General features: G+C 41.1%; 2 protein-coding genes, 1 long non-coding RNA gene and 1 other non-coding gene across 4 annotated transcripts; 2 read left to right on the top strand and 2 right to left on the bottom strand.

Moving 5' to 3' along the window:
• Nucleotides 1-14,823: 14,823 nt before the first annotated feature.
• Nucleotides 14,824-42,382, bottom strand: LOC119505610. Its single transcript, XR_005210778.1, has 4 exons — nt 42,317-42,382; nt 39,898-39,988; nt 18,634-18,726; nt 14,824-14,844 (listed from the first exon to the last, which is right to left on the bottom strand). It is a non-coding gene; the product is annotated as an uncharacterized LOC119505610 (long non-coding RNA).
• An 86-nt stretch (nt 42,383-42,468) lies between these two features.
• Nucleotides 42,469-130,935, top strand: SPTLC1 (serine palmitoyltransferase long chain base subunit 1). Its single transcript, XM_037797534.1, has 15 exons — nt 42,469-42,594; nt 57,737-57,844; nt 60,422-60,516; nt 70,683-70,776; nt 71,290-71,362; nt 79,334-79,466; nt 96,990-97,119; nt 100,075-100,164; nt 104,830-104,937; nt 107,416-107,511; nt 107,836-107,932; nt 110,255-110,309; nt 115,632-115,749; nt 126,991-127,064; nt 129,452-130,935. Exons 1-15 carry the CDS (start codon nt 42,538-42,540, stop codon nt 129,543-129,545), a joined length of 1,422 nt encoding a protein of 473 aa, XP_037653462.1. The 5' UTR covers nt 42,469-42,537; the 3' UTR covers nt 129,546-130,935.
• On the bottom strand, nt 67,519-67,580 carry LOC119505788. Its single transcript, XR_005210828.1, has one exon. It is a non-coding gene; the product is annotated as a U7 small nuclear RNA (small nuclear RNA).
• Nucleotides 130,936-194,167: 63,232 nt separating the features above from the next.
• Nucleotides 194,168-453,111, top strand: ROR2 (receptor tyrosine kinase like orphan receptor 2). The gene is made up of 9 exons (XM_037798256.1): nt 194,168-194,543; nt 391,086-391,163; nt 417,415-417,702; nt 419,270-419,300; nt 439,199-439,326; nt 443,264-443,578; nt 445,375-445,620; nt 448,918-449,120; nt 450,569-453,111. The coding sequence occupies exons 1-9, from the start codon at nt 194,447-194,449 to the stop codon at nt 452,012-452,014; spliced, it is 2,832 nt and encodes a 943-aa protein (XP_037654184.1). The 5' UTR covers nt 194,168-194,446; the 3' UTR covers nt 452,015-453,111.
• Nucleotides 453,112-576,716: the final 123,605 nt, after the last annotated feature.

Genomic DNA, 576,716 nt, shown 5'->3' with positions numbered 1-576,716 from the left:
AGTACTCATGAAACCTTCAACAAGAGAGATCATATCCTAGTTCATGAAACAAGCCCCAACAAATTTAAAAGAATCAAAATCATACGGAGTGTGTTCTCTGATCATAAAGAAATTAAACTAGAACTCAATTAAGAAAGATAACTGAAAAATCTACAGATACTTGGAAACTAAAACACATTCTTCTAAATAACCCATCGGTCAAAGAGGAAGTCTCAAGGGGAATTAGAAAATGTTTTGAACGGAATGAAATAAAGCATATCAAAGTTTGTGGGAGGCAGCTAAAGCTGTGTTTAAAGAGAAATCTGTATCTTTACCTGCTTATGTTAGAAAAGAATGGCCTCAAAATCAACAATTTTACATTTCTCCCTTTAAGAACCTAGAAAATAAGAAAAAATAAATTCAAAACAAGTTAAAAAATGAATTTATAAAAATAAGAAGAGAGATCAATGAAATTGAAAACAGACACACAATAAACAAAATCAAAAGAACCCAAAATTATTCTTTGAGAAGATCAATAAATTTGATAAATCTCTAGCAAGACAAACAAAGAAAAAGAAAGAGAAGACATAAATTACCAGTATCAGGAATGAAAAAAGGGATATCACTTTGGACCCTACAGACATTAAAAGGATAAAAAGAAAGTACTACAAACAACTCTATCCACATCAATTAGAATTGGATGAAATGGACCATCTCCTTGAAAGAAATAAGCGATACCAAAACTCATCCAAGGTTCAAAACCTTCCCAAAAGGAAAACTACAGACCCACATAGTTTCCCTGGTAAATTCTACCAAAGCTTTCAAAAAGAAATAAACATTTACAAATAAATGGCTCTGGGACATACATATACAAAAGAAAAACTTCACACCTCAAACGAACATTAACTCAAAAGGTATTGCAGCTCTAAATGTGAAAAGTAAAACTATTAAACTTTGTGAAGAAACATAAGAGAAAATCTTAATCACCTTGGTTTGGCAAAGAGTTCTTACCATGATCCATAAAAGAAAAAAAAAAAAACAATAAATTGAACTTCATCAAAATTTAAATCTCTTGCTTTACGAAAGAAAAATCAAGCTGAAGACTGGGAGAAAACATTTGCAAAACACATATCCAACAAAGGACTTGTATCCAGAATATATTTTTAAAAAACAAAACTTCCAAATTTCAGTAGTAAGAAAACAACCCAATTTTTTAAAATGGCAAAAATTGATTTGAAAAGATACTTCACCAAAGAAAATTGTTGGCAAACAAATGAAAAGATTCTCAACATCATTAGCCATTAGCATTTGGGAAACAAAAATTAAATCATGATATACCATTTCACACCTATTAAAATGGCATAAGGGTCAGTGTCATGTCTGGCAAGGATGCTGGGCAAATGGAACTCTAAGATGTTGGTGGGAATGCAAAATGATGCCACCAGCCTGGAAAACAGTTTGACAGTCCCTTAATACCCCCACCGTATGACCCAACAATCCCAATCATAAATATATTCACCCTGGAAAAATGAAAACATGTTCACACAAAACCTGTACAAGACTATTTATAGCAGTTCTCTTCATAATTTCAAAAAATTGTAAACTACCCAAATGCCCTTCATTGAGTGATGTGATAAGCAATTTTTGCTATATCCATGCAATGGAATATTACTCAGCAATAAAAAGGAATGAACTATTGATACACACAACAACTTGGATGAATCTTAAAGGCATTATATCAAGTGAAAAAAGTCAATCTCAAAAAGATACCTACTCTATGACTCCATTTATTCAGTAATCTGTGTTAAAACTCACACAACTGTATGCCAAAAAAAGGCAATTTACTGTATATAAGCTTTTAAAATAATAAAAATTAAATAAAGCAAATAAAAGCGAAGTCAAGAACCACACGTGCTTCAAAGGTGCTTCAAAAACTGTCTGTTTGGTAGTGTTTTATTTTGTCCTCATGCTTTTCTGAACTCAAAACTTTTTTTCTCTGCATTTCTGGGTAAGCTTGGAATCATTCCTTTAACTCTAGTTCAAAGGATTGACCTCACAATAGGCCACTACGTTGTGGTAAATGCTAAAGAGTTTCCTTTGGCTTTGTTCAAGCACTTTACATTTGCAATTCCTCTAACGATCACCAAATAACAAGAAAAGTAAAGGGGAAAGGAGAAACATACCATCCTGTGCACTCACCATATTTCTACAAAATTATTATCAATTTACAAAAGAACCAGTTTCATAGCTATAATTCTGAATTCACGTGGGGACTTCAGCTGTAGTCTGGCTGCGCCAGAAGTTTTGAGGTAACTCATTTCTCTTTGTCAGGCAGCAAGTGAAAGATGCAGAACACCAAGTAGCTTTTTAATAGGTGCAGGGACACAGCAGTAAACTAAGTAAACAAGTTCCTACATTCCAGTGCAAGGAGACAGACAATAAAATAAATGTAGGCTGGGGGGGTGTATCAGGAACTGCATTAGGCTGCTAGAATTACCCAAAAAATGGCTTAATCAAGATAATGAGTTATTTTTCTGTGGTAAAAGAAGTCAGACTAAGGCTTCTGTGTTTCTGATGCACTAACATGAAGGCATGGCTGCCATCCTCAAGGTCCCTTCCTGTCACAAAATAGCTACCACTGCTCCAGCCATCACATTTGAATTGGAGGAAGGAAGAAGAAAGGAAAGGCAGCAGGGGTGCTGCTCCTAGTTAAGTCAGCTAACTTTCCCAGAATTCCAGTCTAGGGACTTCTACTTGCTTCACATTGGGCAGTCTTACCTGCAAGGGAGTCTGGCAGAAAGAATGGCATGAGTTGTGAATGCTTCTCCAAACTGAAACACTATTTTTTCATGTCATTCATCTTCTCATAAAATTTTCATTAACTTTCTGTCAATCATAAGTGGGCTATGTAAAAATCACTCAGAATGGTCATTCATTATAACCCAGCATGTTTTTTTTTTTTTTTTAACCAGTTAAAAAGTTTGTCTCCAGCATCTATTTTCTTCCTATTGCAAGTACTCTTTTCAGTCTAGGGAAAAGAAATAAACTTTAACATGCATAGGTCAATGGCAGCAAGGTTAAAAACAAACAAACAAACAAACAATAAAAAAAACCCAAGTATATTCTTTTTTATGGCCATTGAAAATTGATCGTGCTTTAGAATTTTGCCCTCTTGCCAAAGTAGACCCACGTCTCTGGAGTGTGACAGTGCTGTTCAGAAACATGGAGTGCCTTAGCTGTAGCTAATGTATGAGACCTCGGGACGATGACGTGCTTCTGGCTTTAGCAAGACTTTCAGTTCACTGGCAATGGTGCCCATTCAGGAACAGTGTGTGGACCCCAAGAAGCCCTCCCGTATCCACCTTCTAAGAGACTTTGCTGCCCAGAGGCCAGAGGATGGCCAGAGGATAGCCAGGAAGCCAAACAACGCGTGCTGTCTGTCTTAGCAGCCCTGGTAAACGGAGACGCCCGGGGCGGGGTGTGGGGTGCGGGACGCATCAACACCCAGTCCACTGGGGGACAGAGAAGTTAATTAACCCACAGTATCCACTCCACTAGAAAGAGGTAGAGTTGGGCTGGGAGTCCCCGCCATCCGACTCAGGAATGTGTTTCCAGCTTCGACGCTCCCCTCTCCCACCCACCGCAGAGTAAGGGCAGGATCTCGATCCCCTCGCTGGTGACTGGGGAGGATGAGCCAGCGGACCAGATCCCTGGAGTTTTAAAACACTGTGAGTGGGAGCAGGGACACAGATAAGAGTCGACGGACTGATGAGGAGGGAAGGCTCCGGAACCCTGTGCTCCCGGCTGCACAATTCATAACTGCAAGTGTCATGGTAGATGTAAAGTGGGGCATTTTGAATATGAATCTGAAGAAATGGATCAGATTAGGATGGCGGCTGAGCACGGAAAAATCCATGAAAACACAGAAAGGGTGTACTTTTCTCCTTCTCTTTTCTTTGTATCCCCCCCAAATTAAAAAAAAACATATGGATATATACACACACACACATATATTTTCCATAAAACTCAGTTGGTAGCATGTTACTATTTACACTTCAGCCCTGAATTTTTTTTCCCTCCTATTTCTTCCTCTAATGTGTACAGTATATGGCTTGGGTTATATGTGTGTCCTCATAAAAAAATACTGTTATTTTATCTATATACCTTTTTAAATGTACATAAATGGCATGTATTTTGAACTCTCATTCTATTTCCTACTTTGGTCATTCAGTTCTTTGTTTAAAAGGTCTATCCGTGTTGATGAGTGTGTGGGGGGGAGGTAATGTGTGTTTGTGTGTGATGTTTCTTTGTTGTTTTTAGCAGCCCTGTGGTATTCCACAGAATGTATCTTTTATTCAGGTCCCCCAGAGGGAGCCCCTGAGTAAGGATGCGAGTTCTAGTGATTCATTTGGAAAAAGACCTTAAGAAATGCTGGCAGTACCTGAAGCGGGGAAGGCGGGAAGGGGAGAGAAGGAAGCCATTTGAGGGTGTGTCATTTCCTCCATGCCCTTCTCCTGTCCAGCATGCAGGCAAAGTGGGCTCCAGCAGACAGAAAAAGCAATTGCAGGGGCTGCACAGAACTTACGGGGCTGGGGAGGTGGGGGAGTGGGCACCAACAGCTTCTGCTGCAGCATCTAGCATGTGGAATTATTTACTCCCCTTCAGGTAGAATTTAGCTTTCCCGTACCCCATATAATGCTGTACTGAATATCCTCATGTGTGTCCCCTTATGACCATGTGTGAAAGGTTTTCTAGGACACATTCCCAGGAGTAGAACTGCTGGGTCTAAAGGAGGTGAGAACTTGGTTTCACCAAGTATAGCCCAGTGACTCTTGAAAAGAGTGGCACTAATTAACAGCTTGCCAGCAGTGGGCAGTGGTTCTCATCCACATCATCACCAGCATTTGATAGTACTAATTTTCTAATTTTGTCCATCTGATGGTTGGAAAGTGGTATCCCATCATTATTTAAATTGTATTCCTCTGATTATAAGTGAATTTCTTACACCTATTAACGAATCAGGTATCTGCAGAAAGAAGTTAGATCCTTCCTTCACTCTGTACACAAAAATTAATTGCAGATATGCCATTAAAAATAAAAACCAAAAAATTATCGAAATATTATAAGAAAGCATAGGAAAGCTTTTTAAAATGTAAGTTTGAAGAATGTCTTTCTAGGCAAGAAACAAATCCCAAGAGCCGACAAGGGGAAGAATGGCAAGTTTGGCTACTTAAAAAAAAAAACTTAATTCTGTACAGTAAAAGACACTGTTCCAGTTTGCTAATGCTGTCATTATGCAGAACACCAGAAATGGATTGGCTTGTATAAGGGGGGTTTATTTGGTTACAAAGTTACAGTTTTAAGGCCATAAAGTGTCCAAGGTAAGGCATCTACAAAAGGGTACCTTCGCTAGAGAAAGGCCATTGGAGTCCAGAAAACCTCTGTTAGCTGGAAAGGCATGTGGCTGGCATCTCCTTGCTCCCAGGTTGTGTTTCAAAATGGCGTTCTCCCAAATGTCTCTGTATCAGTCTCTTGGGGCAAACTCTGGGCTAGTACCTCCAAAGTGTCAGCAAAACTCTGCTTTCTATGGCTGTCTTCAAAATATCTCTGTAAGTTGCAGCAGCAAGCACCTTCTGTCTGGGCTCTTATATAGGGCTCCAGTAAACTAATCAAGGCCCACACTGAATAGGTGGGGCCACACCTCCATGGAGATTATCTAATCAAGGTTATCACCTACAGTTGGGTGGGTCACATCTCCATGGAAACAACTAATCCAAAGGTTCCAACCTAATCAACACTAATACATCAGCCCCCACAAGACAAGACTGCATCAAAGAAAAGGGCATTTTGGGGGCCACAATACATCCAAACCGGCACAGACACCAAAACAAAGTTTAGAAAAAAGCAAGTGACTCAATGAAAGAAAATATGTGTGACATATATAAAAAAGAAAGGAATATGCAAAATATACAAAATCATATAAGGAAAAAAAGTAGCTCCATGGGAAAATGGGCAAAAGGTGTGAACAAACAATTCACTGAAGTTTTGAAAATGGTTCCTCCAGCAGAAACATGTTCTACCTCACTAGTAATCAGAGAAAAGTCCATTAAGTCCACTATGAAGCATCATTTCTCCAGCAACAGACTGGCAAAATATTTGGCAGAGGCCTGGAGGCAAAGTACCAGCACTTTCACCTTCTGTGGGTGAGAGGATAACTCTAACAAGTCGTGTTGAGAGCAACCTGGATTTCAACTGGTGGAGTATGCAGCCTGCAGAGAAGAATCAGCCAAACAGCTGGTCCAGTGTGTGTTCATATGTCTTCTGAAACATAAGCAGAGTCCAAGCTCAAAATATCTTCCTCTATCTGACTCTCTAACCTTCTGGAGTCTTCTAAGAGCCTGTCCACACACATCTCCCAAGACATCTCTTCTCCCTCTCCCTCTTCCTCTCTCCCTGACTCTCCTCTCTCACTGGCTGATAATCAGAGGGGCACTGAGGCAGTGGTTCTCAGAGCTGAGAATTTGCAGGACTTGTTTCAGCACAGATTTCTGGGACCCATTCCAGAGTTTCTGATTTGGTAAGAGATAGGGTTCAAGAATCAGGTGATGCTGATATTGCTTGTCTGGTGACCTTCCTTTGAGAATCAGTGCACAGAAATATAAGAAAATCTCAGCATTAATGACTTCATCCAGAATTCTGTTGTCGGATCTTGGACTTTTCTGCCCCCTGTGGCCGGTATATTCACTTACCTGTTCTCAGCCCAGATTTAATTGCCAAAAGGAAAACATAAACTTCAGGAGGTTCACAGGAATTGCAATCAACTCCATTATTACATATTAATTCTTGACTGTGTGATGCCCCCATTCACATTGCCTCCTCTATTGACTGCCTCCTGCTTCCAGAATATAAACTCACTGAGGGCAAGGACCTTGACTGCTTTGTTTACTTCTACATTATAAAACAATGCCTGGCATGTAGGAGATGCTCAATAAATACATACCAAATAAATGAATGAATGACTTACCTCTCCCCTCTACACAGTGTAATCCTCAGGATGTGCCCATCACACATACACATACATGCATAAACATACACACAGATACTTGCGCACACACACACACACACACCTCCAAAGCACATAGCATCTACTTAATTTTCCAATCTGACTGATTTCTTGCAAAAAAGAAAACCTCCCTATGCAGCTTTTGTCTTTGAAAAAGAAGCTAAGCAGGGACCCTCTACAGGCCCTGTTGAATATAGACACTGACAAGAAGGTATTGCTAAGACATTTTTAACATTTAAAGGGAAGTTACAAAACAATTCTTACCTTGTCTTGCCCCAGGCCCTTTGCTCCACTTATACTTTTCTTTCTGTTTCCTGAAAGGCCTTTGTATATGCTATTAGCTCTAACTGGTGTTCTCTTTCCTCCACTTCTTAATAGCACTTGCCAGAGATAAGATCTTACATGTATTCACACAATTATTAAATTAACATCTGCCCTCAGGCCCAAGACATTTACATGAAGGCTGGGTCTGGATTTGCTTCCCATTTTATATTCCTCCCATCCCTATTGCATATTTTTGCATTTTGTTTTGTTTTTAACTTTTTATTTTGAGATAATTTCAAACTTACAGGAAAGCTGCAAAAATAGAACAAAACCCATACAGAGAGCTCCAACATCTGCCCTCCCCACCCCCACCCAGATACTCAGATCCACCAACTTTTAACATTCTGTTACATTTTTCATATCAGTCTATCTAGCCATCCATGGATCTATTTATCTCTCCCTCTATCTGTCTGTCTATGTATCTATTTTCTTTTGTCTTTGGGAGAAGGTTATATACTTCATGCTCCTTGAACACTTACTACTTCTATGTATATTTCCTACAAACAAGGATATCCACTTAAGTGCAGTTATCAAGTTCAAGAAATATAACATGGATATAAAACTTACTGTCTATAATCCATTTTTTTTCATATGTACCAATAATGTCCTTTCAGACATTTCTCTTCTCCATTGATCCAGCCCAGGATCATGTATTGCATTTAATTGTCATTGTTTCTTTAGTCTCTTTTTTCACTGTGGAAACAGATAGACAATGCAAAATTTCTCATCTCAATCAAAGAATTCAGTGGATTAATCACATTCACAGTGCTTTGTTATGCTATCACATATTTTTGAATGAATGAATAAATAAAAAATTATGGTAAGATAACATCAATGTTTTTAAAAGACATGTGTATGTGTTCATAAGTATGAATGTAAATGCTTTGCAAATGATCCAGAAATACATACACCAAATATATTAAGTGTTCACCTCTGATGGGAAGGGCAGTAAGAATGAGGGATGGTAGAGAAGGACTTTTGAACTTTTGTCTGTCTACTCAAATATTCATTGACTCTTTTACGACAAGGATGCTTTCAAGTATTACATATGCAATAAAAAATATATAAGTAGCAAAGAATTAACATTGTGCTGCCTTTCTTTTTATGGTGATTAAATCACCAATTTTCCCTACATGGAGGGAGGAAGTGTGTCAGGCACAGTTGTCAGTAAATTTCTATCCATTTGCCCTTTCCCCGAGGAATTCTAAAACTCTGGAAAAAAAAAAAAGTCTAGAACTCATGTGTCCACAACAGTGGATTGGATTGGGAAAACCACACACTCCCCATGGAAATTCAGCTCGAGCATTCAAATCCATATATAGCCACAACAATAAAAAGGATGTTAAAATAGGTAGCCTTGCAAATCTCTTAAATGCTATTGTGCAAACCTGCTATTGGGAAATCTGGCTCAAAGTAATAAGCAAGGGAGATAGTGATGTCATCAAACTAGTCCTGTTTCTTGTAGATGCTGAATATTTTCACTCCATCATTTGCTTTCCTCATTGCTAAAGCAAATAACAATGCAATGAGTTGGCAGGCACAATGGGAATTTATTGGTTCATGGTTTTGAGGCTATGAGAAGACCAAATCAAGGAATCATCCAGGTGATGCTTTCTTTTCGAAGACCGGCATTCTGGGGCCAGCTCCCAGTGAACCTTGTCCTTGGCCCTTCTGTCACATGGCAATGCACATGGCAGCCTCTTCTGGCCTCTCCTTTCTCTTCCAGGTTCCACTGAGCTTCAGCTTCTTGCTTCCTGTGGCTCTCTATCTGTCTGAATTTCATTCTGCTTACAATGGGCTCCAGTAATAGGATTAAGACCTATTACTTCAGTTGGGTCACACCTTAACTGAAGTAACCTCAACAAAAGGTCCTACTTGCAATGGGTTCATACCCACAGGAATGGATTACGTCTAAGAATATGCTTTTCTCGGGTACATAGCTCCAAACCACCACACTCCAGAAACCCTGTGCTTCACTCTAATCAAGATAGTCTGGTTTATGTTCCTTCACTCCTTCACTTTCTCCTACCCAAACAAGATGCCGTTTGGGTTCAGGACTAGCATTGCCACACATCTGAACATTCAGATATTCAGAATGAAGAAAGAGTTGACATTAATTTCCTCCAGTCGGAGACACAAAGTTTCAGTAACTCCTTTGAGAGCTTGAGGCTTCAGATAGAAGCAAAGAGCATTTCATGTAAAAATTCTAGCTGGGAGGTGGGGCAATATGGCAGCATAGAGAGGTATAAAATTTAGTTAGTCCTTTAGAGTAGCAAGTAAATAGCCAGGAAAACAAGCAAATAGTCTGGGACATCTGTGACCGAGCACACATTGTACATCAGCCTGGATTGGGTAGAACGGCTGAGATCACAGCACAGAACTGTACGTAAAGCTCCCCAAACTGCGGAGCTGGCACCCCTCCCCAATCAGAATGGCAGGCTGAGATGAAATATTCCCTGTGGAAAAAAGAAGCAGGTTACCTGGAATGAGGGAAATTAATCAACCAAGTTCCAATTGTGGTTTTAATTAACAAACTTGAACTACTGAATACAAGATACAAGCACAGATAAACCCGGAGCAATCAGGAAAGGAAACTGAAGTTCCTCCCAGCAGAGAGGATGCAGAGCTGACAGGAAAAAAATACGTACATAATTAAAAACGGAAGATTTTGGAGACAGCTGAGCTCAGAACACTGAAAAAATGGTTATGTCCTAAGAAAAGGGGCACAGAGAACCGGGTACCGACACCAGTAGACTGGTGAAACTGGGAAACTGGGACTGGCTCTGAAAAGGGGTTTTATCTCACACTAAGTAACTCATTAGAGAAAGCCTCAGGCATTTAAAATTGTCAGTGCTGAGTTAGAGAGACAAAGGAGGAATTCAAGTGTAGACGATAACTCCCTAAAGGGTGTATCTTTCATAAGAAAAGGGGGGCAGGCCCAGCTCAATGGCTGCCCTCCCTCAAAGAATTCAGAGCCCAGGACTGGGGAGGAAAGAAAAAACCAGAAACAATGCAAGCTTGGCTTCGGACACACTCAGCTCCTGGCAAGGAAAGGTGGCTTCGGACACACTCAGCTCCTGGCAAGGAAAGGGTCCACTGAGAATTAAAGGGACCGCCCCTCTTTATACCAGTGGGCAGCTATTGGCTGACAAGCACCACCTGCTGGGCAGGATAGGAAAAGCACAGAGTCTACAGGCCTCACAGGAAAGTCGGACAACCTGCTAGGTCTCACCCTCAGGGAAACCTGATACTGAATACAGTCTCCTCCTGAGACCTGGGCCCATCTGGTCTGGGAAAATCCAATTCAGGTAATCAAGGAAACCAAATGCCTAGACCACAAAAAATAATGAATCACATTAGGAAAAACAAAGACATGGAGCAGACAAAGGAACAAACTTATACTTCAACTGAGATACAGGAATTGAAACAACTAATTATTAAGAAAATCTCCTAAATCAATTCAAAAATCAAATATATGAGTTGAAGGAAGATATGGCAAAAGAGATGAAGGATATGAAGACATTGGTGTGAAGAGATGGAAACAACCCAAATGTCCTTCAACAGATGAGTGGATAAATAAAACGTGGTATATACACACGATGGAATACTACATGGCAGTAAGAAGGAACGATGTCATAAAACATATGACAACATGGATGAACCTTGAAGACATAATGCTGAGTGAAATAAGCCAGGCACAAAAAGAGAAATATTATATGCTACCACTAATGTGAACATTGAAAAATGCAAAATAAATGGTTTATAAGGTAGAATGTAGGGGACCTAGCAATAGAGAGCAATTAGTGAAGGGGGAACGATAACCTATTAAGAACAGATAAGCTAACATGGGTAAATTTAACATTCTGGGAATGCCCAGGAATGACTATGGTTTGTTTATTTCTGGTGGGTACGGTAGGAACAAGTTCATAGAAATGTTGCTATCTTAGGTTATCTGTCTTTCTTATTCCTTGGCTGGGTTACAGACTGTCTATTTTCTTGGGGTAGAGTAGGAACATGATGGAAGTAAAGTAGTTATTTTAGGTTAGTTGTCTTTTTCTTATTCCCTTGTTTTGGTTTGTTTGAAATTTTTTTATTGTAGTTTTCAAATTTTTTTATATACTTAATAGTCAATTTAAAAAAAAATGAAAAAATATGCAGATCCCGAGGAGCTGGTTGAGAATGCAGGGGTGTTGGGATTCCCTACCTCAATGGGGAACCGGCAGTTTGATGTGCCAAGCCCTCTACCATGGGACTTGCTCTTGGGAAAACTGTTGCTGCAAAGGAGAGGCTAGGCCTGCTTATAATTGTGCCTAAGAGTCTCCTCCTGAATGCCTCGTTGCTCAGATGTGGCCCTCTCTCTAGCTAAGCCAACTTGGCAGGGGAAATCACTGCCTTCCCCACTATGTGGGACACCCAGGGGAGTAATCTCCCTGGCAACATGGAATATGACTCACGGGGAAGAATCTAGACCCGGTATCGTGGGATGGAGAACATCTTCTTGACCAATAGGGGGACGTGAAATGAAATGAAATAAGTTTCAGTGGCTGAGAGATTCCAAAAGGAGCTGAGAGGTCACTCTGGTGGGCACTCTTACACACAATAGAGATAACCCTTTTTAGGTTTTAATGAATTGGAATAGTTAGCAGTAAATACCTGAAACTATCAAACTACAGCCCAGAACCCCTGAATCTTAAAGATGATTGTGTGACAATGTAGCTTATAAGGGGTGACAATGTGAATGGGAAAGCCATGTGGATCACACTCCCCTTTGTCCAGTGTATGGATGGATGAGTAGCAAAACGGGGGCAAAAAAAAAAAAAAAAAAAAAAAACTGAAGGAAGAATGGGGAGGCAATTTGGGTGTTCTTTTTTTACTCTTGTTTTTTTAATTCTTGCTTTCACTTTTTCTGGTACAAAGAAAATGCTAAAAAAAATAGATCAGGGTGATGAATGAGTAACTATATGATGGTGATGTGATCAATGGATTATATACTTTGGATGACTTTATGGTATGTGAATAAATCTTAATTAAAAAAAGAAAAGAAAAAAAAAGAGTGACCAACTGGAACTCAAGGCTATATTGAGATGTGTTGAATGACAGGTTTCCATAGACTTTGTGACATCAGGATCTTCTTGGACCAGAAATAGAAATGGCATAGGCTTTGGAAACAAAACAATTTATGTTCTGGTTCTGCTACTTGATACCCAATAACTGAGCATCAGGAAACAATTTAATCTTTTTAAGCCATGAGTGCCTAATCTATAAAATGGATGGAAAACAGTATTAGTATCCACACCACATTATTGCTGTAAACCAATTAAATGAGACAATCTATTTGTTACAAATTAAGATAACTCAATTTGGCTGCACACATTGCCAGATTACTTTGTTAAACAATGGCCTTCAAAAATTTTAGGTAAGTGGAAGTTGTGAATCTGCTTTGTAACAATCTTACTTACAGAAGAAATTTTTTCAATGATAGCTAGTCTCAGGCAGAATCCTGTCATTTATGTAAACCTTCATTAACAAAGCCTTTTCATGTAAGGTTGGTGAAATTTTCACACTCTATCTTTTTAATTATTACAAGCACTTTGCCTGCAATCCTTAATCTAAGGTGTATATACGTTCAGCAAATCATCCAATGGGATAGGGTGATGGAATCTTCATTAAGTGTGAAAGACAGAGAATCAAATGGAATCCCAGACCTTGCTATGTCAAAGGGGTTAGCTGCAGGGTTTCTCATAACCTAACATTTAAAAAAAACTAATGTTTTATTCAAGCAAGAGTAGAGTTGTCTTCATAATCTTTCTAATCAACTAGACATTTTGAATATTATTCATTTCAGCAGTGAATAATTATTTCTGGCATCTCTTATGTTAATCAGCAAAATCTCTGATGCATATATGAATAGTGCTACTAAGGTTCTTGAAAAACTCTACCTGGAGTATGGACTCCCTTCAAATATGAACTAACTACAACATGATGTGATTTCCCTAATGTCTGTCCTCCCTGGTAGAATGTCAGTTTCATGAAGGTGGATGTATTTTGTTTAAAATATTTTCAGAAAAACAGACACTGAGAGAGTTTGTGAACAAACTACATCCCCAATACCAAGGGAAAAGCCAGGCACATAATAAATGCTCAATAAATAATAGATAAAAAATGGAAAAAAAAGAAGATGACATTGGGCGAATATAAAGAAGAATTCAAAAGTTTGAAAAAACAATTGGCAAAACTTATGGGAATGAAAGGCACAATACAAGAGATGAAGAGCACAGTGGAGACATACAACAGCAGATTTGAAGAGGCAGAACAAAAGATTCATGAACTGGAGGACAGGACACGTGAAATCCTACACTCAAAGGAACAGATAGGAAAAATAATGGAAAAATATGAGCAGCATCTCAGGGAATTAAATGACAACATGAAGCACATGAATTTCTATGTCATGTTATGTCCCAGAAGGAGAAGAGAAGGAAAAGGGGCAAAAACAATAACTGGGGAAATAATCACTGAAAATTTCCATCTCTTATGAAAGACATAAAATTACAGACCCAGGAAGCACAGTGTACCCCAAATGGAAGAGATCTGAACAGACCTACATCAAGACACTTAATAATCAGATTATCAAATGTCAAAGACAAAGAGAGAATTCTGAAATCAGCAAGAGAAAAGCAATCCATCACATACAAGTGACGCTTGATAAGATTAAGTGCAGATTTCTCAGTACAAACCATGGAGGCAAGAAGGCAATGGTATGATATAGTTAAGATACTGAAAGAGAAAAACTGCCAACCAAGAATTCTATATCCAGCAAAACTGTCCTTCAAAAATGAGGTAGAGTTTAAAATATTTTCAAAAAAACAGACACTGAGAGAGTTTGTGAACAAGATATCTGCTCTGTAGGAAACACTAAAGGGAGCATGACAGACAGGTAGGAAAACACAGGAGTGAGAGGTTTGGACTACAACATTCAGTGATGGTAGCACAAGAATGTAAGTACACCAAACAAAGATGACTGTGACTACAGTTGAAAGAGGAAGGTTAGGGGCACATAGGACACCAGAAGGAAAGATAGAAGATAAAGACTGGGACTATATAACTTAGAGAAACCTAGAATGGTCAATGATTGTGACTATATGTACAAATATGTTTTTACATGAGAGAGAACAAATTAATGTCAACTTTGCAAGGTGTTAAACATGGAGTTGAGTTGGGGAAAAATAGAATCAATGCAAACTAGAGTCTCTAGTTAGCAGTAACTTTGAAATATGCTTCCATTAATTGTAACAAATGCAGTATATCAAAGCTAAATGTCTATAAGGCGGGGAATATAAGGGAGGGGTATGGGATTCTTGGCATTGTTGTTTTCTGACTTTTTAATTGCATTTTATTTTTTCTTTTGTTGTTTTTTAGTTGTCCTTTTCTTTCTTTCTTTTCCATTTTTTTCTTTTTACTTTTTTCTCCTCTTCTTCTTTCTGTGTGTGGAAGAAACAGAAATGCCCTTATATAGGTACTGGTGATGAATACATAACTATGTGATTATACAGGGAACCACTGATTGTTTACTTAGTATGGAATCTATGCTGTGTGAATAAAACCATCTAAAAAATAAACAGAGGGATATGAGTGCTGGAGAAAATGTGGAGAAAGGGATATACCTAATCACCCTTGGTGGGGAAGTAGAATGGTGCAGCCCATATGGAGTGCAGTGTGGTGGTTCCACAGGAAGCTAAGCATGGGGTTGTCATATGGTCGTGCAACTCAGTTATTGGGTATATACTTGTAAGAACTGAAAAGAGGGACATAAATGGACATTTGCACAGTGGGGTTTACGGTGGCAGTATTCATGATTTACAGTGGATGGAGGTGACCTAAGGGTACATCAGCTGATGAATAGAATGGCAAACTGTGGTGTACACATACAATGGAATATTGAGCTGCTACAAGGAGTGAAGTTGTGAGGTGAATGGACATTCAGGACAGTATGTTGAGTGAAATAAACCAGAAATGGAAAGGAAAACATTATAATGCCTCACTAATATGGATTAACTATAATGTGCAAACTCTGAGAACTGAGTCTAAGAGCACAGGTTATCAGACAAAGGCTTATTGTAAAGGTTCCTAGATTGTAAGCTCTTACAGCAGTCACATCTATTCCTGAGTTGTAACTGCTATTTCTAAATTCTGAGATGCTGAACTCTTTATGCATAACCTGGCTGGTCCCTGGAACTTTGGGTATCATGTGACACCTGAGATTAAGAGCCAGAGTCTGGTAGCCATGAATGTCAACATTACCCCATACAGCAAATTTAAGGGGTCTGAAAACAGAAATCAGACTTCAGTTAGAGATATGAATGAAATGGGCTTGGTTAGGACTAAGGTAAATCAGACTAAAAGGTGAAGGATGATAGTGACGGTGTTTTTAAAACTTCTGTTTGAGACCAAAGGAAGAGATGTCCATTAGGTGCATAATCTATATTTTCTGTAACACACTATATAATTTAACTTTTATGGTCAGTTTATTCAAACAACATAATTACACGGAACATTGACTAGTGAATGAAATCTGGTTGCTTTGAACAGGTTAGTATGAAGCCCCAATACATCCCAGCATAATTTGGGCAGAGAAAAAAGATATATCTGCTCCCTTGAGGAACTGGTGGAAAATGTGGAAATATTAAATTTCTCCACCTGAGGAATTAATGATATTCTCACAAGCATTGGGGGCTACCAATTTAGAAGGCCAAGACATTGATCTTGGGGCTTGCCCTTATGAAGTTTGTTACTGAAAAGGAGAGGCTAAGCCTACTTAAAATTGTGCCTAAGAATCACCCCCAGAGAACCCCTTTTGTTGTTCAGACATGGCCTCTTTCTCTAAGCCAACTCTGCAGGTAAACTCATTGCCCTCCTCCCTACAAAGGACATGACTCCCAAGGGTGTAAATCTCCCTGGCAACGTGGGACATGACTTGCGAGGATGAGATTGACCCTGGCATCATGGGATTGAGAAAGCCTTCTTGGACCAAAGAGTGAAGAGAAATGAAACGAAATTTAAAGTTTCAGTGGCAGAGAGATCTCAAATAGAGTCGAGAGGTCATTTCGGAGGTTATTCTTTTGGTTTTTAGTGTATTTGAACAGCTAGAAGGAAATACCTGAAACTGTGAAGTGCAACCCAGTAGTCTCGATTCTTGAAGATGATTGTATAACTATATAGCTTACACTGTGTGATTGTGTGATTGTGAAAACTTTGTGGCTCCCACTCCCTTTACCTAGTGTATGGACAGATGAATAGAAAAATGACGACAAAAAATAAAGGAATAATAGGGAGAATGGGGGATATGGGATGTGTTGGGTGTTCTTTTCTACTTTTAACTTTTATTCTTATTCTTTTTTGTATGTGGTAATGAAAATGTTCAAAAACTGACTGTGGTGATGAATGCACAACTATATAATGGTACTGTGAACAACTGATTGTACACCATGGATAATTATATGATGTGTGAATATATGTCAATAAAATTGAATTAAAAAAAAAAAAACAAAACTCAGCGTGGGATAGGACTTAGGTTGCTGATGTCCAGTCTGATTCCGAGGTCTGAGAACTGGTTCAGCGTCCAGCAGGGACACACATTCTGTTAATGAGTATTTAACAATAAAATAAAACTATTTTTTCTTTCAGAAAAAAAAAAACAAAAAACCTCTAGTTGAATCCAATTCTGTTGCAGTTTCAGTCTTTGGGTAGGAGAAGGACCTTGGGGCTACACTCCAGAAGGGGGACTGGACCTTGCATTGTAGGGTACTTTGTAGGGGATGGAGAATGTGGCAAGTTTCTAAATCAAATAATGGGGAGGAGTGGGGAGGAGAACTGTGCCAGTTTGAATGTATTATGTCCCCCTAAACGCCATTATCTTTGATGCAATCTTGTGTGGGCAGACATTTTCGTGTTGATTAGATTTTGGAATCCTTTGGGTGTTTCCATGGAGATGTGATTCAATCAACTGTGGACAAGACCTCTGACTGGATAATTTCCATGGAGGTGTGGCCCCGCCCATTCAGCACGGGCCTGGATTAGTTCACAAGAGCCCTTTATAAGCTCAGACAGGAGTGAGCTTGCTGCAGCCAAGAGGGACACTGAAGAGCGCACCTGAACTAAGATTGTAAGGTCACCATTCTGTCTGGTGTGAAACAGAGTTAAAAATGAAGTGTGCATATGGCTGCCCCCTCTAAAAACCACACGCTTCCCACCATGCTTTCGCAAATACAACCAGCCATGCACAGCACCATCAGAGAATGACAGACCTAATCAGCAAGGTATTTTTCCCTCTCTTACATGCACTCATGTTAGCAGTTCAAATTAATGTTTACAGTCTCCTGTAAGCAGTTGCATTGTTCAATTTGTCCCTTCAGACCTCATCTGAACTCTTCACTACCTCTTCCTACTCTAGGAAATTAGACTTCTTAAAATTTTTTATTTTGAAATAATTTCTAACTTACAGAAAGTCTGCAAAAATAATACAGAAACAATACCTAGAACTCCAACCTATCCCTCACCCAGCTACCCAGATTCACCAACTATTTGCCTTTTGCCATCTTTGCTATATCATTCTCCATCTATGTCTGTTTTCTAAATTTTGGAGAGTTGGTTGCATAAATCATCCTAAGAAAGTATTTTGTTTCTGTTGAAAGAATACAATGGTGTGTGTGCTTGAAAAGAGTAAAGTTCTGTTCTTTCCAGAAGGTGGGGAAAAGTTTATTAGCAAATTCCAGAGCAGATCTAGGCTGATTCCAAAGACAGGGTGCTGTGTCTGCTGAGATACCTGATTCAGGAGCAGCAAGACTGAGCAACAGTTTTTAATCCAAGAGACAGAAATCCACTGACTCTGTGGCTATGGTGAGTGATCCTTGGCAGGGCAAAGAGAGGCTTGCCAGGGACAGGGAACCCCAGGGCTCACACCTGATGGAAGCTTCGTGGGCTACCACGTGGTTGGCTCTGCAGCTCCGATTTGTCCATGTCTTGGCCCAGCTCACTCCCCACCCCACCCCAACTGGCTCAAAGAACCCCCAAGAGAGGTTAGGCTATGTTCCTAATATTTATCTGATACTGCCCTTGGATCTTTTGCAGACATTCTATTTAGGTGCTGACTTTAAAAAAAAAGCTGATTTTCATGAAAACCCAATGCATCCATTTGCAAAAATTATATTAAGAAACAAAGCTAGAGAGTTGCTAAGGACCCAGGGGAGTCTCCCAGTGGGAACTCCTCCCACCTGCCATCAGGGTCATGTCTTCAGAGCTGCTCCAGTCCATTGGCTCCTCCTCTTCAGAGAATCAGAGAAAATCTGTGTCAGTCACAAGGCTTCCTAAAAGATATTTAAGGGATAAGGGAGTACTGGTTACTTGTTAGTGTTTTATTCCTGCTTCTCTATACCTGTTTGGTTTGCTAAAGCTGACAAAATGCAATATACCAGAAATGGGTTGACTTTTACAATGGGAATTTATTAGCTTACAAGTTTACAGTTCTGAGGCCATGAAAATGTCCAGATCAAGGTATCAACAAATTGATACCTTCTCCCCAAAGACCGGCTACGGGCGATTCTCAGGTCCTCTGTCATGTGGCCAGGCACATGGGGACGTCTGCTGGTCTCTCCCTTCTCTCCCGGTTTTGTGATTCCAGCTTCTGACTTCAGTGGCTTCCTCTCTCAGCTTGTGTGTGTGTCCTTGACTCTCAGCTTCTCTGGCTTGCTTAGCTTCTCTGGAGCTGTGTCTTCTCCCTGTCCTTTATCCTCTTATAAACTCCCATAAGAGGATTAAGACCCACCTTGAATGAGGTGGGTCACATCTCAATTGGAAGAACCTAGTAAAAGGTCCCACCTACAACAGGTCTACTACACCCACAGGAATGGATTAAAAGAATATAATCTTTTCTGGGTTACATATGGCTTCAAACCATTATTGTAAACCTCACTGGGTAGTATCAGGATTACAGGGAAGTGTTTCCAACTCCTGGAATAAGAGGCATTATGCTTTGGCACACCAACAGAATATAAATCATAATAAAACGCATTATCATAAAATACAGAGGCACAGAATTGTTTTTCTTTTAAAATGGTAGATTCTGCTTGTCTCTGTCTCTAACCAGCTGGATGACTTCAAACAAGTTGTTTCCTCTGAAAAATGACTGAGCTTGAACTCAATGATATATGGATTTCTTTCCAGCCTTCTGAGTCCTAGTTGCTGTGCAGCTTGACATGCATGGGTGAAGGCTCCTTGGCCACTGAAGCCAAACGTGAGCTGTGCGGGACAGTGTGCTAACTATACAGCTAGTATTTAATTTAACCCTCATTTAATGAGGTAGATATTAATATTCTCATTCCATGGATGACAAAACAGGCTTGAAGAAGTGAAATGTTTAACCAAGACTGCAGAACTGGTTAAGTGGTAGAGCCTGGTTTCTAACCTTGAAAACCCTATGCTTTTTTGTTTTTATCATGATCCCAAATGATTTTAATCCTCCTCCTATGGACTTTTAAATATATATATATTTATTTATTTTTATTTGCAATAAAATATACATAACAAAAATTATTTTAACTACTTTAAGTAGACAATTTTTTGACATTAAGTACAAAGGCAATACTGTGTATCTATTTTCAGTTTATTCTCATCATCCTAAGCCAAACTCCCATCATCCTAAATCATTTAGCAATAACTCCTTATCCCCCCCACTACCACCACCCTTGGTCACCACAATTCTTTCTGTCTGTGAATTTGCTTACTCATATAAGAGAAATCATACAGTATTTGTCCTTTTGTGTCTGGTTTATTCCACTGAACATGATGTCTTCAAGGTTCATCCATGTTGTACCACGTATCAGGATTTCACTGTTTTTTTTCTGGCTGAATAATATTCCACTGTATGAATATACCACATTTTGTTTATCCATTCAACGGCTGATGGACACTTGTGTTGCTTCCATCTTTGCAAACCCCATGCTTTTATTTTGTTTTGTTTTTAATTTTTTTATTGTGACCTTTAACATATATACATAACAGTGATAACTTGCAAAGCACGATTTCACAAGTATTTAGCGAGCAAATTTCAAGTATGTCATGGGTCACAGTTCCACAACTTCAGCCACTCCATTAATGTAAAACATAACATACATACAGAAAGGTGTCTTCTCTCAATGTACAGCTCAAGAAGCATCATAGAGGTAATTTCAAAAATTGTTATGGGTACAGTTCCACAGTTTCAGTTCTTTCCTTATTATGCAATACAAGGTATATACAGAAAGGCGAAGACCTTCAAGGCACAATCCAATGAGCAGCTATAGAACAAATCCCAGAGGATGCTCTGGGCTACAGTTCTACCATGTCATTTACCTCCTTCCAGCCCTTCCAACACCCCAGCATCAAAAAAAAAATCTATAATTATATGAAGTTTCAGTATTCATAGACCTTTGTTAAATCTTATTTTGTTTGTTGCTACCCCTTCCTCTCACTTAATCTCTTTCTCCAACTATAGGGGTGTCTAGACAGTGAGCACCCTAACTTGCTCATACTGAAAGGGGGTCAAACCCCAGCTTTTAATAACTCTGCATTGACTTTCATCTGCGAAGCCTCACAACAATCAGACAGCACTTACTTTGGGCCAGACTGTATTCTAAGAACTTTGCATGTGCTAACTCATCTAATCCTCACAATAATCTTATTTCCGTTTTACAATCGAGGAAATTTGGGCACAGAGAGACTGAGCAACTTGACCAAAGGCACAGAGCTCATAGGTGGAAGAAGGCTAGAAGAGCAAATTATAACTTGGAATAGTGTTTTCTCCTTCTTTATAATAAAGTATGGAAATGTTATTTTAAACATCTATCTGCAGAATATTGGACCAGGAGTTTTCCCACTACCAAACAGTCTACCTTTGAAGATTTTCTACAGTATTGAGAGTTAATTTCCCAAGAAACCCAGTCATGGCTCACCTCTGAGCACTGCGGGTTGAGTATATTAACAAAATACACTACTGCAGTTTCTAGAACCAACTTAATCCTTCTTTAAAGGCTGGTCTCTTAATCACATTAATCTAGATTTTCTTTTTAAGCCAATGACATAGTTATTACCCAGTATTCGAAAGACAAATATTATCTCCTTTCATTTTAAACTGCTCATCCGTAGTATACTTAACTGAAACTCTCTCAAATTTCACAAAGCATAAAACGAGCTCCTGTTTAAGCCAAACAGAATGTGTGATATGGACCATCTAAGACCAACCTGTCAAAGTTTTCAGGATTTAAGACCCAGAATATCTTTTTAAAAATGACTTCAGTGTTTACACAACACCAGTGAAGCTGAGGTAGCAAAACACAAGGAATCATTCACGTATTTAATAATTATTGAGCATGTACTGTGTACTGTGATCTGAGGATACAGTGACAAAAAATATTGTCACAGTGCCTACCTTTGGTTTATGGAGAAGGCAGACTCTAATCTACATGCATGCAATGACATATGCAGGTTTTATTAGGTGAAACCAAGAAGTAGGAGTCCTGAGGGAGCGTATAACTCAGGGAGAGAGGGTGGCCTTTGAGCTGAGATCTGAAGGTCAAGGATGGCTGGGAGAAGGTAGGGAGAAGCACTCCAGGTGCAGAGATAGCAGGTGCCAGGGCCTTGAGGCAGGAAGGACCAGGCACATTCGAGAAACGGAAAAGGCTAGTGGGGCTGAAGCTCAGAACAAAGGGGATAGTTAAGGATTTAACCTTTATCTAAGAGTGAGGCTGTGGCAGACACTGTGGCCCATGCAATTCCATCCCCTCTTTCCTGAAAGTAGACCCCATTTTATTCGGGCAGTGGGCAGAGATCCCTTGAGCTCAATGAAGTTATGCCCAGCTCCTAGATCCAGAAAATGATCACAAATCATATGTTAGATTGTTGGTGGCTGAAGCTATATACAGCAAAAAGACACTTCTATTAGGCAAGACTAGAGGTGGCCTCCCGGTAGCTAAGGACAAAGGCCAGACCTCCCTTGGGTAAGGTTAATTCTTCACTACACGCTGACTTTAATGTGGTTGTGTGGCACTGTGGCCATATGGAATTGGTGAGATGATAATCCTAACAATGCAAAGTAAACTTGAGATCCACTCTGCATCGTCAGCATGTTTACTTTGCATTGTTAGGATTATCATCTACTGTGGAAGTACAGAAAGATCTTAGGTCCTTAGTGACATTGTTGAGCTACTGAACAATTCCTTGAACTACTTTCCCTAGGCTTCTTGGTATATGAGTCATTAAAGGACTTTGTTTAAGCCATTGTCAGTCAGGAATCCTCTGAGGCAACCTAAACTGATACATAGGGTAGGGCATTAATTGTTCAATGATCTATTGCTGAAGAACAAACCACCCCCAAATTGTGACCCATTACACTCTATGTGATTTGCTAATTGTGAAATCCTACATTGAAAGTTATCACTGTTATGTAAATATTTTAAAGTTCACAATAAAAAAAAATGGAAAAACAAGAATTCTATAAGCAATCTATGGCCAAAATGAAAATAAATTAATTTTAAAAACCCACCCCCAAAAGGTGATTGCATAGAAGAGCAGTTTATTATAATCTCTCACAGTTCTATATGTTGACTATGCTCGGCTGGGCAATTCATACTTGAGATATTACACGTGGTTGCAGTTCTAAAAAGCTGGGGCTGCATAAGTTGACTGGGCTGGACGTCCAAGATGGCTCAGAGACATGGCTGGTAGTGGATGCTGGCCGTTGGCTGGGAGCTCAGCTGTGTCTCTCAATCGCTGCCTCTTCATATGGCTTGGGTCTCTCATAGCACAGTGGGTATTTCTGAAAGGGGGCATTACAAAAAAAAAGAAAAAACACAAAAAAACAAAAAGTGTTCCTAGAACCTTGATATTCTCAGAAACAGCAAGGCTTTTTATGACCTAGCTTCAGATGTCACACAGCATCGTTTTCAGTGTATTCTTATTGCTCAGAAGCAAATCACAGAACCAAACCAGATTCAAGGCATGAAAATTGGGAGGTGCAGTTCAATGGGAGGGCCAGTTTTAAAGACCAGCTACTGTACCACTGAAGGATTTAAAGTGATGATTGACATTGTCAAATGGTTGCTGTGTCGAATGGACCAGAGGAAAATGAAATAAAATTGGGGAGACCAGTTAGGTGGCTTTAGAGGATTGTGGTTGGCTCCCCAGTACCCCTTCTTTCCCCTTACTGTGTGACAGATCTCAGCTCCAAGGTGGACCTTACTGTGTTCATCCCTTATCTTCTTGATACTGATTGAATCAGCAATGGGCAGATCTAAGTCTAATTAGGGCACAGAGACTTGAGGAGAGGTTTGCTGAGATCCATTGACACAGTTGGTTTCTTGTTCTTAAGAAAAAAAGCAACTCATGAAGCCGGTTACTCTCTTCACCTGGACACTAACACAGAATCATGCAGAACTGATCACCACTGGTTGCCTATCTTACAACAGAAATATTGGTCTTAAAATGATCTTAGTATCGGTCTTAAAGGGAGGTTAAAACTCTGAGTAATAAAGAAAAGAATTTGAAAGAATCTTCACTAGCTTTGTTGAGCCACAGGACTGTAGCTAGGAGAGAGGAACTGAATCTCACTTTTTAAATTTTAGACAAATTATTTGAACAATGAGTGTCACTGCATAGTTTGCCATGTAGCAAGTGTACTTAAAGACATCAGAGTGGGGGTCCAGAAGGATACAGGATGGAAATGGGAGTGGGGACCTGGGACAAAAGAATGGATGAAGGAATGAGCAAACTACAAAAGAATGGATGAAGGAATGAGCAAACTACAAATTATGAGCCTGGATAATTCAATTTATACCCCTAAGACTTAACAAAAAAGTGAAACATAAATTGGGAGCCCTTGAAAAATATCACCTAAGGAAGAGTTGCAGGAACGGATTCAATAGCGTGTATATAAAACTATCAATTTGATATACTGTAGATCTGTCAGAGATTTAAGGAATTTTCAAGTTAATTTTATTATACTGACAAGCTGACTTTAATTTAGGTCTAAATAGAAATCCTTCATCACCACCACAAAAAGATGCTATTTCTCTGTTTAATACCCCTAAACCACTGAGAGAAATGCCTGGGACATAATAGCAAATATTTACTGTATTACTGTATTTACTAATAAAAGTAAATATTACTTAAAATATTATAATAGGGAGTGATGTCACCAAGATGGTAGAGTAAGATGCTCCAGGGTTCTGTCTTTCCACAGAAGTTTTAAACAACAAGCAGAAACAGGCAGAATTATCTTTCTCATAGCTTCAGAAAACAGTTAAAAATTTGCAGTAACTGGGCAAATGACAAATCAAGAAAAGGGCAACTTAAAAAATGGAAGAAAAACCTCATGGTACTTTTGCTGACCCTTTTCCCACACTCAATCCAGCTTGGTGAAGAGCTGGCCACACTCCCAAGACTGGTGCTAGAGGTCTTGTGCACACACTAGGATCTGTACCAGTCTGTCTGGTGGCAGCCTGAAGGACTGAAGAGGACACTGACTGCTGGCTCATCATTCCAGAACCTGCCCTACGTTAAGAAGTGGCTCTCAGGGCATCTAAATCACTGTCAGAAAACAATTATATTGCAGCTGCCTGTGTTGAAGGGATATCTTCTTTAAGACCTACAACAGGAAAAGGGACATTTGGCTCCATGTAAATGGGGGAATTCCTAGAATAAGACAGAATAAGACACATTCTCAGAAAAGCCTGAAAAGGACTATGCTTTCATCTCAGGCTGCTTCTGGGGGATTGAATCATGCACCCAACAAATGACATGTCCAAATTTTAACACACATTCCCATAGGTGTGAAGCCATTTGTAAATAGGACCTATTGAAGACCTTATTCTTACTTAATGTAGGCCAAATTGAATTAGGGTGGGTCTTAATTTGTATTACTGGAGGCCTATAAAGAGAGGAAATCTGTATGCAGTCACTCAGAGAAAGCCACAAAAGAAGCTAGAAGTCAATGGAAACTGGAAGAGCAGACACAAGGTGAAAGAGACCACCATGTGATGGGAGACAGGGCTGCAAGCCCAGGAATCTCAAGGATTGCAGCAAGCCAGCACCAGAACACTACAGGCTTCAGAAAGAAAGTATGGCCTTGCTGATCCCTTGATTTTGGACTTCCAGCCTCCAAAACTGTGAAACCAAAAATTCCAGTAGTTAAGCCACCCATTGTGTGGTATGTATCACAGCAGCTCTGGCAAACTAAGACAGTGCTCTTTAGAATAATTGTTAGGTTAGCTAAGCTCTGCAGGAGAGCACTCACACAGATGAATATGTGATTTGCAAATATCAAAAATGCTAGAATGGCTTTTTAAATGAATAAGGGGAAGATTCTGGAAGAATTGTGAGGAGCCTGATAGAAAAGGTCTAGATTGCTTTGAAGAGACTGTTGGTAGAAACATGGACTCTAAAGATACTTCTGATGAGGACTTAGACAGAAATAATGCATGCATTATTGCAAACTTGAAGGAAGACAATCCTTGTTTTAAAGTCGCAGAGAAGTTAGCAAAATTGAGTCTTGTTGTTGGATGGAAGGCAAAGTTTAAAAGCGATGAACTGCAATACTTAGCTGAAGAGATCTCCAAACTAAATGTGGAAAATGCAGCCTGGCTTCTCCTTGCAGCTCACAATAAAATGCAAGAGGAAAGAGATAAGCTGACTACTGAACTCTTGGGTACAAAGAAACCAGAAATTGATGGTCTGGAAAATTCTGGGTTTCCAGAAAGTGAGATCTCAGAGGATAATGCCCCATGTGAGGATTTAATTAAACATGAAATCAGTCAGCCATTTCAATACAAACCAGGATCGGAGATGGAGTTATCCACCAAGGATTTGTGGAAAGTCCTATTGTCTATTGGTTTTGACCCCTGTATGCTCATGCCAAGCCAACAAATTTTTTGTGAGATCTGTATAAATGGAGCCACTGCCAGTCTGGACTAAAAGGGATAGAAAAGGGACAGATTGAAGGAAAAAACTCTTCAAAGGCAGAACAACAGAAGCTGAGGTCTGGAGTCAAGAAGCCAGGACAGCAGACCCACCCATACATGTGGAGTGAGTTCAAAGAGGATAGAGCACATCCCCCAGGGATTGGGGAGAGCCTGGCCACCAACTCACTATTCTGAAGGGGTTTTGTGTGCCCCAGAGATGGCAGAGAGTCTGAGTGCCACCCAGATGTTTGAGGATGATGGAGCCAAGAACAGGGTGGTTTCCCCAACAGGATATGTTGGAGCAATCACCCAAGCATTTGGAGAGAGCCTCCATGAGATCAGGTGTTCCTCACTTACTCAGTGAGCTCTCAGAGCACTACTGAATCAGATGAGATTTGTATAGGATATGAAGCATTTGGCATGCTATGAATATTCTACAAATTGTGCTGTAAAAGCACTTCAAACAAATCTAATTTGCAGCCAAGGTTGTGAATCACAGATCTAGTTCAACTACTGCATTTATGTATGAAAATAGAGGCCCACAGGAGTGAAATGACTTGCTCAACAGCACTGGCAGAAAAGGGACTGGAGAACTAGCCAGATCATGAAGTGCATCATGTGCTATGTTAAGGAGTCTGAAACATCCTGAGAGCTCTGAAGACATGTCAGACTGAAAGACAGGAGTGAGATGTATGCTTTAGAAAAAGCATTTAGGACACAGTGGGGAGGACAGATTCAAAAGGAGTGAGGTTGGAGACAGAGAGAACAGCCACAGGTCAGTCCAGGGTGAGACCAACTGATCCCAGAGATTCAAAGCACAGGATTGGTGATCAGAACCACCTGAGCCCAGAGAGCTGACACAGACCAGGACACTTAGAGATAGTCATTGAAACCAGAACCAGGAGAGAAACTAAGAAATGAAATCCAGAGTTTGCCCCAGAGAAGCTAAGAGAAGACCCCCAGATACTTAGAGAGAAATGCCCTGGGAGAAAAAAGTAAGGGCACACAGGAGCTGAGAGAGAGAATCTAAGACAGAAGCCCAGAGACACTGTGGAGAAAGCCACTGAAACCAGAAGCTAAACCAGGGAAAGAAGGTTCAGCAGAGTCAGCCATGTGTCTTCCCATGTGACAGAGGAACCCCAGACACCATCAGCCTTTCCTCAGACAAGGTATCTACCTGTTGATGCCTTAATCTGGACATTTTCATGCCCTTAAAACTGTGAATTTGTAACTAATAACCCCCCCTTGTAAAAGCCAATCCATTTCTGGTATTTTGCATTTTGGCAGCTTTAGCAAACCGAAACAACTGGGAAAGATGTTTTCTGTCTGTCTGCCTCTCTCTCCTCCCCTTTTTTCGTGCCTAGCATTCAAGGAAATCTCTACAGAATACTAATCGGATACAAACTAAATGAAAGCCCAAGAAAAATCACATTAAAATATTAAAATATCCACTGTACCATGAAACATTACAAGACAGACAAAGAAAAAAGAAACAAAAGTTCATGCAAATGAGTAAGATAAAGCATTATAAACCATCACCAAGGAAGACCAGACTTTGGACATACCAGACAAAGACTTTTGAAAAATTAGCTTAAATGTGTTCAAAGAGCTAAAGGAAACACTGACAAAGAACTAAAGGAAATCAGGAAACTGATAGATGAAAAAAAAGAGAATTTCAATAAAGTGCAATCATAAAAAGGAACCAAACAGAAATACGGGGGCCAAAGACCACAATAACTGAAATTAAAATTTTCCTAGAGGGGTTCAACAGCAGATTGGAGCCGGCAGAAAAAAGAATCAGTAAACTTGAAGATACAACAATTGAAATTATTCAGTCTTAGGAGCAGAAAGAAAAAAGATTGAAAGAAAATGACCAGAACCTAAGAGACCTATGGGACATCATCAAACATACCAATATACGCAATATAGGAGTCCTAGAAGGAGAAGAAAGACAGAATAGAGCAGAAAGAATATTCAAAGAAACAGTGGCTGAAAACTTCCCAAATTTTATGAAAGACATGAATATATACATCCAAGAACCTCAATAAACTCCAAATAAGATAAATTCAAAGAGCCCATAACTAGATACAATATAATCAAGCTGTCAAAGGCCAAGACAAAGAAAGAATCCTGAAAGATGCAAAAGAAGCAATGTGTCATGTACTAGTGAGCCTCAATAAAGTTCTGATTTCTCATCAGAGACCATGGAAACAAAAGGCAGTGGGATAAAATATATTTAAAGTGCTGAAGGAAAACCACTGACAACCAGGAATTCCATATCTAGCAAAACTGTCTTTCAAAAATGAGGGAGAGATTAAGACATTCCCACATAAACAAAATCAGAGGGAGTTTGACCAGACCTACAAAAAGCACTAAAGGAAGTTCTTCAGGTTGAAAGGAAAGGACATTAGATAATGGACCAAAGACACATAAAGAAATAAAGATCACCAGTAAAGGTACATACATGGGCAAATATAAATGCTAGTACAATTCTATTTTGGGTTGTAAATCCACTTTTTACTTCTTAGAGGACCAAAAGGCAAGTGTATAAAAAGTAACGGTAAATCTATGGTTTTGAACACACAATGTATAAGGATGTAATCTGTGACATGAACAACATAAAGGTGGGGGGACAGAGGAGTATTGAACACAGTTTGTTTATGCTGTTGAAGTTAAGTCGGTATCAAAGCAAATGAGATTTCATAGATTTAGGATGTAAAATGTAAACCATGGTAACCAGAAAGATATTATATGATAAATCTGCACAGAAGAAAATAAAAAGGGTTTCTAAAGGGTTCACTACAAAAGATCAACCAAATACAAAAGTAGGCAGTGATTGAAGAATCAAGGGACAAAAAAAGTATAAGACTTACAAAAACCAAATAATAAAATGGCAGAAATAAGTCCTGCATTATCAATAGTTACTTTTAAATGTAAACGAATTGATCTCTCCAGGCAAAAGACAGAGATTGGCAGGATGGGCTTAAAAGCATGACCCAACTATATGTGGTTTACAACAGACTAACATTAAATTCAAAGACACAAATGGGTTGAAAATGAAATGATGGAAAAAAATATTCCATGCAAATACTAAACAAAAGAGAGTGGAGTAGCTATACTAATATCAAAAAATACACTCCAAGTCAAAAACTGTTAAAAAGGACAAAGAAGGGCCCTATATATTGATAAAAGTGTCAATTTATCAAGAAGATAGAGTAACTATAAACATATAATGTACCAACAGACTCAAAAATATATGCAACAAAAATTTATAGATTTGAAGCTAGAAATAGATGGTTCTATTTAAATAGTTGGAAACTTCAATACCCTACCCTCAATAATGGATAGAACATCTAGACAGAAGATAAATAAGGAAATAGAGGACTTGAACAATATTATAAGCCAACTAGACCTGTCAGACATACATAGAATACTTCATCCAGCAACAAAAGAGTATACATTCTACTCAATTGCACATGATCATTCTCTAGAATAGATCATATGTTACAATACAAAACCAGTCTAAGCAAATTTTTTTAATTCAAAATTTTTTCATGACATGCTGTCACTTCTGTTGTAGTCTATTCTTCCGAAGTAAGACCCTGTCAAGAGGAGGGGAATTTAAGATCTACCTTTTGAATTAAGAAGTATCAAAGAATTTATGAACATATTTTTAAAATAAACTTTTTATTTTGGAATAATATATACACGTGTTATTTCAACTTTAAACAAAATTTTATTGTGGTAATGTATTTATGACATAATGTTTCCCACTTTAGCCACTTTCAAGTATACAACTCACTGGTGTTGATTACATTCACAATGTTGTGCTACCATCATCACCATCCATTACCAAAAGTTTTCCATTACCCCAAACATAAACTATGTACCCATTAAGCATTAACTACCCATCCCCACCCCACCCATGCCTGCCCCTGATACCCTGTAAACTTTCTGTCTCTGTGAATGTGCATGTTCTAGCTATTTCATATAACTGAGATCATACAATATTTGTGTTTTCTGTCTGGCTTATTTCATTCAACAAGATATCTCAAGGTTAATTCATGTTGTAGCATGCATCAGAACTTCAAAGTGAGCAGGAGAAATGAAATAATACAGATGAGAGCAGAGATAATTGAAATAGAGAATAAAAAAATAATAGAATCAATGAAACCAAAAGTTGGCTCTTTAAAAAGATCAGGGAGGCGGGGCAAGATGGCAGACTGGTGAGCTGTAAGTTTTAGTTACTCCTCCAGGAAAGTAGGTAAAAAGCCAGGAACTGCGTGGACTGGACACCACAGAGCAATCTGTCTTTGGGCATACTTCATACAACACTCATGAAAATGTCGAACTGCTGAGATCAGCGAAATCTGTAAGTTTTTGCGGCCAGGGGACCCGCGCCCCTCCCTGCCAGGCTCAGTCCCGTGGGAGGAGGGGCTGTCAGCTCCAGGAAGGAGAAGGGAGAACTGCAGTGGTAGCCCTTCTCGGAAACTCATTCTACTGATTCAAACTCCAACCATAGATAGACCGAGACCAGACACCAGAGAATCTGAGAGCTGCCAGCCCAGCAGAGAGGAGACAGGCATAGAAAAAAAAAAATAACACGAAAAACTCCAAAATAAAAGCAGAGGATTTTTGGAGTTCTGGTGAACACAGAAAGGGGAAGGGCGGAGCTCAGGCCTTGAGGCGCATATGCAAATCCCGAAGAAAAGCTGATCTCTCTGCCCTGTGGACCTTTCCTTAATGGCCCTGGTTGCTTTGTCTATTAGCATTTCAATAACCCATTAGATCTCTGAGGAGGGCCCATGTTTTTTTTTTTTAATCCTTTTTTCTTTTTCTAAAACAATTACTCTAAGAAGCCCAATACAGAAAGCTTCAAAGAATCGCAATTTGGGCACGTCAAGTCAAGAGCAGAACTAAGAGAGCTCTGAGACAAAAGGCAATAATCCAGTGGCTGAGAAAATTCACCAAACACCACAACTTCCCAAGAAAAGGGGGGTGTCCGCTCACAGCCACCATCCTGGTGGACAGGAAACACTCCTGCCCATCGCCAGCCCCATAGCCCAGAGCTGCCCCAGAAAACCCAGTGTGACGGCAGTGCTTCAAATAACAGGCACACACCACAAAACTGGGCGTGGACATTAGCCTTCCCTGCAACCTCAGCTGATTGTCCCAGAGCTGGGAAGGCGGAGCAGTGTGAATTAACAAAGCCCCATTCAGCCATTATTTGAGCAGACTGGGAGCCTCCCTACACAGCCCAGCAGCCCAGAACCGCCCTGGAGGGACGGCACTCACCTCTGACATAGCACAGTCATCCCTCAACAGAGGACCCGGGGTGTACGGCCTGGAAGAGGGGCCCACTTGCAAGTCTCAGGAGCCATACGCCAATACCAAAGACTTGTGGGTCAGTGGCAGAGACAAACTGTGGCAGGACTGAACTGAAGGATTAGACTATTGCAGCAGCTTTAAAACTCTAGGATCATCAGGGAGATTTGATTGTTAGGGTCACCACCCCTCCCCGACTGCCCAGAAACACGCCCCACATACAGGGCAGGCAACACCAACTACACACGCAAGCTTGGTACACCAATTGGGCCCCACAAGACTCACTCCCCCACTCACCAAAAAGGCTAAGCAGGGGAAAACTGGCTTGTGGAGAACAGGTGGCTCCTGGACGCCACCTGCTGGTTAGTTAGAGAAAGTGTACTCCACGAAGCTGTAGATCTGATAAATTAGAGATAAGGACTTCAATAGGTCTACAAACCCTAAAAGAAACCTATCAAGTTCAGCAAATGCCACGAGGCCAAAAACAACAGAAAATTATAAAGCATATGAAAAAACCAGACGATATGGATAACCCAAGCCCAAGCACCCAAATCAAAAGACCAGAAGAGACACAGCACCTAGAGCAGCTACTCAAAGAACTAAAGATGAACAATGAGACCATAGTACGGGATATGAAGGAAATCAAGAAGACTCTAGAATAGCATAAAGAAGACATTGCAAGACTAAATAAAAAAATGGATGATCTTATGGAAATTAAAGAAACTGTTGACCAAATTAAAAAGATTCTGGACACTCATAGTACAAGACTAGAGGAAGTTGAACAACGAATCAGTGACCTGGAAGATGACAGAATGGAAAATGAAAGCATAAAAGAAAGAATGGGGAAAAAAATTGAAAAAATCGAAAAGGACCTCAGGGATATGATAGATAATATGAAACGTCCAAATATAAGACTCATTGGTGTCCCAGAAGGGGAAGAAAAGGGTAAAGGTCTAGGAAGAGTATTCAAAGAAATTGTTGGGGAAAACTTCCCAAATCTTCTAAACAACATAAATACACAAATCATAAATGCTCAGCGAACTCCAAATAGAATAAATCCAAATAAACCCACTCCGAGACATATACTGATCACACTATCAAACACAGAAGAGAAGGAGCAAGTTCTTAAAGCAGCAAGAGAAAAGCAATTCACCACATACAAAGGAAACAGCATAAGACTAAGTAGTGACTACTCAGCAGCCACCATGGAGGCAAGAAGGCAGTGGCACGATATATTTAAAATTCTGAGTGAGAAAAATTTCCAGCCAAGAATACTTTATCCAGCAAAGCTCTCCTTCAAATTTGAGGGAGAGCTTAAATTTTTCACAGACAAACAAATGCTGAGAGAATTTGCTAACAAGAGACCTGCCCTACTGGAGATACTAAAGGGAGCCCTACAGACAGAGAAACAAAGACAGGGCAGAGAGACTTGGAGAAAGGTTCAGTACTAAAGAGATTCGGTATGGGTACAATAAAGGATATTAATAGAGAGAGGGAAAAATATGGCAAACATAAACCAAAGGATAAGATGGCCGATTCAAGAAATGCCTTCACGGTTTTAACGTTGAATGTAAATGGATTAAACTCCCCAATTAAAAGATATAGATTCGCAGAATGGATCAAAAAAAATGAACCATCAATATGTTGCATACAAGAGACTCATCTTAGACACAGGGACACAAAGAAACTGAAAGTGAAAGGATGGAAAAAAATATTTCATGCAAGCTACAGCCAAAAGAAAGCAGGTGTAGCAATATTAATCTCAGATAAAATCGACTTCAAATGTAGGGATGTTTTGAGAGACAAAGAAGGCCACTACATACTAATAAAAGGGGCAATTCAGCAAGAAGAAATAACAATCGTAAATGTCTATGCACCCAATCAAGGTGCCACAAAATATATGAGAGAAACACTGGAAAAACTAAAGGAAGCAATTGATGTTTCTACAATAATTGTGGGAGACTTCAACACATCACTCTCTCCTATAGATAGATCAACCAGACAGAAGACCAATAAGGAAATTGAAAACCTAAACAATCTGATAAATGAATTAGATTTAACAGACATATACAGGACATTACATCCCAAATCACCAGGATACACATACTTTTCTAGTGCTCACGGAACTTTCTCCAGAATAGATCATATGCTGGGACATAAAACAAGCCTCAATAAATTTAAAAAGATTGAAATTATTCAAAGCACATTCTCTGACCACAATGGAATACAATTAGAAGTCAATAACCATCAGAGACTTAGAAAATTCACAAATACCTGGAGGTTAAACAACACACTCCTAAACAATCAGTGGGTTAAAGAAGAAATAGCAAGAGAAATTGCTAAATATATAGAGACGAACGCAAATGAGAACACAACATACCAAAACCTATGGGATGCAGCAAAAGCAGTGCTAAGGGGGAAATTTATAGCACTAAACGCATATATTAAAAAGGAAGAAAGAGCCAAAATCAAAGAACTAATGGATCAACTGAAGAAGCTAGAAAATGAACAGCAAACCAATCCTAAACCAAGTACAAGAAAAGAAATAACAAGGATTAAAGCAGAAATAAATGACATAGAGAACAAAAAAACAATAGAGAGGATAAATATCACCAAAAGTTGGTTCTTTGAGAAGATCAACAAGATTGACAAGCCCCTAGCTAGACTGACAAAATCAAAAAGAGAGAAGACCCATATAAACAAAATAATGAATGAAAAAGGTGACATAACTGCAGATCCTGAAGAAATTAAAAAAATTATAAGAAGATATTATGAACAACTGTATGGCAACAAACTGGATAATGTAGAAGAAATGGACAATTTCCTGGAAACATATGAACAACTTAGACTGACCAGAGAAGAAATAGAAGACCTCAACCAACCCATCACAAGCAAAGAGATCCAATCAGTCATCAAAAATCTTCCCACAAATAAATGCCCAGGGCCAGATGGCTTTACAGGGGAATTCTACCAAACTTTCCAGAAAGAACTGACACCAATCTTACTCAAACTCTTTCAAAACATTGAAAAAAATGGAACACTACCTAACTCATTTTATGAAGCTAACATCAATCTAATACCAAAACCAGGCAAAGATGCTACAAAAAAGGAAAACTACCGGCCAATCTCCCTAATGAATATAGATGCAAAAATCCTCAACAAAATACTTGCAAATCGAATCCAAAGACACATTAAAAAAATCATACACCATGACCAAGTGGGGTTCATTCCAGGCATGCAAGGATGGTTCAACATAAGAAAAACAATCAATGTATTACGACACATTAAAAACTCGAAAGGGAAAAATCAATTGATCATCTCAATAGATGCTGAAAAAGCATTTGACAAAATCCAACATCCCTTTTTGATAAAAACACTTCAATAGGTAGGAATTGAAGGAAACTTCCTCAACATGATAAAGAGCATATATGAAAAACCCACAGCCAGCATAGTACTCAATGGTGAGAGACTGAAAGCCTTCCCTCTAAGATCAGGAACAAGACAAGGATGCCCGCTATCACCACTGTTATTCAACATTGTGCTGGAAGTGCTAGCCAGGGCAATCTGGCAAGACAGAGAAATAAAAGGCATCCAAATTGGAAAAGAAGAAGTAAAACTGTCATTGTTTGCAGATGATATGATCTTATATCTAGAAAACCCTGAGAAATCAACGATACACCTACTAGAGCTAATAAACAAATTTAGCAAAGTAGCGGGATACAAGATTAATGCACATAAGTCAGTAATGTTTCTATATGCTAGAAATGAACAAACTGAAGAGACACTCAAGAAAAAGATACCATTTTCAATAGCAAGTAAAAAAATCAAGTACCTAGGAATCAACTTAACCAAAGATGTAAAAGACCTATACAAAGAAAACTATATAACTCTACTAAAAGAAATAGAAGGGGACCTTAAAAGATGGAAAAATATTCCATGTTCATGGATAGGAAGGCTAAATGTCATTAAGATGTCAATTCTACCCAAACTCATCTACAGATTCAATGCAATCCCAATCAAAATTCCAACAACCTACTTTGCAGACTTGGAAAAGCTAGTTATCAAATTTATTTGGAAAGGGAAGATACCTCGAATTGCTAAAGACACTCTAAAAAAGAAAAACGAAGTGGGAGGACTTACACTCCCTGACTTTGAAGCTTATTATAAAGCCACAGTTGCCAAAACAGCATGGTACTGGCACAAAGATAGACATATAGATCAATGGAATCGAATTGAGAATTCAGAGATAGACCCTCAGATCTATGGCCGACTGATCTTTGATAAGGCCCCCAAAGTCACCGAACTGAGCCATAATGGTCTTTTCAACAAATGGGTCTGGGAGAGTTGGATATCCATATCCAAAAGAATGAAAGAGGACCCCTACCTCACCCCCTACACAAAAATTAACTCAAAATGGACCAAAGATCTCAATATAAAAGAAAGTACCATAAAACTCCTAGAAGATAATGTAGGAAAACATCTTCAAGACCTTGTATTAGGAGGCCACTTCCTAGACTTTACACCCAAAGCACAAGCAACAAAAGAGAAAATAGATAAATGGGAACTCCTCAAGCTTAGAAGTTTCTGCACCTCAAAGGAATTTCTCAAAAAGGTAAAGAGGCAGCCAACTCAATGGGAAAAAATTTTTGGAAACCATGTATCTGACAAAAGACTGATATCTTGCATATACAAAGAAATCCTACAACTCAATGACAATAGTACAGACAGCCCAATTATAAAATGGGCAAAAGATATGAAAAGACAGTTCTCTGAAGAGGAAATACAAATGGCCAAGAAACACATGAAAAAATGTTCAGCTTCACTAGCTATTAGAGAGATGCAAATTAAGACCACAATGAGATACCATCTAACACCGGTTAGAATGGCTGCCATTAAACAAACAGGAAACTACAAATGCTGGAGGGGATGTGGAGAAATTGGAACTCTTATTCATTGTTGGTGGGACTGTATAATGGTTCAGCCACTCTGGAAGTCAGTCTGGCAGTTCCTTAGAAAACTAGATATAGAGCTACCATTCGATCCAGCGATTGCACTTCTCGGTATATACCCGGAAGATCGGAAAGCAGTGACACGAACAGATATCTGCACGCCAATGTTCATAGCAGCATTATTCACAATTGGCAAGAGATGGAAACAACCCAAATGTCCTTCAACAGATGAGTGGATAAATAAAATGTGGTATATACACACGATGGAATACTACGCGGCAGTAAGAAGGAACGATCTGGTGAAACATATGACAACATGGATGAATCTTGAAGACATAATGCTGAGCGAAATAAGTCAGGCACAGAAAGAGAAATATTATATGCTACCACTAATGTGAACTTTGAAAAATGTAAAACAAATGGTTTATAATGTAGAATGTAGGGGAACTAGCAGTAGAAAGCAATTAAGGAAGGAGGAACAATAATCCAAGAAGAACAGATAAGCTAACGTTCTGGGGATGCCCAGAAATGACTATGGTCTTTAATTTCTGATGGATATAGTAGGAACAAGTTCACAGAAATGTTGCTATATTATGTAACTTTCTTGGGGTAAAGTAGGAACATGTTGGAAGTTAAGCAGTTATCTTAGGTTAGTAGTCTTTTTCTTACCCCCTTGTTATGGTCTCTTTGAAATGTTCTTTTATTGTATGTTTGTTTTCTTTTTAACTTTTTTTTTCATACAGTTGATTTAAAAAAGAAGGGAAAGTGAAAAAAAAAAAAAAAGATGTAGTGCCCCCTTGAGGAGCCTGTGGAGAATGCAGGGGTATTCGCCTACCCCACCTCCATGGTTGCTAACATGACCACAGACATAGGGGACTGGTGGTTTGATGGGTTGAGCCCTCTACCATAAGTTTTACCCTTGGGAAGACGGTTGCTGCAAAGGAGAGGCTAGGCCTCCCTATATTTGTGCCTAAGAGTCTCCTCCTGAATGCCTCTTTGTTGCTCAGATGTGGCCCTCTGTCTCTGGCTAAGCCAACTTGAAAGGTGAAATCACTGCCCTCCCCCCTACGTGGGATCAGACACCCAGGGGAGTGAATCTCCCTGGCAACGTGGAATATGACTCCCGGGGAGGAATGTAGACCCGGCATCGTGGGACGGAGAACATCTTCTTGACCAAAAGGGGGATGTGAAAGGAAATGAAATAAGCTTCAGTGGCAGAGAGATTCCTAAACGAGCCGAGAGATCACTCTGGTGGGCACTCTTACGCACACTTTAGACAACCCTTTTTAGGTTCTAAAGAATTGGGGTAGCTGGTGGTGGATACCTGAAACTATCAAACTACAACCCAGAACCCATGAATCTCAAAGACAGTTGTATAAAAATGTAGCTTATGAGGGGTGACAATGGGATTGGGAAAGCCATAAGGACCAAACTCCACTTTGTCTAGTTTATGGATGGATGTGTAGAAAAGTAGGGGAAGGTAACAAACAGACAAAGGTACCCAGTGTTCTTTTTTACTTCAATTGCTCTTTTTCACTCTAATTATTATTCTTGTTATTTTTGTGTGTGTGCTAATGAAGGTGTCAGGGATTGATTTAGGTGATGAATGTACAACTATGTAATGGTACTGTAAACAATCGAAAGTACAATTTGTTTTGTATGACTGCGTGGTATGTGAATATATCTCAATAAAATGATGATTAAAAAAAATATAAAAAGATCAGTAAAATTGACAAACCTTTAGCTAGTGTGGCAAAGAAAAAAAGAAAGAGGACACAAACAACAAACATCAGAAATGGGAGGGAGGGGGAGAGACATTACTACTGACCCCACAGAAATAAAAAATGTTATAAGAGGAATACTGTGAACAATTGTATGCCAACAAATTAGATAATCTAGAAGAAATGGGCAAATGCTTAGAAACACACAAATTACTTAAACTGATACAAGAAGAAATAGATCTCAACAGACCATTTCCAAAAGGCAACCACTTTTAAACATTAGTTATAAAAATGTCCTCATATTTTTAAACACACTTACGATGTTTTAGTTTTAGCTATTGTTCATTAACAACTTACTACAGAAGATGAAGATTTAGGTCTATGCTATTACTCCTCACACTCATTTACTCTAATCCCATCATCTCCATATAGCCTCAACACATTTTTTCATTATGCCCATTTAGAGTGTTTTCATTATATTGTAACTTTATAAATTCTGTTTACTGTTTTCATTATATTATAACTTTATACATGCTGTTCACTGTTGAGCCAAGTAGTGATTACATTTCCCATCTGTAACATTTTTATCCTGGAATTACCCCTGTCTACTAATTCACTTGGTTTTCTTTGAATATCTGACTAGGTCTTCCCACAGTTGTATAAATGTCTCTCAGTCCAATTTTTCATAAACTCAAACATAGTCTGTCAGTTCCATTTCCCCCCACTTAGGTCCACTCCTTCTGCCCTCCATCATCTTAACCCAATTTCGATGGCCACAACTTTGGCTTGCTCCACAGCTAACATCTGGGAATTCCCTTGTAGTGAGTGTGAGGTCCCCCATGCCGCCTTCTTCTTCGATTTGCTTTTCCATTTGGAAACTTGCTTGGGACACATAATCTCTTCATTCCTTCCATTTTCTCCCTTTTGGAATGGGAATGCCTATCCTATGCCTGTCCCACCATGGTATTTACGAAACAGATAGCTTTATTTATTTTCACAGGTCCATAAACAGAAAGGAATTTTGCCCCGGCATGGTCATGTGCAGAGTCTCGCCCATACCTGATTTAGATATCTTGATAATAAGATTTGGGACTACTGAACCAATGATGTCTAGATGAGAATTTGGACTTAGAAACCAATAGAGGCCAAGCAAGAGAACAAAAGATCCAGCAAAGCTCTACAGGGTACCAGCTATCTACTATGACAAAACACATAATCCCAAAAACTTTGGCATAAAACAGTAACAATCATAAATTTTGCTCATGAATTTGGAGGTTGGCTGGACTTAGGCATTTCTCACTGAGGGTCTGTCAAGTGGTTGTAACCAGATGATGGCTGGATGTAACTGGGGCCATCCCAAAGGTGTCTTCCCTCACATGTTTGGCACCTGGACTGGTAAGACTCACTTATCTGGGGGCTGGAACAGGTAGTGCCACCTGACCACCTCTTTCTCTTTCTGGGTGGTCTTCATATGGTCTGTCTACCTGGCATTCTATTTTTGAAGTTGCCACAAAGATAGACCCAGGCTCAAGAGGAGGGAACAAAGACTCTACCTTTTGAAGGGTGTGTCAAAGAATTTGCAGACAATACCACAGGCTCAGTCCACAGGGGAGGCGGTGATATTCACTCCTCAAAGTTGTCCTGCTTTGGGGGAGAAAAGGTTTGAAATATTTATATCCCTGGCAATTGTCCGTCATACAGCCAGTTAAGGGTTGCTGAGGAGAGCATATAAATTCTCAGGCAATTCCAACTCTCCAGGAGGGCAGGAAAAATAGGTTCTTGCAGCCCGAAGGTAGGCGTCTGGAAAATACAGGTGCAGGCTGTTGGAAAGTGAAAGCACTGGGGAGGCAAGGTACACAGTCACAAGAATGGACCCACGAGGATGTGGGCAGAGTTCTGACATCATCTGCTACACAGTGCCAATTCAATGTGGCAATGTTTTCTATAATACCATTTCAAATTATTGGGAAAAGTCAGGATTATTCAAATAAATGGTGCTGGGAAATTTTGTTATTCCTTTAGTAAAAAATAATTAAGGTTCATACCTCTCATCATACTAAAATATACTTTCCAGAGTAAAGAGTTAACTGTAAACAACAATCCTATGCAAGTATTGGAGGAAAACACAGGTGTGTCTCACAATCCTATGGTAGAGACAGCCATTCTAAGCAAGATAAGAAACCTAGAGACAATAAAGGAACAGACTGACAGGTTTAAAATTTAAAATATAGGTACGACACAACATAAACAACCAGCCAGAAACTGGGCAAAAATAATTGCCACATACAGAACATGAAAATATAAGATGTTCAGAATATATAAAGAGCTCCTACAAGGCAATAAGGAAAAGAATCAATAGAAAAGTGGGCAAAGAATATGCACTGGTGATTCACAGAAGGATGGCAAGTGCTCAACCTCATGAGTAATCAGAAGCACAGAAGATAAAGCTCAGTGGTGTATCATTTCCTTGACACTAAATTGGCAAAAGAAAAAAACTGATAATATATATCATTGGCTGGAGTGTGAACAAACTTTCAAACAGTTTAAATTAGTTGAGTGGTTTTGTAGAGCAGTACGGAGATATTTATAAAAATTCATAATGTGCATACTTTGACTAAAATTCCACTTTAAGGAAACTAGTTGGAAGTACTTCAACATACACAGAAAGATATTAGCACTTTGGTGTTTTGGGCAGCATTGTTTGAAATAGGGGTAAAAGAGGAAATAATTTAAGTGTTCTTCAATAGGGAAATGTTGAAACAAATTTGAGCCAGAAACACTTATAACAAGTTATTCCAAGAAATAGTCTTAGGGCCATTAAAAATAATATGAGTTTTGGTGTGTTGGAATGGCTGGAGGGAATTGCCTGAGGCTGTCAAACTGCAGCCCAGTGGCCTTGATTCTTGAAGATTATTATATAGGTCTGTAGATTGCATAGTATGGCTGTGTGACTGTGAAAAACTTGTGGCTCGCACTCCCTTTATCCAGTATATGGACAAATGAGTAGAAAAATGGGGACAAAAATTAGATGAAGAATAGGGTGGGATAGAGGGGATGGAAAAATTTAGGGGTTCTTTTTTGCTTTTATTTTTATCTTGGAGTAAGGAAAAGGTTCAAAAACTGTGGTGATGCATGCACAATTGTATGATGGTGTTGTGAATCACTGTACACTGTGGATGACTGTAGGGTGTGTGAACACATCTCAATTAAACTGTATCACAAAAAAGTAAATGAACAAAGAGGGAAGAGGGGAATGGGATGTTTTGGATAGTCTTTTTTATTTTAATTTTCATTTTATTTTTTGGAGTAATGAAAATGTTCAAAGTTTGATTCTGGTGATGAAAGCACAACTATATGACGATACTGTGGACAAGTGATTATACACTTTGAATGATCGTATGTTATGTGATTATATCTCAATAAAATTGCATTAAAAATTAAAAAAAATACAAGACATGTATACAAAAAAAAAATTGAAAAAAGCCACCTGTAGAACAATGCTGTTCCTATTATGCAAATTTTGAGAACTCCAATCCAGTAAGTGTGTGCAGATGTTCATACTATATTTGCATTTAGAAGGCTCCAGAAGTTTCCACACCAAACTGCTAAATGATTAAATACCTGTGAAGAAGTCTTAAACTATGCCTGACACAAAGTAAGTGCTATATAAAAGTCGGCTATTTTTGTATATATTTCTGGATTGCTCATAAAAATAAGACTAGGTTTGTGATGAACATTCCCAGCGCCCAACTGACCGCTGAGGGCCAGGGCCATTTATAATTAATCTCTCCATCCCGAGAGTAAAGCATGGGGCCTGGAACCTAACGAACGAGTGACAAATAATTGTTAAAGAAACTTGCCTGTCGCCCCCACCCCCACCTCCACCCTACCCACAAGCCTTCCCCATGCTGGGGAGGTGTGACGCAAAGGATAAGATAAAGCCCATACAGCCCCGGAGCTTTTCCTTCTTACCCAGGCGCCTTCCCCCGAACACAGCCGGAACTGTGCAAGCGGGAACAGGTGGTACCCAAGCGAGATAACACACCCGTAAGTACAGTGCGCATGCGCGACGAGGCGAGGCCCAGAGCCTGGCCACCCCGCCCCCGAAGGCGCGAAGACGTCACTGGCCGCGCCGCGCACTATTTGACGTTTCTGCGATCCCACTTTCCGGAAGAGAGTCCCAGCAGCTGACTATGGCGACTACTGCGGAGCAGTGGGTGCTAGTGGAGATGGTACAGGCGCTCTACGAGGTAAACTGCGCGCGTCGAGCGGCCCGCGACCCTACCAGGCTCTGGGGAGGGAGAAGTGGTTTGCGTGGATTTGTGGTCTGAGCCCTCGGCGGGGCTGCTTGGTCACGCCCGCACTCTAAGTGTCCCTCGTTGGAGGAGCTCTGGACACTCTCTCTCCCGTCGGCCGAGTGCAAGGGAAGACGTCTCGAAACGGACGGGACCCGGGCCCAAGGTCTCGATTTGAGCTGCAAGCACGGATTCGGCTCGGGTCCTGTCGGGGCGCTTGAGAGGCTGGCACTTAATAATCCGAGTTGGGACTGTTGGTAAAATGGGGTGGTGAAAATGAGGGTGGAAAAGTCCAGTCTAGGGAAGTCAGGTCCTTGGAACTGTGGAGTAGTTAATTGAAGGAAGAATTTTTAATACATTAGAGTTTGTTTATGTAGGGGAAGGGAATTAGAAAATAAACCGAGTGATTTAGGATTTACGAATATGGGCCAGTTAATTATTCTCCCGCATTCCTATTTCCTGTCTTATAAAGATGCATTTATTTTAGTAGATTTTAAAAGGCGGAGCAGTTAAGCGTTTTTCGAAAGGCTATTTAAGATAATATGAAATCAAAATGTCAGTCTTAGAGAACGTTCATTCTTTAACAGATATTTACAGAGGTTCTGTTTTGTGCTAGGCACTGTCTACCCGCGCTGTCCAGGAGAACTTTCTCTGATGATTCTTCATCTGAGCTTCTCAGTACCATAGTCACTAAGCACATGTAGCTATTAGGCAGCTGAAATGTGGCTAGTGTGACTAAGGAACTGAATTTTTTATTTAATTTAAATGTGAATTTAAACGACCACAGGTGACTAGTGGCTGCGGTATTGGACAGCACAGATCTAGATATTATGGATATTATGGTTGGCAAACACCCAAAAGTACCAGTGCTTCTAGAGCTTACATTCATTTAAAGTGAATTTCACTTTTATTTTGATAATTTTTTTTTGAACTTAATGTTGCTGTTTAGTAGCAGGGTTAATGATGATGTCCTCCGTTGCAAGACATAAACAAGAATTATTTCATGAAAACAGTTGACAGCATATGTGGCTCTCCCTGTTCCCCATGAATTGTTAAAGTGAAGTCCGGTGTTAGGTTATTTTTGGTAATAAGAAGTGGTACAAAATTTGTTTTTTTTTTTTTTTTTTTAGAAACAGAGCATTTTCTGTTACATATCTTTGCTCACTTTTTGAAGATTGTGTTTGACAGTGTAAGTTTGGATACCCTGAAATTAGTCAAGTGAGACTGGGGAGAAGTCCTGAATTTTCTGGGTAGAAAAAAAGAGTGGCATTGTGATATTTTCTAATTCACTAGATGAGTAAGTCTCTCAGCTTTTCTTTGGATTATTTCTTTGTGGAGTGGGATGTTTAAGTGACTTCAACAGATACTTGCCTGCTAGAATCCCATTGTTGAGAAAACCAAGAGTCCTCATTCCTAAGTAAGTTTCATTCAAGAGGGATCAGCCAAATTTGAAAAATAAACTTAAAGAGAGATTTCTGGTTTTGTTCCAGTTTCTATGTACTTGGTTTGTAGAATTTGAGAAGTCTTGAGTACACAGTATGATGTACCCAAAAAAGAAACAGCAGTGTGTGTGTGTGTGTGTGTGTGTGTGTTTATTTGTATGTAACATATGTATGTACTTCAAAGTTATTTGTGCTTTAATTTAAAAGTTTATATAGGAATTTTTTTTTATTTTGAAATAAATTCAAAGTTATGGGAACATTTGCAAAAACAGTACTAATCCCATACACAGAATTCCATCATACCCTGACCCCCCTCCCCCGATAGCCCAATCCACCAGCTTTAACATGCTGCCACATCGCTATTTCTTTCCCTCCCTCCCTCCCTAATCATCCATCGTCTATTGCTCTGTCTTCTGAACATATGAGAGCTAACTGCACACACCCTTGAACAAACACTATAATTCACATATACACTTCCCATGAATAAGAACATTCTTTTATGCAATCCCATTAAGCACAGCTAAGAAGTACAAGAGACTCAACAATGATACAAAGCTTACATTCTGTATTTCCTTTTCCTTATGTCTCAACTGTGTCCCTTTGAGTCTCCTGTCCTCCATCCTCCAGTCCCATCCAGGCTCATCCTTGGCATTCAACTGTCATCTATTTAGACTGTCTTTTTTTTTTTTCAATTGTGGAAACATATATACAGCCTAAGTCTTCCCATTCCACCCCCTCCCTAGTCTTCCATTAGTGGGATTAATCACATTTAGAATGTTGTCATGCTCTTTCCCACCATCCATTACTAGAAATTTCCCTTCACCTCAAACAGCAACCCTGCACTAATTTCTTAACTCCCCATTGCCCGTTCCCCCATTTCTCTTAACCCATACTCTACTTTTCACCTCTATGGTTATATTCTCTGATAATTTATTTGTGTTTACTGTGGGGCTTAAAATTAACCTCTTAAATCCATAACAATCTTGTTTTTCTTTGATACCACCTTCATTTCAATAGGACACATAAACTATGTTCCTATACTCCTCCATTCCCCCACCTTTATATAGTTGTCTAAAATTACATATTTTACATTGAGTTCAAAACCACTGATTTGTCATTTGAGTTTGTGTATTTTATATCGTGTAGGAACTAAATAGTGGAGTTACAGTTCAAAAATTATTGACTTCTGTTTGTATTCCATTGTGATTGGAGAATGTGCTTTGAGTATATTCAATTTTTTTTTTTTTAATTTATTGAGGCTTGTTTTATGTCCCAGCTTATGGTCCCTTCTCGAGAAAGATCTGTGATCACTAGGGAAAAATGAGTGTCCTGGTGATTTGGGATGTAAGGCACTATATATGTCTGTTAAAATTCTCTATATCTCTTTTTCCTTTCTTTGTTTGTCTGTTGGTAGGGCTTCCTTTAGAATCTGAAGTAGGGCAGGTCTTTTATTGGCAAAGTCTCTCCGCATTTGTTTGTGAAAAATTTAAGCTCTCCCTCAAATTTGAAGGAGAATTTTGCTGGATAAAGTATTCTTGGTTGGAAATTTTTCTCGTTCAGAATTTTAAACATGTCATGCCACTGCCTTCTCGCCTCCATGGTGGCCGCTGAGTAGTAACAACTTAGTCTTATGTTGTTTCCTTTGTATGTGGTGAATTGCTTTTCTCTTGCTGCTTTCAGAACTTGCTCCTTCTCTTCAGTATTTGAGAGTTTGACGAGAATATGTCTCGGAGTGGGTTTATTTGGATTTATTCTATTTGGAGTTCGCTGGGCATTTATGCTTTGTGTATTTATATTGTGTAGAAGGTTGGGGAAGTTTTCCCCAGCAATTTCTTTGAATACTCTTTCTAGACCTTTACCCTTCTTTTCCCCTTGTGGGACACCAGTGAGTCTTAAGTTTGGGTGTTTTATTTTATCTATCATATCCCTAAGATCCATTTTGATTTTTTCGGTTTTTTTCTCCATTCTTTCTTTTGTTCTTTCATTTTCTGTCCTGTGGACTTCTAGGACACTGAGACATTGTTCGACTTCCTCTAATCTTGTATTGTGAATATCCAGAGTCTTTTTAATTTGGCCAACAGTTTCTTTTATTTCCATAAGATCTTCTATTTTTTTTATTTACTCTTGGCAATGTCTTCTTTATGCTCTTCTAGGGCCTTCTTTATGTCGCTTATATCCTGGGCCGTGGTCTTCTTGATGTCCTTTAAATCCTTTGCCATGTTTTCATTCCTCGATTGTAGTTCTTTGATTAATTGTGCCAAGTACTGAGTCTCTTCTGATATCTTGATTTGTGTGTTAGGAGCTGGATTCTCCATATTGTCTGGTTTTATCATATGGATTAGGATTTTCTGTTGTTTTTGGCCTCTTGGCATTTGCTTTGCTTGATAGGGTTCTTTCAAGTTGTAAAAAAGAAGATACCAATCAAATTTTTCAGAAACGCAGTTTGGTGACGTACACTTTCTCTAACTAACCAGCAGATGGCGTCTGTGAGTCACCTATACCCCTCAAGTCAGTTCTCCACCTTGTCCCCACGGTGTGTGGGAAATGATTCTTGTGGGGTTCAGTTGGAGAACTCAGATTGGGTGTGTTGCTGGAGCCGTCCGCCCTGAATGTGGGGCGTGTGTACGGGTGGCCAGGGAGGAAGGGCAGCTTTGATATTCAAATCCCCCAGGTTCCTGGAGATTCAAGGCCGCCGCAAGAGTCTAAGCCTTCATTTCATTTCAGCCCCAGACCCTCTCTCTCGCTGTCCCACAAACCACTGGACTTGGCGTAGTGTCCCTACCTAGGTTCTCCAAGCGGGTCCCCCCTCCCAGCCGCGATCCTCCAGAAGCTCTGCCTAGGGAATGCCGTGCTATGTCATCAGTGCATGCCATCCCTCAAGGGAAGCCCTGGGCTGCCGGGCTGTGCAGCGGCGCTCTCCACCTGATGCAAAGATGGCCGAACGGGGTGTCTCAACCCCCCCCCCCCCGCACAGTTCCTCCTTCCGGGACAACTGGCAGGGCTCTGGGCTGTGGGCACAGCCCCGGACAGGAGTTTATCCAGCCCTCCGGGGAGCCAGCTGTGAGCTGCGGGGTTTCTTCCAGCTTCCAGCTCTCCCCTCCATTCCCCCGGCCCTGAGGGTATCTGCAGCGGACTGTCTTCCAGGCCAGACACCGAGAGGTTGGCCCAGCCCCCCCTTGCTGTATTTTACTGCATGGTTCCCACTCCCACAACTGCAGCTGCTCCTGGGTTTTTCCTTTTTTTTTTTTTTTTTTTTAAAGAGCCAGTCGGTCTCCAAATGCCAAGCCCTGGCTTCCCCTCAGCGCCGCGCGGCTGCGGGTCTTCCAGCCAGCTTACTCACTCGTTTCAGAATGCAGACTCCCGGTTTCACCAAGTATACGGCCCCTGTGATACTAGCAGACCTCGTCCAGCTGGCGCATCGCTGTAACCGGTATTCTGGGTTACTTTCTGGTTTTTATCTACTGTTTTTCACAGAGGGGTTTTTTTTGCCCTGTCTCACCTGGCCGCCATCTTAGTTTCTCCTATATAGGAATTTGTCCTCAGTTTTTCTAAGTCTCCAAATTGCAGGTGAATCACCGTGACTTTCTTTCTGTCCAATGTCTGAAAATAATTTGGGTTTAGATTTATCAATGCCACTTTTATATGATTTTTCAGCAACAACCCCATTGTAGTAGAGCACCGCCTAAGTGACCAATGGCGGTGGGGGTGGTTATTTGATATCTGCTGTCTTCCATGTGCACTTAGTGTATCTAGTAGTAGAAAACATAAAAGTCGGCCTGGCTTTTTAAAATCCTGGAAACTTCTAGTTGAAAGTAAGACCTGAGATGGATAATTTCATTGAAGTACCTTTAGTCCTGTTGATGTGGAAAGCACTACATACTTCTGGAAACTGTGGTAGAAAACAGACCTGCTACTCCCTTATGTATTTTCTCAACTTTTTTTCTCCACTATGTTCCAAGAAGGATTTAAAGAGGTTTATCAGGGATACAGAAAAGTAAGTAAAATGCACAAAACTCTTTAAGAATTGGTTTCCGAATTAACTGTCTGACTCATCCATGGGTAGATGAGGATGTTAGAAGGCTTGTTAAGCTGTGAATGGTCAGTTATAGTCATCTTACACCAGTAAAAATTTAAATTACCTGAAGGATCTCATAGTTGCTATTGTTTTACATATTGCAATTCTCCATCAAATTTCATGAAATGAATTTTTTTTTTTATTCTAAAGAGGTTTCAAAGATGCAATATTAGAGGTTTATCATGTGTAGGAGAGATTGGAAATGGGGAAAGGAATGAGTAGAAATTAAAAGGGCTTTGAAGCCTTGTGGATCATATCCCCCTTTATCTAGTGTGTGGATGGATGAGTAGAAAAAAGGGGGGCAAAAAACTAAAGGAAAAATAGGGCAGGAGTCGGGGAATGATTGGGTGTTCTTTTTTTTTACTTTCTTTTTTTAATTCTTATTTTCATTTTTTCTGGTACAAGGATAATGTTAAAAAAAATTAGGTTGGAGAAGCGGGGCAAGATGGTGGAGTAGTGAAGTCTAGGTTGTACTTACTCCTCCAGGGCAGCTAGTAGAAAGCCAGGAACTGCATGGACTGTACACTGCTGAGAAATTTGAGATTGCACAAACTCCATGCAATGCTCACAAATGTGTGGAACAGCTGAGATCAGTGAAATCTGTAAGTTCTCGCAGCCAGGGGGCCCACGCCCCGCGCCCCTCCCTGCCAGGCACAATCCCAAAGGAGGAGGGGCCGTCCGTGCTGGGAACCAGGAGGGAGAACGAAAGCTGCAACCATAGATGAACTGAGAGGAGACACTGGAAAATCTGGGAGCAGTCAGCCCAGTGGAGAGGAGATAGGACTAGCAAAACAGCAAAAAAATAGAAAACAGAATAAAAACAGAGACCTTTTGGAGTCAGGTGAACATAATACGGAGAAGGGCAGGGCACAAACAGAATCAGACACATAGTCATATCTAGGGAGGGAGAGCCCTTGTCTGAAAAGCCAACTTCTCTGCTTTCTTGATTGCTCCTTAATCACCCTCAACTCCTGGTCTTTTAGCATTTAGATCTGCAAAGACTGTAAATAGTCCATACTGGGCCCTTCCTTTTTTTTTGTTTAAAATTTTTTTTCTCTTTTTCTAAAACAATTACTCTAAGAAGCCCACTACAAAAGCCTCAAAGACTTGCAATTTAGGCCCAGGCAAGAGCAGAGCTAAGATAGCTGTGAGAGACAAAGTAGTAAATCTGGTAGCAGAGAAAGTTCGCTAAACGCCATAACTTCCCACCCCTTTTGGGAGTTCAGATCTCAAGGTTTGGAATTTGGTAACTAGCTTTAGTCAGCCATGTCCTGGACTGGGTTAAGGTCACCTGGAGAACTAAAGGCTCCCGGCCTCCTTACACTGGTGGGGGAACTGCGGGCTGGCAAGCGCCACCTGCTGGACAGCATAGGAGAAGCACAGAGTCTAAAGGCCTCACAGGAGGGTCTCATTTTCAAGGAAACTCCATACTCTCTGCCTGAGACCTGGGCCTCTCTGGACTAGGAAAACCTTACTGGGGCTGAAAATATCTTATATCACCACACAAAAAGGCTGCATAGAGGCAGGGCAAGAAACAGAAAAGTAAGAGGTGAAAAACTCTGATCAACTAAATAGACTCTAAGTTAAAGGTCTAGAATAAGCTGAACTAAACACCAAAGGTTAGAGAACAAAGCCAGCCAACAAGAAAATCCTAGGTAAAAGAGTGAAAACAAGCTCCAGAATAAACTAATCAAGAAAGTCAGATGTCAAGACAGCTTAAGATAGCAGGCCATACTAGGAAACATGAAAATATGGATCAGCCAAAGGAAGAAACTAATAGTTCAATTGAGATACAGGAGTTGAAGCAATTATTGCTAAATCAATTCAGTGAGCTAAAGGAAGAACTAATTGGAGATGTTCAAACAAATCCAGATCAATTCAAAAATCAAGCCAATGAACTGAGGGAAGACATAGCAAAAGAGATGAAGGAAATAAGAAGGACACTGGATGACCATAAGGAAGAATTCATAAACTTGAAAAAAAAAGTGACAGAACTTATGGGAATGAAGGGCATAATGGAGGAGATGAAAAAGACAGTGGAGGGATACAACAGTAGATTTGAACAGGCAGAAGAAAGGATCAGTGAATTGGAAGACCACACATCTGAATTCACACACATGAAAGAACAGATGGAGAAAAGAATGGAAAAATATGAGCAGGGTCTTAGGGAGCTAATTGACAACATGAAATACACAAACATATGTGTTATGGGTGTCCCAGAGGGAGAAGAGGGGAGGAAAGGGGCAGAAAGAATAATAGAAGAAATAATCACTGAAAATTTCTCAACTCTTATGAAAGACAGAAAATTAGAGGTTCAAGAAGTACAGTGCACTCCAAATAGAATAGAGCCCAGTAGACTTACTCCAAGACACTTACTGATTGTCCAGTGTCAAAGACAATTCTGAAAGCAGCAAGAGAAAAGCAATCCATCACATACAAGGGAAGCTCGATAAGACTATGCTCAGATTCTCCGCAGAAACTGTGGAGGCGAGAAGACAGTGGTATGATATATTTAACATACTGAAAGAGAAGAACTGCCAACCAAGAATTCTATATCTAGCAAAACTATCCTTCAAAAATGAGGGAGAGATTAAAATATTTTCAGACAAACAGACACTGAGAGAGTTCATGAATACAAGACTGCGCTACAGGAAATATTAAAGGGAGTGCTACAGGCTGATAGGAAAAGACAGGAGAAAGAGGTTTGGAGAAGAGTGTGGAAATGAAGATTATCAGGAAGGGAAAAAGAGAGGAAAAAATAAGACATGACATATAAAATCCAAAAGACAAAATGTGATAGAAGAAAGTACTGCCCTTAGAGTAATTACACTAAATGTTAATGGATTAAACTCCCCAATAAAAAGACACAGACTGGCAGAATGGATTAAAAAACAGGACCCATCTGTATGCTCTCTGCAAGAAACTCACCTTAGACACCAGGAAAAAAAAATAGGCTGAAAGTGAAAGGTTGGAAAAAGATATTTCATGCAAACAGCAACCAGAAAAAAGCGGGAGTAGCTATATTAATATCAGAAGAAGTAGACTTCAAAAGTAAAACAATTAAAATAGACAAAGACACTATATGTTAATAAAAGGGTCAATTCATCAAGAAAACATAACAATCAGAAACATTTATGCACCAAGCCAGAGTGTACCAAATTCATGAGGCAGACACTGAGAACACTGAAAGGAGAAGTAGATAACTCCACAGTAATAGTTGGAGACTTCAATACCCCAGTGTCATCGATGGATAGAATATCTAGACAGAGGATCAACAAGGAAATGGAGATGTTGAATTGTATGATAAATGAACTAGACTTGACAGATATTTATAGAACACTACAGCCCACAACAGCAGGAAACACATTCTTCTTGTGTGCTCATGATACATTTTCTAGGATAGACCACATGCTGGGTCACAAAGCAAGCCTCAACAAATTAAAAAATATTGATATTATAAAAAACACTATCTCAGATCATAAAGGAATGAAGTTGGAAATAAATAACAGGCAGAAGATTGAAAAATCACAAATACATGGAGACTAAACAGCACACTCTTAGAAAACCAGTGGGTAAAGGAAGAAATTACAAGAGAAATTAGTAAATACCTCGAGGCAAATAACAATGAAAACACAACATATCAAAACTTATGGGATGAAGCAAATGCAGTGCTGAGAGGGAAATTTATTGCCCTGAATGCCTATATTAGAAGAGAGAGCAAAAATTGAAGAATTAACTGTCCACCTCGAAGAACTAGAGAAAAAACAGCAAATAAACCCCAAAGCAAACGGAAGGAAAGAAATAACAAAGATCAGAGCAGAAATAAATGAAACTGAGAACAGAAAAACAATAGAGAGGATCAACAAAACCAGAAACTGGTTCTTCAAGAAAATAAAAAAAAATTGATGTACTCCTAGCTAGGCTTAAAAAAAATAAAAAGAGAGAGGGAGGATGCAAATAAATGCAACCAGAAATGGGAAAGGAAACATAACTACTGACCCTGTAGAAATATAGGAGATAATGAGGAGATACTATGAGCAACTATATGCTAATAAACTGGACAACTTAGACGAAATGGACAACTTCCTAGAAAAGCATAAACAACCAACATTGACCCAAGAAGAATTAGAGGACCTCAACAAACCAATCACAAGCAAAGAGATTGAGTCAGTCATCAGAAAGCTCCCAAAAAAGAAAAGCCCAGGACCAGATGACTTCACATGTGAATTCTACCAAACACTCAGGAAAGAATTAATACCAATCCTTCTCGAACTCTTCAAAAAAATTGAAAAGGAGGGAAAACTACCCAACTAATTCTTGAAGCCAACATCACCCTAATACCAAAATCAGACAGATACTACAAAAAAAGAAAATTATAGACCAATCTCTTTAATGAATGAAGATGCAAAAATTCTCAACAAAATACTTGCAAATGAATCCAGCAGCACATTAAAAGAATTACATACCACAACCAAGTAGGGTTTATTCCAGGTATGCAAGGCTGCTTCCACATAAGAAAATCAATTAATGTAATATACCACATCAATAAATCAAAGCAAAACAACATGATCATCTCGATTGATGCAGAAAAGGCATTTGACAAAATTCAACATCCTTTCTTGATGAAAACACTTCAAAGGATATGAATAGAAGTGAACTTTCTCAGTATGATAAAGGCAATATATGAAAAACCCACAGCTAATATCATAATCAATTGGGAAAGCCTGAAAGCTTCCCCTCTAAGATCAGGAACAAGACAGGGATGCCCACTGTCAACACTGTTATAAAACATCGTGCTGGAAGTTCTAGCTGGAGCAATCAGGCAGGAAAAAGAAATAAAAGGCATCCAAATTGGAGATGAAGAAGTCAGACTTTCACTGTTTGCAGATGACATGATTCTATATGTAGAAAATCCAGAAAAATCTATAGCAAAGCTATTAGAGCTAATCAATGAATACAGCAAAGTGGCAGGCTACAAGATCATACAAAAATCTGTAGTGTTCTTATATACAAGTAATGTGAAACAAAAGGAAGAAATAAAAAAAGATTCCCTTTACAACAGCAACCAAAAGAATCAAGTATTTAGAAATAAACTTAACGAAGGCCACAAAAGACCCGTACAAAGAAAATTACAAGAAACTGCTAAAAGAAACCGAACAGGACCCAAGAAGATGGAAGAACATACTGTATTCATGGATTGGAAGACTAAATATAATTAAGATGTCAATTCTATCTAAACTGATTAATAGATTCAATGCAATATGAATTAAAACCCAACAGCCTACTTTGCAGATGTAGAAAAACCAATAACCAAATTTATTTGGAAGGGCAAGCTGCCCCGAATAGCAAAAAATATCTTGAGAAAGAGGAATGAAGTGGGAGGTCTCACACTACCTGATTTTGAAGCGTATTACAAAGCTACAGTGCTCAAAACAGCATGGTGTGGCATAATGACAGAGATAACTGACCAATGGAATTGAATTTAGTGTTCAGAAATAGACTCTTGCATCTATGGACAATTGATCTTTGATAAAGCAGTCGAGCCAAATCAACTGGGACAGAGCAGCCTCTTCAATAAATGGTGTTTGGAGAACTGGATATCCATTCCCAAAAGAATGAAAGAGGACTCCTATCTCACATCTTATACAATAATTAAATTTAATTGGATCAAAGACCTAAACATAAACACTAAGACCATAAGACTCTTAGAAGAAAATGTAGGGCACTGTCTTAAAGATCTTGTCATAGGAGGTGGTTTCCTAGACCTTACACTCAAAGTGCGAGCAACCAAACAACAAATAGACAAATGGGATCTCCTCAAAATCAAACACTTTTGTACATCAAAGGACTTTGTTAGAAAAGTAAAAAGGCAGCCTACACAATGGGAGACAGTATTTGGAAACCACGTATCAGATAAGGGTTTAATATCCCGAATATATAAAGCAATTCTACAACTCAACAACAGAAAGAAAAACAACCCAATTAAAAACTGGGCAAAAGACATGGACAGACACTTTTCTGAAGAGGAAATACAAATGACTCAAAGACATATGAAAAAATGCTCAACTTCATTGGCTTTTAGGGAAATGCAAATCAAAACCACAATGAGATACCATCTCACACCTGCCAGAATGGCCACTATGCAAAAAGCAGAAAATGACAAGTGCTGGAGAGGATGTGGAGAAAGAGGCACACTTATTGATTGCTGGTGGAAATGTAGAATGGTGCAACCACTCTGGAAGACAGTGTGGAGATTCCTTAGGAAGCTAAGTATAGGTTTGCCATATGACCCAGCTATTCCATTGCTAGGTATATACTCAAAGGAACTGAAAGCTAAGACACAAATGGACATTTGTAAACCGATGTTTATTGCAGCATTGTTCACGATTGCCAAGAGATGGAAGCAGCCCAAATGTCCATCAACAGACGAGTGGGTAAACAAACTGTGGTATATACACATGATGGAATATTATGCAGCTGTAAGACAGAATAAAGACGTGGGACATATAATCATGTGGATGAACCTTGAGGACATTATGTTGAGTGAGGTTAGCCAGAAACAAAAGGACAAGTAAAATACTGTATGGTCTCACTAATATGAAATAACACTAATGAACAAACTTTGAGTGTTAAAAGCTGATAACACAGGCTACCAGGAGATGGAAAGAGGGTAGAGTTCAGGCATTTGATACTGAAGGACTACAGAAATGTTCAGCAGAACTGATTGTATAGATCCAGAAATAGATAGCATAATACTGTGTAATGGTAGCACAATATTGAAAGTACATGGAACGAATGTCTGTGAGTAAAGCTGAAAGCAGTGGGATAGGGGAATGTATGACACCAGAGGTAAAGATAGATGATGAAGACTGGGACTCTATAACTTGGCAGAAACTGGAGTGGCCAATGACTGTTGCTAAATGTACAAATATAAACATGTTCTCACATGTGGGAGGACAAATGAATGTCAACCATGAAGAGTGTTGAAAAAGGGATGGTATTTGACAAAAAACACAATCAAAGCAAACTGGAGTCTATGGTCAACAGTAACATTCCAATATGCTTCCATTAAAAGTAACAAAGGCAATATACCAAAGTTAAATGTGTATGAGAGGGGGATATAAGGGAGGGATATGGGGTTCTTGGTAGTGGTATTGTTTTTTGTCCTTACTGTTATATTGTATTTTATGACATTTTTATTTTTCTTTTTATTATCTTTTTTATTATTCACCAAAAAAAAGCACAAAACACTTTTTCATAATCAATATGTTCAAATGCTGACTGTGGTGATAAATGTGCAAGTATGTGATGATGCCATGAACAACTGATGGTACACTGTGGATGGCTGTATGTTATGTAACTATATCTCTAAGATCGTAGGAAAAAATATAAATAGAGGTAAAAGTGCTGGAGAAAACATGGAGAGAGGGATGTACTTACTGTTGATGAGGAGGCAGAATGGTATAACCTTTCTGGAGGTTAGTGTGGTGGTTCCACAAGAAGCTTAGGTATGTGGGGCCATAAGGTCCTACAACCTCATTATGGGTTATGTATTTGGAAGATCTGAGAGCAGAGACATGAATGGACACTTGAACACTGGTGTTTGTGGAGGCAGTATTCATGATTTGCAATGGGTGGAGGTGGCCTAAGGGTACACTGACTGAGGAACAGAATGGTGAACTGTGGTGTATGCATGCAGTGGAATATTGAGCAACTACAAGGAGTGAAGCTGTGAGACACACAAAGAGGTGAATGGATTCTGTAGACAGCATGTTGAGTGAAGTACACCAGAAACCAAGGCAAACACTATCATGCCTCACCAATATGGACTAACTACAATGTGTAAACTCAGAATTAAATCTTAGAGCACAGCCTAACAGGGAAATGATTATTATAATGGTTCCTACACTGTAAGCTCTTAGAGCGGTCAAAGCTCTTCCTGAATTGTAATGGCTAGCTCTAAACTCTGAGATATTGAACCCTTAATGTATAACCTGATTGGTCTCTGGAGTTACACCTGAAACTCAGAGCTGGAGTTTGGCAGATATGAATATCAGTATTAACACATACAGCAACTGTTAAAAAAGAAAAAAGAAAAAAAGCTGAACTAGAGCCCAGACTTCAATTAGAGATATGAATAAAGCAGATCTTGTTAAGACTAAAACAAATCGGGCTAAAGAGTAAAGGTTGAAACTGTCTGTGTTCAAACTTCAATTTCCATGTGAGACCAAGGGAAGAGATGTTTATTTGGTGTAGGATCTATATTTTCTAAACAATATAACTTCTACAGTCAGTTTGTTCAAACACTACAATTACATCAAACTTTGAATAGGAAGTGAGCTATGGTAGGTATGTATAGATTAGAAAGAAATAGCAATACATCCTAAAGTAATTTGGGTGGAGAATAACAATATATATTCGGGGCCCCCCTGAATAGCTGGGGGAGAATGCAGAGGTGTCGAACTTCTTCACCTGGATTGTTGCTGGTGTTCTCACAGACACTGGGGACGGATGGCTTGATGTGTGGAGCCCTCTGTCTTGGGTCTGGCCCCTATGAAGCTTGTTGCTGAGAGGAGAGGCTAAACCTGCTTATAATTGTGCCTAGGAGTCTCCCCCTGAGTGCCTCTTTGTTGCTCAGATGTGGCCCTCTCTCCCTAACTAAGCCACCTTGGCAGGTGATCTCGCTGCCCTCCCCGCTACGTGGGACCTGACTCCCAGGGGTGTAAATCTCCCTGGCAATGCAGGATATGACTCCCGGGGATGAATCTAGACTTGGCATTGTGGGATTGAGAACATCTTCTTGACCAAAAGGGAGATGTGAAATGAAACGGAATAAAGCTTCAGTGGCTGAGAGATTTCAAATGGAGTTGAGAGGTCACGCTGGTGGACATTCTTACATACGATACAGATAACACTTTTTAGGTTTTAATGTATTGGAATAGCTAGAAGTAAATACCTGAAACTACCAAACTCCAACCCAGTAGCTTTGACTCTTGAAGACGATTGTATAACAATGTAGCTTACAAGGGGTGACAGTGTGTTGTGAAAACCTTGTGGATCGCACTCCCTTTACCCAGTGTATGGATGGATGAGTAGAAAAATGCAACAAAAACTAAATGAAAAATAGGGTGGGATGTGGGGGATGATTTGGGTGTTCTTTTTAATTTTTATTTTTTATTCTTATTCTGATTCTTTCTGGTATAAGGAAAATGTTCAAAAATAGATCGGGGTGATGAATGCACAACTATATGATGGTACTGTGAACAGTTGATTGTACACCATTGGTGATTGTATGGTATGTGAAAGTATCTCAATAAAACTGAAAAGAAAATAGATTGGTATTATGGTAATGTGAACAATTGATTGTATACTTTGGATGATTGTATGGTGTGTGAATAAATCTTATTAAAAGTTAAAAAAAAGAGCTTTGAAAATAAGTTGTATGAAGTAATAGGTTAGAGAGGCAGTATATGGAGTTGCGCTAAAGTTTATATACAGGTTTTGAAAGTGCTTATTTCATAACTTAATTTGTTTTTGGTTTGTTGTGTTGGTTTTATTTTTGTTTTTTACTCACTCTTAGGCTCCTGCTTATCATCTTATTTTGGAAGGAATTCTGATACTCTGGATAATTAGACTTCTCTTTTCTAAAACTTACAAACTACAAGAACGATCTGATCTTACACTGAAGGTAAGAAATCAGGTTTCTCTTTTATTTGGTATATGGCTGTAGTTGTTACATCTTTCCAAAAAGGATTTGTGGTGGCTTAACTATATATGTTGAAGTGTTGTATGTAATGTGAGGAAATAAGGGGAAAGAAACATCAGGGTAGGCAAAGTACAGTGACCCCAGAGGTAAAGTAAATACCCAAGGTGAATGCCATATTATGGTCCTTTAAACCCTTCTAGGTGTAAACAGCAGTCTTATGAATAAATGGTGGAAAGGAAGCATGAATAAATACTAAATTCCAAATGTCAATATGTAAGAATACATGAGGTACTCAGGAAAAGCACAGCTTTAGAGGGGAAGTTTTCCCTGTGGTGTCATAAAGGAGATAGAGGGTTGGAAAGAACCCTCCCCCAACACCACTCCAAATCGAGTTTTGATGTGTTCTCTATGTAAAGGGTCCAGCTTGAGCCCAGGATGGACTGATGGAGGATCTGTGGTGCAGCCTGCTTGGAGTCCATTAGTAGTATGAGGGACTGAGGAAGCTTCTGGTAAAGAAGCTTATCCTTCTCACTCAGGTTAGGAACATTTAGTTCTGTCCAGTAACTGTACCCCATGGGTAGGAGGAGAAGAGCAGTTTTGATTGCAGCATGGTGTCTGTTACTTGGATTGTTTCCTGGTCCAGGCCCTATAGCCTAGTGCCAGAATACTTAGGGAGAGAGGGACTGCAAGAGATGTTTTACGGCAAAGATGGAACACTGGGGCTTTCTTTATTTACTGGAGCATTCACAGGAAGTACAAGGAGCAAGGGCAAGTGGAGTGAAATTGTCACATCAATGTGATAATTGCTTCCATGGTCTCATTGACTATGGCCACTGCTGTCCTGATTATTAATGTTAATCACTGAGTAATCACTGCCCCTTTGGGGACTGTATTCATAGTAATTATGCATCAAAATAGTTCTTAGGGTGAGTAAACTTTGGGAGCCTGGGTAAAGCAGAATTAAATAGATGTTTTATTATGTGATTTCTTAGAAACTTTAAAATGCTAGTGGACATTTGGATCTCTGATCTCTGCTTGGAGGAATGCGCTAAGCTTGACCACAGATCTTTTCCTTTTTTTTTTTTTTTTTTTTTTTGATGAATACCTTGTGAAATTAGCATGCCATGGAACACCCACTTGATCACATTGCAGTAATATTTGGCCATCTGGACCAGAAACTCGGAGTCTAGTTTTTCTCCTTACTATTTAGGAACTCTTTATGAATGATTATTTGACCATAAAACAGATTCCTAGCCCAACTTTTTAAGAGACTGATCATTCCTAATACTCTTAGTTTTAAACATCAATTCATACATATGCACTTTTTAATGGAATGATACCTAAACATAGTTTAGAATCATCTTTGAGAGTGAAACTTAGCTAGTTCAAGATTCAGTAATCACAAGCATCTTACTCTAGAAGCTCAGGAAGGAAAAACTGCCCATGAGTGTTTTTAAAGCTTAACTATATAGCAGCTTGGAAGAAATGCCATCTCAGTTTTATAGGTCTGCAGAGTCCCTTGAATACCAGCAGATCTTGAGTTGATTTTACCATCTGTCTTCATGGTAGCTGGTAAACAGTATGTATTATTTATATTCCTGCCTTCTTTCGGCTGCTATTTTTTTTTCCCCATGGAGTTATTGGTAGAAACAAATGAGGAATTTATTGCTTGATTTATTCTGTAAGTGTTTTTGAGTACTTGAGTCAGGTGAGTATGTTCTTGGTTCTGTCCCAGAGGAGCCTATTAGCAGAAAAATGTACATAGGCATTTAACACAAGTATTAAAATAGAACTATAAGGAGTGATCATATCTGGAAGGCAAAAATTGCTGTGGCTCTCATGTTAATTTAGGTTGTCTCATCTCATTCTGTACATACAGACCACATTAACTTTTTTTCTGATTCATTCAAGAAAGGGTAAGAAACTCAAGATAATCAAGAGACTTGTCATGCATGAAGGGATAAAACAAAATGTTCTTTTCATGAGAAATTTCAGAACAACTAAGTCCCATTACAGTAATTATTATAAAAGACTTTTTCTATATTTCAGCTGTTTCTGGAATCTTATAAGCAGATGGCTTAGACAGACAGTTCTTTGTGATCTGGTCCATCCTGTCACATAAAAGTCATTCTGTAAGAACCTAGGGTGTGGTATATTTGTGCTATGTTAGAATAGAGGCTGAGCTCACTGATCTAAAGCCATGCTTCCCACCTTTGTGTTTTAGATTTTCTTTTTGTTTTATTATCAGTACCAGTTATATTTCTTACTTCCCACATTAAAAGATCCTGAAGATAGATAAATTTTCTTAAATTTTCAAGTCACTTACCAAACTGCATGGAAAAAGAGCCTTTATCCTTGTTATAAAGAAAGAGGTTCCGGTGTTAAGCACAAAACTCAATATTGCTTCTGTTTCATTTCTAGCCACAAGAGCTAGACATAGTACTTCTAGTAGTGTCCTCATTATGACAGTTCCATTATATCAAACAATTGAGATATTTGCTGGAGTTGATGTAAAGTGACTAGCATTTGTGCTTTATTCTAACTCCTTTTCTCCTGTAGGAAAAGGAAGAATTGATTGAAGAATGGCAACCAGAACCTCTTGTTTCTCCTGTCTCAGAAGACCATCCTGCTCTTAAGTACAACATCGTTTCAGGGTAAATCAGTTTGGCTACTCAGGGGACTTGTTTTTGGTTTTCTGGAGATATATCGCCAAAGTACATGGCAGTTTATATATAGTATTCCTTTTTAACTGAAATAAAACATTTAGGAATTTCCAGAGGTTAGAAACTAACTTCCTTATTTGACAATGTAAAAATTTCTTTTGAAGATGGGATGGGCATTTTTTTTTCAATTTGAGCATTAATGTTTGTCCTTTTTTTAAAACACTTTTTTCCAAAGTAATACAAGCACATCATATTTCAAATGTAGTGTTTCAAATATTTCAAATGTTAACTGTGCTTAAAATGAAAAGCAACAGACTTCTTTTGCCCACTGGGTTTGTTTCTAATTTTAGTTTTGTAAGTTACTGTCTTAACTCTAAATATTAATAGTCTACTTAAACCGCTATTTCTTGATGGATCACCTATTGACAACACCTGTTGAAACTTCAACTCACTTATGCTATCTTCCTCTGCTCTCAATGTCCAATCTATTTTGGTTTTTGGTCCTTTTATTGATTATATTTGTTCTAATATGTGTGGTTTTTTAAATTAAGAAATATTTTAAGTATATATACAACATCAGACAACTGTGTACCTGCCACCAAGAATTAACAGGCATTAACATTTTGCTATGTTTACTTCAAATCTATTTTTAAAAGAAAGAAAACATTATAAATATAGCTTAAAGAAACCCCTTCCCTGCCATCCCTTACTCTTATCTCCCACACAAGGTATCCACTGTCTTGAAGTTGGCATGTGTCTTTCCTTTGCATGTATTTATATTTTTAATGCACATGCGTGTAGCCATGAAAATATTTAGTATTTTGTTTAAAAATGTGATGCAATATATTCTATTATATATCCTTCTGATCTGATATGAGAGGCTTGTATTTTTCACTTTCACAGATATCTTTGGTCTTACAGAAGTTTTACATGTTACTAAGATCATACTTACCAGTATTTTATTTTGTGGCTTAGGCTTTTGATGTCTTGAGAAATCCTTCTCTGCCCCAGAGGTCTGATTTGATCTGTTTTCCACATGATGGTCAGTTGTCTCAGCACTGTTAGTTGAATAGTCATTCTTTACCTAAAGATTGGAGATTTCTCTTCTTTTTTAGATGCAGTTCTCTTATAAAAGGTCTGTTTCTGGCTTTAATTTCTTGTTTTGTTGGTATATTTGTGTCTTCCTGAGTCAGAACCTCACTCATGTAAATACTACAGCTTTAGAATAAGCCTTGACTCGAGTCTGTCCTTCCACTTTCTTGTTCTTCATGATTGGGGAGGCTATTCTTGACTCTATTCTTCACTGAGTTTAGGTATAGCAGATCAACTTTGGCCAAAAAATGGGCTTGTTTTTTTAAAAATTAGAAATGCATTAAATTTATGGATTAATTTGGAGAGAATTGTTACCTTGCTGACACTGATATATTACTTCTATACTTAGGTCTTTTTTATGTCCTAGAGTAAAGTTATATACATTTCTTAATAAAGGCTATCTTTTTTTTTTTTTTGCTTTACTTTTTTCTTTTGAAATAATTATAGATTCACTTGCAGTTGTAAGAATTCAGAGAGAATCTATATCCCTTTCATCCAGTTTCCCACAATGATAATCTTGTAGAACCATAGTACAGTATCACAACCAGCAAATTGACAGTGATTGCATACATTTTAATGAATTCATTGCTAGGTATCTTCAAATGTTTATTTTGATCATGAGGATTATCTTAGTTTGCCAGGGCTGCTGTGACAAATACCACAGACAGGTTGGCTTAAACAACGGGAATTTATTGTCTCACAGTTTTTGAGACTGGAAGTCTAACATCAAGGAATTGGCAGACCATGTTTTCTCCAAAGTCTGTGGCATTCTGGTGGTGTCTCAATCTCTGCCTGCCTCACATGACAGTCCACCTCTTTTCATCTCTTACTCTGGTTTCTACTCTTGCTTACTCATCTCCTTATAAAGACTCCAGACAAATGGAGTAAGGCCCATCCTCATTCAATTTGGGCATACCTTAACTAATAGCATCTTCAGAGATCCTATTTTCAAATGGGTTCACACCCACAGGACTGGGGGTTAGAACTTGAACATGTCTTTATTGGGGACATGATTCAGTCCCCCAAAAGGAGCATCTTTTTTGTTCATTTTACTTGTCTTATTGCACTGTCTAGAATATCACCCAGACAGTGTTGAATAGGATATGGCCTCCTTGTCCTGTACTTAATAATTTTTAAGAGATAACATTTATTGAGCTATAGGAGGTCCTTTCTCTTCCAAGTTTGCTAAGGAGAGACTTCATTGTTTGTTTTTTAAAAGAGGGTATTGAATTTTATCAAATAATTTTCCTTTATCCATGGGGATGATCTGTGGCTTTACTCTTATTGGTTACTATATTAGATTAAAGGTTCTTTTTAATCAGTTATGCATATGCATACTTTAAATTTTTTATGACAAATGCTAATCCACCATGCCTCCTTCTCTTCATCTCAGGTTCCCACGCTCTAGAAGTAATTGCCCTTTTTTTTTTTTCTCTCTGGCCCTGGCCCTCCCTGGACAGGGCATCAGCCACAGGCAGCAGCCCTGTTCTTCCTTTCTCTCCACCAGAGTTCATTGGTAACATGTTGGTAGATTGTTTAGTGTTTACATTTTTATGACTAGGTTAATATAATTCATTACTTGAGCTGAAACTTCATGATGACACTTCTTTTCTTGTACCCTTTTGTTTTCCCTAGAGTTAATCATTTTTTGTTCATTTGCTCACTTGCTTGTATGGATTCTACGTATCAGTCTCTTGATTCATCCTGTTTTCCTCCTCCAGGAGTATAATGATTTGAGCACATCAGCTATCTATTAGGTTCATTTTTGTTGTTCTTAGAGATATCTTTCCCGGAACCCTGTCATCCTGCTCTAGTCCTGACTGGTTGCTGTAATGATCTGTTTGCACAGGCCAGCCCTGAATCTTCTGTCACCATCACCTTGGGAACTCCCTCTGTGTCTCCGTGGGTTGTTTTGTATTTCTTGTTTTACTCCCTGTATTAGTGGAGTATAGATAGACTCCTGAGAAAGGGCTGTGAAAGGTAGGTTTTTCAAAACGTCACACATCTTAAAATTGGTTTTAATTTTACCTTTTGCACTAGACTGATTATCTGTTTTATTCATCGGTTAAAAAGTTTCCCAATATCTGGTGATCCTTGGCATCCATTCATTTTTCTTTCAATATGCAGAATATTTTAATTTTGCTCAACAGCATTATGTAAATTGTCTGAAAAACTAAGAGAAAAAATTGAACAATATTTTTGTGATATTGATAAAAATAGAATTTTCAATTTGTATGATACCCCTTCAAGGTTAGTAATACTGAGCTATTACAAGAATTAGTGAATTTACTTAACTTGGGCAGTTACATTTTGAAAAAATAACAGCTTTATTGGGATATGATTCCCATACCATAAAATTTGCCCTTTAAAAAAAAAAAATTATTATGCTAACATGTATACAACACAAAATTTCCCGTTTTAACCACTTTCATGTGTACGATTAAATGATATTAGTTACATTCACAATATTGTGCTACCATTACCACCATCCATTACTTAAACTTTTTCATCACCCCAAACAGAATATCCATTAAACCTAACTCCCCATTCCATCCCCATCCTGCTCCAGACCTTGGTAACCTGTAATCTATTTTCCATATATATGAATTCACTTATTCTAGGTATTTCATATAAGTGAAATCATACAATATTTGTGCTTTTGTGTCTGGGTTATTTCTCTCAGCATAATATCCTCAAGGTTCACCCATGTTGCAGCATACATCAGAACCTCATTCCTCTTCATGGCTGAACAATATTCCATTGTATGGATATCATATTTTATTTATCCACTCATCTGTTTGGACACTTGGGTTACCTCCACCTTTTGGCTGTTGTGAATAATTTTACTGGGAACATTGATGTACAAATATCTGTTTGAGTCCCTCTTTTCAATTCTTTTGTAAAATTCACCCTTTTAAAGTATACAACCAGATGTTTTTAGTGTATTGGCAGAATTGTGCAATCACTGCCACCCACTAATTACAGAATATTTATCATTGAGTTGTAGGAGTTGTTTACGTGTTTTGGATACCAGTCCCTTATCAGATAATAAGATATGTAAATATTTTCTCTCATTCAGAGTTGTCTTTTCACCTCTTTAATGGTGTCCTCTGAAGCTCAAAATTTTTTAGTTTTTAAAATTAAAATTTTAATGAAGCCCAGCTTATCTATTTTTCCTTCTGTGGCTTGTACTTTTGGTGTTATATCTAAGACATCTTTACCTAATTCAAAGTCAAAAAGACTTCTTTGTATTCTTCTAAGAGTTTTATAGTTTTTGCACTCACATTTAGGTCTATGATTTATTTTGAATTAATTTTTGTATATAGTGTGAGTTAGGGATCCAACATCACTTTTTTTTTTAATTTTTAAATTCAATTTTATTGAGATATATTCACATAACATAGAACTGTCCACAGTGTACAATCAGTTGTTCACGGTACCATTATATAGTTGTGCGGTCATTACCACGTCAGCATTTGAACATTTTCATTAACACACAAAAAGGAATAAGAATAAAAGTTAAAGTAAAAAAGAACATCCAAATATCCCATACCCCCCATCTCTTGCTATTATTCATTTAATTTTTGTCTTCATTTTTCTATTCATCTGTCCATACACTGTATAAAGGGAATGGGAGCCACAAAGTTTTCATGATCACACGGTCACACAGTCATCTTCAAGAATCAAGGTTACTGGGTTGCAGTTCAGCAGTTTCAGGAATTTCCTTCTAACTATTCAAATACAGTAAAAACTAAAAAGGGATATTTATATAATGCATAAAAATAACTTCCAGAATGATGTCTTGACTCTATTTGAGATCTCTCAGCCACTGAAACTTTATTTTGTTTCATTTCTCTTCCCCCTTTTGGTCCAAGAAGGCTTTCTCAATCCCATGATGCCAGGGCCACGCTCATCCCCACGAGTCATGTCCCACATTGCCAGGGAGATTTACACCCCTGGGAGTCATGTCCCATGTAAGGGGGAGGGCAGTGAGTTTACCTGCAGAATTGCAATAGAGAAAGAGGCCACATCTGAGCAACAACAGAGTTTCTCTGGGGGTGACTCATAGGCACAATTTTAACTAGGCTTAGCCTCTCCCTTGCAGTAACAAACTTCATAAGGGCAAGCGCCAAGATCGAGGACTCGGCCTTCTAAATTGGTAGCCCCCAATGCTTGTGGGAATATCATTAATTCCTCAGGGGAATATAATAATTCCACATTTTTGCCCAGTCCCTCAAGAAGCTTTGCAAATACATCTTTATTCTCTGCCCAGACTACACTGGGATGTATTGGGGCTTCACATTAACCTGTGCAAACCAACCAGAGATCACTCCTTATTCAGTGTTCCATGTAATTTAGTTGTTTGAATAAACTGACCGTACAAGTTAAATTATATAGTGTGTTACCAAAAATATAGATTTCACAACTAATAAACATCTCTTTCTTTGGTCTCACACAGAAGTTGAAGTTTTAAAAACACCATCAATATTGTCCTTACCTTTAGTGTAATTTACATTAGTCCTAACCAAGTCCATTTCATTCATATCTCTAATTGAAATCTGATCTCTTTTTTCAGACTCTTTAACATTTGCTGTATGGGGTAATGCTAACATTCAGAGCTGCCGGACTCTGGCATTGAGTCTCAGGTGTCACACAGGTACCCAAAGTTCCAGGGACCAACCAGATTATACACAAAGAGTTCAGCATCTCAGGATTTAGAAATAACCATTAGAACTCAGAAATAGATATAACTGCTGTAAGAGCTTTACAATCTAGGAACCTTTAACAGTAAGCCTTCCCCTGATAACCTGTGCTCCGAGACTCAATTCTCAGAGTTTGCACATTATAGTTAGTCCATATTAGTGAGGCATTATAATGTTTTTCTTTTCATCTCTGGTTTATTTAACTCAACATCCTGTCCTCAATGTCCGTTCACCTCACAACTTCACTCCTTGTAGCAGCACAATATTCCATTGTATGTATACACCACAGTTTGCCATTCTGTTCATCAGTCGTTGCGCCCTTAGGTCACCTCCATCTACTGCAAATCCTGAATATTGACACCACAAATCCCGCTATGCAAATGTTCAGTCGTGTCCCTCTTTTCAGTTCTTGCAAGTATATACCCAGTGACTGAGTTGCAGGACCATATGACAACCCCATGCCTAGCTTCCTGTGAAACCACTACGCTGCCCTCCAGATGGGCTGCACCGTTCTGCTTCCCCACCAATGATGATTAGGTATATCCCTTTCTCCACATTTTCACCAGCACTCATATCCCTCTGTTTATTTTTTAGACGGTTTTGTTCACACACCATAGATTCCATCCTAAGTAAACAATCAGTGGTTCCCTGTGTAATCACATAGATATGCAGTCAATAATACTGTCTCCATGAGGACATTTCTATTTCTTCCACAAAGAAAGAGGAAGAGGCAGAAAAAAAATGAAAAAAAGAAAAACAAAAATGACAGCTAAAAAGCAACAACAAAAAAAAGTAAAAATAAAGTACAATAAAAATGTCACGCAACACCACCAATGCCAAGAAGCCCATACCCCTCCCTTATATCCCCCTCTTATAGACATTTAACTTTGTATATTCCCTTTGTTACAATTAATGGAAGCATGTTTCAGTATTACTGTTAACTATAGACTCTAGTTTGCATTGATTCTATTTTTTCCCCAGTACCACCCCATTTTTAACGCATTGCAAAGTTGACAGTCATTTGTTCTCCCTCCTGTAAAAACATATTTGTACATTTAATCAGAGTCATTGACCTTTCCAGGTTTCACTAAATTACACAGTCCCAGTCTTTATCTTCCATCTTTCCTTCTGGTGTCCTATGTGCCCCTAACCTTCCTCTTTCAACCATACTCACAGTCATCTTTTTTTTTTTTTCTTTTAAGGTTTTCCAGCTAACACCAGAAAACCTGCTAGACAAATTCTAAAAGAGCTGTAACACTAGTCATCTTTGTTCAGTGTACTTACATCTTCCAGTGTGCTGCTTGGAGGGGATAAACCTAATTTCCAGCTTTCTGGGAGCTGAGATGGAGGAAGTGGGTTCAACATCTCACTCTTCATTAGGTAGCCCTCCTTAGGACCTTCAGTATATATTGGCCTTTCCAGAGCGTAAATCTCCAGTCTTTGTATATGATTGGGGAGAGGATTTGAGGGAATAATTGCTTCTTATGAAAACTCTCAGCTAGTCTTACTGTGTAAACCCCAAATGCTCTCCTACCTTCAAAGGAACCTGGTGCCTTCAATTTGAGATCATTTCAGGCTGAAATTGTAATTATTTAGGTTTGGGTTCAGTTGCATGAATAGGAAACCCAAACTAATAGTGGCTTTAGCAATGTATTAGTTTATTTCCACTCACCTCAAAGTGTGAAGATAGGCATTTCAGGGCTGGGAAGTCAGATCTACAAATCATCACAGACTCAAGTTACCATCATGCGGCTCTGCCACTGATGCATATGACTTCCATTTGAAAACCACTGTTGTGCTTTGAAGCTGTATGTATCCCAGAAAAACATGTTCTTAAATTTAATGCATTCCTGTGGGTGTGAACCCGTTGTAAGTAGGACCTTTTGATGTGGTTACTTCAGTTAAGAAAGCATAGCCCACCTCAATCTGGATGGGTCTTAATCCTATTCCTGGAGTCATTTATAAGCAGAGTGAAGTTCAGATAGATGGAAAGCCACAGAGGGAACAGCCCAATCACTGAAACCATCTGAACCCGGAAGAGAGCGGAGAGGCCAGGAGAGGATGCCGTGTGACAAGCTAAGGACCAAAGATTGCCAATAGCCAACCCCAGAACTACAGAGTCTTCGGGAAAAAAGTATGGCCTTGATGATGCCTTGATTTGGACTTTTTCCCAGCCTCAAACCATGAGGAAATAAATCCCCATTGTTTAACCTGACCCATTTCATGGTATTTACTTGAGCAGCCAAGGAAACTAAATTGGCCATCTTAAGTCAGGATGGCCAAGTTGTGGGCCAAGGAAGGGGAAGAGACAAAGTGGCAAAAAAGGGCCCCTTCCAGCCTCCTCAGCTTGGTTAAAGCAGCCTTGGGCATACCTGGTTGCAACAGCAGCTGGAAGACGTGGTATTTTGTTTTGAATGGCAGTGTTGGAACAGGACAATGCAGGTTGAATTGAACAATATTCAGAGAAACAAATATTTTTAACTTATCCTGCTTAGGTTCATTTTTCTTCTTCAAGCTGTGGATTTCTGTCTTGTATGAATTCAGGAATATTTTAGCTGTTATCTCTTTGAACAGTGTCTCTTGCTCTTCTTTTGTTCTATGAATTTTTAACTTTTTCTTTATATCTTCCATGTCTCTTAAACTCTTTCATATTGTTGCATCTCTTTAATTTTTTTCATTGCTGAGTACTACTTACTACTGCAAGCCTTTATGGAGCACAGGTGGAAGGTTGCCGTTTGTCAGCTTGCTTTTCCTTCCCTACTCCAAGTGCTGGACAGAAACAGGATTGTGTCATGCTGCCTCTTGACAGAGCTTATCGACTATGGTCAGGGGCTTTAGATGAATTATTCTGGATAGTTTATTTTCTCTGCATGCTGCAGTTTTTGTAGAATGACCTCAACTTTTACAGCAGGACCATTAGTAGGCTTAACTACATATTTGCTTTCTTTTTTAATCTTTTTGTGAGTGCTACCAGCAGGGATGACTTCAAAAATGAAAAGAGGTCTTGAGAAGTAGGAAACTAAATAACATGATATATTCAGAGTCACAGTGGTTGAAGAGATCTGTGACATTGGATTTTGACAAGAAGAAGCCCTTGATGCTGTAGGGAAGAAGGAAGAAGATACTTAGAGGGCAGTCCCTGGGTGCCAGAAACTTTTAAAGTGTCGGTTCCTCTGGGGGAGGTAGGTGATGTCCCCACTTTATAGGTGAAGAGACTAAGAGTCACAGAGGACAGGTGACATACCCAAGCTTATGTAGCTAGTCAGTGGTGGAGCCAATGAAGACATGTTCTGTCTGACTCTACAATCCATGTTCTTTTCACTCAGTCTTCTTGCCTTGTATATGAATTAATCTGCTTTTGTGAGTGTGCTTAATATTGTCGTTCTTTTTCTTCCCTGGTTTCCCAGCATCTTGTATAATTTTTCCCACAGAAAACTAGCTCTTTTAAGACACTGATGAGAGCAGCATTCCTCGGTCTTTTCTGACTACAGTGCGTTTTATGAGGCAACCCAGTACATAGATCAACACATGTAAACTGAAACAAGTTTCACAAAATAGTCAGTTCTCTTACCCTGTGCAATGCATTCTGATATTTTCTTTTCCAATCTATTCTTAGTTTCCTTTAGTTAAAATAGGCTGGTTGTGACAAACTAAATTGATTTCACAGTCCTTTGATGGCTTCTGACCCATAGCTTGACTCCATGTTTTTGAAGCATGACTTATATAGCTAGTGTATTTGTCAGCAAAGGATTTAATAGGTTGTCTCATGAGCCCATTCTCCTGTCACAGCTGACTTCAGATCTGTGCTTTTTTGTGTCTGGCCACCTTTTGGAGACTAAGGGTCCCTCATAAATCACATTCTAGCATTAACTTTAGAAATAGGGAACATATCCCCCTAATTTTCTTAGTGGTTTCCTATAGATAAGACTTATTTTAAAACCACTTAACTATGTAAGATCTTAATTTGCTCTTTCTGTTACCTTTGATCTTGTTCTTTTTATATTTCTTCCTTTTTCACTTTTTTCTTCCAGATATTTTATTGAGCTCCTTCTAAGTGAGTTTGAAAACAAGTGAAGATTTGCTTTTCATCCGTCTTGGAATTCTAGTTCATTTTTCTTTTTTAGTTAAATAGTACAGGGTAACCTATTAAGAATAGAATTCTTGGGTCAATATCTGGTTATTGACATACCATTTCCTAATTTCACTGTTTAAAAATAAGAAATAAAAGAGAAGGCCAATGTGCAAATGTGGTATAATGACGACACTTCTGTGTCATGCCTGCAACCAGAGTAGTGTGACAGCCTGCATCCTATAGTGTGAATGTGTATTGACACACATCACTCTTTGTCTTTTTTCCCATAGCCCTCCAGGCCACAACATAGTGGTGAATGGAAAAGAATGTATAAACTTTGCCTCGTTTAATTTTCTTGGATTGTTGGGTAACCCCAGGATTAAGGTGAGTAGTTCATGATGCTATCTGAAGTGAGCAGGTAACGTTACTGACTTAAGAAACTGAACATAAAATCAATAAGAGACAATTGCTGTTACTCTTTAACAGGGTTGGGTAAAGGGCAAGTGCCTAGTGTTGCTTGGTGTTTGATGACAGCCAGGAGACTGTGTGAGTCAGACCTGGTTAACAGTCTGAGAAGTATCTAGGAAGTTGTTCTGTTTCCTGTTGGGATTGTGGGCTAGTAAACATTTTTGAGGAAAGACTAATTTATAAAGCCCACAAATGCAAAAAAGCATAAAGGCATTGAGTTAGTTGGGTTTTACAGATCGAGCTTTTAAGTTTCCTATATGTTCAGTCTTATACCTAAATCTTTACATCTGTCTTTTCTTTAAATCCTGACATTAGCATTGTTGTAATTCTAAGAAAGAAAGAAGCTGTATGGGTCAAAGAATAGGAAATGTCAGTTTTGTACTCTCAAAGATAACTTTTTATAATATAGTTTTTCTTAATTTAATAAAGGCAGCAGCTTTAGCATCTCTAAAAAAGTATGGTGTGGGGACTTGTGGACCCAGAGGATTTTATGGCACATTTGGTAAGTTTTTATTGTATTCTTTTCCAAACTATTACTTTCAAAAGATAAGATTCAATTTTACTTAAATACACTTTGGAAAAGATGTTCTTAACTAGTCGTGGTGTTAACCTAGTGTGTGCTAGTTCTTTCCTAACTTTCTAGAATATTTTGTGGTTGGAAAGCATTGGTGGGAAATTTCCTGGGCTGGGCTTGAATGTACCTTGTGGAGAGCAGCTATAGATACCTCAGGTTGTGCTGTATCTGTAGTGTAAAGGCGAAGCTGCTGCTGTAGATGCCCCACCAGACAGTGGTGTGAGAAGTTTATTCCTGTTGTGCTTGCCAGTTCTGAGGCGGAGGGCCTAATTTTGGGGTACCTTGGCTCTTCATAGTTTTGCAGGAACTCATCCTCCCCATCTCACTGCTCTTGTATCCCAAGATACCGTCTTGTCTGCATGGCTGAAGCCAGGTGGTGAGTATGGGGGAACAACAGTGCAAGGCAGCAGTCCCCTTTTAGGCAGATGAAGTGGCGCCACAGAGGCTTCTGCACACATTCCGTTGCTGAGCACATGCCTCGCTGCAAAGGAGACTGGGATGTGGCTGTAGCTGGGCAGCTGTGTGCCAGAAAGTCATGAGCTGCTGAGAGGGTGGAGGGGCAGGTAAAATACACAACTTTTTTTCTTTTTGGAAGTGAAGTTGAGGAATCGATGACTTCCTTATGTGTGGATGACCAGGGATAGGCTAATTAAGTATTTTGATGAATATGTGATTTCAAGTACTATGAACTTCCTAACTCAGGAAATTCCTAACCTACTGTCATAGAAAACTCTGGTATTATTATCATTGCTTCTAAAAATTCTGAAAATGTCATTATACAATTGTTCAGGTGAATATATTATTGAAAATTATGGCTTGCAAAATGTAGGAGGTTGGGGAAAGTAGAAAAGAGGATCTTGTATGTTAATTCTGTCCTCATTTCCACTTCTGGTTCTTTTTTTGTTTTTTTTACATTAACAGTTGTTTCTATTTAAGAGAGCACCTTTCTTTATTCCTTAGCTAGTTTAGTGGTTAAATTATTTATACTGGAAACAGATGTGGAGAATTAGTGTCTGGGACTCCTACAGCTGTTCAGAAGAGGAAGGAGGAAGCCCAGAGAGGTCAAGTGATTTCCTCACAGTCACACAGCTCATTAATTTCAACCCTGGAACTAGTAACAAGTTTCTTTCTAGTCTTGTGGCAATATCAAAGACTTAAAAGAGCTCATATCAGATTCTCTTTCCTCTAGTCTAGTGCAAACATAGGTTGTTTGTTTAATATTTATTGGTAGGGAATTATTTCTTTAACAAGTACTAGAAAAGTAGAAAAGGCATTTTGTATGGGGTTGTTTGTTGTAATCTGATCAACAAGGCTTTCTTTCTGTGACCTACTTGCTGGGGTAAAGAAATTGCTTTCTTAAAAGCCTCTCTTTCCTAATGGGTTTTATTCACGTATATGGCCTTGACTCCTGCTTGGGAGTTAATCTGGGAAGACACAGGAGGGATTTATTGCTAAATCAAATCATGAAACAAAAGTTTCAGATCTTCAAGACCAGTTTTCCCAAAGCTATGAAAATGAATTGTTAAAATAGCCTTGTTGACTTGCCATTTGAGTCACCTGAAATTTAATATGCCTAATAGGATGTTAATTGCTTTCAAATATGAAGTCTTTAGGTTAATGTTTCCTTCTTTTAATTACTTTTTTTTTAACTAGGTAATTCAACCATGATATAAACTCCAAAATGTGTATAGAAATAGTGAAAGTCTTCAAACCTCTGGCCCTTTCCCCTCCCTTTCCCCACTCTTACCCCCAAAAGACAACTACTATCATTAGTTTCTTATTCTTCCAAGGACTTCTTTTCAGTATATGCAAACCACTTCCATAAATATTTCTTGCCCCCCATTTTTACAAAAATAAATGGTAGCATATTATATACATTGTTCTGTACTTTGCTGTTGAAGTGGCCGTCTCAAATTTAAATTGGGTTTGATCTTTCAGGTGTCTAAAAGTGAGTCTCCAGAGGCAGTAAAATGGATACCCAATAGTGTATCAAATCCTCTGTAAACTATTGGACACTGAGTCATCTTTATCCTAAAACTGTAGTTGAAATTTAAAACAGACTTGGCTTGTGGACGAAGGTTGCACGTTAATTTGCAGTGTGGCAATTTTATAATAGGACACCAAACCTAAAACTTGAAGTGTGGTGTAATGTTTTTTGAGTACATGGTCCTTCAGATAAACCTGTTTCATTCCTTCTTAACAGTACATTAACAGTCGGCCATGTCTACTTGTCATTTTTTCCTCTCTTTATGTGTGTATTGGTGATATTTGTGCTTTTTGGTTTTCCAACAGGATGTTTTTTCCTGTGTTTTTCCTTATTCTGGAAGTAGTCATTTGGATAATCACAATTGTATTAAATTACCTTGAAATTTCAGCATTAAAGTCAGGAGCTACTTGGGTCCACTAGGGCTGGCTTTTAGATCTCTCAAATACTCTTTATAATTAAATTATTCTAAATGTTTAGAATGCATTAGACCTTTGCACCAAGCAATAAGCAGACGTGAGAATCCCTTTTCTCATGTTTATATTTGCTTGTGTATTCTTGTAGAACTTGGTTCAAGGTTAGGATCTCCACTGGGCCCCACAAAGTTTGCTTCTAATTTTTTTTTTGTTCTCCCCACTGTATCATACTCAGACAGCTATTTTCAAAGACTTTTTTAGCTCTTTTCTCAACTTTTCAGATAGCAAATATAAATCACTTACTGTAAGAGTAATTTCCTTGTTAAAACAATCTCTATTATTTCACAGAAACATTTGTAAGTTAGATGATTAATATGGAAAAAGAAAATGGAGCAACAGTTGAGTTAAAATTCATCTAGTTTCTTGGGCAAAATGTTACCCCCAATTCTTAAAGCCTGGCTGATAGAACTAAACAGGTTCTTCGAATAATCTTTTGAAGACTATGTGATTAGAACTTTTTTCTCTCTACTCATTTTATTGTTTTAATGTGTATTTTAGAACTGAGGAGGTGGTTTTATCAGATTGAGGGCCCTTCCTTTCCTTTTTAGGGCTAGTGGGATCCCAGCCTACTTGTGATAGATACTGTTGAACTTTTTTGTTTTTTTGTTTGTTTTGCTTTTAATGCATTCAGATCTTGTTTACCTGTGGTTTAACCCTGGCTCCTTGGGATCTGCATTGTTTGTGTGCTGCCTAATTGGCCCTTTGGTCTTCAATTCCAACTAGATCAAAAGCCAGGGACAGGTTTCCATAATGAAAGACATGGGCATGTAATTATACTCTAGAGCTAATGCAAACACTTGTTCATTGTTTATTTTTTAATATTTTCTTTCTTTGTTTTAGAGCAGTCATCTGAACCATGACTGTTTTAGTAGGAAGAGCATTTAGCATTTGGTCATAAAATTCCTAGCTCTGCCATTTTTTCCTACCAGTCATGGTAGGTAGCCTGAACTTCATTTTTTTCAGGTTTGTAGGATGGGAACAGTCATTTGGTAAGAATCATGGAAGACCCTGTGTGTGAAAACATTTTGAAAAGTATTCACTATATTTATGTTCTAACGGGTACATAAATGACATGATTTATTCTTTTAAGAAAAATTGCACATGTCATAAGAGATATTAAAAAAAACACACAAAGAGCAGTATGTATACAAAATTACTGAGGCCTTAAGAGAAAATTTAGCTGGCTGTTTGTTTCTAAACTATTTTGAAGTTGAAGATTTTATGCCCTTTCCTTGAAAACAATGAAGAAGACCGTAGTATCTCCTCTTACATGACTCCTTGTAATTGGGAAGCTGGACAAGTGATTCTTAACCTAGATGATCTTTAAATATTCAGGATTCAGATAATGAGAAGATAGCTTAAAATGTAACATTTTTTCCTTTTTAAAGAAAACCTCTTATTCTACAAGTATTGATTTACTTGAACAGACACTTACTTAGAGAGTTGCTTTCTCCATGCCAGGCACTAAGTGTCCTATAAGCAGTGACTCATGCAGTCCTGATCACAGTCCTTTGAGGAGAGTACCACCATTAATTCTGTTTAGCAGATGAAAGAATGGAGAGGCAAATACCAGTTTTGAGTTTGCCCACGGTCCACATCTGGTGAGAGGGGAGCCAGGATTTGATCCTCCTGAGGCCTGGCTGCCAAGTCTGAGCTCTGAGCTAGCACATCCATGACCTTTGCTACCTGCAGTAAGCGAGCCCTGTGCTGGGTGCCAGGGTTCCTGTAGTGGGCACAGCATCATCTCTGCCTCCTGTCACTTCCCTTCCAGTGAGGGAGTCAGACAAACACGTAAAGAAGTACAGCGAGTGCTATGAGGAAACGCAGACGCTTTCTGGGTCTCCTTCGTCCAAGGTCTCTGTTCCACCACTTTTGCTCCTAGCAGTGAGTTGGAGTATGTAGTGTTTCAGTTGGATTCATGCAAATCTATGGCACCATTCATTGAAATGAATACCAGTGGAAGACGTAGACATCAGAAGTAGACCAGAAGTGCCCTGGTAGTTTTCCTGTTTGCTGCCTGCCACTCTCTTGGGTTGAGTTTCCTCTTTGCTCAAAGAAGTTGCCTCCACAGGTGTTATCATACTTCAAGAGGAAGAAGTTACGCAATTATCTACAGTTACCTATCACAAAAGAATGTTCCTGCTTTGCAAGGTTAACATCAGCAAAAGTCTGGTGTCTTTAGATAGCAGTGGGAGGAAAAGGCCAGTATTTAAGTCTTGTTCAAATTTCTGGTACTAGGCAAGAACCAATAAGTCAGACTTATCTCTTCTTACTACTTTATAACAATTATATAAATGGTTGTTAATGTATATGATGATAAGAATATTCATAATATACTGATTTGCTTCAGCTGGGTAACTAACTCTAAAACCCTGAACAAATCCAAAAAGATTCCCTTTTACAGATTCAGCACTCATCAATGAAGAGAATCACTTAGAGCTAAGAAGTCTGCAGAATGACTTAAAAAGCCCTTTTCTAGTTAGCAAAAATAGTTTGTATCCATCGCATATTTTTCTTTGAAATGGAGTTATTGAATGAAAACAGTTCACTGCAGCTCGAGTTGTTCATCTGTTAGCTAAATTGTGAAGATTTGTAAGAGATATTCCCAGGTTAGAGGCAGCATTGTGATTTGAAGGAGGCCTTCTTCCCAGGACATGTGTCTCAGGCCTCTGAGATCCTCAAGTGGGGAGTAACGGGGTGGGGCCTGCAGCACTCAGAAGACACTTGGCAGGATGAAAGGGAAGGTGCTACTGAGACTAACCAGCACTGGCTACTCACGAGGTGGCTGGTTTTCTGAGTCCTGTGCCGCTTTTCCTCTTTCTTGCCAGGTTTTGAATGAAACCATTCACTGATAGCATCACTATGCACTTGCTTTTAGTCAAGTGCAGCTGGGTCAGGTCGTTGACTTTCCACTGTTAATATCCCAGATCTGATATTTAAAGAGCTGAGTACTATTTTGGTACTGTTTTGATCAACTGGGATAGTTCTTCTAAACTTTTGTGTTACTGTAAAATCCCATGTTTATTAAATGTGCATGTAAAGTATCAGTTCTATGAAATAACTGTAACTGATTAGTAATGAAAATCAAATGATATTACATTAGTTTCTTATATGATCATAGACTAAGTTTATATATTTTAAATTATAAATGGAGAGAAATGTGCTTAGTTTTTTGTCATTTCTTCGTTGGAATGGGATATAGTGTTCATTTTAACAGTTATAGAGAATCCTTTAAGAAGTCTATTAATAAACTGTGCCTCAGTTTATTTTATTTTCTGGATATCGTTGCTAAGCTTTTAAAGTTCTTGCTCTCTCTCTCTTGCCATCAACTTGGGGTTTAGTTTGAACCATCTGTGTCTTCCCATCTCCCATTCAATAGCTGGTACTCACCCCCAGTTGTGGCCTCACAATTGGGTATTCATGTCTTTACACCAGATGGATTGTATTTCTGAGTGTAGAAAAGACCCAAGTGCTTCAGGCCAGTTAGGTTGAAGGCACAGCTTAGCTTTACCTCTGCCCGCTGGTCTGTGAGTTCTCAGATATTCCTTGTCCATGGAGAAGAGAGTAATTATAGTTTGTAGTGCCACTGTCTTAGCTGTGTCATTTTGTCAAGTAGCAGGGACCTTGTATTTCTCCCTGATCCAGTGTTTATGAAAGTTTCTGGTCTGTATTTGGTATTCAGTAAATATCTGATTAATTAGGGAATTAACTGAAAAAAAAATAGGTCCCAATCCCAATCTAACTACTTTTTAAAATATAGAGTTCTTTATGAAGCTACAGCTTTTCTAATTCTTAACTCTACCTTTTACTGGTTAAAAAGTATCACAGTAACTTTAGCCTGTCTCTGATAAATCAGTGGGTTTACAGATTTTATACTCTATTCAGATGTGCTAAGAAATTGCTTATTTCCTACAGCTGGACCTCACAAGTCCCTTCCTGGAAGGTAGTCCGGGAACTTAAAACCTTACAATTGACAATGAACTATATCTGTTCCTGACAGTATAAATATTTAGTCTATTCAAAGTCCAGCTTTGTAGTAGAGCTGGTTTAAGTTGTCCCTTGTGTATCTCAGTCCTTCAAGTTTTATCCCTCTCCCCATTCTCCCCAAGCCGACCTCTAGGGGTATGAAGGGCTCACCAGGCCCCTTCGGAACTGGGAGATAAAGGGCCATGCACTCTCCCTGGCCTGTGCAGCAGTGCTGCCTGCCCCCTGGCGTGGTAGCTGATGCTGAGGTGAGCGGGTGCTTGCAGGCCTGGAGTGAGGTCCCCACCCATGGAACCTGTGTGTCTGATCCCAGGCTCTGCCAGTTCATTGGCCCTCTCCGCCTCACCTGTACTTCACCTTTCCCCTCCGTTTACCTAGCAGGGCTCCCTCTTCCATGGTCTCACATGTGCCTCAACAACCTCTCCTTGCATAGGGCATAGAGTCCTCGATAGTTACAAGAGCAAAAGGAATTTTTAAAAATGCTTTCCTCTCCTTGGTAATGCCTCATTTTAAGACTACTTTTAAGTTTTAAGGCTCCAAGCCAGTCGGTGGCCTGTTTATTCCAGGCATCGCTGGCCTTTCTGTCCCAGGGTAGGAAGCCTCATGGCTCAGCCTGGGAGGTGAAGGGCCACAATGGGCTGTGATCAAAGGGGAAAATGAAAAGGTCACTTTAAATAATTACAATTTTATCCTCATCATCATTCATCTGAAGCTCCTTCTATAAAATAACTTTATTTCTTTTTGTACTATGAATTTATAAATTCTCCAGCACACTTAAAAAGAAATTAAGACAGAAATGTAGTCCTACAAAGTGACGGCAGGTGCCACAATGAATTACCAAGACAGAATGTTAGAGGATTAACACCAAGGTTCAAAGTAACTGTTACTGTCTTGATGCAGAATATGTGGGTTTTCTTTTTTAAAGTAACTACTACCCCCCCCCCCCAAAAGCTGGTTAACGGTTTTCTTAGGGCCTCGTTTGGTACCTTCTGCTAAAATGCTAAAATGCAAAAAGGAATTAATAAATTAATAACATATATTGGTAAAACCTCAGTGTTTTGTCATGGGAAGTTAAAGCAGATAAAGTCAGTGGGACTTAAATTCTTTACCCCAGCAGGAATAGTCCACGGATTAATAAAATGTAAGAAAAATTACTTTAGGCAAGACCAGAAATGGAATGATAAATAATGGTAGGCTGGTATAACAGAACCCAGAGTTGGAGCTACCCCCAGTAATACCTCTTACAAACAAATGAGTAGCTGATATCAGTTCATATATATTAGTAGTTTTGATTCCAAAATATTTCATATATAATTTATAATTTAAAAACAATTACCCTTTGACTATAGGGTGACAGAATTAACAATTACTCTACTTACATTCTCTTCTTTATTCTTTAGTAATGGGAAAATTATAAGACAGTTTAACCATTAAACTTTTTAAAAATTGAAATAGATGTGCATTTGGATTTGGAAGACCGCCTGGCGAAATTTATGAAGACGGAAGAGGCCATTTTATACTCATATGGATTTGCCACAGTTGCCAGCGCCATTCCCGCATATTCTAAGAGAGGGGACATTGTGTTTGCGTAAGTAGCCCTTACCTAAATCTCTAATCATAATTCCTTTGGAAGTAATATTGACCCTCTTAGAGAATTCCTTCTTTGGAGGTTATCTGGCTAAAATAATATTGATTTTATTTTTTAAAGAAACATGTAAATGCCAGCCAGGTAATTCTACAAAATTTGGGAGACCTTCATTAGATGTGTGCTTAACGGTGTTGATACTCAGTTATCTGCCATTGTGATTTTATTGCTGATGTCAAGAAGACAAAACTCATCCAAGATGAGGCTGTCCGTTTGCTGTCCTCGTGCAGCTCTCTGGAGCTGGAGAATATCTTAGAACGAGACTTTGGTATCCCTGTGAGTCAATGATCACATCTCACATGGGCTCCCACACTAGCCGGGAGCTTGCTTAACTTCCCCAGCCAAATCTGCAGACATGCATGCATCTGCACTGGACGTCTGGTGCTACTGTTTATGTGTGAAGAAGAGCAGGGCAAGGGCTGGGAGCATCACAGGCAGTTGGTTACACCCATCAGAATCATCTACACTCCAGGCCAAGCTACTGTCATCTGTTGAGTAAACTAGTAAATGACCATTTAACTTTCAGGTGGCCTCAAATTTACATTTGCTTCCTCTTCCTTTTTTAACACCATACCCAGGGGAATCTTTAAGAAAAATAAAGTAAACCTGATTATGTCACATTCTGATTTATTACACTTAAGAACTTCCATTGCTTTTAAAATAAAGACTGAAGTCCTTATGATCCTATGCATCTGGACAATGCTTACAGGCTTATTTTGGACCATTTTCCCACAGGTGGTCACGCTGTAACCTTACCAGCCATGTGTGTTAGTTTCCTCTCGCCTCAGGGACTTTGTACATGCTAGAGCCTATGCCTAGAATACTGTTCCTCCTCTCAGTTCTTGCTTAATTCCTGCTTATCCTTCAGATCCCTGCACATCTGTCATCTCCACAGACAGAGAAGCCTTCCCCAACCTCGCACACAGTTCACGAACTGCTTCTATTTGTGGAGAAAAGCTTATAGCCAGCAAGTTTGGTATGCTTGTAAATCTGATCACACGGCCACTGACACTACCTGGCAAAGTCACTCTGCCTCTCAAGCTTCCCTTAGAGATGCACACACATCTGCTCATCTTGCCTCAAACTCTTAGCCTTTTCTTTGATAGCACTTAAAATAGTTTATAATTTTATATCTATGTGATTATTCGATTCAGTTTCCTTCTGAGAACCCACTACCTGGGATAGCATTTACCATTTAGTTGTGCTCAATAAGTACTAGTTCAGTGACTGAATGGAGGCTGGAGCTTAAAAGAGGTGACCTGATGTTAGAACCCGGCTTCCCTCATCCCGGCGCCACCCTGCTGGCCCACCACACGCCACTGCTGCTTGTGCAGCTGCAGAGCCTCCATTGCACAGACGGGCAGAGCCGGCTCCAGCCCGGGCTTTCAGGGCACATGCAACCTGTTCTTCGCCTTAGTCCCAGAATACCCTTGGGTGCTCTCCAGCAAATTGCCTGAGTGTTGTTTCCTGATGTGACTGTGAAGATGAATACTTTCATTGGTGTTTTTGCACATAGTTTAAAAAAACAAATGACATGAAAGACTCATCAAAAACTTAAAAAAAACACTGATTTAAACAATGTTTCTAGGTTTTTGGTAAAATTATAGTCAAAGAGAACAACAGTGTCATCCAATATCTCTTCATACTAGCACCCCACTATAAATTCCTTTTTGAGCTTAAATCTAGAAAAAGTTTATGGTTACAGATGAATTTGTGTACTTCCTTTGTCAGGTAATAAAATACTATCTTTTCCTTTTGGTTTCAACTGCTCAGATACCTAGGCTGAATTCAGTTGAAAATTTCATGCCCAATTTGTGAAAACTTGAGTTTCCAGTGAAATACTGGATAGCTTAATTATTCTCTTCTATCAAATTTTAAATATTATGTTCTGCCTGAAATTTGTGTGAAAGCAGGAGCACTCAAGGTAGAAAGACTGTGTGATATTTGTGATAAGGGCCTGAGCATAGACCGTCTGGGTGCCTCTTTCTCTTCCTTTTAGTAACACTGATAATGCTTTGCCAGTAGTAGATCCAGCACAATGGCTTTTCATTTATGTAAGCTTATCCTGGGTCACTCCATGAAGTCTGTGTTCGTATTATTTCATATGCCTTTTTCAAAATTAAACTTTCTATTTTGAGGTAATTACAGATTCACATGCAGTTGTAAAAAAAAAAAAAAGGAAAAAAATACAGAGATATTCAGTGTACCCTTACCCAGTCTGCTCCAATGGTAACCTCTTATGTATCACAACTGAGATGTCAACATTGATACAGTCAAGTATAGGACATTTCCATCACCACAAGGATCCCTCATACTGCCCTTCAGTGGCCACACCTACTTCCCTCTGTCCCACCAGCTCCTTAACCTCTGGCAACCACTAATCTGTTCTCCATTTCTACAGTTTTCTCATTTCAAGAATGTTAAGTAAATGGAGTCATACAGTAGGTGATTTCTGGGGGATTGGATTTTTTCATTCAGCATAATTCTCTGGTTGTTTTCCTGGTTGTTGTGTGTATCAAGAGTTTGTTCTTTTTTATTGCTGAGTAGTGTGCCATGGTATGGGGTGTCCCACATATTTTTAAACTGGTCACCCATTAAGAGCATCTGGGTTGTTTCCAGTTTGTGGCTTTTAAAATAAAGCTAGTGTAAAATATTAGTGCACGGGTTTTTGTGTGATCATAAGCTTTCATTTCTCTGGGATGTATGCTGAAGAGTACAGTTTCTGGGTCATATGGTAGTTGCGTGTGTAGGTTTTTAAAAAATTCCCAAACTGTTTTCCAGAGTGGCTGTAATCATTTTGCATTCCTATCAGCAATGTATGAATGATCCAGTTTTTCCATGTACTGAAGAGTATTTAGTGTTGTCATTTTTCATTTTAGCCATTTTGGTCGGCCTGTAGAAATTTTTTATTGTGGTTTCAATTTACATTTCCCTGATGTCTAATGATGTTGAACATCTTTTCATGTGCTTATTTGCCATCTCTTCAGCGAAATGTCTGTTCGTGTCTTTCACCCATTTCTAATTAGTTTGTCCAGTTTTTTTATTGTTGGGTTTTGAGAATTCCTTTTGCATTCTCGATACTAGTCCTTTGTTGGGCATGCGGTTTGCAAATATTTTCTCCTTCTCGGTAGCTTGTCTTTTTATCCTCTTAATGGGGTCTAAGGCAGAGCAAGTTTTTAATTTTATTGAAGTCCATTTTATCAATTTTCCCCCTTTATGGATTATGGTGTAGTGTCAAGTCTAAGAGTAAGAAATCTTTGCTTAGCCCAAGATTCAGAAAAATTTCTTGCCTTTTCCTAAAAGTTTCATGTTAAGTCCATAATCCTTTTTTTTTTTTCCACTTTTTTTCCCCCAACTTTTTTGAGATACATTCACACACCACACACACCATCCAAAGTATTACAATCACTGGCTCATGTTATCATCACATAGTTGTGCATATATACCCATGATCGATTTTAGAACATTGTCATTACTCCAGAACAGAGATAAGAATAAAATTATAAAGCCCAAATCCTCCTCTACCTCTTATTCCCACCCCCAGTTCTGTTGACCCATAGTATTGGTGTAGTACATTGGTTACTATTGATGAAAGAATATTAAAATATTACTTTTACCTATAGTCCATAGTTTGCAATACCAATGTTTTTTCCCATATGCAGCTCTATTCTTTTTTTCCTACACATAATCCATTTTGAGATCTTTTTTTGTATAAGGGGTGAGACTTTGGTTGAGGTTTATTTATTTTTTGCCTATGGAAGTCCCTTTTCTCCAGTGCTATTTATCAAAAAGCGTATCTTCCTTCCCCTGAATTGCTTTTGCACCTATATCAAAATCATTTCAGCATAATTGTGTAGCTCTATTACGGGGTTCTCTATGTATATATCTCTCTGATAGTACCATGCAATGTTGATTACTGTGGCTGTATAATGAGTCTTGAAATCAGGGACTGATTCTTCCACTTAATTCTTGTTTTTTCTATTATTTTTAGTTCCTTTCCTTTCCAAATGAATTTTAAAACAATTTTGTCTATAGCTTCAAAGAAAATCTTGCTGGGATTTTTTAATGGCAATTGCCTCAAACCTTGTTATGGATTGAATCATATCCCCCACTAAGATATGTTCAAGTCCTAACGCCTAGTCCTGTGGATGTGAAATCATTTGAAAGTAGGATCTTAGAAGATCTAGTTAGTGGACAACCTAAGATGGTGACTAGGAGAGACAGGGCAAAAAATCACCTCCGTGAAAAATACTAGATAAAAGCCAGAAAGTGACCCAGAACACCAGTTCCAGTGATGCACCAGCTGAACAAGGTCTGCTAAATCCACAGGGACCGTGCACTTGGTAAAACCGGGAGTCTACATTCTGAAACGAGTGAGCCACGCTGCGGTGTGGGGAAACCATGGGTTGGCGTTTGGATGCGGACTAGTCTTTTTAAAAAAAAACAAAAGCTGCTACAGATACGGCAGAGAGAACTGCACAGTGAAGCACAGCAGAAACGGGCTGTGTGAATGCCTCAATATCTGGCAGGGAAGATAGCCTTTGGTGCACCCACTACTAATTGTCTTGGAGCAAGGAGGGCAGAGAGGAGCTAAAAGGGGAAAAAAAACACACCCCTTGCAGCCATCTTCCCGGCAGGCTGGGAACACTCCTGCCCGGTGCCGGAGCCACAGCCCAGAGCCATGCCAAGGGACCCAGTGTGATGGGAAGTGTTTCCGGCAATACTGCGCACATGCCACAGTATTGGGTGTGGACAATAGCCTTTCACGCACCCACAGCTAATTGTCCCAGAGCTGGGAAGGTGGAGCTGTGTGAAAAGGAGGAAATTAACACGCCCTATTCAGCCATCTTTACAGCAGGCTGGGAATGCCCCTGCATGGCCCAGCAGCCCAGGGCTTCCCTTGACAGACAGCATGCACTTGTGACATAGCACAGTCTTCCCTCAGCAGAGACCCTAAAAGGGCACGGCTGGGAAGAGGGACCCGCTCGGAAATCCCAGGGACCATATGCCAATATCAAGGACTTGTGGGTCAGTGGAAGAGACAATCTGTGGCAAGACTGAACTGAAGGTTTAGACTCTTGCAACAGCCTTAAATCTCCAGGAACACCTGGGAGGTTTGATTATTAAAGCTGCCCTGCCTCCCTAACCACAGAGACACACGCCCCACATTCAGGGCGGGCAACACACCCAGAATTGGTGCACCAATTGGACCCCACAAGAACCAGACCCCCGCACACCACAAAGACAAAGTTGGGGAGAACTGATTTGAGGGGAATAGGTGACTCGTGGATGCCATCTGCTGGTTAGTTAGAGAAAGTATACACCACCAAGCTGTAGATCTGACAAACTAGAGATTGGTGTTTGAATAATCCTTCATATCCTAAAAGAACCCTATCAAGTAAAGCAAATGCCAAGAGCCCCAAAACAACGGAAAATTTTAAAGCATATGAAAAAACCAGACTATATGGATAACCCAAACCCAAACACCCAAATCAGAAGATCAGAGGAAACACAGTACTTGCAACAGTTAATCAAAGAACTAGACAAACAACGAGAGCATGGCACAGGATATAAAGGACATGAAGAAGACCCTAGAAGAGCATAAAGAAGACATTGCAAGAGTAAATAAAAAAATAGATGATCTTATGGAAATAAAAGAAACTGTTGACCAAATTAAAAAGATTCTGGATACTCATAGTACAAGACTAGTGGAAGCTGAACAATGACTCAGCGACCTCAAGGACCACAGAACGGAAAATGAAAGAACAAAAGAAAGAATAGGGAAAAAAATCAAAGAAATCGAAATGGATCTCAGGGATATGATAGATAAAATAAAACATCCAAATATAAAGCTCATTGGTGTCCCAGAAGGGGAAGAGAAGGGTAAAGGTCTAGAAGGAGTATTCAAAGAAATTGTTGGGGGAAACTTCCTAAACCTTCTACACAATATAAATACACAAAACATAAATGCCCAGTGAACTCCAAATAGAATAACTCCAAATAAACCCACTCCAAGACATATTCTGATCAGACTGTCAGATACTGAAGGGGAGGAGCAAGTTCTGAAAGCAGCAAGAGAAAAGCAATTCATCATATACAGAGGAAACAACATAAGACTAAGTAGTGACTATTCAGCGGCCACCATGGAGGCAAGAAGGCAGTGGCGTGGCATATTTAAAATTCTGAGAGAGAAAAATTTCCAACCAAGAATACTTTATCCAGCAAAACTCTCCTTCAAATTTGAGGGAGAGCTTAAATTTTTCACAGGCAAGCAAATGCTGAGAGATTTTGCTAATGAAAAACCTGCCCTACTTCGAATACTAAAGGGAGCCCTACCAACAGAGAAACAAAGAAAGGAGAGAGAGATATAGAGAAATTTAACAGACATATATAGAACATTACATCTCAAATCACCAAGATATGCATTCTTCTCTAGTGATCATGGAACTTTCTCCAGAATAGACCTTAGGCTGGGACATAAAACAAGCCTCAATGAATTTAAAAAATTTAAAATTATTCAAAGCACGTTCTCTGACCACAATGGAATACAAATAGAAATCGATAACCATCAGAGACTTAGAAAATTCACAAACACCTGGAGGTTAAAAATGAGGGGGAGATGAAAACATTCCCGGATAATCAAAAGCTGAGGGACTTCATCACCAGTAGATCAGTCCTATAAGAAATGCTAAAGGAAATTGTGCAGGCTGAAAGGAAGAGACACTGAGCAATTGACTAAAACCACATGAAGAAATAAAGATTTCCAGTAAAGATCACATGGTAAATATAAATACCAGTACTACTGTATTTTTTATTTGTAACTCCACTGTGTACTTTCTACAGGATCTAAAATACATAAAGTGTAATGACAAATCAGTGGTTTTGGACTCAATGTAAAATATGTAATTTTTGACAAGAACTACATAAAGGTGGGGGAATGGAGGAGTATAGGAACATAGTTTATGTGTCCTATTGAAGTTAAGTTGGTATCAAAGAAAAAAAGATTGTTATAGACTTAGGATGTTAAATTTAAGCCCCACGGTAAAAACAGAGTATCAGAGAATACGATCATAGAGATGAAAAGTAGAGTATGGGTTACAAGAAGTGGGGGAAAGGGCAATGGGGAGTTAATAAGAAATGAGTGTAGGGTTTCTGTTTGGGGTGAAGGGAAATATCTAGTAATGGATGGTGGGAAGGTGATGGCATTGCAACATTGTGAATGTGATTAATCCCACTAAATGGAATGCTTGGGAGGGGATGGAATGGGAAGATTTATGCTGTATGTATGTTTCCACAATTGAAAAAAAAGACAGTCTAAGTAGATAATGACAATTAAATGCCATAGATGATCCTGGATGAGATCTAAGAATAGAGGAGAAAAGGCTCAAAAGGACACAATCGGGACATAAGAAAAAAAATGAAATACAGAATGTAAGCTTTATATCAATGTTAAATCTCTTGAACTTCTTAACTACACTTAATTTGATTACATAAATGAATGTGCTTGTTCATAGGAAATGTATATGTGAATTATAATTTGTTCAAGGATGTGTGCAGCTTGCTCTCATTTGTTCATAAGACAGCAATAGATGATGGATGATAGGGAGCGAGGGAAAGAAAGAAATGGTAAAGTGACATTATTAAAGTTGGTAGATCGGGGTATTGGTGGAGGGGGGTTGGGATATGCTGGAGTTCTATGTATGGGATATGTATTATTTTTGCAACTGTTACTGTAAGTTTGAATTTATTTAAAAATAAAAATTAAAAAAAAAAAAAAAAAAAAAAAAAAAAAAAAAAAAAGATCCAGTTAGTTAAAATGAGGCCAAACTGTATCAGGCTGGGCCTTGATTCAATATGATTGGAGTCCTTATAAGCAGAGGAGATTTGGACACAGTAGTAGGAGACAGAAAGAGACGTGGCCATGTGACGGAGTTATTGGTTGAGTTACGGATCACCAGCAAGCCACTACCAGAATGCTGCAGGGGTCAGAGAAAGTATGATCCTGCTAACAGTTTGATTTTAGATTGATAGACTCCAAAATAGTGTGACAATAAATTCCTATTCTTTGAGCCAGCCACTCTATTGTATTTGTTATATCAGTTCTGGCAAACTAAGACAGCCCTGTGTATCAGTTTGGAGAGAATTGACGTCTTTACTTTGTCACGTCTTTCAGTACATGAATACACTATTATCTCTCCATTTATTTTGATATATTTTTAATTTTATTTAACAGTGCATTTTAATCTTTACTGTACAAGTCCTGTACATATTTTGTTAGATTTATACGTAAGTCTTTCTTTTTCTTTTTGTTTCTTGAGCATTTGTAAATGGTATTGTATTTTTAATTTCAGCATCCACATATTCATGGCTGATACATAGAAATACAGTTGATTTTTTTTTGTATGTTGATCTTATATCCTGTTTATTATTATTAGTGCTAGGAGTTTTGGGTAGATTCTTTGGGATTCTGCCAAGGAATAGATAATTTTGTCATCTGCAAATAGGGAAAGTGTTATTTCTTCTTTTCAATCTGTATGCCTTTTATTTCCTTTGCTTGCCTTTTTGCACTGGATCGTGTAGTGAGAGCAGACGCCTTGTGCCCTGTCTTAGGAGAAAAGCATTCAGTCTTTTACTATGAAGTATGTTAGATACAAATTTTTATAGACAATATCAAGTTGAGATGTTCCCCTTCAGTTCCTATTTTCTGAGAGTTTTTATACTGAATGAGGGGTGAATTATGTTAAATGCTTTTTCTGTGTCAATTGGATATGATTATGTGATATTTTTAAAAATTTGTTAATATAGTGCATTACATTGATTTTTGAGATATTGAATGAACCTTGTATCCCTGGAATAAACCCTATTTGGCTGTTTTGTATAATTCTTTTTCTATTTTCCTGAATTCTATTTGCTAATGTTTTGTTACAGATTTTTGTGTCTGTATTCATGAGTGATACTGATCTGTTGTGTTCTTTTTTTATACTGTCTTTTTCTGATTTTAGTATCAGGGTAATATGAGTTTCATAAAATGAATTGAAAAGTGTTCCCTTGTCTTCTGTTTTCTGGAGGAGATTGTATGGAATTATTGTTAATTCTTTAAATGTTTTGTAGAAATCTTCATTGAAACCGTCTGGACCTGGAGATTTCTTTTTTGGAAGTGTTTTTATTCTGAATTCAATTTTCTTAAGAGTTAAAGAACTATACAGATTATTTCTTATTCTGTGAGTTGAGGTAGTTTGTGTTTTTTGAGAAATTGGTCCATTTCTTGCATGTTGTCAAATTTATGTGTATAGAGTTGTTCATAGTCTTTTCCCTTATCCTTCTAATGTCTCAGGGGTCTGTTGTGCTGTCCACTGTTTCTCAGTTGTAATTTGGGACTTCTCTCTTTTTTCCTTTGGCAATCTTCCTAGAGGTTTGTCCATTTTATTGAGTTTTTCAAAGAATCAGTTCTTTGTTTCACTGACTTTCCTGTTGTTGTGTTTCTGTTTTCAGTTTTATTGACTTCTATTCATTTCCTGCTTTCTGTTCACTTTTGGTTTCTTTTGCTTTTCTTTTTTCTAGGTTCTTGAGATGGGAGCTTACATTATTGATTTGAGACTTTTCTAATATATATATTTAGTGCTATGAATTTCCCTTTCAGGGCTGCTTTTTTATGCCTCACTAATTTTGATACGTTATATAATCATTTTCATTCCATTCATTTTATTTCTTGATTTACTTTTAGACTTCTCTGTTTAGACTTTCTCATTATTTAGAAGTATGTTGTTTTGTTTCCAAGTTGGAGATTTTCAGTTTGTTGCAGTTTGTTTTATGGCCCATGATGTGATCTAGCGTAGCACATGGGCACTGAAAAAGAATGTGTGTGTGCTACTGTTGTTGTGGTGTGATTTATAAGTATCTGTCAGTCTTGTTGGTTGATGGTGTTGCATTCTTCTGTCTTCTTACCATTTTTCTGTCTAGTTCTGTCAGTTGGTGTTGAGAGAGATGGTGAAATCTCCAACTGTAGTTGTGATTTATTTATTTCTTCTTTTAGTTTTATCAGCTTTGCTTCACTTATTTTGCAGCTCTGTTTGGTGCATACACATTTAGGATTGCTAAGGTTTCTTGGTTTATTAACCATTTCACTATTATACAATGTGTCTATGATAATTTTCTTTGCTCAGAAGTCAACTATATCAGATAGTAATAAAATGCTCCTACTTTTCTGTGATTAATGTTTGCATGATATCTTTTCCATTCTTTTACTTTCACCCTACCTACGCCATTATATTTTTTTCATTTTTCATTGTGAGTAATAATTTTCTTTTGTTAGAAAAGTTGTAGGTTTATAGAAATATCATTCATAAAATATACAAAACACAGAGTTCCCATATACTACCCTATTAACACCTTGCATTAGTGAGGAACATTTGTTGTAATTCACGGAAGAATGCTTTTATAAATGTACATTAACTATAGTATATCATTTACAAAAGGTTTCACTGTGTTGTACAGTCCTTTGTTTTCTTTTGTTATTCCAGTAACAAAAATACGACCTGAATCTTCCTCTTGTAGTCACTTTCAAATATATAATTCAATGTTAATTACATTTAGAATGTTGTGCTGCCATCACCACCATCCATTACCAAAACTTTACAATATACCTAATAGAAATTCTGTATAGTTAAAGGATTAACTCCCCATTCCCTACACCCAACCGAGCCCCTGGTAACCTGTGTTCTAGATTCTGACTCTCTGAATTTGCTTATTCTAATTATCTCATATGAGTGAGATTATATAATATTCGTCCTTTTATGTCTGGCTTATTTTACTCAACATAATGTCTTCAAGGTTCATCCATGGTGTTGCATACATCAGAACTTCATTCCTTTTTAATGCTGAACAGTATTTCATTGTACATATATATCACATTCTGTTTATCCATTTATCAGTTGATAGACACTTGGGTTGATTCAGTCTTTTGGGAATTTGTGAATAATGCCACTGTGAATATCGAGGCACAAATATCTGTTTGAGTTCCTGCTTTTAATTGGGTCTTGTACCTAGTAGTGAGATTGCTGGATCATATGGCAATTCTATGACTAACTTTCTGATGAAGCACCAAAGTGTCTCCAGCAGCTGCACCATTTTACAAACCTGCCAGCGGTGAATGATTTGTTCCTATTTCACCAATTCATTCCAACACTTGTACTTTCTGTTTTTTAAACAGTAACTATTCCAGTGGGTATTAGATGGTATCTCATGGTTTTGATTTTCACATCCCTAATAGCTTATGATGTTTGAGTATCTTTTGATGTGCCTTTTAGTTATTTCTATGTCCTCTTTGGATAAATGTCTGTTAAAGTCTTTGCCCGTTTTTAAATTGAGTTGTCTTTTTGTTATTCGGTTGTATGATTTCTTTATATAGTCTGGATATTAAACCCTTATTGAATATGTGGTTTCCAAATGTTCTCTTGCATTGAGTAAGTTGTCTTCTCTTTCATGATAAAGTCCCTTGATGCACAAAAGTTTTTAATTTTTATGAGGTCCTACTTACCTATTTTTTGTTGCTTGTGCTTTGGGTGTAAAGTCTAAGAAATCATTGCCTACCACCAGGTATGTTTTCTGCTGTATGTTTTCTTCTAGGAGTGTTATCGTCTTGTCTCTTATATTTAGATCTTTGATTCATTTTGAGTTAATTTTTGTATATGGTGTTAGATAGGGGTTTTCCTTTATTCTTTTGCATATGGATATCCAGTTCTACCAGCACCATTTGTTGAAGACACTGTTTTTTTCCAGTTGAGTGGACTTGGCAGCCTTGCTGAAAATCAATTGGCCATAGATGTAAGGGTCGGAACTCTTAATTCTATTCCATTGGTCTATATGTCTGTCTTGTGCAGTACCACGTTGTTTTGATTACTGTGGCTTTGTAATAAGTTTTAAGATCAGAAAGTATGAGTTCTCCAACTTCATTCTTCTTTTTCAAGATGGATTTTTCTATCTGGGGCCTCTTACCTTTCCATATAAACTTGATGATGGGCTTTTCCATTTCTGCAAGGGAGGTTACTGGAATTTTTATTGGTATTGCATTGACTCTATACATTGCTTTGGGTAGAATTGACATCTTGGCAATGTTTAGGCTTCTAATCCATGAGCATGGAATATCCTTCCATTTATTTAGATCTTCTTTGCTTCCTTTTAGCAAGATTTTTAATTCTTTTAGTTGCTATTGTAAATGGAATTTATTTTTTGATTTCCTTCTCCGGAAAATGCTCTAATCTTTGTTATTTCTTTCTTCTTGCTTTGGGATTTTCTAGTTCCTCCAGGTATGCAGTTAGGTCTTTGGTTATAGCTCTTTCTTCTTTTTTAATGTAAGTATTTTAAGGCTATAAATTTCCTCTCAGCACTGCCTTCACTGCATCCCTGAGTTTTGATACGTTGCATTCTTGTTTTCATTCATCTCAGGATATTTGCTAATCTCCCTTGTAATTTCTTCCTTGTCCCACTGTTTGAGAGTATGTTGTTTAACTTCCTTTTATTTGTTCATTTTCCAGTTCTCTGCCTGTTACTGATTTCCAGCTTCATTCCATTGTGGTCAGAGAAGATGCGTTGTATAATTTCAGTCTTTTAAATTTATTAAGACTTGTTTTGTGACCTAACATGTTTTCTTCTGTAGAATAATCTTGTGCACTTGAGAACAATGTATGTCCTGCTATTTTGGGTTGTAATGTCCTCTCTATGTCTGTTAGGTCTAGTTCATTTATCATATTATTCAAGTTCTCTGTTTCCTTACTGATCCTCTGTCTAGATGTACTGTGTGTTGATGAGAGTGGTGTTTTGAAGTCTCCAACTATTATTTCGAGGTGTCTGTTTCTCCCTGCAGTTTTGCCTGTGTTTGCCTCAAGTATTTTGGGTCACCGTGGTTTGGTGTATAAATATTTATGATTGTTATTTCTTCTTTGTGGATTGCCCCTTTTATTAATATATAATATATAATCTTTGTCTTTTATAGCAGGTTTTAACTTAAAATCTCTTTTGTCCAATATTATAGCTACCCCTGCTCTTTTTTGGTTACTGTTTGCATGGATTATCTTTTTCCATCCTTTCACTTTCAACTTATTTGTGCTTTTGGGTCTAAGGTGATTCTCTTGTAAACAACATATTGTTGGATTGTGCTTTTTTTAACCCATTCTACCAGTCTGTGTTTTTTTGATTGAGGAGTTTAATCTATTCACACACAGTGTTACTACTATAAATGCAGTACATACTTCAGCCATTTTATCCTTTGGCTTTTATATATCTTCTTTGTCTCTTTTCCTTTATTGTAACCTCCTTTTCTGTATCGCTGATCTTTTTTGATATATCTGACTGATCCCTTTTTCATTTCTGTTTCTGTATATCTTTAAAATACTTTCTGTGTGGTTATCCTGGGGCTTGTGTTACACAACCTATGTCTATAACCTACTAATTTGAAAAGATAAGATCTTAGCTTCAGTAGCATACACATTCCTGCTCCCATATCCCTGTTTCCCCTCTGTATAATTTTTTTGGTTCTACATTACCCCTTTGCGTTTTGTGTGTCCATTAACAGGAAATACAACTTTACCCTGTTCAGTTGTATTCTGAGTCTTCTAGGAATTAAAGAATAGAGTTACGTGTTGAGGATCCATTACTATTGGGTTTTGCATTTACCATTTTAGTTACTGTTCTGGTTTGCTAATGCTGCCGTTTTACAAGTAAACACCAGAAATAGATTGGCTTTTATAAAAGGGGTTTGTTTGGTTACAAAGTTACAGTCATAAGGCCAACTAGTGTCCAAGGTAAGGCATCAACAATAGGATACCTTCACTGAAGGATAGCCGTTGGCATCCAGAAAACCTTTGTTAGCCTGGAAAGCATGTGACTGGTGTCCACTTGCTCCCAGGTTGTGTTTCAAAATGGCATTCTCCAAAATGTTGCTCTTGGGGCTCTTTGTTCTCTCTTAGCTGCAGCTGCTCTTCAAAATGTCAGTCTCAGTTCCTCTCAGGTCCTTCTGTCTGTGAACTCCTTTATATGACTCTGGTGATTTAATTCAGACTCAACCCATTCAGAGTAATATCTCCATGGAAATTATCCAGTCAAAGGTCTTGCCCACTGTCGATTGAGTCACATCTCCTTGGAAACACACAATCAATAGGTTCCAACCTAATCAACACTAATATGCCTGCACCCACAAGATTGCATCAAAGAACATGTATGTGATGAATTGCCTTTTCTCTTGCTACTTTCAGAAACTTCTCTTTTTTGTTAGCATTTGACATTCTGATTAGTATGCAACTAGTAGTAGATCAGTTAGGGGTTATTCTTTTTGAAGTATTTTGCACTTCTAGGGCATTGTATATTTATATCTTTCCTGAGAGTTGGGAAATTTGGGGCCGTTCTTTCCTCAGATATTCTTTCTGTCCCTTCTCTGTTCTCCTCTTGATATACCCATGATGCGTATGTTTGTATGCTTCATGCTGCCACTCAGGTCCGTGAAACACTGCTCAATTTTTTCTATTCTTTTCTCTATTCTTTGTCTGTATAATTTTGAATGTCCTGACTTCTAATTTGCTGATTCTTTCTTCTGCCTGTTCACATCTGCTGTTGTATGCCTCTAGTGTATTTTTAATTTCTCATTATTGTGACTTTCACCCCATAATTTATGTTTTTAAAACTTTCAAATTCTTTTTTGTGCTCACGTGTTGTCTAAATATCCTTTAACTCTGTATTCACCTTTAGTTTATTTCTATCCATACTTTTCTCCAAGTCCTTGAATTGATTTAGGAGATTTGGTTGAACTTGTTTGATTAGTTGTTCCATATTCTGTCTCCTCTGAAGTTTTAGTTTGTTCCCCTGACTGAGCAAACAAAACCTTCCTGTTTCTTAGTATGACCTGTAATTTTTTGCCGATATCTGGGCATCTGATTATTTTGAAGTGTTTTGCCTAGGATTTTGTTGGTTGGCTTTGTGTTAAGGCTCTTCTTTGATGCTTGGCCCAACTTATTCTGGACTTTTAGCGTAGTCTGGGTTCTACTGTTCAGATTTTCTCAACTCTTCTGCACATGATTCTTGCCTTGTGCTACAGTTTTTAAGATTGCCCTTTTTATGTGCAATTGTTTCACCTCCAGGAGAAAGCTTCCTTTCCACTATTCTTTCTCTGGGAATCTAAATCTTTTCTGTTTGTTTTTGTGCAGAATTTTCACCTCAGCTTTTATGATTTGCTTAAAATTCTCTCTCTCACTCATTGTCCCCTTTTCATTACACTTTTCAGTTCTGGGACCCATCCTGTCTTACCCCACCCCTATGTCTTTTCCATGAGGCTTTTCTGCCTCCATCCTGGGGAGCCAGATGCGGTTAATCCAGCAAGGTCCATTTTGCATTTGGGTGGTCCAGCAAACAGATGGGATTGTGTGTTTGCACCTTTTGCCAACAGTTCTGCTGTGGTCTCTTTTTTCTCTGGGGCACTTTTGTATGTGGCACTCCTCGCTGTTTGTGTTCTACCCTGGGTCTCTGCCTTGGGTCCCTGTGCTTGGAGATGTGAAGGGTTCTAACTCGCTGCTGTGAGCAGCTCTGCAGTCTGCATCCTTGGCAGGAGGGACCCAAGCTGTGCTGCCTCAGTGACTGCCAACCTGCGTCAGACCAAGTGAGGTGGAAGGGTCCAGACTGGCAGGTCCAAGGTGGAAATCTCCTACCTTGTTTTGGTGTTTGTTTTTCTTTTTCTTCATTTCATTGTTTGTGGAGTCCTTCTCCAGTCTCATAATATTGAGATTCAAACAAGTGGGATTTCTCCTTTTATTAGTTGATTCTGAGAGGATGGCTTACATTGCAATGTTGATGACATCCTCTGCCAGTATATTTAAAATGAGTTTCTTGTAGACATGTATAGTTGGTGTGCCAGTTTGAAAATGTTATGTCCCCCAAAACGCCTTTATCTTTGATGTAATCTTGTGTGGGCAGATATATCAGTGTTGATTAGATTGTAATTCTTTGAGTATTTCCATGGAGATGTGCCCCACCCAACTGTGGGGGATGACTTTGATTGGATAATTTCCATGGAGGTGTTACCCCACCCATTCAGTGGGTCTAAATTAAATCACTGGAGCCATATAAATGAGCTGACAAACAGAAGGAACTCAGTGCAGCTGAGAGTGACATTCTGAAGAGGAGCTACAGCCAAGAGGGACACTCTGAAGAATGCCCAGGAGCTAACAGAGGAGCTGCAGATGAGAGACAGTTTGAAGATGGCCGCTGAAAGCAGATTCTTATTCCGGAGAAGCTAAGAGAGGACAAATGCCCCAAGAGCAACTGAGAGTGATATTTTGAAGAGGAACTGCGGCCTAGAGAGAAACGTCCTGGGAGAAAGCCATTTTGAAACCAGAACTTGGAGCAGACGCCAGCCACGTGCCTTCCCAGCTAACAGAGGTTTTCCGGACACCATTGGCCATCCTCCAGTGAAGGTATCCGATTATTGATGCATTACCTTGGGCATTTTATGGCCTTAAGACTGTAACTGTTTAACCAAATAAACCCCCTTTTATAAAAGCCAATCCATCTCTAGTGTTTTGCACTCTGGCAGCATTAGCAAACTAGAACAGTTGGGTCATATTAACATATACTCTGCCTGTCTGTCTTTAAATTACGTTTTTTATGTATTTGGTATAATTATTGGTATGTTTGGACTTAAGTCTGACATTTTTTGTTTCCTATTTGTTCTCTCTACTTTTTGCTTCTCTGTTTTCTCTTATCTGCTTTTCTGTCAGTTGCCTGAACATGTTTTATAATTACATTTTGATTTATCCATAATGTCTTTGAGTGTTTCTCTTTATATAGCTTTTTTAGTTATTGTTCTAAATATTACATAAGTTATCACAAACTACTGGTGTTGTATTTTACCAGTTCAAGTCAAGTATAAAAACCTTTATCTTCCTTTATATCCATTTACTCTGCCCCATTTATAATATAACTTTTAAATGTTTCAGTACGTTGAGAACTGCATCAGACCATATTGTAATTTTTGCTTCAACCATGTAACATAATTTAGAAATCTCAAGAAGAGAAGAAAAGCCTATTCTACACATGAAATAGGCTTTCATATTTTTCATGTGTCAGTAACATGTTGGTAAAATCAGAGATGCCACTGATGGTGAGATGTATGATTATTTCATGTATTTCTTATAAAGAGGAAGCACTCTCAGTTAAATTGATACATCATTATAAGATGCAGGCAGATTTCAGAGAGTTAAAATATGGCAAAAATGTGCTTCTCGGAATAGATTAATAAGTGTGGTAGTTATGTGAAAAGTGAAGTGTAAATAATGTATAAATGTTCAAACATGTTTTATTTTATACTGTATTCAAGTTAACTAAATTGGAGATTGGTCAACTTAGAAAAAGCAAATGTTCCTTTCCTGAGAACTTTTACAAGGCCATTTAAACCTCGGTTTGGTGGGTCTCTCTCTCTTGCAGAGATAGAGCTGCTTGCTTTGCTATTCAGAAGGGATTACAGGCATCACGTAGTGACATTAAGTTATTTAAGCATAACGATATGGCTGACCTGGAGCGATTACTAAAAGAACAGGAGATCGAAGATCAAAAGGTATGATTCTTTTGAAGAAAATTATTCAGTTCTTTTGTACTTTTCTAACCAGCTAAATTATATATGAAATGGTAATTTGTCATGAAGACTTGCCTGTGGATCACATTTGGGTATTAAATAAGGCCATTTTTGCTTAAATATACTTTGTGTTGGAGAGCCAAGTTTGACTGTAATTGCCTTGTCATTGCCATAATTACATATGGCAAATTTGGGGGAAGGTAATCCAGGCAGCTTTTTTTTTTTTTTTTTAAATTAGAGAAGTAGGTTTATAGAAAAATCATGCAGAAAGTAGAGTTCCCGTATACTCCCCCTATTAATGACACTTTGCATTAGTGTGGTACCTTTGTTAAAATTGATGAAACAATATTATTGTAATTATGCTATTAACCATAGTCCATAATTTACTTTAGGGTTAACTGTTGGCATTGTACAACCCTATGGTTTTTAAAAATTTTATTCTGGTAATATTTATGCAACCTAAGATTTTTTTTTTTTTTTAAGCATTTATGATAAATATATATATGGGGAATATATATATATATATGGGGAATATGTATACACACATACAGGCTCACACACATATGTAAAGAACCTTTACAAAACAGTAAGAAAACAGTGAATGTCCCAAATAGAAAAATAAACTGCTGAAAAAACAATTCAAACAAAAAAAATCTAAATGATCCATAAACATATATGAAAAAGTTCAATCTCACTCTCAATCAAAGAAATACACATTGAACCAATGAAATATCTTTTTTTTTCCTCAACAAATAGGCAAAAATATATAAGAATATTGGGCTGTGAGTGTTTCTGGAAAAAAATAAAATATTTTTATACACCACAGTTGGGCATGTAATTGGAGCAAATTTTCTGGTTGGTCATTTGTCAATCATTATCAAAAATCTTCCAAAATATTTATACACTCTGACTTAGTAATTTGGCCAGCATAATTAAGGATGTGCACAAAGATTTACATTCAAGAATGTCTGTGCAACCTTAGATTTTTAATAGAGAAAAAACAGCATGCACTTGTGGGGAATGGGGACAGGATGTATACTGTCAATTTATAGTAATAATACCAGAACTCATTGGGGCTTTGAAGAGATGTGCCTAGTGAATTCAAAATAAGCTTGTTCATACCAGTATACATCATGTGTTAATTAACTGGAGGAAAGAATGAAGGAAGGTCTCAATTTATGAATTAATGAACAAAGTGGCATTCTTCTCCCTATCCCAACCTCTTTCCGATAGCTGTGAGTGGGTAGTTTAAATTGGCCTAGGCTTTCTCGGGGATAAGTGGGCAGATGTATTCCAGGATCCTTAAATATTCATGCCCTTTAACCCATATCTGGGAGTATCCTTAAAAAATAATCAGAAATGGAATCGGAGATTGAAGGATAATCATGTGTGTTGTAAAAAAACAAAATGTGGATAAAAACCTAAATCGAAAATTAGGGGAATAGATAAATAATTTCTGGTTTATCTACAGGTAGGATATTAGCTCTCCATTGAAATCAAGTTTTAAATAATATTAAATAATGTAGAAATAAGTGTTCACAACATAATATTCTTTAAAAGCAGGTTCTAAAACTACAGTTAAATCCTAACTTTGAACAGTAATTTATAAATATATGTATATAAAATAAAGACAAAAATTACCGCTTTGTAGGGTCACTGTAGATAATTTTTTAAATTCTGTTTTGTACTTTATGATTTCCCATGCTTCCTACATATTTTTAAATCATAAGAAAAAATACTTCATTTTTTTTAAAAAGGCAGGAAGAGACAGGATGTTCACCATCATGTTGAAAGGAAGGTAGTGCTGTCTTCCTCAGTGCCTCCTAAGGGGTCTGTATTGCTAGCTGCCACAGCATAAGTTTTTAAGTTAACAATAGAATGAATATAATTGCACAGCCTCGGAATGTGTACTTTTGCAGACCTCAACATTTTTTTTTTGAGCGTTGCCAGCTGTGGGTTCTAAACTACCCTTGAAAATGTTACTTAGCAACTTTTGAGTAGGAAGGTCGCAACCTCTGACCTATAACTTTGGTTCTCAGTGTTTTTTCAGCCCAGTGCACCTGAGGCATCTAATAGATTTCCAAATGCTAATGATTTATTGGTGACTTACCATCAGTGAAATGGGGGAAGGTGCATTTTGTTTGAAAAAGCCACTCCACTATCTTTGAATATCACTAGACGAGGTTATAATCAAGTTTTACTTTGCCTGGATTACAAGAGACCCAGTGATAGATTAGGTGGAGTGAGGAAGGAGAAGAATTTTCTTTGTTTTTAGGTAGGTGAAGGAGAGCAGGATTTGTCTATTTTTTAACTTTTTGTTATGGAAAATTCCCAACATATACAAAGGAAGCACAATAGTTTCATGAAGCCCCTTGCCTTTCTCTTAGTTTCAACTGTTATCAACATTTGACCATTCTTGTATTATCTATGCCTCTATCTACTCCTCACCCCCATCCCTATTATTATGATGGTTATTACAGTCCTCTTCGTTTCAAGTAAAATTTATAAACACCAAAATTACATAACTGTTAGCCATACAATTTCAGCCAGTGGTTATACTTGTTTAACCCAGGTTTCCTGACCCCTATCATGATATAAAACATTTCCATCTCCCCTGAAAGTTCCCTCAGGCTCCTTCCCAGTCATCCTGGAGTTGGAGAGCTTTGTTTGCTTATGTTTTAATGTTCTGAGAGTGCCTGAAGAGTTTTTGTTTGTGCATGAGGTCACCCAGTTGATTCTGAGGGCCAATAAATATGTCTGAGAGAAGGAGCACTGTTCTTAATCTCAAGCTAACAGGACCTTGAGCCTTGAATTTTAAATTCAGATGATTTATCTTTTAATAAATCTTGTAAGGTGAGAATGCTTGGGAGCATGCAGCAGATCTGTGTTTGAATTTTCTGACATTTAAGAAATCTGGGTTTTTTTTCTCTTTTAAAGAATCCTCGCAAGGCTCGTGTAACGCGACGTTTCATAGTAGTGGAAGGATTGTATATGAACACTGGAAGTATTTGTCCTCTTCCAGAATTGGTAAGCGACCATGTTTACTCATTATTTTAGTATTTAAACTATTTGGCAGGTATGCCTTTTGTTTAGGACTACTTCTAATGTATAACGTCTACATTGCTTTGCAATGTAGGATAGCATAAGTATATTGTGATCATATCAGGAAAGTAGATTAACCTATTAAATGCCAGTGTTAGACTTTAAAGAGTAATAAGACTGTGCTTTTAAAATCAACTTTGCTGATATATAACTGGCATATAATAAAATACACCTATTTTTAGTGTACAGATTGATAAGTTTTGACAGATGAACATATCCTTGTCACCACCACTGCCCCCTCCATCTCTCCAGAAAGTTCCCTCATGTCTCTTTGTAGTTAATCCCCCCATCCCTGTCCACAGACAACCTTCTGTCTGCTTTCTGTTACTATGGATTAGTTTTGCTTTTTGTAGAAATTCATATAAATGAAAGCATACAATTTGTGTTTTGTAAAACTCAGCTTTTTAACAGTGGAAGCAATATGCTGTGCATATGCAAAACACCAGAAATGGATTGGCTTTTATAAAGGGGGTTTATTTGGTTACAAAGTTACAGTCTTAAGGCCATAAAGTGTCCAAGGTAAGTCATCAACAATCGGTACCTTCACTGGAGGATGGCCAGTGGTGTCCGGAAAACCTCTGTTAGCTGGGAAGGCACGTGGCTGGCGTCTGCTCCAGAGTTCTGGTTTCAAAATGGCTTTCTCCCAGGATGTTCCTCTCTAGACTGCAGTTCCTCAAAAATGTCACTCTCAGTTGCTCTTGGGGTGTTTGTCCTCTCTTAGCTTCTCTGGAGCAAGAGTCTGCTTTCAATGACCGACTTCAGACTGTCTCTCATCGGCAGCTACTCTCTCAGCTTCTGTACATTCTTCAAAGTGTTCCTCTTGGCTGTAGCAAGCTCACTCCTTCTTTCTGAGCTTATATAGTTCTCTAGTAAACTAGTCAAGGCCCATGCTGAATGGGCGGGGCCACAGCTTCATGGAAACTATCCAGTCAGAGTCATCACCCACAGTTGGGTGGGTCGCATCTCCATGGAAAAACTCAAAGAATTACAATCTAATCAACACTATTACGTCTGTCCACACAAGAATACATCAAAGATAATGGCATTTTGGGGGATGTAATACATCCAGACCAGCACAGAAGCCATGACCATATCTGTGTGTTACTGAGGTGAAATTCACATATCATAAAATTAACTGTTTGGAAGTTCGTTAGCATTTAGTGCATTCATAGTATTGCACAACCACCACCTCTGTGAGGTCCAAGCCGTTTCTGTCAGCCTCAAAACTGACTTCATTAAGCCATCACTCTCCATTTCTCCTCCCTCCAGCCCCTGGCAGTTGCCTGTCTGCATTCTGTCTGTGGATTTACCTGTTCTGGATATTTCATACGTGTGGTATCATATACTATGTGACTTTTTGCATCTGGCTCCTTTTGCTTAGCATAATTTTAGCGTGAATCAGAATGCCATTCCTTTCTATGACTGAATAATACAATAATACTGCATTGTATATATGTACCACATTTGGCTTATCCATTCATCTGTTGGTGGACGTTTGGTTTCTTTTCAGTTTTTGGTGTGACTAGTGCTATTATAAGCATTCACATACAAGTATTTGTTTGAATACCTGCTGTTTCAGTTTGCTTAAGCTGCCAGAATATAATATACCATAAATGGGTTGGCTAATGGATTTTTATTAGTTTACAAATTTACAGTTCCAAGGCTGTGCAAATGTCCCAATTAAGGCATCAACAGGATGATACCTTCTCTGAAGAAAGGCCTCTTGCATCCGGGGTTCCTCTGTCAGATGGCAAGACCCGTGGCTAGTGACTGCTGGTTCTTTGCTCCCAGGTTTCATTGCTTTCAGCTCCTAGTTCCAGTGGCCTCCTCTTTGAGCTTCCCTGGGTCCTATCTTAGCATCTATGGGACTTTTCTGTCTCTGAGCTCTCGACTTTTTCTGTCCTTTATCCTCTCATAAAGAACTCCAGTAAAAAGGATTAAGACCCACCTTCAATGGGGGGGTCTTTTTGTAGAAATTCTTATAAATGAAAGCATACAATATGTGTTTTGCAAAACTCAGCTTTTCTTTGGAGAAATGTCTTCAAGTCCTCTGCCCATTTTTAAATTTGTTGTTGAGTTATAAGAGTTCTTTATATATATTGAATTCTAAACATTTACCTGATAAAATATATTTTCTTTCATTCTGTAGGTAGTCTTTTCACATCCTTCATAATGTCCTTTGATGCACAGAATTTTTAAATTTTGATGAAGTCCAATTAATTTTTTCTTTTGTTGCTTTTGTTTTTGGGTCATATCTAAAGAACTATTGCCTTCTCTTGTTCCTTACTTTAGGGGGAAAGCTTTTGATCTTTCCCCATTGAGTGTGATGTTAGCTGTGTTTTTCATGAGTGCCCTTTTTCAAGTTGAGGATGTCCCCTTCTGTTCCGGTTTGTTAATGCTGTTGTTATGCAAAACACAAGAAATTGATTGGCTTTTTTAAAGGGGATTTATTAAGTTACAAATTAACAGTTCTCAGGCCATAAAAGTGTTCAAACTAAGGCATCAACAAACGATACCTTCACTGAAGGATGGCCGATGGTATCCAGAAAACCTCCATTAGCTGGGAAGGCACGTGGCTGGTTGCTATTGATCCTGGGTTGTGTTCCAGCCCCTCTCTCAGCTCCTGTGCATTCTTGGTTCTTTCTCCCAAGACGTTTCAAAATGGCTTTCTTCAAAATGTCTCTGGATCTCTCTTAGCTTCTCTGGAGCAAACTCTGGGCTAGCATCTCCAAGTGTCACCTCCTAGCTTCTCTCCAGAATGTCCCTCTCAGCTGCTCTGAGCTCCTTCTGTTTGTGAGCTCTTTTATAGGACTCCAGTGATTAAATCAAGAACCACCCTGAATGGAATATCTCCATGGAAATAATTTCATCAAACAGTTCACCCACAGTTGATTGAGTCACATCTCCATGGAAAAAATCAAAAGATTCCAACCTAATCAACACTGATATGTCTGCCTCCACAGATTGCATTAAAGAATATGGCTTTTGGAGGCCATAATATATCCACACTGGCACACCTTCTGTTCTTACTTTATTAAGTGCTTTTATCATGAAAGGTTGTAGGATTTTGTCAAACGCTTTTCCTACATCAATTTAGATGATCAGATGGTTATTTTCCTTCATACTATCAATGTGCTATATATATATATTGATTGATTTTCATATGTTGAACCACTTGCAATAAACCACTGGAACTTGATATTATGAATCCATGCACTGAATAAGGATTCAAATAAGGGTTTCACATATTGTTTTTTACTATCTAATAAGTAAATCTAGATCCATCCTAAATATCAATAAAAGATGTATTTGTTTTCCTCTCCTTTTTTTGCAAGAGTGTCAAAGACTGATAGAAGAGAATAATTGGGCATTGGGGAGGTGGAGAGCATACCCAAAGATACTAGAACTGTATGTTAAAGGGCTCAATAATTAAGCAGTAGATGAGCAACCAGAGCAGTGAAACAAAATATGCATTGCGGGAACAGACCAAGTATACATGATCATTGAGTATGTAAAGATTATATGATACGAATTAGGTTTGACTGTGGGATTCCTGACTTGTCATTTGTGTGCCAGTATTGTTATAATATCATTAAATATTTTCTAAAACATGTTGTTTAGAAACTGTGTAGTATGTTAGTCATGTTAATGGGTAGAAAAGACCCAGTTCTGAAAAGATGCAATTCACTCCAAATTAGTTATACACTGTTAGTGAAAATTCAACCAGAAGCTGGTTGGAACTCCTCTCCTTCCCAGTTTGTCATTGAGTAGTAAGAATAGACAGTAAAAATTTGATGATTAAAGGTAAATGATTAGAATCCTGTGCTGTGGGGCATTGTCATCTTACATATTCTTGTGCATTATTTCTATAGTTTAAGTGGGAAAAGCTCTTAGTAATCAAATCCTTTTTAATAAACAGTGCAATAATGGCACAGAAAAAAGATACAGGAATTGGGGAAAGAATATTTGAGGGCCTGGCAACTGTTCATGTTATATATATAAAAATTTGGTGGTTGTTGATCATTGCATTTTAATTCAGTTGTGAAAATGTTTATGTAAAAATGGTATTTGGGTAAATTGATTAGCCATTAGGAAAAAAATAACTATACCTAGACATGCATGTATTCAGCTTCCTAATGGATTGTTGAATTGTGCAAAAATAAAATAAAATAATGAAATAATCAGAAGAATATATAGATATATGTGCATCCAAACCCAAACAAGAAAGAAGGACTTTCTTGTAAGCATGAAAGCAAAGGAAAAAAACACACTGAAAAACATAATAATTGAAACCTTTTCTGTCTTTAAAAAATGTTATCAATCCAAGTTAAAACAGTGAGTCACTGAGGGAGAAATATGTACACCATTTCCCCAGGAGTTTCTGTGTATTGTCAGACTGTTTAACAGATCTCTGTACCCATAATTGCCTTAACGATTCCTTTTTTAAAAAATTGGCATTATGTCACGTCTATTTTTGGATTAACCATTTGAGAGCGTCTAAAGTATATGCTTTTTACTCTTTTTTTAAGTTTAAATTGTTCTTTATGCTGCTAATCAGTATTTTAAAGTTGTGTTTTATTTGACACCTAGGTTAAGTTAAAGTATAAATACAAGGCGAGAATCTTTCTGGAAGAAAGCCTTTCTTTTGGCGTTCTAGGAGAGCACGGCAGAGGAGTCACCGAACATTATGGAATCAGTGTGAGTTACTCTTTTTTGGAACATTTCCTTCATATGGGAAACATGGTGTTCCATTCTGCTAGGCTTAATTTTATAGGCAAAAGACTGTGCTGGTCATCAGTTTGGAGGGTCATGGAGCTTTGCTGTCTACCCTCACTTCCCACTGAGCCTGGTCGGCCAGACCAGGGGACCCTGTCTTCTCTCTAAACCTATAACTCCAAGTGGCTAATGATGGAATTGGTGTTCTTTTTATACAGTAGCATTTGATCTCGGCTTTTAATGTCTCTTCTCTAGAAACAGTTAAATTTTGCTTTCTACTTTTTCTTAAAATCAATAAGAATTCCCTAAGTAGTCCTTTAAAAAAAAAGTATGATGGCAGTGAAAAGAAGTTCTCTCTAGTATTTAATATTTTGTTTTTCACATAATTTTTGTGTGTGTGTTTGGGCAGGGAGGGATGTTCAATAAGGTTACGCCTTCTTTTTGTAAACATACATTGTTAGGAATACCACTGGCATGCAAATCAGCAAAGCTCTTCAGGGTCCCAAACAGTTGGAGGGAGTTTGTCATGTTTCTTGTGCTGAAGGGAAATAAACCCAAACTGCCCACAGTGCTGAAGGGTTTGTGCTCCTGGAGCCTCTGAGAAAGAGTGATGTCAGCCAGTCTTGAGAGCCTTTCTTCACCTATTGGTGTTGTTAGAGTTGAAGGAAACCTTTTCTCCAAAACATGCACATAAAAATTTTGCAATCTTTGTTACAAAATTGTACTATAAAATATAAAACCATCGAAGATTATGTGCATCTCAGTTGCATCATAAAGTTCTAGAGAAAAACATGGAGGAGAATGAATATTGTATGAACTTAGATTTAAGCAAACTCTTAAGACACACTGAACATATATCAGTTAAATTCACTGAGGAGTTTAAGATAAATGGAAGCATAATTCAATCAAATTTAGCAATGCACTAGAGTAGTTTTTTAAGGCATGAAGATGTTGAGGGAAAAAAATGCTGAATTATTACACTCAGTTTTTTAAGGCATAAAGATGTTAAAGAAGAGGAAATGCTGAATTAATCCAGTGTTCTATTTTTCTAAATAATTTCAGCATTTGTCATTGAAATAATATTCATGAGGGCTTCAGAACAAGAATGCAGAGTGGGGTCTATATTGGGTATACAGAACACTTACAAAAACACCAGATCTAACCTAGCCAGTCATATAATGGCCATCAGTGAGTATTTATTGCATACCTCCTGTGGACCCAGAATGTAACTTACTGCTGGGAACTGGAATGGAAGGTGAGGAGCAGAGGAGTTGCTGCTTTGGGAAGGGAGTGGGGACCCAGAAGTCCACAGGCACAGTAGGTTCATCCAGTGCCCAATTTGTTCAAAAAATGGACGTAAAAGTTTTGCAACCTGTGTTACAAAATTGTACTGTAAAATATAAAACCACCATAGATTATCTGCATCTCACTGCCCATACAGTCCTAGAGAAAAACACAAAGCAGAATGAATATTGCATGAACTTAGATTTAAGAAAACTCTTCTAACACAAACAACATTCAGGGTTAAATGCACTGATGAATTATAGAGAATTGGAAACATAATTCAAGCAAATTTAGCAATATACAGTATTCCACTGGCAAGATGTTTGGATAAATTGCATTTTTGAAATGATGCAAGAAAATGTAAACTAATAGAGATAAAGTGCTCAAACTTTGATAGCTTTATTTCTATTGATCTCAAGTATCTTCTAGGTAGAAGACCATTTAGACCACTTTTTAGCATGAAAGCAATATTTTTTTGTACTTCTGATAGTTTTTTCATTTAATCCTTTATGAAATTCTGAGCATGTACTATGTATGTGAATACACGTCATGTCCCTTTGCAGGACAGAACATTATGTATATTATCCTGCACTAAATTTTGTTCTCAAGTAGAAAAAAATCCACCAAGAAATCTATTATTATTGCTTTTTCAATGTACTATACCATCTCTTAGAACTCAGTTCTTCAGGCTGAGTTTACTACAAGAACCCTAAATGAGATTTCTTAGACAACTATCTGCTGGCCCAAGTTTATGGTTATGGTTATTTTGGTAATTTCAGGATTTTGCAACCAGTAAATAGTAAATAAAGTGGTTTTGTCCATTAGGTGCCGGCTTGGTTTCCTTTCCAATAAAACCTGTTAACAAATAGCTTTGGATTTCATCTCCTTTTGATTTATTTCTTTTCCTATGAGTATAAGTTTAAGCCTTTGAATGTGTGATGAAATGGCCCAACAACAGTATAAAATGAGACATTCTCAGAGACAGGCTTTGAAATGTTGATCCTTTTAGCAATAGATTTTTGTGTAGTTTATCCTTTATTTTCACATAGCTAGTTTTTTTGATCCAAATGTTAGTACTCATGACTAATGCTGAAATTTTGTCTTTAGGCTTGACATTGCCTCTTTTTTTCCTTTAAATTGAAGAATAACTACCACTCTCTGCCTCTCTTCTGGCAGATTGACGATATTGATCTTATCAGCGCAAACATGGAGAATTCACTTGCTTCTATTGGGGGCTTCTGCTGTGGCAGGTCTTTCGTAATTGACCATCAGGTAGGCACTTTTTGAAAACAAAACCAAAAGAAACTGTTCCGTTGGTCACCTCAAAATGTAGGTTCTAAATATAAAACTTCACTCTAACTTAGTTTATCACTCAATTTTTATTTAAAATTTGATTTTAGAGAATCACTGAAAATATTTATATTTAGAAATTATTTCTCTTTTAAAAAAAGTCTTGTTTTTGTTACATTCCTTGATCTTACCACATCACCATTTGTACACACGGCTTGGTCAGTGGGGCAGGGAATCAGTGCCTTCAGGATGTTTACCCAAAAAAAGACAGAAATAATACGTGTTTTATGTTTTGTTTCTTCTCAGCGACTTTCTGGCCAGGGATACTGCTTTTCGGCTTCGTTACCTCCTCTGCTAGCTGCCGCTGCAATTGAAGCCCTCAATATTATGGAAGAGAATCCAGGTACCTGATTTTAAACCCAGGAAATCAGAGAGGACTCAAGTTATGCTAATCATGTAACTGGTTTGCTTTTTTATTTATCAGATAAAACTCTAGTTCTGAATTGCATCATTTGGCATTTATAGGAAGAATTTCAGTGAAGAAATTGTCCCTGCCTCAGAGATACCATTTGGAACTTCCCTCTCGTTCTCAGATTTGAAGCCAGAGCAGGGCTGGCTCCAGCTGGTGTGTGCAGATGCTAAGAGGAGGAGAGGCAGTAGTTCAGTTCTGTGCCCAGATGTTTCCATTCATGTGTACATTTTTAGAAAACCACATTCATTGTTGGATTCATAGTTTTTTGAGAAATTAGCTGGAATATGCTGCTTTTTGTCATATCTAGTTTTACAGCCCTCATCTCATTTGCCCCCAGCCTTTGAATCGTTCGTTGGAACTGAGGTGAAACTTGGTTCACCAATAAAGAGCTTACTCAGTGGGCCCACTCACTTAGAGTGAGTCTTAGCAGACTCTTTTGTTGATAGGGTTTATGGGAACAGATTCTTATCTTGTTTGTACAAAAAAAAAATCAAAACAAGCTTTTTAAACAGTCAGATATTTAAGACTCACCACTGAATAATCATCAGTGAGGAAATGCTGTTGATTTTCTTCTGCGGCATCTGTTACTGAGACACACTGTAAATGAGGTGGCTCAGGGTTTGGAAGATAAAGGAACCAAGGCACCTAAAGGTAAAGCAACCCTCTCGCCGCCTGTGGCCTGCGAAACCTCTTGCCAGAGAGTTGGAATATAGGTCATGTTTCCTAATTCCCAGAAGATGTGTTTCTCAGTGCTGCTTTTACAACAGACGATGTGTATCTTTATGAAATAGATGCAAAGACTGTTAGAAAAGATGTAAGTTTGACAGACCATGTACTCCCCATCTCTTCTGCCCTGAATTCCCAACAAAAGAGTTTAAATATAAAAATTTTCTGGACTTCACATTTCTTTTCCTTTTCTTTAAATTTGCCAATACTAGCCTTCCAAAAGGAATTAAAAAATATTTATCTTTTGCTTTTTAATTTAAAAAAGCCAAAATATTTAAAGAAATGGGAGAAATTGCAACTCTTTTCAACTTTATTTTACTAACCATTTACTCTCAATTCAATTTTAAGTCCAGCTTTTTCTCTTGAATAAATTTTTACTAGAAATTCTTTCTACTACTAGTTTTTTGAAATCCTCCCAGCTAGAATAAAATTTTTAACCCTTAAATAATGATCTAAAACCAGGAATTGTTTTAGCAAAATCAAAAGTCAGCTAAGAGTTAAAGATGTGACTTTTGGCTATGATAGAGCCACCTTGACAAAACTTAAAATGGAAAGGGAAAAGCAGGCCTTACTGGCACTTCTTTTTCTAAATTTTCTATGTTGATTTTAATTCAGGGAATTAAAAAATGTGAGTGTGCCTGTGTGCACATTCCTAGCTTGTTTGTCAGATAGCCTGCCAGTCCCACCTCCTGATCAGATGTTTCCTTTTTTTTTTTTTTTTAAACTCCCTAGTCCCTATCCCCACCCCATCCCCTGGTAACCTATTTAGACGCTGACTCTATGACTTTGTTTATTCTAATTATTTCATATCAATGAGGTCATAAAATATTTGTCCTTTTATGTCTGGCTTATTTCACTCAGCGTGATGTCTTCAAGGTTCATCCATGTGGTCACGTATATCAGAACTTTATTCGTTTTTATGGCTGAATAATAATATTCCATTGTGTGTGCATACCATGTTTTCTGTATCCATTCATCAGTTGATGGACACTTGGGTTGCTTCCACTTTTCAGCAATTGTGAATAATGCCACTTTAAACTTTGGTGTGCAAATATCTGTTCAAGTCCTGCTTTCAGAGTCTTTGGGGTATATACCTAGAAGTAGGATTCAGTTTTTTAATTTTCCTTGAACAAAAGGAAAAACACCAAGAAAAGGTTGTAAAAATTAGGATAGCATCTGTTTTCCACGATCTGGAAATAAGTGATAGGTTTGTACTCTTCTTTTCCTGATCCTCTTAGCCAAATTACTTATAGAATCTTGTTAGGAGTAAGGGCTACTCTTTTGCTTGGACAACACACCCCAGATTTTGCTGAAAGTGGGGTACAAGGTAGATGGCAATGGGTGTTAATAAGTGCCAAAGACAAAAGCTCGGGCCTTCAGAAGAGTGCAATACTGGCTCTATTAATGTGGAAGGTTTTACAGTATTTTAAATTGATGAACATGAACTGGGTCTTTAAAAATAGTTTTAGGTTAGTAATAGCAAATGTTCCAGGTATGCTTTCAAAGGTATTTTTTTTTCCCATTCAGGTATTTTTGCATTGTTGCAGGAAAAGTGCAAACAAATTCATAAAGCTTTACAAGGGTAAGTTTTATGTATTTTCAGACAACTTAAAGTTTTTATGCACCGTGTTCAAACAACTAATGGAAAATTTTACTCTTATGTAAAGCTCAGTTCAACTTAATTGGAACCGAGAAACCAAAACCTCAGTTCACTAAAATTGATGTACTTGTATAAAACCAGACCCTCCATTTTATTGTTGTTTTAAAGAAGCATGACTTTGTTTTTGTAAAAATTATGTAAGGTCATTCATAAAATACTATAGCAATACAGAAGATACAAAGATGAAAATGACAAATCACCCAAAATCCTACCACTAGATATAAACATTTTAGACTCTCTCCACATCAGTACAGATAAAAGGATATAATTATATATTGTATTATATAATTAAATGACAGCGGATCCATACCATCCATGTTACTTTGTAATAAATTACCAAATTTATTACTGAAAATTTTATTTTACAAGAAAAAGAAACAAGTGAAATTGACGTGAACCTTATAAAAGTTTTGTTTGTTTGTTTGTTTGTTTTTAACTACACAAGAAGAAATCCTTAAGATTTCTTTAGAGTTAAGAAAAAGAATTTGAGGTTGGTGACATCTTTGGGCATACTTCTCAACATAATAGAAAATGATCTTGCATTGCCCAGGGTGTTTCTTTTTGCCTTTCCTAAGGTAAAACATGTCTTTTCAGTCACAAAGGTCCTATCTCTTTATTTCCAGGAATGGAAACTAGAGACTCTACTAAAAGAAAAGGACAGTTGTTCAATGAGTAGATCACAGCTGTTCCAGATACAGTAGGGACAGAAATAATTCAAGTTCTGGGTGTGTCTGTATAATAACAAAAGTTATGGTTAGGAGATATTATTTATATTGGCCTCAGTTACATTGGTTGTATGAAATATTAATATACTAACACAGCCTGGCATGTTGGAGTTACTGTAGATTCATGCACACCAGCCTCAAATGCCCTTTTCCCTGTTCTCTCCTGAATGCATAGTCCCCTGTCTTCACTCCATCCAGCTGAAACCTTGCCTCCTGCTGTCACTTGGGAATGCCCTCATTTTCCCAAACAAATCTACACACCTACCAGTGTCTGTCTTCCCTGCTGTTGGAGCTAAGGAAATATTCCTCCAGCTATTACAGGCCCTTCTGCTTTCTGAATTTTGGGATGTCCATCTCCTTTATCATCAATCTCTCCTGGCCCTGAGTCATTTTATTAGCATTCAGGTATATGCTACTCTCTCATCTTTAAATCCCTCTTTCCCTGGACTCCAAATTCCCTGCTAGCAGCTGCCCTATTTCTCTCCTTTTCTTTGTAGCGGATCTTCTCAAGAGTTGTGTGTGCTTTTTCTTCACATCCTCATTCTCTCATTTTTACTTGAAACTTCTACTCTTCTACTCTTATACTTTACCCACACTGCTTCTGTAGAGATGACCAGTGACTATCACACTGCTAAATCCAGTGAACGGTCTGCAGAGCCCCTCTTATTTACCCCTCATTAGCTTTCAACACAGTTGACTGCTCTTTCCTTCTTGCAGCTCTTTCTTTGCTTGAAGTCTGTTACATCACACGCCTTGTGAGATAGCAGACATCCTGGTCCTACCTCTTTCAACTGCTTCATTTTGGTCTCCTTTGAAGGCTTTCTTTCAACACCCTCCTCAACAGGGCTTAGTTCTTGTCCTCTTTTCTTCTCAGTTTTCTTCTTTCACAACTGGAGCCTCAAATCATTGCATGACACCTGCAATAGGTAGACAATTCACCAATTTATATCTCTAGTCTGCACTACGCGTTGGGGCTCAGGCCTCATCTCCCAGTTGCCTACTCAGTGTCTACATTTGGATGACTTCCAAGGCACCTGACACTAAACACTAAAGGAAGTTTGGGAGCAAACCGTTTAGGAATGTAGATAGTTAGAGGGAACAGCAAACAAAATAGCAGTGAGGCCATTGTGAAAAGAGGGAAGAGAATGAGGGTATGTACAGATGAGGACCAGGTATTGGGGGCAGACTATTCAGAGACTTTACAGGCAAGGCTAGAACCTTGGCTGTCACTCTCAAAGAGGAAGCCATGGCATGGTTTTGAGCAAAGGAGTGACATGACACGATTGAACTTGGGTCTAAGCACAATTTCATCACTGTAGTGTGAAAAGAGATTATATGGTGGCAAGAGAAAAAGCAAGGCCAGTTAGGAGATTGTTTCAGTGATGCAGGCAGAAGATAAGGGTGACTGACCTTGGTAGTAGCAGTGAGAAGTGTTTGAGTTCTGGATGTGTTTTGAGGGATGGAGCCAGCTACCTTTGTCAGAAGTTCATATACAGGGGGGAGACTCAAGGTTTCTGTTAAGAGTTTGGGGGGAAGTTCAGAGTTTGTTAAGCTTGAAATGCCCAGCGGACACTGAGTAGAGAGCAACAGGTGGATATACAAGGCTGAAGTTTAAGGGAGAGGAATGAGATAGAGAAATTTGTGAGTCATTAGTATATAGATAGTATTTTAAGCTTTTTAATATTAAGAGGTCAGGAACCAGCATGGGAGGCTGAGAAAGAGAAGCTAGTGGGGAAGAGGCAAACCAAAGGAGTTTTTGGTCCTGGAAGCCAAGAAATGCTAAGTAGAAGCATTTGTTCCACCCATCAAATACTGCCGTCCATAGGGCAAATAAAATAACTGAGAATTGGGCCTTTGCTTTCATAACATGGAGATTATTAGTGGCTTGATGAGCAATTTCAGGGAGGCAAAAAGCCTGATTGAAGTAGGTTTCTGAGAGAATGGGAGGAGAGGATTTGGACACACTAACAACTATTTTGCGAAGTTTTGTTGTAAGGAAGAACAGAGAAATGTCGTGGTAACTAGAGGAAGAAATGCGGTCAAGTGAATTCAGTTTCTAACTACCGTTCAGACACCATATCCTTTCTTTTACTGGTTTGTAGTACCGTCGCTGTCACCTGCCAGTTTCCCATTTATCCTTGGATCTGGTTTTGAATACTCTTTTAGTTCCTTGGTTTATTTGCTCAGTCCTCTATCTGTTTTTATCACTGTATCAGTTTTGGAGTCAGTTTAAATTCCTCTAGAAATATTGCTGGAATTTTAACTAGAATTACATCAAATTTTCTGATTAATGTAGAGGGAATTGTCATCCATGAACACAATCTCTTATTTGAATTTTCCTATGTGTCCTTTAATGTAGTATAAACTTTTTCTCCATAAAGTCCTTGTATCTTTATGGACTCGTTAAGGGAATTTCTGGATGTTCTACAGATAACTGCCGCTATTTGAATGGAGTTGTCTTTTCTCTTATTTGTCTACTTGATTATTGCTAATTTATAAGAATGTTATTAATTTCTCTAAACCTATATCCAAGCAGTCTTTCTAAGCTCCTGTATAAATCCAGTAGTTTGCTTGGTTCTGTTACAATCAGGTACATGGAAATCCTATTATCTGCAGTAATGGTTTCTCTCTTCCTTTCCCAGTTCTTATACATCTTATTTCTTTTTCTTCTTTTAGTAAATTGGTCAGGGTCTCAAATATTGTATTGAATAATTGCAGGAACAACAGACATCCTTCTCTTATTCCCATTATAAAGTCCTTTCTTTGTTAAATATAAAACATTTTTGATAGGTGGACTTTATTAAATTATTCCTAATTTTGGAGAATTTTTTTTATCATAAATAGATGTTCAACTTTGTCAAATGTTTTTCATATCTGTGAAGAGAAATCATGTCTCATAAGCTGAACTATATTGACAGATTTTCTGATATTTAACCGTTTTTGTGTTCCTGAGATAACCCCTACATGATCACAATATATTGTTCTACTTTGTTAAATTAATAACATTTTACTTTGAGTTTTTTTAATCTATATTTATAATTCAAATGGGGCTAGAAATCAATGTATATAGTAGCCTTAATAAATGATTGGAAAATTTTTCCATTTGTTCTGCTTTATGGAGCAACAGTATAAGACAGGGCTTGATTATTTGATTCTTAAAAGTTGGGCAGGACTCTTCCTTAAGGCTCTCTAGGCTTGGGGCTTTAGAATTGGGGTGATAGTCTATGATTATCTCTCTGAGTCTACATTATTTTCCCCTTTTTATTTTCTATTTCTTTATTCTCCATTTTCTTCGTAATCTTTCCAGAATTTTGTCCAGCACAGTCTTAAATTTGATTTTGTTTAGTATCATATTTTTTACTTCATTCATTTCTGCCTTTTTGTTCTACTTTTCTGTTTCATTGAATTCGTGTTCTTTTTTTTTAGCTTCTTACATTAGCTTATTGGTTTTATTTCTTGTTTTCCAATAATATATTTAAAGAAATTATTTTCACAGATAATATTTTCAATGTTTAGTTCTAAATAATTAAAAAATTTTTCCCTCTAGTCAGTAATTGACTTCTTTCATCTCTAAAATTGAGTTTGAGAGAGAAAGTCATCAGCTTATGCTAATTTGCCTCCTCATTGGAAACTCAGATATTCCCCAAATATTAATATGGGTAATTTTTTTGTGTCTGATTCTCTCCCTGGACTGTGAACGTATAAAAATAGAAACCATATCTTTCTTGTTGACTGCCCTGTCTGTAGTACCTAGTCTAGTGCTTGGGTTTTACCCATTTGGATAAAGCAATATGTTCAAAATTTTTCTTTGAGGCATGTAATAGGCTCTGGAGCACAGCTTCTGAAGTTTCTGAACTTGAACTAAAACTTTTGCATTCATTTGGTTTTAGTTAAACTTTAATCTGACTCTCAGCATCTAGGCAATTGAAATAGGGCATTTTGTTTCATTCCTTCTCCCAAAGGCCTACCCCACCCATCATGTGAGATGAGTCCATCTGATCAAAGCACAAATTAGTCTGATGGGAGAGGCTCCACCAGGGAAGTGACACTGGAGCTGGAACCTGTCATATATGGCAGCGAGCAATAGGAAGAAGGGGCATGAAAGCCAACCAGGCAGGAAATGATGGAGCCAGAGGCCCAGGGGTGAGTTGGACTGTGAGGATATACCTGAGGATAAGTGACACTAACCAAGGGGGCTGAGGTAGGAGGAACAGAGAACTGGGGATGGCTTGTGTTTTGTCAGTGAAATATGAGACAGAGGTATCCCATCTACCTAGCAGGGAGCCTTGCAGTGTTTTTTCCCGAGAGTAGGAAGCATTGCCCAAGGTATGTATTTTTAACTTTCTTTGTTGGAATTTAGAGTTACACCACAGTTATGGTGATGTTTCCAGTAAAAGTCACACATTTCTGTTGGATTCTGTGGGCCTGTACACTGCAGGCGTTTTTGAATTACTGATATGTGAGGTTTCATTTAGCCCAGAAGAGATTTAATGTCTATGTGTGTGTTTTCCTTCTTTAGCATTTCTGGATTAAAGGTGGTGGGGGAGTCATTTTCTCCAGCATTTCACCTACAACTAGAAGAGAGCACTGGGTCTCGAGAAAAAGATGTTAAACTACTACAGGAAATTGTAGATCAAGTAAGTATCTAGTTATTCAAGTGGATCTCTCCACACCACTGCCACCTTTACTGCAAGCAATTTTTGTTAATGCTCTTAGTTAAGAAAGACTTGTTTTATTTTCCTGGCTGCTAAAACAAATACTATAGAAAGGGTTGGCTTAAACAATGGGAATATATTGGCCCCCAGTTTTGAGCCTAGGAGAAGTCCCAAATCAACTGTGGCATTCTGGGGGCAGACTGCCAGCAATCCCTGGTCCTTGGCTTTTCTGTCACATGGCAGTGCATGTGGTAGCATCTTCTCGTTTTTCTTCTGGGTTCTGTTGACTTCTGGCTTCTGGCTGCTCTCCATGACTTCTCTCTGTGACCCTTCTGGCTTCTGGCTGCTCTCCATGACTTCTCTCTGTGACCCTCTCTATAAGGCTTCCAAGAATAGAATTAAGACTCATCCGAATTCAGTTGGCCATACCTTAACTAAAAATAGTCTCATCCAAAGGTCCTATTCACAGTGTGTTCACACCCAAGGAATGGATTACAGTGAAGAACATGTTTTTCTGGGGTACCTAACTCCAAGCAACCACAACCTCTGCCTCAAGAGTTAGGATATAAAAGAAGTTGCGTGTCTCCCTCTTCTGACATGGAAATGACATAACCCCTGACGGCTGGTGCTGCCTAATTAAATTTATATCATGTCTGTGGTGACAGGCTTTGGTTTCTCTGATTGGACCTATTTTTCATTTAGCACTGTATTCTGTGCCATATCATATTTATATAATGAACTTTGCATCTACTCTGAATAATTAGCCTTCCAGAAACTTCAATTTCCTTACCATTTACAAGGCTAGACTTTCATAAATGTAGTTGGAGAAGGCATTGTGTATAGTAATTGCATACACTGCTGAACAGATGATTATCTTGGAGTGAACTCCAACATGGTTATTCTTCATGTAGCACCACATTGTAGTCTTGACATCGTAATACTCTTATAATCAAAAAAGGAAAGAAGAGAACTTTTAGAGAAGATGGTGGAGTAGGGAGCTCCAGGATTCAGTCCTTCCACCAAAACAAATATTAAATAGGCAGGAACTGTCTGAAACAACTATTTTGAAACTCCAGAGGTCAGTAAATTGCTTTCTCTGCAAGGCAGCTACCGGCACCTATGCCCCACTCTCGCAGCAGGCCACCGCAGGGTCCAGTCCCTGGCTAGCAGCTGCTGACAGAAAGGGACATAAAAATCCTCTTCCCCGAGAACAGTGATGTGCATAGCTGATCACTTATCACAGCTTTTGATTAGCGAATTCAGATCCCTGGGTCCCGGTTCTGTGGGCAGTTGTTTCAACCAGCCCTGGACAGAGGTGACAGCAGCCATTGTTTCAGCACTCCCCAGACAGGGACAGAGGCAGTGGAGATTTAAAGACACAGGGCTCCCTCAGGGCTGTGGGGAAAGTTAGCTGAAGGGCTGCATTTGCTGGGCTTTGGGTGAGCAGTTGGAAAAGTTCTTGGTGCCCATCCTGACCCCCTCCAGGGGGCACTTTGGAGCTGCTCTGTGCCCTCTTCACAGGTCCCTGGCTGTTTGGGGCTGGGAACGACTGACTTGGGAAAGTCCTTCTTGGGGTCACCCTTCTCCCAGAATTTGCCCTCCAAGCAAAAGTAGCAGGAGACAATGAGAGGAATGTAAAAAACTATAGATACAACAGTCTGGGACAAATTCCTGTGGCTTCAAATACCTGGAAGAGGGAAGTTTATCCCCTGGGAAATGGGACAGCCAAACTCCTGTAAACAAGGAAACTCCAAAACAACTAACAAGGAAAACCCCAGGACAAGGCACAGGACCAGAAAGACAGGGAAAACCCTGTACACTGCATTTGTTTTGGGCAGACCTTCCTATAGGAGGGCTGAAGCTTAAGAAAATCTGTCTTATCACCAACTGGTTACAAAACCAAGAAACAGACATCCCAAGGAATAAATCCCTTGGGATTTTAAATATTTTAAAATATTAAAATGTGCAATGTGCAGCAAAAAAATACAAGACAAACAAAAAAATGAAATGATGGCCTGTCCAGGGGAAAAGAATAAAAAAATACAGAAAACACCAACAAAGATGACATGAAAGATGACATTTAAAAGAAGATGAACTAAAGTACAGAGAAAGAACTAAAGGATGTCAGGAAAACAATGAAGGAACAGTATGAGAGTCTAGGTAAAGAGAAATTTTAAAAAGGAACCAAACAGAACTACTGGAATTGAAGATCACAATAACTGAAATGAAAAGTGCCCAGGAAGGTTTCAAGAGCAGATTGGAGCTGGCTGGTAGAAGAAAGAATCGGTGAACTTGAAGGCAGTGCACTTAAAATGAGTCAGGCTGAAGAACAGAAAGAAAAAAAATACTAAAAGCAAAAATAGCCTAAAACAACTTTGGGGCATCATCAAGGACACCAATACTCACATTATGGGAGTCCCAGAATGAGAGGAAAGAAAGGGGTAGAAGGAATAGTCAAAGAAACAAAGACAGAGAATTGCCCAAACTTAGCAAAAGACGTGAATTTACACATTCAAGCTCAGAGAACACCCAACAGGACAAACAAGAAGAAAAGTATACCCCATCATATGTTGATAACACTATCAAATAAAAAGGACAAGGAAAGAGTTTTGAAAGCTGCAAGAGAAAAGCAATTTGTTATGTACAATGGAGTCCCAGTTAGATTGAGTGCCGATTTCTCATTGGAAACCATGGAGACAAGAAGGCAGTGGGTTGAAATACCTAAAGCGTTGAAGGAAAACAGTGGCCAGCCAAGAATCTTATATCTAGCAAGACTTTCTTTCAAAAATAAGGGAGAGATTAAGACATTCTCAGATAAACAAAAGATGAGGGAGTTCATCGCCAATAGATTTACCCTACAAGCAAAACTAAAGGGAGTTCTTCGTCCTGAAACAAAATGACAGTGGTTCAAAGCAGCATAAAGAAATAAAGACCTGCAGTAAAGGTAACCATTTGGGTATTTCTAAATGCCAGTATTATTTCATTGTATTATTTGGTGTGTAACTCGACTTCTTACTTCCTACAGGTGCTAAAATGCAGATGCATAGAAAGTAATGATAAATCTATGTTTTTGGACAAGTGGTAACAAGTACAAATAAAATGGTGGGGAGAGAGAGGAGTATAGGCAAAGTATATGTGCAGGCTATTGAAGTTAACTTGGTATCAAACCAAATATAATGGTTATATGTTTAGGATGCTAAATTTTAACCCCATGGTAACCTCTAGGAAAACAGATGAAAAATATATCCAGATAGAAATGAGAAAGCTCTCGATATGGTACACCACGAGAAAGCAAATAAATATTAAATAAGCTTAAACAGAAGTGAGGAACCAAAATGCTGTAAGAGTTACAAAGTCTCAATAACAAAATGGCAGACAAAAGTCCTGAATTATCAGTAGTGACTTTAAATTAAATGGATGAAACTCTCTGGTCAAAAAGCAGAGATTAGCAAAATGTTTAAAAAGATGACCCAACTATATATAGTCTGCATGCAGGAGACTCACCTTAAATTCAAAGATACAAATGGTCAAAGGATGGAGAAAAATATACCATACAAATGGTATCCAAAAGAAAGCTGGAATGGCTATATTAATATCTGATAAAATAGACTTTAAGGCAAAAACAGTTACAGGGGACAAAATGGCTATTACATACTGATAATGGAGATAATTTGACAGTAAGATATATGCACCTAACAGCAGAGCCACAAAATATATGATGCAAATATGAACAGATTTGAAGGGAGAAATTGACAGTTCCACATTAATAGTAGACTTTAACACACCACTCTCCATAATGGATAGAACATCTAGTCAGAAGGTCAGTAAGAAAGTACAAGACTTGAATGATACACTGAATCGAGTAGATCTAACAGACATATATAGAACACTGCACCCAACAAAAACAGTAGACATTGTTCTAGAGTGCACATGGGTTATTCTCCAGGGTAGACCATATGTTAGGTCACAAAACAAGTCTTAGTAAATTCAGAAATATTGAAATCACACAATGTATGTTCTCCAGCCACAACAGAATGAAGGCAGAAATCAATAACAGAGGGAGAAAGGGAAAATTCACAAATATGTGGGAATTAAACAGCATACTTTTAAACAAGGGAGTTAAAGAGGAAATCAGAAGCAATGTTAGGAAAAATTTTGAAGCAGATGTAAATAAAAATGCAACATACCAAAACTTACAGGATACAGAGAAGGCAGTGCTAAGAGAGAAATTTACAGCTCTGAATGCCAGCATTAAAGAAGAAGAAAGACTGCAAATCAGAGTCCTAACCTCAAAACTATAAGAATGAGAAAAAGAAGAGCAAACAAAACCAAAGCAAGCAGAAGGAAGGAAATAACAAAGATTAGAGCAGACATAAATGAAATAGAAAACAATAGAATCAAGATGAACAAAAGTTGTTTCTTTGAAAAGTTCCATAAATTTGACAGACCATTAGCTACACTGCCAAAAAAGAATACAAATAACGAAAATCGGAAATGAAAAGGGAGACATTACTACCAATCCCACTGAAATAAAACGGACTGTAAGTGGATACTGTGAACAACTGTATACCAATAAATTAGATAACCTAGATGAAATGGACATAATGCTAGAAACACATGAGTAAACTACACTGAATCAAGAAGAAATAGAAGATTTCAACAATCCAATTACTAGTAAAAAGATTGAATAAGTCATCAAAAAATTGAAGGGGAGGGAACACTCCCTAACTCATTCTTCAAGGCCAACATCACCATCATACCAAATCCAGACAAAGATACCACAGAATAGAAAACTGCAGACCAGTGTCTCTTATGAATGTAGATAGAAATATCCTCAACAAAATACTAGCAACCCAAATCTGACAGCATGTTAAAAGAATTATACACCATGATCAAGTGGTATTTATCCCTGGTATGCAAGGTTGTTTCAACATAAGAAAATCAATTCATGTAATACACCACATTAACAGAATCAAGTGTAAAAAACCAGATGATCATCTCAATCGATGCAGAAAAGGTGTTTAACAATATACGCATCCTTTCTTGATAAAACCACTTAGAACACTAGGAATAGAAGGAAACTTTCTCAACATGGTAAACGGCATATAAGAAAAGACCACAGCTAACATCCTACTTAATGGTAAGACTGAAAGCTTTCCATCTAAGATCAGGAACAAGACAAGGATGCCCACTGTCACCACGGCTATTCAACATTGTGGTGGAACTTCTTGGCAGAGCCTTGGGCGAGAAAAATAAAAGGCATCTAAATTGGAAAGGAAGATTAAAAGTTTCCTTATTTGCAGGTATATGATCCTATGTAGAGAAAATCCTGAGAAATCCACAACAAAGCTCCTAGAGCTAATAAATGAATTCAGCAAAGTGGTAGGGTAAAATATCAGCCCACAGAAATCAGTAGTGTTTCTATATACAAGCAATGAACAATTGAAGGAAGAAATCAAGAAAAAAAATTCATTCACAATAGCAATTAAAAGAATCAGATATCAAGGAATAAATCTAACCAAGGATGTAAAGGACTTATGTACAGAAAACTATACAACATTGTTAAAAGAAATTAAAAAAGATCTAAATAAATGGAAGGATATTCCATGTTCATGGATTGAAAGACTAAATATCATTAAGATGTCAGTACCCCCCAAAGCAATTTATAGATTCAATGCAATCCCAATAAATATCCCAGCTACCTTATTTTCAGAAATGGAAAAACCATTCATCAAATTTATATGGAAAGGTAATCTTGAGAAAGCAGCAGCAAGCATGCTGTGTGCATTTGGCTCCGATGTACGAAAGATAAGGAGGGTAGGGGCACCGTCACGATACAGGAATCCTGACTCGCAGCCTAATGAGAGATTTTACTAAGAGAGAAGGGCCTGGCACATAGCTGGTCCCCAATAGATGATAGATGCATGCACTTCCTCACCTCTGCAGAAGAAATGCTTTAGCCGAGCTCTTGTTTTAAATGGGACTCCTTAGCCTGCATTTAAGGTCGTCTGCCATTCTGACACTCATTTCTTGCTGCTCATTTACACATAAAATTCAGTCTGACGCTCCCAGGGTGTAAATCTCCCTGGCAACGCAGGATATGACTCCCGGGGATGAATCTGGACCTGGCGTCGTGGGATTGAGAACATCTAGACCAAAGGGGGCATGAGAAATGAAACGGAATAAAGTTTCATTGGCTGAGCGATTTCAGATGGAGTCGAGAGGTCACTCTGGTGGGCATTCTTTTGCACTTTATAGATAACCCTTTTTAGGTTTTAATATATTCGAGTAGCTAGAACTAAACACCTGAAACTATCAAACTCTAACCCAGTAGCCTTGACTTTTAAAGACGATTGTATAACAGTGTAGCTTACAAGGGGTGACGGATTGTGAAAACCTTGTGACTCACACTCCTTTTATCCAGTGTATGGATGAATAAGTAGAAAAATGGGAACAAAAACTAAATGAAAAATAGGGTGGGATGGGGGGGTGATTTGAGTGTTCTTTTTTAGTTTTATTTTTTATTCTTATTCTGATTCTTTCTGGTGTAAGGAAAATGTTCAAAAATATATTGGGGTGATGAATGCATAACTCTATGATGGTACTGTGAACAGTTGATTGTACACCATGGATGATTGTATGGTATGTGAATATATCTCAATAAAAAAGAATTCAATTTAAAAAAAAAAAAAAATTTATATGGGAAGGTAAGGGGCCCTGGATAGCTAAAGCCATCTTGAAAAGGAATGAAGTTGGAAGACTCGTACTTCCCAATCTGAAAACTTACTAAAAAAGCCACAATAATCAAAATAGGATGGTACTGGCTCGATGACAGACATTTAGACCAGTGGAATAGAATTGAGAATTCAGAAATCATTCCCTCACAACTGTTTTTTTGACAAGACAGCAAGGACTACTCAATTGTGAAAGAATATTCTCTTCAACAAATGGTGCTGGGAAAACTGGATCTCCATTTGCCAAAATAAAAAGGAGGACCCGTATCTCACACTGTCTACAAAAATCAACCCAAAATGGTTTAAAGACCTAAATATAAGAACTGGGACTCTCAGTCTCTTGGAAGAAAACATGGAGAAGCATGTTCAGGACCTTGTGACTCCGTTTGAACTCTCCTAGCCGCTGAAACATTGCTTTGTTGCCTTTCTTTTCCCCCCTTTGGTCAAAAAGGGCTTCTCAATCCCTCAGTGCCAGGGTTAGGCTCACTCCCAGAATCTGTGTCCCATATTGCCAGGAAGACTCATTCATCTGGGGCAGAGATGGGGGTGGGGGGTTGGGGATCCTGTCCTAGGGACTGTAATTAACAGGAATACCACACAGAGACTAGGGACAAATAATTAAGGGCTGATAAAAGCTGTGAGGTGTTCTGGGTCATGAGAATTGTTTAAAATGGAGAGTGGTAAGGATTGTACAACTAAGTGATGATAATGTAAGATAGTGGATGGATTATCGTGAGCATAACATATGCTGTGTGACCTGAGGAACCCCCTACTTTGTAAGTCAAGCCTTCGATCTTGAGGCTTGCTTAGGTGACATTTGTGGTTGTAAAGGGGAGCCTAAGCCCACCTATAATTGTGCCTGGGAGTCACCTCTAGAGAACTTTTGTTGCTCAGATGTGGACTTTCTCTAAGCCTAACTTGGCAAATAAATCCAAAGCAGTGGTTTCTTAGAGCACAAACAACAAAAGATAAAATAGATAAATGAGACTTCATCAAAATCAGAAACTTTTGTTTCTCAAAGGAATTTGCCATGAAACTAAAAATATAACCTACACAATGCAACAAAATATTTGGAAACCACAAAACCGATTAAGGACTAATACCCAGTATAGATAAAGAAATCCCTCAATTAACAACAAAAAGACAACCCGGTTAAAAAATGGACAAGACTTGAGCAAACATCTCTCCAAAGAAGGTATACAGATGGCCAGAAAGCACATGGAAAAGATGCCCAACATCATTAGCCATCAGGGAAATGCAGATCATAATAACAATAAGATATGATTTCCCACCCATTGGAATGCTGCTGTTTAAAAAAAGGAAAATAACAAGTATTGGAGAAGATGGGGAGAAGTAGGAACACTCATTTATTGCTGGTGGCAATGTACAATGGTGCAGCCACTGTGGAAGACAGGTTTTTGATTCCTCAGACAGCTAAGTATAGAACTACCATATGACCTGGCAACCTCACTTCCAGGTATATACACCAAAGAATTGAAAACACGGGCTCAAACAGGTAATTGAACACTGATGATCATAGCGGCATTATTCACAATTGCCAAAAGATGAAAGCAACCCAAGTGTCCATCGGTCAATGAATGGATAATCAAAATATGGTATATACATACAGTGGAATATTACTCAGCCATAGTAAAGAATGAAGTCCTGATACATGCAACAACCTCAAAGTCATCATGTTGAGTGAATAAGCCAGATAAAAAGGACAACCATTGTATGATCTCACTGATTTGAAACAATTAAAGTAAGCAAACTCATAGAGTATGAATCTAGACTATAGATTACCATGGGATGGGTTGCAAATAGAGAATGGGAAGTTAAGGCTTAAAATGTACTGGGTTCCTATTTGGAATAATGGAAATGTTTTGGTAATAGATGGTGGTGATGGTAGCACAACATTGAGAACGCAATTAACAGCACTGAAATACATATGTCAATGTGATTAAAAGGGAAAATGTTACATTGTATGTATGGTAACAGAATAAAATTTTTTTAAAAAATCCATGAAAATACACTTTAATAGTATAATTATAAAAATGTACTATCACAGCAATGTAAAAAGTGTTGGGGGGCTTTGGAGTGCAGAGAATCCTGTATTTTATGCATGATTGTTCTGTAAACCCACAACTTCTCTAATGAAGGAAAAAAAAAGAGGAAAAAAAAGGAAAGAAGAAAATGATTTCTTTAACGTGCCCATTGGGAAGTTTAGTTAATGATTTTAATGATCTTTGTCTTCTGAAAGTCTTCTTGCTACTAAGTACAACTTCACTATTAACTAAGATGCACATATAATAATGATGGTTGCCGTCTGTCATGGTCCTTTTCCGTGCCAGGTCCCACACAGGGCTTCCTCCATCCAGCATCTCAGGTACGTCTCAGTGCCTGCCCCTCCACGATCCCATGGCTGTTAAATGTGAGGACCCGGGGCTTGACATTTGAACCACATAATCTGGAATAGATTCGTGGAGCACTTCATGTGACTGGGTTCAGTCGTTTTCAAAAAACAAAAATAAAATCAAAAAGAGACTGTGAGATTCCTAATTAAGGAACTGTGTCAGATTACAAGTGATCAGGCTCAAATGACTCTTGCCTTGTTGGGTGAGGAAATGTCACAAATATGCCCTTAGGCAAAGTTCTGCCAGCTTGAAAAATGAGAGACTGTCTTTACAGGGAAAAAATATGCCACAGACCCCTTTTATTGCCTTGGTATTTTTATTGTAATTTTACTTAAATATGTAGAAGCATAAAAGTAAGTACAGTATCCTTGTGCTTTAGAGTTCTTACACAAATGTAATGTCAAGAGAAATGCAGAAATGAAATACAAACTAAAGGGATAAGCCAGTAGAATTCAAATGAATGACATTACCTTAATTAATGGGTGAGGCAGCTTCTGGTTTTATCGACCTGGTTGTAGGATGGGTGCTGGCTGCTGCAGTGCAGTTTCTTGGGAAGTAGATACCTTGTGTTGACTCGAGTCGTTTTCTCCCTCCGAGTCAACAACCACACTCTTAGCACAGTTATCTACACACACTTGTGTCATGTGACATTGACCTTCTTTGGATGTCAAGGTGCCCGTTCGGTATTAAATCCACCTCTGTTCCTTTTTCACTAGATGGTAACAGTTACAGTCATAGTAGTAAGACTGTCTTGGTTGTAATGAGAGACACAGGAGGAGGGCATATGAATGAAATGACGAGAAGGAAAAATGAAAGTCTTATGTATCACTCAGATCCCAAAATTATGTCTTGAGGGTTTAGTGAGAAGAGAGCAGGGTATCTGGAAACTTCAGTTGTAGGAAGAAAAAAGATTAGTAACTACTGGCAACTTCAAAATTTTCTTTTGTCTCTCTCCTCTCTCCTTTTTCTTTGCGATATTTGAGGGAGAGAAAAGAATCACAGTACTGTAACTCTTGTTTAGACTTTATAGAATGGAGAGGTCTTGCCAAGTTTAGGTTGAGTTGCTCAACAAAACACTGTTTTTATAAACTTCTAAGTTATGGTTTTTTAATGTTTCTTAATCAGCCAGGTCTAGAAACAGCCAGTACAGATGTTTTCAGGAGGAGTTAACTTTTCCAAGTACAGTTCCAGAATCTATAAGTAGCAAGAATCTATAATCATTGCCTGACATGGTTTTTTAATCTCTTCCTAGTAGGAAAAAACAGGCTTTGTAGCTTATGAGATGAACTAACTATTCATGCACAAACTTTTACTGTCAGGGACTGGAATACTTGTTTTTTTCCTTTTAGGCAACCGTATTTTTATTGTTGCTCTGTGGCTTTTTTCCCCGTTTTAATTCACATACCATACCATTCATTCAGTGGTTTTTAATATTCACAAGGTTGTGCAACCATCACTTACATAATTCCTGAACATTTTCATCACCCCATAAAGAACCCTCCCCCACCCCATACCCATTACCTTGCTCTGATTTCTTTTGTTAGAGAATTTTTGAATGAATATAATAAATACTGACATGGGAAAGACATGCCAAAAATGTGTAAACACCAGGCTTTCTGTGCCCCTCTGTAACACATGGAGATTGTGGTTAGTGCTGATATTCAAAGTGCTAGAGGCTCTTCCTGAAGCGAATCTGCCTTTGTTCTTAAGTTCAACTCTTTGTTAGCTTGTGGGGCTTTGCTCATACCATTCTCTAACTCTTCTGTCTAGTATAAATTAATTAAATGTAAATTTTAAAATTTTGCTTCTCATGGAAATGTGTGCACTAGCAGCCAGTGGCTGCTCTTTTGAACAGAGCAGAAAGGAGTATATCCATCATTGCAAAGAGTTCTGTGGAACTGTGCTGCTACTCTGGATTATCTTATGTTTTTGTTTTGTCTCCTGGTGTTTATAATTGGAAAAATGAATTAAAAACTACTGTCGAGGGATAGCGTTTCAGTTTAGCTTCCTGTTTTAATTATATAACATAGTGTCTCAAGTGTGGGTTGCAGATCTATTTCTTTTTCTTCTTGCAGTGCATGAACAGAAGTATTGCATTAACTCAGGCGCGCTACTTGGAGAAAGAAGAGAAGTGCCTCCCTCCTCCAAGGTTGGTTGACATTAAAATATGACCTTTCTTGTTTTTCCTACTTTCATGTCTGCCTGAAACGTATTGTTTAAAAATTTTCAAAAGGCTATCACAGGATAAGGAAAAATGTCTGTCATTAAAAGGTCCATCCCCTGTTTCTGTTCTTTAGCTAGATGTTTTCAAATTGTAACTGAGAAGTCCTTTAGGACTCAAGTACCCTCCCACAAACCTCTGGGACCAACTGAAGTTCCACTCAGCTGGTGTTCCAGTTTGCTAACGCTGCCTTTTTGCAAAATATGAGAAATGGATCGGCTTTTATAAAGGGGGTTTATTTGGTTACACAAGTACAGTCTTAAGGCCATGAAGTGTCCAAAGTAAGGGGGCATTTTCACTGAAGGATGGCCAGTGGCATCCAGAAAACCTCTGTTAGCTGTGAAGGCACGTGGCTGGCAGCTTTCCAGAGTTCTGGTTTCCAAATGGCTTTCTCCCAGGACATTCCTCTCTAGGCTCCAGCTCCTCAAAAATGTCACTCTTAGTTGCTCTTGGGGCATTTGTCCTCTCTTAGCTTCTCCGGAGCAGAAGTCTGCTTTCAAAGGCCGCCTCCAAAATGTCTCTGTAAGCTGCAGATCCTCTCTCAGCTCCTTTGCGTTCTTCAAAGTGTCCCTCTTGGCTGTAGCAAGCTCGCTCCTTCTGTCTGAGCTTATATAGTGCTCCAGTAAACTAATCAAGGCCCTGCTGAATGGGTGGGGTCACACCTCCATGGAAGTTATCTAATCAGAGTTATCACCTACAGTTGGGTGAGTCGCACCTCCATGGGAACACTCGAAGAATTACAGTCTAATCAACACTAATATGTCTGCCCACACAAGATTGCATCAAAGATAATGGCATTTTGAGGGACATAATACATTCAAAGCAGCAAAGCTGGTATCTACAGTAACACTAATGTACCACATGCTAGGCCAGCAGCATCTGCCCAGGACAGTCCTGCAGAGAAGGGACAGCAGTCTGGGTTGTGGCGATTATCCCACACTAGGTCCTGTGTGATACTTCATCCAGAACACACTGAAACACCTAGAGGAAAACAAAGCAAAGGGCGAGGAAACTCTACAAAGGTTCAGGAAGCCCTCTGTGAGAATGTGCCTTGAGTCACAATTTTAAATCAATGTTCATTCAACAAAATGTACTGAAGGTAAAAAAATATTAAAGGAGACATGAATCTGTCTTCACAGAGCTTATAGTATCATCAAAGGAGGTGGACATACATCAGAGGTTATAGCCCTGGATTAATTGGGGTCATAGGTTAGGTCTGGCCTGGCTTCCTAGAACAGGTGATGCTTCAGCTGAGCCTCGGAAACCAAGCATGCTTGTGTCGAATCAGTGGTAGGCAGCGTGGCATTCCCGCTGACAAGGTTGCGTGAGCTTTGCTTGGGGGTTGAAATGGTTTGGAGATCTATGTGTACATCTGCAGACCCAGAGCACGAGTTTCAGAAGTACCAGAGAGAGGGAAGCTGGAGAGGAAACGACGCCAAGTCAGGGAGGATTCAGAGTCACACATCAAGGAGTTGGAATGTTATACAGACTTGGAGGGCCAGATTTGGATTTTGGAAGATCCCTCTGGCAACAGCTAGAAACCACCTTGAAGATCCTGCCCCCCTCATGTTACATTGCACCTGTGTAGATACACTTGTTGGTATGACTGTAGGTTGATGAGGAGAGAACCCATGCTTCTTTTGTGCCCCTTGGTACCGCATGCCTAGCACAGAACAGTTCGGTAAATATTCATTTCATGGATGAAGCAGGCGTTTTCAAGGGAAAGGGACAGAGGTATGGGTGGTATTACCCTGTCAAGCTGATATTTTTCTTCAACTTTCTGAAAACTTGAAATGTTCTGCCTTGCCTCAAAGTAGTATAGAACTTCCACATTACTTATTGAATTATAAATGTGAACATCCAAACACTTATTCATTGGTTTGAGAAATGCTGATATCCTGGGGGGTTTTTTGTTTGTTTTTTGTTCTTTTTTTTGTCCTGGTACTGCTTGTAGCAGTAAATTATTTAGAGGACAGTTTCCTGGCTTCACTGGGCAGGCCGCACTGAAAGGTTACCTTGTCTAGATAATATACTAATAGTATAGGCCAGAGGCCAACAAATTTCTTCTGCAAAGGGCCAAAGAGTAAATATTTTAGGCTTGCAGGCCATAGGGTCCCTGTCTCAACTATTCACCTCTGCCCATGTGGTAGGAAAGCACTGGAAACCAGGCATACACAAATGAGTGCGGCTGGTTCCAATAAAACGTTACTTATGAAAACAGGTGGCGGGCTGGGTTTAGTTCTTAGGACATAGCGTGCCAGCCTTTGGCATAGGCTCACCCTGGATAACTTCTTATACCCTCTATTGTCTCTCAGCATTAGGGTTGTGGTCACAGTTGAACAAACGGAAGAAGAACTGGAGAAAGCCGCGTCCACCATCAAGGAGGTGGCCCAGGTTGTCCTGCTCTAGGCCTTGGCTCCGGGCTGGGTGGACTCCTTCCACTCAGCAGGAGGGCAGAGGCCTCCGTCGCTGGGGAGCGTGGACGTCTCACAGACCTCAGGCTGGCCGTGGAGGGACCCAAGCGAGAGCTGTAGATGTTTACTAGGATTATTACCAAATGGCGTGGATGTGGACCAAATGTATGGCAGTGAGAAGGATGCTTATTATTTTTAAAAAGAAAACGTATCTAAAAGCCCAGGAACTGAATTTTTAAAGAGGCAAACTAATTACAGTGTATGACAGGTATTTAAATTGTGCTCTTTAGTACTGTTCAAACACTTTGTTACACCATGTTATATTGTGTTATGTTGTCATTGTTTAAAAATGGAGCTTTAGTGTCTCTTCTCTGTCTTCTAGTAGAAAGGTTCTGTAAGCACTCTTTAACACCCTACTATTTTGTATAAAAATGACTTTGAAACATAAAAGCTTAGAGGAACACTCCGACATCTGTGATGCAGTATTTATTATTTGAAGATCTAATTCGACTACATTTTTTCCAGTCTCCATCACATGAAGCTAAATGGTGGTTAATATACAAAGGAACACGTTTTGTGTGATTATTATAAACTTTTTATTAGAATATATTTGAATGTAGAGTTTTTGTATACTAAATATAGTTACACCATTTCTAACAGCTAATCTTAGCATCCTTAAAAGAATATTCATTCTACTTCCTAAGTGAGCAATAATTTAAATCAAATACTATTTTATTTTAATATAGTTGACCTTTACATTATGTATTGGCTTGTAATCTATTTTAGGAAATGTTTTTGTGATGATCCCAAAATAAATCATGTCCCTGCTATTTTAGAATATCTTGAATGTATTCTTTTTTTGTAGAGTGGGTTTGCCTGGGGATGGATAACCACAGGCTTTTTCTAAGCTAAGAGAAGTGAAGTTTTTTTTTTTTTTCTTTCTTTTCAGCGTTATAAACTCCAAATGTCTAAAAAGAGATATGGAAGCACTAAAAATGAAAATTTTAAGTTATACTTTAGCTATCTGTTTTTTCTTCAGCAAACCAAATTAGGTGGTGTAAAGTTTTGTGATAAGTACTGCAAGATAACTCATATATATATATATATACACACACACACCATTATTCCTTCTCTTATTAAAGGTAAAGGAATAAAATTGTAAAAAGAAAAAAAAGTCATTTTCATAACCTATGTTCATATTAACAAGTGGTCTTCAACATGTTTTTAAATAACACCTTGTATTTTTAAATGTTTAGTTTCTATTTTATTGGAGTTATCTCGGACATATGTGCCTTGTGATTGCTGCTGCTTTAAAATGTACAGTTCTCTTTGGGAGATGACTGTTTTGTTTTGTTTTTAATGAAATAAACCTACATTCCTGATGATTAGTCTGTTTTCATCTGTAACATATGCAACAGAATAGTCTCTCAATTTTAACTTCATTGGAAACTTGGGGTAGTCTTTTCCTTTGTTTTCTGTTGGTTTTTTTTTTTTTTAAGAAATGACTCACTTCTTAGTGCCTTTTTCACTCCTAACCAAAAAATTTATAGTATCTGAAGTTTCCTGAGTTCCTACTAATTTAATCATTGACCACTAACAACTACAATACCAGAGCCATTATATTTTTGAACAGATAGGAATAGTGATGGTTGAGCTATTCCTGTAATACTTTCTAAATCAAAATAGCAGCATCAAGATGTTTATTGCTACTTTTAAAAAGATGATCAGAAGTTTCTCAGAAAGATGGTGGAGCCACACATATTACTTAACTTCCTTCCCTGAAACACACCAAAATTTTAAACAAAAGGATCCAAAAATAAAGAACAATCTTTGTATTGAAACTATGGGGTGGCCACAATCCAGTAACATACACCACAAAAATTATCTGCTACATACAATAAAATCTTGATCAAACAGGCAAAATGCTTTGAAAGGGGGGGGGGTCATTTCCTCAAATCTGAAGCAGCTACAAATTTCTCTTTTACAAAAAAGTGACAGGGTTCTGAAGTGCTCTCCACCATCGATCCTCCGTGGAGAAAGCCAGTGGCTTGAGGTGAGGAACACGGAAACCATTTGCAGTCCATTTCCACTACACAGAACTGCCCATAGGGCAGGGAGGAACCACATGACTACATTTTTATTTCTGCAGCTAAGTTCCCACTTGGCAAAAGTAAACCTCTGAGGCAAGGTGGGACAAAAAAGTTACCAGTACTTCATCAAACTTAGAGCTCCAGAAATTTTATCATGTGCATTTATTTTTGTACCACTAAAAAAACTGTGCTATCTATAACCTGTCACCAGTTATAAGATGTAAGATGCATTTCAATTTCTGAAATAGTATAATATGAGTGGAAAAGATGCATCTTAAAATCTAGGAAATAAGGTAAGTGTAATAAAGAGTAAAAAGAATTGGAAAGGAAGAAATAAAAATACTCTTATTTGCAGATGACATGATAAAAGTACTCTTAAATTTGCAGATGACATGATACTATATGTAGGAAATTCTAAGGTATCCATTAAAAAACCTGTATGAATTAATAAACAAGTTCATGGGATATAAGATCAATATTTCTATATACTAGCCACAAACAATCTGAAAATGAAATTAAGAAAACAATTCCATTCATAATAGCATCAGAAAAGAATGAAATAATAAGGAATAAGTTTAACAAAAAAATGTGAGATAGACACTCAAAACTACAAAACATTGCTATGAGAAGTTTTAGATTTAAATAAATGGAGAGACATTCCATGTTCATAGATTGGAAGATTCCCCAAATTGATGCAGAAATTCAGTACAGTCACTATCAAAATTCCAGATTTTTGCAGAAGTTAACACTGATCCTAAAATATATATGAAAATGCAAAGGCCCTATAGTAGCTAAAATAATTTTTAAAGCAGACAAAATTTGGAAAACTTAACCTACCTGATTGCAAAGCTTTCTGTAAGCTATCAAGACAGTGTGGTGCTGGCATAGTGATCGACAAATAGAGCAAGGAAACAGAATTGAGCATCCGGAAGTAAACCCTCATATTTATGGTCAATTTATTTTTGACAAAATACTGAGACAATTCAGTGGAGAAAGAATAGTCTTTTCAACAAATGCTGCTGCGAGTATTGGATATTATAGTAGATTGAATAATGTCCACTCAAAGATATCAAGTCCTAATCCCTGGAGTTTGTAAATGTTAACTTACTAAGAAAAAGTGCCTGTGCAGATTTGATTGAGTTAAGGATTCTGAGATGAGATTACTCTGAATTATCAAAGAGGGTCCTAAATGCCATCAGAAGTGTCCTTATAAAGGAGAGAGACGCAGACAACAGAGACACACAGAGGAGACCACATGGAGACGAAGGCAATGTGAAGACAAGGCCAAGTTTGGAGTCAGGAGGCTATAAGACAAGAAATTCCAAGCCGGAAGAGATAAGGGATGGATTCTCTCTACAGCCTTCCAAGGAAGTGAAGTGTTGTTGACTTTGGACTTCTGGCCTCCATACCTGTAAGAGAATAAATTTTTGTTTTAAGCCATCAGTGTGTAGTAATTTGTTATAGCAGCCACAGGGAATGAATACAGATAACCATGTGGGGAAAAAGAAAAGAATTTAGACCCTTACCTCACATCACATACAAAAATTAGCTCAAAATGGATCATACATCTAAATATAAGAGCTAGCCCTATAAAACTTCTCAGAGAAAATATTTTTAACCTTGGGTTAGGCAAAGAGTTCTTAGATATAACACCAAAATCATGAGCCATGAAAGAAAAAATTAGTAAGTTGGACTTCATTTTTAAACTTTTGCTTTTCAAAAGACACCATTAAGGAAATGAAGACAAGCCACAGACTGCAAGAAAACATTTATAAATCGTATATCTAAGGAGGAATATAAAAAGAACACTTACAACTCAGTAATAAGTCAACCTAATTTCAAAAGGGGTGGAAAGCTTGACGTTTCACCAAGAAAGCCATACAAATGGCAAATAAGCACATGAGAAAGTATTCAACATCAGTAATCATCAGGAAAATGCAAATTAAAACTACAGAGAGATGCCACTACACACCCAGTAGAATGGCTATAATCAAAAAGACATAATAACAAGCATTAGTAACGTAAGGAAAAACTGGAAACCTCCTACATTGTTGGAGGGTAAGTTAAATGGTACAACTACTGTGCAAAACAGTTTGGCAGTTTCTTAAAAAGTTAAGCGAATTTACCAGCAATTCCCCTCCCAAGAGAAATGCAAACATATGTCTACCCCAAAACTTGTACACATAAGTTCAGAACAACATTATAATAGGTGAAAAGGGGAATCAATCCAATTGTCCCACCAACTGGTGAATGGATAAACAAAATTATATCCATAATGGAATACTATTCAGCAATAAAAATAAATGAATACAGATACATGCTACAACATGGAGGAAACGCAAGAACATTCTGCTAAGTGAAAGAAACCAGAAGCAAAAGAGCACATATTATGATTCCACTTCAATGCAGCATCCACAGAAAGTAGATTAGTAGTTGCCTGGGGCTGGGAGTGAGAATAGGATTCTCACTAAAATCTAAAATCTAGCACAAGGGTTATTTGTGGGGTGATGGAAGAGTTCTAAAACTGGGTTGTGGTACGCTTCCCTACAGACTACAAGGTGATGTAAAAGCACAGTGGCTAACCTCCAACAGCTCTGGTGAAGTGCAGGCCTCAGGGGGCCCCACCAACACTGGCTTCTCACTCTGGATTTGTAGTGGGCAGTATTGTCTAACAATGAGCTGAGCTCAATTGCTTACCATGTATTTTGCAGCATAACTAACACCTTGTATTTGTGCTTTTCACCCACATGTCTTTTATTGTTTGCTTGAAGGGGAGAAAAAGCCTCACCTTTGAAGCATTCTACACCTCTCTCAGCCACTTGGCTGTCTCATCTCCTCTGTTGTAGGCAAAGTTCTAACCAAGCCACTGCAGATACATAGGTTTTTCTGCCACTGTTAGCTCTTCTTGAGCGATCTAAGGGCCAACGGTTTAAAAGTGAGAACAGTGATGCTATCTGGCATTTTATCCTTACCTCAGCTCTCAGTCAGCAAAATGTTTGCAGTGTATCTTAATATTCATGATCACTAGTCCCTCACCTTCATTAGCTAAGCATCTGCTCAGAGTGCCGGTAATGCAGAACTTTTTTTCAACCCTTGTAAGGTTGGCAAAAGCTAGCTGAGCTAGACACCACTCTTCTTCACACCCCATGATTGCTTCTTGACTAAGATGGATTCATGCCATCCTCCCTAATCAGTTTGGTCAAGCCATCAGGCCCAGAGAACACCAAGGCAATTGCTTTTTCTCCTAAACTTACTCACCACCATCCATCCACCACATCTCAAACCATTTACACTTCCAACCTCTATTCTTTCCCCAAGAACTAATAAAAGAGAAATGATCAACTTAAAAAAAAAAAAAATACAACTGGGTTGTGGTAAAGGTTGTACAGCTCTGTAATGTATAGAAATCATTGACTTGTATACTTAAGATAGGTGAATTTTCTGATATGCAATAAAACTTTTTAAAATCTCCTTCTCATGCACAAATACAATAAAACCACAATGAAATATCACTGTATACCCAATGGAATGGCTAGAGACAGTTCAAGATAGTACAAGATGGATAGTCCTGAACGTTGGTGAGGATGTGGAGTGTGAATAACACTTTGGTCGTTTCTAGGCAATTAAACATTTACCTATCCATTCCACTCCTAGGAATTTACCCAAGAGAAATGGAAGCATAAGTTCACACAAAGAATTGTATACCAATGTTTGTAGCAGCTTGTTCTGTAACAGCCCCAAACCGGAAACAACCTAAATATCTATCATTCAGTAGAATACTACTTATCAATAAAAAGGGAATGAATTATTGATACATGCAATATACATGTATGTATCATACAGTATGATGTATCCATCATACAGTATGGATGAATCTCATAATAATTTTGCAGAGTGGAAGAAGGCAGACCTAAAAAACGTACATACTCTATGATTCCATTTATATATAATTCTAGAAAATACCAATTTAATGTATAATGACAGAAGGCAGATCAGTGATTTTCTGGGGATGAAATGGAGGGCTACATGGAGTAGTGGGTAGCAGTTATTACCAAAAGGCAAGAAGAAACTTTGGGGGATGATGTATATATTCATTATCTTTATGGTGGTAATGAATATGGTAATAGTTTCATGGAGTGTGTGTGTATAATTATAATTGTTCACTTCATGTGCAAATATTGTATGTCAATTATACTTCAATTTAGCTGCTTTTAAAAAAAAAAGAATAGCTAGAAAAACCCTGAAGAAGAAAAGCTATAAATTGGGGAAACTAGCCTTAATGGATATTAGAACATCTTGCAAAGCTTCTATAATTAAAAAGTTGTGGTACTAGGTCATGAACAAACAGACCAATGGAAAAGAAAAGAAAGTTCTAAAATAGACCTAAACACATAGACATGCATAGAAATCTAGTGTATGAAAAGGTATCTCAAATCATTGGGGTAAAGATGGATTTTTAAATCAATGTTAAGAAAACTGTTCAGATATTTAGATAAAAGATTAAAGTTAACTCCATTCCTTACACCATAAGCAAAAATAAACTCCCAAATGACCAAAGATCTAAATGTAAAAAATGAAATGATACAAGTCCTAGAAGAAAACGTGTGTGAATTCCTGTATAATCTAGATATAGGGGACGGCTTTCTAATGCACTCAAACCCAGATGTGCAAAAGAGAAACTACTGATAAAGGTTGCCATATTAAATAAGTATTGCATAGTAAAATAAATCAAAAGCAAATTCAAAGTGCAAATCACAAATGAGAGAAAATATTTGCAATATATATAACAGATATGGGCTAACATCCCAAATATGCAAAAAAACTTCTCTATAATGAGAGATTGAACAAATGGTACTGTAACAATTGGACATGTAAACTTTAACTTCAGCTCTTAACTCTCATGATATCCAAAAATTGACTCAAAAGGGATCATAAATCTCAACATGTATTCCTCAAGCTACAAAACTTCTAGTAGAAAACATAAAAAATCTTGGTCACATCAGGTTAGGCAAAGGTTTCTTAGTTATAGTACCAAAAGTATGACCCATTTAAAAAAAAATTGACATGTTAGACTTTATGAAATTAAAAACCATGTTGAGAAAATGAGTCAAGCCACAGACTGGGAGAAAATATTTGCAAAACACATATCTGACATAGGACTTGTATCCAGAAAATATAAAGAATCTCAAAATTCAATAATAAGAAACAACCTAATGAAATGGGCAAAAGATTTAAACACTTCACCCACAAAAAAAGATAAGATACATGGAGGGTAAGTAAGCGCACAAAAGAATGCTAATCATTAGTTATTAGGTATATGCAAATTAAAACCACAATAAGATACCATTGTGCACCTATTAGAGTAGTTCATTTTTCTTTAATGTTAATACCAAATGCTGTTAAGAATGCAGAGCAACTGAAACTCATTCATTGTTCATGGGATTGCAAAATGGAGCAGCCAATTTGGAATACAGTTTGGCAGTTTCTCATAAAGTTAAACATACACTTACCATCTTATCCACCTAATCCACTACTAGGTTTGTACCTAGGAGAAATGAAAACTTTGATTTACACAAGAATCTGTTTATAGCAGTGTTATGCATAATTGCCAAAAGCTGGAATAACTCAAATGATATTCAGCTGATGAATGGATAAACAAACTAAGGTACAGTCATACAATGGGATACTTCTCAAGAATAGAAAGGAAAGAACTATTGATACACTACAGCATTGGTGAATCTGAAACACATTATACTAAGTGAAAGAAATTAGGCTCAAAGGCTACATACTGTATGATTCCATTTATATGATATTCAGGAAGAGGCAAAACTATAGGGAAAGAAGACAAATCAGTGGTTGCCAGGGACTGGAGTAGGGAAGGAGTTGACTACAAAGGAACTTTCTGCAGCGATGAAAATATTCCACATGTATACTCTTAGTGGTCCCGTAACTGTATGCACTTGTCAAAACTCATACAACTGTGCACCAAAATAGGGTGAATTCTACTGAATGTAAATTATCCCTCAATTTAAAATTATGTAACGGGACAAACTGAGTGTAAAAGGATGAAAAAATCCTTAGAAAAATGGGCAAAAGACATAAATAACTCAGACTAAAATAAAACACTGGAAAAATGTTCAGCTTTGTTCATAATAAGCAAAACAAAAATTATAAGAGATACCATTTCTTTCCTACCACATAGGAAACATTCAAAAGCTTGACAATGCACTCTGTTTTCAAGGCTTTGAGGAATCAAAAATTCTTACCTTGCTGGTGGAATTGCAAAATAGTACAAGCCCTATTTAGAAGAATATGGCAGGATCTGACAAAACAATTCAATTACTCTTTACCCCAAGTCTACTTCTTGGAATTATCTTGAAGATTCCACCACAGGTAAATACATGTGTGTAAAGTTCTATTTGCTATTACAAAATATTAGGAAGTACCTGAATGCCCAAACATAGGAAATGCATTGAATAAAGAGATACGTCTACAAAATGGAATATAATGCAGCTGTCGAAAAAAAGGAAATATCCTATGAACAGGTGTAGAGTCATTTTCAGGAACTATTAAGTGAAAAAAGGCAAAGTATAAAGATATGTAGGCTGTGATATCCTTTTTATTATAAAGAAAGGAAAATAAGAAAGCATGTCTGTGCCCATGCTTGTTTTTATAAAATAGAATGAACCAGAAACTAATCAAACATTCCTTGCACAGGAGGGAGCAGAATAAAGGGATGGTAGGAGTGATGCTTCTCTGAGTGTACATTTTTTTAATATAATATTGACTTTTAAAATCATGTTAATGTTTTACATATTCAAAAAAATTAAATTAACAAGGATGGTGGAAAAAACTAAAACAATGCAGGCAAAAACACGTAAATCTGACTGTATTGCAAATGTATAAAAATAACCAGGAGAAGAACTAAGCCAAGGAACAAGAACTAATCAAAATAATGCAGTACTTTGACTATGTACCTTCAGTCCAAAGAAAAAAAGGACTGCAAACAAATCTTGACGTTTTTTGATAGATTTGTCAGTTGCAATGGGAGAGACAGGGAGTTGGCCAACTTTTCTGCAAAGGGCCAGATATGGTGAATAGGTTACCTTTTCTGTTGTGACCACTGAAGTCTGCCACTGAAAGTATGGAAGCTGAGCAGGGCCTGCCACCTTTCCCCGGGAACCCCAAATGCACCCTGTGGTCAGGACCAGATGTGTTGGCCTGGCTCCTAGGATGAGATGATAAATGTGGGCTGACTTCCCTCCTCGGGTGCATCCCACTGCAGATAGCAGTCTGCCTGCGCATTCCTTCCCCTTTGCCCTGAGCACGTGTAAACATTCCCAGACAAAGTATGTAAGTTTTATGGCACCTGGCCCACCCCGCGGCTGTATCTGTTCCTCCCGGGAGCGAAAGAAGGAGCCTTCCTTTGCTGGCACAAGAGGGGTGCATATATGACATCTCCCTGCGTTTGCCAGCAGCTGGAGACTCACTGGCCAGGGAGGACTGACACCCACTATTGAACTTGACCTTGCTCCCCAATTCTCCACGTGAGTAAACGCTGTTCCATCCAGTGCTGCCTGTGGGAGTCATGACTTTGCTGGTGACCCCGACACCTGCAAACCACAGAGTGGGCTGGGACCCCAGGCCTGCTGTTCTGGTGGCAGGCAATGGTGTGCCCTCTCCTGCTTTCCATGCAGTGAGACCTCTCCCCTGGAGGTGGTAACAGGTGTTTCTCTCTTTTACTGATGTTTGTCATGGTGAGCAGGCTGCAACAGAAAGCACAGGCAATGCATAAGCAAAAAGGCACGATTATGTTCCAATAAAACATTATTTACAATAAAAGGAGGTGTGCCAGATTTGGCCCAAGGACTGTGATTTTCCAACCCCTTTATGGTTATAGATACAGCAATTCTGAAACTATTCTGTGTCTGTTACAGAATTGAGCATATTAGTAAATGTGCCAGTTTGAATGTATTGTGTCCCCCAAAACGCCGTTATTCTTTGATGCAATCTTGTGTGGGCAGACATATTAGCGTTGATTAGATTGTAATTCTTTGAGTGTTTCCATGGAGATGTGATCCACCCAACTGTGGGTGATAACTCTGATTGGATGATTTCCGTGGAGGTGTGGCCCCGCCCATTCAGCATGAGCCTTGATAAATTTACTAGAGCACTATATAAGCTCAGACAGAAGGAGCGAGCTTGCTACAGCCAAGAGGGACACTTTGAAGAATGCACAGGAGCTGAGAGTGGAGCTGCAGACGAGAGACAGTTTGAAGATGACCGTTGAAAGCAGAATTTTGCTCTGGAGAAGCTAAGAGAAGAACTGAGCAACTGAGAGTGGACATTTTGAAGAGGAGCTGCAGCCTAAGAGAGGAACGTCCTGGGAGAAAGCCATTTTGAAACCAGAACTCCGGAGCAGATGCCAGCCACTTGCCTTCCCAGCTAACAGAGGTTTTCTGGACAACATTGGCCATCCTCCAGTGAGGGTACCTGATTGTTGATGACTTACCTTGGACACTTCATGGCCTTAAGACTGTAACTTTGTGACCAAAAAAAACCCTTTTATAAAAGCCAATCCATTTCTGGTGTTTGCGAAAAGGCACCATTAGCAAACTAGAGTGGTAAATATATGGCTGTTGGTGGGAGCCAAGGTTCTCACTGTGGAAGAGAGGAACTAAAAGCAATGGCTCTCCAGTAGCAATGAGCTCACCTTGCACCCAGATCTTGTTTTATCTATACTATTTCCTACAAGAAGAAATGGACTTCTTGGAGAATTGGCTGATTCAGAGCTGAGGAGGGAAGATTTGAGATGAATCTGCCCACACAAGATTGCATCAAAGAATAATGGCGTTTTGGGGGACCCAATACATTCAAACTGGCACATTTACTAATATGCTCAATTCTGTAACAGACACAGAATAGTTTCAGAATTGCTATATCTATAACCAGGGGTTGGAAAATCACAGTCCTTGGGCCAAATCTGGCACACCTCCTTTTTTCATAAATAATGTTTTATTGGAACATTATTTATTCCAATTATTTATTCCATTATTTAAATGGAATAAATTTAAATTTAAAGTAGGTAAAGTAGTGCTCAAAATAATGATGGGAACAGTCAAAAAGACCCAGAAGTCAATTAAATGGGCTCCCACTGGCCAAATCGTTAGCAGTATGCACACCAAAATAAGTAATGAGAGTAATAGATTTTAACCCATAAAATAGGGGTCCCTGAGTCCTTAAGGATAATAGATTAATAAATGAATAAATGAGGGAGAAGAGAAAGCTCTTAGAGCAGAATGCTGACTGGATAATAAAGAAGGAATTATGTGGTTAAAAAACCACTATTTCGCAACCATCAGAGCAGAAACTCATTCAGACATGAATCATCATTAGATGCAGAATCTGGGTGGGAGGAGAGTTTGACAAGAAGTATTAGAGTTACACAATTTCAAAATATCTCTCCCCAAGTTACTTACGATTTATAAAGGGAAAAATAGACATTATACTGCAGAGAAAATAGAAACAATTTAACCAGTGATCAAAATTAGTGTCCCCCATCCCAAAGTAATTTGGGCAGAAAATAAAAAATATATTTACAGGACCCCCCGAGGAGCTGGAGAAAAGTGCGGAAGTGTTGGACTTCCTCACCTGGACTGATGCTGATGTTGTCACAAACATTAGGTCTGGCGGTTTGATGTGCCGAGCCCTCTATCGCGGGACTTGCCCTTATGAAGCTCGTTACTGCAAAGGAGAGGCTAAACTTGTATATAATTGTGCCTAAGAGTCTCCCCCTGAGTACCTCTTTGTTGCTTAGATGTGGCCCCCCCCCTCTCTCTAGCTAAGCCAGTTCAGCAGGTGAACTCACTGCCCTCCCCATTACGTGGGACCTGACTCCCAAGGGTGTTAATCTCCCTGGCAATGCAGAATATGACTCCTGGGGATGAATCTGGACCTGGCATCATGGGATTGAGAACATCTTCTTGACCAAAAGGGGGATGCAAAATGAGATGTAATAGTTTCAGTGGCTGAGAAATTTCAAATGGAGTCGAGAGGTCACTCTGGTGGACATTCTTATGCACTATATAGATAACACCTCTCAGGTTTTAATGCATTGGAATAGCTAGAAGTAAATACCTGAAACTATCAAACTCCAACCCAGTAGTCTGGACTCCTGAAGACGATTGTATAACAATGTAGATTACAAGAGGTGACAGTGTGATTGTGAAAACCTTGTGGATCACACTCCCTTTACCTAGTGTATGTATGGATGCATAGAAAAATGGGGACAAAAACTAAATGACAAATAGGGTGGGATGGGGGGGATGGTTTGGGTGTTATTTTTTACTTTTATTTTTAATTCTGATTCTGATTCTTTCTGATGTAAGGAAAATGTTCAGAAATAGATTGGGGTGATGAATGCACAACTATATGATGGTGCTGTGAACAGTTGATTGTACACCATGGATGATTGTATGGTATGTGAATATAATTCAATAAAATTGAATTATATAATTAAAAAAAAAATTAGTGTCCCCAGTAAGGGACGGTGGACCCTCATGGGTCTCCAATTGTGGTGCCCTGGGAAGGAGGCAATGTCATCAGGTTGCTTTCCAGCCAAGGAGGCATAATCTGAATCCACTCATGACCCTTCATCTACAGCTTCCTCAGAGAAGCCCGGATTGAAGGACATTCTCTAAAACAACAGGCCCATGTGCTTCAAAAACTCCATTGGCTTGAGAGATGCAGAAAAGCTGAGAAACTGCTCCAAGCTCGAGGACCCAAAGGAACAGGGACCGAATCCTGCTCTGTAGGGGAAGATGCTCTAAAAGAAACCATGGGAACAATTGGTAAGACTGGACTGTGGATGGAGATTCAATAAAGTATTGTATTTCAAAACTCAACTGTTAACGTGTAAGAAGATATCATTCTCACGAAATGTATGGGAGAAAGGGACCAAATTATGTAACTTACTTTCAAATTGTTCCAAAAAAATATTAATGTTTCGTGTAAGTATGTAGGTATATATTTACATATATATGTTAATGTGTGTGTGTGTATATATATATATATATATATATACACACACACACACATAGAGAGAGAGGACACAAATATGGAAAAAATGTTTTCAAATGGCAAAACTTGGTAAAGCTTAAGAGTTCTTTGTACTATGCTTGCCATTTTCCCACAAGTTTGAAATTGCTTCAAAAATAATCAATTTTAAACAGCAAATTAATAAAATAAACATGATGTTGAAATTATTAGAAATGGATTCATATACCCACAAAAAATGTTTACAAGAGATTTGAAATCTTAAAAAATTAACTAAAACAGAACACAGATCAAGTGCATATAATAGTCTTAGACAATGGACATATACATTAATGAATCGACTCCCTTTCAGTTATGACAGCAAATATTTTCTTATCTGTGTTGCCCAAAATCAACATTTAGAAGCATATGATGTTGGAGGAGGTGGCATATCTAAGCGCTAGGGGGCAGTAGACCAGAATTGAGGCAGCCCAATGCATATTTTAAAACAGGAAAGTCAAGAAATCAGGGTCTTGTCCTAGCTCATTTACCCAATAGCTGTGACTTCTTGGACAAGACTCTGGTCCTCACTTGACAAGCACTTATCTAAGAAACAGGAGGATTGGCTTGAAGACTATATTTGAATACTGTTGTCATAATGATTTCCCCAAGCCAAGTTTACCCCTGTTGGAGAATTCTTCTTGGCTCCAGATTGACCTCACTCACTGAGAAATAACTTTCTCACAGAAAGTGTGGGGGCCCTTTTGTTCCTGCCAACCAATTCCTACTTTGCTAAAAGTATGAGCCAGAATTCTTCAAACCTTGGTTTCCCTTCCCAGAATTCTTGCTACCATCCTCAGAGCATCTCTGTCATCCCACACCCAATACAATCCCTTCCCGGATTATGGCTTTGAAGCTATCTTCCCTAGAAAAACATTTTGTTCCATTCCGCCTCCTTATTTCCACAGGACTCTCTGATATCTAAAGAATCAGCTAAATGAATATTCATTATTTTTATTGAAGATAATAGCAGGACTAAGATAAATTGGTAAAAAGAACTCCATAGATGCTACAACATGGATGGACCTTGAACACATTGAGTGAAATAAACCAGACACAAAAAGACAAATATTGTATGATTCCACTTATATGAAATATCTAGAATAAACAAATTCACAGAGATAGAAAGCAGATTAGAGGTTACCAGGAGCTGAGGGCTGGGAGAATGGGGAGTTATTGCTTAAAGGGTAGAGTTTCTGTTTGAGATGATGACAGACTTTCAGTTATGAAACGTGGTGATAGTACATTTTCAAAGTAATTAATTCCACTGAATGTTAGACTTAAAATGGTTAAAATGACCAATTTTATGTTATGCATATGTTACCACAATTTAAAAATTGGAATAAAAAATACAAAGAACTCCATACAGAAGTGCAAATCCCTCACTTCCTACTTAATTCTGTAGAATTCACTCCAGTAGGAACTTGAGGCTGATAGTAAATCCAACTCCATAATACTTTCCGCGACTGCTTTATAGAAACCACTCCAAGTACTGAAGAATTCCAGGAAAAGGATTATTTCTGTCCCCTTTAGTTTACATACACTGCTGACTTAGACATCGCTTCCTGGACTTCCTGTTGAGAAATCCAGATATCCCGGCAGTAAATTTCAAATCCATGGTCAATCTCCCGCATGGTGGCTAATAGACAACTAAGAGACTGATTGGTTTCTGCCCAGGGCTCCTGCTGAAAGTAAGTTAGCAAGCTAATGAGAACTCTGTTCAAAGTACTAACAAGACTCAAGCTCAGACCTGTCTTTAGCCGCTGAAGCATCATCAGTGCGGATGCTTCTAAAAGTGGAAGAGGCAGGTCGAGTTGTGTGTTTGTGGGAGTTGATAAGCTTCTTCCAGTTCATAAAGATTAAATATGCAGCATTAGCCTTTTCTCGTGCATGTGCTCAGAGCTAGTAAAGTGAGGTCTGGAGCCCCTACCAGAGAGGCTTCCTTTGACAAAGAGACCTATAGGAAGAGTTGGCAGCTCCTGATTATGTAGAAGTCTTTCTATCTGAGAATCCTGAGAATGTCCTGAGGGGTTGTTGAGTTAGAACAGGACCCAGCAGCCGAACATGCGTCTCTGCCAAATGCGTTCCACGTCATCTGTGCCTGCCTGGATGTAAATAAGTTTACAGCTGTCAGATCCACCTTTTTAAATTGTTTGATCACCTGTGTTCAGGTGAAGATAAAACCCTCGTTTTACCCTGGTGCCGACTACCCTAAATCTCTGTTGGAGGTAAGCGCGACAAGAGGTTTGTAATTGTGCCTTATCCGTTGTTCATTGGTGGTGTCTGTTTCTTGTAACCTGGATCCCGTGTGGCTTCTTGGCTTGGCGGCGTGTGATTCTCTAGTTTAAAATACTGGTGCGAGGTCCTTATTCATCATTTCTAGTCAGGAGGAGTCTTTCTTTCCATTGTTTAATTTTTTTGAAAGACACAAGTGATCTATGCTCATACTAAACACCCAACAAATACCATCTTTATCCATTATCCATATGGCAGACATTTTTTTTCTGTTGTTAAGCTTGTTGTCTTTCTCTCTACAAATAGTTTACATTCCTATGTTGTCAAATCTGCCAGTCTTTTCCATGATGGTCTGGAAGTTTTGTCTACCCCAGAATTATAAAAAGGCCAGCCTTTCTTCCAACAATTTGAAATGCTTCCCATGTATTTATGGTTGCTTGTTGAGCCATTTCTCTAACTCTTGACCAATACCCAAACTTTCCAACTATTGTAGATTCCTAATATGTTTCTACATCTGATAGGACAAGTCTCATATCTTGTTCTTTTTCAAAAATTTCTGTCTTTCTTTTACTTTTTCTCTTCCAGAACAACTTCAGAATCAGCTTATCATATTTTAAAATGGGCATAGCTGTGTGCGCACCCACAGCTCCTTTAAACATGCTAACAGAAACAGTCATTCAATCACTTACAGACTGCTTAGTGAGATCAAAATATTCCAACCAGTTGTGTTGCCAGAAACTTCTTCTAAACCCACACTAGGCTACCAAGTCCTTAAGGGACTGTATTTTATTCATCTTTGTCCCCTAGCACCAGTATGTTACTTGTCTCCTAACAGATGCTGGATAATTATTTATTTAATGAATAGCCATCTATGACAAGAGCAAAGCTCTCTAGGTATAGTTTCATGAGACTTCGGCTCTTCCGTGCAGCAGCTGTATGACCTGGAGCAAATGGCTTTACCTCTATGACAGTTAGCTTTTTCATTAATAATACAGGAACCATTGTACGGCCCTGCCTCGCTCACAAGGTTATTCTAAGGACCAAATGATGCAACCAGTGTGATGGGTGTGATGGGGCGGCAGAGCTCCAGGGACATGCAGTACACTCAAGCTCCATGTCTAATAAAGTGAAGGGGGGCAAGGGTGGTGTGGAAATATAGGTCAGAGCCTGCAAAGAAATTAAAGCATCTCCCCCGGCTCTCTGATGCACATCCCCAACCATTCACAGAAGGTTCTAGAAAAGGCAAGACACACCCCAATCTCAGGCTTCCTGGAAGTCTCAGGGAGCAGGCTGGATTTCACAGGAGTAGTACACCACCGCAAGTGATCAGTGAACCCCTGCTTAGAGCATCTGATAAAATCTCCAAAGAACACACAGAGCCTAGAGCCAACCAAAGTTCCCTCTTCCTGTACCTCCTGGTACCTTCTGGCTACTGAAAATCAGACAGAGTAAAATAACATTCATTGATCGAATACTTGTGTGCAGGTTTGTATATTTATGTACCATAGAAAAAGTCATATTCTTTAATGCATTCTTGTGGGGGTAGACATACCAGTGTTGATTAGATTGTAATTCTTTGAGTGTTTCCATGGAGATGTGACCCACCCAACTGCAGGTGATGACTCTGATTGGATAATTTCCATAGAGATGTGGCCACGCCCATTCAGTGGACACACTGAATTAGTTTACTGGAGCACTGTATAAGGTCAGACAGAAGTTGCTCATAGCTAGCTGGAGCTGAGACAGACATTTTGAAGATGGCCATTGGAAGCTGATGCAGACATTTTGGGGAATACTATTTTGAAACGCAACCTGGGAGCAAGCAGATGCCAGCCACATGCCTTCCCAGCTAACAGAGGATTTCCGGATGCCAATGGCCTTTCTCCAGTGAAGGCCTTTGTTCATGGACACTTTATGGCATTAAGACTGTAATAATGTAACCAAGTAAACCCCCTTTTAAAAGCAAATCCATTTATCGTGTTTTGCATTCCAGCAGCATTAGCAAACTAGAACAACTTGCTCTGTACCAGACACTGTTCTAAGCTTGTTTTATGTTTAACTCGTTTAATCTTCATGGAAACCCTGAGAGGTGGATACTATTGGTACCCGCATTTTATGGTCCGGGAAACTGAGGCACACAGTGATGGTAATGACTTGCCCAACATCCCACAACCAGAAAGAGGTAGAATATCTGGGAACAGCCCACAGTTTGGCTCTAAAGCTCATGCTTTTATGCACCAAATTATCCTGCTTTCTTATGTAAGGTCACATATTAATTTTTCTGTTTTTTGACTATATGAATGTCTGTGTATATATCCAAGAAATGTCTAAAGTGATCTTCAGCTAATATTAATGGCAGTTACTTCTGTGTGATGGAATTTGGGGAAATGCTAGCTTTCTCAAAATTTTTCTGACATTACTTGAGCATTTAATAACATACTTCGCTATTAGAAAAAGGAAAATGATATTCGAAAAAAAAAATGCTTTGGAAACCATAAAGTACTGTACAAATAAAAGACATTGGTTTATATATCTATGTACTCTCCTTCACTTTTTACTTTCATGTCTATATCATTCTTAATCTAATTTTTTCTATTTTATTGTATTTTTATAGTCTTGAGATCTGCAGAAAAAAATGTTTTGTGGAGTAAAATGGAATCTGTCTAATTGCTATTAAGATTTATTTTATCTGTTTTTTTTTAATTTGTCAAATAAGCACTTATCCTTTCCTATGACAATTTTCCTAATTTGTCAGTAGTACATTGCCATCATTTCTGGAATTATATTTCAAATTTTTCATTATTGTGCAATCTGCTAAATATAATTAATACTTGTCTGGGTGATTCTTATGTGAGGTATTCTCTTTAACTTTTAAAAAGATATAAATGAAACTATTTGATACTAATTCTTTTTTTTCTTTTAAAATTTGAAAAAACATCAGCAAATTAAACTATGTACATGCTTTAAAAATCTAATTATATTGAAGGAATTTCACCCCAACTAGCCCCACCCTCAATCATGGTCTCAAGAGATAACAGCTTAAACCATGTTCTCTTAATTTCTTCTAGAAAACTCAACATTGGTCTAAATAATATTATGCTTCTATTTTTTGAGTAGAGTCTCCTGTTTTGTACATATCCTTTTCCATTTTTCTATTTAAATTACTACCTTCTTCTTGTTATTTCTTACTGGAGTTCCTGTTTTATGCTACATAATAACCCCTTATAGGTTTTATGCAGTTGCATCATCAAATACCTGTCATCTATATATTACCTGTTGAAAAGGAAGAAATAATTTTGATGTAACGAGAGCCACCAATTATTTCCATCTTGATTTGCGCTTGATTTTTTAGTTTTATTTAAGGAGTTCTTTAGCATCCTTGTGTGGTAGCTTGGAGCTACGTACCCCATAAAATCATGTTCTTAAACTTAATCCATTCCTGCAGGTGTGAACCCATTGTAAATAGGATCTGTTGATAAGGCTATTCAGTTAAAGTATGACCAACTGAATTGATACATGTATCTGCTGTCCATTATGGTAGCCACGCCCACCTTGTCTTTTGCAACTAAATGCTGCAACTTGGTTTCTGCCAACCCTGGATCTAATCATCCCCAAGTTCCTATAGTAGTATCTGACTTACAGAGTAGAGCAACCGCAGATTTCTTAAGGAATGATGGAGTTAGTGTCACAAATTTATTCCTCGCAGTCCTGGTGAAAGCTGATCTTACATGGTAGATCCATTCTAACATACCAATTTCTCTAAGCCTTTGGATCCCCTCACCTACATTATACCAACACAGTTCTGGCATTTTGACTTCAGGCAGTGTAGGTCACCTCATGGTCCATGCTTCTGCCCACCACCCGCACAAACTGTTAACACCCTTTCTAACCCCTTGAGCTTCAACACTGATCCAGAATCTCTGCTTAGCTGACCCATATCAATAAATTCAGCCTGGTCCAACTTTGCGTCTCTTCCACCATTATCCCATACTCTTAGTATCCATTCCTACACATATTCCCGATTTATGTCTACATAAATTTGAAAAATCATGCAGTTCTTTTATCGTGTAGTGCACCTCCTCATAAGTCACACTTTGTACCTCACATTTTGTGGCCTATTAGGGCTTCAGTCTAGTTATAGGTCTGGAAGAAAAGAGGGTTGGTGGGGCTGGGTCATGAGAAGAGTTAGAAGTGTCTTACAAGCCAACTACCTCAGGACATTCCGTTGCAATTGCATCAGGTGAAACAGGATTAATCTCTTGAGAGAGAGGTGTAAGGGTTGTTTCCTTAGGGGAGGTAGTTATAGGTTTATCAGGCACAGCAGGGTTAATCTCTTCAAGTGGATGTTGGATGGCTGATACCTCACAGATTAGAGATTGCATCTCTCTCACCCACAGCCTTCCTCTTATAAGCATTTGAGTGGCTGTCTCCAGTGATGATATTTTGCATATCTCTATTGCCAACTCACACCATGGGCTATCAGTGACATCTTGACTGTTGGAAATAGGGTCATTAGTGCCTTTGAATCTAATCAGGTTAGAGAACCAATTCCCCAAACCCCAGAACCAACTCAGAAATCTCATCCTTAAGATTCTGTTTCTTTAGCCTCTCTAAGAAGGTCAACCAGATGCAGCCCCCTTCCCCATAATGTCAACACCCCTTTTCAATATGAACAAGTTAGGGTTGTCACAGCCCAGATGTCCTTGAAGATTGAGACAGTGATCAAACGAGAGGGAGGGGTAGTAACTGACAAGATAGAATTTAACAAAGGATTACGAATACTGAATCTTTATATAAATAATTTTTTTTAGTCAGGAATAGCCAGAAGGAAATAACTGACATGGTAGAACTGTAACATATAACATACTTCAAAATTTGCTCTATAGCTACTTGTTAAATTATACTTTGAAAATTATCACATTTCTGTATATATGTTATGTTTCACAATAAGGAAATAACTGAAATTGTGGAATTGTAACCCATAACATTCTTGGAAATTTGCTCTCTACTTATTAAATCAAACTTTGAAAGTCATCACTTTTCTGTATAAATGTTATATTTCACAATAAAAAAATGTAAAAAAAAAAATTATGTTTCTTAAGAACCACTCCCCGTACCAAAGTCTGTGTATTAGACAGGGTTCCCTAGGGAAACAGAACCAACAGGAGATATGTGTGTGTGTGTGTGTGTGTGTGTGTGTGTGTGTGTGTGTGTGTATAGATATATATATCTGTAATGTAGATATTATGGTATTTTTAATAGGAATTGACTGTGGGGATGGGCAAGTCCAAATTCTGTAGGGCAGGCACAAACTGGAAACTCCGATGAAGGTTTTTGATGATTTCACCAAGAGAAGCTTGTTGGCTTAAGTAGAGATGGAAATTCTGCCTTCAGTTCTGGATTTCATTGATGTTCAGCTTCTGGCACTCCCTGTGTGGCTTTCTTCTGTCTGAATTTCATTCTGCTTATAAAGGACTCCAGGAATAGGATTAAGACCCGTCTTGAATGAGGTGGGCCACACCTTAACTGAAGTAGCCTCATCAAAAGGTCCTACTTCATACCCAAAGGAATGGATTAAATTTAAGAAATTTAAGAAAATGTTTTGATGTGGTATTTATAGCTTCAAAGCACCATAGGTGCAAGTCTACTTTAATGGGGAAGGAATCGTCTGTTCAACAACTGATGCTGGCAAAACTGGATATCCACTTGCAGAAGAATGATGTTGGACTGTTGCCTCATACAAATTCAAAAATTAATTCAAAATGGATCAATGACCCATGTAGAAGTGCTAAAACCATAAAATTCTTAGAAGAAAACATAAGGAAAAATCTTCAGGACCTTGAACTGAGCAATGGATAATTAGACATGACATCAAAAACATAAGCCACAAAGGGAAAAAACTAGATAAATTGTACTTCGTCAAAACTTAAAATTTTATGTATCAGGGGGCACTGTCAAGAGAGTGTAAAGATAACCTGTAGAATTGGAGAAAATAGTTGTAAATCATATATCTAATAAGGGATTAATTTTCAGATTATGTAAAAAAAAATCCTAGATTTTATCAACAAAAAGCAAGCAACCCAATTTTTATAGTGGGTGAAGAACTTGAACAGACATTTCTCCCAAGAATATGCACCAATGACCAATAAGCACATGAAAAGATGCTTAAAATAATTAGCCATTAGGGAAAACAAATTAAAACCACAATGGGCTACCACATCACACTCACTAGGATAGCTGTTATTAAAGAAACAAATTAAACAATGGTTGGTGAGAATTGGGGAGAAACAGGAACCCTGGTACAATGCTAGTGGGAATATAAGATGGTACAGCTGCTATGGAAAACCTTTTGACAGTTCCTCAGAAAGTTAGGTATAGAATTACATATGACTGGCAATCCCACTTCTAGGTATATACACAAAACAATTGAAAACAGGACTCTAACAGATATTTGTACACCAATGTTCATAGCAGCTTTATTCTCAATAGTCAAATAGTGGCAGCAACCCAAGTGTCCATTAACAGATGAATGGACAAACAAAATGTGGTATGTGCATAGACTGGAATATTATTCAGTCGTAAAAAGATTTGAATGAAGTTCTGATATATGCAACAACATGGACGAACCTTGAAGACATCATGTTGCATGAAATAAGCCAAACACAAAGAACAAATACAGTATGATTTTGCTTATTTGAAATGCCTACTATAAGCAAATTTTTAGAGACAGAAAGTAGAGTACAGTTTACCAGGCACTGGGGGGCAGCGGGGAGAGGTTGAAAGATCAGTTTTTTGGTTATTACAAATAAAGCTGCTATGAACAGTCACATACAAATTTCCACATGAAAATAAGCTTTCATTTGTCTAGGATAAAGTCTCAAGTGTGAAATAGCTGAGTCTTAAGTCCATGCTTAGTTTGAAAAGGAACTGTAAAACTTTTCTCCAGAATGGCTGTACCATTTTATTTTCCCACCAGCAATGAAGAAGTGATCCAGTTTCCTTGTCAGCACTTGGTGTTGGCAGTATTCATTATTTTAGCCATTCTGATAGTTGGGCAATGATATTACATTGTGGTTTTACTTTGCATTTCCCTAATAGCTAATGATATTGAGCATCTTTTCTTGTGCTTACATTCCATCTGTGTGTCCTCTTTGGTGACATGTATTTCCTTTGCCTATTTTCTAGTTAGATTGTTTGGTTTTTTAACAGTGAGTTTTGAGAATTCTTTATATGTTCAAAAACGAGTCTTTTGTCAGTGTGTGATTTGCAAGTATCTTTTCCCAATCAGTAATATATCTTTTCATCCTTTTATTAATGTGTTTTGGTTTGCTAAAGGTGCCGGAATGCACTATACCAGAAATAGATTGGCTTTTATGATGGGGATTTTGTAGCTTACAATTTACAGTTGTTAGGCCATGAAAACATCCAACTCAAGACATTAACAGGATGATACCTGGACTCTAAAGACAGGCTGCTGGCATCTGGAACATCTCTGTTACAAGGGAAGGCACATGGCCGGTGTCTGCTGCTCCTTTGCTCCTGGGTTTTGTTGCTTTCAGTTTCTGGTTCCAGTGGCTTTCTCTCTGAGCTCTCTGTGGGGCTTTTCCAGGGCTTTTCTCTATGAGCTTCTCTTCATTTCATCTCTTTTACAGGACTCCAGCCAGAGGATTAGGACCCATTTTGAATGGGGTGGGTCACATCTCAATTGAAATAACCTAACCAAATGTCCCACTTACAGTAAATAGGTCTGCATCCGCAGGGGTGGATTAAAAGAACATGATCTTTTCTGGGGTACATATAGCTTCAAACTACCACATAAGCTCTTTTGTGGAGCAAAAGGCTTTACTATTGGTGATGTCCAATTTATCATTTGTTTTCCTTCTATGGATCATTCTATTCTCAAGTCTAAGAACTCTTTGACTGGTTCTTGGTATGATGAGTGAATTCTGATTGTATTCCTGGACATTTCAGTTATTATGTTAGGAGAATTTTGATCCTATTTAAATCTTCTGGTTTAGCAGGCAGTTGCCCTTTTTAAGTTTAGTGTATAGTTTCTTGTCTACTTTGGTAGACTGTAGTTCCAATGACGGTTTATTTTTCGGAGCCCTAGCAATTCCATTCTGGTCTGCTTTCTGCTTCTGGTATTGCCGGGCTCTTGCTCGGTCCTTGCTGGTGCTGACTGAAGGGGAGGAAGTTGCTTCCCTGGGCCAGCTGGTGTCACCGGGCCATCTTCTGCCATGGGAGATGAGGGTCGGAAGCCATTGGGCCTGTGTCTTTGGGGCAGGAAGAGGCTGGGTTTGTTGGTGCTGCTGATGATGATGGATCAGCTCACCCATCAGTTACCCTGGTGTAGAGCAGGGTTGGGTCAGCCCATAGGGTTTGAGCCTGTCACCACTGGCCAATCGAGCCTCCTGCCAGTACCCAGCTGTGAAGTGGGGATTGGAGCTCTCCATGAGGTTTCTGTTGAGCTTCCCCTTTCCTGGTCTTTTTGCCAGAGACAGCAGGTTTTTCTCAGTTGGTTATTTTTTTGGTATGTATGTATGCCTGTTGGTGGTTCCAGTTTTCAAGCCACTCCAGTGCCCAGTCTGGGATATAGAGGAGATAAAAGAGAAAACCCAAGGAACATACCACATGGTCATTCCTGAAGTCCTGAAGTCTCTAACCACTACAGATTTCAGAATCCATTTATAATCATCTGTTGAGTTATTTCCCGGTTATTTAGTTTTATTTAGAAGTGAGGAGCAGGGAGAAGCGAGTTTACACCACCTTGTTCTGCAACTGGAAGTGCCACTTGAGATTTTGCAAATGAACAATGAAGTATCAAACCAGAATTCCATGGCACAGGAGTCGCGACTGACCTTGGAACGCAGTGGGCTCTCCGTACGTGTTTGTTGAATGAATAAATGAATGAATGGAGGTTTCATACATTAGTTTCTGTATCCATAAGGCATTTGTAAGACAGAGTCTCATTTTCTGAAATTCTTGGACAAGTTTTTCTCAGGCCTCTTGGGCTGCTCTAGGTGTCTGTCCTTCTGAGAAAAAAACATTTTGAATAGGTGACTTAAAGGTAGGAGGTTGCTATTTTCCAAAACCTGATGAACTACTATCCACTTACACATCTGTGTGTGTGTAATCACCTTGAATATCATTATTCTTTTATGTTTTCCAAAAAGAACATTCACTATTCAGCATCCAGACAACTTAGCATGATATATCAGGATTGTCAAATACCTCCCTTAGCTGAACTCTTCCTTCAGGAAAGAAGCAAGTATTTAACACGTAGAAATGACAAAGTTAAACAAAAAAGTTTCCCCCTTAATAGCACTGATTTAACATGACAGAACATCAGCATTTTTAAAGACTTAAATGTCAAGCTTTTAACTAATTCTCTTTCAGTCCACTCTCCTTTTTCTCTCTAAATATTATGATGACTCTCAGATATGAAATGAAATGAAAGCATCTTAAGGAAAGAGTAAATAATTCTACAGTGAGACACTCAGTCACACAAGGGTGTGTGTGTTTAAACAAAGAATCACTTCCACTAGATTTTGTTTTCATAAATCTGAATTTTACTCCCTAACTGATACCCCACTTTTTGTATCCAAGAGATGCAATACATAAGGAATTCATTAAGAAATCAGGCTTTGGTGGGACAGCTTTGATTTGACACTTTTGAAATATGATATAGGTCACAGCGGTGAATGGTACAAATCTCTTTTTTGGCAACAGCATCTGGACTTGATTATTTTAAATAATGTTGTGGGGTGCTGGTATCCACTGGGCTATGAAACTGCTACTGCAGGCAGATCTTGTATCCTGAGATGATTTGGAAATTAATATGGGTTCTCAATATTTAGAAATAAGCTTTATATTAATTCTAGACTTTGTTGTTTCAGTGGCCCATTTTTGTAAGTTTTGGGAATGTCACCTTTCACGTCTTATCTGTAATGATGATTTCCTGCCAAAGAGTAATTAAACCTGTAGCATTCTATTAGCATTTAGTTTATTCCCTTAAAGAGATAAGTGACACTAAATAGATTATTCAGGGGGTATTTATTAAATGATCAGAAAATTAAGCCAATATAACCTACCATTAAAAACATGCTAGTGTGTTCTGGGAGACAAATGAGGCAGCTTTGTGGGTCCCTGTACAATTTGTACTGAGAGACTTCACTCCCCGCTGCCTCTGCAGTGGTGAAGATTTTAAAACCGTCGCTTTCACTCTATCCCTAACTGAAGTCACACAAGAGGGTGTAACACCGGGTTCAAACCCAGTTTGTTTTCTGATATCTGTTGTTGGATTCCAGGATTGTCTAGTTTTGAAAGTTTATTTTTCAGACTGAGTCTGCTTAAAAACAAAAAACACTTTCACATCCAAAGAATTTACCAAATTTCTGCATTTTCTCTTTTGAGTTGTTTCAGAAGTAATGTCATATGGCCATTTCTCAAATAATGTTGTAGAAATAAAATTCCATGTGCATTTATGTTTCAAGGATGCATGGGGTATTTTGATGAGCTTTCATATTCATAAAGTGCTTTATGACAAAAAAAATTGGAAAGAGATCCTGCATTAAGAAGGAATTTGTACCAGATCTCCTCGGGCTTTTTCTAGCAGGATGGCAATTCCCTGGCACTTTTGGCCTGCCCTGAACATGTTCCTGTGGCCAGAGAGGCTTGCAGTAAGAAGACATGAATAAGGAAGCAGTAAATTCCACAGATCTGCCACGTCTACCACGACACTTCTACTACAAGCTTTGCAAAAGGTAATCCAGCATTTTATAATCATGCCTAAGAGTCTCCCCCTGAGTGCCTCTTTGCTGCTCAGATGTGGCCCCCTCTCTCTCTCTCTCTCTAGCTAAGCCAACTCAGCAGGTGAACTCACTGCCCTCCCCCCTAAGTGGGACCTGACCAGGGGGTGTAAATCTCCTGGCAACACAGGATATGACTCCCGGAGATGAATCTGGACCTGACATCATGGGATTGAGAACATCTTCTTGACCAAAAGAGGGATGTGAAAAGAAACGAAATAAAGCTTCAGTGGCTGAGAGATTCCAAATGGAATCAAGAGGTCACTCTGGTGGACATTCTTATGCACTATATAAATAACCCTTTTTAGGTTTTAATATATTGGAATAGCTAGAAGTAAATACTTGAAACTATCAAACTGCAACCCAGTAGCCTTGGCTCTTGAAGATGATTGTATAGCAATGTAGCTTACAAGGGGTGACAGTGTGATTGTGAAAGCCTTGTGGAACACACTCCCTTTATCCAGTGTATGGATGGATGAGTAGAAAAATGGGGACAAAAACTAAATGAAAAACAGGGTGGGATGGGGGGGGGTGATTTGGGTGTTCATTTTTACTTTTATTTTTTATTCTTATTCTGATTCTTTCTGGTATAGGGAAAATGTTCAAAAAATAGATTGTGGTGATGAATGCACAACTATATGATGGTACTGTGAACAGTTGATTGTACACCATGGATGATTGTATGGTATGTCAATATATCCCAATAAAACTGAATTAAAAAAAAAAAAGGTAACCCAGCATTTACTGAGTCTCCAAAGTGACACTGGGTCATTTCGAACAGAGAATTTGAAGGCTCTCAAAGTTCCATGCTGGGCAGTATTGCTTCTTCCCCTTTCTATGAACAATGAATAGAAATGGTGCTGGGCTGCTCAAGTTCAGAGATAAATAGAAACCGCAGTTGTTCACCACCATCACCCATTGGTTGCATCTACCCTGGGAAGGTGTTCCCTCAGGTAAGGCAACTTACCTGCAACTGAGGCAGAAGTGGAAGTAGCTGACAGTGGGGGGCACCGTGTTCTTCCTTGAAAGAGGATCTGAATGGTGTTTCATCTTAACTTGCTTCCGGAATTCTGGCTCTCTTTACCCTGTGCCAGCCCCTCAGAGGGCCCTTCATTGGATAAAAGATGTCTAGATGCTGACATCTGGAGTGAAAGAGTGGGCTCCTGCCAAGCAACTCCAGTGGAGGCTGCCAGGCCACAAGCTCCCCTCACACACAACTCATCAACTAGTTTCTTAGCACCCTGCTCTTAAATACGAACAGATAGACAAGGATTACCAATGTGGGAGACCAAAACAAGTGAACAGACAAAACAGACAATTCAGATAGCAGAATTATTTATGTATGTGCATACACAAACACATAAACACACCTATAGTTTGATGTCATCAGAAATAGAGGAGAAAATCCTGCATCCATGAAAAGAGAATTATCATCAGACACCAAAAAGAGGACTCTTGGAAATAACCTAATTTTTTTTTTTTTTTACAAGGCTCAGTAAGTCGGATGGAAGATAAAAGTTATAGGAATATCATGGAAAGAGAGATGGAAAATGGAAATAGAAGGGAAAATTAGAGAATCGTTTTAGGAGGTACAATAATCTAATTGGAGGTCTAGAAAGAAAGAACAGAAAAAAATTTAACTAACTAAACTAACTAAAAGCATAATTAACTAAACTATTAGTTAGATGTTGGACCTTCTAGAATGACTAATGGATAAATGGTTACATAACCAACCTTCTCACATAGCAATGTCCTAGAACCAAGGGCAAGAGTTTCCATACTGAAAAAGTCCACTGAATATCCCAGAAAATGAGTTTTAAAAGACCATACCAAAGCACATCATTATGAAATTTCAAAGATCATAGCAAATTGAGTTTCTGAATTGTGTTGTAAGGTTCATCTGTCAGAGTCATGCTCTTTTATTTACAAACACCTATTTCTAACAGGCTATACCTTTAGCTTTCTTTCTATTTTTAAGAGAGTCTGCATTACCATTTTAAAGAAGCTAAGCTAATTAGAGCTACTTAAGTGAAATCAGAGTGAGTCACCAAGGTTGGTGAGCAAAGTCAGACTTTAATAAAAAACATAGTTTACAACGTTAAGTGAGCAAACACAATTTTCTGTACCAAGTAGTCTAAAACATTTGACTATCTTGTCTACAGTATGAAAAACATACTCTAGTTTCAGGGCTATAAGAAAATGGTCCTTGGAACTACTAAAAACAACACTTTCAATATCACAAGGAAGCCCCTTACACTGCTTAAGAAAAACACTTAGCCAGAGCTTACCTTTATGATGATGAGATTCAGAATCAGTGTAGATTTAACAGATCTGTCGTGAAACTTTTCTCTATCTGAAAAACCTCTTATGTCTAACTCAGGATTGTTCTTTCAAAAGTATTCTGTTTTAACAGATTCCCATTCTCTCAAATTTTTCATTAAATGTGTACGCTTCAGCTAAATTTTCTTGCCAAGGCTGAATTAAAGGAAATGGAGATGGGTGTTTTCTATTTTCACACAAAACACAAGACAGAATTGAAATTCTTAAACTTTCCAGAGGGGGAATAAATTATAGGTCCTCCACTGTGAGAGATGCTGCCGATTGTCTACCAAACAGCCATTTTTCCCTTTCTTGCTTGTTAACAGAACCCAGATTTGGGGGCCTGCAGTATGAGTCCATCCCAGGGAGGAATCATGAGGCAGCCAGCCACAGCCATCTGGGGCCCCTTAGCCAAATATCAGACGAGGTGTGGGTATAGCATAGTCCCGGCCAAGGAACTGCAAGGAGGTATCTGCTGGGGATGGTTTAATTTTATTGCTACCCTCCTCTTGATCCAGGCTATGATGCTTGGAGCTAGTACAGCCCTCTTATCCCATCACACTGCTGGTGGCACAGCAGAGGTCTGGAAAGCGTTTGGTTCCTTGATGACAGGGGTGAGTTGCCCCATCAAACTTGGAATTGCTTACTTCCAGACCTCCCGTGAAATAATCAATGTAGTTACGCTATTTTTAGACAGATATTATGGTCCTTGCTTCCCAAATCATCTTCATTAATACACATACAAAGATTCAGACAATAGGAATAGTGTAAGATTTCTCAGCAGCATTATGGGAGTTAGAAGATAAAGGAAAGTCATCTTCAGAGGATGGAAAGACCATCAGTCACCAGCAGTGGATGAGCTCCCATTTCTCTGCATCCTTGCCAGTGCTTCTGACAGCTATGCAATGGTAGCTCATCACCATTTTAACTCACATTTGCTGATACCCAGCGAGCCTGAGTGTTGCATCACAGGTTCATTGGTTCCTGTGGGTTTCTTCTTCTAGAAACTGTTTATTCATCTTGTCTCTTGTCCTCTGATATATTAAGTTTCTTTTGTATTCTGATACTAATCTCTTGTTCTCTGTGTTGCAAATAATGTCTCCCATTCAGTGATTTGGAAAGATGACGGTTTGATTCTGGCTGGATGATCTTAGGCAAGTTACTCAATCTCAATCTCTGCCTAATTGGGTGATATAACCTAACTCATAGGGTTGTTGGGAGCATTGAGTGAAACAAAACATGTCTGGTGAATAGTAGTTGATTAATAGACAGAGATAATTTTTGTGTTATTAAGATCCTTGGAGCAAGAAGGAACCATAGAAATCAACTGACTCCAACTCCATCTTTATGAGATGAGGAAAGCGAAATAGTGTTCAGATAGCACTTAACATGTGCGTGAGGCTGTTCTTATTGCCTTACAAATCTTAGCTCATCTAATCCTCAAAACAATGCTTTGCAATAGATGCTATTGTTATCCCCATTTTACAGATGAGAAAACTGAGGAATAGTGAGACTAGTACATTTGCCCAAGACATCCTGGAATAGGCAAGCAAGATAAAGCTACCATTTCTGCTCTTTCTTCTACTTGATGGAGAGCTCTTGACCATTCAGTCAAGGGGAAAAAAATGCATGTTGTTTAAACTAGGGTTAGGCTGGCTTGCAAGAGATTGTTTGGAAAAAGCTGATAACCACTCCTCAGTTATCAGCAGGGCATCCAGCAAAGGCCAGGTTGCAAGGATATCTCAAGTTTCCAAAGAATTACTTATTTGGGACCCTCACCAGTTATTTTTTTTTTAATTTTTTATTTATTGAGATTCTTCACATACTATACAATTATCCAAAGATCTGAAGTATACAATCAATTGCCCCTGGTACCATCATAAAGCTGTGCATCCATCACCACAATTAATTTTTTTTCAATTTTTAGAACATTTTCATTATTCCAGAAAAGAAATACAGACAGAAAAAAGGAAACTCAAATCCTCCCATACCCCTAACTAGCCCCCCCCCATTGTTGACTCATAGTATTGGTACAGTACATTTGTTACTGTTGATGAAAGAACATTAAAATACTACTAACTGTAATTAGTTTGCAATAGGTATATTTTTTCCCTATATGCCCCCCATTTTTTTAAAAGTTTCAGAATAGTATTTAATTTTCAAATATTTATAGTCATCTTATTTGATATCAAAAAATAGTGGCTATGTTGTAAATTTTACAGATGAGGATATTGTTGCACTATTCTCACCGTACATAGGTTGCAGAATAAATCTGAATACACATCAATACTTCCCCTTCTTCTCTCACCAGTTATTGAGGAGGTGGGAAAAGGGTGAGAAGAGCTGCAGATCCAGACCTGACATGTCAACTATAGTCCCTCCCCACGCCCCACCCCACAACTCTACCCAGAGGCGCGTTTCCTGTTTGTCTCCATAGGTTAGTAAGAAACACCTTTACAAACTGTAAAGGGACCCGCAAATCCTACCATTGGCCATCTGTGCACTTTCTTTTGGAAAGAGTGTCTATAGCTTCCTTCAGATTCCCAAAGGGGCTCATGATCCCAAATAAGGCTGATTTTCAAAACAAACCACCTGTCTAAATCTTAGGTTGCTCCCTCCCCACCCTCCAAAAAAATGATGCAACCATTTTTTTACATTTACAGTGAAGAGAGCTCTGGTTTCTCTGAAGGGCAGGGGCTTGACTTGGTATGACTGGGGTGTCTAAGAGGAGTCGGTAGATGGGATAGGTCTCTCTGCTTTTTCAACCTCCCACCTGCCTTCTCCAGGGTAATTAACTCTCACGAAGCAAGTAAACGGCCTGGAGATTTAAAGTGGAATTGTTGTCCTCTGTGAATAAACCCTGCAAATCACCAGAAATTTGTAGGACATGGAATTTGGGGCTTTGCTAGGAATCTTCTTAATGTCAGCCCTTCTCCCTGCCCTCCTCAGAGTGGGTTTTTCCTAAACCATAGCTGGTCTCTGAAGAACTTCTCGAACAGAAAGCTTGCAAGCTTCTCAGTTCATTTCCTCTCAACTGGAATTCAGGCTGGGTGGCTTTGTTCCAAAATGTTACCTTGAATAGCAAGGCTTTTAAAGTTTATTTCTGCAGAAAGAATTTTCTGAATTAAACTGATTTAGGTGAAAATGCTCAAGTATGGTGAACAAATGCTATTTTAATGCAGCCCTAATACTCCTAAACAGTTACACTTAGGTAGGGAAACTCAGACTTGTTTAATTTAATCCAGTACTTGGCCCACAAGGCTCCAAGGTCTTGAGGGAATTTGTTTAAACAATGCTGGTTCTTGAAGCCAAAACATAAGTAAATTAAAATTCTTTACTGTATTGGGGAAATTTTAACAGATCGCATTCTCCTAGCAAGACTATTTTCAAAAGGAGCTCTACGAATAAAATCGTGTATATTCTACAAGTTAACAAAATAATTGACCTAACACAATTCTAATGCATAAACAAACAACCATGTGTGCCCAAGGGGAGTCAAATATGTATTTCAATAGGATGACCTGGAAGAAAATATCACATCCCTTCAACAAAGGAAGATTTTTACTCCTTTTTGCACAATGCTTAAGGGTCACATTACAAAATATTTTAAATAACATATTATTATAATAGATGAAATACACGTTCATTGTATAAAAACTTTAAAAAAATCAGGAAAGTATCAAGAAAAAAAATCACCCTTCATTCTACCAAACGGAGGTAACCAACCAATTTCTATTAAGACTTGAAAAGGGTAACATAATTACTGACAGAGTTAGTTCAGGGAGTAGGGTAAGTCTCTTTAAAGAAAAAATGTTTGAAGAAGATACACTTAATACTATACAAAAATAAAAGCATATATATATATATATATTTAATTCTGTGGAATAGGTATTATTCCCATTCTGTAAATGAGGAAATTTTTCTGAATGAATTTCTGCTGAAATCTTTATGAATTGCCCTATTATAATTTTTGTATATTAGTATTAGAATAATAACATAATAAAAATTAGCACTTAATGAAGCCCTATCATTTTTAATTGGCTTGAAAATAAGCAAACCCTCCCATGAATGTGCAACTTTTTATGACAAATAAATTTTAAAAATAGGTAAATCAAGATAAATTAATAGAATATTATCTGAAAATATTAGGAAAAAAATCTATGAATGCAAAAAAAGTAAGATGCTGAATGCTAAACAAAAGAAAGCTGCATCTGATTTTATAACTGCTTTGCACTCAGTTGCTTATTATTTAAGGAGAGAGGGAATTGTCAGCATCATGAAGGAATGGACATCAACTGGAGCAACAAAATAAATAATGTTAGCAATGACCCATAGCCCTTAGAATAAAGTAAACATCCATGAGTCCATGTTGACATAAATAAAAACTTGAATAAATAAATAAATGGGGAGAAGAAACAGCTCTTTCTTACATAAGAATTCCAATTATTAAAGGAAGAAGGAATGAAGGAAAAAGAAAATCACCATTAGGCAAACACCATAGTAATAATTGTTGTAGGCAAGATCCACCGATGGATGCTAAAATTCGTGGGTGCAAGTTTGAGGACAAACAGGATATTTGCATAGTCTCAAAATATCTCCCCCTTTAATAATTACATTTTATGGTGGAGAAACCCAACAGAGAAACCCAGCCTTAACCAGGTGATGATAAACCCCTGATGTGACGCACTGCACTGAGAAGGGTATAACATTTCTTCAGTGATAGTCTTACTAAAAATCTATGACCTCGGGGGCAAGATGGCAGACTGGTGAGCTGTATGTTTTAGTTACTCCTCCAGGAAAGTAGGTAGAAAGCCAGGAACTGCGTGGACTGGAAACCACAGAGCAATCTGTCTTTGGGCATACTTCATACAACACTCATGAAAATGTCGAACTGCTGAGATCAGCGAAATCTAAGCCCAATACAGAAAGCTTCAAAGACTTTCAATTTGGGCACGTCAAGTCAAGAGCAGAACTAAGAGAGCTCTGAGACAAAAGGCAATAATCCAGTGGCTGAGAAAATTCACTAAACACCACAACTTCCCAAGAAAAGGGGGGTGTCCGCTCACAGCCACCATCCTGGTGGACCGGAAACACTCCTGCCCATCGCCAGCCCCATAGACCAGAGCTGCCCAGACAACCCAGTGTGACGGAAGTGCTTCAAATAACAGGCACACACCACAAAACTGGGCGTGGACATTAGCCTTCCCTGCAACCTCAGCTGATTGTCCCAGAGTTGGGAAGGTAGAGCAGTGTGAATTAACAAAGCCCCACTCAGCCATCATTTGAGCAGACTGGGAGCCTCCCTACACAGCCCAGCAGCCCAGAACTGCCCTGGGGGGACGGCACTCACCTGTGACATAGCACAGTCATCCCTCAACAGAGGACCCGGGGTGCATGGCCTGGAAGAGGGGCCCACTTGCAAGTCTCAGGAGCCATACGCCAATACCAAGGATTTGTGGGTCAGTGGCAGAGACAAACTGTGGCAGGACTGAACTGAAGGATTAGACTATTGCAGCAGCTTTAAAACTCTAGGATCACCAGGGAGATTTGATTGTTAGGGCCACCCCCCCTCCCCGACTGCCCAGAAACACGCCCCACATACAGAGCAGGCAACACCAACTACACACGCAAGCTTGGTACACCAATTGGGACCCACAAGACTCACTCCCCCACTCACCAAAAAGGCTAAGCAGGGGAGAATTGGCTTGTGGAGAACAGGTGGCTCCTGGACGCCACCTGCTGGTTAGTTAGAGAAAGTGTACTCCACGAAGCTGTAGATCTGATAAATTAGAGATAAGGACTTCAATAGGTCTACAAACCCTAAAAGAACCCTATCAAGTTCAGCAAATGCCACGAGGCCAAAAACAACAGAAAATTATAAAGCATATGAAAAAACCAGACGATATGGATAACCCAAGCCCAAGCACCCAAATTAAAAGACCAGAAGAGACACAGCACCTAGAGCAGCTACTCAAAGAACTAAAGATGAACAATGAGACCATAGTACGGGATATAAAGGAAATCAAGAAGACTCTAGAAGAGCATAAAGAAGACATTGCAAAACTAAATAAAAAAATGGATGATCTTATGGAAATTAAAGAAAATGTTGACCAAATTAAAAAGACTCTGGACACTCATAGTACAAGACTAGAGGAAGTTGAACAACGAATCAGTGACCTGGAAGATGACAGAATGGAAAATGAAAGCATAAAAGAAAGAATGGGGAAAAAAATTGAAAAAATCGAAACAGACCTCAGGGATATGATAGATAATATGAAACGTCCGAATATAAGACTCATTGGTGTTCCAGAAGGGGAAGAAAAGGGTAAAGGTCTAGGAAGAGTATTCAAAGAAATTGTTGGGGAAAACTTCCCAAATCTTCTAAACAACATGAATACACAAATCATAAATGCTCAGCGAACTCCAAATAGAATAAATCCAAATAAACCCACTCCGAGATATATTCTGATCACACTGTCAAACACGGAAGAGAAGGAGCAAGTTCTGAAAGCAGCAAGAGAAAAGCAATTCACCACATACAAAGGAAAAATTTTTGGAAACCATGTATCTGACAAAAGAGTGATATCTTGCATATACAAAGAAATCCTACAACTCAATGACAATAGTACAGACAGCCCAATTATAAGATGGGCAAAAGATATGAAAAGACAGTTCTCTGAAGAGGAAATACAAATGGCCAAGAAACACATGAAAAAATGTTCAGCTTCACTAGCTATTAGAGAGATGCAAATTAAAACCACAATGAGATACCATCTAACACCGATTAGAATGGCTGCCATTAAACAAACAGGAAACTACAAATGCTGGAGGGGATGTGGAGAAATTGGAACTCTTATTCACTGTTGGTGGGACTGTATAATGGTTCAGCCACTCTGGAAGTCAGTCTGGCAGTTCCTTAGAAAACTAGATATAGAGCTACCATTCGATCCAGCGATTGCACTTCTCGGTATATACCCGGAAGATCGGAAAGCAGTGACACGAACAGATATCTGCACGCCAATGTTCATAGCAGCATTATTCACAATTGCCAAGAGATGGAAACAACCCAAATGTCCTTCAACAGATGAGTGGATAAATAAAATGTGGTATATACACACGATGGAATACTATGCGGCAGTAAGAAGGAACGATCTCGTGAAACATATGACAACATGGATGAACCTTGAAGACATAATGCTGAGCAAAATAAGCCAGGCACAAAAAGAGAAATATTATATGCTACCACTAATGTGAACTTTGAAAAATGTAAAACAAATGGTTTATAATGTAGAATGTAGGGGAACTAGCAGTAGAGAGCCATTAAGGAAGGGGGAACAATAATCCAAGAAGAACAGATAAGCTATTTAACGTTCTGGGGATGCCCAGAAATGACTATGGTCTGTTAAATTCTGATGGATATAGTAGGAACAAGTTCACAGAAATGTTGCTATATTATGTAACTTTCTTGGGGTAAAGTAGGAACATGTTGGAAGTTAAGCAGTTATCTTAGGTTAGTTGTCTTTTTCTTACTCCCTTGTTATGGTCTCTTTGAAATGTTCTTTTATTGAATATTTGTTTTCTTTTTAACTTTTTTTTTCATACAGTTGATTTAAAAAAGAAGGGAAAGTTAAGAAAAAAAAGAAAAGAAAAAGAAAGAAAAACAAGGAAAAAAAAAGATGTAGTGCCCCCTTGAGGAGCCTGTGGAGAGTGCAGGGGTATTCGCCTAACCCACCTCCATGGTTGCTAACATGACCACAGACATAGGGGACTGGTGGTTTGATGGGTTGAGCCCTCTACCATAAGTTTTACCCTTGGGAAGACGGTTGCTGCAAAGGAGAGGCTAGGCCTCCCTATATTTGTGCCTAAGAGTCTCCTCCTGAATGCCTCTTTGTTGCTCAGATGTGGCCCTCTCTCTCTGGCTAAGCCAACTTGAACGGTGAAATCACTGCCCTCCCCCCTACGTGGGATCAGACACCCAGGGGAGTGAATCTCCCTGGCAATGTAGAATATGACTCCTGGGGAGGAATGTAGACCCGGCATCGTGGGACGGAGAACATCTTCTTGACCAAAAGGGGGATGTGAAAGGAAATGAAATAAGCTTCAGTGGCAGAGAGATTCCAAAACGAGCCGAGAGGTCACTCTGGAGGGCACTCTTACGCACACTTTAGACAACCCTTTTTAGGTTCTAAAGAATTGGGGTAGCTGGTGGTGGATACCTGAAACTATCAAACTACAACCCAGAACCCATGAATCTCGAAGACAGTTGTATAAAAATGTAGCTTATGAGGGGTGACAGTGGGATTGGGAAAGCCATAAGGACCACACTCCACTTTGTCTGGTTTATGGATGGATGAGTAGAAAAATAGGGGAAGGAAAGAAACAGACAAAGGTACCCAGTGTTCTTTTTTACTTCAATTGCTCTTTTTCACTCTAATTATTATTCTTGTTATTTTTGTGTGTGTGCTAATGAAGGTGTCAGGGATTGATTTAGGTGATGAATGTACAACTATGCAATGGTACTGTGAACAATCGAAAGTACGATTTGTTTTGTATGACTGCGTGGTATGTGAATATATCTCAATAAAATGATGATTAAAAAAAAAAAAATCTATGACCTCAATCAAATTATGAGAAAACATTGGAAGAACCCAAGTGAGAGACATTCTACAAAAAATTACTGACCAGTACCCTTCAAAGGTATGTCAAGGTCAAGAAGCAATGTTTATTAGCGTAAAAGCTGATTGAAGAAATGCTTGTCTCAGCTTTCTGGTGGGATTCTGAATATTCTCCCCAACCTCCACCCAGTCATAGGCAGATGCAAACAACCAGAGCTCCCTGTGAAAGGAAGAAAAGTATGATTATGTCCAAAGAGCATGTTACTTCAAAAATCATTGATGACCCAGGCACCTTCAGCTTCTCCCCAAAACACCCATCCTAGGAGCTCCCCCCTGCTTCCTTGCATAGGCCAGTGTGAAAGGGAAGAGAATGGAAATTCCTTGCTCATGGGCTAAGCTCAGAATGCTTGGAAAAGGAAAAGGGAGGAAATGGTTTCCCTACAGTCCTCAACTGAAAGTCTATCAAAAGTCCAGGAATGAAAAACACAGCCTTAAATCCATTATGGCTTTACCATATCAATGTTACTTGGAGGCCAAATCAAGCACCATCACTGTCTGGATTTATGTCTGCTCTGGTGAAAAGTGGAAAATGGTCACAGAAACTTTCTTTCCATTAGTCCCCCTCCGTTTTCTTTTTGGTTATTTCTTTTGGTGATGCAGCATAAGGACAACCGGAAAATATTCTTATTAACCTTGCTACTTACTTCAGGAGCAATTAAGCCAGAGGATGATCTGAGTTTCCGAAATCATCAACAGAGGAAGAGGCTAATTCAAGGATCTTTGCAAAGATAAAGTTGGTGGAGACAAAAAATGGTGGGAATAACCATTTGCTCTGATAGTTTGTTCTGAGTCAAGGGCATCATTGCTTGACCCCCGACTAGGAAACAAAGCTAAAGGACGCAACGGATCGAGACTGAGAAGGCAACATGTCTCCTTCCCCACAGGTGGTTACGTTTTCTGCCCAATATGCCATCTTTATTCATTTAGATATAAAGTGGCTCTGAGGCCACTCCAGATGGAAATCCAACCTCTGACCTCCCCACATAAAAATGTCCATGACACCCATTACACCGTCTGTGGGTCATAAAACCACATTCTCTATCTTTTCTTGGCTCTCAGGCTATTCAAAACCTGAAGGGCAATATTTGGGACTGCTCTGGTTTATTCATGGTCTCTAATTCAGAACACATTTCCACAAAGAGAGCGAGAACAAAGCACAATAGCACTAAAGTTCAATTTACATTCTCCGTCAGTGAAACAAAATGGAAATAAAAACCAGTTGTGGGAGAGTCATTTATAACTAAACTATGACTCCAAAAGTGTCTTTCCTCTAATGTCATGGAATAAAAGAAAATTTTTTAAACCACCACCAAACAGCTTATGTGACCAAAAAAGGAGCAGGGAAGGTTTTCTATTAAAAAAAAAAATCATTAAAATTAAAGTGCTGGTGACATTGTATAATCTCCCTCTTCCAAGTTGGCAGATACACTGCTATTTCGATATTTCCTGATTTGAAATATTTTCTTTCTGTTAATGATTTGTTTTGATGCTGCTAAGATTTGGGAAGTCAGAGTTGTCCTAGGGAATCTCTGCACATGAAATGCAGGTTTGCTTAACAATTTGGCAAGACTTTCCTGGACGACGGCAGAGCTTGTCTGCCATCACATCTCCACAATTTCCAGGTACAAATTTGCCAGAGTAACTTATGTCTGGCTTGTTCTGGGGGGAGAAAAAATTACCAAGTGCTAGCAGATGGATGCAATTCCAACTACTATGTCAGCAAAACAGTTAAAAAATGGTGTGCAAAGCACATGCTATTCTTATATAATTAGAAACATTGTAAGATTGTAGTGATAAATAAAGAGGCTCCCTGAGTTGAATTTCAAACTCAATCTCACAGTTAATCAGCAGTAGAATGAGAAATAGGCTCTTAACTTCATGCCTTGCACATTTTCTACAAAGATGAAAAATGAGAATTCTTTGAATATTACTGTGATGGCTTGGAACTATATACCCCAGAAAAACAAGATTTTGATTTTAATCCATTCCTGTGGGTGTGAACCCATTGTAGGTAATACCTTTGGATGAGGTTACTTCAGTAGAGATGTGGCTCAACTCAATCAGGATGGGTCTTAATCCTATTATTGAAGTCCATTATAGGCAGAATGAAATTCAGACACACACAAACACACACACACACAAACACACAGAAAACCACTAGAAAAAGCCAGAAGTCAACAGAACCCAGAAAAACCAGGAGAGACCGTCATGTGCTTTGCCATGTGTTGGAAAAGCCAAGGACCAAGGATGGCCAGTTGCCAGCCCAGAATGCCACAGCCTTCTGGGAGAAGGCATCACCTTGATGATGCCTTGATTTTTGGACTTCTCCTAGCCTCAAAACTATAAGCCGATCAATTCCTGTTGTTTAAGCCAACCCATTGCATGGTATTTGTTTTAGCAGCTGGGAAACCAAAACAAACAAACTCACTGCTCACAACATCAGTCACATAAAACTGCATGCAGCTCATCTAGGTGCTAAGCTGTCCTCAGTGCCATGTCTTTTGCTTGTGTCTTCCAACTGGTGAAGCAGGATTTCCTCTAAAAACAATTTCTGAGTCCCCAGGCCAGGCTGTCACTGCCTATTCAGTGTTTCCATTATGGGATCTTTTGCACATTATAATTATTTATGTACAAGCCAGTTTCCACTGTAGTACTGTGAGCTTTCTAAGGAGGTGGGGCATCCCTTATTAATCTTTGTCTCTTGAGTTTTTAGCCAATGCTTGGTGGCTGGTCAATGGCTTGTTAAATGTTTATGGGAGGAATTAACGCTGTATCCATATTGTTCTGGTTTGCTAAAGCTGCCATTACTCAAAATAACAGAAATGGATTGGCTTTTATAAAGAGGATTTTATTAGGTTACAAATTTACAGTTCTAAGGCCATGTAAGTGTCCAAACTAAGGCATCAACAGAGGATACCTTCACTGAAGGAAGGCCAGTGGCATATGGAACACCTGTCAGCTGGGAAGGCACATGGCTGGTGTCTGCTGGTCCTTTGCTCCTGGGTTCTGGTTTCAAGATGGCTTTCTCCAAAATGTCTCTGGACTTCTCTCTCTCTTAGCTTCTCTCTCTCAGCTCCTGTGCATCCCTGCTTGTTCTCCCAGGGTGTTTTTCTCTGAGCATCTGGGAGTCCTCTCTTAGCTTCTCAGGGGCAAACTCTGGGCTTAATCTCTTACTTTAGCATCTCCAAACATCTTTCTGTCTGCATCTCCTAATGTCTGGGTCTGTGCCCTGCTCTGGGCTCTCTTAAGGACTCCAGTAAACTCATCCAGACCCACCTTGAATGGGTGGGGTCACACCTCCAAGGAAAAATCTAATTAAAAGTTCTCACCCACCATTCAGGGGGTCACATCTCCATGGAAACAAACTAATCAAATGATCCCACCCATAATAAGTATGTATCCACAAGATTGGATTAAAAGAACATAGCTTTTGTGGGGGACATAATAGATTCAATCCAGCACACATATTAAACCCAAAAGTTTTTCAAATTAATATTTATTTTATTTTAATTTTTATATACAGGGCTACCTCATTTTACTGTGCTTTCCTTCCTGTACTTCATAGTTACTGCTTTTTGTTTTTACAAATTGAAGTTTTATGGTGACCCCATGTTGAGCAAGTCTATCAACACCATTTTTCCAACAGCATGTGCTCACTGCACATCTCTGAGTCACATTTTAATTAAGGTTGTGCATTTTTAAAGACATAATGCTATTGCACACTAAATGTACTACAGTATAATGTAAACATACTTTTATATGCACTGGGAAGCCAAAAAAATCATGTTATTCACTTTCTTGCTATAGTCCAACAATATCTAAAAGGTATATTTGTAGATACCTGCAAAAGAATCCTGCTTAGAAGATATATTTAGATGCTGTAGGAAAATGTGGGAGGAGAAACCTGTCTCTTTGTTCACCCAGAACCCAATTCATAATCCCTTTCTCCTTTGCTTGTCCCCAAAGAAGTGAGAATAACTAAATACTTGTTTCCCAGGCTCCTTTGCAGCTAAATTTGTCACGTGACTCAGTAATGGCCAAAGACAGTCCTCTTGCGAGGGCTTCTGGGTAAAGAAGGATGTGAGCAATGCCATCCTATTTCCATTTTGTTTCATTGGATGAAAGTAAGACATCCCTAACTGTGGTGGCCACTTTCAGCCACGAGGTGCCGAATATGAACATGAAATCCATTACAACAAGGATAGTGGAGCAGGAAGATAAGAATATCCTGGGCCCCTGAAGGCATTACTGAGCAGCTGAACCTGTGCCAACCACTGTTTACTCCAGACTTCTCATCATGTAAGAAACATAATCCTTCTTTATTTCAGTCACATTTACTGGGTTCCTGTTATTTGCAGCCAGGAAGATGCCTGATGTCTTTGAATCCTTTCACTTCAACAAGAAATCATGGGGTAATTACTTTGAGTAGAGGACTGTGCTAATTTAGGGGGAAATACACAAATTAACTAAGACACTCAAAGAGGATGCTTTTTAGCATTTATAGGGAAGCCTATCTGAGAGCATTACCATGCTCCCAAGTCTAATTTTACTTTCTTTTTCTCAGAAGGAACCCGACCCCCAACATAAGACTCTCTTTTCTGAACCATTAAAAAATAGTTTACAGCTTTCATCTCATATTACCCCTAAATACTTCAGCCTACACTTCCAAAAAATAAGGATTTTCTCCTGTATAATCATGACACCATTATCATATCTAGCAAAATTAATAATTCTCTCATATAATCTAATGCCCATCCCATGTTCATATTTCCCCAATTGTTCATTCCAAATGACTTCTACAGTTGCTTTTTAAGAACCAGGATCCAATTTAGGACAATGCATTGCAATAGATTGTAATCTAAATTAGCTCTTCCCCCTACCCTTATTTCATCATGTCATTGGCTTGGTGAAAAGACCAGTCCAGTTGTCGTGAAAAGACCAGACCAGTTTTCACGAAAAGTATCTTACTTTATGGATTTTGTCAGATTGTTTTCTTCTGGTGTCATTTCACTTGTTCCTCTTTCTCTGTATTTTCTGTAAACTAGAAGTTAGGTCTAAAGATTTCGTTTGATTTAAATGTATTTGGCAAGAATGCTTTAAGAAACCATGTGGATATTTCTTATCTTGTTGGAAGTTTTGTTTTTCGTTTTTTGTTTTTGTTTTTGTTTTTCCAGTACATGGTGTTATGTGAAGCCTCCCACCTCCAGTTCAAGCTTCTTGGCCCCTGATCTTGTGCCTCCTCTCTCTATCCAGAACTGCTTACAACTCCCCAGCACACTGGCCCTGCTGTGCCTGGGCTGACATGACTTCTTGTGATCCCGTGCTTCCATGGCTTTGTGTGTGCCATGCTCTGCTCCACCTGGAAGGAATCTATCATCTCCTGAGTTGCAGACTTGTCCCTTGTGTATTCCCCTCCTCTTGAGTACAGGTAGGACCTATGACTTGCTTCTAACCAACAAATAGAGCAAAGGTGATGGGATGTCATTCCATGATTAAGTTATGTAAGATAGTAAATTCTACCTGGCAAGCAAATTATCTCTCAAACTGCCATGTTGGAGAGGATTGCATGGCAAGGAACTGAGGGTGGCCTCTGGAAAACAGCTAGCAAGGAGCAAGGCTCCCAATCCAACAACCTCAAAGAAATGAATCCTGCTAAAATCTATGTTCCTGAGCTTGGAAGTGTGTTCATCCCCATTTCAGCCTTCAGATGAGCCCCCAGCCCTGGTCAACACTTAAAAGACCTCTTAAAAGATCCTGAGTCACATCACTCAGCTAAGCTGCACCTGATTCTTATCCCACAGAAACTGAGAGATAAGAAATGTGTGTTGTTTTAAGCCACTAGACTTTGGGTAATTTTTAATGGAGGCACAGATAATCAAAACATCCACAAACCTCAATTCCATATTTAAATCCTAATCAGTCTTCATAGTATCCTTAGGACCCTAAAGCCCTGAGGCTCCGCTGATTCCTATTGTTAGATCCAAGCAATTTATCTCAATCTATGCCAGAATCCTTAATATTATCTCTCTAACTGGGCCATTTGCTTCTTGCATACACTGACCACATTTAAATGTTGCACCTCTTGCATTTGAAACATCATGTTGCATACATAATCACTTGTTATTAATGACAGTGATTATTATAGTCAACAATCTGTGACAGTGTACAGACTCACTGTAATCCTGACTTCCCAAATGTTAAGATCAATAGCCATAATCAAATACATCTATAAGAAGAAGTATTTGGCCATGCAAAAGAAAACACTGCTATTTGGGATTTTCCTTTTTCTTTCATCTTTTTTGAGAAAACAATACAAATGGAGTGAGTTAGTGACAATAATGTTTTCCAGATGTTTCCTAGATAAGATAATAAACAAAATATACATGGGTCTTGATTTTCTTTTTCTTATTTCTTCCTTAGAAAATTCTGGTAATAAATTCAATCTTTAACCAACTGGCCCTTCCCCAAACTTGTGTAATTTTTTCCTACCCTTGGTGTTCTGAGCACTGGAAAGACTTGCAGAGTCCATGGATTGATAAAAGCACTTTAGGGCTCTCAGTGCAAGATGGTGCCCTGAGCCCAGCATTTCTTCTTCCCAAATCCCACTGAAATGAGATGAAACTTATTTTTTTAAATTAAGAAATCCATTCCTTGCTGTAACATAGCAAAAGGTTCATCAGAGGATAAAACATTTTGTCTAATCTCAAACAAAAAGCTGGTCACTGACAACAGAGGTGTTTATCCCAAAACTGAAGTCCCAAGGTGATCTCTCTAGATTCTAAATGAAGTGGAGATCTGACAAAATGGGCATTTTTTTTTTTTCCTGAGAGAAGCATGGGTGACTCTAAGGTAATTTTGCAGTTCAACAACCAATAGGAAATTGGGAGAAAGCAAGGGTATCTCCCTCCAGGGGTAAATAATATGTCAGCATATGCACCCCCTGGATAAAGCCATCCATGGACAAATATGTGGTCTCTGTTCTGCCTACCTGCTCCCCAAATGCTCCTTCAGGAGAGGGGATCTGATGGGAAGTCTTAAGAGGAAACTTGGAAGGAGACTAGCTTGCCTCCTTTTGTCATGGAAACATTTGGAAAATACATGAAAGAGAAGGACCAAGATGAACAAACCCAACAACTGACTTGGAAGGAAGCAGAGATAATAAAAGGAGAGAATGTGCTTGGCTGTCTGTTGTCAACAGGAAATCACCAACACTTCCATCTAAGGTCTTTGCATGGCAAAACTCCAGGACTGTATCTCCCAGAATCTTCCCTGGATGGCTCTGGGATAGCGTCTGCCCATGAAAGGCATTTGCAAGAGATTAGGAAGATGCAAAAGAAGGAGAGAACATTTTCAGAGGTGGTCCCTGTAGCCAAATACATGGTCAGATGTTCAATTCAGAATATTTTTCAGATTAGCCCTGCAGAACCACTCACCCCAATTCTACAGCACAAAAAGTTGGTAGGAGCTCCCAAAGATTTCCTAGAATTTTAACAGCTTCCTGAGAATCTTCTGGGATTCACCCACTTTGGGGCTTCAGGCTAAGATTTTCAGTGAATGCCCCCTTTATTTTAATACTGCCACCTTCTAAAAGCTATGAGTCCCTAGTTCCTTATAGCAAAACTTTAATATCTGGAAAATGTACAGTGGCTTCTATTTACCTGACAGAACTCTGACTGATATGAATTATAATCATCATCTTTAAAGAGATTCAAGTGCCTACTGCCAAAAATGAGCCATGATAAAAAAGGAGTAATCAGAGAAAAGTTACTAGAAATTTAAAGCATATGTATAATATAGAAAGTTATAGATATATGATTGCTAAAATTGAGGATTCTATATGAAATTTAAAATTATTGATTGAACACAGATAAAGATAGATTTATTTGTGGTCTGGAGGGTAAAATGTCAGAAATTAGAAATGAGAGCAAACTTAACAGACCTAAAAGATATATCAAAGAAGTCAAGCAAATCTATTAGCTTCTTCAAAAAAGAGAATAAAGTCAATAGGCAATAGATAACAACAAAAGAAATAGTTGATATAAGAAAATTTCCTAGAGATGAATAAAAATGCCAGGGCTTTGAGATTTAAAGAACTCACCAAATGCTAAGCAGGAAATATTTTAAAAGATACTCACCTTGACACACGTAAGAGCAGCTGCTAAGCATCAAGGATAAAGAGAACATCCTAAAACTTTCAAAGAAAAACAGCTTACTTAGTGTGATGGTTTGAAGGCTTTATGGACCCCAAAAATATTGTCTTAAACTGAATCTATTCCTTTGGGTGTAGACCTATTGTGGATGGGATCTTTTGATAGGTTATTTCAGTTGAGGCAGCCCCCAGGTGGGTTTTAATCCTCTTACTGGAGTCCTTTATAAGATGGTGAAATCCAGAGACAGACACAAAGAAACAGTCACAGAAGCTCAGAGAGAAATGCCACAGAAGACAGAAAGGAATCCACTGAAACCAGAAGCTGGAAGCATCGAAACCCAGAGGAGAAGGGAGAGACCAGCAGACACAACCATGTGGCACAGGAGACCCTGATCTCCAGCAGCCTGTCTTCAGGAAGATGGTATCATCTTGACGGTACCTAGATTTGGACATTTTCATGGCCTTGGAACTGTAAGCTTATAAACTAATAAATCCCATTGTGAAAGCCAATCCATTTTGTGGTATCTACATTTCTGCAGCTTTAGCAAACTAAAACAACTTAGTAAACAACAGAATCAGATTAGAGTCACAGCTTATATTTGCTACATCTGACTCTTGAAGACAAGGGAACAATGCTTTCCTTCTCAGGGAAATCATTATCTTCAGGGAAAATTATTTTGAACTTAGACTCCTGTACACAGCCTGGATATCGACAGAGTAAAAAGGGAAATAAAGACAAATTTGGGCTTGGAAAGTTGACGACCTGTGTGAGCTTTTGCTTGCAAGTAACAGAAGCCCCGGAGGTAGGTTTGATGCTACCTGGAGTTGATGAAGGGCTCAGACAGGCATCAGAGACCATCTTTCCATTCTGCTATCTTTAGCATAAGCTTCATTCTAAGACAAAGCTGGCAGTTTCCTAGTTCATGTGCAGCAGGAGAGAAAGAGGGAGAACTTCCAGAAATGGAATATTAGTCATTCCGTTCAGTCTGATTGCACTAAGTCCATGTGTACCTTCTGCAACGTAGCATGTGCTGATTGTCTTAGAGTAGTAATCCAAAAGCTGAGAATGGGGATCATTTATCCTGAGTCCTGTGATCTATACAGGAGACAGGTGAATGAATACCTGAACAAAATTGGGTTTTGCTGGAAAGAAGAAAGGGAAATTTCAGAGGCACTTATTGGAGCTAATTAACTGATAGAATCTATCACCCTTCTGAGCTTTCAAGCAAAAACATACACTTTGCTGTGGCCAAACACTGAGTAATCTCATGTAAAACACGTGTCCTAAAGAAGTCTATGGTATGTGATTACTGGGGCACTTGGTAAGCACTGCATGATTAGATGTGTAGGTCTTTAACATAGTTTATTGGCCCTGCAAAGGATTCATGTTCGCTGTTCTCTGTAAAGACTGGTGGTTAGCTATCTTACATTTAAAGATCACCAAAAAGGTAAATCCCAGACTTTCCTATGACAGCTTGTTTTGGATTTAACTCCAGTTTCCAAATAAAATTCTTTATATATTTATTTTAAAATTTGTTCCATGTTCTTTTACTGGTTTGTTACCCTGGAGCTAAAGAAAGATGTGCTTGTGTGCTTCTGTAATAAACTTTCATGCTCCAAGGGTGAGTCATCACATTTCTGGAGAAGAGCAAAGGTAATAAATGTACAAGTTCAGTCTTCTGATAAAGCATTCTGACACTGTGACTCAGTCTTCAAGAGAGTTTTGAAGGTCAGGACTCAGTTCAGGCAATTAAGCTCTATTAAATGTTAAAGAGGGCGGGATCAGCTCTACGTATTTGTGAGAGACTGTGACAATAATGGCCCCCAATGAATCACACCTCCCTGAGTCCAGAGCCTTTGTCAAGGGATGATGACACTCTTCCCATCAACAGGTGGAGCTTCTTTCTCCAGCCCCTTGAATCTGGGCCGGTGTTCCAGTTTGCTAATGCTGCCATTATGCAAAATACTAGAAATGGATTGACTTCTACAAAGGGGGTTTACTTGGTTACAAATTTACAGTCCGAGGTCTTGAAAATGTCCAAATTAAGGCATCAACAAAAGGGTACCTTCACTGAAGAACACCAATAGTGTCTGAAAAACCTCTGTTAGCTGGAAAGGCACGTGGTTGGCATCTGCTTGCTCCTAGATTATCTTTCAAAATGGCTTTCTCCAAACTGTCTCTCTGAGCTGCAGCTGCTCTGAGGTCCTTCTACTTGTGAGCTCTTTTATAGGACTCCTGTGATTAAATCAATACCCACACCGAATGGGTGGGGCCACACTTCCATGGAAATAATCTAATCAAAGGTATAACTCACAGTGGGGTGGGTCACATATCCATGGAAACAACCTAATCCAAAGATTCCAAGCTAATCAAGATGTTTTAACATCTGCCCACATAAGATTGCATTAAAGAACATGTCATTTGGGGGGACATACTACATCCAAACCAGCACAGCTGGTCATGTGATTTGTTTTGGTGGCAGTGGTGGAGGGTGTGTTCCAGGACCTAGAGCTTCAGAGACCTTGCAGCTTCTGCTCTCTCCCTGGTGGAGCCTGGAGATCCCATGATATACAGAAGCCCAGTATAGTCTACTTTGGAGGAGAAGCCACATGAAGGGGAACTGTGGTGCCCCAGATGGTAGCTAGCACCTGTGAGTGAGGCCATCTGGGACCCTCTAGCTGAATGCAACTGTATGGGTGACCCCAAAAGAAATCAGCAGAGGAACTATCCAGCTAACCCACAGAGTTATGAGAAACAAACCATTGCTGTTTTAAGCCCCTCAACTTTGGGGTGCTTTGTTATGCAGCAATAGATAATGGATCCAGCATTTGAGGAGCTCAATGGTGGGAATTTTGGTCTCCAGGAAGGACATGGAGCAAAGAAGTCCAGGGCACTGTTGGGTTTTGTGTCTGAGAAATGGTGAAGCCCAGCATAGCGCCAGTCCTGGGAGTTCAAGACCCAGAGGATAAGCGAAATCTTGCTGTGTGGCATCATGCAATGGTCCATGGCTAGGACTGTAGTCATGTCTGCAGCCCCTACACACACCTCCCACCTACTCATCCTCTGTTAACTGAATAAGTCGGACCCACGCAGTTACACTATGGGGATGTCATTGGGAATTTCCCATCAACCGAGAAACATCCTTGGATATGCAAGGTTGAATGCTCCAGCAACAGTCCTCAACTCACCCTGGAGGATCCTTGACACCCAATGTTAATAGATTGGGGGGTTAATTTTTATTTGGTGCTGTCATTTTCTAATGGGTGGGGAGCTCAAGAACCACCCCTATGTGGATGAAAAGCCCACCTGAGAATTAGGGATGGAGAAAGGGTAGTGAACACACCTCATAAAGATTTTAGTCTTGTTCCCATTACAGATTGAGCAAACATTTAAAATTTCTCCAACTCCTCCAAATTCCTACTTTATCCAGTTCCCTCTCTCTGTGATCTAGTGCTCACTTCAACTGTCACCCCACTTAATCTATCATGCCATTATGTATGAATTACCTCAACTTCCCTCCCTTAATTTTCAACTTTCTATACTTTTATTCATCCTTCCCACCTGTAATGAGTATTTAGAACTGGTTTGCCCAGCAAATACTCCTCATCCATAATGGTTCCTGATGGTGAGAGGTCCTTAAAATTCACAACCTGCTTTGTTGAAAGCTGAAGGAGACAGCTTCTCCCCATGGCTGACACCACTACATCCACTACTACAACTTCGGGGAGAGGCTTGTGTTCTAAGTCCATCCAGCTGGGCACTCTCTCCCAGAGCTCTGAAATTTTGATATTGTGACACAACTGCAGGAGGAATGATCAAAGGTTTTCCATTGTCATCAGGATCATACTTCTCATACTGACAGTATTATAGAACTTCCTCTTTGATTCCTGTTGCAGGCCATATGGAACCTCATTGGTTTTCAATGATTTCCATGTTTGTTTCTCCAGGCTCCTGCCCATTCCTTGATATTCTTCCATACAAATTCCTTTCTGCTTAAATTAACTAGAGTTGATTTCTGTTTCTTCCAAAAATAAGCCATAAATAGTAAATATGCACCCCAGTACTGGGGTGCAGGTATGTGGCAGATTAACGATGGCTCTGGATTCTTTGATGTGTCACCCAAAAGGTGGGGTCTCTTTCCATTCCCCTTGCATCTGAGCTGCCTATGACTGTGTTGATCAACAGCATATGGCAGAAGTGAAACTATGCCAGATCAACGCATAGACCTGAAGGGGACAGGCAGCTACTGTCTTGCTCTCTTGGAGCCCTGAGCTACCATGTGTGACTCCCCTAAGACCATCATGCTGAGAGAAGCTCAAGCTAAGTGAAGAGGCACTAGAGAGTAAAACACCTTGCAAAAAGAGAGAAAGCTCAAGGAGCATTGATCCATGTGAGAAAGAAGCCATCCTAGACAGAGATTCCCAATCCCAGCACCCTTGTTGACCTTATGTAGCTGAGAAACTAATCACCCAGTTGAGCTCTTCCCAAACTCCTGACTCACAAAATATGAGCAAAATAAAATGGTTGTTTCAAGTCTCCAAGTTTTGGGGTAATTTGTTACACGGCAATAGGTAACTGAAAGGAATTAACAGACTCTGATGAAAAGGTGAGGATGGGATGGGAGATGCTTTTACTCATGTTCTGGCAGGACAGTAGAATATTCTGCTAGTGACACTCTGTGGTAAAATTTAAATTCCTGGGATAAACATATTATCATTTTTCTATCTATAGGACTTGATCTGCTGCAATATTATTTAGAATTTTTGCATTTATTTCCTGCGGATATTGGTCTATAGTTTTGTTTTCTTGCAATGTCTTTGTTTTGTTTGGGTATCAGGGTAAGGCTGGCCTCATGGATGGAGTTGGGAAACATTTCCTCCTTCTGATTTGATGGAAGACTGTGTGTAGAATTGGTATTATTTCTTTCCTATATTTTTGGTAGATTTCACCAAAGAAGCCATCTGGGTTTGGAGATGTCTTCAGGAGGAGGTTTTTAAATACAAAATTAAAATTTAAAAGTAGATATAGGGCTATTCCTTTTATCTATTTCTTCCTGAAGGAGCTTTGGTAGTTTGTGACTTTCAAGGAATTGGCCAAGTTTATCTAAGTTGTCAAATTTCTTGGTATAAAGTTGTTCAAAATACTCCCTTATTATCCTTTTAATGTCTGTAGTAGTGATGTTGCCTCTTTCACTCCTCATGTTGGTAATCTGTGTCAGGCAGCCTAGAAGTCTATCAATTTTATCGATCTTCTAAAAGATTTGGTTTTATTGATTTTCTGTTTTCTATTTCATTGAATTTCTCTCTGATCTATATTGTTTCCCTCTTTCTTTTTACTTTGTGTTTTAATTACTCCTTTTCTAGTTTCTTATGATGGAAGCTGAAGTCATTGATTTACCTTTCTTCTTTTCGAATACAGGCTTCTGTGCTATTAATTTCCGTCTAAGTACTGCCTCAGCAGCATCCACAGATTTTGATATGTGGTTTTCTCATTTTCATTCAATTCAAAGTACTTTCTAATTTTCCTTTTGATTTATCCTCTCTCCCATGGATCATTTTGACATGTTATTTAGATTCCAAAAAACAGGTGGATTTTCCAGAGATATTTCTGTTACTGATTTCTAACTTAATTTCATTGTGGTCAGAGAACATACTTTGTGTGACTTGAATCCTTTTAAATGTATTGAAACTTATCTGGTGGTACAGAATATAGTCTATCTTCACAGATTTTCTCTTTGCACATGCAAAGAATGTTGCATGGATTGCTCTATCTGTATCAATGAGATCAGGTTGGACAATAGTATTGTTTAAGTCTTCTATATCCTTACTGATTTTCTGTTTATATCAGTTATTCAGATGAATATTGGAAGCTCCAAATATAATTATGAATGTTTTTATATCAGTTTGTGCATCATTTATTTTGAATCTCTGTCATTGGATGCATGCGTGTTTAAAATTGTCATGTCCTCTTGATGAATTGATCCCTTTATCATTATGAAATGACCCTTCATTATCCCGATAATACACTTTGCTCTGAAATCTACTTTGTCTGACATTAATATAGCCAACCTAGCTTTCTTTTGACTAGTGTTAGAGTGGTATATGTTTCTTCATCCACTTTGTGCTTATTTGTGTCTTTTTGTTTAAAGTGCATTTCTTTTTTTAAATTCACTTTCATTGAGATATATTCACATACCATGCAGTCATACAAAGCGTACAGTCAATTGTTCACAGTACCATTGTATAGTTGTGCATTCATCACCAAAATTAATTTTTGAACATTTTCATTACCACACACACAAAAGTAATAAGAATAAAAATTAAAGTGAAAAGAGCAATTAAAGTAAAAAAGAACACTGGGTGCCTTTTTTTTTTTTTGCCCCCATTTTTCTACTCATCCATCCATACACTGGACAAAGGGGAGTATGATCCACATGGCTTTCCCAATCACATTGTCACCCCTCATAAGCTACATTGTTGTAAATTGTCTTCAAGATTCAAGGGTTCTGGGTTGTAGTTTGATAGTTTCAAGTATTTACTGCTAGCTATTCCAGTTCATAAAAAGGGTTTTCTATGTAGTGCATAAGAGTGCCCACTACAGTGACCTCTCAGCTCCTTTTGGAATCTCTCTGCCACTGAAACTTATTTCATTTCCTTTCACAACCCCTTTTTGGTCAAGAAGATTTTCTCCATCCCCATGATGCTGGGTCTAGATTCCTCCCCGAGTCATATTCCACATTGCCAGGGAGATTCACTCCCCTTGGGTGTCAGATCCCATATAGGGGGGAGGAGCAGTGATTTCACCTCCAAGTTGGCTTAGCTAAATAGAGAGGGCCAAATTTGAGCAACAAAGAGGCATGCGGGAGGAGACACTTAGGCACAATTATAAGCAGGCCTAGCCTCTCCTTTGCAGCAACAGTTAAAGTGCATTTCTTGTAGGCAAAATATATAATTGAGTCTTGTTATTTTATTCAATCTGATAGCTTTTGACTTTTAATTATACTATTTAGCCCATTTACACATAATGTGGTTATTGATTTGTTTATATGTAAGTCAATCATCTTGTTCTTTGTTTTCTACTTTTCCAATCTGCTCTATATTCCTTTTTTCCTCTTGTTCTGACCTCTTTTGCATTAATTGAATATTTTGGTTAATTTTCTTATCTTAGTGGTAGTTTTAGGGTTTATTCTGTGCATCTTTAACTTATCACAGTCTACTTTTCAAGTGATATTATACTAATTCACATATAGTATGAGAACCTTCTAATACTATACTTTTATTTTCCTTTCCTGATCTTTATGCTTTTGTTACCATAAAAGCAATAGCATTTTACTTATACACATGTTATAAACCCCACAAGCTGTTCCAAGTTCCAGATTGTCTGATACAAAGTCTATTCTCTCAATTTACATGCTAAACGGCCTACACAAAACAAAAACAAACAAACAAAAACCTTCTCAAATTTGGGTACTGTCAAGCTTCAGCTATGCATGGTTATGCTGGTTAAATGTAAGGTTGAATCCTGGCTAAAAGGTGGCACCACTGTGCATTGCTTTGCATTCTTGATGATTTTTAACAAGGTGTATTCATTTAGGTCTCAAACAGTTTAAAATAGCTGCTGTATAAAATAGAATTACAAAGCAATGTTAGTATACATGTTTTTTTCATGTAGAAAGTAAAATGCATAATGTAATACACAGCCCTATGTTCTATAATTAATAATAATTACTTCCACATCTGGTGCTTACAGTATCTTAGGCCCCATATTCTAAGTGCTCTACATATATTAATTTATTTAATCTTACCTCATTATAAGGTAGTCTATTTAGAACAGGGCACTGAAGATTGCTAAATATGGCAGTTCAGAAAATGTTTAACTTGAAAGCGTAATTAATTTTGAGGACGGTGTGCATCCTGTTATGTTACTTTGCTACATTTGTTAGATCATAATTTACCAAGAAGGATTTACTTTCCATCCCACGTGAATACTAAATTTCTTTCCCTCCTTAAAAAGGAAAACACTTGGGGTTTTATTATTTCAACAAGTTCTCAATCTTATTGCTTCAACTACTCCCAAGAAGTTTTAGTTGTTACTGTTCATATCAGTTTTTTGAGATGGCATCAGACTCTCAAATAAATACTGACAGGAGCAGGGTTGGAATCTATGCTACACTATATGGTTTGTATAACCTACACTTCCTAAGAGATGCATAAATCATACATTCTTTGGTAGCAAGGTAGAAGAAGTTCCCATGTGCTTTAATGAAGGAGCTCCGACCCCATCTGTGAATTGTCAGAACTGTGCTTCAGAAGGAAGAGACCATTTGAGACAGGGGTCCCGTAGTTAGGAGCAGAGACTCCAATAGAAGGTGGTGGTATCCCACTCCAAAAGGCCAGATTGATCAGAGAGTTGGACCAGTCTAGCCATCCTGCCCATGAGGACAACTGGCAACTCTTCTTCCTTCCCCTTACCATTAGGATGCAGTAATCTGCATTCATGCTCCCAGACAACACCTTATAGAGGAGAAGAGAGAAGAAAGTGAAATCCAAACACCTCAAAAAATTGAATCATCCAAAAGAGACCATTTGGGCCAGCTCATATGGGGAGTTAAAAATCGAATAAATACTAAAAAATGAAGTTAAATGTTATTAAATGGTAAAGGAACATGGGGTAGAATACCTCCTCTCAAATCTTTAGAAAATAGTTTGGATAGATAGGTAGATAGATAGATATAGATGATAGATATAGATAGATGATAGAAGATCTGTAGATAGATGATATAGATAGATAGATAGGTAGAAAGATAGATAGATGATAGAGATAGATGATAGAGACAGATGGTAGATAGAAGATAGACAGATGATAGAGATAGATAGATAATAGATAGATAGATGAGATAGATAAATGGATGGATAGACAGAAAGAAAGAAAGAAAGAAAGAAAGAAAGAAAGAAAGAAGAAAGAAAGAAAGAAAGAAGGAAAGAAAGAAAGAAGGAAAGAAAGAAAGAAAAGAGAAAGAAAGAAAGAAAAAAGAAAAGGAAAGAAAGGAAGGAAGAAAGGAAGGAAGAAAGGAAGAAGGAAAGAAAGGGAGTGAGAGATGATAGAATGATATAACAAATGTGTGGCAAAATGTTAAATTTGGTAAATCTGGGTAGGGGGTATATTGGACATCTCTGTGTTATTTTCATCTTATTTCTGCAACTTTCCTGTAAGTTTGAAATTATTTCAAAATAAAAAGTTAAAAAATTAGTAAAATGTATAGTATGACAGACAGTGATACCTGCTGAGGAGGGAAAATATAGCAGCCAAGGGAGATAGGAACGGCCAGGTGTGTGGACACGGCAGTCAGGAAAGGCCCCAGCGAGGAGACGACATTTGAGTGGAAGCTGGAGGAGCATGGCACGCAGCCTCTTGGAGGACAGCATCTCAGGTAGCGGTGGGAATATACCTGTTTGAGACACACTCTGGAAGCCAGTGTCACTGGAGTGAACAAGTGGTGAGAGTTGTATGATAGGAGGCCACGTGGGGAGCAGCGGCCCATATACTGTGGAATCTGTGGGCAACTGGAGGACTGTTTGCTTTTCTTACAGCTGATAGCAGGGCGAATATAAGGCGAGAAGGAAAAGTTGAGACTTGGGTTTTAAATGCATCTTCCCAGCTGCCATGTTGAAATGATAGGCTGTGAGCAGGGTGACGTGGAAGCACAGAGAGCAGTTGGGAGGCTTTGTGCTAATTCAGCTGGAAGAAGTTGGCGGCTTGGACTATGAGGAGGTCATAAAAAAATGGTTTGTTTAGGACTATACTCTGAAGATAGAGCCGACATATTTGCTGATGATTTGATGCGGTGTGTAAAAGTGAGAATGTCAAGCAAGACTTCAAGGTCTTTGGCCTGAGCAATATTTACTGAGATGGGAAAAACTGTGGGAGGAGTACATTGCGGGGAATGATCAGGAGCTGTTTTTTGGACATTTTAAAGTATGATATGCCTCTCATAAATTCAAGTGGAAATGTTGAGAATGTAGTTGAACATATGAAATTAGAGTCCATGGAAGAGATCCCAGGCTGGAGATATTCACTTGGGAGTATCAGCGTGTAGCCAGTGTTTAAAGACATGAGGCTGCATATGGTCATCAGGGGAATGGGACTTGCCAACATTTAGACAGTAAGATAGAATTTAATGTCTAAAACATAAATATGGATAAAAGGAGTCATTTCAAAATGTATCAATTAGGATTTCATGTGACTGTGAGTAACAAAACCCAACTATAGTACACAAAGCGTTTATTTTAATGATTTAAAGCAGTCCATTGACACACAGCCTAGAGCTGCATCAGGGGTTCTATTTTGTTTCATTTCTCTTCTCCTTTTTGGTCAAGAAGGCTTCCTCAATCCCATAATGCTGGGTCCAGGCTCATCCCCGAGAGTCATGTCCCATGTTGCCAGGGAGATTTACACCCCTGGGAGTCATGTCCCACGTAGGGGGGAGGGCAGTGAGTTTACCTGCAGAGTTGACCAGCCTCACTCTTGCATTGCAGACAGGAAGATGAAAAAGAGAATGCTAAGTGGGGGTTGTACCTATGTTCCAGTTTGCTAATGCTGCCATTTGTTGGGGACGATTAAGGTAGCATGTATAAAATCCAACCTCAGTGATGCCGGAGATATGCAACATGACCACTAGGGCTGATGCAATAGCGGCTTAAGTTGCCCTCAGCCTTCTACGGAAGTGATAGCCGTTCACGCCTAAGATTTGTGCCTAGAGTGCTAGCTTTACTACCTGCCTTCTACCCCAGCAACAGTAGCCACCAATCCTGTGCTAGCCTTACATCTGCCATCCGCCCTAGCAACAGCAGCAGCCAATCCTAGACTGCCACCCGCCTTTGCAGCCACCAATCCTAGGCCGCCACCCGTTCGTACTAGCCACTCCCTCTACCTTAGAGTATATATACCCTGCCTCTTCAATAAAGTTTTGCAGCTTGATCAGAAACCTGTCTTGCTGTCGTTCCTCGCGTCTCTTGTCCCATACCATTCCTCCCTCACAGGATTTGGAGCTTCCGTTGAACGTCCCGCCGGCCGGGACACCATTAAGCAAAATACCAGAAATGAATTGGCTTTTATAAAGGGCGTTTATTTGGTTACACAGTTACAGTCTTAAGGCCATGAAGTGTCCAAGGTAAGGCATCAATAATCACGTGCCTTCACTGGAGGATGGCCAATGGTGTCCAGAAAACCTGTTAGCTGGGAAGGCATGTGGCTGGCGTCTGCTCTGGAGTTCTGGATTCAAAATGGCTTTCTCCCAGGATGTTCCTCTCCAGGCTGTAGCTTCTCTCCAAAATGTCACTATCAGCTGCTCTTGGGGCATTTGTCTTCTCTTAGCTTCTCTGGAGCAAAAGTCTGCTTTCAAAGGCTGTCTCCAAAATGTCTCTGTAAACTGCAGCTCCTCTCTCAGCTCCTGTGCATTCTTCACAGTGTCCCTCTTGTCTGTAGCAAGTTTGTTCCTTCTGTCTGAGCTTATATAGTGCTCCAGTAAACTAATCAATGCCCATGCTGAATGGGCGGGGCCGCACCTCCATGGAAATACTCAAAGAATTACAATCTAATGAACAATGATATGTCTGCCCACACAAGACTGCATCAAAGATAATGGCATTTTGGGGGACATAATACACTCAAACTGGTACAACCTATGCCAGAAGATACAGACATGGCTCTGCTAAATACAAGGGAAACCAGGAAATAAAAATTTTTAGCTAAGCACATTGTTACTCCAATCAAAATTGGGGCATTGTTGTTAAGGAATAAGGGGAAAGCATATATGAAGTAAGCCACTATCAGGGTTTATCACACATATTGCTGAAATGAATTGTAGTATAACAAGATAAAGTTTTCATAAACTTATATGTACCTAACAATATCACCAAGAAATACAAAAAGCAAAACATGACATGATTATAGGGACAAATTTACAAAATTCAGAATTGCAGTGTAAATAAGCCTTTCACACACTGATAAATCAAGCAGGCAAAAAAGTAAGAAAGGTAGAGAAGATTTAATCTATGCTACTCAAAGTTTGGTCACTGTACCAGTTGGCTACAAGGTTAGGAACTTATGCCAGAATGTAAATCAATTATGCCACTAAGCACACTGTTTAGATCAGTTGACAAATTTTTCATATCAAGACTTTCTTAACGAAGGAAGCTATGTGTTGTTTTACATTTTTTAAAACTTTATCAAAAAATTAAAAAAAAAAACATTTCAAATAAAACAAGACAAAGGAATAAGAAAAACAACTAACCTAAAATGACTACATTGCTTCCAGCATGTTCCTACCATACCCCAAGAAAATTAACAAAACACAGTCATTCCTGAACATTCCCATATCATTAAGATTACCATCAATATCTTATCTGTTCTTATTTGATATATCATTCCCCCTTAACTGGTTGCTGTCTATCTCTAGGTCCCTACATTCTACAATATATGACAATTATTTTTCATTTTTCACAGAGTTCACATTAGTGGTAACATACAATATCTCTCTTTTTCTATCTGGCTTATTTCACTCAGCATTATGTCTTCAAATTTCATGCATGTTCTCACATGTTTCACGACCTTGTTCCTTCTTACTGCCGTGTAGTATTCCATCATGTGTATATACCACATTTTGTTTATCCACTCATCTGTTGAAGGACATTTGGGTTGTTTCCATCTCTTGGCAATTGTGAATAATGCTGCTATGAACATCAGTGTGCAAATATCTGTTTGTGTCACTGCTTTCAGATCTTCTGGGTATATACTGAGAAGTGAAATTGCTGGATCATAGAGTAACTTGGTAACTAGTTTTCTAAGAACTGCCAGACTGTCCTTCAGAGTGGCTATACCATCATACAGTCCCACCAATGATGAATAAGAGTTCCAATTTCTCCACATCCTCTCCAGCATTTGTAGTTTCCTGTTTGTTTAATGGCAGCCATTCTAATTGGTTTTAGATGATAGCTCATTGTGGTCTTGAGTTGCATCTCCCTAATAGCTAGTGAAGCTGAACATTTTTTCATGTGTTTCTTGGCCATTTGTATTTCCTCTTCAGAGAACTGTCTTTTCATATCTTTTGACCATTTTATAATTGGACTGTCTGTACTACTGTCATTGAGTTGTAGGATTTCTTTATATATGCAAGATAGCAGTCTTTTATCATATACACTGTTTCCAACTATTTTTTCCCATTGAGTTGCTTAACGGTTTTTCCCCACAAAAGAATGAACTATTACTCTTTAACTTCCCTATCAAGAAAAACATTCTACCCTCATCATTAACAAGCCTAAGACTAGAGCTTTGAATTGTAGGGGCCTCCTGACTCTTGAGATTACCACCAACTGGGGTGCAGAGATGCCTCTTTAAATGTGCAAAATGAAAAGCTACAAAGAAAGGCATTGTTGCCTTCACCTGACCCCATTTCCTGACATGGAGATTGGAAAATTAAGATAAAGTTTCTTTAATATAATGACTACCCTCAAGCTTTACAAACTCCTAAAATTAGTAGCTATTGGTGAAAACTGGAATCCTTATTTAATAATTTTTGAATCTGAATTTCTGGAGACAAGAAAACCTATTTAAATTATAGATGGAAATAAATGGTTTTAGATAAAACATACTCTGCAAAAACACAATAAATATGGATAAATGTGTTATTTCAAGATGAGCATGGAAAGATTCATTCAGCCATATAAGCACGAAATGGAGCATCTGTCAGCATGATTTTATAAACATTTGCTATACATTAGAGAGAAAAGCATGAGAATATTAAATGAAAGAATTTGTTTTGTTTGCCCTAAATATCAGAGTTCAACAACACATCAGCATTTTCCTTCTTCCTTTTGTCCCGTTCTCCCTTCCTTTCTTCCTTCCTTCCTCCATCCATTCTTCTCTCCTTCCTCTCTCCCTCTCTCTTCTCCTCTCTTCCCTTCTGTCTCCCACCCTCTTTCCCCCCTCCTTCTTTCCCTTCCTTCATCTCTTCTTTTTCTTCCCTCGCTCCTCTCCTCCCTCTTTCCTTCCTTCTCTCTCCTTTCCACCATCCTTTCCTTCCTCCTTCTCTCCCTTCTTCCCTCTAACCTTTCCCCCTCCTTTCCTTTTACCAACAAATATGCTGATACCATATCACTGGTATTGCTGGTGACACACCAGCCCCTTCCTAATGGGGCTTCAGATCAGTAGGGAAAATAGACCCAAATCAAATAAACATACCAAATATGGGTCAAACTATAACAGTGATTGCTCTTGGGTAGCGGTCCATGCACCAGGAGTAGGTTTACATGGAGCCCTGACCCTGTTGGGCAGTGATGGTGACAGAGAAGGTATCCCTGAGAAAGTGACATTCAAGGGGATGAGTACAAGTTACCTAAGTTCAAGAAGTGAGGGACAGAGTGCTCCAGGCAGAAAGAACAGTTTCTGACAAGGCCCCTGGTAGGAGGGAGCTCCTCTGTGCCCTTCAGGAAATGAAAGATCTCCATGGCTAGGAAGCAGGGCCCAAGGAGAACAGAGTTCAGACAGTTGAGGTAGGGATCAGTCCCCAGGATGACATAATGTTAAGACCTCGGTCTTTAACTTAAAAACGCTGGCACGCCATTGGGCTGCGACTTGCTTAGACTTGGCTTTGAAAAGATCTTCCGGTTTGGGTGTGGAGAGCAGACTGGAGCTGGGTGAAGGCAGAGATGGAGAGAACAGATCAGAGGCTTTTCTGCTGGCAAGAAATGATGTTATCTTGGGCTAGGGTGATGGCACCAAGAGAGAGGCATCCAGAAGGTAAAACCAGTAGGACGTGGTGATGGGTTGGACGTCAAGATATATGCCATCATTATTCATCAGGAAAATGTAAGTTAAAACCACACACTGGCTACCATGGTCATCGGGCTGGTCCTCAGACACCCCAGGCTCCCTCTGGCCTTGGGGCCTTCACACTGGCTGTTTGCCCTGCCTGGAATGTTCTTCTCCAGATATCTGCACGGTTCCACTCTAGCTGCCTTCTTCCCATCACTCTTGCTTGCACACCTCATGCTCATTTTCTCTCCCCATTGCTGGCTGCCTCCCATGAGGATAGACATGGCTGTTTTCCAAAAGGGGAGTGTGGAGTCAGCTTCCAGTAATTTCTGTCCCCTGGTACACGTGCTACTGTTAGTGCCCTCCCATAATGAATAGGGCCAACTCAGGGTACTAACAGGATATTAAGGGATGACAGCATGTGACTCCCTAGGCCAGGTTGTGACAATGTTAACTATTACTTGAGCCCTGTGATCCTGGAAAATGGTGAAGGTTAAGAAACACCCCCATTCTTTGTATTCTGGAAGATGCTTACTGCAAAGAACCCCCCTCCCCATATGATTTAGATGAGACTCACGGATGCCCCCCTATTTAGCTATGACAAGGCCAGATACAGACCTTCCATGTTCCCACTCTTTGCCTCAGAAATGATTAACTGAACTGCTTGTCCCCAGCATTCAGTCAGAATGAAATGCTTGTTAACCACACTTTGGTGAAGCTTTTCCCTTCCCCAGGCCCTGGAACTCTAAAGGTGCCTCCCAGAAAATAGGCTGCTTCACCCTAAAATATTCCAAACTATTATCTGATCACGCCAACCTTTCATCCTACTTTCCCACCCGCCATTCTTTCTTCTTTTTGAAAGAAAAACCCCCTTTGCCTAACCTTTGAGACACCTGCAGACCTTGTGGCCAGAGTGTTCTCCCTATTCCAATATCCCCTCCCTCTACTGCCCTACCCCCTTTCCCTTCTTGCAATAATCCTTTTGAATGAAGTCTTTCCTTCCTAACTCTGGGTTTGTTTTTCATGGACAGTTGTAATAAAAAGCAGTATGGCTCCTACCTGGCTGTTTTTTAGATTGCTCCCTCTGGGGAAGCCAGCTGCCATGTTGTAAAGGCATTCAAGGAGAGGGTCACACGGTCCACGTGGCTGGGACATGAGGTCTCCCCAGGCATGTGAGTGAGCCACGGCAAGGAGTTTTTTGCCCCAGGCCAGCGGTCAGATGGCTGCAGCCCTGGATGACATCTGGCTGCAACCTCATGCGGGACCCCAAGCCATAACCATCCAGCTAAGCCACTCCTGAATTCCTGACCCACAGAAACTATGTGTGATGATAGATGTTTATTGTTTCAAGCTGTAAAGCTCTGGGGTGATTTGTTAAGCCGTGACAGAGATCCAGTAGAGATTGGAAGGAGTAAGTAGTCCCAGTGTGGCCTTGGATGGAAGCATTCTGCTAAATAATTGAAAGCTCATATTTTGACTCCTCCCATTTTGCTTATAGTGTTTATCTTTCAATTCTGAACTGCAGAAAGGAAAGGGCAGGCAGGAGGTATAGATATGGAAACTTTGGAGAAAGAAAATTGCTGAAAGGCACTTTTTAAAAAAAAAACTTTAAGGAATAGTGCAATATTACCTACATTTCTGATCTCTACGCAAAAGTACATGTTCTAGTAAATACATACAATGGAATACAATTCAGTAATAAAAAGGAATGAAGTTCTGATATGTGCTACAATATGGATGAACTTTGAAAACATGCTAAGCTTGGCGTAAGAAGCCCAACACTGAAGGACAAAAACTGTATGATTCTACTTACATGAAATATCTAGAATAAGCAAACTCATAATGACAGAAAGTAGATTAGAGGTTACAAGAAGTAAGGCAGGTGTGGTGGTTTGAAGCTGTATTTACTCCAGAAAAACATGTTCTTAAATCTAATCTACTCCTATGGGTATGAACCCATTTTAAGTAGGACCTTTTGATGAGGATACTTCAGTTAAGGTGTCACCCATCTCAATCAGGATGGGCCTTAATCCTATAGCTGGAGTCCCTTATAAGCAGAATGAAATTCAGACAGAAGAAAGCCACAGGAAGCAAGAAGCTGAAATCAAGGAAACAGAAGAAAAAGGAGAGGCCACTAAGTAGCCATCGTGTGAATTGCCACGTGACAGAGGCGCTAAGGACCAAGGATGGCTGGCTGGTAGCCCCAGAACGCTGCAGTCTTTGGGGAGCTGCAGTCTTTAGGGAGAAAACATCACCTAGATGTTGCCCTAATTTGGACATTTTTCCAGTCTCAAAACTGTGACCTAATAAATTCCCATTGTTGAACCTAACACATTTCATGGTATTTGCTTGAGCAGACTAGGAAACTAAAACAGGAGGTTTGGGGAATTATTGTTTGGGGTGATAACAAGTTTTGGTAACAGATGGTGGTGATGGTAGAAAAACATTGTAAATGTAATTTAATACTTTTGAAATTGCACCTTTAAAAATGGGCAAAATGGCAAACTTTATGCTATGTATATGCTGCCACAATAAAATTAAAAAAAAAATGTGTCTCTTTCTGTATATTGTTGCTTGAACTCTTAGATCAGGTTTGTGGGGAACCCAGTCATGTGACAATCACATACAGATGAGGGGCTGAGGCAGGATTAGGTCATTTTCCCAAAGGAAAAAACTTACACCAAGAATAAGTGGCACAGCTTTAACTGAATGGTTGTGGAACTATAATCTTAAACGATGTGCAGCAAAAAGGAAAAGATGCTGAGACCTGGGTGTCTGAGGTGCACAAGCAGCACGGAAAGGTCCAAGCCTTGTGGATACTTATTTTTGAGGGTAGGGCTTGGCGGCCCCGTTTTATTTTCATTAGATCCAGAATGGAAGATTCTGGGAAAAAAAAAAGTGTTGCAAAACCAACTCTTAAAATCTTATTTACTCTAAAAGCATCCTGGAGATCCCCCAAGGGAAGGTAAAAAAAGATGAAAAAAAGATGAAAAAAGATGAAACAACCACCAGCAGAGCAGGCCCCATTTAGATTTCATGGCATTTGGGGTCCATGGAAGCTTGGCAGTGATGTTACCACCCAGCAGAGGGCCTGGGGGTCTTCTATTCTCCCCCTGGGGGATTCCTGGGAGTCCACGGCCAGCCCTAGTCACAAGGCCTCTAACGTGAATAAGGAATGAAAACTGTGAGACATTTCCCCCAAACAAATTCAGCAGAGGCAGTGCTAGGCCTAATCCATTTTAACAGGGGGTAATGGGGCAGGGCTGGCTAAGCCATTTTGTTAGCACAGCACAGCAAGGGAATTTTTATTTTCTGATATATCTGAGGCCCATTGAGGGGAAATTATAGGGAGACTAGCTCAGGGGTCTCCAGGTCCAGCACCCAATGCCAGGGCAGCTCCCTAATTCCCTGGAGCTAGCCGGAAATGATACTTGAACAAAAACGCAAAACAAACTGCTTGATACTCGGTTTAAAAATAAATCTCATAAAACAAACAAACTGAAATGCGGGCGAATCCCAATCCAAATCCTTTCCTCCAAGAGAGGAAAAACAAAGAAAATTCCTAAGTTGCAAACAGGAGGGTTAGGACTTCAAATTCCAGTCCGTTGCATGTGTTAAGCAAAACCAAGAATAAGCAAGAAAATATGCTATTTGAATTGCGTTCAAAATGTCTCTTACAAGTGAAGCAAATTACTTCTTCATGTTCCGGGGGCTCTGCAGAGAACAAATAGTGTTCTGACTTTAATGGGTAAAATTACACAATTTGCTTTTAACAGTAAACCAAAAGCCACGGAAGCTTCAGATAGCATCGCGCTCCCGAGGGCTCCCTGCACGCAGCCCCACTCGGCAGCAGTTTTTGAGCGTTTCTGAGAGACACGGTGACGAGGAGGGTCCGGGGGGGCGCCAGCAGCGACCCAGCCTCTTTCTTTTCTTGAACATTTCGATTTTCCAAGCCCTCGCTTCTCCTCCTTCTCCCGCACTGCTGGTTTCTGGAACGAGGAGGCTCTGATTCGCCCCTGTGTGGGCTGGCGAGGCGCAATGAAGCCCGGAGTTACTAATTTGTGATCAACGTCCCCGGGTGTCCCGCCCCCTGAAGGTGGGTGGCAACTACCCCGGGCGCCTCTGCGGAGTGGGTAGCCCCGGCGATGTGCAGCTGAACGCTCCCAAGGCGCCATCTCTGAGTTTAAGTTTCCAGAGGCGCAAGTCCGAGGGAGGCGCGGTAAGCCCGTCTGCGGACCGGGCGGCTGTCCCCGTGTCCCCGCTTCCTGCCTGATCCCCGCGGGGCCGCGCGGAGCCCGTGCCCCGCCCCGCCGCCAAGCGCGTCCCTCCGGCAGGGGGCGCCGGCGCCGGCCTTGCTCTGCCCAGTCGGGGCGGGTGAGCTGGGGACCCTGCCTCCTGCGCGCCCGCGGTCCGCCCTCCGCGTTCATCCCGGCGGCCGGCGGGACGCTCAAGCCCGCGCCCCGGAGGCTCTCCAGCCAACTCGCGTCGCGGCCAGCGCAGAGCAGCACATCCGGCCCAGGAAACTAGGAGGAGAACAAATTTCTCGAAAGGAACCAACTTGAGAAGAGCTCGGGAGAAAGGGGAGCGGACGCACGGAAGAAAGGGGTGGTGGCGCCCGGCCCCCGCGCGCCACTGCGGTCCCGGAGCCCCCGCTCCGGCCAGAGACCCTAGCGCGGCGGGCTGAGGGCTATCCGGCCCCCCCACGGCCCGCGGCATGGCCCGGGGCGCGGGGCTCCTGCGGCGGGCGTCTCTGTGCGCCCCCGCCGTCTGGGTGGCCGCTGCGCTCCTTCTCTGCATGTCCAGGACTTCAGGTAGGAACCGCCGCCCCTCTCGCCGCCCCCGCTGCTCCCCCCTTCCGAGGGCAGAAGCTGGGCACACGGCGCCCGCGCGTTCCTTTTTTTGGTGATCTGGCGGCGTGACCATGCTCTCCCCAGTCGTCGTGCCAGCGTCCGATCTCCCGTGGGCACCCGCAGCCGGCGGACGGCCCTGCACGGAGGGCAAAGCCGGGGCCTAGGCGCGCGGGCCCCTGCGGAGCGCCTGGCGCCAGCCTCGGGCCCCACTCCGCGGCCCACGCCCCCGGCAGGGGCTGGTTCTAATAAGACGCGCTCTGGGGACTGTTAAGTGTTTCCAGAGGCGGGAGGCAGGGGCGGGCTGGGGAGAGTGGCGGCGGCAGGCGCCGACGCCCGAGGGGAGCCCCTCTCTGGGGGTTTCCGAGAATCGTTTAAGTGTGTATGTGTGTGTATGTACGTGTGAATGTATGTGCGCGCGCGTGCGCACCGTGCCAGCACCGGGGGCTCCCATTCTGGTTTTGGGACAGCAAACGTCTCCGGTGATTCTGAGTCTTGACTCTGGGCCTTTCTCCCCGAGGTTGCCCTTCTAGGGCTCGAGGCTCCCGTGGATCCCATCCGCCCCGGTGTTTTCGCTTCTCGAGACGTGTGAGGGTGATGCCATGTGGGCGGCCTGGTCAGGCGAGGTACCCTGAGGCTGCGGGGACCGCGCGCCCTTCCGGATGGGTGGTGGGGGAGCCCGGCAGCTCCCTAACCCCTGCGCCCCCGCCCCACCAGTTGCCGTCTTGAAAGGGGCTTTTGCTTCCCTCCTCTTTGCTCTTAATCCATCTTGCCCACCGCGCCAGGAATGACCGAAGCGGCCTGTGCTGTGACTCGGGTCGGGGGTCCCTGGGCGCGCAACTGGTTGTTGAGGGACTTGGTCGTCTTCGGATCACATCCTGGAACTCGGGAGGTGGCGCGCGTCTGGAGGGGCCGGGTCTGTCTCCCCGGGCTGTATTTTTCACAAGGGACATCCGCTTCCCCTGCGGTGCCCTGAGCTGTTTCGGGAGGCGTGGATCCTGGGCTTTGGATCCCGTTCCCGTGACACTCAGTCCCGGGGCGCGCGATACCTCTGGAGAGGCACGGAGGCCGGAGTGTTCCGAGGGGGCGGTGGTGGTGGGGATTGGCATAAAGTGCCGGGAGGAGGCAGCACTCATTCATCCAGTCGGGACTCCGGGTACACCTCCCGCCTGCGCGCCTCCCGCCGGATTCCGGGCCCCCTGCCGGCGTGGGGGGAGGGCAAGCAGTCTCCCCTAGCCGGGGAAGTTTGGAGACAGAAGAGATTTGCCTTAAATTACACCGAAATGTAAGATGCGCCGTTTACTGTAATGACCTAGATGCACGTAAATGGGTTTCTAGCATTACCTCCTCCCGCCCGCATTCCTGCAGGGAGGTGAGAATTAGGGGACCAGTTGCAGGTACGGGGGTGGGCTTCAGGTTCCCCCGAGTCCTGCTGCGAACCGTGCGTTGGCAGTATCCGGTCCTCCCGCGGGTCTAACCATCCCAGCTTAGCCCGCCCAATGGAAAGAAATCAGAAATGCTGAGGAGCCTTTCCTGGAGGGCGTTTTCGTTTAAGCAGATGCTGATCATGCGGATATTACTGATGACTTGATTTGAGAAGCAGGTTTGCAGATATATCGCTGTTCATTAAAGTGTAAAGCCGCTTTGGGTACACGGTGAAATGGTAAATAAGCTAGTAAATTCTTGCTAAGCCAGTAAATTCTTGCTAAGCCCATCTGCAGGATTTCCATCACTAGTGAAGTCTCTGTCGATTTCGCACCCCCCATCCACCACCCCGTAAGAGTTTTAGTGTCTGGAGGTCTGTTTCCTCGGGGTGGGGGGAGACAGGAGGGGGCGTTAAATACGTTGACTCGAAGTGCACATGCGAGTATTTGCTGGTGACCACACTGCGGTTAATTGAGCTACAAAAACTCCGTCTTGCCATCCGTGTGCCTTGGGGGCTTTGGTTGCACGGGTTGGGGGTGTGGGGTTGCTCTGGTGAATGGTTGGAGATGTGTGATAAGAGAAAGGTTGAGAGGTCTGTTACTTAAATCAAAGATGTCAGGAGAACCGTAAAGATGCTCACGTTTCTGGTGGAGTCGTTTGAACGTTGCCTCATTTCCTGTCGGATTTAAGAAAGCTCTGATGAACAGAGCAATGCAGTGTCATTTTCATCTTTGAACCCTGTGCCAAGGTAAATTTTTTTCTTGTGAAATAATAATAATCTGTAGAGGGGAAGCTGGTTATAATCCCCTTCCCTCTGGAGGAGCAAGGGTAACTGCAAATCCAAAGAAGTGATAACTCATGAATATCTAATAATATATGAATAAAATTATGTATCACACTAAATTTGGGTGTTCAGCATCTTTTCTGCTGTGAAGAGGAATCTGTGTAATCTGAGTGTATTTTGTGTATAAGACGAAGGAATCATGAGTTGCCTTAGACACCCCGTTCCCTAAAGACATGTACCTGATAGGAGACTGTGTATCCCCTCCAAAGATAGGCAAGGAATGGTGGAATTTGGGGATCCATCATCCCCCCATTTTGACCCCATCCCTGGAGTGATGGTCATAATATATAATGATAGTGAGCCCTCCAGAAGAAAATCAATGAAAACGTCTTGAATAAGAAGACTTCGTGGAAAAAGAAAAGCTTTTTACGTATATAGTAAGACAACATGTTTTTCTTATTATGGCTGTGTACAAGGCAAAAAAGAACTACACATTTGAAAATTTTCGATATTTGATAACTAGATCACGTTTAACCCTTGTGTGCCTTAACAGTAGCGATCCTACCTGACATTCGAAATAAGCCATTATACTTAAGTATTTATCAGAAACCGCGATGGGTGACTCTGAGGCTGAATTTTTGGTTAGAAAAGCAAGTTATAGTTACAAAACTCACAAGTACTCTGCTTAATTTTCTGCTTGCGAAAAAACCCAACATGGATTTTAAAACTTGCATTTACCAGGGATAGTTTTTGGTGACGTGAATCTGCAGATTGATATGACAATGTGAGACGCCCTTTCTGTTTCTGTGGTTGTATCTTCTGTTATTTATTCAAAGTACAGTTGTAATTGGTGTTCTTATGTGAATATGTGTATTCTGATGTGTTGTGCAGTGAATTACTTGTTGCCCAGTGAAAGTTTAGCCTTGGTTTAACCTCAGATACATTTTGAGCCTGGCAGAGTCTGGATTTTATCCATTCTTCCCTTTGTAATCTGTTTTTCTCAAGTCAGTGGGATAGAAACACAGGAGTGGGGGGACAGCTGGTCTGACAGGTAGAAGAGATTAATCTCATTTAGAAAGGTTTCAGCTGGAGAACTGGCACGTCTTTAAAATGCATTCGTAGGAGGCCAGGATGTGAAAAGTTATCATTATCATTGAAATGGGAACTGGGTGTGAATGGTTTGGGATCCTGCATCTGGAGAACCCTGGCCAGTGTGAGTGAATCTGATTAAGCACCGGAAATTTGTGTAAGCTCTGTGTTCTTTTCCCTTGGAGAGTTCTAATTATGTAATTTAGAGTTATACTCAGGTTGAAGAAACTGGTCTTCAAGGTCTACGACCATCCCCTGAAATGGTTTGTTGACGCCAGAGGCCTTTTTGTGTATATCTGGTCCATTTCAGTGATCCTAGAGTGAGAACGGTAGATCTCCCTGCTCCTTCTCCCCTCCCCCACTTCCTTCTTCCTCCATCCCCCATCACGTGTCAGCATCCTGTGGTTACCACGTGGCCACGGGCTGCAAAGCTGGGCCCCACTGGTCCCTCCTCAAGGATGGCTCATCTTCCTTGCCCTGAGTTGTTGGCTGTGACTCTGTTCCTTGTAAAGAAAGTTAGCATTAAGATAGTTCCTTCCTTGGGGACCCTGCAGTGATCACCGAGTGGATCCTGTGAACACCAAGCTTTCAAGGCTTCAGAGAAAAGTAACCAGTGGGCTTGGCTTTGCAAAGTAACCATTGCTGGTTGAATCTGTTTTTTTATTGGTTGTACTCCTGCTGCATGGCTACTAGCAATTTCATGAAAGGACTATCAGGCTAAGACGATTGGTTTTGAAAACACGGCTTCTCCGTGACCCTTTGGATTCTTTGGTTTTGCATTGTTCACCAACTGTGCCACAGTAACAGAAGTGTTAGAATTTCAGTATATGGTGTGGGCTTCTTTGTTTTGAAGTAAAGATCTAAGTGGCAAATGTATCTTTGGCCCATTAATTATGGCTGCAACTGGCTGGGGTTTTATACCACTCTCCTTTCTCTAGTACGTATTTATTTGGTTTTGTCAAGGAGCTTGCCAAGTTGGAAATAAGGGCAGGACAACCTCTCTTTGCAAGTGCAGTTGCAATAAAATACATCTGGGGGTGTAATCTGTTTAAAATCGTATTAACAGAGTGGCAAAGTAGTTGTGGAACAATGTCAGGAATTTTCATAAAGCTTTTCAGAATCGAGAATTGTGTTGGTGTGGTTTGCACCCTTTTGGGGATTTCTAGAGTTTTTTTTTTTTTTTTTTTCCTTTCTTTTTTTTAAATACTAAAGGGAATGAGATAATTAAAGCACGGTTTGGCCTAATTCTGCTAAGTTGCTTATTTTCTAGAAAGTCTTCAATTCCACTGGGAAATGGGATATGTGTTTGTGCCTTTAATTGTCTTTGGAATGAGCTTCAGTAAGCACTCTGTCACTTCTGAGATGTTATTGTGGGGGAGAGAATGTGGCGGCTTCTTCACTATTTCCAGGCGTGGGGGAGGGTTCCTCGATCCCAAATGCTCTGAGCCTAATGGTTTCCACACCCAGTCGCCCTCCTGGAGGGATAGCTAACACAATATGCACTTAAATTGTAGAAACATTTTGGCCTAAACTCCTCATTACAGACCTGTGCTGTTGAATATGTTGGTTGCTAGTTACATTTAGTTAAGTGAAAATGAATTAAAATTAAATGCAGAAGGATGACAACACTCCTAGAACCACCGGGAAACACCGACCCCCAGAAGCCCCTGGAAACACAGACATGCAGTAAATAGGAAAATTAAACGGAATTGAAGATTTACTTCCTCCCTTGTACTAGCTACATTTCAAGTGTGCAGCAACCCCGTGGGACTGGCGGCTCCCGTATTGGACTGTGCAGATATACAACATTTCCATCATTGCAGAAAGCTCTGTTGGCCAGCGCTGGTGGAGACTTCCCTCATCTTTGTCCAGGATGGGCATGTTTGTCACTGTTGCTTCTCGGCAAGCCCAGTGCAAGGAGGAGCTTCACCTTGTTTGCTTAGTTTTATTGATTGATTGTGGGAAACTTGAAGGCAGAAACGAACTGGATTTACTCTCATCTGTGAAATCAGAGTGGGCTTAGCAGATGTGTGATGAGAAGTCCATAAAAACTTAGCTCTAGGTGCTTGCATGTCCTACATATTAATTTGGGGGGAAATGTTAGTTTTTAAGTGTTTGAGTGTACTTCTTTGGCACGGGGGTGGAAAAGTTGATGTGCACACACATATCAGGGTGTGTTTGGGAGAGGCAGCACCCTGACTTCTCTTCCCTGTAGCTCCAGGGCCAATCAGAGCACATGGGATTGCGGCAGTCAGGAACTGTTTACACCTATTAGGGCCGAGGCGCCGGTAATGGAAGATCTTCTGATGGTGAAATGAAACAGATGCCAAGGAAGAACGTTAAAGGTGCAGATTCAGAATATATAACAGTCCAACAGAGTTTCTGTTTGGGGAGATGGGAAAGTTTTGGTCACGGATGGTGGTGATGGTAACCAACGTTGGGAATGTAATTAACGCCACTGAGTTGTCTCCTTGGAAGTGGTTAAAGCGGGCAATTTTAGGTTATGTATTGTAGAATAATCACACCCACACACCCACAAAACCATGTGTGTCGGGGTGGGATGGTGGAGATAACCAGACAGGAAAGGTCAAGGAATGTTTCTTCCTTCTCTTAGTTCCCAGCACCGTGCCAGGCACTCTGAGAGATACAAAGGAAATTGACCCCGGAAAGACCACGATTGATGGAGAAGGGGCAGGCGATATGACTTATGGAGAAGTGCTTACAAAAATTAAGTGTCCCTTCCTGGGTGCTGACTCTTCAAGTGCCGTCAGTTAAGATTTGCGAAACGTTTTCTAAGGAGAGTTGAACTTGAGCAGAGCTGTGGTGCATAAGTGAACCCATGACAATGACAGGCAGCAGCCCACAGTCACCCCGTGGACTTGCACAGAGAGGGCAGCAAAGATATAGATGCAGGAAGAGCAGTGGGAACCCAAAGGTGGAACCCAAAGCAGTTGGTGATCTCCTGGGGAATGGGGCATTTGTTGTTTGGAATGCATGGAGTCCAGATTTGAGCATCTGGGCTCAGCAGATGTATCTGGGATTTGCTGTGATAAGCAGGAGAAGGGGTGGTAAGCAGGGAGGGGCAATGCATACTGCATGAGGAAGCACTTGGGGCAAATTGTGAAAAATGAGTGAATCTGAGCAAAAAAGCAGAAGGGTGGTTGTATGCACTGTTATTGCAACTTTTCAGTAGATTTGAAATTATTTCAGAATAAAGAATTTAAAAATATTAAAAGGAAACCAATGCATGACTGTAGCCAGTGGAATTGACAGTAGAGTTTAGCAGATTCTCTTAGAAAGACTCAAATGGGAAGGACATTACTGGAAGCAGTGTCAGGCAGTTGCTGGGGGACTGTCACACCTTTGAGGCCAAACAGCTTTTCATTGAAGGGACCATAAGTCACAATGGCTTAGTCTAGTTTCTGGATTGCCAGAACTACTTCTTTTTTTTGGTAAGCTTTTAATTATAGAAAACTTAAGATATACATGAAATCGGAGAGACCAGTACAGTGGACCCCTGTCTTAGCTTGCCAGGGCTGTGCTAACAAATATCACAGACCAGCTTGGCTTAAACAACAGGAGTTTGTTGTCTCACAGTTTTGGAGGCTGGAAGTCTGACATCGAAGTATCTACGGGCCATGCTTTCCCTTAATTCAGCAGCATTCTGGTGGTGGCTTGCCAGCTTCCATAGGTTAGTCCCTGCCTCCATCACATGGTCACCTGTCACTTTCCATCTCCTACTAAATCCAGATTTTCTCTGCATATGAGGACTCTAGGGTCCACCCTGATTCCTCTCGGCTTCATCTAACTAGGACCTTTGAAGATCCTGTTGACAGATGAGTTCACACCTGTGGAAACGGGTTGGAACTCAAACATACCTTTGTGGGGACAGGATTCCATCCTTAAGAGCCCTCTATATTTTCCACCCAATGTCAACAGTATTCATCATTCTCTGGGATTTATTTCATTTTTCCTGGCCCACATATCAGATCCTAGGCAACTTGATTGTTTTACCTGTAAATATGTCAGCATGAATGATAAGAACTCTTTTTTCATATAATCTCAATATTATTAGCACATTAGCCATGATTCCTTACTGTTATCTGATACCCCGACCATCCTCAGTTTTCCTAGCTATCTCAGAAATGTTTTTTTTTTTTTAAAAGATATCATTGTAGTAACATATATTTGCCATTTTAGCCGTTTTCAAGTGTGCAATTCAGTGGCATTAATTACATTTAAAATGCCATGCAAATACTCACCGCCAACCATGACTAAAATTTTTCACCACCCTGGAAAATGGCCTTTTAGAGTTGATTTCTTTGCAGGTGGAGCCAAGCAAGATGCACCTATTAATGTTGGTTTCGTGATCTTGTCTTCTCCCTGTCCTTCGTCGGAATTGCCCATCAGCCAAATCCTGGGATTCCTATGGGCCGCTCTAAATTCCAAAAGATGCTGGTTTTCTGTGCTTCCCAAAGGGAATGAGAAGGGAGAGAAGACAGCAAGGGCTGAGGGGCCTTCCAGCTGTGTAGTGTGCGGTGTGGGTGTAGGTGGGTGGGAGGGAGCTCCCTTATTCTTTGGCGGAGCCGGGAGTCCCGTGTTGGAAGATTAGGAGTATCGTAACTCTTCTCCCTCTTGGAGAACGGCCATGCACATGCATGTAGGGAGGGTCTCAGGTGTTCAGCTCTACCGGAGTCCAACTCCATTTAACTTTAACCGCTTCATTACACAACCCCTTTTGGTAAGGTGCTCCTATGACCACGTCAGGGAAAAATGTCTTTCAGTGTGGAATAAGCCATTTTTAAACCCTTGTCACCCTCCATTGTTTTATCAAAACAAAAATAATATTAAAGTGTAGACAGGGAGGCAGGAAGGCATGTTAGTGTTCGCTTATTTATTGCCCCCATCCCCCACCTTTTCACCAATAGCAACAACCACAAAAGGCCCAGGTTTCTGGTCCTTGGTTTGGGAGGCTTTGGGGTACCACTTGAAACTTCAGACCTTTGGGTGGAGAGAAAATTTTTACATCTAGAACCCTAGAAGATGTAAATAGGTAAAAATATTGAGACCATATAGACCAGTATCCAGAATATGTAAAGAACTCCTAAGATAAATAAGAAAAGGTAAACCACCCAGTTGATACATGGACGTGGGTAGCTTACTGGAGAACAAATACAGAATGCCAAAAATGTACGAAAGGAGTTTTGGCCTTATTAGGATTCCAGAACATACAAATTAAAAACAATCATCATATGCTAGTTTTGACCCATTAGATGGGCTGAAGTCAAAGTTGGATACTTTGTGGTCTACTCTGAAAGAAAATACACTGTATGGTATGTGAATATATCTCAATAAAATTGAATTATTAAAAAAAAAAAAAGAAAATACATGTGTTCCTAGAGGCATGTATAAAGCTGCTTACTATAGTGAAAGGTGTTAGTGTTGTGTTAGTGAAAAGTTGGAAACACCTGTCACCTTTTAACAATGCCATTTCTAAATATGGATTATTTTATATAGTGATTAAAATGAATATGGAAACTTATAGATGCTAGTAGAGGGAGATCGCAAAGAGTGATTGGTGAGTGGGGAGAAAATTAAGTTACAGAAGGATTTGTACTGCATAGAATTTATCTTAAAAAAAACCCCACCTCTTGTCCCCCAGACTGTTTCTATAGACATATGAATCCCTGGAATAAGCTCAAACATTTTAAGATCTTTAAAAGTTTTTCTTTAATTTTCAACGCTTCAGACCACCAAAAGTGGTTTTCCTGGGGAAGAGAAGGAAGAGGTTGACATGAAGGGTATTGGTCAAAGGAAGCTTCTTTAGCTTTTGTTTATTGTCAGCAAGGAGGCTGCTTTTGTATGTCATTGAAAAGATTTAGGAAGACTTCAATTTATTGACCCCATTTTTTTAAGCCCCTAGGGTGGACATTTACTTCTCTAAATTGAAATAAATGAGTAGGAGGTTGCTGCCACAGCTTTTTGCCTTTTCTCCCTGTGATGGTTAGGTTTATGTGTCAGCTTGGCCAGGTGATGGTGCCCAGGTGTCTGGTCAAGCAAGCACTGGCCTAACTATTACTGCAAGGACATTTGTGGCTGGTTGTTAAATCATCAGTTAATTGACTTCACCTGTGACTGATTATATCAATGAAGGGTGTGTTTTCTTCAATTAGAGAATGCAATCAGCTTGATTTAATCCAATCAGTTGAAGACTTTTAAGTGAGAAAGAGAGAGACCGTCACTTCTTCAGCCAATGAGTGAAGTGTTTCCTGAGGAGTTCATTGAATGCCTTCATTGGAGTTGCCAGTCTGCTGCCTGCCCTTTGGAATTTGGACTTGTGCATCTCCACAATTGCATGAGACACTTCTATAACATCTTATATTTACAGATATCTCTTGTTGGTTCTGTTTCCCCGGAGAACCCTTACTAGTACACTCTCATTGTCTTCCTCTTAGCTTTTTTTTTTTTTTTTTTACATTTTATTTTGAAATAAATTCAAAGTTATAGGAACAGTTGCAAAAACAATACAAACCCCCTACACAGAACTCCAGCATTCCTTGACCCCCCCCATACCCTGATCCACTAACTTTAACATGTTGTCACACCGCTATTTCTTTCCCTTCCTCTCTCCCTGTCATCCATCATCTATTGCTGTCTTCTGAACGTATGAGAACTAGCTGCACACATCCTTGAACAAACATTATAATTCACATATACACTTCCCATGAACAAGAACATTCTTTTATGCAATCCCATTAAGCACAGCTAAGACAAGAGATTAAACAATGATACAAAGCTTACATTCTATATTTCCTTTTCCTTATGTCTCAACTGTGTCCCTTTGAGCCTCCTGTCCTCCATCCTCAGATCCCATCCAGGGTCATCCTTGGCCCTCTTAGCTTTTTAAAAAGTCCTTGCCTGGCTCTACCAGAGGGCAGGTGAGGGGAGAGCTTGGGAAGTCCATTCATTGAGTAGACAAGCTCATGGGCTCTTTGGGGATGGACCTTTGGTGCGTTATATGAACAGCTGCTGAAATGGAAGGTTTGAGGTGTGGGAAACTCCCTTCGGGAGCCCTCTGTGTTTTTGGATTGTCCCTGAGGGGAGTTTTTCAGCTTCACAAAATTTGACCCAGATTTCATTTTTTTACATTAATTTTTTAAAAACTGTCCTAAGAACTTCCCCGTTTGCGATTGCTTCATCCCAGGCCAACGGGATTCTCTGAATTTGGATGTGGGAGCAGCTGCCCCTGTTGAGTTCTAGAATCCTGAGTTTATGTGGCAAACTGTTTAAACACTTTGCTCTTGTGTAAATGGCCACAAGAATCAGAATTTTCTTGATAGTCTGAAACTAAAACAAAAAAACAGGAAATCAAAAAAGATGCTGAGGTTGGCAGTTCCTCACAAAGTTAAATATCGAATTACCATACAACCCTACAATCTACTCTTAGATATACCACCCCGAAGAATTGAAAGCCTGGGCTCAAACCGACACTTGCACACCAGTGTTCCTAGCAGCATTATTCACAATTACCCAAAGATGGAAGCAACCCAGGTGTCCGTCAACAGATGAATGGACAAACAGTGTGTGGCATAGCCATACAATGGAACATTATTTAGCTGTGAAAAGGAATGAATTCCTGAAGCATGGGACAACATGGATGAACCTTGAGTGAAAGAAGTCAGACACAAAAGGACACATGTTATATGACTCTACTAATATGAATTACCTAAAGTAAGCAAATTCACAGAGACAGAAAGTAGATTAGTGGTTCTCAAGAGCTGGGGAAGGGGGAATGGGGAGATATTGGTTAATTGGTGATGAAAAAGTTTTAGTAGTGGATAGTTGTGATTGTAGTGCAACACTGTAATTGTAATTAATGCTACTAAATTGTACACTTAAAAATGGTTAAAAAGACAAATGTTATGTATATATTAAAAAAAAGTATATTGAGGTGGAAATAGGATTGGAGGTCTCTTTTAAAACTTGCACTTTCAAGTGTTTTATGATGGTTACTAAGGCTCACCGTTGTCATTTATTGCCTTTCTCATAAAGAGACAATTGCACATTTCCACTTAAGTGCATGCTAGTCAAGTACTGCTTTCTAGTGAGTTGAGTTTTTTTGGTTTCAGCCTAAGAATTTATTTAGAAAAATGTTTCCACTGCTAATGACACTCATTTAATTGCTGAGCAGTGGAGGCCTGGAGTGGTGAGGTGATTGGCTCTGAGCCCGGAACTGGCTGCAGAGAGGACCCACCAGCCCTGGATCCCCTGATGTGAGGCCCAGACCCTCCAGCCCCAGCCTGGCAGGGAATGAAATGTGCTGGGTGGCGATGCTTGGAATGAGCAGCAGAGAGCCTCCACGTGCTGACCGCCTGGTTTGGGCACCTCTCTTGGCATCAGAGGTCAGCTCCATCCACCTGGGCAGCTTGTCATCCTGCATGCATCCGGGGCCCGTTCTGCTGGGTACCTGATCAGCTGCCCATCAACCCCTGTCAGCAGCTCAACAGCTGCTCTTGGCCTGTGGAGCAGGAAAATGGAGCCATTTGGCTCTATCGGCTTGGATCAGGTGCTTTAATTTCTGCACCGTGGCCTCCCAAATGTCAGGAATCCTGAGGAGGCTGGGTTCTGATATTTTTGCGCATCAGACTGCACTGGGTCCTCGAACCCTCCACCTCTGGGGGTGACTATTCTCGATGGAGGCTCCCTTTCCTTAAGTTTTTGTTTGCCTTCTGGAAACCCAGGTAAAAACAAAAACAAAACCCAAGGAAAGGAAGAAAGCAAACATCCTAACAGCTGGGGGGATTGTGTGGCTGTCACCATTTTTGATTCATTTGGTGCTTGGAGACCTTTGAAGTGGGAAGCAGATTGGGTGCCCTAAAGGGCTGGCTTCTGGGGCCTGTAGGAGGCCTTTTAGCACCAAATGGAGAAAGAGAGCCAGGAGGGTGGAGCTGTCCTGGCTTTGTGGGGAGCCCCCACAAGGTTTTGTAACAGGAGTTCTTGGAAGTGCATTTCTTTATCCTTTGGATTCAAAGATGCCTTCATTTGTTGTTTTTCTTAAAAAAATATTTATTGTGGTAGCATTATGTATGATATAGAATTTCCCATTTTAACCATTTTTAGCTGTGCAATTCAGTGGCATTACTTACATTTACAGTGAGTGTTATGCTGCCGTCACCACTATGTATTATCAAAAATTTCCATTGCTCCAAATAGGAACCCTGTACATTTTTTTGTTTTTTTAACTCAATTTTATTGAGATATATTCACAAACCATACAGTCATCCACAGTGTACAATCAGTTGGAACCCTGTACATTTTAAGCCTTAAATGCTCATTGCCTATCCCCACCCGATCCCTTGGTAGCCTATATCCTAGACTCTGACTGTAAGTTTACTTTAATTGTTTCAAATCAGTGAGACCATGCAACATCTGTCCTTTTGCATCTGGCTTATTTCACTCAACATGATGTGAGATTCATTCATGTAGCAGCATGTATCAGAACTTCCTTCCTTTTTACAGCCAAGTAATATTCCATTGCGTGTCTATACCACATTTTGTTTATCCATTCATCTGTTGATGGACATAGGTTTTTTCCATCTTTTGGCAATGGTGAATAATTCTGCTGTGTGCCTTCATTTCATCTTGTCCTGTTGTACAAAGCAAAGAGTTAATAGCTTCCAGATATACTATTGTCATCTTGTCCTATTGTACAAAGCAAAGAGTTAATAGCTTTAAGATATACTATTGACTGAGAAAAGTATCCATTCGGGCTAGATCTGGGTTTTCAATCAGGTGGTTTCTCGTTGGTTCCAGGGAGGCTTTGATTGAGATGACCATGGTGGAGGTGCTCAGTGAGAGAGGTGGTATATGGTTTTGCGGGGCTGTGAGTGGGTCTTTGGGTGCTGGAGGGTGGGATGGTGGTGGTGTCACCTGCCAGGGAGGTGAATTAGGGAGAGTCACATTTATAGTTGTCAGCATGTGCCCTGGTGATGCTGGGTACTTGTGACTGGAAAGTTGCTTTCAAAAGGACCTTAGCTGATGCTTTGAATTATAGCAAGCTGTGCCATTCTGTGTTCTCATGGCATTACCAGTTCTGTCAAGCACATACTTTTTATTTGGTGAGATTCAATTAGCTTTTCTGACATATGAAAGTTTTCCTTCAAACTATTTGCAAAATCCAGTTTGTCATTACCACTTTATTTTCACAAAAGGCAAAGCTGCGGTTTCACAGGCAGAATCAGGGCACAATTCCCTCTAATCAGCGAGGTGTTATGTTTTTCAGGAGTTCAAATAAAGTCCACTTATTTTTTCTTTTCTCTTATGCTAAACTTTGAGCACATTTATTTCCTTTTTTTTTCTTTTTAAAAAATAATAATAATTAAAATAAAAACCCAAGATAGCAATTTTTATTCTGGTTGACTAACCACTAATTTCTGCAGGGTCTAAAAGCTAGGCTGATTTAAAACAAACCAGCAAAAAGAAAGAAAGAAAGCCAATGTGTGGATAAGTTGATCTGCCCAGAATTAAGTTTAAAAAAAGGCTTTCCATGATTTCTTTTTTCCCAACCACAGATTGAGGCCTTCCTTGCGATTTGGTTGTGTGTCTGTATGTTCCTTGTGATGCTGAGGGAGTAGTATGGTTTAACAGAGAGAGAGATTTGGCTTGCACCCAATTGTTTATTTATGATTACAAATATTTATTTTTAAAAACTTTTTCTATGAAACACACACAAAATGATACTTCCTGCTTGCTGCCTAATACGTAGGTACACGCTTCCAAGAAGTTTGAGGGGTGCCAAGGTTATTCCTGGGTGGGGGTTGGCATTGTTGGTGTGTGATCGAAAGGGACTTTATTTAACTTTCTCTGAAATGTTTTAATGTTACATCAGGGCAAATGTATTTATGTATTACTTCATTAAGTAAAAATTAGAAAAACAAAGCAAAACCAAAATCCAGGAACACATACCGATGATGTTCAAAAAAAAAAGAAAAATCCAACTAAGAAGGGTATAAAATGAAAAGTGCCTCTCACCCTCTTCTCAGCTCCCTCATATCCACTGCCCACCCAGCCTGACTCTTGGGAGGTAAACAAGGTTAACAAATTCACATTTTAACTTTTTCAAAGTGTGCAATTCACCATGTTCTGTACCCATCACCACTGTAGAACATTTTCATCGCCCTAAAAAGAGACCTTTCTTCCCATTAAGTGGTCATTCTCTATCCGCCTTCCCTTCATCCCCAAGCAGCCACTAATCTGCTTTTGGTCTCTACGGAATTACCTCTTCTGAATATTTTATATAAATGGGATCATAGCAGAATTTTTTCAAGGTTCTCCATGGTGTAGCATTCTTTATTTATATACACAATGAGATCAGGTCACACATACTGAACTGAAGTTGTCTGTTTCCTCATAACAACATTTCTTATAAATCTTTCCATGTTCATGCTACCTCATTTTTAAACCATTGCTAATTGGGTGATTTAGATAGAAATATAGTTTATTTGATTGGTCTGTGGATGGATGCTTTTGATTTTTAGCTCTTATATAAGACAGCGCTGGAGTTAACATCTGTAAAAAGTATCCCCCCCCAACTTTGTGTGAGTAGCTATAAAGAGTCTCATTCCCCAGAAATGATATTTCTTTACAAAGGTATTTATAGTTACAATTTTGATAGATTCTACAAAGTTGCTCTTGCAGGGGGCAGAGGGTGGAAACAATTTATGCTCCCAGAAACACTGTATTAATTTTTCAGATTTTTCCAAGCCCTGACTGTTTTAGTTTCCTAGGCAGCACAAAGCAGATACCATGAAATGCTTTGACTTAAACAATGGGAAGTTGTTAGCTTACTGTTTTGAGGACACGAAAATGTCCAAATCAAGGCATCATCAAGTTGATGCTTTTTTTTTTCCTAAAGACTGGCTGTTGGTGATCCTTGGCTCCTCTGCCACATGGCCAGGTTCGCAGTGGCATCTGCTGGTCTTTTTATCTGGGTTTTGTTGCTTTCAGCTTCTTGCTTCCACGGGCTTTCTTTTTTCTCTCTGTTTTCATAACGTTTGTAATGGACTCCAGTAAGAGGATTAAAACACATCCTGATTGTGGTGGGTCACCCCTTGACTGAAGTAGCCTCCTCAAAAAGTCCTACTTACATTGGGTTTCACACTCACAGGAATGGATTAGATCTAAGAACGTGTTTTTCTGGAGTACATACAGCTTCAAACCACCACCCTGATCAATGCTGGAAATTATCGGACATTTTAATCTTAGTAAATCTGAAAGATATAAAAAGTATCTTAATACTGTGTTACTGACATTTCTTTAATTGTCCTTGAGGCTGAGTGTCTTTTTATACGTCATTTGTATTTCTTTTCTGGGAAATATCTGTTCACTTTCTCTGCTAATTTTCTATTAGTTGTTCTCAATTGTCTCAATGATTTCCAAGATGATTTCTCAGAATATTTCGCCCTATTCCAGATTGCATCAAAATAATTTTTTATCCCCAAGTTGTCCTTTGATTTGCTTATGATATTTATTTCCTTGTGAGAAGTTTTAATTTTTATGGAGTCAAACTAAAGCCAGCTTTTCTTTATATATTTTGAGTTTCGAGTCATGCATAGAAATCCCTAATATACGAAATGTTATTAGGGATATAGAAATCCCTAATAATATTTCGAGTCATGCATAGAAATCCCTAATATAATCACCTAATATATATTTGAAAATGTGTTTTTCATGTTTGCTATATTCTCTTCATCCGGAACGCTACATATAGACATGTTTTATCTCAGCTGCTACCTGTAGTTAGCAGTTCTGCCCTTTTTCCTTGATTCCCTCTAGCTTAGAGTTTCTAACCCTTGGCTGTGCAGTAGACTCACTTATGGAACTTTTAATTAGCCTGGAGTGGGACCTAAGTTATTTATAAAAGCTGACTGGATGACTGTAACAGTGCCGCTCGAGTTAAGAACCTCTTCTTTTCTGGGGAGCTTTTAAAAACATTGTGCCTTGATTAGCCTTCTCCCCACTTAAGAGTCTGGCTACATTGGTCTGGGGTGTGGCTTAGGTATCCAGATTTTCTTGGAGGCTTTCAAGTGATCCTAGTGTACAGTTGGGGTTAAGAAACCACAGCTGCAGGACATGAGTCTGGGAGTTTGAAAACAAAGATGGAGAGTTTGGTTGGCTTTTCCTTCATCTTCATTCCCTGCTGTTCTGTGGTGTGGATGTCAGGTGAGTGGGAATATTCCTTGCTTCTCAGTGTCTGCCCATTCCTGTGGCCTTATCAGTCCCTTGAGACACCAGCCATTGGTTGGGCATTTTGTGATGATGCCATTTGAATAATCTATTTTCTTCCTAAGGTTTGTGGAGGTGTATTTTGGCTTTCAGTGTCCGCCTTAAATTGGTTTTAAATTTCTGGGTGATTTAGAGTTGTGGCTCTTCTTAGGTTTAATAGAAAATGGAGTGCTTCAGAGAGGTGAGAAGTAAAATAACTTTGCTCTGCCATCTTTTATTGGAAATCTTCTTGCTGAGTCTCTGAATGTCATTGGATCATCAGATGAATTGGAAAGTATTTTCTTGGGGACCAGAAGTAAATTCTATTACTGACTCTTCTGTGTCTTTAAATATCCCTCCTTCTGCTTCCATTTCTTGAAGATGTGTAAAATCGGTTGTGCAGGATAGTATTCCTTTCTTTCTGGTGGTCACACTGTTATGGAATTGTTTTAATATCTTTTGCTTAATTCCAGAGTATTTGTAGTCTGGGAGAAGCCATCCTGACCACAAGTCTGGCCTCAAAGCTGCCGTGGCCTAGCGTGGTACTATTGTATTCTCTTCCGTTGGTGAAATCGGGTGAAATGGCATTCCCCAAAGTGGGTTTCCTTGAGCATCTGTTCCCCTGAGTCCCATCATAGAAGAAGGGCTAAGGGAGAGCACATTTGGAAACTGGTGCATGACTGTGATAGTTGATGTCAAGCACGCACTGGCCTGATTGTTGCTGTGAGGTATTTCATAGATGAATATACATCATTAGTCAGTTGATTGCATCTGTGGCTGATTGCATCTACAATGAACAAAGGAGATTGCCCTCAGCAATGAGGGGTGTCTCCTCATCCAGTCAGCTGAAAGTCTTCAAGCAAGAACTAAGGATTTCAGCAGTCAGAAAGAAGAATTTCTAGCGATACTTCAGCCAGCCCACTTCTCCTGGGGAATACAACTTCACCTTCATTGAGTTTCCGGCTTGCGGCCCGCCCTACAGAATTTGGACTCGCTAATCCCCATGCTTGCATGACCCAATCCCTATAATAAATCTCTTAATATTTATATGTATATCTTGTCAGTTCTGTTTCTCTGGAGAACCCTGACTAATGCAATCAAGTTTTACAAAAATCTGTTGTGTATTTTTTAACAGTGCTTCCTGAACATGTTTGATCATGAAGCTCTTTTATTTTTGTGACTGGAAGGGGAAATACAGGTGTGGAGGTGTTCAGTTTGCTAATGCTGCCATTATGCAAAATACCAGAAATGGATTGGCTTTTATAAAGGCTATTTATTAGGTTACAAATTTACATTTCTAAGGGCATGAAAGTGTCCAAACTAAGCATCAACAAGAGGATACCTTCACTGAAGAATGGCCAATGGCTTCCACAACACCTCTGTCAGCTGAGAAGGCACGTGGCTGCCGTCTGCTGGTTCTTTGCTCCCAGGTTGTGTTTCAAAATGGCTTTCTCTGAAACATCTCTGGGTGTCTGTCTTAGCTCCTTTCAGCTCCTGTGCATCCTTGCTTCTTTCTCCCAGGGCATTTCTCTCTAAGCATCTGGGGGTCCTCTCTTAGCTTCTCAGGGCAAACTCTGGGCTTCATCTCTTAGCTTTGCATCTCCACACGTCTTTCTGTCTACATCTCCAAGCATCAGGTCAGCACCTGTGTTGGCTCCTGAGCTCTCTTAAGTACTCTAGTGAACTAATCAAGACCCACCCTGAATGGGCGGGTCCACACCTCCATGGAAATAACCCAATCAAACTTGTCACCCACAGTTTGGTGAGTCACATCTCTGTGGAAACAGTCAATCAAAATGTTCCACCCAACAAGATTGGGTTAAAAGATCATGGCTCCTCTGGGGTCCGTAACAGTTTCAAACCGGCACAGGAGGTTTAGTGTTTCTGAATCTGTAGGACCACAAAAAGCATGACTGCTGCCCTGTGCAGGTGGCTCACAGCCACAGCACACAAACGCGATTGTTTGACACCATGAATCTGGTCATCTGCAGAGAAAAGCAGTATGATTCATTGTTGGTTTTCTTACCAGGCTTTCCATTCAAAACCTTATAGAAAAATAACCGACATAGATATTCGACCCTCAATATGCATGAACTAGTGATGAAGACTAGGAAGACCGGTGGCACCCAGTACCCATGGCCAAGGAGCTACTGTGATTGAGGGTTGGTGCTTGAGGACTGAACCCAACAGAAAATCCCCTCCTCGTCCTCCTCCTCCTCTTCCTTCTCCTCCTCCACCTCCTCTTCTTCTTTTAGCTAATGGGCACCTAGTACCTAGAGAGATGATAGGCCGATACTAGGGCTTTTACATGTGTTTTCCATTCACGACAACTCGATTATCTCTCTTTTACAGATGAGGAAATTGAGGCAAAGCAGGTAAATAACTTCCCCAAGGTTATCCTGTTAGTAAGTGGCAGATCCAAATGTAGGCAGTTTGCCTTGAGAGCCTGTGATTTTAAATGCTTTGCAACAGAAGCCTTTCAGTCTTTGTGTTTCCAGAGGAGAATCTGTGTTAAACAGTGCTCATTGGCTGTAAGTTCTTTCTTTTATCTATCCAAAATCCTCCATGCTTTAGAGTAAGCCTCTGGTACTTTCCTTGGTGCAGAGAACCTCTGTGTAAAGGCCCTTCATATACTTTATGGGGATTTTTATTTTTTTTTAAACTTTTAATTGTAGTAACATATATACAACTTGAAATTTCCCTTTTTAGCTACTTTCAAGTGTACAATTCAGTGGTGTTAATTGTACTCACAATGTTGTGGTACCATCACCTTCATCCATTAGTCAAACTTTTTCATCACCCACACAGAAACTGCGCCCATTTAAGCATTCAAGGGAGTTTTAAGTCATTCATTTGATTACTGGTTTCAAGAACTCAAGTACTTTTAACATTTCCCTTTAGAGCTTAGTCTGAACATCATAAGCATTTTGGGGGCAATCTGGTGGAAGTTCTTCACCTTCTTTCCTTCCTTTCTCAGTTGTGAATTGAACACAATCATTGCCAAATAAATTCGGGTTAGAATTAATCTATCAGTAGTTTTGCATGTGCAGAGTTATATGTTACAGAGTCACAGAGGTTTTAATGTATTTTATGTATACTCCTGCCACATTTGAGGTTTACTCATCAGAACATATTATTCAGCTACATTTCATAACTCAGTGGAGAGATTCTCTTTTCCCGTAGTGCACCTGAGAGACCTGGCAGATTGTATTCTGGGCCAGAATCATTCCGAAGTGCTTGCTTTGTGCCAGTGTCTGTTCTCTTGGCACATTGTCTTATTTTATCTTTGGAGCAACCCCCCAAAGGCAGGTGCTGTGGTTACTCCTTGTTCTGGTTTGCTAATGCTGCCATTATGCAAAATACCAGAAATGGATTGGCTTTTATAAAGGGGGTTTATTTGGTTACAAAGTCACAGTCTCAAGGCCATAAAAGTATCTAAGCTAAGGCATCAACAATAGGGTACCTTCACAGAAGAATGGCCAATGGTGTCTGGAACACCTCTGTTGTCTCGGAAGGCATGTGGGTGGTGTCTTTTTCCTTTGCTCCCAGGTTATGTTTCAAAAAGGCTTTCTCCCAGGATGTTTCTCTCTAGGCATCTGGGGGTGTTCTCTTAGTTTCTCCCAGGCAAACTCTAGAATAGCAAAAGTCTACTTTCAAGGGCCATCTTCAAAATGTCTCTGTTAGCTGCGGCACCGAGCTCCTTCTGTCTGTGTGCTCTTACAGTGATTTAATTGAGACCCACATTGAATGGGTGGGGCCACACCTCCATGGAAGTAATCTAATCAAAGGTTTTACCCATAGTTGGCTGTGTCACATTTCCATGGAAACAACCTAATCCAAAGATTCCAACCTAATCAACACTAATACGTCTGGCCGCACAAGATTGCATCAAAGAACATGGCATTTTGGGGGATGCAATACATCCAAACTATCACACTCCCCTTTTACAAATGAAGAAACCAAGGCAGAGAGAAGTGCCGTGACTTTGCCAGAGTGGCATCCCTGGAGTGGGCAGAATCAGTATCCTGGGCAGGAACAGGTTGTGCTATCCCTGGGGAGAGGAAACCCGATCCTCCATTCTTTAGTGTGGCCACAGGGGCACAGGCTCACACTGTGGTAGCTGGGAAGGGTGTTGGGGGGCTCCGTGATGCTTTGTCCCCTGGCACCCCTGTCCCCTCTTCACGTGGCCTGCAGTCCTCTGGCTTTGGGTTTTGCCTGGTGGGAACAGCCCTTCCCTGCAGCTGGGAGGGCCAGTGGGCAGGCTGCCAAGTCACTTTAAGCATGTGGTGTTTTTGGGATCTGGATGAGCATCCAAAAGCGACTCAGGGCAGAGGTCACGAAGTGACTTTAATTTAAGATCTTGGCTTCTCAGGGGGCTGGGGTCTCAGGCGGCCCCTCTCCCCTCAGCGGACTCCTGCTCTGTGAGGAAGAGGCCTGATCGGGACACAGTCTGGATGCTTATAAAATGTTTTTGTCTGAAAAAGATTACTTTGCTCTGTTGGGCTGAGGTCTGGCTTGTGACAATGGGGCCAAAGAGAGCCACCTCCTGTAGTTAGGGGACATGACGTTCTTGATCTTTTAGAAAAGTTAAATGAATTTCTACATCTGGTGAAAAAATGATTAATTTTGAAGTGGGAAAATCCATCCCCGTATTTATGTTCTCAATCCCTTCTGGGGGATTGGGAAAAGATACAGAATGACGAGTCTTCCCATGTAGATATGCAGCTCTAAAGCAGAAGTCAGGCAGAATACATGGAATCAGGGTGAATCAGAAGTGGTAAAATCAGAGCTATCAAATTGAGGTAAAGTATAAGGTATTGATTATTTAAGAAGAGTGTAATACTCTTGCTCTTCCAATATTTTGTTTTTAGGGATTGGATCATGTCCCCTATCAAGACATATTCAAGTTCTAATCCCCAGTCTTGTGAGAGTGAACCCATTTGTAAATAGGGTCTTCGAAGATCTTATTCAGATGAGGCCAAATTGAATCAGGGTGGGCCTTAATCCTGTATGACTGGAATCCTTATAAGCAAAGGATATTTGGCTATGAAAGCAGAAGCTGCCAAAAGGGAGAAAAACAGATTGGCATGTGGTGGAGGCAGAGATAGAGACTGATGGCTGGCAAGCCACCATCAGAATGCTACAGACTTTGCAAGACGTGGTCTGTTGACACCTTGATTTTGGACTTCTAGCCTCCTAAACTATGGGAGAATAGATTCCTCTTGTTGAAGCCAGCCAGTGGGTGGTATTCATTATAGCAGCCCCAGAAAATTGGCAGTTGCCTTTGATGCTTTCGGTATACATTTAAAAAAAAGGAAGCATCCACACAAATTTTTGTACATTTCCTCAGACCTTGATCTTCATAACTTCATTTTCCTTAGCAAGTCTTAAATTAACGAGTCGCAAATTCTCCTTTCTTGGATATTTCTGGATTGTAATTTCCAGAGGCTCAGGATTGTCGAGTAGGTGAGCACTAACCACAGGTGGCTGTTTCGTCAAAATGAATTAAAATTAAGTAAAATTAAAAACTGAGTTCCTCAATTGCAGCAGCCAAATTCCAAATTTAAGTGCTCAGTGGCCACATGTGCTAGTGGCTACCATATTGGATGTTGCAGATTTAGAGTATTTCTGCCATGGCAGAAAATTCTGTTGGACAGCCTGTTGTATTGAGTGTCATCTTGTCTGCATAATTTTAGTCCATCATAAATATTTACTGAGTACCTGCTCTACGCAAGGGACTGCTAATTTGTGGGTTTATTCAACAAAATATAGAGAGTGCCTTGTGTACCAGGTAATCTCTGACTTCCGTGGAGCTATTTAGTAGAGTAACAGCTGTCTGGTATTGTTGTTATGAGTGTATTTTTGTTTGTTTGTTTTTTATGTTCAGAACATCTTGGGCATGAGGGAATTGCTTTATTTGAAGGTGGAGGAGTTGTATTGGGCAGGACTTGCTCAATGGGGAGCTGGGAAGGACATGTCCATGGGAGAAGGCAGAGGGGTGAGGCCTGGTTGAGATGAATTTGTGGGGGCGGTGCTTTGAGATGGGTTTTGGGCTGTGGAAGGAGGAGTACGTGCCAAACAAACAGACCCAGGCTCGGAGGGAGGAACCAAGATGGCTTCTTTGTGGAGCCTGCCGTAAGACAAAATGTGAATACTGAGGAAGCAACAGGTTTCGGAAAAGATTTCCATCTAGTGGTTTAAAAACATTCTCCAAGGAGAACCACGTTTAGTATTGTGATGGTTAAGTTCATGTGTAAACTTGGCCAGGTGATGGTGTCCAGGTGTCTGGTCGAGCAAGCACTGCCCTAACCATTGCTGGGAGGATGTTTGAGGCTGGTTAATAAACCAGAAGTCTGGTTTATTAAATCATCAGTCAATTGGCTGCAGCTGTGCCTGATTAAGTCAGTGAAGGGCATGTATTCCACAATGAGAGAATGCAATCAGCTGCATTTAATCCAGTCAGTTGAAGACTTTTAAGCAAGGCAGATACAGGATTCGCTTCTTCTTTGGCTGCCCAGTGAAGCGTTTCCTGAGGAGTTCATCGAACACTTTTATTGAAGTTACCAGTTCACTGCCTGAGGAATTCATTGAACATCTTCATTGGAGTTGCCAGTTTGCTGCCTGCCCTACAGAATTTGGAGACACTTTTATAAATCTTGTATTGATAGATACCTCTTGTTGATTGTTTCCCTAGAGAACCCAAACTAATACAAGTATAGACACCAAGCTGTTTATATTTGAATTGTGTTTCATTTGATTACAAAGGAGATGGGAACCAGTTAGAGAAGTTGATGCTGATTTTCACAGTAATCTGAGTGAACGTCCCAGGCTCTCACTCGGTCTGCTGGGCCTTGGTCCACGCTGTAAAAGAAGTTTATTTAATTTTAATTTTTTTTTTTATTTTGGTAACATATATAACACAAAACTTGCCATCTTAACTATTTTTACATGCACAATTCAGTGGCATTAATTACATTCACAGTGTTGTGCTACTGTAACCACCATCAATTACCAAAACTTTCATCACCCCAAAGAGAGACTCTTCTCATTCAGCAGTAATTCCCCATTTTGCTTCCCCCCAACCCCTGGTAATTAAGTTTACTTTTTAACTTATATACAGTAATGTTTATTTTGTGCGTGTGTGTAAAGTTCTGCGTTTTGACAAATGCATAGAGTTGTGAAACCAGAACCACAGCTAAGATATAGAAAATTGCTGTCACCCCCACAAACTCCCTGGTGCAACTTCTTGGTTGTATCCTCCCCATCCCCTGCTCCTGTTCTCCATCAACATAATTTTGCTTTTTCTAGGCTGTCAAAAAATGCAGTCATACAGAATGTAACCTTTTGACTTCTCAGTCTACTTTTTACCAAATAAAAGCTTTACTGAGAGATGATTCACATACCAGAAAATTCACCTTTTTAAGTATATAATCAAGTGGTTTTTAGATGCCCAGAGTTGTGCAACCATCACCACCATCTAACTTCAGAACACTTTTATTACCCCCACAAGGAAACCCTGTACCCAAGAATCAACTACTCATTCCCCTCTCCTCAGCCTCTGGCAAGCACTATTTTCTCCCTATCTAGATTTGCCTATTCTGGACATTTCATATAAGTGGAATCCTACAACATGTAGCCTTTTGTATCTGGCTTGTTTCCTTAGCATAATGTTTTCAAGGTGCATCCAGGTAGTAGCAGGTGTCAGAACTTGCTTCTTTTTTATGGCTGAATAATATTCCATTGTGTAGATACATCACCTATTGTTTATCCTTTCATCAGTTAATGCACATTTGGGTTGTTTCCACTTTTTGGCTTTTATGAATAATATCTCTATGAACATTTGTCTACAAATTTTCTGTGGATGTATGTTTTCAGTCCTTTTAGGTGTACATTTAGGAGTGGAATTGCTGGGTCACATGGTAACTCCATGCTTAACTTTTTGAAGAACTGCCATTTTGTTTTCCACAGCGGCTGCACTGTTTTATATTCCAAACATCAGTGAATGAGGGCTCCAATTTTTCCATATCCTGGTCAGCACTTGTTATTGTCTGTCTTTTTGATGATAGCCATCCTAGTGGCTGTGAAGTTGGATCTCATCGTGCTTTTGATTTGCATTTCCCTGATGACTCAAGACATCTTCTTGTGTGCTTATGCAGCATTCATCTATCCTCTTTTGAGAAATGTCTATTCAAGTCCTCTGTCCATTTCTGAATTGGGTTACTTGTCTTCTTATTGTTGAATTGCAAGATTTTCATTAACTTCTAAAGGACTTAGCATCATCCCTTTGAGGTTGGCAGTGGAAAGAACTAGAAGCTTGGCCTGTGATTAAAAAGTATCCTCAGAAAATTGTCCTCTCTCTGCCCAGTGTGTGTCTGGAACTTCCTCAGCCCCTGCATGCCATTTCTGTTCAAGTCTATGCTTTACTTTTACCTTCAATAGATAAATTTTTAAAAACTGGGATCAAGTATAATTATTCACCTAAAAGATGTAGCACACTTGATTGAGTAAAAACTTCAGATGTTTTAAAGTTTTTATTTGGACTCCACTTTCACCTTCCTCATACATTAAGGAAAGATGTTCTTTTATGTTTCTTTAGGCTCTGGAGACCACTTTGTTTATACGAGGTTGAATTCTTGATCGACTTTGTCCCTGAACCACAGTTTTTCTCCCGCAGATTGGAGAGATATCCCTGATTTTCCCAGAGCCAACCTTGCGGGAAAGGGACATGGCGTCTGCACCCATCTTCCTTGTGTTTGGCCACTTGTAATGTGGCACTCGGCAGACATTGGGAACCATGAGTCCTGTCTACGATGCTGGGTGTCCATCACCTCCAGTAGGACGCCTAGTTTGCTCACAGAGATATTGGCATGAATTTAGTTATCTGATGCTTGACTGATGTCAGCAGTGTCTAGCTGATTTCAGTATTAGCTAGTTCTGTATTTTAGCCACTGATAAAGTACTATATATTAACCTCAAATTTACATTTTGATACATATCAGTGAGGTATTGGCCCTCGTCCGTTCGTGATTGTGTGGGGCCACATTAACTGAATTGTGTTCACGTCGAAATCCCCCTGGCACCCCTTTCAACTTTTCCTTTTGAACCATAGCTCTGTCACCTTTGAACATATTATCTACTTTACCTCTTATTATGTTTATTTGTATGTTTGCTTCCTACCCCTAGAGCAGAGATATTCTCTTCCGCTCTTGGTTGTAGGTGTTCAGGAAATATCTGTAGAGTGGATCACATGGTTTTCTGAGGAAATGTGAGGATGCTCCAACTGTCCCCAACCTCTTTCAGCGTATCTCAGTGGGGGAGGGTAAAGCATATTAATTCTCAAATATAAAAAAGGGTCTAAGGTTCAAGAATAAAAATAAACACCTGGTTTCAGAATTTTCCTGTTAGGCAGTATCTGCATATCAATACTGGGTCCTGATAATTATATGTTATTATCAATTATGTAATTCGTTGAGGGTTTCATGCTTTTCTAACTTCTTACCAGCTACTCAGAAGGGGAGAAAAAATATCTCCCCAAATTTTGTTTCCCACAATATTCCTCAATATTGGGAGGTGACTTGGATTTGTATGTTGGATTCTGGGGGCTCAGTGTATGCTGCACATCAGTTGTAGACCTTCAGGGGAACAGGTGGGCTCAGTGGGGTAGAGGTGGGTAGAGGGGCCTGAGCTGCTCGGAGCAGTCCAGTCGGGCCTGTTCAAAACCGTTCCTGAAAATGCAGTTTTGGAAGGCCTTGGAACTGACCCTTCTCCTCTTCTGATTCTGCCCTGGCTGTCCAGGGTTACGATTGCTAGAAACTTCCACTAAGGTGCATGGACAGACAGACCCAGGCAGGTCATCTGAAGAAGAATTTAATTCAGGTCAGCCTGCCTAGGTTTAATCTGCTTACTTCCTCCACATCACCTTGTTTCTCGAAAAGCGAGGTTCAAAGCATGTTTAAGGATCAGAGCAGGCCCGTCAAAGCAGCAGAAGTTAGAATCTATATTGCCAATAGTTAAAACAAAAAATTCCTCATGAGACTCACAACTAAATAGGTATTGTGGGAACCACATTTGGTAAGAAGAAAAAAATTAAACGAGACCATTAAATACAGGAAATGATTCTCTGAGTCTTTTGAGTAATGTTAATACTGAAAGAGGTGGAGGTAGAGGAAAAGGGCTTGGAAGGTCATAAATCTGCTGATCCCCTGGATAATTTTCAAATGGTCCCATGTTCAGAGACAGTGGGGAATTTGTGGGTTCTGTTTAACCGTTATTTTTATATGAGCTGGCCTTTGCTTTAATATGAATTTATACTGGACAACACTGATATTTAAAGAAAGCACAGTCAAAGAAAATAGACCCATGTACAAATCCACAAGTGCAACAACTTCTACATTGGTTGCCTGAGAAATCAATTGTTTAAAAACAAGGGAGTCTTGTATAAAAACCCTAATTATTATCAGTTGTCATAGACAACACTTATGGAGTGTACATTTAAGAGCATTTGGCAGTATGAAGAACATTCATGACACAGTATTTGTCCTTAAAAGATTTTCCAGTATCTCTAGGAAGCTAGATTATATGTGTTAAGAAGTGATTTAAAATTCTAGGTGGTATGATTGTGTCAAGGGAGTGGCCTGGAAGATAAAGTCAGCCAGAGGTAGAGAGATTGTCTCCAGAGACATCCCAGCGGGCTCGGAGAACCTGTGGAAGGTGACAGAACTTTACAGACTTGATAAGGGCCAGAGACTTGTGATTATTACTGAATTTTGCCTTTGTTTTTGTTTTCAACTCCAGTCATCTCTAGTAAAAGGAGTTTTCTTTATATATAAGCAGTCCTTTTAAAAATATTTGAGCACAAATTGTGTGCTTAAGACATCTGCATGTTATTCATCTCTCTCTTTTAACAATGGAGTTATTGGGAAATAGTCCAGAAACCATGAAATTTACCCTTTTGAAGTATACAATTCAGTGGTATTTAATATAGTCACAGAATCGTACAACTGTTACTACTCATTCCAGAACGTTTTCTAGTTTGGCAAGATATTAGGTTGAGCCATATGAAGTTACCCCTTTTTGGCCGTTTTTGACCAATCAAAATGGCCATTTCCTATGTCCAGTCGAATCCTAGTTTCAGGCATTACCTTTAAAAATTCTTTGCCTGCCACCTATCATAAGTTACTTTTTCCATTTATTTTAAACCATCCTAAAAGTGTTTGGGGTCAGGGAACCACATGTGTGGAGAAAGTTAAAGGGGATTTATGGGTAGTCTGGAGGAGAGACTTTGGTAGTTAAGGAGTCATCAGAAATTTAAAAGGCTTTTAAGTGGGGGGAACTTGCCAGCTGGCTTCTAAGGGGAGCTGGGAACAGTAGGGTCTTTGGCTCCTAAGGGGAATGGTAGGATCCCTTGGTGGAGGTTCTAGGGATGCAGATTTCAGATCAGTTTAACAATATCATTGTTAAAATTGCCTAACCAAAGAGAGGTCCGTCCCAAGAAATTCTGTGCTGTACCCAGTACTGGGAGATGTGGAGGTGTTTGGATCTTCTGCAGGGGGTCCTTGAGTGGGTAATGTACCCTGCTGGCCCCTCTGGCTTCTGCTCATCTGTCCAAATGCTTTTCTCAGCATCTCCCTACCTGCAACCCCAATATGCTCTTGTGCCTTCTTGCTCCCCGTTGCTGCACCACACTGGCCATGCCAACTTGTCCAGTATGGGGAGCTCCTTACCATCCTTTGGCTTGCACATGCCTTCTTCTCTGCCTGAGAACTCCCTACCATTTACGTGGCCATCACTGCTCATCCACAAATGCCACCTTCACTGTCTCTGTTCCCGATCCCTTGTCGGGGCTGTTTGCCCCCCTCGGGGGGTCCCACAGTGCTGATGATAGCGGGTCCCCTCTCAGAATCTGTGTCCCATGCTGTCGTGGGGCTCCATCTCCCCCGATAGATTTGGAGCTTCCTGAGGACACAGTGAAGGCTGCCTTTCACCCTGCTGTATCCCCCCTGCCTGCTCTTTGGTGGGCATAGTCCATTGTAGGATCTCAGTAAATACTGAAAGAAACAACGGGGCCCAGCTTAAAAGCAATTTTGTATACATACTGCGTGAAGGAAAATAATTCTATTAAGTTGAATGAACCACATGAAGGCACTGTTTTTTAGGTTGAAGTGGTTCAATAACAGCAACATTGTTTGAGTAAACCTAACACCTTTCCTATGTTAGATTCCTTTTTTTCAAAATAAGTTTTATGTGATTCACATGCCATTTTAAAATGTAGAATTCGGTGGTTTTTAGTATGTTTACACTTGTGCACTCTGTCTAATTGTAGAACATTTTCATCACCCCAAAGAAAAACCCATACCCATTAGCAGTCACTTACTCTTTCCTCTATCTCCCCAACCCCTAGGAACCCACTGATCTACTTTATGTCTTTATAGATTGGCCTTTTCTGGAAATTTCAAATAAATGGAATCACATAATATCTGGCTGTTGGGGCCTGCGTTCTTTCACTGAGCATAATGTTTTCAAGGTTCATCTTTGTTATATCACATATCAGTACTTCATTCCTTTAAACAAGAAAAGAACTTTAGAATAGTTTTAGATATACAGCAAATTGCAAAGATAGTACAGGAAGCTCCCATATACCCCACACCTAGTTTCCCCTATTATTAACATCTTACAGTAATATGGTACATTTGTCACAATTAATGAGCCACTGTTGATACATTATTATTAACTAAAGCTCATGCTTTCTTCAGATTTCCCTAGTGTTTATCTGATAGCCTTTTTCTGCTTCAGGATCCCATCCAGGATCCTTCATTCCATTAGGCATCATGTCTCCTTAGCTGCAACGGATTCTCAGACTTCCCTTGTATTTGATGACCTTGGCGGTTTTGAGGAGGACTGGTCAGGTATTTTGTAGAATGTCCCTCAACTAGAGTGTTTCATGGTTTTCTCAGGATTAGACTGGGGTTGGGGGTTTTTGGACAGGAGGACCACGGAGATAAAGAGCCCATCTCAGCACATCATATCAAGGGTACATACTGTCAACACGACTCATCACTGTTGATGTAGACCTTGATCATCCTTCTTTCCTTTTAACGCTGAATAATATTCTGTTGTATGGATATACCACATTTTACTTATCCACTCATAAATTGATAGACAATTTGAGTTGTTTCCATTTTTTTGGCTATTATAAATAATGCTGTATCAGCATTGGTATACGAGTTTTTTTTATGGATAAAGGTTTTCATTTTTGGGGGGCAGATACCAAGGAATGGAATTGCTGTGTCATATGGTAACTCTGTGTTTAACTTGTTGAAGAACTGCCCAACTGTTTCCCAAAGTAACTGCACCCATTTACCACCCCACTAGGACTCTTAATTTCTCCACATCCTCCCCAACACTTATTATTGTCTACCATCTTGATAGATTTTTTCAACAGACCCGGGTGTAATTCTTCGAAATTGGCCCTTGCCGTTTCCTGAGTATGACACGAGTCCTGAACTTTTTTCGTGGCAGAGGTTGAGCTGAGCCATGTCTGTTTTCCCCTGCTCAGAAGCACCAGTGGCATGGGTCGGTGCCTTCCTGGGTTGGCGGATGTTGGGTGCCCTCCTCTCCCTGGGCAGCTTTTGCAGAATTTATAGTGCATCCATCTCTCTTTCAGCACCCAGGACACTTTGAAGTTGCAGGGATGAGTTATGGCCCACCGAACCCTTTCCCAGTGGGGGAGCGTTACCTTCCTGTCCTGCCTTTTGCATAATGCACTGGTGGCTCCAGTTTCAAGCCACAGTATCTTTTTTTGGTGACATTTCATTGTACTTCTCCACAGTCTCCAACCTCTTTCTTGGCTTGGTGTCTCTCCAAATATCTTCTTCCCTCTGATGTCTAGGTTATGGAAATTTTCTCCTAAGTTGATTTTAGATATTATTGGCCGAAGAGTTTAGAAGAATAAAGAAACCTACAAAGAAGTGAAAGGAAGGGGGGATGACAGCATGAAAGACAGAAAATAAGTTCCATTTGAAGAAGGAATTTGAAGTCCATGCCAGACCTAAGATGGCTGAGCTGAAGGAATGCTTCAGTATTTTAAGTTGTTTAAAGGGGTGAGGGGAAGAGTGCAGTGGGGTGTGGAGGAAATTAATGCCTTGAAAGTACAGTTGGTGACAGAAAACAGATAAGCAACACTTGAATAAACATGGGGAATTGGTTTTGGAGCAACTGGGAAAAAGTAAAACCAAAGAGTTAACAAGGAAAAGCAGTGTCATGTGTTTGCGTTTGTAATCACAGACTCAGAGGCACCCAGAGTTTTCCATCAAGAGGATGGGAAAGTCTTGACCGAGTGTGAAACCTGTTCTTTCTAAAGAGCTCCAGAGGCTCTTTCTACCATGTTGGTGAGCAGCTTAAGTTTTCTTCTTTCTTTGCCTAGTTTTCTTGGTGGGGAGGAAGCGTAGTTCAGTTTCATTGATGTACTAAGGCTTCACATTTGTAAAGTGTGTTGCTGAGTTTCTTAATTAAAAAAAACACACATTTATTTAATACCTTGTGTCAAGACATGGAGAAGGATCCCCTAACACAGTCATTGTCCTCCATTTGGATGCTTTGCAAAAGATCTGAATTACCACGAGGGAAAAAAAAAGCGACCATAATGGAAACAGATGGCGTTGGCTGCATGATGGTTAGCATTCCTGAGACTTTCCTGGTTTTAACTGAGGATTTTTGGATCCGAAGTCCGGCGGATGTTGCCCCTTGGGGAGGAGGGGTCATGTAGATACAGCTGAGGAGGGTGGAAGTGGGTGGATCCCAGGGCTTCCCTCAGGGTTCCTCTGTAGGGGGAGGGAGGTGCAGAAGTTGAGGCTTTCTGTCCAGGAGGGAGGGGTGCTGGCTGCTGGCTGAGCGTTTACAGACAGCAAGTTGCATGTGGGGAATGCATGCCTGATTAAAAAATTAACCAACATAAAAATAACAGCTAAACAACACCTAAACAAAATAAGCTAACAGGATTTGAAACGCATGGGAGATTATGCATGGCCTAAAGTTTCTAATTAAATTCCAGCTTTATTGACTCCCGGCAAGAACGCAGAAGAATTCCACGTGCCCAAATGATTAGCGGTTGGGAATACAAATTGCCCGTGATTAGATCAAGTCTGCATTGGCTTCTAGGAAAATAAACCCTCTCTCCTTTCTTGGTCTCCTAATGAGTGGAATCAATTGTGGTCAAGATGTGATATATACATCCTGGAAGCTCTGGGGCTTCCTGAAGTCCTTATTAGGACGTTTGAGCTCTCCAGAGCCTCTGCTAACTGGTGAGCTAATAAAATTAAGAAGGAGATGCCGAGAATTGTCCAACCTTCAATTCTAGATCCTACCAGAACCTAACTTGAGTAGCCTGCTCCTTTCCTCCTCCTCCTCACCTTCCCTCAAAGGGAAACAGAAATATATTGCATTCCTTCCAGGAAGTGGGCCAGAGAAGGATGCGGGTTTGAGTTTAAGGGTGGCATTTATGGAGGGCCATGTGTGCAGGTCGTTTATTGAGAGCCATGTGTGGTAGCTAAAGTCCTTGGCCCAGTTTGTGCTCCTGGCTGAGGTGGGGGCTGCTCTACCTTAGATTCGGCCTTTGTGCAAAGAAGGGACAACGGTGACACTGTCAGCTGCTGAGCTTGGCATTGAGACTTCAGCATCTGGAAACGTCAGGGGTCAGGGCCTGGCACAAAGCCTGGTGCGCTGATAGCTCAGGGCCACCTCTGCTGTTCTTAGGATGATGCCAGCATTCTCTGAGTGGCCAGTTCCTGATCTTGGAAGTGGTTATGATGTCAGATATGATATGAGGGAAATGCAGATATTCTGACTTATATGATGGAGACACCCTCAGATGTAACAGGTGGCAAATTTACTCCTAAGTAGTGGTGTTGAGTAGATCCAGGAACTAGCATAAGAAACAGAAGAATGAAAACCTGTGTCAGTATTTCTGCTGCCATCCCTGAGGCCGGCCCTCTCTGTTAGTGGAATCCCTGGTGACTGGAGTTCAGTAGCAGGGACCTGGCTCGTAATCTCAGGGAAGGTCCCAGATAACTAATCATGATTGGTGTAGGCTGTCAAGGCAGTCACATTATCTTTTGCTAGAGATTGGTATGGGGTCAGTCTGGCTAAGGAGATGTAGAGGATGGAGGGACTTCCCTTCCCAGAAATAAGAAGAGTCGAAGAAAGCCTTTTGCCACTGCGATTCCTTTGTTGCTTGGGTAGCTGCTGTGATCCCTGGAACTGTGACAGCCATTTTGTGACCATGAGGTAGAACACTAATTGCTAAGCATGATGGAATGGAAAGACAGAACCTTGGTCCTTAAAGATTTCACCGGACCTTCTCCCTCAGACTCCTATTGTTAAGTAAATACCCTCACGGTTAGGATTTTTCTGTCACGCCTAAAACCCAAAGCGTCCTAGCTGCTAGAAATGAACAGAATTGTATTTTAGTGTACTCTGAGGTCTTTAGTCTAATGGTAGTGCTTGATTTGCTGAACAAAGTTGAACTGAACCACTTAATGGAGGCATAAACACTCTGCAGATATGTTTGGGATATTATCACTTTAAAGGTTGCATCCGGCTGGAGAAAATAAAATTTACTGAGTTACAAGGTGCTCTCATGAGGTAAATTGGGCTAGTTTGTACCTGAGATTTTAGCTTGTAAACTCAGAGTTGGCTTCACTGTGTGGAGTTCTCCGCCTCTTTCCCAGGGCCTCGCTGTGATAGAGATCTGACCTGGGAATGCAGCCTGGCAGAACAAACAGGCGCGGGGCAGGCTGGCACCCAGGCTGGCGGCGGCGGTCAGAGAGCTTGTTGATTTTGGGGAAGCAATGGCCTGAGTGTTTTCAATCTGGTATGAAGAGTTCCTGGGTAGGATGCCTCTGGAGAGACTGTGTAATCTTGTTCTGTGAAAGCTTTTTAAAAATCAATATTTCTTATCTGCCAGGATTGGTGGAAGTACAGACTGAAACAGGGGAGGATTTTGGGACGGCTTTGAGAAGGTCCGTCAGGGGTTTTGAGTAGTCCCTGAGAAGCAGAGTGTGTTCCCTGTGCTGGGAGAGGGGTCAAGGCTGTACAGATTGCATTTGCCTAATGTTTTAGTCATGTTGAGTTTGATTCCAGCCCCTCCACTGTTATTCCCAATCTTCCCAGGACCATTTTAATTTTGCCTTCCTACCCCAACTGTAGGTACCTAGCTTTCTCTCAACTGTTATATATTTTTAATTAATGGTGCGTCCTGGGAGAGCTAGTGGCAATTCTATTTTGTCTCAATCAGCTTTGACCTTTGAGTCTCTAAAAAACCACTGAAAAGTTACTGTGAATTCTCTCCGATGGTACAAGCTATTTTCATGGACTAGCAAAGCCAGAATCTTTTTGTCTCTTCTCTGCACATTGTCTAACCTGGACCCAGGAGACAAAAAAGAGATCAAGTCTTTTCAGTGTGATTCATTCCAAAGAATAAAAATCTACTTATACCGAATCAATTGTTGAATGCTTGTTACCAATAAATTAAAAGGCTTTATTTCAGATGTTGTTTGATAGATTTTTTGGTCTCATTCTACATTTTAATAAATATTCTCATTTTCCTTTAAAAGGATTGTACCATTTTATACTCTTTGTTAGTCTATATCCATTTTGATGACCTCAAGATAATATTAACCGAAGATTAAATTACTCTATTAACTATAATACAATATGGGGACTAGAATATTAAAGGAATACTAAAATTAAAAATTAAAGAATATAGCTATAATTGATAAATCAAAAAGATCCTAAATATTCAGTGATTGCATGTCTGATAGATGTAATTTTTTTTTTTAATTGAAAAATGTATCCTTCACATTCTTTCAAATACAAAAATTTACCTTGACTTCAAAAAAGTGCTTCCTGGTGGAAGTGTGTGCGCACACACGTGCACATACACATATATACTTGTGCACACACGTATACATGTACACATGCATGTATGCACATGCACACATGTGTGCATACATACATACCACAAATGCACATATATACTTGTGCACACATATACATGTACACATGCATGTATGTACATGCACACACGTGTGTATACATACACACCACAAATGCATACATATATACTTGTGCACACACGTATACATGTACACATGCATGTATGCACATGCACACACATGTGTATACATACATACCACAAATGCACATATATATGTTTTTATTTTGAAATAATTTTATAGGTACAGAAAGGTTACAAAACACTATAGTTTCACATGCTCTTCACCCAGTTTCTCCTAAGGCTAACATCTCAACATCGTGACAGTACCTTTATCAAAACAAGGAAATTAACATTGATAAGTATTAACTAAACCACAGACCTTGTTTGAATCCTGCCAGTTTTTTCACTTACATCTATTTTTGGTCTGGGATCCAATTCAGGACCCCACATTGCATTTAGCTCTCATGTCACTTTATTCTTTTCCAATTTTTAACAGTTCCTCAGTACTTCTTTGTTTTTTTAACTTGACACCTTTGAAGAGTGCTGGTCAGGTAATTTGTAGACTGGTTCCTTAATTTGGGTTAGTCAGTTTTTTCGTGCTTAGATTTATGCCAGGCATAAAACAGAAGTGCCATTGTATCATGTCAGGAGGTACATACACGATGTTCCAAGTCCCTTAACTGGCGATGTGAACTTTGATCACTAGGTCAAGTTTTCTTCACTGGAAAGTTATGAGTTTCCCCTTTTTAATTGTATGTATCTTGTGGGAAGATATTTTGAGATTGGGAATATCCTGTTTCTCTTTATATTTTCATCTGCTACTGTTAGCATCCTTTGGTGGTTCATATTTGCAATAATTATTCTTGGGTTTTGCATAAGATGGCTTTGCATTTCCATCATCCTTCTATAGTAATTGGAATTAATGTACAAGAAGTTAATTGTTATGCAGCCAATCCATTGCATATTAGTAAATTAATATTTAATCAGTTAACATGTACAATAGAATTAATATGTAGTAAAAGAACAGTCCCTCCTCCCCATTCATTTATTTATTGATGTATGTTTGTAAAATCCCTTGTTCTGGTACATTCTAGTTTCACAAAGAGTCTGTAAAACACCAAATCTTGCATATTTTTAAATGGAGCAGGTGAGGGGATTGAGTGAAATCATGGGGATGGGCTAGCCAAGTGCCCAGTCCCTTCCTTTGTCTTAGGCATTTGCTCAGAAGCATCATTTAGAGCGAATGCAGAATTGTGTTGGGTTATTAAACATTTTTCTCTTGTTATATTTTAAGTTGTTTCTATTGTTCCATATTATTAAAAACATTACATATTTTATGTATTAATTAAATAAAACCAAATATCTTTGAATATGAGTTGGTATTTAAAGTTATTTTTTAAGTGTAAATTCCCATATGCAAAGTTAATAGGTCCTGTGGTGATTTGGAGCTGTGTGTGCTCCAGAAAAACATGTTCTTAAACTTAATCTATTCCTGTGGGTATGAACCCATTATAAATAGGACCTTTTGATGAGGTTACTTCAGTTACGGTGTGGCCCCACCTCAATTGAGATGGGTCTTTTCCTATTACTGGAGTCCTTTAAAGAGAATGAAATTCAGGCACAGAGAGAAAGCAGTGGAAGCAAGAAGCTGAAATTCAGTGGAACCCAGAAGAGAATGGAGAGGCCAGGAGAGGCCGCAATGTACTTTGCCACGTGACAAGCTAAGGACCAAAGATCACCAGCGGCCAGCCCCAGATCACCACAGTCTTTGGGAAGAAAGCATCGCCTTGATGATGCCTCGGTTTGGATTTTTTCCCAGCCTCAATCTGTGAGGGAATAAATTTCCATTGTTTAACCTGACCCATTTCATCGTATTTGCTTGGGCAGCCTAGGAAACTAAAACAGGTCCCGAAGGTATTTGGGGATGCAGATACAAGTAATATTTTGAAGTTGTTAAAGATAACCAGATTACCTCCAGAACAAGTTTTATCAATTTATTCTCCAGTTAGCCATTTCTGAGATTGTCTGTTTCACTGTACAGTCACCAGTGCTTGGCCTCTCCATTGAAATTTCTTTCCCGCTTCATTGATAGGTGAAAAACAATGAGAAGCACAAAGCAGATGAATATGAAGATTAAACACAGTATTTTCTTGCTTTGGAATGAAAGGTGTCCTAAGGGATCAAAACGCCGATCGACTGGGAGCAGAAGGCAGATGAGTCAGACAGTGAAAACCTGTTAAACTGAGAGATTAGAGACAGGCAAGGAGGTGTGTCAAGGGCAAAAGCTTCATTCCTTGTTTCTCCCAATGAGTGGGGATAGATTTCTCTTTCTAACAAGAAGAGGAGCCTTACTGCTTTTTAAAATGGAAACTGCTGCCTTACATCCTTGTCTATATGCATGCTTTTTTGCTATACTCGATCTGTTTGTGGTGTCAGGGTTTTATATTTCACCCCTACCTCCCTGTAAACCCTGAATGAAGAAGCTGCTGTGGAGAGTTAGGTGTGGACACTGTTTCCTACACAATTCTAGGATGAGCACATCTGACTCTTGTCCCTGCAGTGGAGGAACGAACACCCAGGCTGAGAGATTTGAAGACAGACCATTGGAGGAGGGAAAGCAATCATCAACCTATTTTAATTTTCTCATCTGAAAGAAATTCTATAGGTTGTTCTTGGCAGAGCACACCATCATCTTAGGCCCTGTGGGCTCTGGTCCTCTAAATTAAAGAGGTTTGGGGTAGTTGTGGTTTCTTTTTAAATTCCTCTTGTTGGCTTGGTGCCGATGACTAATGTGGGATGAATCACGTGTGACGTACTAAAGTGAGGTGATGGAAGGGACACTTGCCTCCTGTTTGGCCGAGTCTTTAACTGTCCAAGGTGTCAGCTTTATGGGTTTTCATAATGAAATTATAAGGTGTTTACATTTCCAGGAATTCAGGGCACTTTTCTTAATTGGCACCCTCCATTTGGACTCTCAATGCTGTTTCTTTTGGCTGCATGGAACGTTTTAAAATCTCGGTGGGGCTCATTTTGTGTAATCTCTTAAATATGACATTGATTTTATTTGTTATTATCAATTTGGAAGCAACAGTGGAGAGATGCTGAGTTAATTTTAGATGTCTTTCTTTGGGACTAATATTGTTTATTTCCTCAAGGTAATGGGGTGTTCCTTGATTTCTATGTAAACTTCTCCTCCCATAGAGTTAAGTGATGATACCTACCTACCTCATGGGGTCATTTGGGGGGATTAATTGAATTAATATTTATAAAACCCCTAGGACAGAGCGTGGCTTGCAGAAAGTACTAGTTAGTAGATGTTTGTTAAGATTTCTATGAAAGCCTACCTGTGATCCTTGCTAAAAAATCATTAAAAATATATTATTTCCCTAGCTAAATATTATATTTAAAATTCTTCTGAATTCTCATGGGAGCTCCTATTGGGAGATGTTTCTATTATCGTTTTCCATGTATTAGTTTGTCTTAGTTTGCTCTGGCTGCTGTAACAAAGGCTCACAAATGTGGTGCTTTAGAACAGCAGAAATTTATTGTCTCACAGTTCTGGAGGCTGGAAATGTGAAATCAAGGCCTGGCAGGGCTGGGGTCCCTCTGAAACCTATAGGAATGGGTCCTTCCTGGCTTCTTCCAGCTTCTCGCGGTTCGTTGGCAAATCCATGGGGTTCTCCCCTCATTTGTCTGTCTGTATCCACTTCTCTTCTTTCTTTTAAGGACACCAGTCGTATTGGATTACGGTCCCCCCTCCCCCCAATCCACTTTGGCCTCACTTTAACTAATAACATCTTCAAAGACCCTGTTTCCAAATAAGACCACGTATGTACGACTGGAGGTTAAGACTTTTCGGGAAAACATGATTCACCCCATAACAGCTACCTTTGGGCACATAACTCCCATGCACGTCTGTGGTGATGAACTACTTAATCCCTGGTTTACTAACCTGAAAGGAGGATGGAAGTTCCTTGTTCCCTCAGAGCTTATTGCCTTGTTCCCCACTGTTTTCCAAATGTATGGCCAACCTCGTGGTAGGGTTTTGTGCATTGTGGCATTTAGCAGTCTTCAAGGAAGTCATTTTCCATTAAAGTTAGTTCAATCAGAAACCCTTATGTGTTTCCTGGAGGACCAGACACATTCTCTTTCATCCTTGTCCATCTCCAGCTAGAAACATTGTTTTTGGGATAGTGGGGGTGGAGAACCCCAACCCCACACTCCAGCTGGATAACCCATAAGAGCCTGTGTGGGTAGGATGTTTCCTATTCATGCCATCCCATTTAAGGGGCTGTTTAGAAGATAAAAGTTCCCTCAAAGTAGCCTGAGAAGATGATTTATTATTAAAGGATAGATTATAGAGGACACAACTCAGGAATTTGGGAAACTGGCTGTCATTTTTACACATTAAACTTTGTGGGGAACATATGGTTAACATAACTGCTCAGAGAGTAATTTTCTCAGAAAGATGTCTTAATTTAATTTGGATCACCTCTGTTTTGAAATCATCTTTTGCAGTCCTTTGTTTTCCAGTTTTCACTCAGCAGAACTCCCAATTTTTAGCCATCATTGATAATGAAAGAAACTCAGGGATTCATATGGTGATACCCTAGAAGAATTTGGGTAGTGCAGCTTCTTTCCCCACCCCAATTTCATCTTTTCCCATGGATAAATTCCTTATGGATTTTGACTAAATTTCCCGTATCCAGTTTTGCTTGGTTTAGGCATCCCAAAGTGTGTGGGCCACCCATTTGATGGGAGGAAGGTGTGCCAGTTTGAATGTATTGTGTCCCCCAAACACCATTATCTTTGATGTAGTCTTGTAGGGCAGACATTTTGGTGCTGATTAGATTTGCTTGGAATGTGCCCCACCCAGCTGTGGGTGATGACTCTGATGAGATATTCCCATGGAGGCATGGCCCCACCCATTTAGGGTGGGCCTTGATCAGTGGAGCCATATAAATGAGCTGACTCAAAGAGAAGGAACTCAGTGCATCTGTAAGTGATGTTTTGAAGAGGAGCTACAGCCAAGAGAGACACTTGAAGAAAGCACAGGAGCTGCAGATGAGAGACGTTTTGTAGATGGCCGTTGAAAGCAGACTCTTGCTCCAGAGAAGCTGAGAGAGGACAGATATCCCAAGTGCAACTAAGAGTGACATTTTTGAGGAACTGCAGCCTAGAGAGGAACATCCTGGGAGAAAGCCATTTGGAAACCAGAACTTGGAGCAGATGCCAGCCACATGCCTTCCCAGCTAACAGAGGTTTTGCAGACACCATTGGCCATCCTCCAGTGAAGGTACCCGATTGTTGATGTGTTACCTTGGACACTTTATGGCCTTAAGACTGTAACTCTGTAACCAAAGAAACCCCCTTTATAAAAGCCAATCCATTTCTGGTGTTTTGCATTCCAGTTAAGCATTAGCAAACTAGAACAGAAAGGTTTTTGGGGGGGCTACATCTGCAGCAGAAACATAACATTAAAGTCTTGACCCTTTTGTAGGGGAAGGGGTGTTGGACTTGAAACGAATGGCTTTCTTTCTAGGGATTAAAAGATTGATAGAGATTTTCTTACTTATGTGGGCTTTGGGATGCCACTGATTCAGCCTCTCTGCCAATTTATCTCCCTTGAGTCCAAAAATAGATGAAATGCATTTAATGTCAAGGCCATCTGACCATGACTTAATGAAAAAAAAAATAAAACCAAAACAATGCAGAGAAAACAAAAAGGAAAGAGTATTCTCAAACTCCCTGAATCAAGAGGTAAGACGGGGCATGGCATGGGGAAAAATGGGTCCAGTAGCTTCCACAGTGCCAGGCTCTTCATTTTCAAGTAACTGAGGGACATGTTAGGGCCACAGTTAGCAAGATCCTTTTGACTGGGAGCTGGGATTGTGCCCGTGGCTGATTTGAGTCTTGGTGATTTAGGTGCCACCAAGTGCCAGTGAGGAAGCACTTCAGAGTTTGGTGGGAGCCACGTATTAGTTGATAATTTCAGGCCACAGACGTCCGAGCCATTCCTTGGGATTTCTTTTCTCCCCGGATGTGCAGTAAACCTAAAGGTCGCTTTGCACAGACTGTGTTCCATTTTTCAGGGTAGAATTTTCTTTATAAACCAGAAGATTGTCATTGCAGACGTCGAGGTCAGCACTGGAGAAGAGCTACTGAAATGTCACACTTTCTGCCGTCCCCTGGGGAGAGCTCCCAGAAGCCTTAGGGTACAAGCTTCCCTGGCTCTGTACCCCTGAAGCCCCGACAGCTGTTCTCCTTGCACACGGAGCTCTTGTCCCCAGTTGTGCAACTTCCTCCTGCAGGCAGAGAGTTGAGATCACCACTTTGGCAGCAAGAGAATGATAAATAAGACTCAGAGTGCTAGGGATACCCTGTTAGATGTCTCTTAGGGTTTTGGTGTGGTTGAGAAAAAACTCTTGCTTTGAGTTTAACCTACTTATGCCTGCTCAGCAATTATTTTATTTTATTTTTTTTTAAAGAATTTTCTCTGCATGAGCTCTGTTCTTGTCTCTTCATTAATAATAGTTTTTTAAAACCAGTAATTCAGAGTTGCACGTTAGTCTAGCCTATAATTTTCTACATTTTCTTTAATAAGCAATCTTCTGCTGGAATTTGGCATTTCCCAGGAAAGGCTCTATTCTTAGCCAGTGTGTTTAAAAAAAAAAAAAAAAAAGCAGGCTGGTGGCTCCCTTTCATAGTTCTTGAACTTTCTCCCTGATTTCTTCACATTTGCTTGGATTTCCAGTTTCTCTTCTGAAACTTGTGATGTTTTATGTCCTTCTCTCCTCCTCCTCATTCACCAACCATATGGAACAAGAATGGATGTTTTAAAAATGAAAAAAGTAATTGCTCTATGCATGTGTGAGTGTCTGTGCACATGTGTGTTCTGTAGACATTAGTTTCGGAGCCAGTCCCAGGCAGCAAGAGGTAGAGCAGGCAATGAATAATGAACAGTGGGTTTTTTTTCTCTTTTTGGAGGTTCTGCCTCATTAAACTTGGAACCAGAGACTCCTACAGCCATTGGTGGCTTCAGAAATGAGAAGTCCTCGAGACTGAAGATTGTCAGCCTAGAAGAGACCCTCAGACCTTCCAGGTGTGTCTGTCTGGTTACCCCTGCCCACATTGGTGGCTGAGAAGAGGACTTCCACCACATCTCCAGGACAGGTGGCACCTTGGATCCTGCCTCGTCCATTTCCTTGCTCCCCACTTTGGGGCCATTCTCCATGCCCCAGCTCCTCATTGGAAAATGAAAAGGGTCATGGCTTTGGCTTGGAGGCTTTTCTCTGGGGCGGGAGGAGAGAGGCCATGTTTGACTTGTGGCCCAGGTCTTATCACTCACTTGCTGGCGGTGGCCTGGAAGATGACATAGACCCACCTGCCCCCTAGGCCTTCCTTTCATTTAGAGACTGAAGCTCTCTCTCCCTGGAATCCTGCCCGATGGAAACACTCTTGGACTCATCACTCCAACAGTAATGTGTGTTCTGGTTTGCTAATGCTGCTGTTTTGCAAAATACCAGAAATGGTTTGGCTTTTTTAAAGGGGGTTTATTTGGTTACAAAGTTACAGTCCTAAGGCCATAAAAGTGTCTTGGCTAAGGCATCAACAATAGGGTACCTTCACAGAAGAATGGCCAATGGCGTCTGGAACACCTCTGTTGTCTGGGAAAGCATGTGGCTGGTGTCTTGTTCCTTTGCTCCCAGGTTGTGTTTCAAAATGGCTTTCTCCCAGGACATTTCTTTCTAGGCGTCTGGGGGTGTTCTCTTAGTTTCTCCCAGGCAAACTCTGGAGTAGCAAAAGTCTACTTTCAATGGCCATCTTCAAAATGTCTCCGTTGACTGCAGCTGCTCTGCGGTCCTTCTATTTGTGAGCTTTTATAGGGCTCCAATAAACTAATCAAGACCCACGCTGAATGGGCGGGGCCACACCTTCATGGAAATAATTGCATCAAAGGTATTACCCACAGTTGGGTGAGTCTCATCTCCATGGAAACAGCCTAAACCAAAGATTCCAACCTAATCAACACTAATACCTCTGCCCCCACAAGACTGCATTAAAGAACATGGCATTTTGGGGGACATAATACATCCAAACTGGCACAATGTGATACCTCCTTGTGAACCGATGGGCATTTGTGGGTCAACTGAATGGCAGAGTTGAGGTAGGAGAGCTTTTGGGTTGTGAGCGGAGGAATTTTGTCACTCCACTCATCCTTTTACCATCTTTGGCTTAGGATTTAAAAGGAGGCCATGCCTACATGTTAGAGCAATGATTCCTATCCCTTTTGGTATGGTTCGACCATTTTTTTTTTCTTGTGGTTGTTTCTCTGACTATCTAAAACCACTCCCCTTCAAAAATATTTCAACCATTGATTGTGTTTTCGGAAATCACAGTAATTTTGTTTTGAGAATGTAGCAATATTCCTTAAAGTGAATAAAGTTAGCGAGGGCATTTTATTGCTGTAGACTTATTAGAGGATCTCAGTGTGAGGTATTTTTTATGAGCGCCTAGTAAACCTTTTATAAAAACTGATTGAATTTCTTTTTATTCCTTGTCATTTTGAATTTGTTTTTATTCCCCGTCACCTGCAGAGTTGCTTGAATTCTCCCTGTGAACAGGATGAATGTCCTAACTGAGGAGGTGTGGGGTGGGTTGTTGCCTCTTTAGCTATTGAGAATGTGGCAAGATCCTGTTTGTGGGAAATGAATCAATTGGCTGGTTCTAAGGGTTGGTCAAGGAGGAAATCATGGATGTTTAGGTTGGGGTTGTTTGTTCTAAAAGTGGCTATCTCAAAAATATCCCCTGGAAGAATTTTGAGACATGGAACGCTTAAGAAGACTGAATCACACCACCCAGGCTAATGTGCTTTTAATTTTTTGGAGGTGTGCATTGCAGCTTCCAAAAATCAGTGTATCCACAGGGACAGAGAGAGCGTGACATAGCCTACCATTCTGTCTTAGTTTCCTGTGGCTGCCATAAGATTCACCATAAACTGGGTGGCTTGAAGCAACAGAAATGTATTTTCTTGCCATTCTGGAGGTTAGAAGTCAGAAATCAAGATGTCAGCAGGGCTGTGCTTTCTCTGAAAGCTCTAGGAGAGAATCCATCTTTGCCTCCTCCTAATTTCTGGTGGTGGCTGGCAATCCTTGGTTTCTTGGCATGTGGCAGCATCACTCCAATCTCTGCATCTGTCTTCACATGGCCATCTTCTGTCTGTGTCTGTGTCTCTTGGGCCATATGGGTTAGGGTGAACCTAATCTTCTTAACTTGATGGCATGTGCAAGGACCGTATTTCCAAGTAAGGTTGCATTCACCGGTACTGGGGTTGGGACTTCAACATATCTTTCTGGGGTTCCAGTTCAACCCATTGCCCCTTCCCTTCACTTTTGTGGGGATGGGGAAGCCAGGCAGCGGTGAGATGTGTTAGTGGGAGTATTTGAGTGAGGTCAACCCATCCAGTGCCTAATCAGGGGTCTCCTGCTGAACTCCTTCTCTAAAAGGTGGGACTCGGGACTGCCAACAAGTTGTTTTAGGCAGGAGGATGGAAACATCCTGTTGCCTCTCTTTGAAGTGGCAGTTTTCATACTTTGGAGGGAGAATATGTTGTGTATTGTTATTTTCGATTATATAATTTTAAGTGGTCATTGTTTTGCCTGTGCAGAGAAAAAGTGCCTATATTAATATCTGCAGCTGGATTGGCCGGGTACATATGAAAATCTACCTCAATTGAGATGTAAGAGAAGTCAGTGGCTCCCAAAATGATGGGGTTGGGTTGCAGTGACCATGGGGTTTGAATGGGGGTGGGGGTCACCCAAGGAGGCCCTGGGACATTATAGGCTTGACCCATAGATATTTCAGGGGGTGTCAGCATAAGCGTCAGTAGTTGTGACCCAGCTTCTCATCATGAACTACGTTTTGAAATGCTTCCAGCAGGGGCAGCTGTAGGCATACGGGGGCTCAAGAGCATGGAAAGACCCTGATTCTCTGACAGGGGAAGTAGGGTGGGCTCAATCGCAATTCATCTAGAACTTAGGGTTTGGATCTCCTGGAGGGAGAGAAAGGGATGGACCCTGACAGGGAGGGGTCTTTTGCATCATTTGTGATAAGTAAGGATAGATAATTGAGCATTTTGCTTGGGCCTAGAAATGAGATATTTCTCCCATGTAGGAAATAATTTGACAAAGAAAAGATGACGTCAACTTTTTTGTTGTTGTTTAGCAACCCTTCCCCTCCATTTTTGTTGGGGACCAAATCTCTTAAGTAGTTGCAGAACACTTAGAAAACCAAGTAAAGCAGATTAAATTTGTGCTCTCCTCCTGTGGTGGTTTGAAGCTGTTATGTACCCCAGAAAAGGTCATGTTCTTTTAATCCATTCCTGTGGGTGTAGACCTTTTGTAGGTAGGACCTTTTGATTAAGTTGTTTCAATTGAGATGTGACCCACCTCTTTCAAGGTGGGTCTTAATCCATTTACTGGAGTCCTTTATAAGAGGATAAAGGATACACAGAAGGAGCTCACAGAGAGGACCCACAAAAGCTCAGAGAGAGAGCAGCTGAAGCCAGAAGCTGAAAGCAAGGAAACCGAGGAGAGAAGGACCAGCTGATGCTGGCCAAGTGCCTTCACATGCGACAGAGAAGTCCTGGATCCCAGCAGCCTGCCTTCAGCGTCAGGTATTGTCCTGTTGATGCTTTGAGTTGGACATTTTCGTGGCCTAAGAACTGTATGTAAATTGTGAATTAATAACATCCCCATTGTAAAAGCCAACCCATTGCTGGTGTATTGCATTTCGTCAGCTGTAGCAAACCAAAACATCCCCTAACCTGTGGAAGGCTGAATTTCCATTTTGGAGGAGGTCAGATTGACCCTTGTACATTATTTCATCTCTCTCTCTGTTTCTCCAACTGAAAAATGGGGTGATAACCTCACTGTGTGGATTAAATTGTTGGGACTGGAATAAACTAAGGGAGATAACACATGCAGATGGTCTTTTCTCAAGTGCCTTTAGCTTTCTCCACTCTCCCCTGCACATTGTATTGGTGCAGGTGACCTTGGATGCACGGGCGTTGCTGCATAATAAACAAAGTCCCTCCTTGTGCTTCAGGTTTGGAACTGGTCAGAAGCACTTTTATTTTAAAGTGCCCGCAGAAGGCAGATAATGTACCAAGCCAACACTTGAAATAACACGGAGCTTTTTCTCCTCTTGGAGAACAAAGAGCTTAGTTTTCAACTGGGGAAAAAAACGAGCCAATGAAGCTATTGCAGGTTTGTAAACTATTCCTCTCACCTAGTTGGCCACGTTTTATGACTTCCCACAGTTACCTGAAACGCGTTCACAAACTGACGTCCTGCTGATGTGCAGGTTTGCATTTCAGATAGGTTTAGTTGCGCTTTCAGGTAGAATGTGTTGACAAGACAGCCCTTCCTTTACTCTGAATGACCGAAAAAAAATTGTTTTGAAAACTCTGTCATAGATGATGGAGCAGAGAGCAAAGTCAAGTTGAATCTTCTGCAACCCTAACCTCAGTCTGGGTCGAAAGTCCATTGAGTACCTTCCTGAGTTATATATATTCAAAACCCTTCAATTAAAAAAATTTTTTAATCTGCTGAGATTTTGATCTCATATCCAAATGGTGTATTTTTCATTCCAAGAGCTTTGCTTCTTCCTTCTCTTTAATTAATAATGGATTCTCTTCTTAAAAACAGGTGTGCACAACGAGAGGCTAAACCTGCTTATAATTGTGCCTGAGAGTCTCCCCTGAGTGCCTCTTTGTTGCTCAGATGTGGCCCTCTCTCTCTAGCTAAGCTACGTTGGTGGGTGAACTCACTGCCCTCCCCCCTACGTGGGATCAGACACCCAGGGGTGTAAATCTCCCTGGCAACGCAGGTTATGACTCCTGGGGATGAATCTAGACCCGGCACCGTGGGATTGAGAACAACTTCTTGACCAAAAGGGGGATGCGAAATGAAACGAAATAACGCTTCAGTGGCTGAGAGATTTCAAACGGAGTTGAGAGGTCACTCTAGTGGACATTCTTACACACTATATAGACAACACTCTTTAGGTTTTAATGTATTGGAATAACTACAAGTAAATACCTGAAACTACCAAACTGCAACCCAGTAGCCTTGACTCTTGAAGACGATTGTATAACAATGTAGCTTACAAGGGGTGACAGTGTGATTGTGAAAACCTTGTGGATCATGCTTCCTTTATCCAGTGTATGGATGGATGAGTAGAAAAATGGGACAAAAACTAAATGAAAAGTAGGGTGGGATGATTTGGGTGTTCTTTTTTATTTTTATTTTTTATTCTTATTCTGATTCTTTCTGGTGTAAGGAAAATGTTCAAAAATAGATTGGGGTGATGAATGCACAACTATATGATGCTGCTGTGAATAGTTGATTGTACACCATGGATGACTGTATGGTATGTGAATATAACTCAGTAAAACTGAATTAAAACAGCAAAAACAGGCATGCACAAGTGACTTACATTTTTTTTCCTTCAAGAGAGGACTTATGTGGCTCTGTTGCCACAGAATGGAGGGTTGAAGCAGGTACAATTGTAGTGACAGTTTGGAGACACTTCAGGCCTGGGTTTTGTGACAAGGGTTGACTTTGGTTCTGCTAATGACACAGATGAAGATGTGGCCTGAAAACACTTTACAGTTTCTCTTGAACCTGGGGCCGCTCCTGTCTATCCTGTCACAGCCCCTCACACCCCTCCACAGGAACCTGAGACAGACAGGAAGGGACTGACCCAGGTTCTAACTTTTCTGGATCCCTTAATACGTGTTCGACTATATATCTACTTTTGGGGTGTGGCGGGGATGAAATACCGTTTGGCGTTTCCTGGTTTAATTTCTGTTAGGAGAAGCAGAGTCTTGTCAGTCAGCTTGGGTAAGAGTGATGCTTACATAGTTACTGAAATCAAGATGGCCATCATATTTTGTTCAGTACTTGGCTTATTGTTTAGAAAAGAAAGTGCGTCAAACAGACCCCAGACTTTGTTTTGGATTAACCCAGCATTTATTAAAAAACATACCTCAAAACATGACAAGATTTCGAAGCCCTGTAGAAGCTTTATCTTCCTGTCTAGCCACGGTGTGGGAGAACCCCTGGCTGGTTGGGTTGAAGGGCTAGCAAAGTCCCCAGCCCTTCTTGCCTGCCCTGTTCTGGAGAGTTCCACAGCATTTTGGGGGGCCCTCATCCTAACTTTTGCTGATGGAGTGTGGGAAGGCTCCTGATTGTCACGGGCTTTAGGGCCATGACCCTTTTGCAAACACCCTGGTTCAGGTGAGTTCTCCTTGTCAGTTCACCTTAAATGGGGCAGAATCCCTCAGTATTCTTTGTTGCTGTTTGTTTGGACCTTCCTGGCATCTGTCCCCAAAGGTTTAAGTCTGTCCATAGGGTGATATAGTCCTGTGGAGATAGGGGGGAAGGGGGATGGTAAAGCTTCTTTGGGGCTCTCCTGGGTGGGACCTTTTTAAAGTGCCCTCTCCTGGTCCCCACCCTGTAGTCTGTGATCCAGGGGTTCAGGCTAACATACTTTCTGTGCTTGAGAGCTGAGGGCAGCTCTTTTTTTTTTTTTTTTTTTTTTTAATTAAATTCAGTTTTATTGAAATATACTCACATACTATACAATCATCCATGGTGTACCATCAGCTGTTCACAGTATGATCATATAGTTGTGCTTTCATCACCCCAATCTATTTTTGAACATTTTCCGTACACCAGACAGAATAAAAATAAGAATAAGAAATAAAAGTAAAAAAGGACACCCAAATCATCCCCCCATCCCATCCTCTTTTTCATTTAGTTTTTGTCCCCAGTTTTCTACTCATCCATCCATACACTAGATAAAGGCAGTGCGATCCACAAGATTTTCACAATCACACTGTCACCCCTTGTAAGCTACATTGTTATACAATTGTCTTCAAGAGTCCAGACGACTGGGTTGGAGTTTGATACTTTCGGGTATTTACTTCCAGCTATTCCAATACATTAAAACCTAAAAAGGGTTATCTATATACTGCATAAGAATGCCCACCAGTGACCTCTCAACTCCATTTGGAATCTATCAGCCACTGAAACTTTATTTTGTTTCATTTTGCATCCCCCTTTTGGTCAAGAAGATGTTCTCAATACCATGATGCCAGGTCCAGATTCATCCCTGGGAGTCATAGCCTGTGTTGCCAGGGAAATTTACACCCCTGGGAGTCAGGTCCCAAGTAGAGGAGAGGGTGGTGAGTTCACCTGCCGAGGTGGCTTAGCTAAAGAGAGAGGGCCATATTTGAGCAACAAAGAGGCACTCAGGAGGAGACTCTTAGGCACAATTATATGCAAGTTTAGTCTCTCCTTTGCAGTAATGAGCTTCATAAGGGCAAGTCCCATGATAGAGGTCTTGGCACATCAAACCCCAGTCCTCAATGTCTGTGACAACATCAGCATCAGTCCAGGTGAGGAAAGCCAACACATCCGCATTTTCGCTGAGGGCAGCTCTTGATTGCTTTCCTTTCTCACCTGAAGCTTACGCAAAGCCAGAGACTTGGGCTGTCCTGTCCCCTTGCGTTGCCAGGTACGCAGATGTCCTTAGCTGACCCAGTCCTCTCAGTTCACTCAACAATCTTCCCTTTGCTTTGAGGCTTTCTTTTTCAAGCCTCATTTTCAAGAAATCTTTCACTTTTGAAAGATTTTCTCTAAGAAGCTGGTGTATCTGCTCGTCTTTGAAAACTCTCCATCACCATTTCCCCCGGTGCATAGTGTTTTAAAAATTAGCTGTTGCCATTAATAGTGCTCTTTTAGCTTAATTATTTCTTCTCACTTTTTGGGTGCCCCAAATAAACATAGGATACCATGATAGTTAATCTCATGCGTCAACTTGGCTAGGTAATGGTGTTCATTTGTTCAGTTAAGCAAGCACTGGCTTGATGCTGTGAGGGCATTTCATAGATGGATCGGTGTCTATAAGTAGTTGATTGCATCTACTGTTAATTGCATCTACAATCAACAAAGGAGATTGCCCTTAGTAGTGTGGGGAGTCCTCATTCAATCAGTTGGAGGTCTTAAAAACCAGAATTGAGGATTTCAGAGGTGGGAAAGAAGAATTTCTGCCTCTTTTTCAGCCAGCAGCTTCCCTTGGGGAATCTGGACTCAACTTCAGCTTCACCTTTGTCGGAGTTTCCACCTTGAAGTCTGCCCTGTGGAGTTTAAACTTGCCAGCTCCCACAGTTGTGCAAGCCAATTCCCTATAATAAATCTATTTATATATATGATCTCTTCTTGGTTCTGTTTCCCCGGAGAACCCTGACTAACATAGGTACTCTTACTTTCTTGTAAGGCTCACTCTCCTGCTCATCCTGTCCTACTCCCCTGCGTGCACATCCTTGTTCTGCCTTCTTCCTGCTTCTGCCCATCACCTCAGCTTGTGGAAACCCCCAGCAAAGGCCTTACCCATCAGCCTTGAGGGCAGAAGTGGATTGCAAAAAGTCATCCTGTTTTTTAAGGATTCAGATTGAAAAGCGAGACTATGCCTTTTCTGTTCAGGTGGCTGCACCACGGCATGTACAGAGCTTTCAGGAAGACCCCTGGTGATTCCCTCCTCCCCCCAGGTGAGGTGCAACTCCAAATCGGTCCTTGCAAGCGTTACCAGGTAAATTTCACACTGAAGCCCTCAGCGTCACACTTGGTAGCTTTTTGGCTTTATTGTCTTTTAGGGGGAATTCTGTTTGGGGGATGTGCTGCCTGCTAGGTGTTGCTGCTGAGCACATTTCCTTTCCATTTTGTCCTGTTGGTGTCCATGGCCCTTAGCACTGCTGCAAGGAGAGGCTCACTCCATCCCCTGTTCCCCAAACACTTTGTCTTATCTCTGGGCTTTCCCTCCAGCTCTGGAAGAAAGGTGTGTGTGTATGTCCTTCTGGGGGTTATCTGGAGCCCAGGCAGATAAAACCTCCCCTCTCCAGCTTCACAGCTATCTCTTAGCAGCCTTAACAGTAAACTCTGTGGGCAGTGAATCCATCTGGTGTGAGGCTGTGATTCTTTTGCTCTCCAGGTATTTAGAGATTAATGTTTTACTGAGGCATCAAGATTACATACACAGGTCGTTTATAGATTTTCTACCTTAATACACTTAATTCTCTTATTCTTCGTTTTCTGCTATGTGTGTGTGTTTTCTGGCCAAGGTGTCAGGTTAAATAGGCAGAGTTAAATAATTTGGGGAGCTTGCTCTTGGGTGGGTGCCTCAGTTTCCCCTTCTTCTCACCTGTATCCTACAGTGCTGTCTGCTCAGATCCCATGTCCCAGCCCTCCCGGTGTCCTTGTTTTCCTGGAGGATCTAACATGTACCCGCCAGATGGGGATACTTAGCACCGCAGTCACCCACAAGGCATGTTGAAATCCTAGGTTTTCTCAGTCCCTGCCTTAGTTTCCAAGGCTGCTATGAGGAATACCATACAGTGGGTTGGCTTAACAATAGGAATTTGTTGGCTCCCAGTTTCAGAGGCTGGAAGTCTCAAATCAAGGTGTCATCAAGGCCATGCTGTCTCTCCCATTCTGTAATGTCTGGCATTGGCTTGCTGCAGTCCTTGGGGATCGCTGCCTTCTGTCCCATGGCAATCTCTCTCTCTCCTTCTGTCGGTTCTTGCAGTTTCTGCTGTCTTCCTGCTTCTGGCTGCTCTGGCTGCACCCAAATTTCCTCTCTTAACAAAGCCTCCAGTCACAGCGTTTGAGGCCCACCCTCCTTTAGTTGGGCCACTCCTTAACCAATCTGACCTTTCCAAAGGGTCCTATTTGAAATAGGACAAACAGGTTTGCGCCCACGGGACCTCGGATTAAGATTAAGAATATGTCTGTCTTGGGGTGCACAATTCAGTGTGCCAGGCCCCGTTTGACAGGTGAGGGAAAGAGGCCCCGAGCAGGAGCTTGGCTTGCACGGCCCTCATGCCGGAAGTGCGGGAGAAGAGGCCTTAGCCTGAGGCCGCACTCTTCCTGCTGCTCCCCAAATATTTATGAACTCTTCCTGCTTCCTCACCCTGTGCTGTCTCCGGGCCCTCTCACAAGGCTGCCGGCACACTCTGCCACCTGCCTCCTTCACTCCTGTGTGCTTTTTCAAGGCTCGCTCCTTCCGCTTCTCCAGGCCCCCAACACCTCCACACCTCCCAGCCTGTGCTCACCACTCTTGCCCATCCCTGACTCCCAGTGTTTGTGCACCTGGAGAGCTGGGATCAGGTCCTACTTTTTTGTGTGCTGTGAGTGCACAATGCATGAGTGACAAGAGTCTGTGACAAATCTCTGAGACCATGGGATGGGGTGGTCTGGATGGATGTTGGTCCTGGGAGACCTGGTTTGAAGTAGAGGTGCCATTTTGGTGGTCCTCTTTGACCACTCAGAAAGCTGCCCCTGTTTCTTTCTCTTTCTCTCTCTTTTTGTCTCTGGATGGTCTGCCTTGGTTTCCTCAGGCTGCTATAACCACGTACCGCAAACCAGGTGGCTCAAAACAACAGAAACCCATTCTCGCACAGTTCCAGAGGCCACAAGTCCGAGATCGAGGTGCCGGCAGGGCTGCCCCCCTTAAAACTTGTAGGGGAGACTCCATCTTCACCTCTTGGAGCTTCTGCTGGCTCCAAACGTTCCTTGGCTTGTGGTGGCACCCCTCCAATCCTCATATCATCCTCACATGGCCACTTCTCTCTGCCTTTTGTCTGTCTCTTCTCCCCTTCCTATAAGGACACCAGGGCCTCACCCTTCTCCAGTGTGACTTCATTTCCCCTAATTCACCTACAATGACCCATTCCAAGTAAGGTCACAGTTGGAGGCACTGGGGTCTAGGATTTCAGCATATCTTTTTGGGGGATAGAATTTAACCCGTAATGGGTACCTAAGGACAGGTGGCATCCAGGTATCAGAGCTTCCACCCAATTTTCCGGAACATCTCTGAGCTCGCTGAAGGTGCTCAGGGATGGGGACTCTCTTGTCGGCAGTTCCCTCCCACCAGTGAACATCTGGAATGTGCAGGCCTGTTTCTTTCCTTTCCTTCTGCAAACAGGTCTTGGAGCTTGTTCTGATGTGCTAATGCTGCAGTTATCCAAAATACCAGAAATGGATTGGCTTTTATAAAGGGGATTTATTAGGTTACAAATAACCTAAATTCTAAGGCCATAAATGTGTCAAAACTAAGGCATCAACAAGAAGTTGCTGTCACTGGAGAAAGGCCGATGGCGTCCAGAACACCTGTGTCAGCTGGGAAGGCATGTGGCTGGCGTCTGCTGATCCTTTGCTCCCGGGTTGTGTTTCAAAATGACTTTCTCCAAAATTTCTCTGGGCTTCTGTTTCTTGCTCTTCTCTCTCAGCTCCTGTGTGTTCTTGCTTCTTTCTCCCAAGACATTTTTCTCTAAGCATCTGGGAATCCTCTCTTAGCTTCTCCAGGGCGAACTCGGGGCTTCATCTCTTAGCTTAGCATCTCCACTTATCCTTCTGTTTGCATCTCCAAGCATCTCTAAGCGTCAGCATCTGTGTTGGCTCTTGGCTTCTCTTAAGTACTTCAGTGAACTAATCAGGACCCACCCCGAATGGCTGGGGCCATACTTTCATGGAAATAGTTTAATCAGAGCTGTCATCCACAGTTGGGTGAGTCACATCTCCATGGAAACATTTAATCAAATGTTTCCACCCAACAAGATTGGGTTAAAAGATCATGGCTTTTCTGGGGTCTGTAACAGTTCCAAACCGGCACAGGGCTGTACCTTTGGCTGTGTGTTACCCAGGCATGGATACAAGCTCAGTGCCTCTGAGAAGGGGAATGTAAATTCAATTTGGTAAACAGGGTTGTAGCTGTAAAATCCTCCAAGAAGAAACTGCTGAATGGGTAGAGCATTTTGCTTTGAATTGACGGAAATATTTTGGAACTAGGTAGAGGTGGTGGTTGCATTTGTTAAGACTCATTGAATTGTACCCTTAAAACAGATATATTTTGTCATCTGTAAGTTTTACTTCCATAAAGTTGATTTGAGCAAAAGTCTGGAGCTTCTTGGAATCCTCTCAGGGTTTGAATCCCAGCTCCACCACTTGCTCCTGCGGTGCAGGTCAAAACATGCATGTCCTTGGGTCTCTACCTTTTCATCTGTGAAATGGGAACCACACCAGCACTTACCTCACAGGGTTGTGCAATTGGCAGCAGATGATGTCTGGTGAGCTCACAGCACACTGTCTGGAGTAAGTGTGCTGTGAGCTTTATCATTTCAGGTCTCAAGGCACAGGTCACCTTTCCTTTGGGGGAAGTTTGGACTGGAAGTCATTCACAGAGCTCTAGACATCATTTGCATAGAAGAAACCAGATTCTGCCATTTGTGACTTCCTTTCCAGAGCTGGGTAACCGTGGGGTAGAGGGTGGGTTTGGTGGCTTTGATCAGGGCTGTAGGAGTCAAGCAGCTTCTGATGGTGAGGGATTCTTGGGGTTCTGTGCCAACCTCTCCCATCCCCCCCATCTCTTCCCAACCCCCGAGAACAGGGAGGGAGATGTGGCGAGGTCTGGATGAGAAACTGTGCCTCTTTCAGGCATCGGCTGGTTTCCAGGTGAGGGCTGTCTGCCTCCGTCTGCACATCTTACTCCTGTAACCACGGATGCCAGCTTGAACACAGTGACATGCCCTCAGAAGTGGATTCATCCCAAAGGAGGGAAGTCTGTATCCTGTCCGGGTCTGCTCCGTGGATACAGCCTGACCTCTCTTGGAACCTTGGAGTGGAGGTGGAGACCCACCCAGATGTCTTGTGGCCTCGAGTGTTTTCTTTTAGAAAGATGGTGAGGTTTTGAGCTCTCTTGCCTGCTAAGCCTCCTCATGGAAGGGCTACTATGACTTCCCAGCTTAGTAAGCAATACCTGTTCTTTGCCATGGGAAGCCTGTCGTCCAGCCGCCTTGGGTGCCTTGAGCTCACCCCAATGCCTGAGACTCCACATATTTGCCCCTGTGTTTCCCTCCACCTGGAATGTCCTCCCCATTCTTTGCCTTCAAAATCCTGCTCATTAGTTTAAAGCACCGTGTACTCTGATGTCCTGATGAAATTTGTCTAGAGGGATGTAAGTTTGTACTAACTTTTAAAATTAATACACAGTGCTCTTTCCCCTCTCCCCCAGAGTTGGGATTATTTATAATATTTATTTGCCCCCTAACCTTTGGTGGCACCTTAGAGGAGGGTATACCAGAAGGTCTCGTTTGCCTTCCTTCCTCTGTAGCACATGAATACTTGCCTTGCTTCCCCCTGGGATTATTATGATTATTTTTTGCTATTCAGTTTATTTTCACACTTTTCTTTTTTAGAGAGGTTGTGTGTTTACAGAATAATCGTCCACAATATACGATACACCATCCCACCAACCACAGCTTGCATTGGTGTAGAACGTTTTTTACAACTATTAACACATTTTTCTAATTGTACTATTAATTAAAGTCCATGGTGTTTAACTTAGGGTTTATGATTTCTGTAGTGTAGTTCCATGGACTGTCAAAAATTTTAATTCTGTTCCCATATGTATAATCGAACATTTCCCCTTTTAATCATATTCAGACATACGTGTCAGTGCTGTTAATTGTGTTCACGATATTGTGCTACATCACCACCATTCCCGGGGATAATTTTGACCTGAAACAGCAGACTGTGTTTGAATGTACTTTGAAAAATTAAGTAGTATGTATATACTTTTAAAACTTTTTATTGTAATAACATCTATATCTCAAAATTTCCCATTTTAACAACTTTCAAGCGTACAATTCAGTGGCGATAATTAAAATCACAGTATTGTACTACCATCACCAACATCCATCACCTGAACCTTTTCTCCTTAAACAGAAGCTCTTCACCCATTCTGCAATAAATCTCCATCCCTTTCCGCCCCCCGACCCTTGGTAACCTGTCATCTACCTTCTGTCTCTATGAATTTGTTTATTCTAGGTATTTGATACCAGTAAGCTCATACAATATTTGTCCTTTTGTGTCTGGCTTATTTCACCCAACTTGATGTCTTCCAGGTCCATCCACCTTGTAGCATGGATGATCACTTCACTCCTTTTTGTTAATTTTGTACATTTTTCACTGCTAATATTAATAACTAGCTTGACTGTCAAGTGTTATAATGGAATTTTAAAAATGCCAGGCTTCCACTTAATTTTGGGGTGTTTATTCTAATCACAGTGCCTTAGGATGGGGGGGTGGCGGGTGGTTCTTTAATCACAGTGCTCTTAGAGATGTTTACATGTATATCCAGCCCTGAATGCTCCATTTAACCTCTCAAGGAGGAGTAGCTTTCATGAAGTGGAAGTACCTTCCCCCGGCCCTGTTTCCTCCCTCTCTCCCTCTTTAAATGAGGTGTGTTACCCAGAGGAGAAAAGACCTGAGGGGAGCAGTGATGGGTGTGGAGCCCAGCGGTGTTTGCTGGGGCCCGGCTGAGCGGAAAGTGGGGACCCATCAGGACTGATTAAAGAGTCCAGTGTTGCAAAAGAACAGGCCTTTCTGCTCTTTCTGCTGGTGGTAAAATGGTTAGAAAGTAATAAAGGGAAACACAGGTGTGGACAGAATGTTGTTTGGTTTAATCAGTTTGAAACCCAAAAGGGAAAAAGTACCCTTAGAAGGAACTGTGAAAGGGATTACAGCATATATGTGAAGTTTCTCCAGCTAGCTCACAAGTTTAAGCTTTGAGGGAAGGGGGGCAGATAAGCCTGTCTCCTCGTGTCTGATGAGGTAATTTCTGTAATGGGAACCAGAGGCGGAGAGAGTGGGAAACCTGCCCTCGTGAGCGGGCAGCCACGTGGTGTGAGAAAGCCACGTTGGACTTCTCCGGAAGCTGAAGGGAGCGACCCGGAATTGGGTCACACCGCCAGGAGAAAAGGGATTCTGAGGAGAGTGAATTCTGCTGTTTTTAAGTTAGTGTTTCCGATGATCAACTTGGCGATGACAGAATTGTGGGGGAGCAGGGGATCCGAGACTGCTTTTAGAAGATTCAGCCAGAGACAAAGTCACCGGCCACAAATATGCCCATTGAGCAGATCTGAACAGTGTAGTTTGACCAGAGATGGTCTGAGGGGGATTCTGCTCTTTAAAATTGTGTTAGTCAGGGTTCTCCAGAGAAACAGAACCAATAGGGTATGTGTATTTTTTGTTTGTTTATATATTTATATTATAGGAATTAGCTCTTGAGACCAGGGGGATTGGCCAGTCTGAATTATGTAGGGTGGCTTATAAGCTGGAGAAATTTCAAAAAAGATAATTCTAAAATCTGTCACGTCCAAATTCTGTAGGGCATTCTTTCCATGAAGGCAATGTTGAATTCCCCAGGAGAAGCCACAGTTTGGAAACTCCAATGAAAGTGACATCGAATTCCCCAGGAGAAGTTGGTTGGCTGAGGTAGAGCTAGAAATTCTTCTTTCTGACATCTGAAATCCTCAGTTCTCTTTAAGCCCTCCAGTTGGATGAGGAGACTCCCCTCATTGCTAAAGTTAATCTCCGTTGTTGATTGTAGATGCAATCCACTGTAGATGCATTCAGCTGACTATAGATGCAAAATTATCTATGAAATCCCCTTACAGTAACAGTCAGACCAGTGCTTGCTTGGCTGAACAACTGGACTCCATAATCTTGCCAAGATGACACATGATATTAACAATCACATTTATGCAGTACAGGGAAGGAACTGCTTGAAATTCTCTTCAAGTGGAAGGTAAACGGACGATTTTGGCATAGTGCCTACTAATTTCTCTTGGATACTGTAGATTTTATCATTGCTTGCAACATGAAATTTTGCATTTTCAAATTTTGGCAACATCAGAAATGGAGGCTGTTGGGATGTTTTAAGATAATTTTGACACAGGTTCACGTTTTACTGAGATTCAAGCCGTTTCAGAGTTTCCCTAGTTCTCTGCTGAGAAACACTAATATGGAGGAGGACCAAACGATTCTCTGCATCACAAAATGCCTGAATCATTAATTAAAGGAAGAGTTTTCAGTGAAGACAAAGTTGAACAGCTTGAAGGGACTGGTAAGGACAGAATTCCCCTTCATCCCCAAAGATAACAGTGGAAATGTTTAGGAACATTAGTGTTTTAAAACTGGGACCCTGGGTATATTTGGGGTATCTACAAGTTCTTGGTAAGAATTTTCAGGTTTTGTGTGTTTCAGCTCACTGGTAATCTAATGTAAAATCAGTGTTTATCAGTTAACAAATACACACATTGTGATGTCAGTGGAGTTTAGATGAAGCTGAGGCTGATGGTGCAAATGAAGGTGGGAAATGAGGCACCTAAACACAGGAATGTTTGAGGAAAGAGGTTTCCAGGCACAGGGAATGGCCAGTGCAAAGGCCCTGAGGCTGGAACGAGCTTGGTTTGTGCCAGGAATAGCATGGAATTCATGCAGACGATAAAGCTTGAATTTGGAGAAGAGAGCAGAGATGAGGTCATGTGGAGCCTTGCAAGCCACAGTAAAGCCTTAGATTTTATAATGCGTACACTGCAAAATTTTGGAAGGCTTTGAGCAGGAACATGTCATGGTCTGGTTTTATGTTTAGGAAGACCCTCTGAAAAATTGAATCAGTCAGGGAAAGAAGAGGAGAAATGGAGGACCACTTAGGAATCTGTTGGAAAGAGATGATGGTGGCTTGGATTAGAGTAGATGTTTGGGGGCTATTGATTATGGTGGGGATGGGAATACATTTTGAAGCTAGAGTTAGCAGAACTTGGTAAATGAAGGTGTCCTGGCTGTGACTATATTGTCTGTGATAGCCTGGTTCCTCTAAGAAGCAAATGCTAATATTAGGATTTGATGTACAGGACATTTATTAGGGGAATGAGGGGTGGAGAACTGGAGAGGGGTCAGATCGTGATGTTGCTATGGAAAAATCAAGAGAATCAATTGACAACATATGAAACTAAGAGTGTAGCCAGATGGCTGGATATAAGTTAATGTAAAAATGTATCAGCTTCCTGATGCATTTAGAGTGGCTTATTAGATCAAAAATAAAAACTATAAAACACTTTGGATTGACTACTGAATCATTATATAGTTTTTTATTTTTAATCTCTAGCATATTAGAACAGCTAGAAGGAAGTAACTGACATGGTGGAACTGGAACCCATAACATACTTTGAAATTTGCTCTGTAGTGACTTGTTAAACTGTACTCTTGACAGTTATCACATTTCTGTATATATGATATATTTCACAATAAAAAAATCCCACTTAGGAATAAGTCTAATAAGACATATGCAGCATCTTTAGAAGAAAACCAAAAAGAAGACCTAAATGAAAGGAAAAAATATGTTGTTGGCTGGGAAGGCTCAGCTTTGTCAAAATGTCAGTTATCCCCCAAATAATCTATAAATTCAGTGCATGGTTAATAAAGATCCTAAATGGCGTTTTCATGAGACTCGAGCTGATTTTAAAATTCACTGGGGTATTCAAAAGGTAAAAACAATCAGTATGATTTAGAAAATGTACACCACAGGTGGAATCGTTTGTGTGGTGTTGAAAGAGATGAAAAGAACAGAGAGTCCAGAAACCTAGCAAATCTTGTGATATGAAAAAGATGATGGGGCTGGTAGCTATTCATCTGGGGAAAAAAAAAATAACCGTACCCTCACTATTTTCAAAAATAAATCTCAGATGGAATGTTGACATGAAGTTTTAAAAAAATGCATGTGTGGTCAAGTATATAATCTTGGTATGGGAAATCTTTTTGGTGAATATCCTCAAAAAAAAAATGAAAACGCTCTGTGGGAGTAGATTCCTGCATTCTTTATGGGCAACTTTATCATTTTCCAGCTATCTTCTTTGACAATGAAAACATTTCACAGTGAAGATAACTTTAAGTGAATGATCTCTCTTGTTTTCCTGGGAAAACCTTCCACTTTGAAACGTGATTCAGCAGTCTTCTTGCCTTAGAGAAAGGAAGCCCGAGAGCAGAGAAGGAGGTGTCCAGTCCCCACTTTGACATTGTCGCTGAGTGGTGGGAGATGGGGGTTTGTTTTCCTGCATCACTAAAAAAGTCCAGGCACAATTCAGCTAAGTGACTTTCATGTAGTAGTCAATGTGAGCGTTTCCCCACAAATCACTGTTTTGCACAATGTATGTCAGGCATAGCATTGGGATGTTTATCCCAAAACACACAAGAAAATTCACTCTTGAGATACAAGGGATTCTTCTGCTAGAGATCTGTGGGCTTGTACTAATGGATTCAATGTGTGTGACCCTTTGTCTTTAAACAGCATTCCTTTGTGTGTGGTGGCTTTTTATCCCTTTGAACCCCAACTGTGTTTCATAAGTTGTGGTTACAAAGTCAGACCAGAAGATCTGGAATACAGTGTCCCTTGAGGTTTGGGGGGTGCAAAACAATCTAAAGTGGTCCATGTTGAAACCTGGGGCTTGCTCTTAGGTACCTTGTAAACTGGGAGCATGATATTTGCTCTCTGAATGTAGGGTGTGGGAAAGCTGCTGCTGTTTCTGATGCAATGCTTGCCAAAAGAGACATCTGGAAGGAGGATGAGATTCACTGCCTAGAGGCCAGGTTGCTCAGGTTCACTACTGGGACATCTAGGAAGTGGGTAGAAGTTGCCAGAATGCCGGGGTTGACAGCTGCTGCCTGGGGCGCGTGTTCCCATGCTGGTGTTCCCAAGTTTGTTCTTCTCATCTCCTTTGGCCGAACAAGAGGTGGCCTTTGAAATGCTTTCTTGATTCCTGATTTCCTCTGTAGACTTTGTTCCAGAAACTGAGAGGGGGAAAAAAGGGTTCCCCACTTTCTAAAATAAAGAAGAACAATCTGGAAAAAGACAAACTCTGACCCACTTTGTGTTCTTATTTTAATCAAATGCATGAAGTCATAAATTCAACCCTGGGGGGATATAGCCCTGACCCAACCCCGGCCAAGCCCAGTGGAGTTGTCACTATGGGAGACTTTGTGGCCCTCCTTTGAGCTCAGAGCCTTTTGCTGCAGGAGCTGTCATCCTCCCTTCTGCTGCCCTTAGATCTTATATTCTCAGGTCCACTCCAGAATTATTTTGGAGCCTTTTCCTGTGGAGAGGCAGTTTCTCCTGTGGCTATAAAACAACTTCTCTGAAGCCCCATGGAAGTGGTAAGTTGCACAAATGCGGATTATGTTGAATGTGAAATTCCCAAGTCAGCCTTTCTGAAGCCAGTTCTCTTGGCCCAATTTTTGGGAATGGATATGTTCTGTACTGAGTTTTAAACTTGAAAGTGGGCTTGGGATTTTGAAATTAACCTATGGATTGCTTCAGCTGGAAGGAACAGCAGACATCTGGTCTACCTGGGCCCTTTGCAGGTTGGGGCAGCTCCGAGGCATTGCAGGGTGGTGGTGGGATCTGTCCAAGTCCTCATAAGGAGGGGGCAGCGCAGCCAGCACCCAGGTCTCCTGGTGGTAGAGATGTCAAGGTACCCCTCACCCCCTACCCTGCTTAGCATGGCTGGCTTGTGGGATGGCCATTATGTCAGAACATTCCTTTTCTATACTGATGATGAATCATGGCGTAGATTCATGAACCTTCAAATGTGTCCACCCAGGGGTCTGATATGTGGGGGGTCGCCCAGCAGAGTGCCCCCTATCTGGGGCCCCCTCGGATCCCAGCTCCTCCACCCCCCTCATCGCCTCTGCTTAAGGGCGTGGGAGGGACCACATATTCAGCATTTCTTGCAGGTTTGCACCCGTGTGCTAAACTCTCATTAAGTATCCTGTGACTCTGAAATCATTTTAGTAGTCTAAGGCAACAGTGATCAAGATTTAGTTTTTTTATTGGTGACGCTTGGGTGAATGAATGAAGCATCCAGTCTTTATCTTATTACACGGTCCCTCCTCCAAACCGGGGTTATCCTACTATTTGTTTTTCCCAGGACTTGCTTGGAACCTGTTGGAAAACAAAGAAACACAGAGAGAGCCCGAAACATTAAAAACTGGAAAACAATTCCACCGAGACACTTGGTTGACAGCCAGTTGGTGATCTAATAGTAAGGAATGGGCCTGGCTTTCAGTTCCTGACCCCTTTCTCTTGCATCTAATCTCCCCCAACACTGGAAACCACAGAGGGGTTTGGTGGCTCACAGGAGTGAGTAAAGAGAGGAATTTGCTTCCTGTGCAGGGGCCACCTCCTCTCTTGGTGGCCATTCATTTCTTATTAATTTAGTCTGAGTTACATCTTGTTTGACTCCTTGTACACGTAGACATATATTGTATTTTCTCATTTCTGAGCAAATGGCATTCTCCCTGCATCAGCCTCTGAGATCAAGGAGGCGAGGAAACATGTGGCTGGAACAGGATGGAGTACTTAAGCCAAGAAAGAGCCTTAGGAATGTCTACCTTTAGCTGGATAAAGATCTGATATGAAATGGTATTTTCATCAAGTGTTATAGGAGGGTATTGATATCAAGAGGAAAAGTAGGTTATAATTACTGCCCAGGTACTTTTGCTGCATACTTGATTATCTTTTGTGATATTTCTGTCCCATTGGGTCAGTGTTGCTTGTACCTTTAAACCTAGGTGCATATAGACATTCTGCCTTACTCTAAGTAAATGGATCTCACAAATATTAAACAGGGAGTTTATCAAGAAGAAAACCTTGGAAAGGCCCATGAGCCTGGGAAATGCAAGTTAAAATCACACAGAGGTACCTTTTTGTCCCTGTCAGATTGACAAAAATTTCGAAGCCTGACAATGTCAAGTGTTGGCCCAAATGTGTTGTAGGGAGAAAATGCTGGAAGGAGTTTTACTTGGCACACCCATGTCATGGGGGAATTTAGCAAAAATCTAGAAAAGTTGAATTGTGCCAGTTCACCCTGGCTCTATCACTATTAGGAATATTGGAGAGAGTCCCTTACACAAGGGCATAAGGAAACCAAGATGGAAAGAATCACCGTGGCTTTGTTGGTTTTCACAAAAACTGGAAACAACTGAAATGTCCACTGACAGGATGATGGGGGAAAAATTTATGATATAGTTATTGTGCGGAGCCACACATTTTAACATGGATGGATTTCAACGTAATAAACACTGAGCACGTAAAGCAAGTTGGAGGAGGATGAATGATATTCTTTACGTGTAACTTAAATCTATGCAAAGCAGTCTTATATACTGCTTAGAGATAGATGTGTATGTAGTAACATCCTAAACAGATGAATGGGAATAATAATATAAACTCAGATTAGTGGGTTCCTTTGGGAGGAGATTGGGAAAGGAAAGGTGCTTTAATTTGGCCTTTGAATTATTCATTCACATTTTTTTGGGGGGGGGGGACAGGTTAAAATCTTAAATATTCCATACGAAATTGAAGTATTTTCTAATGCAAGAAACAAATGGTTCCCCACAGTCCTTTTTTAATCTTCAAATTGAATGTTGCAAGTGGAACTCTAAAAGGTTTTCTCCTTCCCAGTCCTTGTAACGTGTGTCCACGATGACAGGTTGTCATCTAGAGCAAAAACCCCAAGGCCTGCCCCGTCCTACCCTATGGCTCCTGCAAAACCTTGCTTCTGTTCCAGAGAAGTTAAAAGCTGTCTTACTTCAGATTCTTGCAAGGACTTTGAATTTCCTGACTGTCCAGGAAAAAAGAAACGCAGGCTGTCTCCCCGATTGTCAGATTGTCAGGGGAGCTCTATTTATATATTCATAGCAATCCTCTCCTGCCGGGCTTTTAAATGGTAAGTAATGGGTTCATGACCCGTAGCGAGAAGAAAGATAACCCAGCAGGTAATATTATCTTTTCCTTTCATCTGCTAATCTCCCTGCTGCTGGCAAAACACCCCCAAGAGTTCTTGGCCTGTGTGCTCACCAGAATCCTGCAATTACAGCCCCCCACCCCGCCCCCAAGCTGGCAAACCTGATTTTCTTAAGGAGAAAAGAACAGAAACCTCATCCCAGGAACAGAATTGGGTTTGTATTTTAGAGGAGCCCAGGGATGGTCAGGGATCACTTCCTGAGCTGCCGGTGGAGCAGCCTGAATTGGGAAATCCCATTGTTCAGTGGGGTGTCTCAGTGCAGTGGGAAAGTGGTCTTTGGGGTGGGTGGAAATGGAGAGCGGTCCTGCTGGGTCCCCTTCCTTGGCTTCCAGAATGCCCGGGGAGCCCCCACCTGGTTTGTGCAGAGATCTCGTCATTGCTCACCCCCAAAATGACCTGAGCCCATGGTGGGTCCCGGGGAATGGGTAGTTAACCCAGAGGCCATGCACCTTGACTGCATCCCCCCAAATGGGGAAGGGAAAGAACTGATAGGCAATTTTTATTATGGAAAACCTCAGGCCCACACAATAGTAGAGGGAATCCTTTGATGCCCCCCAGGGACCCACCTCTTGGCTTCAACATGAATTGCCTGGCTCACACCTCCATACACTTCCCCCCACCTCTAATATTGAAACAAATTCAAGACGTCAGGGTCACTTCATTCATAAACATTTTATGATATGTTTCAAAAAGATGGCTCTTAAAAAAAATAACTGTAATACCACGATCACCTTAAAATGGTGTATAACAATTCCTTAAATAGAATATTCAGCCAGTGTTCACATTTTCCTGTTTATTCCGTAATTGTAATTTAATTTAATTAAAAATTTTTCATTTGGTGGATCAGTTTCAAAGCATTGAAGTTGTCAATATGGGAGAAAAAAAGCAGAAGTTGGAGGAAGGGGTGTTTGTAGAGTAGTCTGAGAATTTAACATTGATTTTGTTCTGAATTAACTCTTGTTGAGTACCAAAATCTTTTCGGGTCCCAGTCTGACCGAGGCATTTGGCTACTCTCCTTTAAATTATATTCTATTTCATCTTTGCTATGAGCATTAAATTACATGCTGTAGAATCTTCATGGTGATGCATTAATGCTGGTGGTGTTTTTGTTTTCGAGGCTTAAGGGCCCTGGCTGGGGCCACATGCTAGAATGTTCTGGCTGACCCAAGCTGCTGTCCCTTCTTGGCCTGACTTCTTGTTTTCTTTGTGGCCCAGTGAATGCAACTGAGATGACAAATGTGAAACCACCTTAAAAACAGATAGGAGCATCTGGTCAACCTGATCGCCTGTGCTGAGAATTCAGGTTTTATTAAAAACAAAGCCTCAAGGGCTGGCTTTTTTGGGGTTCAGGAATGGAGCCTTCTGAACTTTAGAAAACACCTTCTGGAAGCTTCCAGCAAAGGTTTTTTATTTTTATTTTTTATCTTCTGCCGCCCTTTGCCCTTTGCCCTCCCCCTCCTCCCCTTTGTTCTCCTCTGACCTGCTGCGAGGCCCGCCATTTGGAAACCCTGTTGTCTTTTCTTGAGTTTGATTAACCAATGGGAGAGAACTGCTGCCGCCTTTCAGCGAATGTTTTGGAGAAAGGTGGAAAAGAGAGCCGAGGGCTTTATTATCGTGGCTTCTGAGAACTACTAGGTTTGGGGTTTCTGGGCTCAGAGGCTTGTTAGCTTGTTAAATAAAAGGCTTAGTGAGGTTTGCCTAGTAACACAGAAAATGCCCAGTTGTGGCAATAAAATGTCTCCTCCATTGTCTCCTCCACCAGCCAACTCCCTTCTCAGGACAGGAAGCCGATGACTTTATTTAAAAAAATAATGAGTTTTCAAAGATTGCTCCAAAGGCTCTTTAGACTTAATTCATTCATGTTAATATATATCCCAGATTATATCCTGATTTGATTTAAAAACAAAGAAACAAAGACTCAAAAGTTTTGTCAAACTGTAAATGGAGTTGCACCCTTGGTCCTCAGCTTTTTTATATTTGCTGGGGTGGAGCAGTGTTTTGGATGTATTTTACAACCCGAGGGACGTTTCAGCTCTAGTTCAAGCCAAAAATCCAGGGGAGGAACGAGTTTGTCAGATCTTGTCTAATTTAGGAGAAGCATTCTAGAATGAATATTTTGACAATATTAAAAACTGTAATAGCAAAACAGTCGTGATGAACTTAGAACGTACCTAGAAGTCCTGCCCTTTTTTAAAAAAAGGTAATCTAGGATAAGTGGAGAGTAAGTAATCCTCTTTCTAGGCCAATTAGGTAAATCGCACCTGAATCTTCTGCCTCCAGTGATTAGTGCTGAAGGCTGCAACCCAAGCCTGTCACTGAGATTTCCTGCCAACGCAAGATGCCTGGAAGGTGAAATCCGAAATGCTTGTGTGTCATGGACCTGGATGGGTGTGTATTTACTGCTTCTGTTTATTTGGATTCATGTCAGCAGAAACTGCCAAATGGACAGGTAAGCGTGGGTTTTATGAGATGGTGTTGAATGAGGGAAGGAATGGACTGAAAAGGATTGACGGATGGAGTGGTGAAGTGAACAAGAAAAGAAAAGAATTACGGCTCGAGTACCTTATCTTCCCACGGGGAGATTTCTTTTGGCGACTTCTCCTGTTTACTTTTGGTTGAATGACATGTGGGGTGAGAAGGGTGAGCATCCTTTCTGGAAACTATGGCGTTCCTTCCTGCACCTTTCTCAGTGGAGATAACCTACTATTCCCAAGGCACACGTGTCCCCTGGCTAGAACTGTATTGGCCTGAAATTATCTGAGGTTTTAGTCCCAGATGGAATTTACGCTAGAAAGGGGATTGGGGGTGAGGGTGGCGGGGAGCAAGAGGGAGTTGCTTGGCTAGCAGGACCTTTAAAACAGATTCTGGTGGGGATTTAAGCTCTTGCAAGGGCATTGTTGAAAAGGATTAAAAAACTCTCAGTGGCAGGGCCAACCAATGAAGTGGTTATGGGCTGCAGTTGAACAGTGGGTGACGTAGCTTTCCTGGTTGATGGGTAGTGAGAGAGGGTTCTAGTACTTCACTATCTCATCAAATTATACAGAGCAGCAGTGTCCACTAGAACTTTCTGTGAAGGTGGAAAGGCTTTATATTTATGGTGTCCCCATCAGTAGCCACTCACTTGAAATATGATTAGTGTAACCGAGGAACTGCATTTCTAATTTTATTTAATTTTAATTGACTTAAATTTCAAGAGCCATAGATGGCTACTGGCTACCATATTGGATAGTGCAGTTCTGGAGATCCAGCTCTCTATCACCATTTAAAATTTTAAATCATCTGTGCAAAAGAATATATAAAATTTGAATGTATAATGTGAGGAATAAGGAAATGGGCACTTGGAAAAGTACCACCCAGCTGCTTAAGCTACCTTATTTGTTGCAAGTACTATTTCCCCGAAGCTTTCTGCGACCCCATCCCGTGTCTTCCAAGTAAATGGTTGTCCTCTATTTTGTGTTACTCATTCACTTGCTGATCTTTATACTTTTACCCTATAGTGTGCACCCCTGAACAGCATATTGCTTAATTTTGCCTGATTTCGATCTTCCTATGAGTGGAGACAGGCGGCTAGGTATTCTTTTGCAACTTGCTTTTCTTGCTCAACATTTTTATTGCCTCTTCGTGGCCATCCAAATGAACTTACAGCTCTCTTGGGGTGTGGTTGCCTTGGAAATGGGCTAGTTCTGTGGGCTGAGGGGTCAGTTCTGAGTTCCCATTAGGAGTTGAAAAGGGCCTGAACCAAACCTTAATTGCTACTGGCTTAGTAGGCTCTGTCTTGAATGTGACAAAGAGAAGTATCTCCCTTATAGAACCCTGAGAATGAACACTGCCCTCCCGTCCACTCGATAGAAATTTCTTGCCAGCCCTTGCTTCCAGATTTTGATCTCTATTTAATACATCTCCTGCAGGCACTTTGCCCTCTCAGATCTGCTTTCTTATGCAATCCTTTCCATAAGCATTTTCTCTCTGTAGCATGCCCACTTGGCCTTGCTTTTGCTCTTTGCTAATAACTTCATGTTATGGATTGAAATGCCCCCCCACTCCCCAAAAGACATATTTAAATCCTAACCCCAGTTCTGTAAATTGGAACTTATTTGGAAATAGGATCTTTGAAGATGTGATTCGTTGAAATGAGGCCAAACTGGATTTGGGTTAACCCTCCTCCAGTATGGCAGGTATCCTTATAAGGAGAGGAAATTTGGACACAGAAAGTTGCAGAAAGGGACGGCCATGTGACAGAGGCAGAGAATGAGTTATGCCGCCACAAGCCAAAGAACGCCGTGGATTCCCAGCCGCCCACCAGCAGCCAGGGACAGGCATGGAACAGAGGAAGCCTGGCCCTGCCAACCCCTTGATTTCAGACTTCTGGCCTCCAGAACCATGAGACAATACATTTCTGTTGTTGAAGCCTGTGAGTCCGTGATACTTTTTTACAGCAGCCTTGGCAAACTAAGTCACGTGAGTTGACAAGGCTTAACAGCTCAGTGATGCTCATGTACTTCCTTGATTCTTTTGCCTAAATATAAAGTCACCACATGTGTGTCAATATTTAGAAGGAAAACAGTATAAAGAAGAAAATAAAAATTACCTGTAATTATATCATTGGAAATAAATGACCACTAAAAGATATGGGAGTATTTGCTTCTGTTTTCACACATTTGGGATCATACTAACATGCTTTTATTATGTAAGCATTTTTTTCTGTTGCATATTTAGTCTGTTTATAGTGATCATTTTTAAAGGCTGCTTGTTATCTAGTCAAGTATTAAATCCAGTAATAGATCAAACATTCCACTATTTTTAGATACTTGGGTTTTTCCACTTTTACCAAATAATGTTTATTAAGATCACCACTTACTAAAAAGTTTCAAGCACTGTACACAGCACTTCTTTCCCCCATGAACCATTTGAAAGCAAATAGCTAACAAATGCTCTATCACTCCCCAAAACATTCATGTGTATTTCCCTACAAATGAGAGTCTTCTTTCTCATATATTATCCTGATACAACCACCAAAATCAGGTAATTAGCATGAGTACATGACTACTGTGTTGGTTTGGAGCTGTATGTACCCCTAGAAAAGCATGTTTTAAAACTTAATCCATTCCTGAGGGTGTGAGCCCACTGTAAGTTTAGGGCTTTTTGATAAAGTTGCTTCAGTTAAGGTGCAGTTCACCTCAATCAGGATGGGCCTTAATCCTATAACTGGAGTCCTTCAAAAGCAGAATGAAATTCAGACAGATAGAGAGAAAGCCACAGGAAGCAGGAAGCTGAAATTCAACAGATTGCAGAAGAGAATAGTAAAAAACCAGGAGAGGCCACTGTGTGCATTGCCACATGACAGAATCACTGTCATCCAAGAAACACTGGCATCCAACCCCGGAACGCCAGTCTATGGGAAGAAAACATTGCCTTGATGATGCCTTGATTTGGATTTTCTCTTAGCCTCAGAACCGTGAGCAAATAAATTCCCATTGTTTAACCCAGCTCATTTCATGCTCTTTGCTTGGGCAGCCTAAGGAAACTAAAATGACGACCATCAGACCACGTTCAGGATAATTTCACCAGTTGTCCCAGTAATGTCCTTTTTAAGCAAAAAGGACATCCAGGATCACACATTGCACTTAACTGCCTTGCTCTTTCATCTCCTTCAATGTGGAGCACTTCTTCAGCCTTTTCTTGACTTTCATGACCTTATAATTTATGAAGACTGCAGTCCTGGTATTTTGTAGAAGGTACCGCAATTCATGTTTATCAGGTTTTGTGTATTTGGCAGGACCAACATGGAAGTGATGTTACCTTTTTCCCATTGCTCCCTATCAGACAGGGTACAATTTCATTTTGTCCTGTTCCTGATGACATTCACTCTGATTGCTCGAAGGAGGTGGTGTCTGCCAAGCTTTCCTTTAGAAATTAATCAGTAGTTGGCATGCAGTATTTGAAACTATCACATTTCTCTGCAGACTCTCACTTTATTCATTTGTTTATGTCAGAATGGACTCAGGATTCCTGTTTTATTGTGTGGATTACAGTCTGCCCTAAGGGAGTAGTGACTGTCATTTCCTAGTACATATTAATGTGTCTATAAACACTTTAAAATATTTATTACTCACTGTGCTTTCTGTTGTAATAACATTCTGCCTGGCCAGTTTTTTCCATGATGAAAAACAGTATTGACCTCCTCAGCCTTCCCAAGAATCTTCTTGAAGTGAGTGGAATGGAGGCAAAGTCTCCAATTTAAAGGAGAAGCAGGGGCAGGGCATGGGGTTGGATTCAACTCAGCTTCCACATTTCTTGTCTTAAGTTAATATGACTTTCTGGATGCTTGAGTAGGTCTTCCCTTAGTCTGTGGGGCCCGGAAAGATGGGTACCTGGAGTTGTCCTAGGAATTTTTCTTGACAGACAAGCCCTGATCTTGGATGGCTTATGATCAGGACCCTGGAGCAGGGGGTAGGTTCTCCTGAGGCAGCATCTTACTCTTGCTCAACCCCCCTGCAGTTTTGACAGTCTAAATGCATGACTGTGCATTAGAGGTGTTAAAGGATTTATGGATCATTTAAAGAAAGCTGAAATTGTTGCCTCTGCAGTGGGGAGACATGGCTGGGGGCAAGAGTGTAAGAAGGCCTTACTTTTCTCTCTTTTGTACTTTTTAATTTTGTTCCATGTGCATATATATATATTCCCTATTCAAAAAATAAAATTTAACTTTTATAAAAAGAAGTAGAGGGGAAAAGAGTGTCAGTGTTTTTGGTTCTTGTAGTTTCTAAAAAGACCTAGTTCCTTACCACCCGGCCGCCACCAAAGCTGAGGAGTGTGTTTGGGCCACGCTGCCTGTGTGTGGGGAGCTAAGTGTGGCTGCATTTCCAAGCCTCTTTTCCCAGAAATAGAGAGCCCAAGGTCCCATTTGTTGGTGATGTCGGTGAATATGTACCACCTTTTAAGAGCTCCTTTTTCTGTCTTGGGTCAGTTTTCATGGCTTTGGGAGTGCCTTTCTTTTTTTATTTGTGTTTTAAAGAAGCCTGGAGTTTTTTTGCAGGGAGTTCTTTATGGGAGGATTCTGGAAGTATCGTTGGCTTTTAATTTGGGTCTCTGGAGAGTGAGGGCCCTTCCCACACGATAGGACACAGCTCAGTTTGGGCCTATGACTGGTGTCAGAAAGAGGCTAATGTGCTTCATTCTTCCAAAAAAGAAGAAAAAAAAATGTCAAGGCTAACAGCATGCTGGGTGCGTAAGGGAACTTTGAGGATTGTTAACAGGGAATAAACATAGATTTTGTCTTCAAGGAACTCATATTTAACAGAAGGAGCTGAGAGAATAATGTTGAGTTTGGTAGATCCTGTCAGATGGATGTGTGCAAACTACCATAAGCATGTAGAGGAAAAACACCTGCTTCTGCCAGGTGAGGCCAGAAAGGTTTAGCTGAAGAGGACGTGGCCGGTGGATCTGACCGTGAGTGTGAGAATCTGTACCAGGCGGAGAAGGAGAAGGGGCAACGTGGTGAGAAAGGACATGGGACCTTGGGACTGTGGGCAGGAAGGGCTATTATGGTCTGTGTGTGGAAGATCCATTTTTCTATCTCCTCTTTACCTCCACCCCATATGCACACACACACACCAGCCCAACAAACAAGTGTCTAGGTTAAATGAGTTTAGTGAATGTACATTGGTAAAGTGCTACTCTTGTATCCTTCTAGCAATAAAGGGATTTCTCAGCTATGAAACTATTCCATTTTTTAGAGGAAGCCAGAGTTGGTACTGGGGCTTTGTGAAGTTCAAAACACAATGGAAGTCTCCTTAAGGCTGGAGGCTTAAACAAATTACGGGGTCCCCGTTCTTAAAGCCTCCTTTGTTAGTCTCCTTTTGATGAGAAAGTAATTGATTATCTTTGGGAATAATAGTGCCTTGAATTAGGAGTCAGTACACCTGCCTCCATGGCTCCTTCCCCCTCCTATTTTAGCACACTTCTATCGCTGGGAGATATGAAGTGACTTGCTTAAGTGTACTTTAGTCTGTCAGCAGATATAACAGGCATAAATGGCCTATAATGAATTCCACCTATCAAATGATTTGATGATGTCATTGGTGATGGTTCTTCAAACTTGTCAGAGATGGAACAAGAATTCATTCTTGGGGGTGAATGTAACAGTGGGGTCTGACAACACCTACTAAGTCTCTTAAAAATCCAGTTATTTGGGCATATCTAGATGATTAAGTTTCCCTTTATAGGCATCTTTCTTCTCTCCCCAAATACCATAGTCTTTGTCTGACCTTCTTGATCCTTTACTGGTCATATATATGACCCCTCTATCCTTTGGGGAGCCCAGTTTGTGTCTTTCTGCCCCTGGCAACCAAGGCTGGGCACATGACTTAGGGATGCACCTGTGACCCCATCCAGGTCGATCAGAGAGGTCCCTGGGAATTTCTGCCCTAGTTCTTTTTTTTTTTTTTTTTTATTTAATTCATTTTTATTGAGATATATTCACATACCATGCAGTCATACAAAACAAAGCGTACATTCAGTTGTTTACAGTACCATTATATAGTTGTGCTTTCATCACCAAAATTAATTTTTGACATTTTCATTACCACACACACAAAAGTAATAAGAATAAAAATTAAAGTGAAAAAGAACAATTAAAGTGAAAAAGAACACTGGGTGCCTTTTTTTTTTTCTTCCCCCATTTTTCTACTCATCCATCCATAAACTAGACAAAGGGGAGTGTTGTCCACATGACTTTCCCAATCACATTATCACCCCTCATAAGCTACATTTTTATACAATCGTCTTCAAGATTCATGGGTTCTGGGTTGTAGTTTGATAGTTTCAGGTATTTACTGCTAGCTACTCCAATTCTTAAGAACCTAAAAAGGGTTGTCTAAAGTGTACATAAGAGTGCCCACCGGAGTGACCTCTCGGCTCCTTTTGGAATCTCTCTGCCACTGAAGCCCATTTCATTTCCTTTCACATCCCCCTTTTGGTCAAGAAGATGTTCTCCATCCCACAATGCCGGGTCTAGATTCCTCCCCAGTGGTTATATTCCACGTTGCCAGGGAGATTCACTCCCCTGGGTGTCAGATCCTACATAGTGGGGAGGTCTGCCCGAATTCTAATAAAAGAACTTCTCCTTCTTTTGGCAAGTGTGGGTGAAACCTTGGGTGTGTGATGGTGTGTGAGGGGAAGGACAGTGGAAGGAGGGAGGGAGGGAGGGAAGGATGAAAAGAGGGCCTAGAAACTTGCTAAGAAATTGTATGTAGAGGTCAGTTTTCGGAGTTCTTGAAAGTTCCACATGTATATGCTCAATTCTTTGGCTGGGTATTATTCTAAGTTGAACATGCTCCCTGGAATTCTGAAGGCATCTCCCACCCCCATCCCCCCCACCCCCACAGTCTTCTAGCATCCTGGAATGGTTCACTGTGGAATACTTGGAGCCCCATTTCTTTTGTGGTGACTTGTTTTTTTTAAATTCAGTTTTATTGAAATATATTCACATACCATACAATCATCCATGGTGTACAATCAGCTGTTCACAGTATCATCATATAGTTGTGCATTCATCACCCCAATCTATTTTTTGAACATTTCCTTACACCAGAAAGAATCAGAATAAGAATAAAAAGTAAAAGTAAAAGAGAGAGGACACCCAAATCATTCCCCCCATCCAACTCTATTTTTTGTTTAGTTTTTGTCCCTGTTTTTCTACTCATCCATCCGTACACTGGATAAAGGGTGTGTGACCCACAAAGTTTTCCCAATCACACTGTCACTCCTTGTAATCTACATTATTATATAATCATCTTCAGGAGTCCAGACTACTGGATTGGAGTTTGGTAGTTTCAGGTATTTACTTCTAGCTATTCCAATACATTAAAACCTAAGAGATGTTGTCTATATAGTGCATAAAAAGGTCCATCAGAGTGACTTCTTGACTCCATTTGAAATCTCTCAGCCACTGGAACTTTATTTCATTTCATTTTGCACCCCCCTTTTGGTCAAGAAGATGTTCTCAATCCCATGATGCTGGGTCCAGATTCATCCCCAGGAGTCATATTCTGTGTTGCCAGGATCTGGTGACTTGTTTTTGTTCAGAGAAATTTGGGAGTCATCTATATAACTTTGGTGTTCTGAAATGTCATAGTTTTTGAGTGCTGCCTTTGGCTCTTTTAATATGGAGACCTGTGTCTTTCAGCTTGGTAACATTCTTTTGTGTCTTTTTAAAAATAATCCCCAGCTCCCCTTCTCCCAGTTTTTCTGCTCTATCTCTCTGGAATTCCTATGGATCCATTAGTGGATTTCCTGGACTGATCCTCTTGGTTTCTTATCTTTCCATTTTCTTTACCTTTTTCTTCTTCTTGTCATGGTATTTCAACTTTACATTTTAATTTCCAGTAGCTCCTTCTTGCATGCTAAGTGTTCTTTTTGTATAGCATCCTGGTCATTTTTTAAAAGAATGCAATTCTTTCACTAATGTTTACAGCTATATATATTTTTCTATTGACTCCTCTTTATTTTTGTTTCCTCTGGAATCATTTTTCTCCTTTTATCTTGGCACCTCTTTTTCATGTTGGGGCTTTCTTCAGATGTCTGGTGGTTCTTGGTTGATTCTTGGTGGAAGCACTAGCATACACTGGAGAGCCCTGTTGGCAGGGGTGGATGGGGGGCTTCCCTTTAGGTGAGGGTCAGGGGGCTGGCTGTTTTACTGGAGGATCCTAGGTGTTGGAGGACTGTTTTGGGATGGCCAATTTCAGTTATTTTGAATGAGAGGCACATTCTTCCCTTCTCCCTCTCAGGGCTGGGAGAAAGAAAGGAAAGACAAGCATTTTTCAACTGGTGCATATCATACTTTGAGCAACACTGTAATATAGACCTTTTCCTATTTTTTGCTGGCTTTTAAGGTTAAAAAAAATTAACCAGTTAGTTCCTTTTAGCACTTGGAAATTCTTTTGAAAGCATTTACATTTCTACAACTTAGTCAAATGGATTCCTAGGATACTGGAATTTCCATGTGCACTTTTTATTGCCAGATATTGCTACTTATTTAATCGAACTTCTTTCCGTTTAAAAAAGGACAATTAAAATTAAAGTAGAACTCTGCTTACCCTCTGCTATTGGGACTGGTAATTGGTTGGGCTAACTAAAAAACATCTTTTTAAAGTTGGAGAAACATAATAAAATGATGCATCTATATTTTAAGCATTTTATTTAACCTGAATCATGGAAAAGTCCACTGGTTTGTCAATCTTTTGTTGTAGAGCCAGTCTTTTTTAGTGAGCATCAACTGATTGGTGTGTTCAGTTGTCTTTCTAGCATAAACTACGTCCAGCGTTTCAAGTTTTGGTTTCTGCAGAAGTGAAGTGAAAACTGAAAGAATTGTGAAGTAGACTGAGGTCAGATGTTTTTATTATTTTCTCAGTCATTTGCAGTTTTATCTCCCACACCTCATTTCATCTTTTTCATTATATTGAGTCTTTTCAAGGCATTCAGCTTAGTTTTCCTGTACCTTGAAAATAACTCTTCATGCTCAGATTTCCTCAGATATTACATATTTCGATACCACTTAGTTAAGTAATTTAATTTGTATAATAAGTGCAACTGGCATAAACAGGTTTATGGACAAATGCAGTCGACTCCTGGAAAGCTGGTTGACTTACCTCATGGGTACAGAAGTAGGGAGGGCAGAAGTGACCCCTGCTTGCCAGGATTGGTGATTGCATTTTACAGAGCTCACGAAGAACCTTACATCGTAAGAGAACCTGGTTGAGTAGAAGTTGGTTAAGAGCATTTTGCTGAACTAATTTTGCTCTGAACCAGTTTGAGTTTCACACCATTGGAGTGGAAATGAAAGGGTCTTGTCTCTTCACTAGAGCACAGACCCAAGCCTGATGACTCCTTGAGGCCCTTTCCGGGATGAAAGCCTCGTCTGCCTCGGCTTCCAGGTGGCTGCTGTCATTTCCCATGATTTTCTCTGGATGGAGCCTGAATTGCAGGCTATATGTCTTAGTTGAAACAAAAGAAGCCCAGCACAGCCCCTTCCCCCACCCCCAGTCAATTCAACAGGACCACCAGACGGTAAAACTTTTTAATGTACTCCCTTAGATGCTCCCCTTTTTATAGTTATCTCTGAGGAGAAGTGAAAGTTAATTTGTCAAAGGTAATTTGCAGCTTGAATTTTTAGGGGAGGAAAAAATTTCCCTGAAGGCATGTCTATGGAAGAATCTGGCTGTAGAATGTGGCTTTGGACTCGGATTCTGCTGCTTAGCACTGAATAAATTACAGTGCTGTCAGCAGAGCAATATATATTGCCGGGCTGTGTACAGTAAGTTACTGTAGAGGTGGTTTGTGCATCTACCCTGGCTAAAATGCACTTCAGATGTCTGTGGGATTGCATCATAAGGACCCTATTGGACCCTGTTTTCCCTTTGGTGGCATTTTATGCTCTTGCTAGAGAGAGCTTCCAACAGTTGACAAGGCAGATAAGGGCCAGATACACATGGTAGTAAATGAGCTGACAGGCATTTTATATAAGTGGAAAATGATGGGGTTGACAAGGAGGGAGGTATAAACCAACCATTATTGCTGTTTAATCTGGAGGAAAGAACTGGACCCATAGGGTCAGAGAGTTTTTTTGGGAATGAACCTTAGCCCACAGCTGTCAGAAATGAATGAAAATATGATGATGATGATGATGATGATAACATAAAAGTTGAGTCTTTCACCCAGGGGAGTGAATCTCCCTGGCAACGTGGAATATGACTCCCAGGGAGGAATGTAGACCCGGCATCGTGGGACGGAGAACATCTTCTTGACCAAAAGGGGGATGTGAAAGGAAATGAAATAAGCTTCAGTGGCAGAGAGATTCCAAAAGGAGCCGAGAGGTCACTCTGGAGGGCACTCTTTCGCACAATTTAGACAACCCTTTTTAGGTTCTAAAGAATTGGGGTAGCTGGTGGTGGATACCTGAAACTATCAAACTACAACCCAGAACCCTTGAATCTGGAAGACAATTGTGTAAAAATGTAGCTTATGAGGGGTGACAGTGTGATTGGGAAAGCCATATGGACCACACTCTCCTTTGTCTAGTTTATGGATGGATGAGTAGAAAAATGGGGGAAGGAAACAAACAAACAAACAAAGGTACCCAGTGTTCTTTTTTACTTCAATTGCTTTTTTCACTTTAATTATTATTCTTGTTATTTTTGTGTGTGTGCTAATGAAGGTGTCAGGGATTGATTTAGGTGATGAATGTACAACTATGTAATGGTACTGTGAACAATCGAATGTACGATTTGTTTTGTATGACTGCGTGGTATGTGAATATATCTCAATAAAATGAAGATTAAAAAAAAAAAGTTGAGTCTTTATGGACTTCATGAATTTCAGAGGAACTATACTAAAGTTCCCCTACAGAGTCAGACATTTAAGTCTTGCCACTGTCAAAGGCCTGGGTCTGGTTTTTTAGTTTCATGGAAACCACTCCACAGGACCTTTAATTTTTCTCAGCATGAAAAGGATCACAACATCCAGTTCTTTCCCATTCCCCCACTGCCAAAGTGTTGTTACTTGGGCTGCAAACCATGCTTTCCTAATTTAAACTGAAGACCTGATAAAGGAGCTCTTATTCTGCATATTTTTAAACTTCTAGGCCAGCCTCTTGAGTTACATAATAAAATGCAAACCCTGAGTTTTGGCAGTTGACAGTGCTGCCTGTTAAGCAATGTGTAGTCTAAGGCACTTACTACATTGTCCTTTAAATACGCAATCCCAGAAACTGGAGTTGGAAAATAGTACAGTGAAGGAAGAGTTAACTTACTAGGAACCTTACAAAAGTTTAGGTTGACAGAAATCGAGTTGTTTCTGGTTATGTGGTATAAATGCTGCTTAATAACTTTTCAAGACTTAGCAGTAGAATGTTTGGGGGCGAGACATTGGATATGTTGGCAATCTTGGAGATCACTGACATCTGTCAAGGAACAACTGCAGCTTCCCTGGGTTGTGCAGTTGTTCATAATTAAAATAATAGGGTGGATCAGAGGGCAAACTGTGCCAACTTGAGGTTGTAACTCAAAATGCATTTGTGTAAGGTGGACCACAGTCAGAAATCTTGGCATGTGCCATAAACTAGTTTCAATATACCTAAGGCGGGGAGGCTCTTTTATGCTGAATGTTTTCCAGAAAGCAAAAAAAGCAGATGAACACATAGATAATATAAAATTCTTTATTTAGAAATATTTATGGAGAAAATGAAATCCCTCTTCTGTTCTGTTTTGATTGTCTATTGCGGTATAAGAAAACATCCTGAAACAATGATTTATTACTATTGTCACCCAGTTCTGTGTGTTGACTGGGTTCTTGCTTAGATCCTTTTATGTGGTTGCGGTAAGATGGCGGCTGGAGCTGGAGTTATCTGAAGGCTCTGCTGGACTGGATGCCCAAGGTGGCTCACTGATAAGGCTGGTAGTTCAGTCTGGTAGTTGGTACTGATTGTTACCTGGGACTTCAGCTTGGGCCCTTGACTTGAGAACTCATATGTGGCCACTTCATGTGGCTTGGCCTTCAGACAGCATGGCGGCTGGGTTCCAAGAGGGACTCTCCCAAGAGTCAGTGTTCTAAGGGTAGAAAGTGGAATCTGGCCAGTTACAGGTTTCATCTAGAAATGGCACAGGGGTCACTTCCTCTGTTTTCCTTGGGTCCCTCAATCACAGGGCTGCCCCTAAATCAAAAGGGTGAAGAAATATACTTCAGCTCATGATGGTGGAATGCCAGTGTCACATGGTAGAAGAGCATGTTTGATGAGAGATATCGTTGTGACTGTCTTTGGAGAACACAACCTGCCACAAGATTCTAAAATCAAAATTGGATAGAAAATCCCTTTGAAATATGCATATACAGATTTTTATTATTATGTTGCATGAATACATTCTTCCAGTTAGCCAGTCGATCCATTCATTTTTGCAACAAACTTTCATCTAATATATGCTGTGTGATACACTATGGCCAATAAATGACAAGATGAGGAAGAATGATAGAGAGTAAAAGATGCAGAGAATGGTTTAGATAGAGAAAGACAAACACACAGGGTGAAATACATTGCAGCAGACAGCTGCTGTACACATAAAGTGAGACTAACGTGTCAAAAAGAGAAAGCGAGACTCTCCAGAGCAGAGCTGGGTCGGGGAGGAGCCCGGTGTTCGAGCTGTAGGGGTTACCACGGGACAGACCACCTCATGTTGTGCCTTCTCAACTCTAGAGAAAAAGGCAGACACTTACCCTGTGGGCCATGTGCAAATAACCAAGGTTTTCTTTGGCCTGGAGAGTTCCTTCCCCTAAATGTCTGAGCCGTTTGCTGGAAGGTGCTGCCAATTTTTAAGGTTAATTTGATTGATCCATAGAACAGTGTTTTTAATGCTAGTATTAGCAGTTCTTTGCAGTTGTATTTTTACCTAATATGAATTCTGCTAACAGCATTCCAGAGACTAAAGGATGATCCTGTCTAGAGTTTTCCTAAACCTGTAAATGTCACTAGAATAGATAATTTCCCCAGGTGCATGAAAGATTATACACACGAGCTCATGCCTCTCCTTCAAAATCAGTTCCATATCTGTGGCTTAGGGCCTTTTGTAGCCCACACAAAATAATGCGGTCCCCAGTTGTTGAAATATGAAGTTTTCTTCTTTCTTTCTTTCTTTTTTTTTTTTTTTTACATCTGGACTTTTGCCATTTGCTGTTTTATTCAACTGTTAAAAAACAAAAACAAAAACAAAACTCTGTTGATCCTGAATTGCATTGTTTTCCAAAAGCAATATGGGATGCTTGTTAAGGAAGTTAAAGGCTAATGCTGGTCATAAATAGATAGAACCATGAAATAAAGGAAAGGTAAACTGTATCTCCACTTTCCTTTGTTACGCTGATAGCTGTTGGAAGCCCTTGCTTTTCAGGGAGCTCCAGAGGAAGTTGCTAACAAGTACAGGTTTCTCTCTCTCTCTCTCTCTCTCTTTTTATAAGAGAGGTTGTAGGTTTACAGAAAATACGGAGTTCCTAAATAACCCCCCCGAAATGTACCATAAAGTACATTTGTTACAATTGATTAAAGAATAGTATTATGTGGTTGTATTGTTAACTGGAGTCGATAGTTTACATTAGGGTTTGTGGTTTGCATTGTACAGTCCTATGTGTTTGCTCTTTTAAAGTTTTTCTTCTAGTAATATATATATATACAACCTAAAAATTCTCTTTTTTCACCACATTCAAATATATAATTAAGTGCCGTGAATTCTATTCACAGTGGTGTGCTACTATCACCACCATCGATAATCAAAACCTTCCCATCACCCCAAATCGAAACTCTTAGAAATAGGTTTCTTGATCCTTATCCTCGGGCAACTAGTACTGTGACTTTGGGCAGGCTGCTTATACCCCCTTCTCTGCTTAAATTCCCTAGCTTTTAGAGGTTTTTGACAGATTATGGTGTTCTGTTCTTTGGGCTGTTGAAATAAATCCAGAAAAACACAATGTTTTCCTATTTAATGACTAAATTATGATGGTAATGACTTAGATCAGGAGTCGCCAATCCTCTTCCCTAAAGGATCAGATAGTAAATATTTTAGAATTTGCAGGCCATACAGTCTCTCTCTTTTTTAAATTCAGTTTTATTGAGATATATTCACATACCATACAGTCATCCATGGTGTACAATCAACTGTTCACAGTACCATCATATAGTTGTGCATTCATCACCGCAATCTATTTTTGAACATTTTCCTTAAACCAGAAAGAATAAAAATAAGAATAAAAAATAAAAGAACACCCAAAATCATCCCCCCATCCCATCCCATTTTTAATTTAGTTTTTGTCCCCATTTTTCTACTCATCCATCCATACACTGGTAAAGGGAGTGCAATCCACGAGGTTTTCACAATCACACTGTCACCCCTTGTAATCTACATTGTTATACAATCGTCTTCAAGAATCAAGGCTACTGGGTTGCAGTTTGGTAGTTTCAGGTATTTACTTCTAGCTATTCCAATACACTAAAACCTAAAAAGGGATATCTATATAGTGTATAAGAATACCTTCCAGAGTGATCTCTTGACTCCATTTGAAATCTCTCAGCCACTGAAACTTTGTTTCATTTTGCTTCCCCCTTTTGGTCAAGAAGATGTTCTCAATCCCATGATTCCGGGTCAAGATTCATCTCCAGGAGTCATATCCCACATTGCCAGGGAGATTTACACCTCTGGGAGTCAGGTCCCACATAGCGGGGAGGGCAATGAGATCACCAGCCGAGGTGGCTTAGCTAGAGAGAGAGAGAGAGGGCCACATCTGAGCATGAAAGAAGCACTCGGGAGGAGACTCTTAGGCACAATTATAGGCAGGTTTAGCCTCTTCTTTGCAGTAATGAGCTTCGTAAGGGCAAGCCCCAAGACAGAGTGCTCAGCATCCAAGCTGTCCCTCCTCAATGCTTGTGAGAATATCAGCAATAACCCAGGTGGGGACATCCAACCTCTCTGCATTTTCCCCCAGCTCCTCAGGGGGGCTGTGCAAATATATTTTTAGTCTCTGTCCAAAGTACTTTGGGATGTATCAGCATTTCACACTAATCTGTACAAACCTACCAGATCTCACTTCCTATTCAGAGTTCCATGTAATTATGGTCATACAGTCTCTTGCAACTACTTTAACTCTTTGCCCTTGTTGGACGAAAGCAGCCATAGATAATCGATAAGCAATAAGTTCTAATAAAACTTTATTGTGGACACTGGAATTTGAATTTCATATAATTTTCATGTCATGAAACATTCTTCTTCTTTTGTTATTTTTTCAACCATTAAAAAATGTAAAAACCATTCTTGGTGCTTGGGCTGTTCAAAACCAGGAGGTGGGCCACACTTGTCGTCCAGGAATAGACGCAAATTAACGGGGTATTTGCTTTCCGTTAGCTTTTATGGATGTTTAGGTCTTTTTTATAATAAGAAATAATTACTGATGAAGATTTTTTAAAAATTTTAGTTTAAAAATTAACACACAGTAAACTGACTTTTTTGTATATAAGTCTATGGATTTGATGTATATGTTTGTTTAACCACCACTAAAATCGGTATAGAATATGCCATCACCCTCCAGAAACTTCCTTGTTGCACCCTGTATAGTCATGCCTCCTTGTACCCATAAGCCTTGGCAACCCCTGAGCTATGCTCTGTCCCTTTAGTTTTGTTTTTTAAGTATGTCATGTAATAGACTCCTACAATATTTAAGCTTTGAGCCAGGCTTCTTTCTCTCAGCATAATGCTCTGGAGGTTCACTCAAGTTGTTGTGTGAACCTTTTTTGTATTTCATTGTGTGGTTGTACCAAAGTTTGCTTTTCCATCCACATGTTGAAAGACATTTGAGTAATTTCCAGTTTTTGGCATTTATGAATAGAGCTGCTTTAATATCTGCATGCAGGCTTTTGCGAAAACATAAGTTTCATTTCTCTTGTTTATGGGATTGCTGGGTCATATAAGTGTATTTTTAACTTTAGTATAAACTGCCAAACTGTTTTCCAGAGTGTCTGTACTATTTTGCATTCCCACCAGCACTGTATGAGAATTCTGGTTCACAATTTTTTATTGCTCTTCCCTCATTTCTGATAATTTAAATTCTTTTTTCCAGTATCATTCCCCTTCTGTGAAAGCACTTTACTGCAAGTCTATTGACAATGAATTCTAATCCTTCTCTTTCATTGGGGAGAGTCACCTATGTTTCTTAAGGATGTTTCACTGGAGATATAATTCTGGGCTCATAGGTCTTTCGGCACTTTAAATATATTGTTCCATATCCTTCTGGCCTACATTGTTTTTTATGAGAAGTCAGCAGTCAATTAAAATCATCTTTTGTCTGTAAATAATTTGTTGGTTTTCTCTGATTGCTTTTAAGATTTTTTTCTTTGCCTTTAGATTTCAGCATGTGTTTCATTATTCTTTAGGTGATCTTTTTGAGAGTTCGCTGAGTTTTCACAACACTTGGGGAGATTTTAAATATTATATTTTGGTTATGAGACTGTATTTTTTTAACCCATGTGGGGAATGGTGGTCTTTTTGTTTTAATGTGCAATTGATCTGTTTGTTTTCAGGCTGCAAGTTCTGAACAGCCTTCTGGATTTGTGGTTCCAATGTCAGTTCTGCTTTCAAAGCTGTTGTACTGCTATTCAGCTCTCTCCCACATGTGCATCCACAGTGGCCAGTGTGGGGCATGGGCGATGTTCTATTTTGCAGTTCCATTCTCAACACCTGTGTAACCTTGTTAGGGTCAGATCCACACATGTACAGCTTGGGGTCGGCTCCCAGAGTTTATAAACAGCTTTCAGGGTTGCTTTCCTGAGCTTTTCCCTTTCCAGATCTCCCTGGGACTTTTGCATTCCCTGGGGTACCCTCTTTGCATTCCTCTGGCCCCAAACCATGGGCCTTAGTTGCCTTCTTCTGCTGTGCCCTCACCTTAACGTGCTTAGGTCGGGGTTCAAGCAGTTGGAGTGCAGAGAGAGAGAGCAAAACAGTAGGATTTGACCATTCTCATGGAACCCCAGCTCCTCAACTTTCATGGAAGGCCTCTTGTCCCATAGAATAGGCAACTATTGCTGCTTCTTTTGTCACTATAGCATTGCCTGAAGGCTGGGGTACAAGAGAATGAAGAAAAAAAATAAAAAGTAAAACATCAGGATTTCCCTTCCTCTCTTTGAGTATCAGGAGCCCCCTTTGCCATTCCTCAAGCAGAGCTAGAAGACTTCTCTGGGGCCTCTCTCTTCTCTACCTATACCTACCCTGAATTTTGGGCTGCATTGAATTCAGGTCTGGGTGTGCTGGAGTTATCCCGAGTGTTTGCTCCATGTCTTCTTTCCACATTTTAAAGCTTCAGTCTGTGAGAAAGATGGGGCAGAGAATGCTCGCTCCATCTTCTCCAGAACCAGGACCCTCAAGGTGTCTTGATCCTAATAGATAAATTGCAACTTTTATTTTCTATTTTTCTTCAAAGCATGATAGCATCAATCCTATTTTGAGGAGGACTTGCACATTTCAGCTTGTTTAAAGATCCTACGATTTTTTTTTTTTCCAAGCAAACCCGTCTACATGCAGTAAAACCTAAAATGGCAATGGTTTTGTAGATTCCCTTGCCAGTTCTGTCCCATGGAACTTTTGAGGAAGCTGGAAATATCTTCATCTGCATATGTTAGCCATTAGCCTCATGGGCTCTTAAGCACTTAAAATGTGGCTAGTGGGACTGAATAACTGAATTTTAAATCTTTTAAATTTGGAATTAATTTAAATTTCCATAGCTGAATATAAGTCTGTGGCTCCCTTACTGGACAAGGCAACAAGATCTCTGTGAAGAGATACATGGCAGGCTTGGATTTGGGGAGAGGGGTCGAACATCTCTATTTTTTCCTTTGCCACTTCATGCTAAAATATTTTCGCTGCAACTCCATCATTGTAACACAACACCTAGCTGGAGTGTTTTCATTTAGGTAATTCAGGAAGTGGCTGTTTCTCCAACATGTGTTGCTAAATTTGGATAGTGTCCCATGTTTGAGGCATACCCACTGGAGCAGTTTAAAGAAAATATTTTCTGTATTGAATTTTTTCGGGCATGGGGAAGTATTGTGGATGTCTGGCAACTCTGATTTAAGCTGTTCTCCTTCTTTCAAAGTCTCCTTAAGCAGGTTGACATGGCCCCCAAGAAACCAACTTTTTTCACTTTAGCTCCCACCCATACTTCTAACTGAATACCAAAATAAAACTTACTCCATGAACTCATAACTGCTCATTTAAAAAAACTTGTGTCTTGGGCCCAGAAGTTGCAAATGAAATATTATATTGCCCCTTGTCTAATTTTTTAAGGAACAACAAAAGATGAATCTGCACAAATGTATTCTCTTTCTTGCTTAGAATAAAATATTTACTTAATTGCCTTTGGTTATTTTGCATGCTTTTTTTTTTTTTTTTTTTTTTTTTGGCATGCTTTTATAAATGCAATTTCTCTCTCCTCTCCCCAGTTTTAATCCCACAAAGTCAGGGTTTTGATATCCCAATTTCTAAAGAGGAAGAAAGTCAATGTTATTAAAGCCAAGAGGTTTTTGAGTTAACTGGGAAAAAAAAAGAAAGAAAGAAAATATGACAACAGATGAGTCATTTGATTCCTTGAGTGTCTAACCTGGGGCCTGTTTTCTGAAGCACAGTGCCACAAGATACGGAAGTGTCGCTTTGAATAAAGTGAACAACCTGCTGGTTGGAAATGTGCAGACTGCTTATTTGATACAAGTGACGGGCTTAAGAACAGCTAGTACCTTCATGTGGTTTTTCCCCTTTGTTGTCTTATGAAAGAACAGTTGCAGATCTCTTAAGCTCTTTATTGCCATCCAGAATTACTATATTTGAAAACTGTACTGAAAAGACATTTTAGCCTGAGCTTTTACTTCTGGGATTTTGTAGCTTCCAGAGACCTCAGTCTAAGACTTTCCAGTTAGAGGAAAGTATTTTTGCAGTGCACAAGAATTCCTGGCTGAGGGAAATACTGTGGGCATTTTATTTCCCATTTGAAGGAGCCTGTCTGTTGAAGTGATGTAAATGAACTTTATCTTCCTTACCATGTTAGTTACTCCCCTTTTCATGATGCATCTCTGTGGGAGGTTGAATTCTGTTTCCCAACAGAATTCTTAATGCATGTCCCGCGGATGTGAAACCCATTTATAAATAGGATCTCTTGATAATGTTATTTTTAGTTAAGGTGTGGCCCAACTGAATGAGGGTACATTTTAATCTGGATTGCTGGAGGCCTTACTAAGAGAAGCCAGATGTTACAGGAGCCAGAAAAAAGAGGACATCACCGTGTGACTGGAGACACTGATGCAAACCAAGCCAACCCCAAGGTTTGCCTGAAGCCAGCACCAGAACGTGAACAGTCTTTGGGAAAAGGCAAGCCTTGGCTTTTTCTAGCCTCAAAACACTGAGCCAGTAAATTCCTGTTGTTTAAGCCAACCCATTGTGTCATATTTGTGATAGCAACTCTGGCAAGCTAAGACAAGGCCTCTGTGCCAGTTTGTATATTTATGCCCCCCAGAAAAAGCCATATTCTTCAATGCATTCTTTTGGGGGCAGATGTGTTAGTGTGGATTGGGTTGGAACCTATTGGTACAGTGTCCGTGGAGGTGTGGCCCCACCCATTCAGCATGGGCCTTGTTTAGTTTACTGGAGCACTATATAAGCTCAGACAGAAGGAGCTCATAGAGAACTGGAGCTGCGACAGACTTTTTGAAGATGGCTGTTGGAAGCTGATGCAGACATTTTGGAGAATGCCATTTTGAAACGCAACTTAGGAGCAAGCAGACACCAGCCACGTGCCTTCCCAGCTAACAGGGGTTTTCTGGATGCCATGGCCTTTCTCCAGTGAAGGTACCCTTTGTTGATGTACACTTTATGGCCTTAAGACTGTAACTGTGTAACCAAATAAACCCCCTTTATAAAAGCTAGAACATTTCTGATGTTTTGCATTCCGGCAGCATTAGCAAACGAGAATAACCCCCTTTCCCCTTCAGAGTGACAGAAGGAAGATACAATGAAGTAGGTAGCATCAGTATAAATGAAATGTACAAGCACTTTTGGATTTATCAATATCTGATTTATCTGGTACTTTTTCCATGCTGAGTTATGGTGGAAATTATGTATCTTCTAAACAAATTGTTGCCTGAAATGCGCATGTCCTGAAAACCTCCTCATTAATGCCACTGGCATGGAATTGAAAAGCGGTGGATTTGGGGGTCTTCTCCTTGCAAGGAGAAACTGCACAGAGTGGACCCTCGGGAAAGGAGGCCAAAGTAAGGCAGACTATTTTGATTCATGGGATTTCTCAGTCTAGGCTGGGAGCAATTCCTGTGATCTTCCACATCCTTTGATCTATCGTGGCTTTTCCCTGCAAACTTTCATATGAGAACCATAGTGTTTGTAAGTCATAGTTAGGCTTGTAAAACAGACCATGATATTTCTTGCCCAGTGTGCATTTGCAGAAGGTGCTTTCTTATTCTCCAGCCCCTTATTCTGATGTCACGCTGTACATGGCCAATGTGTTCAGCCTCTTTGGGGAGGAGTGGATATGGGATCCATTGGGAACCTACTGGGGTGTGGAACTTTGTGGCGCTCCATGCTAAACCGTCACCACAGGAACCACACCTTGTTCTCACCATAATGACTGACTTGTGTGGCAGGCACGTGGGGGCCCTTTCCCCACAGCAATGTCTCATAATCGAACAGGAGTCCTGGGGCCCCTTCAGGTTGAATTTAAATTCTGGGACACTCAGAGGTTTGCAGTGGAAAAGGCCATGATTCTGTCCACGAAGATAAGGATGTGAACCTTCCAAGTTTAAGTGAGTGTAGGAATTTGTCCGCCAAACTGAATCTACCTTCACCTTTTCCTGAACTATCTAATTTTTTACTTTGTTTTCTGCATCCTTGCTCTTGTTTCTAGTTTTCCTTTCCCCTTAGTCTGTCCCCCTTCCAGCCCCATTTTTTGTCCCTCCAAATTATAGTCACTCTTATTTTCCTTAACAGCCTTATTGGGATATAATTCACACACCATAGAATTCACCCATTTAAAGTATGTAATTCAGTGGCCATTAGTTCATTCACGATGTTAAGCAGCTGTTATCATAGTCCAGTTTAGAACATTTTCATCGCCTCAAAAAGGAACACTGTACCTTTTAGCCATCACCTCCCCGTTCCCCCCTTCCCACCCTACCCTCCACCCTCTTCCGCCCACCAGCCCTACTTTCTGTCTCTCTGGTTTTGTCTGTTCTGGATATTTCATATAAATGGGATCATACAAACCTTTTGTGTCTGGCTTCTTTCACTTAGCTTAATGTTTTCAAAGCTGGATTTTATAGCATGTATCAGCACTTCATTTCTTTTTATTGCCAAATAGTATTCTATGGATTAACCATATTTTATTGATCAGTTGATGGCCATTTGAGTTGTTTCCACTTTTTTGGCTGTTGTGAATAATGCTGCCTTGAACATTTGTGTGCAAGTTTTTGTGAGAGTATATGCTTTCATTTCTTTTGGGTATATACCTAGGAGTGGAATCTTGGGTCATATGATAACTTTATTTTTAATATTTTGAAGAACTGCCAGACTTGTCCAATGCAGCTACACCATTTTACATTCCTCTAGCAGTGTCTGAGGGTTCCATTTCCTCCACATACTGGTGAGCTCTTTTTATTATGTGTCTTTTTGATTATAGCATCCTAGTAGATGAAGTGGTATTTCATTGTGGATATGATTTGCATTTTCTAACAGCTAATGATGTTGAGCATCTTTTCATGTGTTATTGGCCATTTGAGTATCTTCTTTGGAGAAAGGAATATTCAGATTCTTTGACCATTTTTAATTGGGTTGTGTTATTATTGATTTGTAAAACCTCTTTATATATCCTAGAAAGCCTCTTATCAAATATATGATTTACAAATATTTTATCTATTTTGTGGGTATCGTTTCACTTTCTTAATGGTGTTCATTGAAGTACAAAAGTTTTTAATACTGATGTAGTTCAATTTATGTATTTTTCTTCTGTCACTTGTATTTTTGGTGTCACATCTAAGAACCCATTATTTAACTCAAGGTCATGAAGATTTACTCTTATATTTTCTTCTAAGAGTTTTATAGTTTTGGTGATTTGGGTCTGTGATCCATTTTGAGTTAACTTTTGTGTTTTTTTGTGAAATTTTCATTCTTTTGCATTTGAATTTCTGGTTGTCCCAGCACAAGTTATTGAAATGACTCTTCCCCATTGAACAGTCTTGGTACCCTTGTCAAACATTAAATTGATCATAAATGTGAGAGTTTCTGTCTGGACTCTCAGTTCTATTCCATTGGTCTATATGTCTATTCTTGTGCCAGTCTTACAGTCTTGATTACTAGGAGTCCTCCAGATTTTTTCTTCTTTTTCAAGATTGTGAGTCCTCCAACTTTGTTCTTCTTTTCCAAGATTATTTTGACTGTTCACATTAATTTTAGGATAAGCTTGTCAATTTCTGCAAAAAAGCAAGCTGGCATTTTGGTAGGGATTGTGTTCAATTTGTGGATCCATCTGGGGAGTGTTGCCATTTTACCAGTATTGAGTTTTCTGATCCATGAACATGGGATGTTTTTCCATTTATTTAGATCTCCTGAAATATCTTTGAACAAGGCTTTGTAGTTTTCAGGGTATGTTTCACACTTTTTTGGGTTAAATTTATTCCTAAGTTTTTCATTCTTTTTGGTGCTATTGTAAATGAAATTGTTTTCTTAATTTCCTTTGGGATTCTTCATTGCAAATGTATAGAAATACAATTGATTTTTGTATATTGATCCACAGCTTGCTTACAGTTACACTGAATATCTTGCCACTCAAGCCAGTTCTTCTTTTTGACTCTGTTCCTGAAAAGTTCCCTCCGTTTTTCCAGAGAGCAGTATTTGACTTGGATTTGATTGATTTCACAATCAAAGAGCTACGGAGTGCTCCTGAAGCCACCCTGTCCTCTGCCTGCTACTGAGGGTATCCCAGAGCCTTCCTCTCACAGTGGGAGAGGGTAGGCTTGACTCTTGGCCCTTTCCTCCCCCCAGAGGTTAAAGGTCTCCTTAAAACGGTTAGTGGCTCACTTTCCTGAAATCCCTGATAGGAAGCTCTTCTCACTGGTTCTCCCATTTCTTTCAGTGCTTTCCTCAGTTGGAAACACCATCCTTCTGTCAAAGATAGGTCTCCTGTTGTGCTGGTTTGGATGTATGATGTCCCCCAAAACGCCATTATCTTTGATGCGGTCTTGTGTGGGCAGGAGACGTATTGGTGTTGATTGGGTTGGAGGCTTTTGATTGGATGTTTCTGTGGAGATGTGATCACTCAACTGTGGGTGAGATCTTTCATTGGATAATTCCATGGAGGTGTGGCCCCACCCATTCAGTATGGGCCTTGATTGTTTTACTGGAGCACTATATAAGCTCAGACAGAAGGAGCGAGATTGCTACAGCCAAGAGGGACACTTTGAAGAATGCACAGAAGCTGAAAGAGAAGCTGCAGCTTACAGAGACATTTTGGAGACAGTCTTTGAAAGTAGACTTTTGCTCCAGAGAAGCTAAGAGAGGACAAACTCCCCAAGAGCGGCTAAGAGTGATATTTTTTGAGGAACTTCCGCCTAGAAGGAATGTCCTGGGAGAAAGCCATTTTGAAACCAGAACTATGGAGCAGACACCAGCCACATGCCTTCCCAGCTAACAGAGGTTTTCCGGACACCATTGGCCATCCTTCAGTGAAGGTACCTGATTGTTGATGTGATGGCCTTAAGGCTGTAACTGTGTAACCAAATAAACCCCCTTTTATAACAGCCAATCCGTTTCTGGTGTTTTGCATCCCGGCAGCATTGGCAAACTAGAACACCTGTCTTACACCTGTTTCCAGCAGAAGTTCTCCTACCCTTGTGGAGTAGCATTCTGTGGCTTCAGTACCACCCATACCCAAGTATCCCATAGAGTGGGCTGTGGTGCGGGGCAGCTTGTCTTCTGTGTTTGGTTTTTTTGGCAATGCTCCCCCCACGTTGAGCTGCACACTCACCTGTTGTGGCTTTAGCTGCTGAACCTGTTTGCTAATCACGTGCTGCTCATTCTTCTCTCAAGGAGGAGACTAGTTTTCAGGAACTTCAGTCAGAAACACTCCAGAAACACTCTGCCTTTCTTCAGAATCTTTCTTGGGCACTCAGAAGAGACTTTTAAATGCTCATTCTCGGCACAGCTGTGTTATACCCTTGCCTGGGCTGTTTACATTCCTCAGCCTTCATACGCGGACAGGGTCAGCCCTCGCATGTCACATCTCACCAGAGTTCTCACAGACTGACCCCTGCTGTAGGCCAGAACCTGTGCGGACATTAGACCTGGGCCTGCTGACTTCCAAGCCTGCTGCACTTTCAGCCTTCCCAGCCTGGTTCCTTCATCCCTCTGGAAGGTGAGACTCAGCTCCTGTTCACCCCTGTGTCCTCTGTAATACCTGGCATTGCCATGTGCATAAGGTGGTGAATTCACATGGAAGCAGAAACCCTGGCTCTGATTCCTGGTCCTACCCCTTACTAGCTTCGTGCCCTGAGGCCAGTTGTTCAGCCTTTCTGTGCTCAAATTTCCTCATATGTAAGAAGGAGAGAGTGGTACCAACCTCTGAGTACTCAAAGATACTTTACCTCAAAGGTAAAATGAGTTAGTATGAGTGTATCACTTAGGACTCCGTGTCGCCAGCTCTGAATACATGGTAAATGCCCTCGTTACTTCCTTTGGGCCGTAGTCAGCACACAGAAGTTATTTATAAATGAAGTCATAAATCGCTATCATATTTTTTCAATCGACACTTTGCTTCCCTTTTAATAAGAGAGGTTCATTGTAAAACTGATGCTCAAACTTTAGCCAGGAGGACTTCTTAAAATAGAGCTTGCCCGGCTCCATCCCCAGAGCATTTGATTCTTTGATTCATTAGTTCTGGGATGGGGTCTGAGACTCTGCATTTCTTAGGGGTTCCCAGGGGTGCTGCTTACTGCTGCTGCTTCTGATTGCACTTTGAGATCCACTGCTCCTTAGGGTGTGCGTGTACGTGTGTGCACGTGTGCGAGTTCATGTGTGCGTGTGCACGCGTGCGAGTTCATGTGTGCATGCACACGCGTGTGCTTCCGTCATCCATGTGCGTTGCTTGCCATCCCCACCTCTTCCCTGGCCGGCCCTTGGTGTTTGGACAGAGGTGCCTGTGCTGGGGGCAGCAGCTACACAGGCCCAGCCCTTGGGGACAAAACTTCGGGGCAGGCAGCCTGTCTCTATGGTGGCCTCTATCCCCGAGGTGCTTGAACCAAGCTGGGTCTTCCCCGGCCTTTGTTTGTTCACGAGATTCTGAGTGGGACCAAGTCTTCTTTATTTACAGGGCTTAGTGGCCTCACGCTGGCTTCCTGGCTTCCTTTTAAATCGGGAGGACCTGCAGTTTCCACCCCCACCTCCAAGTTAACCCCTTTATTTTCTCATGTTCATTTCAGCAGGATTTATGCTTGATTAAGTTACTCTCTTTTATCATAATTAAAGAAAAATGTGGTGGGAGAGCACTGAAAACTGCCTTCAATGAAAACCAGATTGTCGAACCTGCAGGGTGAAAACAAGAGCGGCCCTGTCGCAGGCCCCGGCTCCCTTTTCCTGAATAACCGGCCTCCAGGGAGATTTATCTGCTGCTAGAGGACCCAGCTGGCCAGGCTGTGGGCAGGGGGAGTTCAGGCTTCTCCGAGAGGAAGTCTCCTGCTGCCTGGGCTGGGGGAGATCACGGGGAGGCTCGGCCTAGGCCCCCCCCCGACCCTGGGCCCAGCCCAGCCCTGTCGGCCCCACTTGCTCTTGGTTCCTGCCCAGAAAGCACCGGCGTGTTTAAAACAATATTGCTCTTTAGTGCCATGAGTGAATTACTGTGTACACAAGGCTCTGGATTTATAAAGGGCTTTTCCTTATGGTGCCTGCAAGTCTCCTTCTAAAAAACATGACCTGCTTGAAAGTTTTTTTTTTTTTTAAAGTGTATTTCTGGTTGGCTCAGTTCAACTTGAACTGCTAATGACAGTTACTCAGAAAGGGTAATGAAGCAGGAGGCTGTATTTGGAAATGAGGTATATTTGTGTTTATTTGTATTTGGTAACTAGAGTTGTGAGGTTAGAGGTCCGTGAGGCCAATGGTGGCTGGCTGGTGGGAAGGTCTCTATGAAAAAGGGGAGATTATCTCGTCATTGCTTATAAAATTAAGTGTATCTGTATCATGAGTAAGATTTTATTTTGAATGTGCTTTCTTTTTTTAATTAGAGAGGTTATGAGTTTACAAAACAATAGTGCATCAGATACAGGGTCCCCATCTACCACCCTATTATTAACACCTTACATTGGTGTGGAACATTTGTTACAATTATGAAAGCACATTTTTATAATTGAACTCTTAAGTATTGCCCATGGTTTAATTTAGGGTTCACTGTGTGTTGTGCAATTCCATGGATTTTTTTTAAAATTTTTATTCCAATGCCTTATATGCAAACTAATATTTCCCCTTTTAACCACATTCAGATCTGTATTTCCGTGCTGTTAATTACGTTCACCATGTTGTGCTCCCATCACCACCATCCATCACTGAAACATTTACATCCAAATAGGGTCCCAGCACGTTTTAAACCTTAACTTCCCATTCCCCATCCCCTGGTAGCCTGTATTCTGGATTCTGACTCTATGAGTTTGCTTATTTTAATGATTTCATATCAGTGACACAGCTGTCAAGTCCTAGAATCCAGAGTTAGGCAGGGGAAGAAACGACTGCAGGAGGCTGACAGGGGCTTGGGTAGGTGTAGACGGTCAATGGTGGAACCATACAGTGGTTTCAGGAGCCCTTGTCTTGTCCCCTTTCTCCTACACCCCACAAGAGTGTGCACTGGGTCTCGTGATGAAAGAACTGTTTCAGGGAATGGATACAAACATGGGGAACCTGGGGGGAGGTGGCCTTACAATAGATTGGCCTTAAGCAAACCACGTAAGCAGAGAAAGGTTGAATTCTTTCCTCTGTCTGTCGCGGCTGATAAAATCAATACCCCTCACATGTGGGGTTGCTGCACTGACTAAATGACAACAACAAGCATCCTTTAAATGTTGGGAATCACAATGATTGTTGTGAGGTGTCTTTTACAGGAGGTGAGGCCTTGGATGAAGGCATGTGATATTACCCACAGTTGTCTGTCTTTCACTTGCAGCGATCTATCACCCAGGTTGGTATTTATATAGAAAGAGGACACTTTCTTTTTCCTTTTGAATTTTATTCCTTTACTTTTGATTGGGATGCACTCTACCTAGCACCCTGAGGTTTTCCGAGTCATCTCTGGAACCTGGTCGTTCCTACCTCTTGGGTTTGAGTCCTGGGATCATCCTGATGGTGGGAGCTCCAGGTGACCTCACCCAGTGCACAGATTAGTTGACCAAGGTTGCAGCAGCCTCTCCAAGAAGTGTTACCCCAAGGCCACCCTTGCTCTTCCTGTCAGAGTCCCATACGCAGGGTCACTTGCTGCTTCCAAATGCTTCTCTTCCATACCTCCCCCACTTTCTTGCACCATGTCTTGATGCCCTTAAACTAGAGGTGGAGATATGGCTTGGGAAGGAAGCCTGTCCACTGCTGCTGCCCAGAAGCTTCCCTTTGGTAATCAAACTGTGCCCCCTGGATCTCTGAAGACGGGCCTCTGTCAGTGCTTAAGGGCAAGGTCAACGCTGCAATTGCTGCCTGGTAGAGGGAGAGGGGGCGAGATGCCACTGTCCATGTACTTATTCAGTAGGTGTTTCCGGAGAACTTAACATGAGTGTTTTCCTTTCCTTGGCTGCTCAAGCAAATACCATGCAATGGGTTGGATTAAACAATGGGAATTTATTGGCTCACCATTTTGAGGCTAAGAGCAAGTCCAAATCGAGGTGTCATCAAGGCAACACTTTCTTCTCGAAGACTGGTGTGCTGGGCTGGCTGCCAGTGAATCTTGGTTCTTGGCTCCTCTGACACATGGCAATACACATGGCAGCCTCTCCTGGGCACTCCCTTCTCTTCTGGGTTCAGTTTAATTTCAGCTTCTTGCTTTCTGTGACTCACTCTCTTTCCATCTGAATTTCATTCAGCTTATAAACGACTCCAGTAATGGGATTAAGAGCCATCCTGATTAAGGAGGGTCACGTCTTAACTGAAGTAACCTCATCAAAAGGTCCTACTTACAGTGGGCTCATACCGACAGGAATGGATAAAGTTTAAGAGCATGCTTTTCTGGGGTACATCTAGCTCTAAACTACCACAGTGGGCCAGCACTGCATTGAGCAAAAGGGACACCACTCTGCCCAAGGGAGCTTCTACCTCTGAGACCTCACCCTACGTGGACCCTTCTGCCATATTGAGTAGCACAGAATGCCATGTGGTTGCAGGAAACGCATGGGGTTGGAGATCACTGCCTTGTGGGAAAGCTCCAGTGTTCAGTGGCCAATGCGTATTTGAGTGCTGTGGGAAATGAACCTTTTCCCACTTCCCTCCTCAGGGACCAAACCTGTTCCATCCTGGAAATTTGGACATTAGGGGTTGCACGATGCTCTCACCTTGGCCTGGTGCCAAGTTGACATATCATGACCTTGAGTAGAGGATATCTCTGGATTGAGCCCTGAGGCTGGTCCAGAAACCATGAGCACCAGTGGTAGAAAAGATCCCAGGATTTTTATTATTCTTTCTGGGAACGTGTTGATCCCCTGTACCATCTATGAATGGGGTTTTCTTGAAGACATTAGACTCAATAACACATGTGTAGCAATTTCATAAGAGCTTCCCTGGACCCATAGCGCATTGGGCAGCCCTGTGATAGTTGAAAGTTTAGCGTTAGTCTAGATTCAACTCTGTCATAGCTGGTAGTGGGCAGGCACTTTTTGGGATGGGAGTGTGGTGTGATAATTTGGCTGAAGGTAGGTACAGTAAAAAAATCCCTAATTTTAACTTGGTTTATTTAAAATTCATGATGTTTTAAAGTAGAATTGTGCCAAATTTTGTCTTCAAAATATCTATGGAAAATTTACCTTGATCGAGGGATAATTCCATTTTCCTGAATCATTGTCTTAAGCATTTTAGAAACGTCTGTTACAATATAGCCTATTGATATGTATTCTTTCACTTCTTCCAAAATATATGGGGTATCTACTAACTACAAATTATTCTAACTGATGGCTTAAAGTGCTTTTTTTTTTTTAATAAAAGCCTTTGCTAGTCGCCTGTTAGCTTATCCAACTTAAATGACTGATGGCTGTGCTCCTTTAAAAATATTTTATACAACCCCCCTTTTCTTTGTTTGACTAGTGTCAAAATGAGTAAAGTTTTATTACAAAACACATGCTTAAGTGGTTTGTGCTTAATTATGTTTCGGTGTGAGACACTTGGCTTACAAACTTTTGCAGTATTCTTGAAGGACATAGCAAAACCAGTTTTCTGTGATTTACACACCTTGCACTCCTGTCCTTGACTTTGGATTCGCAAAATAAGGCACTATGGTGTTAATTTCTTGATCTAAGAAATTAAGGAATTATATGGAGCTTAATCTCTCTTTAGTGAGAGATTGAGGTTAAAATAAGATTATTGCAGTAAAAGACTCTGCAAATCAAATAATGTCTACCTACCAAACTTCAACAGCCACAAAATGTCTATGTAAGTAGGAAAAAGTCAGACTTGGTAATTAGGTAATTAGGTGGAGAGTGGAGACATTGGTGCCCCACCCTGTCCCCCATTGCCCAGAGCAGCTGCTTGCTCCAAGCACTTGAGACTCTGTCCCAGGCTTTTTCTGGTCAGGGGCATACTTGACCCACAGGTGAGATACACTGGAGGTGTTAGGGAGCTGCCATACCCCCTTTCCCCAGCAGCCCTCTACCAGTGAAGAGCAGGATTTAGTATAAAATACTCCACCATCTTGCTCATGGGGTGGGTCAGCTCTACTCCAAGCTATGTCTTCTATGTGGCCTCCCAGCTGTCTCCAGTGGAATCAAAGCCCAGTTGCCTACAGGAGAAATCTCCTCAACTCACCTCTATGGGCTTCCTTCCCTTCCCTCTCTTTCTTGTTCCACTACCAAGACCTCCCAGGATCATCTGCCAAATACACTGTTTGCTCTCAAATCCTTGTCTCTGGGTCAGCTCCTTGGGGAACCCAATCTATTGACAGAAATGTTGCAGATATAGGACAAGGAACACTTTGCTCCACCACATTTCAAGAATTCTTGTTTTAGTCAAGTTTACTCTTTTTGTATGTTCTGTGTCCTTCTAGCATTTTACTCCATCATTACTGCCCAACTGCCCCATAGCATGGTCAGTTCATGATCCATATCAATTTGGGAAGTTTGATGGAACTTTGGCTGTTCACGGTTTACCACTGGATCAGCCCTGTGCAGTGGACTTCCATTGGGAAGTATCCTGTAGACTTGAGTTAGCAACTGAGACCCAAAGCTGAGGACAGGGAGGGATGGGTCACCATTCTGCAGGGCTCTAGAGTGATCTCTGCCACCACCACACTGCTGTCTCCTGAGTCTACTTGTTGGGATGATGAGAAGAAAGGAGGCTGGACAACAGTTGTCCCTGCCACCTCAATTTCATCACAGTCTTGTGTGTCTGCTGACTTCACTCGTGTAGATGGCCCATCTGACGCCATGGCACCCAGGGCCTGGGCTTCCTCGTCTCCAGGGACCTTCTCCTTCACCCCCCCCCCCATCAGACATTGCCTTCACCTGGACCCAGGCCCTGTTCCTTAATACAGCCTCCTCCCCCTCCACCTCATGGGCGCTTCTAATCCCATGGAATTGGAATGGGATTGGAACAGATAAGTTATCATCCAACTAATCTGTTCTCTGCCATCTGCATTTATTTCTTCCTTATCCCACTTACCTGGTGTGCTGGTTTGGATGTATTATGTCCCCCAAATCGTCATGTTCTTTGATGCAATCTTGTGGGGCCAGATAGATTTATCTTTTTGATTAGGGTGTGACCTCTTGATTGGATGTTTCCATGGAGATGTGACCCACCCAAATGTGGGTAGTACCTTTGATTAGATTATTTCCATGGAGTTATGGACCCCGCCCATTCAGGGTGGGTCTTGATTTAATCACTGGAGTCCAGTAAAAGAGCTCACAAACAAGGAGCTCAGAGCAGCTGCCAGTGACATTTTGGAGAGCAACTGAGAGAGACATTTTGGAATCATCAGTTGAAAGCAGACTTTTGCTGATGCTTTGGAGATACCAGCCCAGAGTTTGCCCGGGGATATGTTGAGACAGGACTCCCAGGCGCTTAGAAACGTCCTGGGAGAAAGAACCAAGAACACACAGGAGCTGAGAAAGGAGCTGGAACACAACCCGGGATCAGCAGATGCCAGCCACGTGCCTTCCCAGCTAACAGAGGTTTTCTGGACGCCATTGGCCCGCCTTCGCTGAAGCTACCCTATTGTTGATTCCTTAGCTTGGTCACTTTTATGGCCTCAAGACTGTAACTTTGTAACCAAATAAACCCCTTTCTAAAAGCCAATCCATTTCTGGTATTTTGCATATTTGGCATTATTAGCAAACCAGAACACCTGGCATGATCGTCTTTTCTAGGAACTCTTTGGCCAGGTCTTTAAACTCTCCTACCCTCCACTGATTTAGTCCTGCCGCTGTCTGTAAGGCCCTTACCCTAGGAGAGCCCAGCTGGCTGTGGTCTCTAAGCAGGGATCGGGTAGTTGACCACACGTAGAGGGATTCACCCAGGGTAGGGGGTAAAAACCCTGTACTTGGGTAATCGGTTCCCCTGACTGGGGCTTTCTCACTGCTGGGCAACAACTCACCACATTTCTGGGGAGGGGGGTTACTTATTCTACCACATGCCACAGTGATTATTTTTATCGGTTCACTCAGTCACCATTCACTGAGTGCTCACAGAGCTTGTATTCAAGACAGAGTGAGAAAAGCAGTAGACAAGTGGATACGTGTCAGGTAGTGTGAAGTGCTATGATGCAAATAGAACAGGATGATGCAATTGGTGACTGAGGCTGGTTTTTGTTGGATGGTTAGAAATCTCCCTTTCCGATAACCTCCTTTCACGCTCATCAAATGCTCTTGCTTCTTAATTCACAAAGAAAGAAGGCTTTGGAAGAGAAATCCCTCAAATTCTTGGGTTTCAAGTCTACGTCTCTACCCAGCATCCTTTCCCATCCATGTCTCTTATTTCTATTATTCCCTTTTTTCTATTTCTATATTTCTATTAGGATAGAAAAGATGTAATTTTCGAAGGCCAGTTCATCCACTGATTTCGTGGACCCCATTTGTTTCCATTCTATTACTGTATAAACTTACATCTTCTTGCATTGATTTATAACCCTGTCGTTTCAGCTAATTCTTTTCATCTCTGTTTAGATGGGCTCAAATTTCCTGCATTTGGGTGAAAGGTGAAATTCTGCCCACCACCTTTATTTAGGGAAATAGAATGGTATTATATTTCAAATTTAGTCCTTCTCCACCATCTGGGTTGTAATTAGTCACTTTATTTCCAGTTGCCCACAGTAGCCATATCCACTGTCATGAGAGTTGAGACTAGTTTCAAGAACGCCATATGGTGGCAAAGAGACCAATTAGTTTATAACTTTTTTGATAAATTTAATTTAATTTACAATTAATTTGATTTTTGACACAACAACATTACTCCAAGGGGAAATTAAGTGAAACAATCAAAAAGTATAAATTTTTCAAGTCTAAAACTGTTACTGTTTGCAGCTGGTTCAACTTTCTAGAAAATATAAGGAATTCAACTGAAAGTCTTAGAAATGAAAAGATTTGATAGAGTGAGTTGGCTGGATTCAGGATCAATTTAGAAACAGAAGTTGCATTTTTATATTCCTGGAATAACCATTAGCACAAGTAATGGAAACATCCTGTTCACAATAGCAAGAAAACCAACCAGATACCCAGGAATAACCTAGCAAGAAATTCCCAACACCTCCGTGATTTACTGTAGGATTTAAAAGAAGATTGGAATAATTGGAGAAGGAAACTAGAAACAGTATTGTTAGATGAGAAAGTGATATTCTAAAGATAACAGTCATCCTGAAATTAATAAATATTTAATGTAGTTCTAATTAAAACTCCAGTAAGTTATTTTGTATAGAATTTGACATACTCTTTCCATGTAGAATTGAAAATGTGCAAGAGAAGCCAAGATAATTTTGAAAAAGTTAATCTGTAATGGGAACCAGGCTCTATCTAGTAATTAAAAATAGACAAATAGAATAAAGGGATATAATAGTTGAGCCTCAAACAGACCCATGGAATATATGGGAATTTATTAAACGATGAGTATGCTTTTTCAAATGAGTGGGAAAATCATGGAGTTTTTCTTAAATTGTGTTGTGACAATTGACTGTGCCTTTGGGGAGAAGATCATATTAGACATCTGCTTTATCGCAGTCACCATCAAAAAAAGAAAGAAAGAAAATTAGAGATATAAGAATTTGTTTCTGACTTTGAGTTGGAGAAACCATTCTTAAATAAGTCAACAAAAACCATAATGAAAAAGAATGACATATTTTAATAAAAGCCATATAGAATGGGCAAGGGATATAAAAAAAAAAAAGAATTGACAGCAATATATGAATAGCCAGTCAAAATAAATCAAATATTCTTCCTTACTAGTTGCATTAGTTTCCTTTTGCAACTGCAACAAATTACCACCAGCCTTGTTGCTTAAAACAGCACAGATTTATTCTCTTACAGTTCTGAAGGTCAGAAATCTAAAATGGATTGTGGAGCTGTGTTCCTTCTGGAGGCTTTCAGGGAGAACCCATTTCCTTGCCTTTTCTAGCTGCTAGAGGCTGTCTGCATTCATTGGCTTGGCCTATGGCCCCTTTCTCCATCTGTCTTCAAAGCCAACAGCAGAACGAGTTCTAATCTTTCTCTTTCTCTGCTTCCATCATCACATCTCCTTTTCTGACTTTGACCCTCCAACTTTCTCTTCTAGGGCCTCTTGTGATTCCATTTGGCTCACTAGACAGTCCAGGATAATTGTGTCTTAATTTTATCCAATCTGCAATGTAAGGTCACATAATCACATGTTCCAGGATTAGGATGTAGAAATCCTTGGGAGCCATTATTCTGTTTGCCACACTTGTATTGGAAACAGCAACAAAGATGAGTTAATGATGTTTTCTGCCATCATACTGGCAAGGTTTCAGAAGTTTGTTAAGAATGTGGAGAAATGGACATTGTCATATCGGAACATCCGTTTTGGAGGGCATTTAGCAGCATCTCTTAAAACCCAACAATGAATACACTTTTGGCCCAGTAGTTTCATGTCTTTGGATTTACCCAGCAGACGCAGTGAGCTTGGCACACAGGGAAGCATGTAGGAGAATATTAGTGGCAGTACTGTATGTGAGAGAGAAAAAAGAAACATTAACTAAATGTTGATCATTTTGGAAGTGGTGAAAAAAAAAGGTAGAATATCTCCACTAGGGAATAAGGTGGCTCTGATCTGGAAATATCTCCAAGTCATGGCTTAGTGAAAAAGAGAGTGATTTGTAAAATGGCATGTGTATTGTGATGCTATTTCAGGAGAAATACACACTCCAAACAGCTTATTTCTGTGGATACATTTGTATGTAAAGTTTACATAAATATTTTAAAGTATCAATGACAAAGTAATAACTGGTTATGTCTGGGGAGGTACTAGGATCGAGTTGATGTCAAAGGTAATATCAGAGGGGACTTAAGCTTTATCTGTGTTGTATGAATCAGAGGGGGATGTATTCATGTTTTACTTGCATAGTTTAAAAGAAAGTTTAAAAATTAAGTAAGGGCAACTGACTTGAAACCAAAGATCAAGAAATATTCTGAGAGGGAAGTGTGGCGATCCTCCAGAAATATGGACTCTTTAGAAAAGTAAACTTGATGATAGGATTCTGGATTAAATATGAATGGGGCCATGTCGCCTGGGGCAGTTGTGGTGTGTTAGTTTGCCAGGCTGCTGTGACAAATACCGTACAGTAGGTTGGCTTACATAGTAGCGTTTATTGTCTCATGGTTTGAAAGCTAAAATCCAGCACCAAGTTCTTGACAGGCCGTGCTTTCTCCCCAAAATCTGTAGCGTTCTGGTGCTGGCTTGCTGCCATCCTTGGGGGGGGGGGTGTTCTTGGCTTGCTGCTCTGCCTTGTCACATGGCATCCTCCTGTGGCTTTCTCTAACGCAGTGCTTCCTGATTTTCTCTCTTTAAAAGGCCTCTAGTAACACCCACCTGTCTCAATGTGCGCACACCGATTCAATTTGGCCATACCTTAACAAATCATAACATCTTCAAAAGGTCCTGTTCACAAATGGGTTCATACCCAGAAGAACACAGACTAACATGTGAACCTGCCTTGTGGGGGGTATGTGATTTAATCCCCAACAGGTGGGGCATAAGAGGACGTGGTTTCCTTGGAAGGGTTTGTCCTAAACCATGGTTGGAAAGTTGACAAAAAGAGCTTGGAGCACACAGTTATTTTCTGAGATTGCGTTCTCTTCCCACCAGGACCATCTGGCATGTCAGTTGTGACAATTCCCATGCTGCAGTTTATTTCTACCTTCTGGGCCCCATAGTCTGTTCTCTTGTTCACGTTTCCTGCCCTGGGATTCTCAGAGTTGAAATCGAGGAAATGTTGGGGTGGGGTGATGAAAAAGTTTTGGGAATGGATGGTGGTGATGGTAGCACACCACTTTAAATGTAATCAAGGCCATGGAATTGAGCACTTGACAATGGTTAAAATGTTGCCATTTTATGTTATAGACAGGTTACCACAATAAAATGAAATAAAAAAACCAAGCAAAAAAAAAAAAGATAGAGAAAAGTTTGGAAATCCTGTGTGCCTGTGGTTAGGGATATGAAGAGGTGTTTGGGGGAACATCTCCCACGATACCACTTGAATCACAAAACCACAAAACCAGTAAAGGTTGGGTCCCCCAGTAAAGTTGACCAGGATGATCTTGTAAGGTAGGAAGTAGCAGCTGTTCTGTTACCTCCAAAATGACAAAAGCTTGAACTCTGCCTGCATAAAAGTGTGCGTCTTCCACCCAGGGGAGTGAATCTCCCTGGCAACGTGGAATATGACTCCCGGGGAGGAATGTAGACCCCACATCGTGGGACGGAGAACATCTTCTTGACCAAAAGGGGGATGTGAAAGGAAATGAAATAAGCTTCAGTGGCAGAGAGATTCCAAAAGGAGCCGAGAGGTCACTCTGGTGGGCACTCTTACGCACAATTTAGACAACCCTTTTTAGGTTCTAAAGAATTGGGGTAGCTGGTGGTGGATACCTGAAACTCAAACTACAACCCAGAGCCCATGAATCTCGAAGACAGTTGTATAAAAATGTAGCTTATGAGGGGTGACAATGGGATTGGGAAAGCCATAAGGACCACACTCCACTTTGTCTAGTTTATGGATGGATGAGTAGAAAAATAGGGGAAGGAAACAAACAGACAAAGGTACCCAGTGTTCTTTTTTACTTTAATTGCTCTTTTTCACTCTAATTATTATTCTTGTTATTTTTGTGTGTGTGCTAATGAAGGTGTCAGGGATTGATTTAGGTGATGAATGTACAACTATGTAATGGTACTGTGAACAATCGAATGTACGATTTGTTTTGTATGACTGCGTGGTATGTGAATATATCTCAATAAAATGAAGATTAAAAAAACAAAACAAACAAACAAAAAAAGTGTTTGTCTTCAAGAAGTTTGATGGACTCGTTGAGGGTGGTAGTGGCTGTGGAATTCAACTTGGGCCATGCTTTCCTGAACTCTGAATTTTCTGGAGTGCAGACTTCCAGGTCTAGTGTCAAGAATCTTGATTTTCCTAGAGAAGAATATTTCTTTGAGTTTTAATATGTTTAAAGCCTCATAGCATGAAATGGTTCTATAGGGTATTTCTTTCCTTCATGTGTTACCTGGAGATTCTCTTGAAAATGTCCCCCCATACTAGCCCAATATTAATCTAGCATGATATTACAGACCAAAGCCTTATGTCCAGCTCTTACTGAAAAATAGGTCTTCAGTTACTGGTTTAGAAAGTGGAGGGCACTGAGCAGAGGGTCCCGGTATCCAAGCCCACAGCCTAATTCCCTGTCTTTGGGTGGGTGGACAGATGGATTTCCACCTCTTTCTGAACAGCCAACAGAGGCTAGATACACATCCCCTCCCCCGGTTAAATTAACTTGGTCACGTTGCTCTCAACCCTGCCGTCCTCAGGGAAAGAGTACTTTGCCAGCCTCACTGAATGTCATTATTATTATTATTATTTGGATTGATTAGAACCAGCACATGTGTGTAATCGGAAATATAAACCAAGAGGCCCAGCACATTTCCCTCTCTTTCCCACAGAGCACATCTGTCTCTTGGACGTGAGAAGATTCTGGTATCATTCGTTTTGTGCTCCGGGTGATAAACCACTTCAAGTTTCTGCTTGCTCCCAAAGATTCCACAATATAAATAACTTTTCCTTGAAAAGGCTCATCTGTTTTCCATTTGGAGGCATTTTCAATGCCACGGGGTGGGGGAAGGTAGCCTGGGTGTTGTGTCGGAGCTGGCTCCTGTGTGCTTCCCATCCTACGTGTGTCTGCTTGTGTGTCTCTTTCAAGATCAAAGGCAGACTCGGGTCCAGCCGAGCGGAACTTGAGTTCTGGGGAATATAATGTTTGGTGGCAGGGAAGAGGCGGAGGATGTCTTCCTGCCGAAAGCATCCCCTTGGATGGGAAGGAGCAGGACACATCGTAGGCTGGGTGGGTTTTCCCAGCTCCTGCGATCTCCCACCCCCACCCCTGGCACACTATGCAGAAATGAGAAAAACAGCTCTGCTGGAGAGATGTGATGGGTTTAGCATACGGTTTGGTTTTGTCTGTTCAGGCTTTTTCTTTAAAGGTTGGAGTTGTTGTGGTGAGAGTTGCCTGTAACACTGTCTCCTCTGGTGTCCCGAGAGCTTCCGTACATGGGCGTGTGAATCAGGTTTGGGGACGCCTTTCTGGGGGAGTGTTTGTGGGTTTGTATGGCGTGAGGATGTCGCTTACTATTTTTGGTATAATGTCTATAACAGCAAGGGGACCTTCTCTAAAGGTCAGAGAGAGTATCCCTGCCTGTCATAATTAACACAGGTTTGGGGTAATAGAACGCCCTGGGTCAATGGGATGTGTGATGGTTAAGTTCACGTGTCAACTTGTTAGGTTCTGGTGTCTGGTCATTTGGTCAAGCAAGCACCAGCCTGCTTGTAAATGTGAGGGTATTTCATAGATGGATTTGCATCTACAATCAACGAAGTTGATTGCATCTATAATCAACAAAGGCAGTTGCCTTCAGTCAGGGGAGTCTCCTCATCCAATCAGTTGGAGGTCTTAAGGCCAGAAGTAAGGATTTCAGAATTCAGGAAGAAGAATTCCTGCATCTACTTCAGTCAGCCAGCTTCTGGGGAATTCAACTTCACCTTCCTCCACAAGTTTCCAACTTGTGGCTTGCCTTACAGAATTTGGACAAGCCAATTTCTACCATAAATCTCTTAATATTTACATATATACCTATATATCTTGGTTCTGTTTCTCTGGAGAACCTTGAATCATAAAGGATGAATCCAGGAGGGAGGTAAAGGGACTTCCGTCAATGCTCAAGTATTCTGCTCTCTGGGCAGCACTTGGCTTGGAACCTGTCTGGTGGGGCAAGCCCCTCGATGCTCCTTCCTGCTCTCAGTTTGTCCTGGCACCCTCCTGTTTGCAGAGCTGGTGCATGCTGAGTCTTTCATCTGATTCCTCTGTTGACTTTTCTCAAGGTGGGAACAGGGGTCTGTCCCCCATTCACGGGGCTGTTATGAGTGGCTGCCCATCCAGGCCACAATAGCACCACTGAAATTTTGGAAAAGATGGTGTTGCTCCCACTTCCAGCCCAGACTCCTTGGTATAGTGCCTGCCTTAATCCTTGGACTCACCTTCTACCCTTCCTATGCATACACCACCCCTCCCCTGAAAGATGGATTTTCACCCCCTATACCCTTTATCCTTTGCATATGCTGTTCCCTCAGTCTGCAATGCCTTTCCCTTCCTCAGTTTCCAGGAAGATCAACTCATCTCTTAACCTCAGTTCCAATCCTTGGCCTCTATGCTATGTGGTATGGTTGGTTGGGTACCTGTTGGGCACTTGAAAAAAACTTTATTTTTTTTACAACTTTATTGAAGTAAATTTACATACCATGAAATTCTCCCATTTTAAGTGTTTAAATCAATTATTATTATTATTATTATTAATATTTTTGGTAAACTCACCAAGCTGTTCAACCATCATCATTATCCATTAAGAGCCTGTGTACCTGTTTATAGTTAATTCTCCATTCTCACCCCCATCCCCAGGCAACTGCTAATCTATTTTCTGTCTCTATAGATTTGCCTCTTGACATTTCATATAAATGGAACTACACAATAGGTGATCTTTTGTGCCTGGCTTCTTTTGCTTAGCATAATGATTTTGAGTTTCATCCATGTTGTTGTCTATATCACTAGTTTGTTCCTTTTTCTTGCTGAGTCATATTTCACTGTATGGATAGACCACATTTTGTTTATACATTCATCAGGTGATGCACGTTTGGGTTGTTTCTACTTTTTTAGCTAGTGTGAAGAATGCCGCCATGAACATTCAGATACATGGCTTTGTTGGGACAGGCAAGTTTTCATTTCTCTTGGGTAGATACTTAGGAATTGAATTGCTGGGTCATATGGTAAGTTCACATCTGACTTTGTAAGCAACTGCCAAACTGTTTTCCAAAGCGGCTGTGATGTTTTACATTTGAGGTTGGAATTATCAACATGCCAATTTGACAGAAGATGAAACCAGCTGAGAGTTGTCAGATGACATCAAAGTCAAACTTGGGTTGTCCAGTATTGGATCTGAGATGCAAATCTCACTTCCTAGTGTGTATTCTTGACACATGCCACAGTTGCCACAAAGAGATGAATCACAGCCCACCAACTTAATTTCCCTGTTGTGCACTTTTTCTTAGACATCTCCTTGCTCATTGACAATTTCTGGAGGCCCAATGTCTGTCTCTGTAGTAATTGATATTTGCATCATGGAATTTTCTGGGGAAATGGGACCCATCTTCCTTAGGAGGCAAGGGAGTGATTATAAATAAGATACATTCCAGCCTAGTTGCTTTCCGACTGTGTTCTCCAGAGTTCTGGAGATTGAGAGGGGTGGGAGACAACAAGATTCCAAACCAGAACCCCCAGCTCATTTCAATAGCACAGTTCCATTGCATTTGAATTGTGAGGTTTTAAATGAAATTTCCTTTAAAGGAAACATCTGAAATCTATGATACAACATTCTTAATTCTACGAAGAGGAGACGAGACTTAGCAAGCTTAAGTAACTTCATCAGGGTCTTCCAGAGAGAAAACAGGAAGCCCATACCTTGACCCAAGTCTCCACCACAATGATGGGTGGGTAACCATTGGAATAGATCAACCCAGAGGGAGTCTCAGACAGGGTAGTGTCCGGGGATCCTTCCATTTGTATCATTCCATCTAGACCCTTCTAGCTCATCACCATCAGTTCCTCTGCCAGCTACCATTTGGTGGTGATAGAAAGGTTGCGTTCTGGTTTGCTAATGCTGCCAGAATTCAAAACACCAGAAATGGATTGGCTTTTATAAAAGGGGGTTTATTTCATTACACAGTTATAGTCTTAAGGCCATAAAGTGTCCAAGGTAATACATCTACAATCAGGTACCTTCACTGGAGGATGGCCAGTGGCATTTGCAGAACCTGTTAGCTGGGAAGGCACGTGGCTGGCGTCTGCTCTCAAAGGCCATCTCCAAAATGTCTCTGTAAGCTGAAGCTCCTCTCTCAGCTCCTGTGCGTTCTTCAAAATGTCCCTCTTGGCTGTAGCAAGCTCACTCCTTCTGTCTCAGCTTTTATAGTGCTCCAGTGAACTAATCAAGGCCTATGCTGAATGGGCGGGGCTGTACCTCCACAGAAATTATCTAATCAGTGTTAGCACCTACAGTTGGGTGGGTCACATCTCCATGGAAACACTCAATTAAAGAATTACAATCTAATCAACACTAATACATCTGCCCACACAAGAATGCATCAAAGGTAATGGCGTTTTGGGGGACATAATACATTCAAACTGGCACAGGTTGTATATCTTGATTGGAATGGTAGTTAGGTACATGAGTGTGTATATTTTTGTCAAAACTTACCAAAAGGGATTCCTAAAATGGGTGCATTTCATTGTCTGTAAATTACACCTCATAATACTTTGGTATAAACAGTGTGCTATGGGTGTGAATTAATTTAAACCTACACTGTAAGAGTGGTTGGCTACCTTTTGCAAGGAATCCCTTCCTGAGTTGCCCCATCCAAGTCCCCAGATGTTTGTCAGGTAGAAGATCTTTGAGCTAGAATTGAATGGTGACGAGGAGAAAGAAGGTTTTCCGGAACGGATGTCTCCCTGAACATCCTCTGGATTCAAAACCCCTTTGAGTAGAGTTGGACTGGGATTCCCAGAGTTTGGGGGCCTTGCAGGCCAGGCTGGTTGCAGCAGCCCCAGAAGAGATTTCCCAGGTGCATCAACAGCTGGTTTCCCCAGGACTGAGCTCTGGTCCTTGGCTGCCCAGGCCAGATTTCAGGGTCCGAGGGTGGAGGACAGGGGCCCTCACTTTGTTCTTGTCTCCCTGGGCAGACAGTTCTCCCTGAGAAAAGTTCTCCTTGCCCTGCTTTTGAGGCTCTTGGCAGCTGGGAGGCAGCCTTGAGGGAGAACAATGAATAAGGCCCCTCTCCTGTGCACACTCTACACCATAACTTTTCCTATTTTTGATTGGCTTCATAATTTTGAACTGCATCACGAATGCATTTTGCTTTGTCCAGCAGTGTTTTGGCAAAACATGAAATGGTTGCTTGGAATAAGTCCACATGTGGAAAATGCAGGAATTATCTCCCCCACCTCCCTCCCCCTTCCTCCTCTACCTTATACCACAGAAATATGGAAGGACCAGCGATTATGTCTTCCTGTTTTGTATCCACCTGAGCTAATGGAAAATAATTACCAAACGCAGCCTTTTTTATACCAGTGAATTTTCTGGGTTTCTGCTTTTCTTTTCTGCCTCCTTGCACCGTGAGGTTTCCTCCAAACACGGATACGATCTAACATTTTGCAGACAGCTGAAAGATCTCGTGTTAAAGCTGTGGCTTGTGTGACAGTGATGGGCGGAGATGTAAGTGGTTTCTTTAGGGCTGGCAGATGTCCTCGGGCCTTTGGCTTTTCTGCATCCCAGGTGGGGAACAAGTGCTTGTCTACGAGAAGAGCAACGTCTTAGAGAGCCGGCCTGCCACCCACCGCCACCTCCCGTGCTTTCCTGGACGAGGCTGATGTGAACGAGCAAACAGTGTTTCTTTGTGCCCCAGTCCCAGGACAAATGACCCGAAGCTAGTAGCTAACAGTCTAGCCACCAGGCAGCGGTTTAAATCAAAATAATCACTTTACGAAACAGTAGGGGACTTCACCGGAGAACCATTTCCTCTGCTCTCTGAAAAACTAAAACATTTTCTGATTTATGCCGTTGGCTCTGGGCAGCGTGCTGAAAAGTTTGGAGCTCAGAGTTATGCTCCCCAATCTCCCACCCCCTTGGTTCTCTCCCACTTCAGAGATGAAAAAAGCTTTTAAGAAAGAAAGTTTGTGGAAGGCCGTCAGTGCCATAGAGTGGCTGTTGAAAGGATGGCGGGGTCTGCAGGGAAGTTGTAATAGGAGGGCGAGATGTGTAGACAGAACCGAAATACACTTGCTGGCCACAACAGCTTGGGAGAGAAAGCCTAGAGTTTAAAGGGCACATTTGAAGTTTGATTTTTTTCTTTTCGTTTAATTAAGATTTGTAAAAAGCAGTGATATGCCCCTCTAATTAAAACAGGCAAACTTGAATAAGCTTTTCAGGACTCTGTGCCCTCAAAGAGAGGCACTTGTAGCCTTACGTGTGTAGGGTCTGAAAGCTTTCGGAGTAGGCGAGAATGGGGTCTCTCGCCTCCTTTTTGGCGATCAGGATCTGAATGTTGCATTTTTCCGGGAGGCGAGAATGCTCTCCCCCTGCGTTTGTGTCTCTTGCATAGGTTTTGGCTGCTGAGTCTTGGCAGCAACCCAGCTGCTCTGGGCTGATATTCTGTGTTGCTTCTCTCCACAGCTAACGAGGTCTCCTGAATGTTCTCCCTTTAAACTTCTGGATTTGGAACTCGATTTTTTTTTTTTTTAAATTGGCTGATGATAATTACTTATCTATGGCGGTGTTGCACTTAGCTTGTGTTTTTGTCCAGGGAACAAATGCTAACTCTGTGCATGGCCCATTGTGGGTCTCCCGAGGTGAGTCTAAGCACCTTCTGTAAGCAGCGGCTGGGACACCCGGAATGCCTCTGGGCCATGAATGCAGAGGCTGGAGTGACTTTCCTGGACAAGTCTGAATTTGCAGGTGCCTGAGAAGGCCAGGAATTTCCAGGAAGAGAAGCTGCAGAGATAAAAGTGGAAAGATGGTGACAGGTGTCTGAAGTGACTCTGTCCATTCCTGTGTTGTTTGTTTTTAGGCACACACAGACATCCGTAGATAGGCAGATGGATTATACAGGCATAAAATGATTTCTGTGCATGAGCAGGCTAGTGGAATGAGGGTCAGAGACCTTTAGGGGGAGTCGTTTTCTCCCAAGAAAGTAGGGAAGTGTTGTAATTAGTCCCCTCCACCCCCAATCTAGATCAGGTTTTTTTCAGAGGGTGCTGTAGGCTGTCGGTGTGTGTTATGAGAGGGAATAAAAAATGATTCTGGAAAAATAAGCTAATCGGTTTGGGATAAAGACCTACTGTGTTAATTCAGAGGTCATGTAGACTTTGATAGACATGCCGAGATCAGGTGCCCCGCCCCCCCGTCCCAGGCCAAGCTGAGTGTGGAATCTCCTTGGACAGAAACTTGCTTGTATCTGGAGGCCCTCGCTCCTGCAAACGCCCGAAGGCATCTTCAACACCCTCTAGCTCTGTGTCCATCGGGCCTTCCCACCTGCCAGTCCATGCCCTGCCCAGGTTTCCAGACCTCCTTGAGCTTTCCATGATTCCCTGGATGACTGTCGCCCATCCCCCCTTCTTTGATGCCGCTCTCCCGTGTCCTCACAGGATGGTATTTCTTTTCCCCGTTTTGGTTTGCTAAAGCTGCCGGAATGCAATATCCCAGAAATGGGTTGGCTTTTACAGTGGGGATTTATTAGTTTACAAATTTACATGCACATGTCCCAGTTAAAGCATCAACAGGATGATACCTTCTCTGAAGACAAGCTGTTGGCATCTGGGGTTGCTCTGTCGCATGGGAAGTCACGTGGCTGGAGTCTGCTGGTCCTTCGCTCCCAGGTTTCATTGCTTTCAGCTCCTGGTTCCAGTTGCCTCCTCTCTGAGCTTCTGTGGGTCCTTTCTTAGCATCTCCAGGATTTCTCTCTCTCAGCTCTCTCTAGGTGTTTCTCTCTAAGCTCTCTGGGCTTTTCCTGTCTTTTATCCTCATAAAGGACTCCAGTAAAGGATTAAGACCCACCTTTTATGGGCTGGGTCACATCTCAATTGAAACAACCTAATCAGAATGTCCCACCCACAACAGGTCTGTACCCACAAGAATGGATTAAAAGAACATGGCCTTTTCTGGGGTACAGAATAGCTCCAAACCAGCATACCCCCGTTCCTATCCCTGTTGTTCTATTTTAAAGCTTGCATTCCTCCAGCACGTGATTGTGAGTATAAAGAGGAATAAAAAAAGCCCAGGAAGCTCTGTTGCAGGGATCGGTGGGCTTCGTGTGTTGCTGCTAGCACCAAGGGTAGGCCCATGTTGATCAAGATCAGTTCCACGTTTTTAACCTGCTTCCAGGGAACAGGGAGGCACTGCCCTTGCTGCCAAATGTATGCTTTATGTTTGACTTGGTAGACTCAGATGAGCAAAGCGCTTGAGATAATTAGGCAACGTTCTAAGTCTTCTCTCTCCAGCTGGGCTTCGGGTTGCCATTATGCAAAATACCAGAAATGGATTGGTTTTTTATAAAGGGGGTTTATTTGGTTACAAATTTACAGTCTGAAGGCCATGGCAATATCCAAATTAAGGATTCAACACAAGTATACCATCACCGAAGGAAGGCCAGTGGTGTCCGGAAAACCTCTGTTAGCTGGGAAGGCACGTGGCTGGTGTCTGCTGATCCCGGGTTGTGTTCCAGCAATTCTCTCAGCTCCCGTTCATTCTTCAAAATGTTGCTCTTGGAGCATTTTGTCCTCTCTTAGCTTCTCTGGAGCAAACACTTGGCTAGCATCCCCAAACTGTCAGCTAAAGTCTGCTTTCTGCGGCTGTCTCCAAAATGTTTCTCTGAGCTATTCTGAGGTTCTTCTCTTTGTGAGCTCTTTTATAGGGCTCCAGTGATTAAATTAGGGCCCATGCTGAATGGGTGGGGCCACACCTCCATGTGGTGTGGCCTTTTAATCAAAGGTATTACCCATACTTAGGTGGGTCACATCTCCATGGAAGCAACCTAATCCAAAGATTCCAACCTAATCAACACTAATACATCTGCCCCCCTCCACAAGGTTGCATCAAAGAACATGGTGTTTTGGGAGACGTAATACATCCAAACTGGCACACAGGGAGACCTACAAACAGGACACAAGCTGGGCTCTGAGGCCCATTTCAGAGCGTCCTCAGGAGGAAAGGTGGGATGGAGAGGAACCCTGGCATCTCCCACTGTCATTTCTCCATTAAGGCCTTGGATTCTCTCAGTTCCCTTTACTGGGATGTCCAAGGGAAATCGGCTGGGCTCACCTCCTGGGTCCATGCTCGTCCTCGCTTGGCAGAATTAAAATGTCGAAACGTTCAGCACTAAACTGGGCAGACCTGGCCGTGCTTCCAGAGTCTACTTCTCCGTGGCTCCGGTTCAGGGAAGCTGCGAATGATTAGACGTGGACTTGGCTCTGCTTGTCCTTTTGATGAAGAAGGGAGAGACATGGAAATTTTGCAGCTTTTCAAGTTCTGCCAAGGCAGCCTGTGGTCAGATCCATTTCTTTCTAGTAAGAGAAGCTATTTTATAGGGCGAGGACCCTGAATGTGTGTGCCAGAGTATCGGGCTGTGGACTCTTAGGCTGTTAGCTCTCCCCGTGCCTCAGTCTCCTCAGCAGTGAAGCGGGGATAGCATTGGGGTTGTTGTGAGGGCTAAATGAGTTGATACGGGTGTGGCACCTGCCGCATGGGAAATGCTATCAAGTGTGTGCTGGCCATTCAGTGTTTTTAGCAGTTCTAGGAATGACAATAGTAGAATCTGATGATGGTCAGGGATTGGAGTATGTTTGAGTAACCTTTGACTACTGTGAATAATGCTGCTAACCCCCCTGTTTCCTCGTGTGCATTCTCTTCTTCAAAATGAGGAAACAGATAACATAAGCACTTGGACATTTATCTGAGGGGCAGATGGGCTGGGCTGGGGGTGGAATTTGAACCCAGAGGCTGCCTACTTCGGCTCAAGCTCAGCTCATGCCACAGTTTTGGAGGGCTGTGATCTGCCTTTGGACTCACGTCCTCTGCTGTATAGATGTAAAGAGCTGTTCCAACTTTTCTTTAGTGGCTGCACCCAGCGTCTTCCTAATAATGAACTTAATACTTATGGCACTGTTGTCATGCATCTGTAATATTTTCATACATATAAAATATAACAAAATGCATGTGGTGAAAGATGTTGAAAATAATGCAGAGGTGGAGGATTTAGAGATTGGTCCAGTATGTTGTTAGGAATATGGGGCTCCTGGTGTCTCACCTAGAGGAAGGTTTGGAGTCCCCAGGACCTCAAGTCTCCCTGGAAGAGACTGTCATCCATGCTGGCATTTAATTCTGGCTCTTCACCTCCTGGACACTCCTACCTGCTGGCGTGTTTGTCTTTCTTTTCCTTCCTGTTCCCTGTGCACACAGCATGTCTTGGCTGTACAGAGGACAGTACAGGTTCTGCTGTAGTGCCAGGGGATCAGACTGACTACCTGTGCATTGAGTCAGGCCCCCGGCCGGGGACCCAGCCTTGTGTGTGGGTCAGGAAGACAGCCCAGGGCTAAGGGAGGTTGCTGGCTGGAGTAGAAACATGTCGTCTGTCTCAGGGCTAGATGAGGGTTTTTGTAAACAGGGGTCTCCTTAAGGTGGCAGTTTTGATGTAGTGACCCAAGTCTAGAGTATGCAGCAGGAAGTGTTTGTCCTCGTCATAGACCCGCCACTCCAAAGTCATGAATTTGGAGTGACTTACCTCTCTGCTTTGGCCTTCCTCTTTTCTAAAAAGAGACAGTTAAAAATAATAATAATAAAAGGAAGAATGTAATATTACCCTGGGTAGCTGGGGCATTTTAATGCGGTCTCACATAATGGATCGTCCTGCACAACTGGTAGTTATGACTCTTAATTGTTCACATCCTCTCTGGCTCTCTCCTGCTGATTTCCATAAGACACACAAGGAGGTCCCATTATTTTATAACCTCCCTTCTCCCCTCCCTCACCCACCTCCCTCAGTTACACATGTCTCCCCAGGACAGCTTAACTCACTCAGGGATGCTTCGTAGACACTCCGAACTTCCCAGTGGTCTCAGATTGTGGATTCCCTGGTATATTCTGTGGACTGGGGTCAGGGGTTACTTGGCAGGATGACATTGCTCCCTGAGAAGCATTATTGGTTGAGTTTCATTGAAGCATGCCCCCACAATCCAAGGAGGATGGGGATGGGTTGGGTGTGTGCTGGTTTGAATGTATTACGTCCCCCAAAACCCCATTATCTTTGATGCAGTCTTGTGTGGGCAGACCTATCAGTGTTGATTGGATTGTAATTCTTTGAGTGTTTTCATGGAGATGTTCCCCACCCAGCTGTGGGTGATGACTCTGATTGGATAATTTCCATGAAGGTGTTACCCCACCCATTGAGGGTCGGTCTAAAGTAAATACTGGAGCCATATAAATGAGCTGACAAACAGAAGGAACTCAGTGCAGCTGAGAGTGACATTTTGAAGAGGAGCTACAGCCAAGAGGGACACTTTGAAGAATGCACAGAAGCTGAGAGAGTAGCTGCAGATGAGAGACAGTTTGGAGATGGCCGTTGAAAGCAGACTTTTGCTCCGGAGAAGCTAAGAGAGGATAAATGCCCCAAGAGCAACTGAGAGTGACATTGTGGAGAGAAGCTGAAGCGTAGAGAGGAACGTCCTGGGAGTAAGCCATTTTGAATCCAGAACTCCGGAGCAAATGCCAGCCACATGCCTTCCCAGCTAACAGAGGTTTTCCGGACACCATTGGCCATCCTTCAGTGAAGGTAGCGGATTGCTGATGTGTTACTTTGGACACTTTATGACCTTAAGACTGCAACTGTGTAATCAGATAAACCCCTTTTATAAAAGCCAATCCATTTCTGGTGTTTTGCATTCCGGCAGCATTAGCAAACTAGAACAGGGTGCTTTGAGTAACTCTTGCAGTGTAGCTGTTGCTAATTACCAAACCTTTTTCATGAGCAATTGGAAAGAAAGCTCTTGTGAAAAAGAGTAATAGGGTTTCAATGTTGTGTCCTACAAAAAAACAAAAAAAAACAAAAAACAGATAGGTGAGAATGGGAAATTTTGCTAAACACATCTCCATCTCCAGGTAATGTGGGTAGTCTTAGCTGAGAAAAATGGCTGCTGGTTCCTGATGCCATCTCAAGGCCCCCATAGAAAGACAGACAGACGGACGCCCACATACACACAGACACATATACGCCTGGCAGCACCAGGAATCAGTTCAGGGTATTAGAGGAAGTGTTTTGGTAAAGACAAAATAAACCCAACACACCTCCCCTCCGCCTTCTGGAATTGCTTCATCTTGTTAAATTAGTGAATTTATTCCTGATCTGCCATCTGTGCAGTTAGCTGTACCTGCAGGTAAGTGATACAGAGGGCCCTGTGCCGGGTATGGTATGTGCTTTATGTCTCTTTATTTTAACGTCATTTTTGACTCCTGGACCAGGGTTCTGTTAATAGGTTTTCCTCTCTAACAAACAGAAAATTTACCCAGTGTCCCCTTAGAGTGCACAAAGAAACCTTCTTGCTAGTATCTACTAAAGTTGCCTTGTACCGTATGCCGGAAAACAAAACAAAACAAAACAAATAAAACCCCATGATTTTCATGTTCTTTGTGCTCTTTTATTTAAAACTCCAGAATGGAGCATTTGCTTTTTGGGAAGCTGGGTTGCATGGAAATTCATAACATCTGTGATGGTTGGATGCCTAAACATGCAGTGCTGTTTTGAAAGGGCCTGATAACGATAGATCATGTTTTCTGACTGCAGTGGGGTTGCCTGAACTCAGCCTGAACTGCCCAGAGTCTCTGCTCCCAGGGATGTGGACCCCATCTCCTCCGGAGAGGACAGTGTGATGCTTGGGGAGGGGTCAGCCCGCATGCCCGCTGCAGTGCCCGGGAACCCTGAGTTGAAGCAGACCAGTGTCAGCAATGGGGACTTTTGAATGTGCGATCCCCAGTCGGAGTAGATACACCTCCGTTTTAATGTCTGGGTGCTTTTGTGTCTAGTTCTCAAAACAGGTAATCGTCTTAGTGTCCTTGGGCTGCTGTAGCAAAGTTCCACAAACCAGAGGGCTTAAGACCACAGGCATTTATTCTCCCACACTTTTGAAGTCTGGAAGTCGGGAATCTGTAGGGGAGAATCCTTTCTGTTCTCTTCCGAGCTTCCGGTGGTTTGAGGGCTGTTCTTGGGCTTTGGCTTCTGCCTCCATCATCATGTGGCCGCCTCTGCCTGTCTGTCTGTCTGTGTCTCCTCTCTGCTTCTTATAAGTTCACCAGACATATTGGGTTAGGGCCCCACCCTGATCTATTGTGGCCTCATCTTAATTAACAGCATCTTCAAGGACGCTACTTCCAAACATCAGTAGTATTGTATTAGAGTTCTCCAAAGAAACAAAACTAACCAGATATACACATATATTTTATGTAAATACTAAGAGATTTATTATAGAAATTGCCTCACGTGATCATGGAGATTGGCAAGTACAAATTCCGTACAGCAGGCTACGAGTTGGGAACTCTGATGAAGGTGACGATAAGTTCCCCAGGAGAAGCTGGCTGGCTGAAATAGAGACAGAAATTCTGTCTGACTGCTAACATAATCAGTTCTGGCTTTTAAGGCCTCCAACTGACTGAATGAGGAGACCCCCTTCATTGCCGAGGGCAAGCTCCGTTGTTGATTGTAGATGGAATCAGCTGTAGATGCAACCAACTGACCATAAATGCTAATCCATCTACAAAATATCCTCACAGTAACAATCAGGCCAGTGGTCACTTGACCAAACAACTCAACACCATGACCTAGCCAGGTTGACACATGAGTTTAACCATGACAGTCACATTCACAGGACTGGGAATTAGGACTCAAGCATGTCTTCTGGTGGTGGTGGTGGTGGGGGGGCACATTTCTACCCAGTGACTTAGGATGAAGAGAGAAAGGCAGAGGGCTGCTGTCCAGGTAGGACCTAGAGGGTGGGCCTGAGAAGTCCCAGGTGAGCTAAAAGCGGGGAAGCTCCCAGGGAAGATGTGAGCACAGACCCCTTCCCTGCCGCCTTGCCCCAGGGCCCATGGTGAAGAGGGCTGCTTGGGGACAGAGATGCCTTCCAGGTGGGGTTGGAGGAGATGGCTCTAAGGCTGAATTCTGCAGACAGCTGGGTCAGACCAACTGCCTGAATAGATGACTCAGGAAAGGGGCTCTGTCCTCAGGGGTCCCTCTGGGTCTTCAGATTAAGTTATAGCCTCAGACTTGGTGGTATGGGTGGCTTGCTCTGTTGCTGAAACGGCCTCACATTGCCTAGTCTAATTTCTCTTTACAAGCTACCAGGCAAAGTTCAGCTTTACAAAGGGACAGTTTTTCCCTCTTCTATAAGCTGCAGTAGACATATCTTTCAGGATCCCAATGGAGAATGATACACATAAGGTATGCCTAGGTAAAGAAATATGTTAAAGGTTTTAACTGCCTAATAAGCTATAAATCCCCAAATAAACTCCTAGACAAAGCAGTAAAACCTCGAAGTCAACATGCAAAAATGAAACTAGTTTTGTGAGGGCAATGGGGGTATGGGTAATTTCTGTTTTTCCTAAAACTATGTATTTAATGTGGCAGTTTGACAATGAAAAGAAAACTGTAATTTGAGATTTTTTTTTGCCTCTGAAGTGTTTCAGTTAGAATACATGAACAAGTGGCGTTTTAATCTGCATTTCTTATTATTTTATGTCTGTCTTGCAGTTTAAACTAAAGGTCTGGGGAAAATAAATTGAACAGCAATTAAAAAAATATTTTTTCTACCTGCCAAGTGTGTATAAATCAATTTAAGCACCTTGGCCCTTAAGAAATTTTCTTGGGCACAATTGGAATTTTTCTTCTCCTTTTAAAACACTTGAAACATCTTGAAAATGAGACAACTGGGAAATGAAAAATTTATGAGAAGCCTTTGAGAATAACTGCTGACCCTTTAATTGATGAGCTCCCCCATCCCCAAACCCCTTAAGGTCTATTACCTTTGGATGGTGTTCATAAAACATGCAGTGGTGGAGGGGTTTGTTTTAATATCGTGAAGTTCTTTCCCTTCCCTTCTTAATCAGTTAAGTCTGAGTTTATAATATTTGGTGGTTGCTTTTTTTTTCTTTTTTCTTTATTGCATGTTCTGTTTTTGTTATCATGGATGTGATCTCATTATGTGGTGTTTGTTTTAAAAGGAAACATTGCAGGACAGAAATTCTTAAGGAAAGGTAATAATGTGTGCATACATAATTTTTTTTACATGAAACAGACTTTTTAAATAGATTTTTTTTAAAACAGGTTTTTTTCTTGGATACACGTTCCTTAAAGAAAAATGATTCCATTAATGTTCTCCTGATGAAGTAACAAAACATTCTCCAATCTAATCATCTTAAATTACTGTAACTATTTTCCTCTGAAGACAATCATACTGAATATCGTTGACCAGAGACACAAACAAAAAACACCAAAATTTTAAATATTGCAGTAAGTACTGTAAATTATATCTGACCAAGTCTAATTAAATGGGCAGGCAGCCCGTCCCTTTTTGTTCTGTGTGAGGTCTTGAACTTCTGGATGCATCATTTAGAAAGAAGTTCATTCCTGAACCCCAACCCCAGCTGGTGGTAGGTATAAAAGACAATTAGGTCAACTAAAACTTATTTCCGGAATGTAAGGTTGTTTGCCCAGTCTAAGAGGAACAAAATAAGGAATAACCTATGCCCTATTTCCTCCTTTCCACCCAACCCTCTCAATAATTTAAATTTTTGTCAGTGAGTCAGGCCACATGCTCAGAAAAAATGAGTCTACCTCACGGGGCTGTAAGTGGAGCTGCAGCTTAGGAGGCCCAGGTAGTAGACAGTGCAGAGGCCCTGCAGACAGGTGGGAATAGGGGGATGGCCCTGAAGGCTGAGGAACTGTCAGCAGGAAACTGGATTTCATTTGTTCATTCATTTATCAGGCATGAGATAATGGTAATAAAAATGCAGAGGCCGAGCCAGAGAGATTTCTCTGAGGTCAAACGTGGTGGGGTTTGCTGGTTGAGAGAATGTGGGATTCACGCTAAGCACGTTCTCAGTTCTCTTAAGGTGCAGGAACCCATGAGAGAGGGGATCTGAGGTCCATTTCCTAATCCTTCAGGCCTTTGCTGAGCATCTGCTAAATGCAAGGCCCTGGGCCAGGCACCGTGGTGGGTATAGAGGTGAGTGCTGATGGCCTGAGACCTGAGGAGCTTTCAGTTGATTTCCAGGCGGTTGTCACTTCCTGGAATGTATAGAATAGGATAATGATAATATTTGTAGGGCTTAGGCCAGAGGGGATGGATTTTTATGGGCCTTGCCCAGCCACATAAGAGTTAAGAGGCTTCTAAAATAAATATCACACAGTGGATTGGCTTAAGCAACAGGAATTTATTGGCTCACGGTCTCAGAGGTTGGAAGGCTGGCTTCCACCTGGGGTTGGTATCTTCTGGCTGGCTGGCAATCTTTGGGGTTCCTTGGCTTTTCCAACAAGGCAATGCTCATGGCACGTCTTCTCCTTCCTCTTCCGGTTCCATTGACTTCCAGCTTCTGAATGCTCCCCGTGGCTTCTCCGTCTATGGCCTTCTCTCTCAGGCCTCTAGTAACTGGATGAAGACATCCTGATTCAGTTGGGCCATGCCTTAGCTGAAGTAACCTCATCAATAGGTCCTTTTTACAGTGAATGGTTTCACACCCACAGGAATGGATTAAGCTTAAGAACTTGTTTTTCTGAGGTACGTAGGTGGTGGAGCATATCTCAGCCCCTTGTAACACCGAAGCCATATTCAGGTGTCTCATTGGAAAGCTCTGCTCCAAATACCTGAGTCCCAACATAGGACATGATAAGTAGAGAAGAGGTAGGAGTCCGTAGGAGGAAGAGATTTCCTTCAGCAAGAAGGACCCAGAGGGAAAACCTCATAGAGGACGGGCCATTCGGGTTGGGCCTTTAGGAGGCGTAGGGTTTGGAAGAGTGGAGAAAACGTGTCCAATGCGGGCATCAGTTTGGGTGGACCGAAAGGCATTTGGGAACGTGTAGTGGGAAATAAATTGGAATAGGAGATGGGGACCATGTTGTGGAGGCCTCTGGACGCAGGTCAGGGAGGCTGGATTTTATTCTCTGGTCACCAGCTCCTTGACCACGGTGAGCCTGGGAGGGGCGTGAACAGAGCCGTGCATGACTCTTTGGTGCTAACCCAGGGGGTAGAGAATGACGGGTAGCAATGGGAGGCCGGGCACAGGCAGGGTGCTGAGGAGACAGAAAGCCCTGAGCTTAAGTGAGCCAGCCGTGGGGAAGGACCATATGGGACGCTGCGGATGTGCCTGTCCTGTGTCACCGTCCGCATGGGTGTGTGGCCTCGGATCAGGCCTTCGATGAAGACCTCGAGGGTCCCGGCACTGAGAGCACGATGGCGTGCGCCTGTGTTGAGTATCCGCTGATATATAACAGACCACCCCGAATCTTAGTGCCTGAAAACAAGACCCTCTTTATTTCCTTCTTAAATATGGGGGGCCTGACCGGCTCTGAGGGTGGTTGCAGCTCAAGTCATCTGGGATGCTGACAGCCTTCCACCTGGCAGGGAAGGTGGGGACACTGGGGGCCAGTTCCATGTGGCCCTCTGTGGTCTCGCAAGGCCTCCCCTCTGCCTTCTCCATGCGACTGGCCTGCCCCGTGGCCTCACCTGGAGGTTCAGGCCTCCAGGAGGGAGTGTTCCAAGAGACAGGAAGTGGGAGCTGCCCAGCTAAGCTCATATGGCCCAGAAACTCATATGGCACGGCATCACCTCTGCCTGGGCCACCCAGATTCAAGGCGAGGGGACACAGACTCCTCTTATAGGCGGAAGAATCCCCAAGAGTGTGTGGCTGTCTTCAGCCAACCACTCCGGAAGCCCACAATCCCCTATCCAGGCTGCATATTAAAACCACATTAACGAGTGCTGATGCCTGCACCCGTATGTCAGAGATGTGAATTTCATTGCTCTTGGGTGTGGCCAGGTTATATGTGCTTTTTAAAGTGGCCCTAAGAGGTTCTAAAGTATGGCCAAGGTTAAGCACATGATTATGACTGAATAGAGGTAGTTATTTGTTACCCAGGTTGAAGCTCACAGTAAAGCCCTAGTGAATACTTAGTAGGGTCTGTTTTCCAAAGGCAAAGCCTGGGTTATTATGGAAATGACCACTGGGCCCTGAAGGTCTGGTTCCCACCGGGGGCTGCAGAGTGGAATCGTCCAAAGACTTTGTCTCTGCTTTGCGTCTACTGGGACGTGGCATCACGTGGGTGGGCTGAGCTGTTATTCATGATTGCTGAGCTTTGAGGAGTTAAGGAACTTGCCCACAAATCCCCGAGCCTCTGAGCTCCAGCCACCCTCCACTGCTGCATGGTCCCCAGACCTAGGGGGATAATGGGGGTGGGGTGGCGGGGATGGTCCACTGGCATCATGCCGGCAGTAGACAAAAGAGACACAGGTCCAGAATGTTCCTAGCAGCATTGCTCGTAAATGTCCATCAGCTGCAGATCAGATACGTTAAATGGGGACTCTGCACCACTCACACGTGTGCCGAGATGATAGGCATCACGTGGTTGGGCTGAGCTGTTATTCACGATTGGTGGGCTTTGAGAAGTTAAGGAGCTCACCCGCAAGTCTTCCAAGCCTATGAGCTCCAGGCACCCTCCAGTGCTGCATGGCCCCCACCCCTGGGGTGAGAGTGGGGGTTGGGGTGGTGCGGACTGTCTGCTGGCATCATGCCAGCAGTAGACAAAAGAGACCCGAGTCCAGAATGTTCCTAGCAGTATTGCTCGTAAATGTCCATCATCTGCAGATCGGATACGTTAAATGGGGACTCTGCACCACGCACACGTGTGCCGAGATGATAGGCATCACGTGGTTGGGCTGAGCTGTTATTCACGATTGGTGGGCTTTGAGAAGTTAAGGAGCTTACCCGCAAGCCTTCCAAGCCTATGAGCTCCGGGCACCCTCCAGTGCTGCATGGCCCCCACCCCTGGGGTGAGGGTGGGGGTTGGGGTGGTGTGGACGGTCTGCTGGCATGATGCCAGCAGTAGACAAAAGAGACCTGAGTCCAGAATGTTCCTAGCAGTATTGCTCGTAAATGTTCATCAGCTGCAGACCGGATAAATTAAATTGGGACCTCTTCATGCCACAGAGTATATACTGCAATAAAAAGGAATAAACTTGAGCTACATGCACCATTGTGGACAAATCCTACCATCAGGAGGTCAGGTGAAAGAAAGTCACAAGACAGCACTGCATGATCCCATTTGCATATATGCATATTTCTTTAATGGGCAAAAGTGAACCCTGTTGTTTAGGAAGCAAGCAAATGGGATGGTAAAAGTATATAGAAATGATAAAAGTAGGAAAATGATTATCAAAAAATCATTTAACCATTAAGAAGCGATTACGTTCAGAGGGGAGGAGGACAGGTAAGCAAGCAAGGATGCATGTGGGAAGCATTCCAGTTCTTGACCAGGATGATCAGGCATTGTTCTTAAAAATTATGCATGTATTTTTGTGTACTCTACTGTATGTATGCTGTATCTTACTATTTAAAAACAAGTTTAAAAAATTCAGGTGGAGAGTATTTTTGTAGGGTCTTGAAAAGATGATTCAAAGTGTCACTTCCCTGGCTGGGGGGCAGCAGTGGCTCTGCCTGTCAGCACCTGATCTCCCACAGGTGTGTCCCTCTGACCCCTTCTGCAGTCGTGGATGCCACTATCTGAACACCTTTTTCTGCCTTTGCTGGTGTTTAGGAAGTGTGCCAGTTTGAATGTATTATGTCCCCCTAAATGCCATTATCTTTGGGCAGACGTTTTAGTGTTGATTAGATTGTAATTCTTCGATTGAGTGTTTCCATGGAGATGCACCCCACACAACTGTAGGTGATAACTCTGATTAGATAATTTGCATGGAGGTGTGGCCCCACCCATTCAGCGTGGGCCTTGATTAGTTCACTGGAGCCCTATAAAAGCTCAGACAAAAGGAGCGAGCTTGCTGCAGCCAAGAGGGAGCTTTGAAGAACAGACGGAAGCTCAGAGAGAAGCTGAAGCTTACAGAGATGTTTTGGAGACTGCCTTTGAAAGCAGACTTTTGCTCCGGAGAAGCTAAGAGAGGACAAACTCCCCAAGAGCAATTGCGAGTGACATTTTTGAGGAGCTGAAGCCTAGAGAGGAATGTCCTGGGAGAAAGCCAGTTTGAAACCAGAACTCTGGAGCAGACGTCAGCCACGTGCCTTCCCAGCTAACAGGTTTTCCAGGCACCGTTGGCCATCCTTCAGTGGAGGTACCCCTTTACCTTGGATACTTTATGGTCTTTAGACTGTAACTTTGTAACCAAATAAACCCCCTTTATAAAAGCCAATCCATTTCTGGTATTTTGCTTAATGGCAGCATTAGCACACCAGAACAGGAAGGGATTTTGTTCAGGATACCCAGTGCCAATGCTGAAGCCTCCTGAGTTGTGGCTGGCTTTGCTTCATTAAGGTGAGTTGAGGCTGTTTCTAGAAAAATCTTTCCTTGTAGAGTGTACAGGGCTAGGAAAAGGACAGCTGGACATTGGAGAGAACTGTTCCAACATGTGTTCAACTCAAAGCATGCCAGGGCAGCACCCAGTGCTATAGGATGTACGTTTTTGACAGCTTCTGTTATTTCAGAATATGGAATGGGGCGAAGTTGTGTGGGCGAATGGTTGTGTGGCGAAGGGTAGGATGGGACCAATTAAAGCAAAGCTAAAATCACTGTGAAATTGCAGATGTTTTCTTAAAAGAAGTCACCGAGATTTGAGTGTCTCGGACAGGCAAGACAAGGCTAGTTTTGGGCGGTGGCACAGCACATTTTATAAATGAGGCATATCTTCTGTCTCATCAGTTAACAGTCCTGAACTGAACCGGGCTGTGTTGGTGAAGAATACTCTAGACAAAAGAGAGGGGAGCTGTAGAGAGAGGCGTCTTAACCCAAAGGCTTCATCCACCACTTCCCATTCTTGCTTCTTCCAACGAGAGGGACAGAGTCCGTAGACTTCTGCAGTTGTATTTCTGTTGAGTCCTCTTTGGGGGTCTTAAATTCTGTCACCGTTTTTTCAGACCTGGGCTGGCCCAACCCATCTCCTGCAGCCCAGCCCTTCGTGGTGATGTTTGCACGCGGAGACGTAAGGCAGAGTGCGCATTCTTGGGCCATACTGGAAAAGCAATCATTTCCTGGCAAAGAGCTTGGTCAAGTTATAAAGTGGTTTCACTTGAACAGAGCCCATGCTATCGGGTTTTATGAGAGCTTTGTTTACATTGAGCCCCATGGGAGTCAGAAGCCGTTGCTCCAGTGGAACTTTTAGGTAAACCTTGAGGCTGGGGTCTGTTGGAACACACCTTCCTTGGTTTCAGGACTTAACGAAAGTCTTTCGCAGCTTTAAAATCACAAGCGCTTTCATTCGGGGACCTGTACCTTTGGAGAAGGCTTTAAAAATTCGATTCCACTTTACGTTTTACATTTTGGAATTTTAAGTGTGTTTGATAGATGGGTTCATTGCCCAGTGCCATGTTTTTGTTTGGGCTAGTACATAAGTCTTGCTGAAGTTTGCTTTTTGTGGCTTTAAAACAACAGCCCTGCTGACACTTGAATCCCTGTTATTCTACACGTGAGGCTTCGAGAATTTGTCTTCTGCCTTAGCTTGAGTCAGATCTCCTGAAAATTCAGATGTAACACTCAGCACAGGAGGTGACTAGAATTGCCAGGGATGGGTTCAAAATTGACATTTTTTTCTCTTGCTGTCTGTTCCAGTTTGCTAATGCTGTCATTTTGCAAAACACCAGAAATGGATCAGCTTTTATAAAGGGGGTTTATTTGGTCACAAAGTTACAGTCCTAAGGCCATAAAGTGTCCAAGATAAGGCATCAACAATAGGGTACCTTCACTGGAGAAAGGCCACTGGCATCCGGAAAACCTCTGTTAGCTGGGAAGGCATGTGGCTGGTGTCTGCTTGCTCCCAGGCTGTGTTTCAAAAATGGTGTTCTCCAAAATGTCAGTGTCAGCTTCCAATGGCTGTCTTCAAAATGTGTCCCTTAGCTGCAGCTCCTCTCCAAAATGTCACTCTAAGCTCCTCTGAGGTCTCTCTGTTTGTGAGCTCTTTTTATAAGACTCCAGTGAACTAATCAAGACCCACCCTGAATGGGTGGGATAATACCTCCATGGAAATTATCCAATCAGAGGTCTCATCCACAGTTGATTGAGTCACATCTCCATGGAAACACTCAATCAGAGGATTCCAACCTAATCAACACTAACACTAATACGTCTGCTCCCACAAGATTGCATTAAAGAACATGGCTTTTTCTAGGGGATATAATGTATCCACACTAGCACACTGGCTTAGAAAATAGACAACAAAACAAATTTGTCCTTAGAGCAGGGTTGACTTTAAGAGCTGCAGTTATCGGTCAGGATTTTTGATGGGGTGTTTGGATGGTGGGAAGCTGTGCTGCTGACCACTGGAGGAGTCACGTGAAGTGAGATGAATGGAGTGGGAGAGGGAGTGAGAGGATGGGGAGACTTCTCGGCTCCTGCCAGAGTAGGTTCCCCTCCTGGGTGCCCAGAAAAGGTTATACCAGGGTATGAGGCACAAACGACCTGCTCAGAGTTAACAGTCTTGTCCCTGGACCTGGCATCCATGTTTCCCTCTGGTTAACAAGATTTACTGGTCTTTGTCAGGGAGATCAATTTGCTTTGGAACCTGAGATGCATTTTTACTTTTCGTTTGTCAGCTGGAACGAAAACATTCCTGAGCTTTACAGCCCTGTGGCCCGGAGGAGCCAGGCAAGACCATAGGAAGAAATCCTGTCACTCATAAATTCCTTGGATTTTCTCAAAAGCTGGGTTGGGAAAAGGCTTTGGGTCCCTGAGGCAGCCAGAACAATAGATGAGTGAGCAGAGATTTACAGTCCCTAAGTTTTGATCCGGTCTCCCTGGACCAGGGACAGAGTTGGAATTAAGGAATCTACAGCAGCACTTCGCGGTATTTGGTTTTGCATTCTCAACACAAGCTCTTTCTGTGGCTTGTTACTCTAGAGCAGTGGTGGAGAAATCACACATGAATGAGGTGGTGGTAGTGGTGGTGGGAGTTCTGGCCTAGTTGTCTTTTCCCTCTTTTTCCAATTGACTTCATAGTCCTCCCATCCTTCCCTCCCTCCCTCCCTCCCTCCCTCCCTTCTTTCCTTCCCTATCTCTTTTCCTCCCTCTCTCCCTCCCTGTTTTCCCACATACTGTGCTCTGCAATAATCCTCCTGACATTCTGTGACATGCTGCTGTTTCCAAGCCAAGAGTCATGGGAGCCTCACTTTCTGAGGCACTTTTGTCCCCCTTTCCCACAGCTGATGCTCTGAGCTATTTTGGGTAACTCTCCCCCTTCTCCAGGGCTCGTTGGCATGGATATCCCCACCCCTCACTCAGCTACTCTTGGAAATCAAATCTTGCATTTAGAGCAGGAAGTGTGGGGAGGGTCTTCGGAGGTGGGGTGGAGTCATTTGCTCTATTGACCCCCTCCCCGTCCAGCCTGGCTGCATGTTAGGTTTAGCTCCTTGGCTGGGGAGACTAGTGGCTTCTTTTGGTGTCACCAGTGTGGAGGCGTGTCCTCTACCTGCCGACCTGCCCGCACCGTGAGGGGCACTTCTATTGGGAGTGAGCCCATAATTAAGTGGGAGATTGATTAGCTGACTGTCTACTCTGAGCTGGGTATTGACACTTACATGTGATCTCATTTAACCTTCCCCACAGTTCTGCAAGGTCCATAGTACTGGCAGATTTTCACAGAGGAGGGGAGCATGACTCGAAAGGTAAAATAACCTGTTCAAGACTGTTCATTCGGTCAGGTACCTAAGTTGGGTCAAAGCCATCTCTGGCTGATTCTGTCCCTCTTCCCACTGCCCTGTCTTTCATCACCCATGTCTGCTCTCACGCCTGGTAGCCATTTCTTTTCCACTGAGGTTCCATGTGTAGGAGGCTCCTGAGTTTCACCAAGACAGAGATTGCATTTCTGTCTCTCAGTATTGTTTTGGGGGTGATTTGGGGAGGGTATTGTTTAGGGTTCAGCCAGAGAAACAGAGCCAGTAGGGGACATATATATTATTAAGACATTTATAGCAAGAAGTTGGCTTACGTGATTTTGGGGACTTGTTAGAGGCAAGTCTGAGGCAGCCGGGAAAGGCAGGCTGGAAGTTTCCAGATGGGCTAAAGCTGCTGCTTATAGGCAGAATTTCTTCTTCCTCAAGAAGCCTCACTTCTTCTCTTAATGTCTTTCAGTTGCTTGAATCAGACCTATGCAGATTATCTAGGCTCACTTCTTTTCCTTAAAGTCAACTGGTTGTGGACTTTAATCACATCTATAAAATACCTCCACAGCAACACCTGGATTTGAATACCTGGGGCTGTAGCTGAGCCACGTGAACACACAACACTGACCAGCACAGGCTTTTCTCTGCTATTGTCTAAAGGGAAGTTGACAAAGACTCATTACTTCTTCTCATTTACTGTCTCTAAACTCACGGGTTTTATTCATTGATGTCTTTAAAAAAATGAGTGTTTTCATCTGCAGCCAATGTTTAGATTTTAAAGCAGTAGAAATGTACTACTGTCAACCCAAAGAGGGAAAATCTGTCCCACCCACAACTTGAATTACAGCGATTATCGTTAGTATTTATTAATACCCGACTATGTCGTAGGCGCCGTGCAATGCTTTATTCGTGTTACCTCAAATCCTCACACCAGTTCTGCAGGCTCCATATTTGGTGACCCTTTATGGTCAAGGTTAATGGAATGGCCAGCATGCAAATCCAAGCAGGGACAGAGGCCTGAGCCAACCCGTATACGAAAAATACCCATGGCCAAGTTCGACATGAGACTTCTTTTGTCTGGGTGTGCCTGGCTGGGATTCCTAGTTTCTTGAGTCAGGGACTAACAGGTTTGTGCTTGGCCTTACTCAGAAGGTCTTATTTACAGGGATGGCAGATGGGTACTGTTTGGGTTTGGTAAAGCTGACAAAATTCAATATACCAGAAATAGACTGGCTTTTAACAATAAGGACTTATTAGCTCACAAATTTGGTCAAAGGCTGACAGAATGTCCCAATTAAGGCATGGACAGGACGATACCTTCTCCGAAGACAGGTTGCCGGTGAGCTTGGGCTCCTCTGTCAGATAGCAAGGCACATGGTGACGTCTGCTGGTCCTTCTCTCCTGGGTTTCGTTGCTTCAGCTTCTGGCTTCTCCATCTGTGGCTTTTTCTCTCAACTTCTCTGGGTGTTTCTATTTCATCTCTTCTGTGTGTGCTTTGTCCTCTTATAAAGAACTCCAGTAAAAGAATTAAGACCCACCTTGAATGAGGAGGGTTACATCTCAGTTGAAATGACCTAATCAAAAGGTCCCACTCACAATAGGTCCACACCAACAGGAATGGATTAAAAGAACATGCCCAAACTACACTGGTACTCTCTCTTTTGGCAGTGCAAACTGACACCTGCAATCAGAAGGGGATAGATATTATGCATATGGCTTCCTCTAAGAAAAAACAGCACAACATCCTTGCTTTATTCCAATGAAACTCTACTGGTCCCTTCCAGGAAGTCATGTGATTCATCCCTCTAAAACAACATGGCTTACTACTCTCATTCCTTTTTTTAAAAAATTCAATTTTATTGAGATATATTCACATACCATACAATCATCCAAAGTATACAATCCGTTGTTCATAGTACCATCATATGGTTGTGCATTCATCACTCCAGTCTATTTTTTGAACATTTTCCTTGTATCAGAAAAAAAGTGAAAGTAAGAATAAAAAATAAAAGTAAAAAAGAACACTCAGATCATCCCCCTCACCACCCTATTTTTCATTTAGTTTTTTGTCCTCATTTTTCTACTCATCCATCCATACATTGGACAAAGGCAGTGCGATCCACAAGGCTTTCACAATCACACTGTCAACCCTTTTAAGCTACATTGCTATACAGTCGTCTTCAAGAGTCAAGGCTACTGGGTTGCAGTTTGATAGTTTCAGGTATTTGCTTCTAGCTATTCCAGTGCATTAAAACCTAAAAAGCGTTATCTATATAGTGCAAAAGAATGTCTACCAGTGAACTCTTGGCTCCATTTGGAATCTCTCAGCCACTGAAACTTTATTTCATTTCATTTTGCATCCCACTTTTTGGTCAAGAAGATGTTCTCAATACCACAATGTCAGGTCCAGATTCATCCCTGGGAGTCATATACTGCATTACCAGGGAGATTTACACCCCTGGGAGTCAGTTCACCTGCTGAGTTGGCTTAACTAGAGAGAGAGGGCCACATCTGAGCAACAAAGAGGCACTCAGGGGGAGACTCTTTTTTTTTTTATTTTTATTTTTATTAAATTCAGTTTTATTGAAATACATTCACACACCATACAGTCATCCATGGTATACAATCCACTGTCCACAGTATGATAACATAGTCATGCGTTCATCACCACAATCTATCTCTGAACAGTTTCCTTACATCAGAAAGAACCAGAACAAGAATAAGACATAAAAGTGAAAAAAGAACACCCAAATCATCCCCCCATCCCACCCCATTTGTCCTTTAGTTTTTACCCCCATTTTTCTACTCATCCATACACTAGATAAAGGGGGTGTGATCCACAAGGTCTTCACAATCACACTGTCACCCCTTGTAATCTACATTCTTATATAATTGTCTTCAGGAGTCCAGACTGCTGGGTTGGAGTTTGGTAGTTTCAGGTATTTACTTCTAGCTATTCCAATACATTAAAGCCTAAGAGGTGTTATCTATATAGTGCATAAGAATGTCCACCAGAGTGACCTCTCTACACCATTTGGAATCTCTCAGCCACTGAAACTATTTCGTCTCATTTTGCATCCCCCTTTTGGTCAAGAAGATGCTCTCAGTCCCACGATGCTGGGTCCACATTCATCCCCGGGAGTCATACATATTCTGCATTGCCAAGGAGATTTACACTCAGGGGGAGACTCTTAGGCAGAATTAGAAGCAGTTTTAGCCTCTCCTTTGCAGTAATGAGCTTCATAAGGGCAAATCCCATGATAGAGGGCTCAGCATACCAAACCACCAGTCCTCAAATGTTTGTGAGAACATCAGCAACAATCCAGGTAAGGAAGCCTAATACCTCTGCATCTCCCCCTAGCTCTTCAGGGGGCGCCCTGCATATATATTTTTATTCTCTGTCCAAATTACTTTGGGGCGTTTTGCTATTTCACACTAACCCATGCAAACTTCCAGGTCTCACTTCCTACTAAAAGTTCCATATAATTATGGTATATGAACAAACTGTACAAGTTAAGTTGTTTAGGAAATCTAGATCTTGTAGCAACTAAACATCTCTTCCCTTGGTCTCACATAGAATTTGAAGTTTTAAAACACGGTCAGTATTGTCCTTTACCCTTTGGCCCGATTTACTCTAGTCCTAACCACATCTGCTTCATTCATATCTCTAGCTGAAGTCTGGACTCTTTTTCAGTTTTTTTTAACAGTTGCTATGTGTGCTAATACTGACATTCATATCTGGTGAATTCTAGCTCCGAGTTTCAGTGTCACACAGATACCCAAAGTTCCAGCAGTCGATCAGGTTATGCACAAAGGGGTCAGCATCTTGGAGTCTGGAGATCCTGCTCTCATTCTTTATGTTAAAAACAAACTACTAAAAAATTAAGGTGCAAAAATAACCTGAATTTTGTAAAAAAAAAAAAAAAAAAAACCAAACCATGAAGTATGTACTCTCAAGTTTGCACCATCCCACTTCTCGAAAGGCCACTGTTAATAGTTTTCTGTCCATCTTTCCAAACTTTTTCTCCACACATACAGACTTACATATGGGCACACACAAACACGTTCCTTTTTTTAAAAAATTTTGTTTTGGAAAAGCTGTTCATATTAGCTTTTCTCTTTGAAAACTTGTTTTTCTTTTAAAATTACAATAAGAATGCTCTCCTGTGAATGGATGTATAATTCTTTCTTATTTGTTTTAATGGCAGCACAACAAACTAGAAGATACATTTTCTGTAAATACATTAACTGCTGCCCTTTGCAACCGTTTCTTGATCCTGGTAGATTACTCTCCACAACTCAGGTTGTGTGTCACCAGGGATCAGTGGTGTGTGCTCCTAAACCTGTTTATGGGAATTGTTCTTGTTATTATACACGAATAATTTAATTAAATATTGAGTAAGTTCAGTGGAATACAGGAATGAAAAGGAAGAAAAACTTTAACTTAAATGCTTTGAAAATACAAATAAGGGCAACTCGTTAAAATAATTGCTGTAGAATTAGATGACAGACATAATGAATATTGATCAGGGTTCTTTACTCAGATGTATAAGCATATTTAAACACCTCACCTTAAGGAAACCCAACCAGGAAATAGATGAAATATTATAATATATCTGATTTATGCAAAAACAGTAACGTGGATGACACTCAAGTCCATTTATTTTCAAAGCAGGGCCTGGGCTCTGCGTCAGTGGATTGATTGATGATGTTCATTTATGTATTTTACGTTAAAACATTTACTGTAGATGTGTACCATTTTTAAAATTTTGTTTTGTGATTCACTACTTTGTGTTTTTTGCTTTCATTATCCAACTGTCTACCTATCCTTGACCGATTGAGAAGACGGCATCGATTGAACTGCATTCCAGAATATGGAATTAAAACTTTCTTTCACACAGTTCCAGGTACATGGAAATATATACAGATACAAACACACCTGTATAGATACAGGTACAGATATACCTGAGCTTGTGCCTTTCTGTGAGGTATGTGTGTGTAATTATAGATGTGCATGTCATTGTGGCCGGCCGTACATTTAGAAGAACATCATAGTGTTTTAAATAATTCTTTGTTTCACTCTGGGTGCTCTTGAGGGAGTGATTGCACATGCAATTTAACTTATTTAGAGGTGGGGTAGGGTTGATAATGGCAGTTGATATATATTTAAGCTACACCTTGAGGTCATTTGAAAATAGAATTCTCCCTAATTTCCTGCTTGTGTTTAACTTGTGAAGTTTGTCATCACTTAAGCATTTAGAATAGGTAGATTATGAGATCCCTAAAAGGTGTTTAAGAAAGTTAATCACTCATTTCTGATTTCTAAAAAATCATAGGAAACTAGAAATGGAAAGATAACTTTTTATATCAACAAATACTCTTAAGCTAAAAACAAACATTGGTAGTGTAACCCAGATAATTCCATTAATATGAAGGCCAATTAAAGTCTTACTTGAGGTTGTTCTGCAAGTTTTGCCACTGTATTAAGCTGTGAAATGGACACAAGGAGGATATCTTGCAGTTATTATTTTTGTAAGATAGTATACCTTAAAAACCCAGAAGAACAGAATAAAAATGATAGAATTCTCCTCAAGCTTAGAAGTTTCTGTACCTCAAAGGAATTTCTCAAAAAGGTAGAGGCAGCCAACTCAATGGGAAAAAATTTTTGGAAACCATGTATCTGACAAAAAACTGATATCTTGCATATATAAAGAAATCCTACAACCCAATGACGATACTACAGACAGTCCAATTATAAAATGGGCAAAAGATATGAAAAGACAGTTCTCTGAAGAGGAAATACAAATGGCCAAGAAACACTTGAAAAAATGTTCAGCTTCACTAGCTATTAGAGAGATGCAAATTAAGACCACAATGAGATACCATCTCACACCAATTAGAATGGCTGCCATTAAACAAACAGGAAACTACAAATGCTGGAGGGGATGTGGGGATATTGGAACTCTTATTCATTGTTGGTGGACTGTATAATGGTTCAGCCACTCTGGAAGTCAGTCTGGCAGTTCCTTAGAAAACTAGGTATAGAGTTACCCTTCGATCCAGCAATTGCACTTCTCGGTATATACCTGGAAGATCAGAAAGCAGTGACACGAACAGATATCTGCACGCCAGTGTTCATAGCAGCATTATTCACAATTGCCAAGAGATGGAAACAACCCAAATGTCCTTCAGCAGATGAGTGGATAAATAAAATGTGGTATATACACACGATGGAATACTACGCGGCAGTAAGAAGGAACGATCTTGTGAAACATATGACAACATGGATGAACCTTGAAGACATAATGCTGAGCGAAATATGCAAGGCACAAAAAGAGAAATATTATATGCTACCACTAATGTGAACTTTGAAAAATGTAAAACAAATGTTTTATAATGTAGAATGTAGGGGAACTAGCGATAGAGAGCAATTAAGGAAGGGGGAATGATAATCCAGTAAGAACAGATAAGCTATCGTGGGTAAATTTCACGTTCTGGGAATGCCCAGGAATGACTATGGTTTGTTAATTTCTGATGGGTGTAGTAGGAACAAGTTCACAGAAATGTTGCTAATATTAGGTTACTTTCTTGAGGTAGAGTAGGAACATGTTGGAAGTAAAGTAGTTATATTAGGTTAGTTGTCTTTTTCTTACTCCCTTGTTATGGTCTCTTTGAAATGTTCTTTTATTGTATGTTTTTAAAAATTTTTTAAAATTTTTTTAATTGTTTATACAGTTGATTTAAAAAAAAGAGTTAATTAAAAAAAAACAAGGAAACATAATACGCAGAGCCCCCTTGAGGAGCTGGTGGAGAATGCAGGGGTATTGGGCTGCCCCACCTGGATGGTTGCTAATGTACTCACAGACATAGGGGACTGGTGGGTTGATGGGTTGAGCCCTCTACCACAGGACTTGCCCTTGGGAAGACTGTTGCTGCAAAGGAGAGGCTAGGCCTCCCTATAATTGTGCCTAAGAGCCTCCTCCTGAATGCCTCTTTGTTGCTCAGATGTGGCCCTGTCTCTCTAGCTAAGCCAACTTGAAAGGTGAAATCACTGCCCTCCCCCCTACGTGGGATCAGACACCCAGGGGAGTGAATCTCCCTGGCAACGTGGAATATGACTCCCGGGGAGGAATGTAGACCTGGCATCGTGGGATGGAGAACATCTTCTTGACCAAAAGGGGGAAATTAAATGAAATAAGCTTCAGTGGCAGAGAGATTCCAAAAGGAGCCGAGAGGTCACTCTGGTGGGCACTCTTATGCACAATATAGACAACCCTTTTTAGGTTCTAATGAATTGGGGTAGTTGGTGGTGGATACCTGAAACTATCAAACTACAACCCAGAACCCATGAATCTTGAAGACAATTGTATAAAAATGTGGCTTATGAGGGGGGACAGTGGGATTGGGGGGGCCATGGGGATCACACTCCCCATTGTCTAGTTTGTGGATGGGCGAGTGAAAAGATGGGGGAAGGAAACAAACAGATAAGGGCGCCCAGCGTTCTTTTTTACTTTAGTTGCTCTTTTTCACTTTAATTATTATTCTTGTTATTTGTGTGTGTGGTAATGAAGGTGTCAGGGATTGATTTTGGTGATGAATGTACAGCTATGCAATGGTACTGTGAAGAATCAAATGTACGATTTGTTTTGTATGACTGCATCTTATGTGAATATATCTCAATAAAATGAATATAAAAATGATAAAATTAATTAGTGAAGGCATTAAAGAATTGGGATAGAATATGTTGGAAAAGCTTTCCTATGTGTCATCAAAAATGAGTTAGATGATACATAGGGGAAAAAATTCCATTGCAAAATGCAAAAACTATTAAGCCACACCAACTACACTATCGGAAAATATGTAGGTCTTATTGAAGTAACCCTAATAACTTTACCAGATGATATGAAATTATGTTAGAGTAATGAAAAATTTTTGAAGTACAATAATTTATTTATGCTCTGAAGGACTAAATGTCAGTAGTTCTCAAAGTAGTAAACACTTAAAATAATCTCAATTCACATCCCAATGAAAGTTTTTGGGGACACTGTACAAACTGATCCTGCGGTCCATCTAGAAGAATTAAAAGCAAAAAAGGGTAAATGGTGAAGAATACTTTGAGTCTGAAAACTAGTAAAAGGAGATCTTTACCATATTTAAGAATATAAAACTATAAGAACTAAAATATGGTACTTTCCAAAATGGTGACTATTAATAGAATAAACAAAGAACATGAGGACTAAATTCATAGAAGAAAAGTGCTAATGGGCATTACAGAAATTTAAAAAGTCTTCAAAATTCTTCATGATCCAGAAATATAAATTAAACTAATGGATGGACCACTTTTTGACTATGAAATTGCAAAGACTGAAAAAATAATCTATATTCTTATACATTGCTATTAGATGTATAAGTTGGAAAGTCTGTTTCCAGAACATTTGGGGTGATATGTATCAAAGGCCTATTTTCCCCCCACACTTTTTGACCTAGTACTTTCATTTTTAGGCATTCAGTGTGAGGAATATTGGGAGTGAGAAACAAAGATTTACAGGTAAGCTGTTTGTCAGGGCATTATTTGTTACAGCTAACAATTAGAAATAATCTGAGTGCTCCGTAGTGGGGAAATAGTCAAATAAATTTTGGTAAGCCACGTAAGGGAGTCTTTTGCAGCCATTAAAACTAGTCATATTTTCAAAGAATAATTATTGATGCAGGAAAACCTTCATGATAGATTGTTCATTGATAATGATACAGGAAAGTTTTTATACTATAATAGTCATTTATTCAACCAACATATATTGAGTGCTTATTATGTGCTAGGCGATGCCAGACTCCAGCGATGTACTTGAACTATACAGAACAATGCCTTGCTTTATAGAACATATATATAGTCTCAGGGAATTATAGTGAAAAAAGCTCATTTTACTAAATGATTCTAATCTTGTGTCAAACAAAAATGTTTGTGTCAATATGTAGACTATGTATATAGGTTGGCAAGTCGGAAAGAAATGCTCTAAAATTTTAATAGGTTTTCCCAAGCAAAAATCTGACAGATGATTTCTAGTTTCTTCATTATACTTTCTGTACTTTCCAAATTTTTCTGTGAAAGCTGCCTTACATTTTAATAATCAGAACACAGTTAAGAAAGAATTCTCCCGAGTCTTCCCTTCTCAAAATATTACCACGCACACAGACACACACATACTCACACACACACAATTGTTGATATTCACATTTACAAAAGATCATTTACTTAAACCCAAGAATGAATCACTGAGTTTCTTCCCACCTAGTTACCCTGGTACAATTGCAGTTTCAAGTTTTCTAACCATGATATATTCTGGTTTTTGGGAACACTTTGGTTATAGTGCAAATTACATTATAGGGTATATTAAGGTTAAAGATGTCGCGAAATATTTGGAAAGGGGCCTTTGACAGTATGTGTGAAGACACTGGGTGTCAAAGTAAAATAACACTGTCTGTAGGGTGGAATGCTGACTGTGTGTCCTGCTCTGTTCTAGGCTCTTTACCAACATTAAAAACATTGAATCCTTAGGAGATAGCGAAGGTGTTTCTCCCCCATTTTATGGATGAGGAAACCTTCATGCTTCTTGGGGAAGAAGACGTGTTCACATCTTAATCTGTGAACCCATTTGTAACTCGGACCTTGAAGATGTCATTATTAGTTAAGATGTGGGGGAAGTGAATCAGGATGTGCCTTAATCCACGTGACTGGAGGCCTTATAAAGATGGATGCAGTTAGTTGGAAGATGCGAGAAGTCAAAGAAAGCCACAGTTGGAGATCACAGACATCGCCATGTGATGGAGGCAGAGATGCAACCAAGGAACCACAAGGGTTGTAGTAGGCCAGCATTTGAATGCTAGGACCCTAGAAGAAAGCATAGCCTGTCGAGACCTTCATAAGTTCTTGTTGGTGAAGCCAACCCATTTTGTGGCATTCCTCATAGCAACCCTGGCAAACTAAGACTGCCAGTCACATGCCTCATACATGGCTGAGGTGGGATTTGAACCCATGGAGTCTGGCTCCAAGAAGCCTAGTCTTCTTGTTAACCACAGAACCATATGACACCTACAATGATATAATAATTTTCCCCACTGAAAAAGCTGTTATTCCCCCAAATGCCAGGAAGGCCAGAGCCACCCATTTACCTTCCCATTTTCTGACCCAGTTTGATTTTCATAAGAGCCAGCAAGCGAAAGCCATGCAAGGCTTGCTAAACTTACCCCTGGGATGTTCTACAGGCCAGAATCCTTGTGGACATTCTGATCAGATCAAGGCTGCTTTAAACTAAGCAGTGATGTTCCTCATCAGCTTATTTGCTGATAGAAGGTTTGTCTCTTTCTTTTTTTCCCTGCTAAAAAATCAGCGTGTTTGCCCGAGTCAGCAGTTTGTAAAGAGGGAGAAAAATCTGAGTTTCTCCACGTGGCTTTGCTAAATTGATGTTTCTCCTTTCACAGCCCGTCTTCCCCTCCTCCCCCATTTTCCTGCAGAATAAGCCACAGTTCACTCACCTTCTAGCTCTAAGAGTCATCTCTTTTCTGGGGCAAAACCAATTCAGTTCAAAAGTTATAATCAAAAGACTTGATTCAAAAGTCCTATGCTTCAAACATTAAGGACTGGCAGTTTGATGTGCTGAGCCCTTTATCACGGAACTTGTCCTCATGAAGCTCGTTACCGCAAAGAAGAGGCTAAACCTGCTTATAATTGTTCCTAAGAGTCTCCCCCTGAGTACCTCGTTGTTGCTCAGATGTGGCCCTCTCTCTCTCTCTAACTGAGCCACCTCAGCAGGTGGACTCACTGCCCTCCCCCACTACGTGGAATCTGACTCCCAGGGGTGTAAATCTCCCTGGCAACTCCCGGGGATGAATGTGGACCCGGCATCGTGGGACTGAGAGTATCTTCTTGACCAAAAGGGGGATGCAAAATGAGACAAAATAGTTTCAGTGGCTGAGACATTCCAAATGGAGTCGAGAGGTCACTCTGGTGGACATTCTTATGCACTATATAGATAACCCTCTTTAGGTTTTAATGCACTGGAATAGCTAGAAGTAAATACCTGAAAGTATCAAACTGCAACCCAGTAGCCTTGACTCTTGAAGACGATTGTATAGCAATGTAGCTTACAAGGGGTGACAGTGTGATTGTGAAAGTCTTGTGGATCACACTCCCCTTTATCCAGTGTATGGATGGATGAGTAGAAAAATGGGGACAGAGAACTGAATGAAAAATAGCGTGCGGGGGAGATGATTTGGGTGTTCTTTTTTACTTTTATTTTTTATTCTTATTTTCTCCGAGCCCGAGTTCTGTAAAAATTACTGTAAATAATCTGGGCCATGGCACATCTCCAGTTAGTGCCCTTCCACGTGAAAGATCACAGGATGATTTCATAAATACTTTTTCCTGTGTGTTTTATGTTTTTCAACATAGAGTAACTCTAGAGGTTAGTTAAAGGTGAGTAGGATCACCCAGCACTGTTGAAAACTGTCTCAGACCTAGGCAGTCGATACCCAAGGTGTGACATATGGCTTTGGGCTTGCATGACGAAACGGCCTCTCCTGTAGCGTTTGTTCTTGGACCTCAGATAATCCGTTCTGGTATGGAGGCAAGTGTCTGAATCGGAGATGTCACTTCAGTGCTCATCGCCAGTCCTCCAGGCACAGCATGGGCTTTTCATGGAGGGCTCGTTTTAGGGCTTCTGTGTATTACAGGCTTGTTGCCAGTGGTAGAAACAGATGTGTGTGTTTTTCTTATTGTCCCTTATGTCTGAAAGACATGTGTTATTTGTCGCTGGCTTCCAGAAGGCCACAAAGACACATTCAGGGTTTGAGCCAAATGGCCTGGCTGGCTCAGAGCGCATTACTGAAGCTCAGATTTTCCTCTGCCATTAATTTCCTTGAGGCTAGAGAACTGGGGTTGCTCTGTAGGTGGTGCTATTCACTGGGTTTAAGGGGGGGTCTTGTTTGGGCAGAGGGAAAAATGTGGCTGGCAGGAGGCTTTGCTGGGGCCTTCCCCTCCTGCCTGAGTGGGCTGTTTCCTAATTGCAAACACATTGCCTCTTCATGGGGGTTGGGGATGGAGTCTGTGTCCTACCTGCTAAGATCTCTGTGTGTATCACCCCTGGATCCCTGTTTTTTTGTCCAGGAAACTGGGGCATCATACACGAGTGGCACCGGACGGCTGCCTCCAAACCCCTATGGGTTCAGGATTGGGCAGCTGAGAACATTTTTGGTGTAAGCTGCTGCACATGGGAATTTGGTGGCATTTTGATGGTCATCTGTTTTCTAATGCGTTTTTGGTGAATGATTTTGAAATATTTCAGCCTTTTTCTTTTTCTCTGCCGGTCCTTTTATTGAAGGGTTTTTTGTTGTTAAATTGCGGTAAAATATAAAATTTGCCATCGTAACCTTTAAAGTGCACAATTCATTGGCATCGATTGCATTCACAGCAACTGTTACAGCCATCGCCACCCTCAATTTCAAAACCTTTTCATTGCCCCAAACAGAAAACTCAATACCCATTAAGCAATAACTCCTCTTTTTTCCCCCTCTCCCCAGCCCCTGGTGTCCTCCAATCTACTTTCTGTCTCTATGAATTTGCCTAGTCTAGATATTTCATGTAAATGGGATTATATAATATTTGTTCTTTTGTGACTGGTTTATTTCGCTTAGCAGAACGTTCTCAAGATTCCTCAATGTAGCAGAACTTCATTCATTTTATGGCTGAGTACTATTCCATCATATGGATGTACCGCATTTTGTTGATCCATTTGGCTGTGAGACGTGAATAATGCTGCTGTGAACACTTGTGTACAAGTATCTGTTTACGCCCCTCTTTCAAATTTTAGGTATATCTGTAGGAATGGAATTGCTGGGTCTTATGGTAATTCGATGTTTAACTTTTTGAGGAACTACTAAACTTTTCCATAGTGACTGCACCATTTTATATTCTCACCTTCAATGCACAAGTGTTCATTGTCCATTTTTTTTTCCTTTTCAAATAAAAGCCATCCTAGTACGTATGAAGTGATGGTATCTCATTGGGGTTTAGATTTCTGTTTCCCTAATGACTGATGATATTAAGCATCTTTTCATATGCTAATTGTCTGCTTGTATATCTTCTTTGGAGAAATGGCTAAGTCCCTTGCCAATTTTTTTTTTTTTAGAAAAGTTATAGGTTTATAGAAAGTTCATGCAGAAAATACAAATTTCCTATATACCCACCCCCATTTTAAACATTTTGGATTAGTGTGGTACCTTGGTTACAACTGATGAAAGAATTTTATTATAATTGTGCTACTAACTATAGTCCATGGCTTACATTAGGGTTCCTTGTTTATATTGTATAGTCCTATGGTTAAGTTTTTTTAAAATTCTTGTTTTATTTTTAATTTCGTTGTCTTTTTGTTGTGTTGTAGGAGCTCTTTATATATATATTCTGGATGTTAAATAATTATCAGATATGATTTTCAGATATTTTATTCCATTCTGTAGGTTGTCTTCACTTTCTTGGTAATGTCTTCTGATGCCCAAAAGTTTTAAATTTTGATGAAGTTCAATTTGTGAACTTTTGTTGCTTGTGCTTTTGGTGTCATATCTAAGAAACTTGCCAAATCCAAGACCATGAAGATTTCCCCTTATTTTCTAATGAGTTTTATGAATTAAGCTCCTTTATTTAGGTTATTGGGAACTTTTGAGAACCCCTTTGAGCTAATTTTTGCATATGGTGTAAGGTAGGGGTTCAATTTCATTCTTTTGCATGTGGATATCCAGTTGTCTCAGTACCATTTGTTGAAGATACTTTTTTCCCCATTGAATGGACTTGGTTATAAATGTATGGGTTTATTTCTGAACTCTCTATTATATTCCATTGGTGTATATGTCTGCCCTTATGCCAGTACCACACTGTTTTGATTATTGTCACTTTGTAGTAAGTTTTGAAATTGGGAAGCATGTGTTCTCCAACTTCGTTGGAATTTGCACTAATACTGACATTCATATCTGCCAAGCTCTAGCTCTGAGTTTCAGGTGTCTCAGAGATATGCATTGTTCCAGAGACCAATCAGGTTATATGCTAGGGGATCAGCATCTCAAAGTTTAGAGATAGGCCTTACAATTCAGGGATAGAGTTAACTGCTGTAAGAGCTTACAATCTAGGGACTATTACAATTATTGTGTCCACGTTAGGCTATGTTCTAAGATTCAATTCTGAGTTTACGCATTGTAGTTAGTCCATATTAGTGAGGCATCATCCCTCTCACCATGTTTTCTCCAACACTTTTACTCCTATATATATATTTTCCTACAATTGTGTAGAGTTATATTCACATACCATACATTTATCCACAGTGTACAATCAGTTGTTCATGGTATCATCATAAAGTTGTACATTTATCACCACAATCAGCATTTGAACATACTGATTACTACAAGAAAAATTGTTTTTTTTTTTTTTTTTTTAGCAATAAGAAAAAATGATAAAAAGAAAAATAACATGTCATACAATACAATATACTACTAAGGACAGCAAATAACACCACTACCAAGAATCCCATATTACTCCCCTATATCCCCTTCTCATATACATTTAGCATTGGCATATTGCCTTTGTTGTTGGAATTTGAGGATTGACTTTCCCATTTCTGTAAAAAAGGCTGCTGGGGTTTTTATAGAGTTTGCATTGAATCTGTAGATCACTTTGGGTTGTATCGATATGAACATGAAATATCCTTCCATTTATTTATGTCTTCCAGCAATGTTTTGTAGTTTTCAGGGTAATTTATTCCTCTATTTTTATTTTTTAAAGATGCTATTATACATGGAATTGTTGCCTTAATTTTGTATTCCGATTTTTCATTGGCAGGATATAGAAATATAACTAATTTCTTGCATGTTGATCTTATATCCTGCGTCTTTGATGAATTTGTTTATTAGTATAGTAGCTTTCTTGTGGCTTCTTTGGAATTTTTTGTATATTGAATCACATCATTTGTAAATAGAGATACTTTTACCTTTTCCTTTACAATTTGGATACCTCTTAATTCTTTTTCTTGCCTAATTGCTCTGGGTAGAATGTGAATAGCAGTGGTAAAAGTGGGCATCCTTGTCTTGTTCCTGATCTTAGGGGCTCAAGGTTTCAGACTTCCACCATTGAGTATGATGCTAGCCATGAGGTTTTCATAAATGCCCTTTATCATGTAGAGGAAGTTCCCTTCTATTCTCAGTATTTTGAGTGTTTTTATCAAGAAAGGGTGCTGGAGTTTGTCAAATGCCTTTTCTGCACCGATTAAGATAATCATGTGGATTTTTTTTTTTAATCTCCCTTGAAGGTTTTTGCCATAACTAATACAGACTTAAATGCACTGTGACCGGGTAATGGATGCCCTCCACTTAAACTCATGCACGTTCCTAGTCTTCGGAGAAGTTCAACTTTTCCTAATTCATTGGTGAGTGAGTATCGTTCCTACACCCGGGAGCAGTGCTTCTCAAGTTTTAATGTGCACACAAATGTGGGATGCTGGTGCTGCAGTTCCAAAGACTGGTGAGGCACCCCCTTGAGTACGTGGCAGAGTGAACTTGCGTCATGCAGATCACAGGCTTTGTAATCAGACTGACCTGGATTTAATGCCTAGCTCCTTCCCTTCCCTTCTGACTGTGATCTAAAGTTCAGTTCTTCATCTGTAAAATACTGATAATAATATTTCTCTTGCAAGATGGTCTTGATTGCTTGAGAATATGTGAAGTAGAGAGGGTCTGGTAAATTGTGTAATCAGTAGATGTTAATGACATTGACATTGCAATATTTTGAACCCATCGTGAAAGACCCATTTGCTAAAAGTTCTACATGTAACTATAGAACAGCTTGAACCTGATGACGGACTGGAAAGACTGTGAGGATTCTTAGAAGAATGACTGATGAATTGACATGTACTATGTATTACAGAGGAATTAGGGAAACTAGGAATCCTCTTGCATTTGGAACTTAGGGGTATTATGTATCTGTGCCTTTCCTGGGGACCTGCTTAACTAAACATAATCTTATTTATTTGCTGTCACTCTGGGAATGGGGGCTTCTTTATTCCCCTCCATCTTTTGATTATGAAAGATTTCCAATACGTAAATAAAAGTTGAAAGATTGCTACAGCAAACACACATATACTCTCCATCAAGATTTAGCATTTGTTAATATTATGCCATGTTTCTCTGTTTTTCTCTTTCTCTTCACACATGCATTTTTTAAAATTTTTTGCTCAGCAGTTTGAAAATAAGTTGCTGACATCATGACACTTCTCTCCTTAAATACTTGAGCACCCTGAGAATAAAGACTTGCTTCTATATAACCACAATACTGTTCTTACATAGAAGAAAATTAACAATAATTCCGTATCATCTAAAGCTTCCTCAAAAGTCCCATTTCTTCAGTTCTCCCCCAAATGTGGTTTGTACCTTTTCTTCCCCACACACCAGGATTCAAAGTTCACTCATTTCAATCTTGAACAACCCCCCCCCCCCCACTTAAAAAAAATCTCCCATCACATTGACATTTTGGAATATACAAGCTGGTTTTCTTGTAGAATGTCCTACATTCTGAATTTGTCTCACTGGTTCCTCCCAGTGATGTTTTACAGTTTCCTTTGTCCCTTGTGTTTCTCCTGAGATTGGATGTTGGGGCATTTGTAGCCAGACTCCTCGGTAGGTGAAGCTGTGGACTTCCTATTGTATTGTATTAGTAGGCACCGTGGGTTAGGGTGTCCCACTATCAGTTGTGCAAAATTTAACCACTTGGTTAAAGTGGAGACCATCCCTCTCTCCTCTGTAAAGGCACATTTTCCCACCTGTTGTTGGTAAGCAATCCATGGGATCATACTTGGGCACTTTGTATGTATCCTGTCCCAAACAACCGTTTGCTCCGTGGTTTTTTACATCCATTGACAAGCTTTGCCTGTATCAGTTATTACATGGAAGGTTGCAAAATACAGATTTTCAAATGTCATTTCTTCCTTAAAAAAAAAAAAAAAAGTGCTCCCCCATCCACTTGCCCACCCCAATTTTTGAGAATCACTAAGGACTGGTGATTTTTAAAAAAACTCAGTGTATTACAATTAACCGTAAAATTTCTAGAAGAAAATGTAGGGAAGCATCTTAAAGATCTTGTGGTAGGTGGAGTTTTCTTAGACTTAACCCCAAAGCACAAGCAATGAAAGAAAAAGTAGATAAGTGGGGCTTCCTAAAAACTGTATATGTTCGCCCATCAAAGGACTTTGTCAAAAAGGTGAAAAGGTAGCCTACTCAATGGGAGAAAATATTGGAAACCACATATCCAATAAGGGTTTAATAAGAATATATAAGGAAATCCTACAAATTAACAATAAAAAGACAAATAGCCCAATTTAAAAATGGGCAGAAGACTTGAATAGACATTTTTTCCAAAGAGGAAGTACAAATGACTAAAAAGCACCTGAAAAGATGCCCAACATCACTAGCTCTCAGGGAAATGCAAATCAAAACCACAGTGAGATATCATTTCACACCTACTAGAATGGCCATTACCAAAAAAATAGAAAACTACAAGTGTGAGGATGTGGAGAAACACTCATTCACTGCTGGTGGGAATGTACAGTGGTACAACCGCTTTGGAAGGCAGTTTGGCGGTTCTTCAGAAAGCTAAATATAGAAGTGCCATATGGTCCAGCAATCCCACTACTAAGTGTATCCTCAGAAGAACTAAAAGCAGGGACACGGACAAACATTTGCACTCTGATGTTCATAGCAGCATTATTCAGAATTGCTAAAAGATGGAAATAACCTGTGTCCGTCAACCAATAAACGGATAAAGAAAATGTGGTATGTACACACGATGGAATATTATTCAGCAATAAGAAGGAATGAGGTCCTGAAGCACACAACAACATGGATGAACCTTGAGGACATTGTGTTGAGTGAAATAAGTCTGACACAAAAGGACAAATACTGTATGATCTCACTAATATGAGCTAATTATAAAAAGCAAATTCATAGAGTTAAAAGCTAGCATATAGGTTACCAGGAGATAGAATGTGGGTAAGAATGGGGATTGGACACTTAATGTGTGCAGAGTCTATAACTAGGTTGAATTTAAAAGTTAGGAAATGGATAGAGGAGATGGTAGTGCAATATGGTGAGTGTAATAAACAGCACTGAACTATGTGTGTGATTGTGGTAAAAGGGGAGGTTTAGAATAGAGTATACCACTAGAAGGAAAGCTAGAGGACAAAACTAGACTGTACCACAGTGAATCCTGTGGTGGACAATGACTGTAATTAATAGTACAGATATAAAAACGTTCTTTCATGAACTAGAACAAATGTATGTCACTATTACAAGGAGTTAATACTAGAGTGGTCTATGGGAAAAAAATGCACCTATTGCAAATTATGGACTATCTTTAACAGTAAAGTTTTAATATTCTTTCATCAACAGTAACAAATGTACCACACCAATGCTAAGGGTCAATAATGGGGGTAAGGATGAGAAGGGATATGGAATGTGATTTTTTTTTTCTTTTAGTAATGAAAATGTTCTAAAATTGAGGGTAGTGAGGAATGCACAACCATGTCATGGTGCTGTGAACCATTGATTGTACACTTTGGATGGATTGTATGATACATGAATATATCTCAATAAAACTGCTGGAAAAAGATAACTCAGTGTATACAATTAAAGTCAGTTTTACTCTTTTTTTTAAAAAATCTGATCTGACCCTAATAGTTTTTCATGCTTTCTTGCTCTCTGGCATAACAGGGTATCCTGGGTTTCCTTGTACTTCCCCTGTCCCAGACCTAGAATCAGCTATTTTTCCAAGGAGCTCTGGCCCTTTATAGTGGTATCTAGAAAGCAGTGTGTGGACTCTGGTGTAGTCAGTGCTCCCGGAATTTTGTTGCTTCTAGGTCTTTTCAGGAGACAGCACCTTTGCACAGAGAGTTATGGTTAAAGTGTTTAATTATTGGTAAATTTTTTTAAATTGCTGTTTTGTTTTATTGTACAAGTATCAATGATCACATGTTTGGATTTTACCTGCCTGGTGTGTGAAGCTTCTATCTAGACCTGCAAGGTCCAGAGGAGGTCCTACTGCTCCAGCTCCTCCAGGAGGCAGTGCCCAGTTATTCCACCTTTGCAAATTCATTCTTTCCACAGCCCACACCTTCTGTTACTTTCATGGCTCTGGGAGCCCACACCTGAGAACTCTGGACTCGGCCATTCTCAACTGGCTGCATCAGTGGCACACATGCTTCCTGGTGAACTGAGACGATGGAATAAGGTGTGGTGGTGACATTGAGGAGTTTTTTTTCTAATGGGACACACGTGCCCATCTGTGCTTCGTTGGTTTCGTTTGGCTTGGTTCTCTCTGATCATGGCAAACTTCCTTCTGTTCTGAGGGAGGGAGATACCTTCACACCCTTTGATGGCAATGGGTTGAATGAGCATCTGCTTTGTTCTCGCCCTTTTGCTCTGTCCTTTGGCGGATACAAGACAGATACAGGTCCTGACCTTGCTCACGGGAACATCCAGTCCAATTTGGGATACAAGGCAAACATTCATTTTTTTTTTTTTTTAAGTTTTTATTCCCACCCACCCCTGTCACTTTTATGACTTGCCTGCTTTCTTTCTCAGCTCTTTCCCAGATTAGATTTGACTTAAGCTACAAAATATTTTTTCCATATGGTCTTTCATCAGAACTTACTAAAACATAGGTCAGGATAGCTCAGTGCAAGTCCACCTGGGCCTATAAAATATATTTAAGAGCCTTCTCCTTCAGCCTTATCTACCTTATTCATTTCCAGGGACTGAAGCTTCAAATGCACTAGGCAAGCTAACTTTGTTTTTCAGTTTCTTGGGTCAGAATCTCTGTTTTCTTTCCTATAACTCGTGAATTCCATCACTGCTCTCTGTGGTTTGTCCTTCCCTCCTGGTTCCCCCCTTTTATCTTCATCTCTCTCCTAGGAACTGCACTCCACTGTCTCTTCTACCTGGACTTCAGCCTTTCTAAGAACTTCCCTCCCCTGGAATTAGCCATCATGCCTAATCTGATTCATCTGCTGTGGAGAAAGGGCTAAGACGGGGGCTGCACATCATGTTGAATGAATTACTCTTTCACTTTGTATCAGCAACCGAGGGCTATTCTATTAGGAAGTTAAAAGCTGTACCCCAAATGTCAGGTAGCTGCAGAGCAGGAGGTCACTGGAGGGATGAAGAGGAGAGCAGCACACCAAGGGATGTTGAGAAGAACGGCTTGGGAACTGGGAGGACACTAAAGCCTTAAGCTCTGGGCAGAGTCAACACCTTTGACATAAATAAGGCTGAAAAGAAAGAAAAACGACGTGCCAGGTCTGGTACCCATTGAAATGGAGGATTTGGTATGATGCCCAGTTACAGTGATTTTAGGCAGGACAATAAGTTGGTTTCAAGCAAGAATTCAATTCAGAAAGACGTGTGTTCAAATCTCAGTTTTTTTTTCTTGTAGATTTGAGTGGTTTGTTTTTTTTTTTAATTGCGTGTTTATCAAGTATTTCCTGTGCTAAACTCATTGCATAACATCTCTTGGAACCTCACACCTTTCTTAAAGATAAGACTCAGAGAGGTTAAATAAGTTGCCCAGGGTAGGGTTTGAACTAGGCAAAGTCTCCTTTTTTTTTTTGTTTTGTATTTTACCTGCAATTTCTTTCCATTTTTTTTATTGTGAACTTTAACATAAATACATAACAGTGATAACTTCATGACAATTTTTGAAATTATCTGTATGACTGCTTGTTGAGCTGTACATCAAGAGATGACACCTTTCTGTATGTATGTTATATTTTACAATAATGGAAATGGCTGAAGTTGTGGAACCGTGACCCATGACATTCTTTGAGATTTGCTCTCTACTTGTGAAATTGTACAAAGCCTGTATTTTTAATCTTGGCATTGCTAATTAGTTCTACCTCACAGGGTTTTCCTGGGGGGTGGGTGAGGGTAGTGCATGTGTGAAACTCAGTGCAAGACCCTCACATGGGCGCTGGTTCATAAACAATTCATTGTGTGTTATTAATATTATATAATAGTGGTGGTATTGGGGTTCTTGCTTGGAGATAAAGATTGGGGGATCTTTCCCAAAGCAGTGACGTTTGTATCCTAGGATGAAAGTCAAATTTGAAGAGCGTGAACAATGCCTCTCTTTATAAAATGGAAGTTCGAACTGGCATTTGAAAGGGAGACTTTGGGTGGTTGGAGAATGAGTGGCCTGGAGGGACTTGATTGACAACCATGGAAGGGAAGGCAGTTGGGTGGGTCGGTGAGCACAGAGGTTTGCAAGAGTTGGTGGAGGAGCGTGATGGGCAGAAGACGTGGTCAGAGCATTTATGCCATATTAGGGAGCAGCCATCCCAATGGAGCCTGGTGGGCTGAGGTCCCATCTCCAGAGGGCCGTTAGGAAGGCCAGGCAGCGGATGTGAAAAGGAGACGGTAAAGAAAGATATGGAAAACAGAGTGATGGCTCCATGGTTCAGGGCACTTGAGTGTTTTTTGACTAAAGAGGAAATTGGGACGATACAGTGCCTATATATGTTTGTGTATGGGGTGAACGAGAAAGAAAAAATGTGCTTGATGACAGATGCTCTTCCAAAATTCTTGCACCTGCTTCTACGACTTTAAATTTGGGGTTCTTATGGAAGCCACTGTTCAGGGCTGTGGAAGTGGCTGCCTGGCTCCACGTGGGGTCTCTAGATTCCCCATTTCCACATCAGTGAATTTGGGGTTTTCTACATCACTTGTAGCATGTCAGGCCTGTGCCAAGCAGAACCTCCAAATTTGGTGATTTGATAATTTTCTCCTGCAGTGGCCACAGACAAATGAACAGACACTTTGTTTTTGTAGATTAATAGAGCTAGACAGGTAGTCAGGAGGCACCCTCTGTGGTTGAAATTTCTGAATTATTACTTTTGTTCTCTTATATCGGTTATTGATAAGATATTTTTCTTGCATAACTATGGAGTAGCAAAATCTAATTTAGAAGTGTGTCTGCACCTGATTTGAGGCCATCTTTGCTTAGATGTTATGTCCTCTTGGAAATTACTGACAGTTGTTTCTCTTCTTAGTAGCTGCTTTGATACCCAGAATGATGTATTAATAGCATTGCCAAAGACCTCTCCACATTGACACATCAAGTGGATTTACTTTTTATAGTTCAGCTCCAATTTGAAACCCATTTCACTTTCCCACTGCACTGCCATCACTTATCTTCTATGTGTCCCTGGCTTTCTTTTCTTTCTATATCTGCCCTCTAAATGCGAAGGCTTGAGGCTAAGCTCTGTTCCCTTCTGATGGATCTCGTACCCTGTTCTCTTCTGATGGATCTCCTCCATCCCCTTGGCTTTCAATGTTTTTTGGAAGCTGATTAACCTAGGCTATTCATCTCTAGTCTAGACCTTGCTCTGAACTGTAGGCTTGAATATCCAGACAGGAGCAAAAATGTATCCTTTCTCATGGAGAACCTCTTTTGGGTAATCTTGTTTCCAGACGACGTCTGCGAAATTGCCTGTGCTCACCGGGAGGGGTTATGGGATATTCTTAGGTGGTTTAAACCATTTGGTTTCCAAGAGCTAGAACCTGAAGAAACATGAGCCGGGTCTGTGGTCCACCTTTTGATCGGGGAAAGGACAGGGCATACTACCTCAGGGGTTTTATCTCGGGGAGAAGGGATGGGATGGGGAAAAGAGGGGGGTAATGGAATTTGGCAGAGCATTATCGGAAGAGCCAGGGTCAGTTGGGAAGCCTAGAGCATTTGTGGAAAAGGGGGCACAGCCCTAAAAAGAAAATTAAATTGAGTGAATGTTCCAACCCTGTACACCCAAGTAGGTATCTTTAGCAGCTGCAGATAGGCCATGTATGTGTGATATAATGGAGGCAGCTTCTTCCCTGAAACAATTAACTGCTCTGCCAAAGGGAAACAAAATCCCTCAGAACATAAAACCTGTTTGCTGGAGAGAGTAATGATATTCCAATGCTTTTCAGCCTTGCCTCCTGGGATCCCATCCCAGAGGTTCTTAGTGGGGCCCGGGCATCAATATTTTTTAGTTTCCAGCTAATCGTGATGTGCAGCTGGTGTTTGGAACTACTGACTTGGCCATCCTCCATTTTTTCCCTATGAAGAGACAGAGGCTTAGTGAGCTGACACGGCTGGCCCAGCCGGAGCTAGAGCTGGGCGTCCCGATTTCTCACTGGTGCCCTTGCACGACACCCCACAACCTGCCAGGTGGCTTAGCTCACGTCAGGGTGGGGTCCCCTTGTTTGCACTTGCAGGCCTTTCGTGGTGCCACGGTCCCTGTGCCCGGAGCAGAAGGACGAGGTGAAGCCACAGAGCGAGCAGGGCTATCTTCCCAGTGTTTCATGTTTGTTTGTTTTTAAACTCAGAATTTGGGGGGAGATTTTTTAAAACCCAAACAGATGTGCATAGTTAATGGGCATTTCCCCTGAATCTAAACCAGAAGAGGAGGGATGGCATTTTCTTTGGCTGCTTGGACAGACCTGTGGGAGCAGTTGGGAGCATGTTTTCTTCATGGAGCAGAGAACGAGGGAGCTCCTTTCTTTGAGAACAAAGACAGTTGAAGCAGACACATGGAGAAGAACAGAAAGGAGAGGCGGATAGAGGATTTTGAAGGCCTGATAGTACCTGGTTCCAGGCCTACCTGAAGCTCAGGTGTTCACTTAGAGAAGCAGCCTGGGGTCTTCCTTCTGGAAGTTAGAGTCCACTAGAGTTGACATCCATCTAGTTGTTTGCGTTCATTGCAACTGAGAGGGGCCTAAGTTAATACTCCTGAAAGCAGGAGCTCTGGGTCCATCCGTTCACTGTTCTGGTTGGTATTTTGGGTTCCCAAGCCCATTGGGCAGTGGCTAAGTCCCCCTGTGCTCTGTCCCCATTCTTTTTGTTTTCTCACATACACAAGTACTAAACTTATTTTGCCAACTCAGGCTGTTGTTCTAGTTCCTTCTACAGAGAGCCCTGGGGGCTTCCTTTAGAACAATTTCTTCCTCTTCCCCCACCCTGAAAACCTCTGCTAGAAATGACCTGGCCATTTGAGCGGAAGGGTTTTCGGCCTGCGTCCGAGGCCCAGGCAGCCAGGGCTGGCAGCGCCCCATGGAAGGAGCTGGCGGTGGTGGTTGGGAGCAGAGAGAGGGCGACTTGTGGGGATGTGCAGCGTTTTGTTCAGCTAAAGATGCTGTCAGAGATACTAGCATACTGGTAAATGCTGTTGCAAGAAAAGTGTAGGGTTTCTGCCCTACTTGAATGAAAGAAATAAATTTAGCCAAGCATATCAAAGAACAGAAATCTGTCATCTTGGAAGTCACTAATTTACAGTTATGTGACACAGATTTGAGTAATTAGAGGATTTGATCACCAGGCATGTGAAACCTATACAAATGTTAGTCGGCCGTTCTTGGAAAGAAGTCAAACTTCCAGACTGTTGGAGCGAGCCGTGATTCTTTAAAGGTTGCCACAAGCTGAATTGATTTAGTTTGGCAGAAACTACAAAAACAAACATGGAGTTTAGAAAAGCAAAGGCTCATGTGATCACAGCACTGGCCCCAGAGAAAAGGAAATGCTTAATAAATTGCATAGTGGACCAGAAAGCATGAGGCTCCCTCTCCCCCACCTGATAATTGTAAGATTGTCTGGAACAGCTATAAACAAAAGCTGGAGACAGTGGAACAACCTCGCCGGGACCCAATCCCCTTCTCCCCTCTTCTCCTTTTCTCCCCTAGCCTCCCCCTCCCATTAACTACTAGCTGGGCTTTTGTTTTCTTTTTATTTTTACTCCCTAAGTAAATCATCATCATGGTAGTTAAACCCAGCCTTGACTTTTCTTTCCGTTCCCATGGATACTAGATTGGGGGGGGGGGGGGCTCATCTTGGTCAGATGACCATACCGCTGCCGGAATCCGGAATGCCAGCTTGGAGAGGTGAAGGGTGTGGGGTTTGGGCTGTTCCCAAAGCCAGTGGCCCTGGCAGGGCGTTCCTGGGCAACAGTGTCTGGACCATGGGCAGCCGGCAAGAGGGCAGGGCCCCTTGCCATGAGGGTCTGCAGAACCTGAGCGGAACTAGGGTCAGAGGTGGGGGGAGGTGGAGGACGGCAGGGCCAGCGAGCTGGCTGGAAAGTGAATAAGGTTCCCAGAGCCCCCTTGTCTGGGTACTTGCAGTAAAGACAGTTTCTCTCAGATGTATTAGCATACCCGGAAGCTTCCATTATCCTTGTCCTGTCCTTTATCTCATCCATGATGCTATAGTGCTAGTTTAGCCTTATCCGTCTGTGTGTCACTGGAAGCTTCTGGAGACCTTGGTCTGGAGACCCTGTTTGTTGGAGGCAGTTCACTGCCCTGGAACAAACCCTGAGTGTTCAGGGACAGCCCGGTCCTGCCCTTTGCAGGGTTGTCCAATATCCCCTTTCTACCACCTCTACCCAGAAAATGATGTTGGCCAAGAGAGTCGCCAAGCATCTTCTCAGCCCTGAGGTTCTCGCATTCATTCTATCTCCTGCCTTTTGTGAAATGATAGACTCCACTCTCTCTCTCCTGGGGTTCTGAGGCAGCATTTGGGGAGGGATGGGCTTGTAAGGCAGAGCCCACTTGTCTCTCTCCCATGAATTCTTTACTTTTCCTTCCTATGAAATGCTCTGTGGCTTTAAGGTAATACAAAACAATTGATGATTAGTCAATTACCCTTCTTCAAATGCTTTTAAGATAATGTCAACTTAAAATAGTATGGTGTGCTAGTGTAGTCGTTATAAATCTCTTTCAAATCCCATTTCAGGTGTCTTTTCTATTTGGAGTTGGCCTCATAATGAGTAATAAATGGTAAATGATGATCTGTCCCTCACCCTCGTGTGCCCTTGGTTCTTTATCTCAGATTTTAATGCTCTGTGGTTCCTGCCATTTCCCTTGACATAGACAGAACCAGCCAATTCTAGCGGGGCTTGGAGACAATAAACAACTGAAAAATGACAGATATGTAAGTGCACTGAAGGCAATAAAATGAGGACATGTGGTGGAGTGACAGGAGTTCAGGGCAGCAGCTTTAGGTGAAGTGGGCAGGGAGGGCCTTTGTACGATGGCTTCTGTGTAAAAATTGGAGTAAGGGGACAGTCAGCCACTGGGCCAAAGATGGGGAGGGATATCCTCAGCTGACAAACAGAGGTGTCAATGTCTTGAGGCAGGAAGGAGCTTGGGTGGGTCAATACTAGCAGGAAGGTCAGGGCGGCTACTCTGGTAGGAAAAGATGGCAGCCTGAGAGTGAAGACGTTCCCATGGCAGGCAATGGTGAGGATTTGGGGCTTAGGTGAAATGGGGTGGAAAGCTAGTTGAGGATTTTAAGCAAGAAAGCGATGTGGTCCGGTTTATATTTTGAAAGGATCTCTGGGTGCGTGCAGACCAAATGGGTTATGGTGGTTGGAAGTGGAAGTAGGGAGCCAGGTCAGGGCGCCATGTTGGTGAGCCAGAAGTAGGATGATGGTGGCTGGTATTAGGGTGGAGGCAACAGAGAAAGAGAGAAGTAAAATGGTTTGGGGACCTGTATTGGAAGGAGAACTGACTTGGCTTCTGGATGCTTCCTTGAGGAGCTGGATAGCAGGTGATGCTGCATACCATTTATTGAGATGGTTTTCTAAGGTGGGGTAAGGCACAGGCTTTTAGCATTGGGGCCCATTGAGGCCTTGTTCTGGCTGTCAGTTACCGGTTGCCCATGACCACAAACACACTTATAGAATGGTCAGGTGAGGTGTGTGTAGCAGCGTGTGTGATTGTGCCATGGAAGGCCAATCTCAGGGCAGACCCCGCCCCTTTGGTAATTTTGTTATTGTTATCGTTGGGTTTTTGAAGCGTACACATCTTGCGGACCTCTGTGTATGGCCTGGCAATTTGAGGATCTCCTCCTAATCATTTAAGAAGGGCCTTGAGAACTGTTCTCTACTGCCAAGTCCTTTTTTGGTTTCTTTGGCATCCCATCAAATAATTTTGGTTTGCAGGGAATTTACCCAAAGACCGTCGTTCCGAGAAGGCCGTCTGATTGTCAGGTTGCTGTCACATCCTCCGTCAGGAATACCCCTCGATAGCCAGGAGGCACTTTCTGAGTTTCCTTCCTGCCTCAAACAGTATTTGTGCTGTTTATTTGAGGATTAGTGAAAATCCTTTAATTCATTAGGAGCCTGTCAAAAGCCAAGAGGGACTTGATTTCGTGCTCCAGTCTAGTGTGCCCTCATTTTACCTTTAAATATTTAATGTTCTCTTTTAAGCACCTTTTTTTTTGGGCCCATGTATTGTAACTGCCTTAAAGTTTATTTTCCAAACCATGTGATAACTTTTATTATGAATGAAAATGCCTGCGGTTTCTTTGCTACTGAGAGGAAACTATACCGCTCTATAATAACTGCTCATCGGAGAAAAACCATTTTATACGTAGGCCATGAATCTGTAATATGGCATATTGGAAGTCATAGATCATATTAAAATGTAATGCGTATCATTTATTATGGAAAAGAAAGGGAGCTTATTATTGGATTTCCTTCTTGAAACATAATGTCTAACCATGAACTTTTTTCTTAAACCAGCTATATAAATAGACTTTCACAAGTCACTGAAAGATTTAAATTGCTTCTATCCATTGATCCGGTCTTCACACCGGCATCATTGTTGTTTGAACAGGCAGTGTGAGGGAACATTTCTGAGCCATTGCTGGTTGGTAAACGCTTTTCCAGACTCGTTGCAGGACCAGCTTGAATCTCACCTCAGCCCTTTGACGGAGGGAAGTACAAAATCATCACTAAATGTGTCAACCCCATTCCACTGATAAGGAAAGGAATGTCTGGGAAATTTAGTTAAGCCAGTGGAATCCAGCAGAACCTTGGTTCGAACCCAGGTTTCTTTGTTTTGTTTTTTAAATTCCAAAGCCCATGTTCTTTATTTTATAGCCATACTGTAGGTGTATTTAGTCAATAAGTGCACAAGCTCTTTTTCCTGGGAGTTCCGTTGTCTTCGCACACTTAGCCCATTCACAGGCTGTGAAGGGCAGAAGCCCTGTCGTTTGTGTCTTACAGAGAAGAAGTTATAAGCATGTAGTGGTGACCTCTCATAATCTGAGTTGCTGAGGGAGTTGGTAAACCTCTGGGGACTGAAGTCAACTTTTTAAAAAAAATTCGTTGATTTATTCCAAGGTGTGGTATAGTACAGAGCAGCTGGCCTATTTAGTGGCATTGCTTGTAGTGATGTTTTATTTTTGTTTTGTGGAAGTCTTGAATTGTTTGAGATGCTGGCAGTAACCGAGAGGAACACCTGAGGCGGGGGTGACTAGATTCTGGGGTGATCTTGGAACGTCACGGCCCTTCAGGACAAGATGGTCACCGTCTTCACCAGAGTTTGCCGAGGACGAATGAGGGAGAGAGGTTTTCTGTTTTCTGGGGAGGTGACAAAGTCAGGCTTTGCCCTCTGGAGACAGAGGATGCTTTTCAAGATTAGAAATGTGCTAGTGTTTCTTTTACTTTGTTTTCCTTGAACATTTTTCTTCTTGACAAAACATTTCTTTACATGATTCTCCCATTTCTTCTTCCATTTGAAGAGAAAATACAATACAGTGCAGGATTAGTACTGGTTTGTATATGTTATGTCGCCCAGAAAAAGCCATGTTCTTTGATGCAATCTGTGGGGGCAGACATACTAGTGTTGATTAAGTTGGAACATTTAGATTGGATTGTTTCCATGGAGATGTGCCCCACCCAACTGTGGGAGATAATTCTGATTGGATAATTTCCATGGAGGTGTGGCCCCGTGCATTCAGCGTGGGCCTTGATTAGTTCACTGGAGCGCTATATAAGTTCACACAGAAGGAGCAAGCTTGCTACAGCCAAAAGGGACACTTTGAAGACAGCATGGAAGCTGAGAGAGAGAAGTTGCAGTTTACAGAGACATTTTGGAGATGGCCTTTGAAAGCAGACTTTTGCTCCAGAGAAGCTAAGAGAGGACAAATGCCCCAAGAGCAACAAAGAGTGACATTTTGGAGGAACTGCAGCCTAGAGAGGAACATCCTGGGAGAAAGCCATTTTGAATCTAGAACTCCGGAGCAGACGCTAGCCATGTGCCTTGTCAGCTAACAGAGGTTTTCTGGACACCATTGGCCATCCTCCAGTGAGGGTACCGATTGTTGATGACTTACCTTGGACACTTTATGGCCTTAAGACTATAACTATGTAACCAAATAAACCCCCTTTATAAAAGCCAATCCATTTCTGGTGTTTTGCTTCCCGGCAGCATTAGCAAACTGGAACAGTACCCCCACAGTCCCAGCTCTCTTGTTTTCTACCAACTTTAAGTTTTCGCAGCGGATTTTGCTCATTTGTGGGGTCCTAGGGCCTTCTCTTAAAATAGACTTAGCTCTGGTATGGGAAAGCCTCACTTCCTTGAGTTATAAACACAGTCTCCTCAGGACTGTGTGCTTATAATGGGGCATTTGGGCAAGTAAAGAGCTGGAAAAGCCACTCCAGAGAACTTTTCTCCAGTGGGTCCTGAATTCATACCGAGTGACTCCGTGCAGCCAAGGGCATCAGGGCAAGGTGGAATCCTCTGGAAGGCTGCTGTGGGCTTAGGAGCAGGGACAAGTTAGGGTTCTATGGGTTGGATGTTGTTTGACGTCCCATTGCTGTTTGATTTCTAAAAGATTCAGAAAGAAACCCCCCCACAGGGGAGGCCTATTTACAATGAACAAAGACCCTTTTTCGTGCCATAATTTTCCCTCTGCCATTTTACTCGGCTTCTTTGACAGGGTTCTGAGTGTGTTCCACAGATGCAAACCCATCCTGACCGAGACTCACCAGTCCCAAACAATCTGGTTACTGTTTAAACAACCGGTGTAAATAATGAGCTCCTCCATTACCCAGAGTATAAATACATTTAGACAAGTAAGAGTTCTGTAGAGTGAAAGTTTAGGTTATGCAAAAACATCAACAGCTGTAATTTGTAGGCCCTCCTAGACTGCGAGGTGAGAGTGATGTCGACTGTAGAGAGCCGACATTTTGTTTATGTATATTTTGTCATTGTGCCAGGAGGCCAAATTTGACTGTTATATTTCCTTTGCCGTGAATTAATCTTGGAGCACCTGCCATAATTTTTTTTTTTTTTTTTTTTTTTTGCCAAAAGTAAACTTTACATATGTGGTGAGATTTAACGGGTATGCTAGCCAGGCTGTTTGGGCAATGATTATTAAATTTGTACAGAGAACCTGCAGTCAGTTATCCACTCTTCTCCGAAAAGGAGAGCAAACCACAGTGCCCTATCATTAAGTTGAATTCCATGGTAAATAGACGGATGTGTGAAAAAAAATCATAAACACTGGCCTCAGGTATTGGGCCTAATGCTTTGTGCTTTCAGAGTTAAGGACATTGGATTATGTAAGTCAACACAAGCTTTAGCTGAATCTCTCTTCGGTGAAAGCAGAGAATGAAGGCACACTCTTTTTTTTTAATTTTTTGGCTAAGGTGGGAAGTATCTGAAGACTTGTAAAATTAAGTATTTTTCTTTACAAGGAGCAAAGGGTCAAGGCAGAGTTGCTTGGGTGTGAGATTACTGGGTTTTCTCTTAATTGAGGGCACAGTTCAGACATATCCAGCCCTGTTTAAGAAGGCCCTGGGGGTGAGACGGGCCCCACATGTGTTCATGTCTGAACCCCCCCAGGGGCTCTAATCCTTCCCTTATGTTTGGAAATAACACTTGACATTGGCTTTAACAGTCCCCACAAATCCGAGGATTCGCTTTGGAGGCCTCCCCCAAACTACCCTCCGCCCCAAATGCCATGCCTAGCACGTGTGCTTGGGGATTCATTTGTTTTACTTGGGTGATCTCAACTACCTCTTGGCTCACTCCGCTCATTTTCCTCTGGGTCTCCCTTTCCCAGGAGACACTATTTAGTATTTCACATGCAAAAGAAAAAAAAAATGGTACAGGAACTGTGCAGAATTTTAGCAGAAATGAAGAATCGAGTCAACTGAACACCAAGACAGGCCAAATCAGAGTAAGAGAGGGGCAGGGGGTTTGGAATATGTGTGTGTGTTGGGGGGAGGTTCTCCTGGGAGTGAGACCCCTTCCTCAGAGAGACCCCTCAGAGCTGGGGGAGGGACCCAGGAAAGCAGTAGCTTTCCTTGACTTACTGAAGGTGACCCTACTTTGTGGGTACTGGCCGTCACATGGGAGAAGGGTGTCACCCCAGGGCCTGGTGCTTCACCTTGTTCCCTGCTGTGTCTGAGCCCGGGAACCCCTGACCAGGACATCTGGATGCAGAATGTTTTCCCACCCTTCCTCCACCACCACTGCCCCCCAACAAGGAAAAATGGGTAGTGGGCCAGTTTGGTTTAAGAGCTGAAAAATCACATTCTTGTACATGACCTAGTCTTTGACACTAAGATGGTTCTGGGGGAGGAAAAAAAGTTGTCTAGGCAAGTTTTGCTGTTTGTTTGTTTTTTCCTTCCCCTTATTAAACTGATGTGAGCTCTTTAGTTGTCTGAATTACATTTTAATGTGCTGGAATCCAGGGCTGTTTGAAGGTAGGCCCAAGGATTCAGCTGGGCTCTGGCTCACCCTTGGCCACTTGCTTTCTGTCACTTCATATTTTTGAGCTCCGAGTTTTCCATTCCACAAGCTGGGGAGAAAAAAGTAGAGATCATATTTGAAAACGTGTTTCGTGATTCCCATGCCATTATGCAAATAGTTTCAGTGCTGTTGTTATTTTGGTCTCTTGACTTCCTCTCGCTATTAATTCCTTTCACGGATGTGTCAGAATTTTAATCGGACCACAGTTTATTACCACATGGAAATGTACTGCCACATGGAGTCTCAGAGTCATTGACTATTTCCCTTTCATTGTATAAAAGAAGAAACCAGAATAAGGGAAGGGAGTAGAGTGAAAAGGAGAGGGCTTCTGATTTTGCTTCTAGCAGAGCTGTGGACTTTTCTAGAAGCTACTTTTCATGGACTTTAAAAAAAATTTTTAGTAACATATATATAACAAAATTTGCCATTGTAACCATTTTTAAGAGTACCATTCACCAGCATTAATTACTTTTTAAAATATTGTGCAGTCATCACCTTCTTCCATTATTAAAACATTTCCATCACCCCAAACAGGAACTCTTGATCCATTAAGCAATAACTCCCCATTCCTCCCTGCCTCTCCCACCCCCGGTCCCTGGTGACCTCTAATCAACTTTCCATCAAGGCCATTATCTTTGATGCAGTCTTGTGTGGGCAGATGTATTGGTGTTGATTAGATTCTGGAATCCTTTGGGCGTTTCTGTGGAGATGTGATTCAGTCAACTGTGGACAAGACCTTTGGTTGGACAATTTCCATGGAGGTGTTGCCCCACCCATTTAGGGTGGGTCTGAATTAAATTACTGGAGTACTATATAAGCTCAGACAGAAGGAGCAAGGTTGCTACAGCCAAGAGGGACACTTTGAAGAACACACTGGAACTGAGACAGGAGCTTCAGCTTACATTTTGGAGATGGCCTTTGAAAGCAGACTTTTGCTCTAGAGAAGCTAAGAGAGGACAGACTCCCTAAGAGCAACTGAGAGTGACATTTTGAAGAGGAGCTGTGGCCTAGAGAGGAATGTCCTGGGAGAAAGCCATTGTGAAACCAGAACTCTGGAGCAGACACCAGCCATGTGCCTTCCCAGCTAACAGAGGTTTTCCGGACACCATTGGCCATCCTCCAGTGAAGGTACCCAATTAATGACTTAACTTGGACACTTTATGGCCTTAAGACTGTTACTTTGTAACCAAATAAACCCCCTTTATAAAAGCCAGTCCATCTCTGGTGTTTCGCATGCCAGCAGCATTAGCAAACTAGAACACCTTCCATCTAGGAACCCATGAGATCTTGTCTCACTGCAGACCCCATCCCCCACCTTCCCTGCTGTCCCCACCTTCAGCCAGCCCAGTCCACCCTTCCGTGGTTCAGCCCCATTGGCCTTTCCTTGGGCCCCAGACACACACTGCTGCACCCCATGGCCTCTGAAAATTTCTCTTTCCCTCTAACCTCCACGACCCTCTTCCCATTTGTCTGCTGGCACTCTTTACCCTCAGCCCTCCCTGAGCCCCAGACCAGGGCAGACGCTGCCTTGCCCCCTTGCAGAGCACCATGTAACATTCCTTCAGGACCCCTGTCTCCATGGTAAGTCTGCTTTCCAGGGCACGGGTTCAGGACCTTTCCACTTCCCTGCTACGTGTGAGCTGCGGGAGGACAGGCACCCCAATTTGCAGACACTGCTGTATCTCCATCACTGGGCCCGTGCATCCCCTGCTCTTGGACTCTGCCGGGAAACTGATGGAGTGAACAAAGGAATACAGGTTCCTGACATTGAGGATGGGATCTTATTTCCATTTGGAGTCTGTGCTTGAGAAATGCATGTGCGTTTTTCTCCTGTGCATGAGATTTGTACTGTTTCTATGGAGCTGACGGCGCTCAGTGCCTGATGGATGTGATTGAATGAGCCTGATGTCACGGGGTCTGACTTCAGAGGAACTGGAAATAGGATCCTTGGTTGGCTTTCTTTCTTTCCAGGGTCATGTCTAAAAGAAAAGTATAAATTGTTACAGGAATGATAGCTGAGGGAAAGGAGAGCTGTCACAACCATGAAACAGTGAATAGAGCCTGCTGAGACCAGGAGAGGCTCCAGGCTGCAGTCATGCATCCTAGCATGGCTTTTGTGTCTCTGCCCGATGACGATTGCCACCTTGGGGGCAGCTGTGTAGTGGTCTTCTCTTTGTACCACCATCCTCTTAGCACCTGGTAACTTTTCTTTTTTCTTAAGAGTCGCCAGCCTGAGAGGCCAGGAGAAGGAAACTCATTCTCCTCATATGGTTATCTGGCTGTCTGCTAGTTAACTGTGGAATATCCGCATCTGGGCTTCTTTCCTCTCACCGCCTATTTGTCCCCTGTTGTAAGTTGAATTGTGTCCCCTAAAAAGATCTGCTCAAGTCCTGTTTCCTGGTCCTGGCAATGTGACCCTATATGGAAGTAGAATCTTTGAAGATGTGATTGGTTAGGATGCGGACAAACTTGGCGAGGGCTATAAGTGTGGTGCCCTTATAAGGAGAGGACAGACAAAGGGACACAGACAGATAGACATGGGGGAGAACGCCCTGTGACGACAGAGGCAGAGATGGAAGCTCAGGGATTGCCGGTAAACCACCAGAAGCTAAGAGGAGGCAAGAAAGGATTCTCCCCCACTGATTTCAGACTCCTAGACTCTAGGGCTGTGATACAGTAAATTTCTCTTGCCCTAAGCTGTCCGGTTTGTTACGGCAGTCTTAGAAGAGGAAGATGTCGCCCATCACTGGCACTTTTGAGAAGGGCCCTTCCCTTCCTGCTGCAGAGGGCTTTTGGGGTGGGGGGCTGGGAGGCTGACCCCCTTGCTGTGCAAAGTGACCTAGAGATGTGGGCTGAGTCCGTGCCCTGCTGCATACATGCTGCATAGCTGGCATGCATCCCTTTTACCTCTCAGGGCCTCTCTTCCTCCAACGGCAAGTGAAGGGCTTGTGTCCCATATTCTGGGTCCAGAAGCCGGTAGAGAGTGGGCAGCCTGCACAGGAAACAGTCCCCATTAGGGGGCTCCCCAGCAGACAAGGGCTCAGGAGGGACCATCAAGCCTTTCTGGACATTCTCGAAGCCCGGCCGTGCCCCCCCAACCAGAGCTGAGAGCAGAGGGCGGTCCCTGCTGCCACGGCTTGTCTGATGACGCAGACCAGACAGGGCTCACGACGCTGCGTGAAATAATCCCCAGACCAGCGCTTATTCCTGAGCACACAGCTTTCCATTGGAAGTAACTGGCAATGCGGAATTTACAGAAGTGGTAGTGATCCTCGGGCTGTAGGATACGGATGTGGCTGCTTTCCTTCTCCCAGGGTGGCTGCACGCTCCAGCTCCTGCCTGAGCCGACCACAGCTAACAATAAGGAACACAAGTGCTCCGGACGGGCTTCTGCTTCCACCTGTACACAGCCCACAGCGCAGGGGAGGAACATTTCCCAGTACAGTCGGTACGTTTGGGACCTTGCATATGAGACCATATGATCGAGCCGAGAGGTCACTCTGGTGGGCACTCTTACGCACAATATAGACAACCCTTTTTAGGTTCTAATGAATTGGAGTAGCTGGCGTAGATACCTGAAACTATCAAACTACAACCCAGAACCCATGAATCTTGAAGACGATTGTATAACAATGTAGCTTATGAGGGGTGACAGTGTGACTGGGAAAGCCATATGGACCACACTCCCCTTTGTCTAGTGTATGGATGGATGAGTAGAAAAACGGGGGCAAAAAAAAAAGCACCCAGTGTTCTTTTTTTCACTTTAATTTTTATTCTTATTACTTTTGTGTGTGTGGTAATGAAAATGTTCAAAAATTAATTTTGGTGATGGACACACAACTATATGGTAGTACTGTGAACAATGGATTGTATGCTTTGTATGACTGCATGGTATGTGAATATATCTCAATAAAATTGAATTATTTAAAAAAAAAAAGGAATTGTTGTGAGGATTACATGAGCTATTGTATATGAAGATGCTTGCTACGCCACCTGGCAGAGAATAAGCACTCATTAAAGGGTTGTCTGTTCCAAAAACAAACAAACAAACAAACAAAACACCCCCCCCCAAAAAAAAAACCATATGATCACACATCCCACGTCGGTAATACCTGTGAAAACATTTGGTTAAGCTTTAATGAAAACCTACAGCTATCCACTGAGGAGGTCCTCCCAGTCTCGAAAGTAGCTTTAGATGGCATTTGCTGTTGGCTTTTAATGCTTGTGATGTGTATCCTTTTAAATGAATCCTTTTGAACATTCTCCTCCTCTCCTTCTTGCTCTTCCCCTGCTCCTTCACTTTCCCCTTCCCCTTCTATTTTACTGTGAAGTAGATAGTATAGTTGTGAAAAATTTTCCAGAGAGGCAAGACCTGGTGCCAAAACCCTCTTGAACTTAAGGAAAGAATTGAACCTGGTTCCAGATTCTGTCGTCATCACAGCCTCAGGCTTTGAGTTAGCCCAGGGTCGTGGATGGCAGGTCACCTCGGGGTTACCTCTTGCTCTAGATCCTTTTTTTTTTTCAATATTCATTTTATTGAGATATATTCACATACCACGCAGTCATACAAAACAAATCATACATTCGATTGTTCACAGTACCATTACATAGTTGTACATTCATCACCAAAATCAATCCCCGACACTCTCATTACCACACACACAAAAATAACCAGAATATTAATTAAAGTGAAAAAGAGCAACTAAAGTAAAAAAGAACACTGGGCACCCTTGTCTGTTTGTTTGTTTGTTTCCTTCCCCCACCTTTCCACTCATCCATCCACAAACTAGACAAAGGGGAGTGTGATCCCCATGGCCCCCCCAATCCCACTGTCCCCCCTCATAAGCCACATTTTTATACAATTGCCTTCAAGATTCATGGGTTCTGGGTTGTAGTTTGATAGTTTCAGGTATCTACCATCGAGGTCCTTTTAAAGGGTGGAGCCAATCTGTCTTCCCTGGCTGGCTGCTGCTAGGGGAACAGCACAGCTTGGTTTGGCTCTGTAGAGAAACAGTATGTGCAGGAGATTGACTTTTTTCCTTCATCATGCATATTATCAGTTTTACTAAATTGCTACCAGTTATGTATCTGAGAGGGACACTTACATCACAGGCCGTCCTTTCTACCTCTTCAGACACTGTTAATGGGTCAGGAATGTGTGAGAGCCAATTCACAGTGATGTAATTCCCATTCCTTAAAGGAGAAAGGGGTCCTGAAAACACCTGACCATGGGAGTTGGTGGGAAGTTCTCCCTACCTGGGCCTCGGTCTTCGGGTGCCTTGACTTTCAGATGTGCGGTGGTGAGGGCTCCCTGCCTTACATGGTGCCCTCAGTGGCTGCCAGCAGTCCCCAGAGACCCACCAGGAGATGTTACCACATGGTAGAGGATGGCTGAAAATGTATCACGTTGGTTAGTGCTAGCAAGCTGCTGGCGATTTTGGTTTTGACACAGGACCCACTTGGTTAGAACAAGCTGCACATGGGAGACAGGTGTGGCTCCTACCTTTTGTAGCACTTGCTGCTCCTTACTTTCTCTCCCCCTCCCTTCCTCCTTCCCTCCCTCCCTCCTTTCCTTCCTTTTTCCTTCCTTCCCTCCCTCCTTCCCCCTTCCCTCCCTCCCTCCTTCCTTCCTTCCAATCTCCCTCCCTCCCTCTCTTTTGTCTTTCTTTCCTACCTTCTCTTTCCTTCTTCCCTTCCCATCTTTCCTTCCCTTCCTTCCTTTGCTTCTTCTTTTCCTCCCTTCTGCCTCTTTCCTTCCTTTCTCCTTTCCTTACTTCTTTTCTTTTTTTCCTTTTCCTCCTTTCTTTTCTTTTTCCTCCCTTCCTCCCTCCTTTCTTTCCACCCCCTTGCTCCTTCCCCACTCTCTTTCTTTCTTCGTGTGTGCCAGTGTGATATCAAGAGGAGTATAGAGAACCCTGAAGCAACATGGTTGGGTTTGCCAGAAGAGTGACTGAAAAATGAATGTGATTATTTGCAAAGAAGCAGAAATGACAGGGAGCAGGGAAAACCTTCAGGCATTGGCACCCCATTATTCCTGATGAGCACCTCCACCCCGAGTCATGATGAAAGAGGTTGGAGTTGCAGCCTGGGGGACCCTGGCCTTTAAAAGGGCACCTAAACTCTAATGGCCAGAAGCAAAATGGTAGCCTTAAGACTGACAATTCTACTGAGCAAATTAGCCATGCTTTCTCAGTGACTTGGCAGAAGGGAAGGCCTGCTGAGGAGAGAAGGAAGGACGTCTCTACACAATTTGTGGACCCCTGAGGAAACAAATCATAGAGATGGCATCATGAAGACCAGAGGGTTCTGAGATTCATGGGATCAAGGGAACCTCTCCTTCCTCCCTGTAGGGCCTGTAGGGTTTCTACATGGGAGAGAGCCCTGAAATCAAATGGAAGAAACAGTGTCATGCTCGGGAAGTCTTTTAAAGCAATTGTAATGCCCCTAAATGCTCCTGAATTGAGCATTTGAGTCTCAGATACAGTTTCTGGGGCAGCTCAAATGACGAGATGCCCTGGAACAGACTTTCTCAAGGTGTGTGTGATCTCCTGGGAGCCTGTTAGATATGCAAATTCTCCAGCTCCACCCCAGATCTAATGAAGCAGAAACCCAGAGGTGCGGCCCAGTGTTTCCATAGGGCCCCTGGGTGATTCTGATGCATGCCCAAATTTAAGAACTACCGGGCAAGGGGGATTGAGCAGAAATCTGCCATTATCTGTTGGGGGACAGCCTGTAGGATCAGGTGGCACTGAAAACGTCCTGGGAATCTCCAGCAGTGGATTTCCCTGGCTGACCATTGGAATCACCTGGGGAGGTTGACAAAGACTAACACCGGGCCCCACCCCCAGAGTTTCAGATTTGACAGGTCTGGGGTGCAGCCTGGGAATGGGATTTTTTTAAAATGTTACATCTAGGTGAATTGATTGTGCAGCCAAAGTTGAGGACCCCCTTTCCCTGAGTCGGATGCTACATGGTGGGAGTGTATGTGTGTGTGCGCGTGTGTACTCGTGCATGTGTGACTTTTCTGTTTGTTGTACTGAAGAACTTTGGATCAAAAATGGGGCAGGGGGAAGTGGAATTAGCTCTATGCCCCAGGCACGTGTCGTCTTCCTGCTGTCTGCTGAGCTCTCCTGTCACCTTGTGACAGGTGATGGGAAGCCGTGTGGCATGTTCAAGTGATTCACTCATTGATTAGACATTTAGATGTTCTGACAAGCCATTCACACGCAAGAAACACTTTTCCTGTCTTTTTGGGGAAGCAAGTGTAAGCCATCTCCTTTGTTAGTATATCTTCTACAACCTTAAAAGTCTCCTGCTGAATTCACTTCTGTGTAATAGCCTGTACTGTTTTGTGTTTGGGATTATGTCATGGGTTTAGGAAATGGTGGTGTTTGCTCTCCATTCTCCGTGCCCTTCTTTGGGTCACCTTTCCACCTAATGACCTATAATTAGCTCGTGTCTGCATGTGACTCCGTGTTAGGGAGGCTGTGACTGAATTCTTGTACACAGAGCCTCCCCCGAGTTATCCCAGCAATGCTATTCAGCCATTTGGGGCAAAGGCTATCTCCTCATTTTTGAAGCAGGGTCTGATGTGATTGCTTTTGCATCCCCCTTCCCCTCCCTCAAATATTCTGGATATTCTATTGCACAGTTCGTACGCCAAGTCCTGTTCTGATGGCTTCCCACTCAATTAGCCAACAGGTGGTTTTGCTGAGCTTTCTCTTAGGGGAGAGGAAGGACATCTCTGCACAATTTTGGGACCCCTGAGGAAACAAATGGTAGAGATGGCATCATGAAGACCAGAGGGTTCTGAAATTCATGGGAGCAAGGGAACTTCTCCTTCCTCCCTGTAGGGCCTGTAGGGTTTCTAAATGGGAGACAGCCCTGAAATCAAATGGAAGAAACAGTGTCATGCTTGGAAAGTCTTTTAAAGCAATTTTAATTCCCTAAATGCTCCTGAATTGAGCATTCAACAGATGACCCAGGAGGCTTCAAGAGTCTGAAATCATACACCCAGCTGGACTGGAAAATTCCAAGCTTTTCTGTAGAGAATTGTAAAATGTTGCTGTGGCTGCATGTGTTTCCCTTTACTCTTTCTTTGTTGGTGGTTTTGTGCCATCTGCACAATTTCAGCTAGAAATTGGTGATGCCTGCTGTGCAGATAAGTCCAACACCTAGGATCCCAGGCTTGGTCTCTGGTGTACGTACTAGTTACAGCACCCACTGTAAATCAAGAAGTCCTGGTGGAAACCCTTGCCCATCCTAATTGGCTGTATGTGGCTTTGGTTAAATTACTTCTTTCCTCTGTGTCTCAGTTTTACTCCCCTGAAGGATGGGTACAATAATGGCTACTTCATAGGGTCATTGAAAGGAACAAAGAAGATAATATGAAATTCTTAGCGCATTCCCTGGCACATAGTAAGTGTTCAGTAAATGAGGGCCTCAGTGATTACTGATGAGGTTAGAGAAGAATCTCTTATTTATGCAGTGGGAAGAGTTCATTGAAAAAGTAGTTTTATCGGGAAACCGTTGAACAGTTCCATACTTTACATATTTTATTTTAATTTACAATGTGCATTAATGTGCAAATATTTTGAGTAGAGGTTTACCAATTGGAGCAACACATCGTCTTTCTTACAAAAAATCATACCCAAAATGCGTCATCTGTGATTTCTGAGTTTGGATTTCTTTACAATGGAGCAAAAGCTGGCAGACACTTGCAAAATGCAGAATCCTAATGGTTTTTCACTTTTCTCCCCTAAATATTTTACAGTTGTTGTACACATTTCTTTTAAGTGACCCTCTTTTATTTTGTCTTCCTAAAGAATTCAGCTTTGTTTTCAGAGAAACGACTTTCTTCTTTTTAGCACTCATGTTATCACATTCTCTAATAGTTGACTAAATAATATAATTATAGTAACAATACAACTAGCATAAACAGGTTTGGGATAAACAACTGACACTTGGTAAGCACATGTTTCAACCAGGACATAAGCCAGGAGTTTTGACAAAACAAATGGAGAGTGTTATCTGGCAAATAAGTTAGGAGAAGCTGTTTAGGAGAGGGACTAACATATTGTCCTGATTTACAGTTATCTAATTGACCTCATCCAGCAGGTCTAAAATGGAGTTTGTCATTTTTCCCTCTCCCTTTCCCTAATTCTACTAATAACGCCCCCCTTTTCTAGTTCCCACATCCAAACAGAAATGCATTCTGCATTCAGTTTTATTTTTTTAAAACATTGAATTGAAACTGAACTTTATACCGAATTATACAGAATTCTCAACTGCTCAAGTAAACATATTGTGAGATATCTTAGTTTCCCAGCTGCTAAAACAAATACCACACAATGGGCTGGCTTAAACAACAGGAATCTATCGGCTCACCGTTTTGAGGCTAGGAGAAGTCCAAAATACAGTTGTCAGCAAGGTGATGCTTTCTCCCTGAAGATCATGGTGTTTGTTACGGGGCTGGCTGCCACCACTCCTTGAGCCTTGGCTTTTCTATCATGTGGCAATGCACATGGCACCATTTTCTTTTTCCTCTGGGTTCCATTGACCTCTGGCTTCTTCCTGATGCTTTCTCTCTCTACCTCTCACTTCCACTCTGCTTATAAAGGACTCCAGTAATCCAGATTAAAGCCCAGCCTGATTCAGTGGGGCCACATTTTAACTGAAGTAACGTCTTGAAGAGCTCTTAGGGATTAAAAGTAAGAGCATGTTTTTTCTGGGACATATAACTCAAGCTACCACATGAGGGAATGTATGCTCCTCTGTGATATTTATATGTGGAATTTTTCTGGAATGTTGTCCATTAGTTATAATCCTGGAAAAACCCATTAGCCAAGGACAATATATACCTTTACCCTTACTGCAGTGGATGGTATCGATGATGGAATGGGATTCAGCTGCAAGTGTGAATGGACTTCCATTCAGAGAAAGAGAGGGAGTGAAATTTGGATGAAGGAGAAGACAATGGGAAAAGTGGGACCCCAGGAGCACGTCTAGCCTTGCCTGTGGACTTCCATTGAATTGTCCTCACATGTACCTGGGTCCCAGAAGACGAGAGAATCTGCTTGGCGTCGCTCCGCCTCTGCTGAGATGGGAGGTGGCCCTGTCCTTTTCCCTAACTCCACTGCTGGGAAGCAAGGAAGTGGAGGGCTCTAAAGACCAAGCAGTCATTTGACTCTTCTCACCTGAGTGTGGTGACAAAGGCTTTGGGGTTGTTGTTCTGCAAACAGGAGACTGCCACAGCAGGTGTGTGCATACGTGCGCCCGTCAGTTTGTGTAATACATACTGAAGCACAGAGTGAGGGATTCTGACAGTCTTTATAGTCAGGGAATCAAGAACACTTAGGGATTTTGAAGACCAACAGCTGTTTAATATGGTTGTACTAATTAAACACTTACTTTGTGACTATTAACATGAAGCACTTTGAATAAATAAGTACCCTTTTTGTGAGGAGAGAAGGATTAAGAACACATACCTTCTTTTCTTATCATAAAGGAAAGAAAAAGGAACCCCCTTATCGCCAAAAAAGAGTAATTAAAAATAGAGGAACAGTAACTCAAAAGTTGCCCGATAAAGGAATTTAATCACATATTTTCATTTATACTTACAATTTTCAGAGCTCAGGACGGAGACAATCCCTTGTTGTCGTTTCAGCCTTAAAAATTTGCTCTTGTTGGTGAATTCCAGGACCCAGGGTGGACTGGTGGATTCTCGGGGAGAAAAGCCCAAGTTGGCCATAGTAATAAAGGCAGGTCCGGGACTGCAATACACATAATTAGACTCTTGCTAAATGGGCCAAATCCCCAGCCCAGAGAATTGGGCAACGTTTTCCCTCTCCTCCAAGGAGATGAAAGTGCCAGTCACCAAGCTCAGGCCAAGGAGAGAGGGTTTGTACTGGCGCCTGTTGCATTCCGGTTACGGCAAAGCCTGCGGGCTGGGAGCCAGGTGCTAATTTTTTGGCACTTGGAGGCTCTCTGGACTTCGATGAAGCGAGACTTTAATGAGAAGCCGCCAAGCACAGGCCCCTCCAGGAGCAGCTTAAGCCGACTTCACAGCTCGGGGAAAGGCACAAGCTTTGCTAAAACAGCTTCCAGCTGTAAGTGATGTATGGGTCGGGTCAGCGTTTTGAATCGGAGCACGGGAGAGAGAGGGTGCCCGCTGGACTAAAACAGGACGAGGTAAAGACGGTGTTGGGGATCGAATCGTGCCCCCTGACAAAAGGCAAGTTCAAGTCCTTGCCCCCGGTCCTGGGGGTTGGACCCATTTGTAAATAGGACTTTGAAGATGCAATTATTAGTTAAGCTTTGGTCACACTGAAGGAGGGCAGGCTTTGATCCAGGATGACTGAAGTTCTTATAAGCAAAGGAAATCAAGCACAGAAGTAGGATAAGCCAGAGGGATATTGCTATCACCAGAAAGCTGCAGACTTTGGAGAAAGCATGGCCTTGCTGACACCTTGATGTTGGACTTCTGGTCTCCAAAACGTATAACCCATAAATTCCCGTTGCTTAAGCCAGTGTGTGGCATTTGTTGTAACAGCCCTGGCAGTCTAAGACACATGGCACTGAAACCTTTCCATCTTCCAATTCTTGGAGCATTTAGTTCCTGCTACCAGCCTAGATCATGGTCATGATTACGATGGAGCCCTGAGGCTTTTCTGGCACCTAAGAAACTTTAAGGAAAAGGTGCTTATTATTATTGTCCCCATTTCCAGGTGAGAAAACTGAGGCATGGGGCACTCTCCTGCTGTCAAAGGTTGAGAAATGAGTATGTTTTGATGATTGCAGCCTCTGTGGCATCACAATAAATTAAATTAAATTCTAAAGTGTTTCACCCAGAGAAGAGATTGTTCCAGCAACTGTGTAAAGGGGGCCTTGAAGTCAACTTTCCAATACGGTTTCATGCAGCATAGTTACATTGTCCACAAGAGGTTCTACAGTCAGCCCGTGAAACAAAACTTAGGTATTCCTGGAAAGCACAGACTCCATGGTTTTATGTGCACACGTTTACATCTGGTCACGGATGGGTTTACACCCTGTATACAGCGTGTTGTTCTACAGAGTACATGCAGTTCAGAAAAGGAACCATTTGGACGCTTCTCTGCTCGGAACGTTCTATGTGGTTTTCTCGACTTCAGCCTGTTGCCCCCGCCTAGGAGTTCTTGACTAATGTGTGGGGCTTTTTTTTGTCAGTTCCTTCAACCCTTTTTTATTAGGTAGCATCTTACATTCCTAGGGGCTGTAATAACAAAGTACTGCAAAGTCAGTGGCTTAAGAGAGCAGAAATGTATTCTGTCTTTAGAGGCCGGAAGTCCAAACTTAAGATGTTGGCCAGGCCATGCTCCCAATGAAACCTGTAGGGGAAAATCCTTCCTTGCCTTTTCCAACTTTTATGGTCACCAGTAATCCTTGGTGTTTCTTGGCCTGTAGCTCCGTCACTTCTCTCTCTGCTTCCATTGTCACATGCCCTTCTCCCCTGTGTCTGTCTCAGTGTCTCAGTCATATTGGATTAGGGCCACACTAATCCAGTGTGGCCTCATCTTAACTGATTATATCTTCCAAGACCCTATTTCCACATAATTTCACAGTCAAGGGACTAGAGATTAGGACTTCAACATGTCTTCTGGTGGATCAGAATTCAACCCCAAACAGGCACCCATCCATCCCTGCGTCACTTTTCTTCCTGCAGTACTGAAGCAGTGGTTCCTTTTCTTCCCTGGTGGTCAGGAAGCCGTGAAATCTGCTTGCATTCTTTCCACTTTGGCTTTCCCCGCTCATGTCGCCTCTTTCAGGCTGGAGTCAGTCCATTTCCTGTGGGCACACATTCCGTGAGTAAAGAAGGGAGAGGCATTGTTGGCGCTATTTAAATTGACATTTTGCAAGCCGTCCTCTCTACCCCTCTTCTTTTCTTTCTTGCTTTGCCAAGCCTTGTAGTTGAGGTCGTCTCCATTTAAATGGCCTTTGGAGAAAGTCCACTGTGTAGAGACAGCACTGCTCTTAAATCTTTGTACTTGATGTGCCCGACTATAAATTTGGTGCCTCGGAAATTAGTTTCTTCTGCGTGGAGTTGGGACTTGGCAGGGGTCGCAGGCTCCAAAGTCCACGGGGCTCAATTGGGTGATATAAATGGCCAGATCAGGCTAATTATGCTAAATGCATGCTACACTTTAAATCTTCCAAATTAAAAAAAAGTCTGTTTGTGATGGGCTTTGTTGACCAAAGGACCTGGTTAGGGCTGCTGTTCTTTAACCCCGGTCACCCAAATACTAAAGGGACACTCTGGAGGCAAGTCCCATCTTCCTGGAAGCCATGAGAGATCTCACGACTCAATTATGGTCCACTGACCACCAGAATCAGTGTGGCATGTGAGCTGTCAGAAATGCAGACTCTTCCCCCCCCCATGGCATCAGAATCTACATTTTAACCAGATCTTCAAGTGGTTTGGGTGCGTGTTAAAGTGTGAGAAGGGCTGCTCTAGAGAAACCGCCTCAGAATATATACTTACAGCTTGTGGATATCTACCCAAGGGAATGAAAACTTACATTCACACAAAAACCTCTACACAAATGTTCTCGGCAGCTTTATTTGTAATAGCCCCAAACCGAAAACACCACAAATGTCCTTCCATGGAAAACTCCTCTGCAAAATGCAGGGACAAATTATTGATACACAAACCAACTCACATGGCTCTCCAAGGCCTTATGTCGAATGAAAGGATCCAGTTTCAGAAGATCACATACTATATCATTCCATATTTCTTAAAAAGACAAGATTATAGTGAATTATATTACACATTATGTAAAAGTTAATGATGTTGCTAGTGGGAAAGAAACTCTGTGTGTGTGTGTGTGTTTGTGTGCACATCTGCAGGAGACTAGAGTGGGAAAGCATGAGAGAGGTTATTTTGGGTAATGAAACTTTTCAGTGCAGTGATTGTGGTTGCAGCAACACAAATCTATGTATGTGTTAAAATTCCTAGAATTGTATACCAAAAAGACAAAATAAAAGTAAAAAAAATGCAAAATGAAAAGTAGCAACCCAGTACTTTGATGAAGCCGTGGGCAGGCACCATTACACACACACACACACACACACACACACACACATTTATTTTGTAGGATAAATTTCCCAGAAGTGGAACTGTGGATCCCGGGAATTGTGCATTTGTCAGTTTGATGGATACTGGTGACTTGTCCTCCATAGGGTTTGTCCGAGTAACACTCTGCCAGTGTCTGAGCGGTCCTGTCCCTGTTCCTTCCCGCCCGTCAGCCCTGCCCGTGCATTGGAGTATCAAACCTTGGCGCAAGTTATAAGAGGAAGATAGTCACAGCTTCTAAATGCCAATGTTTGGTTCTTGGGTGGGCTTGCAAACCAGAGACTTACAAGTGGACCATTGTAGGTTACAAAGATTTTCAATAGCAAAGGTTCGTCTGCTTAACCTTCGGTGAAACCAACAGAATCAACCTTTTCTTCCAGAAGCCTGTCAGGGGGAGTTTTGTTCTCTCTATATAGTTGGGTTTGTCTTTGGGCTATGGTGGTGGACAACCCCAAGGCCCCACCCATCCTCCTGACCTTGCCACAGTCTACCTGGTCAACAGGTAATATTGCTCCAGGGATTTTAGACAAATAGCAGTGGTCCTGAAGTTCTTTGTCTTCTTAGAATCCATGTTTTTTTTCAAATCACATTGCACACCGCTGTCGCCTGTGACGACCCCTTGACTTTGACAGGCTTTTTAGGCACGACTGTCACCCTCTCATGTTTCCTTGAAGCCCTGTTCTCACTTCCCGTAGTGGACACTGCATCTTCTCTGTGCACATGGCTGGGCAGCCTCCGTGGCCGGGTGAGGGGACCCCTGTCTCCAGTTACTTCTGAGGACTGTCCTTGGGCCAGTTTGCGTATATTATGTCCCCCAGAAAAGCCATGTTCCTTAATGCAATCTTGTGGGGGCGGACTTACTAGTCATTTGATTAGGGTGGAAACTTTTTGTTGAGTGTTTCCACAGAGATGTGACCCACTCAACTGGTGGATGAGACCTTTTGATCAGATTATTTCCATGGAGGTATGGACCCTGCCCATTCAGGGTGGGTCTTGATTAGTTCTCTGGAGTACTTAAGAGAGCTTAAGAGCCGACACATCCTGACACTTGGAGACACTTGGAGATGCAGACAGAAGAACATTTGGAAGTGCTAAGTTAAGAGATGAAGCCCAGAGTTTGCCCAGGAGAAGAGAAGAGAGGACCCCAGACGCTTAGAGAGAAACACCCTGGGAGAAAGAAGCAAGGACACACAGGAGCTGAGAGAGAGGAACGAAGATAGAAACCCCACAGACATTTTGGAGAAAGCCATTTTGAAACACAGCCCAGAAGCAAATGACCAGTAGATGCCAGCTTCATGCCTTCCCAGCTGACAGAGGGGTTCCGGACACCATAGGCCATTCTTCAGTGAAGGTATCTTCTTGTTGATGCCTTAGTTTGGACACTTTTATGGCCATAGATCTGTAAATTTGTGACCCAATAAATCTCCTTAATAAAGCCAGTCCATTTCTGGTAGTTTGCACAACGGCAGCTCTAGCAAACTGGAATAGTACTGTTCTAAATCGCACACTTGTCATTTTTCCTGCTTGAGAAAATACCATAGAGTCATTCTGGAATTCTTCCTGTCTTCCTTTCTTTTAGCACAGTGCCTTGGGGCTGCTCAGTATTACCAAAGAGAAAAGTCTCAATCGAAGCCTGTTAGGTCCAAAAGAAGAAAGAGGATACTCTGAAAATTTTCTGGTCATGTCCATTATCCTGCCCTGCATATCTTATCTCTTAGTCAATTTCTGCATTCAAAGCATCAAGTCAAGGAACTCATTCCGGACAAGCCAAGCTGCATGGAAAATCCCATGACTATTAGCCTCTTATGGGACATGTATGTTCATTAAACTTGTCATTTATTGGTGACTTGTGTCCAGCATCCGGTTTATCTAATTAAAGTCTTCCATGCCTTAAATTCTTTACATATAAAAATAATGGTGGGAGGGAAAGTGAAAGGGGGGATAAGGCACAGAGTTCTTGGAAGGCATTTTCTTGAATTTCTTTCTCTTACATCCTCATTTATGCAAAACCCAACCGTTTTCCCACCCAAAACGTCTCCACCAGACTTTAATGTGGTGTTAGACTTGGCATATATTTTGGTAAATATTTTTATTGGGCCTATGGCCCATTAGGGAGGGCTCTCTGTTGTCTGCAAGCCAGTGCCTAAGGAGGAGCAGCTTGTTTGCATACCTAATGAATTGGAAACACGGCTGTGAACTTGAGTGTGGCATCGTAACTAAATATTAAAACAGCCGGGCAAGGGCATGAAGCTTCAGAGGTTACGTGTTTGATTGGATCGGCCAATGGGTTGTGAGCCCCATCTGGCTCCTTCTCCTTCTTCCTCTTCCTCTGTTCCTTCCTCATTTCAGGAGATAACTGGCCTCCCAGTTTCCTTTGCATTTTTTATTACAGTGAGCTCAGCGACACCGCTTCCCAAAGGAGAAACTATTGAGAAGGGGAGACCATTATTTAAGGTTATATGTTTCCCCCAATAGTTAAAATTTGTGGCATCTCAAGTCTCTCTCTCCAGCTAATGATGTTATTCCCTCCGTTCTCTTTAAACATTTTGGGGGCTGGCTAGCAGGTTCTTTGCAAAAACGCCAGTGGATGATGGCAGTGATGGTGGATGATGATAGTTATTCTCTAAGAAGCCAGCCCTCTCCTGGGAGGCGAACATGGAAATGGCTAAAAGTGACAAGGAAGGAAAGTGATACACCAAGTGTTGGTCCTGCAGAGTGTCCCTTTCCTTTCCAGCCATGGTCTCTATGTTTAGTGACCTCAGATCATGCCCACAGGCTGCTGGGTGCCAGTGGTGCAGGAGAAGGCTGACCTGGCCCCTGCCCGGAGGGAGCTCACAGCGGTCAGTGGATTTTGCTGGCATCAGGGATAGCTCCCAAATGAGTTGTTAGAAGGCTTGGGAGGGAAATGGAGACAGTCTCTTGAAAGAGGAGGATAAATGAGAAAACAGGTGACGGAGAGAAAAAGAATGGACACGTATCGACTTCTGGGTTTGGAATTTGAAGCTCTACCCAGCTAGGTTTGTGTGGATATCCCAGAAACCTCGCAATCCAAGGAGCAAGATCCCTTATCCCCATTTTGCATTTAAGGAGACCGAGGTGCTGAGAAGTTCTTTTCCCTGCCCCAGTTCAAGCCTAATCAATGGCAGAGCCAGAATTTTCCCCGGCCTGAGTCTGACTATAAAGGTTGGGCTTTTCCAGCATTCCAGAACCTTCGAGAGGCTCAATTTCTGCAATGGGAGAGAAGGTAGGGCAAGGGGGTGAGGGCTGGATGAGCTCATTTCTAAATTTTATTGTAATTCTAAGGCTCCTTGACTCTAAGAACATGCAGGAAAAATATTCAGGGTAGAGCAGGGTCCCTCAGCTTGGGCCCTTTTTCTGTTTGGGGCCGGATAATTCTTTGTGGTGGGGTTGTCATGTGTGTGGTAGAGTTTAGCAGCCTCCCTGACCTTTACCCACTAGCTGCCAAGGGCATCCCACACACATACTGAGAACCACTGGAAGAGAGGAAAGATGCTCTCCGCGAGAGTGGAAAGAGAATTGAAGCAGAAAACAGGAAAGTTCCTCTTCCCTAGACCCATACGGACCCTGCAACAACAAAAGTTGTGGAGAGAGGAGAGGCTAGGTGAGGGAGAAAGAAATTGATCTCTCTTTAGTTTAGTTATTCTTTTTGAGGATTGTCTGTAAGCAGTTCTCCAAAGGCTGGTTTGCAGGTGTGAGCTTGCCTGGAGATGGGTGGAAGGCAGATTTTCTCTGGGCTGGTGGGTCTCTCCCTCCCTCCTGCTTCCGCCATCCTGTGACCCACTCCAGCCGCATGGGCACAGCTAGCTGTATCGTGGGCTGAGATAGCAGGGTTAAAGGTTATGCACGAGGAAAGAAGAGTTGACACAGAAGCACAGTTCTGGAGGATTTGACAGGAGACACCCCATGCTGTCATTTTCATGGACAAGGATGTGAGTCCAGAGATGTCACCAGTCCTTAATGTGGACGTGGGTGGCCCAGCCAGTGGTCACACCAGACCTGCGAGTCTTAATAAAGTGGCTGCGAGAGTAGGTCTGGGAGACTTAAAAAAAAAAAAAAAAAAAAACAGGAAGGATGAAAGCGTGCTCTAAGAATTCATAAAGAAAGGGTAAAATACTTAAAGGAATGTTCTAGAAAAGTCAAGTTCACCTGTAAGGGGTGTGTTCCGCTCACAAGGCCCTTTTACGAGGACCAGGTTCTAAGAAGCTTGAAATTCTTCTCTGGCTCTCCTCACTTGTTGAATCATCCAGTGCCTGGGACAACACTCCGTCCTTCCATTTAGGGGGCCCTTCAGTTTCTCAGTGCAAAATGGGGAGAAAGTTGGGTAAGGAAGTGATGACTGGACCGGATCATATCTAAATTTTATTTCAGCTTTAAGGCTCATTGACTCTAAGCACATGCAGGGAAATAAATGCCCCGTGCATTTATTCTTTTCCTCTGGGTCATATTTTCCTTCTCCCACCCCTTCGTTTCCAGCTGCTTAAGAATGCTGAAAAGCCTAAGGAAACAGGGATAAAGTTGCAGAGAGCTTTGCGTCATGGAGAGCATGTCAAGAGAGTGTGTGCGTGTTTCTGTGTTCTGTGGGCTGTGCTGCCAGTGTGCACACCCATGCGTGTTTTTGCATTGATAATTAAGAGATAAAGATTCCCAGGCTCCGTTTGGTTGTTGAGGCAAAATTCCTCTTTAAAATGCCAAATCGAAAGCACACCTGCAGCCTAGAGAAACAGAAAAGGAACTCAACCCCATGGGAATTACCCGTGACATTATTCCATGATTGATTAGTTTAGGGCTTTTGGCTGTGAAAATAAAAAAGCCTCAAAGACAAGCCTGGAAACCACCGTGATTTATGGGTTTAGGAGTCTCAATTTAGTTAAACAGTGCCTTGCAAAATGTCCTTTTCTATAGGGGTATGGGAAATCAGTCGTGTCTGGTGATATGATCACTAAGTTGATTCTTTCAAGGAACTACTTTCTTTTAAAAGAAGGAGGTTAGAAGTGACAAAGTCATTAATTTTACAGAAAAGAAATTAACGAGTGACAATTACATGCCTTTTTATGATAACATTAGGAGGGATTTAAATTGCTTTCATAAATACATCATTAATGTTACAATACAACATAAGTGTCATTTCAAAACCCTTGTTTTTCATATTGAAGAAATCAGACATCATTTAATAGTACCCTCTGTGTAAAGATGGTGAATGGAAGATATTCAGGAAATAGAACATATATTGGGCGAGGGTCAGGGGATTATGAAAGCAGCTGTGTCTCATTTTGTGCTTTTGTGTACCAGACATTTCAAGTTATATTATTCATTAATATTTTAAAGTCATAAATAATAGAGAATCTCATTAGTCACAAAATTTCCTACATAACTTACTTTTACTTTATTTTTTAAAAAATAAAACAGGATTTTTCTTTTTTTTTTTTTTTAATTGGAAAGAAATGCCTAAGTGTGCTAAAACAATCCATACAGACTCTGTTTCCCTCCCAAAAGTGATCCGTTTCTTGTATAATTTCCAGTGACTCTGAAACTCTCAATAGTCGGGGGGATAGGGAGGGTGTGTTTGTGGAGGGGTGTGCTGTGTATGCTCGTTCTCTCCTTGCTTTCCATATTTACAAGTCTGTTTTGGCCATTTTATGCACAGATTTAGCTTGTGAATTGTAGTGGTTTCTTTGTCCATTATTGGGTGTGGCAGTAGAAATCTCACAGGGCTTGTCTTAGTTTGACAGGCTGCTATGACAAATACCACCCAGTGGGTTGGCTTGAATGACAGGAGTGTATTGTCTCACGATTTTGGAGGCTGAAAAGTCTTGCTTCCTCCTGCGGTTGATAGTGTTCCAACGTGGCTTGGTGGCAATCCTTGTGATTCCTTGACTTTCCCATCTCGTGGCAACATCTTTGGTCTTTTCCTGTGGCCTTCTCCCATTGACTTCCTGGTTCTTCTCTTTGTCCGACCTCCAGTGATGGGAGTAAGACCCACTCTGATTCAGTTGGCCAGGCCTAAGTAGGACCTTTGAAGATCTTAGTCACAAATGAGTCCACACCTTGACTCACCTTAATATATTCAAATATACCATTCACAATGGGTTCACACCCACAGGAATGTGGATTAAGATTAAGAACATGTCTGAATCTGGACACATCATTCAATCTACTACAGGGCTAAATGAGCTAATTCATGAGAAATAGTTTAATAAGTACCCAGTGTTGACGAAGTGCTCAGAACTTGTGAATATTGTCATTACTGTATATTTATTATATTCATATACATTGTTTGGTTGTACCATGATATATTAATCAATCTTGGCTTGATTTGTATTTGGGTATTCTCCCGTTTTTGGCTGTGACAGCCAGGGCTGGAATAAGTATCCTTACATGTGCACATTTGCAGCTTGGAAGTATCTGGAGGATATATTACTGGCTGTGCAGTTGCTGCATGGGTGCGTGTTTCATTTTAATAGATGGCCAAGTGGTGTGGCAGAGATCTGGGGACACCTTCCATGCAGGGCAAGCGGGAAGTACCTGCTTCTCCACCTCTCCAATGTGACTGGGTGAACATTGTTATCCATTTTCAGTTCTCATTTCTTTAATTGGCCCTGTGGATTAAAGTTTCTTCATATATTTATTGGTCATTTACATTTATTTTTTGCAAACTCTTTGTGTCCCTTGGCTGTCTGTATTGGATTGTTGGTCTTTTCCTCATTATGCTTAAAGTCTTTGATTATCTGGAATTTGCTTTTTCATGAAGAGTGAAACATGGTTTATCCTTTATTTTTTTCCAGACACCTGTCCTGTCCCAACCGTTTATGGATTCATCCTTCATTTTCCCACTTACTTGAAAAATCACCTTGTTCATAAGCTCCATTTTCATTTACATTTGGATCATTTCTGGATTCTCAAATTCCATTCTCTTGATCAATCTATCCCATGTTTCAGTACCTGCCTGTTTTAAATGTAATTGTAATTTTGGAATACAATTTCTACATCTAATAAGATTAGTCTCCCCACTACTGCCAACATCCCTACTGTTTTCACAATTTTTTGTGGTTATTTTCAGATGGTAACTTTTTATGTATACTTTGGAATCAGTTTTTCTACTTATGAAAATATCCTGTTGGTTTTATTTTTCTTCTTTTATGCCATACAGTATTTTTTTTATTACAGAAAATTCGAACATATAGCCCTCAATTCCAATGATTTTCCTTTAACAGTTCCTACTTTTTAGCACCTTTATTTATTTATTTAGATATAATTCACGTGCTATAAAATTCACCCAGTTAAAGTGTGGAGTTCAGTGGGTTTAGTGCTCTCACGGAGTTCTGCAAGCATTATCATACTCCCGTGTTTTTCACGGAATGCTTTGAAGATGTCATATCACTGTCTTTTGGCCTCCATGGTTCCTGATGAACAGTCAGCTCTTAATCTGATTGTGGATCCCTGTAAATGATGAGACACTTTTCTTTTTCTGCTTTCAAGATTCTCTCTTTGTCTTTGTCTTTCAACAGTATGACGTTTTTGGTTGTGGATGTCTTTGCATTTATTCTACTAAGAGTTCTTTGAATTTCTAAATGGATAGGTTAATACTTTTCATCAAATATGGGAAATTTGGAGTCATTATTTTTTCTAATATTTTACCCATCCCTTTCTCTCCTTCTGGGACTCCCATGATGTGTTTTGGTATTCTTGATTGTGTCCCTCGGGTCTCCGAGGCTCTGCTCATTTTACTTCCTTCTTTTTTTTCTTTCTGGTCCTCAGCTAGGATAATCTCTATTGGCCTGTCTTCTGTTTCACTAATTTTTCTGTCAGCTCAAATCTGTTGCCGAGCCCATCTACTGAATTTCAATTATTGGCACTTTGAACTCTAGAATTACTATTTGTTTCTTTTTCTGTAATCTCCATCACATTATTGGTATTCTATACTTAGTGAGACAAAGTTGTAATTTCCTTATTTCCTTATATGCATTAGATGTGGTTTTCCTTAGTTCTTTGAACACATCTTTGTCTTGTAAGTACAAAATCTTGGCCTCCTTAGGGACATTTTCTCTTGGCTGTTTTTATGTGTGTGTATGTAGCACACTTCCCTGTTTCCTTGTGTGACTGATAATTTTTTGTTAAAAACTGGACACTGCAGGCATACCTTACCTTGTTTTATCATGCTTCATTTTATTGCGCTTTGCAGATATTGCATTTTTTTACAGATTGAAAGTCTGTGGCAACCCTGGGTTAAGCAAGACCTTTCTCTCTCTCTCTAAATCTCTATGTGTGTGTGTGTGTGTGTGTGTGTGTGTTTTCCAGGGAAACTTTATTTACAGAAACAGGTGGCAAGCTATAGTTTGCTGACCTTTGCTCCACACTAATCCTACCTGATAGGTTTGTTTAGTTATTCTCTAGATTCTGTATTTGCATGTTTTAAAATTACAAAAATCATAGATGTGCCAGACTACAATGTAAACAGTTCCTACTATAGTTGCATGAGGCAACAGCCCTGAAAAGATCTCCCTCCTACCTTTGCCCCTAACCCCTTAACACACCTCCATATGCCCACTCACTCCTCCTCCCCACTTACACAGTTAATGTTACTCATTTCTTATGTATTCTTTGTGATTTTATGTGTGTCCAAGCAGATAAGGGCATGTGTCCTTTTTGCACCCACCCCCCTTTTACAGATTTTTTTTTACAGTACACATTCTTTTTAGCAGTTGCATAGTAGTCAATTGTATAAATGTGTCTTAATGTCTTTTTTTAATAGTTTTATTGAGATATATCCACATACCCTACAATCATCCACACACACAATCAGCTATTCACAGTACATCATATAGTTGTGCATTCATCATCAGAATCAACTTTTGAACATTTTTCTTACTCCAAAAATAAAATAAAATAAAAATAAAAGTAAAAAAGAACACTCAAAACATTCCGTTCCTCCATCCCACTCTATTTTTCATTTAATTTTTGTCCCCATTTTTCTACTCATCTGTTCATACAATGGACAGAGGGAGTGTGAGCCACGAGGTTTTCAGAATCACACAGTCATACCCGGTAAGCTACATTGCTACACAGTCATCTTCAAGAATCCAGGCTACTGGGTTGCAGTTCGACAGTTTCAGGTATTTCCTTCTAGCTATTCCAATACACTAAAAACTAAAAAGGGATATCTATATAGTATTTAAAAATGCTCTCCAGAGTGACCACTCTACTCCATTTGAAATCTCTCAGCCACTGAAACTTTATTTCGTTTCACTTCCCCCTCTGGTCAAGAAGATTTTCTCAATCCCACGAGGCAAAGTCCAGGCTAATCCCCAGGAGTCATAGCCTGCATTGCCAGGGAGATTTACACCCCTGGGAGTCGGATGTGGCAAACAAGACTTTGGGCACCATTTCTCCAGCAGCGTGTGCTCACTTCGCATTTCTGTGACACATTTTGATAGTTCTCACAATATTTCAAACTTTTTCATTATTATTATATCTGTATAGTGATCTGTGATCAGTGATCTTTGATGTTACTTTTGTAATTATTTTGGGATGCCAGACACTGCGACCATATAAGACGTCAGGCTTAACTGATAAATGTTGTGTGTGTTCTGACTGCTCCACGACTGGCCAGCCCTCCATCTCTCTCCCTCTCCTTGGAATTCTCTATTCCCAGAGACACAACAATATTGAAATTAGGTCAGTTAATAACCCTCCAATGGTGTCTTAAGTGTTCAAGTGAAAGGAAGAGTCTTCGTAAGGCTATAGCTGCTGTAGATAGTGATTTCTCTGATGGATCTGGGCAAAGTCAACTGCAAACCTTCTGGAAAGGACTCACCATTCCAGATGCCATTGGGAACATCCATGATTCATGGGAGGAGGACAAAATACCAACGTCAACAGGAGTTTGGAAGAAGTTGATTCCAACCCTCATGGGTGACTTTGAGGGGGTCAAGACTTCAATGGAGGAAGTAACTGCAGATGAAGTGGAAATTGCAAGAGAACTAGAATTAGAAGTGGAGCCTGAAGCTGTGACTGAATTGCTGTAATCTCATGAAAAAAAAACTTTAAAAGATGAGGAGTTTCTTCCTAAGGATGTGCACAGAAAGTGATTTCTTGAGATGGAATCTACTGGTGAAGATGCTGTGAGCATTGTTAAAATGACAGCAAAGGATTTAGAATATTCCACAAATGTAGTTGATAAAGCCGGGGCAGGGTTTGAGAGGACTGTCTCCAATTTTGAAAGAGGTTCTACAGTGGGTAAAGTGCCATCAAACAGCATCCCATGCTACAGGGAAACCTTTCATGAAAGGAAGAGTCAATCAATGTGTGTTCTGGTTTGCTAATGCTGCCAAAATGCAAAACACCAGAAATGGACTAGCTTTTATAAAGGGGGTTTATATGGTTACACAGTTACAGTCTTAAGGCCATAAAGTGTCCAAAGTAAGTCATCAACAATCAGGTACCTTCACTGGAGGATGGCCAGTGGCATCCGGAAAACCTCTGTTAGCTGGAAAGACATGGCTGGCGTCTGCTCCAAGTTCTGGTTTCAGAATGGCTTTCTCCCAGGACATTCTTCTATAGGCTGCAGCTCCTCAAAATGTCACTCTTAGTTATTTGTCCTCTCTTAGCTTCTCTGGAGCAAAAGTCTGCTTTCAAAGGCCGTCTCCAAAATGTCGCTGTAAACTGCAGTTCCTCTCTCAGCTCCTGTGCATTCTTCAAAGTGTCCTTCTTGGCTGTAGCAAGCCTGCTGCTTCTGTCTGAGTTTATATAGTGCCCCAGTAAACTAATCAAGGCCATGCTGAATGGGCGGGGCCACGCCTCCATGGAAACTGTCTGTGCCGGTTTGAATGTATTGTGTCCCCCAAACGCCATTATCTTTGATGTAGTCTTGTGGGGCAGACGTTTTGGTGCTGATTAGATTTGCTTGGAATTTGCCCCACCCAGCTGTGGGTGCTGACTCTGATGAGATATTCCCATGGAGGCATGGCCTCACCCATTCAGGGTGGGACTTGATCAGTGGAGCCATATAAATGAGCTGACTCAAAGAGAAGGAACTCAGTGCAGCTGTGAGTGATGTTTTGAAGAGGCGCTACAGCCAAGAGGGACACTTTGAAGAAAGCACAGGAGCTGCAGATGAGAGACAGTTTGAAGATAGCCATTGAAAGCAGACTCTTGCTCCAGAGAAGCTAAGAGAGGACAGATACCCCAAGTGCAGCTGTGAGTGACATTTTGGAGAGGAGCAAGCTTGCTAGAGAGGAACGTCCTGGGAGAAAGCCATTTTGAAACCAGAACTTTGGAGCAGATGCTAGCTATGTGCCTTCCCAGCTAACAGAGGTTTTCCAGATGCCATTGGCCATCCTCCAGTGAAGGTACCCAATTACTGATGTGTTACCTTGGACACTTTATGGCCTTAAGACTGTAACTGTGTAGCCAAATAAACCCCCTTTTTATAAAAGCCAATCCATCTCTGGTGCTTTGCTTTCTGCAGCATTAGCAAACTAGAACACTATCCAATCAAAGTTATCACCTACAGTTGGGTGGGGCACATCTCCATGGAAACACTCAATCAAAGACTTACAATCTAATCAACACTAATCACATCTGCCCCCACAAGATTGCATCAGAGAACATGGTATTTTGGGGGACATAATATATCCAAACCAGCACAATGTGACAAACTTCATTTTTGTCTTATTTTAAGAAATTGCAACAGCCACCCCAAACTTCAGCAACCACCACCCTGATCAGTTAGCAGCCATCAACATTCAGGCAAGATCCTCCACCAGCAATAAAGTAGATTTTAAAATTAAGGTATGCACATTTTTTTGGACATAATGCTCTTGTACACTTAATAGATAACAATATGAGGTAACCATAAATATTATCTGCACTGGGAAACCAAAAAATTCATGACTTACTTTATTGTGGCAGTTTGGAGCTAAACCCACAATGTCTCTAAGGTATGCCTATATAGATAATAATACTGTAACAACTCTGATGGCAGATCCCCCCCACCAAGGCTAGTGGTTGTTGCTATTTGTGTGTGTGTGTGTACATTTTGTATGTGTATGTTTTTGGTTGTTGTTACTGTTGTTTTCTTGTTGCTGATTATTTGTTTAGTGCCTTTCCTATACTAATGAAAATTCTATATTCTCTGCTGTGAGTGACCTTTGAGTTTCTCAGCTGGGTTTTGTTGTTGTCTGTTAAAGTTCCTTTTAGTAAGTCTGAATTCCTAGGGGTCATAACTGGGTCAGTATAATTGAGTGACCAGCCAATTCTTGGCCAGAAGATTTCCTTTTGTGCCTTGCCTGTAAGTCTTGCATGCTTTGCCAAGGCGATCTACGTGAGAAAGCATGCCTTCAGATTTCAGGTAGTTTATAAGACAGGCTTATTGTTGATTTCCTGCTTGACAAAGAGAAGTGATCAGTGCCTTCTTCTTTCCCGGGTCTTTTCTGGGCATGCATTAGAGCCTCCTTAGATGCACACACAGCCTACTCAAATCCCCAGGAATATGTCAGAGCTTTTGAAGTTTCCTCCAGTCCTCTAGTTCTTCAGCATTTCCTCTTAAATTCCCAGGCAAGCTCTTGTTTACTACCGTTGTAATCACACCATCAGGCAGCTGAGGTGTTGCCAGAAGTTTGTTGTTGTTTTGGCAATACCGTAGGGGTAGCTGACACGCCATCCCCGCCCCCATCCCCGGTTGAGCTCTGAGTCAAACCTCGAGATTTCCCAGGGTGCTGCAAGTTCAGACAAAATATTGACTGTGCTACAGAGATGACACTTTTAACAGAGCTCCAAAGAGCCGTCAGATGTCAGATCTCTCCGCTGGCTGCAAAGCTTCTCCTTTTGACTACTTCACCACCGAATGAGCTGGGAAGGGAAGGGAAACAGGAGTAGATCAAGTTAATAGGTCACAGACCCCATGGTCTTACCGAGATTTTCAGTAGTTTCTCTTGGATAGACAACTTTTCAGTTGCTTTGGTTAATTGCCAGACTTCTGAAATGGTTGCTTTCTACCCGTATTTGTGTTGTTTTAGAGGGAGAGTAAGTTCATCCAGGTCCCCACTCTCCCATTCCAGAAATTGATTCTCCAGCATGTCGTCTTTGGAGGCACCTAGCAAAATGCATTTGAGATGCATCTCTTTGAGATATGCATCATCAGCAGTTGGTTCTTCTTCATGAGTTTTAAAGTTGTAACATTTTCTTTTTATCATCTGGAGTTGAAAGATGGATATACACATGTAAAAGCAGGATGGCATCAGAGAGATTGGGGAAAAGAGGGTCAACAGAGCTACTTGGGGAAATTCAAGGGAGGGTCAGGTCCAGCGACAGCCATGCAGGGCAGTGTTCACCAGCACTTAGGAGGGGCAGGAAGTTCACATCCCATAGATGGCCGTGGACCCTGAGCCACTCTGTCTCTGTGAAGAAGGAGATGATCAAATGCAGTTGAGGAGACTGTGGCTCAGTAGCCGGGGTTCCAAATCTGGAGAAAGTCCCTAACCTCTTGTTTTCATTTCCGAGGCTGCTCAAGCAAATACCATGCAATGGGTTGGCTTAAACAAGAGGAATTTATTCATTCACGATTTTGAGGCTGGGAAAATATCCAAATCAAGGCATCATGGAGGTTATGTTTGTCACCAAAGACTAAGTGTCCTGGGGCTGGCTGCTGGCTATCCTTGGCTCCCCTGCCACATGCCAATGCACATGGTGGCATCACGTGGTCTCTCCTTTCTCTTCCAGGTTCCATTTCAGCTTCTTGCTTCCTGTGGCTTTCTCTCTTTCTCTGTCTGAATTTCAGTCTCTTATAAAGGACTCTAGTAATAGGATTAAGACCCATCCTGATTGAGGTGGGTCACACCTTAACTGAAGTAGCCTCATCAAAAGTCCTACTTACAATGGGTTCACATCCACAGGAATGGATTAAATTTAAGAACATATTTCTCTGGGGGTACATACAGTGCCAAACTACCACACTTGTCTCCATCCTTCAAACCCAAGGACCTCTCAAAAATGAAGACGACAGTTCCTACGATGCCAAGCAGTTTGTTTATTCATCAAACACGTGTTTGATGAGTGCCTAGGGCATGCCAGATCTGGGTTCAGGTGCCAACACAGCTGCTACCCAGATCCTGCCATTTATAATGTGAGACAGATGGTAGATAGATACACAAATATGGCGCTATGGAGAGAAATGCACCAGAGAAAGAGTACAGGGAGTGTGTGGGACTAAAATGTTTCAAATAAGGGGTGTCCAGGAAAGATTTTGCTTCTTAGGTATCAGTTGAGCAGAGACCTGAAAGAAATGAGGGATGAGTCGCATGGAAGTCTGGAGAATGGTTTTCCAGGCAGAGGGAAGAGTAAATCCAAATGCCCAAGTTGGACAGAAAATGGAGTCCTGACAACAAGGGAGTGGGGGAGCTGGGGACAAAGTAGAGGGTGTTGAGTTGTCCATGGAGGGTCCACATCATGCAGGACCTTGCAGGCCAATAAAGGGAAGATGTTGGAGGGTGTTAAACATAGGAACATTCATTCATTCGTTCATTCATTCATTCACCAAATGAGCAACCAGGGTGCTGTGCTCCAGGTGATGAACATAGAGCAGTGAACGGACAGAAACTTCTGCTCCTGTGAAAAGGAGACAGAAAAATAAACAAATAAATAAACAGTCTCTTGACAAAGTGCTCAGGAGAAATGTAAACACAGAGAAGTGGAGTAGTAAGTAGGATTGAGTGCACACATGTATAGGGAAGCATTTGAAAGTTTGAATAGGGTGATCAGGGAAACCCTCACTCAAGGAAGTAGCAGCATACGAGAGAGATTAATATTTTTTAAAATGTGGCAAATGTTTTATGTAAGTATAATATACTTAAATAAAAGTGCAGAAATCCTAAGTGTATAGTTTGATGGATTTTTACAAAGGGTTCATGCACAAGTTAACTAGCCAACATCTCATAAACCTTTCTCACACCCTTTCCCAGACATTATCCTCCAAGGCCAATCTTCTGACCTCTGACCTCATAAATGACCTTGCCTGTTTTTTAACTCAGGATGGATGAAATCATATGATATAGCTCTTTTGTGTCTGGTTTTTTTCCACTCAACCTTGCATTTTTGAATTTCATCCGTGTTGTTGCATGTGATGGTTTACTAAAGCCCCGTTTTAAAGGATTCCCTTGACTGCTATATCGAGAACAGACTGTGGGTAGGGTTAATTGTTGACACAAGGATATCTGTCAGGCGGCTTTTGCAGTTACCCAGTAGAGCGCCAGGAGTGCCTGCACGCAGGGAGTTAGTGGGTGTTTTAGTTTGCTAAAGCTGATGAAATGCAGTATACCAGAAATGGATTGGCTTTCACAATGGCAATTTATTAGCTTACAAGCTTACAGTTCTGAGGCCGTGAAAATGTCCAAATAAAGGCATCAACAGGACTATACCTTCTCCCCCAGGACTGGCTACCAGTGATCCTCAGCTCCTCTGTCACACGGCCAGGCACGTGGTAACATCTGCTTATCTCTCACTTCTCTCCTGGGTTTTGTTGCTTCCAGCTTCTGGCTTCATTGGCTTCCTCTCTGAGTTTCTGTGTGTGTTCTTGTCTCTCAGCTTCTTTGGGGCTTTTTTCTGTGTTCCTCTCTCCCTCTCTCTTTTTATCCTCTTAAAAGCACTCCAGGAAGAGGATTAAGACCCACCCTGAATGAGGTGGATCATATCTCAACTGAAGTTTAGATCCCACTTGCATACCCACAGAAATGGATTAGCTTTAAGAACATGATCATTTCTGGGGTGCATACAGCTTCAACCCATCACAGTGGGTTACATTTCTAGAAGCCAAAGTCTTGCTTTCACCTAAGAAGCAAGACCAGAAGCTGATCTGAGCAGCATCGGTGGCCTCAGCAGCGGGCGGTGGGGACAGTGGATGGTGGTTGGATTCTGGATCCATTTTGAAGACAGAGCAAACAGCGTTTATTGATGGATTGGGTGTGGGGTGTGCAATATGAGGGAAAAAGGAGTCAGAGATAACTCTTAGATTTGTGATCTCAGCAAGTAGAAATGTGCAGTGAGTGTCTATGAAGATGGGGCAAAACTGCAGGAGAGCAAGTTTGTGGAGGAAATCTGAATTCATGTTTGGACCCGTCAAATGTGATATGTTTATTAGACATGCAAGCGGAGGTGTGAGCAGATGATTGCATATTTGAGTCTGGTTTTCAATGGGGAGGTCTGACCTGAAAAGATAAGTTTGGGTGTTGTGGGCATTTTGATGTTATTTAGGGCAGGCCATTGGAGATCACCAAGGGGCCAAGTAGAGAAAGAGACAGAAAGCTTTTCAGTGCTGAGCTCTGGAGCACTCTAGAGGCCAGGAGATGAGGAGAACCTGTTAAGGAAGGCTGAGTGAGGAGGTCAAACATGGGAGGTCAAAGGAGGAACAGTGTGAGGATTTTGTGCACTGTTTAAATGTTGAACAGTGTTAGTACCAAAAATGGGTAGGCAGATAGGAAGGCTGTGCTCCAAATATATTCAAGGTGTTTTCTCTCCAGGCCATAGAGGGTAGGGGAGCAACGGAAAGAGTGGCGTTGTTAATAAATATTATGAAAAAAGGAATGCCAGCCTAAGAAAGAAGCTTAAAACCTCATTTGGCTGCAAGTCTGGGGCTTGGAAATGTGCCCCAGCCGCTGCTGAAACCTTGGAGAGAATGAAGCTCAGAGAATGAGGTCTCAACCAGTGACCGTTGAAAGTTCAAGTGAGGACATCTTTCAAATAAGAAAAAAATTGGATGCAGCAGAAAGGAATCTGAAGATGCTGGAGTCATCTGCAAGAAGTTGGGAGTCCCTTCTAGGGTGTGGACAACTGGTTCCCCACTCCTACACTTAGTCCAAACAGCCTGTTTGCTTTTCAAAGCCTTGCATTTCCATAAGTCATTTTCAAATCAGCATTAATTATGAAGAAGCTTTGAAGATAAATAACACTGCCCCAAACAGAAGCTACCTTAATAAAAACAACCACCGCCACCATCTTTGATTCTATCAGATGTGTCCTCCTTGTTTATTTGTGTATCACGTTTCCCTGTCCGAAATGATTGCTGCCAATCTTCTGCCTTTAAACATCCGCCTCTGGGGACATCCTGGTTTATGGAGGAAGTGCCAAACCTTCAGAGCTCATTTCCCCTGGATTTTATTCACTGTGATTTCTCTAGTCCATCCTGGGGATTCTCAGCTGGGCCTGTGTTCAAAGGATGTGGTGTGGGCAAATGAGGCCTTCAAAAGTCTCCTGTAAGCAAGATAGGAGATACCTTCCATCATTACCATGAGACAATATGCAGTTTGCTTCTTCTCTAATAAGGATTTTTTTTTTCCTTTCAAGGCATCTTCCCCCTCCCCCCTTTATAAGAGTTAAAATACTTCCAGATATTCAGGGCGAAAGAGTGATTCCTTGTGTGCATGGTCATAACTGCTATTCAAAAGATTCTTCTCTGAAACCAAATAAAAACAGAGACCGTAGGTTCGGAGTATCTACGTAGCATTTCTGTTTGCTCATTTTCTGCTGGTTTTGGTGCATGGACAAGCAGCCACAATGGAGAAAGCAGGCCCCAGAGCTTGCTGTCCCTATAACGGGCTGACAGGTTCTCACCTTCCCAGCTGCATCTGTAGGGTTTGGAAAGGGGGGTGCCCCGGCCTCCCAGCTCTGCCAGGCCTACTGCAGTTGCTGATGGGCTGTCGATGTTGAAAAAGAGAACAGGTCAGTGAAAGCCCTAATTCAGCTGCCTGAGGGGCCTCTCTGCCCCCACAGCCAAATATTCACTTGGCCCCTGACAGTAGGGCTTTTGTTGGGAGCTTCGGAGGCTGTAAGCTACAGAAGGTAGAAAACTGTTTATGAAGGCAATATCGGAGAGAGTCAGGCTGGTGAACTGAATCATTTGGGGGTTTAATATCGTTGCTGGAGAACTGGAATCAACGCCAAGGTTATATCGGTGAGAGACCCTGGCTACTCCATTTTCAGGTTGTCGAATTTCACTTAATAATTTCAAATGATGTTAGGCCAGTCCTTTCAGGAACATAGAGCCGGAGGCTAATATTTACTCAACTCAAAATTAGAAATAATGAAAATAAAAAATTACAAACTGCTAAATGCTACTACCAATTAGGGACTGGCAGCTCACCCCAATGCTGTTCAGTTTTCTGGCTGGCAATTAAAACACACAGTATAACATTGTGGCAATAGCATTCCCAAAACATTATCAAGTCTATTTACTATTGACATATTTGTGCTGGCACAATTCCGAGACAAATGGACTCAACTTTTTAGGACTTCATAGCCTGCCTCCTCTCCAATTATTATTTTTTTTTCCCTTAACCTTATATTTCCAGCATCCTGGATGTTTTTTATTTGATGTGTTGCTGAACTAAAAAATCGTTTTGGAGGATGTGACCGGCATTTCCAGTTGCAAATGGACAAATGAATGTATTGCCTGAGTCCTAAAGGGTATTTATATACAGCACAACTTATCAGAAAAACTGTACTTGCTCTTCAAGAGACTCCTCTTTTTGCAGCACAGTTATCCTTCCAGGCTGTGATCTTTTCCATGGTAGTGACTGTGTTCTGTCTCATATTCTGGAAATTATCCCTTTTCAGAAAGACAACCAAATCTAAGACTGACAAGCTTTGGTGCTTAAAATACCCCAGTAATTAAAAGGAGACTTCTTTGAAGTTATCTGAATATTCAAAAGACTGCCTCTAATTAAGTCACAGTAAGCATACTGATTCAGACCAGCAGGTAAAGAGATTAATGGATGAAAAGTCTGAATTACAAAACATTTTTAAAAGAAGCACAGATTTTAAAAAAGAATGGTACCCAGCACTCAAATCCAAGGGCGTAGGTTGAACTTCATTAATAAATTCTTGCTTAATAGTGTCTCCGCTAATGAAAGATGCTAGTTTAATACTAAGATAAAGCCTGGAAATCAGAACCCATCTGCTTATTTGGTAGATATCAATTTCTCTTAGCTTATTTATACCATAAATCAAGGGTGTCCCATTAAGAGGCCCATGTTGAGAGAAGATAGCAAGAAAAGTTTGGTTTGACTGATACAGGGTTTCTAATTATTCTCATTTTGCACACTTTTGGGTGGAGCTTATGCAATCTCTGGTGTGAAACCCCTGTGTGTATCATGAGTGAATCCTTTCACTTTGGTCACTGCAAACAAATCAGTTCAGCCCTGAATATACAGGACATTCCTAAAGTGCTGCCAAAAGTGTCCTGCAAGTTTCTGGTAAGAACTGGTCATTATCATGTCAGTGACAATTAATGGAGGCTCACTGATATCCAGCTTAAAAAAACCCCAACATTTTCTAAAGTGTTTTAATTTCTGAGTACTCACTGGCACACTGTATGAATCACTGAATAAAATATATTCAATCCAGTGACTTTGGTCAAATTCTGTTTGTGGCTAGCATTCATGCTTGGCTTGGGGGGCTTTAGCCAATTGTGCCCTTAAGATGCAAGGCTTTTTTTTTTTTAACCAGTGAACCTTGGTTAAGAGATTGAATGATGTGATGAAACATATAATTATTTTAAAATAAATTTTAAAATTTAGAATGGTTTTTGATTTATAGGGTGGTTGCCAAGATACTACAGAAACTGCCAATGCATCCACACCCAGTTTCCTCTATTGTTAACATCCTATATTATCAGTATTGACATGTTTGCCACAATGAATTGAACCAATATCGATACCACATTTTAACCTAAAGCCCAGGTATTATTCATATTTTCTTAGTTTCTACCCGATATCCTTTTTCTGTTTCAGGATCCCATCCAGGATGCCCACCTTACATTTAGGCTTTGCTTCTAGGCTGTAATGTGTAATTTTGATGTGGATCAAAATATCCGTTTAATGTGTAATCTCATTGTAACCATCCACTCTTAAATTTTTGTTGCAGATTCAATGTCTTCCATATTATGGAATGTTTCATATTGAATATTTTCTATAATATGTCCCATATTAAATATTTCTTTAAACATCAAAACACTAATAAGGAGTTAATCAATCACCACTGCCCTGTTGATGCAACCAAAGGTTTATGTTTCCCAGTAGCTTTACATCATCATTCTCTGTGTGTTTTTACACAGTGAAAATTGTCCACGACCAGTGGAAAAAAGTTAGAGCCACCGTGTGTACTATAAATCTGACACTCTTGGTTGCTATATGGTATTAGTACCACATCAATGCGTATTTTGCCAAAACTAAGGACGTGTTGTTTTCCTGGTGTAGTGTCCTCAGGTTCAGATAAATATTTAAGTCCTGAGGAGTAAGGACAGATGGAATCTTTTGTCAGAATCTTTGCTCTGACAGGGAGCAGAAGACAACATGCCCTTTCTTTAGTTCCTGGTGCTATATCCATTCAAGTAGCAAGGATGACACAAGTGTAGTCTTCAGGAAGTTTGTCAACTTAGGACGAAGCAAGTGTTGTCTTCAGGAAGTTTATCAACTTGCTGGTGAGAGAGGATAGGATACTAACTCCAGGTGAAAAATCAGATGGGCCTGAGGGTAAAGCCATTCAGTGTTCTCCCATGAGATGAACTGGGCTCCTGGAGTGCAACCAGTCACCAGATAAGCTGGGCTGGCAAGAAGATGCTGACACAGTTCATGGAATGAGAAGGTTGACAGGTCACCAGTAACGGTGACCACGTATTAGGTACTGAGGACTGTGTTAGCTCAGGTGGGGGGAACAGGTGACATGTCTTCACAATGCCACATCCATTTTGGTCACCCCCAATGTCACTGTGAGGAAACCCTTCCTTCATCCTCCATGTGACAAGTCACATCCCATGTGCTTTTCTGTGGGAGGAATGAGGATGTGTTCTTGCTTCTCTTGGGGAGCCTTTTGGTGGTTCAAAGGGAGCTCCTGAACTCTTACCTCTTTGGGTCAATAATCCTAATTACATTAGCCCTTTTGGAGCAGTTCTCTCTCTTCCATCTGAGTCATCTGGCAAATGTTTGCCACATCCTGCTCTAGCTGTAGAGCCAAACCCTCTCCCCAGTGTCTGGACAGTGGTCTGATGAGTGCTGATGTTGCTATTATTTCATGTACTTCTTTGTTAATCATGGAGTGTAGCATACTTCTATCTAGCCTGCTTTTTTTTTTTCCTTTTTGCTACCACAGGACACAAAATTTTAAAAAAAATTAATCATAAAATTGATGCTTGTACAAAAGACCACATATTGTATGATTTCATTTATATAAAATGTTCAGAATAGGCAAATCTATACAGACAGAAAGTAGATAAGTGGTTGCCAGGGACTGTGGGAAGGGGAAAAAAGCAGAGTGACTGCTCATGTTCTCAAGATTTCTTTTGGGTGTGATGAAAATGTTCTGGCACTAAATATTGGTGATGATTGCACCTTGTGAATATACTAAAATTGCCCACTTTTAAACGGCAACTTTTATGATGCTGAGATGATAATTTATCTCGGTAAAAAGAATCGATCCCTGTTTGATGTAGAGACTTTTTAAAAATAAAAGAATCAATTTAAATTGACTATCATTCCAGATAACTAATGTTGACATTTTGATGTGTGTGTGGCAGCTTTTGTTATTTGTTTTTTTTTCCCCGCTTTGGGTCATTCTTAATCCTTTCGAGGGCCCAGAGAGAAACCCTTTTAGGAATGTCGACCCTGTTCTCACTTGTCCCCATTCCCCAAGGTCACATACTGCCTTTTTACATTTTGCTTATGCATTTTAGGAAGCCTCGATATCCTGACTGAGTAGCCATTCAATGACTAAACTTTATGTAGCATAGAAAAATGACATTTTAAAATTCCAAAATATAGATAGTGTCTCCTCAGTTACCAAGCAAAAACAGAATCTAGTTTTGTTGAAACTTAAGCTGTCGGTAGTTGGGCATCATGAATATATCAACAGCAGCTGACTTGTGGGAGAATTGCCCTGTATCTTAACATTTGACCCTTACACATCAAAGTCCCACTTCTTAGGGCTGGGAGTGGGTGGGTGAGGGGATGGGGTCTTTTGTATCAGCCCAGTGGACTTCTTGAACCCTTACCCATTTTTACAGATATGTTCACAAAGCACTCTTTTTCTCCAGTGCCCAAACTAAATTTTACCTAGAATAATATTTTAGGCTGTAAGAAATAAAAATTCAAATCCCGGGGTAGGTACTCACTAGTACAACATAATCAACTATAATCCCAGCATTTATAATGTCAGCGGTGACTTTGAATTTATACGTGGAGGGATTACATCTGCTTCCAAGTAAACAGAAGCATTTGGATGGCCTCGGCTTCATCTTCTAGAAGGAATGTGCTTGTCTGTGTCCCAACCCTTGAAAATGCCTTGTCTTTAGAATCGAAAGCAGATTCCGAAACACTGGGAGGATTTTCCACAATGGAATTGGACTAATAGAGCTTATTTTTCTTGTGGCTGTATATTTATTTGACTCTTTCACACCATTTGTCAAATTTCTAAGCAGTTTAATGATTTTATGCCCCTTTTAGGTGTGTGTATATAGCACAAGTGTGTTTGATTCCATGTGGTTTCTCTACATTTAAACAGTGCTGAGTGACATTATGTGTAACATGCCAATTTAACGTTTCGAATCCAAAATGAGGTCTTTAATTCTTCAGCAAGAATCTGTTGACTGCATTGCGTAGCTTTTACTAGTGCCTATCTTGTCCATGCGTCTTTCTAGGTTTTAGGGATAGAACCATCAGCCCTCGACCTGAGGAATCAGCCATTTGTGGATTGCACACACTGCGTGGTTGATCGGGGAATGTTTTATGAAAGATGGCGTGGGACTTGGCTTTGGGTGGAGTAACAACTGTCCTCAAGCAGTTTATATTCTGTTGAGGAAAATTCAAATATATGCAACTAATTCAAGGACGAATGGGATGATAGTCGTTGGAGAGGTGTGGGGTTTGGGAATGTGCAGTTTGGAGAAGAGAGATGTTACTCCTGGATGGTTGATCGGGGGATTGTTTTATGAAAGATGGCATGGGACTTGACTTCTGATGGGTGGGTAAGTTTGGACTAGAAGTGATAGGAAGGAACCTTCTGAGATGGAAGGAAGAGTAGAAGTGAAAACCCAGGGGGCCCCATTCAGAAACAAGTCACCCCTGTTGGCCAGGAGGGAGCTGACACTGTATCCTAAGGGTGCTGCAGGCAGCTGGCTTGTGCTGTGGTTTGGGGATCTGTCAAATGGAGTGGCTTTCTTAGAGACACCAGTGTTAGGTATAAAGTGGTCCGTCTTTATTTAGCTGAACAATTTGAGAATTTCATGGGCCCGTCTCCATCTGATAATCACCTGTGCTTCACTTTTAGATCTCAGTGTTTCCAAATAAGTCCATATCTTAAGGGGTGTCTGAATTGTCCACAGATGTTTTGTTCATTAATCTTTATCTCACAGTCGTTAACCACATGGAATTAATGCAGGAATGAATGATCAGGCTATTGTTGGGAGACTTTGGATGTCATAAAACCATATCCGTTCAGGAGATGTGTGGGTATATCCCCCTGTCTTCACAATGTGTAGCCTCCACTGTTCTGTGGGACCAATCGAGGTGAAGGTCTGGGACTAAAAGTAGGGAAGCAAAAGGGAAAGGGACGTGGAATTGAAGGGTCTGGTGAGCCCCCAAACAATTCTCCAGATCAGTCACACAGGCCCATCCTTCTCCAGGATTCAGAAAATGTCAGGGAATTATGGGCAGGCCACCTTAGGCTTACTTGAAATTAAGTGTTCCTTCCATGTGAAGCAAATCACATCTGTTCTTGCCCTTGATGTTGGGTTCTCAGTCTCTGATGGGTGGGTGGTTATGTATGTTGGGGGGAGGACATCAGATTTCTAGTGCTGTAAAGATGAGCTCTCCGGAAACTTCCTTCCTTTAAAATTGTGGACTCTTGCTGTATTTCTGTACCCGTCTGTAGCCAGTGGTTCTGGGTATGGAGAGTGGATGCATTGCTGAATTTATTGTCGAATTAGCAGGAGCCCTAATCTGGAGAGCAGCCAAATCTGGCTGCAGAAATGTTTTATTTTGCCAGCCAGTGTTTCAATTTCCTTAAAAAAAAAAAAATTCGCTCCCAAGGCAGTATGTGTGGTCCTCATTTGAGAAAGCTCCATCGTGTTCTATTTTCCTAAAGCTCAAGGCATCACGAGTTCACCTCATCTGTCCGTGGATGCAGCGAAGTATTTGCATTTGCCCTTTTATGGATAAATTTAAGAATCACTTTAACTGTTATACCAAATGTGATGCTACCAAAAAAAGCCCTCTAGAAGTTACCATAATGTCTTGTACTTTATAACTTTTCTTTAAATGTTGGGCAGTTTTGCTAGAACACTGATGTATCTGCATAAGAAGAAAAGGCAAGGCTGCCAAAGTGAAAAGTTGTTCAGTGTGTGTGTTGTTTTCTTGTGCCTAGGTGAAGTGGAGGTTCCTGACCCAGATGACCCTTTGGGACAACTCGATGGACACAACAGCCCCATTCCAACTCTGAAAGGTAAACTGTGAAATACAGGTTCTCTCTGAGTGCAAGTCTTTTAAGGTGTTTTCAGCATGTCGTGAAGAGATACTAATAGTTGATTTTCCATTTCTACTCCTGGTAATGGACGGGGTGACCTGGCCCCGTGCTGCCCCCTGTTGGTGGGTTGTGGGGAAATGCTTACCTTGGTATCTTTTTCTTGACAGTCAGATGAGGGTTTGGAGGGCTGGTTGGAACCAATAGGAAGCCAGCAGGTGGGAGGGCAACTGGGCAGGGAGTGGGCACGGATAGGCACATGGCACCCAGCAGGGGAGAAAGGGGTACGGGGGATTGCTTAGCAGGCCTGAGTGGAGGCGTCTGAGCCTGCTGACAAATGCTGGTCTAGGTTTATTTTTCATGATGTAATAGTCCAGAGGTGGGTGATCAGACTCAGGCAGGCAGGTGACTCCCCCCACAAATTCATCAAGTTCTTTCTGCTTTGTTCTTCACCCTGTCCTAGAGTGTTACTGTCAGAGCCCTGCTTTCTTAGCACAGTTATATTCATAGGTGTCATGGGTTTGTAGAAACGATATAGCAAATTCCCCTCAGACAGCAGGCAAGTAACTCAAGGAAGTGGTGCCTTTTCTGAACTCATACACCATTCCCATTTGCCGTAGATTATCCTTTGCAACATTTTGTTTCTTCTAATTGCTCAGCTTCTTTTTGAATATGATCCGAAGCCTAGTTGACATATTCCTCAGGGATATTTACTTCCAAGAAGCTCAGTCTGTTTCCTGGGGATGCGAGCAAGGATGACTTGGATCCATCAGTTTCAGCTCAGGGGTCTAGAATGTTCCTTTATGTCCTGAAAGGGCTTCTCGATGATGCACAGATGTTGCTATGAGCTCCCTTCTCATCACAAAATAACTCCATAGCCTGTGTGTTCTTTGCATAAACAAGGCCAATTGTTTTAAAGACTAGGTGGTCTTATTGCGATGTTTCTAGAAGCTTCTTTAAGTGGAACCCACCCCCCCCATAGTATGTTAAATGTAATAAATTACATGCATTGGTTTCCTCCTTGCAATCCTGGGGAAGTAAGTCATTATTTTGCTTCTCACAGACACACAGTTGCTATCAAGGGAGGAAAATTTATCAGGAGAAAGATGGACTCCTATGCCCCTAGGGTTCCTGCCAACTTATGTGTGGATCTCAGCTAACGTTCACATTGTGCCACAGGGCTGAAGAAGGCTTGTCCCTCAAAAACTGATTTAAAATACTGGGTGTCAGGAACATGTCTCCTTAGACCAAGGGTAGATGCTCAAATCCCTTCACAAAAGTCTGACTTAACCCACAGTTGGCATGATCCACAGATACTTGTTGATGCACCAAGCACTGTGTGAGATACCAGGCACACTTCGGCGATCAAAAGAAACACGTTCTCTGCCTCATGGAGATTGTGGGGTTGTGGGGAGACTGGCATCCTGAGGGAAAAGGGCCAAGTTATATAACATTATGAATTGTGGTGAGTAGCCTGAAGGAAAAGATCAGATTGTGGCAAGCTGGAAAAAAAGAGGAAGGGGCATCTTGAGTTTGGCATGGTTAGCACAGACCATTCCGGGGAGGTTCAAAGAGTGAAAATTGGCCAAGTGAAGACAGGAGAGAAGTGTGTGTCCTGAGCCGAGTGTGTAGTGGCCAATGCTGAACGGAAATATGTCGGCTTGTGAGCTGGGGGCAGTGAGGGCAGAGGTGTTGGCAGGGGCTGTATCTGTCCTGGTCAGTATGGGAACTGCCAACCCCTTGTGGCTCTTTCAATTAAAATGAAGAATCCAGTGCCTTGGTTGTGCTTAGTCACCTTTTGAGTGTTCAGTGGCTGTGTGATGGTTAGGTTCATGTGTCAACTTGGCCAGGTGATGGTGCCCAGTTGTCTTGTAAAGCAAGCACTTGCCTAACCATTACTGTGAGCACATTTTTGTCTTGTTAATAAGCCAGAAGGCTGGTTTATTAAATCATCAGTCAGTTGACTGCATCTGTGGCTGATTACATCAATGAAGGGCGTGTCTTCTGCAGTGAGAGAATTCAATCAGCTGGATTTAATCCAATCAGTTGAAGACTTTTAAAGGAGAAGAGAGAGAACCTTCACTTCTTCTTCAGCCAACCAGCATCTCCTGGGGAATTTATCAAACACCTTCATTGGAACTGCCAGCTTACTCCCTGACCTACGGAACTTGGACTCATGCATCCTTCCCTACAGAATTTGGACTTGTACATCTCCACGCTTGTTTGAGGCACTTTTATAAAATCTCATATTTACAGATATCTCCTGTTGGTTCTGTTTCCCTAGAGGACCCTGACTAATACAGGCTATGTGTGGCCAAAGGCTACTGAATAGAACAGCACAGGGCTATCAAGTTCCCATCACCACAGACCGTTTTTAGGCGCCACTGGGCTAGAAGCTGTGTGGCTCTTTAGGTTGCAGGCGATGTTTATATTTTATCATCAGTCCCATCCTCCACTGTTGAAGGGATTTGACCTGGAATGTGATATTATCTGATTCACACCGTGAAAAGATCACTCTGGGTGCTGTGGAGAATGGATCTGAGGGAAAGTGGAGGGAGCAGTGGAGAGAGAGGTTTGGCCAGCCGAAGAGAAGTAGACAGACCACAATCATGGTGTAAAATCTAACTTGCAGTCATTCTATAAACTCTGGTATTTCCTTGGGAAAATCTATTGCAGCACCGTGTTTAAGATATGAGTTAGACTTCTCCCACTCCCTGAGGTAGAGCATGCAACGGCTTCCTTGGAGCTGGAGAGCCCTTGAAATGGAGTATTTGTAAATAAGATCTCAGGAGGCAGAAACGGCTGCCATAGTTATGATTCACTTAAAAGGAAGATCCATTTGTTTATACAGGCTAAGGAATAACCATGGTCTAAAATGTAATAGAAAATGTAATCCCCTCTAGCCACATGTTCCAAACATTCATAAATCAAATTCAATACTCTAAGGTAGGATTCTTTGTTCTCCTTTTATGGTATTTGAACAACTTCTCAAGCTTAGAATAGGATGCTTTCTAATAATCTCTGTTTATTTGGGATTTGATTGCCTCCGGAATTTTTTTTTTTTTTTTTTTACCCTGCAAGTGGTTGTACTAAAAACCACGCAGAAGTGCATTTGCAATACCGGGAAGAGTTACAATGAGCATTTGGAAGCTTGCCTTGAATTCTCCAGGGCACAGAAACACTGATTACTCAAGTTAACCTGTCAGGCGAGCGTGCACATGTGTCTGTGGGTCTGTGTGTGTGTGCATGCATGCATGTTTATAAAAGGATATTAAGCAAAGAAAGCAAAGAACCACAAAAACCTGGCCCGTTTTTCCTTCACACTGGCAGTACAGTGCAGGGTGGTTCTGAGCTTGGCTTCACAAGAAGACAGACTGAATTTGGGTGGCGGCTCCACCACCCACTTGGAGCCACGTGGCTTTGGATGTGGCACTAGCCTGCTTGCCCCAGTTCTGGTTTCTCTGCTAAATAGAGATAGCAGTGTTCACAGCCAGAGGTGGGATGGGGAGCCTGGCTCCAAACAAGCCCCCTGAAAGCAGCAGCTGAGGCTGATGTTATTTGCTAATATTACAGTTATGATTACTGTTGGGTGGATTAGCTTCAAGTGTTAGGATCTCAGTGTCCCCTAGGGGCACAGGATCTGGAATTGACAGTCACCGGGGAGTCTCAGAGTGGCTCGTGGACCCCCACCTCCACCCCAGTCTTTCCCTGGCAACCCAGTTCTCTGATCCTCTGATGATTTTACTTCTTTGGGGGCCCTTCCTTTTTCCTTTCTCCTTCTCCCCTTTACACACCATCACTGATGGAAGGAATTGTCCTGGTAATGGCTCATTATTCCATGTACTTTTTTGAAGACCTCCTGGGAGTGTCCCTCCTTGACCACACTTGGCTTAAGTCCGGTGTATAAATCAGTATTTACCACATAAATCGTTAATCCAATTGTCCTGTACGATGCCCATGTATCTGTAAAATAACCTGCCAGTGAAATTTGTCCACAGCCCATTTTGTCAGTCATCGAACAGGTTTACCTTGGCCCCTGCAAAATAATCAGAGAGCCAGTTGCAAGCTGTGAACATACTTGCGTTCACAAGCACTGTGCCAGTATTTAGCACTTAAAATGTAGTTGATATTGAGAGAATGAGAGGGAGAGTTCCCAGAGCAAAAAGCTTAGATAGAAAAGGAAAGGAACTCAGAGAATATGGAGCTTTCCAGATGAAAAGTGTGCCTTAAAATTTCCGTATATGAAAGCTTGCTTTGTATTATTTAGTATCTTATTTAGTATTAAAGCTGATATTAGGGTTCCAGTAATAGCACGTTAATGTAGTAAGCAGATATTTAATAGGATGTTCATATTCTTTGTTACATTAAACATGCAGCACATATATATATATATATATATATTTTTTTTTTAAGAAAAACTAACAAAAGCTTACATTTGGCCTAGAAACTATTTGCTCTTTTGTTCCAAAGCTGTATTTTAAATGCATATATAATGCCTGTCCTGTTGTGTAAAACTGTGCTTTGCAATGTTTGTGGGAAATGGGTTAATTTTTGAAAGCCAAGGCAGACTAAGGGGCATCCTCCCCCATCCAGCTGCCTCCCCGGTGTCTGTCTCGGCCAAAGTGGACACAGCTTGCTTGCGTTTTCTGCCTTAGGAAGAAGAGTTGCTCATTGTCAACACTGAAACCAGAAGGGGAATTCCTGACTTTTCCCTCTTGAGGATATGTTGCAATTATAGGTGATCTCAAGTGGCTTCTAAATAACAGGCCAGTGAAACAGATGCCTGGCCTAGAGGCTGTCACCCTGCTATTTGCAATATACCACGCTACGCTGCTGAAATAAAATTGCCTTGGAAAGAGAGAGCCGAACAATCAGCAGAGTTCCTCCTGTTGACATGGAGACAGGTGCCGGTTGTTCTCTGTTTAATAAACTGTCTGTTTCTCAATTCTTGTAGGACATATGGGTTGGTTAGCAAATATGATGGGTGTGTTTTTTTGGTTTATTCTGGATCTCTTCATATGTGTTTGAGAGTGTTTGCATGTGTGTAGGATGGTTTCTTGGCACTTCATATACAGTGAAGGTCTCCAAGGCAAACCAAGTGGAAAAATAAAAAGATTACCCTAATTGCAAACACAGTCAGTGTTAAGTATGTCATAGAGAATGTGGGCTCGGCAATCAAGCTGTCTTGGTTTAATTCTGGGCCCCCGTACTTTCTAGCTGAGGGCCCTTCTGCCAGTCATTTAGACTTTCTAAATTCTAGTTTCTTAATCCACAAAATGGGTATGATGACTAAGACTCTTGTTCAGATAGGGTTGGTCTGAGAATGCAATGAAGTTATGAGTGTAAAATGCTCGGCACCCACCTGGCTCCAGTAGACGTGTCATTGATGTTCTTGTCCCCTTAGAGGGGGTGGAGGCTATCCCTGGAGAACAGAATGTTCCAAATGCCTAAAACCAGTGCATAAGAGGCACTCACTCCATATGTGTTGAATCAAATCAGTGAGGCTCTCGAGGAAGCGTGGATCTGGGGTGTGCCTGAGTATTGCACACCTGGAGGCCTCCCAGGGAGAAGATCCACTAAGAAATATCCCCTTCCTGCCAGATTGATGTAACCTATCCATAGAATTCCTTTCATTTTGACAACAGAAAGAGTAAACATAGAAGCGGGGCTGAGGTTTACCAGATGCCCATTGTGGTGGATTGAATTGTGTACCCCAGACTGGACAGGTTCTTGGTCTTGGTTCATATTCTGGTAGGCATGGATCCCTTGTAAATAGGATCTCTTCAAGATGTTGCTGCAGTTAAAGTGTAGTCCAGTTGAATCAGATTGGGTTTTAGTCTGGATTAAGCAGCATGAATGTCAGACAGAGAAGCCATGGGGAGCAGCCAGAAGCGGAAAGTCAGTGGAACCCGGGAGAGAAAGGAGAAAATGCCGCCATATGCATTGCCATGGATGGAAAGCCAAGGGACCCCAAAGATTGCCAACCCCCCAGAAGATACTGACCCCAGGAGGAAACAAGCCTTACGGCCTCTGAAACCGTGAGCCAATACATTCCTATGGTTAAGCCAATCCATTATATGGTATTTGTTTTAGCAACCAGGAAACTAAAAGACCCATGAAGGAGGACTGGGGCACAAATGACACTAAGGGGAGCATGATGTCATCAGAGAACCTCATGCTCTAGCACCCCCTGTGGCAGATTATTCTTGTGTTCATTAGTAATCCCTGGCAAAGGGAGAGAAAATAAGTTCCTGCCCTCATGGATGTCAGTCTAGTGGGGTGATTCAAACATATAAGGCACAAGGCTGCAGAAATGAGCAGCAAATTGGGGGAGGGGAGCTGCACCCAGGGAGGGGTGCGTGGATGGTCATGGAAGGCTTCTGGGAGAATGTTGCCCCTGAACTGAGTCCTCATCTGTTCAGCAAATATTTATCGAATGCTCATAGCATGTGAGGCACCCTTAGAATCCCACCACCAGTGATAGTAGGAATTGTCCTGGTAATGCCAGACTCAGTTTCAACAGCATGGAATATCTTAGTCCAGGAAGCAGTAGAATTGTCTTCCTTCTTTGGCTTCCATTCCTAATAAGCGGACAGATAGTTAAGAAGCAAACATGGAAATGACAGGGTGACTTCATATAGTGATGGTGTAGGGGGAAGGTCGGGCAGATGATATTGGAGAGACAAGGAAGAGCCGTCCTAGATGGTGTGGTTAGGGCAGGCTGAGCCCAAGCCATGCGAGGATGTAGGAGCAGGTGTGGCCAGCAGAAGCATCAGCTGTGACAGAGTTTCCTACTGGACCTGAGGTCCACACATTCAAGGCAGAAGAGGAGTGTGGACAGAATCAGTGGGAGAGAAAGGGGTGTCAGAGTCCAAGGTGCCACCCAGAGCTCTTGGGGTGCCCGTCTCCAAGCACCCCTGTTCCTCCACTGTGTTTCTGCTTGCTGTTTGTGGGAGCAATGGGAGACTTTGAACACCAAGCCAAGGAAGTGCTTTAGGCAGAGGAGTGATGTGGTCACAGCTGGGTTTTAGTTTGGTAGCTTCAGCTGTTTTGCAGCAGAGGATTGGGAATGTGTTGTCTTCGTTTACCAGGGTTTCCATAACAAAGTACCACAAACTGAGTGGTTTTAAAACCACAGGAATTTATTATCTCCCAGTCCTGAACACCAGAAGTCTGAATCAAGGTGTCAGTGGGGCCACGCTCCCTCTGGAACCTGCAGGGGAGAATCTGTTCCTTGCCTTTCTCCTGTCTTCTTGTGGTTGCTGGCAATCCTCAGTGTTCCTTGGCTGATGATATAACTCAATCTCTACCTCACTTGGACATCTCTATGTGTCTGTGTGTCTGTTTGGGGCTGGGTCTGAATTTTCTCTTCTTAGAAGGACACCAGTCTTATTGGATTAATCCTCCATCATGATCTCGATAACTTGCCTAATTGCATCTGTAATGACCCTACTTCCAAATAAGGTCACATTTGAGTACTTAAAATTGGGACTTCCCACATATCTTTTTGGGGGGCACAGTTCAACCCATAACACGGGCTGATTTTGCACGTGCCCCAACGTGCTTGGAGACCCTCCTCAAGGTAATTCTCAAATCAATAACCACCATCAGGATGTCCTGAAAGAGCATGAAGAGGAAAACAGGCCACCATAGAATTGACACAGGTGGCCACCAAATTTCATTTCAAGGGCAGTCTTAGCCCGGGGGTTTTGGCTGGGCTGACCTGGGCAAGGGGCCATGGGGGAAGAGGATTTCTGAGACTGGAGCTATCAGAACTTCCTGGTGGTGCCCCTCCTTCCAGAAGTGGAGCCAAACATCCCTGTTAATGAGGTGAAAAGAAAACCAACTTTGAGCCTTCTGCTCTACGAAGCCAGGACCTTCCTCCAATCCTTTCCCCAGCTCAGAGATCAAAGGACTTGCAGGTCCACGAGAGACCCTTGGACTCCCACCCCCTAGAAAATTATTGAGAGGCCCTTGAAGGAAGTAAGGAGGACACTGATAAGCAAAGTGGATTGTTGCTGGCTGCCATCTCATCAGGGCTTTTTAGTTTGGAATTCATTTTCCAGGGATGTCACTGGGCTTGCACTGAGTATAGAGTCCGTGTCTTCCCCAACCCTCATCTTGAGCTTGCAGGGAACCCATTTGCTGCCTGTGGGGAAAGAGCAGAAGCACCTGGGCCACATGGGGCGTAAGCTCACCACCCCAGCCTCCTAGCCTCTCACTCTCAGCAAACTGAGCCCTGAAGACAAGGTGAGCTGAGGCCCTGGCCTGGCCATGGGAGGCCTCAGAGGCCAGGTAGTTGAGATGGTTCCATGTCAGCTGTTGTGCAGCGCCCCATGATGTCCATCTACCCGATGGTTGCAAAGAACCGCAAGCGAACCTTCTCCTAGAATGTTTTCCAACTTCCTTTGGACAAAACCAAAATGGGATATCCCGGTTCTGAATCCCATAGCCACCCTCCAAGATTCAGGTTATTATTGAATGACCTTGGTCTCTGTGTGGGGCCTTGTGCTTCTCTTGCTCTCCCCGTCTACCTTGAAGCTTTGCGTAGTAGCACTTGATTTCGTCATAAGGCATTGGCCATAGATATGCAGTGCCCTTTAGGTTGTCGTTAATTTGGACAAACTGAACGTTGTTGGGAGAAAACCCTAAGCCCCAAAAAAGGAGATCTGAAAGCACAGTCGTGTCTTTTGCGGGTAGAGTCTGGATCTGGCACCGTGTGTTGTTCACTTGACTCCAAAGACCCCTTGAAGCTGTGGAGAACCACATGGGGAACACTGACCTCAGATAAAGGAGGCTGGATTCTGCCACCAGGGTTGCTTTTCTATTTCTCCATCCCCCCTAGAGTTAGCATTCTAAAAACTTGTGCTTCAGCTGGATTGAAATCACTTTAGCGAGCATGTGTTTCCCTTCTGTGTGGCCAGAATTATGGTCTGTTGTTGTTTCCTACTGATGAGACATGAGCTGTGATACTTTTTCCTCAACCCAGTGGGTTTGAACACCATACTGTAATGGGCTTAAACGTGTGTTTGTCCCTGCGTCTCTCCCTGTTGTGTGTGTGTGTGTCCATGTCCCTTTGTGAGGGTGTAGGTGGCACCTTTAGTTGGTTGGGCCCTTCAATCCATCTACCCCTCTTTGCTTCAAACGTGCAAACCCCCTTTTGTACTTTTCTTCTTCTCTTAGGTCTCTTTCATTTCATGTCCCTCATTTTCCTTGCTTTCTCTAATCCTGTCCTTTCTAATGGGATGCCGTGAGGTCCCCTTCTCTTGCCACCCGTGCTCTCCCTATTAAGCACTCCTCTCCCCTCCCCGTTTTCCCTTTTTCGGCAACTGGTCCCCTGCAGCCCACCAGACAGCTCAGCAGGAATGTCTGAGCCAGTGACCCAGTGCTCACTGACCCCAACTAATTTACAGACCTTTAAACATCCTCACCCTCCACACACACACACCCCAGGAAGGGGAGCTTTACATCCTCTGTGCAGCTCTGAGGATCTTCTTTTCACATGCCTTTCCAAAAAAGTTGTCTGTTTTATTTCCCCCCCAATCAACTCCCTGTGACCTCGTGACTTTATCTCCTTCCCAGATCCACAATCACCTGAGGAATTTGACTGAGTTGGTGAATATTTGGACAGTAGGTTGGGATTTAAAAAAAATTCATTAATCATTAATTTGACAGTGTAGAAGGAGCGCTATCCCCTGGTTAGGGGATTCTCCTATTAAGTTTACCTTTGGTGTGTTTTAGTACTCGGACTCAGTTCCACTGTTCAGAGTTTAGGGTGAACTGAATGGGCCCAGGTATTAGGGAGACAGAATCCCTCAGCATCTATTATTAAGGTTGCACTGCTGTGAGGAAGGGGGAACTATTTTGGATCAATTCAAAGGCAGGACATCTGATTTCCTGTCTGACAATAGGGAGAGCTATGGCTCCAGGTTAGTTAATTCTTAGTCCCCTGTGCCTGGCTCCTTTTTAGCCTGTTAAATCATGGCTGGAGAGATTTAGGGCAACTCTAGAGGAATCTTTTTTTCTGAGCTAAAAGAGAGCTTAGAAAATAATTAGTACAAACCCCATAATTTGTACGTAAGGAAAATAAGTCAAGAGCTGCTAAATGGCTTGCTCTGAATTAAAACACCAGGGGGGAAAGGAGTATCATTCTTAATATCCAGAGAGATTTCTTTCTGGCTTTTATTTTGGCCTCTAGAGAATTCATCGCGGTGAAAGTGACTGCACCAAACCAACTTAGGAACCCTTCCACTACATTTCTGTAGAAATGTTCAATAAAATATTAGCCAAAAATGTGAACACTTCGATGAACTTGCAAGAGAGACTGCATAATACCCCAAAGCCAGAAAGGGAAAGGAAACTTTCCAAGTGACAAGCCTGGAGGACTGGACCAGAAACCACTGCACCACCAGCTTTGCAGCGTTGGGGAATAATCTGGTTTTCCTGGGTGCCCAAGACAAGTTCATCAGAGACAAAGGGTTGGATTTTGAAAGTATTGTGCCTTTATAACATGGGTGCACCAAGAGTGAAAAGTGGTAACACCATGTGGTCGTGAAACAGATGTGGATGGCTTAGGGGTTTCAGGAAAAAGGGAATACCCATAAGATGTGGGCATGTTGGCAAAAGCTAGTGTAGGAGAAATCTGGAGAGCCCCAGACAAGTCCATTCCACCAATGCCCAATGCTGGGTCAGCCCCCAGAACATAAATCTAACACGCGGGAGTAGGAAAATCCTGATTGCGGTGAAATAAAATATATAAGAAAAAAATAAATGCCCTCAAAATTACTGAGTTCACTTGGAATATTGAGATATTTTAAGTTTCTTTTAATCATAAGGAATAGGGATTTGGGATAAAAATCAAATTCCATTTTAGGAAAATAAAGGAATTTTCATTTCCTGTGCGCTGAATGTAAGGTCTAGGAAATACCATCCTTGTGACAGAAACTGTTCTGCTCGGCTCAGTTTCATCAAGAACCTCAGGTTTCAGTACCAAGGCAGGAGGGAAACCGTGGGGTCCAGAGAAATGAGACACTGTAGGTGAGCTGCCTGCACAAAGCTGGGAGATGCTAAGGGGTGCTGTCCTGGGGAACAGGGATGGGCAACATTTTTACTCATCAGTCCAGGAAGGGGAGAAGAGGGCTTGTCCAAGCAACAGCGAAAGGAAACACAGAAAGCATTCCCATGAGAAATCAAACTTGGATCTACACCTTAGGAGACCAGATTTACCATGCCAGAATGTTATGTGGATATCCCAAGCCAATAAATTTATGTAAAAAAATTGGCATTGCCTGTCAGAAGGAACCCAGTCCCCAAGGGATTCCCACACCACTGCAATAGCAAATCGCAGTGCATGCTAGGAAAGATCCAGGATGAGTGGTGAGTGCATGAACAATGAGGCAAGAGAAGTAAAGATAAAAGAAGAAATGGAAACCACACAGAAGAAAGAAAAAAGTAGTGATGGATTTGAAAAGGAACCAAAGAGAACTTTTAGAAACGTAAAACATAATAACTCTTAAATGATAGATTGAGTTGATGGTCCACAGCTAAAGATTTACAAAGACAGGTGATATAAAACATAGACAAAGAGCATGGAGGAATCAGATAAGGAATTCTAGGATGTGTCTAGAAGGAGTTTTCAAAGGAGAAATAAAGAGGAAGGAAGAGAGGCAGTATTTGATGAGATATTTGATAGAGAGTTTTTCAGAATTGAAAGAAGGTGTAAGTTTAAGATTTGAGGAAGGACACTGAGACCTGAAGAACATAAAATAAAATTCAATTCACAGCTAAAGACAATTTGGAAAGGCAAAGAAAAAAAAAGTATTAAAAGTAGCCTAAGAGGGGAAAAGGTCAGATTACCTGCAAAAGAACAAGAACTGGCAAGACTTAGAACAATAATCACCAAAGCCAGAAGACAATAGTGTCTTTATGGGGGAACTGATTCAATCCCCAACATGGTTCAGTTAAAGCAATTAGACAGTACTGTAAGTGTCAACCTAGAGTTCTGTACCCAGCTAAACTAATATCAGTTATGAAAATAACCAATATTTTTGACCAAGACTAAGAGGGTTTACAACCTTAGTCTTTCACACAAAGAGTGAAGGGAATTCAGGAGGCCCTAAATGGAAACTAAAAAGAGAAGCTTTGATGAGGAAAGAAGTTGGTAAACATGTAGGCAAATCTAAATAAACACTGATAGTAAAAATCAACAACAATAATAAGAGGGCTTAAAAATAGAGTGTAACCAAACATTGGGAAGCAGTAACTCAGAAATGTGTGTGTGTGTGTGTGTGTGTGTGTGTGTGTGTGTGTGTGTGTGTGATGATAGCTTACAGAATTTAAAGTTTTAGGAGACTTTGTCAAATTAGGGATGCCTATAAAAAATAGTTAAGCCAGCCACTTAGGTAAAACTTTCAAATAAGTGAACAGGGAAAATGGAGAGTAAAGAAACAAATCCAGTTCAAAACAGGAAAGGAGAATTAAGAGACAAAGTAAAAACATTAAAAATAAAACTCATCCGTTGAAAGAGGTAGATTAAGATCCATAGACTCAGATTAACATGTAAAATTATATACTGTTTACAAGACTCATATCTAATACATTGTGGTGGTTTGAAGCTGTATGTACTCCATATCTACATATGTAATCCATTCCTGTGGGTGTGAACCCACTGTAAGTAGGAACTTTTGATGAGGTTGCTTTAGTTAAGAAGGTGTAGCCCACCTCAATCAGGATGGGTCTGAATCCAATTACTGGAGTCCTTTATAAGTGGAATGAAACTCAGACAGAGAGAGAGAAAGCGACAGAAGGCAAGAAGCTGAACCTGGAAGAGAAGGGAGAGAGACCAGGAGATGTCACCATGCACCTTGCCATGTGATGAGCTAAGTACCCCAGGATCACCGGCAGCCAGCTCCAAAATGCAAGTCTTTGAAGAGAAAGCATCGCCTTGATGATGCCTTGATTTGGACTTTTTCCCAGCCTCAAACCTTGAGCAAATAAATTCTCATTGTTTAATTCCAACCATTACGTTAGTATTTACTCGAGCAGCCCAGGAAACTAAAACACACATAATGGTAGAAAAATGTTTAAAGAAATGAAAAAGAGTAGGACTAAATTAACCAAAAGTACCCTGAGGTGGCTGTATTAATATCAGTCAAAATGGTCTTTCAGAACAAAAGCATTACACAGTGATAGAAGAATGAAATGATATAATAAACCTGAAATTGAATGCACTCAAAAATATAGTTTCTGATATATATAAAGACAACTTGACAGAATTACTGATAGCCATTTGACAAATACAAGATCAATTAGCACACAGATCATTGAAACTAATAAACTAGACTAGTATATAAACTTGTATATTTAAAATGTGAACAACAAAATCAATAAGCTTGAATGAATGGGCATATATAAATCCCTGTACTGAACAATTAGCAAAAACATTCTTACTAAGCAAATGAGAAACATTTATGGGAATTGACTATTCACTAGCCTGTAAAGAAAATCTCAGCACTATCAAATAATCATGGTCACATAGACCATGTTTGGTGGCAATAATGCAATTAAAACACTTGGCAATAATTCATGACTTAAAAAAAATCAATATAAATGACAAGATGTTTGGGTCTGACCAGCCGTATACAGATTGTCTTAGTTTGCCAGGTCTGCTGTGACAAATACCACTTACTGGTTGGCTTAAACCACAGGAATTTATTGGTTCGGACACAATATCAAGGTGTCAGCAAGGCTGTGCTTTCTTAAAAGTAGTTTCCTAGTGATGTCTGTCCTCCTTCACACAGCAAGCTCTCTGGCTTCTCCTACATCTAGTTGTCCAATTTCCTTCATTTATAAGGACTTCAGCCATAAAGATTAAGGCCCATGCTGATACAGTTTGGCCTTATCTGAAGAGGGTCTTCAAAGATGCTATTCACAAACAAGTCCACATCTTAACTAATAATTACATCTTCAAAGGTCCAGTTTACAAATAGGTTCACACCATTTGTTAAATGTTAAACTAACATTGAGTTAAAATGCAAACGTCTTTTTGGGAGACAGGATTCAATCGGGTGGCTGAAGAAGACTTCAGATGGGAATTTCTCACCTTGCATATATTAGGAAAAGAAAAGATTGGAAATTAACCAACAGGAGAAATGAGAGAAGGAGCAACAAATTAAAGATATGAGCAGATAGTTACAGAAGGGGAGCCAAGAAACATCCCTAAAGTTGCCCATACTCATTAGGAATTCTCAAAAGGCAAACTAGAATGACAGCGTGTTGCTATTTCATGCACATCAGATTGGCAAACATTTTAAAGTCTGGAACCACTAAACGTTGGTAAAATTGTAGGAAAACACGTTCGCTCAGACACTGCTAGTGGGAATTAATTGTTGCCAGCACTTTGAGACCTAGTTATATTGAAAGAGTTCCACATCACAGTGGATACTTTTGAGATACTATTGTATATGGGCCAGATGAGACATGTATGCAGATGGTCATTGTTTGTGCTAGCAGAAATGTGGAAACAATTACAATTAAGAAATGGATAAAGAAATTGTGTTTTGTTTGTACAGTGGAATATTATACAGTGATTAAAATAAATGAACTATGTCAAAATAGATAAATCTCAAGCTGACTTTGAATGGAGAAAAGCGAGCAGCAAAAAGATGATGTTTTAGGGAAAATTTCTAAAAATATAAAATAATACAAATACTGTTTACGGATACATACATATGGCTTGGAATAGTGCATACCAACTCTGGTGGGAAGAAGAACTAAGGGAGGAAGTCAGCTTTAGTTTAATTCTAGAATGCTTTTTTTCTTTAATTATTCTGAGTCAACATGGTAAAACGTTAGCCTAAGATCTTGGTGTTGTATATGTGGGTGTCATTTCAGTTTGCTAAAGCTGACAAAATGCAATATACTGGAAATGGGTTGGCTTTTACAATGGGGATTTATTAGCTTACTAATTTACAGTTTTAAGGCCATGAAAATATCCAAATTAAGGCATCAACAGGAGGATACCTTCTCTGAAGAAAGGCTGCGGGCATCTAGGACTTGTCTGTCATATGGTGATGCACCATGGTCGGTGTCTGCTGGTGCTTCTCTCCTGGGTTTTGTTGCTTTCGGCTTCTGGCTTCAGTGGCTTCCTCTCTCCACTTCTGTGGATGTGTCCTTGTCACTTGGCTTCTCTGAGCTCTCTGGGCTTTTTCTGTGTGTCCTTTATCCTCTTATAAAGGACTCCAGTAAGGGGACTAAGACCTACCTGAATGGGGTGGGTCACATCTCAATTGAAATAACCTAATCAAAAGGTCCCACCCACATTAGGTCTGCACCCACAGGAATGGGTTAAAAGAGCATGTCCTTATCTGGGGAACATAACAGTGTCAACTACCAGGGGTATCTATTATGTTAATATCTGTATTTTTCTGTGTGTTTGCAACATTTCAGTGTTAATTTAAAAATCAAGTAAAATGAATATCGAACAAGGCAGTTAGAGAAGATACAAGCTATATGAATTTTGAAAGGGCAAAAGGCTATGATATTGTTATTTGAGGAGGCTGGTATCTTTCTGGAAAAATGAAGATAATCAACTCAGAAACTGTTAAAGTTTAGTAAAGCAGCAAGATAAAAGAATAATATGTGTGGTGGGCTGAATAATGGCCTCCTAAATATGGCCATTAGTCCTTGGGACTGGGACTGTTATTTTCCATGGCAATGAGATTGTTTTTATATATTTTTTATTTTTTTAAATTCAGTTTTATTGAGCTATATTCACACACATCATACAGTCACCTGTGGTGTGCAATTAACTGTTCACAGTACCATCATATAGTTGTGCATTCATCACCCTAATCTATCTTTTGAACATTTTTCATATACCAGAAAAAGTAAAAATAGGAATAAAAAATAAAAGTAAAAAAGAACACCCAAATCACCCTCCCCATCCCACCCTATTTTTCATTTAGTTTTTCTCCCCGTTTTTCTACTCATCCATCCATACACTGGATAAAAGGAGTGTGATCCACAAGGTTTTCACAATCACACTGTCACCCCTTATAAGCTACATTGTTATGCAGTCGTCTTCAAGAGTCAAGGCTACTGGGTTGCAGTTTGATAGTTTCAAGTATTTACTTCTAGCTATTCCAATGCATTAAAACCTAAAGAGGGTTATCTATATAGTGCGTAACAATGCCCACCAGAGTGACCTCTCGACTCCATTTGAAATCTCTCAGCCACTGAAACTTTATTTTGTTTCATTTTGCATCCCCCTTTTGGTCAAGAAGATGTTCTCAATCCCACAATGTCAGGTCCAGATTCATCTTTGGGAGTCACATCCTGCATTGCCAGGGAGATTTACACCCCTGGGTATCAGATCCCATTTGGGGTGGGGGTAGTGGGGTCAGTGAGTTCACCTGTATGGCATTGAGATTTTGCAGATGGAATTAAGTTAAGGATTTAGAGATGGGAAGGTTATCCTGGACTCACAGGGGTCCTTATAAGAGGGAGGTACAGGGTCAATGTCAAAGAAGGAGATATCAAGGTGAAAGCAGAAGTTGGAGTGATGCAAGGAAGGGGTATGAGTCAAGGAATGCAGATGGCCTTTGGAATCTGGAAAATATGAAACAGGTTCTCCCCCAGAGCCTCCAAAAGGAACATAATCCTTCTGACATCTTCATTCGAAGACCTCTATCCTCCAGAACTGTAAGATAATAACTTTGTGTTGTTTTAAGCCACTAAATTTGTAGTAATTGGTACAGCAGCAAGGAGACACTAATATATTGTAAATCTAATGTAATAATCTTCCTATAATCCTTAAAAACCCATTTAGAGAGAAATAATAGAAACAGAGCCAATTCCCAATAATAAGGAAAATGATAGAATACGTAGAAACATACCTAAAAATAAATGAAGATGTGTAAAGAAAATTATAAACCTTTTCTGAAGGATACACAAGATCTGAATTAGAGACAGAAGCCATGCTTTCTGAATAAAGAGGACAGCTGTGCCAGTTTGAATGTATTATATCCCCCAGAAAAAGCTGTATTCTTTGATACAATCTTGTGGGGCACATGTATCAGTGCTAATTAGATTGGAATCCTTTGAGTGTTTCCATGGAGATGTGACACACCCAGCTGTAGGTGATAACTCTGATGAGATAATTTCCATGGAGGTGTGGCCCCACCCATTCAGCGTGGGCCTTGATTACTAGAGCACTATATAAGCTCAGACAGAAGGAGCACACTTGCTACAGCCAAGAGGGACACTTTGAAGAAAGCACAGGAGCTGCAGATGAGAGACATTTTGAAGACAGCCATTGAAAGCAGACTCCTGCTCCAGAGAAGCTAAGAGAGGACAAACAACCCAAGAGCAACTGAGAGTGACATTTTTGAGGAACTGCAGCCTAGAGAGGAACGTCCTGGGAGAAAGCCATTTTGAAACCAGAACTTGGAGCAGATACCAGCCACGTGCCTTCCCAGCTAACAGATATTTTCCAGATGCCATTGGCCATCCTCCAGCGAAGGAACCCGATTGTTGATGCATTACTTTGGACACTTTATGGCCTTAAGACTGTAGCTTTGTAACCAAATAAACTCCCTTTTATAAAAGCCAATCCATCTCTGGCATTTTGCATTCTGGCAGCATTAGCAAACTAGAACAGCTTTATACAAATCATCTATAAATCTACTTCTTTCTCCATCAAAATTCCATTTTTCAAATGGAATTTGCTGGAATGAGTCTAAATTTAATCTAGAAGAGAAAAATAGCCACGAAATTGGGAAAATTTACCAAAATAAAAGTAACAGTTGTTATTCTCGATGTCAAAATGTAGCTCAGTCATGAACAGTCCAATAGATCTGTGGAGTTGGAAGTGAATAGGGCTTTGTTCTAGAGGGACGGCCAAGGAAGGTCCTCTGTGGAGGTGACATTTTAGCAGATACTCGGCCGTTGAGAAGTAGCCAACCATGCAAAGGTCTGAGGGAAGAGTGTTCTTGTAGGAGGGAACAAATAAGGAATCAGCTTGGTGTGTTTTCAGGTAAGGGGGGCAGAGAAATGTGGAAAAGATAGAGAAAATACCAGTGTGTTGATACCAGGGGTATAAATTGGTTATTCTTTACTGTTCTAGTTTGCTAATGCTGCCGGAACGCAAAACACCGGAGATGGATTGGATTTTATAAAAGGGGGTTTATTTGGTTACACAGTTACAGTCTTAAGGCTATAAAGATAAAGTGTCCAAGGTAACACATCAACAATCGGGTACCTTCACTGGAGGATGGCCAATGGTATCTGGAAAACCTCTGCTAGCTGGGAAGGCACGTGGCTGGCGTCTGCTCCAAGTCCTGGTTTCAAAATGGCTTTCTCCCAGGATGTTCCTCTCTAGGATTCGGCTCCTCAAAAATGTCACTCTTGGTTGCTCTTGGGGCATTTGTCCCCTCTTAGCTTCTCCTCACCAAAAGTCTGCTTTCAATGGCCATCTTCAAACTGTCTCTCATCTGCAGCTACTCTCTCATCTTCTTCAAAGTGTCCCTCTTGGCTGTAGCTCCTTCTCAAAATGTCACTCTCAGCTGCACTGAGTTCCTTCTGTTTGTCAGCTCATTTAAATGGCTCCAGTGATTTAATTTAGACCCACCCTGAATTGGTGGGGTAACACCTCCATGTAAATTGTCCAATCAGAGTCATCACCCACAGTTGGGTGGGGCACATCTCCACAGAAACACTCAAAGAATTACAATCTAATCAACACTGATTTCTGCCCACACAAGATTCCATCAAAGATAATGGCGTTTTGGGGGACATAATACATTCAAACCGGCATGTTTACTATCTTCTTAATTTTTCCTGGAAGCTTCGATTTTCCTCACCTCCCTAGGGAGACAGTTAGGAATTCTCCAACTTACGAAGTGTTGAGTTAGGGTTTGGGTCCTACTGAGCTTCAGTAGAGCTGACGATGGCTGATTGAGGGCATGGAAAGGACCTGGGTGGCCATCCTGGGAGATTCTGCCCAAGTCCATTCCCAGCTGGACAGGCCTGATGACCAGGTAGAAGCTCAGACCAATTGGGTGTTAGTCTTCCCCTCTGAATGTCACCTTTTCTGAATGTTGGCTTCCAGTCTGCTCTGGTTAATTCTTTCATCAGTTAGGTTCACCAAAGCTGCGGTTTTCTTTCCTCCTCAGCCCGTTAGAGCAGGGCTTCTGGACACGGGCTGTACTCAAGAGCTCCTAACAAATGCCCTGACCCAGGCTCCCCAACTGTGACTTCATTACCTTGTGGTGTAGTCTGGACATCAGGGTTTCCTTTATCTGCTCCCTGGGCAACCCCAATAGGAAGACAGATTTGAGACTTACTGGTTTAGAATGGCCAAAGACCAAGAGTTGGTAGGAACTTGATGTGTCGACTAAAACACTACACTAGATTCTCCGTGTTTGATATAAACTGAGGGAACTGTAACTTCATGGGCCAGCATTCATCTAGTGAGAGGGTAAGGCTGATCTGTCCAAATCGGGCACCCTGGGCTTGGGTGAAATCAGTGGAAGTTTTACCTCAGGGTCTGGCATGAAGCTGACGGTTCGGTTTTCTCTGGGAAGGATGTCGTCAACAGAGTGGCCACACCCACCTTCACCTGACCATACCCCATCTCCCCAGACTTCCCACTGTTCCCCTTTTTGGCTTTTATTAGACCAGATGTGGCTTTACAGAATAATAATGCTGAAAGCCCAGAGTTCCCATATCCCCCCACAGTTCTCCCTATTATTGACATTTTAATGTAGTACCTTTGTGATATTTTTGTTGCAAAATTGACGAAACAATATTACTTTAATTATACTATTAACTGTAGTCCATGGTTTATGTTAGGGTTCATTCTTTGTCCTGTTCTGTGGTTTTCAAAAATGTTTATCCTGGTGTGCCAGTTTGAATATATTGTGTCCCCCAAACGCCATTATCTTTGATGTAATCTTGTGTGTGCAGATGTTATCAGTGTTGATTAGACTGTAATTCTTTGAGTGTTTGTTTGGAATGTGCCCCACCCAGCTGTGGGTGATGACTCTGATTGGATAATTTCCATGGAGGTGTTGCTCCGCCCATTCGGGGTGAGTCTAACTTGATCAGTGGAGCCATGTAAATGAACTGACGGGCAGAGGGAACTCAGTGCAGCTGTGGGTGATGTTGGAAGAGGAGCTACAACCAAGAGGGACACTTTGAAGAAAGCACAGGGGCTGCAGATAAAAGACATTTTGAAGACGGCCATTGAAAGGAGACTCCTGCTCTGGAGAGGCTAAGAGAGGACAAATACCCCAAGTGCAACTAACAGTGACATTTTTGAGGAACTGCAGCCCAGAGAGGAATGTCCTGGGAGAAAGCCATTTTGAAACCAGAACTTTAGAGCAGATGCCAGTCACGTGCCTTCCGAGCTAATAGAGGTTTTCCGGACACCACTGGCCATCCTCCAGTGAAGGTACCTGATTGCTGATGTGTTACCTTGGACACTTTATGGCCTTAAGACTGTAACTGTGTAATCAAATAAACCCCCTTTTATAAAAGCCAATTCATCTCTGGTGTTTTGCATTCCGGCAGCATTAGCAAACTAGAACACCTGGTAACACACATACAAGCTAAAATTTCCCATTTTAACCACTTTCAAATGTGCAACTCGGTGGTGGTAGTTACACTCACAATGTAATTCTCATTCACTTTTGTCTGGTTTGTTCTCAGGTCTCCGCTGCTCAGGGGGCTATTTCCTGACCCCAGGACTGGGTACCCCTGTTATATGTCCTCCCAGCCCCTGTGCATTCTTCCTCTTTTTCTCCTGTATCATTTTGATTGATTAATTGAATGGCTGAGGGAAAAGACATATAATGAAATTTCATCATTCTAACCATACTAAAATATGCAATTCAGTGGCATTTTTTTACACTCAAAACATTGCACACTGTGCCAGTTTGGATGTATTATGTCCCTCCAAATGCTATGATGCAATTTTGTGGTAGCAGGCATATTAGTGTTGATTAGGTTGGAATCTTTGGATTAGGTTGTTTCCATGGAGATGTGACCCATCCAACTGTGGGTAATACCTTTGATTTGATTATTTCCGTGGAGATGTGTCCCCGCCCATTCAGTGTGGGTCTTCATTAGTTTACTGGAGCCCTATAAGAGCTCATAAACAGAAGGACTGCAGAGCAGCTGCAACTGAGAGAGACATTTTGGAGATGGCTGTTGAAAGCAGACTTTTGCTAACACTTCTGAGATGCTAGCCCAGAGTTCGCTCCGGAGAAGCTAAGAGAGGACAAAACGCCCCAAGGGCAACATTTTGAAGAATGCACAGGAGCTGAGACAGGAGCTGGAACACAATCTAGGATCAGCAGATGCCAGCCATATGCCTTCCCAGTTAACAGAGATTTTCCTGATGCCATTGGCCTTCCTTCGCTGAAGGTATACTTGTGTTGATGCCTTAATTTGGACATTTCATGGCTTTCAGACTGTAACTTTGTAACCAAATAAACCCCCTTTATAAAAGCCAATCCGTTCCTGGTATTTTGCATAGTGGCAGCATTAGCAAACTGGAACACACACCCATGAGCACCGTCTGGTTCTAGAACATTTTCACCACCCCAAAAGGAAACCCTGTACCCTGTAACAGTCCCTCCTCCCCACCCCCTGGCAACCATCAATCTACATCTCTGAATTTTTCTCTTCTGGGTATTTCATATGAATGGAATCATACAATATGTGGCCTTGTGACTGGGTTCTTTCATTTCGCACAATGTTTTCAAGGTTCACCCATGTTGTAGCATCCTCATTCCTTTTGATGGCTGAATAATTATCCATAGTAGGGATACGCCACATTTTCTTTGCCCATTTATCAGCTGATAGACATTTGGGCTGCTTCCACCTTTTGGCTAATGCAAATAATGCTGCTGTGAACATTTGTATACAAGTTTTTGTTTGAACACCTGTGTTTAAGTCTTTTGATTTGTGCCTTGGAGTGGACTTGCTGTGTCATATGTGTTTGCTCTCTCAGTGACTCTTTTTATGTTCGTTTTCCCCAGTGGATGGAAAACTCCACAAGGACAGGGAAGCCAGGTGCTTGTTCACATTGCAGTATCTTGAGTCCCTCCTCCCCTGCTTTAGCTAACCTTCGTTGGGCACTTGCTCTAGATGTGCTTTTCACTTTGAATGTACAGAGAGTGGGCCATCAATTTTTTTCTTTTTCCTTGTACAGACAGGGGTTCCCACCATTACGGTCCAGCTGTCTTGTTTTAGAGGAAGCCAAGGTCTAGAAGCATCAACTGAGTGTCCGGAGTTCCTGATGGAGTATTACAGGGAGTAGACTTGGCATCTCCTGAACTCCCAGCCTGCTCTCTCTTCTCTGATCTGTTTGCACATCCAGTTCTTGCCTTTCACTGACCACGTTTGCTAAGTGTTAATGGCTTAGAATATTAGCGTGCTGAGCCTGTGAACTAACCTTCTTGCTATGCCATTTGAGGCAGCCATTGTAGCTCATTCTGCCTTTGGTGGGATATACAGACTTGGGGAAGGTCCTGAGGTTAGCAAAAATATTAAGGAAAGTGCTGGAAATCAAGCCCCAGGGGAAAAACAGTCCCAGAGTGTATTAATGGCTTCTATCAACTGCTTAAGGTGCTTGATTCTCATCCAAGTGGATTTCTTCTCATCTATAACCAGCAGGGCAGAGAAGAGTCTAGACCAGCACTTACTTACTGTTTTAATCCTAAGGACAAATATCCAAATGTCCCCTGTAATGTTCTGGTATGACATTAGGTGAAGGAGAAGATATAAACCTTTGAAAAGGAGATGCTAAATACTTTGGGGAAGATGGCACTGTGAATTCTTCCACTGACCACTTTTCTACTTCTAATCCCTCTGGAAACTTGTAGGGATTAAGTGTGCAGGCTCTGGAGTCAGAGTGCCTGGGTTCAAATCCTGATTCCTCCACTTTTTCACACTTAACGTTGAGCAAATTACTCTTACTTTTCTGTGAAATAAAGATAATAATGGTAGTTTTTCCTCCTAGGTCTGTTGACACATAAGACTTCAATAGTATATATTCATTATTATCATTAAAGCACTTAAAAAAGGAAGTGTTGGCGCCATCTTGAAATTTGGCCTATTCAGATTCAAGCCTTCGAGTGGAATGGGGTTGAGACTAAGCTTTAGGCACCTCTGCATGGGTCATAGTTTGTAGGAGCTCATCGTTTCTACTCTGCACTGCTCAAAAATGAGACTTCTTCCTAAAACCCAGAGGCAACAACCCCTTTAAGAACAACAATCAGATGCAGCCCCCTTCCCCATACTGTCGACACCCCCTTTCAATATGAGCAAGTTAGGGTGTTCACTGTTTAGACACCGCTGAAGATGGAGAAAGAGATTAAGTGAGAGGAAGGGGTAGCAACAAACAAGATAAGATTGAACAAAAGTCTATGAATACTGAAACTTATATAATTATAGATTTTTTGGATGGTGGGGTGTTGGAATGGCTGGAAGGAGGTAAATGACATGGTGGAACTGCAGCCTATAGCATCCTTTGGGATTTGCTCTACACCTGCTTGTTGAATTGTGCCTTGAAGGTCTTCACCTTTCTGTATATACCTTGTATTGCATAATAAGGAAAGAACTGAAACCGTGGAACTGTAACCCATAACAGTTTTTGAAATTATCTACATGACTGCTTGTTGAGCTGTACATCAAGAGATGACACCTTGCTGTATGTATGCTATATTTTACAGTAATGGAAATGGCTGAATTTGTGGAACTGTGACCCATGACATACTTTGAAATTTGCTCTCTAACTACTTGTGAAATCATACTTTGAAAGTTATCACTGTTATGTATATATGTTAAAGTTCATAATAAAAATATGTATATATACAATGAGACTTCTTTGGGGACCCTGGAAGATTATGTCTAAACACATTTGTCCATTTGGCAATCAAGGATTTAGGATAAGTGTTGGCCTGAATGAAGGATTCCAGGGCTCCATGCACAATCTATGCATGGATTAAAAAAATATATATCTATATATATATTCCTGAAAGGAAGTAAATAATGAGGATTTCCTTATGGTTATTAGAAAGCCTGGTATCTTCCCAGATTTTCCCTTCTAACTTCTATAAAAGGAATGGTCTCCTTTATGTTCTTCCTTCCAAGTCCTCTTTCCTTTTCTTTCCTCCTTACTTACTTGTTTCTTGTCCTTGTTGAAGAAGGAAATCCTTCTTGCGTTCTCAAGATTTTTAGCCAATCAATGGAGACTTCCCAAGTAGGTGCTGTAAGTGATGTAAATAAATGCCATAACAATGGGGGTGGGGAGTGGCAGGATCACTCTTAAGCCGGAGCCCCAAAGAGATGAGAGCCAGCAGTGACCACTTGTGTTCCCTCCCTCCATACCCCAAGTCTGCTCAATTTAGGTTTATGCTAGGATGGGCAAGCCTTGCACTGACCCCTCTCATTCTACCCTTACAGTAATTCACAGAAGGATTATATCTATTGGAAAGGCACTATTCGCCCAAGGTCTTTAGAGGAACTGTCATTAGTGTAGAGATGAGAATTGTAGTTAAGTCTAAAAAGAAAAATATGACTTAACTCTAGTATGTCATTTGTTATTTTACTTTGCAAGTTTGTTGCTTTTTATAGGCTCACTTTACAATTAGTGGTACTTTGATGAAGAATTTGAATATTGAATAACTCAAAGGTGTTTCATATGAAACCTGATTAAGATAGATTTTGGCCAGAACATAGTGAAATGGTGTTTCTACTATAATCTGTGCGCTGGGTTTCTTTGGCAGGTCAGATTTTAGCAAAATAACCACTTTACGCTTTCAAATCAGATGGGGTTTTTATTCAGCAAAGATACAAAGATGCGTAGGGTCTTGTATGAGGGTTTCAGGAATGTTGGATCTCCCTGTGTTGGGTTTGGGGGATGATTTAATGAAGACCTTACATCTAGAATTGCACCTTGCTTGTCTCAGCCAATCTTTTCAGCTGGTGAGACCACCTACCATCATTTCGGTTACCTTCCAGCGGGGTGTCCTCCTTACGAATTATCTTCTAGGGCTTAATTCAGTGCTTGGAGACAAAGGTTGACTAGGAAGGAATCAAGGTAGAACCTAATGATGTTATTAATAATCATAAATACTGATCTGTGCTACATTAGGGCCACCTCTCTAGACAGATAGCTATTTACACTCCCCTGTGAATGAAATCCATCCCTGCTTTTTGAAATCCAGCGCCCCTCCCTCTTCAGGACCTCCTCCCACCCAACATCTGGTGACCGTCACTCATCCTAAGACACTTGTCCTTACAGGTCTATCCAAAATCCTGGAATTTTCCAATGAAATCAGTACACAGATATAATGCCATCTTTCAGCTCCATTTTTCAAAGAGGGGAGAGGCAGCTAGAAAAGAAGCCAAAAGATTCAGAAGATAAATATATTTATTTTCAAGCCATTTTCAGATTGCGCTATTGTTTTCACTTTGTCTGGAGTGTGTCCATCTCCTGATGATTAGTTTTGAGTTCTACTGTTAGTTTTCCTCGTGTGTTACGGAATCTCGTTTGCATGTCCATCATGAGAAAGGGTAATCCTCCCAGCCCTCTAACCCCTTTCCCCGACAAACACACACACACACACACACACACACACACACACACACACACACACACTTTCAAGCCTTCTGCTCCATCAGCTTTACTTCTTCCTGTTCCCTGTGGCCTCCTGTTATCAGCTGAGAACTCTTCCCAAGGGCGTATCCTGGGGCCACCACATACCAGAACAATATCTTCAGCTCACCTTAGTGACAGCCCCTGCTCACTCCCTCTCTGGGGATACTTTTAGGCCCCGTGAGCCCCAAACTGCCCCACCTGCTCCTGACCTGGGCACAGTGGAAAGTGCCTTCAGTTCTACTCAGCCTTGCAAATTCTGTTCTATTTACAGGCTGATGATTAGCTCTTTCCTAAAGGTGTCTATGTTTTGCTATATGTTTATTTTCTTGTTATTGATTGTTGCTCTGTGCTTGCTGGTGTGATAGGAGGGGAGGAGGGAGTCTCTGAGGGTGAATTTACATCCCAGTGCCCAGCCCTGCTTGGACTTGGTGCTTGGAAAGAGAGGTTTGCACCTGTGAGCAAATGGAAACCTTTCCTGGGAGCCATTCATCCAGCAACACCCTGGCTGCCCTTTCCACTGGTCCTCACTGAAGTTTGCTCTTATGTGACCCTTTCCCTTCCCAGGTTACTTTCTGAATTTCCTGGAGCCCGTAAACAATATCACTATCGTCCAAGGCCAGACTGCAATTCTCCACTGCAAGGTGGCGGGAAACCCACCCCCCAACGTGCGGTGGCTGAAGAACGACGCCCCAGTGGTGCAGGAGCCGCGGCGCATCATCATCCGGAAAACGGAGTACGGCTCGCGGCTGAGAATTCAAGACCTGGACACGACGGACACCGGCTACTATCAGTGCGTGGCCACCAACGGCGTGAAGACCATCACGGCCACCGGCGTCCTGTTCGTGAGGCTCGGTGAGTCCGCAGAGAATAAATGTGCCCCTTTGCAAACAGGAAGCCCCCTTCCGGCACTCTGGGCAACCCAGCGAGATACTGATTCACAGTTGGAAACTGAACACTGTACAACTTGATGTGAAAGGGGATCGAGGAAACTCTTTCCCCAGGCCTTTCCCGTTGTGTGTGAGCTCCCCGCTGAACCTGGTACACTTTACTAGTGATAACTATAGTAGATACAGATGGAATGGTCTGTAGATCCAGAGTGCAGAAAATAGTTCTGGACGCACAAGGTGTGCTGTAACATTTAATGATAATGTTGTGTTTCCGGAGGGCAGGTCCCCACAGGGACGCTGGCTGCAGGGTGGGACGGCCAGATAGGGCCTGAGGCTGGCTCACCCCTGTCGGTCCATAAGACTGAGAGCTGGGGGTGTCCACCCAGAGAGAAGTGGAGACAGAGCAGGATGACAATGCTATACGACTGCAATTTTCACAAGCAGTGAAGGGGATCAGATGGCAGGAAGTATGTGTCCCCTTTCCATCCAGAAAGGTCACACGAGCCCCCACACCATTTCATCACACGTTAGGAAAATGAGAGTTTATGCCCCCAGATAAACCTCTTTTTTTTCCTTTTTTTTTTTTATTAAGATATATTCACACAGCATACAGTCATCCAAAGTATACAATCATTTGTTTACATTGCCATCATATAGTTGTTCACTCATCACCCTGATGCATTTCCCTTGTACCAGAAAAAGTGAAAACAAGAACAAAAAAATTAAGAGTAAAAAAAGGACACCCAAATCATCCCCCTTCCCACCCTATTTTTCGTTTAGTTTTTATGCCCATTTTTGTACTCATCCATCCATACACTGGATAAGGTGTGATCCACAAGGCTTTCACAGTCACACTGTCACCCCTTGTAAGCTACATTTTTATACAATCGTCTTCAAGAGTCCAGGCTATTGGGTTGGAGTTTGATCATTTCAGGTATTTCCTTCTAGCTATTCCAATACACTAAAACCTAAAAAGGAATATCTATATAGTGCATAAGAATGTCCACCAGAGTGACCTCTCAACTCCATTTGGAATCTCTCAGCCACTGAAGCTTTATTTTGTTTCATTTCGCATCCCCCTTTTGGTCAAGAAGATGTTCTCAATCCCACAATGCTGGGTTGACACTCATCCCTGGGAGTCATATTCCACGTTGCCAGGGAGACTTACACCCCTGGGGGTCATATCCCACGTAGCAGAGAGGGCAATGAGTTCACCCGCTGAGTTGGCCCAGCTAGAGAAAGAGGGCCACACCCAGATAAACCTTTAAGATTAAAAGTGAGAAAGGAAAGACAGCAGAAACTCCAAAAATATCTCTCAAAGTTTCTGCATATACAGAACTCTCCTCCCCTTTCTTTTTGTTTCCCACCTCATGGGCAGGAAAGCAGATCTGAGGGCTAGAGGCCAAGTGGCCATCGGGGGAGTGTATTGGTTTTACCTACCTTATCCTTGACTTGATTTGCACATTTTTAAAAATTCCAAATCATAACGTATTAATGACTTGTGGTTTTGTTTGTTTGTTTTATTTTTTTAGGTCCAACACACAGCCCAAATCATAATTTTCAGTAAGTATTTGTTTTTCCTCAAACCATTTTCCGATGCTCCAAGGGTCTCCCTGGTGTAAGAATCCAGGTTATAAATCTGGTAAACTCTGCTTCCAGCCACTACCACCTCATGTCTTTGCTGAATTCAGTAGAAATTGACTAGACTTCACCCAGGCATGGTAAAGTGCTTGGTTTGGGTTGAAAAAATACCTTCTCGGGAAACTTCACATTTTCCATGTTTAGAATTTTTTAAAATGTCACACAGACACACACAAAAATCCTGTTAATTGCTTTCAGTGAATATAACCTTAAGGGCAGCTGAATCAAGCCCAGGAAGGCCAGGTTGCCAAGGCCTCCAGAATCCCGATTTCACAGAAATATTTAGAAACAGAGGGGTGGGTCTCACTTGCAAAGCCCAGCACCACCAATAACTATATAGCTAGTTGTTGTTTGGAAAATATGGCCCAGTTGAGCCTTGGGGATAGGTGAGGTTTCAAACCCATTTTAAAGATGAGGACACTGAGGCTCAGAGCCTTCCTCAAGGTTCCTTAGTGAACTTTGAACTTAGGTCCCTTATTTCCCAGTATAATGTATTTCCACTGTGCCACATTAAAAAAAAATTTTTTTTTTATTATAAGAGCCATTGTAGGCTTACAGAAAAATCATGCAGAAAGTAAAGTCCCCATATAGCCACCCACTCAGCCACATGCCATACACAGTTTTCCGTATTAACATTTTGCATTAAGGTGGTACTTTTGTTACAATGAATGAAACAGTATTATTATAATTGTACTATTAAGCATAGTCCATCATTTATATTAGGGCTCATTCTTTGGGTTGTACATTTCTATAGTTTTGTTTTACCTTTAATTCTATTAACATATATACAACCTAAAATTTCCCCTATTAACCACATGCAAATATATAATTCACTGCTGCTAAATTGCCTTCATATTGTTGTGCTACCATCACCAAAACTTTTCTGTGACCCTAAATGGAAACTGTGCCAATTAAGCATGAACTCCCCATTCCCCAGCCCCACCCCATCCCTGGTAACGTATCATCTAGTTTAGGACTCTATTATTTACATATTCTAAGTATTTCATGTAAGTGTGTGTGGCTTACTTCACTCGACTTCTTGCCTTCAGGGTTCATCCGTGCTGAAGCATGTGTCAGAGCTTCCTTCCTTTTTAAGGCTGTGTAACCACATTTTATCCGGGAAAATTCTCTGAACTTCAAATGTTCTGTATTCCTGTAAATACATCATTATGCTTTTTTCATTGCCTGCATTTTAGATTAGCAACGGCTATTGGATTCCCGCCATTCTCTGTACGGATCATGAAGTTGATCAATTGGGCATTGTTTGCTTCTTCACCTTTCCCTGATGCCTTATAAACATACCACCATTGGGCTGATGCTCCATGGTGCCGAGTGGGGAGGGTAGACAAGGCCGTGAGTGTTTTTAGTGTATGCCAAGGTGACTCTTGAATAAGGTAGATTTTTAAAAACATTCTGCCCTAAGCAGGTGTTCAGAAGCATTTCACCTTCATAATCGTGCATGGGTTAGAAATGAAAGGTAAGAGTGAGTAAAGAAGAAATTTGCAGCAAGTGCACATTTACGAGGCTTAGAGAAGGTGGAAATCATTTCGAATGTTGAATCATTATTTTTTCTTTTATTTAAAAAAGATTTTACATTGATTTTCTCTGCATTTTTAAATCAACATATTCGGATAAATAATTCAGGCAGTGCTTATAAAGTGACCATTCCACCTGGCCACACACACACACACACACACACACACACACAGCCCTTTCCCCAGCAGTCACCTCCATCGTCACTTGGATGTATCACCCAGGGTTTTTCTCAGCATTTAATACATACATGTGCCTAAAGAAATGCATCCTCTCCCTTTCATTTACTTTTTTGCCTAAATGATATTATATTCAACATGTTCAATTAACAGTACATCTTCAAGATCTTTCCATGTCAGTATATTTCATTTTCCTGAAATTCTTATTTCCTCTCTCTGTACTATTTCATATAGTGGTGGAAATTTAAAAACATTTCCCCTGTGTAGCTATGACAGTGATGCAGTGGTGTACTCATTCTTGTATCCCCTGGAACCCATGTGGAAGACTTTCTTTAGGGTCAATTCTGAGAAATAAAACATACTGGGTCAGAGAATTTACTTCTTTTAATTGATACTGCCAAATGGCCATTCACCATTTACTACCCCGCTATAAAATATGAGAGGACCCATTTTCCTTATCTCCCATAAGATTATTTCCAGATTTGTTAATTTTTGCCAATCTGAAGAATGAAAAATGGTCTCTAACTGATTTTATTCTCCATTGCCCATCCATATGTATGTATGCTTCTTGACATTCATATTTCCTCTCGATGTCAATTGCCTCTTCAATTCTTTGCCCATTTTTCCTTTTATATTGCTTGTTCCTTAATGATTTTTAAGAATTCTTTGTGTCTTATTTTTCCGTCCTGCAGAAATTTGAATTTTTTTCATTTATCAATAATTTTACGTTTTTTTCGTATTATGTCTTATTGAAGAATGTCCTACTTTCCTTGAAAAGTTTCACTGGGATTTTGATTAGAATTGCAATGAATTTGTAGAGAAATTTGGTGAGAATCAATATCTAAATTGAAGTTTCCTTTCAAGGACACTTTCTTCCTGTTTTAAGGTATTCTTTCTCCCTAAAATTTTGTTATGAAAATGTTCACACATAACAAAAAAAATGGAAAGAATTTTATAGCCGCCGTCATATACCTACCAACTGGATTCTAGCATTAAAATTTTGCTCTGCTAGTTTCATCACGTATCTTTCTATTTATCCCTCTATTCATCTATCAAGGCATCATATCTTTTTATTCATTTCAAATTGAGGTGTAGATATCTATGTACTTGTCCTGCAATACTTCAGCCTAGATATCATTAGCAAAAGTTCAGTATTAACTGTTCTTGTTTCTTCTTGAGGTAAAAGTTACATACAGTGAAACGCACAAAACCATTGATAAGGTCCTGCAAATGCATCCAAATCCCTATTTAGGCACTGAACATTCCCATCACTCTAGAAAGTTCCCTCCTAATCAGTTCTCCCCCAACCCAGGCAACTACTGTTCTGAATTTTTTTTCCACCCTGGACCAGTATTGCCTGTTTTAGACATTGGTACAAATTGACTCCACAGAATGTAGTCATTTGAGTCCAGCTTCTTTCACTGAGCGTAATGTTTTGGTTTGCTTGCTCTTGTGCCTTAAAATGTAATTCATGGAAAAGAAAAAACTCGGTAGCTGCACGGTTATTTGAAGTAATAGCCCTAACAGAAGAAGCAATTTTTAAACAAAATTTCCATCATAGAAATTTTATTACCTTCTGGTTAGGTGGCCTCCATACCGTCGTGTTTTTGGTTTATACTCAATAAGCTAGAAAAATTTAGCTGAAGAAAAGGTTGCTATCTAATACACAGTAGTGAACTCATGAAAGATTGCCCTCAGTTTGAGATTTTTGTATTCTAAGAGAACAACTGAAGCCTTTAGATAGGATGTTTTTTTTTTATTCAGTTTTATTGAGATATATTCACATACCATACAGTCATCTATAGTGTACAATCAGCTGTTCATAATACTATCATATAGTTGTGCATTCATCACCCCAATCTATTTTTGAACATTTTCCTCACACCAGAAAGAATAAAAATAAGAATAAAAAATATAAGTAAAAAAGAACACCCAAATCATCCCCCTTCCCACCCTATTTTTCATTTAGTTTTTGTCCCCATTTTTCTACTCATTCATCCATACACTGGATAAAGGGAGTGCGATCCACAAGGTTTTCACAATCACACTGCCACCCCTTGTAAGCTACGTAGTTATACAATCATCTTCAAGAGTCAAGGCTACTGGGTTGCACTTTGATAGTTTCAGGTATTTACTTCCAGCTATTTCAACACACTAAAACCTAAAAAGGGATATCTATATAGTGCATAAGAATGCCCACCAGAGTGACTACTTGTCTCCATTTGAAATCTCTCAGCCACTGAAACTTTATTTTGTTTCATTTCACTTCCCCCTTTTGGTCAAGAAAGCTTTCTCAATCCCATGGTGCCAGGTCCAGGCTGATCCCCAGGAGTCATATCCTGCGTTGCCAGGGAGATTTACACCCCTGGGAGTCATATCCCACTGGGGGGGGGGAGGGGCAGAGTTCACCTGCCGAGTTGGCTTAGCTAGAGAGAGAGGCCTCATCTGAGCAACAAAGAGGTATTCAGGGGGAGACTCTTAGGCACAATTATAAGCAGGTTTAGCCTCTCCTTTGCAGCAATGAGCTTCATAAAGGCAAGCCCCGAGATAGAGGGCTTGACATAACAAACTGTCAGTCCTCAATGTTTGTGAGAACATCAGCAACAACCCAGGTGAGGAAGCCCAACACGTCCGCATTTTTCCCCAGCTCCTCAGGGGACCTTGCATATATACTTTTATTCTCTGCCCAAATTACTTTGGGATATGTTACTATTTCACACTAATCTGTACAAACCTACCAGATCTCACTTCCTATTCAGAGTTCCATGTAATTATGGTATTGGAACAAGCTGACTGTACAAGTTAGATTGTTTAGTGTACTACAGAAAATATAGATCCTGCACCAAATAAAAATCTCTTCCCTTGGTCTCACATGGAAGTTGAAGTTTTAAAACACAGTCAGTATCATCCTTTACCCTTTGGCCCAATTTGCCCTAGTCCTAACCAAGTCTGCTTCATTCATATCTCTAGTTGAAGTATGGACTCTTTTTCAGCTTTTTTAACAGTTGCTGTATGCACTAATACTGACATTCATATCTGCCGAGCTCTAGCTCTGAGTTTCAGGTGACACACAGATACCCAAAGTTCCAGAGACTGATCAGATTATATACAAAGGGATCAGCATCTCAGAATCTGGAGATAGCCATTACAATTCAGGAATAGATGTGACTGCTGTAAGAGCTTACAATCTAGGGACAATTACAATAAGTGTTCCCTTGATAAGCTGTGCTCTGAGATTCAATTCTGAGTTTACACATTGTAGTTAGTCCATATTGGTGAGGCATTATAATGTTTGCCTTTGTTTCTGGCATACTTCACGCAACATGTTGTCTATAGGATCCATTCACCCCGTTGCATGTCTCACAGCTTCACTCCTCATAGTTGCTCAATATTCCATTGTATGCATACACCACAGTTCACCATTCTGTTCCTCAGTTAGTGTACCCTTAGGTCACCTTCACCCATTGCAAATCATGAATACTACCTCCATAAACCCCAGTGTGCAAATGTCCATTCATGTCCCTGCTCTCAGATCTTCCAAGTACATACCCCATAATGAGGTTGCAGGACCTTATGGCCCCCACATACTTAGCTTCTTATGGAGCCACCACAGTGACCTCCAGAAAGGCTACACCATTTTGCCTCCTCACCAACAGTAAATAGGTACATCCTTCTCTCCATGTTTCCTCCAGCACTTTTTCGATAGGATGGTTTTATGTTATAAACAGAGGAGAAATTAAGAGTAGGAGATTTTCAATCATATCAAGACCATAATTGTGCAGATCTCAGGAATTCACTTAATTCTCCACCAGTCTGACATAGTGTCAGTGTTGTCAATGTTCTCAAAGGCAATGAGCTTAGAAACATAGAATGAGCGAGCCTTGTACAGCATGATGTTTGGAGGATAATACACACCAAGTGGATAGGCCTCAGGCTTGTTGAATTGTTGGAAAAGGCACAAGGTGGAAGTGGGCCTACTCCCAATTCACTCCCCTCATAAGCTCTCTCCATTGTAAATGGTTGTGTTTGTTCTGTCTGTGAAGTTTCTCTAGATATGGGTGAGAAAATGCCTTCTCTCTTGGAATATATTTCAGCTGGAATTGGTTGTGTTCCATCTGAGAAGCTGCTCTAGATGAGTGGGTAGGGTTCTTTCCATGGAATGTGCTTCTCCTTGTTATTGGGAGCAACTTCCTCACCAGGTGAACTGCTGCTGGTTTCCTCCTGCTCTCCATCTGCCATGATGCTCTTGTTTTCCTCTCAGAAGTTCTCTCTGCCTGTTCAGTTGATTGAGGTATTCCTCTCTTAACTCTCTCTGTCTAGAGCAAACCTGAGAATGTTTCTTTCTTTGAGGACTTCTTCACTGCTGGCTGGTCCATTTTGAATGAGTTCTGGGTGACTAAGAGGAAGCTTAGTCCTGGCAAGGATGAGAAGCTTCATGTTTGTCTAGGTGATCATAGAACCCACCAGAAGGAGGTACATGCAGGGCAACGTCTGGGGGGTCTCAGATGCAAGCTTCAGCATCCAGATCTTCTCATGCAGTTCAGAATGGTCAACCTCCTGGCCCAGCCATGTGTCTTCTTGGTCACGGAAGCTCTAGCATAATCTTTGGAAGATTCATCCATGTTGTACATGTATCAGTAGGTTGATACTAACTGCTGAACAGTATTCCATTGTATGGATATATAGGCACAGCTCAGAGATATTGCAGTTTGGTTCCTGTACCAGTTTGAATGTATTATGTCCCCCGAACGCCATTATCTTTGATGTAATCTTGTGTGGGCAGACGTTATCAGTGTTGATTAGATTGTAATTCTTTGAGTGTTTCCGTGGAGATGTGCCCCACCCAACTGTGGGTGATGACTCTGATTGGATAATTTCCATGGAGGTGGTACCCCATCCATGGGGGTGGGTCTAAGTTGAGTCACTGGAGCCATATAATTGACCTGACAAACAGAATGAACTCAGTGCAGCTGTGAGTGACCTTTTGAAGAGGAGCTACAGCCAAGAGGGACACTTTGAAAAATGCACTGGAACTGAGAGGAGCTTCAGCCTACAGAGACATTTTGGAGATGGCCTTTGAAAGCAGACTTTTGCTCCAGAGAAGCTAAGAGAGGACAAATGCCCCAAGAGCAACTAAGAGTGACATTTTTGAGGAGCTGAGGCCTAGAGAGGAATGTCCTGGGAGAAAGCCGTTTTGAAACCAGAACTTGGAGGACACTGGCCACGTGCCTTCCCAGCTAACAGAGGTTTTCTGGATGCCATTGGCCATCCTCCAGTGAAGGTACTCGATTGTTGATGCTTTACCTTGGACACTTGATGACCTTAAGACTGTAACTGAATAACCAAATAAAACCCCTTTTATAAAAGCCAATCCATCTCTGGTGTTTTGCAGTCCGGCAGCAATAGCAAACTAGAACAGTTCTGACCACTGCAATAAAGCGAATATTGCAACAAAGTGAGTTACACAAATTTTTTGGTTTCCCAATGCATATAAAAGTTACATTAACACTATATTGTAGTCTAGTAAGTGAGCGATAGTATTTTGTCTAAAAAACAATGTGCATACATTAATTAAAAACTTATTTTATTGCTAAGAGATTATGACTCACCTTCAGTGAGTGGAGGGTCTTGTGGGGATGTTGATGGCTGCTGACGGATCAGAGTGGTGGTTGCTGAAGGTTGGGGTGGCTGTGGCAGTTTCTTAAATAAGACAACAATGAGGTTTGTTACATGGATTAGCTCTTCCTTTCATGAAAGATTACTCTGTAGCACGTGGTGCTGTTTGATAGCATTTTACCCACAGTAGAACTTCTTCCAAGATTTCAAGAGACATTCCTCTGGAAACTCTACCACTGCTTGTAATGGTTAGGTTCATGTGTCAGCTTGGCCAGGTGATGGTACCCAGGTATCTGGTCAAGCAAGCACTGGCCTAACCATTACTGCAAGGGCATTTGTGGCTGGTTAGTAAACCAGAGGCTGGTTTGTTAAATCATCAGTCAATTGGCTGCAGCTGTGACTGATGATGTCAACGAAGGGCATGTCTTCCACAATGAGAGAATGCAGTCAGCTGGATTTAATCCAATCACTTGAAGACTTTTAATCAAGACAGATAGAGAACCTTCACTTCTTCTTCGGCTGACAAGCAAAGCGTTTCCTGAGGAGTTTGTCAAAGTTGCCAGTTCATTTCCTGAGGAGTTCATCAGACATCTTCATTGGAGTTGCCAGTTTGCTGCCTGAGGAGTTCATTGAACATCTTCATTGGAGTTGTCAGTTTGGTGTCTGCCCTACGAAATTTGGACTCCTGCATACCCACAGTTGCGTGAGACACTTATAAATCTTATATTTATAGATATCTCTCGTTGATTCTGTTTCCCTAGAGAACCCTAACTAATACACTGCTTTATCAACTAAGTTTATGGAATATTCTGAATCCTCTGTTGTCATTTCATCAATGTTCACGAGAAATAGATTCCATCTCAAGAAACTGCTTTCTTTGCTCATCCAAAAGAAGCAGCTCCTCATCTGTTAAAGTTTTTCATGAGATTGCAGCAATTCGGTCATAGCTTCAGGCTCCACTTCTAATTCTAGCTGTCTTGTGATTTCTACCACATCTGCAGTTACTTCCTCCACTGAAGTCTTGAGCCCCTCAAAATCATCCATGAGGGTTGGAATCAACTTCTACCAAATTCCTGTTAATGTTGATATTTTTACCTCCTTTCATGGATCCTGAGTGTTCTTAATGGCATCTGGAATGGTGAGTCCTTTCTAGTAGGTTTTCGGTTGACTTTGCCCAGATCCATCAGAGGAATCACTATCTATGGCAGCCATGGCCTTATGAAATGTGTTTCACAACTAATAAGGCTTTGAAAGTTGAAATGACTCCTTGATCCACAGGCCTGCAGAATGGATGTCGGGTTAGCAGGCTTGAAAATAATATTCGTCTCATTCATCTCCATCAGAGCTCTTGAGTGACCAGGTGCATTGTCAATGAGCAGTAATAATTTGAAAGGAATCTTTTTCTCAGGAGCTCTCAACAGGGGGCTTAAAATATTCAGTAAACCATGCTGTAAACAGATGTGCTGTCATCTGGGCTTTGTTGTTCCATTTATAGAGCACAGACAGAGTAGATTTAGCATAATTCTTAAGGGCCCTAGGATTTTCAGAATGGTAAATGAGCATTGGCTTCAACTTTAAAGTCACCAGGTTCATTAGCCCCTAACAAGAGAGTCGTCTGTCCTTTGAAGCTTTGAAGCCAGGCATTGACTTTTCCTTTCTAGCTATGAAAAAGAGCATCTTCTTCCAATATAAGACTTACATCTACATTGAAAATCTGTTGTTTAGCGTTGGTATGTTCATCAGTTATCTTAGCTGGATCTTCTGGATAACTTGCTGCAGCTTCTACATCAGCACTTACTGCTTTACTGTATACATTTTTATGTTATGGAGATGGCTTCTTTCCTCAAACCTCATGAACCAACCTCTGCCAGCGTCACGCCTTTCTTCCGTAGCTTCCTCACCTCTCTCAGCTCTCATAGAATTGAAGAGAGTTAGAGCCTTGCTCTGGATCAGGGTTTGGCTTAAGGGAATGGCTGTTTTGCTCTTCTGTCTAGACCACTACAACTTTCTCTGTATCAGCAATAAGGCTGTTTCGCTTCCTTATCATTTGTGTGTTCACTGGAGAAGCACTTTTAATCTCCTTCAAGAACGTTTCCTTAGCATTTACAACTTGACCAACTGGTGCAAGAGGCTCAACTTTCGGCCTACCTCCTCTTTTGACATGCCTTCCTCACTACGCTTATCATTGGTAGCTTTTGATTTAAGGTGAGAGATGTATGACTCTTCCTTTCACTTGAACATTTAGAGGCTGTTGTAGGGTTACTAATTGGCCTGATTTCCATATTGTTGTGTCTCAGGGTATAGGGAGGACTGAGGAGAGGGAGAGAGCTGGGGGAACTGCCAGCTCATGCTGCAGTCGGAACACAAATTTATCGATTAAGTTTGCCATCTTGTATGGGTGTGGTTTGTGGTGCCCAAACAATTTCAGTGGTAACATCGAAGATCACAGATCACCCTAACAGATATAATAATAATGGAAAAGTTTGCAATACTGCAAAAATTACTAAAACATGATACAGAGACACGAAGTGAGCGCATCCTATTGGGAAAATGGTGCCGATAGATTTGCCTGGTGCAGGGTTGCCACAAACCTTCAATTTGTAAATACACAACATCTGTGAACACACACAATAAAGCAAGGCGCACTAAATGAAGTATGCCTGTAATCCGGTTTGCTTATCCGTTTTCCTCTTCATGGAAATCTGGGCTGATTCAAGCTTTTGACTATTAATGATTATAACTGTTACAAATATTCTGGTAACAGTTTTTTGTGCACTTATATTTTTATTTCTGTTAGGTAAATACATAGAAGTAGAATTACTGGGTGATAGGGTATGTATGTGCTATTTAGTTTTATAAGAAATTTCCAGAACTTTTTATAAAGGGATTGTACCACTTTATCCTCCCACCAGTAGTGTATCAGAGTTCCCATATGCCACATGTTGTCCAGCATTTAGTGGTGTTGGTCTTTAATTTTAGCCATTGTGGTGGGTATGTAGTGGCTCAAGTAATCTTTATGTCATTCTAGCTTCTTGAAAAAATAATTTTTATTAGTCACTCTTTATTTTCAAATAAATGCATTTAAGGCTATAAAGTTTCCTCAGAATACCGTTTTAGCTGCATCTTTTTTCCCCCTAGGCATACAGGCTTTTTGTAGTTGTCGTTTATGATACTGTTTTCTGACTTTTCTTGCATTATCAGTGAATTTGGGCTATATATTTTGTATTTGTGTTAATTTTTTGGCATTTCCTTTGTGGTCAATTATGGAAGGTAAATTTTCATGAATACTTAAATGTTCTATCAAAAAAATGTACTCTGATGGTGGCCACACATTTCTAGATCCATCTATTGGATCAAACACATTAAATATGTTATCAAAAGTGTATGTTTGTTTGTGTGAGTGTGTAGTGACCCGGGTTGTGGATTTCTGAAAATTTGTGAGAATCATGCACCACTTATTCTGGATTTGCCAATCAATTTTCATTTTCTTAATGTTTGTGAATGTTGTTAAATACGTACAGATTCAAGACTGTATATAGTTTTTTGGGATGATGTTTTTTTCAAATCCCTTTTAATGCTTTTCAACTTGAGTTCAGTTTTGTTTATTAATATTGCTACACTTTCTTTTTTTTTTTTTCATATTTGCCAGGAAACTCTTTTACTATCCCTGCCTTATTTTTCCAATAGTTCTGTGTTCTTTTCTTTTATGCAGATTCCTTGTAGATAGCATATCACTAGATTTTTTGGGAGATCAGTGAGGAGGGTTTTCCAGTCTGACATACCATTTAATACATGTAGATCGAGTTCATTTAAACTAATTTATGCTATGAGTAAATCCCACTTTCTTTGGCCATGTGCCTACTGAGTGAAGACTCGTTGTTTTCGTTGATGCAGACAGCCTTACAATGAACATCTGTCTCATGTCTTATGATCCCTGTGGGTGATCATACCAGGAACAGAGATCTGGAAATGGAATTACAGTGTGTATGTTACACCTCTACAAGGTGTTGCCAGATTGCTCCCCAAGGATGCTGAGGAATTTACACTCCCACCTGCAGTACACAAGTTCTGATTTTCCCCCACATTTTCCAGCTTACAGTATTATCCTAGATTTCAAATAGTAATTTATGGTAGTTTTACTTTGGACTTCCCTAGTAAATAATGAGGTTGAATACCTTTTTGTTCATTAAATAGCCATTGAATTGCCCATTGATTTACTACTTTACCCATTTTTTTTTTCTATTAGGATTTTTTTTCTTATTGATTTGTAAGAGTTTTAAATATATTCTAAATATAATCCTTTATGTGGTTTTTACTCCATCTGTAATTGATTTTTATGCCTGGATATAAGGTTGGGATCTTCTGTAATATCTTTCTGTATAGATGGCAAACATCTTAGCACTGTTTAATGAACACTCCAATCTGTCTTCATTAAATTAAAAGTCTCCTCTTTCGTATTTGAATTTCTATACATGTGGATCTTCCTTTAGGCTCTCTCTTTTGTTCCATTACCTTCTGTCCCTGGTCCAATACCCCACTGTTCTAACAGTATAGCTTTTTAATGTATCTTGCTATATACACAGAAAGATTCTTACCTACCTAACTGCTCCTTTTTCAAAATGATCTTGACTATTATTTGCCTTTTGCTCTTCCATATGAATTTTATCAGATTGTATTTTCATCACAGTTGCATAGAATTTATTTTCAGTGTGTGATTTAGTGTTTAAGTTTTTGATGCCCTTTTCCGTAGTTTTAACATTTTCTCCATCAAGATCTGATACATCTTTTGTCATACATTTTTCCAGGTACCTCATTGATTCTGCTAATGATGTTATCTTTCTTTTCCAAATTGTATTTTCAAATTGTTTGTTGACAGTGATTGAGAAAGGGATTGCATTTTAGATATTGACCTTGTATCCAAAATATTGCTGAACTTTTTCATTCACTCTAATAGTTTGTTGTTTATGTTTTTTCCCTGCAACATCCACTGGAATCTTTTCTAAGGGGAAAATAAAGTATTCTACAAACAACAAGTATGGTTTCTATTTTTCTAATTTTTCCCTTTCATTTCCTTTTCTTGTCTTATTGTGCTGCCTGGGATTTCAGCATCATGTTGAAGGAAGTTTTCATCTAGTCCTGGCTTGTTAACAGTGTAAAAATTTGTCACTGATATGAAAAGGCTGAATTTTTGCAACTGCTTTTTCAAATACAAAGGTGACCTTGCAGTTTTTCTCCTTTCACATATTAATACCATGTTATGTGATAGAGTTGCCATAATGGAATAACTTTAGAGTTATAGAGTGAAACCCACTGTTCTGGTTTGCTAATGCTGCCGCAATGCAAAACACCAGAAATGGAATGGTTTTTATAAACGGGGGTTTATTTGGTTACACAGTTACAGTCTTAAAGCCATAAAGTGTCCAAGTTAAGTCATCAACAATCAGGTACCTTCACTGGAGGATGGCCAATGGTGTCCGGAAAACCTCTGTCAGCTGGGAAGGTACGTGGCCGGCGTCTGCTCCAAAGTTCTGGTTTCAAAGTGGCTTTCTTCCAGGACATTTCTCTCTAGTCTTCAGCTCCTCAAAATTGTCACTTGTAGTTGCTCTTGGGGCATTTGTCCTCTCTTAGCTTCTCTGGAGCAAAAGTCTGCTTTCAAAAGCCATCTTCAAAGTGTCTCTGTAAGCTGAAGCTTCTCTTTCAGTTCCAGTGCATTCTTCAAAGTGTCTCTTTTGGCTGTAGCAAGCTTCTTCCTTCTATCTGAGCTTATATAGTGCTCCAGTAATTTAATTCAGACCCACCCTCAATGGGTAGGGCAATACCTCCATGGAAATTCTCCAACCAAAGGTCTTGTCCACAGTTGACTGAATCACATCTCCATGGAAACAACCAAAGGATTCCAGAATCTAATCAACACTAATATGTCTGCCCACACAAGATTGCATCAAAGATAATGGCATTTTGGGGGACACGATACATTGAACTGGCACACCCACTTAGGGTGATTATTCTTTTAATGTACTGTTGACTCTGTCTGTTGACTAATTGCTAGTTGTTGGCTTTTTCACAGTAGGTACTTCTTTGATCCAGTGTCTTGGCCTCTGAGACGCTAGCCTGTTGGTGGCCATTTTTCTGTGGCCGTGATTTGTCCTCTGCATTGCCTATGACTGTGCTTCAATAGACTTACCCTTCCCTTAACTCTCCCTTTATAATGACATGTTCATGAGATCTCTGGGAATTAACCAACATAAAGACAGAAAGAGGGAAAATCAGTTAAGTTTAAAACAGGGCAATCCACACACTCTGCATATCTGTTACCAGAATAACCAGTTTATCCTGACATTCCCTGACTCCTCTCTTGGACCATTTCCCAAAATGTGTAACAGTTAAGAATTTTCCATTGTTGGTCCAGCAGTGTGTCCTGTAAATGTAAATGTAGAGTCGGAGCAGTGGACTAATAATAGAACCTTGCTCTGGCTCTGTGTAGCGGGTGAGCGTGTGGGGAAGCACAGTCGCTGGTTCTTGCCTGTGACCATAAATAGTTGCTGTGAACTCACACCCTCCACGCTCGCCAGTCCTTTTCCCTGGGCTTCTGCCCCAACACGGCTGTACAAGCAGATGCTGGCTGTGAGTTGGACATCGTGTATATGTGTGCGTGTGCAAGTGTGTACATGCATGTGTCGGAGGAGGTGGGGGTGGGTATCCCTGGAGGTTGAGATTTGCTACCATTAAAGCAGTATTTTTCCTTCCATCCATTTTAAGGGGGGAATCGGGGTATGTATGGTGAACAGAAGCTTTAAGAGAAAGCTGTATCTCCTTGGATGTAGGTTCAAAGCCAGGAGTTATTATCAGTTACTCAGGTAGCAGTTTTAGTAACACCCAAAGGATTAATACTAGGCTATGTGTCCAGCATTTCATATATGGGTTTTGTTTTTGTCCTGCTCCTTTAATAAGTGATTCATTTTAACAATGATAGACCCACGCCCACATACCTATTGCACCTGGAACCTGCATGTTGGCCAAGGGTGTTCCCAGAAACCTCTGCATTTGCTTTGTCCTTGCCCCAGACCAGTCTCATGGCCAATGACAAGCACGTGCAGGTATAATGTATTTCACATAAACAACTGCTTCAAAGAAAGAGTTGGTTTTTTGGATGGTGAAAAATTGGATTGTTGGCCTCTGGGAAATCACCTCCCCTAGGGCCATGTCCTCAGCTCTCTTGTTTTCTTAAACAACAAAATGCAGGTAATTCCAAGGCTTCAGCCATTTTCCACCTATCCGTGCATAACCTTGGAATCTCCTTTTCCAAATTTGACTCATCTCCCCAGCTCCAGACCCACATCTTCAGCCAAATAATGGACACAGACTTGTAGATGACCCCAAGGCATCTCATATTTCCTGTGTCTAAACTGAATCGTCTTATACCTGAAATCTCCTTCCATTGCTATTTTTGGAGAGTTGTCCTAAGTCTAGCACACCTTTTATCCTAATTACAGGAAAAGAGCACTGTGGAAAAATAATTGAAATCGCCAACTAACAAGCCAGTAACTAAAACCAACTTCAGGAGAAACCGAGAGGCCTTATTGTTGTTAAGTAAGTTAACTCAGGCAGTAAGTGGACATTTAGTATTTAACCTGCAAGCCATTCAACCCCCAACTTGATTAATTCAAGTTGACCATGATGGAGGAAAGAAGCCAGCCTTATTCTTTTCTCAGTGACATATTAGGTTAGTTTCTCTTTTCTGGAAAATCCTTAAATCCCTTCATGCAGAACTTGGAAGAGTAGAACTTAAATCATTTTAAGGTTATTTGATGCAAGCACTCAGTGACCAAGTAGAAAATCATAAAATAATTACAGAATACACACACATCTCCTTGATTCAGACCTCATAGTGACACAAATCAAAATATTGGTTAGCGATAATGATAATATTAGTACTTGGCACATAGCAATACATTGAATGCTCCCACTACGTCCTTTCATTTTCACCCAAGCCCTGGTACACCCTTATGCATGGAAAAGAGCTTTTTAACGCCATCAGCCTCCAAAGTAGTCCGTGGAAATACTGACCCTCCAAGGAGGAGAGAGTTTGATTCGGTTGGGAGGAACCAGTCACCTGGGCTCTGTGGAAGAGGATAAAGGTTACTTCCCAGTGAACTGGTAACGTGGAAGCCACTGTCTTTTCTGCCTTTCACCATCTGACTTGATCCTGGTCTTCACCTTGGCAAAAGCCAATGTTTCTAAAATTTCCCCAGACTTGGCTTCTTATGACATGTACGTTGGTGTTAGCAATGGACAGTTGGACTGGGCAGACTTTTTGCCACATCTAATTCCAATATGACTTTATAATCTGACACTAGGGGATAGTTCATCTTTGAGATAAAGAGAAATAAATATACAGTATGGTGTCTTATTTTCAAGGAAATCATTCGTTCATTTATTCAGTCATTTCAAAATTTCTGGTAAGGGCCAGCCATGTGCCAGGCTCTGCTGAAGGTTATTGAGGGTGCAACAATGAATGAAACAGACAAAAACTAAAAATTTCTGCCTTGTGTTGCTTGCATTTATCGCAGGATCCAAACCATGTCAGTTTAGTCTCTTTTAATCTGGAACAGTTCCTCAAACCTTCATTGATATTTAAATTTTTGATAAATGCAGGGAAGTTGTATAAATTGTCTCTAAATTTGGGGTTGTCTGATGTTAATTCAAGATTATATGCAGATTTTGCATTTTTTTTTACAGCAATAGTATGTAAATAATGAAGTTTCCTTCTCAGGGTATCACCTCAGGGGATATATGATGTCACTTTGCGCCATACTGAAGATGTTAATTTTGATCAAAATCCATTTTCTCATTACATGGCTATTATTTTTCCTTTTGTAATTAAAAGTAATCTATGGAGACACTGCTAGAAATTTGATAGGACAGTGTTGAACATATAGATCACTTTGTGGAGAATTAGCATGTTAAAAATGTTAAGTATTCCAGTTTTATGAACATGGTATATACTTCCACTTAAATTCCTCTCCTCTCTTTGCAATATTTTGAAGTTTTAAGTGTGTAAGTCTCGTGCATCTTTTGTTAAATTTATACCTAAGTACTTCATGTAATTTTAATGCTATTATAAGTGGTATTTTTTTTAATTGCGTTTGCTAATTGTTTGTTGCTCTTACGAAGAAATATAATTGATTCTTATATACTGACCTTATCCTGTGACCTAGTGAAGATCACATTTGTCCTAATGGTTTTAAAATATATTCCTTACGATTTTCTGTCAATAATGATATCGTCTGTGAACGAAGTTTTGTTTCTTCCTTTCCAATCTGTATGCCTTTTATTGATGTATTGCTCTTTTGTTTTACCGTAATGACTAGAACTTCTATAGCAATGGTGAATGAAGTAGTAGGAGAAAATGTCTTTGGCTTGTTTCCATTTTCAGGGAGAAAGCATTCCTTATTTCACCATTAAGTATGATAGTCATCATAGGCTTCTCATAGATGCACTTTATTAAATTGAGAAAGTTCTTTTTTTTTTTTACTGAGAGTTTTCATAATGTATGAGTGCTGGCTTTTGTCAACTACTTTTTCTGTATCAACTGACATAATTATATGGTTTCTTTCTTTGTTTCTGTGTTTTCAGTGATTTGATTTTTGAATGTTGAAGTGACTTTGTATTCCTGAGATTAAACCCAGTTGGTCTTTTATGCACTTTTTTATTACCTGTTTTTATTTTGCCAGATTCAGTTTGCTAATATTTTATAGAGCATCGTGCTTCTTTGATCATGGGGCATATTCATCTTTAATGTTGCTGTGCTGTTCCTGTTGGATATTTGCATCAGGGTTACGCTGACCTCAAAAAAATGAATTAGAAATAATCTCCGACTCCTTTATTTTCTGAAAGAGTTTGTTTATAATTGTTGATGTTTCTTCCTTAAACGATTATATCACCTGGACCTAGAGTTTTAATTATGGGAAGGTTTTTGATTACAACTTAAACTTCCTTAAGAGATTTAGACCTATTCTGATTTTGTATTTCTATTTGTACCAGTTTTGATGATTGTGATTTTCAAGGAATTTGTTCATGTTTTCTAAGTTGTTGGATTTATGGTACCATATTTATTCATAAGATTTCTTATCATCTTATAATATCTGTGGGGTCTTTGGTGATATTCTCCTGTGCATTCCTGATATGGGTAATGTGTATTTTCTGCCTTTCTTGATCCATTTTTCTAAGGGATTAACAATTTTATTAATTTTTCAACTTTGGCTTTATAGGTTTTTCTATTGTTTGTTTTCTGTTGTTTTTATTTTTTTTTTAATTTCTGCTCTTTAGAATTTCTTTTATTTGCCCCTTTTTTCCAACCTTTATGGTAAGACCTTATCCAATTTAAGCCCTAAATTTCCCTAAATATACTGATTTCATTTTTCATATTTTGTATTTTCATATTCAGTTCAAAATATTATCTAATTTTCCTTGTATTTTCTTCTTTGGCTCAGGGGTTACTTACAAGTGTGCTATTTAATTTCTAAGTATTTGGGGAGTTTCTAGATATTTTTTGTTATCGATTTCTAAGGTAATCCTCTGTAGTTAAAGATTTATGGTTTCAATCCTTTTAAATTTATTATGAATTATTTTATGGCCCAGCATATTGTCTGCCTGAGAGAACTTACCATATGCACTTGAAAGAATGTGTATTTTGCTCTTGTTGGGTGACTTATTCTACAAATGTCCATTAGGTCAAGGTGGTAGTGTTTTTCAGCTCTTCTGTCTTTAATAATTTTTTGACTCATTATGGAAATTGAGGGACAGGTGTTAAGATTTCCAACTATAATTGTGGATTTGTCTTTCTGCCTCTAGTTCCTTCCATTTTCACTCATGTATGTTGAAGCTTTGATACTAGATGCATTCATATTTATGTCTACTTGATTAATTGACCCTTTCGTTTGAAAGGTATTTTCACTGGACATGAAACTCTGGGTTGACAGTTCCTCTTTTCTGTTAGCGCATTAAAACTGTCATTCCCTTACCTTCTGTTTTGCATTGTTTGCCTCCCTTTTCTTTCCTCTTTTATTTATTACACGTTATCTGTGCTGCCTACTTAGCAATTACCAGATCACATCTCTGTTGAATAGTATTCACTTGTCTTCTGAATTCTTTGAGGGACTTTTGAGGAACCCCTGCATTGCCTTGGAACATAGTAGAAAATGTATCTGTTTATTGCTTTTTTCTTTGTTTCAAAGATTTCTCTCCTACAATTTAATGGTGGGGCACACCATCTGAATTATCATCATTTTCCTGAAAGCTTTGTTTGCAAACGAGAAGTTTGCAGGAAAGTACCACAGTGTTATCTCTGATGTAATTTATGGGAAAGATGAAGTAGGTTTTAAGTTTAACGTCTGTGTGTATGTGTATATCTACATAAACACACAGGTATCTATCCATGTGTACGCTTCACATTTATAATCCATCTTTTGTCTTCAAATAGTGCCCCCTCTCCTTGTTCCATATTCCTATAAAAATGCTGGATTTAAAAAAAAATTAATAGACTTTTTTTTTTTTTTAATAAAAGGGGGTTTATTTGGTTACACAGTTACAGTCTTAAGGCCATAAAGTGTCCATCAACAATAGGGTACCTTCACTGGAGAAAGGCCATTGGCATCCGGAAAACTCCTGTTAGCTGGGAAGGCACGTGGCTGGCGTCTGCTTGCTCCCACATGGTGTTTCAAAATGGTGTTCTCCAAAATGAATAGACTTTTTTTTAGAGCAGTTTTAGGTTTACAGAAAAATTGTGCAGAATGTACACAGAGTTTCCATACACTACCCCTCATTCTGGAATTTAACATCTCACATCAGTGTGGTACATTTGTTACAACTGATGAGCCAATATTGATACATTATTATTAACTAAAGTCCACAGTTTACATTAGGGTTCACTTTTTGTATTGGAAAGTTCTATGAGTTTTGACAAATGCCTAATGCCATGTTATCTGCCATTTCAGTATCATACAGAATAGATCCCCTGCCCTAAAAATTCCCCGTGCTCCACCAATTCATCCCTCTCCCCTCCTCCTGAACCCCTGGCAACCACTGATCATTTTGCTTTCTATATAGTTTTACCTTTTCCAGAATGTCATTTAGTTGGAATTATACAGTGTGTAGCATTTGCAGACTGGTTTCTTTCTCTTAGCAACATGCATTTCAAGTTCCTCCATACCTTTTTGTGGCTTAATAGCACATTTCTTTTTATTGCTGAATAATATTCCGTTGCACAGATGTACCACAGTTGGTTTATCCATTCACCTATGGAAGGATATCTTGGTTGCTTGCAGTTTTTGAGAATTTTGTGTAGATATAAGTTTTTAGCTTATTTTAGTAAATCCTAAGGAGTGCTACTACTGGATCATAAGATGCTGGATTTAAAAAAAAAAAAAAATCACCAGGGATATTTAAACACCTGCCAGTGTGCTTACCAGCTGTCTGTGTTTTTTTTTCCAGGGACGACTATCACGAGGATGGATTTTGCCAGCCCTACCGGGGAATTGCCTGTGCACGCTTCATTGGGAACCGGACCATTTATGTGGACTCCCTCCAGATGCAGGGGGAGATTGAAAACCGAATCACGGGTAGGCGCTGCATGCCTGGGTTGTAACTATAAGCATGCACACAGCCCGCCTCTTGCCGGGGAGACAATAGTTACTTGTGTATTTTATCACTCAGCAGCCTTGTTATCCTTGTACTTAGACAATGAGTCCCCATTCCAGCCCTCTTGCAAAAGAGAATCAGAAACCTTTTTGGAGAAGTGGTTGCAATTGCTAAAATACTTTGCCTGAAAATGTTCCTAATGTGCCTGTTTAAATTAGCAAATGCAAATTGCTTAGAATATAAATTCACCTGCTGATGTTGGCCATCGGAGCGCTGTGAGGTCCCTCATGGCAAAACGGTCTCTTTTCACAGAGCTAGCCACCCAGCACAGGCAGCCCCAGCACCTTTGACATTTACTGAGGTTCACTTCTCCTTGGTTCAACTTTTCCAGACTCTCGCAAACTTGCTAAGTCATGTTTGGTTAAAGGATGCATGAGCCTGATTTCCGCCATGCAGGAGCGCAGGTTTCCGGGTTCTTGGTGATGGGGCACTCTGCAGTGGAAATCCTCACAAATCTTCTTCAGTCCTCAGTTTCTAGAGAACAAAGTCAGGTCTTCGGGTATCTGGTCCACACTCTGAGAAATACAGCAGATCATTTAGGAAAGGAAGTTGCTCGTCCTCAGTCTCTTGGAACCTAACTCCTCTGGTTGGTCTTTAGCCCTCAGTGTGCCATCCCTTACAAATGGGCACAGTCTTCCTTGAGCAAAAGCCCTTGAGACCTGAAGAAGTGAAAATTTCCCTTCCTGTTCCTGCTCTCACCACAGTCACCCACACATTTTTCTCCCCAGACCCCATAAGGAACAAGAAAAATCTTTTGGAGAAGCCAGGTGCAGCTCAGTTTAATTGGCTTATCAGCATGGTAGTTCTTGAACCCAGCTGCACATTAGAATCACCTGTGATCTTACAAAAAATTCTGATGCTTGAAGTACATGAGAGATTCTGGTAGGGGCGGAGGGAGCTGCAAAGCACTGCCTGGGTAAGGGAGCGAGAATGAAGATCTGAGTTAGAAACTCATGGAGGTGTCTCTGAAATTCTCTTCCAAAAAGTGGACACCTGATCTTGCCTTTTCTCCTCAGACTAGGTGGTCTAAGTTCACTCTGGTCATGGAAGGGTCAGCCTAGTCCATGCTGCTACAGATCTCCCAGAAGACAGGGGAGCAGGCACCCAACAAGAAATGAAAAAGCAGCCATGGAACTTAGAGGAAGTTGGGAGGCTCCATCTTGGTCCAGTGGAAAATGTTTGGCATACGTTGGTTTCACTCACTAGAAAAGCTTTGTATTATGTCATTCAAAGCAGAACTGTTCAAACCTTTTAGAAGACGACATATTTCACATCATGATTTAATGTACACATACATCCGTTCATAAAATTGAAACAAGGGTTACATGAAACAACAGTCACCCTTATTAAACACAATGTACTTTGTTTTTCCTCTTCAGTTCTATTTCATTAAAGAAAAAAGTTAGTCACAATCCTTAGCATGAACCATGAACTCTGATATCTTCTCTTCTGTTTCATAAAATGCTGGTTGCAGCCACCTAAATTAATTTTGCATCTCAATGATTTGTAAACACTGATTCAAGGCCCAAGATGGTTCCTCAATTATTTTTTCAGGAATTCATTAAAAGGTTCAAACAACTCAGATATCCAAGCAGCCTGGTTTTCTGGAGGTTTTGGAATAAAAAGCTAGAATGAGGATTCTCTAGATAGGTGGCTTTTTGAAAAAATAAATTTGAAGTTGCTCCTGAGTGACTTATCTGTGGTTTAAAAATTAAGCCTCGTAAAGAATGAGTTTGGAGAACGGAGTACCTACCGCTTGCTTACTAAAAAACTACATTTCTTGAGACTCTAGGGATCCTGTAAGCTTTCCCATGGTACAGGCACAAAGTACACCTTCTTTGTGTGACACTCTGTCTGGATGTGAATTAAAATTAAGAAATGAGTTGTTTGATCTCCTCGGGGCCCGAAATTTTACTTTCAGAAATAAGCCCTCAATGCATTTTGAGGGGAGAAGGAGAAGAAAACCTAAAAAGGTCGGTTATGACATCATAGCAGTTGATTACCCTAAAAGAAATTCCAGGTTTGCCATCCGTAAACCATCTTTACCTGCCTGATGTCCAGGCCCACGTTTTTCAACAGCCCTTCTCCATCATCGCCAAATCTATAATGATAGGATCGAATGGGATTGGAGACTCAGGTCTTTCCACTAACTGTGGGAAACTGTACCAAACTCAGTTACTCAGTTTTAATAACAGCCAGAACAAACCAGGAAGACTGAAGATGATGTGGGGCAGAGGGCCCCCTGCCCCTGTGGCTACTCAGTGATCTTTATGATCAGGCCAATACAACCCGATTACCTGGAAGCCCATCCCTGACTGGCTGGTTTGTGGGCTCAATTCAAATTCCATACTGTTTTATTAGGCTTTGTATGGACTTTTCATTCCCCAGTGTCACTCAACAAATAATATTACATATAAAGAAACAGGCCCAGAAAGAACTAAGTGGTCCCCTGACACAGTAAATAATTCAGACAGGACTAGAATTGGTCTCTTGCACTAGTTTATTAAATAAAGCCAACGCCTGCATGGTTGTCTCCTAGGAATAAAGGGGTAGTCCCGCCACCTGCTGGCTGCGCCTGGCATAGCACATACATGTCATCTGTGGCCAGATTCTAACTTCTCCTGTGATCCTGGGGAGCACAACTCACTCTTTTCCGCTTTCAGAGACCACAGTGTCAGCAGGGTGTATCAGCAAAAGGGTCTCTCTTTGCTCAGCTGTCCAAGATCAGATTGTTAGAAGCAGGTCTTTTCTCTTGGTAAGGAGGGGTAAAGTGGGCCGGGGCTGTGGTGGGGAGGGTAAGCAAGCTGCCCCCATCCCGTCACACTCTGCCATCTCTCCTGCCAACAGTCCCATGGCCATGCTCCCAGCTCTTTCTCCCCATCAAATGTTTCCTCTCACCTGGTTCATTTCCATTACATACAATCACCCTGTAATTTCTCGCACCTAAAAAATCAAACCTTGCCCCCAGATTATTCCCTGGCTACTCCCTTTTTTTTTTTGCTCCCCTTTTATCCCATAACTCCTCAAGATTTGTGCCCTTGCTCTCCCCACTGTGCCCCCTCCCACCCTCTTGAACTATTCCCCACCACTCATCGTCGATGCACACCCATTTTACCAAATGTCCCCTTCTCATTGTCATTCTACTACACCCTCCAGCTGGCATGTCACAGGCCAATATTCCATCTTTCTGGACACACTTTCTTCATTCCCTGCTGGCTTCCTTCCATCTGCTTCCAGGCTAGTCCTTCTCAGTCTTCTCTGTGCCATTTGCTTGCAGAGCTTGTAATGTCGCACAGAAAGAAACAAGTCCAGAAAGAACGAAGCGATCCACTGTCATGTAGAAAATAACGGAGACGGGGCTGGAATTGGGCTCCGGCACTAGCTTACTAAAAGCCAACATCTGTGTAGGGGAATGTTGGAAAGACCCAAGCAGAATCCTTGTGCCTCTTTTCCTTACGCTCTCCTTTAGATCTCCTCCAGGTCCAAGGTTTCTAATGCCATCCTATGCTTGCAACCCTCTACCCCCAGTTCACAGGCTTAGGAGGTGGCCATTCGATCTGCAATGTGAATCTTCTTGTCATGGGAGGAACATCTAGTTTTATGGGATCTTGAGCCTGCTTTTTCTTCTTTCTTGTTCCCACTTGGGACGTTTGGAAGCCAAGTCCGAAGACCAGGGACTTTTGATGTTGGGGCAAATCAGAGCAGCAGGTGCCACTCTGGAGCCCTGCTCCCGGGAGCTCTTGTCATGCACAGCGTTGAGGGCGCTAGGTGGTGAACCCCGAGGCCGGGGTGCGGGGAGGAGGGACGCGGGATGCAGGCCCGCCCTCACGCAGCACCGGGTCCCGCCCTTCTCCCCAGCCGCCTTCACCATGATCGGCACCTCCACGCACCTGTCGGACCAGTGCTCCCAGTTCGCCATCCCGTCCTTCTGCCACTTCGTCTTCCCGCTGTGCGACGAGCGCTCCCGGGCGCCCAAGCCCCGCGAGCTGTGCCGCGATGAGTGCGAGGTGCTGGAGAGCGACCTGTGCCGCCAGGAGTACACCATCGCCCGCTCCAACCCGCTCATCCTCATGCAGCTGCAGCTGCCCAAGTGCGAGGCGCTGCCCCTGCCCGAGAGCCCCGAGGCCGCCAGCTGCATGCGCGTGGGCATCCCCGCCGAGAGGCTCGGCCGCTGTGAGTGTCCGCGGGGACGGGCCTCCCCCGCCGTGCGCCCCCAGCCACCGCAGGCGTCCCTGGGGCCCAGATTCTCCCCCAGGGTACAGAAAGTAAAACTGGGTGATCTGAAATGTCTTATGGCGCCCCCTGTGATTTGCTCGTTAACGCCCAGCGGCCCCCCCTACTGTCAGCCTTGAAGCAGGAGGCAGTTCGCAGCCAGGACCCCACAGCCTAGGGCCCTGGAGTGGGGTGTAAGAGGAGCATGGGAATTTGGAGTCCTTCAGCCCCAGGGACACACACTCTCCAGCTTGGCTGGCCCCTTGCCTATTTTTGCAAACTGGAGGTCCTCTTTGAACCTCAGATTTTCTTTAAAAATGGAAATAATCATAGTTCCTGCTGCAAAGGACTGTTTGGTGCATTTGAAGAGACAGGGTGAGTTTCCACGTCAAGTACTCTGAAAGAAATTCAGATTCTCAGTTCGGAACCCCCCCCGGAATCCTGGATGACTCTTAGCTTTAGTTGAGTTTGAGAAATAGTGCGATGAGGCATGGTCTAGCTCCAGCAGAATCTCAGGCACCTGGGGATCATCCATGACTAAATCACACACCCTTCTACCCAAGAACTGGACCCAAGAACTGTCCAGGAGTGGGGGGAATCCTAAATTCTCTTCTTCCGAGCCTGAGGCCTGGGCTCGGTTCTGTTTGGGGTCTGCAAAGGACAGAAGGGCAGGTTTCCCCCATCCAAGTCTGGTAAACCCTACAGTGTGAGCCCTTAGCAGAGCTAAGAGGGGTGTCCCCCGCAGGGGACTGTGGCAAGGAATGGTGGTTCTGCTGAAGTCTCTGAGGTTTCCTCATCAGGACTGAACCCCCATAATGTAGGGGGGATGGACCCAGAGAAGATACCCCCTTCCTCACCTGGGCTACACAGGAGAGCCCCGACAGACCCACCCTGAGACTTCGGGCTGGGTTCTGCTTCTCTGACTAGGCTGTCAGTTCCATGGATGGGGCAGGGAACTGACAGCCCTGACCATGCCCTGGGCCACCAGGCAGGTCAAAGTCACCCAGCCACAGCTGGGTCCATATCCTGGATCCGGCAGTTAGGTGCATGCTGTGACTTTAGGCAAGTTGCTTAAATTCCGGCATCCTCACATTAAATGGGGATGACTGGGGTGAAACTGAAAGGAAGGTTAAGTGAGTTGCTATTTAGAAGATTCTTAGAACAGTGTACAGCTCAAGATAAGTGCCATGTAAACCTCTGTTTAGCAAATGTTTAACAAATGCATGTCCCCAGGGTGTCAGGGAAAGTTCTGGGTGTCCACTGTGGAAGTGAGGTGGACATGCATTGTTCCTGCTTCCACATAGCTGGGCTGGGGCACCTCACCAGATAGCAAAGTGGGCAGCCGAGGTGGCAGGGCCACGCCAAAGTGTGTGCCCGTTCCACATGCACAGTTTGCTTTGGTTTCTAGTGCATTTGAGTGTGAGTTCAGGATTGCTGTCACTTATTCTGGGGTGATGGTGGATCCATAGGTGGTTTCGGGACCCTGGGATAACTGAAATTTTCCTTTCCCATATATGTCCCTGGTGCATTCTCAGTTTAATATGTGGGTTTGGGACTTTTTTTTTTATTTAATGTTGCTTTTCTGGGAAGTTATGCAAGATCCTATAGTCTGTTGGAAATTCCAGCTCAAGTCCACACAGGCAAAGTGGTTTGGGTTCCTTTCTAAAATCATTGAAGAAGGGTGGGCTTTGTGCCCCCCTCCCACAAGGGCTATTCCCCCTGATTTTCTGGGCTCCTAATGCATCGTCCCCTTGCAGATCACCAGTGCTACAACGGCTCGGGCACGGACTACAGAGGGACGGCGAGCACAACCAAGTCGGGGCACCAGTGCCAAGTGTGGGTCCTGCAGCACCCCCACAGCCATCACCTGTCTAGCGCGGACTTCCCAGAGCTCGGCGGGGGGCACGCCTACTGCCGGAACCCCGGAGGCCAGATGGAAGGGCCCTGGTGCTTTACCCAGAATAAAAACGTACGCATGGAACTCTGTGGCGTACCCTCTTGTAGTATGTATTCTCTCTTTATTTTTTTAAGTGTTGACTAAATGTTGAGCACAGCGTTCTGTCCTGACCTGAGACCTGGGGGCTGGGGGCTGGGGGATGTGCCCCTGCACTGCCAGCCTTGTCCTGGGTAGAGTGGGGACAGTAACGCCCCATCTTAACAGCCACCACCGTCACTTTTGTCTGATGCAGAGCCGTTGCTGCTTATGAAAATAATATCTGTTCATTATAGGATGTTTTGAAATATAGAAGTGCCTAAAGAATGGTGCGCAAATCAACCCTAATTTCTTCACCCAGTGGTGACCACTGTTTACATTTTGGGGTACTCGTCAGCCCTTTCCCGCGTATGGCCCTGGGATATTTGATCTGGTGTCGTGTTTTTCCACTAACGTTATAGTGTAAATATTTCCCAGTATTAGTAAAAATGCTTCCCATTACAGCCAGCTCCTTAGCTCTCTGTCTGTAGTTGGAAACAAAACACTCTTTCCTGCTCCCAACCTGCTCCCCATTCCCAGTCTCCCCAGTGTGAGTTTCCCACACTTTCTCAGCTTTCACACCACTCTGTTAAAATTATAGGTAGGAAAAGACAGTTTAGTTAATGGTTTGAAAGTCTGAAAAATGATTATCTCTGTATTTCAATCATTTCTGTTTCAACAGAAATTGTTCTTGGAGAACTGAGATTTGGTGCTTCTTAGGCAGGTGTTGGGGTCTTAGAGTTTTGAACCAGGTGGCAGGAGGTTGGTGGAAAATGCCATGAGCTAATTGATAAAGAGAAATTAATTGGAGAAGCAAATGAAAGCTCACTGTTCACCTGGAAACCTCATCCCAGCAGTGTTACGCAAAAGACCATAGTGTGCCCCTACCCTGCTGTGGTCGGAATAAAAACTGGCGTTAATCACCTTCCTGAAGTACAAGCTGGCAGTTCCAAACTTGTCACTCCCTTTGAGGCAGCACTTCATGGTGTAGAACAATTAGACCGGCAAAGAAGGATGCACACTATGTCCGGTTAAGCAAAAATGAAAAGCACGTTGTAGGGCAGTAGCTGTGCTATGTCTGACTTTTTGGAAAAAGAAAAAAATAAGTGAACAGTGCATGTGTATGGACACAGACACCTAGACACCCATATTTTGTAGAAATTTTGGAAAGAAACACACCAGACTTTTAGCAGTAGTTTCCCGTAAAGTTTCAGAAATGTTGAGATAGAAGGCATGTTTACAGACAAGCAGGTGTTAGTTTTGTAATTAAAAAGAAAATTTACCCAGAAAAAAAAAGTATGTTTTTTGATCTAGTAATTCTAGGAACCTTATCTTGCAGAAATATTTGCACTTATGGGGCAGAAATGCACAGATATTCATAGCAGAATCATTTATAATAGCTAAATAGAAAACATACTGTTTATCATTAGGTGGTTGGATAGGATCATTGAAATGCATCCATACAATGGAATATTATGCAACTATTAAAAAGAATGCATAGATTTATCTGTGCTGACATGAAAGGTTGTCCAGATATATCATTCAGCCACAAACCAAGAACAGGAAACTACGGGTGATACTATTCTATTTAAAAATACCTATGTCTAAGATTGGTATTTGATTGAACTGTATGAAAATACAACTTCTGTATATCAAAACAGTTGAATATCAGTCATTTTGTATGGTTCAACCTAAAATGTATATAAAAATTTAGGTGAACACCTAAGTAACAGTTCCATAGCATTGGTGGAAAGGCTTACTTGGAATATTCACTTTCTAAAGCCCACATATCTGTAATATTATAATTTATATATTATTATTATTTATATTATGATATTATAATTTTCCCCAATAAGCGTGTGTTTCACTGGTATATCAAAAGAACAGTAATCATATAAATGATCATCCAAATGTTTGGACAGTGCTCAAACTTCTGATCTTGTTCTGAGGATATAGAATCTCCCTCTAGCCATAATGAAAAAATGGACCAGAATCTCCCTTACACTCAAGACATTGCACATGTATTTCTGGGCCCTTCTACAAGGGACACTGCTTGGGGGAGCCCAGAGAGTTTGGTTTGTGATTTTATTTTATTTTATTTTGGGGTTGGGAGCAAGCCTGGGCTTGGGACGACGTGGTCTTTTACTAAGGCATTTCAATGGAGGGTTCGTTTTTTGGAGCTGAATTAACTCAGCTCTCACATCCGCCAGAAGTGACTTATTTGCTTCCGGATGGGGAGCTCTACTCATGGGTGTAACTAACAGATGTAATTATTTGCAAGGCTAATGAGAAAACTGCTTATGTAGAACCCTGCGGCTCTCTAGCGGTGTGGGAAAGGGGCCCTTTAGGGAACTAATCTTCTACCACCCCTAGGTAAATGGTTCAACCCCTTAAGTCATACCATCTGCTCCTAAATCGTAATTACTTTGATGTCCTTGGCCTCTCCGGGTAGTCAGGAATCTGGAAGGAGGGCAGTCCTGGGCCCACCCAGCCTGGAACTCTGAGCACCACTAACTCAGCTTACCCCAGTCGCCTGTGGGTCCCTGGAGTGGCTCCGAGAGACAGATAATTAGTGTGCACCTCTTGTGTGACTCCTGTAGAGGGCGACCAAGAGTTGCTTTTCACTGTGAAAAATGAAGGAATGATACCTGGGAGCCTTAGATCATTTGGACATCACACCATTGTGTTTTAAGAATTCTTGAGCCCATTTGTACACTGTTGTGTTGGATAATTCTGTGGGACCGCAAACTCATAGGCTACCAGTGCTCTTTTTGATGAAATGCAATGTTAATTAGTATCAGAAAAGAATATATTCTCATTATAGAAAAACTTTTTTTCAAATATTGAATAAAATAAAGGATTATTTACCATCCCAGTACCAAGTTTCAGTCACCAAGGACAAGGGTATCAGATATGTTTCCTAAACCTGTCATTTGCTGATGAGAGTATAATAAAAATTAAATAGAGCAGAGGACCTATTTCCACTGGTATTGAGACATTAGGAAAGAAAAGGATATGTGGCTAAAATTAATATTAAGACTTTTTGGGGTTCATGTAGTTTTTTTATGCTATGTATTCCAGTTTGTTTCCATGGAGGGGGAGAGGGGGAATTTTGAGTTGTGTTTCAAAAAGTAGACAACAGGGTGTACATTTTTAGGTGCATTATTATTTTTTAGGTTCAGTGTGCAATTTTGCCCTTTTGTGAAGTGTATCTCCGTGTCCACTTGCATTCGAATATTTGAGCTAGAGGTGGGGAGAGGGCTGGTGGAGATGGAGTTGAAAAGGGACCTTTTCCGAAAAAAACCATTAAAATGTTTACTCTTCCCAGGTCCCCGAGACAGCAGCAAAATGGGGATTCTCTACATCTTGGTTCCCAGCATCGCCATACCCTTGGTTATCGCGTGCCTCTTCTTCTTGGTTTGCATGTGCCGGAATAAGCAGAAGGCATCGGGGTCCACCCCGCAGCGCCGACAGCTGATGGCCCTTCCCAGCCAGGACTTGGAAATGCCTCTCATTAACCAGCACAAACAGGTCTCCGTGCTTTACATATTTTAAAGAGGTGGTTCCTTCGTGTGTAACCTCTAACCTGGTTACTTGTGTGTCCTCCGTGACATTCGATTTCTTAATTTACAATACAAGACACATCATTCTCTTAAACTATCATTCATTTTGCAGTTTCTTCTCTAAAATAGATCAGGATATCTGTGTCCTTAGAACATAAATGGCAGGAATGTTTGGACTTCACAGACCTAGAGTCACTAACCAGACCAGTGCAAGTAGCAAGGGCCCAGATTAGCTGTCTTGATGACCTGCAGAAGGACAGCAGAAGAAGAAGGCTCAAATTGTCCCCATAAGTTGAGGTTGGATGTGGCGTTTCTATGGGATTGGAACTGCGACCCATTTTCTGGCCCGCTTTTGGTTGGGTTGGTTTTGCTTTAAATGGAGTGACAGTCTTGTATGGAAGTTGGAGGACAGGCCAACCACAGAAGAGTTATCCCTACTCTAAAAGTTTTGGGGGAGGGGGAGAACGTGCTGAAATAAGTTATATCAGAAAATGGGTCATGGCCAGCCAGCTTCAATGAAAAGGCATTTATGTTTATAGCAAGCTTTAGGGGGGTGGAAATCATTCCCAGGTGGTCTTTGAGGGGATTTTCAAGGTTTTCAGGGAGACAGTGGGCTCATCCAGCTCTTTAACCAGGGAGTCATTGAATATTTACCATAGTGGGGTAGGGGCTGGCTGTCAAGGAGAACATAGTGTTCCCAGGGGCAGCATAGAAGGAAAGAGGCATCCAAAAGTCCTGTGCAGTTCAGTCCTACCTGGGTTGTGTTTCTGCCAAACGTGCATCGAATTGAGAATCCAATCAAGAGCAAAGAATCAGACAAGTCCATTCAGGGAACAACCAGAAACCAACTGGCCTGGATGGCTCTAAAAATAGAGTTATCACAAAAGGTGAATAAAAGTTGGGGGAAAAGGACCAGGGGTCTCCTAAGAAAAAGATACTGCATCTTACTGTGATGAGCAGACATGGTTGGACCTTGTTGGGTGTGGAGGGAACCCAGCTGGGAAAGTCCAGGAGTCAGTTGGGGACACCTGGGGTGAAGCTTGACTGTAGTATGTGTGTATGCATGATGCACATGCCACTCACCAGTGGAAAAGATGTCTGTAATGGTATCTAGGCCATATTTTGAAGGGACATAATTTGTAGCCTGGTTGGAACCCATTGAAGGTTCCAGGCAGGAGCTAGCATCCTCCCATCGGAGCCACACTGAAGATTAATCAAAGAGCAGAGTGTGCAAGGCAGGTGGAGCTATTGGATGATTGGATCTCTAAAGGGTCAAGGCTTGGAGACCTGCCTGCTCATATCAGTGATGGCAGCCCTAGGAGTTTTGCCCCCCGAGAATCCCGTCCCAGCGGCCCTGTGGTTTCTCCCGGTGGTACAGTGACTGAAATGTTTCATGCAGACTTTTCTTCTCTCCAGGCCAAGCTCAAAGAGATCAGCTTGTCCACGGTGAGATTCATGGAGGAGCTGGGGGAAGACCGATTTGGGAAAGTCTACAAAGGCCACCTCTTCGGCTCCACCCCGGGAGAGCAGACGCAGGCCGTCGCCATCAAAACGCTGAAGGACAAAGCAGAGGCGTCACTCCGGGAGGAGTTCAAACACGAGGCCACCATGCGTGCCCGGCTCCAGCACCCCAATATCGTCTGCCTGCTGGGGGTCATGACCAAAGACCAGCCCCTCAGCATGGTCTTCAGCTACTGCGCCCACGGCGACCTCCACGAGTTCCTGGTCATGCGCTCGCCGCACTCCGACGTGGGCAGCACGGACGACGAGCGGACCGTCAAGTCGGCCCTGGAGCCCCCGGACTTTGTCCACGTCGTCGCTCAGATCGCCTCGGGGATGGAGTACCTCTCCAGCCACCACGTGGTCCACAAGGACCTGGCGACCCGCAACATCCTCGTGTACGACAAGCTGACCGTGAAGATCTCAGACCTGGGCCTCTTCCGGGAAGTGTATTCCGCTGACTACTACAAACTGATGGGCAGCTCGCTGCTGCCCATCCGCTGGATGTCCCCCGAGGCCATCATGTACGGCAAGTTCTCCATCGACTCGGACATCTGGTCCTACGGTGTGGTCCTCTGGGAGATCTTCAGCTACGGCCTGCAGCCCTACTGTGGGTATTCCAACCAGGACGTGGTGGAGATGATCCGCAGCCGGCAGGTTCTCCCGTGCCCCGACGACTGCCCTGCCTGGGTGTACGCCCTGATGATCGAGTGCTGGAACGAGTTCCCCAACCGGCGGCCCCGCTTCAAGGACATCCACAGCCGGCTCCGAGCCTGGGGCAACCTCTCCAGCTACAACAGCTCGGCACAGACCTCGGGGGCCAGCAACACCACGCAGACGAGCTCCCTCAGCACCAGCCCCGTCAGCAACGTCAGCAACGCCCGCTACGTGGGGCCCAAGCAGAAGGCCCAGCCCTTCCCGCAGCCCCAGTTCATCCCCCTCAAGGGCCAGATCAGACCCATGGTGCCCCCGCCCCAGCTGTACATCCCCGTCAACGGGTACCAGCCCATGCCGGCCTACGGGGCCTACTTGCCAAATTTCTACCCTGTCCAGATCCCCATGCAAATGGCCCCCCAGCCGGGACCCCCTCAGATGATCCCCAAGCCCGGCTCCCACCACAGTGGCAGCGGCTCCACCAGCACGGGCTATGTTACCACGGCGCCCTCCAACACATCCGTGGCAGACCGGGCTGCCCTGCTCTCGGAGGGTGCCGAGAATGCACAGAACACGCCAGAAGATGTGGCCCAGAGTCCCGTGCAGGAAGCAGAGGAGGAGGAGGAGGGCTCGGTCCCAGAGACGGAGTTGCTGGGGGACAATGACACGCTGCAGATGGACGAGGCTGAGGCCCAGCTGGAAGCCTGAGGGGGCTGGCCCGTGGCACTTCCTGCCTGGGGAAAACTCCCTGCCACCGTGATTCCATGATTCCATGGGGACCTTTATCAGCCACCAGGTCAGGAACTTCGCGCCATGGAGGAGACGTGAACTGCAGCAGGTGTGCTGAGCCCAAGGTACCAATGGGCGTTTTTGCAACTTGATGGTGTGCATGAAACACTGCTTTCCTTTTGTCATCTGCGTGATGCCCTGGTAGAAAGGGCTGCAGGTGGGCGGCCACACAACGTGATATCCATCAGAAGCAGGATGTACAGCAAACCCCACAGCCACCTGAGTTTATCCCAGTGGTAGCTCGGTAGCAAGCAGTGGATAGGCTTTGGAAGAAAATAAGGTGATGTCTTTTCTCCATATTGTACATGGATTGAATATTGCGCAAATGGGCCTGCAAAAAGCAGCAAGATGGCTCTTTGGATTTTGAAATCCACAGCGCCTAGCCTTTTGGTCTTAAGGATGAAGGAAGTTCATTTTCTCTCTGCTGCCTCGTTGCCCGTCATAGCTTCCCTTCAGCAGCCAGAGATTTGCAAGAATAGCATGCTGCCCGTTTTGCTGCAGGTTCTGATGAAAAAGGGTCTTCTGAAATGGAAGTTTCCCACATTAAAAAAAAAGTGCCTTTAAAAGAAACCAACAGAATTTTGTATTTTTTTGTGAAATGGTTTTAATTATACTGCATATGTACCTTGCCCACTTTTCTGGAATTCAAGGGAACCTGTTTCTTGAATTTGGAATGTTACAAAGAGGCAATATTGTACAGAACACAGTATTGTTAATTTTTTTTTAAGAATCATGTACAGACCTTAAATGTAATTTATATGTTTTTTGTATGCCATTTTCCTCAAAGTATTTTGATCTTAAAATAATTCTTTCGTAATTTAACTGTTTACATTACTTTGGGATACCATCTAATTGTATCTCTGGTTTGTTTATTTTTATACAGTTTATAAGTGAGGTTCATTCATTTCAGAACCCCTCTGATGGCAGAGCCCACAGACTTGCCATCTGTATGCAGCCCATGACACGTTGTGGATCTCATTTGTAAATCCCACACCTGGTGTATCCAATAAAGTGAAACAGGACGTGTGGTTGAATCTCTTGCAGTTGTAGAGGACTGAATGAAAGAGAGAGCTGAATTGTGTATTACTTGGGTTTGAGCCCTTTCAGTGGGTTGGGAGGTTTTTCCCAGGGCCTACAACTCCATTTTAATTTGAATGGATATTGGCAGATAAATAATGGAAATCAGTTGCATTGCTTTTCTCTTATTAAGATCTTGAGTGGGAGTTAATGGCGGATGATCTCAATAAGGTCTTTGGTTTTAAACCTGTGCCTCTCTGAGGTCCCAAAGCCCATGACATTTTTATACCTGAAGCCTGGCACTTCCTGAGGCTCTGGAGCAGGGCTGGTTATGGGGGGAGATGGGCGTTCTTCACCACCTGCCCAGGGCCACTTACACACTGCATCCCCACATCCCCACATCCCCCCATCTGCATGTGGCTGAGCTGGGATACCCTCGGGGCTCCAGGACTCTGACTGGGGGAAAGAATATGGTAATACAGCCACATATAAGGGGTAGGATCTACAGGGGCTTTCCCAGCCAGCAAAAGCCCCTTCTGCCACCAGGGCCAGTCCCTTCACCCAACAAAGTGCAAGAGGTATACCATGTTCATGGAAGGGGGACAGGCAAAGATGAGCTATTGACTTGCTTCCCATCAAGCAGTGATCTTGAGCCTGTATCCAAATAACTTGAGGGCTTGGGAAAAAACTGAGTAGAGTACCACTCTTTGCTCCCAGATTATGGCTCAGCAGGTCTGGGTGGGGCCAAGAAGGTGCATTTCTTACAAGTTCCTGCACCCTGATGGTGATGCTGATGCAGATGATGGGACCGCATGCTGGGAACCACTGATGGAGACATCACTTGAACTGCAGGACACCCTCCAAACAGAGCTCATCCCAGATTCCACCACCAGAGTTTGCTTTGATCGCATAAATTTAAATTTGCATTGACTCACTGTATAACTGGTTTTATAACTGGTTTTGCATCATGATTTGGGGGTAGGGGGCTTGGGGGAGAGTGAGCGTTCAGACAGTGACCTGTTTTTAATGACAAATACCCTTATTTAGAATATATCCTCTTCACTGCAGTTGGGATATAATTCTCCTTTATAACACTTCATGTTATCCTAACTTCTAAGTTATCCTATTCTCCTGTAGCATCCCTTTGGCTAGATTTGGATAGATTCATTTAAAAAATTTTTTTTAATGTTTTAATGTATATTCTAAAAACAGAATGGACCCTTCCCAGCAAAGGAGAAGGAAGTCTGATTGGGGTAAGGTGCCCTCTGGGAACCCATCTCCAGGCAAGTAAAAGAACTCATAGCTAAATGTAGTTACTTCTTAAACTCCACCCCCCACCCCCACCCCCACCCAAGCTGAAAGAGGAAGTTCATTTGCTCTCTAATTTGGCACACCTGATGGTTAAATGCTTCCATTGAGACCTCAGATTGGAAAATGGGGAAATAGCCCTTTGGCTGCTTTTTTCCAAAAGCAGAGTCAGGAAAACAGCCTTGAGCACACAGCCCCCCACCCTGCCCCCCCACAGTGTGATGCTCCAAGTAGAGTGGCTGTCAGCAGAAAGCTACAGCAGCAGAGATTCTGCAGGAAATGGGCAGAATTTTTAGATTCTTGAGGAAAATGATAGATTCTGTAAGAAAACGGTTGGGTGGAGGTTTCAGTTTGGGTGTTTTTTGGCTAAGTATAGCATTTGTGTTGTTACCACTCATTGTAATTGTAAAATCTTTATGCATTTTTAGGAAAATCATTGAGCTTTTAAAGTTCCTGCGATTGAACGATACTGCCTTAGTTGGGATGTTCCAGAATAATTGATTTCAGCTAAACTGCATGGTTCAGATAAATATCACTTGGACCACCCACCTGGAAACACCCCTGCCCATGTCCCAGGGAGATTTTCACAGCTATTGGCTAACTTGTTGAAATGTAATTGAGTTTTAATCAAACCATGTGAAGTCACGAATGCCTTTTGCACTCCCTACATTTTTTGATACACGATAATTGTTGCAACTGTCTGTCAGAAAGCATTGGATACTGTTCCAGTTTACTAGAGCTGCCATTATGCAAAATACTAGAAATGGACTGACTTTTATAAAGGGGATTTATTAGGCTACAAATTTACAGCTCTAAGGCTATAAAAGTGTCCATACTAAGGCATCAGCAAGAGGATACCTTCACTGAAGAATGGTTGATGGCATCTGGAACACCTCTGTCCGCTGGGAAGGCACAAGTCTGGTGTTTGCTTGTCCTTTGCTCCCGGGTTGTGTCTCAAATGGCTTTCTCCAAAATGTCTCTGGGCATCTGTCTTAGCTCCTCTCAGCTCCTGTGCATCCTTGCTTCTTTCTCCCAGGGCATTTCTCTCTAAGCATCTGGGGGTCCTCTCTTAGCTTCTCCAGGGCAACCCTGGGCTTCATAGCTTAGCACCTCCAAAAGTCCTTCTGTCTGCATCTCCAACCATCTCCAAGTGTAAGCATCTGGATTGGCTCTTAAACTCTCTTAAGTACACCAGTGAACTAATCAAGACCCACCCTGAATGGGCGGGGTCCACACCTCCACGGAAATAATCTAATCAAAGGAGTCATCCACAGTTTGGTGAGTCACATCTCCATGGAAAAGACTCAATCAAAAGTTTCCACCTTAATCAAAAGTCTAATAAGTCTGTCTCCAGAAGATTGCATTAAAGAACATGGCTTTTGTGGGGGACATAATATATTCAAACCAGCACAGATACTAATTTTTCTGGTGTTTGACTAAATACCACTGCTTGCAATAGCTGCTAAGTCAAAATCTCTGAGGTCTCTTAACATGGTAGCAGTGTTTAAATACTGACTTTCCGTTTAATTCAGCCTATCAAATATGGATAGTTATTTTTGAAGTTTTACAATTATGTTTGAAACACATTTTACAGAGATGTTGATTCGCATGAATGTCTCTCACAGGAACACTTAAAATTTTTTGCAGTGAACTTTGAAAAGAGGGATGTCAACACAAATCTACTTTAAATTCTCTCTTAGCCTTTCCTACATCATAGCTGGCCCACGTGAAATTTCTAGCCATTACCTTTTATTCCCTCAGTCAGTCCCGAAAGTAGTCAATATTAAATATTTAGTGGCTAGTACTTAGTGAGTCCTCAATAATTGTCTTTTGGAATAAAAGAGTGATGTTTTTATTTAGGTAGCAAGGGCCTGGATTGAAGTTTACCTAGAACCAGCTACAAAGGAGGGGATAAGCCTAATTGGTAGATGTTTAAACTTCAGAAAACAGTCTTTACAGTGTTGTATTTCTTTTTCCATTTAATTTCATTTACTGAATTATTGAATGGCTAATACATTCTTCTAGTTCAAAGACACAGTGGGAAATTTCTCCATCCCTCATTTCCGCAGATTTTCTTCTACAAACCCCCCTCAAGTAACTACTGTTGTTTGTTCTGGATCTTTCCAGAGTTTTCTTTGTGCATATATAAATATACCTTTATGTTCTTATATTTGTCCCATTTTTTGCACAAATAGCCTTCTCTACGATCTGTTTTCTGCCTTGCTTTTTTCACTAGATGACGTACCTTGTAGCTCTTTCCTTATCAGTCCATAGGGAGCTTCAGTGTTTCTTCTTAAAGTTGTTTGGTATTTCACGGTAGAGATGGACCACTGTTGAGTATTTAAATGACTTCCCATCTGTTTTTGTTATAAACCATGTTTCCATGAAGAGTGTTGTATATTCATTGTTTGGCAAACCTGTGAGAAGGTGGGAGAAATTTCTAGAAATGGCATTACTCGGTGAGTGAGGATATATATGAGTTGCACATTAGTAGATATTACCAAAACGGCTTCCAAAGGGGGCTCTGCCAGGTTATACAACTCCCAGTGATGTCCAGAAGTGCTGGTTTCTCCACAGCCCTGGAGTGCCTTTCACCTGCAATTGCAGCCTACCTTCATGGATTCAATTTACCGGGAAGTAAATTGAGCCTAAATAGGACTTGGGAACACTTGACTAATATTTTTGGAGCAACAGGACAAGTTAAAATTCCCACTAATTTGTACTGTTCACTCTCTTTCCCAGTCTGAAACGCTGAGGTTTGAGTGAAAGATGGATGTTGCCCAGAGGCAGAAAGGTAGATTCAAAACCACGCCTGAGCCATTGGAGGTCCTCCAAGCTTACAGAAGTACCCGAGTTAGGAATAGGGCTGAAAAGTTCACCTGAGAGAACTCCAAAAGGCACCTACAACTGTCCCCCAGCCCTGGGTGACAACTGCACCCCCTTCCCTCCCCCAACCCCAGATTTGCAACTGCAACACCCAACCCTCAGGATGGCCCTAGCCTGTCCAGCTCCAGAGAACAAACCCAGTGGCATTCACCTCTGCCAGCCACCAAGGAATTAACTTCAGATCAACTGTGGTGCTTACAATAATGATATTTATTTCACTGGTCAAGAAGGGAAAATGGGAGTCCAGAAAGAGAGGGGGTGTCCAGACAGGTAAAATGGAACACGGGAAAGGAAATGCAACCTCTCCCGGGGCCAGTGCTGCTCCCCCATTAGTATCAGTCTCCCATGGAACATTCTCATTTTTCTCTAAAAATACTTGATTGGAGCAGCGTACCTAGTTTGGCAGTATTGTATTTTCGTTGTCATGGCCTTACCTATACAGACATTTTTCTATATTTCACTATCTGTTTTAAAATGTCCCCCTCCCCCACCTAGAATTTTAAAAATCATCTTTTTGTCACTTTTTGGAATGCATTTTCTATTTGGATTATCTCCTCACCCTCGTGGGGTCTTTTCCAAAAGCTTGCGCTAAAGCAGCCTCCATGGGGGAAAGCCAGTACAAACTGATAAAAGATGTGGAACCATATAATTCTGTTAGGAAAACGCACCATTGCTTTGAGAAACACAAAATAATTCAAAGGAGGCCACAGGAGCCAAGGAAAAGACTTAAGAAATGAATATGCAAATTGCCTGAGATATGATCTTAGTGTTCTGAAAGCATGCTGCTGCTGATTCCCATTCTCAATTTGCCTGACAAAGCTTTTCCCATAAATAATGCAAAGATGTGCTTCTGCCCAGACACTAAATTAGATATATGCTTTTGACAGTGTTCAAACATGCAGACAGACAGCCCAAAGCCAGGCGCATGGTGTGGCATCTTTGGTAGAAGGCAATTATTTCGGTTTTTTGTTTCCACTTGCTTTTGTATGCTGCACACTCACCCTTCTTATCCCTGGAGACCAACACCACATTTTAACAGCAGATTGGGATTTATTGTGGGCCCCAGGGAAGGCACCCCCCTTTCCTTAAGGTGGAGATCACTGGGCTTATTTAAGCTCCACTGGTTACATTTAAGACACCCTGTTTTGTTTTTTATTTTATTTTTTTCTTTATTAGAGAAGTCGCAGGTTTACAAAGCGATCATGCATAAGGAGATACTATTTTTTAAACATCTTTGTTGTGCTATCATTTACTTCTCTATAAAGTTCACCCTTTCTAAGTGTACAAGTGAATGATTTTCAGTAAATTTACAGTTGCGCAGCCTTTACCATGGTCTAATTTTAGGAGGTTTCCATCCCACAAAGAACATTTGCTCATCTTCAATCTGCTCTGCTTTCAGTCTCTATAGGTTTATCTCTCCCGGACATTTCATATAGATGGAATCATAAAATGTGGCATTTTGCCTCTGGCTTCTTTCACTTAGGAGAATGTGTCTGAGGTTCATCCATGTAGTAGCATGTGTGAGTACTTCATTCCTTTTTATGGCTGGATAATATTCCAGTGTATGGAGGTTCCAGATTTTGTTTATCCATTCACCTGTTGATGGACACTGAGTTTCTGATACTGATCAAAAGCAGTATGTGCTCTGCCCGATGTGCTCAGATGATCAATTCCTGAGAAACCAGGGTTTCAAACAGAGAAAGAGTTTATTGCCAGGCACAATGCAGAAGAGCAGATGGCCTATCAGCCTAAAAATCTGTCTCCCAGAACTGTAGTAATTCTGATAGTTTATTGTATCAAAAGATGGGCAGGTTTTAGGATAATGAGCACAATGGCCCCGGATGATGTAATTAGAGGTGATCTAATTTTTGAGCATGCACAGATTGGTTACCTGCTTAGTCATAGAATGTATGTAAGAAAATAGCAGCCTTAATATGATGATGGGTATGATTTTTAGTGTTGTAATGATGTATAGGCCACTTATAGGTTAAAGTCTAAGCTACTACACATGTTAGGCAGGCCTATTTTGGTTAGATCCAGCTAGCTTATCAAGATAACTTTGGGCCTGGGTGAGTTAGTTCTGGGCTGACCCAAGGCCCTTCATTAATAAACATTAAGGACTGTTATAAGACTCTAAAGTTGAAAAACCGACAAAAATTAGTACAAATGAAGGTCAGTCACAAGGTTTTTGCAATCACAAGGGCACAAGATAAAGGCTGTACAATCATCAGAGATCAAGGCAGCTGGATTACAGTTCAGAGATTTCAGGTATTTCCTCTGTCTAATATACCAGAAAGTAAAAGAAGGAATATCTGTATGATGATTCAGTAATCACAATCATTCCCTAAATCCGAACTTCTCGGTTACATTTACAGGTACTATATAAATAATGCTTCTGTGAATATTTGTGTATGATTCTTTGTATGGACATATGTTTTTATTTCTTTGGGTATAAACCTAAGAGCAGAATTGCTGGGTCAGAGGGTAAATTTATGTTTATCTTTTTTCAGAAACTTGGAAACTATTTTCCAAAGTGATTGCACCATTTTGCCTTCCCACCCCCAAAGAATGAGAGCTCCAGTTTTTCCATATCATGGAGAGTACTTGTTATCTGTTTTTGGATTATTTCAGTTGTTCTCATTCTAGTGGGTATGAAGTGAGAGTCATCAACTTTTCTTTTCTTGTTTTTATATATTAAGAGATTTATTGCAAGGAATTGGCCTATGTGATTGTGGGGCTGGTTAGGCAAGTCCTGAGGCTGCTGTCCACAGCTCTGTCCTTTTTTTTCCCTTTTAATGCAATTTTTTTTTTTTTTTTTTTTTTGGCTTATTCAGTTGACTGTTTTTTTTAAAATTTATTTTGAAATAAATACAAAGTTATAGAAACAGTTGCAAAAACATACAAACCCCATGCACAGAACTTCAGCATTCTCTGACCCCCCCCAATACCCCGATCCACTAACTTTAACATGTTGTCACACAGCTATTTCTTTCCCTCCCTCCCTCCCTCTGTCTCTGCCTAGCTATCATCCATCATCTATTGCTCTGTCGTCTGAACATATGAGAGCAAGCTGCACACATCCTTGAACATACACTATAATTTACATATACAATTCCCATGAACAAGAGCATTCTTTTATGCAATCCCATTAAGCACAGCTAACAAGTACAAGAGATTCAACAATGATACAAAGCTTACATTCCATATCTCCTTTTCCTTATGTCTCAACTGTGTCCCTTTGAGCCTCCTGTCCTCTATCCTCAGATCCCATTCAGGGTCATCCTTGGCATTCAGTTGTCATCTATTTAGGCTGTCTTTTTATTTTCCTCAATTGTGGAAACATATATACAGCCTAAATCTTCCCATTCCACCCCCTCCCTAGCCTTCCATTAGTGGGATTAATTATGTTTAGAATGTTGTAATGCTATCACCTTCCCTCCATCCATTACTAGAAATTTCCCTTCACCTCAAACAGCAATCCTACACTCATTTCTTAACTCCCCATTGCCCCTTCCCCCATTTCTCTTAACCCACTCTCTACTTTTCATTTCTATGGTCATATTCTCTGATAATATCTTTGTGTTTACTGTGGGGCTTAAAATTAAACTTTTAAATCCATAACAATCTTATTTTTCTTTGATACCAACTTAATTTCAATAGGACACATAAACTACATACCTATTCTCCTGCATTCCCCCACCTTTATGTAGTTCTTGTCAAAAATTACATATTTCACATTGAGTTCAAAACCACTGATTTGTCATTAGAGTTTTTGTATTTTATATCGTGTAGGAAGTAAATAGTGGAATTACAATTCAAAAATTATTGACTTCTATTTGTATTCCATTGTATTCAATGTTTTCTTTTTTTTAATTTGTTGAGGTTTGTTTTATGTCCCAACATATGGTCCATTCTGCAGCAAGATCTGTGATCACTAGAGAAAAATGAGTGTCCTGGTGATTTGGGATGTAAGGTACTATATATGTCTGTTAAAATTCTCTATATCTCTTTCTCCTTTCTTTGTTTCTCTGTCAGTAGGGCTCCCTTTAGTATCTGAAGTAGGACAGGTCTTTTATTGGCAAACCCTCTCAGCATTTGTTTGTCTGTGGAAAATTTAAGCTCTCCCTCAAATTTGAAGGAGAGTTTTGCTGGATAAAATATTCTTGGTTGGAAATTTTTCTCTCTCAGAGTTTTAAATATGTCATGCCACTGCCTTCTCACCTCCATGGCGGCCACTGAGTAGTCACTACTTAGTCTTATGTTGTTTCCTTTGTATGTGATGAACTGCTTTTCTCTTGCTGCTTTCAGAACTTGCTCCTTCTCTTCAGTATTTGACAGTCTGATCAGAATATGTCTCGGAGTGGGTTTATTTGGATTTATTCTATTTGGAGTTCACTGAGCATTTATGCTTTGTGTATTTATATTGGGTAGAAGGTTTGGGAAGTTTTCCCCAACAATTTCTTTGAGTACTCTTTACCCCTCTCTTCCCCTTCTGGGACACCAATGAGTCTCACATTTGGACATTTTATTTTATCTATCGTATCCCTGAGATCTTTTTTGATTTTTTTGATTTTTTTCTCCATTCTTTCTTTTTTCTTTCATTTTCTGTTCTGTGGACCTCTAGGACACTGAGTCATTGTTCATCTTCCTCTAATCTTGCATTATGAGTATCCAGAGTCTTTTTAATTTGGCCAACAATTTCTTTTATTTCCATAAGATCTTCTATTTTTTTATTTAATATTGCAATTTCTTCTTTATGCTCTTCTAGGGTCTTCTTTATGTCCCTTTTATCCTGTTCCATGGTTTTCTTCATGTCTTTTGTATCCTGTGCCATGTTTTCATTCCTCGATTGTAATTGTTTGATTGTGCCAAGTACTCTGTCTCTTCTGATATTTTGATTTGGGTGTTTGGGATCGGGTTCTCCATATCATCTGGTTTTATCATATGCATTAAGATTTTCTGTTGTTTTTGGCCTCTTGGCATTTGCTTTGCTTAATAGGGTTCTTTCAAGTTGTAAAAAAAATACCAATCTAATTTTTCAGAAATACAAGTTGGTGGCGTACACTTTCTCCAACTATCCAGCAGACGGTGTCTGCGAGTCACCTATACCCATCAAGTCAGTTCTCCCCAACTCTGTCTCTGTGGTATGTGGGGAAATGATTTTTGTGGGGTTCAGTTGGTGAACTCAGTTTGGGTTTGTTGTTGGAGCTGTCTGCCCGGAACATGGGGCATGTGTCTGGGTGGTTAGGGAGGCAGGGCAGCTTTAATATTCAAACCTCCCAGGTGTTCCCAGAGATACAAGGCTGTTGCAAGAGCCTAAGCCTTCATTTCAGTTTTGCCCCAGATTTTCTCTGTTGCTGACCCACAAACCACCGGCATTGACGTAGCGTCCCTGGGTTTTCCAAGTGGGCCCCCCTTCTCATCTGTGATCTTCCAGGACCTCTGCTGAGGGAAGGCTGTGCTACGTCACTAGTGCTCGTCGTCCCTGAAGGGAAGCCCTGGGCTGCCGGGCTGTGCAGGGGCTCTTTCAACCTGATGCAAAGATTAGCCTGTAATTCTTGACTGGTGTAAGTTGTGAATGAAAGGCAGGTAGTAGAACTGGGCCCCACCCCTTTCCTCTTAGAGAAGATAGATGCCTTAGGGGGAGGTCATTAGCATTTCAATGGTCTCTCTCTGCCTGTGCTATACCCTTGTCTGGGTCACAGAACTGGGAACTGAAAATGGCTGAGGATTTCTCCACTGAGTCGAAAAAGGAACAGAGCTGGTCCGAGGCGACCCTCTGGCTCTCCAAGGTTAGTCATCACCCAAAGCCTCTGTCTACTTGTTGAGGATTTGTACCTCATAGTGAAGAGTTCACACTCACTAATTAAAGCCCCAGTTGGAGCTCAGCTGAGCTATAGTCACTTGCTGGGAGAAAGCTTCTCTATGGCACCACGAGGCTTTGTATCTCGGGCTGTGGGGGAGGGTCTCCCGATTTGGATCTGCGGTTTTTACTTACAGATTTTATGCTGTGATCTTGGGCATTACTCCCAATTCAGGTTAGTGTATGATGAGTGGACAGTCACGTTTGTCCCTCTGCAGTTATTCCAGATTATTTACTAGTTGTTTCTGGTTTTTTTTAGTTGTTCCAGGGGGACTACTTAGCTTCCACTCTTCTCTATGCTGCCATCTTAGATCCTCTCAATGCAATTTTATTGAGATATATCACAGATCATATAATCCATCCAAAGTATACAATCCATGGCTCACAGTATCATCATATATTTGTGTATTCATCACCACAATAAATTTTAGAACATTTTCATTACTCTCAAAAAATAGTAATAAAAATAAAAATAAAAAAGAACACCGCAAACATCCCATACCCCTTACCCACCCCCCCATTATTTATATATTTTTTGTCTTTATTTAATTATTCATCTGCCCATACACTGCCCAGGGAGTGTCAGTCACAAGGTTTTCACAATCACATGGTCACACAATAAAAGCTATATAGATACAGAATCATCATTGAAAATCAAGGCTCCTGCATTACAGTTCAACAGTTTCAGGTATTTCCTTCTAGTTATTCTAATACACTAGAAACTAAAAAGGAATTTCTGTATAATGCATAAGAATAACCTCCAGAATGACCTCTCGACTCCATTTGAAATCTCTTAGCCACTGAAACTTTATTTTGTTACATTTCTCTTCCCCTTTTTGGTCAAGAAGCCTTTCTTAATCCTAGAATGCCGGTCCAGGTTCATCCATGGGAGTCATGTCCCACTTAGGAGACATGACTTAGTTGATATGCAGAGTTGGAGAATGTGCTGGTTTGGATATATTATGACCCCCACAAAGCCATGATCTTTAATCCAATCTTGTGGGATATTTGGATTAGGTTGTTCCCATGGAGATGTGACTTACCCAACTGTAGGTGAAACTTCTGATTAGATTATTTCCAGGGAGGTGTTGCTCTGCCCATTCAGCATAGGTCTTGATTAGTTTACTGGAGTCTTTTAAAAATGCTGGCACAGGCCCAGATGCTTGCTGGCTTAGCTCAGAGATGCTTGGAGTTTCAGACCACTGATGCTGATGCTAGACATGCTTGGAGATGCAGACAGAAGGGTCTTTAGCTAAGAGATGAAGCCCAGAGTTTGCCCTGGGATATGCTAAGACAGGACCCCCAGGCGCTTAGAGCGAAACGTTCTGGGAGAAAGAGCCAAGAATGCACAGGAGCTGAGAGAGGAGCTGGAACACAACCCAGGATCAGCAGACTCCAGCCACATGCCTTCCGAGCTAACAGAGGTTTTCCAGACGCCAAGGCCTTTCTTCAGTGAAGGTATGCTTGTGTTGATGCCTTAATTTGGACATTTTAATGGCCTTTGGACTGTAAGCTTGTAACCAAATAAACCCTCTTTATAAAAGCCCATCCATTTCTGGTATTTTGCATAACGACAGCATTAGCAAACCGGAAGAGAAAGCCATCAACTTGTAAGGCTACCTAAAGAAAACACTACTTAAGGTTGCAGGGCAAGTTCTATGAATTGTTTATTAATTCTCACTAAATGCTTTTCATTTATTTTTTCATACAGCCAAGCAACAAATATGTATTGGGCGCATACTGATTGCTGGCTTTAGTGGTGAACAAGATGACGAGACTCCATCCAAGTCTCTCCGGAGGAAGATTATTAAACAAGAAATATTGTAATAATAGAATGAGTCTTCCTGAGAAGGCACAATACATTCGCCAGAGCCCGGCTGTGGTAACTGATGAGTCACCAGCTGCATTATTAATGGGGTCCCTGCATTTACAAGTGACAAAGAGACAAACTGGCTGCTCCTCAGAAGGATGCATGGCCTGGGCACATTGGGGGTTTGGTACCCCACCTTCTTCTAGAGCTTGTGAGTAGAAGTGGCTGGAATTGTTTCTTTGGGGGCAGATTTGTGGCTGCATCCAAAGCTGTCAACCTTTTAGCTTCTTTAGCAAGGGCTCTACCACCAAGTAGACTGTAGATAATTCAGGAGCGTGAGAATACAGATGGGGAAAAACTTGAATATTTATTTTCGCTAGCATTTAACTGAAATTTAGCATCTCCTGTTTTTATTAATGTAGAAAAATAAAATCAAAGAAGTGCGAATGCTACCCGTGGATGGTCACTAGGAATAATCAGTTATTTTTGTATCATGTTGCGGTTGTTGCAAATATCTCAAAATAGTATTTGGCTCATCACTACTTCAAAATTACAGCCTTTATAAGGCCTGCTATGAAATCTCTTCATTGAGGCAATAAATATAGAAGCACATATATCACAATTGTGTTGTAAATACTGTAATAACTGAATTACAATAATAGTTTTCCTTATAATCTGAGTGTTTTATTTTTTGCATTAAAAAAGTATTCTGAGAAGGGACCCAAGAGTAAAGAGGTCCATGTGCAGAAAAGATTGAGCCCTATTTGAGAGGCTTATGTTCTTCTGAGACACCACCTTGATGGCTTTAGCACCCCTGGTCTTTCCATAATGCAATGCTTTCCCTCAGCTCTACCTTTAATCTGCTCAGACTCTGCCCATAAAAACTCAACTCCAGCCCATCCACCACTTCTCAAAACCCACAGAATTCTGGATTGTTTAACTCCCACTGAATGCTTTATTTCCCACCCACCCCAGGAGCACCTCCTGCTGTTTGTTTGGGTCCAGAAGAGATAGGGGAGTGGAATGGGTGGGCTGCATGCAAAACCAACCTTCTGACACATTTCTCATTCATTTTTAAAATGTGTGGGCCAAGATGGGCATGGCAAAATATATTAAACCAAGAAAGATGACTCGGGCTGTACAGCAACCCAAACTGCTTCTAAACATTTTTTGTAGTAAATATCAATATTTATGTTTAACTTCTGTCCTCCCTTTTTGAGCTTCCTCCTGTACAATGCACACACAGGCTCCAATTAACAGAGTAGCTGTTTTTCTGCTCCCACATGCTTCCCTGGAGGGAGTTTGATGAGATGCAGCTCTTTGTCGGCTTGGGTAATGTTCAGTTGCGGAAAGCCTGTGGTCTAATAAGGGCAAGCAGCACTTTTTGTTTTTCTTTATTTGCTTCCAGGTAAATGTTCTCTAAATTTCAACTATTTCTCCAATAAGGACAAACTTCTGATTACTTAAAATCGTCTTCAGTATAGATTTCATTAGCATAAAATAAAGGTAACATTGCCTTCCTCCAAAATACAATTTACCATGTTTATTTTAATAGGTAAAAGGATCTGATAAGAGGTGGATCTATTAGGTAGGTTATGAATATGCCTACTCATTGCACTTGTATTCTCTTTTAATAAATTTCATTGACTTGATTAGACCTTGGGGAGATTTTTTGCTAAAATAACCCAGCATAAAAGCCAGTCTTTTCCTGATTTATTCCTGAAAACAAGGGCATGTATTAGAAAAGCTCTGTTTTTAACACACTGCACTTTGCACAGTTACTTAGAACAGCGTGGATGGGTTTAATTGTGAGTGAAATGCTCAGATGCAAATGTGTAATTTTACAGATTGGGCTACATCATTCACTGGTGAGAAGCTCAACACACTTATCCAAGGTGAGATTATTGTATTAATTTAGACAACAAATGCTGATCGGAAGCCTGCTGTGTGCCTGATACTGTTCAAAGTGCAGGGATATAACAGAGAAGCAAACAGACGGGGGGAAGGGTATTCTGTAATGTCTTGGTGGTAAGGTCTGGGAAGAAAAAAACACAGCAGTGCAAGTAGTGATTCCTTGGAGAGGGTGGATAGTTTAGCTAGCACCAGCAGGGAGGATTTCTCCAAGAAGGGGACATCTAGTCACTGAAAGCATCTCTAAAAAATATAATGAGCAAGCATTGCTTTAAAAGGTCTGGCTTCTCACTTCCCTTCCTTATAGTCAGTGGTGGCTTTTTCACCCTTCTTAATTAGAAACAAACAAAAAAGGCAGATATGACAACTTAGGGGGCTGTCAGTTTTGCAAGACAGAAAAACATACAACTGAGAAATTCGCTCTCCAAATGAAAAAATAATACATTCTTGAAATGGTGTGAATTTCCAGTTCATGAGGTAGGGTCTGGGGATTACCCAGCAGTGTGAGACATACAGTGGATTTTTAAGGGGGACAGGAAGCTGATCTTCTTGATTCGGGGTGCAGGAATGTAAATTGTCCTCAATGCAGAGCTCTGTGAAGCCACCGGCAAGTCCCTCACTTGTGGAGCCCTTTTTATATGCTCAGCCTGAGAGACCCAGAGCTGGGGACTGGTCTCCAGGGCCTGGGGTCTCCGTCCCTGGAGCTCTGTCAGTCAGTGGGTCCCCAATCGGTAGTCCTGGGACACTGAAAAGTGCCACTAGAGGTCGCTAGGGAAAAAGAGCTCTAAGTGAGTCATTGAGAGCCCTGTACTCCTCTCTCATTCCCTCAAATTAATTTTAGTTCAGCACCAGATACAAGGGCAAGGCAGCTGCTTGGGGCACCAATTTAAAGGAGGGGGGCACTGTACACGTAAATGTAGTTCACTGAAGTGTCTGTCCAAGGCACCCATTGTACTGAGAATCATAGGTGGAAGATGCCAGTTCTTGGTGTGGGGAGTTGGGACCCATCTGTGAAAGTTGGATGGGTAGGGTATAAATTCCTTACGGGCAGGGATTTTTTTTCCTCTTTTATTTATTGTTGCCTCCTGGCACAGAGCAGGTGCTCTGTAAATACTTGTTAAATAGAAGATGGGTTGGGGTGAAGTCTAGGCTTTGGCTTTGCTGTGCGGACTGTTTAGAAAAAGTGCCAGAGCCAGTCAACCAAGATGGCGGTGTGAGACGCTGCAGGGTGCCATTCCCTCACAGAATCTTTGAAGAGCTTGCAGAACTGGCAGAGCCATCGTCCTTAGAATTCTGGAAAACAGTTAAAGGGTTGCAGTAACTGGGCAAGAAAACTCAGCCTTAGCAATGGTAGGAGAAGCTCCTGGTGACCCCCACCCCATCCCTGGCAAGGTATAGAGTCAGCCTGTGCTCCCATTGTGGGCCCATGTCCCTATTTGGAGGGAGCAGAATAAACCCTATGCACATACTGGGGTGTCTTTGTTGTCTCAATCAATTGGGTGGCAGCCTGAAAGAATGAAGCAGGAAACTCAACCCAGGCTCCCCTCCCAGAACTTGCCCTACAGGCAGAAGTAGCTTGATGACAGCTACTTCTTAAGAAGAATCATCTAATTGAAGAATCAATTGTAAGAATCAATTAAGTCAAAGAGGCTTGAGATGAAGGATTATCTGTTTTAAATCATATGATAGCGCACCCAGGAGGGGGACGCTCCATTTCATAGAGAGGAGAGGGGACATCTGAATGCCTTAGGAATTGCTAAGGCCCTGAGTAGGCACAAGTACAGGACAAGACACAGGCTCAGAAAATACAGAGAGGACCCTGCATTTCTCTTTTACCTCAGGCTGATCTTCTTCATAGCAGGGCTAAACTCTGAAGGAGAGCATCAGCCAATGCAGAGCCAATTTGCAAAGACTATGAAAGGTGGTTTTTGCATTGCTTTGTTTGTTTTTGTTAGCTTCTGGCAGTCAAGGAAATCTCTGTTGTATCACTAGCTGGACACAGATTTAAGGAACACACAGCTCAGAGACTAAATCCCTGAGGTAACGCTTCAAAATATTAAAATATACAGTGTGCAAAAAAAGATTACAAGACAAAGAAGCAGGAAACGATGACCCATTCAAGCGAACACCATGAAAATCTAGAAACCATCAATGAAGACGACTGGGCTTTGGACATACTGGACAAAAACTTAAAAAAAAAATAGATCCTCAATATGCTCAAGAAGATAAAGGAAAACACAGAGAAAGAACTAAAGGATATCAGGAAAATGATGAATAAGCAATATTAGAATCTCAATAAAGAAAAAATAGACATTTTTTTAAAAAAAGAACCAAACAAAAACAATAGAGTTGAAGGCCACAATAATTGAAATGAAAAATTCCCTAGAGGGTTTCAACAGTAGATTTGAGTGACAGAAGAAAAAATCAATGAACTTGAAGACAAAACAATGATTCAGGCTGAGAAGCAGAAAGAAAAAATAATAAATGAAAGTGAACAGAGCCTAATAGACCTGTGGGACATCATCAAGCATACCAATATGCACATTACAGAAGTCCCAGAGAAGAAGAAAGAGAGAAAGGGGCAGAGGGAATGTTTCAAAAAATAATAGGAGGAAACTTCCCAAATTTAATGAAAGACATGAACATGCACATTTGAAAGCCCAATGAACCCCAAACAGAATAAACTCAAAAAGAACCATGCCATGGCACATAGTAGTCAAGTTGTTGAATGCCAAGGAAAGGAGAGGGTTTCTGAAAGCTGCAAGAGAAAAGCAGGATGTCTTTTACAAAGAATCCCAATAAGTGTCAATTTCTCATCTGCAACCATGGAAGCAAGAAGGAAATGGGATGAAATGTTTAAAGTGCTGAGAGAAGACAATTGCCAGCCAAAAATTTTATATCTGAGAAAACCGTCTTTCAAAATGAGGGAGAGATTAAGGCTTTTCCAGATAAACAAAAGTGGAGGGGGTTTATCACGACTAGACCTGCAGTGCCAAAAGGAGTTCTGACTGAAAGGAAAGTACACTAGATGGAGCATTCAAACAGACATTTGCACACCAATGTTCATAGTGGCACCACTTTCAATTGCCAAAAGATGGAAGTAACCCAAGTGTCCATTGACGAATGGATAAACAAAACGTGGTATACACATGCAATGGAACCTTATTCAGCTGTAAAAAGGAATGAAGTCCTGATACATGCTACAACCTTGATGACAGCACATTGAGTGAAATAAGCCAGATGTAAAAGGACAAATGTATGATCTCACGGATATGAAATAATTAGAATACACAAACTCATAGATTCAGAAACTAGAATACAGTAACCAGGGAATGGGGAGTCAATGCTTAATTGGTAGAGTTTCTGCTTGGGGTGATGGAAAAGTTTTGGTGATGGATGATGGTGATGGTAAAACAGCATTGGAGATGTAGATATCCCCGCTGAATTATCTATTTGAATGTGGCTAAAAGGGGAATGTTTAGGTTGTATTCATGTTACTAGAATAAATTTCAAAAAAAAAAAACATAGGACTACAACACAAACAGTGAATCTTAATGGAAACTATGGATTATAGTTAGTAGTATAATTATAAAATATTGTTTCATCGGTTGTTACAAAGGTACTGCACTAATGGGAAGTGTTAATAATAAGGAAAACTAGTATGTGTGTGGGGGGGGGACTGTGTTTTCTGCATGATTTTTCTATAAATCTACATCTTCTCTAATAAAAAAAAAATAAGGAATAAATTTTAAAAATTGGGGACCAGAATGGAATTGCTTCCAACAGTAGAGGGAAGACATTATCTTTCCCCACTGTGATAGTTAGTCTTCCCCTTAGTAATGTATTTAAAGAATTCTCTGTCTTGCCAGACCGTTAATCAAGCGTGAGGACAAAATGTAGCCAGACTCTGAATGTTTATCTCACACCTATGCTTTTCTGGAAAGTCACTTAAAGATGCGTTCCAGCAAAATGAGGGAGGAAAGCAAGAGAAAGGAGGATGTGGAATCCAGGAAACAATAGATTTCCTAAGACGAGTAACAGGAAAGCATCCACCCTATCCTCCCCCAAATTTCCTACTCAAATCACTACTGTCTGCTTGCAAGCCTTCCTTCTCCCTCCCTCCCTCCCTCCCACCTTCCTTCCTTTCTTCCTTCCTTCCTTCTTTCCTTCCTTCCTTCCTTCCACCAACTTTAAAACACTTAGCCATATTTGCCATATCATTTTATCTATCCATCTATCCATCCATCCATCAAGCCATCCATCCTTCCATCTGTCAGTCTATTTATTTATATATGTGTTTTCTAAACATTTGAGAGTAGGTTGTTTACATCATTCTCTTTGCACTTGTAAAACTTCTGTGTAGTTCCTTTGAATGTTTAGTCAATCTTTTTGACATTAGGCAAGCCACTTCTTCATGTCCTCAGAGGGCTGAGGCTTTCTGACATCAGAACACAGCAGATGCTTCTGACCACTGCCTCACATTTGCTGCATTCTGAGGAAAAGTTAGAGTTTAACTGCTATTGTCATTAGAAATAAATAATTTTAAAAAAGCACAATTCATGTTCAAGACTGACATCAAGAACTGATGCCCACCCTCTATCCACCTGCTATGACATCACTCTTCCCTCCTTCTGATATCCCCCCTTAACCCAAAGATGCTATGCCCCTAATCTCTGATCCTTTCCTTTCCAGATGTTCTACCTCTGCCAGTAACTAGCTAATTCAGTATTAATATTAAATTCAATTTTTTTCATCATCATCTTTGACTCTAAACGTGATAAGAACTGATACTTCCATAATTTCTTACCTAGTGAGAAAATCAGACTTACTGCAATTTGGAATCCCACTGTCCATTTATAACCATTCGATAACTGTTATACTGTGTGTGAATTGCCCAGGGCTGGCTGGTCTGCCTTCCTGCATTTGGGGCCGCCACACAACAAAGAAGGAAAGAAATTTTAAAACAACAATGCCGGGAGGTGAGACACTAGATGCAAAAGAACCCATAAGGAGGCGGTGTTAGGAGCTACTGATTCCCAGTGATTTTTTAAAAATATTTTATTTTAATGATTCTAAGACCCTGTAACTGAGCAATACAAGTAGGTACAACTTGCTCGTGATCGTAACCCAATCCACAACTCTAGTGATAGATATCTTTTAGCTTCTCTGGGCTCCATCACTGAAACTATAAATCAGGCAAATATTTACAAGAGTGACTTAAAAACACCCTGGAGAGCCTTAAAAACAGAACTTTGGAGTTGAAGAAAAGTGGAGGGGTTTGAGCTAGATGTTCTCCGCTTCCCTTCCTACACAAACACTGAGAATTCTAAGGAAGGATTACTCTTAGCAGGAAAAGGAGAGCTCACGAAAGCATCCCCGCCTGATGTCTATGTGTGAAATACAGAAGTGTCATTAATTTTTTGTGTAACAAAATTTTAGTGGGCATTTTTGTGTGTGAGTCACATGATGCATTTTGGTAAAACTGCTCGTAGAATATCACGCCCTTTCATTTTTTTTTCTCATGGAGAAACTAAATGACAGTTAGTTTAAAATGAGGCATTTCTTTATGATTTTTCCCTTCCTTCTTTCCTTCCTTCCTTCCTCCCTCCCTCCCTTTCTTTCTTCCTTCCTCCATCGCTTTCTGTCTTTCTCCCTTCCTTCCTTCCTAACGTTTTTTATTAGTTAACAAATTAAGTTGCGATGAGGCAGCAGAAACACAAAATGAGAAGAAATGGGTTCCAGGCCCTCTGCTAGAATGATGTTAGCTTCTCACCCTCGCATAAATACCAATAGGGAGGTGGAAGTGTAATCGAGAAGTTAGGATTTAACAAATGATTATGATTATTGAATCATTATATAGATATTTCTTTTTACTTCCTGTGTGTATTAGACTAGACAGAAGGAAATACTTGAAATTGTTGACCTGTAATCTAGTTGCCATTATCTTTGATAAGGATTGTGTTACTCTATAGCTTTTATCTTGTGCCCTTGTGATTATAAAAATCTTGTGATTGACCTTCACTTGTATCTTTTATCCAGTTTTTGGACTTTAGAGTCTTATTGTCACTAAAGATGGCCCCTAATGTTTATTAATGAAGGGCCTTGAACTAACCTACTCCAGTTCCAAAGTTATCTTGATAACTGAAGCTGGATCTAACTTTAAAGGGCCTGCCTGACATATGCAGTAGCTTAAACTTTAACCTATAAATACTAAAAGTCATACCCATCATCATATTAAGGCTGCCATTTTCTTACATATGTTCTGTGACTAAGCATGTAATCAGTCTGCAACATGCTTAATAATTACATTACCTCCAATTACATCATCTGGAGCAATTGTGCTCAATATCCTAAACCTGCCCATCTTTTGATGCTGTGAAACTATCAGAGTTACTGATGTTTGGGGAGACAGATTTTTAGGCCAAGAGGCCATCTGATCTCTTGCTTCATGCCTAGCAATAAACTTTTTCTCTCTTTGAAACCCCAGTGTCTCAGGAATTGGTCATTTGTGAGTGCTTTGGGCAGAGAAGCCGCAACTTTTGATTGGCATCAGTTTCCAAACTGGAGGAGGCTCGAAGTGAGACAGTTAGATAGGGAAGGAGGGAGGGGGATGTGACCCTAAGACACATAACAAGTTCCTTTTGGCACGCGCACACCCAGTCCTCACTCAGGTTGGTGCCCAAAAAGAACCAATGACAAGTGCAGATCATCAATCCCTTATTAGCATATCCAGAGGGGGAAGGGCCCCTCCAAGTCCTTATAATGCAACCATCTGGACCTCAGAGGGCTTCTCCTCCTTTGGAGAACACCCACGATCACCTCCTTCCAGTATGTACTTCCGCTGCTACGCATGACTAGTCCTTGGATTGTTGCCTGCATCTGGGTCCAAAACTCTCAGGGTGCCAGCCCCTGGTTAAGGTCTCAACCTCTCTGAGAATGCCCTGGACTCTGCAGCATCAAAAGGAGTCAAATAACTCAGAGCCCTCGGTTAATAAGAAGCAGGGATTTGAACCAGGGCCTGGGCACATGTCTGGGTATTGGCATCAGCGGCCCTGGGGTGACATTTGCGTGCCTAAAATCGCCAGTTGCCCCTTTCTACCCGGGGAGCACCTGGCAGGGCGGTGTCCTTGTAGGGTGGTGGTGGTGGGGAGGGCATGGGGGAGGCTGCGCAAGGCTGAGAGCCAGGGTGCGGGGAGGGCGTGGGGGTCCCAGGGATGGGGCGCCCCCTACTGCGTCCACCCTCCATGGGTCAGGTCCTGAGACGAAGGGTGCAATGCTGCTGAGCCAAAGGGTTGTTTGGCTGGAGAACCTCAGAACTCTGGAGCAAATCACTGTGGTTGGAATTTGGGGGTTTGTGCGGAGTGGCGCCCCAGGAATGAGCCCAGCTCCTTGGGTACACAGCGAGGAGATGAGTCCGGCTGGGTATGTTTTGCATTAACCGAGATCTGGTCCCATTTATTCTCTCTCTGTCGATTACTTAATGTTAATTTAACTAGAAACCCACACAATAAGAGAAAATGGAATTTTGTGACTTTGTTGCATCCCAAGTGGGGGCGCCTGCTTTTAGAACACTGTATAATGGCGTTTTAAATACCAAGATTGAAAGCTAATGTTATTAAAATGGCATATATCACACACCATTAATTTTATGATGTCATTTATTATAGTTCTTTATGATTTTGTATTTACAAGCCCCAAGTAATAGAGATTTTCATTAGGCACAGAATTCTGGAGTGGAGGAAAAATGTCCTAGGAAGTTAATCAACTTTAGAAGAGAGAACTAACAAAACTCAATTGGGATAGAGAGAAAAACAAACAAGAAAGAGTTAAAGTAAATTGCCCAAAATGCCTTGTTGAAAATCCCAGATGAAATTCTGCCAAATAGCAAAAACATTAAGCACTTAATACAAACAACTGGTTTAGAAAAAAAAACAAAAAAACCAAAAACTTTAAAATCCTCAGGTTTTCACATCTAGTTTAAAAGTTTAACTTCTCTGATGTTTAAGAGCTGTCTCTGCAGGAGAAAATCTTCAAAAGTTAGTATTGCTTGAGCAGGAAAACCAGAGAGGTCTGTAAAGTGAAAATAATAAGGGGAAAAAAATTGGCAGGACAGCCCTTTGCTGAGAAATCAGTTAATATTTATTTGTGTATTCTAGTTTCCAAAAAGGAGTTAAGCTCAGTAGAAGAAGTCAGTATATTGTGCTGGGGGGTGGTTTGTGCCCAGTGTACACCTTTCCCTGTGACCCACAATTAAACTGTGTTCTTGGGGCCAAATGGGTGAGGCTGTCTCCTAGGATGAGATGATAAATGTGGGCTAGCTCCCCTCTCTGGAGTGCCTGGAGGTGAGACCCATCCCCTAGCAGGTAGTGGCCTGCAGACGCTCTCCTTCCCCTTTTGCCCCCAGCATATGCAAACATTCACTGGAGACAGCTTGGCTAAAGTATGCATGTTTTATGGCACCTGCCCCTCCCCTATAGTTCTCTCCCTGTTTCTGGCAGGGATGGGCCAGTGCCTCTCCCCTTAACTAGGGTATGCAAGAGAAAGAGGGGTGCACGTTGACATCTCCCTGGATCAGCTATGGATGGAGACTCGCTGGCCAGGGGGGACTGACACCCCCTGTCAAAGCTGACCTTGCTCAGTGTCTTCTTAGGTGAGTAAACGTCATTCCATCCACTGCCTGTCTGATCACACTTTTGTTGGTGACCCCGATACCTGCAAACCCTAGAGTGAGCTGGGACCCCAGGACTATGTTCCTGGTGGCAGACAGTGGCATGTCCTTTGCTCCCCTCCATGTGGTGAGACCCCTCCCCTGGAGGTGGTGGTGACAGGTGTCTCTCCTGGGACATCACGGGTACTTACAGTGCATCTTGAGTGCAGAGAGCTGTGCAGGAGAAAGTGTCAGCACTCAGTGGGGATTCCAGGGATGTTTATTGAGGGTTCCCAGTATGTTAGGGACTAGGCTGCCTCAGGAAATACTCAGAAATGTTAGATACCTTCCTGCTCTGAAGGAGCTCAGCAAAGGTTGGAGAGAATCACTCAAGCCTTTTAGGGGACAGAGCTAAGATTGGACCCTGTGCTGTCAGGTCCGGGGCAAGTTGGAGATGGGATTTTCATATCTTGCTGGTGTTAACATTTGGAAGTTTCTTAGAAAATTAAATGTGCACCTACCTTATGACCCAGCAATTTCACTCCTGGGTATGTATTTACCCAAGAGAAATTAAAGTTATGCCTTCACAAAGACTTGTAAATAAACGTTCACAGCATCTTTATTTCTAATGGCCCAAACTGAGAATAAAACTCAAACGAACATCACTGGATAAACAAACTGTGGTACATCCATGCAATGGAAAACTACTCAGCAATAAAAAGGAACAAACTATTGATACACACATGCTTGGATGGATCCCAAAAGTGTTATGCTGAGGCCAGACCCCGAAGAGAACATACTGTTTGATTCTACATATACGAAGTTCTAGAATGGGAAATACTCATCTCCAGAGATAGAAAGCAGATCAGTGGTTGTCGGGAGGCAGTGGCGGAGGTGCAGGCAGAAACTTTTAGGAGTGATTGAAATGTTCTGTATCTTGAGTGCTGTGGTGGTTGCGCGGGTATACACATTTGTCAAAATTCATCACATTTATATGGGTGCAGATTATAAGCTTTAAATCATACCTCAATAAAATTTTGTTTTGTATTTTTAGAAACAGATCTCTTCTAATGCTTGAGAAAAATACAGATGCTAATACTTGCCAATCACAAGATTTCAGAAAGTCAGTGTATCAACTATCAAAAGTAATTTTTAAAACAATCTTTATACTGTTGTGCGGATGCAAAAGAGTTTCTTCTTCAGTCTTTGAAAGAGAAGAAGCAATGTGATCAGTCAAGGGAGGTCATCGGAGCTGTGCACAAAGAGGTGACCCCAGCCTCAACCAGCCCAGACTGCAACTGCTCCAGCCCTGCACCTGGTCAACCCCAGATTCAGGTGCAAGTTGAATGGCATTGTTGTTTTAAGCCACTGTTTTGGGATAAGCAGATTAGAGTTTTCACTTTAGCAGTGATGGGGTGCTGTTTGCTGATATGGGGAAGAGGAAGGGAGTGCAGGTTTGAGTTCCTGTCTTGAACCCTTAGGTGCCACTTCACTCCTTTCGGTGTACCTGGAGTCCTTGACCGTTTGTTCTACCCAGCTGTGTGTGGGGTCTGCCCAGCTGCAGAGCCAGGCCTCCCGCAAGCCCACCTGACAGCATCCTGTCACCTTCCCACCCCAGGGGCTCTGGGGTTCTGCCTTGGGGCTCCTGGTGGCTGTGGAGGTGTAAGAAACAGCTGGACTTGCTCAGTGAACGTATACATACAACCCACATGTGCCGGGGAGCTAACAACTGGTGGGATGAAACATTGACCAAACACTGACCCTGAGTTCCAGAGAAGCGGGGTCTACCCCTGACTCCAGGAGCAGCATGTGACCCAGACTAAGCCACTAACCCACACATTCCATCCCCCTGGTCACAGTGAAATCAGCTCAGGGACAGACATGGGTCCCAGGCTAGACCAATCCATTCAAGGGCTTGCCAGAAATGCTGGAACAGACTCTCCCTCTCATCCCTCTCCCTGATGTGATCAACTAGATACAGAGCCCTGGCAGCTGCTGGAAAAAATATTAGATCATAGCAGGAGTCATTGTAGATTGAATCAGCAGTACAGAAAGAGCTAAAAGTCAGAAAGAAAATGGGCTGTTGGTGCCATTGTTAAGCCCAGTTCAGTCTTTTAGTGTCTAGACTCATATATCCAGTTGCCTTCTGGAAATTTCCACTTGAATGCCCCACTGGCCCATTGGATTCATTAATCTTTCATGGCAAGACATCACGTTTTCACACAAACAAGATTCTTTCTCCTCCTGGTTTCCTATTTCAGTGACTCTTATCATCAGTTGCCTTGAGCAACTGATTCTCTTTCTCTATGTATAAATAATATAATGATATATAAATATAAATAAATAATATATAAATAATTCATTAGATCATATTCATTCTACTCTGTATCCCTTGAATCTGCCCACAATTCTACAACCCCTACTGCCAATGCCTCATGCTAAGAGGCAATTGCGAATTGTTCCTATGGGACCCTGGAGGTCCATTCTGGGTTGGTAGCTGGGACTCTGTGTGGGATCAAAATGGCCTTTCACCTCCCTGCAGGAGGGGCTGCTCCAGCGCTCACCTAAATCCAAGATGGCAGGGTTGGGCAGCTGGGTCTCCCAGACCACTCCCAGGGAGCAGACATCTTCTCTGGGGAAAAACCTCTGTGTCCCCCAGGCTGCCCTGGCCCCCATGCCTCTCCATGAGGCTGCGGGATCAGGGACTTTTTATCTCTTTCTGATCCAAATAAGCCTATTACGTAAACTATAAGCAACAAGAGCTTGCAAGCAGAATGCTTATTTTTGATTTTGATACTCAGTTGCCAAATAGTTAGATGGATATTACTGTTTACTTTGGGACCAGATTTTTGTCTCTGAAGGGTCTTGGTCACCGAAGCACAAGACCTCTGACAGACTTCTGCAAAAGGATGTTGAAACCACAGGCAAAAATATCAATGTCTGATGAGACCCAAATGTGAAGGAAGGGAGGTCCTCCATCAATGGTGGGAATGTAAATTGGTGTAACTATTTTGGAGAACAATTGGAAAACATCCACAATTTGAAGAAGCATATACTCCAGGTTCTACAATTCTCTTTGTTAAGTCTATAAGAGACTTATGCTCAGAGAAATCTGTCCCTTGTGGATGAGGAGATGTGCCCAGAGAAGATTGTGGCAGTGGTGTTGGTGCCAGTCTCTGCTCAGTGGCTCTTTCTTGCATGGTCGCTTGGTGATGGCCATGTCCTTCAGGTTTTTACTCCTATGTCACGTCAGTGATGGCTGCCCTGACAGCCGGTGTGGTCGGCTGAATTATGGATCCCCTCAAAATCCAGGTCCCTGTGGGTGTAAATCCATTTGTAAAGAGGACCTTTTGAAGATGCTATTTTTAGTTAAGCATGGCCAACCGAATCACCACGGCTCTTAGTCCACATTGCTGGAAGCCTTACAAAGAGAAGAACCGGAAGCCAGAAGTCAGAGAAGTCCACCCAGGAAGTCAGCAGAAACTGGAAGAGCAGTCACAAGGAGAGAGAAAAAGAGAGATCACCATGTGACGGAAGGCAGAGATGCCAGCCAAGGAACCCCAAGGATTGCGGTAAACCAGTGCCCGAACATTACAGACTTTGGGAAGAAAGCACTGCCTTACTGACTCCTTGATTTAAGACTTCTAGCTTTCCAAGCTGTGAGCCAATAAATTCCTATCATTAAGCCAAACCATTGTGTGACATTTGTCATAGCAGCCTGGCAAAGTAAGACACTCCCTCGCCATTTAAAATGACAACCTCTTTCCTTTTACATCCACCCTCTCATCCAGATCCTCCTTTTCCTGCTCTATTGTTTTAGAACGCTCACCAGTTTCTAACATACTATATAACTATGTTTATTATTTATTATTTGTTCCCCTTTGCTAGAACATAAGCTTCACAAAGGCAGGGATTGCTGCCCTTTTTTTTTTTCTCTCACTAGAACGATGTCTGGTATCAGAAAGAAGCTCAATGAGTATTTGATGAATGAATGACTAGCAAAAAAAACAAAACAAACAAACAAAAAAACTTTAGGCGAATGGCTGGATGAATAAATTATGGTTTATTCATCCTTTGGAAATACTTTACAGCAATTAAAATGATATGAGCTAGATCTCCAAATTTTAAGGTGAATAAATCTCAAAATGATAATGTTAAGTAAACATAAAAGCAATTTGCAGAGCTTACATGTGATACGATACCATTTTTCTAAACACTCACAGTGTGAAGGGAACCATTTGTAGATACCCGGGAATGGCTTTGTGAGGGTAGTTGCCTTGAAGGTGAGGATGGAAAAGGGTGGGAGTGGGAGATAGCAGGGGACAGTACCTTACCTATATCTATTTATTTCCTTCTTTATAAGAAATGAGATTTTTAAAATATGGCAAAATATCAAGATTTGCTAAATCTGGTGATGAGGATGAAGCTCTCTGTGATGTTACGTTCTGTACTCTTTGGTAGGTTTGAAACATTTCAAAATTGGAAAATGATAACATAAAATCGTAATGAAGCAATGAACTCAAAATTTGGATGAAAGGGTGAGTGATGGAATGGAAGACTGAGAAGGGAAGCCAGTCCAGGGCTAGTGATCTAGAATCAACGATTAAATGACCCTTCTCCTCATGGGCTCCAATTTGCCACTGATGAAATTACTCTGAATGGTTTCATTGGCAGAGATCCCCAAACATTTCCTTCTTCCCTTCCCACTGTAGCCACCTCTTTAACCCAGGCCCGCTGCCCCTTCCAGCTGGCATGGAAATCTGAAAAACAAAGACAAGACTTCCCTAGGGAGGTCAGTGGGGGACTGGCTTCCAAACTGGCATTTTCCTTACACACACGCCTGGCCTGGCTTCAGCTCTGACTCAGCCTTATGGAAATTAATGGGCTCAGGCTCAGGTCAAATGGACCAAACCAGCTCAATGGGACTGAAGTATGTTGTGAGTGTGTGTGTGTGTGTGTATACACACACACACACACACACACGTACATACATACTGTGTAATCCCACTTATATGACAATCTGGAAAAGGCAAGCTATGAAATCTCTTAACAGATCAGTTGTTGCCAGGGGTTGGGATTGGGAAGATTTGACTGCCAAGGGGTATAAGAGAACTTCTGAAGTGACGGAAATATTCCAAATTTTGATTGTGGCACTGGTTGCATGACTGAATACATTTTCCCAAGATTTGTCAAATCATGTGCATAAAAGGAGTGAATTTTATTATATGCATATTATCCCTCAATAAATGTGATTTAAACAAACAAAAAAATTTCTAATGGTAAAAAGAGGCACCTTATGTTCTGACTATCTCTAGTCTGTTAAATCTACCCAAGTTTATCATATTGTTAGTTTTCATTTTCCAGATTGCTGGTGGGCTTGAGCAGTTTTTCCTATGTTGATCAGTTCTTTTGGAACACTTATGGCTCCTGATAGGGGTGGACAAAGAGGAAGAAAACAGAAGTATGTGATGGGGGAATTAGTGGTGAGGAAATAAGAAAAATGAAGGTGGGTTGTTTCCAAGTCCAAGTTGCAGCCCTACCTCTGCAGCAGGCCATATACTATTCCATATTCCATTCTTTCTTTTCTAATCCAGCTTCTTAGATCCTAACTCCCTGTTCTCCTAGGCTGGGTTATTTTTCCCTGGACTTCCTTTTCCAGTCCTCATATCTGGACATTGACCTTCTCTGAGGTGTATCAGTATCTGAGGACAAAGTAGAAAAGATGATGATGACCACATCTCATGCATGAAAAGGAAATGCTGTCCTATTTCATATCAAGTGAAATAAATTCTGTAACACCAATATTGCCATTTTGCTCTGCTATGACAGGCCATAATTTTTTGCCAGCCTGATGTGTGTGAAATGGCCTCTCGTTTAAATTTTTTAATTTACATTTTAAATTTGGTTTTCGTTTGCCTTTCCCTGATTGCTAGAGAGGCTGAACACCTTTTCACAGTTCTTATCATCTGGTTTTCTTTTCCATAAGTTGAGTCTTCACATCTTATGCCCATCTTAACTGAAGGGTTTGTCATTTTCCTATTGTCCTATTGGAATTCTTTACATATTCTGGATACTAATCCTTAGTGGGTCAGATTAATTAAAAATGCTATTCTGTGTGATACTGTAATAGTGCATACAGGGCAGTCAAACCTATGGAACTGTACAACACAAAGAGTGAACCCAAATGTAAACTTGGAATTTAGTTAATAACTGTCACTGTTGGTTCATCAGTTGTAAGAAATGTTCCACATGCATGCAAGTCATTCGTAATAGAGAGAAAATTGTGTGCAGAGAGCAATGAAAGAAGGGAGCCCTATAATTTCTGCCCAATTTTTCTTTAAACCTAAAATGGCTCTAAAAAACCAGTTTATTGATTAAAAATAATCTTTTCCAAAATATTGCTTGACTTTTAACTCTGTTTACAATAGGTGCCTTTAAAACCCTTTTATTCTTAACATAATAGAGTTGATAATTTTTTCCATTATGCTGTTGTCTCATTCAACAATTCCTTCTCTATTCTGATGTCTCATATTGTCTTCTAAATGTCTTAGAGTTTGTGTTTTACATTTAGGTTTTTAATCACTTTGGAATACATGTTTTTGAGTGTATGGTGTGTGGGGTGAGGGAGGGAAATAATTTTACCTTTTTTTTCTGTGCAGAATAGCCAATTGTCCAGCATCATTGATTACAAGTTGGTTTTGCTACTGATTTGTAATACTGCATCTGTAACACACCATCATACGCATGCATAGCAGATGAAGCAGTCTGTTTCTAGACTCTCTTTTCTCCCCTGGTTGATTTGTCTAAACACATTTTAAAAGCAAATACTTCTTTAAAATCAATAACACTCTGTTTTTAATATTCTGTTTTTATGTTTGATGCTGTCCATGGGTACAAATTCATTAAGTGAGGTTGAAAAATTTTTTCCCTATACGGCAATAAATTAGTCCTAATTTATTGATTTCATTCGTCTGGGTGGTTGAGCTTAAGACAAAGAACTGTCATCCTTTTGTCATGCCTCTGAATTGCTTATAAGGCCACATGCCTGTTTTCTTTCCCTCCAGAGAATGTGATCTCCAAAGGAACTGAGATGCTTGGAGGTTGCCCTCCTAGGCAATCAGTAAGTAAATATTTGATCGATAATCAGTTTACTTCTATCTACAAAATGAGGTTTTTCTTAATAACACAGCCATGGTAGTACAAGTCTTAAGGAATTTCGTCATCTAACTACTCTTGCTTTTTTCTTTTAGAACTCCCCAGCATTTCTTAACTGAATGTCCAGTCACGAAATTTGTCACCGCAAACCTCTGAACCATTGAGTAACGTACCCAAATCTTCAAAATTTACATAGGGGATTCAGTGTGGTGAGATATATGGCACATCTTGAATTGCTTTCATTTTCTGGAATAGTGTGTACTTGAGAATCTCCATTATTTTTCTTTTTTCTATTTTATATGCTTAGAGAGTCTTTTCTATACAGACCCCAAGGGTAGGAGACAAGCTTTAAGGTGGTTTCCATGACCCTGGCCTCCTGGTGGTCACACTCTTATTTAATTCCCTCCCCTTGAGCCTAGGCAGGGCCTGTGACTTGCTTCTACCGATAAAGTATGGCAAAAGTGATGCATGGTCCCTCCTGTTGTCATGGGATGTTATGAGGCTTGGTTGCTAGAAGACTTGCTCTAGGGTCTCTCTCTCCATTGCTGCCTTTGAAGAAGCAAGTTGCCCTAAATCCCACAGCCACAAGGACATGAACTTGGCCAACAAATCATCAAGCTTGGGACAGGATCCTTCCCCATTCAAATCCATGAGTCCCCAAACCTGGAGGACATCAGAAGTGTAGTCTCCTGGGGCCCCTAAGGGAGGGCCCAGCTAAGCCGTGCCTGGACTTCTGAACCAGAAAAAGTGTGAGATAATAAATGTGGGCTATTTTACACCACGAAGTTTGAGATTCTTTGTTATATAGTAGTAGAAAACTAATATGGCAGCTGAAAATGATTTCTGAAAGTCTCTTCTCCGCTAATGCATATGTTGGTTAGAATGTTCCAAGCAATTCTGATGGGTATTTATCCAGATAAGAGATATGAGAATGTTTATTTTAACTCTCCCTCAGGGCCTAGTACATTAACTTGGATAGAGGGCTGAGAAGTGATTCTAAAACATAGGGCATTTCCTACTTCGTCCTGCCTACAAATTGCCTATAGTTTTATTTGCTCTCAAAGTCAGAACACTTGAGTTTATAGCTCTAAAGGGGAAGGGAACACGTCTTTCTCATTCATTGTTGCATCCCCAGGACTGGTACATCATAGGCTCAATAAATAGTTGCCAAATAAATAGGCCAATGAACAAATAGTTGCTATCATATTCATATAATAGTTACCTTCGGGCTCTGTGAATAAGTCACTGAAACCGTTTCGTTAGGTGAGCGGTGTCAGTCTCATTTTACAAATGGGGAAGCTGAGATTCAGAGAGTTTTGTGATTGCCCAAAATCAGACAGAGATTAAGTCACAGTGCTGGGGATCAGGCCTTCTCTCTATAGACGTATATTTTAGAACACACACATAGGTAAATGTGTATGAATGTATATGGATATATTATTGTATATTTTTTGTATATATCATATTATATATGTTGTATATAATATAACATTGCTGTATATATGTGTTGCATATATATTATATGTGTTATATATTGTATATGTGTTGTATATTTTATATACATATATTGTATTTAATATGTATTATAATTAAAAAACTCAGTAAATAGACTAAAATGCTTTTGTCTACACTGATCACGCCCTCTAAACGGATTTCAGTTTTTAAGGCTTAGTTTAGGCTTAGAGAAATGAAATCTATTTGTATTTCTGGCTTCTCCAGGCACCTGTGAATACCCCCAAGGCCAGCAGATGGCGCTGGCGTTCTTGTTACTCTGGTTTCCCGGTGCCTATCCTTCAGAATGTCTGTATTTTCTCCAAGTACCCTTGCCTCTGTGGAAAGTGTATTTTTCCCTGATTGATACAGATGGGTGGTCCTCTTAGGGCTGAGTCTTCATCTGTGAATTATCAAGTGTGAAGAGAAGTGCTTGCACATGTTTGTTTTAGTCAGGACTTAGAAACCTCTGTGTTAACCACCAGGAGAGAAATCTAAAAAGCTGCAAGCCTTTTTACAAATTTAATATTCACCTGGGGAACCAAGCTAAACAGGGAAGGGAATTAGCATTTATCCAGTGCTGCCTCCGTGCTAGGCATGGCTTTAAATGATATGCATTATTTCAATAGTCCTCACAACATCTTAAAGATGAGGAAACAGACTTGGAGAGTAAAAATAGTCTAAAGAGAGGTAAGGATATTTGGCAGCTCTTGGTTTAGCTTCAACACCAGAGGCTGCACCCCCGCGGCTCTTTGGCTAGCCACATACCCAAATCAAGCACTAAAAGGATAGAAGAGAGCAAAAACCTCCTTGGACAATTTGATGTTATTGCCTGTTTCCTTTTTATTAATGACAAGAAGGAACAACCATAGAAAAATATTAGGTGAAATGTGACACAGCTAAACACGATAAGCCAACAGGATTTGAAAGGTGACCTGTTCTAGTTCATATCTAGGCTAGTATGAATAGACCTTAACTCTGGTTCCTGTTGGGTTTCATAACAAGGTGACCGATAGGGGGAAAAGCCAAGGACAGAGCCTTCCTACAAAGCTAATGAGAGACTGGTATGCCTTCCCTGATTCATCCAATGCAGTAAGTTTGGGCTGCTGAGAAGGCTAATACCTGACACTCCCTCTTTTGGCATTCCATAATCTAAATTAGTCAGTTCTAGTAAATTTAGAAATGTAGATGGATTTAGATGCAGATGGATTCTCTTTTTCATTAAATACATATGCTTGCCAGAAGCTAACAGTGATCATAATAAAATAATGGAGCAAACACTAAGAATTGAATTATACTAATTTTAATTGTAATAAGACCACAAGATGTCATTGCATGAAGAAGAAATACATGTTGAGGCAGAAGAACTTTATAATTAATTTGTTGGGTGTGAAGTGAAAGGTCTCTGATCCTGAAATCTTCAAGTATCTGGGACTGATACATTTCCCTAAGTTTTTTTTTTTTTTTTTTTTTTTTTTTAATTCATTGTGATAATACATAAATAAATACAAAACATATCATTTTAACCATTTTTAAGTACACAATTCAGTGGTATTAATTACATTCACAATGTTTGTGCTACCATCACCACCATCCATTAACAAAACTTTGTCATCACCCCAAACAGAAAGTCTGCACCCATTAAGCAATAACTCCCCAATTCCACCCCATACCACCACCACCCATGCCCATGGTAAAACTAATCAACTTTCTGTCTTTACAAATTTGCTTGTCCTTTTCTGTAACTTGTTTCACTCAGCAGGATGTTTCCAAGTTTCATCCATGTTGTAGCATGTATCAGGACTTCCATCCTTTTGATGGCTGGATAATATTCCGTTGTATAGATATACCACATTTTGTTTATCCTTTCATCCATTGATGGAAACTAGGGTGGTTTCCACCTTTTGACTATTGTTAATAATGCTGCTATGAACATTGGTGTACAAGTATCTGGTTGAGTTTCTGGTTTCAATTCTTTTGTTTACATATACCTAGGAATGGAATTACTGGGTCACATTGTAATTCTATATTTCACATTTTGAGGAACCTCTCTAAGATTTTTAATCACTCTGTACTAAGGCCAAAGACTATTTATAACTTGTTATTGAATAGTTGAAATGGTAACTGTCGAAGTAATTTTAAAACCTCTTTTTGGCCTACCCAGACTTACCTAGAACACTTTTTAACCTTGCAGATTCTGCCACTTAACAAACTTCTCACCACTTCTTTTCCAGAATTGAAGCCTTAGCATCCTTTCTCATGGAATCAATCCAGGTGTTTTCTTCTTAACATATGACAGAGGAACTCACACCCACCCTTTATCTAGCACATTGCAAGTAAGGACTGTATTACGTGTTCGGTTCATATTTAGAAAGTGCTCAATTGATAATGAGTGATTCAAATTTGAGACTAGTTGGATAATGTCCAAAGGACAAATAGATACCATTTCTTTCTATTCCTTTGCCTCATGAGAACTTTCCCATTTGCTTATTAAGGTATAAGAGGAAATTGCTTTTAAAAATCAAGAGTGGGGCAGTGTAAATGTAGTAGAATCTTTAAAACCCTTTATTCCTTAACTTTTCTGGAAGCACACAGAGGTGTGTAGGCTCTGATTTTTTTGGTAGGTGTTTTTTTACTTATGAGCCACACTAGACGATGAAAAGGCAACAGACAACCAAATACAGAGAGTACCTTCTGTGGAGCAGTCAGCCTACCAAGAGGACAGTTAAACAAGCACAAAGTGGAGGAGTGTTAGTAGCAGAGAGTGTCTTGAATTCTACGGGAGAATAAGAGGTAGACCAGTAGTCTGGAGTGAGAAGCCGGTTCCATAAAGAAAAAGGATGGGGAGTTATCCAGAAAGAGAGCAAGAAAGGCCTGCTTTAGGCCTCAGGGCTAGTCCAGGTGAAGGGTCTAAAGTGCCAAGTGGAAAAGCAATTGAGAACTTGAAAGTAGGTGAGTATGCCTGAGATGTAACTCCCAAGAAGATACATGTGGCTAGGATTTATTGCTCAAGAAGGAGAGTCAGGGAGACTGAGAATTCCTTGAAAGCCAAGGCCAAGTACTGGCTTTACCTTCAGAACAGTGGGGAGGGTCATTGAGGAGTTTTAAGCACAGGAATGACATGGTCAGATGTGTGCCAAGATGAGTGAGACTTGAGTGAATATATTCCGTGTGGAACCATCCAGAATAACGCCACCACTATGTCTCAAGTCTGTCTTACTTTAGGTTGCCCAAATGACTTGCTTTAAATTTTGTTCATTGTCTTGTTTTTGTCTGAAACTTAAGTTCATAGAAGAAACGTTTTTGCAGTTTCATCACTAACGTGATACAGCTCCTCTTAAGCCAAACGCTTTTCCCAAATTGTTACAGCAAAAGACTTTTTTTAAAAAATTAAACTCAATTTTATTGCAATATATTCACATACCATACAATCATCCATGATGTGCAATCAACTGTTCACAGTACCATCATATAGTTATGCATTCATCATCCCAATCTATTTTTGAACCCTTTCCTTACACCAGAAAGAATCAGAATCGGAATAAGAAATAAGAGTAAAAAAGAACACCCAAATCATTCCCCCCATCTCACTCTATTTCTCATTTAGTTTTTGTCCCCATTCTTCTACTCATCCATCCATACACTGGATAAAGGGAGTGCGATCCACAGGGTTTTCAAAATCACACTGTCACCCCTTGTTAGCTACACTGTTATACAATCGTCTTCAAGAGTCAAGGCTACCGGGTTGGAGTTTGATAATTTCAGGTATTTACTTCTAGCTATTCCAATACATTAAATCCTAAAAAGTGTTATTTATATAGTGCATAAGAGTGTCCACCAGACACTCTTGACTCTATTTGAAATCTCTCAGCCACTGAAGCTTTATTTCGTTTCATTTCGCATCCCCCTTTTGGTCAAGAAAATGTTCTCAGTCCCACGATGCTGGGTCCAGATTCATCCCCGGGAGTCATATCCTGCGTTGCCAGGGAGATTTACACCCCTGGGAGTCGGATCCTACGTAAAGAGGAGGGCAGCAAGATCACCCACCTAGGTGGCTCAGCTAGAGAGAGAGGGCCACATATGAGCAACAAAGAGGCACTCAGGGGCAGACTCTGAGGCACCGTTATAAGCATTTCTCTGTTAGGCTGTGCTCTAAGATTCAATTCTGAGTTTTCACATTGTAGTTAGTCCATATTGGTGAGGCATTATAGTGTTTGCCTTGGTTTCTGGCATACTTCACTCAAAATGCTGTGTACAGGATCCATTCACCCAGTTGCATTGCAGGTCTCACAGCTTCACTCCTCCTTGCAGTTGCTCGGTATTCCATTGTATGCACACACCACAGTTCCCCATTCTGTTCCTCAGTCAGTGTACCCTTAGGCCACCTCCACCCATTGCAGATCATGAATACTGCCTCCATAAACCCCAGTGTGCAAATGTCCATCCATGCCCCTGCTCTCAATTCTTCCAAGTACACACCCCATAATGAGGTTGCAGGACCCCATGGTCCCCACATACTTAGCTTCCTGTGGAACTACCACACTGACCTCAGAAAGGCTATACCATTCTCCTCTCAGCAACAGTAAATGGGTACATCCCTCTCTCCATGTTTTCTCCAGCACTTTTACCTCTGTTTATATTTTTTCCTACAATTTTATAGAGATATATTCATATACCATACAATTATCCACAGCGTACAGTCAGTTGTTCGTGGTGTCATCATATAGTTGTATATTTATCACCACAGTCAGCACTTGAACGTATTGATTACTATGAAAAAGGTTTTTTTTTCTTTGCGAATAATAAAAAAGACAATACAATAAAAAGAAAAATCAAATTTCATACAGTACAATGTAATAGTAAGGACAGAAAACAACACCACTACCAAGAATCCCATATCCCTCCCTTATATCCCCCTCTCATACATATGGCAAAAGCCTTTTGAAGCAAAGGAGCCAACAAATTTTCTTTTGGAGTTTGACCAGTCAAATTTAATTAAATTCATTTACCAGTAAGCGAGTGCCTCTGTGTACAACCGTACTCTTCTAGAGGGAAGCCTGTTGTCACTGAATCTATGTAATTAAATTCTAAAAGATGCTCCCCCCTCCTTACCCCCATCAAGTCCTTTTATCCATTTCCAGTAAGAAAAAAATTAAAGAACTCTCCTGGGCATGTTTACATTTTATCTTTAAACAAAAAGAAATGGAGTTAGACATCATAAAGCCAGGCAGTGTTACAAGTCAATGAGAAATTAAAACATTTCTCCAGCCAGGCTTTCTCTCCTTAGCTTGTACTATGGGTACACAGTTTACCCGAATTCTCAGTGTGCCAGAAACAGAACGTGGAGGTGAGAGAAAAAGGAATGACTCAGGCAATGCCTTACAACATTTGTGATGATAAAGATGTTGTTATTTTAAAAGCCCTCAGTACTTTCCCTTGAACTAAAAATATCCCACTTTGCCTAAAATACTTCTCTTTTCCCCAATTTCACTGTGATTTACATCATACTCTCTGACATAAAAATTACTCTCGAGACCAGAAATAATTCTTTCTGACATCTGTCCCAAAATGTTTCCTTCTGCAACTTGCAGTCATAACTGCTTGTTTTGATACCACCACCTCCTTCTTCCTGCTGTCACATTCTTGCAGAAAACTCAAGTGAAAAGAAAGCACTACTCCTGGGTGCCCAGGAAATGCAGTATAATTCCCTGTTGAGTGATTTGCTATATTTATATAACCAATAGAAAACAAACACAGAAATGTACTACAGTCAGGAAATGTAGTTTGCTCTGTTTTTAAAAACCTTGGTCTGCTTCTCTCAAGAAGGAACATCAGCTGAAGCCAGAGTTTATGGGTTCTTTGTCATCAGAACATCCTGTGCAATGAACAGCTTAAAGAGTTGCCATTTCACGATGGTTACATGAGAAAGGATAAAATTATGTGACCCTGCTAGCATGGTATATGCTTTCAGGAGTTCATAGTCCTACCACAATGGTGGAAAACTGGGAAAGATTGAAGTCTCTACAATGCCTTGGATAGTGGGATGGTTAATTTGATGTGTTAACTTGGCTAGGCTATGGTGTCCAGTTGTTTGATCAGACACTAGTCTAGATGTTCCTGTGAAGGTATTTTGTAGATGTGATTGGCAGCTACAACCAGTTGATTTTAAGTGAAGGATATTACCATCAATAATGTAGGTAGGCCTCGTGAAAATATATATATATGTGTGTGTATATATGTGTATATATATATGTATATATATATATAATCTCCTATTGGTTCTGTTTATTGGGAGAAAACTGACTGATACAGAGTGGTGTGGTATGCTAGAAAATAAATCACTGTTGAAAAAAGACATGTTGGTGCAGAATAACTTTATGATGAACTTGAGATGTGTGAAGTGGAAGGCCTCCGATCTTGAAATCTTCATTAAGTATCCAGGGCTGATATGTTTCCCTAAAATTTTAGTCATGAGACTGCAATTATTTACAACTTAGTTAATAAATATTTGAGATAACTGGATCTTGGAGTTGCCAATGGGATTTTTGAAAGGGAACTCAGCAAGTTTATCCGAAACATTCTCTGAAAGAGCAAAAACTAATTGCCAATATAGTTTTGAAAAATGAAGAAAAATGAAGGTAACTTTTCCTTACCAGAAGCAAAACGTACTTCAGATACGTCCACCCCAGGAGAAATGGAATAAATGGACTTGTCCCTACTCCTTTCACTAAGTACAACAAAAACACTGGACATTATATAGAAAACTAACATCAGAAGACTCTGAAAGGTGGAGAGAAGAAGGAAGACTCTCCGGGGAACTTGAGGTCCAAGGAACCACATACTGATGAGCTTCCTGGGTTTTCTTTCTTGCCTCATATATCCCAGATTCTGGAGAAGTCAGCAATCTGGACACACCAATGGGTGCAGATGAAAGAAGCTGCAAGAAAAGGCTATTCTCTCCAGCCAAAGGACCAGGAAAGGGGCTGCCTAGTAAGACCAAAAACTTTTAGACAATAACTGCTCTTCTCAAGCCAAATACAACAGAAAGAGCTGTGTTCCCACCCCATCTTCACAGATGGCCAAGTGGGACCCCGAGTCTCCCACTTTTGACAGGCTGTAATAAGGTGCTCAAATTCCCTGCCAGGATGAAGTCAGAGAAGACCTCGTTAGAAATTGGGATGCTTGCGGTCGCAGTTGACTCGTCTGGGGGGGGGGAGGTGGCGGCCGGTTGCCAAATCCTAGGCTCTCAGGATTGCTTGGAGGGTACCGGCGGCGGGGGCTCTTTCCCGGAGGCGAGGGCGAGGCGGGGGACTGGGCCCGGTCCCCGGCGTAGGCGTGCAAAGTATGGAGGGCGGCGAGAAAGGAACAGGCGGGACACGGTTCTTTTAGGGTGAAGAAGCCAAGAGAGTTTATTAGGGGAGAGTACAAGCTTATATCGGGCGTTTAGAGGGCGGGGTAGCTGTAGAGGTTAAAGGCTTGGATTGGATCTGAGAGGACGCGGAGGTTGATTGAAAAGGGGCGAGAGTTGCTCCGGTAACGGTGTCTGGCAACAATGTATGCGCACTGGTGGTGATGGGAGTTGCACTGGCAATGGGGAGTGTCCGGGCAAGATAAGGGGGTGGGGAAAAGGCGGTTCCCTCCGGCAAGCCTCCCCTAACAGTGTTATTTTGGGTGAGGAAATGGGGCCTGCCTCCGGCCTCACTTTCCCAGGCCCGGGGGGCTGCGGAGGGCGCTGTTGCCCGTGCCCACCACCCTCCCCAGGGGCTGATCAGGTCCCCCAGCCCAGGCCCGCCAAGTTGAAGCACGTAATCAGTGTCCCGCAGATGCTCATTCACATGGGGTAGTAAACAAGGCCTCCCCCTGCCCGCCATGGTCTTGGTGAGATCCCGCGGGGAGCTTGCACTTTCACCCCACACACAGTGGTAACAAAGCACGCCTCCCCCTCCACACAAGGTGTTGTCAGAAGAGGCCCAGTGGAGAGTCGAAACTTTCATTACCACTCAGCAGTAAAAAGCCACCCCACCATCAGCGTCAGAGGAGATCATGTGAGGGCAGTATCTGCAGGGACCTACAGGGAGTCCTCACCTCCCACCCCACTACAGCAACAGCAAGGAACCTCTCCCCTCCCAGTTATTGGTGGAGGCTGAATGGAGAACCTAGACATCCCACCCCTGCCCCAACTGGCAGTAACAAGGCAATGCCCCCTGCACCTGCCATGGTGGTGACTGAGGAGGCCTGCTAAAACCCAAGCTTTCCGTGAGATCAGAGTCAGACAACACCCACAAAAATCACTGGGCATGCAAAAACCAGGAAGAGCTCAACCTGAATGAATAAAAGTTCAATGGTAACTTGGCAGGTGAAATCACTGCCCTCCCCTCTATGTGGGATCTGACACCCAGGGGAGTAAATCTCCCTGGCAACACGGGATATGACTCTTGGGAGGAATCTGGATCCGGCATCGCGGGATGGAGAACATCTTCTTGACCAAACGGGGGATGTAAAAGGAAATGAAATAAGCTTCAGTGGCAGAGAGATTCCAAAAAGAGCCGAGAGGTCACTCTTGTGGGCACTCTTATGCACAATATAGACAACCCTTTTTAGGTTCTAATGAATTGGAAGAGCTAGCAGTAAATACCTGAAACTATCAAACTACAACCCAGAACCCTTGAATCTTGAAGACAATTGTATACAATGTAGCTTATGAGGGGTGACAATGTGATTGGGAAAGACATTTGGACAATATTTCCCTTTGTTCAGTGTATGGATGGATGAGTAGAAAAATGGGGGCAAAAAAAAAAGGCACCCAGTGTTCTTTTTTACTTTGATTGTTCTTTTTCACTTTTTTATTCTTATTATTTTTGTATGTGTGGTAACAAAAATGTTCAAAAATTAATTTTGGTGATGAATGCACAACTGTATAATGGTACTGTGAACAACTGAATGTACGCTTTGTATGACTGCATGGTATGTGACTATATCTCAATAAAATTGAATAAAAAAAATAATGGGTATAGGGGTATAGGATGATTTGGGTATTCTTTTTTCTTTTTTTATATTTTTTCTTTATTTTGGAGTAATGAAAATGCTCAAAAATTGATTGTGGCAATGAATGCACAATTATATGATGATACTGTGAGCCACTGATTGTACACTTTGGATGGATTATATGGTATATAAGTATATCTCAATAAAATAGCATTTAAAAATAAATAAATAAAAAAAAGGATCATTGGTAGACACCAACAACGAAAAGATGCAAATGATAGAATGATCTTCTAAGGATTTTAAAGTGGCCCTCATAAAACTGATTTTTTTCCCCGACATTTTATTTTGGTCATTCTTAAATATATAGAGAAGTTGAAAGAATTTCACAGTGAACTCCCATATGTCCATCACCCAGATTCAACCATGGACATTTAAAAAATTGTTTTGTATTTAAAAAAATATTATTAGAGAAGTTATAGGTTTACAGAAAAACCATGCTGAAAATATAGAGTTCCCTATACCTGCCCCCATTCTTAACACCTTGCATTAGTGTGGTGCCTTTGTTACAACTGATGAACGAATATGATGATAATTGTACTATTAACAATAGTTCATCGTTTCCATTAGGGTTCACTGATTGTGTGACACAGTACTATGGTGTTTTGTTTTTATTTTTATTCTAGTAACATACAAACACCCAAAATTTCCCCTTTTAACCACATTTGAAAATACAATTCAGTGGTGTTAATTACATTCACATTGTTGTGCCACCATTATCACCATCCATGACCAAAACTTTCCCTTCACCCCAAACGGAATCTCTGTTCCAATTAAGCATTGACTCTCGATTCCCTTTCTGTATTCTAGTTTCTCACTGTGTGAATTTGCTAATCCTAATTATTTCATATTAGTGAGTTCATAAATTATTTGTCTTTTTGTTTCTGGCTTACTTCACTCAACATGATATCTTCAAGGCTCATCCATGTGGTTGCATATCTCAGAACTTCATTCCTTTTTATGGCTGAAAATCAATCTATCATAAGAATTTACCGCATTTTGTTTCTCCAGTCATCTGTTGATGTACACTTGGGTTGCTTCCATCTTTCGGCAATTGTAAATAATACTGCTTGAACATCAGTGTGGAAAAATCTGTTCAAGTCCCTGTTTTTGATTCTTTTCAGTATATACTTAGAAGTAGGATTGGTGGGTCATATGGAAATTCCATATCCAACTTGCTGAGAGATTGCCAAACTTTTCCAAAGTGGCTATACCATCTTACGTTACTACCAACAGTGAAAGAGTGTTCCTCTTTACCTACATCCTCTCCAACAATTGTTATTTTCCATTTTTAAATAGTAGTCCTTCTATTGGGTATGAAATGATATCTCATTGTGCATTTTATTTTCACTTCCCTAATGGCCAATGATGTTGACCATTTTTGCATGTGCTTTATGGTCATTTGTGTATCTTCTTTGGAAAAGTGTTTATTCAAGTCTTTGTCCATTTTTAAACTGGGTCTTGTTTTAGTTTCCTGGCTGCCAAAGCAAATTCCGTGCAATGGTTTGGCTTAAACAGTGAGAATTTGTTGACTCACTGTTTTGAGGCTAAGAGAAATCCAAAATCAAGGCATCAACAAGGTGATGCTTTCTTCCGGAAGACTGGCGTTCTGGGACTGGCTGCTGGCCATCCTTGGTCCTTGGCTTTTCTGTCATGTGGCAATACACCTGGCGGCCTCTTCTGGCTTCTCCTTTCTCTTCTGGGTTCTGTTGAATTCCAGTTTCTGGCTGCTCCTTGTGGCTTTCTCTCTATCTGATTTTAACTGTGCTTATGAAGGACTCCAGTAATCCAGATTAAAGCTCAACTTGATTCGTTTGGCCACAACTAACTGAAGAAACATCTTCAGGAGTTCTTATTACAGTGAATCTACACCCACAGTAATGAAATAAGTTTAAGAACATGTTTTTCTGAGGTACATAGCTCTAAACCACCACAGGTCATTTGTCTTTTTGATGTGAGTTGTAGGATTTCTTTAGATATTTTGGATATTAAACCCTTATCAGATACGAGATTTCTGAATATTTTCTCCCGTTCTGTAGGTTCTCTTTCCACTTTTGTGATGAAGTCCTTTGATGTGCAAAAGTTTTTAATTTTGATGAGGTCCTACTTACTTGTTTTTTTCTTTTATTGCTCATGCTTTTGGGGTAAAGTCTAAGAAACAATTGCCTAACACAAGGTCCCAAAATTGCTTTCCCTGTTATAGAGGTAAAAAACAGGTTAGTGGTTGCCAGGAGTTAGGGATGACGAAGTTGGAGTGGGGAGAGGGTGTGACTATAAAAGGCAGGACAAGAGACAACTTTGGGTTGCTGGAAGAGCGTTAGTATCTTGATTGCAGTGGCAGTTACACAATATTGCATGTATGATAAAATTACATAGAACTTTATATACACATTACATCAATGTTAATTTCCTTGTTTTTATATTGTACTAGGGTTATATAAGATGCAGCCATTGGGAGAAACTTGAAGGGCTCATAATACCTCTCTGTGTTACCTTTGCCACTTCCTGTGGTCTATAATTATTTCAAAATAAAAGTTTCCAAAATTAGCATAATGAAAGCTACAGTAATTATAACAATGTGGTAATAATAGAGACCAATGGATCAATACAACAGAATAGAGTCCAAAAATTCAAGCAATAAAATGTGGAGAATTGGTGATGCAAAAGAAAGCATGTCTATGTCAAGTCCCATACATATAAATTCCAGACTGATTCAAAAGCCTAAATATTAGTGACCAAAAACATAGATGGTTTTTGTGATATTCAGGTAGAAAGAATCTTTCTAAGCATGATGTGGGATTCGAAAGCCCAAAGAAAAAGTATAATAGATCTGATACTTAGAAAGAATATATTCTATTCTGTGATATGTCCTAAATAAAACAACTAGACCTATAGAAATTTGGAGAAGATAGTTGCAACACAATAGTGAATAATACAAAAAATGATTCTCTTAATGAGAAACAGATACATGGCACTTAAAAAGTCAAACAACACTACAAGGCTTATTTAATGACAACCAGCCTTTGACATGGAAAGGTCTCCGGTTAAAGATAATTTGAGAAGAAGAAAAACACACTGAAGAAAGTAAACATGTGACACTGAGAATGAAAAAGAAAACGTGAATTAGGCAAAAGCATCAAATTACACAGAAGCATAGACATATGTTTATCTTCCTAATTTGTGGTTCTTATGGACACAACACTGTAAAACCTATACTGATATTTCCGAAGTAAAATGTCCCCAAGATACAAGGGCTGGATCATTCCTCCACCTCATTTTTCCTGTTTCATGAATTGCCATCCACAATGGTGGTGCTTTAGGTTATCAGGTCTCCAAAGCAACCTGCTCTGGTGGACCTAATAAAGATCTCCAAAGGTCTGTGTGCCTCTGCCCCAGACTTTTCATGACAAACTATGCAAAACACTTCTAAATGCGCTTCTTCTGGACAGACCCTATTTTCCTAAATCCCATAATTCATGCTTAATTCGAATTTTTAATCTTCTTTTCAGATGGTACTGGGAACTGCCAAGTGTGTGATTTCTCTTAGTATTTTATGTCTTTCTCTCATATTAACAAGCAGCCGTGTTTTCTTTGTGGAATGAGACTCCACAAAACTATCTTTGTAAGCAGATTTGCGTCTTGATAACAATCTGTTGATTAATTTGGCTGCAGAAGGCTGATGGAGTGCGTGAATCTCTGGGAAACCTTCCAGCAGACATACATCAGTGTAATTAAATTCTTCCAGCATTTTACAACTGTCAGGATGATGTTTTACATTTCGACACGCAGTCTGGCTTCAACTGGAAGGTGTGTGCATATATGTATGTCCTTTGCAGCAGTTCATGTGCCCCCCACCCACACACACAGCAGTTTCTTTGGTGGGGTCCTTTGAAGATACAGGACCTTACTTCCGAGGATGCAAGGCTTAGTCTGCTCCTCTCCCTTTCCCCAAAGATTCTTCTTTGCTTTGTCAAACAGTGGTGGTAACAGCCAGTCTGGCAGTATATGGGTATTGGAATGAAACAAAGTTGCATTTAAATCCCGACTCTGATATCCACAAATTCTGTGATGGAATCTCAGTTTCTTCCCGCGTAAAATGGAGATGATTTTTTTTTAATTAAATTTAATTTTATTGAAATACATTCACATACCATACAATCATCCATGGTGTACAATCAATTGTTCACAGTATGATCATATAGTAATGCATTCATCACCACAATCTATTTCTGAATATTTTCCTGACATCAGAAAGAATCAGAATAAGAAAATAAAAAATAAAAGTAAAAAAGAACACCCAAATATCCCCCCATCCCACCCCATTTTTCATTTGGGTTTTGTCCCCATTTTTCTACTCATCCATCCATACACTAGATAAATGGAGTACGATCTACAAGGTTTTCACAGTCACACTGTCACCCCTTGTAATCTACATTGTTACACAATCGTCTTCAGGAGTCCCGATTACTGGGTTGGAGTTTGATAGTTTCAGGTATTTACTTCTAGCTATTCCAATACATTAAAACCTAAGAGGTGTTATCTATGTAGTGCATAAGAATGTCCACCAGAGTGACCTCTTGACTCCATTTGAAATCTCTCGGCCACTGAAACTATTTTGTCTCATTTTGCATCCCCCTTTTGGTCAAGAAGATACTCTCAGTCCCGCGATGCCGGGTCCACATTCATCCCCGGGAGTCATACTCTGCGTTGCAGGGAGATTTACACCCCTGGGAGTCGGGTCCCATGTAGGGGGGAGGGCAGCGAGTTCACCTGCCGAGATGGCTCAGTTAGACAGAGAGAGGGCCACATCTGAGCAACAAAGAGGTACTCAGGGGGAGACTCTTAGGCACCATTACATACAAGTTTAGACTCTCCTTTGCAGTTACGAGCTAAGAAGATGATATTTTAACATGATACTTTTAGAAATTAGAAAGTAATGTTTAGAAAGGGCTTTAGTGTATGGGGCACGGACATACAGGACTTAGAAAGCGCTTATGAGATGGTTACTAAAATAAAGTATCTTACGCCCTTTAAAACAGCTTCACTTTTATCAAATCATGTTATCCCATTAATGACATGATGAGGTGGGTGAAGCAGAGGTGTTTAATCAGTTGGATACTTGGCCAGGGCTTACTAGAACACATGCAACTCTTGGTGCCTTCGTGGTGGTGGGGTGGGGAGGGTGCAGAAAGCACGTGCAAGGATTAACACAGTGAAGGGAAGCATAAGCTCATGGAGAGTGTACTAAGTAAAGAACATTTAAGGAGCAAGACTCTGAGACCCACTGAAACCTGGCGAGGGCTAGTGGAGAGCAGCCAAACAACTCTTGAGTGCTGCTCAGCCAGCTTTTTTTAAGTCTAATAGGTGTCACACTGAGGTGACTCAGCATCCTTGAGTTGCCAACAGTTGGGAGATGGAAAAGAAAGTGATTAATTTAGATTCTGTGTTTTAGAATATCCTATCATTTGACCTGCACTGGACTCAACTTCATCTTTGCACTGTCTTGTGCAAATGAACTTTTTTTTTAATTTGTTAACTATTTATTTATCAAGGGAAATTATTCCGTAGCCCACATATTCAAGTTTCATAATTCAAGAGCACAGAAAGATTAGTGACAAACATCCAAGGAACTCAATCCAAAGAGTTTGGGGATTGAAAGGGATCTTACAATTAATCCCGTTCAACCACTCATCTTCCATAACCACATAATAATACCAGATATCATAGTTTCACAGTTTGTAAAATACTTCCACATATATTCTTTTCAGTGTCCCTGGACATGACTCAGGACAGAGATTTAAATGACCTGCCTCAGGTCTTGTAGCTATTCAAGGAGGAGCTAGGACAGGGGATGGAATGGCTTTCTCATCTCAAGCTTCCCGGAGGTGGGAAAATGCCCACATTACATACATTATAACAATGATAAGAGATACCTCCTTATACTGAAATTGTTTTCACTCATTTCTTATTCATTGACTGTAAATTTTTTATTCAAAATTCCTGTTTGTGTAACTTTGTTGGAAATCATAAAACAGGTCCAAATCCCTCTCCCATACTCCTCCACGTGCCTTTCTTTGTTCATCTCTTTCCCAGGTTATGACTCCCAGTTCTCTTTGTTGTTTCCCCCACAACTCCACGACAATGGTCTTAGATTCCCCACATCCTAGTAAGTCCTTTTTTTCAATATTTTTAAATTGCCATTTTTAACCATTTTTAGGTCTACCATTCAGTGGCATTAATTATATCCACATGTTGTGCAACCATCACCATTATCTATTTCCAAAACTTTTTCATCACCCCAAACACAAACTCTTAACTCATTAAGCAGTAACTCCTCCTTCCCTCCACCTCCCATTCTTGGTAACTTCCAATCTACTTTCTTTCTCTATGAATTTGTTTATTCTAGATATTTTATATAAGTTGAATTATACAATATTTGTCCTTTTATGTTTGACTTATTTCATTTAACATAACGTTTTCAAGGTTCATCCACGTTGTAACATGTATCAGTACTTCATTCCTTTTTATGGCTAAATAATACTCCATTGCATGTATATTCCACATTTTGTTTTTCCAGTCATCTGTTGATGGACACTTGTGTTGTTTCCACCTTTTGGCTATTGTGAATAATGCTTCTATGGACATTGGTGTGCAAATATCTGTTTGAGTCTCTGATTTCACTTCCTTTGGGTATATACTTAGGGTTGGAATTGCTTGGTCATATGGTAATTCCATGTTGAATTTTTTGAGGAATCCCTGAACTTTTTTCTACAGACTACACCATTTTACATTTTCAGCAATAATGCATGCAAGTTCCAATTTCTACACATCCTCTCCAAAGCTTGTTATTCTTAAAAAAAAAAAAAAAAATAGCCAACCATGTGGTTGTGAAGTGGTATCTCAATATGGTTTCAATTTGCATTTCCCTAATGGCTGATGATGTTTTTAACAAGTCCTTTATAAAGTTTCTCCTGCCAACAGGCCATGGTGCTCTGCTGTGATCTGAACTTTCAAAGTAGAACATGTGCTTGGTCCATGGGTCCTCCCAGGTCCCAAGCCCTGGAAGGCTAAAGCCCACAAACACTGAGCAAGGGCAGCTGTCATTCAGGACCCCTGTTCCCACCTCCACTTGCTCCCTGATTTTTATTCTACCTTCAATACTTCCATTATCTTTTGGCCCCTGGTATGGTGACTGCTGGACTCCACACTTACTCTCTCATATTTGGACCTCCTTCTTTGCTCTGCTGGGTTTGTGAGTTTGGGTGTCACCACCATCTCCTTGGATGAGAAGCTTCTGAACCCATGGAACCCTACAGGGAGGGTCACCCCAGTGAGTGAGAGCTGGAGAACTCACACATAGAGGAATTATAATCACCTTTATTCTAGATATGGTAACTTTATTAATATGACCACATCAGCTTTATTGGGGAGCTATTGACTTTGAATTTACAGTCAATTAAGCCCCACCTCCCAATCATTCTTCATATTTTCATTTTTTACTGTGCTATTAATTTCTTGGATCCAAGTACAATTCCTATTATGCTTTCCTTTGTAATATCTGCCCTTCACCCTACAATTTAAGCTTTTTGGGACTCCAGCTCTGTCATCCATGTTCACTTTTCTTCAGAGTTTCCAGTCATTCATTAAGCTACAGTTAATTTTAAAAGCTTCCTCCACAATCCTTTCTTCTTCTTCACTTTAAATGTCTTTTCTCCTTTCTCCCTTCTGGCCCAAGGTCATATATATGGTGAATGTTCACTTCTGTTACATTCACATACACACATTTTCTTCACTTGGGAGTGTAAGAGTCAATCTTGAAGGACAAGAGTAACTAGGCCTGGTAATGCTTCTCCGGGAAATTTGGCTGTTAGATGAAGACTGTGGAGCCCTGCTGGGGAACCACCAAAGTCTCACCAGCCACCAAATTGTGTTCCTGTGGGGAAACCCAAAGGATTGGGAAGCACTGGTGACTCTATCACATGAAAAAGCAACTCAAAGTTAAGGAAGGCAGTGCCAACTCATGCCAGCAAAGTTATGATGGAAAAGATGTAGGCGTGAAAAGTTTCCATTGAAATACTGAGGATGCTACATATGGGATTTGGAAAAGCATGTATCCTTTGGGTTACTGAGAAACCCAAGCAAGGAAGCAATGTAATCACAAATCTGCTGGAAGTAGGTTGGCAAATTGGAACCAAAACAGCAGATCCTGTTGTTTGTCTAGAAGACTCAGGGACCCAGGACAAAATGCCTAGTGGTTTCTATTATGAGTGAAACAGATTTTAATTTCAGGTCATTTCACTGTTGCATTTTATTACTGTTCACCACTTTATCTTCATCAAATCAGATGTCTCCTGGAAGTCCCTGGTGGTCATGGAGAGAATCTAATTCTATTTTTGGGCCACTCAGTCACATATATGAAACATTTCTAATATTTAGTATTCAACATATTATATATATAGAGAGAGTATATAATGAAGTGTAATATACAACATGTAATATTGGCATACTATGATCCATGGACCAACCACCTACTTTATAAATGAAGTTTTATTGGAACACAGCCCTACTCCTTCATTTACATATAGTCTATGGCTGCTTTTGCCACAATGGCAGAATTATGTAGTATTAAGTAGTTATGACACAGGCTGTATTTCCTGTAAGGCTAAAGTATTTACTATCTGTGTCCCTTTAAAATAAAGCTTGCCCAAACCTGTAATATATAACACATAACATATGACATAATATATGACTATCATACATACTACATATTTATAAATTATAATAATATACTGTAAATGCATAATATACAATATGACATAATACATAATATCATAATACACATATAATTGTTATAATTGTCTAAAGTTTGGGGGTAAAATACTGGTGGTTTAAACAATTATACCATTAGAGCACTTCTCTAATGAGTTTTTCAAGATGGAACATCTAAAAATTCTCCTGTCGGGCTGGTCAGAATGTATAGAAACTGCTCTTCAAAACCGACAATTGACAATAATTAATGCACACAGTTATACTTGAGTTTTGTGCTGTTTTCCAAATAAATCATTAACAGATGGAGTAACTTTTAAGGCTGGTCTACATCAAGGAAAAAGGTTGAAATTAGGGTAGAGTGAGTAATTCTCTGAGCCTTTCAAAGAAAACACACATTGGCACAGAATCAGTAAATTCAAATTTTTGTGAACCAGAGAGAGAAACAGCTTTGGGGTCCAGAGCATTGAAAAGCTAATTTTGAGGTATATGGTGTAAAAAGGCAAATGTGTTGAACAGATGTATGGAGAGTTTTCACTGAGTGCATGTCTCAGACCCATTCAGTTTGCTATGCTTTGCTCTTTGGCGAACTCTTTACTATAAAGTCCCAGGGTAGCATACTTCTATGATATTACGCAGAATTTAGCCCACAAGACGACATAAGAAATCAGATCATTTATTTCATGTAGTATCCTCAGTGTGTACCCAGCCTTCATTTTCTGCTGTCTGACCATGATAGACAGGTGTGCCTTATTTGCTTTCTAAGTAGTAACAAAACCATTTCGCTCTAACCTACGCAACTGAGGTAGAGCCTTGGCTAATGTGCATTGATAAAAAATACATAAATATTTGGCAGAATTGCACACCTTTTCCTGTTTGTTGACCAAAAGACAGTGCCTAGTCTTACTCGAGCCAAACAAGTCTCATCTAATGCATATGAATATTCACTGAATGTGCAGGAATTGCATTATATAGGCATCTGTTACACCGTGAGGGACTTGCTGCTCTGCTGGGCACTTCTTGTCTATTTGGAACGTCCAAAAGGTACTTTTCCTCAGAATAAGACAATAAACCTTTTAATGAACCCCTGCTAAAATCAGCCAAGCTATTAAGGATTACTGTCGTGAAAGTGGGCTGTGGGTCAGCAACAAGATGACATGGTAGGAGTTGGAGGTATTTCCTGTGTTCCCTACTCATTTGTTTATTCAGCTCAGCGACACCCCTCCCTTGTTCTCTCTCCCTCCTCTTATAACCCCACAACTTTTAGGGCCTTCCTTCACAGGCGGTGAGTGATGGCCACGGAGGATTGGTGACATGGGGGATTCACCTACTAACCGAGAGACAATGTGTTAGAAAGTTTAGACAAAAACTAGAACAACTCAGTTTTTCTTGACAGAATGCCACCTCCAAAAAGAACCATGTCCACTCCACCTCATTACACCATAGACACTATTTTCCAAAATGCCTCTCATGAATTTTGCTGCTGAGCCAAAGGACACATGGGCTACATAAGATGGTTTGGTTTATCATTGTCCGACACTTGTTAGCCTCATCCTAAGTAATACTCGTGGTGAATTTGTAGGAGTGAAGGGCTAGTTATGCATTATTAGTACATCCTTATGTCCTACCAGTGACAATGGTATCATGGTTTGGAAACTGCTGCCCTGAGATATCCTCTGGGAAATGAGCACCTGGGTCCTCACAAGTCTGAGAATGAGGAGGGAAGGGTCACAAGTAAGCCTCAGCCTTGCTGTGGGTGGGTGGGATGCTGTCTCATTAGCCGAGAGCCACGATAAAACAAACAAAGGATCAGATAGGAGGAAAAGGATTCCTTAATTACCTGCAGACTTTTCTCTCTCCTGCTAATTAATTTTCCTCCTGATCCAGCACCAGCCACGTTGCTTGTTGAGAGAAGAGATAAATATCTGCCCTCCCTCAGCCATGCTTCTCTCACAGCTGTTGGCACTGCCATCAGACAACTGGCATAGATCTAAGCATCAGCCCAGCAGATTGGTTTTGGCACAGCTTGTGTATCTCGTGAGGCTTACGAAGTCACCGGGGTTTCGAAATTCTCTTGAGCTTTGTTGTTCTGCTGTTATCACATTCTCCCTTAGGGGCAGTGCGTAATCTGCTAATTATTCCATAACGCTCGTTAGGCTCATTCTGCAGTGATGTAAGGAGGGAGTGGAAAACCCTCTCCACCTGGAGATGTCACAGGATAGCAGCCAGGCAGAGTCCAGTGTGATTCAGCTTGTTGACCTCATGATCTCACTCTGTTTTCATATCTGGTATGTGTTGTTTGTTCATTGACTTGGAGGATTTGGAAACTACTTTTCTTTCCCCGGGTGCTGGTAGCCCTAGCTGCACACAGATGAGTTTCTTATGTGAGGATAATTCAGCCCTAGTATTCTGAAGCTGGGATGAGATTTTTTTGCAAAGATGAGTGGAATGATGGGATTGCTAGGGTAAACTTTGTTAGGATCGTTCCTATAGCTAGAACTGACTCTGTGTCTAGGTTTGATGGTACAGTCCAGGTTTATGTCTGTTGTCCTGAAGTAATAATTAACAGTATTCCCTTCCACTTTCAAAATTGTCAAGGTTTGAGTGTCACATCATCAGTCATCCTACTAGGAGGCAGTCTTCTGTGTGGGTTTGAGTAGGTATGTCTACGTGGTATGACATGAAGGGAAACCAAAAGCCTACCTTCTCATCACAAATGGATAGTAGTCTTGATATTCCAGCCTTAGGATTCTTTGGGTTGTGAGCTTTATATCTTGAAGATCCTCTGTTAAAAGGGGCAAATAAAGGCACTAAATGAGTGAACTACTGACTTCTAGCTGTTGGGTGCTATGTTCATAGTACATTGATTCATTTAGTCCAAAGGGAACACTGGAATATTATCTTTCCCCAACTTACCAACGAGAAAAAAAGCTTAAGAGATTTTTAAAGTAATTGGTAAGATAGGCATTTGAACTCTAGTAAGTCTGTTTCAAAGCACTGACTAGTCCATTATACCACACTCACTATGAAAACAAGTAAAACATGAAAGCCAATATCAGTTAAAACTTAGAAGATTATCATGGGAAAAGGAAAAACCATCTCCCTCCAATATCTGAGTATTGTGGAAGAGGATGGAGGAGGGAAGGAGACACAGGGACCAAGATTTCAGAGAGGAGAGTCAGGTTAGACTAGAGAGGCTAAGAAGAAAGTCATAAGCTGCCTATTTATAGTGTTCTCAAGCCCACACTCTACACCAACCCAAATGAGCCAATCCCAGCAGAAGGGACCCAGGAAATCCCATGCTGCTGGGGTGGGATGTGGGAGTTATTTTTGTGTCTGGCTGGGACCTTGACAGAGGGGTCACTGTAACATGGCCAAGTGACTTTAGATACCAACAGTGGTGCAGTGTCTGTGGCTCCAGGATCAAATGGACTTGAGTTGAGGATGAGCCATGTTCCATGCATAGCTTGAGTGTAGGGGAGAAAAGTACACCTGCATGATATCTAGTGAGTCTGTCAGAAAGGGAGAAGGAAAAATTGATGTTGTGAACAATATTGATGTTGGGGAGGGGAAGTTGATGTTGAGAAGGAGAAACTGATGTTGGAAAAGAGAAATTGATATTGAGGAGGGGAAGTGGATGTTGGGAAAGCCAACAGCACTTGTCTCACCTTCCAAAATGGTTGCAAGGTCATCCCAAGAATACGTGGCTGCAGGCCTTGGACCATGGCCCACTCCTCAGTATTTGTCCCTCATCCAAGTGAGTCATCCCAGCCTGGGGTCCAGGATGGCTCAGACTGATGATAAAGCCTGTAATCAGGCAGGTGTGGTAAGCAGATGGCAATATTTCGACATCACTTAGCATTGTACCCAATAGGTAATAAAGGACCAGTGAGACACCCTTTGCTTTGTGCTGTCATGAAATTGCTCTTTCCCTGTAACTATAAGAAAGCAAGGCCTAATCCAGAAGGGAAGGACCACCCTCATTTTGGTGGTCCTAATTCTGTAGTGGCCAATAATCTTCCTTCTCTGTATCTGCACTTAACACTGCCCAATAGCATTATCACTTTCCTTTCTCCATTGAATATCTTTTACATCTTTGTCAAAAATTCAGTTGGCTTCACTTAAGTAGATCTATTTCAGAACTCTCTATTCTGCTTCATTGATCTATGAACCTATCCCTCTGCCAAGAATGCATTGTCTTAATTACTATAGCTATATTTTAAGTCTTAAAATTGAGTAGTGTGATGCCTTCAACTTTATTCTTTTTCAAAATTGTTTTAGCTATTCAAGGTTTTTTTGCCTTTTCATATAAATTTTAGAATCAGTATATTTATATCTATAAAAAATTCTGCTGAGAGTTTGATAGGAATCAAGTTAAAAAGATACATCAGTTTGGGGGGTATTGACTTCTTCTGCTTAGTTCATGTGAAACTTTGTTCTTTTGTAAGTAAAATCTTATTTCTCTGTGGCTGCTTTCAAGAATTTTTCTTTGTCTTTTGTTTTCAAAGATTTGATTATGATGTGTCAGGGTGTGGATTATTTTGGGTTTATTCCAACTGGGGTTTGCTCAGGTTCTTAAATTTATAAGTTTGTTTTTCACCAAGTTTTGGAAGTTTTCAGCCATAACTTCTTTACATATTTTTTTTCAGCCCAGTGTTCTTTCTCCCCTTCTTCTGGAACTTCTATGACATGAATGTTGGCTCTTTTGTTATAGTCACACAACTCCTGGAGACTCTGTTCCAAAAAGTTCCATCTATTTCCTCTCTGTTATTGAAATTGGATAATCTATATTAATGTATCTCCAACTCCATTGATTCTTTCCTCTTTCATCTTCATTCTGCTCCTGAACCCATCCAGTGAGATTTTTTTTTTCTTTTGGTTATTTTTTGATTTTAAAATTTCTGTTTGGTTTTTCCCTTGTATCTTGTATTTATTTGCTAATGCTTTCTATTATTACATTTGTTTCAAGAGGATAATTGCTTGGTGGAGCACTTTTATGATCACTGCTTTAAAACACTTGACTGATATTTCCAATATCTGTGCGATCTCAGCATTTGTGTCTATTTTCTTTATTTACTAAAGTTGAGATTTTCCTGGTTTTTTGGTATGACAGGTAAATCTGGATTGCACCCTGACATTTTGAGTATGTCATGAGAATTTGGTTCCTATTTCAATCTTCAGTTTTATCAGGCATTCAACCTGCTTATACTTGGAATGCACATCTCAGTTAATTCTGTTGGCTGTGGTTCAAATATCGGTTTAGTAACAAGTCTTGCAGGGCCATTCTGAACTGCCCCATTTGTGTGCTAGCCAGAGGCAATCTGGAACCTGGGCAGCATTCCACACCATAGTTCAGTTCTCAAAGTTGGTTTCATACACAGGTTATTTGGGGGAGTATGCACAGGACTTAATAGACATATTAAAAGATCCCTTTTTTAGCTTCCTTTCATTTGCAAGTCTTCTGCCTCCCACTCTCCCACGTCTTTGCTGTTGTTCACCTAATGCAAAACAGGGATATTTGACAGCATTCCACCAAACAGTCCCTGTGACTGCTGTGTCCTATGGGAGAGCTTGAGGACCACTGCTTCTGCTTGTGTCCCCTAAAGGAGGGAGTGGATTGCCAGCCACATAAGTTTTGCTGGTGTGTGTGTATGTGTGTGTGAACCATCTCTTTACTGATGCTTGCTTAATGAAGGATGGGAAGGCAAACAAGACTCCTTTCTGCCATCTCTGCTGCATCCAGCGGCAAGGAGGAGGGATGCTGCCATTGCTTGTGTTAGTGCATGGTGGGGGGTGGTTGACGGTGCTCCACCCCACAGTTGCTACAGGTCCAATGTGGATGGAAGGAGTGTGACTTCTTTTGTGGTGTTTGCCTTCAGAAGAGCAGTTATAGTCTAAATGGTTCCATCACTCAGGGCTGCCCTCTTTCCAGGCTGGTGTAGGACCCACACCAGGATGTACAAGAAACAAAATAACTCCAAGTAACTCACTTGCAGGTCATCCTTGAGGTCTTAAAGTCCCTAGGCAATCTGCCTTTTTTTTCTCCACCTTTCAAAGTCTTGTGATAAATGCTTTATTCATTCCATCCAGAGCTTCTGATTACAATTAGCAGGAAGAATAGCATGGAATGTGCTTACTCCATATTGTCTGCAATGGGAAACTCACTCCTTTTACTTTTTTAGGTACAAATTTTAACCTACTTTGACTTCCACCTTGGAAGGTTTCATTGATGCTTCTCTCTTCTGAACTCTAAAAGCCCTTCAATATGTGTGGTAGTTTGACTCTGTTATGTACCCCAGTCAAGATCATGCTCTTTTAATCCATTCCTGTGGGTATAGACCTATTTGTAGGTAGGACCTTTTGATTACATTAGTTCAATTGAGATGTGACCCACCCCGTTCAAGGTAAGTCTTAATCCTTTTATTGGAGTCCTTTATAAGAAGATAAAACACAGAGAAGCTAAGATGAAACTGGGAGAAGCTGATGGAAAAAGGCCCAGAGAAGCTAAAAGACAAGGACTCACCCACAGGAGCTGACAGAGGAAGCCACTGAAATCAGAAGCTGGAAGCAACAAAACACGGGAGAGAAGAACAAGCAGATGTTACCATGCGCCTTGCTATCTGACAGAGGAGCTCAAGCTCACCAGTAACTTGTCTTCAGAGAAGGCATCATCCTGTTGATGCCTTAACTGGAACAATTAACTTGTAAACTTGTAAGCTAATAAATCCGCATTGTTAAAAGGCAGTCCATTTCTGGTATATTGCATTTTGTCAGCTTTAGGAAACTGAAACAGTATGTATCATGTAATTCAGCACATAATTATACACCAACTTTTAGGTCTTGCTAAGTCATTCATGTTTGTTGGTCTTATCTCCTCAACTATAACATAAGCTCCATGTGGGAATATATGAGATGTCTTCTCTGTCCCCATAGTGCTTGGCACAGTTAAGGCTCAGAGTTGAAACTTAATAGTTCTTGGCTGCATTAATTAGAACTGTAGAACCAATGCCCTTTTTCAGCCAGACTGACCTGCGTTCAAACCCCGTCTCTACCTGTTACTATTGTAGTATCTTAAATAAATTATTTAATCTCTTTGAGCTTTAGTTTCCTCATTTGCGAAATGATTCTAACAATATCTTCATCACAGGAGATAGTCTTGTGAGAATCAAAAGTGAAAATATGCATTAAGTACCTAGTAAATAAAACATAGATGCTTACATTTTTTCTTGTCCTTCCTTCCTCTTTTGCTTCATCATCACCCATTGTTCCCATTGCATCCATTTTGTGAGGAGAAAATAGTAGGAGATGACAGAAAAAAAGGAAGTGGGGGGACTCCAAAGACAACCTTTTTCTATTTTCATTGGACTGACTTGGACCCAAATTATTGCACTCTATGTAGTATGTGCCATGGTATAAGCTCTTTTCTCTTTGTTCCCCATTGAAACTCCCTCTCTATTGACGTGCCAATACTAGAACTCTTCAGTAGATCATTCTACGTGGCAGCTGATTCAAACACTCCAGTTCACTGTACCCATCCTCTTCTCAAATGCTTTGGCTTTTTCACAAGGACACCACAGCAATGAGATCAGCTTACTTTGTAAGCACAAGACACTAAAAGAAAAGCGTCTAGATTCTGTCGATGAGCTGAGGAATGGAAAAAAGTTCAGAGCTGTGAGGTGCAGAGACTTACAACATTAGTTTCTTGGAGTCTGGAGATGTCCTGTCTGTTTCTAGGGAGAGCTAGCACTCGGTGGGTGTGTCTCAGTGCAATCCAAGTAGCATACACTGCTGGCAGGATGTGGTGTTTCTACACACTGATAGAACTGAGCAGTGAAAGGAAAGAGGGTTTCGGGCACACCACAACTTCAGGGTAAGATGCTGAGGAAATGTTTGAAGCAGAAGCCAATGATTTAGGTCTGGAAACACAAAAAGGAAAAGAAAACTTGCAAAGGGAGGAAAATGAATATGACTAACTATGATGGCTTAGAGCTATGTATGCCAGAAAAACATGTTGTTAAACTTAATCTACTTCCGTGTGTGTGAACTCTTGTAAATAGGACCTTTTGATGAAGCTGCTTCAGTTAAGGTGTGGCCAGCTGAATTGGGGTGGGTCTTAATCCTATTAATGAAGGCCTTGTAGGGAAGGTCACAGAGAAAAAAATCAAAAGGGGGCATCTGTAAGCCAGAAGTCAATGGAACTGAGAAGCCAGGAGAGGCCACCATGTGCTTTGCCATGTACCCAAAAGCCAAGAACCAAGGATCACCAGCAGTCAGCCCCAGAATGCCACTGTCTTCTCGGAGAAAGCATCACCTTGATGATGGCTTGATTTTGGACTCTCCTAGCCTCAAAACTGTAAGCCACTAAATTCTCATTGTCTCAACCACTCCATTGCATGGTATTTATATTTAGCAGCAAGGAAACCAAAGCAATAGTAAATGAATTTTGAGAATACCAAGAGAAAGGTCAGTGGGAGGTGAAATTAATTTGGAAAGATTTTGAGGAGTCTATGAGGATTTTGGGGATGGGTAGGATGAGGACTCTACTTTAATGAGAGGATAGCCTCAAAGTGTTGAAGAGAAAGTCAAACGGGTGTATGTGCAGGATAGTGGTGGAGGCAAAGTGGGGGTACGGTGACTAATCAGGTTAAACCTGCAGGCATAAAGTGGTAAGTGGGCCTGTCTAGGGCAAAGTTCAACCCCTGCGGCTGCTGACTCTTGGAGCCTCCAGACAAACCTAGCAGACTACACTGTCTTCCTCCAACTCAACTGTCAGTTTGCACTGAGGGCCAGATTTGAACACTGTGGGACACAAGGCCAACCAAATTTGGTCCCCTTTCAAATGGAGCCATTAAATACCTGTTCAATGTGTTTTTGGAGAGTCTGAGTACTACCTGGGGCAGGGTGGAAGAGGATCTCTGCCTCCCAACTCTCTGTTCAGCCAAGTGGCTCAGGTCTAGCCCCACATTTTTGCATAACCAGCTCAGGGAAAACATATCTTTCAAGGGAATGTATTGATCAATCATTGTTCCTTGAGTTCTGCTCTTTGAGGTCTAATTCCCTATCCTGGGTGACTTCCCAGTGCTTTCCTTCTAACCCCATCCCTGAGAGAAGTTCTGGTAAAAGCAACTTCTTTCATCTTTTTGCTCTTCCAGAGATGTTTTAGTGCCCTGGTGATGTTTTTGCATCTTGTACAGAACAGAACCCCTGCCACATGCCTGAATGACCCTTTCCTTGATCCGGCTCTGCAGGATCTGAAGTCCATCCAGTAGCTAAGTGAAGAGGAGAGAAGGCATTCAACAGGATAAACTCTCCAGGAGGACACGTATGAGCCCACCACAGCCTGATTCCCCTGTCTTCTCCCCAGGCCTTTAGTCCTCTTGTGGTGTAAGTTCTGAAGTTATGGATCAACATTACATGCTGCCTTAACATCTGGTAAAGCTGGGAAGGCCTTGAATGCCCTAACCTCAAGTTCCCTTCCCTATCTGCTCCCATAGCTAAGGTCTCCTAGCCAAGCAACCCTCCTTACCCAAGGGACCAGGTGCAGTTCCTGCTTATAACCAATTAGTGAGCTTCACCTCCCTGCCAGCCCCCGGAATTATTCAAACAAGCCAATCACCTCCTCCCACAGGAGCCAGAGGACACCTCACCCTCTTGTTACTACATAGCCTGCCTCACACGGCCCCTGATGGTTCACTCTGTCCCTTGGTGCAAGCCCAAGTGACCCTGCATGGTGTCAAGTGTCCATCTCCCCCAGGCTGTAAGTGTATGTGATTAATAAACTGCACTCAATCTCATCTGTCCAGTGCTGGGTGTCCCCCCATAACTCTGGTGCAGGAATCCCTCCCTTCCCTATGGGGTGAAGAGGAGAAGGTGATCAAAATACCTCTACAGCCCTCCACTCTAGAAAATGCCACGAATATAATTCTCCCTCTCAGGAACCAATGTGCTTCAGAAGTTTGAGCCTGCAAGTGCACAAACACTTGAGAAGCTTGTGGAAATGTGCCTGGAGAAAGATGCTCACCCAGCCTTCAGGCCATCAGTGGTAACCCTATCAAAGGAGATGGGGAGCAGACCCTTTGACATGGACATAATGGAAGTCTGTGCAGGTCTGCCCTGAGAATAAGAGTGGTTTTGTTGTCTGAAGCACGAGAATCAGCCATGGTCCCACCACCCACCACCGTGTTGACTTGTGTATGTAACGAAGTCCTCAACGTTTTGTCTTTTCTTCCATAAAATTAGATATTAACCCAAGGGATAACATTAGGATATGGATGGCTTAAAAAGATAACAAATTTTGGCATGGGCAGGTAATAATTAGAAAGGCTATGTCTAGATACATGAAATGTTCCTAGAAAGGAAGACACCCTGAAAATGTATGATTAGGGCTCAAGACTATAGGTGAGGGAGGGTGGCTGGTTTGGAGGGCTCAAGTTTACACAGCAGAAAAGTAATAAAAGAAGAGTTTATGAGAGAAGGGAGTAAGATGGATGGGGTCGGTGGAGTTGGAACATTTCTGTCCAACTGTAAGAGCTGGTTCTTGAAGTTGGTATTTAGATATCCAAAACTTTGCATCATAATTTTTTTCTATTAAATAACTTTTTGTTTTTTATTTGCTGTAAAGAAAGATAGTATCTTCCCTGGAGACTACCACACATGCATGTGCAATGCACACACACACACACACACACATGCACACAATACAGAGAATTTAAAGCAATGGTTCTCAGAGCTGTTACAACTTTCCAATTTTATAATCGGCTCACATGTATGTTATAGTTGATGAGGAGCAGGTGCTCTCCATTTTAACATCCCTTTGCAAGTGTGTAATGTGTGTGGCTTATTTATGACCACTGGGGGGACATTCCTGATTGGTTATTTGTAGCATGTACGATTCTAGCGGCAACGCTGAAGTGATGCAATTTTCTCTGCTTAATTTCCCCTGTGTGCTTGCAATTATTTGATGTACCCAAATGAAAGAATTTTCATTTGGCAAGCAGTCATTACTTCAGCGAGTGCCACTTTGGCTCCATACCTAAGTGGTAGACTCTGACGAGCTCCGTGCTAGCTCATGTGCCTCTGAGGACATGTCAAGCTTCTTGGGGCCTTCTTCCTGCCACCACCAAGGAGTGCTGGTGTTTATTTACGGCCTTCTGGCCTCATAGCACATCCTCTGTTTATCTGTGTGTCTTCTGCAGTACTTTAGTCTCCAATTTCTACTTAAAACAACGTACACTACAAATCGGGGCAGTGTTTAAAATACGATAGGATGATGCAAGCTCACCACTAAACTGCACTATAATCAGCATTCGTTTACACCAGCTAGTCTCAAAGTGTGGTACATGGGCCAAAGCTTGGGCATCCCCTGGGGACTTTGCAGATTCTCAGATCCAGCCCTACTGAGTTAGAAACCCTGGGGACATGGAGCAGCAATCTGTGCTTTAACAAGCAGGCAGCCATTGCTTCAGCTAATGCTGTGTCGGCTCTGTACCTAGATGGTGGAGCTGAAGATATCTGTGCTGTCGTAGAGATCTTCAGAGGTCTGCCAAGATGCTCAGAGCCTCATGCTTTCCTCCTGGGCAAGACTCTGATGCTCCCTCATGTCTGACATGGGCCAAACTAGGTAACACCTCCTTTTTCACTGATATCACTTCTTCTTTAGTGAGTTCCTTCTTTCCAGAAAGAGTCTTTTGGCACTTTTTATCAGTAGCATGTTGACTCAGTCAACTTTCAGAGCTCTCTGTGGCCAGATTACCCACATACAGAAGTCCCTGTGGATGTAAGCGGCCTGTCTGACAAGGAGGACAGTCTGGTTTTTGTTTTCTACGTCTTTCTGATTTAAGGGGAATTCTTACCTGCTCCCAGAAAATTTGAGGCGGTCCTGTGACTTTCCTGCTCACTCTTACTTGACTTGGAAATCAGAATGTCCTTTTCCAGAAAACAATAAAATCCCAGCCGTGGAGGTATTTTCGTATCTCCCACCTCCCCCAGCTGAGGGCACCAAGAGGGGGGTCAGAAGGGAGAGGGGGCAGGGGCCTTCTTTCTCTCTTTTGTGTTCAACTCATACTCCCTTGTCAGTGACTCATTGCTTCCTTGCCAGTGGCTCCTGTTGCTTCCTGCAGGGAGGTAGTGCAGGCCGAGAGGACAGGAGAAGGGGTGAGGATGTTAGCACTCACCTGGCGATGTCTTTACCTGGCTTTGTGCATGCTGGGCCTGGCAGGTGTTTCAAATATTGCCACTTGGGTGAATTCCTTGACCTCTTTGGTCCCTTCTTTTGTGGGGCTCTGCAGAATCTCTGCTCGGTGTCTCTGACAATCACAGTGCACTGGTGGCCACAGCCTGCTCAGCCCCTCACATAGCCTCTGACTCCTGGAGGGTCCACAGCCCCTTCCAGTAGGTTCTTTTTGGCGGGACTGGCAATGGCCCTAGGGAATACTCTAATTTTGGATTTCTCTCTGGGCCCTGGAAGTCAGGCACCCCTCTTCTCCCTCCCCTCATTCTTTGGCTGAATGTAGGGCATTTCTTGCAACATGTGCACCCTCCTTGCCCTCCTCAGGATCTGACACTTCCCTCTGGGCTGGTCCCTTGTGCAGCTCCTGTCCCTACACTGCTTGGTCTCTGGCTTCCTGCACCAGGCTCCCCACACGTATGGAGGCCCTTCTAATTCTTGCCTGAGCTCCAACACCATGCTGGGAGCCACACGGACCACCTCTTCCCCAGTGCTGGTCTCTACCTGTTACCTTTAAGACTGGATTGTTCAGGAAAGGAATGGAACAAAAGGGAAGGTAAGAGAAAGGAAAATGGAAGAGCAGATGTGATGGTTAGGTTCATGTGTCAACTTGGCCAGGTGATGGTACCCAGGTATCTGGTCAAGCATGCACTAGTCTAACCATTACTGCAAGGACATTTGTGGCTGGTTAATAAACCAGAAGGCTGGTTTATTAAATCATCAGTCAATTGGCTGCAGCTGTGACTGATTACATCAATGAAGGACGTGTCTTCCACAATGAGAGAATGCAGTCAGCTGCATTTAATCCAGTCAGTTGAAGACTTTTAAGTGAGACAGATAGAGGACCTTCACATCTTCTTCGGCTGACCAGCGAAGCATTTCCTGAGGAGTTCATCGAAGTTGCCAGTTCGTTGTTTGAGGAGTTCATCAAACATCTTCATTGGAGTTGCCAGTTTGCTGCCTGCCCTACGGAATTTGGACTCGTGCATACCCACAGCTGTGTGAGACACTTTCATAAATCTTATATTTATAGATATCTATTGTTGATTCTGTTTCCCTAGAGAATCCTAACTAATACAGCAGGGTTCTGTGTCACAGATTGGGTGGTCAGAAGCAGACACTGAGATCAGTCTGGAGTGCAATGTTGATTGGGGATCAACACCCGTGGAAGGAAAGGAGAGGAAGCAGGATCAGACAGAGGAAATGGTTGAGCTATGATGCAGATCTTACAAGTCCTTGGTAATTTTTGCTTTGGGAGCAAAAATTACCCATTATTGTCCTGCATCTATCTTTCTAACCTGGCCCAGTAGGACTGCCAGAAAGGGGTGACCTCAGATCAGGCAGCATCTTGCAGTTGAGGCAGACGCCAATGGACTTAGCAGCTGGAAGCTGGCTACCGCCTACACTGTCCCCTGCTGGGTGGCACGTCCTTCCTGGAGGGGGCTCAGGTGTTGCTTCTCCAGGTTGACAATATTTTGAATTTTATAAATGGTCTCTGTTAAATTTTCTGCTGCTTCTTGCTGGAGATTTGAAAATACTTCTTTTCAGCAGGTAAAAATCACCCAAAAGAATTCAATTTCCAGTAATGGTGAAGTAGTTAAACTTCTTGCAGATTGAAATTAATAACCCCGAACACCATAAAGAGCAAGTATTTGGTGACAGGAGAAAAATTGGAGTAGATTCATGCTCTAAAGAAGGGATGGTAGTGGGTGAGATCAGTGTTGAAAGAGGGTTTCCCCCATAGGCAGTCCCCAGTTTGCATGGCACAGGCTTACCAGGACTCAAGCAAAAGTGTCAGAGGACTGAGTTGAGGCATCAGAAGACTGGAAATTGAAGGGGGTGGGGGAAGGAAAAGAGAGAATCACAGAGGGACGATCCCCCAAATCTGTGAATAAACTCCCCTCAAATTCTTTGCTTACCCCTGAATCATGCATACACGGAGAGAACTCCAAGGGGACCACAGAAAGCAACAACTGGGGAGAAGGTGAGCAGAGATTCAGCTGCTGCAAGAGATATCTGAGTCTCTACAGTAGAGTTTGGCATTTGAGTCTTAGTTAGAGGGGCTTGGTAAACACCTTGGGCTTTTCACGGAAACCCCAGAATGGAGTAAATACTCTATTTCAGACCAAGAGGCTTTGTCCTAAGAATATGGGCAAAATAAAAACAGACTTTCCCTTAAAAAATGTAAAACTAAATTACATAGATAAACAAATTGTGGTGTATTGTGGAATATCACTCAAACAATTTTTTGGAAACCTAACTGGAACATGCAACAATATATATGACTCTCAAAACAGTTAAAGAAAAAAAAAGCCAGACAAAACAGAGTACTGTGTCTCTTAATAGGAAGATCAAGAGTAGGCAAGACTATGCTATGATGATAGAAATCATGACACTGTTGTCCAAATGAGGCAGGGATTGACCTGTTGGGACCCAAGGGAACTTTTTGGAATGATGGAAAAGTTTTGTATCTTGAATGGAATGGAGGTTCATGTGTGTATGCATGTGTCAAAACTCATCAAATTATACACTTAATATCTGTACATAACCATCAAAAATAAACTCAAACCAAATAAAGCAATAAAGACTGTTTCCAGGGGAGAAAACCATGATGGTGGCTAGGTGAGACAGGGTAAGGAACACCTCCGTGGAAAACACTGGATAAGGACCAGAGAGTGACCCAGAATACCAGTTACAGTGATGTGCCAGCTGGACGAGATCTGCTAGTTCCCAGGGACTGTACACTTGGTGAAACTGAGAGTCTGCATTCTGAAACGAGTGAGTAAGCTGGCTGGAAGTCCCGCAGCCGTGCAGCGATCCGGGGAAGTCAGGGTTTGGCGTCTGGAGACCAACAGGCTCTTTTAATAAAAAAATAAAAGAAAAAAGGGGAAAACTCAGGAGCGGCTGCAGGTGCAATTGGCTGCAGGTGAGATCGTGGGAAACATGCAGGAAAACACAGCAAGAGGGGGCTGGGCCGGCCTCTTGGTCACTGGCCTGGAAGATAGCCTGCTGCAGATATCCCTGGGGCCGGGGGAACGGAGCGGAGAGCCAGAAGCTGAAAGAATCCCCGTGGCTAGCAGCTCGCTCCCAGGAGGGCTGGATAAACTCCTGCCTGGGGCCGTGCCCACAGCCCAGAGCCCCGCCAGTTGTCCCGGAGCTGGGAAGGAGGAACTGTGCGAGGAGGGGGGTGTGGAGACGCCCTGTTTGGCCATTTTTGCATAAGGCTGAAAGCGAGCCGGCTCGGCCCAGCAGCCCGGGGCTTCCCTTGAGGGACAGCGCGCGCTGATGACTTAGCACAGCATTCCCTCAGCAGAGGTCCTGGAGGATCGCAGCTGGGCAGGGGGACCTGCTTGGAGAACGCAGGGATGCTACGCCAAGTCCGGTGGTTTGTGGGACATCGAGAGAGAGGGGCTGGGGCTGAAATGAAATGAAGGCTTGGACTCTTGTGGCGGCCTTGAATCTCCAGGAACCGGGGGGATTTGAATATTTTGGCTGTCCTTCCTCCCTGACCACCCGTACAAACGCCCCACATTCAGGGCGGACAGCTCCAGCAACACACCCAGGCTGAGTTCTCCGGCTGGACCCCACAAGAATCATTTCCCCACTCACGGTGGGGACAAGGTGGAGAACTGACCTGAGAGGTATAGGTGACTCACAGATGCCATCTGCTGGTTAGTTAGAGAAAGTGTATGTCACCAAACAGTGTTTCTGAAAAATTAGATAGGTTTTCTTTTTTTTACAAATTAAAAGAACCCTGTCGAGCAGAGCAAATGCCAAGAGGCCAAAAACAACAGAAAATCTCAATGCATATGATAAAACCAGACGATATGGAGAATCCAACTCCAAACACACAAATCAAGTTATCAGAAGAAACAAAATTCCTCACAGAATTAATCAAAGAAATACAATCAAGGAACAAAAGCATGGCAAAGGATTTAAAGGACATCAAGAAGACCATGGCCCAGGATATAAGCTACATAAAGAAGACCCTAGAAGAGCATAAAGAAGACATTGCAAGGCTAAATAAAAAAATAGAAGATCTTATGGAAATAAAAGAAACTGTTGGCCGAATTAAAAAGACTCTGGATAATCACAATACAAGATTAGAGGAAGCTGAACAACATCTCAGTGTCCTAGAAGTCCACAGAACAGAAAATGAAAGAACAAAAGGAAGAATGGAGAAAAAAATTAAAAAAATCGAAATGGATCTCAGAGAAATGATAGATAAAATAAAACGTCCAAACTTAAGACTCATTGGTGTCCCAGAAGGGGAAGAGAAGGGTAAAGGTCTAGAAAGAGTATTCAAAGAAATTGTTGGGGAAAATTTCCCCAACCTTCTACACAATATAAATACACAAAGCATAAATGCCCAGTGAACTCCAAATAGAATAAATCCAAATAAACCCACTCTGAGACACATTCTGATCAGACTCTCAAATACTGAAGAGAAGGAGCAAGTTCTGAAAGCAGCAAGAGAAAAGCAATTCACCACATACAAAGGAAACAATGTAAGACTAAGTTGTGACTATTCAGTGGCCACCATGGAGGTGAGAAGGCAGTGGCATGACATATTTAAAATTCTGAGAGAGAAAAATTTCCAACCAAGAAAACTTTATCCAGCAAAACTCTCCTTCAAATTTGAGGGAGAGCTTAAATTTTTCACAGACAAACAAATGCTGAGAGACTTTGCCAATAAAAGACCTGCCCTACTTCAGATTCTCAAGGGAATCCTACCAACAGAGAAACAACAGAAAGAAGAAGGAGGTACAGAGAATTTTAACAGAAATATGTAGTACCTTACATCCCAAAGCACCAGGACACTCATTTTTCTCTGGTGATCACAGATCTTTCTCCAGAAGGGACCATAAGCTGGGACATAAAACAAGCCTCAAGAAATTAAAAAAAAAAAAATTGAATATACTCAAAGCACATTCTCCAACCACAATGGAATACAAATAGAAGTCAATAATTTTTGAACTGTAATTCCACTATTTACTTCCTACATGATATAAATTACACAAACCCTAATGACACATCAGTGGTTTTGAACTCAATGTAAAATATGTAATTTTAGACAACTATATAAAGGTGAGGGAATGGAGGAGTATAGGAACATAGTTTATGTGTCCTATTGCAGTGGAGGTGGTATCAAAGAAAAACAAGATTGATATGGATTTAAGGGGTTAATTTTAACCCCCACAGCAAACACAAAGAAACTATCAGCGAATGTAACCATAGAGATGACTTGTAGAGTTTGGGTTAAGAGAAATGGGGGAAGGAGCAAGGGGGAGTTAAGAAATGAGGGTGGAGTTGCTGTTTGAGGTGAAGAGAAATTTCTAGTAATGGATGGTGGGAAAGCGCATTACAACATTCTAAATGTGATTAATCCCACTAATGGAAGGCTAGGGAGGGGGTGGAATGGGAAGATTTAGGCTGTGTATATGTTTCCACAATTAAAAAAAAAAGACAGTCTAAATAGATGATTGAATGCCAAGGATGAACTTGGATGGAATTAGAGGATAGAGGACAGGTGGCTCAAAGGGACACAGTTGAGACATAAGGTAAGGGAAATATAGAATGTAAGCTTTGTATCATTGTTGAACCTGTTGTACTTCTTAGCTGCGCTTAATGGGATTGCATAAAAGAATGTTCTTGTTCATGGGAAGTGTATACATGAATTATAGTGCATGTTCAAGGATGTGTGCAGCTAGCTCTCATATGTTCAGAAGACAGAGCAATAGATGATGGATGATAGGGAGGGAGGGAGGGAGGGAAAGAAATAGCTATGTGACAGCATGTTAAGGTTGGTGGATTGAGCTATCGGGGGAGGGGGATCAGGGTATGAGGGAATTCTTTGTATGGGGTTAGTACTGTTTTTGCAACTGTTCCTATAAGTTTGAATTTATTTCAAAATAAAAAAAAAGGACTGTTTCCATTGCTTCTCCCATATGGTTATGGAATATGGTGGTTTTACTTACAGTGTATTAATTTTTGTCATACAATTGATACAGCACAGAATAATTAAAACCATGTCTTACTCACCACATTGCCATAACTATTGTTGCCCTTTTTGTCTGGACCCATTAAATCACAAATATTAAAAACAGTGTTTGGGAATTATGTATTTGTATGATATTGAAAAACATCTTTTCAATCATTCATCAAATAAGTAGAGTACTAACAGAAGGATTCATATAAAACTACTTTCAAAAATGTCTTCAGATGCTTCCTTTCTCTTTGATTTTGCAGCAATAGTAACTGTAAAGGTCAAGAATGGTTTTCAAGAGAATTCCTCTTTCCCATATACTCTCTTGCTCTAAGTACGCTTTTCCCACATACTCTTCTTGCTCTAAGCCACGCTAAGTGGCTTTCTGGTCTACCTTTTTGTGGATTATTCAGATCATATTATTAGGCCTACTTTGCCTGACTGTTTGATAGCTATATTTAACTTCTGACTTGATAAATTTACTGATAAACATTTGAAAGCCAAATTCAAATCATAACTCTCATTCCTATTCACCCACATCCAACCACACCCACAGAAACCTCTTTCTACCATGTTTCTCAATCCAAAGCTGAAGATTCATTCCTGATTCTCTCTTCCCCTCTTCTTCCATAGCTACTCTCTCATTTAGCTCTGTTAGTTCTATCCCCAACATATACCCTGATTCTCTCCATTTCTAGCCAGATCCATCAGCATCTCCTAACTCCCAGGCACCCTGTTCTGACAACTAGGTTTCTGCCCAACCCACTTACCAGTCTTCTAGTTTTCAGTCTTGCCCCCGACAATGTGTCCTCTGTATGGCAGAAGGAGTGATCTTTTAAACATAAAAGCCACATTGGGTCATTTTCCTATTTCTGTTTCTTTGATGATGTTCCCATTGCACTTAGATTAAAATTGAGAATGATCCAGCTCCTGCCTAACTCCAACCTCATCCCCACACCTCTCAACCCACTCACCATGTCTCTAAGGTACTCTGGCTGTTTCTTCTCTCTCTCTGTTTCTTCTCGCTCCCTCCCCTGCCTGTCACAGGACTGGTTCCTTCTCACCCTTGCAGTCTTGTTCATGTCCATCTCTTCAGAGTCTTCCCTGACTATCCTATAATACTATTGTACATATATATACACACATACACACACATAATATTCACATTTACATACATACACACATACATGAATATGTATATGTATCTATATAGAGAGAATGTATTTGTGTGTGAGGTTTATATTCACTTTGCATAGTCTTGTTCCCTTCATTAGAAGGTGAGATCTTTAAAGGGAGGAGCCCTGTCTGTCTCACTTTCATATTCTTTTCTTTATCTGAAGCATCTATTATTGTGCCTGACATGCAGCTATGAAGTAATCAGTTATGGTCCCTGCCATTAAGAAAGTCACGGCATCCTGGTACACCCCCTAAACACTTCATCTATGCTTACTTTTGCATTTTCACCTTCAGATTTGACTTTCTGCATATGTAATATTTTACATAGATTAAATCATTGAGAACATATAATTTTGGGCTTCTGAAAGTATATTATAATGATTACTTTCAATGGTTCTACAAAATTTAATTCTTCATAATTATGCTTTTAAATTGTTGTGTAATAGTTTATTTACTGGATGTATTTCTATTTACACTTGGATATTTATAGTGTTTCTATTATAGCAAGTTATTTATCTCTCAGACACTGTTTCCTCAGATAATAATGATTTCTACTTCAAAGCATTGCTTTGAGGATTAAATAAGATATTTCATGTAAAGTTATTGACAGAGTGCCTGGCATATAATAAAGTTCTTGGTACACCTTTTTAAAAAATTATAATTATGACTACTATTATTATTGTCATTATATTGTATAGCACTATCCTTTGTGCCTATATATTTTATTTTTAGCCAGCCTGACAAATCACTGTCTTTTAATTGGAATGTTTCATTCATTAACATTTAGTGTAATTATTGGTGTGGTTAGATTTAGATCTATCGTTTTACTATTTTTTTCCTGCTTATTCTCTGTTTTTTGTTACTATGTTCTCCCTTTTGTGCTTTATTTTGGAGTAATCGAAAATTGTTTAAAATCTTTCACCATTCTGAGTCTTCTCAAGTACTAGTTTTCTACCTTTAAACAAAAGCCCTTCTTCCTTTGAGACTGATTCTTTAGCACTTAGTGGAGTTTAATGCCACAAGGCGTTTAATATACGGAATTAAAGGCATACAAAATTGTTGGAAAGGCTAAAGGATCAAACCTGAGGCTGGGCCTTTAGGCATTACTCCAAGAAATTCTGCTAATGGGAAATTCAATAATAATAATAATAATAATAATAATAATACAATGATAATAATTAGGGATGTGAGATAATACAAGGTCACCATTGTAAGTGCTGACATGAAAGAAACTGCCAGAGCTGCAATCCTGGGATCAGACAACTAGAATCAGAAAGGTCTTGATGTCACTGTCACTACAGCTGTCTCTCAACACCCATCCGTAAGGTAATTAGATGGTGGAATGCCAAGTCTGGTCACACCCAAAGCTGCAACTGCCTCTTAACATCCATGAAGCTAGAATTGGACCCTGGAACTTAGCTGCAAAAATCCCATTTCCACGACCTTGTTTGCCAGCAAAAGCACAAGAAGATGGCCTCAACCTGTTTCCACCTTCCACATTTTGTTGAATACACATAATTGGAAGAGACTAATTTGCATCCAGAACCGTTGCAGGGAGAGGATTTGGGAGAACTAGGGTTTAAGTTTTCCATCTCTGCAGTATGGGAAAGTGCACTAAAGGTGACAGGAGATAAAAGTGCTAGTTGACCACAGAGGCTTATATCTTCCCTCTGCTCCAGCTTGTAGCTGTCATCTAACTTTGGGTTACTGCCCTACACTTATTGGGGGTTTGTCCATGGATACATCTATTGTCTCATCAGTCAACTCATCATTTAGCTCATCTTTTATCTAGACGAGCTGTCATCTTAGTGGTGCCCTGATTCCTGTAGTCGATTAAAGATGGCTGCAAATTTTTTGATGTGCTTCCCATCAGAAAAGGGGCTTCTGTTCCCTTTTTCCTTGAATCTGGACTGGCCTATGACTGCTTTGACCAATCAGGTAATGACTGATGCTATGCCAATCCCAGACCTAGTCTTTAAGTGGACTGGCAACTTCTGTCTTGGTCTTTGAGAGCCCCAAGCTACAAGTGTTGCCTGACTAACTTGCTGGAGACAATACATGGAGAGTCTCTGAGACTATTTGGAGTGCAAGACGAGCCCAGCTGAGCCCAGCCAACCTAACCAAGCACAGGCTGTCCAGAGTCCCCCAGGCCCACCAGCCACCAGCTGAAGAATTGCTCAGCCGCAAACTGCTGGAATTCCTTACATACAAAATCGATGAATTCCTTACATACAAAATTGTGAGCTATAATAAAACGGTGGTTGATTTAAGCCATTTAGTTTTTAAATAGTTTGTAATGCAAGAGATAGATAGAATGATCTTCTTGTCTTTAGTGATCTTCTCCTCCGTCTCAACTCTTAACACGTTTGGACCTGTCATTTCCTGGGTTGGCTTCAACACTGAACTCTTCTATTCAGAGGGTGCAAGCTGCTCTCCATGTGCTCTTTCTCTTATTTACTTCCACCAATTCAGAATGTAATGGCCTATGAATCTCATGTCCCTAGATTTCCGAAGTTTCTTCCAGTCTATCCACTGACTTCTGACTTTGTTTCACTTCTTTTCTACCCTGTTCAGGCCTGTAATCCATCTTACCAAGACTCTTTTATCATGCTCAACTTTTCTCATCCATTCCCATCCCAGCCTGCAAATTCATAGCTCCGGACTGTTCTATCCATTCACCTTTGTATTGTTGTTTTTTAAATTTTTCTTTCTTTTTCATGTGCTGAATAGATCACATTTCTTTATAAAATTTGTTTTCTTTGGTGACTTTTAAGTTTTATACTTTACTTCTGCTATACGGTGTTACCTTAAAATTAAAAAATAGCAACTACTTATTTGAGTCTGTATTTCTTTTCCAATGGCAAGAATGAAATTGGAGTATTTTGCTCAAGAGAGTGAAGTGAGCACACATGTTTATGACTTCACCTCCTGAGACACCACTTTTTATGAATTGAATTGTGTCCCCCAAAACATATGTTCCAGTCTTAACCCCCTGTCTCGTGAATAAAATCCTATTTGGCAGTAGGGTCTTTGAAGATGTCTTTAGTTAAGATGAGGCAAAACTGGATTAGGGTGAGCCCTGATACAGTATGACTGGTGTCTTTATAAGACGAGGAGATTTGGACCCAGACTCCGACAAAGGCAGACAGAGAGAGAAGATGCCCAGGTGGCGGAGAAAGAGATTGAGTTATTCCACGAGCAAGAGAACATCATGAATCGCTGGCAAGACACTACCAGAATTCTACAGACTTCAGAGGAAGCGTGGCCTTGCTGATGCTTGCAGATTTCAGACTTCTAGCCTCCAGAACTGGAAGACAATACATTCCTGTTGTTTTAAGCCCCCCAGTTTGTGATACTTTGTTCTGGCAGTTCCAGGAATCTAAGACACTGCAGAAGGAAAAAATACAAAAATACAAATAGGAACAAATCCATAAACGTGGAGGAAATTATAATATACTGGGGGTTGCAGGGAGGTTTCACCAGAAGATGACAAATTTTGAAAAAATTATGGAGAAGAAGCTGAATGGGATCGTGTTGATGGAAGGGAGTGAAGCATATGGAGCAAGCCATGGTCCTACATTCCACTGTGTAAAGTCTGCTTGGAAAGGAAGAGCTAATCTTCCCTGAAGAACCCAAGGTAGGACCGGGTTCACATAGCAGACGAGGTGAGTAGCAGAGGGAGGAGCTGGATAGAGTGCAAGCATCTGATGTCCAATTCCCAGTGTGACCCAGAGGGCTGTCTTCTAAAGAAGTTATGTTGAAGCACCCTGGAGAAACTATGTCTTCTAGTCTGGGAGTCAGTGTCCTGTGCTTTTCTCATTTGGGCTCTTGGGAAGACTGTAGTCAACTCCTTTCTTGCTTACCCAAAGCAAAGCCTACCAATTTATTTGTCCTGTCATGCCCCATCCTGCCCAAAATATCCAGTAAGAATTGCCACTCCATTATGAGACTGATGGAAAATAGGCTAATATAATGAACACAGCAGCAGAGGAAACCCATACAGCCACTGCAGCCTTCTGACTCAACTAGAAATGAGCAACCAAAAATCAACTGACATCTAAGGAGAAACCAACAGACATAAAGGGCCGAAACACAAAACAGGCAACAGAAAAAGTGAATGTGAAAGAAGAATCAAAAGAAAACTTTAAGCATCCCTTTGATCAATAAATTTAAAGAGATTTTGTGGATCTATGTAGGTAACAAGTGCAAATGTTATGAAAATGAGAAAAAAAGAAAGAGCTCCTAATAAAGTAAAAACATGATTTCTAAAAATTGTCAAATAAAAGCCTAGAAAATAAAATAATCTCCCAAGACTAAGAGCAAAAAGAAGGAAAACATTGGCAATATAGAAGGGATAGAGAAGCTCAATTCCATAGGACTTTTGAGAAAGAGTGAACAGAGAAAATGAAATGAACATTTATGTTGAAAAAAAAAAATGAAGGGCATCCCCAGAGCTGAAGGATATGTCTTCAGATTAAAAGGGCATGTTGATGCCTGAGTGAAGCAATTGAGAAACGATCCCCAACTGGGACACAGCCTCAAGAAATTTCAGAACACTAAGGAGAAAAATAAATTTCTAAAAACTTCCAGAGAGGTTAAAAAAAAATAGGCCCTCTTGAAAGGAGTAAGATTCAGCTTGGCATCAGACTTCTCAGCAGCACTGCATGCTGGAGGAAAATGAAACAATGTCTCAATGGTCCAAGATAAGACAATTTTTTAACCTAGAATTCTATTTCCAATTAAACTTCAATCAAATGTGAGGGAAGAATTCTAATATTTTTTTGGACAAAAAGGATTCAGAAATTATGTTTTGTATTCCCCCTTTCTTGGAAAAGCCCCTTAGCAAAATGAGGGAGTAATCCTAGAAACAGGAATGTTTAAGAATCAGGAAAGTAGGTCTAAGGGAGAAGGGCAGTGAAGGAAAACCCCAGAATGAGCCCACCTCTGCGTTGTCTTAGGCTAGTGCCATAGCCCATCTGGTTGTCATATTCCTTGTCAATAAGATGAGGAGGAGATTGGAAAGGACTGTCTCAAAGTGACTATTCCATGCATCTATGTATTAGTTTTCTATGCTGTGTATTAAATTACTACAAACTCAGTGGCTTCAACCAACATGCATTAGTTATCTCATAGTCTCTCTGGGTCAGGAGTCTGAGCAAGACTTCTCTGGGTCTCTACTTGGGGTCTCATAAAGCTGCAATCAAGATGTTGGCCAGTGCTGAGGTCTCATCAGAGACTCAACTGGGGGAGGACCCGCTTCCAAACTCTCTCGGGTTGTTGGCAGAGTTCATTTCCTTGCAGCTGGAGGATTCATGGCATCTTGTGTCTTGAAAGCTAGTAAAGGAGAGAGGATAAGAGTCTGCTAGCAAGATGGTATCTTATAATCATGGAAGTGACATCTAATAACACACAAGAGTGTTGGGAGCAGAAACCGATTGGGTTTCACAAAGCAGCTGAGATGCTAGGGCAGTAAAGTCTCCCTAAACTAGAAGAATAAAACTTTAATGAAGACATGGGTGGAAGCTAGTCTCTTTACTTTATTTCCTCTTAACACTAAGATAGGATGGGCACTAATTTTTTATTTCTGTGAGACTTTCTAATGAGAATACCTTTTTTTTCCACTGGGTAGTGTTCGCTGATTGCCCAGAATCCTGGGTGGGAAACCCTTTGCATCCTACACTTTATGAAAGTTCACTGAGCTACTATGAGGTGAAAGATAAACAAAGGAAGGATAAATCATTTATACATGGATTTTTCTTGGAAGTCGTAAACAAGGATTAAATGAAGGCCTTAGAGAAATCGAACTTTTTTCATCTAGTTTTTCTGGTTCCAATAGAAAGAAAAGAAATTATTCAGAAAATATTGTGAAACTGTCACATTATTCATTCTGCAGCTTGTGCTTGTTTTGACGACTTCTATGTTTAGGGAGGCTGTAACTATTAAGGATTGTCATACCAATTTCCTCTTATGCCTTTATTAAAATAATTTATAAAATAAGAAACAGCCTATTGTTTACCTCTGTGATTTCTACTTTGCATGTTTTACAGTTTTTCTTTTCTTTTCTTTTCTTTTCTTTTTTCTTTTCTTTTGGTACAATCATTTCCCTGCATTTTGCACTCAAGTGAGTTTATGATGCCCCTTTTGTAGCTCAAGCCCAGGCTTTTATCTCACTCACCAGATTAGCTGTTGAATATTTAACTGAATGCCCTCTGAAATTAGTCATCAACTGATAAAGTGACGTAAGAGAGAGTTGCTTTACTGCAAACTCAGACTTCATTATTCTGTGGCTCACAGTTTCCATTTTGGTAATTTTTTTCAGTGATCTTGCCTGGTTTTAGAGACTCTCATTTATGCTGTTCTCGTATGGCAGCCTGTTGTGAGTTTTGCCTTTAACATGTTGATTGGATGAAATGAACATGAATATTCCAGAATTATATTATCAAAAAGTGAGAGGAACCCTCAAGGATACACCTATAGCAATTAGGAAATAGGCACGGTTTCTTTGCCACTGACTTCTCTACAAAGAGTGTAATATAGTTTGGAAGCATTGCTCTGTACTAATGCTTGTGATCAGTCACCTATCAGTTACCATGGCTTGTGTTAGTCTACACCTTCCCTGTATTTAAAGTGGCACCTTGAAAGATAAAACTTCTTAGCAGCATTGGATAATACTCTTCAAGAGACTATGCGATAAATTCTTCTGGTAAAGCCCCTCTTTCTGCTCTTGCTGATGTGTGAGAGAGAGGGGGATGATCGGGCCATGCCTTAGATAACACCTTAGACAACTGCCAGCCCTCCGATGTCATTCTAATTGAGTATAAATACAATTAAAACCGTGGGCTTGAAAGGACGGTGTGGCGCAAAATTAGCAGGACTGGTTAGACTCAGAGCACAGAACTGGGGTATGCCAGAATAGAAAATGGGACAGAAAAGAACAGTAGAAATCCTCCCACTGCCACTTTTATTTTATTCTAAACTCTTCTTGGGAGTGAAAGAACTTCCAGTGATTATTTAATCTTTAGTGCTTGATAGCTCATGAATACCCTGTGATATGGTCTAGTCCTGCTGGCCAATTTAAATGAAGGCATCACCCTTAATAAAAACATCCACGGCTATTTATTCTTGTTGGAGAACACATTCTGTGCTTATAAAACAGGTAGCAGTCAGCCTGTGATTTACTTTATTAGGGTTGCCATAACAAAAGTATCACAAACTTGGAGGCTTAAAGCAAATGGAATTTATCCTCCCAGTTCTGGAGGACAGAAGTCCGAAACCAAGGTGCCAACAAGAACGTGCTTTCTGTGGCATCTGGAGGGTTTTTCTGGTGATGTCTGTCAATCCATGGCACCCTTTGCTTGTGGCATCACTCAACCACTGCCTCTTCATCACCTCTGTCTGTTTCCAAATTTCCTCTTGTAAGGATGCCAGTCATATTGGATTAGGGACCATCTTAATCCAGTTTGGCTTCATTTTAACCAATAACATAAGGTATATTCATGAACCAGGGTGTGCTGGTTTGGAGGTATTATGTCCCCCAAAATGCCGTTATCTCTGATGCAGTCTTGTGTGGGCAGGAAATGTATTGGTGTTGATTGGGTTGGAGACTTTTGATTGGATGTTTCCATGGAGATGTGGTCACTGAACTGTGGGTAAGATCTTTCATTGGATAATTTCTATGGAGGTGTGGCCCCACCCATTCAGCATGGGCCTTGATTAGTTTATTGGAGCACTATATAAGCTCAGACTGAAGGAACAAGCTTGCTGCAGCCAAGAGGGACACTTTGAAGAATGCACAGGAGCTGAGAGAGGAGCTGCAGATGTGAGACAGTTTGAAGATGGCCACTGAAAGCAGACTTTGCTCCGGAGAAGCTAAGAGAGGAAAAATGCCCCAAGAACAACTAAGAGTGACATTTTGGAGGAAATGCAGCCTAGAGAAGAATGTCCTGGGAGAAAGTCATTTTGAAACCAGAACTCGAGCAGATGCCAGCCACGTGCCTTCCCAGCTGACAGAGGTTTTCCGGACACCATTGGCCATCCTCCAGTGAAGGTACCTGATTGTTGTTGACTTACCTTGGACTCCTTATGGCCTTAAGATGCAACTTTGTAACCAAATAAACCCCCTTTATAAAAGCCAATCCATTTCTGGTGTTTTGCATTCTGGCAGCATTAGCAAACTGAAACACGGGGGTTAGGACGTAAACATGTCTTCTTGGGGGACCCAGTTCAGTCCATAATAGCATGCATCAGACTTGAGAAGGTAGCACAGCCCTGAAACAGGGTGGACAAGGATAACAGTGAATGTATATGAAACACTCACAGCCCAGTTCTACAAGAGGCCACTCATTCCATTACTCTGTCCATTGGAAAGAATGGGACTTCTGAGTTATACCGCTAGAGGAAACTGAGAGCTTCCTTGACCAGAAGAAGCCTCTCAACTGACCCTCAAATAGGCATCCTGGCATCCCACCAACTCACCACAGCATCCTCCTTCCACCCTCTTTCTCTGAAGGTCAGATTGTCTGTAATATCTTGTTTGCCATTAACACTGGGACAGGTGCACCGAGAGAGGCCATGGCATCCCCTGCTTTCCAGATGTCCTCTTCCCAGCCCACTTTGTAGCAGGAACCTCATCTATTCTCAGTGTCAATTACACCACCAGGTAGTAACTCCTCTGAGCACCTGCTGGTCCATGGGCAAAAGGAGCCCAAAATGTCCAGAGTTATCTGTATCTGCAAGTACAGTGGGTCCTTACTCTGCTACCTCATAGAAGTACCTCCCAGTGGGGAACCAGGATCTGGCAGAGCTTAAATTTGTCGGAGTAGGAGGATTTCTCTCCTGTCCTCTAATTTCCCCTCCTTTCTCCTCCCCATCCTTTCCCTTCCCCTCCTCCTCCTCTCTTCTCTTCCTATTCCCTCCCTCCCTCCCTTCTTTCCTCCCTCCCTTCCTTCCTTTCCTTCTTCCTTCCTTCCTTCCAACATATTGAAGCAGAATTTACCTGCAATAAAATGCACAGATCTTGAGTGTACAATTTGATGAATTTGGACAAATTCCCCATTTGTGAATTCACCACCACCCCAATCAAGTTCCAGAACATTACCTCAGCTCAGAAAGTTCCCTTGGCCCCCTTTGCAGGTCCAGGAAATAAAAAGATTTTAAAGGCAATCCTCTTCCTCATTTACTACCTAAATGGTAGTAGACTTTTTATCTCATTTGCTAGCCCAGAGGCCCTATGTTGAACTTCTGTTTTTTTTTTTTGAAATCTGGCTTAGTGGAGTGTGTGGGTCGTCTGCTGTTCCAAATTAGGTGCTCATAGCCAAGGAAGATATGGAAGGAAGATATGGACAAAGGAATCAGGAACTCCATGGTGGTGTGAGGAAGAGGCCAAGGAAATTGGCTGCTGCCCTTTCCTCCTTGCCCCGCCCTGCAAAGCCTAGATTGTGGCTCTGGTGGGTGCAGATGCCTGGAAGGTGAGGGAGAATCTTCATCCTTGGGTTTCTTCATATTCTTCACCTGCTCTCTAAAGCAGCTGCCTGATATTGAAAGGTGGGGTGGGAGAGAATGGCAGCTTCTTTTTCTCAAGTTTGCCTTGTCACACACACCCCTCCCCCATCACTTCCTATGTTTTCTCCTGTCTTTACTTCCTGTCCTGTCTCCATCTCTCTCTTCCCTTCTCCATCCCTCCCTTCCTGCCCCTTCCCGACAAGACAGAAAGAGGCAAGGCTGGAGCCCTGCACTGTCGGAACTGGGTTTGCAATGATGAAGGTAGGACTAGATTTGAGAGAACCTTGAAGGAAGAGGAGGAAAGATGGTCCCGTGTAGGAAAATGGTGGGAGTACACGGTGAGGCAAAAATCTCAACAACAGAGAGAAGCAGGTGGATGGTACAAATGTGGGGAATCAGGTGAAAACTTGTTACCTGCTGAGAGACTTTGAGCAAGTTATTTAATCACTCTGACCATTGATTTTTCACATCAGTAAAATGGGGTCTATTGATAACTATGTTGATAGTGAATGTGAGGGTTACAGATGATGGACAAGGGTGTGTATGATGTGCATGGTGGTCTTGAAATGGTGACTCTTATTATAACAGGACAGGGGCAGAAACAATAAGGAGATCAGTCTGGCCAAGGGAGGTGAAAGCACACATAATTTGAAGAATTGACTAGGAGCCAAATCATAGGAAATTGTAAACTGATATACTTTACTTCTGAAATCAGCCCCTTACTCTTTAAAGCTCCTTAAAGGTGGAAATGCAAGGAGGATGTATGGAAACTGTCACCTGCATTTTGAGATTTTCAGATAAAAAGAAGTTAAGGAGCAAAATGTGATTGCTCAAGGGCAGGGAAAGATGGTGGGGTGGTGAGGTGTGGAATTTAGTTACTTCTCTAGGGCAGCTGGTAAATAGTCAGGAACTGTATGGAACATCCATTTGAGGGTCTTCTGTGACCAGTCACATGTTATATACCAGTCTGGAATGGGTGGAATAGCTGAGACCTGTGGCACCATAAGAGAAAACTTCTAATGTTAATTCAACAGTTGATACAAGAGAATCAGAACCTTGTGTATGAAAGATGGTTTAGAAGTTTTAGAAATACTGTACAAAAGGATCAAGAGGGTAAACTGAGCACATGTGTTTACAGCATCTCCTCAGGAGATTCCATCAGAATGGTAGAAAGAAATAAAAGGAGTAGGAACAAACAATAACAAAGAGAATGTGTGAACCCTTGGGTTCAAAGAAATAGTAACTGATGGTCTGGAAAATTCTGGGCTTCCAGAAAGTGAAACCCCAAAGGCTAGTGCCCCATATAGGATTTAACCAAACCTGGAACCAGTCAGCCAAGTCAGGACAAGCCATACTTAGAGGTGGAGTTATCCAGGAAGGATTTGTGGAAAGTCCTATTGTCTGACAGTTTTGACCCCTATATTCTTCATGTCAAGTCAATAAATTTTACAAGATCTGTATAAATGGAACCACTGCCAGTCTGGACCAAAAGGTTCAGAAAAGGGACAGATTGAAGGAAAAATTACTTCAAAGGCAGAACCATGGAAGACAAGGTCTGGAGCTAAGTTACCTCAGGCCAGGAGAGTAGACCCACCCATGTATGTGGAGAGGGTGAGTTTGTCCTGGAGTTCAAAGATGGGGGAACACATTCCCCCTGGGATTGGGGACAGCCTGGCCACCACTCCACTGTTCTGAGAGGGGAAAGCCTGTGTCCTGGAGATGGCAGAGAGTCTAGGTGCTTCTCTGATGCTTGAGGAGGGTGGGGCCAAGAACAAGGTGGTCTCTCCAATATTTGGATATGTTGGAGCAATCACCCCAGCATTTGAAAAGAGCCAGGCTGCTGTATAAGCCCTTGGAGAGGGTGGAACTGCCACTCTATCAAGCCCCAAGGATAAAACATCATTCTAAAAATGACACAGGCTTTGAAATCTAGTGGAGCATGCCCTGCAGGTTTTGGGAATTGTTTGGGTCCCATGACCCTTGTTTTCCTTTCAATTTCTCCCTATGGCAATAGGAATGTTTATCCTATGACTGTCACTCCTTTGTATGTTGGAAGCAGGTAACTTGTTCTAAGTTTCACAGGTCCACAGCTGGAGAAGTATTCTGCCTTAGGACAGACCACACCTGTAACTGATTTGATAAGACTGTGTACTTAATATTGTTACTGAAATGATTAAGGCTTTTGTGATATTGTGATGGAATGAATGTATTTTGCATATGGAAAGAACCTGTCTTTTGGGGGTCCAGAGGGTGGAGTGTGCTGGTTTGGCTTTGTTATGTACCCCAGAAAAGACTATGCCCTTTTATTCCACTTTTGTGGGGGCAGAACTATTGTGGATGGGAACATCTGATTAGTTTGTTTCCATTGGAGATAAGACCCCGCCAATTGAAAGTGGGTCTTAATCCCCTTGTTGGAGTCCTCTATGAGAGGCTAAAAGGCAGAGACATTTTGAAGAGAGCTCAGAGAAGCTAAGATACGTGATGCAGAGTTTGTCCCAGGAGAAGCAAAAGGAAGCACAAGAGAAGGTGAGAGAGAAGCCCAGAAACATTTTGGAGAAAGCCACTGAAACCAGAAGCTAAACCTAGGAGAAAAGGATCAGCAGAGCCAGCCATGTAGCCTCCCAGATGACAGAGGAACCCCAGATGCCATTGGCCTTTCTTCAGAGATGGTATCATCCTATTGATGGCTTACTCTGGACATTTTCATAGCCTTATAACTGTAAATTTGTGAACTAACAAACCCCTATTGTAAAGGTGGAAAAAGAAAAGAAAAGCACTGGTGTGATTATTTAAATCATGAGCTGACCTAGCCACTTTCTCGTGGCACACAATTTTTACCGGAAGAAAGAACTGAAAACCCATGGTTCACCAGAATTGGATAACTGGCCAACATTTTCCCCCAAAATGAATGAAGTGATTCTGTCCTTATAAGGAAATAATTGACAGGTTGTATTGCCGATGAAAAAATTCAGTCTTTCATGTGAAAATTAATTTTGGAAAACTTGTATCAACCATTGTATCTTTACATTCCCAATACTTAAAGATTTTCCAATAATCAGTGGTAATATGAGCTATTAATCAAATATGTTTTTTTTATATTTTATATGTGTTAAAATTGGAAGATCTGCATAGCTCAGAGAACCAATATTTTCCAAATGACTAATGCACGATGTTGTAAAATCAAGTGTGTGTAAAAGATCCAATCAAAATGCAATGGAGACTATGGTAGATTGTGTTGTATTCCCTGGTTTGGACATGTTCTTGGTCTTGGTCTGCATTCTGGTGGATGTGGGCCCAATGTAAATAAAATCTCTTTAAAATTTTACTCCAGTTAAGGTGTGATCCAGCTGAATAAATTTAGGCTTTAATCTGGATTAGTGGAGTCTTATCAGCACGGTGAAAGATGGGAAAGGAAGTCATGGGGAACAGCCAGAAGCCAAAAATCAACAGAACCCAGAAGAGAAAGAAGAAAATGCCACCATGTGCATTGCCATATATGATGGAAAAGTCAAGGAACCCCAAAGACTGCCAGCTAGCCAGAAGACACCGACCCCCGGGAGGAAGCAAGCCTTCTACCCTTGAAACCGTGAACAAAAAATTCCTGTTATTAAGCCAACCTATTTTATGGTATTTGTTTTAGCAGCCAGGAAACTAAAACAGAGACCAAAGGATGTTAATATAACAGAGTATGAAAAATTCAATGATGCAGTTTCATATACCATATTGCAACTAACCATTAAGAAACTACCTCATATAAAGTTGGTATGCAATCAGAAAAGAATAACTGTAATTTTCTGGAAAGGCTATTAAAATACTCCTCCCTTTTCCTACTACATATCTTTGTGAGGCTGTATTTTCTTCATATACTTCATCTAAAACAATATACCACAAAATATTGAATGGAGAAGTAGATATGAGAATATAATTTTTTTCTATTAAGACAGGGATCAGAGATTTGCAAAAATGTAAAATAATGCCACTCTTCTCACTATGTTTTCTTTCAGAAAATACAGTTATTTTTCATGAAAATGTGTTATGTTAACATGTAATGTGTTTATTATTCTACATGAATTAATAAATAAATATTTTTTTAAAAACGTGATTGCTCATTGTGTTTCTGTGTGATGGGTCAGCAGTTACAAAGCACAGTTCATTATTATGGCAAAGGTAATGTAAGAAAAATGTGCTGAATGACTCTTGATCTAATGCAATAGGACTTCCTGTTGTGATAAAAGGATATTTATTATGGGGTGTTGGGTGAATGCTAATGGTACTGAGAATCTGACACTGGGGGAGGATGGCGTGAGATTAGCTATGAAGTAACTTTCCAGGGTCAATGTATTCAACAAATATTTACCAAATAAACATTAATGGAATGCGTCACGAATGCCAAGCTCTCTACAGGACATACAGAATTTATAACTGAAATTTGCTTCTATATTACCCTGTTTCCTCCTTCATTTAGGATGAGCTGTCCTATATCAGCTTTTTGTTACATTCCAAATATCTTTCCAACATTATCTATTTCCCATTTAAGCAGCTTTATAAAGGTATAATAAACCTACAATAAACTGCATAAATTTAAAACATTCAGTTTGACCAGTTTTGACATGTGTACACCCCACCCAAAATCAACTAATGATCTTCACCTCCAAAGATTTCCTCTCACTCCTCCTTCCCACCAGTCACAACCACCCTCCATTCCCAAGCAATCACCAGTCTCCTTTCTGCCACTAGTTTATGTTTTCTATAATTTAATATAAATTTATCGTATTTTTTTGTTAATACAATTTAATATAAGTAGTCTCTGCTGATCTGGCTTCTTTGGCTCAGCTTAATTATTTTGAGATTCTTTCACAGTGTTGAATGTATCAATAGTTTAATACTTATCTGCTTGACACTTTGGAAGCCAGTCATTTTGCAGAATGTCCCTCAGTTTGAGTTTGTCTAATATTTCCACAGGTTATGCATTTTTGGCAGAATATTATGGAAGTGATGGCTGAGATTTCTTGGACTTCTGTTGGGTGGTATGTGATTTCAGTTTGTTGCATTGCAGATGATATTAAGTCTGGACATACAGTTGAGGTCTTCCAGTTTTTCCACTGTAATGCTCTTCTTTTTCTTTTTGTAATTAATAAGCATTTTATGGGGAGATACTTTGAGACTATGTAATTATCTTATGCCTCTTCATACTATTGATGTTTCTTGGTTGAATTATTACTTTGATATCTGACATTTTCATTTACTACACATTTATTATTAGCATTCTATTGTAAAGAAACACTTTCTCTTCTCCCCACTTACACTGGTTTGTTTTTGGTTTGTTTATCTGTATGAAATCATGGATTACTATTTTATTCAAAGACTTAGAATCTTTTACTCTCATTATTTATTTGATATTAAAATTATTCCAGGTTTAGCCAATGGAAGCTCCTTCAAGGTGGATTCTATGTCCTTTTGCCATGAACCCTTCTTTCTTTAAATATTTTCTTATACCTGGACACAAAATGTTCCAGGTTCATTTTGTACTTTCCCTGCCCCAGCCCAGGGATTAACTGTTTCTCCAATAAGCCCTGATTCTTTTTAGTGGGGAATGATATTTAGATACCAAGATGGGTTGCTAGATATACTCATTAGTATTGAGGTGCCTTTAAAAAAAAAACAAACGTCTGACTGGTAGAATTATAAGTAATTTAAATTTTCTTAAGTGATTTTTATTTTTTTTTTTTTTACTTTTCTATATTTTCTCAAATTTTTATCCTGAGCAGGTATTGCTTTCATGATGATATATTTTGTACTACCAAACAAAGCCATACCCATCCCTGCTCCTTTTCCCCACATCAAGACAGCTTCTTATACAGTTTCATTTAGTTCAGAGGAAATTTCATAGATTTTCTTTCCTTCTACTTGCCCCCAGTAACCAGTTTATCAGCAAGTCCTACTGATTCTGCCTGTAACTATATCCCCAGTCCTTTCACTCCTCGCCTTTCCTCTTCCTTGTCCAAAGCTACTATCCCTTCTTGCATGGACCATGGTGAACTTGTTGTACTCTTTAAAAAAAAGTGATTTAAAAAATTATGAAAAATACTTTGTACATATGAAACATAAATTTAAGTCATGAATGAGAATAATAAACTGAAGACTTATAAACTCATGACCCATCTTAAGGAATAGAACATCACCAATATCCATGAAGCTATTCAGTTGAGTCACATGAAAATGCCATTTTTGTAGATCAAAAAAAGTTGAATATAGACAACTTCATACGGTTCTTTTCCTTGATTCTTGAGCTCCATATATACCATATTTAATTTTTTAATCTCTGGATGTTACTTTATAACTCAACCATTAGTCTCCACACAGATGTATGGCTCATTCTCATCAATGAACAGTGCTACATTACATGAATACAGAAATGTATTATTTGTTAATTTGGTGGTTTACAATTTTGAGTTAAAATGGAAAATGCTGCTGTGCATATTGTTCTGCATTTCTCCAAATGCATATCTACCAAAGTTTCTTAGGGTAGTGTTTTTCAAACATTTTTTAAAACATAACTGTGTAAGAAATGCATTTTATATGAGGATCATTATATACACACACAAACCTGCATATATGAAGATGTATAAATCTAAAACAAAAGTTCATGAAATGTATATATGTAAAATAAAAGTCATACCTTAGTATGATGCCCTCTGATATTTTCTGTTCTTTTCTATTCAGCTTTATTTTAATAAAAATTTCATTATGACTCCAAAATTTTTTGAAATTTGTTGAGATATGTTTTATGGTTTAGTATGTAGTCATCGTGTTTTGTAAATATTCCATATATACTTGAAAATAATGTGTATTTTCTCATTTGGAATGCAAGTTTCTATATATTTCCATGCAATCAAGCTTATTTACATCTGTTTGAATAACCATTCATATCTATATTTTACTAATTTTTAGATTGCTTAATGCATCATTATATGAGAATGTTAACATTTCCCACTACAATTGTGGATATGTCATTTTCTCCCTATCAATTTTTGTTTTGTGTGTTTTGAGGTTATTTTATTAGGTGCATACAAGTTAAAAATTATTTTGCTTCCTGGCAAATTGATTCTTTTATTATTTTTTAATGATCATCTTTAGCCCTAATTAATGCTTGAAGACTTAAAGACTGTTGTGTTTGATATAATAATCAGCCTTTTATTGGTTATTTGTTTTATATTTTTCAAATCTTTTCCTTTCAATCTTTATATATTCTTATGCTTTAGTGTGTCTCATAAAAATTATTTTCTTGATTTAAAAAATCCAATCTGATAATTTTATTTTTCAAATAGCACTTTCTTTCATTTTACAATAACTGTGGTAACTGATGTATTTAGATTTATTTCTGTCATCTGACTGTTGACTTCCATTTGTCCTGTTTATTTAGGATTCTTTTTTTTTTCTCCTTTCTTGCATTGTTTTGGAGGTAGATTGAGTTTGCTATATTTTTGTGGTTTTTTTTGTTGTTGTTGTTTTTTGCTACATGTTTTATTTTGTCTTATTCCACACTTTCTCCTCATAGTAATTTGGAAGTTATTGATGTATTCTACTCTTCTAGTGACTACTCTTGAAATGTCGCCAAGCAAATTTAGCAAACTATAAAGTTGAAAAATGTCTTAACTATTTCTTATCAGTACAGGGGTCTTAGAAAACAAAACTCCCACCACCTCCCTCCTAATTTATCATGCTATTGATTTCTAGTATTTTAGCTCTCTTTTGGCTTATTATGCATTTTTATTGTTTAACACTAATAATGTTTGTTTTTATTTACTAAATATTCCATTGATCGTAATGCCTTTAAGTACCCCAGGTTTTTATTCTGACTTCATTTCCCTTCTAACTGAAATGTATCTTTTAGAAGTTCCTCTAATGAAGATCTACTAAATGTAATAGTCTGTTTTTTTTTTAAATGAAAATTATTTATGTTGCCTTCATTCTTGAAAAACACTTTTGGTAGGTGTACAATCCTAGGTTCATAATTTCTATCAAATATTATCCCATTGTCTTCTGCTTTCCATTTTTACTAGTCTATTCAGCCTATCGATTACATTTTTTATTTCAATAATTACATTTTTTTTAATTTCTACATGTTTCATTTGGTCTTTTTCAAATCTGCCTAGCAATTTTTACAGTCTTTTATTCCATAATGAATTTTAGGTTCTGCCTTCATTTCTTCAAATATCTCATGCACTGGTCCTTTTTATTCCATAACTGATAATTCCTATTCCTTGAGTGTTTTGCTTTAGTTTCTGCTGATATTCCCTAATGATGTCTTGTTTCCCTGGGTGTTGATGACTATAGATTGTGAGCTCGAGTTTGATTGTACTTAATCTGAGAAAATCCTTGAGGTCAAAATAAGGTTACTTTCCAAGATAAAGTGTATTTATTTGCTTCTGCTGGAAGCTTGGAGGTAAAACCAATCTGCATTCACATTGCCCCTTTAGGAGCTGGGGCTCATATCCCTACCCTAACTGTGGGTCCAAGACTTGGCCTCTTCCTGACTGTGCTGTTCTTAGAATTTGCCTCCAGTTTTTCATGTTTGCGCAACTGCTCTATTCATATTTCAGTTCACTCTCTACTCTTTCTCCTTCTCCTCCTTTTCTGTATCCTTCTTCCCTTGAAGATTTCCCTTCATTTCTGAGGAACCTCACTTATTTGTTCTAGTGGAAGAATCCTTCCCAACCTAGAGCTCTGTAGTGTCAGAAGCCCTGGCTGCCCCTCATGAGTGGACAACAGACATGGAGACGTGTTAAAAAACGTGTATCAGATTGCACGCCTTCCTTGCTGCAAAAGCTCAAATGGGTCTCCCAGCAAATCGAGAACAAAATCCAAGTATCTCCTCTTGGCATCAGGCCTGCATGACCTGGTGTGTACCTGCTTCTCTAATTCTGGCTCTTACCATTTGTGATGATTAAGTTCATGTGTCAACTTGGCCAGGTGATGGTTTCCAGGTGTCTGGTCAAGAAAGCACTGGCCTAATCGTTACTGCAAGGACATTTGTAGCTGGTTAATAAACCAGAAGGCTGGTTTATTAAATCATCAGTCAGTTGACTGCACCTGTGACTGATTACATCAATGAAGGACATGTCTTCCACAATGAAAGAATGCAATCAGCTGGATTTAATCCATTCAATTGAAGACTTTTAAGAGAGAAAGAGAGAGGACCTTCACTTCTTTGGCTAGCCAGCCAAGAGTTTGCTGAGGAGTTCACTGAACACCTTCATTGGAGTTACCAGTTTGCTGTCTGCCCTACGGAATCTGGACTTCTGCATCCCCACAGTTGTGCAAGACACTTTTAAAAAAATCTTATATTCACAGACATCTCCTGTTGGTTCTGTTTCCCTAGAGAATCCTAACTAATACACCATGCATGCCTGTGCCCTAAGAGCATTCTCTCTCCCTCTCTTCAGCTGTCCACCTTGTGCAAAACGGTCTTGATTTCCCAGATCCATCTTAACAAAGTAGCACAGACTTGGTAGCTTTGAACCTCAGAAACTGATTCTCTCAAAGTTCTGGAGAAACCCAGGTGTCGGCGGGTGTCAGCAGGGCCAGGTTCCCTCTGGAACCTCCATCTTTGCCTCTTCTATTTCCTGGTGTTATCCAGCCATCCTCGGCATCAGTTGCCTTCCAGCTGCAGAAGGTAGACCTTCAATACATATTTTTGAAAGTATAGATGAAAGAAAAGTTACAACTCAGAAATACTGCATTAGAATCTTTGCAAAGTACAGTCTTTCTCTGAGGAAAATATAATGAAGTCCAAGGAGAGAGACGGCATTATGAAAGCCAAGGGATAGTGGGGGTGGGGTGAAGGGGTCATAGCTCTTTGCATGGTCAAGTGCTTTCAGTTGCTAATGGAGCTGCATTGTCTTGCTCATTAACTCACAAACCCAAAAAATAGCTGGGAAAGGTCAACTTTTGGTTTTGTCTCTCAGCCCAAAGTTTATCCTTTCATCTACTGAACAAAGTTGAATATGCTCCCATTTCTCATCTTTCCTTTTTTTTCTTTTAGCATTCAAGGAAATTGCAAGATTTTAGACAAACACATGCACACAATGTGAAAAGAAAAGAATTCTTCAAAAACAATCTCGTTGAATCTACATAGACATTCTTACCAGTGGCAGTGGATTGAAAGTCATTCTCTCGGGATCTAATTCAGAAAATACTGATGCAGACTGTACGCTCAGGAAATAAAAAATTAATGGCACTTTTTTGTTCCCCATCAACCCTTTGAATGGCAGGTTCAAACTCTCAATCTTGCTGTGCTTAAGTTACAGAGGTAAGAGCCTCTAATAAAAAAATATTTCCCTTTCTCCCTGCTTCTTTCTTTGCCACTCAGTCAAACATAAACTGAAAACTGAAAACACATATATACATGCTGCAAAAATCCAAGAGTTTGGAAATATCTTTGTACTGGTGTTACCGGACCAAGGTGGTGGATTCTTTTGCCCGATGTGCTCAAATGACCAATTCCTGAGACACCGGGGTTTCAAAGAGGGAGTTTTATTGCTAGGCACAAGGCAGGAAAACAGATGATCTATCAGTCCAAAATTTGTCTCCCCAAACTGCAGTAATTCTGATAATTTTATAGTATCAAAAGATGGGCAGGTTTTAGGATAATGAGTACAATGGACCCAGATGATGTAAATAGAAGTGCTCTAATTACTGAGCATGTGCAGATTGATTACATGCTTAGTCACAGAATGTATGTAAGAAAACGGCAGCCTTAATATGATGATGGGTGTGATATTTGTACTATAATGAGGTATAGGTGACTTGTAGGTTAAAGTCTAAGCTACTGTGCATGTCAGGAGGGCCCATTTTGGTTAGATCCAGCTTCGGTTATCAAGGTAACTTTGGACTTGGGGTGGGTGAGTTCTGGGCTGACCCAAGACCCTTCATTAATAAACATTAGGGGCTGTCTTTAGTGACCATAAGACTTTGAAGTCGAAAAACTGGATAAATGGGTACAAGTGAACGTTAGTCACAAGGTTTTTACAATCACAAGGACACAAGATAAAGACTACACAATCATTATCAGAGATCAAGGTGGCTGGATTACAGTTCAGGTTTCAGGTATTTCCCTCTGCCTACTCTAATATATCAGAAAGTAAAAAGGAATGTCTATATAATGAATGATTCAGTAATCATAATCAGTCCTTAAATCCTAACTTCTCGGTTACACTGGCAGAAGTGGTTAGTCTTTTGAATGTGGCCAAAAGGGCCCTCAGTACCTTATTTGAACCTTACCAGTATTAACCCTTACTGCAAGGGAGACTTTGGCGAGACCTTTAAGTTGATCAGGGCTAGAGCTCACCTCTGGCCTTCTAGGACTTCTCTGATCATAATGAGGCTTCCCTAAGGCAATGTGACCCCACTCTTCTTTTCCCAAACTTTTCTCAGTTTCTTTTTTCCTTCTTCCCTTTTTCCTTCCTTTTTCCTTCCTTCCTTCCTTACTCCCTCCCTCCCTTCCCTCCTTCCTTCCTTTCAATTCTCATGCCTTACTGCATACTCTCAGCCAACCTGCTGCATTGCATATTGCAAGTGGGTTTTGATCCTGAGGTTTGCATTTTTATTCAAGCACAACACTTTGCAAACCTGTCTTTCCAACCATTCTCATCTTGCTATGAACATGATTCATGTGCACGTGCGTGTAGAACATGTATAAAGTATTTGCTTTTGGTGGAAATCAGTTCTATGGGCCAAACTTTTTAAACAATTTTCTGAAGTCTTATTCTCTTACATGCGTTACCTCTACCTTCTTTACTGTCTTTAAGGGAGCATATAGTGTACACGCGAAAACCATGACCAATCATCATTAGTCATCATATTAGAAGCGGCAATATTATCTTTTTCAAGTGAAAATATTGTCCATTGCCACTTACTTAAATTTTATATCTCAAACTGATTTTTGGAGGTCATACAAAGGAGAAGGTGTGCAGATTTATTCTTGAATAGTTAGCACAAGATCTTTATATCCCTCAGTTGGCAAATAAGAGCCTCATCATGTACCTATGAATGATCTGTAAGGGTAACATAAATATCTTTGGAACAAGCTAAAAGACAGACCTGGTACATGTATTTGAACAAAGTATTCAAAGACCTACCCAGGGTGAAAGGGTGTTTGGACAGACAGCGCAAGGTCTATCTAGTGATCATATAGAAAGCTCCCTCTTCCCTCCTCTTTACAAGACACTAGTGTCTATTTCCATCCATTGATATGCATGGGGGGTTTTGTTTTATGTCTATGGAAGGTTTGAGGGTTTGTTTTAATGAAGGCAGTTACCATAAGGGAGAAAAAGGGAGATCAGATGATATAGGGGGTGGTGGGCTCTATCTCCCACTCTGCTCCTCGGACCACTTTGAACCCTAGTGGTCAAGAAAGGATGGCCAGCAGCTGGTGGAGCCATTTTCCCAGGAGACTCTGGGAACAAGGAGTGATGCTTCAGAGCCAGGTGACAAGTTGCAACAAAGCATTGGGAAATGGGCCATTCTTCCCATGTTGCATGGAATCCAATTTTGCTTTGGCTTCTTGGAATTTGGAAACCCCAGCAGCATCAAGAGGCACAAATCATGGTATTCTCGTGATGAGTACTGTAAGCAGCCATGGGGGAGACTCCTTTAGTGACTTCAGGATTGTGAATATAGTGACAAATAGGAGCGAGAGCTGCAGGGTGGGATGGGTGGAGTTGAGCAGGGATAGTGGCTGGTAGCGCAGGATAATATTTCTACCAAGGAATCTGATAATAAGAATGCTGCCTCCTTCTCTCTATGCTGCTCTCATATTCCACCTGACAGTGAAGAACCAGTTATTCCTTCTGATATAGAAACATATTTAACAGAACTTTTACTTAAAAACACTCAAGTACAATTTCCAAAAGATAAAAAGCAGAAAGGCCTTACTATAATAACTGGGACAGATGATTCATATCCTTTGAGTCCTATATTAGAAGATTATACAGAAGGGGAAGCTAAACAGTTAAAAAAAAAAGCTGTGAATATTTTCAAGAAAGCATAAAGGCCTTCTCAGCCGCCTTAGATATAGATAACATGTAATCACCTGGTTCTCTGTGTAAAAAGAAAACAGGATGGGGCTGTAGCTGTTACTTTAATCATAGATGAGTTGGAAGTAATGTAGCAAGGCTGAATGCAGTTCTCATCAAATGTATGTTTATCAACATGATGTGATGGCTAAACTAATCATAGAATGAAATGAGAAAACTATATTAAAAAGTTAGAGATAAGTAATAGTAATCTCTTCTCTAATTTTTAGATTTTGTCTAAGTAAAAATATGTTTTATTGCTCTTACAGAAGTCATAGCTTAACTAGTAAAAATATTATCAGTAGAGTTTTGCAGGCATTCAAGGCTAAGTCTCTGATAACACTGTGGATTCCCTCCTTTGATCTTGAACCACTCGTGGTTCACGATACTTTGTTTACCACTCATGATTCAAGTGTAAAAACAGAATATGACTTAATTAAAGGTACTCTAAATCAAGATGCTATAAATTTTCTGTAACTCAAATAAGGGGAATCTCTCTGATCTCATGTCCAGCTGCATTTGGAGGAGTGGGGGCTCCCAGGGTTGGTAATGTATCAATTAATTTTTACATTGTAAATGTGTTCCTTTTACCTTAAGTGCTCCTTTAGTAAAAACATGTTAAAGGTGAATTCTTGTCTTGAGTTCTCTTCACTTTTAAACTATTGTCTGTCTATTGTCTGTCCCTATACTCTAAATTGAGTGGAAGGTTACTTGATGAAGCCCAAACTGACTGAATCATGACCTGATAAGTCTCTGGCTTTTTCTAACGGAGATCACAGGTTTGAGGTGTAAAGAGATGAACCTGTGACAATGGTACCCTGGTTTGGGAGCACAAATGAGACACCCTTTGGGGAAGCCTGAAAAGACTTGACTGAGGAAGGATTATGTATGAGTTTTTGCAAAAGGACCTGGCCTTGCTGATGTTACCGTGGCTTCCCATTGTCTGTAGAGGCGAATGAGGGCTGGTGACAATTAGGTACAATGTTTTTTATTTGCATGCTTGACATGGGGCTAATGCCCCTTGGGAAAAACCACCTAAATGGGGTTTATAAATAACATTTATTTAAAATTTCATGCATGGCTTGATGTGCTCCTCACCAGGAGCTGTGGACTAGAGCAAAGGCAAGGCATGCAGAAAGATTTGCAGGTACAAAAAAATTCTGGAAAAGGTGACCTGACTTGGTAGAGGCCAGTCCCCCTGCTGAGAACTAGAAAAGCTGGACAACCTCTCCCCACCCCCCCCAAAAAAAAAAATCTGTATGAGGAAATCAGAAAGCCAGCAAAAGAGCAAGGACTTGAGGTCACAAAGCCCCAAGAGAAGGTAAGCCAGGCCCAGTGAGTCAACTTTTAGTGCCCCTTTTTCCCTTGCAGGCATATGATATCCTCAAGCAGCAGCTGAGGGGCTAAGAACTTCTGGAGCAGTGATGGCCAAGAGAGCTTTCTGCAATAAGGGAAAGGTTCTATAATCTGTGCTGCCCAAAAGCCATGCAAGGCTTTTGAGCACTTGAATTGTGGCTAGTGCAACTGAGGCACTGAATTTTTAAAAGAATTTCATTTTAATTAATTGTAGTTAAATTTAAAGAGCCTCATGTAGCTAACTTCTATTAGCTAGTGGCTATTCAGTTGGGCAGCACCATTTAAAAAGTCTCATGAGGTCCTGAGAAGGACAAATGGCAGGATGGGAAATGCATGAGCTTTGGAATGGATCTGAACACTGTTTGAATCCCAGCTTGGCCAATAGTAGCTGTGTGACCTTTGTTGAATTAACTTCCCTCTCTGTGTTCAGTTTCTTCATCTATACCCAAGGGAATTAAAAAAAAAAGCCTACCTCATAAAATTGTTTTGTATATGAGTGACTATACATAGTAGGCACTCAATAAAGATTAAATGGAAAAGTACACAGATAATGAGTTAGAAAAAACCATCATTGTTTTATGCTGTGATGGTTAAGTTCATGTGTCAACTTGGCTAGGTTATGGTGTCCAGTGGTTTGGTCAAGCAGCACTGGCCTGACTGTTACCATGAGGTTATTTCATGGATTTAAATCTTTGGTAAATTGATTGCTGATTATATCTATGGCTCAATACATCTACAACCAACTAAAGGGATTGCCTTTAGCAATGGAAGTTGTTGCATTCCATCAATTGAAGGCTTTAAAAAGAGAAGTGATAATTTCAGCAATTAGAAGGAAGAATCTCCACCTCTACTTCCATCAGCCACCATCTCCTAGGGAATTCAGTGAAAACCTTCATCAGAGTTCCCAACTTACAGCCTGCCCTATGTTATTTGGACTTGCCCATCCCCACAGTTTGTGAGTCTATTCCTATAATAAATTCCATAATATTTACATTATACATATCCTGTCAGTTCTGTTTGCCTGGAGAACCTTGACTAATACAAAAGCCAAGTTTTATTGTCTTCAAAAACAAACGCCAAGTTGGGTGGAGAATAAAAATGTATATGCAGGCCCCCCCTTGAGGAGCTGAGGAAAAATGAGGCAGTTCTGGATTTCCTCACCTGGATTGTTGCTGATGTTCTCACAAACACTGAGGACTGGCAGTTTGATGTGCTGAGCCCTGTATCATGGGACTTGCCTTTATGAAGCAGGTTACTGCAAAGGAGAGGCTAAACCTGCTTATAATTGTGGCTAAGAGTCTCCCCCTGAGTACCTCTTTGTTGCTCAGATGTGGCCCTCTGTCTCTCTCTAACTAAGCCACCTTTGTGGGTGATCTCTCTGCCCTTCCCCCTATGTGAGACCTGACTCCCAGGGATGTAAATTTCCCTGGCAATGTAGGATATGACTCCTGGGGATGAATCTGGACCCGGCATTGTGGGATTGAGAACATCTTCTTGACCCAACAGGGGATGCGAAATGAAACGAAATAAAATTTCAGTGGCTCAGAGATTTCAAATGGAATCAAGAGGTCACTCTGGTGGGCACTCTTATGCACTATATAGAGAACACTTTTTAAGATTTAGTGTATTGGAATAGCTAGAAGTAAATACCTGAAACAATCAAACTCCAATCCAGTAGCCTGGACTCTTGAAGATGGTTGTATAACAATGTAGATTACAAGGGGGTAACAGTGTGATTGTGAAAACCCTGTGGATCACACTTCCTTTATCCAGTGTATGGATGGATGAGTAGAAAAATGGGAACAAAAAACTAAACAAAAAATAGGGTGGAATGGGGGGGGGTGATTTGGGTGTTCTTTTTTACTTTTATTTTTTATTCTTATGCTGGTTCTTTCTGGTGTAAGGAAAATGTTCAAAAATAGATTGGGGTGATGAATGCACAGCTGTATGATGGTACTCTGAACAGTTGATTGTACACCATGGCTGACTGTATGGTATGTGAATATATTTCAATAAAACTGAATTTGATTAAAAAATGCCAATACTTATGTTATTGAACTTATTTGTGCTTGTAGTTGCTCTGAGAAACCCCATCCACATATTTTATTTGGAAAATAAAATATACTTTAAAATATAGTTGCTGTAAAGAAACTATCTTAGGGAACTGCTCAAGATGAACTATATTAGCCAATAAATCTTGACTTTACCGTCAGATGAAATTATTTGGAATGAAAATGTCTCATCTTCCTACCTCTTTGAGTCCTTTTCCTCATTTTTAATTAAAAAAAAGTTAAAGAAACTTGCATAAAGAGCTAGCATGTTAGGATGCACACAATCTTAGGCAGCCACATTCAGAGAATTCATTGATGCTTAAAAGTGGCTCCATGTTTCCGGCAGCCTGGGCAAGGAAAGGCAGTGCTTGCCATTATCATTTCCCATCCATAGACTGAGCCCTTGTGATTCAGACTTGTCACCGCAAAAGAAATGCAGAAAGTAATGTTCAACTGCTCTGGGTTACAAGGAAAAAGAAACAAAACAAAACAAAACAACAACAAAAAACACCCCTTGTAATTAAGGACGTTAGGAGCGTTGCAGTGAAGAAAAGCATATTAGCTAAGATTATGCGAGTAAATTACTGGGTACCGTGGCGGTGTGCTCTGTGCCAAACAAAGTAATCCAAGATCATAAATGCTGTAATTCCCATTTAGAAAGGAAAGAGGTGCCTGGAGAAGATATGGAAAAGGATATCAAAACATAATTCAGTAATTTATTTTGACTATTTCTCTGAAGTATATTTGATTTAGGAAAAAAAAAAAAAAGAGGAGGGAATTCTCCAGGTGAGAGCTGAAAGAGACGAAATGCACTTCTCATGCCTCCAACCCCCCATCCCCACACCCCATCCCCCCTTCCAGGGGAGGGTTAGCCTTGCAGGGCTGGAGCCCACGAACTTCCTGACATCCGCTCATGGGCTCCCTAAACAGGCCCTCCCAGAGAAGTTTCTTTTGGGATTCCCCTCCACTTAGGGGAGTTATCTTCGCCTTCTCCCGCTTGAGGCCCTGGGCTTTTTGGTGGTGTTTTTCCCCCCTTGCGTATTCTTAGCTTTGTCACCGCTTTCACCAAGCCGTGCTGTGAGCTGCTGCAAGCTAAATCAAGCTGCAACTTGCCTTCTTAAAGGCAGGAAAAATTCAGTGGTGTGCATTTTGGGAACTGATTTTTAAAATGTTAATTTTTTGTATTTTTTTAAGCTGCCTTAAATTATTTGTTGAGTAAACCTTTTTACTTAAACTTTTAATTAGGACATAATTTGTAAATCAGAAGACTCTTGCAAAGATAATACAAAACCCATATAGAGAGCTCCTATGTGACCACCCCCCACCATACTTAGACTTTTGTTTTTTTCACACAGTGTGCTCATGGGCATCTGATTTTCTCTCCCTTTTTATGTTTCTGGGTTATTTCTACCTTGGATACAGGATGAAAGGAATGCTTGATAAATTGTTGCAATGCAGTTCTGTGAAGTAGGAAAAAACGTGAAAAACAAAAGCATATCTATCCTTATAATTCCTAGCTTCTGGCTCAAGAATCTCCTCAAAGAAAGATTTTTCCCCAGGAAATGCCCTGTTTCATAGTGATGGCAAGGAAACATCCAGAGCCAACAGAAGGCAAAAGTTCTTTTATTCCTTTCAATTACAATATTGAAGGAGTTAAGTCACACTATGGTTTAGGTACAGAGATGGTGGCAGTGTCATCTTTAGTTTGCTCATTTGTGCATTCATCTATTTAACAAATATTTTTGAATATTTTCTAGTATATGGCATATATTTTTCTAAATGCTTAGCACACATCAATGAATAAAATAAACAAAACTCCCTGCACTTATGGAGTGTACATAACAGGAGGGGAGAAGGAAAAGAGATAAACAATTAATGTAATATATAAGTAGATAAGTAAACATAAATAAATAAATACATACATTTAAAGGAAGCATAATTTATAAATAAGTACAGGGTCAGCAAACTATGACCCATGGGTCAAATCCAGCTCACCATCAGTTTTTGTACAGCCTGCAGTTAAAATGGTTTTTATGTTTTTTAAATGGTTGAAAAATTATCAAAAGTAGAATATTATTTTATGCCCTGTGAAAGTTAGAAGAAATGCAAATTTCAGTGTCTCTAATAAAGTTGTGAGCACACAGGCATGCTAATTCTTTATGCATTGTGTATGACTGTTTCTGCCTTACAACAGCAGAGTTACGTAGTTGCAGGGGAGACTGCCTGAAACCTAAAAAACCTAAAAAGTTCGCTATCTGGTCCTTTGCAGAAGAAGAATGTGGTACATAGAGGAATTGTCATGGAATTAAATGAACTTATTAGAAAAGAAACAAGATTGAAAATTAATGAGTTAAGTGTTCAACTCAGGCAGTTATTTAAATTAAAAAAAACAACAACAGAGTAAACCAAAAGCAAGTAAAGAAGTAAACAAGAAATTAGGAGATAGTAACAAAAATAAAAAAACAAAAAACCAACAGTAAAAATAAACAAAGTAGGGGAAAGAGGGCAAGATAGTGGCATAGAGAGGAGAGGGATTTAGTTAGTCCCCTGGAGCAACTAATAAACAACTAGGAACAACTAGTAAATAATTTGGAATAACTGCTGGGGGACAACCGTGATTGTCCACCATCATACACCAACCTAGATTGGGAGGAATGCCTGAAATTGCAGCATAAAATCGGTAAGTAAAAACTGCAGAACCACACTGGGAGCCTGCTCCCCCCATGGCAAGCTGAGCTGCAAACCTCACTGTGGTAGAAAGCAGCATTCCTGGAGTAAGAGAATATAGCTCAACTTAGTTCCAGCTGGGGTTTTAATTAACAAATGTGGACTGCTGAATGCAAGCTAGAAACCCCTAACAAGCAGACCCAGGCTTTTAGTGATGACTGACCTTAAGGAACCAGAAGACTCCTCTGTCCCGGGAAGGGATGCCCAGAAGACCAGGTGTTACCTCTGGCCAATGGGTGAAACTGGGCGGCTGTGGACTGGCTCTGACAGGAGGCTTTCTGTCCCTCTCTCTCTCTCTCAACCTGAGAGGCTCAGTGGAGAGAGGCTCAACCATTTTCAGTTCCCAGCACTCTGACCCATATAGGGGTGGAGATAACCAACTCAGAGAGACAAAGGAGTAATTCAAATGCAGATGATAACTCCTGAGGGGGTGTATCTTCCCTAAGAGGAAAGAGGTGGGGCCCAACTCCACTACTTTTCAGAACCAGACTCCGGAGCCCGGGGGAAAACAGGCAAAACAGAAACTGAAGGGGCCACACCTCCTTACACCAGTTGAGAGCAACATGCTGAGGGGCACCACCTGCTGGGCAGGTTAGGAAGAGCACAATGGCTAGCCACCTCACAGGAAAGTCTGTCAGTCTCTCAGACATACCCGCAGGGAGACTTGAAACTGAATATAACCCCATTCTGAGATCTGAACCTGCTCTGGTCTGGGAAAATCTGATTGGGATAACCAAGGAAACCAAATGCCTGGACAACAGAAAAGTACAATCTATACTAGGAAAAACAAAGATATGGCCTAGCCAAGGGAATACACCTCAATCAAGATACAGTTGAGATATTGTTTCACTTTAATGAAACAATCTATTAAAGATTTTCAAAGAAATATGCTAAATCAAATCAAAAACCAAATCAATGAGTTCAGGGAAGATATGGCAAAAGAGATGAAGAATATAAAGAAAACACTGGGCAAACATAAGGTAGAAATCAAAAGTTTGAAAAAACAACTGGCAGAATCTATGGAAATGAAAGGCACAACATAAGAGATGAAAAGCACAAAGGAGACATACAAAGCAGATCTTAAGAGGCAGAAGAAAACACTCAGGAACTGGAGAACAAGACACCTGAAATCCTACACACAAAAGAAAAAATAGGGAAAAGAATGGAAAAATATGAGCAACATCTCAGGGAATTGAATGACAACATGAGTTGCATGAATGTATGTGTCATGGGTGTCCTAGAAGGAGAAGAGAAGGGAAAGGGGGCAGAAGTAATAAAAAAGGAAATAATTAGTGAAAATTTGCCATCTCTTATGAAAGACATAAAATTACAGATCCAAGAAGCACAGAATACCCCAAACAGAATAGATCTGAATAGGCCTATGCCAAGACACTTAATAATCAGATTACCAAATGTCAAAGGCAGAGAGAATCCTGAAAGCAGCAAGAGAAAAGCGATCCATCACATACAAAGGAAGCTTGATAAGACTATGTAAAGATGTTTCAGTAGAAACCATGGAGGCAAGAAGGAAGTGGTGGGATACATTTAAGATACTGAAAGAGAAAAACCACCAACCAAGAATCCTATATCCAGAAAAACTGTCCTTCAAATATGAGAGATTTTAAAATATTCTCTTGACAAACAGACAATGAGAGAGTTTGTGAACCAGATACCTGCTCTACAGGAAATACTAAAGGGAGCACTACAGACAGATAGGAAAAGACAGGAGTGAGAGATTTGGAACACAATTTTGGGTGATGGTAGCACAGCAATGTAAGTACTCTGAACAAAGATGACTGTGAGTATGTTTGAAAGAGGAAGGTTAGGAGCATGTGGGACATCAGAAGGAAAGAAGGAAAATAAAGACTGGGACTGTATAACTAAGTGAAACCTAGAATGCTCAACAATTGTGATAAAATGAACAAATATGTTTTTTCATGAGGGAGAACAAATGAATGTCAACATTGCAAGGTGTTAAAAATAGGGTGGTATTGGGGGAAGAATACAATCAATGCAAACCAGAGACTATAGTTAACAGAAATATTGTATTATGCTTCCTTTAATGTAACAAAGGCAATATACCTAAGCTAAATGCTTAGAAGAAGGGGACGTAAGGGAGGGGTATGGGACTCCTGGCATTGGTGATGTTGTCTGACTCTTTTATTCTACTTTAGTTTAATTCTATTTTTTCTTTTGTTGCTTTCTATCTGTCATATTTTCTCTCTCTCTTTTTTCTTTTTCTTTTGTCCCTCTACCTTCTTTGACTTTTCCTCTGTCTTTCTGGAAGAAATGGAGATGTCCTTATATAGATAGTGGTGATGGTGGTGAATACATAAATATGTGACTATACAGGGAACTGTTGATTGTTTACTTAGAGCAGAAAGTATGGTGGTTGTACAAAACTGTCTTAAAAAAAAACAGGTTGATGAAGAAATCTTGAGGGCACTATACTGAGTGAAATAAGTCAGACACATAAGGACAAATATTGCATGGTCTTACTGATGTGAACTAATTATAATATGTAAAGTCACAGGCATGAAATATTAGTTACCAGGATATAGAACAAGGCTAAGGAATGGGGAGCAGTTGCTTATTATGAGCAGAATGTTCAACTAGGTTGAACTTAATTGTTTGGAAATGGACAGAGGTGATGGTAGTATGTTGTGAGAATAACTAACAGTGCTGAATGGTGTGTGAATGTGGTAGAGAATGTGGTAGAAAAGGGAAGCTTAAAGTTTCATATGTCACCAGAAGGAAAGTTGGAGGTTAAAAGATGGAAATGTATAAAACAATGAATCTTGTGGGGGACAATGTCCGTGATTAACTGTACAAATATTAGAAATCTCTTTCATGAACTAGAACAAATGTATGATGCTATGGCTAGAAGTTAATAATAGAAGGGCATATAGGGAGAAAAGATACCTATTGCAAACCATGTACTACAATTAGTAGTATTTTAACATTCTTTCATCAACAGTAACAAATGTACTATACCAATACTATGAGTCAATAATGGAGGGGGGGGTGGTTAGGTATGTGAGGATTTGAGTTTTCTTTCTTTCTTTCTTTCTTTCTTTCTTTCTTTCTTTCTTTCTTTCTTTCTTTCTTTTGTCTTTATTTCTTTTCTGGAGTAATGAAAATATTTTAAAAATTGAAAAAAAATTAATTATGGTGATGGATGCACAGCTGTATGATGTTAGCATCGGCAATTGATTGTGCACTTTGGATAATTGTATGGTATGTGAACAATCTCAATAAAATTAAATTAAAAAAAGTTAACAAAGCAGAAGCTAATATTTGAAAAGAAATAAATTCAGCAAAGTCTGGAAGGTTTAATCAAGAAGAAAAGAGAAAAACAAATAACATTGGGAAAGGCAAAGAGACGTAGAGGCAGCCATTCTAAAGATTAAAAATCACAACCAAATATGGTAAACAATTTTATGCCAAAAAATTTGAAAACCTAGACAAAAAGGTCAAGTTTCTAGAAACATGTAGCACACAATAAAATTGGCTCAAGAGTAAATTAAAAATCTGAGTATGGATAATACATCATACGTAAGTACATTTCACCTGAGGATTGCAAAGATGAACATAGGAAAATACGTTAATATAATTAATCATATCACAGATTAAAAAAAAAAAAAAGCATTTGATGACATTCTCTGCTGATTCATTTTGAAACATATTAGCGAACAAGTAACAGAATGGAACTTCCATAACCAGGTAAATAGTATCTACTGAAAACCTTTGGCAAATATTAATATTTAACAGGCAAAGATTAGAAACAGTCCTTTAAAAATCAGGCAGGAAGTGATGTTTTCCACTATCACAGTTCTTTTCATGTTGTCCTGAAAGTCCCAGCCAGCAAAGTAAAACAAAGGGACAAAAAGGATAGACATGTTTGAAAAGGAAGGACAAAAAGCAAAATCATTTGCAAATGCTAGCACTGTCAGTATGGAAAACACAAGAGAAAGAAGAGACAGACATATACCAACATACGGTATTTTCATAATTTGTAAAGATTTTCTGCAAATAAAAAGTGCAATAGAAAAAAAATGAGCAAAAGAAGGGATAATTCACTGAAAAGAAAACCTAAATAATGAAAAAGTGCTTGAAAGAGCTTCAACTGCTCTAAAAAACAAGAAATGCAAATAAGAAGTAAAATAGTTCACATCTATCAGATTAGGAAAATTATTAAGTCTGATAATTCCAAGTGTTGGTAAGGTTGCCGAATAGTGGCAACTATTGTGTAGTGATGTGGCAATATTTAGGTAGTGACTCAGCAAATTCAGACTAGGTGTATTTCAGAGAAACTAATAAATGATCACAAAGAGACCTAACAAAGATATGTGTTGCAGCATTGTTTGTTACAGCAAAAATCTGATCAGAAGTTTGTATTTTGGGGGCTGTAGCATCTTCCCCATTCATTGAGATTAAAGATGGCTATGCCCTTCCCTGACTTTTTTTTTTTTTTTTTTTTAACATAAATCAGCCCATTTATTATAGGCTAGAAATGTTTCAAATTGTGGAGCGTCTACTGGTCTTTCGGTTCCTTCAGTCTCCTGATAGAGGATTTTACTGTTTTCATGCAGGGACCACAATGTGACTCCCCACAACTCATCTCTTCAGTTTGGCTTTGCCACAGAAGGGGCAAGTGTATTTGGCATGCTGGCTGATTTCACTGTTCTCCATCATTTTCCCGAGGGAGGTGCTATCACGTGTCCCCAGTTAAACAACTACTCCCACCCTCTTGGTGCATTTAGCTACCTTGCTGCAAATGAGCTCCAAGTCTGGAGAGTCCCCTCCCTGACCTTTTGGTATCAGGGGTCGGAGTAAGAAAGGAGAAAGGAGAAAGGGGACTTTGAAGTTACCAGGTAACTAAAAGTAAATGGAAGTGAAGGTGACACCCACACAGCAGCCACGGGGGGCAGGCTGGGGGCTTGCCCGGGCAGGTGCAGGGGGGAATCCCAGAACTCAGGCTGAGGCCTGACTTTGCTTCCCATGTCTTGACAATTGTTATTCTTGGATCAAACCTCTGAGCGCTCAGATGTGTCAAGTGGACAGCTTTCCTCAAGCCCTATAGCATTTGCTAAGCTATTCTAGTGTGTTCTACTTTTCCCTCCTCTTGCTTCCATATCTCTGCCAAAGACTGGCTCAAGGCTTTTACTCAAAAAGCAAGCTCTTCCACAGGCTTTGAGGAAGACAGAGTTCAAATAAGAAAGAAGGGTTTAAAAAAAACAACTTATCTCTCAACTAATTAGTCTAGGTTGTTGGCTGTTAAATTGGCTCAATTATTGGTTCCTATGCCAGGTATTGGGGGGATGGTGAGGGGGTCTTCATAGAAAGGGGTGGATAAGTCTGGGGTCAGCTTTTGAGTCTGGTCAACATCTCCCCTAACTGGCATGGAGCTTGTTCAGGTTTTCTAATGCTGCCATCAAGCAAAATATCAGAAATGGATTGGCTTTTATAAAGGGGGTTTATTTGGTTACAAAGTTACAGTCTTAAGTCCATAAAGTGTCCAAGGTAAGGCATCAATACACGATACCTTCACTGAAGGATGGCAGATGGCATCCAAAAACCTCTATTAGCCAGGAAGGCACATGGTTGACATCTACTTGCTCCTAGGTTGAGTTTCAAAACGGTGTTCTCCAAAATGTCAGTGTCAGCTTCCAACGGCTATCTTCGAAATGTGTCTCTCAGCTGCAACTCCTCTCTCAGTCCCTGTGCATTCTTCAAAGTGTCCCTCTTGGCTGTAGCAAGCTCGCTTCTTCTGTGTGAGCTTTTATAGTGCTCCAGTGAACTAATCAAGGCCCATGCTAAATGGGTGGGACCACACCTCCATGGAAATTATCCAATCAGTGTTATCACCTATAGTTGGGTGGGGCACATCTCCATGGAAATACTCAATCAAAGAATTACAATCTGATCAACACTAATACATCTGCCTACACAAGATTGCATCAAAGATAACAGCATTTGGGGGCACATAATGCAATCAAACTGGCACAGAGCTACACATCATATTTAATCCTAGCAAATTCAAGGAACTCTCAGTTTCATGTTACCCCAATGGGATTTTATTTCAACGTGGACACTGTAGTAAGAGACCAATGGCCTGCTCTTCTACAGGCAATTGCAGGGGAGGAGAAACCCTGTGTCCTGGGGTAGGCAGAGATGCTGGGTCACTTCCATCCTGGCCTCCTTTTGGAATGATCTAGGACCCCACTGTGCGTAGCTTGGCTGGGATGCTTGGAAATGCCTGAGAGTAACGGGAGCTCATGGATGTAGTCTTCTAGGGACATAGGAACCAACATCCTGTCTCATCTGAGCATGGCCAGGACCACGGCTTCCGGCAGCACCTGTCCCACAGAGGGAGGGACAGTGTCAGGCACTGACATGGGAGGCAAAGCGATCCCTGCTGCAATAAAACAATCATCATAGATAGTCCACTGTAGCCAGGTCACAAAATCCTTTGCGTCTGGTCTTTGTACATGGAAGAAGTTGGTTCTCCTATAACTCTGCAGAGCAGGTTGAACTGTGTGCCCCAAAAAAGATAACTTGAAGTCCAACCCCTGGCACTTGGGAATGTGACTTTATTTGGAAAGAGGGTCTTTTGAGATGTCGTCAAGTTAAGAGGAGGTCATGTTGGATTAGGGTGTACCGCACGTGCCATGCGAGAGTGCTCAGGGAGGGATGGACCCAGAGATGGAGGTCATTCTCACCGCCCTATAGGCAGTTGCAGATTCCTGGAGGAGAGCACATCTCTGCCACATGCATCATCCAGAGGGGAATCACACACTCTCTCTTGTCATGGCATATGGACAGAGAGCTGTGGGGAAGTGGAGAACCACGGTGACTGGTGTCTTGAAAAGGAGAGAGAAAATTGGAGGATTTGGAGACCCAGACATACCCAGAGGGAGGACAGCCATGTGAAGATGGAGGGACGGAGGTAGAGATTGGAGCTGGGCAGCTTATAAGCCAAGGGACACCGAGGATACCAGCCACCACCAGAAACCAGGGAAAGTCATGGAAGGGCTCTTCTCTGGAGCCTTTGGAGGGAGCGTGGCTCTGCCAACACCCTGATTTTGGACCTCGAGCCTCCAGAACCACGAAAGAGTAAATATTCTGAGCCACATAGTTTGGGATAATTTGTTACAGTGACCACAAGAAACTAATCCATTCTGCTTCCCCTGTTCCGAAGGCAGGTGATGACAGCCGCTCCCCGCACACTGGCTCTGTTATTCTCCACTTCACCACAGCTCTCTGTCCACATGCCATGACGAGAGAGAGTGTGTGATTCCCCTCTGGATGATGCATGTGGCAGAGATGTGCTCTCCTCCAGGAATCTGCAATCACCTATAGGGCGGTGACAATGACCTCCATCTCTGGGACCATCCCTCCCTGAGCACTCACGCATGGCACGTGCAGTACTCCTAGTTCACTGTGGACGAAGCACATGGTGATTAGAAATCTGTAGACAGTAAAATCTAGTCCTCGAGGCCTCTACTCGCTCAAGCCGGGCTGCAGGGCACAGTGTGGCAGACACAGCTGTCTCTTACTTTTGTCCCCTAGACGTGGAGAAGAGGCTCTGCTTGCTTTCTGGGGGATGGGGACCCCCTCGCTTCTGCAAACCAGCCAGGGCGCTGTGAGAGCCACGCCAGCGCGGTGGCAGGTGTCAGGGCCTGGGGGGGCCGGGGTCGAGGCCCTTTCTGACACTCACCTGCCGACGCCCCCATCTGCTGCCTGCAAAAACAGAACACAAAGAGAAACCGAAAACCTCATGCTAGTTCCTCAGCTGTTTGCTTAAGGATGGCTTTAGTTATGTGTAAGACTCCACCTTCGTATGGGAGATGCAGGGAAACAGGGTGGGAGTGGGGATTAAGTGAACAAGGAAAGGGAAGGGGCCAGAGATGGGTAAGAAGCTAAAAACAGGGAAAAAAAAAGAAATATCAAAGAAACTTGATTGCCAGCGACTGATTACTGAGGCATCCGATCCCATCCCTCGAATCCCCACATAAACACCCAGAAATGGGGGTCTTCGGTGCACCCACCCCCTCCTCAGCCCACCAGTGTTCTTGGCGGGCTGAAACTAGAGAAAGAGGGATGGCTGACAGCACAAAGTTGGAAAGGAGGAAAACAGTCTAATAAATAGCCCTTACAGGTTTCTGCAGCTCACCAATGTGTGTCTGCTAATTTTTCTGGGGGGAAAAGGCCACTTCTTTCATCAGGTTTTCAAAAGATTTGCCCATGGCCTAAAGACTGTTAAGAACAAAGGCTAAGAACCTCTGAGTTAGGTAATGAGAAACTTAGGAGAGGGAAAAACAATCTAAGAGTCAAGGAAAATAAGAAGGAAGAAATGGCCAGGTCAAAAATTGGAGGGGGAAATTCCTACATTTAAAGATGTGTGATTTTGTCTTTATTTCTCTATCTTTGCAGACATATCATTTGTTACAGGAGAGGAGAGCCAAAAATGGACATCTTGTTGCTTGTTTGGAAGCCCAAATCCTCAAATAATATCATAACTGCATTTTAAAAAGCTCTTTGGGAAACTTTTTTCAGCACACTCTGCATCTGTAATCTGCAGACTTTACTAGACCGGCTTCTACAGTTTTCTCAAACTGAATGATTTGGTTTACAATAAGCATTCAAAATAAAGAAAAATTCTTTTTTCTTTCCCCTTTTCACCCACCCAAGAACTCGTGGCACCAAACATCCCTATTGTGTATTACACCTTGGAGTCTATCATTTATTCTGCTGAAGTTTTGCTTCATAAGGAAATATCCACATAAGAGAGATTTATCCATCCATCTACAATGTGCCTTTTCTCCAGGGCTATTACATGGATAGTGAGATTCACTTATAAAGCAATCAGTAAGACAGTTGTTTAATTAACATTTCCAGTGAGAAAACAGAATTAAAGATTTTTTTTTAAATGTTAGATTTATACCAGAGTCTCGTCTAAAACACCAGAGTGTAAGTTCCCTTCTGTGCATGGCTCTCAGTAAACATTTCAGTGAACTAATGAAAATAGTCAGTGTCCTCTGGGGACTGGCCCAAGGAGCCGAATATAAATGGTTCCCTGAGTGTCCATGAGCCCTCTCACCAGAGTTGCACTGACCAGAAAGATGGAATGGCTGTCAGGAAGATTTCACTAATAATGATGATGATGATAGCGATAAACAATAACTGCTAACATTTGTCGGTTGCAGTATTTGCCAAGTATTATGCCAAGCATTACATAAATGCTAGTTCTTATTACTTTGAATACTCCCAGCAGCCCTATGAAGCTAGCACTTTCATTGTTCTGGTGTTACAAAAAGTCTGGGGCTCAGTGCTAGTGAGCAAATTGCTCCATTGCACAAGCTGGAATAGAGCACAGAGAGTTTGGACCTACTAGGTCTGTGCCAGACCTGTGTCCTACAGCCCTAGCCCAGTGCTTGCCTGGGAATCTCAGACCCAAAGAACCAGCTCCCCTAGGAGCTCCTGTGTGTAGTTTGAGGAAGTCATACATTTATTGGACTATCGTCGTTCTAGCATTAATTCTGTATGGAAACCATGGCTCCCCCTAAAACACCGTATACAACTGGATATCTTTCTAGAGCAGAAGTCAGGTAGTGGTGTTCTAGTTTCTTTTGTGTCAGAAATTGGGCCCTTTTTGTACCAAGTTACTATCTTTTGTCACCCTCTGGCACCATTTTGAGAGTATTCCATGTGCTACGATTCACGCGATAGGTGACAATGGCATGTTAGGATCAGATATGTGGAGATGAGGTTGTTGGTAGTCTGTAGAGAAATCAGCTGGGCAGCTTTGGTCAAAGTTCACCACATCGAAGCTCTCTTTGTGAATTACCACCCTGTGTTTAGGAGTTGATCCATGTGCTGCAGGGACTTGCTTCAAACACTGTGGAACCAGCGTTGCCTCCAGTCCAGGCACCATGAAAATTCCGATATGGAAAACTGCAGCTGTGAAAACTTCCTGTTGGGGTTGGGAAATGGCAATGTGCATATTTATCCAGATGAATATTATTACAAAGGATGTCCACATCTAGCAGAAGGCTGCTTTGGGTTGATGTTCGGGGTTTGCCATCAAGGAGACAGATTCGATTCCTGAACTTTCTGCTCAGAAGTATCTCAAACCACTGCTTTCCCAAGGTAACATGCATTTCCTTGCCATTGCCTATATGCACAGCTATTTACACATCTACGTCCAGCCCCAGGTTCAGCAGTGATGTGTCAATGCTAACAAGTTCCCTGCTCAGATTAGGTATCCAAGCTTATTTTCAGTCAGTACAAACCATAAAGGACAACTGTCTTCCGGTGAAGGCAACAGCTGTTGCTTAAGTAATAAAAACAACTAACAATTATTCATGTCTTATTATGTGCCAATCCCTGGCTTAGGTACTTTACAAAAACTGATTCTTCATGACAACTGTATGAAGTGCAGGTACTGCTGCTAATCCCATTTTACAGATGAGGAAACTGAGGTTAGAGAGCTTAAAGAGCATCAACACGTTCACAAGAATGAAAAATGGTAGAGTTGGAATTTAATGCCAGCTCAGATTGACACCCAAACTTGGGCTTACCTTTTTGGTTTTGCCTCCTGTTGAGTAGACACCATCATCCCCCGCCCATGACCAGGATGTGGTGCTAGGGATTGAATTGAAACAAGGAAGTGATTTACTTAGCACCATTAAATTTCCAGGTACTGAAGAGACTTTTCACTCTGTGGTTGAACCGGCAGGTTGCTCCACTGACAACATCTTGGACAAGAAGTATATTGGGGGCATCAAAGAGGAATTAAGCTGATATAGCTTGGATTCATGCAGCTGCAGCTTGAACCCTGACTTTGCTGCTAAATAGCTATGTGACCTTGGTTAGTGGTCTTCATCTATAAAATAGGGATAATAGTAATAACTCATACTCAGAGTTCTTATAAGGAGTTTCACGGCCCAAGAGGGCTTTTGTAGCCAAAGGACTAAAGAAAGCACTAGACACGTTCTGAGACATGAGCTTTTATTATAGGGCTTACCTACAGGGTGGGGAAGTTGAGCCACGTTGCCCTGAAATCAGGAGCTTCTCTGAATGGGTTCAGGAGCTGCTCTGAATGGCTGCTTGTTCAGAGCACAATGTGAAAACAGTCCGTACTTTGGGGGTGCTGAATAAGCTGTTTACAAGGGCTAGACATTCTAATGGGTCTGAGAGCATAAGGCAGGGAGTGGGGTCATGCAATGTAGGGAAGGGCTGATTGTAATCAACAGGGAGGAGGGGGGATTATAGAGGAACAGTATCTCGGGGAGTCTCAGGGAGGCGGTAGTTTTGGGTATAGATTACAGTTAGCACCTGATATTACAAGGAGAATAGGTCAAGCCTCAGCTGTCCTAGGTCAAGCAAACTGCTGTGTGCAGTTTTCAAGACACTTGGGGGCCAGGGGCTCCCACAAGGAGTCATTGAGAATATGCATCTAAGACACAGTGCCTAACACAGATTATGCAATAAAAAATGGAGACCGTTTTTAGGTGCTAGGTTTTTACAAAGTGGTGCTGTCCCGAAAAGCAAATTGATATTAGGCTTAAAATGACATTTTAACCAAGTGTTATTCAACATTCATGAATTGAAAAAAAAAAAGCAACCAAACCTATAAACCCCTCACCACAGCAGCATCATTTTATTAAAATTGGCAAGCCAGAAATGGGAGAATCTGAACTCCGGTCTCTTCCATTTGAATTTTGCTTTGAAGACTCCAACTGTTTTTGATTTGGTTGTGTTGGTTCCCCCGAGGGCCGGGCTTGGTGCCCTCAACCTGTGAGGGGTCGGTGGGGAGAGATCCATGGGCAGAGTAGCCTGTTTCACCCTTGTTCTAGTTTGCTAATGCTGCCAGAATGCAAAACACCAGAAATGGATTGGCTTTTATAAAAGGGGGTTTATTCGGTTACACAGTTATAGTCTCAAGGCCATAAAGTGTCCAAATCTGGTACCTTCACTGGAGGATGGCCAATGGTGTCCGGAAAACCTCTGTTAGCTGGGAAGGCACGTGGCTGGCGTCTGCTCCAAAGTTCTGGTTTCAAAATGGCTTTCTCCCAGGACGTTCCTCTCTAGGCTACAGTTCCTCAAAAATGTCACTCTTAGTTGCACTTGGGATATTTGTCCTCTCTCAGCTTCTCTGGAGCAAGAGTCTGCTTTCAACGGCCATCTTCAAACTGTCTCTCATCTGCAGCTCCTGTGCTTTCTTCAAAGTGTCCCCCTTGGCTGTAGCTCCTCTTCAAAACATCACTCACAGCTGCACTGAGCTCTCTCTGCCCATCAGCTCATTTATATGGCTCCACTGATCAAGGCCCACCCTGAATGGGTGGGGTCACACCTGCATGGAAATATCTCATCAGAGTTATCACCTACAGTTGGATGGGGCACATTTCCATGCAAATCTAATCGGCACCAAAACGTCTGCCCACAAGACTGCATCAAAGAATATGGCTTTTTCTGGGGGACATAAGATATTCAAACCAGCACAACCCTCCTCCCCCAAGATGGTAGCACACTCCCACTTTCCACCCCTATAGCTCCCCAGGCAGTTGTTCAAGTTGGCACCAAGAGATCCTAACTTTGCCAAAGGAGACAATCAGGTAGATGAAGGTGCCCCACTTGGCAAACAAAGCAAGAGCTCAAGATCTCCCATTCTGCATCAATTTCCCGACTCACAGCCCCCATACCTCCTCTATGAATTGAAACGTATAAGAGCAGAGCTTTGGAGAAGGGGACACTTCTCCCAGCCTCTATCCAATCCTGCGGCTGGCTGCCATCCTCAAGTTTCTGTTAGTGCCTTTCCCAAAATAGTAACCACACAGTGTTTAATAGTATCCCACAGGATACAGTGCATGTCTGCTGAGACTATGTTTTATAGCACCTGTCAGAGAGGGGCGCAGATGGGCAACAGTGAGATAGGCCAGGCAAGGAGAGGGGGACCCCTGAGGACTGGAGAACCATGAGAGTCAGGCAACGGGAGCACACCCAGGGCCCAGACCCCAAGATCATCAATGGAGGGCATTCATAAGACCATAGTCGGTGCAAGCCAAGGCTCCAGGAGGTGATTGTCCAGCAGAAGGTGAAATCCACAGCTTAGGAGTAGGAAAGATGCAGTGATCTGGGCAGGCCAGCTGGCAGCCTTGGACCTTGGATGCAGAAGTGGGAAGGCTGGCAAGGGCAGGATTCATTTGCTGGCAAATTGTGGTGCAAAGGTAGGTGCTTCATTGCAGAGACAAACCAAGAGTCCAGGTCCTAGGATAGGGTTCAGGGTGACAAGAGATTGACAGCAAGCTTAACTTGCATATATTCACTCATCATCCCTCCATCTGTGCATCCACCCATCCATCTATTGCATTCCTTTTAATCATCTTCATAGTAATGGAGGTAAAAGAAAATACCTTTAAATCAAATTTAATTCCTTCCCTTGGAGTTCATAGCTCAATGGGAGGTCAATCTTGAGTCTCTTGAGCCAAAGACACATTCTCCTACCTCTCATGACTCCCATCTCTTGCCTCCCATGGAGTTAGGGTCTGTAGGACTCTAAGTCCTGTCCTTTAGACCTCAGTTTACCATGCCTAAAAGGAAGGCTGGGAAGGCAGGGAGCCAAGCAAATGATCATGCCAACCATTCAACTTTCCCTAGAAGGATCTATTTGATGGATGCCATTACCTTTCCTGTCCGTTTAAAAAGAAAAAACAAAACAAAACAAAACAATACAAAAAAAAAGGAGGAGCAGTCAGAAGAGCACTGGATTTTAGAAATCCAATGTTTTCTATGGTTTTCTGTTGCTGCATAACAAATCATCGATTTAGCAGCTTAAGATAACACACATTTACCATCTCACAGTTTCTGTGCATCAGGAAGATGAAATTTCCTGCACTCCCAAATTCACAGAGCTAATGACAGTATTTGCCATTTATCCATCTCTGATACGTACTGGATATTTAGCATGCATTATCTCAATCTATCTCTGACCTGAGACCTCTGCAAGGGTTTTTCAGATGATGGAACAAAGGCACAGAGAATTGAGTCCCTTTTTTTTTTGCTCCAAGGACAACTCTATCTAATTCCAACTATATGGTCTTGAAAAGCAGGCCAGTGGGTTATCCCACAAACCCAATTTTAGCCAGCATGGAGTTGACTTGGGTCTGCGATAAATGGGAGAAGAATATCTTGCTGGGAACCATCCAGCTATTGGCTCAACCAACTTTTTCTTCCGAGCCAGAATAGTTAATGCCAATATTATTCTGATCTTAGAGACACCCAACGATCTGCCACAAGGGAAGTCCTTCACAATGGAGAGGTGGGGGAGAGGGGGAGGTGGTGGTCTTCTACCTGGAGGTGGGTAGAGGAGATGGAGGGAAGAGAGAGAGAGGTTTGGAAGGAGGAGCAAGGCAAAAGGGATGATATTATCAGCCCTCACATCCCCTCCCTTGGCGAGAAGATACAGACACAGAATAGAGCAAGGGGGAGTTGAAAGCACTGTGAGCTTGCTCTCTGCTCCAAGTCTGAGACTTTGCAGGAGACCTCCTGTGATAATTCATTTCAGTCTGTTGGGCATTGTGGTGGCTTTGGGATTCCATAGAACTCTCCAACTCATGGACATCTCCTCGTTCCCTTCGGGCCCTTTTTTATGGGGTATCCTATTTTTGTAACAGTACATCCCAGCTTGCCTACCAGCCTTACCATTAAAATTGAAGTTCTGAGCTATGGAGAGCTCCTTGGGATAAACAGCTTTTGCCACCCAAGCATGGCTGGGAGTGATGAGTTCATCAATTGATCCATTGCAACAGCACTCATTACCCAATGGGCGCTTGCAGGCAAAGAAGGTATCTGACATGTGCTTAGTGGGACATGAGTGTTCAAACTTGCCCCGGAGACTTGGAACACTCGGGCAGGGATGATGGGGCGAAACCACCACAAGCATTTTTTCCACCTTGACTGCCAAGCAGGGGTATTTGCGTTCACCATCACACAACTGGCTTCTGTGCTGAGGTTGGCTTTGTTCTGGCCTGCAGAGACACAGTGCATCCTCTGCTTTAGGGAAGCTTTGCCACAGCCAGTTCTTTAACTCTCTCATTCCAGCTTTTGATTCCTACCCGCATCCCTCTCACCTGAAAGGCACAATGCTCTAAATTCTGTGTGGCAGGAAGGAGTAGAACTTATGTGTTTTTCCTTAACAGAGTAAAGACAGTAATAGAATTCAAGCTGTGTCATGAACTCTTAGGACTTTGGTGCAAGTGACTTGCCCTGTGGAGGGGTCTATCGTCTCTCATTATGCATCCCAAATTGAGATGATCCCTGTTCATTAGTAGAAAATGTTGGGAGGTAGAATCTAGCCTTCTTTACAAGTGAGATACAGAACTGATACCAATCAAAAGCAGTGGATTCTCTGCCCGATGCTCTCAAATGACCAATTCCTGAGACACCGGGGTTTCAAAGAGAGAAAGGGTTTATTGCTAGGCATGAAGCAGAAGATAAAATGGCCTATCGGTCCAAAATCTGTCTTTCCAAACTGCAGTAATTCTGATAGTTCTATAGTATTAAAAGATGGGCAGGTTTTAGGATAGTGAGCACAATGGCTCCAGATGATGTATTCAGAGGTGATTTGATTATTGAGCATGCGCAGATTGATTACATGCTTAATCGCAGAACATATGTAAGAAAATGGCAGCCTTAATATGATGAGGGGCGTGATTTTTAGTATTATAATGAGGTATAGGTCACATATAGGTTAATGTTTAAGCTACTGCCCATGTCAGGGGGGCCCATTTTGGTTAGATCCAGTGTCCTTTATCAAGATAGCCTTGGAATTGGGGTGGGTTAGTTCTGGGCTGACTCAAGGTCCTTAATTAATAAACATTAATGGCTATCTTTAGTGATCATAAGATTCTAACATTGAAAAGCCAGATAAAATGGGTACAGGTGAGGGTTTTACAATCACAAGGGCACAAGATAAAGGCTACACAATCATTATCAGAGATCAAGGATTACAGTTGAGAAATTTCAGTTATTTCCCTCTGTCTAATATGTCAGAAAGTAAAGAAGGAATGGCTATATAAAGATTTAGCAACCATAATCATCCCTTAAATCCTAACTTCTCGGTTATAGAACTTAATAAGGGGTCCCGATCCCTCAAATTTTAGGAGAGAGAATATTTTTCCCAAGAATTATTTTCCGGAATGACAATATTTTTAAACATGGCCAAAATAGGACTATCGGTTCATTCCAGGCTCAAAAGGCTCACATCTGAGGTTCCAGTCTTGGAAATCAAAGTACCTTGAAATGAGCTAAGGACATCATGTAAACTAATGAGCCACACATCTAAAGAAAGCCGTATCTACATTTGAATTTCCATGCCCAGAATGGAGCCATTTCAAGCGTTTAATTAAAGTGTTTGATTTTGCTATTGCCGTCATCCTCCTCCACTCTCTTTTTCTCTCCTCTGCTGAGGGAAAGATAAGATAGAAAGGCAAACATAATTACTTCACTAGGCAAGCTATCTGGCTGTCCAGGGAAGGGTTTTTTATTTTGCAATGTGCTTTGCAAAAGAAGAGTAAACCGTGGGCTTCAGAAATATTTCCAGCCATTCTCCAAAGAGAACCAATTTAATTCTAGCTGGAGGACAGTTTTGATAAGTATGAAAAATCATCAGTAATGATACTTCACTACTCCCAATCCTTTCCCATGCATACAGAATGGTATTTAAAATGAGCTTTGGAAGTGTTGGTTTCTTTACTGGTGCAAAGTCAGTTTGCAGGGAACACACCCTGCAACCTATCTATCAGAATAACAAAGGAGCCTGGAATTCTGTGTTCTTTGGAGAGATTAGCATTTAAAGGGGAATTACCCAGACGGAAGTTTAGGGTCCTAAGGAAAATGTACACTAAGCAATCTCCTTAGTGTTTTACTTTGTTTGTTTGATCTATTATTTAAGTTTTTAACAAAATCAGCCTGGGGAAGTGTTAGTGGGAGGTCTGGGGAGTTCTCAAGATTTAATGCAAATTCCCCTCACTTCTCAAAGTGTAGCCCATTTGGTTGCATAGAAGCAGCAACAGAATTAAGTAAGGAAGCATCAGGTAGTATTTTATTTCAATTTGTTTCAAATTCTTTTTCATACATTTCTGTTAATAATGTATTTTCCCTTTCTTCAAAAAGAACACAACCAACAACCTCTACTTCTTTTCAGGATTAACTACCTCTCACCCAAAAAAATGTCCTTTTTATTTTTAAAATGCTTTTTATTGTAATAAGATACACACAATTCAAAATTTCCCAGGTTAACCAATTTCAAGTGTACAATTCAATAGCAATGTCTTAAGAAGAAATCTTCCTTGAAGGCGGCCAACATTTCCACAACCTGTGGAATGAATTATTCTATTTAAGCTTAAGCATTCAGTCCTTGAACCACATCATTAGCTTTTTGTCTCTTCTGCACACTTTAGCACTTGCTTGGTTGCTAATTCTACTTTTTGTACAAAGTAGGTGCAACTACTGCATAAACAGTCTGATTTTCACATTTTCCTGGGAAAGTAGTCCCATCACCTCAAGACTCATCTTTTGTCTCCAGCAACAGACTAACTGATTATATTTTTGTTCCCTTTGGTTCAAGGACATGGTAATTTAATCGGCTTTCAACAAATATTTGTCCTTTACTGTTCCCATCTGGCTCAAGATTCACTGTGCACATTCTTTCTGTTTTGCCACTTGGGGGTAAAAGTATCAGAAGACCAGAAGCATCTGTCTGCCTCACTTCTCTTTTTGGCATCTACAAATAGTACTGCTCTTAAATCCAGACAGAGTCCAATGTTCTAGAGGACCCCAAATGACACCACCAAATATACACACATGTGTACCTCTGTCCCCTAAGATCTGGCACTCAGCTCTCCACAACTAACTTGGGACTCAAATATGCTGATTAATATCTCTGGTTCTGTGTGCTCAAGACAAAAGGCAACAGTGTCCAGATGCCTTAAGGTTTGTGGCCTGTGCTGCATTCAGAGGTTGTCACGGCCCCAGAGGGCTTTTGTAGCCAAAGGACTAAAGGAAGCACCAGACACGTTCTGAGACATGAACTTTTATTATAGGGTTTACCTGTAGGGTGGGGAAGTAGAGCCACATTGCCCTGAAATCAGGAACTTCTCTGGATGGATTCAGGAGCTGCTCTGAATGGTGGCATGTTCAGAGCACAATGTGGAAATAGTCTGCACTTTGGGGGGCTGAATAAGCTGGTTAGAGGGCCCCACATTCCAATGGGTCTGAGAGCATAAGGCAGGGAGCGGGTCATGCAAGGTGGGGAGGGGGTCCTGCAATGTAGGGAGGGGTTGATTGTAATCAACAGGGAGGAGGGGGATTATAGAGATGACAGTATCTCAGGGAGTCTCAGAGAGGAGGTAGTTTCAGGTATAGATTACACTTAGCATCTGATATTACAAGAATAGGTCAAACCTCAGCGGTCCTAGGTCAAGCAAACCGCTATGTGCAGTTTTCAAGATACTTGGGGGCCAGGGGCTCCCACAGAGGTGAATGTTTTATACAGTCCTGTGGTAAATGAAGACAAGAAAAAGAAGTTTCTTGCAACAAATATATAATGATTTATAAATTTACATGTTTTATTTTATTTTATTGCTCATTGAAACATCACTGTCTCATCAGCAAAACACCCAAAGATGTGCACTGATAATTAAATTTCTTAATTTTATCTTTCCCTGTTAAAAATTTTTTTGGCATATTTTTAAAGGAAAAAAGAATAAATCACACAAAAACATCTTTTAGTGTGTTAGTTTGATTTATAGCTTTGAAATATCTAGGCATAGGACCTGAAGGCCTCCTTTGTGTTCTTGACCTGAGCCTGTGACTATTAGGGGTGCACCAGTCTACAATCTCTAAGACAGCAGGCTTAGGTGACATGTTGAGTTCCAGATAGGCACCAGAGATTCTACCATTAGAGCATCATTTCTTTGGCTAAGCACAGTGATAGTTCTGGATGGGCAGATTTAAAATGCCATTGCATCTGGAAGAAGTGACATAGTCAATCACCAACTCCTTGGAGTAGATGTTCTCCACTACAGGGAGGAAATGAATGTGTTGAGGGCTTGAAACCATGGGCAGGACAAAACCAGTTTGTGGGGTTGTCCTCTGTTCCTGTTACCTTTTCTTCTGAGCTTGTTTTGCAGGCAGCCAAGGATAACTGCAGGTTATATACCTGAGCACACAACTCTTGTCCTTTAGACAAACTTTGAAACACCAGGAACAAAGTTCACCTCCCTTGAAACAAAAGTCATGAGGACAGAGAATCAACAGAAGCAAATCAAACATGAGGGGTCCTTCAATAAGGAAGATCTGGCCTAAAATCCTCTCTACCCCATTTGGACAGCTCTAAAATTAACCAACTGGATGTTGCCAAGTTCAACTTCCCCACTTCTGTCCTCACCTCTCACCTCCCACTCCCATAAAATCTCCCTTAACTCTCAGGTCAGGGAGACAGATTTGATCCTGGCTTCCTGTCTCCTTGCCAGTTGATCTCACAATAAAACTCTCTTTTCTCAAAATCCCAATGGCACAGTATCGGCCTCTGTGTGTGTCGGGCAGCAAGCCCTTGTTCAGTAACAGCCTTGACTGGGTGTTGGCTGTGAAGGAGGAGAGTGCTGGGGTACTGAGTACACGCTTGGCCCAATTCTTAATTTTACCTTAAATTAATTCAGCTGTCATGTCCTCATGCTCACTCAGCATCCAGTGTTCAAGGTAGATATTTCACAATAGAGAAGTGAATTTTTTAATGCATTTTTTATTGCAAACTTTAACATATATACATAACTGATAATTTTCAAAGTATGATTTAACAAGTAGTTAGAGAGCAAATTTCAAAGAATGTCATGGGTCACAGTTGCACAACTTCAGCCATTTCTATTATTGTAAAAGATAACATACATACAGAAATGTGTTAACTTTTGATGTACAGCTCATCAAGCAGTTATATAGGTAATTTCAAAAATTGTTATGGTTGCAGTTCCACAGTTTTGGTTTTTCCTTATTATGCTATACAGGGTATTTACAGAAAGGTGAAGATTTTCAAACCACAAGTCAACGAGTAGCTATAGAGCAAATTTCAGAGCATGTTATAGGTTACAGAAGTGAATTTTCAAATAAGTCTACCACACACTATGCTAAAGGAAAGAAGCCAGATACAAAAGATCCTGTATTGTATGATCCCATTTATATGAAATATCCAGAATAGGCAAAACCATGGAGTTAGAAGGCAGATTAGTGGTTATCAGGGGCTGGAGAAAGGGGAGTTGGGGACCTACTGCCTAATGGGTATGGGGTCTCCTTTGGGGTGATGAATGTTTTGAAACTAGATAGAGGAGATGGTTGCACAACATTGTGAAGGTATCTAATACCACTGAATCATACCCTTTAAGATGTTGCATTTATGCTATGTGAATTTCCTTGCAATAAGACAAAATGAAATCTATTTACTGAGACATGCTGTGTGCCAGGCACTGAAGCAGCTTCTACAACAACCCTATGCACTTAATTTTATTCTGTCCTTTTATTGGTGTGAAAACTAAAGTTCAGAGGCATTGAATAATACCCCAAGGTCATGCAGATTGTAAGTAGCAGAGCTCAGATTCAAATCTAGGCCTGCAGGACTCCTGAACTCATGCAGTCTTAACAAATTTGCCATATTGCCTCTTGGTGAGATATGTGCTTTCGGTTTTCAAAGACAACCAGGAAGGAGATTAGCAATACACTCCAAGACTCCAGAACTGGAAATTTCTCCAGCTAGCTTAGGGCAACATTGCAAATAACAATACTTTTCCTTGCTTGCAGAAAAAAATAATTATTTTGTTCCAGGGCAACTGTTTCAGTCATCTCTTGCTGTGTAATGATAAACCACTCTAAAACTTAGTGGCTTAAAACAATTTTATTTTGCTCATGATTTTTGTAGGTCAAGGATTCTGGAAGTGCTCACTAGGTGTTTGTCTCTAAGCCATGTGGTGTCAATTGGGGTGTGTGGGCTGGAAGATCGGTTCACACGGTGGCTCCATGATGGGGCACGTCTCCTTCTCTGTGTACTTACAGGGCTGCCCCTCTGGCTCTTTCCAACAGGGTGTCATAGTTCTTACAAGGAAGCTTAAGGCTCTCAGGGCACAGTTTCAAGGGGCAGAAAGTGGAAGCCGCTGGTTTCTTAAGTCCTCAGCCTCAGAATTGGCGCAGCGTCACTTCCACCATATTCCATTGGTTGAAGCAATCAGGGTCCACCCAGATTTCATAGTAGGGACATAAGCCCCATGACTAATGAGAGAAGAGTCCAAGAATTTGCAGCTATCTTAATCTGCTGCAAGAACAATGAAGAATGGAACTAACTTCCTTCCTTCCTCCCTTCCCTCCTTCTTTCTCAACTCTTTTGGCCCCAAATGAACTTAAAGCAGCCAGTGATTTTGATTTTTTTTAATTACTTTATTTATCAAATAAAAACAACATTTCCAAACAAAATAAAGCAAAGCAATGGGAAAAACAAATATCCTGACATAGCTTCATTCCTTCCAATATACTCCTACCATTTTGACTTTTTTTTCTCGGTTAACCCTAGAGATGGAAAAGAGAGCAGGGGAGCATTTTCATTAACTGTTAGGAAATGTTCTGGGTATATTCACTCAGCTTTGATGATGATATAAAACCCAAGCAGTGTCCTCCTAAGCTTCTAAATGTGTAAAAGATAGAGGAGGATCTTATAACACTACAAAGAGCCAGATATACTACAAATAAAATAAAGTGGTAATTGTACTTCTGACTCACTTCCTGTAATGGATCTACCAAATCATGATAAATCATATTGATTAAAATTATAGTTTTTTTTTTTTTTTTAAATCTCATTTGGTTAGGAGCGAGATGCAATTCTAAAATGCTGATTATGCAAATTTCCCACTAATACAGGAGACTGCTGCTTATGGGCTTTCTCCATCTTCTTTCTATTTGTGGTTTCACAAAGGAATTTTCAAGGATCAAACTGGACGATAAATGTAGCAGTTGATGGACAGTTCTTTAACAAAAGCTTTGGTCCCCACAGCCAAGCCACTAGCAAGTCCTCTTGGCCTACCTCCAACATATATCTCCGTTCTTTCTATGTCATTCCGTCTTTACTGCTACTCATGTAAGCCATCGTCCTCTCTGGCCTCAACTACTGTAACAGCCATTTGACTCATCTCCCGGACTTGCCTCTTGCATCCTTCCCATATTTATTCTCCACCCAATAGCCACAGTGATCTGTTTGCAATGTCGATGTTACTGCCCCTTCCCTCCCTAAAGCCTTCTGATGCTTCCCATCATGGCGAATTCCTTCCCTTGGTCAACAAGTCCATCCTCCATGTGACCTTGGCCTCCTTCTCCAGACTCATCCTTTGCCAATGTCCCCAACTCAGTGGGTTCAGCACAGAGCTTCAAACCTGCTACCTAACGTGCTGAGCTCTTCCCAGCCTCATGGCCTTCTGCATTGCTCATTCCTTTGTTGGAACCACTTTGCCCACCAGTCCCACCCCCTTCATATTCACTCTCTGCAAGATTAGCTTCTCCTGCTTTAGATCTCTGATCAAGGTCATGTCCCACTATCCCCAATAACTTCCCTGGCCACCTTATCTAAAACAGCCCTCCCCACTAATTACCCTCTCCCCTGCCACTCAGATAATATCTTTTCCCAGTTAATATCTCTTTATAAGTTAATATAAATTAGTATTTTAAATATTATTTGCATATATTATAATATTATTTGATATTTAATAGATTCAATATCAATATAAGTTAATATCTTTTTCACTTGAAATTGTCTAGGAACTTACTTGGTAATTGCCGTTCTCACCACCACTAGAATGTGAGTTCCTAACAGTGTATGGCATCCATGTTAGATAGTTTTAGAATGAATGCAGAACTTTTACTTTGATCTTTGTGGCAAGTGTAAAGAAAAGTTACACAGACTCATGCAAATCTTAACTTGCATCTCCATGGATGAAATAAAACATCTTTTTTTTTTTTTACATCTTTTTTTTTCTTACCCCTATATTCCTTCTTCCTCTTCAAAATGTAAGATTTTAATAATATTGGCATTTTTAAAGTTCTCATATTTTTAAGATAGCCTAAGAACCATTCCTTTACCCTCACATTCATTTGATCTGCTCTTGTAGAAGGAATTTTCCACCTCTTTCCCCATTTTAGAGTGCTCTGCTCATGAAGAAGTTCACTCTAAGTCTCACTGTTAAGTCTCTGTAAGAAAAATACTGTCTCTCACTGCAGTGAACTCTTTTATACAGTGCTGTCTCTGCTTCTTTGAAAAAAATGCCAGCCATTGAATTGTGGCTTCTACTTCAAGTTCACTGTAACAATGACTGCTTTCTTTGTGATTATTTTATCACCATTTCTCTGTGTTGGGAGAGACTTTGTAGGTAGATGTGAGATGAACCAGGAATTTTCTCTAGCTCATGATTTTTCTCTTGACTCTATCCAGTTTTTCTACTTGACACTGGTTAATGGAAGATTTAAGACCAAATATAATATGGTAGCAAGACACAAAGCAGGTATAGAATGTCAGAGGTAGGTTGAAGTTTTCTATTTGTTGATGAACTCAATGTAAGAAAAACAATGATGTTATTGCCTGCCATAGATCATAGCAAACCCAGAAAATCACCCTTCTCTTAGACTGACAGTTTGTTCAGGTTCATTCACTCTTTCAGTCATCCAACAAATACTTATCAAGCACCAAATATGTGATGCCCTACTGTGCAGAATCTCAGTGAAGTCAATCTTTTTATCTACTTGTTTAATTTTTAAAAGTTTTTATCATCCCAAGTGTGGCAGAGACTGAGTGATGGCAACCAATTTCTGTCCTCTCCTTCTTCCCTAGGTATAGAACACCAAATTTTAACTGGGCACTGTCTTGAATAAAGACCACATTTCCCAGCATCCTCTGCAGTCATGTGGCAAGTGACTAGGCTCCAGCCAATGAGATGGGAACAGAGTATATCATGTGACTTCCTGGAAGTGTCCTTTAAAGGAGGGTGTGCCTTTCTTCATCTCCTCCTCTCAACTGCTGAGTGGAATATAGATGTGGCCACCAGAGTTTGAGCAATTATTTTGGACCATGAGTTGGAAGCTATCAGTGGAGCATGAAGGAATGACAGGGGATTTCAATAGATTTTTGGAAGGTGAAAGTCAGCTAATTTTATGGTAACTGATTTAGAAGGTGGGAGGAATTTTCAACTTATGGTGTCTGTGCCAGCTTAGATCTATGTCCCCCAAAATGACATGTCCTTTAATGCAATCTTGTGTGGGCAGATGTATTAGTGCTGATTAGGTTGGAATCTTTGGATTAGGCTGTTTCCATGTAGATGTGACCCACCCAACTGTGGGTGATAACTCTGACTGAATTATTTCCATGGAGGTGTGGCCCCACCCATTCAGCGTGGGTCTTGATTTAATCACTGGAGTCCTTTAAAAATGCTGGCACACTGAAAGATGCCAAATGGAGTTGAGAGGTCACTCTGGTGGACATTCTTATGCACTATATAGATAACCCTTTTTAGGTTTTAATGTATTGGAATAGCTAGAAGCAAATACCTGAAACTATCAAACTGCAACCCAGTAGTCTTGACTCTTGAAGACGATTGTATAACAATGTAGCTTACGAGGGGTGACAGTGTGACTGTGAAAGCCTTGTGGATCATACTCCCTTTAACCACTGTATGGATGGATGAGTAGAAAAATGGGGACAAAACTGGGTGAAAAATAGGGTGGGAGGGAGGGATGATTTAGGTGTTCTTTTTTACTTTTATTTCTAATTCTTATTCTTGCTTTTTCTGGTATAAGGAAAATGTTCAAAAAATAGATTGGGCTGATGAATGCACAGCTATATGATGGTACTGTGAACAGTTGATTGCACACCATGGATGATTGTATGGTATGTGAATATATCTCAGTAAAACTGAATTTATAAAAAACAAAACAAAGCAAAACACTGCCACAGACCCAGACGCTAGCTGGCTTAGCTCAGAGATGCTTGGAGTTGTGCGCCCCTGACGTTGACTGTAGCTTAGAGAGACATTTTGAAAACTGCTGCTGATAGCTGACGCTGACATTTTGGAGAACGTCATTTTGAAACACAACCCGGGAGCAAGCAGACACCAGCCACATGCCTCTCCAGCTAACAGAGGTTTTCCGGATGCCAATGGTCTTCCTCCAGTGAAGGTACCCTATTGCTGATGCCTTACCTCAGACACTTCATGGCCTTCAGACTGTAACTTTGTAATCAAATAAACCCCCTGTGTAAAAGCCAATCCATTTCTGGTGTTTTGCAAAACAGCAGCATTAGCAAACCAGAAAAGTACCTGAAGAGAAAGATGCCAGTGGAAATAGAATCATTTGCATTGTACAGCCCTTGAGATGCTCAGGAATTTGAGGCACCACAAGCAGTGGTGGGCTGGGTTGACAAATTCAATTAGTAGAAACCTGTGTATAGAGCAGCCAGACTCTTAGTATACCGTCTCACTTTCCATACTCAATCAAGTTTTTCCCCCATTTTCCTACCACTACTCCCAAGAATGAAACAAGAGTGTTATTCTCTGGGGAAACTAAGCTAGGAATAAAGGGAATTTCCAGTATCTGATAAGCAGCATCTCTGAAAACCCTACAGCTAAATTGAGACTTCATTGTGAAAGACTGAATGGTTTGTCTTTAAGATTGGGAACAAGGCAAAGATGTCTACTGGTTTTAGCCAGTGCAATAAAGCAAGAAAAATATTAATAGCATGCAGATTGGATGGAAAGAAGTAAATGATCTCCATTCACAGAAAACATTATAGTGTATGTATAATGTCCTAAGGAATATTACTAGTTCTTGAACCAATAAGTAAGTTTGCTAATGATTTGGGATACAAGATCAATATATAAAATTAATTTTATTTCTATAAATTAGACACAAGCAATAAAAAATGGAGGCTAAGTAAACAGTAGAAATCTATTCACAAAAGCATCAAAAAGAGTAAATACATTTAACAAAAGAAGAGCAAGATCAGCACTCTGAAAACTACAAAACTTTGTTGAGAGGAAATTAAAAAACTACAAAATAAGTGGAAAGATATACCATGTTCATGAATTGGAAGACTCACATTAAGAAGTCAGTTCTCCTCAAAGTCATCTAAACATTCAAAGCAATCTCTATCAAAATCCCAGCGGGATTTTTACAGATGTTGGAATGCTGATCCTAAAAATTTATATGGAAATGCAAAGGACCTTGGCTAGACAAAAAATTTTGGAAAAGAAAAGTTGGAGGATTTACACTACCCGATTTCAAAACTTATTATAAAGTGATAGCAATCAAGATGGTGCAATATTGGCATAAGGAAAGAGATATATAGCTCAATGGAACAGGATACAGTCCAGAAATAGACCCAAACAAAATAGACCACAGTATACAGTCTATTGATTTTTAACACAGGTGCCATGGAAATTCAATGGGGGAAAGAATGGTCTTTTCTACAAAAGGTACTAAACTAAATATTCATGTGCAATAAATTGAAGTTAGCCCTTATCATACACCATACACAAAAATTAATTGA

The sequence above is a fragment of the Choloepus didactylus genome, chromosome 10 (assembly GCF_015220235.1).
Source record: "Choloepus didactylus isolate mChoDid1 chromosome 10, mChoDid1.pri, whole genome shotgun sequence".
NCBI classification, from domain to species: domain Eukaryota; kingdom Metazoa; phylum Chordata; class Mammalia; order Pilosa; family Megalonychidae; genus Choloepus; species Choloepus didactylus.
The sequence above is the reverse complement of the archived record's forward strand: the minus strand, read 5'-3'. Positions and strand labels throughout refer to the sequence as shown.

Coding starts and splice junctions, on each gene's coding strand:
- ROR2 (XM_037798256.1), top strand. CDS start 194,447: ATGGCCCGGGGCGCGGGGCTCCTGCGGCGGGCGTCTCTGTGCGCCCCC. Junction 419,301..439,198: donor AGCCCAAATCATAATTTTCA/GTAAGTATTTGT, acceptor TTTTTTTTCCAG/GGACGACTATCACGAGGATG. Junction 445,621..448,917: donor CTGTGGCGTACCCTCTTGTA/GTATGTATTCTC, acceptor TACTCTTCCCAG/GTCCCCGAGACAGCAGCAAA.
- SPTLC1 (XM_037797534.1), top strand. CDS start 42,538: ATGGCGACTACTGCGGAGCAGTGGGTGCTAGTGGAGATGGTACAGGCG. Junction 60,517..70,682: donor AAGTACAACATCGTTTCAGG/GTAAATCAGTTT, acceptor TTTTTCCCATAG/CCCTCCAGGCCACAACATAG. Junction 100,165..104,829: donor TTTGTCCTCTTCCAGAATTG/GTAAGCGACCAT, acceptor TTTGACACCTAG/GTTAAGTTAAAGTATAAATA.